The following is a 471418-nucleotide window of genomic DNA, read 5'->3' on the forward strand; positions in this document are numbered from 1 at the left end:
ACCTTTGATGTGGTACCTTTTCAAATGCCTTTTGGAAATCCAAGTATACCACACCATCTGGTTTCCCTTTTTGCACCATGAATGCTCTGGTACATGAATCACAAAGTTAATATGCAAGTACTACAAGTGATTAGGAAAAAATGAAATGTTGGCAATTATTGAAAGAGGAATAAAATTTACAAGTAGGGAGCTTTTACTGCAGCTGCACAAGACCTTGGTGAGAACACATCTGGAGTATTGTGTGCAGTTTTGATCTCATTTTTAAAACAAAGATAAAATAGTTTCAGAAGCGGTTCATAGTTGATTCACTGGGCTCATTCCCGGGATGAAGGGATTGTCTTGTGAAGGAAAGTTGAACAGGTTAAGCCTCTACCGATTGGAGTTTAGAATGAGGTGTGATCATATTGAAACATAGAAAATCCTGAGTGGACCTGATGGGGTGGACATCCTGAAGTTATTTCCTCTTGTGGGGAATTCTAAAATTAGAGGAAATAATTGGATCCGTTTTAAAACAGAGATGAGAATTTTTATTCCACCAAAAGGTCACTGATGTGTGGCGTTCTCTTCCTCACAAGGGAGACTTAGACAGATTTTTGTTAGTCAAGAGTCGAGAGTTATGGAGGCAGACACGAAAGTGAAGCTGAGACCACCACCAGATCAGCCATGATATTACTGATGGCAGAGAACGCTCAAAAGGCCAAATGGCCTATGCTGTTCCTATGCTTTTTTAAAAATGTGATTTATTGTCACATGTATACAGTAAAAAGTACTGTTTCTCGCATGCTATACAGGCAAAGCATACTGTCCATAGAGAAGGAAAGGAGAGAGTGCAGAATGTAGTGTTACACTCATAGCTAGGGTGTAGAGAAAGATCAACTTAATATTAGGTAGGTCCATTCAAAGGTCTGATGTATCAGCAGGGAAGAAGCTGTTCTTGAGTCAGTTGGTACGTGACCTCAGACTTCTGTATCTTTCGCCCGACAGAAGAAGGTGGAAAAGAGTATGTCCATAGTGCGTGGGGCCCTTGATTATGCTGGCTGCTTTCCCAAAGCAGCAGGAAGTGTAGACAGAGTCAGTGAATGGGAGGCTGGTTTGCCTGATGGACTGGACTTCATTCACAACCTTTTGTAGTTTCTTTCAGTCTTGGACAGAGCAGGAGCTATACCAAGCTGTGATACATCTGAAAAGAATGCTTTCTATGGTGCATCTGTGTTGGCGAGAGTTGTAGCGGACATGCCAAATTTCCTTAGCCTCCTGAGAAAGTAGAGACGTTCTTAACTATGGCATCAGTGTGGAGGGGCCAGGACAGATTGTCGTTGATCTGGACACCTAGAAACTTGAAGCTCTCGACCATTTCCACTTCATCCCCGTAGCTGTAGATAGGAGCATGTCCTCCACTACGCTTCTGAAGTTGATGACCATCTCCTTTGTTTTGTTGACATTTGAGGTAGTGATTATTGTTGTCGCACCAGTTCACCAGATTCTCTATCTCTTTCCCTCTCATCATTGTTTCAGATCCGACCCACTACAGTGGTGTCGTCAGCAAACTTGAAATTCAAGTTGGTGGGGTGGGGGGGGCGCGCGCATTTGGCCACACACTCATAGGTGTATAAGGAGTATAATAAGTGGCTGAGGACACAGCCTTGTGGGACACCAGTGTTGAGGATGATTGTGGTGGAGGTGTTGTTGCCTATCCATACTGATTGCATATTTGCAGGTGACAACAAGATAGGAAAAGGGGAGGTGGAGAATCTGCAAAGAGACGTAGACAGGTGATAGATCTAAATTGCAGAATTTTCTTCATTTAAATAGTATACTGCTTTTATAATCTTTGTCGAAATGAACAAATTCACATTTACCCACATTATGCTCCATGTGCCAAATTTTTACCCAGTCACTTAACCTGTAAGTCCGCTACCATGAAGACAGACACAGAATAATTGCTCAACAGCTCTACCATTTCTTTGTTTACAATCATCGATTTCCCATTCATTCTAGAGGACCAACATTAGCTTTAGTTAATAGTTTTCCTATTCAAATATCTATAGAAATTTTTACTATCTTATTTATTACTAGTTAGCTTTCTCTCATACTCTGCTTTCTATCTCTTTGTTTAGCTTTTAGTCATTCTTTGCTGGTTCTTAAAGGCTGTCCAATCTTCTGACCTACCATTAATCTTTGCAGATTTGTACAGTGTTTCTTTCAATTTAATACTATCCTTAACTTTATTTAGGCATGGATGATGTGTCCTTCTCAGAGCCTTTCACACTGGAATAAATCTTTTCTCAGCGTTATTAAATATCTATTTAAAAGTTTTCCATCGCAATCAGAGGCGGACTTGCAATGAAACACACAGCATTGCAGCACAGGGTTGCAGCCAATTGGGGGACCCCATACTGAGGGATGGCTGTGGGAGCACCAATCATTTTGAGCCCATCAGCAGGCAATGCAGAACAACATCTGGCTCTGATTGGTGAGGTCCCCTTAGAGCGGGAAGACACTGTCCCAGACATTGAGCTCTCCTTTAGCCTCTCCTCGTGGTGGTGGTGACTTGAAGTCAGTTCAGACGTATCTCCTGATTGTCTGGCCTGAAGTTTCTGAACTTGAGAGTGTGAGGACTGGGTGGCAACCTGACTGGTGAGGGCAAGGCGACTCAACCCCCAGGCCAGAGCGGAGGAGGATGAGGCCACAACATAGCCTTCGGGAAGCAGGTGGCTCCAGACCTGCAAGGAACACTCAGCATCCTGAGAGGATAAAGGAGAGCGCGGGGACGAGGAGAGGATAAAGGAGAGCGCGGAGACGAGGAGAGGATAAAGGAGAGCGCGGGGACGAGGAGAGGATAAAGGAGAGCGCGGGGACGAGGAGAGGATAAAGGAGAGCGCGGGGACGAGGAGAGGATAAAGGAGAGCGCGGCGACGAGGAGAGGATAAAGGAGAGCGCGGGGACGAGGAGAGGCTAAAGGAGAGCGCGGGGACGAGGAGAGGATAAAGGAGAGCGCGGGGACGAGGAGGATAAAGGAGAGCGCGGGGACGAGGAGAGGATAAAGGAGAGCGCGGGGATGAGGAGAGGATAAAGGAGAGCGCGGGGACGAGGCTGCTCTTCAAACAACGCACTGAGTTTGAACAATCGAGTGATGTAACAGAAAGTGATAAACTGATTGGTGAGTAATATGGAGTTTAAATAGCTGAAGCTAAAAGAAATGTATTATTTATTGGGAAATGAATTATTTTTAATTGTTATCTGTATCTAGAATTGTTAGAGTCTAAGGCGTTAATTTTACATTTAAGACATGTCAGGAGAGGACAGCGGAGCGGAATGTGTGGCTTGTCACATGTGGGGAGTCCTGGACGCTGTCCTAGATGACCACATGTGCAGGAAGTGCTCCCAGATGCAGAAGTTGGAGCACCAGGCATCAGAGCTTGAGCAGTGGCTGGAGACACTGTGGCGCATCCACAAGGCTGAGAATTATGTGGATAGCACGTTTAATGAGGTAGTCACACTGCAGCTCAAGGGACTAGAGGAAATAAGGGAACGGGTGACCACCAATCAGTCCATAAAGGACAGGCAGGTGGTGCAGGAGTCCCTTTGGGTCCTGCTCACTGACCGGTATTCCATGTTGGAAGCTGATGAGGGCGCTGGTACCTCGGAGGAATGCAGTCAGAGCCAAGCTTCTGGCACCACAAGCTGCTTGACTGTATAGGAAGGAAGAAGAAAGAAAGTGCAATAGTGATGGGGATTTTTTAGAGAGGGGAGCAGACAGGCATTTGTGCCACCAAAGATGTGACTCCAGGATGGTGTGTTGCCTCCCTGGTGCCAGGGTCAGGAATGTCACTGAATGGCTGCAGGGTATCCTGAAAGGGAACGGTGATGAGGGTGTGGTTCATGTTGATACCAACGATATGTGCAAAGTGAGGAATGAGTCCTTGCATCAAGAATTCAGGGAGTTACATAGTAGATTAAAAAACAGGACCTCGATGGTTGTAATCTCTGGATTATTCCTGGTTCCACATGTATAGCAATAGGAAAATAGGACAGATCAATGCGTGGTTCAAGAGTTGGTGCAAGAGGGAGGGTTTTAGATTTGTGGATCACTGGGACCGTTTCTGGGGAAGGTGGGACATGAACAAACATTACGTTCTGCACCTGAACCACATTGGGACCAAAATCCTTGCAGGTAGGTTTGCTGGTGCTGTTGGAGGAATTTAAGCTAGTCTGGCAGAGGGAGGGGACACAGAATATTGGTGAAATAGAGACACATCATTCTACAGCAAAGGAAGCAAGTCAGAGAGAGTTCAGCTATATTGAGTGTCAAGAGAGTAAGGCAAGACTGGATAGGCTTTACTTTAATGCTAGGACTGTAATAGGTAAAACTGATGAGTTAAAGGTATGGATTGACACATGGAAGTGGAATATTATTGCCATGACAGAAACATGGTTGAAGGAAGGGCAGGATTGGCAACTCAACATTCCAGGGTATAGGATCTTTAGGCGAGACAGAGCAGGGTGTAAAAAGGGAGGAGTCAATTACTGCAACAAGGAGAAATGATGGGCGAATTCTCCCAAAACATTCTAAGTGTCGAATTCGCATGAAAACTGGAGTAATTCACGGTGTTTTTTTTTCAGTGGGAGTTCAGAGAAGAATCTCCCACACTTTGCAGAGGCCACCAGTGTAAATATAATTAAAGTTCAGGAGGTGGGGCCTATTCCCCCTGGAGAGGCTGAAATCAGTCTACTGAGTGGGCCACTGCGCATGCACCGATCTGCCAGTGCCGAGATCGGCGCTTGCGCAGTGGCCCTGCACTGATGGACTCCCGATTGCTGGCCATTCCGTGACCCCCACAACAGGGGCTCTCTGAGTCCCCCCACGGCCTGATTGCTGGCCCCCCCGACCATTCCCGGGCCAGCCCCAAACCCCGCCCTCCCCAGCCCACCTCGATCTCCAGCCCCCCCCCCCCCCCACTGATTCCCCTGCACTGCTGACCTGTTGAGCAGACTGACTGCACCCCCCGCTGATCCCACCCCAACCCAATCCGATCACTGGCATCCCTGCTTCCCCCACCGATCCCTATGCTGAGTGGCAGAGGGATGCCCCAACCACACCAATTGCCCCTTGGCCCCTCCCCCATCAGGCCCTGCACCCTGGGCACTGGCCCATGCCCATTGGGCAGTGCCAAGTTGCCCCTGGGCATTGTCACCTTGCCCCTTGGGCAGTGCCAGGGGGCATAGGCTGGCATTGCCAGGGTGTCAATGCCCAGGGGTAACCTCCCCACCGTGCGACCCATGGGGTCCCGATTGCCCCCCCTTCACTACAGCGGGGTCGGGTCGCTAGCTCTCCGAAAGTGGGGAGCTACTGTAATCCCCACCGGAGTGAACCACTCTGGCGGGGTGGGAGTTGCTAGCAGACCCGGAGAGTTCAGTCCCAGGTCCACTAATGAAATTTAAATTATATTTCAATTACCATTTAAATGGTCTTGGTGCCTCCCTGCCAATTTCCAGCGTGGAGCAGGTGCCGCCGGAAATCTGGTGCTCCGAGACGCAAGCGTGGCGCGAACCCTGCGAATTGGCCAACGTGAGATTCTCCCGGCTGGCTGCGCTAAAAAATTAGCACAGCGGGACGGGAGGATCGCGGCCGATATCTTGGAAGTGTCATCAAACAAGGCTTTGTGGGTAGAGTTTAGAAATGTTAAGTGGGCAGCCACATTACAGGCTTGCTAAGAGTCGGTGGGAAATAGAAGAGCAAATATGCAGATAGTTCAGAGGTGTGTAAGAGTAATTGTCAGGTAATACCAGGGGATTTTGATTTTCCCAACATAAATTAGGACAGTAATAGTGTTAAGGGTTTAGAGGGGGTGTATTTCTTGGAATGTATCCAAGGGAGTTTTTTGTATCAATATGAAGAAGGCCCAACAGGGAATGGAGCAGTGCTGGATTTGATTCCTGGCAACAAAGGCAGACAAGTGTTCAGTGTGGCCGTGGGGAAGCATTTTAGTGATAGCAACCACGACATGGTATGGTTCAAATTTGTTATGGATAAGGAGAAAGATGGCCTGCAGATTGGGGGAAGGTAGTTTTTATTAAAATAAAGCAGGATCAGGCCAAAGTTGACTGGAACAGCTGCTTGCGGGTGAGTCTACAGCGGCGCGGTGGGGGAGCATTCAAAAAGGAGCTGGGGACAGGTCCAACATGTACCCTTTAAGGGGAAATATAGGAGCAATAAGTTCAGGGAACCCTGCTGAACCTTGGAATTGTTCTGCCCTCCTGCTTGCTGCTTTGAGCCTGTGCTCACTCTCTCCAGGCTTCAGGTCTGTGTCTCTCCTTGTATCTTCTGTTTTCCCCATCACCCGTGATATTGCGACTTCTTGGTGAATCTTAACATTTTTTTCCTCTGTCCTTCCTTCAAGGACCCCTTCTTGCCCTGTGTCTAGCTTTTAAGGTCGACTAGATCTTTTATTTGTTGCCACCATATTTCATTGTGTGGCCAAAGTCGAGACAGGGCTTTGAGGATTGTCTATTCTCCTAAAGTATGCTGCTTGAGCCTGTAGCTTCTTAAAATCATTACTGTTTGTTTACAGCAAGTATTTACATATTTGAACCTAGCATGAGGTTGGAGCTTCTCTCTTGCAGTTACTGCTTGGTGATATATTGACAGCAGGTTAGGTGTAAAGTTCACAGAGTAGGTTGATTGAGATCACCAACTTCTGGGGCAAATAAGATTTTAACAAACCACATGAATAAAAATGTCCCTCCCATATCTTTGCAATATTTAGATGAGCGAAATGCCAGTTCGTAGCTGGATTGACTGTCCTATTAATTCAAACTTGCAAACTAAGGTCAACTTCGCTCCTTCCTGCTCCACCGTTTATTAATTTGAATTTATTAACCAGCACTTCTTTCAGACTGTGGGAGGAAACCAAAGCACCCGGAGGAAACCCACACAGACACAAGGAGAACGTGCAGACTCTGAACAGACAGTGACCCAAGCCGGGAATCAAACTCGAGTCCCTGGTGCTGTGAAGCAGCAATGCTAACCACTTCGCCGCTGGCACAATTATCAACAGAAAGGACCTCCTGGATCAGTTTATCAGAAGTTTTGGTTTTTGCACTGAGAAGTTTTAGATTGAAGAGGGAGCCATCCTGACAATATTAGATATGCACTCGCTGTTCAAGATCCTTGACAGCATAGCTAAGGACATAGTTAAATATCAGGTTAAAGAGGACTGGTGCTAGCACACACATCTGTTCTACTGGCGATCTCAAATGCAACTGATGATTCACCATTTAGAAAGACCTGGCCTGTCATTCCATTGTATGATCTTGGCATTTTTATGAACAACCACGCTAGTCCAGAGGAACTCCCTGTTAACTGTATCAAAGGTAAGGTCAATGAAAATGAAGTAAAGGGCCACGTCTTGCTTGAGACATTTTTTTTTTGGAGTTGTCACAGCAAACATCATTTTCACTGTGCTGCGACCTGATCAAAAGACACACTGAGCCTCAGGTAGATTTGTTTTTGCCACAATGATGTCTTTTTAGGATAATGCGAGCAAAAATCTCTCCAGCCATGGACAAAAGTGAGATACCTCTGTAGATGCCACACTTTGCTTTGCTACCTTTGCGTGCCTTGGGGCGGCACGGTAGCACAGTGGTTAGCACTGCTGCTTCACAGCTCCAGGGACCTGGGTTCGATTCCCGGCTTGGGTCACTGTCTGTGTGGAGTTTGCACATTCTCCTCGTGTCTGTGTGGGTTTCCTCCGGGCGCTCCGGTTTCCGCCCACAGTCCAAAGATGTGCAGGTTAGATTGATTGGCCATGCTAAAATTGCCCCTTAGTGTCCTGGGATGCGTAGATTAGAGGGATTAGCAGGTAAAATATGTAGGGATATGGGGGTAGGGCCTGGGTGGGATTGTGGTCGGTGCATTCGATGGGCCGAATGGCCTCTTTCTGTACTGTAGGGTTTCTATGATTCTATGTTTTTGTAGAGAGCAACAGTCATGGTATTGCCGCAGTCATTTGGCATCTTCATTCCAAGAGTATAAGAGAATGTTGTGGAAGACCTCTATCCTGTCGGGGCCTACCACTTTGAATGTTTCTGCTGGGATTCCATCTTCTCCTGAAACCTTGCCTGAGTTCCCCTGCTTAATAGCTTTCTGCATCTCACCAGCAGAAGGAGGCAAGTCAAACTTGTCAAGGACTGGCTGTGAGACTGGTGGTCTGTTCAGCAGGCCGCTCAAGTGTTCCGCCCATCTGTCTCTTATTTATTCAGCTCATGGCTGAGAGGCTTGCAGGCGACCCAGAGGGACATTGCTGAGAAACAACGGGCTATGGCTGCAGCCCTTGAGAATGTGGCCCACTTAGAGAGGGTCATGGCTGACATCTGCAGAGCTTGCAGGAGACTCAGCGGGACAGTGCCAAGACACAGCAGCCTTTGAGAGCATGACCCAGTCACAGAGGGTCATGGCTGAGGGGCTGCAGAACGTGGCCCAATCTCAGAGGGCACTTGATGCTGCCATTGACAGGTGGCCTCCGACTCAAAGGGCCATTGCAGAGGACTCGACCACTAAGGCAAGAACACATGTGGCCCTCCAGGACTGGCAGGGCCAGATGACTCCAGAGCTGCAGGGCCAGGCGACGCCAGAGCTTCTGGAGCTCACTGCAGAAGTACTGCCACCCCATGGCGTGTCCCAGGGCCCACGCCGCCCCCCCCCCCCCCCCACACACACACACACACACACACACACTTTCCTGACACTGGGCCATCTTGATGAAGAGGGTGTCATGGATACATCCCTGACACCTGGAAGCCGGCCAGGGCCCTCAAAGTCCAGACCCTCCAGAGGACGATCGCCAAGGGCATCACAGGGCATAGTAGGCAGTTGGCCACCTCCACCTCCAATGTATATCTCTACTTTCTCAGAAGACTAAGGAAATTTGGCATGTCAGCTACGACTCTCACCAACCTTTACAGATGCACCATAGAAAACATTCTTTCTGGTTGTATCACAGCTTAGTATGGCTCCTGCTCTGCCCAAGACCACAAGGAACTACAAAAGGTTGTGAATGTAGCCCAATCCATCACCCAAACCAGCCTTCCATCCATTGACTCTGTCTACACTTCCCGCTGCCTCGGCAAAGCAGCCAGCATAATTAAGCACCCCACAGACCCCGTACATTTTCTGTTCCACCTTCTTCCTTCGGGAAAAAGATACAAAAGTCTGAGGTCACGTACCAACCGACTCAAGAACAGCTTCTTCCCTGCTGCTGTCAGACTTTTGAAGGGCTTACCTTACATTAAGTTGATCTTTCTCTACACCCTAGCTATGACTGTAACACTACATTCTGCATTCTCTCGTTTCCTTCTCTATGAACGGTATATTTTGTCTGTATAGCGCGCAAGGAACAATACTTTTCACTATGTGACAATAATAAATCAAATCAAATATCCTGGGAAGACGCAAAGATGTGGTATTAGGCCACGTACGGTTAAGAAGTTGTAGTGGCACTAAAGATGGCACGGGTGAAGGGAACACTAGTTAGATGGAATATTTAGGCACTTTAAAGTCTCACGTTCACATGTTTTTGTATTATCACTTATTTTGAAAGCACTATTATTGGCAACAATAAATGTTATTTCGCCCCACACCCGTGACTAACTTGTCTCTAATTAGCCTCCAATAGGAATGTACTTACCCTGACGGTCACCGGAGGGACCCTGCATGTTGATGTCAGTGGGGGAGGCCCCTCAATGCACTGCTACTGAGAAAATCAAGGCACTCAAATAATTCACTGGTTACAGCAGGTGGCATGTCACTTATAGCATCTGCCATGGCATCCCCAGAATACAGGAGAGATTCCCTCCCCATCTCACCCGCCCCAGGGCCCTTCCTGGGGGTTTAGAGCTCCCTTACCCACTACCCAGATATGGGCTCAGTGCCAGTGTGCATGCAGAGCTCAGGTAGGACTCAGACTAGTTTGCACCAGGGCATCATCACAATGGCATACAGCGAGTCGTCATCACCCTGCTGCCTTGCCACAGAAACTCGCTAACATATCGTACCTGGGCCCATCACTCTGGTGTTACAAGATTGTCAGACTCCATGCGGCAGGGGGAATGGAACCCATATGCAGAAGCACAGGCCCCTTGATGCGCGTCAATCAAGCACGAGGTACAAGGCTTCAGCGATTGAAGGCTTTTATTGACAAACAATGGAACTATCTAACACGAGTACACCAATCCAGACTGGAGGGGTCCCGCCTGAGCAGAGGGTCTTATACCTCTCCCCAGGAGGCGGGGCCCGACCGGGATGTGCCATAACAACATCCACCACAGGTATATTAATCCCACAGTGTAAACACCCTAACCCAACAACATTATAACAACCCCCACAGTGGCAACACCCTAACCCAACAGTAACATTGGAATAACCCCACAGTGGTAACCAACGATGGTTCACCACATTCACCCCTCCTTTAAAAACAAAGGCCGGCGGGGTGCGAAAACAGATCACATATATACAAAATTCACAAGTCCAGACGGTCTGGAGGACCGCACCGTCGCTGTGATCTCCTCAACACCGGTTGCGACACTGGAGCAGGTGCTTGCGGTGGCGTTCTCTCCAAAACAGCGTCCGGCTGTCCCCTCGAGGACTCCCGGGCCGGTTGACCCTGGTGAGGCGGTGGTGCAGGGGATCCTGGTACCTTCTGTGGTGGCACCGATCTCCGAGTCTCAGGCAAGCTGTACATGGGAGTATAACTGTTATGCACTGGTCCCGGTGCTGACCGCGCCACGTCTGGGGAAGAAAGAAGTGAAAGGGGGTTCGTGACAGGGGGTATAGGAGCGACAGGAGTTGCTACGTCCCCTGCGGGCGCCAGGTCTCGAATCGAGACCGTGTCCTCTCGCCCGTCAGGATATGCCACATAGGCATACTGAGGGTTGGCGTGGAGGAGTTGGACCGGTTCGACCAAGGGGTCGGACTTACGGGCCCTCACATGTCGCCGCAGAAGGACGGGTCCTGGGTACGTCAACCAGGCTGGTAAGGAGATCCCCGAGGACGACTTCCGAGGGAATGAGAACATCCTCTCGTGGGGAGTAGCATTGGTTGCCGTACACAGGAGGGAGCGAATGGAATGAAGCGCATTTGGAAGGACCTCCTGCCAACGGGAGACTGGAAGGCCCCTGGACTTCAGCGCCAATAGGACAGCCTTCCAGACTGTAGCATTCTCCCTCTCCACCTGTCCGTTACCCCTAGGGTTGTAGCTCGTGGTTCTACTAGAGGCAATCCCGTATGAGAGCAGGAATTGCCTCAAGTCGTTACTCATGAACGACGAGCCCCTGTCGCTATGTATGTAGCAGGGGTACCTGAACAGGGTAAAAAGATCACTGAATGCCTTAATCACTGTGGCAGTCGACGTGTCCGCACAGGGGACAACAAACGGGAACCGGGAGTATTCATCTATGATATTGAGAAAATAGACATTCCGGTCCGTTGAGGGAAGGGGGCCCTTAAAATCCACACTCAGCCTCTCGAAGGGGCGAGTGGCCTTGACCAATTGTGCCCGATCCGGTCGATAAAAGTGCGGTTTGCATTCCGCGCAAATCCGACAGCTTCTCGTTACTGACCTGACATCCTCCACCGAGTAGGGCAGGTTGCGGGCTTTTATGAAGTGGTAGAGTCGAGTGACTCCAGGATGGCACAGGTCATTGTGGAGGGCCTTCAAGCGGTCCTCCTGCATGATAGCGCATGTTCCGCGCGAGAGGGCATCCGAGGGCTCATTGAGCTTCCCTAGATGATACATAATATCGTAATTATAGGTGGAGAGCTCAATTCTCCACCGCAAGATCTTATCATTCTTGATCTTGCCCCTCTGCGTATTACTGAACATAAACGCCACGGATCGTTGATCCGTGATCAGGGTGAACCGCTTCCCCGCCAGGTAATGGCGCCAGTGTCTGATGGCCTCCACAATGGCCTGAGCCTCCTTCTCCACCGCTGAATGCCGAATTTCGGGACCTTGAAGGGTGCGGGAAAAGAACGCGACGGGCCTGCCTGCCTGGTTTAGTGTGGCGGCCAGGGCGAAATCCGATGCATCACTTTCCACCTGAAAAGGGATGGATTCATCCACCGCGTGCATCGTGGCTTTCGCAATGTCGCTTTTCAAAGCCTTGAAGGCCAATTGGGCCTCCGGCGTGAGTGGGAAGGTCGTGGACTTGATGAGCGGACGGGCATTGTCCGCGTAGTTGGGGACCCACTGCGCATAATAAGAAAAGAAGCCGAGGCATCTCCTCAGTGCTTTTGCGCTAGCGGGCAAGGGAAGTTCAGTAAGGGGGCACATACGGTCTGGATCAGGGCCGATGACCCCGTTTTCCACCACGTATCCAAGGATAGCTAATCTGCGCGTACGGAATACACACTTCTCCCTGTTATAGGTCAGATTCAGGCGAGATGCAGTGCGCAGAAAGTTTTGGAGATTCGTGTCATGGTCCTGCTGGTCATGGCCGCAGATGGTGACGTTATCCAGGTACGGGAAGGTAGCCCGCAACCCGTTCTGGTCCACCATTCGGTCCATAGCACGCTGGAAGACCGAGACCCCATTGGTGACACCAAATGGAACCCTAAGAAACTGATATAGACGACCATCCGCCTCAAAAGCCGTGTATTGTCGGTCCTCTGGGCGGATGGGGAGTTGGTGGTAGGCGGACTTAAGGTCTATGGTGGAGAACACCCGGTACTGCGCAATCTGATTGACCATATCAGATATGCGCGGGAGAGGATACGCATCCAGCTGCGTATAACGGTTAATGGTCTGACTGTAGTCGATGACCATCCGGGGTTTGTTCCCGCTTTTAACCACCACGACCTGCGCTCTCCACGGACTAGCACTGTGCTGTATGATCCCTTCTTTGAGGAGCCGCTGAACCTCAGATCTGATAAAGATCCGGTCTTCAGCGCTGTAACGCCTACTTTTAGTAGCGATGGGCTTGCAGCCTGGTACCAGATTCTTAAATAAAGAAGGTGTGGTGATCTTTAGTGTGGATAGATTGCATGCGGGGCGCTTTGGGCAATTTGGAGGCTGCGGCTGATTCCCTACTGCCAGCGAAGGGAGTGGCCCACCGTACTGTAGGATCACACTCTTCATGTGGACCATAAAGTTTAGTCCGAGGAGAATTGGCGCGCAAAGGTGCGGCAACACAAGGAGCCTGTATCGCTCGTAAATTGTGCCCTGCACCTCTAGGGTTACCATACAACGTCCTTGGATCGGTACAGACCGGGACCATGATGCCATAGAAATTGTCTGTTTGGCAGGTAGAACCCGGAGTCCACACCTTTTTGCAGTGTCAGGGTGAATAAAACTCTCGGTACTCCCACTGTCAAACAGACAATACACAGTACGACCATTTACCTTGATGTTCATCATCGAACAGTCAAGCCTGTGATGCTTTGTCTGGTCCAGAGAGATCGACGCCACCGTTGGCCCTAGGGCGTCACTGCATGCAGCCGAGGTTGATACTGAGGACCCCTGCTGGTCGCTCCTGGTCGTCGTCGACCATGATGGCCGCCCCCATGAATCGCACGTGGGTGAGGGCGCCAAGCGTAGCGACTCCTGGTGGTCATCCTCCTCCTCCGTCAGCCACGATGGCGCCGTCCTGGATTTGCACGTGGTCGGGCCTCGCGGGTACTGCGACGCCGAAGGAGATTGTCTCCGCTCTGGAGGGTCACAGGCTGCACTGCCGTTCTTGGGCTTCGACCTGCAGACTTTAGCATAGTGCCCCTTTTTACCGCACTGACTGCAGATCGCCATTTTTGCTGGACACTGTTGCCGTGGATGCTTGGCTCCTCCGCAAAAATAGCATCGCTGGCCGCCTGGAGCTGCCGCCGTCGTCGGGTCGATATGGGAGCGCGAGCCCGTGGGGCGAGGAGGGATTTGTGCTTGCTCCTGCCACGTTGTCTCCACGTGGTCTTCGGGGTACAGAGCCAAGCTTTTCGACGCTGCCTCCAGCATCTCAGCCATCTCCATCACTTGGGTCAAGTTGAGGTTCCCTTTCTCCAATAGCTTAAGCCGGATGTACGAGGACCCTACCCCTGCTACAAACGCATCTCGGGCGAGGTCGTACATATACTGCTCAGCCGACACAGCTTTGCAGTCGCAGCCCCTGGCAAGCTGCAAGAGCTCATTGGCGTAGTCCTCCATGGTTTCGCCCGACTGCCGACGTCGTGTAGCGAGGAGGTAACGAGCGTGAATCTCGTTGGGTGGTCTCGTGTATCGTTTCTTCAAGAGCTCGATGGCCCTCGGGTAAGTGGTGGCCGCACGAATCGCAAGATAGACCGTGTCGCTTACCCTCGCGTGGAGGACCTGGAGTTTGTCGTCGTCCGTAGTAACTGCTGCAGAGGCCGCCAGGTAGTCCTCGAAACACTTCAGCCAGTGGTCGAAGGTGTTAGAGGCACCGACCGCACGTGGGTCCAGCGTCAGGTGCTCTGGTTTCAGCATTTGCTCCATACTCTCTTTACTGTCGAGAGTTTTGTGTTTGTCAATAAAATTGATGCGCGTCAATCAAGCACGAGGTACAAGGCTTCAGCGATTGAAGGCTTTTATTGACAAACAATGGAACTATCTAACACGAGTACACCAATCCAGACTGGAGGGGTCCCGCCTGCGCAGAGGGTCTTATACCTCTCCCCAGGAGGCGGGGCCCGACCGGGATGTGCCATAACAACATCCACCACAGGTATATTAATCCCACAGTGTAAACACCCTAACCCAACAACATTATAACAACCCCCACAGTGGCAACACCCTAACCCAACAGTAACATTGGAATAACCCCGCAGTGGTAACCAACGATGGTTCACCACACCCCTATTAACCAAAGTGTGGTGATCAGGGCCTCCCATGCCGCCTCGCATGTCTGATCTTTGCTCCCACCAGCCCTCCAGCACCTGGGTGCTCATAGTCATCGGCCTCCTCCTCCCCCTGCTGGGTGATCTCCTGGGATCTCCTGAAGGTGGCCTTCACGACACACAACAGTGCAGAGTCGCTGAGCAGAGACTGATAGCTAAGTTCCGCACACATGAGGACGGCCTCAACCGGGATCTTGGGTTCATGTCACACTATTTGTAACCCCCATGACTTGTCTGGGCTTGCAAAATCTCACTAATTGTCCTGGCTGAAGACAATATACATGTCTTTAACCTGTGTTTAACCCTCTCTCCACTCACATTGTCTGTACCTTTAAGACTTGATTACCTGTAAAGACTCGCATTCCAACCATTATTTTGTAAATTAAGTTTGTGTCTTTATATGCCCTGTTTGTGAACAGAACTCCCACTTACCTGACGAAGGAGCAGTGCTTCGAAAGCTAGTGGCTTTTGCTGCCAAACAAACCTGTTGGACTTTAACCTTGTGTTGTGAGACTTCTTCCTGTGTTCTCCTCACCAGCGACGCCCGGTTGGTTGGCCTCCATGTCCTCCTCCTCAAAAAGGTTTCCTTGCTGCTGTGCCATGTTGTGTAGTACATCACCACAATGCCAGACGATATCGGGGCTATATTGGAGGGCCCTGCCATAGCGGCCCAGGAATCTGAACTGCATTTTGAGAGGCCCTATGCACCGCTCCACTATTGAATGGGTGGCAACGTGGACTTCATTATATCGGGTCTCTGCATTAGGCTCATCAGCCAAGTCTGAAGTGGATACCCCATATCCCCCACGAGCCATCCCTGCACCCTGGGCGCAAAGACCTCCAGGATACCGAACTCTTCAATATGAAGCTGTCATGCACCCTGCCAGGGTGTTGGCGCAGACATGCACAATATTCAGCTGATGGTCACACACCAACTACACATTTATTGAATGGAAGCCCTTTCTATTCACAAATCTTCCTGGATTCTTCACCGGACGACACGGTGGCACAGTGGTTAGCACTGCTGCCTCACAGCGCCAGGGATCCGAGTTCGATTCCTGGCTTGGGTCACTGTCCGTGTGGAGTTTGCACATTCTCCCCATGTCTGTGTGGGTTTCTTCTGGGTGCTCTGGTTTCCTCCCGCAGTCTGGAAGACGTGCTGTTAGGTGGATTGACCATGCTAAATTCTCCCTCAGTGTACCTGAACCAGAGTGTGGCAACTAGGGGATTTTCACAGTAACTTCATTGCAGTGTTAATGTAAGCCTACTTGTGACAATAATAAAAATAAACTGTAAATAAACTTAAACTTTGTCTATAGGCCCCTGGACAAGTGGCATCCCCGCATTGGCCACAAATCCTGCATCCCAAGCTTTCATATACTGGCCAGTCCGGGCATACAGGACGTCCGTGACCTCCTTGACACACTTGTGGATGGATGGTTGGGAAATGCCACAAAGATCTCCACTGGAGTTCTAGAAGGAACCTGTGGCGTAAAGGTTTAAGGCGCCCATCATTTTCACAGCCACCAGGAATGGGTGCCCCTCCGTGCCCTTCCATGCCAGGTCTGCAACAAATGGCACAGGCGTTGCACTGTCTCCTTTTGGAGCCAGAGTTGTCGGCGACACGTGATGTCTGACAATTCCTTGAAAGACACTCGTGCGGAATTGCCAGAGTCTCCGCTCCCTTTTTCTCTTCCTCCTCCCCCCCCTCCCATGGGGTGAATGGCGGCCATGCCCTGCCTCCGGTGGTCGTCTACCTCTACTCCTGCGAGTGGTAAGGCCTGGGCCTCCTCTGCCCACAATTCATCCTCCTGCTCCTCCTCCTCAGCTCCAGCAGCAATCAAAAGAACAGCAAGATCAATGGGTTGCATTGCAAAAGCCATCTTGTCAATCTGAAGGGTGGAGGGTAGAATTTCAGGAAGGGGAGAGACAGATAGAGAGGTTAAAGATCTCTGCTCTCCCCCAGCCCAGCGACACGCACTCCCCATACCCCCCCCCCACAGACCCCCCAGCAGCACACACTCCCCATACTCCGCCCCCCCCACAGACCCTCCAGCAACACACTCTCCCCATATTCCACCTTCCCACAGACCCTCCAGCAACACACACTCCCCATATCCCCCACACACCCCAGCAATACACACTCCTCATTTCCACCACCCCCCACAGATCCCAGAATAGCAACACAGCTCCCCCATTCCCCCTCCCACTCACAAACACACCCCCAGAACACATGACACAGACATTGCTGCTTGACAAGTCCTGGGGCTGCAGCACTATCACTTCAGAGAGTTTCCAGCCCATCCCCCACCTGCAACAGTGTTTGCTGCTGCCAGCACTAGGACCCAGAGTCAGCGCTAAGACCCAAGGTCAGCGCTCTGACACAGGTCTGTGCTGAGAGTCTGAGGTTGAACCCCATGAGCAACAACAGCCCCCCACCCACACATTTGCAGACCCCCCTCCCCCGACCCGAAACACAACATGTCCGCAATGAAACAACCCCCTCTGAGCAGCACAGAGCAGTTTAAAAACAGAGACTTACCTCCTCACTCACCCTCACTGATCAAGCAGCTGAATGAGACTTTTATGCATGTGGTGTTTTCCTGACCAACCTGGGCTGCAGTGGACAAGGTCGTTAAGGCAGGTGAGCTGCGATGATTGGGAGTGAAATTTGCTAATTGCATTGTGATGAATGCAAAAAAATACAAATTGAGGTTTCACACATTTTGGGCGGACTCCCAATCTCGGCAAAATGGAAATGGGTGTGAAAATGGGCGCCATTCCTGCTAGTTGCATCATGCCTGATTTTAAGACATTTTCCCACCACAAACAGGCGCGATGAGGTCGGAAAATTCTGCCCATTGTATTTGTGTGTGTGCTTTCTCTGCGCATACTTTACCTGGCACGCCCTGCTGGATATCTTATTTTTCTATATGTAAATTTTTTGTCAAACATGAAAACTATGAGAAAGAGAATCAATAATTAATATTTCTATCAATACAAGATACCATATTGATTCAGGAATTTGAATGTATCCTCTTTTTCATGTCCCTCTTACCACAAATATATATATTTAAAATTACACACAAATTCTATTTGTAACGCAGACTATTTCAAATGCTGCAAACAATAAGGATCTCAAGCCTTTTATCTGTGTTTCCTATTTTACTAATTTACTGAAACCTCTTTTATCTTGCTATTCTCCTTTTCTATCTGCTTCCTCATGAGAAAGGTTGTTAAATGATTGTTCACTGATTTTATTACATTTTCACACAACTCCAATAATTCTCTTGGGAATATCTTGCCTGTGGTAAATTAATTTTGGTATGGAATTAATGGGATTTCACATTAAGTAAACCAACAATGTTATTCTTACCATAAATGTTAAGCTAACAGGTTCATATTTCAAATGTTTTTATTAAAGAACTACAATATTAGTTATTTTCCAGACATCTGCTTCTTGCCCAACATTTAATATTTATCTTGCTAGTTCCAGACATAATATTTGATGCCCTGGGCTCGCAGCTTGTGCAATGTAGTGAATCTATGATAAAAATCAGCTACACAATACTGTAGGGTTACCACTACAATTCATATAGGTTAGCTAAGGTATGTACTTGTTTCTGCCCTAGAGCCATAATTGTGACAAGTCTTTTAAAAACAAATAGGTCAAAATGTGCTAACTCCTGGAAATGAGCACAAGGATTGCGGTGTGCGGTTAATCTTTGACCATTGCTTCAGATCCAGGCAGTTCTCCAATTTTATGCTGCCTATTAATTTGTATGATTGCGTGTAGCTAGCGCTAAATGCACTGTTGAGTGGCCCCATGGTTCAGCTGCAAGCCAAGGGTTCTGTGAGTCTAGCATATCTTGGACCTCTTAAAGGAGAAGTCCATACGAGCTGGAGCAAGTGCTGAAATTATTTGAGGAAGAGTCTGAACAGAAAGGAGAGTAAATAATTTCACAGTGGGTGAGCTACAAGGTTGTCTGCTGCTGCACTGGACCCCTTTGTGGAGGAGGTGGAGAGGAGAAGATTTTTGATCTATTCACCTTCTGGGCAAACATTGCAAAAGCAGTGGGACCAGGCAGCCATGGAGACTCATTGCTAGGACTGAGCCCCAATGATATGGATGCAATGCTACAAAAACTCCAATAACTCACATAGAATGGTCAAAAACAGTGAATCCATGCTCTTCCACCAACTTCATCATTAGCCTCACACACTGTTCTGCACCACACCTACCAAATATAACTCATACTCCACATTCATAATTTCACCTCATCCTCACACACTCCGCACTGCTGGAAGACTCAATCCATGTCTCATAGATCCACATCTCATAGCTTGCACACAATTTCAGCTATTCAACCATGATTCCCAAATCATCCAGACACATTGGACTGCATCCCCTTCTCTTGCAGGACAAGGTAGCACATAACCTGAGGCAGCAATACTTAATCAATGGGTGACAGATATAGCTGTATGACCTTACCTCCTAGAGGAGAAGGTGCTTTAGCAGCCTTTGCAGTGACTGTGGTCTGGACTGGAGTTGAAACCATCCTCATATCTAATCTTCCTCTTCACATTCCACTCATCCTACGATCTCTTGATTTTCAAGTTTCAGATTGTATAAGCAAGATTGCACAATCCCCCATGTCTTTCACACAATCCCACCTTTATTCATTTCATATACTCATGAACTGCTACCTGATGGGCAATGCTGGAAGAGCAAGATGTGGAAGCACAGGAAGACAGTGTTAATAAAGAGATGTATGTATTCACTCGATCTCAAACTCGCAATCACCTGCTCAGATACTGACACTGTGCGTAATTTAGAGTATAGTGCAGAGCTGAAATTTGCATTTGGTGAGACACTGAGAAGAGTGATATGCAGCCGGGGCAGAAGCAAATGTTCCAGCTCAGCAGAGGACAAAGTTGCACACAGGTTCTACAGAGAACCCATTGAACACTATGATGGGTTGAGCTGTGGAAGGAGCATGCTGATGAGCGGCTTGGTGGCACAGTGGTTAGCACTTTTGCCTCACAGTGCCAGGGACCTAGGTTCGATTCCGGCTTCGGTTGCGGAATCGTCACGTTCTCCGTGTCTGCATGGATTTCCTCTGGGTGCTCCGGTTTCCTCCCACATTCCAAAGATGTGCGGGTTAGGTTGATTGGCCACGCTAAATTGCCCGTTGGTGTCAGGGGATTAGCGGGATAAATACGTGGGGTTACGGGGATAGGGCCTGGGTGGGATAGTTGTTGGTGCAGGCTCAATGGGCTGAATGGCCTCTTTCTGCACTCTAGTGAATCTATGATTCTATAATATGCTTGGTGCACTGACAGGCCTGTCAGAAAGAATGCATTCAATGTCAAGGAGGTGGAGGAGACTGGTAGCAATTCTGCACGCTGTTTTGCACAGAGCTTAGAATCCATCCTTTATAGCATGGAGAGTGGTGGCCAACTGTATTCGCATATTTTCAATCCCAGCCATAATGCATGTAATGGCTATTGTTTCAGCTACCCGGGCCCGAGCTGCTTGAGGTCATCCTGTAAGGCCACCTGCAGTTTCTCCCACTAAAAATCGCAGCCTTTCACCAGCCACACTGCGGCTACTGGGGTCAGACAGTGTAGAAACACAAAGACAGACAAATGAGTCATTCACGGGCAGCCAGTCTGGAAAAGGGCTGTCCTTGTTGCCTCTTCCATTCCTCTTTCTCCTGATCATCTTGCTGCTTAACTGCTCACCATATACCCAGCAGCAAGGGCTGTGCCTTCATGGTAATAAGATTGAACCGTATGTAGCCGATGCCCAGGAATCTTAACACCTACTCTGCTGAGTACTGCAAGGCTAATGCAGAATGGTGCAGGCAGCAGAAATGTTGTTTCAGCATGCTAATAAGATGCTCTATTACATTTTGTGTGGCAGCATGGGTTCCATTACATGTATGCTGCACACTTTTGCATCAGACTCATCCCTTCTCCCACCATTTAATACAAATCTTCCCAACATCCGTTTCATAAATGACTCCAGAGACTCTACTCTCACTACCTCATCCAGAAATCTACTCCATGTGCTGACAACTGTGTAATAAATTTGGTCAGGACAGCGTTGCTGAATTTGCCTTTTGATCAGTTTTACCTTTTTAATTCCAACTTTCTTTGTTTCCTGTGTCCGGATTAATTATTGGATTTTCATTCGCTTTCCCTCCACCCCGTAGTACCTCCGAATGCTAGGTCAATAAACAACTCTCAAAAATGTCTCTAAAAATACCGTAACTTTGCACATAGAGTTGCACAGTTATAATGTAGCAATGAAAGACAAGCAGAATACTGCAGATTTGTAAATCTGGAAAGTAAGCGCAAAATGCTGGAAATCTTCAGCAGGTTTGGCAGCATCTGTGGCGAGAGAGACGGAGTTAATATATCGAGTCCATATTAATCTTTAGAGCTGCCAACTCCAAAGAAGAATCAAATTAGACGAAAAATCTTAATTCTGTTTATCTCTCTACAGATGCTGCCAGACCTGCTGAGTTTTTCCAGCATTTTCTGTTTTTCGAAGCAGATTGGACCCATCCCCTAAGTTTTTAGCTGTAAATTCAGACCTGCCAACCCCTCAAGCGATTGATTGATGTCCCTCCATCTGCATAAAATGGGACTGCAGCTTCAGCTTTGGTGAGTGCCTCACCTGATAAAGGAGCGGCGCTCTGAAAGCTCGTGCTACCAAATAAGCCTGTTGGACTTTAACCTGGTGTTGTGAGACTACTTACTGTGCTCACCCCAGTCCAACGCCGGTAACTCCAGATCTTGGTCTACAGAATATCTTACCCTGGCTCTCTCCCTCCCTATCCCTGTAACCCTACACATTTACCATAGATAATACATTTAACCTACACATCTTGGGATACTAAGGGGTAATTTATCTATCAGTGATGGACATAATTTGACTGTTTTAATAAGAAAACTCCTATTTTTTTACAAACAAAATGAAGATTTGTTTGTAATCCACATCTTTGGACTGTGGGAGGAAACCCACGCAAACACAGGGAGAATGTGCAAACTCCACACAGAGAGTTACCCAAGGCTGGAATTGAAACTGGGCCCTGGTGCTGTGAGGCAGCAGTGCTAACCACTATGCCACCGTGCCATCTGACTAGGTACACTACTACCCACACTGCAAAGGAACACATGAACTGAACCTTGAGGGCAGTCTTATACTGGACAGAGACATGTGTGGAGGCAAGCATAGAGACAGCACCTCAAATAGACCTTATTCTATGTATATGTATAGAGTTACAAGTAGTTGATAAACACTTACCAGTAAACTATACAAGACTCAGAATCTCTTCATGAGACTCAGTGAACGCCACACAACATCTTACAAAATTGTGACAGTGATCAGAACAACCCAATCCTTCACAGAAGCTGGAGAAGAAATTTTAAACATGGGAGATTGAAAAGAGCAGCATTCTGACCTGAAGTTGTTGTATCTTCACACCCATACTGTTTTTTCCCTTTTGGGGAATAGTGGGGCAAGTGGTTGAAGGATTTCTGAGCTGGTTATCAGTCCACTGAACCGTGTTGAATGCTCCTTCTGTGGCCAACAAGTCCTGTGGTGTTAGACTTGAACCCAAGACTGTTGGTCCAGTGGTAGAGGTGTTACCACTGCGCCACAAGGCCTCCATTCTGACCTGAAGTGAAGAGGGAGATTGCCTGAGAGAAGTTCCAAAGCAGGATTGGAAGCAGAAGAGAGAAATAAAAATCTACACTGCAGCAGGAGAGTCCACTGAATCCAGCTTCAATACCCAAAGAGTAATTACTTTAAAAGCTATTACGTTCTTGACCTGAATTAATTTTTGAATAAGTCAGCAGGAGTCAGAATTGCCATTCTAAAATGCAAACATCTGGAGTCGACACCTGACCACATGGCGGCCAAGCTCACTCAAAACAAAAAATAAAGTCAGGTAAATAAATAAATCAGCACTTTAAAGAAACAGCAAAAAACCGAGAATCAATGCTATCACAATCCGAAAATATTTGGATACTGTGGGGAGTCCTCAAGAAATATCGACGCAGAAAATCGCTGCTAAAAAATTAAAGCACAAAAATTGCGAACACCACAACCAATAACTGTGGGAAAACCCATCGAGCAGCAGCATACTGCAGCACCACCTTGGGTTTCCTAACAGCATTTAAAGCTGTACATTTAATTTTAAATGACCATGGGTCACAAATCTACGGAACCAGACCTGTTTGAACTCATCCAAGGCCCAGACAAGTCAAACATTGGGGACATTGGAGAAAGAAATTCCTTAAACACATGATGGCTTCAGGTCTAATCAAAAGGAAAGAAGCTGAACAGATTAACACACTGCTTTAATAAAAATAAAATACTGCAGATGCTGGAAACCTGAAATAAAAACAGAAAATGCTGGAAAAACTCAGCAGGTCTGGCAGCATCCGTGGAGAGAGAAAGAGTTAATGTTAAGAGTCTGTACGACTCTTCTTTAGAAATGAAGACACAGCTGATGACTCTGAAGAAGAGTCAAACAGAATTGAATCATTAACTCTGTTGCTCTCTCCGCAGATGCTGACAGAGTTGCTGATTTATTTCCAGCATTTTCTGTTTTATAGCACACTTGTATTCAGTAGATCCAATAGCCAGTGATATACTAGCTAGACAAGGAATCAATGAATCCTCAGCAAAATGTGGCCAAGTTTTAAAATCAGTAGCAGTAATAAGATCCTTGAAAGAGCAAAGTTTGTCATGTGTCCAGCAGCCATGAGATCTTGTTGGCTCCTTCATTAATGAGCTATATAGAATGGTGAAGGCTGTGACTGCAGTGACCTGAACTCAGGGCTAATCAGGGATAGAGTTGTTGTTGGAGTGGTGCACGCTCAGACTTGTTTCACACTTAAGAAAGATTTAACCCTTGAAAAGGCCATTCAGATGGTCAGACAATCCAAAATCCGAATACAGCACAGCGGCTTCTTCATGTTGTTAATTTGGTTCTTCAGCGCTGCTGACTCCTCCTGCGATAATATTTTGCGTTCTGCTTCTTGCAGGGTCACCTCCATTTTAGAAATCTTGTGTCTGCTTTCTCTGGCACTGTCAGATGAGAGAGTGTGGTAGAAGTAATGTGAATGTGTTGGGTAAACAGGAACACATTGCAAATACTAAAATAAATACCGTGAATGCTGGAAATCTCAAATAAAACCAGAAAATACTGGAAAACTCAGCAGGTCTGGCAGCATCTGTGGAGAGAGAAACAAAGTTAACATCTCAAGTCCATATGACTTTGTCAGAGCATTTAAATACTTTGGACAGAGACTTGAAGGGAAGTGTATTGTCAGAGTCTGGCATAGAAATGATTGATGTGGAGATGCCAGCGTTGGACTGGGGTAAACACAGTAAGAGTTTTAACAACATCAGGTTAAAGTCCAACAGGTTTATTTGGTAGCAAATGCCATTAGCTTTCGGAGCGCTGCTCCTTCGTCAGATGGAGTGGAAATTTCCACTCCATTTCCACTCCATCTGACGAAGGAGCAGCGCTCCGAAAGCTAATAGCATTTGCTACCAAATAAACCTGTTGGACTTTAACCTGGTGTTGTTAAAACTCTTACTATTGAAATGATTAACATGGGACTGAGTACAGTACTGCCCACACTGTGATGCAAAGGAACACATGACCCTAGTCTAGAGGGCAGGCTAGTTCTGGACAGAGATGTGTGTAAAGGCAAGCATAGAGACAGCTCCTAGCTTAGACCTTATACTATGTATAAGTATACAGTTATGAGTAGTTAATAAACACTTGCTGTTAAAACTATAAAAGACTCATAACCTCTTCAGAAGACCTTCCAAACTACACACATCTTACAATAAGTGCTAGCATGCTTAAAGTTTCTCCCAGAAAGGACTGCTTCATTGGTGACTTTGTCTTCCTTTGTGATGCTGAGGACGTATTGTCGACATCGGAGATGGAAATTATTGAACTTTTTCTCTTGGTAGGTGTGAGTTGTCCAGACTTTGTTGCCAGACAGCAATATGCTGTGGATATAGGCCTTAGAGATAAGCTTTTTGGTTCTGTGGGTCAGTTTTTTCTTTTTGCATGCTGATTTTGTTAGTCAAAGTTGATGACTGCCTTTCCGATGCATGAGATGAGATCTTCATCAACAAACTGGAGGTAAGCATGCAGGTGCAGCAGGTAGTAAAAAAGGCAAATGGTATGTTGGCCTTTATAGCAAGAGGATTTGAGTAAAGGAGCAGGGATGTCTTGATGCAATTATACAGGGCTTAGGCGAGGCCACAGCTTTAATACTTTGCAGTTTTGGTCTCCTTATCAGAGGAATGATGTTCCTGCTTTAGAGGGAGTGCAGAAAAGGTCCACCAGACTGATTCCTGGGATGACAGGACTGAAACATTAAGGTAGACAAGTCCCCAGGGCCTGATGAGATATACCCCAGAATACTGAGAGAGGCAAAGGAGGAAATTGCTCGGGCCTTGAGAGAAATTTTTGTATCCTCACTGGCTACAGGGAAGGTCCCAGAGGATTGGCGAATAGCCAATGTTGTTCCTCTGTTTAAGAAGGGTAGCAAGAATCATAGAGAATCCTACAGTGCAGAAAGAGGCCATTCGGCCCATCGAGTGCACCAACCACAATCCCACCCAGGCCCTAACCACATATCCCTACATATGGGGGTAGGGCCTGGGTGGGATTATGGTCGGTGCAGACTCGATGGGCCGAATGGCCTCCTTCTGCACTGTAGGGTTTCTATGATTCTATGATATTTACCCACTAACCCCTCTAACCTATGCATCCCGGGACACTAAGGGGCAATTTACAATGGCCAATCAACCTAGCCCGCACATGTTTGGACTGTGGGAGGAAACCGGAGCACCCGGAGGAAACCCACACAGACATAGGGAGAATGTGCAAACTCCACACAGACAGCGACCCGAGCCGGGATACGAACCCAGGTCCCTGAAGCAGCAGTGCTAACCACTGTGCTACCGTGCCGCCCATAATCCAGGTAATTACAGGCCGGTGAGCCTTACATTAGTGGTAGGGAAATTATTGGAGAGGATTCTTCAAGATTTATTCTCACTTGGAAATAAGTGGATGTATTAGTGAGAGGCAACATGGTTTTGTGAAGGGGAGGTCGTGTCTCACGAACTTGATCGAGTTTTTCGAGGAAGTGACGAAGATGATTGATGAGGGTAGGGCAGTGGATGTTGTCTACATGGATAAAGGTCTACAAGACCTTTGACATGGTCCCTCATGGCAGACTGGTGCAGAAGGTAAAGTCACATGGGATCAGAGGTGAGCTGGCAAGGTGGATACAAAACTGGCTTGGTCAAAGAAGACAGAGGGTAGCAGTGGAAGGGTGCATTTCTGAATGGAGGGCTGTGACAAGTGGCGTTCCTCAGGGATCAGTACTGGGACCTTTGCTGTTTGTAATATATATAAATGATTTGGAGGAAAATGTAATTGGTTTGATTAGTAAGTTTGCGGACGACACAAAGGTTGATGGATTTGCGGATAGCGATGAGGACCATCAGAGGATACAGCAGGATATAGATCAGTTGGAGACTTGGGCGGAGAGATGGCAGATGGAGTTTAATCCGGACAAATGTGAGGTAATGCATTTTGGAAGGTCTAATACAGATAGGAAATATACAGTAAATGGCAGAATCCTTAAGAGTAATGATAGGCAAAGGGATCTGGGTGTACAGGTACACAGGTCACTGAAAGTGGTAATGCAGGTGGAGAAGGTAGTCAAGAAGGCATACGGTATGCTTGCCTTCATCGGCCGGGGCATTGAGTTTAAAAATTGGCAAGTCATGTTGCAGCTATATAGAACCTTAGTTAGGCCGCACTTGGAATATAGTGTTCAATTCTGGTCGCCACACTACCAGAAGGATGTGGAGGCTTTGGAGAGGGTACAGAAAAGATTTACCAGGATGTTGCCTGGTATGGAGGGCATTAGCTATGAGGAGAGGTTGGAGAAACTTGGTTTGTTCTCAATGGAATGACGGAGGTTGAGGAACGACCTGATAGAAGTCTACAAGATAATGAGAGGCATGGACAGAGTGGATAGTCAGAAGCTTTTTCCCAGGGTGGAAGAGTCAATTATTAGGGGGCACAGGTTTAAAGTGTGAGGGGCAAGGTTTGAAAGAGATGTACGAGGCAGATTTTTTACACAGAGAGTAGTGGGTGCCTGGAACTCGTTGCCAGGGGAGGTAGTGGAAGCGGATACGGTAGTGACTTTTAAAGGGCGTCTTGACAAATACATGAATAGGATGGGAATAGAGGGATATGGTCCCCGGAAGGGTAGGAGGTTTTAGTTAAGTCGGGCAGCATGGTCGGTGCAGGCTTGGAGGGCCGAAAGGCCTGTTCCTGTGTTGTAATTTTCTTTGTTCTTTATTCTTTGACGAATGAGGAGAGATTGAGTCAGTTAGGATTATATTTGCTGGAGTTCAGAAAAATGAGGGGGAATCTCATAGAAACCTATAAAATTCTAACAGGACTAGACAAGATAGATGAAAGAAGTATGTTCCCAATGGTGGGGGTGTCCAGAACCAGGAGTTACAGTCTGGGGATACAGGGCAGACCGTTTAGGAAAGAGATGAGGAGAAACTTCTTCAGAGAGTGGTCAGCCTATAGAATTCCACAGGAAGTAGTTGAGGTCAAAACATTGAATGTTTTCAAGAAGCAGTTAGATATAGCACTTGAGGCAAGGCTATTGAGTTGGATGATCAGCCATGATCATAATGAATGGTGGAGCAGGCTTGAAGGGCCAAATGGCCTCCTCCTGCTCCTATTTTGCCTGTCACTGTAGGTCCAAGGCAGCAGAATTTGCTGACTGCTTCCAATGCTTGTTGAGTGATCACAGACGGGTGATACTCATAACTACATCTCCCAAGTGAAGTAATGACCAATTCCCATGATATGCAATATGGAACATGTTTGTATTATTTCCAAAACATATCCTCATAAATCATTGTTACTTTTAGTGCTGATTGATGCCGAAAGACTTACTTTCCACAACTGGAAAAAGATCAGATTTTTTTCAGCAGGGAAAGAAGATTCACATGCTACATTACATTGATATATTAAATCACATGAGAATTCAACCACAAAAGAATTTGAATAGTTTCAACAAATATGGGCAGCGTGTTTAAAGGGAATATTTTTTGAGATTGCTATATTTTGGGCCAGAGTAGCAGGCTTTTTAGAGATTTGGATATGCCAATATTTGTTAATGTAAGAGGCATCCAAGGGAAAATGTATTAGTATCAATTTTGGGTACTGATACAGTGCGCATTAGTTCAGCATAAGGTAAGATTTGGAGGAGCTATATGGTGTCTTGCGTGTATGAACAGAACTAGATTAATATTTATTCAAATGAAACTAAATATTTGACATCATTTTCAACAAAATTACACTGGAATTCTGAAATGTATATGTTGGAAATTAATTTTTTTTTGGCTGAGAGTCTCCGTCTCAAACTGGATGCTGTCCATAATAGGAATGTCAGTTTGACCAAAAAAAAACTTATCTGCATTTTTTTTGCACAATCATTTTTGAAATTTGAACCAATTTTTTCTTAGAAATCTTAGAAACCCTACAGCATGGAAAGAGGCCATTCGGCCCATCGAGTCTGCACCAACCACAATCCCACCCAGGCCCTACCCCCATATCCCTACACATTTACCCACTAATCCCTCTAACCTACGCATCCCAGGACACTAAGGGCAATTTTAGCATGGCCAATCAACCTAACACGCACATCTTTGGACTGTGGGAGGAAACCGGAGCACCCGGAGGAAACCCACGCAGACACGAGGAGAATGTGCAAACTCCACACAGACAGTGACCCAAGCCGGGAATCGAACCCAGGTCCCTGGAGCTGTGAAGCAGCAGTGCTAACCACTGTGCTACCGTGCCGCCCTACTGTGCTACTGTGCCGCTCTGAGACTTGATAGAAATGTCAGGTGACAATAAGCAGTACTCACAATTTTTCTAACTTATAGAACAGTAGGATCCATACAGTGCAGAAGAAGGCCATTCGGCCCATCAAGCCTGCACCGACAACAATCCCACCCAGGCCCTATCCACGTAACCCCACATATTTACCCTGCTGGTCCATCTGCATCAAAGGGGCAATTTTGCATGGCCAATCAATCTAACTTGCAGATCTCTGGAGCACCCGAAGGAAAACCACGCAGATGGGGAGAATGTGCAAACTCCACACAGTGATCCAAGGCCAGAACCCTGGTCCCTGGCACTGTGAGGCAACAGTGCTAACCACTGTGTCATCCAGGGAATAGTGCAGGGCATCACCCAAGTTCTGGAAAAAGTAGTAAAAGAGAAGAAATAAAGGAAACAGGAACTAGTTAACACCAAGTTTGGGTTTTAAGGCTATTGAGGCGAAAATGTTGTGTTTCTCAGCTGGCTACAAGAATCGTATGTGACATTACTTTGGTATAGATCCAATCAAACTCCTAGTGGTCGAAAAGACAGCACAATCCATAATTTGGTATTAATTAACATCTCTTCAATTATCACTCACCCGTGTAGGGTCTGGAAGTATTACTCTGCTGCAGAAAGTGTTCCCTTTCTTGGGTCATAACTTCTCATCCATACAGGAAATGCAGGAATGTCATTGTACGTCCAGCCTTAATAAATGAGAGTTCAACACAAAAGAAGATTTATTATTTACTGCAAAGCTAGGATCATTGCTGTGTGTTGACTGAATAGTTCAGCACAGGAACAGTTTAATTAGTTAAAGAGTGGCAAGGTCCAGGGTTGTGTTGACGGTTCTTCACATGTGCCATCAGTGGGTGAGAGTGAGCAGATTATAAGAGGCTTTTGTTACGGTCATCCCTCCCTTTCTGCTGAGGAGGAAAAGAAATGAGTGTGTGTCAAACCCGGAGACTCTTACTTGCCTCTTCACAACTATAGACAATGTTGGCAGAATTCAGGGAACAGCTTGTCTTGGTCAGGAATGAAGTACGGTTTTGGGGGAGTAGAATTAACAGGGGAGAAAAAATGCTTAAAAAAGTGACTAAGATTTAGAATGTAGGAGGAGATTAAATATTATGTCAACTCTTAGTTATGTAAGGCTCATTTAGGGCGGCATGGTAGCACAGTGGTTAGCACTGCTGCCTCCTGGTTCAATTCCTGGTTTGGGTCACTGTATGGAGTCTGCACGTTCTCCCCGTGTCTGTGTTGTTTCCTCTGGATGCTCCAGTTTCCTCCCACAGTCCAAAAGATGTGCTGGTTCGGTGCATTGGCCATGCTAAATTCTCCCTCAGTGTACCCGAACAGGCGCCAGAATGTGGCGACTGGGGGATTTTCACAGTAACCTCATTGCAGTGTTAATGTAAGCCTCTACCTGTGACACTAATCAATAAACTTTAAACTCAGAGCCTCCACTCAGCCTCCCTTCAGGTCAAGCATCTTGGCAGTGCCAACAGTACACTTCCCGCTGGCAACCTGGGTCTGACACCCTGGCTTGGCACCTAAGACCCCGAGGGGGCTCGAGGAGGGAGCACCAGTGACTATTTGCCCATTGTGTCCTGGTGGTTGAGTGGGCTTGGGCTGGGGGCAAGGGGTTGACCTCACCTCTGCCGGTTTGGGGGCGGGCGGTGTCGTGGCTGGACTGCCCCTTATAGCCTTGGCAGACCTGAAGATTACTCCTGGCATGGCGATTTCAGTCAGTCCTGTGATCAATTTCTGCATTCCTGTCTGTCAGCTATGTAAATTCTGGAGTGGCCAGGTAACTTCAATCTCCATGGAAACCACCCCTCTCCCCTACGGGTGAAATTGCCATCCCTCCCTGTCAGGGGACTTCAAAGGGGTCTGCTCACACCTGCAGTTTCTGACAAGGAGAAAGGGAAATTTCTGCTGCAAAATGGAGTGCTGCAATGATTTAAAATCCTGCCAGGTGACTGGGGGCATGGAGATTGAAGTTACCTGGCCACCTCAGAATTTTCACAGCTGACAGGCAGGAATGCAGATGTTGATCACAGGACTGAGTGAGGGGCTTGAGGGGGAAGGAAGGCTGAGTGGGGAGGGGAATCACCCGTTATTTGTGGGTAGGGTGGGGAGGACGCCTCTCTTTGGTGAAGGGTTGGCGGTGCTCCCCTGCTCAGTAGGTTAGAGAGCATCAGTTCATTTTTTGAGGGGAGGGGTCCAGTAAACGATTGCAGAGACCGGGTCGCCATTTAAAAATGGCGGTCTGGTCTCGGAATAGCTGTGGAGAATCCCAGCCTATTGACGCTGCTAGCGCCAGTGTGTAACTCTTCAGGTTTCCCGCCAACGTGGGCACTTAGTCCCAATTCGGGAGATTCACCCCTTCACCTGCCATCATGCTTTCTCCAGTAAACTGAGGATTGACCATTGGAAACAAGGCTGGAAATTTCCTCCAAGCTGTTGTCTCCCATGCCACTTTGACAGGTGTGTACTGTTTTGTAATTTGAAGAAACCTACTGGTTTGACAAGTAAATTAAACTTAGCAGAATTTACTCTATTTAAAACGCCCCCAATTCATTTTTCACTGTATCACATTAAGAAGTGTGTGGTTGAGTTGATAAGGTTTGTAGATAATGGCTGTCATTTTCCTGCCACATCACAACCGGCGCAGAACGTGTTAGGGTGGAGTGGGGCCAGAGAATCGTGGGTGAGTGGTTCAGCGCGTTCTGCACCAGCACCAAACCTCATTGCTATCTTCCCACCCACCGTTCCCAGACGTAATCTGGTTTGCGCTCAGTGAGGGCGGGAAGCAGATCAGCATATTTAAATGACATTTAAAAGTACAGGCTTCATTTGAGGCCGGATTCTTGCTGCTCCCGGGATTTTCCAACTGGAGAGAATCACTACTGGTCTCCACAAACAGAGATCAGAATTAGTGATCATGCCGGGGGACTCGGAGGCCACTGAAGTCCCTGTTGGTCGTGGACTTGACTTGGCATTGTCCATCTGGCAGTGCCAGCCTGGCAGTGAGGGGGCTGGGGCATGAGGAAGAGTCATCAAGAGGGGTCATGAAGAGCGGGGTTATGGGGGGGTGTTCATAAATGGCGGGGGCCCATGAAGAGGGTCCCATTGGGAGGGTTCAATGCCAGCAATCTTTGATGGGGAAAGGAGGTTGGGGAAACATTCCTTCAATGAGGGGAGGGGGGAAGGTGGAGGGCCCCAGATGCCCATTGGGGGCGGGAGGGAGTCCACAATTTCGACTGGAGATTAGAGCGCCCTTTAAAAAATAAATGAAATATAATGACCCGAACCTTCTGTTCCGGGTTGGAACCCTTATTTCCAATCCTGATGGACAAGAAAATGCACATCTACCTTCTGATTTTTCAGGACAATCTTCCGTTGGACGGCACTACAACACTAACTCAGTGCAGGAAACTGTAGTAGGAACAGGGAGAGAATCTGCATAGAAACCACATCCACTCTTTAAGACACTAGCTGCCATATTCTGTAAGAGTTTAAGGGCCAAATCTTCTGCGCAGTGGCAATCACCTTTGCATGGAAAGCTCGAAATGGAAAATAAATGTTGTGATGCCCACGTTCCAAGACTGAATTAGAAACCTTTATTTTGTAATGGCAGTGTGTCTTAACTCCATCGTCCTTCAGAGGTCCATGGGCCATTTCCATTTATTGTACCAACTGAAGAATTATAGCTGTGCCTACTAGGATGTACGCAGGGATCGGTGCTGAGGCATCAACTGTTTACCATATACATAGACGATCTGGAGGAGGGGACCGAGTGTAGGGTAACAAAGTTTGCGGATGACACAAAGATGAGTGGGAAAGCGAATTGCGTGGAGGATGCGGAAAGTCTGCAGAGAGATTTGGATAGGCTAAGCGAGTGGGCAAGGATCTGGCAGATGGAGTATAACGTTGACAAGTGTGAGGCTATCCACTTTGGAAGGAATAATAGTAAAATGGACTATTAATTATATGGTGAAAAATTACAACATGCTACTGTGCAGAGGGACCTGGGGGTCCTTGTGCATGAATCGCAAAAACTCAGTTTGCAGGTGCAGCAGGTGATCAAGAAGGCAAATGGAATGTTGGCCTTTATCGTGAAGGGGATGGAGTATAAAAGCAGGGAGGTCTTGCTGCAATTGTACAAGGTACTGGTGAGGCCGCAACTAGAGTACTGTGTGCAATTTTGGTCCCCTTATTTGCAGAAGGACATATTGGCCTTGGCGGGAGTACAGAGAAGGTTCACCAGGTTGATACCGGAGATGAGGGGGTTAGCTTATGAGGAGAGATTGAGTAGATTGGGCCTGTACTCGTTGGAGTTTAGAAGGCTGAGGGGAGATCTTATAGAGACATATAAGATAATGAAGGGGCTAGACAGGGTAGAGGCAGAGAGATTCTTTCCACTTAGAAAGGAAACAAGAACTAGAGGACACAGCCTCAAAATAAGGGGGAGTCCGTTTAGAACAGAGTTGAGGAGGAACTTCTTCTCTCAGAGGGTAGTGAATCTCTGGAATTCTCTGCCATTGAAGCAGTGGAGGCTACCTCGTTAAATATGTTTAAGTCACAGGTAGATAGATTTCTGATCAATAAGGGAATTAAGGGTTATGGGGAGCGGGCGGGTAAGTGGAACTAAACCCCTATCAGATCAGCCATGATCTTATTGAATGGCGGGGCAGGCTCGAGGGGCTAGATGGCCTACTCCTGCTCCTATTTCTTATGTTCTTATGATGTTGAAATTACTGCATTTTACATTGTTGCTTTGAATCAGTTTTCTCTTGGCATGTCTGTGGCCTGGTGAGTGGGGTTTATTTTTAAGCTGTGAATATTTAAACTATTTCAGTGAATATTTTGTCAGGGTGATGGAGCAGAAGGAACAACCATTACCATCAAGCGATCGGTTAACAGATTCTTGACATACAAATGTTCTCATCTTAAAACATGAATTTGATACAACGGGTACATTTTCAGCTTGCTAGCCAAGAGTAAAGGTGACGTTACAGATTGGGATGTAAGCCAAAAGGACGGTGTAATGGGTGGCTAATTCACAATGGCAGTGTTACACCCGGGAAAAACATTAAAAAACAACCCATAAAGGAGGAGTCCTTATGCTAAATGCTAGCTCCACAAAGGTGGATATTCAACCAGGTTGTACTTTTGATCATGGTAAAGTACAAGAAGAAAAGAAAAAGTATTGTTGACAGAAAACTGACAGCCTGGTAAATGCCTTCACTCATGAACTTTAGATATCCTTCCTCTCGCAATATCATTTTCTTTCAAGAAACTCCCCTTATCACCCCAGAACTAATTTTGTATTGTATGCTTCAAGAACTTTCCTAGTAACTTTTTCCACCTGTATATTATTCTGTGGGGGTGTTGTGGCGCAGAGGAAGCGTACTACCTCTGGGCCAGAATCTAAAGGTTCAAGTCTCACTTCAGGACTTGATGCCCATGGAAGGTACCTTCATAATGTTGCCAAACAGATTGATTTTCAGTCTGTAAATCCTTCCAACATGCCTGATGGCAGGCGGTAAGAGAGGAAGAGTTTTCTGGTCAGTCATACTACATACTCCAGTGGATTAAACATTCTATTGGACATTATAAAAACTGAAATGGATAGGAATGTATATCCTTTGCTATTTGAATTGAGGGAGGAAAAATCAAAGAAGAAATAATGCAATGCAAGACTAAAATCATTGATTTTTTGTTAGGTAAAGATGTCAATGGATTTAGACCAAAGACAGGTAAATGGAGTTGAAATGTAGATCAGTCACAATCTTTTTGTTGCCCTCCATACTGCCATTAACACTTCATTTGTCTTATGACCTACACATCTTTGTGCAATCTCCTAAATCCCATTTATCTTCTACCTTGCTCCAGCCCTTTTTATACAGTATAAAATCCATTGCATTTCTCCCTCTTTAGCTCTGAAGAAGTGTCATATGGACTCCAATGTGAACTCTGTTCTCTCCACAGTTGCTGTGAGACCTGCTGAGATCTTCTAGCATTTTCTATTTTTATTTCAGATTTCCAGCATCTGCAGTATTTTGCTTGTATTATGGTCTTTTTGTTCTTCCATTGACGTGAAGCTGATTATGTTCATCGTCTGGAGTGTTTGGTAGTTTTCCGGTAGATATACAGATGGCTACTAAGACCAATCTGCACCCAGAAGGTCCTGCTGCAAATAGGACAAGGTACCGCAAACAATTGAATTTTGGCTAGTCACTGGGTTGGGATATTCTCTGCTTGAATTTCTCTCTGTTTCAGATCGCTTGCTTTGGAAGGAGGCTGTACCATCTTTTTACTTGGTGTGCCAGGTGCAATGATTCTGGTTGAGCTCCCAGGACTTGAAGTCAATATCACATTTTCTAAGTGAACCCTTCAGAGCGTCCTTGTAACCTTTCCTTTGACTACCGATAGAGAGCAGACCCCAGACTGTTCACGGAAGATTTCCTTTGGTGAGTGAGTGTTGGCATTCGAACCACATGACCAGCCCAGCTTACTTGTTGCAATCTAATTGGATGCCAGAGCAGGCTTCAGGGACTGAATAGGCAACTCATGTGCTTCATTTTCCCAACTCCTGTCCGAAACTGCAAGTAATATAAGCCAAGGACTTGGAGGCAACTTGACATGAAAAGTGGAAAAGCAAATTTCTCTAGAGGGTCATGAGTTTTGCGCAGCCTGTTCTGCTCACTTTTAACATTTGGGGCAGAATTTTCCTGTCCCACCTTCCACCGGAATCTAGCAGGTGGAACACAGGCCATACAAAGGTCCATTGACCTTAGGCGGGATTTTCCGGCCTTGGGGTGAGCGCAGCCGGAAAATCCCACCCTTGAAGTCTTGAAACCTATCACTTCCAAAGAGAATTTACGAGTTTCTAATAGTCATGGCAGTGACCTTCAACCTCTCATGCTAGATACACCATATTTCATTTGCCATTCAGGCCAGTTATCTTTATACTCCATTTAAACTCAGAATTCAATCTTGGATCTTGCAATAGGAATCCTTTCTGGATCTGGATTTTTTCATAAATATAACAGTCTTAACTGCTTAGTTAATTCCAGAATTCTGACATACTACGCCAAAACAACTGAGATATTTGCATGGGCCACTTATAGTGTATTCTTTTATTTGATGATAAAACTTTATATAATGCATCTCAATGACCCAGTTTGTAAAGGCACTATTGGGCCAATATTTAGTTTACTAACCTTGAATTCACCACAATCAATGCTTGGTCTGTGTTGCAATAGCTGATATCAACCAGGGTGGCAATGAGGCATTGTATCCATCCTCAGTGCCCTAGGGCAGCACGGTGGCAACATAGTTAGCCCTGCTGCCTCAAAGCCTTAGGGACTCAGGTTCGATTCCAGTCTTGGGTGAGTCTGTGTGGAGTCTGCACGTTCTCCCCGTGTCTGCGTGAGTTTCCTCCGGGTGCTCCGGTTTCCTCCCACGATCCCAAGATGTGTGGGTTAGGTGGATTGGCCATGCTAAATTGCCCCGTAGTGTCCCAAGATGTGTGGTTAGAGGGAATAGTGGGGTAAATATGTGGGGTTATAGGGATAGGGCCTGAGTAAGATTTTTCAAAGGTGGGTTGGTGCAGACTCGATGGGCTAAATAGCTTCCTTCTGCACTACAAGGATTCCATGATTCTATGATAGGAAAGAGAGAAATGAGAGTTCATGTGACAATTTGGGCAAGAGTAGGATTGGTGATGGTGATGATGCCATTTTTTTTGTCTTAACAGACTGATCAGACACAGGTTGGCCTCACACGTGAAGAATGACATTTGGCTGAATTTCTGGAGGACATCCAACAACTTTAGAATTTATCTTATTTCTAAACAGTCCCTCCAGAGCATGTGAGAAGTGGGTAACAATATTGAACAGCAATGCCTAGTTGTGAAATATACTTTTCGATACAATGAATGGAAAGATTGATAGCCACCAGATTCTGGTTCCTCTATGGCCATCTTTTTGGTCAATGCAATGGAAACAATAGAAGTGCCATTGTACTACTAGGTGTATTCTATAGACTTCCAAATAATATGGAAGTATGGCAGAGCAAATTTGCAGAGAAATTACAGAGAGGTGCAAAATCTGTAGAGTGGTGATAATGGAGAACTTTAATTGTAATAAATTCTGTGATACTAGTAGTGTGAAGGGCAGAGAATGGGAAGTTTCTGATGTGTGTTCAGGATAATTTTCTTGACCAATATGTTTCTAGCTCAATGAGGAAGCATCTCTGGATTTGGTTCTGGCGAATGAGATAGACAAAGTAAATCAATGTCAGTCAGAGATCTTTTAGGGACCAGTCATACTCTTATAAGGTTTAGGTTAGCCATGGAAAAAGGTAAGGAGCAAACTAAATACTAGATTGGAAGAGAGTCAGTTTCAGCGGGTGGGAACAGATCTGTTCCAGCTACATTGGAATCAAATATAAAGATAGAAGATGCTGCAAACTCTCAGCAGGAGGAGTAAGATCTATGGAGAGAAAAGCAGAATTAACTTTTCAGGTCTAAGCCTTTTCATCAGAATTGGAATCAGAAATGGGCAGGCAAACTGCAAGGGAATAATGGGTTGCCTCTAAAGAAGAGATGTGAAGCAGAAAATGGGGGCATATGACAAGATTGTCTGGTTGATAATACATTTGTGAACCAGGCTGAACATAAAAAGCACAGAAAAGAAATTAAATCGGAGAAACAAAGAGAGAGTATGAATAGAGAATGGCAGCTAACACAGAAGACCTTTGGATTCCCTTTTATAAGTATATAACTGGTTAAAAAAGTAATAAGAGGAATCTATTATGAACCAAACAGGAGATTTTTATTCATGGAGGCAGGGGGCATGGCCACGGTACTAAATAAGTGCTTTGAAACTATCTTTACCAAGGAAGAAAATGCAAGTCATAGAGAAAGAGGAAGTAGTTGAGATGCTGGAATAGCTAAATTGATCAAGAGGAAATATTAGAAATGTTGGTTATAATTAAAGTTGATAAGTCACCAGGTCCAATTGAGATGCAGATTGCTGAGGAAAGTGAGAGTGGAAGTTGCAGAGGTACTGACCATAATCTGGAGAGGTGGTGGTGTTGTAATATTGTCACTGGACTAGTAACCCAGACACCCAGAGTAATGCCCTGGGGACCCGATTTCAAATCCCACCATGGCAGATGGTGAAATTTGAATTCAATAAAAATCTGGAATTAAACATCTAATGATGACCATGAATCAATTGGCGATTGTCGTAAAAACCCATCTGATTTACTAATGCCCTTTAGGAAGAAAATCAGTAATCCTTACCAAGTCTGACTTACAGCAATGTGGTTGACTCTTAAATGCCTCTGAAACTCAGTTCAAGAGATGGGCAATAAATGCTGATCCATATCAGCAGCGCCCACATCCAATGAATGTATCAAAGAAAAAATTTCCAAATCTACCCTAGATCTGGAGATGGTGCCAGAGGACTGGAGAACTGAACATGCTACATCTTTATTCAGACAAGGATAAATCCAGCAACTACAGGCCAGTCAGGTTAACCTCGGTGATAGAAAACCTTTTGAGATAATAATCGGGCACAATAATTTGGGCATGTACAAATTAATTAGCGACAAAAGCACAGATTTGTTGATGGATAATTGTGTTTAACTAACTTAATTGTGAGTTTCTTGATGAGATATCAGAGATGGTTGATGAGGGTTACGTGGTTGATATTGGGTATATAGACTTCGTCAAAGCATTTGACAACATGTCACATAACAGACTTGCCAGTAAAGTTGAAGCCCATGGACTAAAGGAGACAGTAAGGGTCGTTCTCTTCAACTGAAAGCTACTTGATGTTACATTGCAAAATAAGGGGCCAAATTAGAGCCAGGGAACTACGCCCTGACACCTATTATTTGTAAAATGTTGCAAGGGATCTTAAGAGATACTCATTCTGATCACTGGAAAATTAGAAATTCACAACGCAGTGTTCAACAAAATAGCTTGCGCTATTTCAGAAATCTTTTCATAGAAATCATAGAAACCCTACAGTGCAGAAGGAGGCCATTCGGCCCATCGAGTCTGCACCGACCACAATCCCACCCAGGCCCTACCCCCACATATTTTACCTGCTAATCCCTCTAACCTACGCATCTCTGGACTCTAAGGGGCAATTTTTAACCTGGCCAATCAACCTAACTCGCACATCTTTGGACTGTGGGAGGAAACCGGAGCACCCGGAGGAAACCCATGCAGACACGAGGAGAATGTGCAAACTCCACACAGACAGTGACCCGAGCCGGGAATCGAACCTGGAACCCTGGAGCTGTGAAGCAGCAGTGCTGACCACTGTGCTACCGTGCCGCCCATTGGTAAGATACCTCATAAAATAGAATCTTTTTTTTATTCCTTTGATGGGATATTGGTCATCACTAGCTTAGCAAACATTTATTGCCCATCCCGAGTCACCCCTGAACTGAGTGGAGCTGAGTTTACAAAAAGGTCAGCCATGATCTTATTGAAGATGGAGCAGGTTCGAGGGGCCAGATGGCTTACTCCTGCTCCCAGTTCTTATGATCTTATGTTCTTATGATCCTTGGAATGAAGAGCTTGTCGTATGAGGAATGGTTGGGGACTCTGGATCTGTACACGGAGTTTAGAAGGATGAGGGGGGATCTTACTGAAACTTACAGGATATTTTGAGGCCTGGATAGAGTGGATGTGGAGAGGATGTTTCCACTAGTAGGAAAAACTAGAACCAGAGGGCAGAACCTCAGGCTAAAGGGACGATCCTTTAAAACCGAGATGAGAAGGAATTTCTTCAGCCAATGAGTGGTGAATCTGTGGAACTCTTTGCCGCAGAAGGCTGTGGAGGCCAGGTCATTGAGTGTCTTTAAGATAGAGATAGATAGATTCTTGATTAATAAAGGGTTCAGGGGTTATGGCGAAAAGGCAGGAGAATAGGGATGAGAAAAATATCAGCCATGATTGAATGGCAGAGCAGACTCGATGGGCCGAGTGGCCTAATTCTGCCCCATGTCTTATGGATATTAGTAATTCTTCCTTTCCCAGAGAGTACTAAGCTCTAGAATACATTGCCAGCTGATATGAGAGTTTTTGACTCCCTCTGTGCCCCTGAGAGTGAGTTGGACCAATTCTTGGCTGGGGTGGAGATTCCATCATATAAAAGTTAAGTGTTTTATACAGAACTCTTGGCTCACTGCATCTCCAGGGACTAGTTTTGATCACCTAAGCGGTTCTGAAAGGGATTTTCGAGACTACTTTTTCCCTTATTGGCCTTGGGCATTTTCTCTGTACATTTCATCTTCTGGGAAATTACATGACTGTGGGGGTGGGTGTAAGTTGCAGGTGGGTAGGGGATGTATGCGTTTGTGTATGAGTTTGGGGAGGGGGTGGTGAGAGGGAAGAGTGTTTAGTCATGACAGTCTGATCATCATAGTTCGCACCATAATTGATGAAACTGTTGCTATTCACCTGCTCATCAATTTTGTAACTTAGGGATACTCCCATCGACTTGGTAAATAATGTTATTGAAGGGTCTTTACTTCTGACCAAAGGTAAGGCCAAGATTGTGGCATCATTTGGAGGTAAGTTGTCAGAACTGTAAATATAATAGTAGGGTGTGATACAAAAGGCACATTCTGGTACCACAGATGTACTGGGTGATAGTGCCCCAACCCTGGAGCATGTTTATGGTTCAGGGACACAAGGCACAGACAAGAATCTTTATCGTTAATTCATTCATGGGATGTGGACATCAATGACACGCTGCCATTTATAACCCACCCTGAGGAGGCCTCAGAAGGTGGCGGTGGGATATCCTCTTGAACTGCTGATGTGGTGAGTCTTTTTGTTCTTCACCATAGTTTGATACAACTGAGGAACTTGCTAGACCACTTGAGAAAGCAGTTAAGAGTCAACCATGTCAGGATGGAGCTGGAGTCACATACAGATTGGACAAGAAAGATAGCACGTTTCCAGATGGATTTATACTACAATCTGATCATTTATGGCCACTTTTACTGATACTAGCTTTTATTTCCACAGTCTTTTAAAAAGTGAATTCAAACTCTTAAATTGTCATGTTAGGACTTGAACTCAATTTCTCTGGATTACAAATGCAATAATTCAACCTATATTGAGGGATGTAGGCATTGATATAAGGGAGCTCTGGAACCTATATGTCCCTTGGAGAATAGGGTTCAAGTTTGGATTAGCACTGGTATGATCTGGGATGATGTCCTGTTTCTGTGCAGTAAAATTTGTGTTTTTGAGTTATAAGTAACTGCTGGGTAAGAACCAGCAATATAGAAAGATAGTGGACCATGCTTTCCGTACAGAACCCCAGCATATGGATATCGTACGCTGCACATGTGTATCGGGACAATACGGAAGACCCGACACATGGACATGCATGTTGAAAGCGCGCTGCGTTCAAACCTCTGGTTGGGTTTTTTATAGCAGTCAGGATTGGAGCGCTGCATTGAAATGCCTTGAAGAAAAGTGATGGGAGAACTTTAGCTTTGCTTACTTGCCCCGAGGTAGGTAGGTATTTACATTTAATTATTTGTACACTTTTTTACTGTTCTCGCTGCAGCAAATAGAGGCAGCAGATATTCTTTAGGTGGGTTATTTCTTTTGTAAATATGTTTAAAGGATGTTTAAAATATATATAATGCACAGAAAGTGGAAGATGCATTTTTAATTTTTTTTCTTTGTCATGACATACTGTTAATTCCAGTAAAAAGTACGTTCTAAAAAAAGTTATTTATTGGTCACAAGTAGGCTTACATCACACTGGTTTGAAGGTACTGTGAAAATCCCCTAGTCACCACACTCTGGCGCCTGTTCGGGTACACTGAGGGAGAATTTAGCATGGCCAATGCACCTAACCTGCACATCTTTGGACTGTGGGAGGAAACCGGAGCACCTGGAGGAAACTCACGCAGACACAAGGAGATTGTGCAAACTCCACACAGACAGTGTCCCAAGCCGGGAATCAATCCTCGGTCCCTGGCACTGTGAGGCAGCAGTGCTAACCACTGTGTCAGCGTGCCACCCCATCGCATCTATCTTCGTATATAACAATGCGGATTTACAGTGTCTAATAAGTTTCAGCTGAAGTTCATTTGGATTTTGCAATGTATTTTACGCATTGTTGTTTATCCCAATTTTAAGAGTCTCCCTGTTGCAATGTTGATCCTTAGAAGCCTCTTCAGATATAGGGTGAAAAGAGTTCTATGTTTACAGTGGGAAGTATGCAACTTGGGTATTTCAAATGCTTCAGGAAATTGTAGTCCTTAAGGTGACATATGCAAGCCTCCTGTAAGTTGATGTGAACTACCTCTCTGATAAGTATTGCAGAATCCAGTGCAGATTTAAAATCTGGAATCATGTTCCATCACCGCTGGCACATCACACTTTTAGCTTGGCTTCTTAAAATCACTGAAGTTCTTTGGAGGCTTCGACATAGGCGCAGAGGTCGTGAAAGAACAGTCAGGCCACAAATAAAAAATATAATTAATATATCCAAACCCTTCCCTTCCTGTGGTGAACCATCGTTGGTTCACCACTGGGGGTTGTTATTATGTTACTGTTGGGCTAGGGTGTTGTTACTGTGGGGGTTGTACAATGTTGTTGGGTTAGGGTGTTTACCTGTTATAAGTGTTATCATGGCACATTCCAGTGGGGTCCCGCCTCCGGTGGCGAGGTATAAGACCCTCTGCTCCGGCAGGACCCCTTCAGTCTGAACTGGTGTATTCGTGTTAGTAGTTCCATTGTTACACAATAAAAGCCTTCAATATCGAAGCCTTGGTTCCACGTGCTTAATTGTCGCGCATCAATTTTATTGTGTAACAGAAAACTCTCAGCTGTACAAAAAAAGAGTATGGAACAGATCTTAAAACCAGATCGTCTGGCACTGGACCCACGTGCGGTCGGTGCCGCTAACACATTCGACCATTGGTGGAAGTGTTTTGAGGACTACCTGGCAGCCTCTGTAGCTATCACTACAGACAGTGATAAACTCCAGGTCCTCCACGCAAGGGTAAGCGACACGATTTATCTCGCCATTCGTGCGGCTCCCACTTACCCGAGGGCCGTCGAGCTCCTGAAGAAACGATACACGAAGCCACCCAACGAGATACACGCTCGTTACCTCCTCGCTACACGACGTCGGCAGTCGGGCGAAACCATGGAGGACTACGCCAATGAGCTCCTGCAGCTTGCCAGGGGTTGCGATTGTAAAGACGTATCAGCTGAACAATATATGTACGACCTCGCCCGAGACGCGTTCGTAGCAGGGGTAGGGTCCTCGTACATCAGGCTTAAATTGCTGGAAAAGGGGAACTTCGACTTGACCCAAGCAATGGAGATGGCTGGGATGCTGGAAGCGGCGTGGAAGAGCTTGGCGCTGTACCCCGAGGACCACGTGCAGTCAACGTGGCAGGAGCAAGCTCAGCTCCCTCCTCGCCCCGCTAACCCGCGCTCCCAGATCGATCCGATGACGGCGGCAGCTCCAGGTGGCCAGCGATGCTATTTTTGTGGTGGGGCCAAGCATCCACTGCAGCAGTGTCCGGCAAGAACGGCTATCTGCAGCCAGTGCGGTAAAAAAGGCCACTACGGCAAAGTCTGCAGGTCAAAGTCTAAAAACGGCAGTGCAGCTTGTAACCCTCCAGAACGGAGACAATCTCCTTCGGCGTTGCAGTACCCACGAGGTCCGACCACGTGCGAACCCAGGACGGCACCATCGTGGCTGACGGAGGAGGAGGAAGACCACCAGGAGTCGCTGCGTTTGGCGCCCTCGCCCACGTGCGATTCATGGGGGCGGCCATCATGGTCCACGACGACTAGGAGCGACCAGCAGGGGTCCTCAGCATCAACATCGGCGGCATGCAGTGACGCCCAGGGGCCAACGGTGGCGTCGATCTCCCTGGACCAGTCTAAGCACCACAGGCTTGAGAATTCCATGATGGATATAAAGGTAAATGGTCGAACTGTGAATTGTCTGTTTGACAGTGGGAGCACCGAAAGTTTCATACACCCTGAAACTGCTAAAAGGTGTGGACTCCCCCGGGTTCTCCCTGCCAAGCAGACAATTTCCATGGCATCACGGTCCCGGTCTGTACCGATCCAAGGACGATGTATGGTAACTCTTGAGGTACAGGGCACAATTTACGAGCAATACAGGCTCCTTGTGTTACCTCACCTTTGTGCGCCAATTCTCCTCGGACTAAATTTTATGGTCCACATGAAGAGTGTGATCCTACAGTACGGTGGGCCACTCCCTTCACTGGCAGTAGGGAATCAGCCGCAGCCTCCAAATTGCCCAAAGCGCCCCGCATGCAATCTATCCACTCTGAAAATCACTACACCGTCCCTCTTTAAGAATCTGGTACCTGGCTGCAAGCCCATCGCTACTAAAAGTAGGCGTTACAGTGCTGAGGACCGGATCTTTGTTAGATCTGAGGTTCAGCGGCTCCTCAAGGAAGGGATCATACAGGCCAGTGCTAGTCCGTGGAGAGCGCAGGTCGTGGTAGTCAAAAGCGGGAACAAACCTCGGATGGTCATCGACTATAGTCAGACCATTAATCGTTATACGCAGCTGGATGCGTATCCTCTCCCGCGCATTTCTGATATGGTCAATCAGATTGCGCAGTACCGAGTGTTCTCTACCATAGACCTTAAGTCCGCCTACCATCAACTCCCCATCCGCCCAGAGGACCGACAATATACGGCTTTTGAGGCGGATGGTCGTCTATACCAATTCCTCAGGGTTCCATTTGGTGTCACCAATGGGGTCTCGGTCTTCCAGCGTGCTATGGACCGAATGGTGGACCAGAACGGGTTGCGGGCTACCTTCCCGTACCTGGATAACGTCACCATCTGCGGCCATGACCAGCAGGACCACGACACGAATCTCCAACACTTTCTGCGCACTGCATCTCGCCTGAATCTGACCTATAACAGGGAGAAGTGCGTATTCCGTACGCGCAGGTTAGCCATCCTCGGATACGTGGTGGAAAACGGGGTCATTGGCCCTGATCCAGACCGTATGCGCCCACTTACTGAACTTCCCTTGCCCGCTAGCACGAAAGCACTGAGGAGATGCCTCGGGTTCTTTTCGTACTATGCACAGTGGGTCCCCAACTACGCGGACAAAGCTCGTCCGCTCATTAAGTCCACGACCTTCCCACTTACGCCGGAGGCCCAATTGGCCTTCAAGGCTTTGAAAAGCGACATCTCGAAAGCCACGATGCACGCGGTGGATGAATCCATCCCTTTCCAGGTGGAGAGTGATGCATCTGATTTCGCCCTAGCCGCCATACTAAACCAGGCAGGCAGGCCCGTCGCGTTCTTTTCCCGCACCCTTCAAGGCTCCGAAATTCGGCACTCAGCGGTGGAGAAGGAGGCTCAGGCCATTGTGGAGGCAGTCAGACACTGGCGCCATTACCTGGCAGGGAAGCGGTTCACCCTGATCACGGATCAACGATCCGTGGCGTTTATGTTCAGCAACACGCAGAGGGGCAAGATCAAGAACGATAAGATCTTGCGGTGGAGAATTGAGCTCTCCACCTATAATTACGATATTATGTATCGTCCAGGGAAGCTCAATGAGCCCTCGGATGCCCTCTCGCGCGGAACATGCGCCATCATGCAGGAGGACCGCTTGAAGGCTCTCCACAATGATCTGTGTCATCCTGGAGTCACCAGACTCTACCATTTCGTCAAAGCCCGCAACCTGCCCTACTCGGTGGAGGATGTCAGGTCAGTGACGAGAAGCTGTCGGATTTGCGCAGAATGCAAACCACACTTTTATCGACCAGACCGGGCACAATTGGTCAAGGCCACTCGCCCTTTTGAGAGGCTGAGTGTGGATTTTAAGGGCCCCCTTCCCTCAACGGACCGGAATGTCTATTTCCTCAACATAATAGACGAGTACTCCCGGTTCCTGTTTGTTGTCCCCTGTGCGGACACGTCGACTGCCACCGTCATCAAGGCATTCAGTGAGCTTTTTACCCTGTTCGGGTACCCCTGCTACATTCATAGCGACAGGGGCTCGTCGTTCATGAGCAACGACTTGAGGCAATTCCTGCTCTCATTCGGGATTGCCTCTAGTAGAACCACGAGCTACAACCCTAGGGGTCACGGACAGGTGGAAAGGGAGAATGCTACAGTCTGGAAGGCTGTCCTACTGGCACTGAAATCCAGGGGCCTTCCAGTCTCCCGTTGGCAGGAGGTCCTTCCAAATGCGCTCCATTCTTTCCGCTCCCTCCTGTGTACGGCAACCAATGCTACTCCCCACGAGAGGATGTTCTCATTCCCTCGGAATTCGTCCTCGGGGATCTCATTGCCAGCCTGGTTGACGTACCCAGGACCCGTCCTTCTGCGGCGACATGTGAGGGCTCGCAGGTCCGACCCCTTGGTCGAACCGGTCCAACTCCTCCACGCCAACCCTCAGTATGCCTATGTGGCATATCCTGACGGGCGAGAGGACACTGTCTCCATTAGAGACCTGGCGCCCGCAGGGGACGTAGCAACTCCTGTCGCTCCTATTCCCCCAGTCACGAATCCACTACTCCTCATTGCTTCCCCAGACGTGGCGCGGTCAGCACCGGGACCAGTGCATAACACTTTTACTCCCATGTACAGCTTGCCTGAGACTCGGAGATCGGCGCCACCATCACCACCACCACCACCACCACCAAAGGTTCCAGGATCCCCTGCACCATCGCCTCACCAGGGCCAACCGGCCCGGGAGTCCTTGAGGGGACAGCCGGACGTTGTTTTGGAGAGAACGCCACCGCAAGCACCTGCTCCGGTTTCGCAACCGGTGTTGAGGAGATCACAGCGTCGGTGCGGTCCTCCAGACCGTCTGGACTTGTGAATTCTGTTTATATGACCTGTTTTTTTCTTGCACCCCGCCACCTTTTGTTTTTAAAGGAGGGGTGAATGTGGTGAACCATCGTTGGTTCACCACTGGGGGTTGTTATTATGTTACTGTTGGGCTAGGGTGTTGTTACTGTGGGGGTTGTACAATGTTGTTGGGTTAGGGTGTTTACCTGTTATAAGTGTTATCATGGCACATTCCAGTGGGGTCCCGCCTCCGGTGGCGAGGTATAAGACCCTCTGCTCCGGCAGGACCCCTTCAGTCTGAACTGGTGTATTCGTGTTAGTAGTTCCATTGTTACACAATAAAAGCCTTCAATATCGAAGCCTTGGTTCCACGTGCTTAATTGTCGCGCATCACTTCCCTCCCCTCCCTTTCCTTCCTGTCCCTTCCGCTCCCCGTCCCTCCCTTCCCCTCCCCTCCTTACATCCCTCCCTCCCCAAAAAGACAACAGAACTGTTGTGTCAAAGTAAAAAAAATTTTTTATTGATCGTTGGATTAGAGTGAAAAAATATATTTTATTGCAGTAAATTTGGAAAAGTTGAGGTTGAGGTTATTAAACAAAATGTCATTCTGCAGCTGCTAAAGTTAAATGTTTAGTTAAATGTTAACATGGTATCAAAGTACTGTATTTATAACATTATTTTTGTTACTAAATGTTTTCCACTAAACTTTACAAAATTCTACAAATGCTTTATTGAAACATCAAAACAGAACATTTAAATATGAGATAATTATAAATGAATAACATAATTGAAGTAAACAAGGCAGACAAATACTCATGATAAACACATGGTAGTTTAGATTTTCCATGGCCCAAAACGTAAATTCTCCTTCGCCCAACCTCATGCAATAAGGTATCCAAATCATGGTCCGAGAAGTTCTGATCTCTCCTTCCCAATTACATTTTCAGTTTCCACATTCTAAATTAAGACATGGGAACACTTTTAAGCATGCTACATGTATAGTTATATAATAATATAATGCAGATTTAAAACAAATAACACAACCTATGTTCACTTATACATATTAAATAATACTCATCTTCAATCATAAAAATTAAATTAAAAATTACACTTTCAATGAGCCAATAACAATAGGATTGAATTCTTAAAAGAAATTGCAAAAACAAATGACACAAAATTTCAACATCCCTTTACAATAGAAAGGAATCCTTTTGAACTCTCTGCCTTCCCTTGCTGTGTCAAAGCATGTTCTCAGTGGACATTCCCAATCTGGCCCAATCATAAAGAGGTATGGTAGAGTCCTCCTGCACCACACTGGGGCCTGTGGAGACTGTTCCGCTACAGGCTGACGGCTGCTGCCCCCATTGGGAGTTAGATCGGGATTTTTTAACTCAGGTAACTTTGCAAGGAATTATCCTATTTCTAGTAGCTCATGCCCTTCCACTGCTATGTTATGGGCTAGTATTACACAGCTAGATAGATAGCATAGACTGGCACAGATTTGAATCACTACTAAGAGTAGGGAAGAAGTTCCATGGGTGGTATTTAGCGGAACCTTTTGCTTTGGGTACAAATCCCATACTGGCTGCTAAATCTCGTAAGTGGGCCGTAACGGGATTTGCATTGGCGAGATCTCAGTTTAAGCTCTTCCCCGCCGTCCACCAGTGACATGATCAGGTTCACGCTCAGAAAGCAAACATGATTTCCATAATTTTTAATACATTTACATATACTTAGCAGCCTTGATGCCGTAACAGCTTCCCACGTTTTATCCTCCCACCCAGTTGGTGTGACTTCATGCTGACGCAAATCACTACTGGTTTTCAAAAACGAGAACCAGTGTGATGCCCACATCGGAAGCATGGAGGTGAATATAGCCCCTGGGTGGAAATGAACATGGTCAGGCAGTGCCTGGCACTACCCCCTGGCACTGTCAACCTCGCACTGCCAGGGGTATGTCCTCTGGATAGTCCCACTGTGGGGTGGGGGTGGGTTCTCTTATGTGTTGGGGATGGTGGGACAATGAGGAGGTTAATGGGGAAGTGTTGTGCATGCATTGGGGTGGGGAGTTGCCAGAGACTGTGAATGGGGGTAGAGATGATGCCTGTGAGGGGGAGGGAGTGCCCCGATGCTGGTGGCAGGGGAAGCAGTTGGGTCACCACGGTGCTTGCGTGGTGTGGGGGAGGGGGTGCCTCAATCTTTGTGTGGTGGGGGCTTACCCTTCTGCGTTTGGGGGTTGGAGGATGTTCCCTTTGTCCGCTGGATGGGTCCCGATATCCATGGGCCGGGGTGGGGGGTGGGTGGGAGTGGGGGCTTTAATTTGACTTTGAGATCAGAGTGGTTTTTAAAATCTCTCAGTTTTGCCAGCACATTTAGGCTCCGTCCCCTCCACCCCCCCCCCCCCCCCCCACCCCGCCCCCTCAGTTGGCTATGTGATCCTCGCCAGCATTTTGAAATTGCACAGTGTTGTTTGATCAGACGAAAAAAAGCGTCTGTGAAGCTAGCGAGTTTCAGCACTGTGATCCAACACTCTGTGCAATTCTGGGAAAGTTCAGCCTGTGGTCTGAATTCTCCGGCCGGTCTTGCCAGCAAACCCGTCATGGGTTTCCCGGAGGCATGAGGTGGGATCAATGGGAAACCCCATTGACAGTGGTGGGACCAGAAGATACCACCGGCAAGTGACGCACCACCTCCCACCACCAAGGAACACGGAGGATTTGAGTATAGGGACAGGGATGTTTTGCTGCAATTGTACAGGGAGTTGGTGAGGCCACACCTGGAGTATTGTGTGCATGTTTGGTATCCTTATCTGAGGAAGGATGTCCTTGATATAGAGGGAGTACAGCGAAGATTTACCAGGCTGATCCCTGGGATAGCAGGTCTGTCATATGAGGAGAGACTAAATTGGTTAGGATTATATTCACTGGAGTTTAGAAGAGTGAGAGGAGATCTTATAGAAACTACCCTGTCTAACCCTGTTAGAATTCTAACAGGGTTAGACAGGCTAGATTCAGAATGTTCCCAATGGTAATCAGTTCAGAACTAGGGGTCATCGTTTGGAGATAAGGGGTAAATCTTTTAGAACTGATGTTCCCAGAAGGTGGTAAATGTGTGGAATTCACTACCACAGAGTGTAGTTGAGGCTAAAACATTGTCTGATTTCAGGAATAAATTAGATATAGCACTAGGGGCTAAAGGGATCAAGGGATATGGGGGGGGGAAGGGGGAATCAGGATATTGAATTTGATGATCGGCCACAATCAAAATGAATGGCGGAGCAGGCCCAGTGGGCCGAATGGCCTAATCCTGCTTCTAGTTTCTATGTTTCTATGTTGCTATGTAATACACGGCTGGGAGGCCAGAGAATCTCTCCCCTTGTCCTTACTGATGTAAGGGTTATTGAAGAGTGACACTCAGAGTAAGGCAAACAAGGTCAATGTTTGCCTTAATGTCAGTAATAATTTTGGTATTGCTTCTAAACTGGCCAGCTAGTGTTGTCCCCATCAAACAGAATTTCAAAGAGCAAATTGAACCAGCAGCAATGGATGGAATGTGAGGGGGTGGAGTGGCGAGGGAAAACTGAGTATGGGAACAAGCTGCTCTGTGTCAGGACAGTGTAAATTATTGACCATTTTGCATTAATTTAGGAATATTATTCTTTCCAATTTTCCAGTCAGGAAACTTTGCATCCATTAAAATCACATGAAACAGCTGCCTGCAGAGAGGGAAGGAAAGGGAAGTGAAGGGTGACAGTAAACAGTTGGGTAGAGGAATTTGATATTTATTTCAAATATCAGTTTAGGACAGACAAACATGTACCCCAAGCTGAATTAAAATCTGAGTGGATTCATTGACACTGACAATGTGTAGCCGTGTTTATTGTTTCCAATCTGATCTCAATGCGGACAACGAACTGGCAATGAGAACTATTTTCAGATTTACAGTCTTTATCTCATTCTTCTGTTTCTCATGGTAGTCTAAGTAGAACAGCTGAGTGTCATACATATGTAGCTTTATCTTCTTTGGAAACAGAGGTTGTTCCCAGTCACAGAATTTTACAACTCCAAAGAGGCCTTTCAGCCCATCATGACCGCAGAAGGATCTCTCTGTCCAAGACTGGATGTCCCTTATCAAGTACTTTGGAATAAACTCCAAATTTCTTCCAGCTATCTAATTTCTGTTCAGCCTCGCACAGTAATTTACCATTTGGTTTATTGGCAGCCACGAAAACCTCATAGTCATTCTGCTTTTAGTCCTATCTCAAGACTGTTCTGTAGCCATCCTTTCATTGTGTAATCTATTCAAGTGCGGCCTTTACTTGCATTGATGTCTTTTGAGACTACTCCTATAAGATTTCTCTCTCGCACCTCTTTTCCCAGGTCGTGATTATTTACTAATGAAAGAGTCACTCTTAGACCCATTATTCAAATTCACACTGCATTTTCTCACTTTCCATTCTTTTACCCCATTCTACTAGTTTATGGACCTCACTTCTTGGCCATTGCCCTGAGCGTTTAACCAACATTTCAATTTGCCGGTAGCTTTCCATGCACATCCCATAATAGTCAAATCCCTCCATTCACTGGACCATCTGGAACATATGCCACTCATTCCACTATCCTCTGTTCTCATCACTGTTCTTCTTCAAATAATGCCATTTTTATATCCACCTAGGGTGGCAGATACGCCGATCGTCCAACGATGTCTCATCCAACGATGGCACCTACCCCAGCCGGGATTGTGGGGAAGGTAATCTCATTGACACCTCCAAAATACTTAAAGAAATAGGGTAGATGCAGGTAAGATGTTTCCCCTGTTGGGGAGTCCAGATGTGGAGATGCCGGCGTTGGACTGGGGTAAACACAGTAAGAAGTTTAACAACACCAGGTTAAAGTCCAACAGGTTTATTTGGTCTTTTGCTACCAAATAAACCTGTTGGACTTTAACCTGGTGTTGTTAAACTTCTTACGGAGTCCAGAAGAACAGGGCACAATTTCAAAATGAGGGGGAAGTGATTTATGACCCAGGTGAGGAGAGATCTTTTTTACTCAGAGGGTTGTGAATCTTTGGAATTGTCAAGCCCAGTCAATGAGTATGTTTAAAGTAGAGATTGACAGGTTTCTAAATATCAATAACATAAAGGGTTATGGGGATAGCGTGAGAAAAAAAACATTGAAGAGGATGATCAGCACTTATTGAACTGCAGAGCAGGCTCAATGGGCTGAATGGCCTACTGCTGCTCCTATATTCCTATGGAGTGGGGCTTGAACATGTAGCTTTCTGACTGAGATGAGAGTCCTACCCACTTACCGAGACAATTTTAGATTAATCCAATACTATATCGCAGAATGAAAGGGAAATGGCTAGAATAATCAAATTTTCATGTACAATGTGCAGATCACAATTCCATAGTGATCTGGGACACAACCTGGCACTGAAATGAAATGAAAAATGGTGAGAGGAAAACATGCTTTGCAAAATGGAGATAGACACAATTTTATTTTAACCAATGATGGAAATCAGGAGCCACAACCCTTTGTGATCTCACGCCTCGGGGAATCTTGTCTCTCACAAAACTGTTCAACAGCTGCTCGAAATCCCCTTGAAAGGATAAAGCTCCTTCTGCCGATCTTCTCAGCTGCCTGGAAAGTTGTGTTTTATATTTAACATTCCTCTTCATTTGGAATCCAAGGTGGAAGAGTTTCTGTTAGTTTGGCAAGAGTTTGTGCTTCCCACACTGTCACTCAATTTTAAACACCTTGCCACACTCTATTTCTCCTCTCCAGCAGTGCCTCCATGTCAAGATCTATGATGTTGCTGCACTCCCCTGTCTGAGGAAACACGCTGCATTCTTCTCTGATGGATTCCAGAGACTGTTATTTCTCTACAATCAGCCATGTTGTTGACATTCATAATTCACTGTCAGATTATAAAACACTTCCCTGGCAACTGCAGTTTTCAAAAATCTCAACAAGCACATCAGTCTGGTTTTATTTTTTTAACTCCTGCACATCCCCCACACAATCTCTCTAGATACCTTGCTGTAAAGCCTTTCCTCTGTGCATCGAAAGCATCCTTCCTGGATGTATCACAGCTTGGTATGGCTCCTGCTCTGACCAAAATTGCAAGAAACTACAAAGGGTTGTGAACATAGCTTAGTCCTTCATGCAAACCAGCCTCCCATCCATTGACTCTGTCTACACTTCCCATTGCTTCGGAAAAGCACCCAGCATAATCAAGGACCCCATGCACCCCGGACATACTCTCTTCCACCTTCTTCCGTTGGGAAAAAGATATAAAAGTCTAAAAACATGTACCAAACTCAAAAACAGCTTCTTCCCTGCTGCCATCAGACTTTTGAATGGACCTGCCATATATTAAGCTGATCTTCCTCTTCACCCTATCTATAACTGCAATACCATATTCTGCACCTTCTCCTTTCCTTCTCCCCTATGTACTCTATGAATGGTTTGCTTTGTCTGTATAGCTCGCAAGAAACAATACTTTTCACTGTATTCCAGTACATGTGACAATAATAAATCAATTTGATTCAATACTGTAGTGCAGATAGACAGTTTCCATACATAACATCACAGGCGCTCCTTAGTTTTGGGGAATATAATTGAGGGATTTAAGATGAGACTATCTGCATCACTCTGTATATTGTTGGTTTGCTCTCTTTGCTTTCAGACGACCCTACGAGACCTGCAACCTTTTAAGTGTGAAATAACTTCTGAGAGGCCAGTGTCCCTTCACCAAAACTGATTTAGTTACAATTGTTTGCCAGTACTTCCCAATATAGAGTATTCACCCCAAGTGCTGGTGACCCAGACACTCCATATTATATGCCTCTGTAGATCTCTCTGATTGGGAAGTCTTAACAGGCTTCAATTAGGGACCCTCTTTTTGGGTACAGGCCTCAATTAGGGAGCTCATATTCTGGCAGGTCCAATTTATGGACCTTGTTGAAGTCATTACAAAGTGTGTCCATTTGTAGCACACTCACTGCTGAGTCTGGAACTCATGGGTCAAGTCCCACTCCAAACATAATGCAGGCTGAGAACTCAGGAAACCCTGCCTGAGTTTCTGTCTTTCAGAATAGATATTAAACTGCTCTCTCCAGTGGGTGTAAAAGATCCCATGACATCATTCAAAGCAGAAATTGTTAGCCAAGTTCTGCACACATGAGGACAGCCTCAACCAGGATCTTGGGTTCATGTCACACTATCTGTAACCCCCACGACTTGCCTGGACTTGCAAAATCTCACTAACTGTCCTGGTTGGAGACAATTCACACCTCTTTAACTTGTGCTTAACCCTCTCTCCACTCACATTGTCTGCACCTATAAAGACTTGATTACCAGTTAAGACTCGCATTCCAGCCATTAACTTGTAATTGAGTTGTGTCTATATATGCCCTGTTTGTGAACCCAACTCTTCACTCACTTGATGAAGGGGCAATGCTCCGAAAGCTTGTGCTACCAAATAAACCTGTTGGACTTCAACATGGTGTTGTGAGACTGTTTATTATTCAAAGGAGAACGGGGGAATTTTCTCCAGTGATCTGGCTAATATTCACTCCTCAACTAACATTAGTAATAAAGAACAAAGAACAGTACAGCACAGGAAACAGGCCCTTCGGCCCTCCAAGCCTGTGCCGCTCCTTGGTCCAACTAGACCAATCGTTTGTATCCCTCCATTCCCAGGCTGCTCATGTGACTATCCAGGTAAGTCTTAAATGATGTCAGCGTGCCTGCCTCCACCACCCTACTTGGCAGCGCATTCCAGGCCCCCACCACCCTCTGTGTAAAAAACGTCCCTCTGATGTCTGAGTTATACTTCGCCCCTCTCAGCTTGAGCCCGTGACCCCTCGTGAATGTCACCTCCGACCTGGGAAAAAGCTTCCCACTGTTCACCCTATCTATACCCTTCATAATCTTGTATACTACAGACAAATTATCTGGCCTTTATTACATTGCTGTTTGTGGGAGCTGTCTGAGAATACAGTGGCTGCTGTGTTTCCTGCATTACAACAGGGACCACAATTCAAACATATTTAATGGAAGCGCCTTTGAGTCCTATTTTACCATTTTGATTCTAAGTGCTGGGCGGACTTGAAACTGGGAGTGTTTCAGATCTGACTTTTAGACCCATTCTGAGGCGCCCCCATACGCGCTCTGTCTGAAAAAATATCAGCGAGTCCAAAATCGCGCTGCACAAGTCTGTGGGTGGGGCTTAACGTACCTGAAATCCTGCAGCTCCGATCGGTACCTCCAACTGCACATCTTCAGAAAAAAAAATGATAGAATGCTGCTCGCCTGCCACATCCCTCCTGGGCCGGATAATGCCTCTCCCTGGCCTCCACAGACAGTTCCCCGCCCCCACAACATTACTGATCACCTTATACTGCCCGCCCCCTCCTGCCACCCGGACCGATCAAGGGCTCCTCCCCATCCATCCCCCCAACTCTCAGGCAGTGATCCACCCTCCCCCCTTCCCCCCAGCGACCTCAGGCAGAGTGGCAGCGGACCCCTCTTCCCCCTCCACTGATCTCAGGCAGACTGGCAGCGGAGCCCTCCCCCCACCCCACCAATCTCAAACAGAGAGCCGTCGGACACTCGGCACTTACCTCCTCACTAACAGGAGCGCCTGAATCGGACTTATGTGGAGCATGTCTGTTTCGTGCCGATTCTGGATAGGCGAACGCGGTGGTAAAGGGGGAAGTGCCAGTAAAGTTGGGCGTGCAGCCCATTAAGTCAATTCAAATGCATGCAAATGCATTTAAATGGCCGTCGTGCCCATTTCTAGTACGGTCCCGATCGTGGCCATTTTCGGGCCTTGGTAAAGGGGGAACTGACGCAGAAGTGGGCATGGATCGCGCTACTCGCCTCACGCTCAACTTTACAAAATTTCTATGCCCGAAAACGGGCGCAACGCAATGGTATGATCGGGCTCTTTGAGTTTGTGAAAGATACTATATAAATGCAAGTTTGTCTATCCTCTAATAGGATCATACCACAGCGTTGTATCTAATACAACCATGCCTAATCCTTCCCCAATCGAGAGTGATCCTCTATTCTCATGTATGAATCTAGACTGCAAAAAGATCACTAAATGTTTAATTAGCATTTTTAATTAATCCTACATTCTCATAGGAGAGAAGTAATTTCTAATCTGAAACCATCCTAAACTATGGAGGCACGGCTGCCCTAATCACAATATTAAGCAGTGTGTAAATATTTAGGTGAAGAATATTTCTTAGTTCTGACATTCTTCACTTTTGCTGGGCCAGGATGAACCTTTAGAATCAGACAAGTACTTTGGGAGGCCTCAGGTTCATCTGATCTTCTGGTTGAAGCAGCAATGGGCCTGTCGCAATTGGCCTCAGTGTACTGAATCTGGGAGAGAAACCTCTCATTGCAGGTGTATACAGTGACCTTCTCCAAGGGGAGGATGGAAGGGAGGACAGACCCATGCTGAGCAGTGACACTCCACTTTGGGCAGTGATTATCTGGGCTTGCAAAAGAGAATAGGCATTTGGGAAAAGTGACAACTGGGGAAATAAATCTCCGCAGTTGTCAGTTTCTTCTAGTGGGAAATGTTAAATGAAGGTCAAACCTTTGATAAGTCAAAAATAAAAGTTCCTACAAATTGAAAAATGCAACTCTCGATTTATTTGCACTTTAAGTGAATCAGAGCTCATTGTGGTTTCTGTATTACACAAGCCCTTTAAATTAGCTCCATCTGTTGAGCTTTGCAAAGTCATGATGTGGAGATGCCGGCGTTGGACTGGGGTGAACACAGTAAGAAGTCTCACAACACCAGATTAAAGTCCAACAGGTTTATTTGGTAGCAAATACCATTTGCTACCAAATAAACCTGTTGGACTTTAACCTGGTGTTGTGAGACTTCTTACTGTGTAGCTTTGCAAAGACAGAGGCTTGCAAGTTGAGATAGTTGTAGAGGTTTGCAGCATGGAAACAGGCCCTTTGGCCCAACTTGTTCATGCCGCCCATTAAGCTAGTCCTAATTGCCCACATTTGGCCCATATCCCTCTATACCAATCTTACCCATGTCACTGTCTAAATGCTTTTTAAAAGACAAAATTGTACCCATCTCTACTACTACCTCTGGCAGCTTGTTCCGACACTCACACCCTGTGTGTGAAAACATTGCCCCTCTGGACCCTTTTGTATCTCTCTCCTTTCACCTTAAACCTTTGTCCTCTAGTTTTAGACTTCCCTACCATTGGGAAAAGATGTTGACCTGGTGGACCTTATCTAAGTCCCTCATTATTTTATAGACTTCTATAAGATCACCCCCAAGTCTCCTATGCTCCAGGGAAAGAAGTCCCAGTCTATTCAGCCTCTCCTTATAACTCAAACCATCAAGTCCCAGTAGCACCCTAGTAAATCTTTTCTGCACTCTTTCTAGTTTAATAATATCCTTTCTATAATAGGGTGACCAGAACTGTACACAGTATTCCAAGTATGGCCTTACCAAAGTCTTGTAAAACTTCAACAAGATGTCCCAACTCCTGTATTCAATGTTCTGACCAATAAAACCCAGCATGCCAAATGCCTTCTTCACCACCCTGTCCACCTGTGACTCCACTTTCAAAGAGCTATTAACCTGTACCCCTAGATCTCTTTGTTCTATAACTCTGCCCAACGCCCTACCATTAACGGAGTAAGTCCTGCCCTGGTTCGATCTACCAAAATGCATTACCTTGCATTTTTCTAAATTAAACTCCATCTGCTATTCATAAGCCCACTGGCCCAATTGATCAAGATACCATTGCAAATCTAGATAATCTTCTTTACTGTCCACTGGGCCACAAATCTTGGTGTCATCTGCTTACTTACTAACCATGACTCTTAAATTCCCATCCAAATCATTAATATAAATGACAAATAAAGTGGACCCAGCACCGATCCCTGAGGCACACCGCTGGTCACAGGTCTCTAGTTTGAAAAACATCCCTCTACAACCACCCTCTGTCTTACGTCATCAAGCCAATTTTGTATCCATTTAGCTACCTCACCCTGGATCCCGTGAGATTTAACTTTATGCAACAACCTACCATGTGGTATCTTGTCAAAGGCCTTGCTAAAGTCCATATAAACAATGTCGACTGCACTGCTCTCATCGACCTTCCACTCACAAAGCCGTGTTGACTGTCCCTAATCAATCTTTGCCTCTCTGAATGTCTGTAGATCCTGTCTCTCAGAATACCTTCTAACAACTTACCAACTACACACGTTAGGCTCACCGGCCTGTAGTTCCCAGGCTTTTCCATGCAGCCCATTTTAAACAAAGGCACAACATTTGCCACCCTCCAATCTTCATGCACCTCACCTGTGGCTGTTGATGATTCCAATATCTCTGCTACGGGACCTGCAATTTCCTCCCTTGCCTCTCACAACATCCTAGGATACATTTCATCAGGTCCCGGGGATGTTCAATAACTGCTGGTCAACTAACTAAGACAAATGGGAGGTGAACCAGAGTGAAGCAGGCCAAATACCTGACTGTGCAAAGAGAGAAGACACAATGTGCCTGCAGTATGAGAGCAATATTATTGTGAAGCTTGAAGTGACACTCCTTTGGGAGAGCATTGAATAATGAGTGCAGGACCGGCTCCACAACTAAATGGTGACCAAAAGCCCAGATGACAGAGGTCTACCTGATAAATTACATGTGCATAACCTGCAGTCTAACATTTAAAACACAGCTGGAAGAGAGATTTACACTGGCAGTCACTATGGACTTCATGAATCTCTTTAGTTTCCTGACCAGTTCATCCCCTCAATGACAATGTGCATTTATATAGCACCTTTAAAGTAGTGAATTGTCCCAAGAAGCTGCACAGGAGAGTCAGCAGACAGAAATTGACGCTGAGCCAAAGGGAGGAAATATTAACATGTAACAAATGGCTTGATTAAAGGGATAGCTTTTAAGGAACCACTTAAAGAGAGTTAGATCAAGCAGAGAGATTTAGGGCCCAGACATCTGAAGGCATGGTTGCCATCGGTGGGGTGGAAATTTAGCATAAGCAAGAGGCTAGAATTGGAGGAACATAGATATCTTGGAGCATTGCTGGAGGAGATTACAGAGATAGGAGAGGACAAGGCCTCAGAGGGTAAGAGCTGCTTCCATTGTATTCCACTCTACCACCACCTGACCAGTCTTTAATTATGAAGGTTAACCTTCAACCTTGGGAGGTAAAGGAACCTTGTGGTGAAAAGGGAAAGTACTTGAGGGTTCTTGGCTTGTATCAACAATTAAGTGTTTGATCTGCTTTGGAGCTGTCAATCGGAGCAGTTCAAAGTGGCTAGGCTGCACCTGCTAATCATACAGGCTACCAAAAGGAATTCACTTAGTGAAATGACTTCTCCTCTCAGAGGACTTCAAACAGGTCTGCTCATACCTGGAGCTTCTGGGAGAGCAAGAGCAATCCTTTCTGTTGAATGGAGTACTGCTGTGATTTTGAAGGTTGTACAGTAAGAAGTTTAACAACACCAGGTTAAAGTCCAACAGGTTTATTTGGTAGCAAAAGCCACACAAGCTTTCGAGGCTCTGAGCCCCTTCTTCAGGTGAGTGGGAATTCTGTTCACAAACAGAACTTATAAGACACAGACTCAATTTACATGAATAATGGTTGGAATGCGAATACTTACAACTAATCCAGTCTTTAAGAAACAAAACAATGGGAGTGGAGAGAGCATCAAGACAGGCTAAAAAGATGTGTATTGTCTCCAGACAAGACAGCCAGTGAAACTCTGCAGGTCCACGCAACTGTGGGAGTTACAAATAGTGTGACATAAATTCTGATTCTAGGATCGCATGATAAAGACTCAGGAGGAAAAAAGCAGAAATATTTATGTGAAATAGTGTGACATAAACCCAATATCCCGGTTGAGGCCGTCCTTGTGTGTGCGGAACCTGGCTATCAGTTTCTGCTCCGCGACTCTGCGCTGTCGTGTGTCGCGAAGGCCGCCTTGGAGAACGCTTACCCGAATATCAGAGGCCGAATGCCCGTGACCGCTGAAGTGCTCCCCAACAGGAAGAGAACAGTCTTGCCTGGTGATTGTCGAGCGGTGTTCATTCATCCGTTGTCGCAGCGTCTGCATAGTTTCCCCAATGTACCATGCCTCGGGACATCCTTTCTTGCAGCGTATCAGGTAGACATGAAGGTTTCCATGTGTCCAAGGGGCATGGTGATTAAATTGACCAGGCCACTTCAAAGGTTTCACACTACACAGACAAGAATGAAAATTTTGAAAAGGAAGCTGTCTGAAATCACCATGCCAAGTGGGATTTTAGGTTTCGCTGGGTAGAAGGGGCAGTCCAGACACAAGACCGCTATCTCAGGGGAAAATCCTGAAGTCAACTCCTTTCCCCCAGCTTGAGCCCACCCAACCACCAGGACCCTTGGGGGAACCTCACTCTGCAGCCTGGCAGTGGCAAAGAGTATATGGGCACAGCATTTACCTCCTTGCCCCCCTCAAAGTCCAATGCGCCAGGGCCCTGCTTTTCATGAACAACATCAAAGCCCATCTGGTGGATTTCCGCTGGGGAGGTGGGTGTATGGTGGGGGGTCACTGAATTGCCTTCCTGCTTGCTAATGACATTACAATGAGCAGTTTTGTGGAAATCTGATTGGGACCGGCAGGGCGAACAGGGTGAATGACAACAGGTTTGACGCCTTTTGGGAATCTCATTTTAGCTCCAAGCTAAATGGGCCATTGGGATTCCTGCTAGTGGCTAGTGGGCCCGGTGAATAGTCTCACCAATGTCCTAAACAACTGAAGCATAACCTCCCTACTTTTGTAATCAATTCCCCTCACAATAAACAATAACATTCAATTAGCTTTCCTAATTACTTGCTGTGCCTGTATACCAGGTACAGCAAGTAATTAGGAAAGCTAATGGAATGTTATTGTGTATTGTGGATTCCAACCTTTTGTGATTCATGCACTCGAACACCCAGATTCCTCTCCATCTCAGAGCTCTGCAATCTCTCATCATTTTGATAATAAGCTTCCTTTTTATTCTTCCTGTCAAAATGGACAATTTCACATTTGCCCATATTATTTCCATTTGCCAGATTTTTGCCCACTCACTTAACCTATTAATGTCCATTTGTGGCCTCCTTACATCCTCATCACAGTTTACTTTACTGTCTACCTTTGTCTCATCATCAAATTTAGCAATCATACCTCCAGTCCCTTCATCCAAGTCATTTATATAAATTGTGAAAAGTTGAGGCCCCAGCACTGATCCCTGTGGCACACCACTCATCACATCTTGCCAATCAGAAAATAACTCATTTATGTCGACTCTGTTTTTAGTTAGCCAGCCAATCTTCAATCCATGTCAATATGTTACCCCCTACACCATGAGCTTTATTTTCCACAATAACCTTTGATGTTGCACCTTATCAAGTATCTCTGGAAATCTAAGTACACTACATCCACTGGTTCCCATTTATCCACAGCACATGTGACTCCCTCAAAGAACTCCAATTCATTGGTTAAATATGATTTCCCTTTCATGAAACCATGTTGACTCTGCCTGATTGCCTTCAATTTACAAATGCCCTGCTATAATAGCTTTAATAATGGCTTCTAACATTTTCCCTATGACAAATGTTAAGCTAACTGCCCCGTGGTTTCTTGTTTTCTGTTTTCCTCTCTTTTTGAATAAAGGAGTTACATTTGCTATCTTCCAATCTAATGCAACCTTATCCAAATCTAGGGAATTTTGAAAAAATTAAATCAATGCACCAACTATCTCATTTGCCACTTCTTTCAAGATCTTAGTGTGAAGTCCATCCAGACCATGGCATTTGTCAGCATATAGACCCAACAATTTGCTCAATAGCATTTCCCCGGTGATAGTAATTTTCCTGAGTTCCCCTCTCCCTTCCATTTCCTGATTTACAGATATTTCTGGCTTGTTACTTGCATCTTCTATAGTGAAGACCAATGCAAACTATCTGTTTAATTCATCTGCCATAGCCCTGCTTTCCATTATCAATCCCCCAAATGTACTTTCCACAGGACAATCACTGAAGTTGTCAACATTTTTCTTATTTAAATATCTATGGAAATTCTTACTGCCATATTACTAGCTAGCATTCTCTTGTACTCTAGTTTTTCCTTCCTTATCGATCTTTTTGTCATTTTTTGATGCTGTTAATATTCTTTTCAATCTTCTACCCTGCCACTTGTCTTTGCATAATATATGCTTTTTAAAAAAGTTTAATACTGTCTTTAAGTTTTTTAGATGTTGGGCCCTCCCCCCTTGGAATTTTTCTTTCTCATTGGAATGTTTTTATTTTGTGTATTCTGAAAAATACCTTTAGATGTTTGCCACTGAACCTCTATTGATCTATCACTTAAGCACATCTACCAGTTCTCTTCAGATAGCTCTGCTTTCATGCCCTCATAATCGCCCTTACTTATGTTTAAATGAGTGCGTCTTGAACTCACTCTTCTCTTCCTCAAACAATCAATGTAAAATTCAAGCATATAATGATCACTGCTACCTAGGGTACCTTCACAATGAGGTTATCAATTAATTCAATCTCATTGCACCACACGAGGTCTAGCATAGCCTGCCCTAAGGCTGGCTCCAAAATGTGCTGTTGTAAGAAACTTTATCAGGGCACTTCATGTGAACTTGGTTGGAAGGCCCCAGGATCTGATTCCCATCTGTGCTGGAATAGCTGATCCAAGATCAAAATGGGTGTTACAATTGTCATCGAAAGCCTGGGTTAGGGAGCAGAAAATCTAGATACCTATTCCAGATCGTCATTCTAACTGGAAGATGAATACATTGACAGATGAGACCAGGGTCGAGTCCGGCTGTGATGCCTAGCATGGTTTAAAAGCTTACCCAACACTCAATTTCCCCACGATTATACAGAGAAAAGAAAACTTGGGCAAAGAAATAGTGAGCTGCCTGTAACCATGGAAATATAGGCTAGCAAGAACTAGCACCTTCAAGAAAGGAGAGGAGAAAGGGCACAGCAGAATTAGAATTTAAACTGCTTTTTAAATGGTGTTTTAGTTTTCTTTATCAATGTGGGTACAGAGGAAAAAGTTCCCTCCATGAGATGCAGATAGAAGATGGCCAATGAAAATCCACTCATTAACTAATAGTTAATGCATGGCTCCTCTCCTCTCCCCTCCTCTCACAGCTGTCCTTGGAAAAGGGAAACCAATCCAAAAGACTGGGAGGCAAGTGGCCAGAGATGAGAAGTCATGCAGTGAGTGATGAAGTTGAGAGGCTGCTTGAATTCTTGTGGTGTTCCTTCAGAGACCAGCCCAAATAACTGGAAGAGAGTAGGCAGCACTGAACAGGAGGATCTGTTTATAATCCAGTGCTGAGTTTTTGTTTTTTATGAATGCTCTTCTCAGCCAAAAGTGTGGAATCCTTCTGGGCATGATTGTACGATAGCGGCACTAACTATTTAACCATGACCAGCCTCAGCAATGAACTCAACATGAAGCTGATTCTGGAGTCAAACAGAGGGCAGGCTATAGTGCAATGAGATTGGATTAATTGATAACCTCATAGTGAAGACACCCCAGGTAACAGTGATCATAATATGCTTGATTTTTACATTGAGTGTTTGAGGGAGAGAAGTGTGAGTTCAAAACTAGCATTTTAAACTTAAATAAGGGCAATTATGAGAGCATGAAATCAGAGCTAGCTAGAGAGAACTGGTAAAAGTGTTTAAGAGATCGATCAATAGAGGTTCATTGACAGTCATTTAAATTTCAGAGTACACAGAATAGTCACACTCCAATGAGAAAGAAAAATTCCAAGAGAAGGGCCTGTCATCCGTGGTTAACTAAAAAAGTTAAAGACAGTATTAAATAATAACCCAGGTGACTATTATGAGTGTAGACAGTGAGAAGCACTAACAATTTAACCATGGTGGCCTTAACAATGAACTCAACATGAAGCTGATGTGTATAAACTGTTGTGGTAATGTTGCGGGGCTAGCACTCCAGAGATTGTAAGTTCAAATCTCCCTGTGGTATTTTTCAGGATTTAAATTTTGTTTAAAAATCTGGAACTAGAAAAATGGCAGTAAATGTGAACATGAAGCTCTCAGCTTGGAATAAAAACCAAACTCGATCATGAATGTCCTTTAATGAGGGAAACCTGCCATTCTTACCTGGTTAATATATGACTCCAGAGCCACACAATCATGGTTAGCTGCTGTCTTATCTCTTTCTCAGATATTTGGCCTGCTTCAGTGTGGTTTGTATCCCATTTATCTCAGTTCATTGACAAGTAATTACTGAATATCTCAACATGCAAACCTCTGCCTTCACAACCCGCCACTTAAACAGATGGAGCTAATTTAAAGGGCTTGTGTAACACAGAAACCACAATGACCTCTGATTCATTTGCCCTGTGAAGTGGTCCAGCAAACCACTTAGCTGTAACAGTTTGTAAAGAATGAGTGTGCACAGTGTGAGCACCTGTATCACATTTGTGCAATATTTCAAAATGAATATAACCACTAACTTCTCAGTGGAATCGGTATCAGAGCAATAAGTGTTTTTTCATTTGATTTGATTTATTATTGTCACATGTATTAGTGAAAAGTATTGTTTCTTGTGCGCTATACAGACAAAGCATACCATTCATAGAGAAGGAAAGGAGAGGGTGCAGAATGTAGTGTTACAGTCATGGCTAGGGTGTAGAGAAAGGTTAACTTAATATAAGGTAGGTCTATTCAAAAGTCTGATGGCAGCAGGGAAGAAGCTCTTCTCGAGTAGGTTGGTGCATGACCTCAGACTTTTGTATCTTTTTTCCAACAGAAGAAGGTGGAAGAGAGTATGTCAGGGGTGAGTGGGGTCCTTGATTATGCTGACTGCTTTTTTGAGGCAGCAGGAAGTGTAGACAGAGTCAATGGATGGGAGGCTGGTTTGCGTGATAGACTGGGCTTCGTTCATGACCCTTTTAGCAGTGCCCACACCTGGTTTAACCCCCTTCAAATGTGGTCATGTTCTCTGATTCCACTGTCCTGGGCAAGCTAGGAGCATTTAACAAAGTTCTTCACATAAGGCTCTTGTCCAGACTTCACTACTCTGGAATCATAGAACATAGAACAGTACAGCACAGAACAGGCCCTTCGGCCCACGATGTTGTGCCGAGCTTTATCTGAAACCAAGATCAAGCTATCCCACTCCCTATCATCTTGGTGTGCTCCATGTGCCTATCCAATAACCGCTTAAATGTTCCTAAAGTGTCTGACTCCACTATCACTGCAGGCAGTCCATTCCACACCCCAACCACTCTCTGCGTAAAGAACCTACCTCTGATATCCTTCCTGTATCTCCCACCACGAACCCTATAGTTATGCCCCCTTGTAATAGCTCCATCCACCCGAGGAAATAGTCTTTGAACGTTCACTCTATCTATCCCCTTCATCATTTTATAAACCTCTATTAAGTCTCCCCTCAGCCTCCTCCGCTCCAGAGAGAACAGCCCTAGCTCCCTCAACCTTTCCTCATAAGACCTACCCTCCAAACCAGGCAGCATCCTGGTAAATCTCCTCTGCACTCTTTCCAGCGCTTCCACATCCTTCTTATAGTGAGGTGACCAGAACTGCACACAATATTCCAAATGTGGTCTCACCAAGGTCCTGTACAGTTGCAGCATAACCCCACGGCTCTTAAACTCCAACCCCTTGTTAATAAAAGCTAACACACTATAGGCCTTCTTCACAGCTCTATCTACTTGAGTGGCAACCTTTAGAGATCTGTGGATATGGACCCCAAGATCTCTCTGTTCCTCCACAGTCTTCAGAACCCTACCTTTGACCCTGTAATCCACATTTAAATTAGTCCTACCAAAATGAATCACCTCACATTTATCAGGGTTAAACTCCATTTGCCATTTTTCAGCCCAGCTTTGCATCCTATCTATGTCTCTTTGCAGCCTACAACAGCCCTCCACCTCATCCACTACTCCACCAATCTTGGTGTCATCAGCAAATTTACTGATCCACCCTTCAGCCCCCTCCTCTAAGTCATTAATAAAAATCACAAAGAGCAGAGGACCAAGCACTGATCCCTGTGGCACTCCGCTGGCAACCTGCCTCCAATCCGAAAATTTTCCATCCACCACCACCCTCTGTCTTCAATCAGACAGCCAGTTACCTATCCAATCGGCCAACTTTCCCTCTATCCCACACCTCCTCACTTTCATCATAAGCCAACCATGGGGGACTTTATCAAACGCCTTACTAAAATCCATGTATATGACATCAACTGCCCTACCTTCATCAATACACTTAGTTACCTCCTCAAAAAATTCAATCAAATTTGTGAGGCACGACTTGCCCTTCACGAATCCGTGCTGACTATCCCGGATTAATCCGCATCTTTCTAAATGGTCGTAAATCCCATCCCTAAGGACCTTTTCCATCAATTTACCAACCACCGAAGTAAGACTAACCGGTCTATAATTACCAGGGTCATTTCTATTCCCTTTCTTAAACAGAGGAACAACATTCGCCATTCTCCAGTCCTCTGGCACCATCCCCGTGGACAGCGAGGACCCAAAGATCAAAGCCAAAGGCTCTGCAATCTCATCCTTTGCCTTCCAAAGAATCCTAGGATACATTTCATCAGGCCCAGGGGACTTATCGACCTTCAGTTTATTCAAAACTGCCAGGACATCCTCCCTCCGAACATCTATTTCCTCCAGCCTATTAGCCTGTAACACCTTCTCTTCCTCAAAAACATGGCCCCTCTCCTTGGTGAACACTGAAGAAAAGTGTTCATTCATCACCTCGCCTATCAAGAGGACAATGTTAAATTGGATCCGGCACTTGTTTACCAGCAGAAGACAAACACCAGAAACCTCTGACCTCTTACATGGCTGGGATTCTCCAGTGCCGCTGCAGTGAACAGAGTTTTTTTCTGAGTGCCAAACTCTCCATTCTCACTGGCAACAAGGCAGATTGGAGAATCCTGCCCAAAGAGTGATGGGGAATCATCCTTTCCAAGAGATGTTCTCTCCAGAGTACTCCAGTGAACATTTTTGGGACTTTGTTCTTTTTGACACAAATAAACATCCTTCCCAGCAAGTTAAAAAACAGGGTGAGACTATTTACAGGTGACTGTGTGGTTTATACATCCGGGGAAACCTAAGATTATTTCAATTCACTGCAAGATGATCTCCTGGAATTGCAAAAATGGCACTAACATTGGGAGATGGTATTCAATGCCAAAAATGCTATAATATGTGCATTACCAACAAAAACCATCCACCAACAAATAGCTTTACTTTCTGTAATCAAATTCTCCAACACAACCACACCTGGGATTTCATCTTAAAAACAATCATCAAAGCAAACAAGGTTCTTGGATTCCTGAGGAGGAATCTTTGGCATTGCAGCAAAAATATCTGAGTTATAGCTACCAAACATTTATTCGTCCAATCCTGGAGTATGAAAATTTCGTGTGGGATACTATTATGGATGATTGAGGTGATCTAAAGATGTACTGCATGATTCCGCACAAATTAGTATGGGAAATGTACTCGTGTGACATTCTTGATCAAAGAATTGGGGTGGGAATCACTGCAGAAAAGGAGGGAGAAAAGTAGAGTGACCATATTCTATAAAATATGGAATGGACTCATGGAATTGATCAAGATCAGTACCTGGTCCCCTCCAGCAATGACAAACTCAAGGTACCATCCACACAAACTACAAAGATCATTTTTTTCTAAAACGATGTATCAACGATCTTCTTCCCAAGGACAATCCCTTGCCCAAAGAAATAGTACAGTAAGAAGTCTCACAACACCAGGTTAAAGTCCAACAGGTTTATTTGGTAGCAAATACCATAAGCTTTCGGAGCGCTGCCCCTTCGTCAGATGAAGTGGATATCTGTCTGACGACATCTGACGAAGGGGCAGTGCTCCGAAAGCTTATGGTATTTGCTACCAAATAAACCTGTTGGACTTTAACCTGGTGTTGTGAGACTTCTTACTGTGCTTACCCCAGTCCAACGCCGGCATCTCCACATCAAAGAAATAGTCACAGCCCCATCACTGGAAATCTTCAAAACTCTTCTTTAGATTATTTCCATTAAATGTTTTCATTATCATGACTGCCACCTCAATAGGGCATACCTGGTTCAGCTGGTGAGCTGCGGATATTACTCTGTGATGCCAACACAGCCAACGCTAAAGCAGAAGCCAAACTGAAGGTGTGAAATTGAAGGGTAAGTCCATCCATAGTACTTTGTGTTGCTCCCTGTGGCTGGTTGCAAAATGTCATAGGAAGAACCCAAGGCACAGGTCACAAACTACACTTGGCAGTCTGAACTCTGGGAACAACGGCACGCTATTCTGATACAGGCAGAGTTCAACCTGCAACATACAATTGAAGAACCAAAAGAGATTCCTGTATTCCGTGTTAGAGTTAAAAATATCCAATTGTATAATAGTGAGGCCAATTGCTTGCATAGAATCCTAAGAAGTTAAAGGATAGAAGCAGCCTATTTGGTCCTCAAGTGTGCAACTCTTTGACCTATCTCGCATAACTGGGGGTGTGTGCAGGGCTAGTAATACAGAGATCCAGGGTAATGTTCCAGGGACTGGGATTCGAATCTCACCATAGTAAATGGTGGAATTTAAAAACTCAAGGAAAAAAAATACATGAAACCATTGTGGATAGTTATAAAACTCAACTGGTTTACTCATGTCCTTTAGGGAAGGGAATCTATTGTCTTTACCTGGTCTGGCCTACATGTGACTCCAGAGCCACAGCAATATGGTTGGTGCTTAAATGCCCTTTGAAATGGCCCAGAAAGCCACTCGGTTGAAGGGCAACTAGGGTGGGAAGTAAATGCTGGCCCAACCAACGATGCTGACATCCCATAAATGAATTTAAAAAAAATAATTACACCTGTTTACTCCCATATTCTTTGTTTCTTTTCAGCTTATTTCACTACTTTAAGTAATTAAGTCGAGATTTACAACAGAGAATTTCATTTTCCAATCATTCCTCTTGTGATTATTTTTAATTTATAGCCTCTTTATTTACTGTCCTCTCAAACAGTTGAAACCCTTGATAACCTTGAAGACCTCTACCAGATTATACCTTAAACTGCTCAGCTCTAGCAGAAGGAACCCAGATTACTCAATATCTAGCAGTACATGTCTAGTAACATCTGAATATATCTATGGACCTCAGCTGGAATATTGCGTAGTTCTGGGCGCCACACTATAGGAAGGATGTGAACGCACTGGAGAGTGCAGAAGAAGTTTACAAGAATGATTCCAGGGGTGAGAAAATTCAGTTTTGAGGGCCCTGCACACACGCACACACCCCCAGTTATGCGAGATAGGTCAGAGAGGACTGTTCTCCCTGGAGAGAAGAAGGCTAAGAAGAGAATTGATAGAGATGTTCAAAGTCATGAGGGGGTTGTTCAAAGTCATAGGGAGAAACTGTTCCTGCTGTTTGGATCCTGGACCAGAACCCTATGTTCCAGACTAGACCCCTGTAATTTTTCTATTTTGGCATAAATAGAAAAAATGCAGATAGGATGCTTTGCTCCAGGAATAATTCCACTGACAAATTAAAGATCTTTTATGGTAAAGCAAACTTTACTTAGTAACTATTAACAATTGAATAATATATAAAATGAAAGGAAACAACTTTAATTTCCAACATATCACTGTTTCAGTTCCAAGTAAGCAATATTCTTCTTACAGACTTATAATGCCATTTTAAATATAGTTAACACCTATAAATATACTTGCTATAATGAGTGAAGAGTGTCTTGAAGCTTTCAGAGGGAGAATGATTGATGAAACCTCTGTTCTTAAGCAATTCTCAGCCAAAACTGAAATGCTGTTCTGTGCTACAGACCGAGCTCCTCCCAGTAATCACCTGATCACATGACCCTGTATACCTAAACCCTCCTTCCACTCCTTTAGTCTAAAACACTAGGGGAAATCGCTATCTATAAACAAAATCCATCAGTTCCATCCCAAGTAAACACTACATGGTGAAAATGAGGAATTATCCTGCTCTCCCAGCATCTAAGCTAAATGTTTTCCAGACACACCAACTACCTGTAGCAAAAAGCTGAATTTTAAACATTCCCCTGAAACAGAACTTAAAAAGGTATCAGGGTCAAGGGTGGGTACCGGTAGACAGGAAGGTGGGTTGAAGTGTGTCTACTTCAATGCAAGGAGCATCCGGAACAAGGTAGATGAACTTGGGGCGTGGATTGGTACTTGGGACTACGATGTTGTGGCCATTACGGAGACGTGGGTAGAACAAGGACAGGAATGGTTGTTGGACGTTCCGGGGTATAGATGTTTCACTAAGTGTAGGGAAGCTGGTAAAAGAGGTGGAAGAGTGGCATTGTTAATCAAGGATAGTTTAACGGCTGCGGAAAGGCACTTCGAGGGGGATCTGCACACTGAGGTAATATGGGCTGAGGTTAGAAATAGGAAAGGAGCGGTCACGTTGTTAGGAGTTTACTATAGGTCCCCAAATAGTAATAGAGATGCGGAGGAAGAAATTGCTAAGCAGATTATGGATATGTGTGGGGGGTCACAGGGTAGTTGTCATGGGGGACTTTAACTTTCCAAATATTGATTGGAACCTTTGTAGGTCAAATAGTTCGGATGGGGCAGTTTTTGTGCAGTGTGTGCAGGAGGGTTTCCTGACACAATATGTGGATAGGCCGACAAGAGGTGAGGCCACATTGGATTTGGTACTGGGAAATGAACCGGGCCAAGTGTTAGATTTGGTTGTGGGAGAGCACTTTGGAGATAGTGACCACAATTCGGTGTCTTTTGTTATTGCAATGGAGAGGGATAGGGCCGTACGGCAGGGCAAGGTTTACAATTGGGGGAGAGGTAATTAGGCAAGAATTAGGGGGCATAAGTTGGGAACAGAAACTGTCAGAGAAAGGAACTAATGAAAAGTGGAACTTTTTCAAGGAACAAATACTGGGTGTCCTTGATAGGCATGTCCCTGTCAGGCAGGGAGGAAATGGCCGAGAGAGGGAACCATGGTTCACGAAAGAGGTGGAATGTCTTGTGAAAAGGAAGAGGGAAGCTTATGTAGGGATGAGGAAACAAGGTTCAGATGGCTCGATTGAGGGTTACAAGTTAGCAAGGAATGAGCTGAAAAAGGGGCTTAGGAGAGCGAGGAGGGGACACGAGAAGTCCTTGGCGGGTCGGATCAAGGAAAACCCCAAGCCTTTTACTCTTATGTGAGGAATAAAAGAATGACCAGGGTGAGGTTAGGGCCGGTCAAGGACAGTAGTGGGAACTTGTGTGTGGAGTCAGTAGAGATAGGTGAGGTGATGAATGAATACTTTTCTTCAGTGTTCACCAAGGAGAGGGGCCATGTTTTTGAGGAAGAGAAGGTGTTACAGGCTAATAGGTTGGAGGAAATAGATGTTCGGAGGGAGGATGTCCTGGCAGTTTTGAATAAACTGAAGGTCGATAATCCCCTGGGCCTGATGAAATGTATCCTAGGATTCTTTGGGAGGCAAGGGGTGAGATTGCAGAGTCTTTCGCTTTGATCTTTGGGTCCTCGCTGTCCACGGGGATGGTGCCAGAGGACTGGAGAATGGCGAATGTTGTTCCTCTGTTTAAGAAAGGGAATAGAAATGACCCTGGTAATTATAGACCGGTTAGTCTTACTTCGGTGGTTGGTAAATTGATGGAAAAGGTCCTTAGGGATGGGATTTACGACCATTTAGAAAGATGCGGATTAATCCGGGATAGTCAGCACGAATTCGTGAAGGGCAAGTCATGCCTCACAAATTTGATAGAATTTTTTGAGGAGGTAACTAAGTGTGTTGATGAAGGTAGGGCAGTTGATGTCATATACATGGATTTTAGTAAGGCGTTTGATAAAGTCCCCCATGGTCAGCTTATGATGAAAGTGAGGAGGTGTGGGATAGAGGGAAAGTTGGCCGATTGGATAGGTAACTGGCTGTCTGATCGAAGACAGAGGGTGGTGGTGGATGGAAAATTTTCGGATTGGAGGCAGTTGCTAGCGGAGTGCCACAGGGATCAGTGCTTGGTCCTCTGCTCTTTGTGATTTTTATTGTCTGGAGCTCTGCATGACAACGTTCCGATGAGACAGGGGGGTGTTGGTAGGGTACGGGAACCGTGGTGCACGAAGGTTGTGATGAACCTGGTGAATAAGAAAAGAGAGGCGTACAGAAGGTTCAGAGAGCTAGGAGGTGTTAAGGATTTAGAGGAGTATACGGGATGTAGGAAGGAGCTTAAGAAGGAAATTAGGAGAGCGAGAAGGGGTCATGAGAAGGCCTTGGCGGGTAAGATTAAGGAGAATCCCAAGGCTTTCTACAAATATGTCAAGAGTAAAAGGATGAGATGTGAAGGCATAGGACCCTTAAAAGGTGAAGGGGGAAAAGTTTGTGCGGAACCGTTAGAAATGGCGGAGCTGCTTAATGAATACTTTACCTCGGTATTCACGGTGGAAAGGGATCTGGGTGGTTGTACTGCTGGTTTGCGGTGGACAGAAAGGATCGAGCATGTGGACATAAAGAAAGAGGATGTGTTGGAACTATTGAATGGCATCAAGGTTGGTAAGTCGCCGGGACCGGATGGGATGTACCCCAGGTTACTGTGGGAGGCGAGGGAGGAGATTGCGGAGCCTTTGGCGATGATCTTTGCATCGTCGATGGAGACGGGAGAGGTTCCGGAGGATTGGAGGATTGCAGATGTGGTCCCTATATTCAAGAAAGGGAACAGGGACAGCCCGGGAAATTACCGACCGGTGAGTCTAACCTCAGTGGTTGGTAAGTTGATGGAGAGGATCCTGAGAGACAGGATTTATGATCATCTGGAGAAGTTTAGTATGATCAAAAGTAGTCAGCACGGCTTTGTCAAGGGCAGGTCGTGCCTTACGAGCCTGGTTGAGTTCTTTGAAAATGTGACCAAACACATTGACGAAGGAAGAGCGGTGGATGTGGTCTATATGGACTTCAGCAAGGCGTTCGATAAGGTCCCCCATGCAAGACTTCTTGAGAAAGTGAGAGGGCATGGGATCCAAGGGGCTGTTGCCTTGTGGATCCAGAACTGGCTTGCCTGCAGAAGGCAGAGAGTGGCTGTGGAGGGGTCTTTCTCTGCATGGAGCTCAGTGACCAGTGGAGTGCCCCAGGGATCTGTTCTGGGACCCTTGCTGTTTGTCATTTTCATAAATGACCTGGATGAGGAAGTAGAGGGATGGGTTGGTAAGTTTGCTGACGACACCAAGGTAGGTGGTGTTGTGGATAGTTTGGAGGGATGTCAGAAGTTGCAGCGAGACATAGATAGAATGCAAGACTGGGCGGAGAAGTGGCAGATGGACTTCAACCCGGATAAGTGTGTGGTGATCCATTTTGGCAGATCCAATGGGATGAAGCAGCAGTATAATATGAAGGGTACCATTCTTAGCAGTGTAGAGGATCAGAAGGACCTTGGGGTCCGGGTCCATAGGACTCTTAAATCGGCCTCGCAGGTGGAGGATGCGGTCAAGAAGGCGTACGGCGTACTGGCCTTCATTAATCGAGGGATTGAGTTTAGGAGTCGGGAGATAATGCTGCAGCTTTACAGGAGCCTGGTTAGACCCCACTTGGAGTACTGCGCGCAGTTCTGGTCACCTCATTACAGGAAAGATGTTGAAGCCATTGAAAGGGTGCAGAGGAGATTTACAAGGATGTTGCCTGGATTGGGGGGCATGCCTTATGAGGATAGGTTGAGGGAGCTTGGTCTCTTCTCCCTGGAGAGACGAAGGATGAGAGGTGACCTGATAGAGGTTTACAAGATGTTGAGAGGTCTGGATAGGGTAGACTCTCAGAGGCTATTTCCAAGGGCTGAAATGGTTGCTACGAGAGGACACAGGTTTAAGGTGCTGGGGGGTAGGTACAGAGGAGATGTCAGGGGTAAGTTTTTCACTCTGAGGGTGGTGGGTGAGTGGAATCGGCTGACGTCGGTGGTGGTGGAGGCAAACTCGTTGGGGTCTTTTAAGAGACTTCTGGATGAGTACATGGGATTTAATGGGATTGAGGGCTATAGATAGGCCTAGAGGTGGGGATGTGATCGGCGCAACTTGTGGGCCGAAGGGCCTGTTTGTGCTGTGGCTTTCTATGTTCTATGTTCTAGGAGGGGGCTGAAGGGTGGATCAGTAAATTTGCTGATGACACCAAGATTGGTGGAGTAGTGGATGAGGTGGAGGGCTGTTGTAGGCTGCAAAGAGACATAGATAGGATGCAAAGCTGGGCTGAAAAATGGCAAATGGAGTTTAACCCTGATAAATGTGAGGTGATTCATTTTGGTAGGACAAATTTAAATGTGGATTACAGGGTCAAAGGTAGGGTTCTGAAGACTGTGGAGGAACAGAGAGATCTTGGGGTCCATATCCACAGATCTCTAAAGGTTGCCACTCAAGTGGATAGAGCTGTGACGAAGGCCTATTGTGTGTTAGCTTTTATTAACAGGGGGTTTGAGTTTAAGAGCCGTGGGGTTATGCTGCAACTGTACAGGACCTTGGTGAGACCACATTTGGAATATTGTGTGCAGTTCTGGTCACCTCACTATAAGAAGGATGTGGAAGCGCTGGAAAGAGTGCAGAGGAGATTTACCAGGATGCTGCCTGGTTTGGAGGGTAGGTCTTATGAGGAAAGGTTGAGGGAGCTAGGGCTGTTCTCTCTGGAGCGGAGGAGGCTGAGGGGAGACTTAATCGAGGTTTATAAAATGATGAAGGGGATAGATAGAATGAACGTTCAAAGACTATTTCCTCGGGTGGATGGAGCTATTACAAGGGGGCATAACTATAGGGTTCGTGGTGGGAGATACAGGAAGGATATCAGAGGTAGGTTCTTTACGCAGAGAGTGGTTGGGGTGTGGAATGGACTGCCTGCAGTGATCGTGGAGTCAGACACTTTAGGAACATTTAAGCGGTTATTGGATAGGCACATGGAGCACACCCGGATGATAGGGAGTGGGATAGCTTGATCTTGGTTTCAGATAAAGCTCGGCACAACATCGTGGGCCGAAGGGCCTGTTCTGTGCTGTACTGTTCTATGTTCTAGAATTATATATACATATATATGTCAAGAGCACACTATCATCACACCTTGCATGAAGGATCAAGAACGAGAGGGCACAGATTTAATGTGATTTTCGAAAGAAGCAAATGTGATGTGAGAAAAAACTTTGCCACACAAGTGGTTTGCGTCTGTAATGCACTGCCTGGAAGTGTGGTGAAGGCAGTTTCAATTGGCCATTCAAGAGGGCATTAGATAAATACTTGAATGGGAACAATGTGCAGGGGTACAGGGAAAAGGCAGGGGAATAACACCAGGCCATAATGTTCATTTGGAGAGCTGGCGTAGACACAATGGGCCAAATAGCCTCCTCCTGCACTGTAAGAGTTCTGTGGTTCTGTGATATTGGTACGGTAGCACAGTGGTTAGCACTGCTGCTTCACAGCTCCTGGGACCTGGGTTCGATTCCCGGCTTGGGTCATTGTCTGTGTGGAGTTTGCACATTCTCCTCGTGTCTGCGTGGGTTTCCTCCGGGTGCTCCGGTTTCCTCCCACTGTCCAAAGATGTGCGGGTTAGGTTGATTGGCCATGCTAAAATTGCCCCTTAGTGTCCTGGGATGCGTAGATTAGAGGGATTAGTGGGTAAAATATGTAGGGATATGGGGGTAGGGCCTGGGTGGGATTGTGGTCGGTGCAGACACCAATGGCCTCTTTCTGTACTGTAGGGTTTCTATGATTTCTATGATATAGGGCACCATTCTTGTTTCCTCCTTTTGCTGGATGTCCAAAACCATGTACACAGTGGCTTAACTAAAACTTGTACAATTTCAATATTTCCTCCTTACTTTTATATTCAATGCTTTACCTACTTGTCAAAAGTCAAGATGTTCAAGTCAATTGACCCTTTAACCCCTCCATTGAAAGTCCTGAATCTATTTGAAATGGTACCCTTATTGGTGACAGTGGTTTTTATTTTATCCAGTAATAGTAAACCTTGACACATTCTAATGTCAGAGCAGTGAAATTTAAGTGCAACCCTGGGTAGAAGCACAATCTCCATGTGACAACACCCAACGCTCATGCCCCAAGCATCATCACATCAGTCAATGCAATGAACAACAGCTCGACGATCTCTGAACTCAGTGATTCCCTCCCTATCCATTCTTTTCATGGCAAAGCCTCAGGAGACTGATTTAACCTTGTTACAAAAACAACACAATATACCCATCTGTCTGCCCAAACCAGGATGGAGTTTCAGGATCTCTGACTTTGATCTGTTTGTAAATATTCCACTGCCAAGCTTAACTAAAGCAAGAAAAACATGGGGTGGCATGGTGCCACAGTGGTTAGCACTTCTGTCTCACAGTGCCAGGAATTTGATTCCGGCTTGGGTCAACTGTCTAGTAAGAGTCTGCACGTTCTTCCCGCGTCTGCGTGGGTTTCCTCTGGGTGCTCCGCTTTCCTTCCACAGTCCGACCTGGGTAGGTGCATTGGCCATGCTAAATTCTCCCTCAGTGTACCTGAACAGGCACAGGAGTGTGGCGACTAGGGGATTTTCACAGTAATTTCATTGCAGTGTTAATGTGAGCCTACTTGTAAGTAAATAAACTTAAAAAACTTTGAACTAAAAACTTTAAACATGGCAACCTTAGTACTCATTTATTTTGTCTTAGCTTTATGTACATCTGGATCTGGGATTGAACTGAAGCGTTTATCTCTTAGCTTTCACACAGTAGGCCACCTATTCCCAGATTTCTGCTGAAGTTTATCTTTGACCTTTTGGTCAATGAAAGCCCAAATCACAGTTTCCCAACAAGTCTCCTCTCAGTATTTTTTACCCAGGGCAAATTATAAGTAAGAATTTTATATAATTCAATAAAAGATACAGTATAACAATAAATCTAAAGAAACGTACAGTCAGTTGTTAGTACTGAAGTTAGTTTTTGTCAATTAGCAAGAAAATCCGATGAAGGGGTTTCTCAGGATTCTTACAGGCGTCACCTTTGAATGGTCACTGTATCCGGGCCACAGGTTTCTACTGCTCCACATAAAACTTTACCAGTTAAGATCTAAGTCTATTCCAAATTCTTACCTCCGAAATGTATTTCTTTACCAGTACCCTTTGCTGAACTGCATCTGCTACCCATCAGCCCACTCTCCCAGCCCATGTCTTCCTGCAGTCTTTCACCAACTTCACCATCATTTTCAACCCCCTTTCACCTTCGGGCTCTCAATGCCCAACCACACTTCACTGTCACCACTCTGCTGGGGAGCACTTTGTTATGGATCAGTAGAACAGGGCTTCATCTATAGGAAAGTGCTGCACCCTCTGATGTAGCCTTTCTCTGTCTCTGGCCCTTCCTCCATCTCTACTAACCTCCAAGATCTCTAGTCTCTTCTGTAAGGGCCAGATGCACCTAACCAGCACGTCTTTCGGACTGTGGAAGAAAACCGGAGCACCCGGAGGAATCCCCCGCAGACACGGGAAGACCGTGCAGACTCCACATAGATAGTGACCCAAGCCGGGAATCGAACCTGGGCCCCGAGGGGTTTTAGGCAGCAGTGCTAACCACTGTGCCACCGCTACTGAGTAAATAGACTGTTGTGATCATCGGGCCTGTATAAATAGACTTTGCTGGATAGATGCCGTTTGGTACAAAATAGACTCGATTTGAGTCCGCTCTGTCTTCAACTCATTGGTGACAGAGTGGTGTCAATACTTATTCCATCATTCTTTGAAAATAATTACGCAGCATAAATACCACAGCAAGCTGGGAATTTAGGCTTTTAAGAACATAAGAACAAGGAGCAGGACCCCTCGAGCCTGCTCCGCCATTCAATAAGCTCATGGCCAATCTTTTTGTGGACTCAGCTCCACGTACCCACCCCGCTCACCATAACCCTTAATTCCTTTACTGTCCAAAAATTTATCCTTGCCTTAAAAACATTCAATGAGATAGCCTCAACTGCTTCACTGGGCAGGGATTTCCACGGATTCACAACCCTTTGTGTGAAGAAGTTCCTCCTCAACTCAGTCCTAAATCTGCTCGCCCTTATTTTGAGGCCATGCCCCCTAGTTCTAGTTTCACCCGCCAGTGGAAATAACTTCCCTGCTTCTATCTTATTTATTCCCTTCATAATCTTATATGTTTCTATAAGATCTCCCCTCATTCTTCTGAATTCTAATGAGTATAGTCCCAGTCTACTCAGTCTCTCCTCATAAGCCAACCCTCTCAACTCCAGAATCAACCTACTGAATCTCCCCTGCACCCTCTCCAGTGCCAGTGAGTAGACTGGGGCTGTACTCATTGGAATTCAGAAGAATGAGGGGTGATCTTATAGAAACATATAAGATTATGAAGGGAATAGATAATATAGAAGCAGGGAAGTTGTTTCCACTGGCAGGTAAAACTAGAACTAGGGGGCATAGCCTCAAAATAAGGGGGAGCAGATTTAGGACTGAGTTGAGGAGGAACGTCTTCACCCAAAGGGTTGTGAATCTGTGGAATTCCCTGCCCAGTGAAGCAGTTGAGGCTACCTCATTGAATGTTTTTAAGGCAGGAATAGATACATTTTTGAACAATAAAGGAATTAAGGGTTATGGTGAGCGGGCGGGTAAGTGGAGCTGAGTCTACAAAAAGATCAGCCATGATCTTATTGAATGGAGGAGCAGACTCGAGGGGCCAGATGGCCTACTCCTGCTCCTAGTTCTTAAGTTCTTATGTTCTTATTAAAACCATGCCGAGCATTCTCAGATGAAGATAAAGCGAGGAGAGAATTCCTGTAGTGTGGCTGACAACCATCACCCTGACTCATTGACAGCTCATAAAGCTGTCAGCAGGAAAGCAGTACACAGTAGAAAGTCGCAGTGGCCAATTGCAGGTTGGGCCTGACCTACTGGTGTCTCTGGCCAGTTTCTCTGCCAATTCAGTAAAGCTACATAAATTACATACAATTTACACCATGAAAGCAGTCCATTCGGTCCAATAGGTTCAGGTTGGTGGTTATACTTCACATGAACCTCTTTCCATCCTGTTTCATCTAACCATATAAGCATATCCTTCTATTCCTTTCTCCCTTATGTAGGCTCCCCTTAAATGCTTACATGCTTCCCACCTCAACTATTACTTGTGGTAGCAAGCTCCACTTTGAGGATATTATCACTAGGCTATGAATCCAAAAACTCAACTAATGTTCTGGGGACTCAGGTTCAAATCCTGCCACGGCAGCTGGTGGAATTTGAATTCAATTTAAAAAAAATCTGGAATTAAGAATCTACTGATGATCATGAAACCATTGTTGATTGTCAGAAAAACCTGTCTGGTTCACGAATGTCTTTTAGGGAAGTTTCTCCTGAGTTCCATACTGGCTTTATTAATGACTATCATATAATGATGGTCCCCAGTTTTTGACACCCAACTCGTGGAAATATCTTTTCTACATTTACCCCATTAAACCCCTTCATAACTTTAAAGATCTTGATCTCTTCACTTCTTAGGCTTCCCTTTTCTAGTAAAAAGATCCATAGCCTGTTTTGTTTTTCCTGATAGGTATAACCTCAGTTTTGGTATCTTTCTTGTACATCTTTTTTGCACTTTCTCCAAAACCCCAAATATGTTTTGTAATGTGGAGACCAGAACAGTACTCCAAGTGTCATCCAACCAAGGTTCGGCACAAGTTCTGAGAATCCATGAGAACTCTTGTTTATGATTGGGTTTTCTTTTTGTTTTAGGATAAGGATGAAATTTGTTTTCCTCCCTCTATCTTTCCTGTTTGAGGGTTTCTACTCATGCTACAGTCCAATTCCTTTCCAGCACTCAAAGTCATAGAGCCATTGTGACGCAGAAGGAAGCCATTCAGACCATTGAGTCCATCTGGCTCTCTGCAGAACATTCCAGTCAGTTCCATTCTCTTGCTCTATCTATTTTGATTTGATTTAATTTGATTTGATTGATCATTGTCACATGTATTAGTATACAGTGAAAAGTATTGTTTTTTGCCCGCTATACAGACAAAGCATACCGTTCATAGAGAAGGAAACGAGAGAATGCAGAATGTAGTGTTACAGTCACAGCTAAGGGGGAAAGAAAGATTACCTTAGTGTGAGGTAGGTGCATTCAAAAGTCTGATGGCAACAGGGAAGAAGCTGTTCTTGAGTCGGTTGGTACGTGACCTCAGACTTTTGTATCTTTTTCTCGATGGAAGAAGGTGGAAAGAGTATGTCCAGGGTGCATGGGGTCCTTAATTATGTCGGCTGCTTTTCCGAGGCAGCAGGAAGTGTAGACCTTGTATCCTCGTAGACCTGCAAGCTTTGGTCCCTCATGTGCCCATCTAACTTCCTTTTGAGAGTGTTGACCATCTCCACTTTGACCACCCTCATAGGCAGCCAGTTCCAGATCTTTTATCATTCACTGGATAAAAAAGAAATCCCTCCTCACATCCTCCCTGCATCTTTGGCCTAAAACCTTAAGTCTCCCGGCAATAATACAATTAGCCAATGTGAATAAGCTTTTCTTTATCGAACTCATCTAAACCCTGTCATAATCTTGTATGTAATGTGTAATCAAATCTCCTCTCAATCTCCTTTGCTCCAAAGGGAACAACCTGAGTTTCCCCAGTCTAACCTGGTGCCTAAAATCCCTCGTTCTGGGATTAACCATGTACCTGAATCATCACCTATTGTTAGTGCCAGCGAAACGTTGGACTGTGCCATGCTGCCTCAGCTGAACATGATGCAGTTCTCACGATCAGAATTTCTACTCCGTGTGTAAAATGGCTGCTGCCATAAGACCTCGATTTGTATGTAATGGCATCAGACGTCACATGACTATGGCAAGCCACATTGTACATTATCCATAAATACCCTTTTCCACAAAAACGGAAAATAAATTGCACACAGTATCAGTTACAAGTTACTCCATATGTATAGTTCATGAAGAAAATGATCACACTTGCACAAAAAATTGTTTGTTCTTTTCAATTACATTTTCCCCTAAACATGCGTGGCAGCAATGCGTTTTGTGTTGGCGAGGGGGCTTGCCATTGGCCAATGGCACAATCTTTTGCTCCCACTGCTGTAAATGGGGTTTCCTATTATTCCCCCCCCCACAGCCAAGGAACCTGCGGCAGGTGGGAGTCATTGTTGGCAGGACCAGAAGATCCCGCTAGCGGGAATGGCCATAAAATCCCATCCATTGGCTGGAACCCTACCACCTCGCCTGCCACAGAATTGGAGCAGTTGAGGGTCCGACAACGGAAATCTCCGTTGATCTCAGACGGGAATATCCGGTCTCACCCGAGCGAGGCCATAAAATCCAGCCCATAGCCTTTAAAGATCTTTTTACGGTACATGTGCCTGTTCATTTGGTGTTAGCGGTGACAATGCCTCCTCGTACAATGTTGCCATTCTGGTGATTTTGTTGTGGTAATTGTTGCTGCTGACCCCTCGCATTTGCTGGGGAACAGTTGATCGTTGGTTGATCAGTTCCTTGCTCAGTCGGTGAAATCAGATCTGCCTCATCAGCTGTCTGCTGTGAAGGAGAAACTTCCCTGGTCGCCCGCTCATATTTGCAGTGATGACGGTGCGTCTGGTGCATTCACTTTCACCACGTACGATCGAGGTGATAATATTGCTACACACTGCCCAAGCTGATTTTTGTTGAGTGTGTTGAATGTTTTCAATCTGCCTCTTCAATCCTCATTTCTGGCAACCATTTGGCAGCTTTATCAAAGTGAAATTTGGCTTTCACTTCCTCACTCATTCTTGTTACTAATTCTGGCCTCAGTAGATTTTTAGGAATAGTCTGGGTACGGCACGGCATTAGTTATTAAACTGGACATTTGCCTTGTACACATCTGTGGTGAATCTGGTCATTTTATTTGATGATCCTTTTGGCAATTTTCACCATTGCCTCAGCCTTTCCATTTGCTTGGGGACCATGTTGAGATGATGTGCAGTGCAGAATTTCCCAATCATTCATGAAGTGTCTATATTCTTCACTTGTGAATTGGGGGGCACTGTCACTCATCACAATGTTGGGAATGCCATGATGATTGAAGTGTGCTCCCAGGCATTCTTCAATCTCACTCGTTGTCAAATAGTTGTTGGCAGTGAGGAGATAACCAGTTCCCATGAACGTGAAGAAGTTTACTCCAAGTTTCATTAATGATCTGGGAGATCATGAGCCACAGCAACTTTTTAGTTTGCTTAACTTAATGTTAGCTTTTAAAAAATTAATTCATGGGATCTAGGCGTCACTGACTAGAACAGCATTTATTGCCCATCCCTATTTGCCCTTGAGAAAGTGGTAATGAGCTGCCTTCTTAGAGTCATAGAGGTTTTCAGCTTGGAAACAGGCCCTTCGGCCCAACTTGTCCATGCCGCCCTTTTTTTTTAAACCCCTAAGCCAGTCCCAGTTGCCTGCATTTGGCCCATATCCCTCTATACCCATCTTACCCATGTAACTGTCTAAATGCTTTTTAAAAGACAAAATTGTACCCGCCTCTACTACTACCTCTGGCAGCTTGTTCCACACACTCATCACCCTCTGTGTGAAAAAATTGCCCCTCTGGACACTTTTGTATCTCTCCCCTCTCACCTTAAACCTATGCCATTTAGTTTTAGATTCCCCTACCTTTGGGAAAAGATGTTGACTATCAAGCTGATCTGTGCCCCTCATTATTTTATAGACCTCTATAAGATCACCCCTCAGCCTTCTACGCCCCAGAGACAAAAAGTCCCAGTCTATCCAGCCTCTCCTTATAACTCAAAGCATCAAGTCCGGGTAGCATCCTAGTAAACCTTTTCTGCACTCTTTCTAGTTTAATAATATCCTTTCTATAATAAGGTGACAAGAACTGTACACTATATCCCAAGGTCTTGTATAACTTCAATAAAATGTCTGAACTCCTGTATTCAATGTTCTGACCGATGAAATCAAGCATGCTGAATGCCTTCTTCGCCACTCTGTCCACCTGTGACTCCACTTTCAAGGAGCTATGAACATGTATCCCTAGATCTCTTTGTTCTGTAACTCTCCCCAGTGCCCTCCATTAACTGAGTAAGTCCTGCCCTGGTTCAATCTATCAAAATGCATCACCTCGCATTTATCTAAATTAAACTCCATCTGCCATTCGGCAGCCCACTGGCCTAATTGATCAAGGTCCTGTTGTAATCGGAGATAACTTTCTTCACTGTCCACTATGCCACCAATCTTGGTATCATTTGCAAACTTACTAACTATGCCTCCTATATTCTCATCCAAATTATTAATATAAATGACAATTTTTTCTTGAACCATTGCGGTGTAGGTACACCTCAGGGAGGAAGGTGGGAGGAAGTTAGGGAGGAAATTCTAGCATTTTGAGCCAGTGACAATGAAGAAATGATGATATATTTCCAAGTCCGGATGGTGAATGACTTGGAGGAGAAAGTCCAGGTGATGGTTATCCCATACATCTGCTACCCTTGTCCTTCTAGATGAACGCAGTCGTGGGTTTGGAAGGTGCTGTCCAAGGAGCCTTGGTGAGTTTCTGCATATCTTGTAGATGGTACATATTGCTGCCACTGTGGGTCGATGGTGGAGGGAGTGAATGTTTGTGGATGGGGTGCCAATTGAGTTGGCTGCTTTGTTCTGGATTGTGTCAAGCTTCTTGAGTGTTGTTGGGGCTGCACTCATCCAGGCAAGTGCAAGCCACTCCTGGCTTGTGCCTTGTAGATGGTGGACAGGCTTTGGGTTCAAGAGGTGATGCCACAGGATTCCTAGCCTCTGACCTGCTGGTTTCAGCAATGGTAATGCCATTGAATATAAAGGGGTAATTATTAAATTCTCTCTTGTTGGAGATGGTCAAATTTGCTTGCCTCTTGTCAGCCCAAGTTTGGATATTGTCCAGGTCTTGCTGCATTTGGACATGGACTGCTTCAGTATCTGTGGAGTCACGAACGTTGCTGAACATTGTGCAATCATCAGCGAATATCCCCATTCGTGATTTTATGATCGAGGGAATGTCATTGATGAAGCAGTGAAGATGGTCAGGATTAGGACACTACCCTGAGGAACACCTGCAGTGATGTCCTGGAAGTGAAATAATTGACTTCCAACAACCACAACCATCTTCCTTTGTGCCAGGTATAGCTCCAACCAGTGGAGAGTTTGTCCCTTATTCCAGTTGCCTCCAGTTTTGTTAACGCTCCTTGATGCCACAGTCAGTCAAATGCTGCCTTAATATCAAGAGCAGTCACTCTCACCTCAGCTCTTTTGTCCATGTTTGAACCAAGGCTGTAATGAGATCAAGAGTTGAGTGACCCTGGCAGAATGCAAACTGAACGTCAGTGAGCAGGTTATTGTGAAGCAAGTAATGCTTGATTGCAATGTTGATGACCCCTTCCAGCTCTTTACTGATGATCAAGAGTAGACTGATGTGGTGGTAATTGATTGGGTTGGATTTGTCCTGTTTCTTGCGTACAAGACCTCCCTGGGCAATTATCCAAATTGCTGGGTAGATGCCAGTGTTATGGCTGTACTGGAACAGCTTGGCTAGGGACTTGGCAAGTTCCAGTGCACTTGTCTTCAGTACTGTTGTTGGAGTGTTGTCAGGGCCCATTGCCTTTGCAGTATCCAGTGCCCTCAACCATTTCTTAATATCAGGTGGAATGAATCGAATTGGTTGAAGACTGGCACCTTTGATGCTGGGAATCTCCGGCATAGGGTGAGATGAATCATCCACTCGGCACTTCTGGCTAAAGATTGTTGCAAATTCTTCCGTCTTTTCTTTTGCACTGATGTGCTGGGCTTCTCCATCATTGAGGATGGGATTATCTGTAGAATCTCCCCTTCCAACAAGTTGTTTAATTGTCCACCACCATTCATGACTGGATGTGGCAGGACTGCAGAGCTTAGATCTGATCCATGCATTGTGAAATTCTTTAGTTCTGTCACTTGCTGCTTATGCTGTTTGGCATGCAAGTAGTCCTGCGTTGTAGCTTCACCAGGTTGACATCTCATTTTTAGGTGTGGCTGGTGTTGCTCCTGGCATGCCCTCCTGCATTCGTCATTAAACCAGGGTTAATCTCCTGGCTTGGTGGTAGTGGTAGAGTGGGGGATATGCCGGGCTATGAGGTTAAAGATTGTGGCTAGAACAATTCTATTACTGCTGATGGCCCACAGCGCCTCACGGATGCTCAATCTTGAGTTGCTGGATCTGTTCAAAATCTATCCCATTTAGCATGGTGGTAGTGCCACACAACAAAATGGAGAGTATCCTCAATGTGAAATCAGGACTTTGTCTCCACAAGGGTTGTGTGATGGTCAGACTTACCAGTACTGCCATGGACAGATGCATCTGTGTTGCGCGATTAATTCACTCGGGAGGCTAGGTCGTACCCGGGAATAAAGGTTTTTATTCGCAACAAGAATAGAGCATACTGCTTAACAATACTATCCCAGACTAAGGCCCACTAGGAAGTAGCAGTGACCTTTATACTCCTATAAGGAGGCGGAGCCAAACGGAGTGTACCACAGAACAATGCTAACAGGTGGAACACCCCAACCCTAACCCCAACAGTAACAAGAGTAACATATGTACAAGTACCCATAGTGGTAACCATCTATGGTTCACCACATTCACCCCTCCTTTAAAAACAAAGGCCGGTGGGGTAAAGAGACAATACGAACTGTCCATATGTTCACAAGTTCAGTCGTATCGGAGGTCTGCACCGTCTCTGCGACCTCCGCAGCACTGGCTCCAGTGCCGGTTCTGGTGACTGTGGTGTCCCTCTCTCCGAGGTGATGTCCAGTGACTCCTCCAGTTCCTCACACACCTGCGGACCTCGAGGTGGCGACAATCTCCTGGACTCAGGCAAGCTGTACACGGGAGTAAGAGGATTAAGTTGAGGTCCCGATGCTGCCCGTGCCGTGTCAGGAGGGGAGAGAATGGGCAAAGGAATCCTAACCAGGGGTGCGGGAGTGACGGGGGTTTCCAGGTCCCCTGCAGGCACCAGATCTCTGATAGAGACCGTGTCCTCTCGCCCATCAGGATATGCCACATAGACATATTGAGGGTTGGCGTGGAGGAGATGGACCTGTTCAACCAAAGGGTCAGACTTGCGGGCCCTAACATGCCGCCGCAGGAGGACAGGTCCTGAGTACGTCAACCAAGACGGCAGTGAGGTCCCAGAGGAAGATTTCCTGGGGAAGGTAAACATCCGCTCATGTGGGGTAGTGTTGGTTGCCATACACAGGAGGGACCGGATTGAATGGAGCGCATCAGAAAGTACCTCTTGCCAACGGGAGACTGGAAGACCCCTAGACCTTAACGCCAGTAAGACAGCCTTCCAGACTGTAGCGTTTTCTCTCTCGACCTGTCCGTTACCCCTGGGGTTGTAACTCGTAGTCCTACTTGAGGCAATTCCTTTAGAGAGCAGGTATTGCCTCAAGTCGTCGCTCATAAACGACGAACCCCTATCACTGTGGATATAACTGGGGTAGCCGAACAGGGTAAAAAGACTCCGCAGGGCTTTGATGACCGTGGCAGAGGACATGTCAGAACAGGGAATGGCAAAGGGGAATCGGGAGTACTCGTCAACCACGTTGAGGAAATACACATTCTGATCTGTCGAAGGAAGGGGGCCCTTGAAATCGACACTCAGTCGTTCAAAAGGGTGAGTGGCCTTAATGAGGTGTGCCCTGTCAGGCCGGTAGAAGTGTGGCTTGCACTCTGCACATACCTGGCAGCTTCGAGTTATCGACCCTGACATCTTCTATGGAGTAGGGCAGATTCCGGGCCTTTACAAAATGGAAGAGCCAAGTGATCCCCGGATGGCAGAGATCATTGTGGAGGGCCTGTGGCCGGTCCTCCTGCACACTGGCACATGTTCCACACGACAGGGCATCTGAGGGCTCATTGAGCTTCCCCGGACGGTACATGATATCATAGTTGTAGGTGGAGAGTTCGATTCTCCACCTCAAGATTTTATCATTCTTAATTTTTCCCCTCAACGTGTTGTTGAACATGAAGGCCACGGACCGCTGGTCCGTGAGCAGGGTAAATCGTTTTCCAGCCAAATAATGGCGCCAATGCCGTACGGCCTCCACAATGGCCTGAGCCTCTTTTTCCACAGAGGAGTGCCGAATTTCAGGGCTTTGGAGGGTGTGAGAGAAAAAGGCGACAGGCCTGCCCGCCTGGTTAAGTGTGGCGGCCAGGGCGAAATCAGATGCATCACTCTCCACCTGAAAGGGGATGGACTCATCGACAGCGTGCATCGTGGCTTTTGCGATGTCAGCTTTTATCCCTTCAAAGGCTAGGCGAGCCTCTGCTGTCAGGGGAAAAGAGGTAGACTTTATGAGTGGACGGGCTTTGTCCGTGTAATTGGGAACGAACTGTGCATTATACGAGAAGAAGCCTAAGCATCTTCTCAGTGCTTTGATGCTAGTGGGTAGGGGAAGTTCAAGGAGGGGACGCATACGGTCTGGATCGGGGCCGATGACCCCGTTTTCCACCACGTATCCGAGGATTGCTAGGCGGTGCTTGTTAAATACGCACTTCTCCCTGTTATAGGTCAGGTTCAGGAGAGATGCAGTGCGTAAAAACTTCTGGAGGTTGGCGTCGTGGTCCTGCTGGTCATGGCCGCAGATAGTGACGTTGTCCAGGTACAGGAAGGTAGCCCATGGCCCGTTTTGGTCCACCATTTGGTCCATCTCACGCTGGAAGACTGAGACCCCATTAGTGACGCCGAAAGGGACTCTTAAAGAAGTGGTAGAGACGGCCATCCGCCTCAAAGGCCGTGTATTTTCGGTCCTCTGGGCGAATGGGGAGCTGGTGGTAGGCTGACTTCAAGTCGATGGTGGAGAACACCCGGTACTGTGCAATCTGGTTGACCATGTCAGATATGCGCGGGAGAGGATACGCGTCCAGCTGCGGGTACCTATTAATGGTCTGACTATAGTCTATGACCATCCGGGGCTTGTCTCCAGTCTTGACCATCACGACTTGTGCTCTCCATGGGCTAGTGCTAGGTTGAATGACCCCTTCCCTGAGGAGCCGCTGAACTTCAGATCGAATAAAGATCCGATCCTCAGCGCTGTAACGCCTGCTCTTAGTCACGATGGGCTTGCAGCCTGGCACGAGATTTTCAAATAAGGAAGGCGGGGTAATTTTGAGTGTCGAGAGACTGCATGTGGAGCGCGCAGGACAATTTGGAGGCTGCTGTTCTCCCACTGAAAGTGGAGGGAGTGGCCCATCGTACTGCAGGGTCACACTCTTCAGGTGGACCATAAAGTCTAGCCCCAGGAGTACCGGAGCGCAAAGGTGCGGTAACACGAGGAGCCTGAAGTTCTCGTAAACTGTGCCCCGCACCGTTAAGGTTACCACAGAGCTCCCAAGAACAATAACAGATCGGGACCTCGACGCCATAGAGATTGTCTGCCTGACAGTTTGCACGCGGAGAGCCCACCGTTTCACTGTATCCGGATGGATGAAACTCTCCGTGCTCCCGCTGTCAAACAGGCAATGTGTCAGGCGCCCGTTTACCTCTATGTCCATCATGGACTTGTCGAGTCTGTGAGGCTTGGCCTGGTCCAGGATGATTGACGCCACTGTTGGATCCCGAGTGTAACTGCAGGCAGCTGAGATAGTCGACGACGAGGACCCCTGCTGGTCTTCTGCGGCCGGTGTCGACCAAAATGGCTGCGCCCACGGATCGCACGTGGTTGATGGCGTTGAAAGCGGCGGCACCCGCAGGTCGCACATGTCTTGCGTCGTCATCATCAGAAATGGCGGCACCCGTGAATCGCACGTGGTGGAAGACATCGACAAGGCCGGAGACGGGTAGACGGATCCTGGGGAGTCACACGCAGCACTGCTTGGCTTGGAAGGGGTCTTTGCTCGGCACACTTTTGCATAGTGCCCTTTCTTCCCACAGGCGGAGCAAAACACCGTCCTGGCCGGACATCTCTGACGAGGGTGCTTCGCCAATCCGCAGAAATAACACCATGGGCCTCCTGGAGCTGCCGCAGCCGTCAGGTCTGAAGTTGAGAGCATGATCGCGCAGTTTCGAGGAGCCGCCGGGTACAGTTGAGGCGGTGCCTGTACTTGCCACGATGTTCCCACGTGGTCGGTGGGGTAGGTTTCAAGACTTCTGGAGGCCGTTTCCATTGCATCGGCCAATTCTACCGTCTTAGCCAGGTCCAAGTTACCCTGCTCTAGCAGCCGCAGGCGAATATAGGATGAGCCGATTCCCGCCACGAACGCATCTCGGATCAGATCATTGGTGTATTGAGTAGCCGACACCTCCTTGCAATTGCAGGCTCTGGCTAGCTGTTGAAGTTCACGCAGGTACTGTCCCGTCGTTTCGCCGGGCTGCCGCCGTCGAGTGGCTAATAGGTGACGAGCATGAATTTTGTTTGGCGGTTTATGGTACAGCTTCTTGAGTAATTCGATGGCCTCTTTGTACTCTTGGGAATCACGGATTGTTGCATACACAGTGTCGCTCACCCTGGCGTGGAGGACCCGCAATCTGTCGACGTCGGTCTGGACTGCTGTTGAGGTGTCGATGTAATCCTGGAAACACTTCAATCAATGGTCGAAAGTGTTCGATGCTCCCGCGGCACGCGGATCCAAGGTTAGCCGATCGGGTTTCAGCATCTGCTCCATTTTTCTTTGAACAAAATTTGTTGCGAATAAAATTGATGCGCGATTAATTCACTCGGGAGGCTAGGTCGTACCCGGGAATAAAGGCTTTTATTCGCAACAAGAATAGAGCATACTGCTTAACAATACTATCCTAGACTAAGGCCCACTACGAAGTAGCAGTGACCTTTATACTCCTATAAGGAGGCGGAGCCAAACGGAGTGTACCACAGAACAATGCTAACAGGTGGAACACCCCAACCCTAACCCCAACCGTAACAAGAGTAACATATGTACAAGTACCCATAGTGGTAACCATCTATGGTTCACCACAATCTGTGGCAGGCAAGTTGGCAAGGATGAGGCCAAGTATATTTTTCCTTCGTGTTGGTTCCCTCACCACCTGCCGCAGTCCCAGTCTAGCAGTTATATCCTTTAAGACCCAGCCAGCTCGGTCAGTACTGGTGCTATTGGGCCACTCTTGGTGATGGACATTGAAGACGCCCACCCAAAGTACATTTTGCGCTCTTGCCATCTTCAGTGCTTTCTCTACGTAGTGTTCAACATGGAAGAGTGCAAATTCCTCACTGTGGTATGGTGGGGTGCGGTACCTGGTAATCTTGCCCATATTTGACTGGATGCCATGAGACCTCGTGGGATCCAACGTCGATGTTGAGGACTCACAGGACAACTCCCTCCCAACAGGGTGGAAATGGCTGCTACGAGAGGACACAGGTTTAAGGTGCTGGGGGGTAGGTACAGGGGAAATGTTAGGGGGAAGTTTTTCACACAGAGGGTGGTGGGCGAGTGGAATCGGCTGCCATCAGTGGTGGTGGAGGCAAACTCAATAGGGTCCTTTAAGAGACTCCTGGATGAGTACATGGGACTTAATAGGATGGAGGGTTATAGGTAGGCCCTAGAAGGTAGGGATATGTTGGGCACAAATTGTGGGGCCGAAGGGCCTGTTTTGTGCTGTAGTTTTTCTATGTTTCTATGTTTCTAATTGTGCCATCACTTCTGCTGGGTCTGTCCTGCCGGTGTCCACAAGGTATGATTCTGAGAGTATGCCTATGGCAGGTTGTTGCTTGTCTGTGAGACAGCTCTCCCAATTTTGGCACACGCCTCCAGATGTTAGTAAAGAGGATTTTGTAAGGTCAACAGGCTAAATTTCCTGATGATGTTTTCAATTCATTGATGGGAGGTCCATTCTTTTAGATAAAATGGTTAGGCCATTTCAGAGTCAACAACATTGCTGTGGGTCTGGTGTCAATTGTAGGCCCGATCAGGTAAGGACAGCAGATTTCCTTAGTGAACCAGATGAGTTTTTATGACAATCGCCAATGGCTTCATGATCATCATTAGACATTTAATTCCAGATATTTTTTATTGAATTCGAATTCCATCTGCCGTGGTGAGATTCGAACCTGGGTCTCCAGCGCTTTGCCCTGGGTCTCTGGATTACTTAGCCACCACTTCCAATTTGCTGGTTCTCATACAACTATCAAAATCCACTCAATCCCAGCTGCACACTTCTGAAACCATTATGTTCCATGTGGTGTGCAGAATAATTACTGTCCTAAAACTGGCTGATTTAGCTCATCTAATTGCTCACTTTTCTTATTCTTCTCAGACAAGACTCAGTTCCTCGATGGCTTGCATGGACATGGGTCAATTCCCGGCTTGGGTCACTGTCTGTGTGGAGTTTGCAGGTTCTCCCCGTGCCTGCTTGTGTATCCTCCGGGTGCTCCGGTTTCCTCCCACAGTCTGAAAGATGTGCTGGTTAGGTGCATTGGCCATGCTGAATTCTTCCTCAATGTACCCGAACGGGTACCGCAGTGTGGTGACTAGGGGATTTTCACAGTAACTTCATTGCTGTGTTAATGTAAGCCGACTTGTGACACTAATAAATAAACTTAAACATATTTCAGCATCTCTTCTCTTTCTGGATAATAACCCTTTATATAAGATGCCAGCTTGTGTGATCACTTCATCTCTGTGTGCCCAGTATTTTCCGGCTGTATTCTTGACAGCTTTGCATAGAATCCCTGCAGTGCAGAAGGAGGCCATTCGGCCCATCAAACCTGCACAGGCATCAATCCCACCCAGGCCCTGTCCCCGCAACAGCACGTATTTACATTGCTAATCTCCCTAACGCTGAGGGACAACTTTTTCGCATGGCCAATCCACCTAACCCACACATCTTTGGACTGTGGGAGGAACTCGGAGCACCCAGAGAAAACCCACGCAGACACGGGGAGAATATGTAAACTCCACACAGACAGTCACCCGAGGCCAGAATTGAACCCGGGTTCCTGGCGCTGTGAGGCAACAGGGCTAACCACTGTGTCACCGTGCAGCCCTTCAGCACAAGTTCCTGCAGCACTTGAAGAGTTGCATCCGGTTGTAGTTTGCTTGATCTGAGCAAGACACTCGTCTGTCAGGATCTACTCAGCAGTCAATGGCTCGGAGCTACAAATCTCTACTGGTTCGTGGAGGGTTACCAGTCCAAGCTTTTGACTTGATTCTGTTGAGATGAGGGGATCTTGCTCAGTGTTCACTATCTGGACCTGCAGACTTTCTTTCTTCAAGTTTTATTTGACTCTCAGTTTGTCCTCTTGGGGTAAACATCATTAAACCTCAAATTTATCTCCAATGGCTTCATTTTTGGGTCACCACCTTGGGAACTTCACATTCGTCTGCCAAGTTCATAATGTTGTAAGTAGCTCCAGTGTCTATCTGACACTTCATGTTAACTTGATGTTTTCTTTCTGCAGTCATCATTCCAACAATAACAAACCACTTTCTCTCTCAAGGCTTGATGTGCCAACATCGAGTGTAGGGTGTAGAGTGATTCATCAGAACCATTGGCCGACATCTCTCCAGCAACATCTTACAGGCTTGCTTTTCATTTTTTCGGCAAAACATCTGCATGCAAAGTAATTCTGATTTTGCAGTCAAAGCTGTGCTTCCCCCACCCTGGGCATGCTTCCTTTTCCTTCATGTGGTGTCCTCCACACTCCTTACATTTGGTCTTGATCTTTCTGCTGGTCCTTCTGTAAATTGTCCTTCATTTTCTTCATTGACTTGTGCTTGGACTGCTTCTCTGCTTAGTACAAAGCCTAACCAGTTCTCCCAACAATGCTCTTCACCTTATAATTAACTACTTTAGAGCTTCTGTACATGTAAATAGCTTTCTTGAGAGTAAGTATCTTCTGTCTCAAACATGATCTCACGGCGGGATCCCTTGTTCCTAAACCTCTGATCAGATCATCCTTCAGTTGCCCAAAGTCTCAAAATTCAGCTCAGCATCTCAGTCACATCGAACATAGAACAGGACAGCACAGGAACAGCCCCTTCAGCCCATGATGTTGTGCTGAACATGACGCCAAATTAAACTAATCCCTTCAACCTGCCCTTGGTCCATATCCCTCTATTCCTTGCATATTCATGTGCAATTTTATCTAAAAGCCTTATCTAAAAGCCCCTTAAACACCCCTATCGTATTTGCCTGCTCCATCACCCCTGGCAGTGTGTTCCAGGCACCTACCACTCCCTGTGTAAAAAAACTTGCCCCTCACATCTCTTTTGAACTTTCCCCCTTTCACCTTAAGTGCATAGTGATCACAATTGCTACTGATCACTATTCTCCCTCTCTTCCTGAGCTCTAGTATGTAGTGTTCATATATAACATTAGCACAGGGTTCAAAGTGAGTCTTCAAAGACTCCAAAGTTTCACACAGCTTGCTTTGCTGCTCCTCAGTTAGATCTCGGTTGCAATATAACTTGTAGCACTCCTTCCCTATCACTGTTGACAGAGTTGTTGCTCTGATTTGTTCTGGTTTCTTGATCAAATCTGTGGCAATCCTATATTTCTACCATTGAGACCCGAGGAACTGCCAATTCCCTCTCAGTTCTCACTCCATCTCCACAGGAGCAGGTACTGGAACATTCAAAGTCATAATGACTCACCCGGCTGCTGATGCCCTGTACAAAGTTGCAAATGAAGTTTTAATTATTCGCTCTTTTTTCAAAAACATCTTCTGGTTCTCTTATAGCCGTCAAAATCCACTCAATCCCAACTGCACGCTTCTCAAACCATCATGTTGCAAAATAATGACTGCCCTAAAACCTTAATAAAATCAGAAGTCACATGCAAGCTATAGTGTAACCAAGGTATTTATCCAAACATTTTTCAACAGGGGCCCTCGGGTGGGTTGGGGGAGCTAGTTGATTCTTTAATACAGAAATCCTGAGGGGACGATCTTACTGGCTCAGCATGCTAGTCGATCAGTGTGGCAAAACAGTAAAATTGAACGAGAGGCAAAAAACTGGTTTCTTGCCTTTTACGATGTTACCGGCTCTGACCTGACGGTGCAATTAGCCTCCCGCCCAGGAAGGGCACAAGGCTGATTTTAATATTCATTAGGTATTTCAGATATTATAAGTGAATTCCGGACGCAATCATTCGGGTTCACTTGCCCTAACGACCTTGCCAATGGAGGTCCACACCAACGAGGATCACGAAAGGTCCCCACCAATGGGGACCTGACGTGATGGCCTCGCAGGTAGGATTGGAGGCCGTTGAAGCCCCCTGGGTGGTCAGGGTTTGTCAGTTTCCCTTGGGCAGTGCCAGCTTTGAAGTGCCCACTGGGCACGCTGGCACAGCCAGTCTGGAACCCTGGGCAGTGCCAATGGGGCAGGCCCTGAAGGGGATGGGCCCATGATGAGCAGGCATGGGGAAGGTTCTGTGATAGGTCCCAAAATCACCTCCAACTGCAATGGGGAGGGTCACTCCATGCTGGTGGCATTGAAGATCACAGTAACCCTTAGGTTCTATGTCTCCAGTTCATTTCTGAGCTCTGTGGGGGGGGGGGGGGGGGGACGGGTCTGTGCAATGTCTCTCAATCAGCTGCACACAGTTGTGTCAAGTTAGTGACTGATGCCATCTTTAGACACATCCACACATTCACCCAGTCTTGGCAGGGCAATCTTCAGTGCCAGTTGGCATTCGCACTCAGATCCCTAAGTGCACAGGGGAACAGGCACTCTACAACACTTCCCTGCACAGGTCCATGCCTTCTCTGAACTTATCTTCGCTGACCACAGAAGATCATTGAACCTTTTGCGGCACTGAATCCACGTGCAGCAAACCATGCTCTGCCCACTGACCTGGGCGGCGACCTCTGCCTAGACCTTATCCTGCCGTCTCTTGGCATGAGAAATTGCTGCCTGACTTCCTCCACCAGGACTCCCAGGTACTCATCGGAGAAACACCACTGGACCCAGCCCCCACTGCGTTCCCATCCCCATACAGTGCAAACCCAACTCACAGACACAGTTCATGCTGGGTGGGCCTTAATTGGCATAATATTGCAATAACAATGCGATCTCGGCCGGGAGCAGATTTTACACTCATTTCTGGCTGCACCGAATTCAGGCACACCCTGAGGGTAAAATGGCAACTAGTGCTCGAAAAAAGGAAGTGGCTTCGCCTCCCCCAACGATGTTGCCCTCCACTGGAAGGACTCAGGAACCAGGTACTCTGCACTTTCTCACCAAGCCTGGGTCAGATATCTCAGACTTGGTGTGAAAGTGCAGAATATCTGGTTCCTGAGTCCTCCAGTAGAGGGCAACATCGTTGGGGGAGGCGAAACCACTTCCTTTTTTCGAGCACTAGTTACCATTTTACCCTCAGGGTGTGCCTGAATTTGGTGCAGCCAGAAATGTAAAGCTCCAAGCGAAGGGAACGCAATCCATGCCACTCCAAGGAAGTACTGGTCCAATGTTATGTTACATAGAAGAGAAAAAGAGAAATTGGAGTGATCAGTAGATAGGTGCGTTGTGCAGTATTATACAGAGAATATAAAGCTCCAGATTTGAACCCTGGTATGTACTGGAGTATGCGACATCAGCCAAGCCACCAATAGTGAGAATACCTTTGGACTCAGGGAGTGATCTTACCAGAAAAATTCTAATGGCCAACCAAGCATGAAAACGGGAGAGAATCATGCCCATTTTTGGGGCAAGCTCACAGATGCTATCTAATGGAGCTGAGAGAAAAAAAGAGGCAAAATGTGATTCTCGCCAGCAGGAGGAGTTCATGCCAGGAAGCCGGCTGTTGAGCTGTAGGGGTGCCATTGCTCAGACGTCCCAATCTCCCAGTGCACTGTGTACAAGTGTATACAGTGCACTGGGAGATCTGTCACTCTCCTCCCAACCGCCGATAGCACCCGCCTTCCACCGATCACTGCCCTGGCCAATCCCCACTCTCTGAAGCAAAGTGGGGATTGGCACCCGGCCCAGACACGTAAAATTCTGGCCAAGGCAAGTTTAAAGGTTCCTGCAACTTTGAAAAGCCAGGGAGAAGGTAAGTGGGTGTGGGTGGATGGTGCTGGTTGTTGAGGTGGGTGGCCAGGGAGGGATCGCTGATCAAAGGGTGGATCGAGTGGTAAGGGGGAGGGGCTTTGGGTGGCTGGAGAGGTCAAGGTTGGGGGGGTAGTCAGGGGGGTTTGCAGTCAGGGGATGGGAAGGTAGAGGGAGTGTGTGGGCGTAGTCAGAGGGTTGGGTGGGTAGTTGAAGGGGATGCTCAAGGTGGTTGGGGATAGTGAGGTGTTGTTAAGAGGGTAGTTGGAGAGCAGTTTAGGGAGGTGGGGGGTGAGGGGTTAAGAGTGTAGTTGGTGTGTGAGGGAGGTAATCAAAGGAGGGTTGAGAGTTAGTCAGGGGGAGTGCGGTCGGGTGATGGGAGGGTGGTTGGGGGTGCAATTAGGAGGCTCAGTGGGGGTCAAAGGTGTCAGGAGTTAGAAGTGGTTTTAATCCTTCTAACATTTTAAGGGTAACTATTCTATTCAGAGAGTAACAAACATCTGAAGTCACTGATTTATATCAGAATATTGGATGATTCACCAGATGTTTAAACTTCCCAGGCAATTCCCTTGCTGTCCTTGTGTGGGGACTTAGGGGGCATCCCCAGTGCATCTTCTGGGGTACCTCTGGGGTACAGCAGCCCCCACCCCAGATATTGGAAGTTCTGAGCCAATATTTTCAGGACATGCCTGAATCTCCAAATATGTTCAGCTTGAAGCCTGAGAGTTGAAATATTTTAATTAGTCTGATTGGCAAATGGGAAGGAATATTGTTTTCCTGAATGAGATGCCACTGAATTTGAATCAACTTCATTGGGTTACCTGCAAAAAGTCTAGACTGAATTAAAGTGGTTACTCACTCCAGTGCTAAATGGCACAGAGGCAATCAGGGTAACTTGTTTGAAGTGTTATCCTACTAGATGCATCGTTCTGAGAAAAAGGTCACTTCTGTTGCATGGGATGGAATTCCTGCAGCATGCAATTGGGAAATGGCTTCTGTGCTATAGTTGGGGATATCCTAAGGAAACATTATCACATCCTATCCGTGAATATGATTTTTCAAAAAAATCCCTGTATCCTTTGCTCTTTTGGAACTGCTATGCCTCTGTTAGATGATATTTGTATTGTATGTATTTAGAGTTTGATTTGATTTATTATTCTCACATGTATTAGTATACAATGAAAAGTATTGTTTCTTGCGCGCGATACAGACAAAGCATACCATTCATAGAGAAGGAAAGGAGAGAGTGCAGAATATAGTGTTACAGTCATAGCTGGGGTGTAGAGAAAGATCAACTTAACATAAGGTAGGTCCATTTAAGATGGCAGCAGGGAAGAAGCTGTTTTTGAGTTGGTTAGTACGTGATATCAGACTTTTGTATCTTTTTCCTGATGGAAGAAAGTGGAAGGGAGTATGTCCGGGGTGCATGGGGTCCTTAATTATGCTGGCTGCTTTTCTGAGGCAGCGGGAAGTGTAGACAGAATCAATGGATGGGAGGTTGGTTTGAGTGATGGACTGGGCTTCATTCAACTCACTAAAACCTTGGTCCCCAGTTCCAATGATCCTACAGCCTATAAACCCACTCACCCCGCTTGCCAACTGGAGCTATTTCTCCCCATTTAGAAAGTCAAAATGCACCCTCATAATTATAAACACCTCCTCCAAATCTTGAGAAGATGTTGTAATGCAGGAATCATGGCAGCTGATCTTGTGCACAGCAAGCCCCCAGAAACAGAGAATATGATTTATCTTCAGTGATGTTGACTGCCAATTAAATATTGATGTGGAGATGCCGGCGTTGGACTGGGGTAAACACAGTAAGAAGTTTAACAACACCAGGTTAAAGTCCAACAGGTTTATTTGGTAGCAAAAGCCACACAAGCTTTCGAGGCTCTGAGCCCCTTCTTCAGGTGAGTGGGAATTCTGTTCACAAACAGAACTTATAAGACACAGACTCAATTTACATGAATAATGGTTGGAATGCGAATACTTACAACTAATCCAGTCTTTAAGAAACAAAACAATGGGAGTGGAGAGAGCATCAAGACAGGCTAAAAAGATGTGTATTGTCTCCAGACAAGACAGCCAGTGAAACTCTGCAGGTCCACGCAACTGTGGGAGTTACAAATAGTGTGACATAAATTCTGATTCTAGGATCGCATGATAAAGACTCAGGAGGAAAAAAGCAGAAATATTTATGTGAAATAGTGTGACATAAACCCAATATCCCGGTTGAGGCCGTCCTTGTGTGTGCGGAACATGGCTATCAGTTTCTGCTCCGCGACTCTGCGCTGTCGTGTGTCGCGAAGGCCGCCTTGGAGAACGCTTACCCGAATATCAGAGGCCGAATGCCCGTGACCGCTGAAGTGCTCCCCAACAGGAAGAGAACAGTCTTGCCTGGTGATTGTCGAGCGGTGTTCATTCATCCGTTGTCGCAGCGTCTGCATAGTTTCCCCAATGTACCATGCCTCGGGACATCCTTTCTTGCAGCGTATCAGGTAGACAACGTTGGCCGAGTTGCAAGAGTATGTACCGTGTACCTGGTGGATGGTGTTCTCACGTGAGATGATGGCATCTGTGTCGATGATCCGGCACGTCTTGCAGAGGTTGCTGTGGCAGGGTTGTGTGGTGTCTTGGTCACTGTTCTCCTGAAGGCTGGGTAGTTTGCTGCGGACAATGGTCTGTTTGAGGTTGTGCGGTTGTTTGAAGGCAAGAAGTGGGGGTGTGGGGATGGCCTTGGCGAGATGTTCGTCTTCATCAATGACACGTTGAAGGCTCCGGAGGAGATGCCGTAGCTTCTCCGCTCCGGGGAAGTACTGGACAACGAAGGGTACTCTGTCCACTGTGTCCCGTGTTTGTCTTCTGAGGAGGTCGGTGCGGTTTTTCGCTGTGGCGCGTTGGAACTGTTGATCAATGAGTCTAGCGCCATATCCTGTTCTTATGAGGGCATCTTTCAGCGTCTGGAGGTGTCTGTTGCGATCCTCCTCATCCGAGCAGATCCTGTGTATACGGAGGGCTTGTCCGTAGGGGATGGCTTCTTTAACGTGTTTAGGGTGGAAGCTGGAGAAGTGGAGCATCGTGAGGTTATCCGTGGGCTTGCGGTACAGTGAGGTGCTGAGGTGACCGTCCTTAATGGAGATGCGCGTGTCCAAGAATGCAACCGATTCCGGAGAGTAGTCTATGGTGAGCCTGATGGTGGGATGGAACTTGTTGATGTCATCATAGAGTTGTTTCAGTGATTGTTCACCATGAGTCCAAAGGAAGAAAATGTCATCGATGTATCTAGTGTATAGCACCGGTTGAAGGTCCCGTGCGGTGAAGAAGTCTTGTTCGAACCTGTGCATGAAGATGTTGGCATATTGAGGTGCAAATTTGGTCCCCATGGCTGTTCCGTGTGTCTGGATGAAGAACTGGTTGTTGAAGGTGAAGATATTGTGGTCCAGGATGAAGCGGATGAGATGTAAAATTGCATCTGGAAACTGGCAGTTGTTGGCGCTGAGCACTGAGGCCGTTGCGATGGCGTTGCTGCAACGGCCTCAGTGCTCAGCGCCAACAACTGCCAGTTTCCAGATGCAATTTTACATCTCATCCGCTTCATCCTGGACCACAATATCTTCACCTTCAACAACCAGTTCTTCATCCAGACACACGGAACAGCCATGGGGACCAAATTTGCACCTCAATATGCCAACATCTTCATGCACAGGTTCGAACAAGACTTCTTCACCGCACGGGACCTTCAACCGGTGCTATACACTAGATACATCGATGACATTTTCTTCCTTTGGACTCATGGTGAACAATCACTGAAACAACTCTATGATGACATCAACAAGTTCCATCCCACCATCAGGCTCACCATAGACTACTCTCCGGAATCGGTTGCATTCTTGGACACGCGCATCTCCATTAAGGACGGTCACCTCAGCACCTCACTGTACCGCAAGCCCACGGATAACCTCACGATGCTCCACTTCTCCAGCTTCCACCCTAAACACGTTAAAGAAGCCATCCCCTACGGACAAGCCCTCCGTATACACAGGATCTGCTCGGATGAGGAGGATCGCAACAGACACCTCCAGACGCTGAAAGATGCCCTCATAAGAACAGGATATGGCGCTAGACTCATTGATCAACAGTTCCAACGCGCCACAGCGAAAAACCGCACCGACCTCCTCAGAAGACAAACACGGGACACAGTGGACAGAGTACCCTTCGTTGTCCAGTACTTCCCCGGAGCGGAGAAGCTACGGCATCTCCTCCGGAGCCTTCAACATGTCATTGATGAAGACGAACATCTCGCCAAGGCCATCCCCACACCCCCACTTCTTGCCTTCAAACAACCGCACAACCTCAAACAGACCATTGTCCGCAGCAAACTACCCAGCCTTCAGGAGAACAGTGACCAAGACACCACACAACCCTGCCACAGCAACCTCTGCAAGACGTGCCGGATCATCGACACAGATGCCATCATCTCACGTGAGAACACCATCCACCAGGTACACGGTACATACTCTTGCAACTCGGCCAACGTTGTCTACCTGATACGCTGCAAGAAAGGATGTCCCGAGGCATGGTACATTGGGGAAACTATGCAGACGCTGCGACAACGGATGAATGAACACCGCTCGACAATCACCAGGCAAGACTGTTCTCTTCCTGTTGGGGAGCACTTCAGCGGTCACGGGCATTCGGCCTCTGATATTCGGGTAAGCGTTCTCCAAGGCGGCCTTCGCGACACACGACAGCGCAGAGTCGCGGAGCAGAAACTGATAGCCATGTTCCGCACACACAAGGACGGCCTCAACCGGGATATTGGGTTTATGTCACACTATTTCACATAAATATTTCTGCTTTTTTCCTCCTGAGTCTTTATCATGCGATCCTAGAATCAGAATTTATGTCACACTATTTGTAACTCCCACAGTTGCGTGGACCTGCAGAGTTTCACTGGCTGTCTTGTCTGGAGACAATACACATCTTTTTAGCCTGTCTTGATGCTCTCTCCACTCCCATTGTTTTGTTTCTTAAAGACTGGATTAGTTGTAAGTATTCGCATTCCAACCATTATTCATGTAAATTGAGTCTGTGTCTTATAAGTTCTGTTTGTGAACAGAATTCCCACTCACCTGAAGAAGGGGCTCAGAGCCTCGAAAGCTTGTGTGGCTTTTGCTACCAAATAAACCTGTTGGACTTTAACCTGGTGTTGTTAAACTTCTTACTGAATTAAATATTGGCCAGGACACCCAGAGCAATCTCTAGAACTTCTTTGAATAGTGTTACCAGAGAGTTGGACAGGGCCTCAGTGTCACATTTCATCTGAATGGAGGCACCTCCCACAGCGCAGCATGCCATCAGTACTGCACTGTCAGTGTAAGATCGATGATCTGCTGAAGTTTCTGAGTAGGATCTGTAAGCTTCTGAGGCAGAGGTGAAGGTGCCACCATCTTGGTCCAAGCTTGCAATCTTCCTTTAAAGGGATTTCCGTTATTTGAAAGACTAATATCAGTTGAGAGCTGGAATGGAAGATGAGGGAATGCAGCGATTGATGTTATTTGGACAAGTATGTTTGGCCAGACATCAGTGATTTTTACCACAAAAATTCTTTCTATCCCAAGGCAAGTGTACAGGAACTTACTTCTTTAAGGATTAGTCATGTGTTTGTGGTTGTTTTGCCGTTGGGGTTTTGTCAAGTTTATACAAAGATATACAAACATAAATCGTAAATCCATCAGTGCAAGTCTATTTGCTGGTCAAACATAACTGAGGATACTTGGCCATCAGTCAGGACACGTGGCGGAATCTTGTGTTGTGGAGACTAATGCCGATGGCAGGAGAGAAGCTTGGCGTGATTTCTGCTAGGCGGTGGGATGGCTGAACAGGCACGCTTTTCAGCTTCTTAATTATACATCAGTGAGGAGCTTGGTCAATTTCACAGATGTGGAAATGCCGGCGTTGGACTGGGGTAAACACAGTAAGGAGTCTAACAACACAGATTTCCACTCCATCTGACGAAGGAGCAGCGCTCCGAAAGCTAGTGGCGTTTGCTACCAAATAAACCTGTTGGACTTTAGCCTGGTGTTGTTAGACTCCTTACTGAATTTCACAGAGCCAGGGATCCGGGTTCAATTCCCAGCTTGGGTCACTGTCTGTGCAGATTCTGCACTACTCCCCGTGTCTGCATGGGTTTCCTCCGGGTGCTCTGGTTTCCTCCCACAGTCCGAAAGATGTGCTGGTTAGGTGCATTTGGCCTGTTAAATTCTCCCACAGTGTGTCCGAACAGGTGCCGGGGTGTGGCGATTAGGGGATTTTCACAGTAACTTCATTGCAGTGTTAATGTAAGCCTACTTGTGACACTAATAAATAAACTTCAAATTTTGCTCTGGACACTCTCAATAGCCTAGCTTTGTACTAATATCGTGACTGTAAGTATGTTGTGCCTTGTGAGAAATGTTCAGTAATGTTCGGGGCTGCTGGGGGCAGTGATGGCGGTTGGGTCGGCGGGGAGGAGGTTGGATTGTGGGGGGGGGCGGAGGAGGGGGGGAAGGGGTAATTGAGGTGGGCGGGGGGATGGAAAGTGTCGAGACTGGCTGGAGCATTTTCAGGGGGCCAGTGATTGGGCTGTGGGGGGGGGGGTGCGGGGGTGGTGGTGGGGGGGGGGGGGGGGGGTTGCGCAGCAATGCGGGGTCACAGGGCTGGCTAGCCATCGAGAGGCCGGCAGTGCGGGGCCACTGCACACCTGCCGATCATGGCCCTGAGAGATCAAAACAAGCGCAGTGGCCCACTCAGCTGCCGGCCTCTCCAGCGGGAATAGACCCCATCCCCAGCTTTTTGGAGTGATTCATGCTCGTGCACTCTACAGTGCAGAATGTGGGAGATTCATTTTAAAACTCCTGCTGAAAAAACCAGCGTGATTTACTCCAGTCTTTATGTGAATTTGACACTTAGAATTTTGGGGGGGGAATTGCCCCTCCCAAACGTTTCCTTTTATGGGGCAATCTAGAACAAGAGGTCACAGGTATAGGTTGAGAGACGGTAGATTTATAACTGAGATGAGGAGGAACTACTCAGAGGGTGGTGAATTTGTGGAACTCGCTGCCCCATAGCGCGGTGGGGTCTGAATCATTGAATGGTTTCAAGAGGGAGATATTTTTCTAACAAAGAAAAGAGGGGTATGGGGAACTGGAAAACAGGTGGGGGAAGTGGATTTGAGACCAGGAAAAGATCAGCCATGATCTGATTGAATGGCGGAGCAGGCTCAAAGGGCTGAATTTGCCTACTTCTGCTCCTAATTCCTATGTTCCCATGTACCTAGCCATGTTCGCAGCTTAGAATGAAAAGTGTCTTATCCTGAATAGTTAGCAAGTACCATCCCAGTCTGACTAACAATTAATATACTCACACTGACTTAGAACTAGAGCGAGAGAGCAAAGAAAACAATGGAATTGATCAAATAGTGTGCTAAGGAGAAAGGAAAAAATGCAGAAAACACTTAAGAAATATGTTGCACCACATTTATATCACGTCTTTCACTGGTTAAAACACTTTGCAACCCAAGAACCATGGCCAGTATTGTAATATATAGAAATGCAGCAACAAGTTTATATGATCTCGCTTGATTCTGCAGTGAAGTGAAGTGCTGAGGGAATGCTGCACTGTCAGAGGTGCCATCTTTCAGATCTCCCCAGCAGTAATGAAATAAATATCCAGATAATCACCGGCTTTTTGTGCAGGGCAGAAGGGTCAATTCCTTACTCTTCTTTGAATAGTTCTATAGAATCTTTCACATCCACCTAAGAGGGTGCTCGGTACTTGATTTGAACAATTTCGTCCAAAAGCTGGCACCTTCAGCAATGACACTCTCCCCATGTACTGTTTCGGAATGTCAGTCTGGATTCTGTGCTCAAGCATCTGGAGTGTGAATTAAACCCAGAACCCACTGACTCAGAGCCGGGTGTGCTACCAACTGAGTCACAGCTGCACTTCACTCAGTAAACAACTCTGCAGATGTGTTTACTGATGAAGATTTTGCCAAGAATTAGACTTGGAGAGGAAATGGCAGGTGCTGGTGTTCACATGGGCTTGCTGCCCTTGCATTCTTGATGCTCGGAGTTCTGGATTTGGGGGGTATTGCCAAACTTGGTGAGTTGCTGCAGTGCATTTTGTGGATGGTACACACTTGCTGCCAGTACACGTCAGTGGTGGAGGGAGTGAATGTTTAAGGTGGTGGATACGGATGGTGATCAAAGGGGGGTTGCTTTATCCTGGATGGTGTTGAGCTCCTTGAGTGTTCATAGAATCATAGAAACCCTACAGTACAGAAAGAGGCCATTCGGCCCATCGAGTCTGCACCGACCACAATCCCACCCAGGCCCTACCCCCATATATTTACCCACTAATCCCTCTAACCTATGCATCCCAGGACACTAAGGGCAATTTTTAGCATGGCCAATCAACTTAACCCGCACATCTTTGGACTGTGGGAGGAAACCGGAGCACCCGGAGGAAACCCACGCAGACACGAGGAGAATGTGCAAACTCCACACAGACAGTGACCCAAGCCGGGAATCGAACCCAGGTCCCTGGAGCTGTGAAGCAGCAGTGCTAACCACTGTGCTACCGTGCTGCATTAACCCATGCAGCACTGTGTTGTTAGTGCTGCATTAACCCATGCAGTGTATTCCATCACACTCCTGACTTCTGCCTTGTAGATAATAGGCAGGCTTTGGGGAGTCAGGTGGTGAGTTACTCCCCGCAGGACATCCAGCCTCTGACCAGCTCTCGTAACTATAATATTTATGTCAGATTAACTCTTCAAACATGCAAGCTAACAGTAGCATTAAAATGGACACAGGACAGCCAAGGTGCGAAAAGTGTATCGCCTGAATTTTAATTCCCATTTCACCCAGTTTGGAGGGAGTTTGACTTCCTCCTACATCCTCTGAATTGCTGACTTCTGAAGTTCGCACTACTTTTATTTTTCAGAGGGCTAATGTTAGTCAGTGGATCCATCCCTCAGATCCCTGGGAGTTACACATAGTACAAAATCTGATGCATTGCAAGAACCAACAAATGTGTGTCCAAATGTTTTGGTCGTAAGATGCTTGGTTTAGATTGTCATATAGGAATGAGGTCTCAGAATCTGACATTAAAATGACTGGTTTGCGATATGTGGTAGGCGAGATGGGCAGACGTTTCCAATTACGTGGAAACCAAAACGAGAGGTCAGAATTATAAGGTAGTTATTAGTAAACCCAATAGAGAATTCAAGAGAAACTTCTCCACACAGAGTGGTGGGAATGTGAATCTTGCTACCACTGCCAGGAGTAGGTGAAGACAATATCACAGATGCATTTAAGGGGAAGTTAGTAAACACACATGAGAGAAGGAAACAGAAAGATATATTGAGAGATGATAGAATGAGATGTAATAGAGAGGGACGAATCTCATGTGGAGCACTAACACTAACAGACCTGTTGGGTTGAATGACCTAGTTCTGTGCTGCAAATACTATGTGAAGCATAACGGGTTAACAGAACGGACGTGTTCATCTATGAGACACATGATGTTAGAATCAGGCAGTCATGGGATGCTCCTATCACATTAAGTTGATCTTGCTCTTCACCCTATCTGTAACTGCAACACTATATTCTGCACCCCCTCCTTTCCTTCTCCCCCATGTACTCTACGAATGGTATGTTTTGACTCTTTAGTGCAGAAGAAACAATACTTTTCACTGTTGTATTTCAAACTGGAGGCCTGTGACCAGCGGTGTGCCTCAGGGATTGGTGCTGGGTCCACTGTTTTATCATTTATATTAATGATTTGGATGAGAATTTAGGAGGCATGGTTAGTAAGTTTGCAGATTACACCAAGATTTGTGACATAGTGGACAGTGAAGAAGGCTATCTAGGATTTCAACGGGATCTTGATCAATTGGGCCAGTGGGCTGATGAATGATGAATGGAGTTTAATTTAGATAAATGCAAGGTGATGCATTTTGGTAGATCGAACCAGGACTTACTCAGTTAATGGTAGGGCATTGGGGAGAGTTACAGAACAAAGAGATCGAGGGGTACAGGTTCATAGTTCTTTGAAAGTGGAGTCACAGGTGGACAGGGTGGTGAAGAAAGCATTCGGCATGCTTGGTTTCATTGGTCAGAACATTGAATACAGGAGTTGGGACGTCATTTTGGAGTTGTACAAGACATTGGTAAGGCCACACTTGGAATACTGTGTACAGTTCCAGTTACCCTATTATAGAAAGGATATTAGAGTGCAGAAAAGATTTACTAGGATGCTACGGGGACTTGATGATTTGAGTTCTAAGGAGAGGCTGGATAGACTAGGGTTTTTTTTCCCCTGGAACGTAGGAGACTGAGGGGTGACATTATAGAGGTCTATAAAATAATGAGGGGGAGATCAGTTAGATAGTCAACATCTTTTCCCAAAGGTAGGGGAGTCTAAAACTAGAGGGCATAGGTTTAAGATGAGAGGGGAGAGATACAAAAGGGTTCAGAAGGGCAATATTTTCACAGAGGGTGGTGACTGTCTGGAACAAGCTGCCAAAGGTAATAGTAGGGTTATTGGGGATCGCGGGGGGGGGGGGGGGGGGGGGGGGGGAGGTAGGGGACAGGCTAGTGCGACTGACAATCAAAGAGCGAGAGGATTCAGACTGGAGTTACTATGGGATCACAATGTGCAGGAGGGAATAGGCTAAGCAAGCCAGCAGGACTCTGTTAATGCTGGTGTAAAAATATAAAGAAATACAATTAAAAATATCCTAATTTGGGCAATAGGTTACATACTTGACATGATTCCAGACCCATTTCCCAACTCCTGTGTTCTTATAACTATTCTTTCATTTTCTGTAAGGATGGTTTTCTCTGCACATCTCACCACACGGTGGTGCTGTGAGACTGAAGAACACAATTTCCCTGGGTTTCAGGGCACAGGGTAACTCCTATGTTTAAGCAATCATAGAATCCCTACAGTTGCAGAAGGAGGCCATTTGGCCCATCAAGTCTGCACCAACTCTCCAACAGAGCACCTTACCCAGGCCCACCCTTGCCCTATCCCCATAACTCTACGCATTTAGCATGGCTAATTCGCCTAACCTACACATCTTTGGACTGTGGGAGGAAACTGGAGCACCCAGAGGAAACACACAGACACGCAGAGAACATACAGACAGTCACCCAAGGCCAGAATCGAACCGGGGTCCCTAGCACTGTGAGGCAGGAGTGCTAACCATAGAACCATAGAAAATTACAGCTCAGAAACAGGCCTTTTGGCCCTTCTTGTCTGTGCCGAACCATTTTTTGCCTAGTCCCACTGACCTGCACTTGGACCATATCCCTCCACACCCCTCTCATCCATGAACCCATCCAAGTTTTTCTTAAATGTTTACCACTTTATCCGGCCGCGCATTCCACACTCCCACCACTCTTTGTGTGAAGAAGCCCCCCCTAATATTCCCTTTAAACTTTTCTCCTTTCACCCTTAACCCATGCCCTCTGGTTTTTTTCTCCCTTAGCCTCAGCGGAAAAAGCCTGCTTGCATTCACTCTATCTATACCCATCAAAATCTTATACACCTCTATCAAATCTCCCCTCAATCTTCTACGCTCCAGGGAATAAAGTCCCAACCTATTCAATCTCTCTCTGTAACTCAGCTTCTCAAGTCCCGGCAACATCCTTGTGAACCTTCTCTGCACTCTTTCAACCTTATTTACATCCTTCCTGTAACTAGGTGACCAAAACTGTACACAATACTCCAAATTTGGCCTCACCAATGCCTTATATAACCTTACCATAACACTCCAACTTTTATACTCGATACTCCGATTTATAAAGGCCAATGTACCAAAGGCACACTTTACGACCCTATCCACCTGTGACATCGCTTTTAGGGAATTTTGTACCTGTATTCCCAGATCCCTCTATTCAACTGCACTCTTCAGAGTCCTACCATTTACCCTGTACGTTCTACTTTGGTTTGTCCTTCCAATGTGCAATATCTCACACTTGTCTGCGTTAAATTCCATTTTTCTAGTTGGTCCAAATCCCTCTGCAAGCTTTGAAAACCTTCCTCACTGTCCACTACACCTCCAATCTTTGTATCATCAGCAAACTTGCTGATCCAATTTACCACATTATCATCCAGATCATTGATATAGATGACAAACAACAATGGACCCAACACTGATCCCTGCGGCACACTACTAGTCACAGGCCTCCACTCAGAGAAGCAATCCTCCACAACCACTCTCTGGCTTCTTCCATTGAGCCAGTGTCTAATCCAATTTACTACCTCCCCATGTATACCTAGCGACTGAACCTTCCGAACTAACCTCCCATGAGGGACCTTGTCAAAGGCCTTGCTGAAATCCAGGTAGACAACATCCACCGCCTCCCCTTCATCCACTTTCCTGGTAACCTCCTCGAAAAACTCTAATAGATTGGTCAAACATGACCTACCACGCACAAAGCCATGTTGACTCTCCCTAATAAGTCCCTGTCTATCCAAATATTGGTAGATCCTATCCCTTATCACACCTTCCAATAACTTGCCCACCACCGACGTCAAACTTACTGGCCTATAATTTCCCAGATTTCTTTTGGAACCTTTTTTAAACAACGGAACCTTTTTTAAACAACGGCCATTTAAACACAACCATTTGAGAGATTCTGGTCTAGGTGACGGTACTTGTCCCAGGCTCACCACTACTGGTGTCACTCTACAATTCTTAAATATCCTTCCATTTAAAAGCCAACAATTAAATTTTTATAAAAGAGATGGCCCTCTTTTTAAAGAACCCTTATAGGGTCGTAATCTTTTTTAAACAGGGATTTCTGATGAAAACACATTCCTCTGAGAGTGATCCTGATGGAGATACACTGTACAGAAATAATTGCAGTGAATACTCAGTATAGTTTTCAAGTCTGGTCGAGCAAAGGATCTTCAAGTACACTTCAGTGTGAAGGATGGAGTGACGTTCAAATCCTTTCCTCAGACAGAATGGATATCAGCAGGTTGGGATTGTTCAGAGTGTGGTGGTATCAATGGGAAAATTACTATAGCACTGTGAAAGGCTGGAAGAAAGAGTTTTCACTAGCAGGTAAGCAATTACTAATGTAGCTAGGGGGAGATGAGAGGAAATGTTCCATGGAATACTCCAGCACCATTCCACACCACCCATCCCTCATGGAGAGGTTTATGCAGAAAAGCATCTTTGGCCACAAAACCAACAGACAGAGGTCCACACGTAAAATCCTCGAGGCCCTGTGGGAAAAGCTGCAGTCAATAAATAGAAGTCTGACATAGGTGTCTTTGTTATCGAGGTGTTCCAGGGTGAGTGTTGCAGATGGGCATATTAAGGTTCAGAACTACTGAAACTTGGGGCAGCTGCCATGAAGGCTAACTGGGGAAAGGACACTGTTAACAGACTATCCTCCACAGTGTATCAAAGGATTGGAAACTGTAAAACTCCTCAGACAGTATTTTTGCTTTGAAATGTATATTGTAAATATCACATGTAATTGCGTTGAAACATCTCAGAGTGCCACATGCTGTATGGAAAAAAATTGAACTGTCAGCAATGTCCAATTTGAACTATTAAGGAATGTAATTTTTAGGAATAAAGTAGATTTGGGGTACAAAAAAAGGGAAAAAATTTCACACAGTGAGTCATTTTGACCTGGAATGCACTGTCTGAAAAGGTGATGGATGCAGATTCCAAAGGAAATTGTACATATGCTTAACAAAAGGGAAAGATTTGTATGGCTGTAGGAAACAGCAACTGTGTGGAACGAATGGGAACACAGTACAGCACAGGCACAATGGGCTGAATAGTCTCCAGTGGTCTACCATTCTATGATTCCTATAGTCGCTGTGTTATTCTTTGATGGAATATTCTGCCAGGTTTGAAAATCTGGAAATTCAAGCAGTTATTTAAGAGAACAGTTGGCATGGTTACTGTGATAACTCAGGAGATTCGACAGGAGAGGAACAGTATTTATCATTAAACACAAAATAAAGCCACGACTCCATAGTCCCAATCTTCTCTTTGGTGAAAACAATTAAACTAAATTAAACAAACTAAGGGACTGTGGTAAACCACTGTTAAGCTTATTGCCTGTGTGTGTGTGTGAGACATGCCTGGGCATGCCCCTGCCGGCCCTGTCTGAGACTCTTCTCCCCCTGATCAAGGTATAAAGGTGACTGCTCCCAACCCCCCTGCCTCAGTCGCCGGACCAGTTCATCAGCATGGGTGTGCTGCAAGTCTTTTGCAAATAAAAGCCTATTTGTTCTTGCATACAAACTAGTCTTTGCTTGATTGATAGTGCATCAATTTTATTCTCAAAAAGTTTTGGGATGGAGCAGATACTAAAACCCGATAGATTAGAATTGGATCCTCAAGCTGTAGGAGCCTCTAACAGCTTCGATCACTGGCTGCGATGTTTCGAAATTTTCCTCACCGCCTCCGCCTCCGTCGTCCGGACTGAAACCGACAAGCTACACGTGCTCCACGCCCGGGTAAGCGATCAAGCATTCTCGATGATTAGAGACGCTGAAACTTACGAGGATGCGATCGAACTTTTAAAAGGCCAGTATAACAAACAGACTAATGTAATCTACGCCAGACATCTTCTGGCTACTCGCAGACAACAGCCAGGAGAATCGGGCGACCAATTCCTGCGTGCGTTGCGAGCACTTGGCAGGGCCTGCAACTGCAAGGCCGTAACAGCCGCCCAAAACACTGAGGACTTAATCAGAGATGCCTATGTCATGGATATCAGGTCAAACTATATCCGACAACGACTGCTGGAACAGGGTGGGCTGCATCTACAAAAGACTGTAGCGCTTGCCGACTCGTTAGAGATGGCCTTCCGTAATCTCGAGGCCCACACCCCCGACCACGGGAGCGCATCGTGGACGCCGCAGTCGCCACCACCTCTGTACTCGGGAGGGCCGCAGGCCTACGCCACGCCACGTCCCACCAATGACCCGACCGCTGTGGCAGTCTCTGGAGGCCCGAAGTGCTACTTCTGCGGCCTGGGGAAGCACCCCCGACAACGTTGCCCGGCGAAGGATGCAATCTGCTCCGGGTGTGGAAAGAAGGGCCATTACACGAAGGTATGCAGGGCGAAGTCGACCTCCAAGCCCAGTAGCGCCGCGTGCGACCCGCGGGGGCTGCCATCTTGGGTGCTGGTAGCCACGTGTGAGCCATGCGGGCCGCCATCTTGGACGCCTTCAGCCGCATGTGAGCCATGCGGGTCACCATCTTGGAGGCCGTCAGCCACGACGCAAAATCCAACGGTGGCTTCGGTTACGTTGGACCAATCCAGGCCTCACCAACTCGCCAGGTCCATGATGGACATCGAGGTAAACGGTCGCACTACAAACTATTTATTTGACCATAGGAGTACGGAGAGCTTTATTCACCCTAACACAGTGAATCGCTACACCCTTTCAGTACTGCCAGTGAAGCAAACGATCTCCAGGGCTTCAAAGTCCCACTCGGTGGATGTCCTCAGGTACTGCGTGGCGACCCTGACTGTACGGGGCACAGTGTACAAAAACCTCAGGCTCCTCGTGCTGCCACAACTCTGCACTGCCGTACTCCTCGGGCCAGATTTCCTGTGTCACCTTAAGAGTGTCACCATGGCGTATAATGGGCCTTTTCCCCTGCTCTCTGTTTGCAATCAGCAGTTCTTAGATCGCCCACCGCGCACCACCTGCAGCCTCGCGACCCTTAAAGTCGCCCCTCCCTCACTGTTTGAAAATTTCACCCCCGACTGCAAGCCCATCGCCACCAAGAGCAGACGGTACAGTGCTGGAGACAGAGCTTTTATCAGGTCCGAAGTACAACGGCTCCTAGGGGAGGGGATCATCGAGGCCAGCACCAGCCCCTGGAGAGCCCAAGTAGTAGTTGTTAAGACTGGGGAGAAACATCGCATGGTCATTGACTACAGTCAGACCATTAACCGATACACGCAGCTGGACGCGTTCCCCCTCCCCCGCATATCTGACATGGTTAATCAGATTGCGCAATATCGGGTGTTCTCCCCCATCGACTTAAAATCTGCATACCACCAGCTCCCTATCCGCCCGGAAGACCGCCAATATACTGCCTTTGAGGCGGATGGCCGCCTCTATCACTTCCTTAGGGTCCCCTTCGGCGTCCCAACAGGGTCTCGGTTTTCCAGTGTGAGATGGACTGAATGGTAGACCAGAACGGGCGGCGGGCCACCTTCCCGTATCTGGATAACGTCACCATCTGCGGCCATGATCAGCAGGACCACGACGCCAACCTCCACAAATTCCTCCACACCGCCACACTCCTAAATCTGACCTATAATAAGGAGAAGTGCGTATTCCGCACACACCACCTCGCCATCCTTGGTTGTGTTATGGAAAACGGGGTCATCGGTCCCGATCTCGACCGCATGCATCCCCTCCTGCAACTTCCCCTGCCCACCAGCCTCAAAGCACTGAGGAGATGCCTGGGCTTCTTCTCGTATTACGCCCAGTGAGTCCCCAATTATGTGGATAAAGCCCGTCCGCTCATCAAATCCACCTCTTTTCCCCTGACGGCAGAGGCCGCCTGGCCTTCGACCGCATCAAAGCAGACATCGCAAAGGCCACGATGCATGCTGGAGACGAATCCATCCCGTTCCAGGTGGAGAGCGATGTGTCTGACTTCGCCCTAGCCGTCACCCTTAACCAGGCGGGCAGACCCGTGGCCTTCTTCTCACGAACCCTCCAAGGCCCTGAAATTCGACACTCCTCTGTCGAGAAGGAGACCCAAGCCATAGTAGAAGCTGTATGGCACTGGCGCCACTACTTAGCTGGTAAACGATTCACCCTACTCACGGACCAATGGTCAGTTGCATTCATGTTTAACAACACGCAGCGGGGCAAGATCAAAAATGATAAAATATTGAGGTGGAGAATCGAGCTTTCCACCTACAATTACGACATCTTATACCGGCCCGGGAAGCTCAATGAGCCCCCAGACGCCCTGTCCCGGGGAATATGTCATGATGTGGAGATGCCGGCGTTGGACTGGGGTAAACACAGTAAGAAGTTTAACAACACCAGGTTAAAGTCCAACAGGTTTATTTGGTAGCAAACGCCACACAAGCTTTCGAAGCTCTAAGCCCCTTCTTCAGGTGAGTGGGAATTCTGTTCACAAACAGAGCTTATAAAGACACAGACTCAATTTACATGAATAATGGTTGGAATGCGAATACTTACAACTAATCCAGTCTTTAAGAAACAAAACAATGGGAGTGGAGAGAGCATCAAGACAGGCTAAAAAGATGTGTATTGTCTCCAGACAAGACAGCCAGTGAAACTCTGCAGGTCCACGCAACTGTGGGAGTTACAAATAGTGTGACATGAACCCAATACTGCGTGGACCTGCAGAGTTTCACTGGCTGTCTTGTCTGGAGACAATACACATCTTTTTAGCCTGTCTTGATGCTCTCTCCACTCCCATTGTTTTGTTTCTTAAAGACTGGATTAATTGTAAGTATTCGCATTCCAACCATTATTCATGTAAATTGAGTCTGTGTCTTTATAAGCTCTGTTTGTGAACAGAATTCCCACTCACCTGAAGGGGCTTAGAGCTTCGAAAGCTTGTGTGGCTTTTGCTACCAAATAAACCTGTTGGACTTTAACCTGGTGTTGTTAAACTTCTTACCGGGGAATATGTGCCAGCGCACAAATAGACCAATTGCAGACTCTCCACAATGACCTCTGCCACCCGGGGTTCACCAGGTTTTTTCACTTCATTAAAGCCCGTAACCTGCCCTACTCCATTGAGGAAGTCAGGTCTATAACCAGACACTGCCAGGTCCTGCGTTGAGTGTAAGCCGCACTTCTATCGGCCAGACAGAGCACACCTCATAAAGGCCACCCGCCCTTTCGAATGCCTAAGCGTCGACTTCAAAGGCCCCCTCCCCTCTTCTGACAGCAACATATACTTCCTCAATGTCATTGACGAATATTCACGTTTCCCCTTCTCTATTCCCTGCCCGGATATGACCTCGGCCACTGTCATCAGGGCCCTGCACAGCCTCTTCACCCTGTTCGGTTTCCCCAGCTATATCCATAGCGACCGGGGATCCTCCTTTATGAGTGATGAGCTGCAACAGTACCTGCTCTCCAAAGGCATAGCCTCGAGTAGGATCACCAGCTACAACCCCAGGGGGAACGGACAGGTAGAAAGGGAGAATGCGACAGTCTGGAAGGCCATTTTACTAGCTCTAAGGTCTAAAGGTATTCCAGTCACCCGCAGGCAAGAGGTTCTCCCTGATGCACTACACTCGATTAGATCACTCCTTTGCACAGCTACCAATGCTACCCCTCACGAAAGGATGTTTGTTTTCCCAGGAAGTCCTCCTTGGGGACCTCACTACCTCCGGAGCCTTCAACATGTCATTGATGAAGACGAACATCTCGCCAAGGCCATCCCCACACCCCCACTTCTTGCCTTCAAACAACCACACAACCTCAAACAGACCATTGTCCGCAGCAAACTACCCAGCCTTCAGGAGAACAGTGACCATGACACCACACAACCCTGCCACAGCAACCTCTGCAAGACGTGCCGGATCATCAACACAGATGCCATCATCTCACGTGAGAACACCATCCACCAGGTACACGGTACATACTCTTGCAACTCGGCCAACGTTGTCTACCTGATACGCTGCAAGAAAGGATGTCCCGAGGCATGGTACATTGGGGAAACTATGCAGACGCTGCGACAACGGATGAATGAACACCGCTCGACAATCACCAGGCAAGACTGTTCTCTTCCTGTTGGGGAGCACTTCAGCGGTCACGGGCATTCGGCCTCTGATATTCGGGTAAGCGTTCTCCAAGGCGGCCTTCACGACACACGACGGCGCAGAGTCGCTGAGCAGAAACTGATAGCCAAGTTCCGCACACACGAGGACGGCCTCAACCGGGATATTGGGTTCATGTCCCACTATTTGTAACCCCCACAGAGTTTCACTGGCTGTCTTGTCTGGAGACAATACACATCTTTTTAGCCTGTCTTGATGCTCTCTCCACTCATGTTGTTTTGTTTCTTAAAGACTTGATTAGTTGGTAAATATTCGCATTCCAACCATTATTCATGTAAATTGAGTCTGTGTCTTTATATGCTCTGTTTGTGAACAGAATTCCCACTCACCTGAAGAAGGGGCTTGCAGCTCCGAAAGCTTGTGTGGCTTTTGCTACCAAATAAACCTGTTGGACTTTAACCTGGTGTTGTTAAACTTCTTACTGTGTTTACCCCAGTCCAAAGCCGGCATCTCCACATCATGACCTCACTACCGTCATGGCTGACATCCCCAGGCCCTGTCCTGCTCCGGAAGCACATGAGGACCCATAAGTCAGACCCCCTGGTCGAAAGGGTCCAGCTCCTCCACGCCAACCCCCAATACACCTATGTGGCGTACCCCGACGGGCGGGAGGCCACGGTCTCCATTCGAGACCTGGCACCCGCAGGTGCCCCAGGGACCACGATGACCCACAACCCCACACCCCCAATCCCCGTATACAGCACACCTGAGCCCCAGGGGCCGCCACCACGCACCCGACAATCGGAAGGGACCACAGACGATTCGAGCGACTACGGCCTGGCGCCCGAACCAACACAGCGGCCACCGGAACCGACACCACAACCGGCACTACGGTGGTCGCAGCGGCAGATCAAGCCCGAGAGAGACTGAATTTGTAAGTTTGTAATTCTGTAAATATCGTTCCACCCACCTCACCCCTGCCGAACTCTTTTTTAAAAACGGGGTGAATGTGTTAAGCTTATTGCCTGTGTGTTTGTGTGACATGCCTGAGCATGCCCCTGCTGGAGACTCCTCCCCCCCTGGTCCAGGTATAAAGGTGACTGCTCCCAACCCCCCTGCCTCAGTCGCTGGACCAGTTCATCAGCGTGGGTGTGCTCCAAGTCTTTTGCGAATAAAAGCCTATTTGTTCTTGCATACAAACTAGTCTTTTCTTGATTGATAGTGCATCAGGGGCAAAGCAAGGCGGGCAGCCCCTTAAAGAGGGAACCGCCCAAAAAAGAAACAAAGCATAAAGTAAACTTAAAACATTAAACCAAAAGATGATTAATGGGTCGATAATACACTCCAGAGCCTGTGTTGCCCAACAAGTGCAGAGGACCTCAATGGTTCCCATGGACACCGCATGATCCCTCTCCAGATCAGGACCATGGAACTGAAATGCAAATATAACATTAATAAAAGATTTTTCAAATAACTGAAAAGGGAGTGCAGCCCAAAACAATTAAGATAGACATGGTCCAGGGACTCCACAAGACCGCAAAAAGGGCAGGTTTCATGGGAGTCCATGAACCAGTGCAACCAACAGTTGTATGGGACTGCTGCATGCACTACATCCACCCCAGGTTCCCAATGCTGAGGGGGAAGATCCCTCCATAGAGGGAGTTCCACTGGGGACCTCTGTCACCAGACAGCAACAAGGCATACCAAGACATGTCCAGGTGACAGGTGAGGGCACAGTAGTAGAAGTTGTGTAGCAGCAGCACATACAGGAAATCACTCAGTGCAGTGGCAAAGGGCACAGAGGGCATTTCCATGAGGCGGCTCAGGCGGGGAGTGGGTCTGGGTTTAGGGCCAATGTGAAATTATGTCCGAGCACGGGTACTCAGACAGGATTCCACCACACAGTTGCACTTCCACAAGACCATGTGCGATGTGTTGGGTCCGAGCATGACCAGTTCCAGGTCACTGATGGCATCGGTCATGAGCTGAACACTCACCGCTGCTCACTCAACCAACTCGTGGGGCATTATCCAGCCCGCTCCTCCACCAACCAGCATGGTCCCGAACCAGGTCATCCTGGTATCCACAGCGCATCACTCCACCAGCTACTGGGAATGGAGTTCATGGTGGAGTGAATTCCTGAGTAGCGGCTCCCAGACGACAACTGTTACTCCGGACGGGGGAGAGCTGCGGCATGAGTTGACCATGTCCCAGACTTTAAGGAGGCCCTGGTAAAAGATGGGCAATACCTGCAAGGAGTTCTGAAGAGCCCTCAGGTCTATGAACTGCACATCATAATTCAGACCATGCACCGAGCAGAAGGAATACATTGCCAGGGCACACCATTGAGGAGGGGGCTCACTGCAGCATCTGGAGGCAGAAGGTCACCACCTGGATGTGAAGGCACACCACTGCCTGACTGCCCTCCCTATGCAGGAGATTCAGAACCTCAGCAGTGACCCAGTGCAGTCTTTTGATCCAAGAGAACTCTACAAGCATTCTCTGGATTTTTGTGACAAAATCAGGAGGTGGGATCACTAGGACAATAGTTCAGCGGACCCTCCCCGGATCTGTCTTATAAAGGGCTCAGGTGATGAGTTCCACCTGGACAGGCCATTGCCCGTTACCAAGGGAACTCGTATTTAACGAGCCCCACAGGGGGATCAATTAGAGATTCCCTATTGGACTCATGGGGTTATCACAGTTAATTCCAAGATTACAGTAACAAAATCTCAGCAACTCCAAAGCTGAGCACGTAATCCAAGACTAGGCTAACATTTTAGTGCAGTGCTGAAAGAGTGCTGTACTGTCAGTCTTTCAAATGATAAGTCTGAAGTGTTAAATTTGCCCTTTCAGATGGAAGTGGAACATTCTTTAGCACTATTTTGGAAGATCAGGAGAATTCTTCCAGTATCCTTCAACTAAAATAATTGAAACAGATTATCTTGGTATTTATTTCATTTCTGTTTGTGGGATCTTGTTATCTACATAATAGTGACTAAGTTTCAAAAGTATTTTGTTAATTGTGAGGGGCTTTGTTGAATCTTGATGAAGTGAATGGTGCTATATAAAGGCAAGTTCTTCATTTACTTATCTGAAACGTGGCAGTTGTGATACTTTCTTACAGGTACAAAACAGTGTTTGGAAAAGAGAGGGAAATTCTAGTCTTTGGTCTACAGCTTTAAAATGGGAAATATTTTTCAATCTGCAGGCTCCTTCTCCAACAACAATTAAACTCTGATTGCTGTGAGTCTTTGGGCCAGATTTTCCCCTTTGAAGCAGGAATTCTGGAACAAGCCATTTCTCAACATTGCAATCCCACCCCCTGTTGGACAATGCCCACCCATGCTATCTTCATGGTGGGCTTGCAGGGTTAGGCTGAAGTAGGGGCTGTTGGTTCCTAAAGCAGGTCTAAGGCTGAAATAGATGCATGCAGATGCAGAGGTGGCCAGGCTAGAAGGTCTATCTTTGTTTCTCTGATGTCAGCCCAGTTTGAAAAATGAGTGTGAGGCCTTTTAATCCTCACCTTCCTCAACTCCCACCCTTCATATCCCTTATGTTCTCCGTACTCCCCATTTCTGTATAACGCCATTCACCCTCCTACCTTCCCATGCCCTCCCCCCGCCAAGTTCTCATATTCCCCCTCATTCTGCATGACTTCTCACCTAGTATTCATTAGGTACAGAACCCGAGCCCTCTAATAACATTGGGAAGTATTTGAAATGTTCATGAAACTGTCAAAATAAGCAGGCATGCAAAAGGCACTTGAAAATACCATAATCCTATTAGAAACTCATAAAACTGCTAAGATAAACACACATTCATTCAAAAGCTACGTGAAGAAAACATCATGCTAATGTTTCGAGCCTGGATGACTCTTCGTCAGATCTGAAGACAATTGGAAATAGGATGATGAAGAGTCATCCAGATTCAGAATGTTGTCTCTCTTCTCTCTCCACAGATGCTGTCAGACTTGCTGAGATTTTCCAGTATTTTCTGTTTTTGTTTCAGATTCCAGCATCCACAGTTATTGGCTTTTATATTATTGAAGGAAACATAATCTTATTAGAATTTCAGAATACTGTCAAGTCCTATGTCAACAAACCAGTCAAATTCATTAGAGGGTTTGGCACTCAGTCAAACATTCATAATTAGATTATCTAGATTATAGTGCACAAAAGTGTCAACAAAGTCTTCAGAGCTGACTACATTAAAACCTTTGAAGTCAAAGAGCTCAGCTATCTGTTCAAACTTTGATGTAGTGAAACAGATGTCTGAGCTGTCAAAGAGGTCAGCTATGTGTTCAGGCTTTGAAGCAATGAAACAGATGTCTGAGCTGTCAATCAAAGAGCTCAACTACTTAGAGGTTCATAGAGGTTTACAGCATGGAAACAGGCCCTTCGGCCCAATTTGTCCATGCCGCCCTTTTTTTTAAACCCCTAAGCTAATCCCAATTGCTTGCATTTGGCCCATATCCCTTTATACCCATCGTACCCATGTAACTAAATACTTTTTAAAAGACTACATTGTACCCGCCTCTACTACTACCTCAGGTAGCTTGTTCCAGACACTCACCACCCTCTGTGTGAAAAAATTGCCCCTCTGGACACTTTTGTACCTCTCCCCTCTCACCTTACACCTATGCCCTCTAGTTTTAGACTCCCCTACTTTTGGAAAAAGATATTGACTATCTAGCTGATCTGTGCCCCTCATTATTTTATCGACCTCTATAAGATCACCCCTCAGCCTCCTACGCTCCAGAGAAAAAAGTCCCAGTCTATCCAGCCTCTCCTTATAACCCAAACCATCAATTCCCGGTAGCATCCTAATAAGAATGTGAAAAGTCTTACCCCATAAAGTGAATAAAGACGAATTACTTGCTCAAACTTTGTAGCAATGAAACATGTCGAGATGTCAATCAGTGAAAAGGTTAAAACACAAAGGACAATTTGCACTGTCAAATCTGAATTTCAATATTATTCAATACAGTAGAGTATTTTATCATTTTATCTACTGGACAATGTATTCAATGTAATCTTCTACTTTCCACAATACCGGTCAATTTAATGGTCACTTACCTTTTTATGAAAAACACTATCATCATTCACTGCAAAATAATATATAACATTATTGCAGCATTTCATTATGATACGTGAGGTAGGCAACACCTTTCAAACTTACCTGTAAAAAGATTCCTGGTTAGGGAATAGGTCTTTCCCCATGCTTCACAATACCTCTGTGCTGGTATAAACCCTGTTGCCTTCACAAGTCAACCCAACACCATCAAAATTGCTGGAGGCCCTGAAATGCTCACCCCGGCAGTGGAGCCAGCAATGCCGGGACTGTAAGAGGCAGGCTTGCGATCCATGCTCTCATCCCAAACCATGAGAGATTACTGGTGATGGAGCTGGGCATTCCGGAATTGGAACCCACCCACCATTATTAAAACTTACCCAGTGTGGGCTGGGTAAATCAGCACATTGTCTGAATTACTTCATCAAGTCCCTTAAAGCAAGCAAGTTTAGTCAAAGAGGGCATAATCTTAAAATTATATCTGGGCTAATTGGAGTGAAATCAGAAAATACCTTTTAATATAAAGGATATGGAAATCTGGAACTCACTCCCCTAAAAGTCTATGGATGCTGGGACAATTTAAGACAGATAAATCGATTCCTGTTCATTAGGGATATCAATGGTCGTGGGGTAAAAACGCAGAAATAAAGTTCAGCTACAGACCAACCACAGACTCAGGAATCTGAATCACCTCCTTCTGTTCCTATGTTCCAGAACTCGCCTTCACTGTAGAACACTGCCTGACACTTCCAATGGTATAAAACTCCTGTCCCAATCAAAATCTAGATCAATTGATTTATCAGGAACAATGTCATGGGATATCTGCTAGCTTAAATAGAAAATATTCAACAATAGTAATAGAAATAAAAAATATGGGCAATTACAATTCATCACGCTTACTGACAACATTTTAGAACTGTGAAGTTTCAGCAGGTAAACTGCCACATGGTAAGATTCTGTGATATTACAAATCTCAAAAGTTCACAGATTTCATCTCTGGTATAGGAACAGGAATAAGCTATTTAGCCCTTGAATCTGTTCCGCCAGTGAATGAGGTCATGGTTGATCTGGGACCTAACTCCATACACCCATCTTTTCTACATATCTGAAAAGAAGTTAAGGGGGAGGGCAATCTTTTAAGTGCTGAATGAGTGTGAAACGGGAGAGTTCCAGACCATCTTTTCAGCCAGGGAAAAGTTAAAATCTTATGTTACTTGGAGAAAAAAATGAGGCAAAGTGTAATTCACACCAGTAGGAGGAGTGGACGAAGTCCATCCCCACCAGGAAGCTGGCTGCTGACAGCTAGAGGGCACCATTGCACATATGTCTGATCTCCCAGTGCACTGTGTACAAGTGTACACAGTTAGTGCACTAGCACAGATATCTAACTCCACCCCCCCCGCCCCCCCCACTGCCTGATCACCCCCCCACCCCCCCAACTGATAGCGGCCCCCATCCTCCCAACCATCGGTCGATCACCGCCCCTGTTCATCCATCCACCCCATTGATCACTGCCCTATTCTTCCAACCCTCTGTCGATCGCTGCCCCCTCCCCCGGCGATCCCCCATTGCAGAGTGCACCTCCCCACGCGCTGCCTCCCCTTAGGCCCCGCCCCTCCCCTTAGGCATGAACCCGGTATTTCATCTCTCTTGCGATCTTACCGGCTCGCCACACTGATCGACCGGTATAATGAGCTGATAAGATCACCCCCTAAGAGTAATGTATCCAAGTTTGCTGATGATACAAAGCTAGGTGTGAACGTAAACAATGAGGGCACAAAGAGGCAGCAAAGAGATATGGATAAGTTAAATGAGCGGGCAACAAGGTGGCAGATGGTGTATAATGTAGGGGAAGTGTGAGGTTATTCATTTTGGTCATAAGAATAGTAAAGCAGAACTTTTCTAAAAAGGAATGAAACTTGCTAATGTTACAACCTTACCCTGGCCTTTCCACTATCTTACCCTTCTCTTTTGTAACATACCATGTCCCTGGATTAAAATTTATTCCCAATGGCTTTATGCAGTGCCTTAAGGCTTGCTGAATTTTCTCTGAAACCTCAGCTTTGATAATTGCCCTTATTCCTACATCCAGCATTCAAGTACTGAAAAAGAATTGAACTAATTGTAGTCTTTTGCAAGGCTGGGGGGCTAGGGGTTGGTCCCACATCACCAGAGGTAGTTTTGGATTTCTTCCATAAGTTAATTGATAGGGACTGTAGCCCCCAACAACCTGAAGTGAATTCTTTGCTTGGACTGCCCATGTCAGTTTAACAATGTTGCTCAGATAATATTTTGTGAAGCATCTCATCGATTACTGTGTTACTGCTTTCACAAACCCCATTACTAAAGGGACTTTTCACTGCTGTGTTCGTTGCTATGATGTTCATATTTCCACACATACTTTTAAGTTCATCATCGGCAAACTCCACCCCATATTACCCTTTTGTCCTTACTATATAATATTATTGACAGACTGAATCAAGTCCCATCTCTATGAAGTGTGAGAGAAAAATGTTTTTTGCCCTTATCTCATTGCTACAATTTCATTAAGGTCTCTTGCTAATGGGAGACTTACAATGGGCCGTGATGGTGTCCTCCTATACTTGTTCACAAATATCAAATTTCTCACTGATTTCTTCTACAAGTTTAGTATATTCATCATCCATTATCCCTGCATCCTTAAGTATGATTTTTAACCCATGACAAGATGAATTGGCAAACTGCCAATATATTTTTAAAACAATTTGTTTATTCCTTTAAACTCTTACCCCCTGATGTCATCAACACTTCTTTGACACTGTAATTGGAAATGTTGGGTCTTAAGGGGATACAAAATGAGCTGATTTTGTGAACAATAAGCCTACAGGCTTCCTTACCATGAATGGACTTACCTTATATTAAGTTGATCTTTCTCTACACCCTAGCTATGACTGTAACACTATATTCTGCATTCCCTCCTTTCCTTCTACCCAATGTAGTCCATGAATGGTATGCTTTGTATAGCACACAAGAAACAATATTTTTCATTTTATACCAATACATGTAACAAATGTTTGCCTAATCAAAACAAGGTTATTTTCCTGGAAACTACATCTGTGCTGATAAATGTTTTACCCTGACTCTTTTACGTGGAATCATCACATGATTTTGATGTGTTGTCACCCCCAAACCTGAAGTAAGTAGGACTTTAATATTCCTTAACGTTATTTCAGTCTTAACTGTTTAGAGGATTCAGGTTACATTTTAACCAATCCACCCCACATACTGTGGACATGCAATCACTGTTTAAAACCGCACAATTGAATGAGTCTGCAACTAGAACACCTATTACCAGACTAAAGCATCTGGTAACTGGTATAATTCCTTCTGACTGACGAATATCACCATCTGCCCTTCTGAACATTCTGGACCCGATTTTACCATTTTGATTCTAAGTGCTGTGCGGACTTGAAACTGGGTGTATTTCAGATCCGACCTGTTCTGAGGCGCCCCCATACACACTCTGCCTGCAAAAATATCAGCAAGTCTGAATCATGCTGCACAAGCCTGTGGGCAGGACTTAACGTGCCCGAAATCCTGCACTCTGATCACTGCCTCCAATTGCGCACGCACAGAAAAAAAGATAGAATGCGGCCTCCCTGCCACTCCGCTCCCGGGCCGGATAATGCCTCTCACTGGTCCCCACAGACATTGCTGACCCCCTTATCCCCCACCCCCACCACCTAGACAGATCGTGGGCCCTCCCCTCCCCCCATTGATCTCAGGCAGAATGGCAGCGGACCTCCCTTTCCCTCCACTGATATCAGGCAGAGTCGCAGCAGACCCCTCCCCCCCCCCCCCCCGATCTCAAGTAAAATTGCACCGAACCCCCCCCTTTCCCTCCACTGATCTCAGGCAGAGTGGCAGCGGACCCCCCACCCCCTACCGATCCCAAGCAGAGAGCCATTGGATGCTCGGCACTTACCTCCTCACTAACTGGAGTGCCCGAATTGGACTTCTATGGAGCATGTCTGTTTCGCGTCGATTTTGGATGGGCGAACGTGGTGGTAAAGGGGAAATGCCGGTAAAGTTGTGTGTGCAGCTCATTAAGTCGATTTAAATGCATGCAATGTGGGTGCAGACCTGATCGCAGCCATTTTCGGGCCTTGGTAAAAGGGGAACTGGCACAGAGGTGGGCACAGATCACACTACTCGCCTCATGCCCGACTTTACCAAGTTTTCGGGCCCGAAAATGGGTGCAACGCGATGGTAAAATTGGGCCCTGTGTCATTTGTCAATTCAAAATCCCTATCACTCTTCTTACAACAATTCATCATGTAATTATATTTCAAGTCGCCCTGTTGATCATTCTTTGGTTATTGCTGGAGTTCAATCTCCTGCAGTTACCCAATTCCTGTCATCTGCTAGAGCTTCCAAAAGTATTTCTGTCTTCATTCCTTTTGTTTGTGGTTCTTCTTTCACATTGACACTTTTGCCCCATATCTAAATGGTCTTGAAATGCAGCTAGCATTGAATCCTCCATCTTTTGTGTTACTGTTGAAGGTCCCACTTGTGCTACAAAAGTGGCTGGAAATGAATGTTTCCCCCAAATCTTTTTTTAAAGCTTCTGACGTCCTTTCCAAAAGCATATCTCTTCCTGAGAATTTAACTCCAATCAAGACCTGGAGCTAATCCTGATTCTGGTGGGAAGCAAAAGTGTCAAAGCCACACCTTGCTTTTTCTTTGGAAAGGACATAACCCATGTCCCTATCCCCTTTTCATTTTCCATTGAACATAAGGTTCAATGAACAATGGTGGAAAATCATGTCCAGATACTTTATACTTGGTTTCAGTTATTCTTCTCCGAAGTAACTCCAGTTAACCTTTGGTTTGAAAAGACGACCGGGTTCAAATCCCACCATGGCAGACCATGAAACCATTGTCAATTGTTGGAAAAACTCATCTGGTTCACTAATGTCCTTTAGGGAAGGAAATCTGCCGTCCTTACCTGGTCTGGCCTACATATGACTCCAGAGCCACAGTAATGTGGTTGACTCTCAACTGCCCTCTGAAATGGTCTAGCAAGCCACTCAGTTCAAGGGCAACTAGAGATGGGTAATAAATGTTGGGCAGCCAGTGATGCCCATGTCCCATGAATGAATAAAACAAATTCCTTCATCTATGTATCTTAACAATATAATTAACATATTATTAGCACAGGTTAATGTTCTGGGAACACAAGTTCAAATCATACCATGGTAGCTGGTGGAATTTAAATTCAATTAATAATCTGAAATTGAAAAGCTAGTATCATAATGATGACCATGAAACAATTATCGACTATCTGAAAAACCCATCTGGTTCACCAAGTCCTTTAGGGGAGGAATTATTCCGTCCTTACCAGGTCTGGTCCACATGTGACTCCAGACCCACAGCAATGTCATAATGCCCTCTGACATGGTGTGGCAAGTCACTGAGGTCAAGGGCAATTAATGCCCACATTCCATGAAAGAACAAAATATAAATTAGACTTATCTTCTCTAGAGCTCAGATGAATGAGAGGTGATTTCATTGAAACATAGAAGATTCTGAAGGGACATGATAAGGTAGATAGTGAGAGATTGTTTCTTCTGGCTAGGGAGTTTAGAACATAGGTGCATAGTCTTAAGATATGGGATGAGAAGAAATTACTCCACTCAAAGGGTTGTGAATTTTTGGAATTCTCTATCTCAAAAGGTTGTGGATGTCCCTATTGTTGAAAATATTTAAGGCTAAAATAGACAGATTTTGGGTCTTTCAGAGAATCAAGGAATATGGGGAGCAGGCAAGAAAGTGAAATTGAAGTCCAAGGTTAACCATGATGGCAGGGCCGACTTGATGGTCTGGGCTACTCTTGCTCCTATCTCTTGTGTTTTGGTGTTTGCATTTCATTTGTTCCCCTCAATTTCTTGGAGAGTAGTGGGATCCAGAGTGCAGGATTTGCTTCCTTTTCTTTCCTTCTGTGCTGTTGCTCTGCCTGATCATTAAGTGTGAAGCAGCTTGATATACAAGCTATCTCCATTCAGAATGATTGGTAGCAAACTCCTCCCATCATTAACGTCAATGCTGCTGTGCTTCAGGAAGATTTTCAGGGTGGTCTTTGAAATTTTTTGTTTGTCCTTTCCCGGAATGTTGAATCGGGAAAACGCAACATGGTGGAGGAGATGGTTTTTGACAATTTGGACACAGTGTCCAGTCCATTGAAGTTGATTTTGTAAGAGTTTTGGCCGAATGCCTATGAAGCTGGCTTCAAAAAGGACACTAGGATTTGCTTGATGGTCTTGCCATTGAATCTGAAGAATGCAGTGAAGACTTTGGTAATGGAATTTCTCTAACTTGGTACACAGTCCAAGTCTCACTGCAGTATAGGAGTGTGGTGATGACAGCTGACTATGAGGATAGTTGAAGCATGACTTCTACCCTTGTATTTTAATCCTTTCGATATGAAGGCCAGCATTCCATTACTCTTTTTGATTATATTCCGTACCTTTTTGTGATATTTTAAGGATCGGTCTACTGGGACCCAAGTCCCTTTGGAAGTCTACTGTTTCTAGCTGTTTAGCACTTAGGAAAAACCCTGTTCTATCCTTTTTACATCCAAAGTAGATGAGTTCACATTTACCAAGTTGAAATCCATTCACTTATCTCTCCATGCTGTTGTGCTGTTCTTCTATGTACCATTGATAATTATGGAGAGATGACTTTTAATCCCATCAATATGTCATTAATAAATGTGGTGAGTGGTTAAGGTCCCATCACAGATTCTTATGGTACACCACAAGTCACATCCTGTCAATTAGAATACTTGTCCAGTATCCCGACTCTGTGTGCTTTCATTGCTATTTGCTACATGTTAATGCACTGTTAGGCTTTAAACTAAATCTGGCTCCTTCCTCATTATTAACTCCAATATGACATACCCCCTTGTTGGCTCTATGATTTATTGCTGCAGAAAACTATCCCAGACACACTCGACAAATTCACTATCTTTCTGACATGTGAAAGTTAAAATCCACCATTAAAACCATTCTGCCTATGCTTTGTGATTGTATAATCTCTGCATACATACATTCTAAGAAGTCTCACAACACCAGGTTAAAGTCCAACAGGTTTATTTGGTAGCAAATACCATAAGCTTTCGGAGCACTGCTCCTTCATCAGATGGAGTGGAAATGTCACAAACACACTCACACTGTTTGTATATGAGTATTGGAACCTTACAAAATAATAGCTGGAGATTTTAGAGATATTTTTCCCACAACTAGTTTCTCTCTCTTTTTTTCCACTGGGTTTACTGTGTTTGCTTTTCCAAATTGTGATCATGTTATGAACCCCTTTGGGGACCAAGAGGCAAGTGGAAGTTGGGCAACGAACTATCTGATGGAACGAGCAGACAGCCATGTCATCCCCAGAGAGAGAACGGGATTGAAGCATTAATGGATGTGCGTGTGTACTTCTTTGCCAAGTTGAAGAGAGGCTGGACTGTGCAGGGACAAGACCGAAGGTTAAGGCCATCAATCTTGTGACCCGTCTGAGTCTTGGCAAATCTGCACACATGCATATCATATATCATCCATCTCTGCTAAACTCCAGTCTATCCTTAAACATTGTTTATTCTCATCTCACATTCACATTATTTCCTTTTTATAAAAGGTTATTTTGTTTCTTATTAGTAGATCTATGCCTTCTCTCAGCAGCCCATTGAGGGATATTCTGAATGCTTTCTTCCCTTCCTGTGTGGGGATGCCAGTTTTCTACTTCACATCTTCCTGTTGTGATGAATCAGAGATTAGGGATTTAATGGGCAAGGGGTCATGGGCAAGATTCCATTGCTCTGTGCCATCACTTTGCTCCCACTTTGACATATTAGGTCACTTTTATTTTATTTTTGATCTTGTAAAATGTTGATTAATTTTGCACTGCTCGGATTCAGTTCCCAAATAGGGTGGACCCTGGACTGCCTAAGGAATTAGGGTGGCACAGTGGCACAGAGGTTAGCACTGCTGCCTCACAGCGCCAGGGACCCAGGTTCAATTCCGGCCTCAGGTCACTGTCTGTGTGGAGTTTGCACATTCTCCCTGTGTCTGCGTGGGTTTCCTCCGGGTGCTCCAGTTTCCTCTCACAGTCCAAAGATGTGTGGGTTAGGTGGATTGGCCATGCTAACTTGGCCTTTAGTGTCCCAAGGTATGTAGGTTAGGGGGATTGGTGAGGTAAATACATGAGGTCATGGGGATAGGGCGGGGGTGGGCCTAGGTGGGATGCTTTGTCGGAGAGTCGGTACGGACTCAATAGGCCGAATGGCCTCCTTCTGCACTGTAGGGCTTCAATGATTCTATGTAACCAGTTATTTGCTTGCCTCTTCAACCAGCCATTGGATAGTGTGTGTCAGCAGCCCAGGTTGACTGGCACTGGGTTTCCTAGGAGGATGTGCCCAGCTTTGCTTGCCCAGGAGGATGTGACCAGTTCCCGTTGCCCAGGAGGATGTGCCCAGCTTTGCTTGCCACTCTCTCCCCATTGTAGAGAGACAGTTGAGGTTAGGAACCGATCACTGGTGGAATCACAGGGGTGAACATGGGCTGCAATGCTATCAATTCTTTGGTGAATTTATGTTCTCAATAATTCTGGAACTGTGCCAACAACAGCAATAAACACACCCTGTGAATAAAAGACCCTGTGATGTTAGTTGAGGGATAGAGTTTGGCTTGTACATCAGGGAGAACTCTCTGCTCCTCTTTGAATAATGCCGTGGTGTATTTTACATCTGTCTGAGAGGGGAGGTATGGCTTTGTTTAACGTCTCATCCAAACATCAGCACCAAACTGACCTACTGGCATAGATTTTCTAGTCCAGTCTCTGGAGGGGGCGGCATGGTTGCACAGTGGTTAGCACTGCTGCCTCAGTGCCAGGGGCCTGGATTTGAATCCCAGCTTGGGTCACTGTCTGTGTGGAGTTTGCACGTTCTCCCCGTGTCTGCGTGGGTTTTCTCCGGGTGCTCTGGTTTCCTCCCACGGTCCAAAGATGTGTGGGTTAGGTAGATTGGCCATGGTAAATTGCCCCTTAGCATCAGGGGGACTAGCTCAGGTAAATGCACGGGGTTATGGGGATAGGGCCTGGGTGGAATTGTGGTCGGTGCAGACTGATGAGCTGAATGGCCTCCTTCTGCACTGTAGGATTCTATGATTTATTAAACAAGAAACATTGACCAAATTATGCTCGACACTAAGTAGGTTGGAAAGGTTTCAACAAAGATAGCAAGAAAGATTATTCAAACTCACACTATCCCAACAAAACTCTTACAAACCTGACACTCCAGTGAACAAGTAGAACCATTTCCACACCAAGGGAAGAGCTGGTTCAGTTACAAAGAGGTTTATTTTCCAATAGACTTCTGAACATTCACCAGAGGTCCTTCCATAAGTGGTATCTCCCTTGAGATCCAGCAAATTCACTCTGAATTCATTATTTTAACTTTAGACCAATATATATGAGTTCCTTAAACTCATTTCTTCAGCAGTCTGGCATCATTTTCAGCTCGAGTCTTAGACCTTTCCGTTTTCAGTCTATGGTATATCCACACCAACTGAAACTAAAACTGCTTTTCTAGTCTTGCCCTGTCTCTGTGTGGGTCTTTTCTCTGACCCTCTGTTGCTAGGCAACAGCACAGTTTTTTTTTCTACTTGTTGTATTTATTCCAATTGCCTTAAACTACTAACCCCTTGGTAACCCATCTATTAACCTAGTCAATAAACCTCATTAAAAATGCATGTATACAACAGAACCCCATGCTTGCCAGCTCCAACCCACAGAACTGTAAACCGAAACCAAAACTTACCTTTCTTAAAATAAAAATAAATTAATTAAACTTTAATTAATTAAAGCTATATCTTGTTCCTAAAACTCACCAATACATGTATACCTTTTGTAAACTATATCTAGTTTCTAATAATACCAAGAGAAGAGCTAAGCTTACCCTTTCTCTTAAAAACAGAGAATCATTGGTAGACCATTGAGCCCTTTGAACTCGTTCTGCCATCCCATTAGAATATGACTGCTTTGTAACACAAATCCACTCACCAGTAAATAGTTGTTTAAAATGAAACTTAAGGAAATTAATAGATCAATGAGTTAAAACCTGCACTTCCTCTGCATAGCTAAACAAAGTGTAACATTTACACACCATGGGTAGGATTTTCAAGCCACACTCTCCCCAAGGCTGGAAAATCCCACCCAAGGTCAACAGGCCTTTGCATGGTCCATGTCCCGCCCGCTACAATTCCCGTGTGGGCGGAATGGGAAAATTCTGCCCCGTATCCTTCATTCACATCCCAAAGAGACTCACGTACAAAGAGACAATTATTTTCTAATTCAGTCGCTGTTAAGCAGGTGAATATAATAATTCTAATGTTTAAAGATTGATAGTGTTGGGAGTAAAAAGGCAAGTGTTGATAATCTGGAATAAAAGCAGAAAATTATGGAATTACAAACCACCTCAGTCTACAGATTAACATTGGGTAAGACCCTTGATCAGAACTGATTGGGATGGGGAGAGGTAAGCATTCACTAATGTGCTCATCCAGATGAAACACTCCAAACAAGACAGCTCAATGGATGTGAATCTATCGCTCAAACAAACTTAGAGTATGTCCATGGCAGTATGTTGGTTAATTGCCAGTAGCTCTTTTTACTTCTGTCTGCATCCCCTACCATCACTGTATGGACTCTGTCTCCACCTACGCCCCTTCACTTATATAAGTACCACATATACCACTTTCACCAGTGGATGGTGGGGCATGTGGGTGGGTTGGGTTGTGGTAGGGGGTTGGTGAATAACAGAACGAAGCTTGACCTAAAATAACAGCTTCAGAATGCTTGAGGATTGAATGTACAAAATGTCTACTCTAACTCCGTGGGTAGCACTCTCACTTCTGAGACAGAGGAAGGACTTGCATTTATATAGTGCCTCCCACAACCACCTGATGTTTCAAAGCACTTTATTGCCAATTAACCACATTTGATATGTAGTCAGGTTGTTATGTAGGAAATGCAGCAACTAATTTGTGCACAGCAAGCTCCCAAAATAACACCGAGATAATGACCACATTGTTTGTTTCTTTTATGGGATGTAGATGTTGCTTACCAGGCCAATGTTTATTGTAACTCAGTCAGGAGCTGAGTTACTCAGCCCAAGATTCCTAGCCTCTGACCTGCTCTTGTAGCCACAGTATTTATATGGCTAGTCCAGTTCAGTTTCTGGTCAATAGTAACCCCCAGGATGTTGATAGTGGGAATTCAGTGATGGTAATGCCATTGAATGTCAAGGGGCAATGGTTGGATTCTCTTTTGTTGGTGATGGTAATTGTCTGGTGGTTGTGTGGCACGAATATTGTTTGCCATTTATCAGCCCAAGTCTGGATATTGTCCAGATCTTGCTGCATTTGGACATGGTGCTGAACATTGTGCAATCACCAGTGAATATCCCTACTTCTGATCTTATGATGGAAGGAATGTCATTGATAAGCAGCTGAGAATAGTTGGGCTCAGGACACACCTCTGAGGAACCCCTGCAGTGATGTCCTGGAGCTGAGATGATTGACCTCCAACAACCTTTGTTCCAGGTATGACTCCAACTAGTGGAGAGTTTTCCCCCTGATTCCCATTGACTCCAGTTTTGTTCGGGCTCCTTGATACAACACTTGATCAAATGCTGCCTTGATGTCAAGGGCAGCCACTTGCACCTCACCTCTGGGATTCAGCTCTTCTGTCCATGCTTGAACCAAGACTGCCTGGAGCTGAGTAAACCTGGCAAAATCCAAACTGGGCGTCACTGAGCAGGTTATTGCCAGCAGAATATTGTCAAAGCCACTGCAGTATCCAGTGCCTTCAATCATTTCTTAATATCACATGGAGTGAATCGAATTGGCTGGAGACTGGCATCTGTGATGATGAGAAACTCCGGGGGAGGCCAAGATGGATCATCCAGTCGGCACTTCAGGTTGAAGGTTGTTGTAAATGCTTCAGCCTTATCTTTTATACTGATGTTCTGGGCTTTTCCATCATTGAGGATGGGGATGTTTGTGGAGCCTCCTCCTCCAGTGAATTGTTTAATTGTCCACCACCATTCACAGCTGGATGTGGCAGGATTGCAGAGCTTGGATCTGATCCATTGGCTGTGGAGTCACTTAGCTCTGTGTATTACTTGCTGTTTATGCAGTTTGGTACACAAGTAATCCTGTGTTGTAGCTTCACCAGGTTCACACCTCATTTTCAGGTATGTCTGGTGCTGCTCCTGACATGCCCTCCTGCACTCTCCATTGAATGAAGGTTGATCTCTGACTTGGTGGTAATGGTTGAGTGGGGGATACGATGTTGATTGAAGGATAAATACTGAACAGAACACCAGACCAGAACTGCCCTGCTCTAGCATGACAGGATCATTTACATCCTTCTGAGAGTGCAGATGGGACCTCAATTTAACTTCTCATCATAAAGACAACTCTCCCAACAGTGCAACACCTCCCCCCCCCCCCCCCCCACCCCCCCAGTACTACATAGAAGTGTCAGCCTTGACTTTTGTTCTTAACGCCTGCGGAAAGCTTTCCTTGAATGTTACCAACTAAGTCACAGCTGACACATGTTTCTTTTATGAGATGTAGATGTAGGTGGGTTCAATTTCCACTGGAGAAAATCAAGCACAAAAATCCAGGCTGATGTCAGTTCAGTACTGAGGCAGTGCTGCACTGCTGGAGGTACCAGCTTTCAAAGAAGACCTTAAACTGAAGTCTTGTTGGCCCTCTCACCAAGGTAAAAGATGTTGAAGAAGAGTGGGGAATTATACGCAGTGCCCTGGACAACATACCTCCCTTAACCAAGATCTAAAGCAGATTTGGCTTTTATTTTGCTTTTATCTAAAACAGATTATCTGTTCATTATCACACGGCTGCTTGTGGTTGCTTGTTTTTGTGTGTGCATGTGTATGTGTGTGTCTGTGTATGTGCTTGTTAATGTCTGCCTGTGTATGTGCCTGTGTCTGTGTATGTGTGCCTGTATCTGTGTGTGTGCCTGTGTGTGTGTGCCTGTGTGTGCATGTGTGTGTTTGTATGTATGTATGTGTGCGCCTGTATGTATTTGTGTGTGTATGCCCGTGTGTATTTGTGTGTGTGCCTGTGTTTATATGTATGTGTGTATATGTATGTGTGTATGCCTGTCTATGTATGTATGTGTGTGTATGCATGTGTGTGCCTGTGTGTATGTATGTGTGTGTATGCATGTGTGTAATTGTGTGTGTGTCAGCTGCTGTGTGCTACATTACAATAGTGACTAGACTTCAAAAATACGTCATTGGCTGTGAATAAATTCGGAGGCTGTGAAATGTTACTTTGTTAGTGCAATTTTTTTCCTGAAAAAGCATTTCCCAGAATTAACTCTAGCTCATTTAGGAAATGTATTAAAGGTTGCTTTCTGGAGGGTTTGTCTCCTATGGCAGTTTCTTTTCTCGGATAATACCCGAAAATAGTCATTTTGATTGATTTGGGGAGACTTAAGGGAGAAACGGGCTGGAGTGTGCTCCGTACCCGCTGTTGCCGCTTTAAGTTTGCCACTCACTCTGCTGTAGCCTCCTTAAGGGGAGGAGATGACTCTCTCCCACCCTCTGGAGGATCAGAAGCCGGAATGATCACACTGCTCTGGAGGAGAGAGGGGGGTTTGCCCGCTCGAGTCTCAGTCATGGATTTCCCAAGCCCAGCGCCGGGTTATCCCCATTGGTTTGACATCACGTAAAGAGGATGAATGAAGTGAGACAGTTTGGAAGGGAGGGGAATCCGCGGCTGCCCTCTCTGCTATAAATGCAAAACCCAGAGAGCTCCGGAGCGGAACACTGACCGGCTGGGGAAGGAGAACCACAGGATAGAGTCTGGGAGCCAGGCAACTCCTGCAAGAAACCTCAGGGACAACTGAGAACCTTCCACCAAGAAAACCCTACAAAACTTCACAAAAACCAAAAGGTGGCAACACTGCAAAAAGGAGCAAACTTGAGTTTGTGCCCAGCCTGACCCAGATGTTGGCTGAAGTTTGGGAGAAGAGCAGAAAGTGGGCAAAACACCAGAAGGTCGGTGTGTGTGAAAGAATTTGAGACAAGGAGTTGGCAGAGAGAGAGGGGGTGAGGTTGGCACGGGGCAGCAATCCTGTGGGAGGCTGAGGAAGGGATGGATTGTGTGTTGGGGCTGGCAGGGGAGTGGAGGTGGCAGGTTCAGCCTGCCCTGCTGCTGTCCCTGCTGCTGCTGCTCTGCCTGGAGGGCTGCAGGTGGCTGCGGGACTGGAGAAGGCGGCGGGGCGGGAGAGGCAGCGCCGGGAGGAGGCTGCCCGGCCCTTTCGCCTGGCCGCTGGTGGGCAATGCCATGCAGCTGGGCAGCTCGCCGCACCTGACCTTCACCCGCATGGCCCGGCGCTACGGGGACCTTTTCCAGATCCGCCTGGGGCGCCACCGGATCGTGGTGCTGAACGGGGAGGAGACCATCCGCCGGGCGCTGCTGCAGCACAACGCCCAGTTCGCCGGCAGACCCGACTTCGCCTCTTTCCGCCTGGTGTCCGGGGGCAGGAGCCTGGCATTCGGCAGCTACAGCGGGCAGTGGCAGCTCCACCGCAGGCTGGCACAGGCCACCGTGCGGGCATTCTCCACCGCCAACAACCACACCAAGAAACTGGTGGAACAGCATGTGAGCGGCGAGGCTTGTGACTTGATCCAAGTCTTCCTGAGGCTGGGGGCAGCCGGCTGCCACTTCGAGCCCTCCCGGCACCTGGTGGTGGCCACTGCCAACGTGATGTGTGCCCTGTGCTTCGGCCGGAGGTACAACCACGATGACCTGGAGTTCAGGAAGCTGCTGGGCAGGAACGACAAGTTTGGCCAGACGGTGGGCGCTGGCAGCCTGGTGGATGCCATGCCCTGGCTCCAGGCTTTCCCCAACCCGGTGCGGAGTGTCTACCAGGACTTCAAGCAGCTCAACCGAGAGTTCTTCGAGTTTGTCCGGGACAAGATCGCCCAGCACCGCGCCACCTACCAGCCTGGCAGCACCCGGGACATGAGCGACGCCTTCATCCAGGCGATAGAGCACGGCGGGCTGGCACAGGGGGCACTCAGCAAGGAGCATGTGGAGGGTTCCCTCACTGACATCCTGGGAGCCGGCCAGGACACCACCTCCACCGCCCTGAGCTGGATCCTCTTCCAGCTCATCCGCTTCCCGGAGCTGCAGAGGCGGCTGCAGCGGGACATCGACAAGGTGGTGGGCAAGGGCAGGCTGCCAGGCCTCCAGGACAGAGCCCAGCTGCCCAGCCTGGAGGCCTTCCTCTGCGAGGTCATGAGATTCACCAGCTTCGTGCCCATGACCATCCCCCATGCCACCACTACCCAGGTGGACATCAACGGCTACCACATCCCCAAGGACACGGTGGTCTTCATCAACCAGTGGTCGGTTAACCACGACCAGGGCAAGTGGAGGGAGCCTGGCACCTTCGACCCGAGCAGGTTCCTGAAGGAGGATGGCAGCATGGACAGGGAGCTGGCTAGCAGGGTGATGATCTTCTCCATGGGCAAGCGGCGGTGCATTGGCGAACATCTGTCCAAGATCCAGATCTTCCTCTTCACCGCCATCCTCCTGCACCAGTGCAGCTTCGAGGCCAACCCCTCGGAGGAGCTGAGCATGAATTGTACATACGGACTGACCATCAAGCCGGAGTCCTTCACTGTGCTGGCCAGACTCAGGGACACTTACTGCGGAATAGTCTCTCCAGCCTAAAGGCAAAGTGAGAGAGAGAGGGAGCTGAGAGACTGGGGAATGAATGTGATCCAAAGTATCAGCAGCAGTGCGGGTTGGGTGGATTGGCCATGCTAAATTGCCCCTTAGTGTCAGGGACTAGCTAGGGTAAATAGGTGGGGTTACGGGGTGGGCCTGGGTGGGGTTGTTGAGAGTGCAGGCTCGATGGGCTGAATGGCCTCCTTCTGCACTGTAGGGATTCTATGATTTTTACACACCAAGTCACCAAATACACCCTCTGCGATTGGAAAAGAACCACTAAATTCCAATTCCTTCCCAGCTCAACATATTTCCAGGCTTCCAGGCTGGTTTGGAAAAAGGTACTTTCAATAAATGATGGGACTTCAATCCGATCATTACACCCAGAGAGGGGAAATTCTGCATTCACTCGGGAACCCGCTCCCTTTAAATTCACCGGCAAAGGATTTCTAACGTCGCGGCTGTCACTATGACTGGTGCTAATCTCACACCAACCCGGTTTCACTCTGCTTTTGAGCCCATTTCTGGAACATATTTCAAACCACTCTTGGCTTGAGTTGTGTTTTCAGTACCCACGGAGGGGGGGAGGGGGGGGGGCTGTTATGTTTTTACAAACGGTGAAACTGTTCATTTAAAATTACATAGTATTAAAATGTATTTTTTGAGTAACATTTTTTGTGATCTCTATTAAATGAGAAGCACGGAAGCTACTGTTTCACTGGGCCGAGATTTTTGAACTGTGTCCCAGCCTAGTTGGAAACGGCCCCAGCTTCAAGATCCCACTCGGTTCTGCTATTTTTTTTGTGTTGATAACACTAGTCTCCGAGTTCTTTCTGTTCAGTCACTGTTTCTGCTTGGGGTGAGTGTACAACAGCAGCTCTGAGAGGCTGAGACTGGCTTGTATTGTGTGTTCCTTCTGTTTGAGTCTTGGGGTTGGAGGGTGTTTTGGTGGGGGTATTTTTAAGTACCTGCATTTGCTTTATGCTAGTTGATGTTTCCGTTTACATTCAGACTGGATGAGGGATCTGTCTCATTGCTCTTTTCAAGGTAATCTATTGTACGAATCTTTGACCCGTCTGAAATACTTAATTTTTCAGTTGTCTTCCAGTGCTGAACTGTCTTTGACAACAGATTTACAAAAGACGAAACTTTAACTAATGTCACTAGTAGTTAAAGTCTGATGAGAACCCTCGATTTGAGATTCTGCATGTGTGCTCCCTAGCTGTATACTCCCTAGCTGTATACTGGTCATTCTGATAACTGTCAATTGGTCTATAGTAGCCCAGGACCAGAAAAACCAAACAGCAGCTGTCAGCAATTCAGCCCAGCCATTGCTCCATGTACATCATGTTTGCATATTTTAATCATTTCATTCATGGGATGTGGGCATCACTGGCAAGGCCAGCATTTGTTACCCATCCCTGATTGCCCTTAAAATGAGGGCATTTAAGAATCATAGAATCCCTACAGTGCAAAAGGAGGCCATTTAGCCCATCGAGCCTACACCAACAACACCCCCACCCAGGCCCTATCCCTGTAACCCTATATATTTACCCTGCCAATTCCCCTGATACTAATGGACAATTTATCGTGGCCAATCCACCTAAGTCAACCATGTTGCTGTGGATCTGGAGTCGCATGTGGGCCAGACCAGATCAGATCAGAGCTGCAGATTTCCTTCCTTCAAGGACATTAGTGAACCAGATGGGTTTTTACAACAATCGATGCTACTTGTCATGGTCACTGTTACTGAGACTAACTTTAATATTCCAGATTTATAATTGAATTTAATTCCATTAACTGCCGTGGTAGGATTTGAATCCATGTCCTCCGAGGATTAGCCTGGGCCTCTGGATTACTAGTACAGTACGCATGCCTGGGTGTGTATATACACATGAATAAAATATGAACATGGAAATTGAAATAAAATCAGAAAATGTTATGAAAAGCTCATCAGCACATGGACAAAGTAATCATTTTGGTGTAAATCCTCCATCATAACTTCAGGATGGTGGCACAGTGCTTAGCACTGCTGTCTCACATCGCCAGGATCCGGGTTCAATTCCCAGCTTGGGTCACTGTCTGTGCAGTCTGTACGTTCTCCCCATGTCTGCACGGGTTTCCTCCAGGTGCACTGTTTTCCTCCCACAGTCCGAAAGACGTGCTGGTTAGGTGGATTGGCTATGCTAACCTCTCCCTCAATGTCCCTGAACAGGTGCCGGTGTGTGGCGACTAGGGCATTTTAACAGTAACTTCATTGCAGTGTTAATATAAGCCTATTTGTGACACTAATAAATAAACTTTAAACTTTAGTCCTGACCATGGACTGCACCTGAAAACTGAATCAGCTTTGTTCCTTTATTTTTAACCATTGTCAGGCATGCTGTGCTCTCCTATCCTTTTCTGGTTTTACACAAACATACACACACACACATACAATCATATGCAAACATGCATGCACACTGATATAAATGTAGAGACACACGCAAAATCTCCATTGTTGCGGTATGCCCAACCCCTGTTCAATGCTGTGAAGTCAATACAACACAAATGTAACTAATGGATAAGATGTACAGATGAGCAGGGTGTGATCTTTAAGTATCTTCACACTTCCCTGCCTTCTGCAAAGCTGTTAATTTGTGTTTTATCTGCTCCGTTCTGAATTTAGTTCCACTGCCTCTTAAATACTGTATCAGATTGATGTTACACACTATATATAAGTTTCATATAATTGACTGTGACTGTTACTGTAAATGCTACTAATGTATTCGATTAATGTACTCCCACCATGATTACTAAAAACACAAATGTATTTTTATATCATAGTTCTCATGTGTCTGATTTTTTTTTAAGTGTTCTACATGAACTGAGATTCCTATAGTAAATAGTGGCTGTTTATAAATACTTTTCGGTCATTGTCTATAGTCAACAACCTTCCCTCATTGTTTGGTGGGTCAGTAGTTTGGTAAATTGATAATTTAGTGGGGTCAAAAGTTTGGTGGGTTGATAGATTGGTGAGTCAGTGCTCTATTTGCTGTGGTCCTGAACAACATAGCTAGAGGGTAGATTCCGGTGCTTTGGCTGATCTCAGTTAGGTGGCTGTATTGGTGGTAGTCTTCCAGGCCTGCAAAAATCAGCCACGATTCCTGACTCTAATTGCCACTCAGTGTCCTCTGTTCACATGTGTTGATTTGCTGTGGGAACAGAATGTGTCTCTGCTGTGTCCCAACTCTAAGACATGCTCCCCGCAATCCACCTCATTGCCCGCTCGCCCAGCCCATTCTAATACTTACAGTGAAGGATTGTACATGAAGAATAATTTCTGAGGTGAGAAAGGAATCTTGTAACTCAGCAAGAAACAGTACCTTTAGTACAGCTGGGGAGAAAACCAAGGTAGGGCTATCAAGCATAGCAGTTTGTCATATAACATGATGCATCTGCAGGTCTGACAGCACCGTAATGTAATTCAGGAAGCATGTACTGTTATGAAGTTGCATATATAAAGTTAAAATGTGGTGTTTGACAAATGTAAATATTGAAAAGAAATGCTAAGAAAACCTAAAGAAATCATATAGCATTGTCATTTTAAAAAGCATGTGTCTTTGTGCTTGGGATTTTAAACTGCAGAAAGCAGGCTGCAGAAGCCAACTTTGTGCAACATTTGTGTCCAAAGCCAGAGTTCCAGCACAGCAAAACAAGTTTTTAATTAAACCATTGAGTTTAAAGCAAGTCTCAAAGTCACAGAACCAATTTAATTCAAATTTGAGTGTTGTTGATAGCCTCAAGCCCCTCAAATTGCAGGAATATTGTGAGGTAATTCCAGGTATTTATACCCGGACAAGGGGAGATGACAGTTAGACTATGCTTGCTACCTCTTGAGGAAAAGAGGATAGGCGAGGCTCTTATATGAAATACTGCAGTTTTAATGTATAGCTTCATCAAATCACCATCTAAATAGGAGAAACCAACTCAGAAAGTATTCCAACATCAGAAGAAAGTTCATGCTTCCTGGTGTTATGTTATTTGAGAGTGACTATATTCTGTAATGGTTTATTTCATTATTTCTGAATGAGTCTCGTAATTTGAACAGCACTCTATTGGGGAGTTTCTTCAGTTTGTTAATTATTTTAATCAGTTTGTCACCAGTTCTAAAAAATAAAGACCTGTTAATTGTTCATGATAGAGAGTGACACATCCTGCTTTAATTTACCAAAACCAATAGCTTCCTACTATCTCACACACACTTACTTAAGATTATGAGGCGAGGTTTATCCCTTTGGGGGGGTTCCAAAATCACGCAGAGGGAAACATCACCTCCGTGTCGTAACAGTACCAGTACAGAATCAGGCCCTTCAGCCCACAGAGCTGAGTGCAACTGTGCTTTATTCCACGTGAGCAGTCCCGTCCAATCCCACTCACCGACTCACTATCCTCTGCTTCAATGACAGTAAATGACAGAGAATTCCACCTTCAAATCACCTACTGCCAAACTACATTTTCCAGACATCCTCTTAATTATTTTGAGAATGCTTGCAAACCAATGGAAACAATCCGTCATCACTTACCATATCAGTTAGCCCTTCAAAATGTTGGAAGACCACTAAAGATTAGCCTTTGCAGACACATGGAAGCACCATCACCTGGAAGTTCCCCTCCAAGACAGCCACCTCCCTGACTTGGAAGCATATTGCCATTCCTTCACTGTCCTGGAAGTCAATCTCTCTCCCCCCTCTTTTACCCCCCCCCCCCCCCACCCCACTGATAGCACTGTGGATGTACCTACACCATATTATTCAAGAAGGCAGCTCATCATCACCTTCTCAGGGACAATTAGGGATGGTCAATAAATCCTGACCTTGCCAGTGATGCCCACATCCCAAGAATGAATAATTAACTTTTGCAGTGTTTTGAGAAAAGCTGAGCCTTCTCCAGTATCTCTTCATTATCAATAATTCCTCATCTTGTTAACATTTTTCTACTGCTTTTATGTCAAGTCTATAATGGGTCCCAACATGCTTCAAATTCAGACTAACCAAGATCTTGTACAAACAGTACATTATTCCTTCCTTTTGGTTACTATGAAACAAATAGCCATTTGGTATTTTATTGAGCTTCTCTATTGCTCTGGCTTCAATGACCTATGTTTCTGCAAATCAAAGTCCCTTGCACCCTATTATTAAAATCCAGACATATAAGATGGATTTCCTTTTCTTATTCTTTACGATAAATTGGATTTTATGGTATTTTTCTGCATTGAACTGCACCTGCCCCCTCCACTCCCATCCTGCTGGCCTATGTTTTCCTTTAATCTTTTCAGTTAGCCTCAGCTTCGGAACTCGTCTTAATCCCAACTTGCCATCTACAAATTTTGTTATTCCCTGAAATCCTACATGTGGATCATTCTGTATGAGTTGGTTTCTCCTATTTAGATGGTGATTTGATGAAGCTATACATTAAAACTGCATGTATCTGTGTAGAAGCGAATGTACCAAAATTTCAGATCCACCAGTACTAATTACTGACATTATTCCCCAAGGATATGTGGATGTGTAATTCCTATAATCAGTGCTCTGTACTTTGTTGAAGGAGGGATCTGGTACACAATTCAGTGAAGGTTTCAAGCTTTTACTTTGAGAATCCCCGTTTAGACAGCAAGTTCACTTGAAAACGTTTGAACTTCTCTTGGGAGTATTAAAATTACTGTGGAATTCTTATATATCCCATGGCTTAATTTCGAGACATGTTATCCCCAAGCATACATGAAAAAGTTGTGGCAAAATTAAATACTTGATTAAGAACATCATCATTCAGGGTTTACCTACAACAGAATCCTCATCAAAAGTCTCAGTCAAAGATTTCCAACCGTAAAGCTCAAAATGGATTATGAAAGAATCATAAAGATACAAAACAGACAACTTTCAGAAAGTAGGGGGCAGTAATTTAACCTTTGGGTTGCCAATGACGTTGAACAATAATGAGTTTTTCCCTTCATTTGATCTGCCCTGTTAACAGTCTGTCTGTCCATTCCCTCTTGCCTCATTGGTTACAGGCATACCACCCACTCATTAGCTGCTGGTGTTCTGTAATTGGTATCCATACCTGACCACTTGATGACCATTCCTCTCCATAGGTCAGCACTTTCTCAGTTTGCTACCTTCCAGTTGGTTGACAGTCAGAACCACCTGGTAACCTGACAGCTCTACCAGTTAATCTATTGCACAGTATCTATCTACCCAACACTAATCCTGAACATTTACTGCATACTGTCCCCATGCCGTTTCATTGTATCTATTACAGAACATGTGACTCAGGATAATAGATTTTGGAGGTGTGCATATTAAAGGCAAGTCTTTGGAATTACACCACAGGAGTCCATTTGGCCCATCGTGTTTATGCCAACTGTTTGTAAGAGCTATTCAATGAGTCTCACTGCTCTGCGAACCCTGCAAACATTTCCTTTTCATGTATACAGAATATCCAATTTGTTTCTGAGATTTACTACTGCATCAGCTCTCATCAACTTTTCAGGTAGTGCATTCCAGATCTTTGCTGTGTATAAAAAATCTTGGAACCCCTGGTTCCTTTGTCAATTACCTGATCAGTTACTGACACGCCCACCAGTGAAGAAACGGTTTCTCCTGACTCACAATTATCAAAACCCATTACACTTTCAAATATCTCTACAAATGAAGTTAAATTCAACGTCACAATCCTTTATATTTAACTGTTTTGCTGTGCATATAAACATATGTTCTAATCTTCTGAAGACTGGTAAGTTTTAAGGAGTATCTTAAAGGATGAAGGAGGGAAGAATTAAATTTATTATTTGCCATTGGGGGAGCTGAATATCCAGCCCATACATTAAGTAACAACAGGTATTGTAATGTACAGACATAACAGCAAACAGGCACACTCAGTACAGAAAGCCAGATGAGTGGTCAAGGCCTCTAGTGCAGGATAGTGCCAAGTTAGAAAAGAGCAGTATTGCTCAAGTGAAAATCAATTTTAAAACTAGTTAATAGTAGGCCGACCTACTTGTGACTAATGAATAAACTTTAAATTTAACATTAATCTGTTCATACAGATGACACAAAAACATAAAAGCTTATACAACATGCACAATATTAGCAGTCATACTCTTTGAAATGTCAGAAGGTGTGTGTTCAGATGTTAATCTTTATTGCATTTCTTTCCTTAAATGCCTATTCTAATTGGATGTTTTGTAATGCAAAATCTGGACAACAGAGGGGGGCAGAGGCTTATAATTTTAATATGTTGTTAGTTTTCAGCTAGATCCAGCTCAATGCGTTACAGGTGCAAGTGCAGATCCCAAGGTGGCTTGGAGTAGGTTAAAGTTTCCTAGAGAGCTGATCTGCAAGACAAAGGGGCTTGGGGAGGACAGCAACCCACCAAAGCAATGCAGACAGCATTATCCATGCTGCGCCCCCATCCTGGAGAAACTTTCCTATTTAGGCAACTCTGTGTTATTAATCAGGACTCATGGCTACTCTGGTTACTTAAACACAGAAGGTTCTCTGGTTTGATACCATGCAGAAACAGTGTTCAGCTCATTTAATTTCAGAGTGAGGCAAAAGATGAAAATAATAAAAAGGAAATAGAAGTGTTTTAAAAAGAAAATACTGATTTACTGCACTGATTGTGCTCACAGTTTCAGTTACTACTTAGAGGTCGAGGAACATTGACATACTTTAGAATCAATTTTGGAAATGAGTTTTCAAAGTACATTCTTTGCTAGTGAACATGATTACACAATTTCAATACCTGTTCTCATTTCATTTCAAATTTGCGCACATTCTTTTTGGAATGGAGTGAGAGATGTAGTGTTGAGGGGGAAACAGAGAATGTGGGTGGGATTTTCAGGCCTCGCTCTCTGCAAAACCGGAAAATCCCACCTGAGGTCAACCGACCTTTGCATGGTCCACCCTGCCCACTATGATTCCCGTGGCAGGCGAGTGTCTTCCAGTCTCTTATGTGAACTACAGCACCCGCATGTATGCTGTGGGTTGTTAACTGGACATGGACTAAATGGCTGAAAGGGCAAGAGGCCACATTTATTGAACACCCAGCAAGTCTCAACTGAGCACGAGGCTGGGTATAAAGTCCATTGTTAATACACTCTGAATAACAGAGTAAAGGTCAAATATTTCCTAAAGATCACCTGAAACCCAAGATTTTTTTATATATATCAAAAAAGATCAATGTGTGTTTTATTCTTCCCTGAGTGGCTGTGAATTAGAGAGAAAAGAGGAAATGCACACAGCAAGACAGCAGCATTTCTACAGAATAAAGACAAGTTATAAATAGACATTTGGTAGTTAGAACTTGAGTATTGCTGAAAAAAAGGCTTTTTTGTCAAAGCTTTTCGTCTTGCACCCATTAGGACATTTTGCAAGAACACAAATTGAAGGGAAACAACAAATTTATTCTGTATGAGAAGGTTAGTTGGCTAGTAGTGGATTTGGCAGTTAACTGTCAGTCATCCATCACTGGTGCACACTCCATCACAACACCTCTAACAATTTGCGTCCACTGGATTTGTATGCTTTCAAAATTTCCTGATGAGTGCAAAATGAAAAGTTTCAACAAAAGATCTCTTTTTTCAGCAATACCAAAGACAAGTTAAGGTTGCTTAACAAGTGAGTCATTGAGGCTGTGCTGTGGACTTGAGTATATAATCTAGGCTGACACTTCAATGCAGTACAAAGAGTGCTGCACCATTGGAGGCACCATCTTCGAGATTAACATTAAACAAGGCTCTGCCTTTTCTGATAAAAGTTCCCCTAGCACTATTTGAAAAAAAAGAGCATGGGATTTTTCCCAATGTCCTGGCCAATACTTAATTTCTCAACCATTCTGCCAAAACCAACGAACTGATCATCCACCTCGTGTGTCTTTTGCGGGACCTTGAGAAGCATGGCTGCTGCATTTATTGCTCATGCCTGGTTGTTGTAAATAATACATACAAGTAAATCACTTAAGTCACTTCAGAGGGCAGCCACGACTAAAATAGCATACATCAGTGAACTAATATGGCTTTTATGACAATGCAAAAGCTTCTCGGTCACTTTAATCAGTTTAATAGCTTAAATTCTCAAAGTTATGGTGGGATTTGAACTCATACTGTCTTCTGCTTACTCGCTAAGTCCACATCCAGTACGTACACTATATCCAGTAAGGGCAATGAGATGGTACTCTGGAGTAGAGATCCTGATGCTCAATTGGCTTCATAGTGAGTGTGACCAACTAAGATCCTTATTGCCACTTTCCCTGAGACTAACAACGGCAGCACAGCGCAGGGATGGAGTCTGGGTCTCTTGCGCACCCTACATTAAAGTGCAGGTAATGATCAAAATTTAAGAAACTTGTTTCTCGTTGAGTTCTATTTTGGTTCTTGGTTGTTTTCCAGGACTAGTGTTATAAGTATGCCTGAAGAAGGTTTGACCTATAATTGGATTGGGCCGTTTTTCAGGAAGTCGCCGGCCCCCTAATATAGATGTTATGTCCTTTAAATATATAAATGATGGGCCTAACTCATCATTGGGACCTCTAGCAGAAATTTGATTGCAATGAGTGGGACAGGTATCATGCCTACCCGTTACACGGCAGTCAACTAATATGTTATCAGATTTTGTTCCTGTGGTGGCCAGCATTAGCCCTCTCCTCACCAGCATTGGCCAGCTCCATCCCATCCTGGGCATAGCCTAAAAGGGCCACAAACTCATGAAGGATGCTACCGGCTCAGACACAAATGTTAATGATAACCAAATTCCCCTCCAATTCAATTTTCAAGTTTGCTGATGACACCACCGTAGAGGGTCGGATCTCAAACAATGACGAGACAGAGTACAGGAATGAGAGAGAGAATCTGGTGAACTGGTGCGGCAACAATAATCTCTCCCTCAATGTCAACAAAACAAAGGAGATTGTCATCGACTTTTGGAAGCGTAAAGAAGAACATGCCCCTGTCTACATCAATGGGAACGAAGTAGAAAGGGTCGAAAGCTTCAAGTTTTTAGGTGTCGAGATCACCAACAACCTGTCCTGGTCCCCCCATGCCGACACTATAGCTAAGAAAGCTCACCAACATCTCTACTTTCTCAGAAGACTAAGGAAATTTGGCATGTCAGTTGTTTGGATTTAATCTCAGTTGTTTGGAGTTAATCTCAGTCGTTTGGATTTGATCTCAGTTGTTTGGGTTTAATCTCAGTTGTTTGGACTTAATCTCAGTTGTTTGGGTTTAATCTCAGTTGTTTGGGTTTAATCTCAGTTGTTTGGGTTTAATCTCAGTTGTTTGGGTTTAATCTCAGTTGTTTGGACTTAATCTCAGTTGTTTGGGTTTAATCTCAGTTGTTTGGGTTTAATCTCAGTTGTTTGGATTAAATCTCAGTTGTTTGGGTTTAATCTCAGTTTTTTGGGTTTAATCTCAGTTTTTTGGGTTTAGTCTCAGTTGTTTGGATTTAATGTCAGTTGTTTGGGTTTAATCTCAGTTGTTTGGGTTTAATCTCAGTTTGTTTGGGTTTAATCTCAGTTGCTTGGGTTTAATCTCAGTTGTTTGGATTTAATCTCAGTTGTTTGGGTTTAATTTCAGTTTGTTTGGATTTAATCTCAGTTGTTTGGATTTAATCTCAGTTGTTTGGGTTTAATCTCAGTTGTTTGGGTTCAATCTCAGTTGTTTGGATTTAATCTCAGTTGTTTGGGTTTAATATCAGTTGTTTGGGTTTAATCTCAGTTGTTTGGATTTAATCTCAGTTGTTTGGGTTTAATCTCAGTTGTTTGGGTTTAATCTCAGTTGTTTGGGTTTAATCTCAGTTGTTTGGATTTAATCTCAGTTGTTTGGGTTTAATCTCAGTTGTTTGGGTTTAATCTCAGTTGTTTGGGTTTAATCTCAGTTGTTTGGGTTTAATCTCAGTTGTTTGGGTTCAATCTCAGTTGTTTGGATTTAATCTCAGTTGTTTGGGTTTAATATCAGTTGTTTGGGTTTAATCTCAGTTGTTTGGATTTAATCTCAGTTGTTTGGGTTTAATCTCAGTTTGTTTGGATTTAATCTCAGTTTTTTGGGTTTAATCTCAGTTGTTTGGTTTTAATCTCAGTTGTTTGGATTTAATCTCAGTTGTTTGGGTTTAATATCAGTTGTTTGGGTTTAATCTCAGTTGTTTGGATTTAATCTCAGTTGTTTGGGTTTAATATCAGTTGTTTGGGTTTAATCTCAGTTGTTTGGATTTAATCTCAGTTGTTTGGGTTTAATCTCAGTTTGTTTGGATTTAATATCAGTTGTTTGGGTTTAATCTCAGTTGTTTGGGTTTAATCTCAGTTTGTTTGGATTTAATCTCAGTTGTTTGGGTTTAATCTCAGTTTGTTTGGATTTAATATCAGTTGTTTGGGTTTAATATCAGTTGTTTGGGTTTAATCTCAGTTGTTTGGGTTCAATCTCAGTTGTTTGGGTTTAATCTCAGTTGTTTGGGTTTAATCTCAGTTGTTTGGATTTAATCTCAGTTGTTTGGGTTTAATCTCAGTTTGTTTGGATTTAATCTCAGTTGTTTGGGTTTAATCTCAGTTGTTTGGATTTAATCTCAGTTGTTTGGATTTAATCTCAGTTGTTTGGGTTTAATCTCAGTTGTTTGGATTTAATCTCAGTTGTTTGGGTTTAATCTCAGTTGTTTAGATTTAATCTCAGTTGTTTGGGTTTAATCTCAGTTGTTTGGGTTCAATCTCAGTTGTTTGGGTTTAATCTCAGTTGTTTGGATTTAATCTCAGTTGTTTGGGTTTAATCTCAGTTGTTTGGATTTAATCTCAGTTGTTTGGGTTTAATCTCAGTTTGTTTGGATTTAATCTCAGTTGTTTGGGTTTAATCTCAGTTGTTTGGTTTTAATCTCAGTTGTTTGGATTTAATCTCAGTTGTTTGGGTTTAATCTCAGTTGTTTGGGTTCAATCTCAGTTGTTTGGGTTTAATCTCAGTTGTTTGGGTTTAATCTCAGTTGTTTGGATTTAATCTCAGTTGTTTGGGTTTAATCTCAGTTTGTTTGGATTTAATCTCAGTTGTTTGGGTTTAATCTCAGTTGTTTGGATTTAATCTCAGTTGTTTGGATTTAATCTCAGTTGTTTGGGTTTAATCTCAGTTGTTTGGATTTAATCTCAGTTGTTTGGGTTTAATCTCAGTTGTTTAGATTTAATCTCAGTTGTTTGGGTTTAATCTCAGTTGTTTGGGTTCAATCTCAGTTGTTTGGGTTTAATCTCAGTTGTTTGGATTTAATCTCAGTTGTTTGGGTTTAATCTCAGTTGTTTGGATTTAATCTCAGTTGTTTGGGTTTAATCTCAGTTTGTTTGGATTTAATCTCAGTTGTTTGGGTTTAATCTCAGTTGTTTGGATTTAATCTCAGTTGTTTGGGTTTAATCTCAGTTTGTTTGGGTTTCATCTCAGTTGTTTGGGTTTAATCTCAGTTGTTTGGATTGAATCTCAGTTGTTTGGGTTTAATCTCAGTTTGGGTTTAATATTAGTTGTTTGGATTTAATCTCAATTGTTTGGGTTTAATCTCAGTTGTTTGGATTTAATCTCATTTGTTTGGAATTAATATCTGTTGTTTGGATTTAATCTCAGTTGTTTGGGTTCATTTCTCAGTTGTTTGGGTTTAATCTCAGTTGTTTGGGTTTATTTCTCAGTTGTTTGGGTTTAATCTCAGTTGTTTGGATTTATTCCTCAATTGTTTGGATTTAATCTCAGTTGTTTGGGTTTAATCTCAGTTCTTTGGGTTTAATCTCAGTGCTTTGGGTTTAATCTCAGTTGTTTTGGTTTTATCTCAGTTGTTTGGGTTTAATCCCAGTTGTTTGGGTTTAATCTCAATTGTTTGGGTTTAATCTCAGTTGTTTGGGTTTAATCTCAGTTGTTTGGGTTTAATCTCAGTTCTTTGGGTTTAATCTCAGTTGTTTGGGTTTAGTCTCAGTCGTTTGGGTTTCATCTCAGTTGTTTGGGTTTAATCTCAGTTGTTTGGATTTAATCTCAGTTGTTTGGATTTAATCTCAGTTGTTTGGGTTTAATCTCAGTTGTTTGGATTTAATCTCAATTGTTTGGGTTTAATCTCAGTTGTTTGGATTTAATCTCAGTTGTTTGGGTTTAATCTCAGTTGTTTGGGTTTAATCTCAGTTTGATTGGATTTAATCTAAATTTTACAGTCTCCCACCCTCCCCCCTCCTCTAACCTAAAAAAAAGGACTCGGAGTGAGAGCAGGTAAGCTTCTTTTTTCTCTCTTTCATTTCTTAGTAAGGGAAGTTAACAGGGATGTCAGTGCAGGCAGTGCAATGTTCCTCCTGTGGGATGTTTGAGGTGAGGTACACCAGTAGTGTCCCAGCTGAGTACACCTGCAGGAAGTGCATCCAATTCCAGCTCCTTGAAGTCCGTGTTAGGGATCTGGAGCTGGAGCTGGATGAACTTCGAATCATTTGGGAGGCAGAGGTGGTCATAGATAGAAGCTTCAGGGATGTAGTTACTCCGAAGAATGAAGATAGATGGGTGACGGTGAGAGGGGCTGGGAGGAAGCAGTCAGTGCAGGGATCCCCTGCAGTCGTTCCCCTCGGCAACAAATATACCACTTTGGATTCTGTTCGGGGGTGGGGGGAACCTACCAGTGGTAAGCCACGGTGACCGGATCTCCAGCACTGAGTCCATCCCTATGGCTCAGCAGGGAAGGGGGGAGAACAGGAGAGCAATATTCATTGGGGACCCGACAGTTAGAGGGACAGATAGGAGGTTCTGTGGCAGCGAAAGAGACTGATGGATGATATGTTGCCTCCTGGGTGCCAGGGTCTGTGACGTCTCTGAAGAAGGGAAAGGGTTAATGTATTTGTACCTAAAAGGTTGAACTTTGTACTTAAAATGTATCACAAGCATAACCCTTCATTGTGGCTAATCCCATCAGGTTTATACTGCTTTCCCTCAGGTTTATACTACTTTTGACATGAATAAAAGTTATTCTTGTTTGTACTGCTTCTGACATTAATACAGTAAGAAGTTTAACAACACCAGGTTAAAGTCCAACGGGTTTAGTTGGTAGCAAAAGCCACACAAAATAAACCAAATAAACCTGTTGGACTTTAACCTGGTGTTGTTAAACTTCTTACTGTGTTTACCCCAGTCCAACACCGGCATCTCCACATCCTGACATTAATACCAGTTAACTTTTATTTTTATAACAATAGATAGTCAATGTAAATGTGAATGTGTTTGTGAAGTCTTACCTTTCCTACAAGTTTGTGTGTGGTTTGCGGAAGACAAGCGATTCCATGGTGTGGAGCGCGATATCCGCCATTTGAAGAGGAACTCCCGCTGAGGCAGCTGGAAGAGCGTCGGAACTTCAAAGGGAAACCGCGGGAAGAACAGGAAACAGAAGACCTGCGCTTCATGAGCTGAGGATGCCAGATACACTGGTTTATGGTCAAGAAGCTATCAATGTATTTTTTGTAGTTGGTCTGGAAGCTTGCTTCGTGACCAGCAGTTGTAAATTGTATTTCTGATCGTGACTGGTCTGGGGTTGATTCGTGACCAGTATTAGAAGCCATGCTGTATATATATATCCCCACTTTTCTGTGTTCAGGGAGAACTTTGGCTTCTGCTTTCAAGGGTCAAGTTCTCCTGCAAGCTTTTGAGAATAAAGCCTACTCTATTTTGACTCATACCAGTCCCAGAGGTATTTTTACCTACTTCATTTGGTGCCGAAACCCGGGAGACACCCCGGGATCTGTTTGCGGGGACTCTGTTTGCGGGCTCAGGTTGAATGGCCACAACCTGGGTACTGGAGTAGAGTTCTGAACCTAATAGGGTGAGTCAAACTGCAGTGGGCTGATCATATGTGATGAGAGAATGTGAGAGTGAAAGACGTCTGAACTGAACATATACGGACAAGGAGGCGTTTGTCTTTAATACTCAAGTGAGTGTAAAAACTGGAGAAAAAGGTGCCTGAGGTGTGATGTTCAGACGTGAGTGAGAAAGAGAAACTGAGCGATCACCAGAGTAGAAGTAAGCTTAATGTAAGCTTAATAGTGTAAGCGGTGGTACGGAGGGATTTGATCACCCCTGACAGGTAACACCGGACTCCGATAAGAGCGACCTCGGAGTGGGAGAGCGAGAAGGGAGAAAAGCTGGCTCCAGGTGGTGAGTATAAAACTTATCTGTGTTATGGCAGGATCACAAAGACAGTGGGGACCTCCGGAATCCCTGATAAATGAGTGTATGACTGAGAGGAACAAATTCATTAAACAGATGAGAAAAGGGGGGTGGAACTTATCCTACCCTCTGGGCCAACAGCATAAGTGGTTGGATAAAGAAAGGAGAAACATGACAAAGAAAATAGGAGTATTGTTAATACATCAGTTAGCTGGACTAATTGAGCAAGTAGTCGCCTCTACTAAGAAGTGGAGTGAGGATAAAGAAAGGATTAGGGAGTTAGAATCCAGAGTAAGGGAACTGGAGAAACAAAACCAAGTATTAGAAGAAAAGCCGTGGAGAGGGGAAACCGTTCCTCTACCTCCTTATGAGTCCACACAACAGGGACTAACTGCTCCTCCAGAGGAGTGGGAAGCACTAGAACACAACTTAGTGCTAGTAACCCGAGGGGGAACAGATGCACAGCCAAAAGTAAATTATGAACCATTCACCCCATGTGAGAGGCAGCAGATAATGGCTTCCCTGGGTAAATTACAACCTAGAAACGCAAACACTAATTTCTGGGAAGAATTAGACACAATCTGGGTAGGACACCTATTACACCTGAGAGACGTACACCAACTGGTCAGGACAGCCTGTCCAGCGGATAAGTGGAGACAGGTAGCAGGTGGACCTGCTGCTCCTCCAGCACAGGATTATGCCCAACAGACACCCTTCGCCCAGTTTAAGGTAGAAATTCTGAGAGTGGTAGGGAATGCTGCTACTAACTGGAGCAGAATGACCACAACAAAACAGCTAAAAGGGGAAGGAGCTTCTGAATATGGGGGATGGTTGTTCCAGGTATATCAGGAGTGCTCCGGACAAGGAAACCCAGGTCGTGGAGATCGAGCGTTCATCCAGGCTTTTAAGGATGAATTCTTTAGTGTTCACCAAAAAATCCTTAAAATGGGAATTCTCAGTACCCCGAACTATGATGAGTTGGTTGAATGGGCTAGTGGCATACCTGGAGGTGGATAGGAGAAATCTTAGTTTTTGTATTTCAGTGTGTTTGTGTGATCTGGTTGCTCGTTGAATGTAGGTGGTTGTTGTTGTATTAGATTGAGAGCAGGAATTGTTGAAGCCTTTGTTTGTTCTTGTGGAGTGTTTATTGCAGGTAATAAATGACCTTAGTTTAGCCTCAGGAGAGCTGGGGAGGTATTAAGACTGTTAAAGATTAAAGTGATAAGATTTCTTGAATTTACTTCTGTTTTGAGTGTAATTACAGTTTGGAAGAAAGAAGAATAAAAGTGACTGTCTTAATCCAAGTTTTGTATTCTTTTAAATGTTTTACTTTCATCTCAGTTTAAGATGTTAAGTTTGAATGAGTGTTGGAAGCTTCCACGTGTGTCTATGTGTGTTTAACAGAGTTGTTTGTTTTGATGTTCTTCCCTGCTGTGATTTGACAACAGTGGGTTTGATACAGAGTTTAAATAAAATTGGAAAGTAAATTGAAATTTCAAAATCGAAGTACATAAATTGAAGTTGGAAATAGCCAATTTGAATTTTGATTAAACCTGTGTTTGAATTTTGTTAAGAAAGGATTTAAACCTTGGAGGGAACCATGTGCTCTCTCCTTTGTCTTGAAGTGAAAATTATGAGAGAGTTAGTTGAGAAATTGGGAGAAGAAATTAAGTAATTTTATGGGAACGTAGATAAGCAAGAACAATAGAATGTGGTAAATGTAGTGTCTATGAGTCAGTTTAAATATTTTAAATTAGTGAAATGAATCGTAATTCTGCTTCTTTCAAGTTCCAGCAGGAGATTAATCAATTAAATCTTAGTTGCCAATGCAAATTGCCCATTTAGAATGCAGTATTAAGATCCACAGGATATAGTGATTTACGAATGTCTAATAGTTTAATATTCTGTAACCTGGTTAAAATTATGCACTGCCGTTGGAATTTTATGTGCTATCTATTGTTCAAAGTTTGCCAAATATTGAGCACTGTCAAGCTTAAAATCTAGCCATTTGAAATCAAACCAAAATGTTTCTGATTAATTAACTAGTATGTATTGTACCTACTTTGGTTTTGATTTGGCACCTGTTGTTTTCCTCGAGTGCCGGCGGGGGTGGGGGGGGGTGGGGGGGGGTGGGGGGGGGGGGTGGGGGGTGGGGGGGGGTGGGGGGGGGGCGGGTGGGGGGGGGGGTGGGGGGGGGTGGGGGGGGGGGCGGGTGGGGCTGGTGGTGGTGGGTGGGTGGGGTGGGGGCTGGTGGTGGGGTGGGGGGGATGGGGGGGGGGTTTGATCTGGAGCTCAGTTTAAAATTGGAAACGCCTTGAATTAAAAGGGTTTGGATATTATAGTTTTGCTGTGTAAAGTGGTATGAATCAACTGCCGCTTGATTATTTTTATTATACAGTATAGCACCGCTATATAGACCCGAAAATCAAATCAAATCCTGAAAAGCCTTCACCAATTTTGTATGATATAGTTATATGTTGTGTATTGATAAAACATAATTCTGCAGGAGCTTCCTGTTTTCCTCGCCATACAAATGATTAAACTAGAGATAATGTCGGGGTACATTATATAAAGATTGGAGCTGTATGGTGTGTGATTTTAATGGGGAATGCGATGTTTTTTGATGAGAATATATACAAATGAATGGATGTCTAGCTGCAGCCGAAAAGCCAATGTAAAGTGTTATTTAATTCACACTAAGATTCCTATGGAAGGGGAGTGTGTCGTTAACTGTATAATGTACTAGCTAAAGCCATACAGATATCGGGAAATTGTGGACAGAGATATTGCCCACTATACTGATGAGATTAAGAGTTAGCACAAACCGGACAACCGGATTAACCCCTTATGAAATTAATGACAGAATGGGCGATGATGTACATTCACTAAAAGTTGAATTCAGGGAATATGTTTTGGAACTAAGCACCCAACTAAAAGGGATGCGCAAATTAGTAAAAGACAATCCAGAACAAAGAGACACAGGGAGAGAGAGCTTGAAATGCTCCCTGACGGGCGGGAAGTTGCGTCCTAGTAAAAGCACTACTTGACAAACCTGGGTTCGCCCCTAAATGAAAGGGCCCCAATGATGTTAAAATTGTGTAGTGTGCTTAATTCACAGATATGCGAGACGGTTGACCTCCAAGCAAGCTGAATGGGTTTGCGGGCAGTGGCGCGTGGGCGGTATAGCCTTTGGACCATTGTATAATGGTTGTGTGGGTTATTAGTTAAGTGATAGGATGATTTTCTTGCTGCTTCTCACGACCCTTGCCCTGCTAGTCACGGAGGGGAAGTATAGGTGGAATTGTGTAGACTTGGGGACAGAACATCGCAAGTATCTCTGTAACCATGGCTCTGTCTATTGTAACCTTCCGACACATGGAATAAGTCCCTGGGAGGTAACCCGTAGGGACCGCTGCTTGGGATTCCTTAACCGTGCCATGTTGCCAACTCTGTTGGAGGGGCGAGGTGATTGGGGTCTCCCATGCAATGTCACGTGGTGTAACTGGAATTTTTGGTGTTTAGCTGAGGGACCGGGATGGATCTGTGCCCGGCATCAGCGGAGGGCTCGGGAGGATGTGTACATCAACACGAAATTTGGTCGATCCAAGCGATCATTGTACCAATCCTCTAAAATTCGACCCTATCACATGAACACTTTCATGTATATGTCTCACTTGTATGTATTGCAGTCAAAATTTTGAGCAAGTGCTGGGTCTGCTTACATATTCCCATGAACGAAGGAAAGGGGGGAAAGTCCTTTATTCCCTATCCCTTTGTCAACTCCGGGAATGGCAGAGGGGATTTCGAATCAGAATGGAACCCAAGATGGGACAAAGAAAGTGACATTTAAAACCCCATCAGGCATGTTGTGAAAAACCAACAAGGGGGGATCTATCTGCCTGGTAGGAAACGGAACCATACTTATTGGCCGTAGCTACTGCACCCAGCAGGTTAATGTCGCCAGGGTGTCTGGATTTTGGTGCAACAGATTACAATCCATTGCCCCACTGCTGATGTCCTGGTCAGCCTCTCCTCTACTTATGTGAGCAACATGACTGCATATGATGGTACCTGTTTTGTCTGTGGAAACAATGCCTACCCATGGCTTCCTTGGGATTGGGTCGGATCGTGTTATTTAGCATATGTGGTACCCTATATTCACCATTAGTGAGACAGAACGGTTTTTCATGATAGCTTTCCCACTTTATGGGACAGCAAAAGCAGCACAGGATCTTATGCATATGGCCTCGACCTTGGAGAGAATTGCGAATGAAACTAGAGACAGTTTCGAGGAGGTGAGCACAGCCTTCTCTGAAGTATCAGCCGAGGTTGTAGCTATCCGGACTGTTGCTTTACAGAACCGATTGACACTTGATTATGTGTTGGCTTTCCTGGGAGGAACGTGCGCTCTGAATGCTGCACGTATATCCCGGATGATTCGGAAAATATAACTCGTTTGGCAGATCATATCCAACTAGTAGCGAAGACAATACGGGATGAAGGGAGCCAATATCAGAATTATAACCCTCCAGGATGGCTAGGGCAATGGTTCGGGTCGCGGGGATCATACCTGATGCATTGGTTGATTGCATTAATTGTCATTGTTATTGCTTGTTGTATTTATATGACATTATTGAATGAACAGCCCGAATTATGCTGAGTGCAAGTGAACAGGCAGAAGGGGCAGTCTTCCTGATGAAGGAGGTAGGCCCATATATATTGGTAACCTTTGGCTCTGAATTGGTCATGGGGCCATGTTTGAACTTGTCCCCAACCAAAAGGGGGGATTGAAGAAGGGAAAGGGTTCATGTATTTTGATCCTAAAAGGTTGAACTTTGTACTTAGAATGTATCACAAGCATAACCCTTCATTGTGGCTAATCTCCTCAGGTTTATACTGCTTTCCCTCAGGTTTATACTGCTTTTGACAGGAATAAAAGTTATTCTTGTTTGTACTGATTCTGACATTAATACCAGTTAACTTTTATTTTTATAACAATAGATAGTCAATGTAAATGTGAATGTGTTTGTGAAGTCTTACCTTTCCTACAAGTTTGTGTGTGGTTTGCGGAAGACAAGCGATTCCATGGTGTGGAGCGCGATATCCGCCGTTTGAAGAGGAACTCCCGCTGAGGCAGCTGGACGAGCGTCGGGACTTCAAAGGGAAACCATGGGAAGAACAGGAAACAGAAGACCTGCGCTTCATGAGCTGAGGATGCCAGATACACTGGTTTATGGTCAAGAAGCTATCAATGTATTTTTTGTAGTTGGTCTGGAAGCTTGCTTCGTGACCATCAGTTGTAAATTGTATTTCTGAGTCGTGACTGGTCTGGGGTTGATTCGTGACCAGTATTAGAAGCCATTCTGTATATATATCCCCACTTTTCTGTGTTCAGGGAGAACTTTGGCTTCCGCTTTCAAGGGGTCAAGTTCTCCTGCAAGCTTGTGAGAATAAAGCCTACTCTATTTTGACTCATACCAGTCTCAGAGGTATTTTTACCTACTACAGTCTCAGACCGTGTTTTCAGGATCCTTAAGTGGGAGGGGGAACAGTCACAAGTCGTGGTACACATCGGTACCAACGACATAGGTAAGAGAAGGGGCAGGGATTTAAAACATGAATTTAGGGAGCTAGGGTGGAAGCTGAGAGCCAGGATAAACCATGTTGTCATCTCTGGTTTGTTGCTGGTGCCACGTGCAAGCGAGTTGAAGAACAGGGAGAGAGTGCAGATAAACACGTGGCTGCAGGGATGGTGTAGAAGGGAGGGTTTCAGTTACATGGATAATTGGAGCACATTCTGGGGGATGTGGGACCTGTACAAACAGGACGGTTTGCACCTGAACCAGAGGAGCACCAATATCCTGGGAGGGAAATTTGCTACGGCTCTTTGGGGGGGTTTTAACTAATTTGTCAGGGGGATGGGAAAACGAGCTGTAGTCCAGAAGCCAGTGTTGAGTGTAGTGAGGTACTGCGGAGGGTATCAAGGTTGCAGGAGTGTACCAGCAGACAGGAAGGTGGGTTGAAATGTGTCTACTTCAATGCAAGGAGCATCCGGAATAAGGTAGGTGAACTTGGAGCGTGGATTGGTACTTGGGACTACGATGTTGTGGCCATTGCGGAGACATGGTTAGAACAGGGACAGGAATGGTTATTGGAAGTTCCGGGGTATAGATGTTTCAGTAAGAGTAGGGAAGCTGGTAAAAGAGGTGGAAGAGTAGCATTGTTAATCAAGGATAGTTTAACGGCTGCTGAAAGGCAAGGGGGGGGATCTGCCTATTGAGGTAATATGGGCTGAAGTTAGAAATAGGAAAGGAGCGGTCACATTGTTGGGGGTTTTCTATAGGCCCCCAAATAGTAATAGAGATGTGGAGGAAGAAATTGCAAAGCAGATTCTGGATAGGTGCGGCGGTCACAGGGTAGTTGTCATGGGTGACTTTAACTTTCCAAACATTGATTGGAACCTTTATAGGTCAAATAGTTCGGATGGGGCAGTTTTTTTGTACAGTGTGTGCAGGACACAATATGTGGATAGGCCGACAAGAGGTGGGGCCACATTGGACTTGGTACTGGGTAATGAACCGGGCCAAGTGTTAGATTTGGTTGTGGGAGAGCACTTTGGAGATAGTGACCATAATTTGGTGTCTTTCATTATTGCAATGGAGAGGGATAGGGTCTTACGGCAGGGCAAGGTTTATAATTGGGGGAGGGGTAATTATGATGCGAGTAGGCAAGAATTAGGGAGCATAAGATGGGAACCGAAACTGTCAGGGAAAGACACAAATGAAAAGTGGAGCTTGTTCAAGGAACAAATACTGAGTGTCCTTGATAGGTATGTCCCTGTCAGGCAGGGAGGAAATGGCCGAGTGAAGGAACCATGGTTCACAAAAGAGGTTGAATGTCTTGTCAAGAGGAAAAAGGAAGCGTATGTAAGGATGAGAAAACAAGGTTCAGTTGGGTCGGTTGAGGGGTACAAGGTAGCAAGGAATGAGCTAAAAAAAGGGCTTAGGAGAGCTAGGAGGGGGCATGAGAGGTCCTTGGCGGGTCGGATCAAGGAAAACCCCAAGGCTTTTTACTCTTATGTGAGAAATAAAAGAATAACCAGGGTGAGGTTAGGTCCGGTCAAGGATAGTAGTGGAACTTGTGCATGGAGTCAGAAGAGATAGAAGAGGCGTTGAATGAATACTTTTCTTCAGTGTTCACCAAGGAGAGGGACCATGTTTTTAAGGACGAGAATGGGATACAGGCTGATAGGCTGGAGGAGGTAGATGTTCTGAGGGAAGGTGTATTAGCAATTTTGAAAAACCTGAGGGTCGATAAGTCCCCTGGTCCAGATGGGATATATCCTAGGATTCTTTGGGAGGCAAGGGATGAGATTGCAGAGCCTTTGGCTTTGATCTTTGGGTCCTCACTGTCCACGGGGATAGTGCCAGAGGACTGGAGAGTGGCGAATGTTGTTCCTCTGTTCAAGAAAGGAAATAGGAATGACCCTGGTAATTATAGGCTGGTTAGTCTTACTTCGGTGGTCAGTAAGTTAATGGAAAAGGTCCTGAGGGATAGGATTTATGACCATTTGGAAAGATGCAGCTTAATCCGTGATAGTCAACACGGATTTGTGAAGGTTAAGTCCTGCCTCACAAATTTGATTGAATTCTTTGAGGATGTAACTAAGTGTGTAGATGAAGGTAGAGCAGTTGATGTCGTATACATGGATTTTAGTAAGGTGTTTGATACAATTCCCCATGGTAGGCTCATGAAGAAAGTAAGGTGGTGTGGGATAGAGGGAAATTTGGCCGATTGGATAAGTAACTGGCTATCTCATAGAAGACAGAGGGTGGTGGTGAATGGAAAATTTTCAGACTGGAGACCAGTTACCAGCGGTGTACCATAGGGATCAGTGCTGGGTCCTCTGCTATTTGTGATTTTTATCAATGACTTGGAGAAGGGGGCTGAAGGGTGTGTCAGTAAATTTGCTGATGACACCAAGATTGGTGGAGCAGTGGATGAGGTGGAGGGCTGTTGTAGACTGCAAAGAGACATTGATAGGATGCAGAGCTGGGCAGAAAAATGGCAGATGGAGTTTAGCACTGATAAGTGCGAGGTGATTCATTTTGGTAAGACAAATTTGAATGCAGATTACAGGGTCAACGGCAGGGTTCTGAGGAATGTGGAGGAACAGAGAGATCTTGGGGTTCATATCCACAGATCTCTGAAGGTTGCCACTCAAGTAGATAGAGCCGTGAAGAAGGCCTATAGTGTATTAGTGTTTATTAATAGAGGGTTGGAGTTTAAGAGCTGTGGGGTTATGCTGCAACTGTACAGGACCTTGGCGAGACCACATTTGGAATATTGTGTGCAGTTCTGGTCACCTCACTGTAAGAAGGATGTGGAAGCATTGGAGAGAATGCAGAGGAGATTTACCAGGATGCTGTCTGGTTTGGAGGGTAGGTCTTATGAGGAAAGGTTGAGGGAGCTAGGGCTTTTCTCTTTAGAGTGGAGGAGGATGAAAGGCGACTTAATAGAGGTGTATAAGATGATAAGGGGGATAGATAGAGTGGACGTTCAGAGACTATTTCCTCAGGTGAATGTAGCTGTTACTAGGGGGCATAACTATAAGGTTCATGGTGGGAGATATCGGAGGGATGTCCAAGGTAGGTTCTTTACTCAGAGTGGTTGGGGTGTGGAATGGACTGCCTGCTGTGATAGTGGAGTCAGACACTTTAGCAAATTTCAAGCGGTTATTGGATAGGCACAAGGAGCACACCAGAATGATAGGGAGTGGGATAGCTTGATCTTGGTTTCGGACAAAGCTTGGCACAACATCGAGGGCCGAAGGGCCTGTACTGTGCTGTTTTTTTTTTCTATGTCAGCTACGACTCTCATCAATTTTTACAGCTGCACCATAGAAAGCATTCGTTCTGTTTGTATCACAGCTTAGTATGGCTCCTGCTCTGCCCAAGACCGCAGGGATCTACAAAAGGTTGTGAATGTAGCTCAATCCATCACACGAACCAGCCTCCCAACCATTGACTCTGGTAACACTTCCCGCTGTCTCGGCAAAGCAGCCTGCATTATTAAGGACCCCACGCACCCCGGACATTCTCTCTTCCAGCTTCTTCCTTCGGGAAAAAGATACAAAAGTCTGAGGTCACGTACCAACCGACTCAAGAACAGCTTCTTCCCTGCTGCTGTCGGACTTTTGAATGGACTTACCCTGCATTAAGTTGATCTTTCTCTACACCCTAGCTATGACTGTAACACTACATTCTGCACTCTCTCGTTTCCTTCTCTATGAATGGTATGTTTTGTCTGTATAGCGCGCAAGAAGCAATACTTTTCACTGTATGATAATACATGTGACAATAATGAATCAAATCAAATCAGAATCAATTTCAGGCAAGCTATGAACCTCAGATTTGGATGCTTTCTGGGTCCAAAAATGGGCACTGGCAAATTCCTAAAGCTTCATGTTGATGATGCAAGACAACAATCACACTGAAGGACCGTCAGTTTGGAAGTGATCACCAAGTTTATTGAATGATATTCCACAGAGTAGTGCCGGGAAACAACAAAGTTTGTATAAAATCAGGGATTAAGCAAAACAAAGGCAAATTAAGTATCTCAGAAAAAGTTGCAGCATCTGTTGATAAAGTAACTAATCCACACAGACCTCCTTTTAATGGGAGTCTGGTTAAATGTTTATATTCCAACGGCTATGGTAAATTGGGATACACCACACCAGTAAAGTTAAAATCATATAATCTTGACACACAAGATTTAACTTTTTACTGAGTGTATGTTAATTGGTATTTCTGGTGCATAATAGACAGAAGTTATTTTAATTGAGGGAAAGACAAGCAGGATACTCTCTCAGGGTTGTGCTAGTAGCTGATATTAACCAAGTTGTGTGATCCCCTCATTCGCTCATCAAGAATCCTATTAAAATATTCTGAAGGAAACTAGAGGATTGGATGGTTAATGTCTATAATAGATGTGAAAATCTGTTTGGAAAAATGAGGAATTCAGTAGTAAGGAGCATAATCATTCTGTTGTGTGTCTAAAAGAACAGGGATCAGGCAGCCATGATGTCCTGAAACTTCAAGAACAGGTATTGGAATATTCTGGTGCCAAATGATTAGGAAATTTCTTCCTGCTCCCTCAACACTTATGAGATGAAAGCAGGTTTCCTTCATCTGAATGAGAATATTCCCCAATGTAGTAGCACCAGTTAGTGAGGACATTATACAAACACCCACACACAAAAAGCATAACATTATTTTTAAATACAGTTTTAAAAGGACAAAAACTTGAATAAATATAAAACAGTAACAAATAACATTCTTAATGGTGGAATGTAAATTACTGTACAAAAAGAACTTCAAACCTTTTTATAAAGAAACATTGATCAAGATTTTATTTGGTTCAGGCAAAAGTTCCAGCTTCATTTGCAAATAGAAACATGTGTTTGAACAGTGGCAAGATTCAATCTCCATTTGAACATGATCTGGAGACTGACTGAGGGTATTAATATGCAATCTGCTGTTTTCATCTTCAAAGAATTAAATGTTTAATTTAAAAAAACAGAAATGTACAGATTCTGTGTTTGTAGGAGAAGGGATTAAATAATTCAGTTGTGTTAAAGATGAGGTGATGTGCTCACTTTCGTTGTTGGGGTTAATTTCTCAATTAATGAAAGAATCTCTCCAGTAGATTAGAATTTAGGGACAGGGTCTCGCAATGATCCACACTCTGCAAAGGACGATCATTGTTCAGAGAACACGAGCGATGGGTTATAATGTAGTGCTTTAATAAAGTGCAATACAAGCTGAAGAATACCAACATATTGTACTTCAGCTAAAAGTGCTCTGTCCAGGCACAACACATGTATGGAAGGATGAAATCTGTAACTGTACAAGCTAAGTGTACATGAATAAACTGTGGAAATTTCACCTCCACCACCCACCTCTATTCCCCTTATTACAATTCCAGTTATAGCTCCAGTGTATTAAAAGTAGACCACATTCAGCTTCAACAGACTCCCAATGACACAAAATCTGGAAAAACAAATACTTGAGGCTAACTTTAATTCCTGCAAAATAAAAATAGAAAGCTTGATGCAAATGTACCAAATATAACAATTCAGCAGATTCTATGACAACTGCAATGCTACTGAATAAGTAGAATGTTATCCATTGACTCTTGTGTATATATGGTTAGTTCTGCTCTTCTAAATATTAGAACCTCTCTGGGTTGTAATGCAGTAACCCTTCCAATTCAGAGTCAGAATCTATCCCTGCTGTCCTGATGGTCGCAATGCATTATTTACCCCAAATTCAAATAACTAAGTTGCATATTACTACCTCACTTGAATAGCATCTTCTTGTTAGATGATAGATAGCGATGAGATACTTTATGAAGACATTCCTTTCCTAATTTAATCAACTGCAATTAGTCTTCCCTCAAAGCTTTTTCAATTGGAATTTTCACTTCTTAAAATTTCCTCAAACTTTCAAATTAATTTCTCCTAAATTAAGTTCTCTCCTCCAATCCTCCTACGAAGCACCCTCTGTTCGAGAGTACTCTTACATCAGACAGTAAGATCATGTGTGAACTTGCTTAAACTTTCCTATCCTTGTTTAGTTTGCTCCCTTCATTGGCTTAGCTAAGATTCACCTTGTGAGGGATCTTTGAAAGAGAATCCTTGTTGCACTAACCTCTGAGATAACGTGCCAACATGTTGTTGTGCTTCAATCCAACAAGAGGAACATGCTATTGCAGTTTGTCAAACCATCAGAACTCCTTGCCATTTACAACTGACTGTTATCAGATTCATAATTCATTGCAAATAACAAGAGTTCCACATGTTTCTAAACAGAAGAAGCTTTCACTAGCCAGGCCAGAGACTTGGCTTGAAATACCTCTGTAAAAGTGCCGACGACACGAAGGTTGGTGGGGTTGTGGATAGTCTGGAGGGATGTCAGAAGTTACAGAGGGACATAGATAGGATGCAAGACTGGGGGGAGAAGTGGCAGATGGACTTCAACCCAGAAAAATGCAGAGTGGTCCATTTTGGCAGGTCAAATGGGATGAAGGAGTACAATATAAAGGTAAAGACTCTTAGTACTGTAGAGGATCAGAAGGACCTTGGGGTCCGGGTCCATAGGGCTCTAAAATCGGCCCCGCAGGTGGAGGAGGTGGTTAAGAAGGCGTATGGTGTGCTGGCCTTTATCAATTGAGGGATTGAGTTTAAGAGTCCGGGGATAATGATGCAGCTATATAAGACCCTCGTCAGACCCCACTTGGCGTACTGTGCTCAGTTCTGGTCGCCTCATTACAGGAAGGATGTGGAAAAGATTGTAAGGGTGCAGAGGAGATTTACAAGGATGTTTGTTGCCTGGATTGAGTGGCATGCCTTATGAGGATAGGCTGAGGGAGCTCGGTCTTTTCTCCTTGGAGAGACGTAGGATGAGAAGAGACCTAATAGAGGTATATAAGATGTTGAGAGGCATAGATCGGATGGACTCTCAGAGGCTTTTTCCCAGGGTGGAAATGGCTGCTACAAGAGGACACAGGTTTAAGGTGCTGGGGGGTAGGTACAGGGGAGATGTTAGGGGGAAGTTTTTCACACAGAGGGCGGTGGGCGAGTGGAATCGGCTGCCGTCAGTGGTGGTGGAGGCAAACTCAATAGGGTCTTTTAAGAGACTCCTGGATGAGTACATGGGACTTAATAGGATGGAGGGTTATAGGTAGGCCTAGAAGGTAGGAATATGTTCGGCACAACTTGTGGGGCTGAAGGGCCTGTTTTGTGCTGTAGTTTCTCTATGTTTCTAAAACTAGTGTTTCAAATGCAGTATCAATCTACACCCTTTGTCCTAAGAGGTGTTTCTCTTCTACATCACAGATAAGTTCATCTATCATTCAGAATCATCTATCATTTGCTATCCTGACACATTACAATTACTTTGGTATGTAGAAAGATGTCAGCTGGCTTATCATATATGGATAAAGGACCCATAAATGTTTTCATGCTGCACTTTAACTTGTGTTAAATGATATTATATAGATGATCTGGAGGAGGGGACGGAGTGTAGGGTAACGAAGTTTGCAGACGACACAAAGATAAGTGGAAAAGTGAATCGTGTGGAGGACGGAGAAGATCTGCAGAGAGATTTGGACAGGCTGAGTGAGTGGGCGAGGATATGGCAAATGGAGTATAACGTTGAGAAATGCGAGGTTATACACTTTGGAGGAAATAATAACAAATGGGATTACTATCTCAATGGAAACAAATTAAAACATGCTACCGTGCAAAGGGACCTGGGGGTCCTTGTGCATGAGACGCAAAAGCCCAGTCTGCAGGTACAACAGGTGATCAAGAAGGCAAATGGGATGTTGGCCTATATTGCGAGGGGGATAGAATATAAAAGCAGGGATGTCTTGATGCACCTGTACAGGGCATTGGTGAGGCCGCAGCTGGAATACTGTGTGCAGTATTGGTCCCCTTATATGAGGAAGGATATATTGGCATTGGAGGGAGTGCAGAGAAGGTTCACCAGGTTGATACCGGAGATGAGGGGTTTGGATTATGAGGAGAGGCTGAGGAGATTGGGTTTGTACTCGTTGGAGTTTAGAAGGATGAGGGGGGATCTTATGGAGACTTGTAAGATAATGCGGGGGCTGGATAGGGTGGAGGCGGAGAGATTCTTTCCACTTAGTAAGGAAGTTAAAACTAGAGGACACAGCCTCAAAATAAAGGGGGGTCGGTTTAAGACAGAGTTGAGGAGGAACTTCTTCTCCCAGAGGGTGGTGAATCTCTGGAATTCTCTGCCCACTGAGGTGGTGGAGGCTACCTCGCTGAATATGTTTAAAGCGCGGATGGATGGATTCCTGATCGGTAAGGGAATTAAGGGTTATGGGGATCAGGCGGGTAAGTGGTACTGATCCACGTCAGATCAGCCATGATCTTATTGAATGGCGGGGCAGGCTCGAGGGGCTAGATGGCCTACTCCTGCTCCTATTTCTTATGTTCTTATGTTCTTATGGTACAGTAATTTGCAACATGTTATGTTCCCTGTTGTGAACTACTTCTTCTCTTCCCTCTTTGATCTGGTTATTTGTAATGCATCTAACAGTCTCTTGCGAGTGATATTCCTCAACTGCTGACTACGGTCCACTTTAGCTTGATGTACCAATCTTAACTTCATCACATTCAGTTTCTGTACACGACCTAGACTCCATGTGTTCCACAGTCACACACATTACAGTCATTCACATTACTCAAACTTGTTTGAATAGCAAGTTATCTGTGAGAACTATTATCCTTAAACTTTATTCGGGTAAAGATGAAGATGATGTAGTTAGTTTTGACTTTGGCTTTGTTTGACTCAAAATAGTCAAGCAATCTAAACCAATGCCAATGGCATTGCACTCTCCCCCATTACCCTCTTCTCAGTAAGGTTATGTTATCTTGCACAGAGGTTTGCAGTCCTACTCATTTCTCATTATGTGGAAAGAATTTGAAAGAGTGCGCTAAATGTGGGATGCTGATACTAAGTTTCTAATTTTACACATATTAGTATGTCTTCTGTGACCTTGCTCACAGGATAAGCAGAGGGTTAGGAGCAAACAAGAACACTGGGGCAATATGTGGTGCTGAAATATTTAGAAGACAAAAGGGTGCATGAGGAGAGAATAGGAACGAAGATAACAAGGAGAGCTGAGCAGACTCCAAGTGGAATACAAATGACTGGCATACACCTTTCTGAAAAGAAATCCAGAAATTGAGTAGTTGGGAAGTTCATGTTGCCCAAGGGAGAAAAAGACAAACAGCAGTGTGTTCAGAGGGTTGCAAATGTGTTATTGGGTCTTACAGAGAAAGAAAAACAATTTGCACATTGGTAGGGTCTTCACTGAGCTGCACGCCTTCATGGTGGGTGAGTCACTTGATGTAGATAGGGAGCTGCAAAGACAGCTGGAGAGGAGACAACATTTCCCTGTAAATAACTGACTTACTGTGTTCTACAGGGATTAACCACAAAACTGGATATCAAAACCTGCTTTTCTTCATAAGATTTGCTTGGTTGTTTGACACTAGAATCACTGCAAAATAAGAAATTGGGTTATAAAGACCATAATGAACCAATCCAAAAGAGCCAAAAATATGAAATATGTAAATAGACACTGTAATCCAAATAAGGAGTTTTTGTTAGAAAGTGGAAGGTGACTGGCAGCCTTCCTTTCCCTCTCCGGCAACAACTATTTCATGTTAATGCATTCTGGTGGGCTTTTTAAACAGGTGGGCTAACGACGTTGCCAAGTATGGAGCCAGGAGGGATATGATATGGTTAATAAAATCATATAAACAGCAGCTGCTGTGAATTAGCATTGCTGCATTTTAGGAGGAGAAGTTATAACAGTTAGTTGTAACAAGTCAGTGTAAATCATATGTTTGAGACCATATGTGTGAGGTAAGTTGAATAGAGTAGAAATACAGACAAAATCCAAAATGTCAGACAGATTATCAGATCATATACTTTGTCTCAACCGATCAGTAGTTTTGGTGGCTCTCACGTTACGTATTGTTCATTCTTGTTTCATAATTTAAAGTGCCTTTGTAGCATTCCAAAATGGACATGTTCTCTATTAGTTTCTCCATCGGGTAACAGATGGGCCAGTTTGTGTTGCCGATACATCAGTAGTAGAATTTCTTTCATTATAAATGTTGCAGATTGATGTCAGGCCTGCTGCTGAATTATTTTGTTGTGGACTTGAGATCTCTGTAGAATGTTGGGACCTCCCCTGTTGACGGGTTTCCCAACATTTCCCCCTTCCTTTTAAAACGTGCTCTGCTGTGTGGCCAAGTCTTACTGCAAACAATGAAGTGGTAAATTGGTTTTCAAAGAAAAACAATCAGTGGATTCCTGATATGATAGGAACCCTAGAAAATTTGACCATTTGCCTGCTTAAGCACCAGAGCCCTGACCTTTCTGACTATAACATGGCTGCAGGGCAAAGCAGTTGCTCTGTGTTGTATGACCAGTTTATCTGCCAATACTCCTCTTGTCATTCCTTGCAAATGAAACAGTGCTTTTGGTGGATAGAACAGAAATACCAAGTTACTCTTGGCATTGAATTATTTACTAACTTGCAGATATTATGTGACAGATGCAAGTTTGAACAGCTGCAAAGAGCATTTAGTGCTCACATGTTAACTTGCTTGGTGCTTAGTGCAAACGTGCCACATTTCAAATGTACTTAACATAAGAAATAGGAGCAGGAGTAGGCCATCTAGCCCCTCGAGTCTGCCCCGCCATTCAATAAGATCATGGCTGATCTGAAGTGGATCAGTTCCACTTACCCGCCTGATCCCTATAACCCCTAATTCCCTTACCGATCAGGAATCCATCCATCCGCGCTTTAAACATATTCAGCGAGGTAGCCTCCACCACTTCAGTGGGCAGAGAATTCCAGAGATTCACCACCCTCTGAGAGAAGAAGTTCCTCCTCAACTCTGTCCTAAACTGACCCCCCTTTATTTTGAGGCTGTGCCCTCTAGTTCTAGCTTCCTTTCTAAGTGGAAAGAATCTCTCCACCTCTACCCTATCCAGCCCCTTCATTATCTTATAGGTCTCTATAAGATCCCCCCTCAGCCTTCTAAATTCCAACGAGTACAAACCCAATCTGCTCAGTCTCTCCTCATAATCAACACCCCTCATACACTTGAAGTGTAAACAGAAATCTTTCACTGATCTCAAGGTAATAGGCTTGGAGAATTTATCTGCTTCTCTATTATGGAGCTGGAGCAGATGGCTGAATTATGGAATTGTATCTGCCGGCAGCAATTTACTGCACTGACATGTTATGATAATAAGGTTGAACAATGTAACAAACCAGTCTTACACTTAAGTTAAATCTAGATATCACAGCAAGTGTTAGTTTGGTTTAAGTAGAACAGCTTAAGGTAATTGTTTTTGCTGTGAAATGCTGAAATACACATCTCTTTCCCCCCCCCATCTATGGCCACTGCCTCCCTTCCACTCCTGAAGGCATTGATTTAGGCAGTAGTTTCCTTTCCATACCTCTCCAAAATGGCCAGTCTTCAAAGATACACCTAGATGTTAAGAGTTGGCAAATGTAGGGCAGGGTGGTCTAATCCTGACCTTGTTCTCGCCAGTTGTTAATACACATGCACTCTTCCAGTGCTGATCAATAGCGTAAATCTTAACTGATTCCTTCTCTCCTCAAGGCCAGCTGTGGTGCTGTCACTACTGCTGGATCTGAGCTTAGTTAATTACAACAGAGTGAGAATTGAACTTCTTCTCTGAATGATTGCTACATATTCACTTCGCCAAACCACCATTGGCAGGTTCCAACTCTCTGAAGATTTTTATGACCTCTGCTGAGAGCCATGGGAAGTACACATCATCTTGCTGCTTAATAGTCGTTTTGTTAGTCACAAAGGTCCACAAGCACTATATATGGGGATGAAGCAAATGCACAATAATAATAAACTCTCAAAGTCACAGAGGCTTCTGAAACACTAATTCTGTGACTCTGGAATCTTGTACGCAGTATATCCTTGAAAACAGATAATGCTTTCCTTATATCTGTGTGTACACATTATGTATGCTTATCCAAATAAATTGCAGGAAACAACCTTAAAATTAGCCCACTTGAAGCCCTTGTTAAAGGAATGTGAATAGGAACCATGGAAAATAAGCGTTCTTTTTTTATGTAAATGAGACAAGCCAGGCTCTTCAAATGGCAAAGGAAGCTAGACAGCTATATGAACGGAGTGGGAATGGAGGGATACAAAAGAGTGATCTAGTTTGGACCAGGGAGCGGCGCGGGCTAATTGTTCCTGGTTTCTCGTTTCAAGGCTTCATTCTACGATCATCTTGCTGGTGCCAGTACAGAGTGAGACTGCGGATAGTTGGGAACCTGTCTCGGGGGCAGGGGATTCATATGGTGTTCGTGGAAGTGGAAATGACTCGGGTTGGGAAGCATTTTCCGATCGGGGCCATTGTGATCTCCTGGACTCGTTTTGATCGCCTCAGGGGGTCGGAGAGGAATTTCCCAGATTTTTTTTTCCCCATATTGGCCCTGGGGTTTTTCACTCTGGGTTTTCGCCTCTCCCTGGAGATCACATGGTCTGGAATGGGGGGGTGGGGGTAAGTTAATAGGTTGTAATGAACAAAGCATCGTAGCTGTGAGGGACAGCTCGGTGGATAGGATATTGGTATGTAGATAGGCTGGAAAATTGGGCGGGGATCCTGGATTCAGGATTCAATCCTGGACCGGGGAGCGGCGCGGGCTTGGAGGGCCGAAGGGCCTGTTCCTGTGCTGTATTGTTCTTTGTTCTTTGTTTGTTCTTTGAAGTCTCGACTACCAAAAGAAAATAAAACTGTCAACTCATTGGGATCCAACGTATATCCCCTGTAATGGAAGGGTTTGGGAAAAGATTGATTTCTTTGCGACTTGGAGAAAATTCTCAACCTTTGACCACCAAGCTGACATGATTTATGATATTTTGTGGTTATTTAGAAACAGAATAAAATACCAGAAAAGCAGGAGAGGTTGGATTCAAAGTTGTTTACATAACACAAGGACATTCTGTAGTGTGGAACAAAGACCTTCTAAGCTCCTTCTGGTTACCAGGATAGTGCTTAGCTACTTTGACTGAGGACATTCTTCATTTCTTCCAGTTCATTCTGTGCATCTGCATCCTAGATCAAGAGAAACAACAGGATTGTGATATCTGAAGACATACAAAGTAGGTGTGATAGAAGACTAACTACTTTAAGTTAATTTACACAAAGCAAAGGGGAAGGGGGAAAGCAGAGGGCAGATGCTTCTTCATAGTGGCCCTTGGAAGATTGGATAACACAAGACAATGTCGTATCAAACAGTGCTCCCACCAAGCTACCTCACAGGATTATAATATGAGGATGGAAGGCAAGATAACCAGGGCCAGTGCTCCCTGGATGACAAATGAAATACAGAAAAAGGAGAAGCAGAGAAAGGGTGCAGATGAAATATCAGATCGATAGTATAAGTAAGAATCATGTTAAATATAGAAAGTTCAGAGCAGAAGTGGAGAAGGAAAAAAGAGCAGAGTACAATTTTATCTTTTAAAAAGCATTTAGATAATTACATGGGTACGATGGGTATAGAGGGATATGGGCCAAATGCGGGAAATTGGGATTAGCTTAGGGGTTTTTAAAAAAAAAGGGCGGCATGGACAAGTTGGGCCGAAGGGCCTGTTTCCATGCTGTAAACCTCTATGACTCTATGAGTATGAGAAGAGACTAGCAGCTAACATAGAAGTGTACCCAAAAGTCTGCTGTGGACATATGCATAGTAAACAAAATAGTAAAAGGAGGGATGGGACTGATTAGAGGCCAAATAGGAGATACATGCATTTTTGCAAAGGCTGAGGTACTAAATGCATGTTTCACATCTGTCTTTATCAAGGAAGATGCTGCCAAAGTCATAGCGAAAGCAGCAGCAGTTGAGATATTGGATTGGCTAAAAATTGATAAAAATTGGCTGTACTTAAAGTCTTTCAGTCACCAGGATCGGATGGGATGCATCCTTGGAATGCAGAGGTAAGTAAGGACGGAAACTGCAAAGGTTCTGGACATAACTTTCCAATCCTCCTTGGGTACCGGGGTGGTGCCAGACGACTGGAGTATTGCAAATGATGCATCCTTTTTCAAAAGAATTTGGTCCCCATGGCTGTTCCGTGTGTCTCCTCGTCACAATGGATGTCTCGGCACTCTACACCAGCATCCCCCATGACGATGGCATTGCTGCAACGGCCTCAGTGCTCAGCGCCAACAACTGCCAGTTTCCAGATGCAATTTTACATCTCATCCGCTTCATCCTGGACCACAATATCTTCACCTTCAACAACCAGTTCTTCATCCAGACACACGGAACAGCCATGGGGACCAAATTCGCACCTCAATATGCCAACATCTTCATGCACAGGTTCGAACAAGACTTCTTCACCGCACGGGACCTTCAACTGATGCTATACACTAGATACATCGATGACATTTTCTTCCTTTGGACTCATGGTGAACAATCACTGAAACAACTCTATGATGACATCAACAAGTTCCATCCCACCATCAGGCTCACCATAGACTACTCTCCGGAATCGGTTGCATTCTTGGACACACGCATCTCCATTAAGGACGGTCACCTCAGCACCTCACTGTACCGCAAGCCCACGGATAACCTCACGATGCTCCACTTCTCCAGCTTCCACCCTAAACACGTTAAAGAAGCCATCCCCTACGGACAAGCCCTCCGTGTACACAGGATCTGCTCGGATGAGGAGGATCGCAACAGACACCTCCAGACGCTGAAAGATGCCCTCATAAGAACAGGATATGGCGCTAGACTCATTGATCAACAGTTCCAACGCGCCACAGCGAAAAACCGCACCGACCTCCTCAGAAGACAAACACGGGACACAGTGGACAGAGTACCCTTCGTTGTCCAGTACTTCCCCGGAGCGGAGAAGCTACGGCATCTCCTCCGGAGCCTTCAACATGTCATTGATGAAGACGAACATCTCGCCAAGGCCATCCCCACACCCCCACTTCTTGCCTTCAAACAACCGCACAACCTCAAACAGACCATTGTCCGCAGCAAACTACCCAGCCTTCAGGAGAACAGTGACCATGACACCACACAACCCTGCCACAGCAACCTCTGCAAGACGTGCCGGATCATTGACACAGATGCCATCATCTCACGTGAGAACACCATCCACCAGGTACACGGTACATACTCTTGCAATTCGGCCAACGTTGTCTACCTGATACGCTGCAAGAAAGGATGTCCCGAGTCATGGTACATTGGGGAAACTATGCAGACGCTGCGACAACGGATGAATGAACACCGCTCGACAATCACCAGGCAAGACTGTTCTCTTCCTGTTGGGGAGCACTTCAGCGGTCACGGGCATTCGGCCTCTGATATTCGGGTAAGGCGGCCTTCGCGACACACGACAGCGCAGAGTTGCTGAGCAGAAACTGATAGCCAAGTTCCGCACACACGAGGACGGCCTCAACCGGGATATTGGGTTCATGTCACACTATTTGTAACTCCCACAGTTGCGTGGACCTGCAGAGTTTCACTGGCTGTCTTGTCTGGAGACAATACACATCTTTTTAGCCTGTCTTGATGCTCCCTCCACTCACATTGTTTCGTTTCTTAAAGACTTGATTAGTTGTAAGTATTCGCATTCCAACCATTATTCATGTAATTTGAGTCTGTGTCTTTATAAGCTCTGTTTGTGAACAGAATTCCCACTCACCTGAAGAAGGGGCTAAGAGCTCCGAAAGCTTGTGTGGCTTTTGCTACCAAATAAACCTGTTGGACTTTAACCTGGTGTTGTTAAACTTCTTACTGTGTCATTGGCAAGGCCAGCATTTGTTGCCCATCCCTTGTTGCCCATCCCCAATTGCCCTTGAGAAGGTGGTGGTGAGTTGAACTGCTTCAGTCTATGTGGTGTAGGTTTACCTACAGTAATGCTGGAAGGAGTTCCAGGATTCTGATCCAATGGCAGTGGAGGAACGGTGATATAGTCCCAAGTCAGGATGGTGTGTGGCTTGGAGGGGAAATTACAGGTGATGGTATTCCCATGCGTCTGCTGTCCTTGTCCTTCTAGGTGGTGGAGGTCATGGGTTTGGAAAACGTTGTTAAAGGATGCTTGTCGACTGGCAAAAGAACTAATGATTACATGAGGAAAAACATTTTTACACAGTGGGTGGTTAGGAACTGGAACGCACTTGCCTGAGACTTGTGGTGGAGGCAGATTCAGTTATGGCTTTCAAAACAAAGTTGGACAATTATCTGGAGAAAAGGCTTTTACAGCTATGGGGGAAGAGCAGGGGAGTGGGACTGAGTTGCACTTGCAAAGAATTGGCACAGACATGAAGGGCCGAGTGGTCTCCTTCTGTGCTGTAACAATTCAATGATTTTATGATAATACAGCCCTTCAATATCAGGATACCGCGTGTGATGCCATTTAATGCTGGTCATTTTAATATGCAGTGGCAGTGGTTGAAAAAATCTCAGATGAACTGCTTTTTGTCCTCTCCCATGTCTACACAAACATCCAATAGAAGTCACTGTAAGTTCTGAGGAGGGGCTACTCTGGCTGATCTTATCTCTCCTTGGAATGGAGAAAGTTAACTGCTGATTTAATTGCTGTTTTTAGGATTTTAGAAAGAATTGACATGGTGGATTGAAAGAAACTTCCTCTGCTGGTGGGTAGTCTAGCACAAGGAATGTAACTTTAAAATCAGAACCAGGCTGTTCTCGAGGGAAGTTAGGAAACACTTCTGCACCCAAAGGATGCTAGAAGTGTGCAACTCTCGTGCACAATAAGCTGCAGAAATGCTGGACTTTTCAATCATTTAAAATTTAAGATTGATCGATTTTTCTAGCCAGAAGGAGTAAAGAATATAGAGCCATAGTGGCACAGGAGCGGCACAGTGGTTAGCATTGCTGCCTCACAGCGCCAGGGACCCGGGTCCTCGGGGGACTGTCTGCGTGGAGTTTACATGTTCTCCCTGTGTCTGCATGGGTTTCCTCCGGTGCTCTGGTTTCCTCCCAGAGTCCAAAGATGTGTGGGTTAGGTGGATTATGATGTGGAGATGCCGGCGTTGGACTGGGGTAAACACAATAAGAAGTCTCACAACACCAGGTTAAAATCCAACAGGTTTATTTGGTAGCAAAAGCCACTAGCTTTCGGAGCGCTTGCTGCTCCATCGTCAGGTGAGTGGGAGTTCTGTTCACAAATAGGGCATATAAAGATACAAACTCAATTTACAAGATAATGGTTGGAATGCGAGTCTTTACAGGTAATCAAGTCTTAAAGGTACAGACAATGTGAGTGGAGAGAGCGTTAAGCACAGGTTAAAGAGATATGTATTGTCTCCAGACAGGACAGTTAGTGAGATTTTGCAAGTCCAGGCAAGTCGTGGAGGTTACAAATAGTGTGACATGAACCCAAGATCCCGGTTGAGGCCGTCCTCATGTGTGCGGATCGTGGCTACCAGTCTCTGCTCAGCTACTCTGCGCTGTCATGTGTCGTGAAGGCCGCCTTGGAGAACGCTTACCCGAAGATCAGAGGCCGGATGCCCGTGACCACTCAAGTGTTCTCCAACAGGAAGAGAACACTCTTGCCTGGTGATTGTCGAACAGTGTTCATTCATCCGCTGTTGTAGCGTCTGCATAGTCTCCCCAATGTACCATGCCTCGGGACATCCTTTCCTGCAGCGTATCAGGTAGACAACGTTGGCCGAGTTGCAAGAGTATGTACTGTGTACCTGGTGGATGGTGTTCTCACGTGAGATGATGGCATCCGTGTTGATGATCTGGCATGTTTTGCAGAGGTTGCTGTGGCAGGATTGTGTGGTGTCGTGGTCACTGTTCTCCTGAAGGTTCACCTTCACTTCAGGAGAACAGTGACCATGACACCACACAACCCTGCCACAGCAACCTCTGCAAAACATGCCAGATCATCAACACGGATGCCATCATCTCACGTGAGAACACCATCCACCAGGTACACAGTACATACTCTTGCAACTCGGCCAACGTTGTCTACCTGACCTGATACGCTGCAGGAAAGGATGTCTCAAGGCATGGTACATTGGGGAGACCATGTAGACGCTACAACAATCACCAGGCAAGAGAGTTCCCTTCCTGTTGGGGAACACTTCAGCGGTCACGGGCATTCGGCCTCTGATCTTCAGGTAAGCGCTCTCCAAGGCGGCCTTCACGACACACGACAGCGCAGAGTCACTGAGCAGAGACTGGTAGCCAAGTTCCGCACACGAGGACGGCCTCAACCAGGATCTTGGGTTCATGTCACACTATCTGTAACCGCCACGACTTGCCTGGGCTTGCAAAATCTCGCTAACTGTCCTGTCTGGAGACAATACACATCTCTTTAACCTGTGCCTAACGCTCTCTCCACTCACGTTGTCAGTACCTTTGAGATTTGATTACCTGTAAAGACTCGCATTCCAACCATTAATTTGTAAACTGAGTTTGTGTCTTTATATGCCCTGTTTGTGAACAGAACTCCCACTCACCTGACGAAGGAGCAGCAAGCGCTCCGAAAGCTAGTGGCTTTTGCTACCAAATAAACCTGTTGGACTTTAACCTGGTGTTGTGAGACTTCTTACTTAGGTGGATTAGCCATGCTAAATTGTCCTTTAGTGTCAGGGGGATTAGCAGGGTAAATAGTAGGGTTACGGGGATAGGGTGGGATTGTTGTCCATGTATGTGTGTGATATATATATATATATATATACACACACACACACATGTGTAATTATATATACACAGATTATATATATTATATAATCTGATGGTGTTATTGTTATGCCCATGAGGTTATAGCAAATCTTTTTTCCCCACATGCTTTAGATGGAAATGACTAACCAGGTAGAAGCCAAGGCTGAATGTTTCTGATCAATATGGCTTGCTCCCAGATTCTGTTCAAACACCAGTTGAAATATAAACATCCATTCTTAGGTCAGTGATAAGCATCAGTCCTTGGACAGGGGAGCCTTCTCCAAGTTTCTACCAGTGCACCGCTAGGAGAGGTGAGAACGCAAATCACTGCCCTGCAGGAAGGGTGGAAGGGATGCTCAATATTCTTTTACAGTGCTCCCACTGATTAAGCATGATGTAAAATAACTTGAGCATTCAACGAAAGATATGTTAAGGGTTTCAAAAATGGCTTCTAATAAGGTGTTTTAAAATGAAGTTCAACACTGAAAGCTTTCCAGAAAAGCTTTGCTATATTGGCTTAACTCATTTGTAAATGAGGTTCCTCTCCAAGTCACTCACCATCCTGACTTGGAAATATATCTGTTCCTTCACCGTTGCTGAGTCAAAATCCTGGAATTCTCTCCCTAATAGCACTTTGGATGTACCTGCACCTCAGGGACTGCAGCAATTCAAGAAGGCAGCTCACCACCACCTTCGGAAGGGCAACTAGGAATAGGTAATAAATGCAGAAACTTCTGCCCAACTCAAATAACATGAAGAGTTTTACCACACAAACGGGATGCTAATCCTGTGCTGAATTATTCTTACCTCTTTCGATTTGATAGGCAATTCAGATGCTAATTCAAGCCAATGCAGCGCAGCTGCGTAGCTCCCAAGATCCCTGTAGCACTGTGAATACCAGAACAGCTGAATATTAGTTATATCAAGTGGAATGGACTTTAGTGAATGCAACAGCTAAAAAAGTACAGCTTGTATTTACTTGGATATCCACAAATCACTGAGTTGAAAAATAAACAAATAAGGCAGACATCACAGTATGGAAAAAAGATAAAGAATCCTGGAATAAGAACAGAAAGTACTGGAAAAGCACAACAGATCAGTCAACATCTGTGCAGAATACAGACAGGCTTGAGGTGTGAAATCTTCAATAGATAAAGGGTGCACCCAAAATGCCAAACCTATATTTTCTCTTCATCGATGCTGCCCGCCCTGTTGTCATTCCAGTATTTTCATCTTTTATTTTTGACAAATTGAATTTGCTTTTAATAAATGGAAACTTATGAGTGATAGCATGTAAAATTAAGTTAACGACTTGATAAACTGCAACAGGGGAAACTGCAACAGGAGAAACTATCAGTGTACAGTCAGAGTCTTTATTTAAGGAAGAGGATTTGCTATGCATTTCCAAATCCACACTATGTAAATAGATATTCTAGATTCCTGTATCACATGGATTGAAAAACAAGGTAGTCAAAAATACCATTAATTATGTGGTACAAGCTTCTTGCTTGATGTGGAGATGCTGGTGTTGGACTGGGGTAAACACAGTAAGAAGTTTCACAACACCAGGTTAAAGTCCAACAGGTTTCTATTGTTGGACTTTAACCTGGTGTTGTGAGACTTCTTACTGTTCTTGCTTGATCTCCAGGCTTATTTTGTCCACTGAGTTCAGTCACATATACATGTCCCTTACATTCGGCCTTGTGAACTGCAACAATTTCTGTTTCCAAGGACCTTTGGACCATTTCACTGGTTGATAGTCTTCCAAAACAATTCTGATTGATATCCACTCTGGATTTGGTTGGCAAGCTTTTTGCGTGAAACTAGCACACTGACATTTTCAGCCCAGCTTGACTTTATAGGTCTATGGCCTCTATATTCTATTGTACGAATATATATATGAGATGAGCTATTATGTCCTTGTTGCTGTGAATGATGCAAGTGTTGCAGCATTTTTCTTTGAAGTGCAGTTATATTCTAGTACCCTCAATATATTGCTGTGCTAAAACTATCTTTTCTTAAATATTTTTGATAATTCAGAACATTCTCTTCTTTTTATAGTTCAAGTAATGTTATATCATCGTTTAAACAGAAGTGTAGATAGCCCAGCCTGATTCATTACCTGCCCAGTATCCACCACATGTACACCCTCAGAAAGGGTCAATGTTTCACAGCCAATTAAGTACCTTTGTAGTGCAGTCACCATTTCAATGGAAGGAAACACTGCAGCCAATTTTCACACAGTAAAATCCCACAAACAGATGAATAACCTGATAATCAGTTTCGATGATGCTGATTGGGGCACACTCAGATGGTTCCTCAGTCCACCTACAATTGCAGCCATGGGATTGTTTAGGACAGGTGGGGCCTTAGTCTAATATTTCACCTGAAGGATGACATTTCCATCAGTGCAACACTCCCTCAGTACTGCACTGGAGTTTCAGCCTGGATTTCATTCCCAAGACCCAGGAATGAGATTTGAACCCACTACATTATAACTCAGAGGTGTGAGTGCTACCATGAAGACGCAACTGATGCATTGATTTTTAAAATTTAATTTATGGAATATGGGTGCTGTTGTGGCCAGCATTTATTGCCCATCCCTAGTTGCTCGAGAAGGTAGTGGTGAGCGGTATTTTTTAACCACAGCAGTCCCTGAGGTGCAGGTACACTCACAGTGATGTTAGTAAAGGAGTTCCAGAAATTTGACCAAGCGATTGTGAAGGAACGATGATATATTTCCAAGTCAGGATGGTGAATGATTTGGACGGGAGCATCCAGGTGGTGGCATTCCTAGGTATCTGCAGCTCTTCCCTTCTCAATGGTAGTGGTCATGGGTTTGGAAGATGCTGGCTATTCAGAAGTCTTGGTGAGTTCCTACAGTGCATGTTGTAGATGGCACTCTCTGCTGCTACTGCGTGTCACTGATGTTTGTGAAAGGGATGCCATTCAAGAAGGCTGCTTGTCCAGATGATGTTGAGCTTATTGAGTGCTGGTGCAGTATTCTGTAACTTGATTTTGTGTCTCTGTGCCCTGTTTGAGAGCAGATTTCCACTCCATCTGACGAAGGAGCAGCGCTCCGAAAGCTAATGGTATTTGCTACCAAATAAACCTGTTGGACTTTAACCTGGTGTTGTTAAAACTCTTACTGTGTTTACCCCAGTCCAACGCCGGCATCTCCACATCAGAGTTGCCCTCATCCAGCGGAGTGGAGAGAATTTCATTACCCTCCTGACTTGCGGCTTGTAGATGGTGGACAGGCTTTTGGGAGTCAGGAGGTGAGTTACTCACCGCAGGATTCCTAGCCTCTGACCTGTTCGTGTAGCCATAGTATTAAAATGGCTAGTCCAGTTCAATTTCTGGTCAATGGTAACCCCCAGCACATTGATAGTGTGGGGAAATTCAGCTATGGTAATGCCGATGAATGTCGAGGGGTGATGGTTAGATTCTCTTTTGTTGGAGATGGTCATTGTATGACACTTGTGTGGCGCAAATGTTACTTGCCACTTGAAGTGTGCTAATATGGTGAAATCTTGGCAGATCTAGATTCTGTCCCACTTTCTACTGTCCCAGTCAGAGTGACTGCCACAGGAAGTAGAGAGGCTGCTAGTCTAGAAGAACTCTTGTGCAAATAGGATATTTTACATTGACTGTTAGGGCAAAGGGGCCTTGGTTTAACAGCTCACGTAAAACACAGCACCTCCCTCAATATTGCACTGAAGTGTCAGCCCAGATTAAGTATTCTGAAGTGGGATTTGAGCATTCTGACTCTCAAATGAGAGTGCTACCACTGAACCAAAGTTGACACTTCATGACCAGGAGTGACAACTCTGGTTGATTTTTTTGGCCCCATGATTGGGGTGATGAGACTAAATGCGTTGCCCACTACAGCCCTACAGAGACAGTTCCATCTTCTGAAGAATAATTAAACACAGGCAAAGACATTATTGGTTTCACTATATTACTGGACTAATATTTTTCCTTGCAGAACTGTTCATAATTGGGTAAAGTAAAACAATGGGATGGAGCATGTGTGCTGTCACAGGAAATTTAGAATTGTGGTATGACCCATGTCTACAATCCCACATTGTTCATAATTAGAAAATCTTCATGACTCAGGACTCCTTGTGGAGTCTCAAAAATATAGATCATGTATAATGAGAATTCCATGATACTTCATGCGATAATTCAGTATAGACTGGAGTTGAACCTGCAGACATGTAGCAGCAGAATGCTGAATTGTCAGAGGTGCTGTTTCTCGGATGGGATGTTAAACCGAGACCGACTGCCCTCTCAGTTGGATGTAAATGATCTCAGGTAATATTTTAGAGAACGGGAGTTCTTCCCAGTGTCATGGACAATATTTACTCCTGAATCAACAACACAAAAACAGATTGTTTAGTCATTGTCACATTGCTGATTTTGGGATCTTGCTATGCACAAATTGGTTGCCGGGTTTTCTATATTACAACAGTGACTAATTTAAAAAGAATTTAATTTGCTGCAAGGTCCTTTGAGGTGTCTAGTGATTGTGATGGGTGTAGATGGATGCAAGTCTTTTTTTTGAATATCTCAATATAGTTTGTGTGGCCTTGCTGGGAGCTAATGGTGTTCAATACACTACAACAGTGACTGAACTTGGTCTACGTGTTTTGTTGCCAAATTTAGTTAATAATTACTATGTTTTAGAATACAACTTTTAGTTTTAGGAATTAAAGTTTTTAACTATAGAGAAATCGGGACATCTGGTTAAGAAACTGATAAACAACCAGAACATAAAGACAAACCAAATGAGCCTCGGTTTAGTTAACCTGTATTTATCTTACAAGGTCAGAGCTGATAGTGAACAAAAATCTGAACAATAGGTGACCCATTTTTGTTCACCATGCGGAATGCGATTAGGGCTCAAGTTCAGTTTAGAATTCATGAAGGAAAATGCAGCTGGAAGACTTTGCCTAGTTTGCAGCTGGAGGAAGAAACCTACAGTGGTCTTCACGGAGCCTTGTGCCCGAAAGCAGAGTTAGCTTGGAAGCTGTAAGAAGGCAGTTGGATATCTGCCAATAATCAAAACAAGGAGCTGAGACTTCCATAGTCAAGATATTAAACAAGAGTTGGAGAATCGCTTAGCTGAAAAGCTAATGGAAGGACCCCCGTAAAATATTACCTCAGAGAATAGTTGGAATACTGAGGAGAAATAAAGTGAATTGCGGAGGACTTGTACATACTTTGTGGGTTGGTTCCTAAAGAAGTGAATGAACCTCCAAGATTGTTCTAATGGATAATTGGGGGAAGTAAAAAGTAGAACTGAGTTCATACCATAAGTAATTTTAAATTATAGTGTTAATCGTGCTTGATTTATTTAAATCTTATATATATAAAGTTTGTTTTTGTTTAAAAACGTGAAATCTTGTGGCATAGTTCGAGCAGTTAATTCTGGCAGATTTCACTTTAAATATCAACAACCCCAACAGGATTGCAACAGTCTCCATTGTAAAGGACTGAAAATGCTTTTGACGTTGATGTGATACAAAAACAAAGTTATGGGGCATTTTAGCTTCTGCAGAAGAAAAAAGCCCCATGGAAACTTAGGAAGGTAATGGAAACAGGAGGACAGACATTTCTGCTAATATCACTCCTGTAAAATTGGATAGGATGTATGATAGAAGGATGCAGGTAAGGGAGGCATGCTTAGTTTTCTTTTTTTCTTATAAATGCAATCTGATGAAACAGAAGGCCTAGCATATACGTTCCACAAAAACCCGAATGACAACCAACACCTTGTTGGATACTACTGCTGTAAACAGGACAGGACCGCAAAATCATCATTGTTGTTAATACTGTGAGATTCTTGATAGGCCACAGTCAGTTCATTTCATCTCCTTTGCTTTGAACACATTTGTATCTGCTCAACTTTACAAGAGAGGGCAGTAATTTTATGCTTTAAGCAACTGGGACCCCAAAGCTCCTTGGGTTACCCAACTAGGAACTATCCAGAAGTAGTCAAAGTACCTTTGCAATGAAGACAGAGTTGGCTTTGCAGTATCCTTGTTTCAATTCTTCAGCCTGTAAGTTAGATGTTAAGAATAACAACATTGTATTTACTTACAGAAACTGATCTTACATAGATTGTGACTAACTTATTTTTGCTAATGAATTTAAACCCATTAAAATGAAAAAATCAGATGGCTGTGTCATTATTTGCACCTCGTATGAACATTGCAGTAAGAATCACGTGTAAGGTGTAGATGAGACTCAAACAATATGCTTTAACTCCAGTCACAGAAGGGTGCCGATGGACTAATGCTTTTTAATTTCTTCCTTGGCCTCTGAATTAAAGACAGTTTTGTACTGGAGCCATGCTCACCAGGAGACTTCCCAAATGCAATTTTGTTTGGGATAATTACAGTCTAAGGGGAAAAAAAACTTTTATCTGGTTAGCCTGGGATGAATTTAACATCCTTGTGTACTCCAGTCCCCTCAAGATAAAGGCTAACATTTCATTGGCTTTTTGATTGTATTAAATAAATTTATGTATCTGAATTCCTGAACCTCTTTACTCCTCTACTGTTCCTAATGTTTCACCATTTAGAAAATTATCCAGTTGATTTTCCTTTGGTCTAAACTAGATACAAACATACGGACATTTGAATTAGGAGAAGAGTAGACCACTTGGTCCCTCGAGCCTATAACCTCAACCCACATTCCTGCCGAACTTTCTCTTCCTTGTTGATCAAGACTCTATCTAGCTCTGCTGTTAACATATTCAAAGATTCTGCCTCCACTGCCTTTTGAAGTCTCACAACACCAGGTTAAAGTCCAGCAGGTTTATTTGGTAGCACAAGCTTTTGGAGCACTGCCCCTTCACAGGTGAGTGAAGAGTTGGGTTCACAAACAGGGCATATATAGACACAGACTCAATTTCAAGATAATGGTTGGAATGGGAGTCTTAACAGGTAATCAAGTCTTTACGGGTGCAGACAATGCGAGTGGAGAGGAGGTTAAGCACCGGTTAAAGAGGTGTGAATTGTCTCCAGCCAGGACAGTTAGTAAGATTTTGCAAGCCCAGGCAAGTTGTGGGGGTTACAGATAGTGTGACATGAACCCAAGATCCCGGTTGAGGCCGTCCTCATGTTGTGGAACTTGGCTATCAGTTTCTGCTCGGCGATTCTGCATTGTCGTGTGTCTTGAAGGCCGCCTGGGACAATGCTTACCCAAAGATCAGAGGCCAAATGCCCTTGACTGCTGAAGTGTTCCCCGACAGGAAGAGAACACTCCTGCCTGGTGATTGTCGAGTTGTGTCCATTCATCCGTGGACACCGCTCGACATTGTCTGCACCTGATGAAGGGGCAGCGCTCCGAAAGCTCGCGCTACCAAATAAACCTGTTGGACTTTAACCTGGTGTTGTGAAACTTCTTGCTGTGCCCACCCCAGTCCAACGCTGGCATCTCCACATTATGACTGCCTTTTGAGGAAGAGAGTTCCAGAGGTTCAACCTTCTGAGAGGGAACATTTCTCCTCATCTCCATCTTAAACAAGTGACCCCTTATTTTTAAACAGTGACCCTAGTACCCCCTTCATAAAACTATGATTGCCTTGATTTTTTCTAATTGTCCTGCGTTGACATCTTTAATAATGGCTTCTAACATTTTCCCTCTGACATAGGTTAGGCTAACTAGCTTATAGTTTCCCACTTTCTGTCTCCCTCCCTTTTAGAATAAAGGAGTTACATTTGCTATCTTCCAATCTAATAGAACCTTCCCCAAATCTAAAGAATTTTAGAAAATTAAAACCAAACATTACTAGATTTTCCAAGAACAGGAAATTTCCTCTCCACATTCACCCTGTCAATATGCCTCAAGATCTTAAATATTTTGATGAAGTCACCTCTTACTCTTCTAAATTCTGCTGAATACAAGGCTAACCTCGCCAACCTTTCCTCACAAGACAACCTGCCCATTCCTGGTAGTAGTCCAGTAAACCTTCTCTGAACTGATCCCAACACATTTACTCCTATCCTTAAATTAGGAGACCAATATAGCACACAGTACGCCAGATGTCATCTCACCAACCATCTGTACAACTGAAGCATAACCACCGTACTTTTGTATTCAATTCCTCTCACAAACAATAACATTCTATTGGCTTTCCTAATTACTTGTGGTACCTGTATACCAGCCTTTTGTTATTCATGCACTTGGACATCCAAATCCATCTGCACCTCAGAGCGCTCACCATTTAATAAGTTTCTTTCTTATTCTTCCTGCCAAATGGACAATTTCACATTTTTCAAATTATACTCCTTTGCCAGATTTTTGCACACTCACTTAACTTATCAATGTCCTTTTGCCTCCTTACATCCTCTTCACAATTTACTTTCCTACCTATCTTTGTATCATCAGCAAATTTAGCAAACATACCCTCAGTCTGCTCATCAACTTATTTCTATAAATCGTAAAAAGTTGAGGCCCCACCATTGATCTCTGTGGCATCCCACTCATCACATCCTGCCAACCAGAGACCCATGTATGCCAACTGTTTCCTGTTAGCTAACCAATCTTCAGTCATGCCAATGTGTTACCCCTACACCATGAGCTACAGCAATCTTTGATGTGGCACCTTATCAAATGTCTTCTATGTGCCGGGGGGAGGGGGGAACGCTGTGTTTGCGGGTTTGGTCTGTGTGGGTGTTTTTATGTCTTTTCTATATCTTTTTTTCTCCGTGGGTGTGGTTTGGCCTCTTTCAAGCCTACCCCCTCTTTCTAGTCGTTGGTTCCCCTCAGCCGGTGGGGAGGGTGGGGCCCTGGGGTGTGGCGTTTGCCGATGTCAGCGGTTGGGGGGAGACTCTCCAGTGAGGAGGGATACCAGGCTATGTTAGGAATGTGGGATACTGGCTAGGAGGCCCTTATGCTCCGACCTCAGAGCGATCAAGTTCATTAGCTGGAATGTCAAGGGATCATCCGGTTAAGCGCAGTAAGATATTTCAACATCTTCGACAACTGGGTATCCAAACTGCATTCCTCCAAGAGACCCACCTCAGGCCAGTGGCCTACTTTAGACTCCGTAGAGGATGGAGGGGTCAATGCTTTCACGAAACTTTTCACACCAAGGCGCGAGGGATGGCAATCCTCATCCACAAGTCCTTACCCGTGGTAGTAGCCAATGTCATTTCTGACTCAAATGGCCGATACGTCATTGTCACGGGTAAACTATATGGGAGGTCCCTTGTGTTAGCCAATCCGCATGCCCCAAACTGGGACTGTGAAAACTTTTTCCGGTCGTTTTTCGCCTTACTTTCAGATTTGAATTCACATCAGTTGATACTGGGTGGAGATTTCAACTGCTGGTTGAATCCTGCCCTGGACTGCTCCTCCCCCAGGACCACTGTATCTTCCAAATCGGCAGAAATTATTAAATCATTTCTCAGGGAATACACGTTGTCGGAGCCATGGAGGTTTCTTAACCCCACTAGTAGTGAATTTTTTTTTTTTCTCCGTCCACTGAACATATTCACGTATAGATTACTTTTTGGTAGATAATAAGCTGCTCCCGGCTGTGCGCTCACGCTCCTACGAAACTCGGACCATGCTCCCTTGACAATGGACTTGATAGTGGGGAGGAGGGTGAGTCTTAATACTTTTAATATGATTTAATACTTGTCTGCTCTCTGATGATGAATTTGTTAGATTTCCATTAACTCAGATCGATGACTTCTTAGAGTTTAATGATGCTCCAGGAGTCTCGGCAGCTACCTAATGGGAGACGTTGAAGGCTTATTTAAGAGGCCAGATCATATCTTATTCAGCGCACGAGACGAAGCAGAGTGGTAGGAGGTTATCGGAATTGCTGGGGCGTATCGCCCAAGTTGATGCCGCGTTCACTGTGGGCCCGTCCCCAAAGGTACATAAGGAACGTTTACTACTACAGGCGGAGTTTGAGACCTTGTCCTCACGTCAAGCGGAAGAGATGGTGTTTAAATCTAAGTATACAGACTATGAGCATGGGGACAAGGCAAGCAAGCTACTAGCTCATCAGCTGTGCCAATTCTCCGCCAAAAGTCTAATACTACAAGTGCAGACTCCGAATGGGGTCTCTACTGATCCACAGCGAATAAATGAATTGTTTAGGGACTTTTACTTAACCCTCTATAGCTCAGAGTCTACCGCCAATGAGGCGGATTTTCAGGAGTTCTTTGGGGCGCTGAATCTCCCTGTGATGGACAGGGGAGAGGCCATGGCCCTGGAGAATCCAATCAGCGTTGAAGAAATCGTTAGGGCAGCCAGAACAATGCCGAGTGGGAAATGCCTGGGACCAGATTGAATTCTACAAAAAATTTATGGATAGGTTGGCTCCCCTGCTACTACGCATGATCAATGAATCATATGAGAACCACTCTCTCCCACAGACTTTGAGGCAAGCGATAATTTCGCTCATCCTTAAAAAGAATAAGGACCCGCAAATCTGCAGATCCTATAGACCGATCTCATTGCTGAATGTGGATCTCAAACTGATCTCTAAGATTCTGGCCATTCGCTTGGAAGACATTCTGCCCTCTATCATCTCGCCTGACCAGACTGGGTTCATTAAAAATAGACATATGTACTCGAATATTCGGCAGCTGTTTAACATTGTGTATGTACCTGCCACCTCCAAGCTACCAGAGATATTAATCTCGGTGGACGCTGAAAAAGCGTTTGATCGGATGGAATGGGATTATTTATTTTATGCTCTTGGGAGGTTTGGGTTCGGCCCAAAGCTCATCTCCTGGATCAAAATACTGTACTCCACTCCTCTAGCCTCGGTTTGGACAAATGATGTGCATTCAGCTTTTTTCCCTTTGTCCTAGGATACTAGGCAAGGATGCCCCCTCTCCCCCGTTATTTGCCATTGCTATAGAACCTCTTGCTGTGGCTTTTTGCAACAGTAAACGAGTGGTGGGGATCGGTGGGGAGGGAATAGAGTGGAGAGTATCGCTGTATGCGGACGATCTACTATTGTATGTCGGCAACTCGTCGAACTCGATTCCCGAAGTCTTATCTATACTAGAGAGGTTTGATCATATTTCGGCGTACAAGCTTAACTTGAATAAGAGTGAGCTCCTTCCTTTGAATGCAGCGGCTCATAGCCTTTCAAGATTGTCACTAGGTAGCTTACTTACTTGGGAATGCAAGTGACTCGCAAATTTAGTGGGCTCTTTGGAGCTAACTTTTCTCCACTCATCGGGCGGACGGAACAGGACCTCAAACATTGGTCCATCCTTCCATTATCATTAGCGGGCTGTATCAATGCGGTGAAGATGAACATACTACCTAAGTTTTTATATCTCTTTCAGTGCATCCCCAAATTCTTTTTTCACAGACTCGATCGCCGCATTTCAAGCTTTGTCTGGAATAGGAAAAACCCAAGAATGCAGAGGACAGTCTTGCAAAGCCCTAAACGGGAGGGGACATGGGATTGCCCAATTTTCTATTTTATTATTGGGCAGCCAATATGAGAGTAGTGTGTTGGGTGCAGAGCGAGAGGCAACAGAAGGTTCTTTGTTGGCTGCAGTTAGAATCTTCCTCCTGTGCTCCGTCTTCCTTGGCTGCCTTGATATGTTCCCCGGTAAATTTTCCCTCCTCCCAGTAAACTCGGAGTGCACTTGTCAAGTCAACTCTTAGAATTTGAATGCAATTTAGACGCCACTTTGGGTTTCAGGCCTGGTCGCTGGCCTCCCCAGTATTGGCTAACCATTTTTTTCCTCCGTCTGTTTTGGATGGTGCCTTCAACATATGGATCAAGCATGGGATCAGAACATTCCGGGACTTGTATGTGGATGGCGCGTTTGCGTCATTCCAGCAGGTGGTGGATAAGTTTGCTTTACCTGCAACGTACTTTTTCAGATATTTGCAAATTCGAGACTTTATGCGTAGGACTGACCCTCAAATTCCGACGCTCCCACCTCGTGCCTCCATTGGCATCATCTTAGTGCCTTCTATTACTATGCGTGGTATCATTTCTGTTCTTTACTCTCAAATTTTGTCCCAACAAAACTCTCTATCAGTGGTTAAATCTTTATGGGAATGAGATCTGGGGGAGGAATTCTCGGAGGAGGATTGGGACATGGTGCAGCATCGAGTACGCTCCTCCTCAATACGTGCCAAGCTGGGTGTGACACAATGTAAACTCCTTCACAGAGCATATCTAACTAGGATTAGACTCTCTAGAATGTACCCAGGCACAAGCCCCATTTGTGAACGGTGCCGGCAAGCTCCCGCCACCCTCTTACATATGTTCTGGGCTTGCCCATCACTGTTTAACTACTGGATATCGATATTTGAGATGACTGTGGCAACGCTAGATCGGGACATAAGTGCATCCCCCCCAGGCTGCCCTGTTTGGGGTTGTGCCTTTAAATCCGCCGCTGCTGAAATTCCAAGCGGATTTTGTAGCTTTCACTACACTCCTGGCAAGACGACTAATCCTGTTTAGGTGGAAATCAGGTGCACCTGCGACGCACTCTCAGTGGGTGAAGGAGGTGGTAGATACCATTTAGCTGGAGAAGATGAGGTGCACGCTACATGGGTTCACTGCTAGGTTCTATAAGACCTGGCAACCATTTATAACGCATGTTGGGGCGCTGCAGTTGGAGCCGAGTGAGTAGATACCTGATGGCCCCAGGACCCTGAGTGCTCCCATAGAACCCCTTCCTCCTCCGATTGGTGGACATGCCCTGGTCCTTTACCTGAGTACACCCACCCACCCTGCCGAGGTGTGGGGACCAAGACAAGAACTTTTCTCTTTGCCCTCTCACTCTCTCTCTCTTCTCTCTCCTTCGCTGTCTCTCTTTTTTCTGCTCGCTGGTTTATAGCCTGGGCTGTTTGGGCGCTCAGTTGGTTCTCCAGCGGCGTTCCTCTGCCTTTTTGTTTTTATAGCACTACCATCATTACCGGTGCAATCAGGTGGGACTTGGGCGGGGTGGATGCCGGGTGTACCATGGGGAGCCCTGTGCCCAGTTGCGTTGGAATGTACACGCGAGCACTGTGTGGATCTGTATCTGTGTTTGTTTGCTATGTAAAATATAAGAACATTTTCAATAAACATATCAAAAAAAATGTCTTCTAGAAATCTAAGTACAGTACACTCACCCGTTCTCCTTTATCCACAATACGTGACTCCTTCAAATAACTCCAATAAATTCACAAATCCATATTGACTCTGCCTGATTGCCTTGAATGTTTCCAGTTTTCCCGCTGTAACATTTTTAATATTGGTTTCTAACAAACCTTTTCCTGCTAAGTGGCTTCTGAGGCTTCCTAGCAAGCTGAAACATTTGAAACCCACCCTAGTCAATTGGAACCCTTAGATCTCTGTCATATTTTCTACTCATGCTCTAGATGGCTGTGTTTATTTTCATTTCCCTTCACGTTTGAATGATCTCTAGTACCTTGATTGATCCTAAACACAATATTTACAAAGGTTCTAAGCTTGATTCACAAGTCAAGTTTCTTCAAAAGGAATAAGTGGTGTAACTTCGTCTTTTGCAGACCACTTATTCTTTTTGAAGAAACCATAGCTGTCAATCGGGCTTAGAAACTATGTAAATATTGTGGTTAGTCCCACTGGACTTACCTCCTTGGTCCCCCTCAGAGCCCAAGGCACCAGGCCAGGGTGTCAGCACCAGGGTTCTAGAGGGCAGTGCACCATTGGCACTGACAAGACACATGGCCCAAATGGGGGTCTGAGTGGGGGGATCTGAGGGGGAAGAGTGCTTGATTGCGTGTCTGAGGGAGAAGAACTGAGTGGGGTTCTGAGGGGGTGTTGGGTGCTTGATTGGGGGTCTGGGGGAGAAGGGGAAGGGGGGCTGAGTGGGGGTTCTGAAGGGAGGTCAGGTCGAGTCACTCTAATGCCTTTGTTTTGGGAGGAGTACCCATTTTGTATGGGTGGGGGGGGGGGGGGGGGGGGGCGGGGGAGGATGTTCCTTTGCTGAGGGGTTGGTGGTGGTCCCCTAGTTAATGAAGGGGGCACACTTAATTTCTCAGGGGTGAGGGGAGCCCGTCTCTGAACGTCTTTAAAAATGATGCACCGATCTCGGAACTGCAAGGCTGGCTGGCGGGTTTCTCAAGATGATCTCATTAGCATTTTTCAGATGGGTCAATCCCACCTGACAGATGCTGACAGCACCAGTGCGAAACACTCCTGTTTTCCCGCCAGCGTGGGCACTTAGCCTGAAAATGGGAGAATTCTGCCCATTATCTTAAAATGGACAATAATGCCCTAAGGTTTTTTGCCTCAGACATCTTTAATTTTCAGATACTTATAATTAGCAACAGTGTTTTTTTCCACTGTTAGTACCTGCAATTTATCAGAGATACAATATAGAAACTTTGATGCTTGGTTCACACCAGATCTCACCTTTAAAAAGTTTTCCAGAGCCTCATCAATGGTGGAGGTTGGAGGTGTTCCATAGAACGTTGTGGCTGCCTTCTTTTCGATCCAACTTAATTGTGCTACCTGTAAAACAAAATTAAAGTGCTTTGTAAAATTATGTAAATGATATGCATGTGAAATGTAAACCACTTATTTTACAAGTTAACTTGTGGAATAATAAATGTTAAACTAAACAACTGAAATGGAAATTATTTCATAAACATGTATGGAACGGTTGCAAGAGATAATATTGCTGTGAATTAAATATAACCTTTTTGCATGTACCATGGGTCTTGAAGCTTCAGTTCATGACTTCAAGGTAGCAGGTAGCTGTATATTTCTCATTCTGCAGGATCAAAACTATAGGTGCTAAAGGCTCAATGGCTAAAATGGAATGTGTTAAGGGAGCTTTAAGAGAAATTTGCGATGCAAAGTCTTTACATTTTGCCTTGTGCTCTGATTATTACCAAATTGGTAAACTTCTGCATATTAATTAAGCTGTAAATGAATATGACAAGAACCTAGTGTGGCTCTGGCACTGCTTCTATTTTAAAATTCTCAGCCTTACTTTCAATTCCCTCCATGGCCTTGTCCTTTTCTGTTTCTTTAGCTTCCTCCATCTCTACAACCCTCCATGATCATTGTGCTTCCCCAGTTCCGGCCTCTTGTGCATTCCCTATTTCCACTGCTCCATCATTGGTGGCTGTGCCTTCAACTGCAGAGGCTTTAAACTCTGGAATTTCCTCCCTAAACCTCCGAGCTTCTCTATCTTGCTTTCTTCTTTTAAGGTGTTCCTTAAAACCTACCTCTTTCACCAAGCTTTTGATCACCTCACCTCCTCTTCATGTGGCTTGGAGTCAAATCTGTTTTGGAATGTTTCTGCAAAGTGTCTCGGAATATTTTATTACATTACAAGGTACTATATAAATGTGTTATTATAGTGGTTATGTGAGGCAAAGAAAGAAAATCTATTGTTCATACTTTGCGCACACACAAGTCATAGGTTATATAATATAGTAAGTTTAAACTTGTTATTTCTTAACTTAAAAAAAATCACCCAACTAATTCTCCTTTGAGTGCCTACCAATCCAGATTTGGATGAGGGTGAACTGCTCCTGGCCCTTTGAAAATGCTACTGTATATAGTACTCAAAAAATGAAAGTTATTGATAAACAAACATTAGATATCGGCTGTATTAGATGGGATAACTGAAGTCTCACAGGAATCTAGAGTTTGTATTGTAATGACAGTAAAACTATCAGCATTTGCTATCTTTGCCTCATACCTCTAGCTCACCATTTTACAACAGATCCTTTTATTTTTGATAAGCAGGTTGGATAAAAAAAATGTTACAGCTATTGAATACTTGAATATAATGAAACAGGATGTTTCCACTTAGCATCTTACCAACATTACGATGAAACTTGAATCAGCACAGTTTCACTCATAAGTCTTACAAGACTTCATAGAACATAGAACAATACAGCACAGGAACAGGCCCTTTGGCCCACAATGGTGTGCCGAACGTGAAGCCAAATTATTCCACTTAATCTTACCTACATATTATAATTCCCTTTAATAGAATCGTCCCAGTAATGTCTAACCCAATGCTTTGTTCTAATAGCCTTACTCCATTACCCATAACCCACATACCCTTCCCCACACATCCCCCAACTCCACCCTTCCCACACCTAACGATTTCCTGAAATCCCTGTACCAAAGAAATGCCAGGCAGTGGCCTTCATGACTATCGCCCGGTGGCTCTGACATCCATCATTATGAAGTTTTTCAAAATATTAGTCATAGTACGCATCAACTCCTGTCTCCCAGATTGCCTGGATCCACAACAGTTTGCCTATCGCCACAACAGGTCCACAGCAGACGCCAGACGCCATTTTACAACTTTATCGTGCCGGTTTTTCGGCGAGTAAAGGTTGTAAAATCGAGGGTGAGCTGACTAGCAGGAATGGTGCCTGTTTTTGCGCCCATTCCCATCTTACCAAAAAAAAGGGCCCGATCGGGAGCTCGTGGAGGGGTAGACTCATACTGCTTGGGTTTAACTCTTCATGCAGTAACTCCAATGAAATGTCAAACCACATTTAAACTGTGCCTGAGGTTTTTCTTTTGACCTTCTGGACACTTTTTAATTGGACCTGGAGCAAATTATCCTGGCACAGTTATCCCATGCTGTCTACATGGTAACATTTAACTGCTAGGAGAAGTGTGCTGTGCAAGATTGTAATCACACATGGACACATCGCACTGGAGAACAGTAGATCCTGAAAGGCAATGTAGGCTATATAAACAATAAGATCAGAAAAAATAGGAACAGGAGTAGGCCGTTTGGCCCTTCAAGCCTGCTCCGCCATTCAATAGGATCATGGCTGATCTGACATTCCTCAAGTCCACTTTCCTGCCCTTTCCCTGTTATCCTTCATTCTCTTACTGATCAAAAGTCTATCTATCTTAGCCTTAAATATACACAAGGGCTCTGCCCCCAGAACTCTCTGTGGCAAGGAGTCCTAAAGAATCACAACCTGCAGAGAAGAAATTCTTCCTCATCTCAGTCTTAAATTGGTGTCCCTTTATTATGAGAGTATGTCCTCTGGTCCTAGACACTCCCATGAGGACAAACATCCTCTCAGCATATACCCTGTCAAGCCCTTTTAGAGGCATATATGTTTCAATGAGGTCACCGGGTGGCAAGGTGGCACAATGGGCATCACAGTGGCACAGTGATTAGCACTGCTGCCTCACAGCGCCAGGAACCTTGATTCGATTCCAGCCTCAAGTAATTGTCTGTGTGGAGTTTTTATATTCTTCCCATGTCTGCGTGGGTTTCCTGTGGTGCTCCGGTTTCCTCCTACAGTCCAAAGATGTACGGGTCAGGTTGACTGTCCATGCCAAATTGTTCCTTACTATCAGGGAGAGTAGTAGGGTAAATAAGTGAGGTTACGGGTATAGGGCCTGGTTGGGATTGTTGTTGGTGCAGACTTAATGGGCCAAATGGCCTCCTTCTGCACTGTAGGAATTCTATGATTTCCTCATAAGACCATCCCTCCATACCAGGGATCATGCTACTGAGCCTTCTTTGAACTGCTTCAAATGAAATAAAGGCTGGAATCTTATCACTGTTCATGCTAGTGGGATTTCCCCATCCCGCCGGTGTGAACAAAGATTTGGCTGGCTGCCAAATTCTCCAACTTCGTTGCAGCATGGCATGAAGGCAAGTAAGATTGCACCCAATATCTTTCCTTAAATAAGGGGACCAAAACTGCTCACAGTACCTCTGATGTTGTCTCACTAATACCTTGTACAGTTGCAGCAAGACTCTTCTACTTTATATTCGAATCCCTTTGAAATAAGGGCCAACATTCCATTAGCCTTTCTGATTACCAACTGTACCTGTGTGCTAGCTTTCTGTGTTTCGTGCACGAGTACCCTCTGTCACATACTGTCAGTTCTCATCTTCCAGAGACTGCCAATTTATGAGCAGCTTTAACCTACAGAGTTAAAATCACCAGGAACTAAGAGAATGCTCTAAATTCATTTCTCACTTAAAATTGATAGTCAGCAAAGAGAGACATTCATTCCGTCAGTGTGGGTTGGACTGAATCCCAGATAACAAGACAACTTGTTATCCATAACTGGGAATAACATAGAGAGTTTGCTCTTTCAGTTGGCCATCAAAGGGAGAGGACAAGTAAAAATTTCCCAAAGAAACAAGGATGGGTTATAGTGCAGGTTAACTCTAGCAGTTTGATTTAGATAATAGAATAGAAAGCCACATATCCAAATCTGCTGATGGCCCAAAGGTAGATTGCATTTTAAGTAATGTAGATGGAGGCGTGTAGTTGGAAACATAAAATTGCAAACAGATTTTGATAAAGTGAATGAACAAAACTGTGCATATGGATTTCAAAGTAGGCAAATATGAGGTCTTCTGCTTTGGAAGGGTTCATGGCACTTTTAAAATGGTGAAAACAGTGGAGGTCAAAGAAACAGGAGGTTTCAGGTATATCGATCAAAATGTCAGGAACATGCACAGAAATGCTCATGAAGTGTTGTCCAACATGTGGCTCATGGGCCACAATCTGGCCTGCCAACCCTTAAAAATGGAAGGTACCATGCTATTACCTTAAAGTTTGAATTTCTAGAAGGATTCATGGATTTTCTCACCCCCTTTTCCTGGTGCCAATATTTTAAAATCGCCCTGGGCACAGGGCTGATGGGTGGGTGGGGGGTTGTGGTGAGGAGTCTATGTTGCTGGGACTAGACAGGATCGGGAACTGGGGGTTGGTACAGTCCTGAAAATGGCAACCACCATGAAGAAAGCAGTGAGTGAGAGGAGGAGGGAGGGAGTGGAGAGAGGAGGAGAGAGTAGAGGGAGATCATGAGAGAGAGAGGAGAGAATACAGGCAAAGATAAAGGGCGGATTCTCCGATCTCATTTGTATCTGCCCCGCTACCAACGAGAATAGAGAATTTGACGCTCAGCCAAAACACCATGCATTGCAGCGGCACTGGAGAATCCCAGCTACGGATGAGGTCAGGGGTTTTTGGTGGCGAGAGAGGGAGTAAGGAGGGAGAGAGGAGGGAGAAGAGGAAAGGGGAAGAGAGGAGGTAGGGTCACCATCGCTTCTACTCACACAATGCCTTCAGCAACCCTCCTCCTCTGGTGTTACTGACCACAGAAACCCTCCTCCAATGTCTTGCCAGTACCAACTAGCCTTTCACCACATCCCCTCCTCCCTCCCAGTTGGCCACCACACCCACCACCCCCATCCCTGTCAAAGCATCACCAGCCCAATGACTGAGAAAAGGTTGGATACCCTTGGGCTAATATATGTCCTTTATGTCTAGAGGACTAAAATACATGGGCATAGAAGTCAAGTTTCAGCTGTTAAAAACTCTGGTTAGACCACAGTTGGAAAACTGTGACATCTCTGGGCAGCACATCTTTGGCAGGATATATTGGCCTTGGAGGGAGTGCCACATAAGTTTACCACAATTACACCTGGATCCAAGGGTTAAATTACGAGGAAAGATCACACAAATTAGGGTTGCATCCCTGGAATTTAGAAGGTTAAGTGGTGACTTGATTAGCGTTTCCATGATATTAAGGAGAACAGCAAGGGTAGATAGAGACAAACAATTTTCACCGGTTAGGGAGTCTAGGATTAAGGGACAGAGTCTAAAAATCAGGAGTGAAATTAGAAAAGAATTCTGCACACAAAAGGTGGTAGAAGTTTGAAACACTCTTTTGCAAGTGGCAAATAATCTAAGATCAGTTGCAGATGTTAAATTTGAGATTGATAGACTTTTATTATCCAAGAGTATTAAGGGATATGGGGTGAAGGCATTATATAGAATCAGGTCACAGATCAGCCACAATTTCATTGAATGATGGTGGAACAGTGGGGCTGAATGATTCTGTTTTGATGTTCTTGGTTGTTAATAGGTTTGTTGATTGTATTGTTAGGATACACAGGGGAAAGACAGTGTTTAATCAAATACTTTGAGCATATATAAATAGGGTACAACTGGGGCACTTGGTGTGAGAAGAGTTATGAGACTGAACAAAATCAATAGACTCTCTCAGTAAAGAAAAGCTCTGTGTCTCTGTTTTGAGTTCACCAACAGTCTTGGATTCTATTTACACTGATCAGCGGGGAACCAGGGGACAGCAAATACTATGTGGGAAATAATCTAAAATCAGTGAATCTTGCAGGGAAACCAAAAATCAACAGTGAAATAAAGTTGAACAATTTCTCCAAATAAGGGACTGCTACTTTGTGGTAAACATTTTGTTCAAATAAAAAAGATTAAGCAACATGATTGGTCTGAGTACACTTGATTGGCTGATCCAGCTCAAGAAGTGCCCTTGATCAGAGCTCACATTACTTTGAATTAAGTTTTCAGCAGGGATCTCCCAGGAGACACAGTGTGGTATTATATCAGAGTTTGAGAATGGGCAGTTCAGACTGGGAAGTCAACTGGCTCCAGACATTTGGAACAATTTACCCATCGCTGTCCACATCATAGTGACAGACTGATAGTATAATAAAACACCAATTGCTTTTATTAACCTTTTTTCACTCATGGTAAAAGTAGCTAACTTCACAGCTTTAAAACCATATTTCTAGTACAATTACAAATCTCACTTGTACCACAAAGTATTTCTGTAAATTAATGAGTAAGCTTTGTTATCTTACATAAATAAGAAAAATGCACATAAGGATTAAACAGCCAGTGGTACACATTAACTTCACTGCATTGAGACACAACAGGATAATAAAACATCAATTATTTCTATTTACTTCTCAGGTTCAAAGCACCGACAAGTCATTCTGCAGTTTTAAACTGCAAGTCACACCTGCAAGTCATTCTGCAGTTTTAAACTGCAAGTCATACCTGCAAGTCATTCATCAAATCTCACTTGTGCTACAGGAAACATTTCTATAAAATAATGAATACGTGTTCTGTCATCTTAATAAACGGCAAGTATTACAACCATTTCTTTGCTAAACCTCACTGAAGAGTATATAATGTATTTACATTTTAATATATTAATACACAGTTTCTCCCATTTGCTCTTGCAGGTTTTGACACTTAGCCAGATCTTCACATATGTTGTTAGATGGTGATTGTCAGTGAGACATCAGAACTTAGGAAGGGGTTAAAAGGAACATTGATGAAATCCGTTGGCCCAACTAGTAATTTGTGACAGATTACGGGCACCACTCGGAAGGCAAATAACAGGTGTCACTCTACTAGGTTGATGTTTAGTATCAATTTAGAGAAACCAACAAGTAGTTTCAAAGAATAAGGAGGCACGACCATGCTGCAGAATGCACTTTTGGTGACAAGTCTGTCTGTGTGTTCGAAGATTGCATCCTCTAATAATGAATGGATTATGCTGTGAAAGTGCCACATTAGAGGCTGAAGCTTTACCTGTATGACTTTGTATGGCAACAGTCTGCTAGCACAGGAAAGATTTAATGGTAACATTAGGAAAAGACAACTGACTGTTTACTTTCCTGGTATCAAGAAGCTTCATGACAAACTCAATAACTAACTTGCCAATTCTTATTAAGTTTAATTTAATTGTTTTTGATTGCATTGCTGCAAAATTAATATAAAATTGAAGGAACTTATTTTTATGAAATATCTCATCACATCACTCATTAAAGTCCCAAAGCTTTCACTTAAAAGTCTTAAGATCACCCAAACAGCACTGATGTGAATTTAGTTAGTCTATTTCTAGTGGTTTGTTAAATGATGAATATCGGCCAGGTCACAAACCTTTCCTCAGCGCCTTGGAGCATTGTGGAAGAGGTTAAATGTGATAATAAAAAGTGTGAGGAAGCCTAGAGAAATATTGTTGCTGAGGCCCGGAGTGAATTTGAAGAGTATGGGGAACCCTATTGGAGCATCGGAGGAAACCACAGAATAGCATTGCAGAAGAGACCCAGAATGAATTTAAACTGTGTGGGGAATTTGGGTGGTAGCAGGGCTGAAACAAAATTGTGAAGAATTTGAAAAATAATGTACACATTAGACAACATAGGAAGAATCAGCAGAAACTGAGGAATAAAAGGTCAATTATTTATCCACCATATAGTAGGTAAAGGTCTACTTAAAAATAATAAGATCAAGGGCAAGATCAACCTTGCCCTGAACTATAAATTTTGCATATGCATGCAGATATAAACAGACTAAACATAACAAACTGAGCAATAGAAATAACTAATTTAGTATTAAGGCAATTCAGTTAATACATCAGAGAAATAAATATGAAAGGGTCTGATAGAATAGATAAAACAATAAATTATTATTTCCGGGGGAGTGGGGGGTGTCCAGAACAAGGGACAATGCTAACTCATTCAAACGTGAAATCAAGAAGTATATTTTCACAAAATGGCAGCACAAAACCTGGATCGCTTTCCCCTTAAAGGTCGTCAATGATGTTGGGGCAATTCCATTTTTTAAGATTTTGAGATTGACAGATTTTTGTTAGGTGAGGGTACCAAGGGCTTATGGATCAAAAATGATCTGATATCCAGAGCAATCATGGTGATAGTTAAAGCTTGAAGGTTTGATCTGCCTACTCAAACTCTTATATTTAGAAAGTGTTATGTGTTTAAATAACTTTGCCATTGCAAAGTGCCACCCAACATGTTTCTAAAGCTGACAGTATCCCAGAACCCCTCAACCTTGGCTAGTAATGCAGCTGAAGCATAATCTGCTCATCATTTACACTTCCAACTTTGTCTCTTATGACTTGTGTATACTCATTGGAGGTCACCAGAGGTTTGATGACTCCAAGTGTGAAGGGTTTGTAGAACGATCCAAAAGCCGATGCCGGGAGGCTCAATCCCCGGGCTGGGTGAAGCTGTTTCCAGGGCAAGAGTGGAACTGCGGGCCGAGTGTTGGACACCCCCTGGTCTCAGACTGATACCGAGTGAGCTGAGTCTTTGCAGCATTTTACTCTGATTTCCAGGCTGGGGACTGAGTTGGATGTTTCAGTGGCTCTGTGAACTGCCTCTGGGAGGGAGGGAGCAGCTTGCCTGATGCATTTGGATGGTAAGAGTTGGCTGTGGGCTGCTGACTGGTGATGACATTGGAGGAATTGGTGATCTTTTTGTCAGGCCACTTTTTAATTCCTTGTTTAAGATAGAGAATCTAATTATAAATGAAAATTCCTAAAGTGAAAGAAAAGTCTGACAATTGATTGCCATTGTAAATGGGGAGCGCTTCTCCCCCCAGTATATAAATCTATTTTGGCGTAGGTTTCACACAATGAGACAAATTGAGAGGAAGACTTTTTGTTGGTTTTTTGCTGCTTTGTGTATCTTAGCCTCAACAAAAGATACTCATACACCTAATCTATCTATGCAACCTTACCTAAACAATTTTTAAGTGTCCACTCAGCTGATCTTGTCACATACGGTAAAAATGGGACAGTTCAGTTATACGCTGAACCCTTACAGATCAAAGCAATAGTTAAACAAAGTTAGAGAGCACTATAATATTATGATTGGCTGGAATCCAACATACTCAATGAGTATTTCATATTGTGTCATTCTAATGCGTGACAGTTTTGATGCCAAGGTACTTAACAACTCAGTGCTTTGCATAATTGTGATCTCCTAATCAGAAAGAAATGCCTGTGTTAATGGTTTTAGAGTGACCATTGCCCAGTGGTGGCAGTTAACAGCTGCTTTTATTTTATTCAAACCCATACGAGAACTTTAATCCCATTTATTTCCAAAGAAAGAGAATGGCACAAACATCCCTTCGGTACAAAGATACTGGCCGGGATTCTCCCAAAAAATTCTAAATGCTAAATTTGCATAAAAACGGGAGTAACTTCCACTGTTTTTTTAAGCGGGATTTTCAAACTGAATCTCCTGCACTCTGAGCACTGCAGAGTGCCCCAGCGAGATTCATGAAGAAAATCCGGGGACGGGGCCTATTCTCACTGGAGAGGCTGGCAGCATAGCGCTGAGTGGGCCACTGTGCATGCGCCGATCTGTCAGAGCCGAGATTGGCGCATGCGCAGTGGCCCCACACTGCCAGCCTCCCAATCACTGGCCAGCCTTGTGACCCTGTATCACTGGCCATGCGCCCCCCCCCCCCTCCCCCCCCCACCCACCCCCCGATCGCTGGCCTTCTGGAGGTCTCCGGGCCAGCCCCAGCCCCACCCCCCCCCAGCTCAATCTCCCCGACCTCCTTCCCCTCACCACAATCTTGATCTCCCCGACCCCACCCCTGGCAGTCTTGACACTATGTGGAGATGCCGCGTTGGACTGGGGCAAGCACAGTATGAAGTCTCAACACCAGGTTAAAGTCCAACAGGTTTATTTGGCAGCACTAGCTTTCAGAGTCTCAAGCTCCTTCATCAGGTGAGTGAGGACTTGTGTTCACAAACAGGGCGCATGAAGACACAAACTGTCTTTATATGCCCTGTTTGTGAACACAAGTCCTCACTCGCCTGATGAAGGAGCTTGAGACTCCAAAAGCTATTGCTGCCAAATAAACCTATTGGACTTTAACCTGGTGTTGTGAGTCTTGACATCCCCACCCCGATGTCCAGCTCTGATCAGCCCCTTCTCTCCCTCTGCCACTGAGCTTTATGCAAAGTGGAAGCGGGACCCCTCACTCGTATAGATCTCCTCTCCATAGGCCCTGCCCCCAGTAGGCCCTGCCCCCCCTCGGCACTGCCCGGTGCATGGTGGACAATGCCAAGGTGCCCTTTGGGCATTGCCACTTTTCCCCTTGGGCAGTGCCAGGGGGCCAAGCCGGCATTGCCAGGCTGGCAATGCTCAGACGGCACCCCTCTTAGCCCCGACCTCCTGGGGGTCTCCATGGCCTCCCTTCATTCCAGTGGGGTTGGATAAACACCGCTGGAGTGAAGCACTCCTGGCAGGGGTGGGGTGGGTTGGGGGGGGCGCTGGAGATGCTAGCGGGCCTGGAGACTTCAGTCCCAGGCTCGCTAATAATATTAAAATAGAAGTTAAATACAAATTTAAATATTTAAACCATCTGAAATCCAGCCCGGAGACATGAGGCCAGTCGGGGAGGAGCGGGGTGGGGTGGGCAGACAGTGAGGAGCCCACTAAGGCGGCTCCGCTGATGTGTCCCAGCCCTGGGTAAAGCGCTGTCACTATCTGCAAACAAAACACGTAAATTGTTCAGAGAAATACATGTATGCACATCACTGGCTTTCTTCTCAACTCAGTTGTGGCTGGAGTACAAATCTATGGGCACTGAGTACCAGTCAGTACCATGCCAACTTTGTGTGGAGATACAAGCAATGAATATTGGCAGGATATTTGGTAGATAAGGATCGCACTACTCTGATACTATCTAACTGATGTTCAGGTTTGCTTTCCAACAGATGTCTTTAAATAATGATCAGAAAAGGGAATTCCTGCTGATCTTTCCTTCCCCATGCCTGTGATTCTGAAAACTCTTCTGCCTTCCACTTGGGATCAGCTGTACACAGCAAAATGTTGTGGTACTGAACTAACAATGAACTTTTTATGACTAGTTTATGGCACTCGAATTAGAGTTTCAATACCTCTGAAGATCCCCCTGCAACACCATCTCTCTTGAAAGTCCCTTCTCTTATGAGGCATAGAGTCCAAAAAAGGGTTTGCAGGTAATTTGAATGTGGAGACAGTCATAGTTGTGCCATCTCATAAGAAATAGAGCGGGAGTAGACCACGAGGCCCCTCAAATCTACTGTGTCATGTCTGAACTCGACTTTCCTGCCTGATTCCCATATTCCTCAGTTCCAAGTGACTAAAAATCCATCTATCTCAGTCTTAAATAAATCAAAGCTGGAGTTTTCACGAACCTCTGGGATAGAGAAGTTCAAAGATTCACATGCCTCTGAGTGAAAAAATTTCTCCTCACCTCAATCAACCCCTCATCCTGGGACTATGCCCTTGTATAGTAGATTCCTCAGCCAGGGGAAAACTTCTCAGTATCTGCCCTGTAAAGCTCAGATTCTTTCCCTAAATAGACCAGATGCTGTGACCAACAGTAGCATCCTCAACCGATAGATCAGTTAGCTCAGAACAGACCAATCTTTGCAGCCTTCATGGCTGTTCTACACAATGCATAATATTCACTAAACCATTTGGAAAGTTAAATTTTTCCATTAAAAAATAAAACCAAACCAACGCATGACACTGTTCCAAATACTAATGACTGCTAGTGTTGCAGTTACAATGATTGGTCACAATTCCTGCAGAATAGTTTTGTTTGCAAAACATGCAAGTCAGCAGTTTGAAAGCAGAGTCTCAAGGAAATTTATTAGCCTGCTTTATACAGGGAGATTCTACCATTCCACTGGTGCTGGAAGCTGGAAAGTTAGCAATCCCTGCACAATGATATTAACTGGCCTCTAGGGTGCAGGAATAATAATCCCTTTAAAGTGGTCGAAAGAGCTCTGGCATTGCCACACATGCACAAGTTACTATCCTTGACTCATGGTAATCCCTCAGGATGCCATCTGGCCTCGTAATTTACCACAAAAGGACGCAAGCATCAAATGTGTCGGGCATGGAACTGTGCACAAAAACCTTTTAAAAACTTGTGCTGCAGATGGACCCTGCACAGCTGTTTGACAACAAACAGCCATGTAACCAAACTCATTATGTTTAAGTTTGTTTTTTAAGTTTGTGTCAACTTAGTGCAATTGTCAATTTCACTCTGCAAAGTTGGCAAAAAAATGAAGTTGAATTTTCTGTAATTCCATTGTTTATTGATCAGTTGTACTAATGCATATGCCGCTTCAATGTTTCAATTTAGACACTTTCTCATATCGTTCTCTGATTGAGAAGGTATGCAGGCAGGTACACTGATCGTAACTCTCCAACATGCACTTCATGAGGCCCATAACTTAAGTCCATGGAAAAAGTTTACTTTCTCATTTCCTTTACTTTGCAAAAGAGCTCCAAACCACGACTGAAATGTGGGGAATTGTGACCGTTAACTGCAATACATTGCTTTCTAAACAGCAGATCGCTACATGCTCATCTTTGGCCACACAGTGTGCTCTTCTTTGGCTATGTCTGCATCCAGGTAATCCTGGAGCAGGAGCATGCAATTTTGCCTGGTACGCCTGATGGTTGGGCACCAGATGAGTGAATCATCACTTTTGGGATATCATCTTAATTGGCTTAGTTTCCTTCACAGTTTTTGATTTTTGTGATATTAGTGGTGCCTCTTTGAAAAGGGGTACTAAGCTCCACTTAATATAAAAAAACTTCTGGCTGAATCAAAAAGAGGCAGACATTAGTCGACTATTTTTATCTTTCGTTATTGCACTTCCCCTTTGCTTTATTTCCACTTTAAAATGCATGACTAGCATCAACACAAATTAATTAATTAACGCAACTGCTAACAATCCAGTCAAGATATGAAAGCGTAAAAACATTTTCATGTATTTTCACTCATTTAAAAATGTTACAAATATGGAATGGTTCATTTTCACTACAACAGAGCAATAAAGGTTAAAACTGGAAGTTCTTGTAATGTAATACAATGCTCCCAAATGCAAGATTTCAAGATTTTCAACATTTATTTTTTATATTGATTCAAGGCAGGAAAGCACCAGAGTAGAAAGCAATTAAAAGAGGATTTGGAAGATAGCAGGTTGTGGCAGGTTTTTTTATTCATTCGCTGGCCAGCATTTAATGCCCATCCCCTAGTTGCCCTTGAGAAGGAGGTGCTGAGTTGCTTTCTTGAAACGCTGAAGTCCATGTGCTGTGGGTTGACTGACAATGCCATTGGGGAGGGAATTCCAGGATTTTAACCCAGTGACTGCGAAGGAACGGCGATGTATTTCCAAGTCAGGATGGCGAGTGGCTTGGAGGGAAACTTGCAGGTGGTGGTGTTCCCATGTTTCTGCTGCCCTTATCCTTCTAGATGGAAGTGGTTGTGGGTTTGGAAGGTGCTGTCCAGGGATCTTTGGTGAATTGCTGTAGTGCACCTTGCAGATTGTACACAACGCTGCTACTGAGCGTCTGTGGTGGAGGGAGTGGATGTTTGTGGATGTGGTGTCAATCAAGTGGGCTGCTTTGTCCTGGATGGTGTCAAGCTTCTTGAGTGTTGTTGGAGCTGCACCCATTCAGCAAAGTGGGGAATATTCCATCACACTCCTGACAGTCTTTGGACAGTCAGGACGTGAGTTACACACCGCCGTATTTCTACCCTATGACCTGCTCTTGTAGTCACTGTGTTCATGTGGTGAGTCCAGTTGAGTTTCTGGTCAATTGTAACCCCAAGGATGTTAACAGTGGGGGATTCAATGAATGTTACATCATTGAATGTCAAGGGGCGATGGTTAGAGTGTCTCTGATTGGTGACAGTTTTTGCCTGGCATTTGTGTGGTGCAAATGTTACTTACCACTTGTCAGACCAAGCCTGGATATTGTCTAGATCTTATTGCATTTGAACATGGACTGCTTTATTATTTGAGGATTCATGAATGATGCTGAACATGGTGCAATCATCAGTGAACATCCCCACTTCTGACCTTATGATGGATGGAAGGTTATTGATGAAGTAGCTGAAGGTCATTGGGCCGAGGACACTACCCTGAGGACTCTGCAGAAATATCCTGGAGCTGAGATGGCTGACCCTTCACAACCATTTTCCTATGTGCCAGGTATGACTCCAAACAGCAGAGAGTTTGCCCCCTGATATCCATTGATTCCAGTTTTGCTTGGGCTCCTTGATGTCAAGGGCTGTCACTCTCACCTCACCTCTGGAATTCAGCTCTTCCATCCATGTTTGAACCAAGGCTGTAATGAGGTCAGAAGCTGAGGGACCCTGGCGGAACCCAAACTGAGTGTCACTGAGCAGGTTATTGCTGAGCAGGTGCTGCTTGATAGCACAGTTGATGATCCCTTGCATCACTTTACTGATGGTTCCAAAAGCTTAATCAGTGCAAGAGGAAGAGAACGGCCAGGGCTTTCAGTTTAGAGGCTCACAGATTGAGGAGAGGACTGGGTGACAGTTCATGGTTTCAATATGGAGAAAAGAGGGCATCTAGAGCACATCTGGAGCATAACAGCAGCAAAAAAAGAAAGCTTACAAGAGCACCCACCATACCAGGATTGTCAAACAATGTAACAAAATTGGCTGTGATGAAGGTATTAGAGATGTCAGAATAGAATCCCTACAGTACAGAAGGAGGCCATTTGGCCCATCGAGTCTGCACCGACAACAATCCCGCCCTATCCCCGTAACCTCACATATTTACCCTGCTAATACCCTGACACTAGGGTCAATTTACCATGGCCAATCAACCTAACCCTCACATCTTTGGATTGTGGGAGGAAATCGGAGCACCCAGAGGAAACCCACGCAGACAAGGGGAGAACATGCAAACTCCACACAAGACAGTCACCCAAGGCTGGAATCAAATCCGGGTCTCTAGCACTGTGAGGCAGCAGGGCTATCCACTGTGCCACCATGTCTTTCCCAATCAGTTGACAAGCTTTCTCTTCTGCCCTGTTCAAGAATATGGCACAGTTAATTGGGAGTTTATAGAGAATTAAGAGGAAATTGTGCTTGTTATGAAAGAGGAAGCTGGCTCCCTTGGATGTAGCATCAATAATGGTGAGGTAGGAGCTCCGGTTCCAGAAAAAAGATGCTAAATAAGAAATGTTAAATGAAATGTCACTAATACAAGATTAGTAACTTTTGATTAATGAACATGAAGTGCGTAGGTTGGATTTTCACTCCAGAGAAATAGCCATCACAATACATCATTACTATTCCAATTAATACAAACTGCAGTTTTAAATTTCTTTTCTCTGTAGGCTTTAGAGCATTGTCAAAACCAGTGTGCAGGCCAGAGAAAACACAGCTGTAATCTCCAGATTCTCATGACTAGGGAGAATGATTTCAACTACAAATCTAAGAACTGATCCATTACATGTCTCTCCAGAATTTTTGCCCTCTGAGAACATAATTTTACATCCTTTGAGAAATGGTTCTAAATTTACGATTTGTCAGCTTACACAATGAAGGAGCAGAGTCAAGTGGTGCTCTGTTTTATGGACCTCTCTAGGCCCACAACAGGAATATTGTCAGTTTTTTACATTTTCATATAAATCTCAGCTAACAGTTATAACAGTAACACAATGTAACTTAATTATATGGAACTGCCTAGCAAATGATAGCCATTTCAATGTGTATATTATTGAGTTCATTTGGCTAAAGCTTCCTGTTGGAATTTGCAAAAAAACAAAATCACATTCGTAAAGGACTCTTTTTTTGAGGTTTAAAGGAAGCTTAATATTTTCATTGTGATGACAAGTAAACTTGAATAATATTTTGTGCAGAACGCAATACCTATTCAATCTTTACAATCAATCAACACAAACTTAAATAGATACTTAAAAATGTAATTTTCAGTTTTCAATCCCCTCCTAGTTTAAGCATGTGTCACCCTTTACAATAATCCTAAAGAACAGGTATGCATTTTATGCTTAGATTTGTGGAAACTTTGAATTGTAACCTGCCAAAAGGAAACGGTCTGAGTCCCCCCCCCCCCCCCTTCTTTCTTCATGCCATCTGTCTCAGCTGCACATGGCTGCACATACCTTCAACATCTCAGGTAAGATTAAAAACTCATCTTGTGAGGAAAAATTGGTGAGAGTCTGACACCAATCCAATCCAAATTACAGGTGTTAATATATCTTTATTTCTAACTGACTAGCTGCTGGTATTATTGGGTTGCACTGTAGATTCTATAATTTCACAATTTTGATCACTATTCAAAGAGTTAAAAGCTGTGAGAGAATAAAGTTGTGTGTTGAGATGATGAGTGTTACTGGCAGGGTCCTTCCCAACTCGTTCATAATTCTTCTGTTATGTTTCCCACAGTAAGAAGGAAACACCAGGTTAAAGTCCAACAGGTTTATTTGGTAGCACAAGCCACATGCTTTCGGAGCACTGCCCCTTCATCAGGTGAGTGGGAGTTCTGTTCACAAACTGGACATATATAGATACAAACTCAATTTACAAGATAATGGTTGGAATGCGAGACTTAACAGGTAATCAAGTCTTAAAGGTACAATGTGAGTGGAAAGAGGGTTAGGCACAGGTTAAAGAGATGTGTATTGTCTCCAGCCAGAGCAGTTAGTGAGATTTTGCAAAAACAAGAACAAGATTCGAACAAGACCTCTTCACCGCATAGGACCTTCAACCTATGCTATACGTTAGATACATCAAAGACATTTTCTTCCTTTGGGCTCATGGTGAACAATCACTGAAACAACTATATGATGACATCAACATGTTCCATCCCACCATCAGACTCACCAACGACTACTCTCTGGAATCGTTTGCATTCTTGGACACACGCATCACCATCAAGGACAGTCACCTCTGCACTTCACTGTACCGCAAGCCCACGGATAACCTCACGATGCTCCACTTCTCCAGCTTCCACCCTAAACACGTTAAAGAAGCCATTCCCTATGGACAAGCCCTCCGTATACACAGGATCTGCTCAGATGAGGAGGATCAGAACAGACACCTCCAGACACTGAAAGATGCCCTCATAAGAACAGGATATGGCGCTCAACTCATCGATCGACAGTTCCGACTCGCCACAGCGAAAAACCGCACCGACCTTCTCAGAAGACAAACACGGGACATGGTGGACAAAGTACCCTTCGTCGTCCAGTACCTCTCCGGAGCGGAGAAGCTACGACATCTTCTCCGGAGCCTTCAACATGTAATCGATGAAGATGAACTTCTCGCCAAGGCCATCCCCACATCTTGCCTTTAAACAACCGCACAAACTCAAACAGACCATTGTTCGCAGCAAACTACCCAGCCTTCAGGAGAACAGTGACCTCTGCAAGACATGCCAGAAAATCGACACGGATGCCATCATTTCACGCGAGAACACCATCCACCAGGTACACGGTACATACTCTTGCAACTTGGCCAACGTTGTCTACCTGATACACTGCAAGAAAGGATGTCCTGAGGCATGGTACATTGGGGAGACCATTCAGACGCTACAACAACGGATGAATGAACACCACTCGACAATCACCAGGCAGGAGTGTTCTCTTCCTGTTGGGGAACACTTCAGCAGTCACGGGCATTCAGCCTCTGATCTTCGGTTAAGCGTTCTCCAGGGCGGCCTTCACAACACACGACAACACAGAATCGCTGAGTAAAAACTGATAGCCAAGTTCCACACACATGAGGATGGCCTCAATGGGGATCTTGGGTTCGTGTCACACTATCTGTAACCCCCACGACTTGCCTGGGCTTGCAAAATCTCACTAATTGTCCTGGCTGGAGACAATACACATCTCTTTAACCTGTGCTTAACCCTCTCTCCACTCACATTGTCTGTACCTTTAAGACTTGATTACCTGTAAAGATTTGCATTCCAACCATTATCTTGTAAATTGAGTTCGTACCTATATATGCCCTGTTTGTGAACAGAACTCCCACTCACCTGATGAAGGGGCAGTGCTCCGAAAGCTTGTGGCTTGTGCTACCAAATAAACCTGTTGGACTTTAACCTGGTGTTGTGAGACTTCTTACTGTGCTTACCCCAGTCCAACGCCGGCATCTCCACATCATGTTTCCCACAGTCACAGATCACTGCAAAAAAGTGACCGGCTCCCATTTCCTCACCAATGGTAGTCCAAGTTGGTGCTGGGATCAGGAAGTGGCTACAATGGGGCTGGGGAATAGATTGGGAACCATCTACCCATCCAGTGCTCCAGCCAATTTTGTGGGAAAGGCCCTGGCCTCTACTAAGTACCTCTCATGGCAGCAAAAACTTTGTTTTATTCAGCCACTTGAATGTAAGAAACAGTACAAACCATTTCACAGGATATGCATAAGGGGAGATGGGCACTGAATGAGAAAAACTGAGTTTGAGAGAGGTAACAAGAGCATGGTTAAAATGGTTGGTTTTGAGGTGGTTTTGTTTATAGAAGAGAGAGTTGGAGAAGTTTAAGCAGGGAGTTCAAAAAGTAGGCTAAATGACCTGCCTGCCACCTGCGGTGAGGAAAAGCGGGAGTAGATTCACAAAGAAAGACTGGCAATTCAGCAGTCAGAGAAGGAACTTGAAAACAGAAGTATGCCATTCAGTCCCTCAAGGCTCTTCTCTCTTTCAATAATATTATGGCTAATCTATATCCTAACTCCTATATCCTAACTCCATCCACCCACCTTGGCTCCATATTCTTCATACTGTAGCCCAAGAAAAATCTAATTATATCAGTTTTTAAATTATCCATTATGTTAGTATCTATTTCTTTTTGACAGAGAATTCAATGCTTGACCAACGTTTGTGAGAAGAAATGTTCTGTATCTTTTCTCCTAAATGGCCTCACTCTGATCTTAAATTTATGACCGTTTGTCCCCCTGCCATCAACAGAAAGTATTTCACTCCAACTATCCCATAAATATGTTTCAAAATTCTAGCCCGAATTAAAGCACCTCTTAACATTCTATATTCCAGGGAATACAAGTCTAGTTTATGCAATTTGTTCTCATAATTTATCCCTTCGAGCCCCAGTTACATTCTTGTGAATCCGCACTGCACTCCTTCCAAGGTCAATATATCCGTTCTAAGGTGCAGTGCCCAGAACTCTACACAGTACACCAGATGTGATCTAACCAATGAGAACTATAGCAACAGTATAATTTATTTCTCTTTATATTTTAGCCGTCCAGTCACAAAGGCTAATATTTAATTAGCTGTTTGACTATACTTTGCACCTAACCACAACATTGTAGTGATCGACATACATGGAACTTTACATTGCTTTAGACTCCCGCTGTTCTTAAAGCTTCAGCATTTACCTTTTTGGACAAAAAGGGATTACCTCATACTTACCCAAATTGAAATCTATATTTAAGTTTTGCTGACTCACTTTATTAATGTCTCTATGTAATTTTATCCTCCAACTACAATACTTAATGTGCCACTAATTTTTGTGTCATTGGCAGACTTGGATAAATGTGCTAGTTACCCTGTTATCCTGAATAACTCAGGGCCCAACACAGATCCTTGTGGAACACCATGAGTCATTTCCTTCCAATTAGAGTACATACTGTCTTGTTATATTAGAATATTGTAATACATAACATTGCTGTCAATTCTAAAAACCTTTTTTGCTCTAACAATTGTTCTTTTGTAAACAATTGTTCAGAGTGATGGCAACAACATCAGTGTTGGAACACATTAACCAAGCACATACCAAATTTAATTGCAGTCCTCATCCTTGGGATAATGAGAACATTCATAAAATTGATTATATCACCCAAAAATAGGAATTTGGGTGACACTAAATCTCGTTATATACAAATAGTTTGTAAAAGGATTGAAAGTACATTTGACAAAAGAGATGGAGAGCTATATGAAAAACTGTTAGGTTTAATTTCATATCCCTAGTGCTGCCTTCCTGTACTTTATTGGATTGATTTGGAAATGTCTGTTTGAATGGATAATCAAAGTGTCACAGTGCTAAATTACTGGCATGTGTACTCTTTTTTCTCTGACCTTTAACTCAAAGGAGCATGAAAATTATTAAATATTCTATAATCTGAAAATGATCTACTGCTCTAACTGAAATTTGTTTCAGTAAGCTTTGGAAAGAGGACTTTTGAAAGTCAGATTAATTGAAAATATTAGTCCTTTTCTTTTGCTAAGTACAATGAATGCAGCAAAACTTGGAATTCCTTGGAAAAGTTCAAATTAAAATGAGGCTTTATTAAGGAATTTTATAAACATAAAAACTAGAAGAATTAAACAATGAAGATGAAGTTCATAAGGAATGGCAGAGATGCTCAATGTGTAAAGGATGGCCTTCCCACCTGGAGACCAATTGAGGCCCTTATGTAGCCATACTGGAGTCATTTAAGGGCCTCATCCTGCCACTGTTGGTATTCTATCAGTGGGGGACAGGGACCCCACCATGTGGGCCAACTGTACAGCTGCCTGCAGCCTAGTAGGGGGGTCCCTCATTCACAGACACCCTGTTTGATTGAGATATATAGCATTGGAAAGCAGGGGCAGACAGGGCTTTAGAAAGCCACCCCCTGCTCTTTATATTGATTTCCCACCCACTCTGGCCAATGGTACCACTCTCCATTGGACCTACATCCTGTCCCATTTACCTCTCTCTGTTTCCATTGTCAATTCCTGGTATAGGCCCGTGATTCCCGGCTGTGAGGGTGTTTTCAATAGGAAACCCTGCTGACAATGGAAGGACCAGAAGATCCTACCGTCGTCCAATGGTGGGCTGCCTCTGTCATTGCGAAACTTGTGGCAGGTTGTGTGGAAAATTCCACCCATTATTTTCAAATATTCAACTGACTGGAAATGTTGTAATTTGAACTAAGACAGAACAAATTGCTTAAAGATGCAAGGCATTCCAAGGTGAAGGTGAGAAAAAAACAAATCATCTTGAGGGGAGTGTGAAGAGACATTTCCTAGAATCCAGCTACCCATCAAAACTCATAACTATCGATGGAAGAGACATTAAAAATGCAAGAACTGGATATTGAAACATTGGCTGACACAGGCAGACATACCCAAAACCTCATGGAAATGCACAATGGGTGAAGCATTTCAAGGCAAGGCTGCCCAGCCATGAGAGAGATTGCAAATGACACAGGATGGTGTCAAGAACGTCTTCAGCAGAGGGAACAGGCTGAAGGCTGCTCTCTCCCTCTCTTGGAATAAGTGTATCACCTGGTTTGAGAAGACAACTCGACCAGAAATCTACCAGCGAATTAGATCTCATAATAATTGCAATATCTTCTCCATCTGTCCACATCCAAGAAACCAGCTAACCTAAATTGGCTGCAGCATTTGAAATCTATCCCTTACCCAAAGGACACTCTACCATATATTCTTTTACCTTTTCAAAAAAATTGGACTTTAACTTTCCTTGCTTCTGATACCTCTATATATGTGAGAGCCTGAATAACTACATGTTGGAAAATGGGAGAGTGATAGGAAATTGAGCACCCATGAGAGAGCAGGAGCAGCTGGAACCACAGTGGGAGTCCTCCTTAGCCAGAAAGGATGGTGCTGGGCAGAGGTGCAAGGCCAAGAAGCCTGCATATTTTAACTGGCACAAGTTAGGACTCCTCTGTGTTGATTGTTGGAGGTTACAGGAAAAATCTGTGGGATTAGTTGGGGCACATGAAATTCCGATGGTTGGGCATGTTGGTATACGAAAAACGCAAGCCCATATCAGCCAGAAATTTTACTGGTCACACATCCATCAGGATGTAGTAAGGTTCTGCAGAATCTGCCAGGTTGTGAGAAACCCACTGACTACAATAAAACTCATGGGAGACAGCAACCTAGTGGTAAAGCCTTGGGACATGAGTTCAAATCCCACAATGACAGCTGGGGGAATTTAAATTTAATTAATAAATCTGGAATATAAAGTTAGTCTCCGTAATGGTGACCATAAAACTGCCATTGAAGATCATAAAAACCTCTCTGGTTCACAAATGTCATTTAGGTAAGGAAATCTGACAATCTTACCTGGTTTGGTCTACTTGTGACTTCAGATCCACAACAATGTGGTTGACTCTTAACTGTCCGCTGGGAATACCACTCATTTCAAAGGCAATTAGGGATGAGCAACACGTGCCCACATTCCAAGAAATAATTTTTTCAACAACTATGATTCCTATGCCAGCTTTTGGAGAACGATTCAACAAAGTGTTAGTGGACAGTGTGGGATCCCTGCAAAAAGAAAAGTTACGATCACGGAGGTGGCTACCCACTTCCCAGAAGCCATTCCCCTGAGAACTATACCTGCCAAAATAGTGTGGGGGAATTAACAGATTTCTTTAGTTGGTATGGACTTCCCATCGAGATCCATTCGGATCAAGGCTCCAATTTTATGACCCCAATATTCCAGGTAGTCATGGGTAACCTGGACATGACCCAGCTGAAGTCTTTAGGATATCACCTGCAGTTGCTGGGGAGGAGGGGGGGGGGAAATAACCCCATGATTGGTATTAAGGTTTCTTCTGTTCACTACCCAGAGACTTACCCAATGAATCCACTAGTTTTACTCCCTGTGAATTGGTTTACAGACACCAAGTGAGAGGTCCTCTGAAACTAATTAAGGAGAGATTTTTAGAATGGAGTCTCCATATTAGACTGTATAACCATGGGTTCTGTGAGCAACTTATGCAAGCCTGTGACGTGGCTCGAGAATACTTTAAAAATCTCGCAAACAGCTATGGCAAAACAGGCAAACAAACATGCCAGGGCCTGAATCTTTCAGCCGGAAACTATGTGCTAATACTCCTACCAATACTGGTAAAAGCCTGTTTCAATGGTGTTACAAGTCAGGTTGAATACTTCAAGGTGTTCTATGAAGCTCGCCTGACCTGTAACGTTTTACGTTGAATTTGGCTAGGATGAGCATGAGAGGCTTCACTTCAGGTGTGATTTAACTGACCCACAAGGAGCTTTTATCGAAAACAAAGTTTAATTAAGAATATTGTTGACATGTATAGTAAGACAATGACCAAGAACTTTTAACAATTACAAACACAACAACCATGATAATGTGTAACTGCTAAGGAATATCTCTAATGTGTTCCAACCAAAGCCAACATCCAATACACAAAATTCTCCACATAAGCACAATACAGCATAGGTTAATGCCCACTTGTTACAGGAATCCAGCCTCCTGGATGAATGCTGAAAATCCCTTGTGAAGAAACTCGGGAGAGGTTGTAGTCAAATCTGTTTCACAAAACACAGCTTCTTTAAGGCAGGATGGCAATAAACCTCTCCTTCAGCTAACTGATAATAGTTTCAAAACCAACAAAGAGAAGAACAGGGAGAGAGAGAGAGAGCGACTGCTTCTTAGCTTGCTGCTAAACTGCTTCAAAAACTCCCCGAAGCGAAACTGAAAGCCCAAAGGAAAAAACCCCCATCATCTGACTACCAGAAACGAAACTGAAAGCCCTATCACCTGACTGCCACAGCTTAGCTCCACCCACCAATGACATTGCTGAAGCTGTATGATTTAAAAAACCTCTCTTAAAGGTACACTCACATGACAATGGACAGAGTAGCAATAAAGCTTGAGGAGGTAAACTATCACATCAACATTACACATCAACATGATAAAAAAACAGTCGAGAAGGGGACAAGCAGGCAACAGTCATCCCAATAACAACAGACGAGAGGAACAGAGAGGATGAATTGCAGGTAGGCGTGAGTGAGGCCCACATTGAACTCCATACTGTCTGGCTAGCAAACACAGAAATTCGAGCAAAATTGGACACCATATTCAACCATCTAAATGCAGAACACCAAGGAGACTTGATAAGACTGCTCACTGCATTTAAAAACCTCTGTAGGGACATGCCAAACTGCACCATTTTAGCTCTACATGATATGGATGTGGCAGAGGCTTGCCATAAAGCAACATCGCTATCGTCTAGGTCCATAAAAGCTGGTTCAGGTTCTGGAGCAGATTATCTGCATGATGGAGCACCTAACTAATAGAGCCTAGCAGCAGTAGCAATCATGCTTGTGGCAAAGCTGGATGACTCCACAAGAGTCTGCATTGAGTACCAAAAGGTTAATGCAGTGACCAGAGCTGACTCATACCTGATTCCTCACTGATGAACCAGGTAGTGCTGGGCTTATCTAATTATGTAATTATATCTAGACAACCTCCTAGTACAGAGTGACACCTGAGAAACTCACTTTGAGCAACTGGAAACTCTCTTTCAGAATTACAATCAGCTGACCTAGTGAGTTCACTAAGCCTCAGGGTGACCTATTTAGACACATGGTGGGTCAAAGATGAGAGATGCCCAGAGGTGCAAAAGTGCAAGCAACAGTATAGTCTCCCATTCCCTCAGCAAAACTGGAAATCATTAGATTTTTAGGGATGTGGGAGTCCTAATGCAAATTCATCCCAAACTTCAGAGGTGTAGCTACCCCACTATGGGTGCAGACCCACCATAGAAAAAAAGCAAAAATGGATCGAGAATGCTAGAAAGCTTTTGAGAAGCTGAAAGCTAAATGAACCAATGCTAGCAGCTCCAGACTTTAATCAAGCACTACAAGTAGCCATCAATGCTAGTGACCCTCAGGGTAGGAGCTGCCCTCCTCCAGGACAAAAAGTCAGGAATAGAGAGATCAATCTGGTACTTCTCCGAAAAACTGACCAAACTTTGAAGTGGCATTTCACAGTAGAAAAAGAAACCCTTGGTTTATTACTGGCTCTAAAACATTTTGAGATACATTTCCAAAATGGATACAGAGGGAACACAATCTATACTGACCACGACCCTTTGACCTTTGTGGATACATTCAAAACTCAGAATGTAAGGTTATTCCATCGGTATTTGTTTCTCCAACTATATCATCTAAAAATTGCCCACATTACAGGGAAATCAAATTTGTCGTGGGCACCCTGTCCAGAATGTAGAGACCCAGTTAGAACTGATGAGATAATTCAAACTAAGGCTAACAGAGTGAATGGAAGTTAATGTATCTTTTTTTGTTTTGTACTTTTATGCCCTGTAATGTAATTAAAGTGAATCTTTTCATTGTTTTTGTGATGGGAGGTGCCATGAGGCTATACCTCTTTATTTTTGATGATGTGGTTTTTAAATCTTCACTTGGCTGGAAATTTTGCAGTTTGCATTGAAACAGAGCACACGGCGTAAAAATGCAAGGCCACATTCCAAGGTGAAGATGAGAATCAAACAAATCATCCTCAAGGGAGCATGCAGAGTGAGACATGACTTATAATCCAGACTCCCATCAAAACCTTAACTGTCTAAGGAAGAGATATTAAAAATGCAAGCACTGGATATTGAAACAATTGCTGCCACAGGCCAAACATTTGACATATACCCAAACATTTGGAAATACATATTGGGTGAAGTATTTCAAGGCAAGGCTTCCCAGCCACTAGAGAAAGATTGCATGTGACACAGGCGGTGTCAAGAAACTATTCGGCAGAAGAAACAGGAGGAAGGTTGCTCTTTCTCCGTCTCTCTCTTTTGGAATAAGTGGGTTTGAGAAGCCAACTGTACCAGAAACCTACCTGCGAACCAAGACCTTGTAATACTTGCAACATCTTCTACATCTGACCACACCGAAGAAGCCAGCTAACCTAAATCGGCTGCAGCATCTAAAATCTATTCCTCAAGAACAATCAACGGACACTTCACCATATATTCTTTTATCTTTTTTTGATTAGACTCTAACTCCCCTTGTTTCTAATACCAGTGTGTGTGGCCCCGAATGACTACATGAAGGCCGAATGAAGGGGGGTCAGTTTAGGACAGAGTTGAGGAGGAACTTCTTCTCTCAGAGGGTGGTGAATCTCTGGAATTCTCTGCCCACTGAAGTGGTGGAGGCTGCCTCGTTGAATATGTTTAAATCATGGATAGATGGATTCCTGATCGGTAGGGGAATTAAGGGTTATGGGGGGCAGGCGGGTAAGTGGAACTGATCCACTTCAGATCAGCCATGATCTTATTGAATGGCGGGGCAGGCTTGAGGGGCTAGATGGCCTACTCCTGCTCCTATTTCTTATGTTCTTATGAATGCTTGACGTCAAGTTTTTATTATTTTACTCAGATTAGTGGTTGATAAATTTGCTCTTTCTTTGACTCAAGAAAACCTTGGCTCCTTTTGCTCACAGCTTAGTTAATTACATTCTGATTTAGAAAAAGCATATCCTTGTAAAAGCAAAACTTAAATCTTTGTTGTGACCATCTGAGGAGATTGAATAGAGGGGAGCTTGTTCAATCCCTCTCACCTGGTTGTAACATACAGGCTTTGTCAGTACTCGGCCAGTAGCTCTTAGCAGCAGGTTATCTGCCCCACACTAGATGGTGTGGTGAAATGTCCCCATTGTTACCGGGAGGCAAAGTTCTCACTGCCAATTAGGCGCTTTATTTTGTTGGGGCTTCCAGAGGTTGGGTTGGCAGGGATGACACCAGTTTTTGTTCTGGAGGGATAACCGCTACCCATGTAAATTCTGTTAAATATCTCAGTTTCACACAGCAGCATGATAGAGAGCTTTGAGCAATTAGATTAGGTTACTACAGAAGTAGTACTGAAAAACACTGATAGAATTCAATATTGAAGCATACTGGACCCTCAAGGGAAGACTGAGAGGAAATGGCAGAGGCGTTCACCACATCCTTGGAATATGGAAGTTCTGCCAGAGGACAGGAGAGTTGCCCATGTAAAAATGCTGTTCGAAGGAGATTAAACTAGATAACTGTAGTCAGCCTTAAACTGGCAGTGCAAAAGCTTCTGGATATCATAACATAAAATAACATTACTCACTTTGAAAGACAGGGAATAACAGATGTAGCAGCTTGGTTTTGCAAAAAAACAAGCCATATCTGACAAATATAAGAGTTTTTTGAGGAAACAACAGTATATTGATAAAGGAAACAGTTGCATGTTGTATATTGGCTTTCAAGAGCAGTTTGATAAGATGCCAATAGGAGGCTTGCTGATAAAATTATATTAAAGGGAATCTGGCAGCATGGAGAGGAAGTTGGTTAAAGGACTTAAAACAGACAGTAGTTGTTAATGGCTCATTTTTAAATTGGAAGATGTAAACATTGATGTTCCCCAACGGTCAGTACTGGGATCATTAGAAGAAATTTGGATTATTTTCTTTACTGCAGGAAATGTGAAACAGAGATCTGATAAAGATGTTCACAATTAATAGGGGTTTTGATAAAGTAACTTGGCTACTGAACAGTCTCATTAGTCATAGAAACCCCCAAAACTTCCCAATTCCTGTCTGTTCCTGCTGCAAGAGAAGAACTCTTCCCTGTGACTTTTCTCTTAACTCGCAGATTCTAGAATTTCCACTCGAATGTTCACAAATCCTCAGGATGCATTTCCAATGAGCTTGGATTCCAGGCCTTTGGACATCCCTCTCCAATGCACCAAAATTCCAGATCTCAGGATCTGTCCCAGATTCTCACACCAGCCCTTAGACAATGTTCCCAGAGCAATACAGCTTCCCTCTCAATACCCCCAACCCTTGGTTACTAAACAACTCCTTATCCTATTACTGTCATATCTTATTCAGACTAAATGGTCCCTTCTCATTACTGCCTCTTATATTGATAAATTAGTGCCCCTGATAATACTACATAACACCCATGCTTAGAAAATCTTAAGTGACCATGAACGACACTATTATAGGCAGAATCTGAAGCATTGCCCATTATAGGCAGAGTCAGGTGAATTTATAATGGGGAATAGAGAAATGGCAGAGAAGCTAAATTACTACTTTGTGTCTGTCTTCACTGAGGAAGATACAAGACATCGAGATCTGTTAGCCTCACATCAGTTGTAGGAAAAATGCTAGAATCTATTATAATAGAACACAGAAAAGCTACAGCACAAACAGGCCCTTCGGCCCACAAGTTGAGCCAAACAGTTTTCTTACCTTCTAGGCTCATCTATAACCCTCTATCTTACTAACTTCCATGAACCTATCCAAAAGTCTCTTAAAAGGCTCAATCGAATCTGCTTCCACCACCACTACCGACAGCCACCACCCTCTGAGTGAAAAACTTACCCCTAACATCTCCTCTATACCTACTCCCCAGCACCCTAAACCTGTGGCCTCTCGTGACAACCATTTCAGCCCTGGGTAAAAGCCTCTGAGAATCCACTCTATCAATACCTCTCAACATCTTATACACCTCTATCAGGTCACCTCTCATTCTTCGCCTCTCCAGGGAGAATAGACATAGCTCTCTCAACCTATCCTCATAAGGCATACCACTTAATCCCAGCAACATCCTCGTAAATCTCCTCTGCACCCGTTCTATGGCTTCCACATCCTTTCTGTAATGAGGCGACCAGAACTGGGCACAGTACTCCAGGTGGGGTCTGACCAGGGTCCTATACAGCTGCAGCATTATCTCCCGATTTCTAAACTCAATTCCTCTATTGATGAAGGCCAGTATTCCATACGCCTTCTTATTGGTGAGGACATCCAGGTCCCTTTGTACATCTACATTTCTAATCTTTTCTCATTTAAGAAATACTATGAACATCTGTTCCTCCTACCAAAGTAAATAATGCACATTTTTCCACATTATAGAGCTCTCTATTTAGAACATAGAAAAATACAGCACAAACAGGCTCTTCGGCCCACAAGTTGCGCCGGTCATGTCCCTACCTACCTAAACTTACATATAGGCTTACCTATAACCCTCAGTCCTATTAAGTCCCATGTACTCATCCAGAAGTCTCTTAAAAGACCCTATCGACTTTGCCTCCACCACTACTGATGGCAGCCGATTCCACTCACCCACCACCCTCTGTGTGCAAAACTTACCCCTGACATCTCCTCTGTACCTACTCCCCAGCACCTTAAACCTGTGCCTCTCGTAGCAGCCATTTCAGCCCTGGGAAAAAGCCTCTGAGAATCCACCCGATCTATACCTCTCAACATCTTGTACACCTCTATCGGGTCACCTCTCATCCTTCGTCTCTCCAAGGAGAAAAGACCAAGCTCCCTCAGCCTATCCTCATAAGGCATGCCAACCAATCCAGGCAACATCCTTGTAAATCTTCTCTGCACCCTTTCAATCATTTCCACATCCCTCCCGTAATGAGGCGACCAGAATTGAGCACAGTACAAGTGGGGTCTGACGAGGGTCTTATAAAGCTGCATCATTATCTCCTGACTCCTAAACTCAATCCCTCGATTGATGAAGGCCAGCACACCATACGCCTTCTTAACCACCTCCTCTACCTGCGAGGTCGATTTAAGAGTCCTACGGACCCGGACCCCAAGGTCCTTCTGATCCTCTACACTGCTAAGAGTCTTACCCTTGATATTATACTCCTTCATCCCATTTGACCTGCCAAAATGGACCACTACACATTTATCCGGGTTGAAGTCCATCTGCCACTTTTCCGCCCAGTCTTGCATCCTATCTGCGTCACGCTGCAGCTTCTGACATCCCTCCAACCTATCCACAACACCACCAACCTTCGTGTCGTCGGCAAACTTACCAACCCATCCCTCCACTTCCTCATCCAGGTCATTTATGAAAATGACAAACAGCAAGGGTCCCAGAACAGATCCCTGGGGCACTCCACTGGTGACCAACCTCCATTCAGAAAAAGACCCGTCTACAACCACTCTCTGCCTTCTGCAGGCAAGCCAGTTCTGAATCCACAAGGCAACAGCCCCTTGGATCCCATGCCCTCTCACTTTCTCGAGAAGTCTTGCATGAGGGACTTTATCGAAAGCCTTGCTGAAGTCCATGTACACCACATCTACCGCTTTTCCTTCGTCAATGTGTTTAGTCACATTTTCAAAGAACTCCACCAGGCTCGTAAGTCACGATTTGCCTTTGACAAAGCCGTGCTGACTACTTTTGAGCATACTAAACTTCTCTAAATGTTCATAAATCCTGTCCCTCAGGATCTTCTCCATCAACTTACCAGCCACTGAGGTTAGACTCACTGGTCGGTAATTTCCTGGGCTATCCCTATTCCCTTTCTTGAATATAGGAACCACATCCGCAATCCTCCAATCCTCCGGAACCTCCCGTCTCCATCGACGACGTAAAGATCATTGCCAGAGGCTCTGCAATCTCTTCCCTCGCCTCCCACAGTAACCTGGGGTACATCCTATCCGGTCCCGGCGACTTATCTATCTTGATGCTATTCAAATTTCCAACACATCCTCTTTCTTAATGTCCACATACTCAATCTTTTCAGTCCGCCTCAATCCTGTAGTACAACCGCCCAGTTCTTTTTCCACCGTGAATACCGAGGTAAAATATTCATTAAGCACCTCTGCTATTTCTTCCGGTTCTGTACAGACTTTCTCACCTTCATCTTTTATAGGTCCTATTCCTGCACATCTCATCCTTTTACTCTTCACATATTTATAGAACGCCTTAGGGTTCTCCTTAATCTTACCTGCCAAGGCCTTCTCGTGACCCTTTCTGGCTCTCCTAATTTCTTTCTTAAGTCCCTTCCTACAAGCCGTATACTCATCTAGATCCCTATCATCGCCTAGCTCTCTGAACCTTTTGTACGCTTTCCTTTTCTTTCTCACTAGGTTCAGCGCAGCTTTCGTGCACCACGGTTCCCGTAACCTACTGTCTCATTGGAACGTTGTCATGCAGAACTCCAGACAAACATTCCTTGAAAATCTGCCACCGTACTTCAGTACTTATCCTTGAGAATGCCTCCTTCCAATTTATGCCTCTAATCTCCTGCCTGATGGCTTCATATTTCCCCTTACTCGAGATAAACACTTTCCTAGCTTGCTTGATCCTATCTCTTTCCAATGCTAGCGTAAAGGAGATAGAGTTATGATCACTATCCCCAAGATGCTCCCGCACTGAGAGATCCGACACCTGTCCAGGCTCATTAGCCAGTACCAGAGTACAGCTTCTCCTCTTGTAGGCTTATTCACATGCTGTGTCAGGAAACCCTCCTGAACACACCTAACATATTCCTCCCCATCCAAACCCCTTACCCTAGGGATATCCAATCGATGTTTGGGAAATTAAAGTCTCCCATCACGACAACCCTGTTATTCCTACATCTCTCCAGGATCTGTTTCCCTATCTGCTCCTCAACATCCCTGTTACTATTGGGCGGCCTGTAGAAAACACCCAGCAAAGTTATCGACCCCTTCCCGCTCCGAACTTCCACCCACAGAGACTCCGTAGACAATCCCTCCACGGTTTCCACCTTCTCTACAGCTGTGACACTATCCCTGATCAGCACTGCCACTCCCCCCCCCCCCTCTTTTGCCTCCCTCTCTGTCCTTTGTGAAACATCTGAAACCCGGCACCTGAAGTATCCAGTCCTGTCCCTGTCCCCAAGTCTCCGTAATGGCCACCACATCACACTTCCAAGCATCGATCTACACTCTAAGCTCATCCACTTTATTCACTACACTCCTGGTGTTAAAATAGACACATCTCAAACCTTTGGTCTGAGCTCTCCCCTTCTCTTTCACCCGTCTATTCTCCCTCTTACACTGTGTAAAATCCTTCTCTATTTGCGGGCTAACCTCCTCGCTCTCAGTCACCTCATCACGATTCCCTCCCCCCAACCTTTCTGGTTTAAAGTCTCCCCAGTAGCCTTAGCCAACCTTCCTGCCAGGATACTTGTTCCCACTATCATGCTGCTGTGTGAAACTGAGATATTTAACAGAATTTACATGGGTAGCGGTTATCCCTCCAGAACAAAAATGAATGTGATAAATGGACACATAGATAATAGTGATCTGATTGGCATAGTCAACATGGATTTATGAATGAGAAATCATGTTTGACAAATGTGTTGAGTTTTTTGAGGATGTTAACTAACAGAATTGATAAAGAGGAGGTGGTGGATGTAATAGATTTGGACTTTCGTAAAGCTTTTGATAAAGCCCCTCACAGGAAGTTCGTTTGCAAAATTAAAGCTCATGTGATACGAGGCAATATACGGGCATAGATTGAGGATTGGCTAACAAGGAGAAACCAGATAGTAGGAATAAATAGGCCATTCTTGTATTGGCAGGCTACGGCTAGTGAAGTACTGCAAGGGTCGGTACTCGTGCCCCAGCTGTTCACAATATATAGCAATGATTTGGATGTGGGAACCAAAAGTAATATTTCCAGGTTCACAAATGACACAAAGCTCAGTGGGAATGTGTGTTGAGAGGAAGATGCAAAGTGGTTTCAAGAGGATTTGGACAGACTTAGGTAGTAGGCAAGAACATGGCAGATGGACTATAATGTGGAAAAATGTGGATTATTCACTTTGGTAGGAGGAACAGATGTTCATAGTATTTCTTAAATGAGAAAAGATTAGAAATGTAGATGTAGAAAGGGACCTGGGTGTCCTCACCAATAAGTCACTGAAAGCTAATATGCAGGTGCAGCAACAATGGAATGTTGACCTTTAGCGCAAGAGGGCTTGAGTACAATGGCGGTGAAGTCTTGCTTCAATTGCAGAGCCCTAGTTAGACCGCACCTGGAGCACTGTGTGATTTCCTTACCTTGGTAAGATTATTACAGTGATGAAGTCACCCTGTCACCTATAAAGTGCATCCATCACTCCTTTGATACAATGACGTGCCGCAGCCTGTGAAATGCCACAAAGGTCTCTGGCTGACATCTGGAATGAGCCCGTGGCATAAAGGTTCAAGGTCACAGTCACCTTCAAAGCTACAGGCATCAGGTGTCTATCGACACAATTTGATCTAATCACCCCTGGTGGCATCTTGGAATGTCACTCAGGACAGACTATTCTGCAAAGACACTAGTATTCTGACAGCTGGAGGTAGTTCATCCTTTGCCTATAAACTATTTGTGCAGCGTAAGGTCATCTGACAAGGCCTTGGTGACATTGGTCTCTGTGTCCTTTTGCAACTTGAGCAGCACAAGGATTCTCACACAAGGTCAGCAGTGCATAGCTGTGCCTGGTCATTTGCCCTCCTCTCCTCCCTTCTCTTGTTCTCCTAAAGCCACCTCCAGAGTACACCATTCCCACCGGGACAATGATCTCTGAATTCCCATTTGGAGTCTTCTGTTTCAGCGATCCTTCCTGGTTCTAGGCTTCCTGGCCTCTCACTCCCTTACATATTCTTCTTTTAAACTGGTGCGCCTCACAAGTATGTCCAAAGATCCATAATCTTTTCTCTATCAGTAGACTCAGTTGCTACATTCACACTCAGACTTGCTCTGTTTTCAGCTTTCGCTACTGCCCTTGTGTCACCCATGAATAGCTGCCAGTAATCTCTAAATCCACCCCCTGCCCCTCCCCACACCCCTGCAAACCCTGTTTGGTCTGTGTGCAAAATGGAATGGACATAGCAAAATGTCAGTCAATTGCCTGCTTAACTATTTGAACTATCAGTTAATTGCCTGTTTAGCAATGGCAGGCAAGCTTCTCATTTAGCGAAGACGGGTAAGTTCTGCTGTTATGATGCCCTATGATATGAAGACATGGGAGGGCCATCTATCTGAACACTCTCTGTAAATTCCAGCCCATGCTTCTTTGTTCAAACAAGAAAAAGACAACGTGAAGTTTATAAACTAAATAATGACACAACAAGTATTGCTATCTTATAGAGTGGACTACCACATTTCATTCTATGGACACAGAAAGAGTTCAAAAAGGAAATGTACAAGCCAAAAGCATGTGGCACGCTGAAAATGAACAGCCTTGATTCTTGCTTTTTTTGAGCAACACACAATTAGGAGCTCACTGCCAAAGAAATATTATATTGCCAAACATAATCAGTGACTGCCAGATTTGTATAATACAGGATACACCATGAAAGCCACCCCCTTCCTCTTTATATACGACTAGAATATTACCTCATAGCACCATCTTCCCAACAAGTAGTATAAAGAAGGATCATTTTGCTTCAGCTCAATGGCCTTATCGATGTGTTCCTAGAAAAACAATAAGAAACAAAGTTAGAATGTAAACTTGCTAATACTGCTGCTGAGAAGTCAGCAGAATATGGTCAGATTCGTCTATAGACTAACACATACACATCCAAAACCAGGCCAACATTTTTATTTTTGTACTTTCTTTTGCTCTAATTTGATTATTTTTCCTCTCGCCATAAAGTCCCTACAAAAATCCAAGAGTTGCTGAGTAAGTGTTCCATTGTTGGAAGTGCCATCTTTTGTATGCGATGTTAATCTGAGGCTGTGTCTGCTTGTTCAGGTGGATGTAAAATATCCCATGACACTACTTGGAGAAGAGCAATGCCTAGCCAATTATCATCCCTCAGTCAACATCTTGAACAGATTAACTGATCATTTATTCACTACTGTTTGCCATAACTTCCTGTGCACAATTTGGCTACAGTTTTTGGATACACAACAGCAATTACACTTCAAGAGTAATTCGTTGCTTCTGAAACACTTCTGAAAAGCAAAAATACAAATACTTATCTTTCTACATATCCTTTGTGCAGCTCTCGGTTGTGCATTCAGCGGAAACATTCCAGCAGAGCAGGAGGCTGTTCGCCCATCATATGTGCCAATTTTACAGCAACACAAAATGTCCCTATTGTTTCCCACAGCCTTGTCTCTTTCTCTGCTTCCAATATTTATCCACTTTCCCTTAAAAGATTCAATGGTTCCTACTTCACTGTTCTCCTGTGGCAAAGTATTCCATTGTCTGACAACTCTCTCTAAAAATCCATCTCTTATAACTTCTCTGATCCCTGACTCCTTTACCAGAGGTAAAATCTTTCCCCATTTGCTTTCTCAAGTTTAAATTCATAATTTAAAAAATAAGATCTAATAAACCATCTATTATCTTTCCCTGTTCTAGAGCTTTCCTGTCTCAGGTTTTTCCTTATATTATATTTTTCCATCACTGGTATCATGTTCATGAATCTATAATGGCTTTCCATGGCTTATGTGGCCTTTTTTGTAATGGAGTTCCCAAGCAATACACTAACTGTTACCTAATATGTTTAGTACAAATGTATCATTACCTGTCAAAAACATTAAACTGGAGATTGGACCTTCCAATGTTCCCTTTTTGTTTATGCAAAAATAGCGTTAACCTGAGGGCATAGCAGTGATTGATAAATCACCACCTTAAAGTTAAAGTTTAAAGTTTATTTGTTAGTCACAAGTAAGGCTTACATTAACACTGCAATGAAGTTACTGTGAAATTCCCCTAGTCACCACAGTCTGGCGCCTGTTCGGGTCAATGCACCTAACCAACACGTCTTTGAGAATGTGGGAGGAAACCAGAGCACCCGGAGGAAACTCACGCAGACATGGGGAGAGTGTGCAAACTCCACACAGTGACCCAAGCCGGGAATCAAACCCGGGTCCCTGGCACTGTGAAGCAGCAGTGCTAACCACTGTGCTACCGTGCCGCCCCAGTTAATGGAAACACTGCAGGGCTGAAGGGAATAATGAGTAGGGATATGAATTGATAGGCAATGATAAAGGAATCTGGAATTTGCACTGATTATAAAAATTACTGAGCTAAAACAACAACTGAGTCACTCTAGACTATTTTTCCCTTAAATTTCCCGGTTTCTATGAGTATTTTATGGAAATCCTAAACCAAGAATGATAAGAGGGAATAATTTCTACAATCATGCTTTCTTTGATCGCCAGCAAATTTCTAAAACTACTTATCAGATTTTCTAGACATGCTGCTAATTTTCCGAGCAAGCTAATTCATTGAAATCTGCATCATCTCAGGGTTCATATAGAGGAGGTTCACACTCAGGAACAGGTTGCAAGAAAGAACAAAGGCGAGGTTGAAAGAGAAGCCAATAGAATTGGAAGGAAAGGGGGAGAGAGAGAGAAAAAAGCAATCTAACTTTGAAGGGAGCGAGAAGGGAAACAGAGAAACAAAAACATGACTGCAAATATTACAAGGATTAAACTTGGATCAGAATATTTTCTGTGTGTGACTGAACTCAAAATCAAGGACAAAAACAACATCCATGTCACACAGCAAAATAGATAGAAACTACAAGCCAAAAAATACAACTCATATCTGACCCTGATCTGCAAGCAAGCAATGATTATTCCGCTTGGATTCTCTGATAAAACAAATAATAGCACAGCAGACAGGTTCGACTTCTGAGCCAACTATTGAGCGACACAGTCCAAATTCAAAAAAGTAAAACTTGAACTTATAAAACACCTTACCACATTTGGGAAAAACATCCCAAGCTACTTCACATATTACCATTGATGTGTAGCCATTATTATTTAGGTAAATGCAGCAGCTATTTGCACACAACAAGGTCCTACAAACAACGAGGTGAATGACCTGTTCATCTCTTTTATATGGAGTTATCTTGCACAGAAACAGGCTATTCGACCCAACTGGTCAATACTGGCGTTTATGCTCTACATGAGTCTCCTCTGAACCTTCTTCAACTGACCTATCAACATATCCTTTGATTCCTTTCTCCCTAATGCACTCATTTAACTTCATCTTAATCGATCAATGTTAATTACCTCAAACACACTATGTGGTAGCAAGTTCCACATTCTTAGCACTCTCTGGATAAAGAGGTTTCTCCTGAATTAATTATTGAACATAACAGTGACCATCGTATATTCACGACCTCAAATGAACTTCTGAATAAGTGGATACATTTTCTCTCTGTTTCCCCCATCAAGCCATTTCATTATTTTAAAGGCCTCTCCCAGGTCACCCCTCAGCCTTCCCCTTTTATACAGTCCTAGCCTGTTCATTACCAAGAAAGGTTGAAAGTAAATTTGCTTAAATAAATGGGTTCTTCAGATCTTGAGAAAGTGCAGGTGATACACAGCTTCCAGAAGGAGAGAGTCAATGGGCTGAACTGAATGGCTGTTTACTGTTTCTTTTTAAGGCTCTTTCGAATAATCTTTCTAATCCTGAGATTGAATGATTTTAATAGTGCCTTTAATGGGCATGGACTGGTTTCTGTCAAAATCATGCATTCAGACCCCTGACCTCACCAGTTCCATTGTGGGGATAGGTCATACTCCACAACTTTCATGGAGCTGGGCCAGGTTTTTAAAGAGCTGTGGTTCACAGTCCCTCAGAGGAGTCAGGAACCCTAGTCTGCATGAGGGGACCTTTTAAAAAGGAATCTCTTTACATCCTCTCTGCCAAGTTATATCCACGATGTGGAGATGCCAGCATTGGACTGGGGTAAACACAGTAAGAGTTTTAACAACACCGTGTTAATGTCCAACAGGTTTATTTGGTAGCATTCTAATGGCATTTGCTACCAAATAAACCTGTTGGACTTTAACCTGGTGTTGTTAAAACTCTTACTGAAGTTACATCCACCCCAGGGCCTTCATGCTCCCTATGTCAAGCTCTGCCCTTCCACCCACTATCTATGGACCCTCATGATCCCTTTGCCACTTCCATGCCCATTGATCCACTAAACATTTTTAGAACCAATGAACCCCTTGGTGTACACAGGTATATGTAAAAAAAGTGAAGAAAAGTAATTCTCCTATGTTCAAGAAAATCTGCACTATAAGTTAATAAAATCATCCAGGCCCTTTAAAGTATCAAACATAGAAATCATAGAAATCATAGAAACCCTACAGTGCAGAAGGAGGCCATTCGGCCCATCGAGTCTGCACCGACCACAATCCCACCCAGGCCCTACCCCCACATATTTACCTGCTAATCCCTCTCACCTACGCATCTCAGGACTCTAAGGGACAATTTTTAACCTAGCCAATCAACCTAACCCGCACATCACAAAGCCTTGCAACCACTTAACATGTGTAAACAAACATTGCAAAATTGGCAAGGTCAGAAAGTCTGAGGTGTCAATCAAACAATGTTTCCTCTGGGAAGTAGGTGTTCTAGTATTAGAATGGCTATACTATTATGTAGTCAAGAATATATAAAGAGATTTATTGGCTGAGAGCCAGACATTGTATTATTTTTGAAGTAGCTGTTCCCAGAGCACTTTCTCCCGAGGTGGGTTGGCCAGGCCAGGAAGTTTCCCGACTCCCATTACCCACCTTGAGATGCGAATGTCCCTCTACAATCAAACACTCCATATGTAGCCTTAAAATGGAGGTGCAATCGAAAAACTGCAGAATGTTCCATAACAAAGAAGCACCAGTGTGGAGGTGGATCCCCACCACAGGAAAAATTTTGGCCATGACCGCTTCAGCCTTGTGACTCTGCCACTGGGGCATGGAGAGCAGGTTTCAATGGTCTGATGACCTTCCACAGGACTGTGGACTCATCTAAGGGGATGGGGGTGCCCTTTAAGTGGGGCTTTAATTATTTTGATTGGCTGCCTGGCTCCGTGGGTGGGTTTCCTGGCAACCCACTCTTAAACAACCTGCCATCAGAGAGAACAGTATTGGGGAGCTATCCCAAATGGGTGTTCCATTACTTCTCTGGGCCCTGCTTCTAAAAGGCCAAGAAGATTATGGCTTTAATATCCAAGCAGTGTGTGAACTCTTTACTCGTCTTATCTCAGTGAAGCTGCTTGAGGGATGCATCCTCTTATAAGTCCGTGCTTTTTCAGGCTTACTTTAGCAGGGCCTTGGTTTAACATCCTGTCACAGAATTAGTTATTGACTGTGTAGCATTCCCTCCAAACTGCACAGAAATGTCAGTCTGGATGATGATTTCAAGTCATGGAATATGGACCGAATCACAGCCTCCTGCTCAGAGAATGAAGTGCCACGAACGGAGCCAAGGTGACAACTGATCAGGAATAAATGATTAAAATCAAAGACACCCACAATGGATGGCCCGGTAATGCCCGCATCAGAGATCCTCCATTGGACCCTTCTCAAATTTGATGAAGTGTTTTCATTGCCATTTCTTACATTTGCTTTTCTGTTTTATATCTAAGTTTAATAAACTACAACTACAGACAAATTCTCAGTTCAGTCTTTTATCTCAGGATTCAAAAGCAGATGTATAGATAAAGAACATCATTAAATGGCGACAATCAAACTGTGTTTCAATGCTCAAAACACAAAGAATTAAAGAGTTCTGTTTAATATCATAGGTGTTGCACACATAAGGGAGTTGTATCCAAGAATTACAGGATAATAAATGCTATCCTTGCTAATTACCCACGCAAGATTGCCAATTAGAATAGTTTTGCGCTGAGTTTATGCCCTCAGGCACTGGATTTAGACTGCCAAATTTATTTCACATATGATTCTTGCATGAAATGGAGTTTCAACTCATCAACATATTTTATGGGTTTTCATTACAATCCAACTTTATGTCCATAATTAGTGATACCATTATCTATTTCCAGATATTTTTGACTGAATTAAGATACTCAAATTGCCATGGTACGATTTAAACATATGTTCTTTGGGTTATTACTCCAGGCCTCAGATAGCAGAGATACACTTCTCTCCAAGGACAAGCAGGAAGCATGAAAATTAAAACTGTTGCTAGCCCAAAGGATGTGATACCATATCATTTACTAAAACGAGGCACCTTGTATACTGAGTTATACAATAGTGCACTGGGGAGCTAATGCAACAAATGCCTTTACCTTAGCGCCTTATTGGACTTCCATCTCGAGAGAGCATGTCTGTCTGCACTTCAAGAGTCCCTTTGTTCCTGACATAAAAATTGTGGCACTCTCTATTTTAAAGGCATAAAGAGTTGAAATCTGCCAAGACTGATATATCTCATCCTTTATTCCAGTGCATGAATGACACGCCTAGTGGGATTTATACCTTTGGTATAGTCTCAATAGACTTCGAACAGGTTGCAAACCATTTGCAAATGAAAATGTAATAAAAATGTGATTGTAAGTATTTTGTTTTCTAATCTCAATTTTCAATCCTTTCCATCATCGTATTTGTTCTTACTTCCATGAATTATATAATGGGGTCTGTACTCTTCCCAGAAATGCTGGTTCAATTCTAACTTCAAGCTCATCAGCCAACATTTTTATTGAGATATAGCATAACCGTGAGAGACTAAGACCTCGCCCTGCATATTTTAAAAAATAAATATAGATATTCTCATTGCTATTTCATAAATGTTAAAACTGAACAAAAGCGCTCAAAATGGCTGAGCCTATGTCTGTCTGTAATCCCAGAACAAAAGAAGCTATTTTGCAGTTTCAGGAAAGCTCACACCTTGTGATCTCTCCGGAGCCACCAATGACTATCTGTGGACTGCACAGCCCAAGAGAGCTATACAAAGGCCATCTTCATTTAATAGCCCAAGTTGACCAAAAGAAGACTGATGGTCTGCTAAAACAAAAGACCCACAAACTTTCTTTCAATTTATAATGGCTGAGACATTTAGCAATTTTCAAAATCCCGCCGCATCCCAAATGATGAATACACATCTTTGGCTGGAGATCGAATGGAGAAGTGGAGGTCATGTGACATGAGCCTCAGGCTTGTTGCACAAGTTAATATTGTTGATCTGAATAGCTCAGTCTGCTCTTTATATCAACTGACGAGCATCCTCACAGACAACGAGCTTCGCCCAGGTAGAACTCCTGACTCCATTTACACTGCTTCTGCTGGAAATTCTGTACCATCATCCACAAGGCCAATTCCTTACTGTGTGTCTCTCTCATCTTGCAAAGTCAACACCACCTCTCAGTTCTGTAAAACCTTCTCTCTATCCCTCTTTTACTGTATGAATTCAAGGGATGACATTGATACCGACTTTCCACATTTTGAGTGTGCAAACAAATTAATCCTATCTCAAGTTTGCTATGATGTTATTAATAGAAAATTGGATCATACCATAACTGAGAAGTTGGGAAATACATCATCGCTTATAAAAAGGGAAACAAATCAAAACACCTTGCTGTTTATGGACTGCTGCACAGAATAGAAATTAGTGCTGTTTATATTAACCCCCTCCTGTCAGTAACACATTTGCAAGAACTTCTTTTCAATCAAGCTCATATAAACCGACAAAAAATACATATTGTGTTTAGTCTTTCTTGAATCTGTACGAGCATCACCAGAATCTTGCTCTGTATTTACACATTATGGGCGGAATCGTACGAGAATTTGGCAGAATGTCAGTTCTAGTGAGAAAACTGGACAGTTTTCTCTCCAGATCTTGTCACTTTGACTGATGGTTTGCGCCATCAGTCTGGCGAGATGGGAACTCTTACAGCTGGAAACTGGCTCCATTGAGATCGGGGTGCCCTTTTTAAAGAGCGCCTTGATAACTGATAAAAAATTAATCCCCCCATTTCAGAGGTTTATCCCTGATCATTGCCAGCATTGGCCCCCTTCTGTCTCACCCTCCCGATCATCATTGGCCCCCTTCTGTCTCATCCCTTCTCCCTCCCGATCATCGCCGCCATCGGTCGCCTTCCTCCCACCCCTGATCATTGCCAGCAGCCTCATCACTCACAATGTCCACTCCCCCCCCACAAATAGATGAGTCTGCACAAATGGTGCTCTCCCTAGGGCCTGCCCCTGCATTGCCCCTGGCACAGGTTGGCATAGCCAGGTTGGCATTGTCTATAGTTGGCTATAGTGACCTTTGCGCCCCCGGGGAGAGCCCCATAACAGGTTCACGTCTGGGTGAACCTGTTGTAAATTTTGCCTACGTGATGCAAAAATCTAGTGCAGGGAGAAGATCTAGTGGGGGGGCCTTTATATTTAAATAGATTGAAATGAATGGAAGTCAGCTTCTTGGCCATTATGGGAGTAAACCTGATTATGTTGCTGCTGGTGGCGGCGGGGGGGGGGGGCGGTGAAAATCAGAAATTGTGATCTTGCTGGCAAGTTGCAATTTCTGGATTTCGCCAGATCTTGTGCCCCATCTGTTATCTCACTGACAGAGAGTGCAGGTTCAAGATCCCGCCCAATGATAGTAATCTCCTGAAGGGATGTCCTCTTTTTAGGTCAAACCAAACCAAGTAAACAAACTCAGATCAAATCAGGACAAAGTAAAAGGGGCAGCTCCCCAAAAAGGAGGGGGAACAGCCCGAACAGAAATCAAAGTACAAAGGAAACTTAAAAACATCAAATTAAAATGTGATTATTAGGGTCAATAATGCACCCCAACCTCTGCGGAGCCCAGCGGGCGCGGAAAGCGTCAACCGCGCCCGTGGACACCGCATGCTCCCTCTCCAGGGACACCTGGCCGCCAATGTAGCCGCGGTAGAGGGGAAGACAGTCAGGATGGACGGCCCCCTCGATCGCCCGCTGCCTGGACCGGTAAATGGCGCGTTTCGCCAGGCCCAGGAGCAGGTTCACGAGGAGGTCGCCATCCCGACCCTCCCCTCTCCGCACCGGGTGTCCATAGATCAGGAGCGTGGGACTGAAGTGCAGACAAAACATCAACAAAAGGTTCTTTAGGAAAACATAAAGGGAGTGCAGCCTAAGACACACAACATAGACATGGTTTTTTTTTTCTCCAGTGACAAGCACGCAGGGGTGCACTGAAACACAGAAACCCTACAGTGCAGAAGGAGGCCATTTGGTCCATTGAGTCTGCACTGACAACAATCCCACCCAGGCCCTACCCCATAATCCCACAAATTTACCTCACTAATCCCTCTAACCTACGCATCCCGGGACACTATGGGCAATTTAGCATGGGCAATGCACCTAACCTGCACATCTTTGGACTGTGGGAGGAAACTGGAGCACCCGGAGGAAATCCACGCAGACACGAGGAGAACGTGCAAACTCCATAAAGACAGTGATCCAAAGCTGGGAATCGAACTCAGGTCCCTGGAGCTGAGGCAGTAGTGCTAACAACTGTGCTACCGTGCCGCACTGGTGGGAAATATTAGGAGCTTGTTGTGCTCATGTTTATGTCCTTTTAAATTAATAGTTGGAAAACCAGGCACAACAAGTCTACAAGTTCCCCACGAGCACGCCATGTGAGCATTGTTCCCCTCTTCTGGGGATAGGTTCTGATGTGCTGACACAGATTAAATAGCTGGCAGCTCTGCAAATAGAAGAGACATTACCATTACCTTCTGTCCGAATTAATGTTGGCAATACTGGATCAGAAGCTGATCATTTCCCAGCTATTCACTGATTTTTTTTTTATTAGGAATTTTCTTAAGCATGGATTCATAGAATCCCTACAGTGCAGAAGGAGGCCATTCGGCCCATCGAGTCTGCACTGACTCTTACCCAGGCTTACCCCATAACTCCATGTATTTATCCTGCTAATCCCCATATCTATATATCTGGGGAGACGAAGGGGCAATTTAGCATGGCCAATCAACCTAACCAGCACTTCTTTGGACTGTGGAAGGAAACTGGGGCACCTGGAGGAAACACATGCAGTCATGGGGAGAATGTGCAAACTCCACACAGGCAGTCACCCAAGATTGGAATTGAACCCGGGTCCCTGGCACGGTGAGGTAGCAGTGCTAACCACTATGCCGCCATCAAAATAATTTTGATTTTATTTGTAAAATTAAACAAACAGACAAGCTAGTGAATTAATAGACTGGATGAACTTTTCCCACAGTAAACATACAGCATCGAGCGTACCCAGGTCCAGCACACTACAAGTTGGGTGTAGAGCAAAAATCTCTCTACCTGCCCGATAATTTGCCTTAGCCCCCATTACTAGAGTAGGGTGAAGAACAACACTCCTCACATCAGCTGCCGTCACACCACCAACATGATTGAGTTCTAAGCAGTTTTGTGTTGATGGCTGATGCTCACTAGCTACTGAGTTGAGATTTCCTAAGCTAATTTAACACAATGGCCTCACAGCCAGTAGCCATTCACCTCATCAATCTGGGCTCCAATTCAAGGCAAGTCTCTCAGGTGACACTCACTCAATGCTAATTCTCTATACCAAGCAGTTTCTTCTTGCTTCTAATTGTAGTACAAATAAGAGCCACCAGTTGAGACCAACTGGAGAAGATATTTATCCATCAAATTAACTGCATGTCTTAATATCCACAAGGAATATTCAGGATAAATGTCAGACTGATACCAAACAGACTGCACTGTCTAATTCATAGGCTGACAGAGAAGAAATCTGATTAGTGAGGAAGTAGAGGAATAAATGTTGAGGCAAAACTAAGAGGTGAAGAGAGACTGATATATTGATAGAATCATAGAATCCTACAGTGCAGAAGGAGGCCATTGGGCCCATCGAGTCTGCACCGACCACAATCCCACCCAGGCCCTATCCCCATAACCCCATGCATTTACCCTAGCTAGTCCCCTTGACACGAAGGATCAATTTAGCATGGCCAATCTGCCTTAACCACACATCTTTGGACTGTGGGAGGAAGCTGGAGCACCCAGAGGAAACCTAAGCAGACATGGGGAGGAATGTGTAAACTCCACACAGACAGTGACTCAAGCTGGGAATTGAACCCGGGTGCCTGGAGCTGTGAGGCAGCAGTGTTAACCACTGTGCCACCCCATCATTTGCAAATTCAATTTCAAATATTCTCTCTGCTTCACCTGAAGGTCAGGCTTTACTGGAGTGCAATGCCATTCGCGCCGTGAGCCTAGACTGTAGGGGAATTGTGGTTGAGCCAAGAAGCTAATTGTGTCCCAACATCCACACTTCCAGCAGGTGTGAGTGAACAGCAACAGGAACCCCGAGTGATTGTCCCTTCCGCAGCTTGGGGCATTGAAGTTAACAGCAGCTCCTCAACCTCAGCATCAGCAGACAGGGAGACAGCACTTTTTTAAACATTAAACTTACCCAATACTTACTGGAACGATGGCAGCCAAATGTGATTCGTCTTAAATTTGAACTAATTAATTTGACTGCTCTTTAACATCTGCCACACCATCGATAGAAATTTCCCACCATAATCAGTGTATAAATTGGAATTGTCATCTGATTGGAGAGGAGGTTTTCTTTTCATTGGAATGCATCACTATATTGTTTATGGTTAAAATAACTAAGTCTTATTTACTGCCTATTATAATTGTATTTTGTTATGGGTTATAATAGCAGAGCAGTTGCAATCCATGTTTTGCAAATGTGTGGGAGTCCTTGGTGGTTTGAACATCCAGGAAGAACACACTTTCGGAAATCAGGCCCAGCTGTTTCTACTCAGGATCAGTTATTGAGTTAACAAGCAGCAGGACATGTTCTGTCACATATGGGAACAAAGTTCCCATGTGGAATTCACTTTTTCAAGAGGTCATCATCTCAATGTTGCAAAGTTTCAAAATGTAGCATTTTATCCATGGGTTGTTATATTCCTCTTTGTTCTGTCTTTTCCTTGGGTATTAATGGGTTAAAATCAAACTTTAGAAAATGACAGTCTGTTTGACGTCCAACAGGCCAGGGACAGACAATATGACTGGTATGGGTCACATAGAGGGCATTAGCCTGTAAATGCCTTAATTTTCAATCTCTTTTACTTGCTCGCTCAAAGAGGCTATTATATTTATGGTGCTGTTTGCTACTTGTTGTATTATGGGTGCTTTAGATGTCTCAATGTGGAAAGCTTGAGACCTGTATGCATAAATATGAAGTGTCTATTGGTTGTCTTTAACTATTCACAGATCCCAGGTTGAAGTCGTGCACAGAGCTATTGTCTCCATACAGGTAGACTGCTTGCTTACGGAGTTCTGTTTCTAGACAGTTTGTTCTGTGTCTATCACCATGTGACTCTACACATCGCACAGTGGAAGGTGCCACACTCCATTCCACATTTCAGTCCTTCACCTGTGGAGGAAGGGTGGTAAATAATCTGTTTCTGGCACCCTTGATTCACTTTTTTCACTCCTTGGAGTTTTCTCTTTATTAACAACTTGTCTGCTTTTTTCTGACAGTGTGGGTTTGTCCCATTTCTTCGGAATGAAACTTGCAATCTGTTCATTCCTAGGGTGGACTTGAATTTTCTTTTGCCATAGAAACCCTACAGTGCAGAAGGAGGCCATTCGGCCCATCGAGTCTGCACCGACCACAATCCCACCCATGCCCTACCCCCACATATTTACCCGCTAATCCCTCTAACCTACGCATCTCAGGACTCTAAGGGGCAATTTTTAACCTGGCCAATCAACCTAACCCGCACATCTTTGGACTGTGGGAGGAAACCGGAGCACCCGGTGTCTGCCATGTGTGTCTGCCATGTTCTTGCTGGATGTATATGTTTCTCAAATGGAATCTTAATTTCCATTTGTCTCGCAATTTCAGCTAAACATTTGTTTGCTGCTTTGTTTTCAAATTGTTTTGCAAGCCTATGAATCATTTCATTCAGCTCAATGGTTTTCAGTACGTCTGAGACACCCAGTGCTTTTTCTCCCACTAGTTCCTGTGCTTCAGTGCCAAATTTACATTTTTATTCTCTGTCTGCAGCAGAACTTCGTCCATATCCTTCATTTTAGATTCACTGTTGGTCAGGTCTGTCTCTGGCACAGTCTTGACTTGTTTCAGGTCTGTAATCTTGCTACTCATGGCTTCATTATCCACTTGCATTTCAGAAAGCTGTAAAGCTTTTCCTTTCAGTGTCCTCTCTTTTTCATCAACTTCTTCAATTTCTTTAGTGTAGCTTTCAGCTTCCTTCTAGAATATGAAACAGTGCTGAGAGTCTTCTCTGCCAACTACTGGTTCAGTTTGTTTAGCGTGACATTAAACTCACTTTGCTTCTCTTCGTAATTTTCCAGGGTTAACTTTGACCCAAGAGTTTTTTTTAAGTGTGTGTACATCTTTCAATGTTATATTTTGTTTGTGAAATTCACTTGTTTCATTGAGTTTTCCTGTAATTCAAGAGTCTTTTCAAGATCCATCTGCTGTGCTTCCATTAGACTTCATTTCTTCATGTTGCTGAATGATCATGCATTCCTTTTGCATTTGATCCTGAAGGATAGTCAACTGTTCTGTCAACTGTTTATTCTCTCATTGTCTCGCTCTGGGGTCTCTTGTTGTCTTCTCTCTGGGGTATTTTGTTGCCCACCCACTGGAGTCTCTGGTTGCTGCTGGCACAGTTGCTGTCCTGCTGGGGTGTCCTGTTGCTTTTGGCAGAATTGTCCTCTCTCTGGAGTGTCTTGTTGCACTCGGTGGAGTTGTCCTCTCCCTAGGGTCTCTTGTTGTCTTCAGCAGAGTTGTCCTCTTTCTGGGGTCTTGTTGTCCATGACAGAGTTGTCCTCTCTGGGTCTCTTGTTGCCCTTGGCGGAGTTGTCCTCTCTGAGGTCTTCTTATCCTTGGTGGAATTGCCCTCTCTCTAGGCAATCTTATTGCCCTCAGTGCTTTATTGGGAACGTGCTAGACCATTCTTGTGTCTGGTGTAGCCATTTCCTTATTACAAATGGGGCTGGCTTTTCTAATTTTCTGCCCATGACTGTTTGTTTTTCTTGTATTTACCACTTTAAGAGAATTGTCTCTTTAAGGCAGTAACTGTTTTTTAAACTTCAGGCTGCCAGCAGTTTGACAGCTTTCTTTGATTGCAAGTTTCCCACGCTTTTTGGGATCTTGGTGGTCATGGACTGCTTTTCTTTCTGGTAAGTTTCTTACACTGTTAAAAACTTTTTTTTTGCTTAAAACAAACCAGTGGGGCAATTGCTGCCTTTAAACTCTGCAGGTTTTCTTTGTTTTGTACTTTGGGAGCTTCAGTGAGTGCGCTTACCTTAAAAGTTGTGAGCTGGTGGTTCTGTTTGGTGATTTTCCCATGCTTTTCGGGATCCTCACAATCATGGGCTGCTTTATTTTTTAAAAATTCTTTCTTCTGTTTTTACTCTGCAGTGTTTTTTTCCTCTCTCTCGCTGAAGCTCTGATTTTTTACCATTGTGAGAATTTTGATGGGCTTGTAATCCAATTGGGGTCCATTTTGTAAAGAAACGTTGTAGTTTTTCATCCGTTCTACCTGCCTTTTGGTATTTCACAGGGTTTTTCTTACTTGTAGCTGTGTTTCAGCTTCTCTAATGTACTGACCCTGTGCGACTGCCACCTATCAGTTAGGATTGTATTCGCTGGAGTTCAGAAGAATGAGGGGGAATCTGTGAACAGTTCATAAATGGTTCATGTTTAAACATACAAGTCCCAAGCTCTCCTCACTGAGACACATCTGCAGTAGTGAGACATCACATTATAACACGGTATGCAGTGGTGGTATTGGTGGTGATGGCCAATGGCGATAGTACCATGGTGAAAACCTATAAAATTCTAACAGGACTAGACAGCGTAGATGCAAGAAAGATATTCCTGATCGTGGGGGTGTTCAGAACCACAGGTCACAGTCTGAGGATACAGGGTAGACCGTTTAAGGCAGAGATGAGGAGAAATTTCTTCACCCAGAGAGTGGTTAGCCTGTGGAATTCGCTACCACAGGAAGTAGCTGAGCCAAAACATTGAATGTTTTCAAGAAGCAGTTAGATATAGCACTGGAGGCAAAGGGGATCAAAGGATATGGGGTGGAACGTGGGATCAGGCTATTGAGTTGGACGATCAGCCATGATCATAATGAATGGCGGAACAGAATCCAAGGACCAAATGGCCTCCTCCTACTCACTATGTTTTTCTTCTATAATGGAAGTGCAGCTTCATTTTTTGTATTTTTGCTCACTCGTTTTGTGGTCTCTCACTCGGATCTTGCAATGTTCTTTATTTTTGCTTACCCATCTTGTGGTCTTTCAGATGTCTTTGCAATTTTTCTTCTAAGATGCACAGCTCTCTAGTTAAGCTTCAGTTTTTCATACCTTGGGATACTGTTCTGGGTTCCATCATTTAACTGCCATCTTCCCTATTGCCGTTGATCACAACGGCCTATCACCATGTACTATTGCCATTGGTCATCACCACCAATATCACCACTGTACAATGTGTTATAGTGTGGTATCTCACTACTGTGGAAGTGTCTAAGCGAAGAGAGCTTGGGACTTGTATGATTAAACATGGGCCGTTTATCAACTGTTCACAGATCCCAGGTTACAGTCATTCATGGAGCTGTTGCCTCCATGCATGTAGGCTTTGTAGAACAGTGCTGTTTCTAGACTGTTCTTTCAAAGTCTGTTACCATGTGACTCTACACATCACACCTTGGGCAGTGCCATATTAACCCTTGCTCTGCAAAGCACCTTTACATTACAAAGACCTGCATACAACATCACAACAGAGGCCTGCAAAAGTAGATGGCTACTGGACAGTTGCAGCAATTAATATGTATGCAGAGGACCACTTTAACATTTTTATCCAGCATGTTTGTGTAAATTTTTGATGAGCCGTTTAAATTCAGAGTTAGTTCTGGAATCCTGACTTTACCCTTTAGAGACAATGGAGAGAGCAGCACCTAGAGACAGGTGGCAGCTCCTAAAAGAACAGGAGAGAGGAGGACCTGAAGACAAACAGCAGCACCTAAAAGTACAGGAGAGAGGAGGACCCAAAGGAAAACAGTAGCACCTGAAAGTGGGGAAAAGAGGAGGACCTGGAAACAGACAATAGCACATAGAAGGAGGACGTGGAAACAGATAGAAGCACCTAAAAGGGTGGGAGAGAGGAGGACTCAGAGATGGACAATAGGACCTAGAAGGGTGAGAGTGAGAAGGACAAGGAGACAGATAATAGCACCTCGAAGACTGAGAGCGAGGAGGATCCAGAGACAGACAACAGCATCTGGAAGAACTATCCAATCCGTGGCTCCAGAGTTGACCAAACATATTGTGAAAAAAATCGAAGTGTGATGTCACAGGAAAACAAGTAGTCGCTTGGCTGGTGCAAATTTTTCTCATTTATCTTTCAACACTCAGGTATCTTTCAACACTCATAATTTTAATAATTGTAAGGTTTTATTAGTGGCAGTAAAATTTATTAATAATAAGGTTGGCTGCTGAGTATTTCCTATTTATCCTAACTAGGGAATATCAATCAGGGCAAGTAGAATATTTATCGAAGTAAGAACATAAGCACAGGCGGGATTTGAGACCTTAATTAAAATTTAATCAGTAACATAATTAAATACTGTGTCTCAGATTTTGGAAATTAAAGATTAATAAAATAAAATCAGCAACCTCCCTCTTAAATCAGTGGCACTGCCATTCAGAGTTCCCTTCAGTACTCTGAGGTCAGTGTTCATGGATGCTGAGGAGGGTATCAAGTTGTATAGTTCCACTGCTTAGAGCGTGACCCTAGAAAGGAAATATAAAATGCAAACATAATTTTAGGAAACAATGTTAAATGTGTCAATTTATTCATACATAATTTCTTGCTTTATATTGCATGTTAACATACAATTTCTTTAGTAGTTTAGTACTATAAAATTTTGTTTTTATGGAGCTATATGATTATTTCAGTATTCTTGTTGAAAATTAAAAACATGTCCACATGGTTTTGAAATATATTTTTAATTTACTATTGAAATGCCTTTTTAAACATTTTTTTATCCAATGCCTATTTCATCTCCTTTTGGCAGCTCTCCATTCAAAGTTCAAATTGAAAATCTCTAATTGTGTCTGTTAATTATTGCTTAAGCAATCAAAAGCCTCTGGAATGTTCTACAAATGTGGTGCTATGCTCTACAGGGCTTTGTTATAGTAAGATACTTGTGCCATCGGCTGTGCCAGCTGAGATAGGCAATTAATTTCCTTTACAAAAATGTTGCAATTCAGTTTTATTTATATGCCTACTGAAGACACTATTCTTTAAAATTCTTCCATTGGGTGGGGGCATTACTGGCTAGGCCAGCATTTATTGCCCATCCCAAATTCCCCTTGAGGAGGTGGTGAAGAACTGCCTTCTTGACCTGCTGCAGGCCATATGATGTAGATGCACCCAGAGCGCTATTGGGGAGTTCCAGGATTTTGACCTAGCAACAGTGAAGGAACAGCGATATATTTCCAAGTCAGACTGGTGAGTGGTTTGGAGAGGAACCTCCAGGTGGTGGTGTTCCCAGGTATCTGCTGCTCTTATCTTGCTAAATGGTAGTGGGTTTGGAAGGTGCTGTCTATGGGGTCTTGGTAAGTTCTTACAATGCATCTTGTAGATGGTAACCATTATGTGTTGGAGGTGGAGGGAGTGGATGGGGTGTCAACCAACTGGACTGAATTGTCCTGGATGTTGTTGCACTTCTTGAGTGTTGAAGCTGCACTCATCCAGGCAAGGAGAGAATATTCCATTACAATCCTGCCTTGTGCCTTGTAGATTGTGGACAGGCTTTGCGGAGTCAGAAGGCGAGTTACTCACCACAGGATTCATAGCCTCTGACCTGCTCTTGTAGCCAAAGTATTTATATGGCTAATACAGTTCAGTTTCTGGTCAATGGTAACGCCCAAGATTTTGATAGTTGGGGATTCAGTGATGACAATGCCATTGAATGTCAAGGGGCAATGTTTATGTTCTCTCTTGTTGATGATGGTCATTGCTTGGCACTTGTGTGGCATGAATATTACTTGCCACTTGTCAGCCCAAGCCCAGATAGGAACATAGGAATTAGGAACAGAAGTAGGCAAATTCAGCCCTTTGAGCCTGCTCTGCCATTCAATCAGGTCATGGCTGATCGCTCCCTGGTCTCATATCCACCTCATCACCTGTTCCCCATAATCCCTTTATGCCTTTTTTAATTAGAAATGTATCTATCTCCTTCTTGAAACCATCCAACGATTCAGACTCCACTGTGCTATGGGGCAGCAAGTTCTATAAATTCACTACCCTCTGCGAGATATTGTCCAGGTCTTGCTGAATTTGGAAATGGACTGCTTCAGCATCTGAGGAATTGCAAATGGTGCAGCACATTGTGCAGTCATCAGCAAACATCCCGACGTCTGACCTTACGATGGAAGGACGTTCATTGATGAAGCAGCTAAAGATGGTTGGGTCTAGGACACTACCTTGAGGAACTTTTGCAGTTATTTCCTGGAGCTGAGATGATTGACCTCCAACAACCACAACCATCTTCCTTTGTGCCAAGAATGACTCCAACCAATGGAGAGTTTTCCCGTATTCTCAAAACGCCAGTTTTGCTGGGGGTCCTTGATGCCACACTCGGTCAAATGCAGCCTTGATGTCAAGGGCTATCACTCTCACCTCACCTTTGGAGTTCAGCTCGTTTGTCCATGCTTGAACCAAGGCTGTAATGAGGTCAGGATCTGAGTGACCCTGGCAGAACTTAAACTGAATGTCAATGAGCAGGTTATTTTGTAAATGTTTCTCGATAGCACAGCCAATGACCTTTTCCATTACTTTGTTGATGATTGAGAGGAGACTGATGGATTGGATTGGTCCTGGATTTTGTGTATAGGACATACTTGGGCAATTTTCTACATTGTCGGGTAGATGTCAGTGTTGTAGTTGTATAGGAACAGCAAGGCTAGGGCGCATAGTTAGTTTTGGAGCACAAGTCTTCAGTACTATTGCTGGAATGCTGTCAAGTTCCATAATCTTTGCAGTATTTGCAATGAAAATAAGTTGATTTTACACATTGGACTGGTATAAGGAATTGTATTAGTATTGCATGTTGTATTTTCAAAATTTTAATATTTTGTTTTCTATTGAAAATCCTCTGAGGGAATAAAAATAGCAAACGTGTCCATTAATCAGCAATGCATAATTCATCTCTTTGGTGGTTCAGGTACCAGAATACATGGTCTAGCTCCGCACCTTCTCTTCCTTTCCTTGACTTCTCTGTCGTCATTTCTAGGGTTTGGCTATCAAAAAATATTCACTAATAAGCCCACTGACACGGAGGTACCTTGACTACACTTCCTCATACCTGCTTCCTGGAAGGACTCCATTCCATTCACCCAGTTTCTCTGTCTCCATCACATGTGTTCTAATGATAAAACCTTCCATACCAGTGCTTCTGATTTGCCTTCTTTTGACTGAGGATTCCCTCTCCCTCACTGTGGTTGACCGGGCCTTCAAACATGTCAATCCCGTTTCCCACATCTCTGCTCTCACCCCTTCCTCTCCTTCACAAGTCCATGATCGGACTCCCCCTTGTCTTCACCTTCCACTCCATCAGCATCCGTATTTAACAGATATCCTCCGTCATTTCCATTCCGCTCACTGGTGCCACCAGTAAACATGTCTCCCCTTTCCCTTTCAGAATTCTGAAGGACCATGATGCCGTGGTCCACTCCTCTGTCACCCACTAACAACCACCCTTCCATTCCCACAGCACTTTTCCATACAAGCACAGGAGGTGCCAGCCCTTTTGACACCTCTTTCCTCACGTTCCAACACCCCACACACTTCCAGGTGAAACAGCAATTTCTATGTACTTTCTCTCAATTTACTATTCCTTATTCAATGCATTCAATGAGTTCTGCTGAGACTAAACACAGACTGGATTACTGCTTTGTGGAACTCCGCCCTTCAGTCCACAAGCACGGAGCCAAGCTTCCAGTCGTCTGTCATTTTAATTCTCCACTTTGTTCTTTCCTTTTTCCCCTCAACCTCCTACAGGATTCCAATGAAGCTGAATGAAAGCTTGAGAAACAGCACTTCATTCCCAATTAAGCACAAATGAGTTCAATAATTTAGACTCTGATTGCCGCATCCATTTTTTTCCTATTCTTTGCACAATTTGGTTTTCTCCGATTTATGCTTTTAGATGGAAGTTGTTCACTGTTCTGCCATTCACATCTCCTCTAGATGCATCTTTTGTTTCTTTACTTGCCCTTTACCACTTCCTGTCCTGCACTGCCAACTCGTTTGTAATTTCTCTTGTCTTATGCCCTATTATGGATCTTCCCTTTTGTTAAATCTCCTCTCTCCACATTTCACCTGCTTAAAGCCTATTACATTATTAATCTTTCCCAGTTCTGATGAAAAGTTATTGACCTGAAATAATAACTGTTTCTCTCTCCTGCCTGACCTGCAGAGTATTTCTAGCATTTTCTGCTTGTGTTTCAGATTACCAGCAGCTGCAGTATTTTACTTCTGTACCAGAATCATGGACCTTGGTGAATTTAATTGCACTGGATCCCAACTAATTTACTAAATGGATGTATCTGGTTTGTTCAGAGATTCTTGTGATAATTGATTCTTGCAACATATTCCAATGTGGGTGTAATGTGCATACCCACAGTGCAGCTTTTGACAAACTAGTAAGTCTATAAGTTTAGCTACATGGGGGGAAACCCAAGAAACTGGAACCGTTTTCCTCAGAAAAGAAAAGGTTCGGGGTGAAAGTATCATAATCACGAAGGGGTTTGATCAAACAGATAAGAAAAAAAAAAACTCGTTTCCAGTGGCATAAGAGTCAGTAACCAAAGGACACAGAAATAAAGTAATTGGCAAAACAGCTTGAGGTGATGTGAGGACTTTTTTAAAAACTCAGCAAGAGTCTGTGTAATTAAATGACAGGAAAGCTGGAGGACATATACTTTATAAGTGCTGTACATTCATGTTTGTTCTTAGTTGGAATGAAGTCACTTTAAGAAGCCGACCACGTGACATATTGATGATATCATTGGCCATCTGTGTGGGCAAACGGCAGTCTGTCCTTACAGCCTGTAAAGTAAGCTACTTTCCATAGAGCTCTTATTTATGTGTACCTTAGTGGTCTGCAAGCTTATTTTTTAAAAGTACCACAATAATAACTTTAAAGGAATTAGACAAATACTTGAATAAAAATCGCTGGGTTATGGACAAAGAGCAAAAGAGAAAGGAGAGTGGGATGAATTGGGCAGATCTTTCAAAGAGCTAGCACAGAAAAAATGGGATGAATGGCCTTCTTCTGGGTTCTAACATTTTATGATTCTATGATCTGGGTCTTGTGCCGCTGCCAAATATCGTAAATTGCGATTTCAGGTTTCTGCCACAAGAGGTCCTCTATGAGCTAGGTAAAGGAAAATAATGTTATCTTATTTCTCTTAATTCCACAGGTCTTTCATATTTACGTTACGATCTTCTGCTTAGCCCAAGCCTCCTTCGAAAGGTGAGACATGGTGTGATTTGTTAAGCATAGTTAATTTAGATCATTTTAGTTTTAGACAGAACTTCAGGTCAACTGAGCAGCAACTACCTAGCTTAAAGATCAAGTACGATGGGTTCAGCACTTGTAGACTTGCTCCAATGCTGCAACTCCGATGATTTTACAAGGAGAACTTAAATTTAACATATAAAAGATCTATCTTCAGTTTTAATCCTGTAATTAACATTCAGGGTACACAAGTACCAGGCAACAACAATCTTCAAAAAAAGTCTATTTAGAGGAAGGGTTGAGAACCAGACGGCACAGATTTAGGACGCGTGGTTAGGGAACCAAAGATGGCTCGAGGAAAAACCTTTTTTATGCCAAGAGTAGTTATGATCCTTCTTTTAATAATTTCATGGGATGCGAGTGTGACTGGCTAGGCTAGCATTTATTGTCCATCTCCAACAGCCCTTGAGAAAGTGGTGGTGATCTGCTTTCCTAAACTACTGCAATCCTTGTGGTGTGGGTACATCCACAATGCTGTTAGGGAGGGAGTCACAGGATTTTAACTCAGTGACAGTGAAGGAACAGCGATATATTTCCAAGTTAGGACGGTGTGTGGCTTGGAGGGCAGGATTCCTGACTTCTAACTTGTACCTGTAGCCAAGGTATTTACAGACTAGTTCAGTTCAGTTTCTGGGCAATGGTAACCCCCAGGATGTTGATAGTGGGTGACTCAGCGATGGTAATGTCATTAAATGTCAAGGAACGATGGTGAGATTCTTTCTTGTTGAAGATGATTATTGCATGGCATTTGTGTGGCATGGACGTTACCTGCTACCTGAATATTGTTCAGGTCTTGCTGCATTTTGGCACTGGCTGCTTGAGGAGTCGTGAATGGTGCTGAACATTGTGCAATCATCTGTGAACCACCCCACTTCTGACCTTATGATAGAAGTAGGGTCACTGATGAATCAGATGAAGATGGTTAGGCCTAGGACACTATCCTGAGGAAGTCACTGGAGAACACAGATATCCTGGAGCCGAGATGACTGACCTCCAACAACCATAGCCATCTTGCTTTGTGCTAGCTGCAACTCCAATCAGCAGAGAGTGTTCCCCCTGATTCCCATAGACTACAGTTTTGCTCGGGCTCCTTGATGCCACACTCAGTCAAATGCGCCCTTGATGTCAAGGGCTGTCACTCTCACCTCACCTCAGCAGTTCATCAATGTCTGAACCAAGGCCAAGAATAAGGTCAGGAGCTACGTGGCCCTGGCAGAACCCAAACTGAGCATCAGTGAGCAGGTTATTGTTAAGCAAGTGCCACTTGATAGCATTGTTGGTGACCTGTTCCATCACTTTATTGATGATCAAAAGTGGATGATGGGGTGGTAATTGACTGAGTCAGATATGTCCTGCTTTTTGTGTCCAGAACATACCCACGCAATTTTCCACATTGCTGGGTAGATGCCAGTGTTGTAGTTGTATTGGAATGGCTTGGTTAGGGGCGCAACAAGATCTGGAACACAAGTCTTCAGGTCTATTACCAGAATATGGTCAGGGCCTGTAGCCTTTACAGTATTCAGTGCCTTCAGCTGTTTTTTGATATTTATTTTTTAAAATTTATTTATTAGTGATAAGTAGGCTTACATTAACAATACAATGAAGTTACTGTGAAAATCCCCTAGTCGCCACACTCCGGCGTCTGTTCGGGTACACTAAGGGAGAATTTATCATGGCCAATTCACCTAACCTGCACATCTTTGGGCTGTGGGAGGAAACCAGAACACCCAGAGGAAGCCCACGCAGACACAGGGAGAATGTGCAAACTCCACACAGACTGACCCAAGCTGGGAATCGAACCCGGTCTCTGGTGCTGTGAGGCAGCAGTGCTAACCACTGTGCCACCGTGCCGCATATAATGTGAAGTGAGTTGAATTGGCTGAAGACTGGCATCTGTGATACTGGGGACTTCTACAGGAGGCCTAGGTGGATCATCCACTCCGTGCTTCTTGCTGAACATTGTTGCAAATGCTTCAGCCTTATCTTTTGCATTGATGTGCTGGGCTCCCCATCGTTGAGGAGGGGGTATTTGCGAAGTATCCTCCTCCAGTGAGTTGTTTAATTATCCACCACCATTCAGAACTTGATGTGGCAGAACTGTGGAGCTTAGATCTGATCTTGCTCAATGTGGAAAATTGCCCAGGTATGTTCTGGACACAAAAAGCAGCACATATCTGACCCAATTACCACCCCATCATCTACTTTTGATCATCAATAAAGTGATGGAACAATGCTATCAAGTGGCACTTGCTTCTGACACTTGTGGAGTCGCTTAGCTCTGTTTATCACTTGCTGTTTATGCAGTTTGGTACACAAGTAATCCTGTGTTGCAGCCTCAAAATGTTGACACCTCATTTTTAGGTAAGACTGGTGCTGCTCCTGACATGCCCTCCTGCACTCTTCATTGAATGAAGGTTGATCCCTGGCTTGCTGATAATGGTAGGTTTGGGGATATGCTGGGCCATGAGGTTAGATTGTTGTTGTATACAATTCTGCTGCTGCTGATGGCCCACAGTACCTCATTTTGTCCAGTCTTGAGTTGCTAGATCTGTTCGAAACCTACCCCATTTAGTACAGTGATACTACCACACAACACGATGGAGGATCTCTCAATGTGAGGATGGGACTTAGCCTCCACAAGGACTGTGCAGTGGTCACTCGTACCAATACTGTAATGAACAGGTGCATCTGAAGCAGGCAGGTTGCTGAGGATGAAGTTAAATACATTTTCCCACTTGTTGGTTTCCTCACCACCGGCCACAGACACAGTCTAGTAGCTTTGTCCTTTAGAATTCGGCCAGTTCGGTTTGTAATGGTGCTGCTGAGTCACTCTTGGTGATGGACAATAAAATCCTCCACCTGGAGTACATTCTGTGTCCTTGCCAACCTCAATGCTTCCTCCAAATGATGATTAATTAGCTGAGTGGGGAAGGGAGGGTGGGAAGAGCGGTATTGGTAATTAGCAGTAGGTTACCTTGTCCATGTTTTACCAGATGCTGTGAGATTTCACGGCATCCAGAGCTGACTCTAGGGCAACTCCCTCCAGGCTGTACACCACTGTGTCACCGTCATCTCAGCTGGGTCTGTCCTGCAGGACATATGCAGGATAGTGATGGTGGTGTCTGGGACATTATACAGTATGATTCCGTGAGGATGACAATGCAAGGCTTGACTAGTTCATGAGACAGCTCTCCTAATTTTGGCACTAGTTCCCAGATGTTAGTGAGGAGGATTTTACATGGTTGACAGGGTTGAGTTTGCTGTCATTGTTTCTAGGCTGATGCTGGGTGGTCCTCCAGTTTAGTTCCATTTTGACTTTTTAGCAGTTTGATACAACTAAGTGGCTTGCTAAGTCATTAGGCCATTGCAGTGGGTATTTAAGAGTCAACCACATTATTGTGGGTCTGGAGTCACATGTAGGCCCGACAAGGTAAGGTCATCAGTGAACCACATCAGTTTTTTTTTAATAACAATCAGCAATGGTTTCAAGTCATTATTAGACTTTTTAAATTCCAGTCCTTTTCATTGATTTCACCATCTGTAGTGGTGGGATTTGAAGCTGGGTTCCCAGAGCCTTAAATTGGCTCTCTGTTGGCTCTATTGTCCAGTGACAATATCACTACACCATCACCTCCCCAGAACATACAACCCGAAAGGGCAGTGGAAACGGATTCATTCATGGCTTTCAGAAGAAAATTGGATCAGCACTTGAACGGATAACATTTGCAAGGTTATGGGGAAATGGGGTAGGTATGGGACTAACTGGATTACTGTCTGCAGTGAAACAGCATGGACTCAGTGTGCTGAATGGCCTTCATCTGTGCTCTAACCACTGTATGATTTTATGATAATCACCTCCCTTTGCCATACAATCGCATTACCTTGTATTTTTTAATTATTTCTTGCGATTTAAGAATTCTGGGCAAGTATTTGTTGCACATCTCTCAACTGCCCTTGAGGAGGGAGCGATGAGCCACTTTCTTGAACTGTAACTGTTTCAGTTTTAGGTGCACCTACAGTGCTGTTAGGAAGGGAATGTGCTGAATCCCCAATAATCAACATACTGGGGTTTCCCTGACCAGAGGCCTAATTGGACCAATCACATAAATGCTGTGGCTACAAGAGCAGGTCAGATGTTGGGAATTCTATATTCAGTGGTTCACCACCGGATTCCCCAAAGCACCTCCATCATCTAAAAGGTACAATTCAGGAGTGTGATGGAATATTCCCTCCTTGCCTGGAAGGTGCAGCTGCAACAACACTGAAGAAACTCAACATCATACAGGAAAACACAATTCCAACTACCACCTCAAACATCCACCCCCTCCATTACCAGCACTCTCTGTAGCGTAGTGTAAAGTATCTACAAGATGCATTGACACAAATTTAGAAGGTTTATTTGACAGTACCTTCCAAACTCTTGACCTCTATCACATAGAAGGCAAAAGGTATCAGATGCTGAAGAAGTCACCACTTCCAAATTCCACACACCCCTCAAGTCACACACCATTGCAATTTGAACATATATCACCATTTCCTCTTCACTTTTGACTCAAAATGCTAGAACTCTCCACTTAACAGCACTGCAAGAGCACCTTCACCACATGGACTGCAGCAGTTCAAGAAGGTGGCCCATTATTTTCTCAAGGGCAACTAGAGTTATAGACTAGAGTCATAGAGGTCTACAACATAAAAAAAGGCCCTTCAAATCGCATCTGCACCAGTCAAAGACAAACCACCCAACTATTCTTATCCCATTTTCCAGCACTTGGCCCATTACCTATAGACTAAGGGTGGATAATAATTGCTGGCCTTGCTAGTGACACCATATGAATTTAAAAGGCCCATGATTATAATGCATTGAACAAAGGGGGGAGCATAAAATGTCTTAGTACACACAATAATGGTTTCACTGGATAACATTCATAAAGTGGCAAAACAATACAATAGCTAAGGAAGGAGTTTTTAAAAAAAAATCATTTATGGGGTGAAAGCTGGCTGGGCCAACATATATTACCTGTTCCTAACTGCCCTCCATTTCAGAGGGCATTTGAGAGTCAACCAAATTGCTCTGGATCACATGTAGGTAGGCAGATTTCCTTCCCTAAAGGACATTAGTGAACCAGATGTCTTTTTTCCGACAATTGACAATGGTTTCATGGTCATCATTAATTCCAGATTTTTGAATTCAAATTTCACCATCTGCCATGGCGGGATTTGAACTAGGGTCCCCAGATCTTGTTCTGGCTCTCTGGACTACTAGGCCAGTGACAATATCACTGCCGCCACCTCCCCCAGTATTTAATGCTAAACACTGCAATTGAACTTATGCAAACAACTGACAGAGTTGCAATAAGTATTATTCTGTCTAAAGGCAGAAAACATATATTAGAATTCATTACCGATTAACATTGCAGTCTTTCTGGATTAAGTTATAATGTTCAAGTACAGCTGCAATAACTCCTGGCATGGTGGTCTGGCTTAAGTTCTAGAAACTTCTGAGGCATTGCTCTTTCCCTTGACAGCTTGACCACATCTCTGAGAAGTTACAAAGTAGAGACTCTTGCATGCAGTTGAGCAATGCCTGCTAAGTATGACTGCAGTTTTCTGTCACAAGGGGGAGGGGCGGTTTGCAGAACACTGTCGGCAAGTCTGATTTGTCATTTGAACAGACAAAGTAAGAGAAGTAGATCACTCAGCCCCTTGAGCCTGCTCTGCCACCATTCAATAAGATAATGGCTGACTTGATTGTAACCTCATCCCCACATTCCTGTCTACCCCCAATAACCTTTCATCCCCTTGTTAATCAAGAATCTATCTAGCTCTGCCTTAAAAATATTCAAAGACTCTGCTTCCACCGCCTTTTGAGGAGAAAGTTGCAAAGACTAAATTCTCTTCATCTCTGTCTTAAATTAGCAACCCCTTATTTATAAACAGTGACCCCTAATTCTAGGTTCTCCCACAAGTGGAAATACCCTCTCCACATCCACCCTGTCAATAACCCTCAGGATCTTAAAGGTTTCAATCAAGTTGCATCTTAATCTTCTAAACTCCAGTGGATACATGTTTAACCTTTCCAACCTTTCCTCATAAGACAACCTGCCCATTCCAGATATTAAAGAACAAAGGAAAGTACAGCACAGGAATAGGCCCTCCAAGCCTGTACCGATCATGAAGCCCTAACCAAACTAAAAAAAAATCTTCTGCCGTATCCCTCTATTCCCTCCATATTCATGTACCCATCCAGATGCTAATGTGCCTGCTTCTACCACCTCCTCTGGCAGCGCGTTCCAGGCACCCACCACATCTCCCTTAAACTTTCCCCCTCTCACCTTAGAATCATAGAATCATACAATGCAGAAGAGGCCCTTTGGCCCATTGAGTCCGCACCGACACATTAGAAACACCTGAACTCCCATCTAATCCCATCTACCAGCACTTGGCCCATAGCCCTGAATGTTATGATGTGCCAAGTGCTCATCCAAATACTTTTTAAAGGATGTGAGGCAACCTGCCTCCACCATCCCGCCAGGCAGCACATTCCAGACCATCACCACCCTCTGGGTAAAAGGCTTTTCCTCACATCCCCCCCTAAACCTTCTACCCCTCACCTTGAACCTATGTCCCCTCGTGACTGACCTTTCAGCTAAGGGGAATAGTTGCTCCTTATCCACTCTGTCCATGTCTCTCATAATCTTGTACACCTCGATCAGGTTGCCCCTCAGTCTTTTCTGCTCCAATGAAAACAACCCAAGTCTATCCAACCCCTCTTCATAACTTAAATGTTCCATCCCAGCCAGCATCCTGATGAAGCTCCTCTGCAACCCCTCCAGTGCAATCACATCCTTCCGATAATGTGGCGACCAGAACTGAACATAGAACTTTGGCCTCACCAAAGTTCTATACAACTCCAACATGACTTCCCTGCTTTTGTAATCTACATCTCGATTGTTAAAGGCAATTGTCCCATATGCCTTTTCACCACTCTACTAACATGGCCTTCCACTTTCAGAGATCTGTGGATAAACACGCTACGGTCCTTTTGTTCCACATAATTTCCTAGTGTCCTACCATTTATTGAATACTTTCTTGTCAAATTACTCCTTCCAAAGTGTATCACCTCACACTTTTCAGGATTAAATTCCATCTGCCACTTATCTGCCCATTTGAGCATTCCGTCTATATCTTCTTGTAGCCCAAGACACACCACCTCACTGTTAACCACCCGTCCAATCTTTGTGTCATCTTCTCTCTTGTGATTGACACTTCCACTTCCTTGAACTGCTTTTAATGCATTTCCATCTTTCTTATAAGGAGACTGTACACAGTAGTCCAGATGTGGCCTCAACACCAGTGTCCTGTACAATTGAAGCATAACGTCCCTATTTTCAATTTGCTTTGCAATAAACAAAACATTATATTAGCTTTCCTAATTACTTGGTGCACCTGCCTTTTGTAATTCATGCAATAGAACAACAGATCCTTCTGAATCTCAATGCTCTGCATTCTTTCACCACAAATAATTTTTTAAAAATATTTTTCCTGCCAAAATGAACCCCTTCACATTTTCCCACATTATACTCCATTTGCCAGATCTTTGCCCACTTATTTAACCTATGTCACTGTGTAGCCTCCTTTAGTCCCATTTACAATTTACTTTCCAACCTATCTTTGTGCCGTCAGCAAATTTCACAACCATGTCATCAGTCTCTTCATCCAAGTCATTTATATGAACTGTAAAATGTTGAGGCCCCCACATTGATTCCTATGGCAGATCACCAACCAAATTTAGCCAATCCTCTATCCATGCTACAATAACCTTTGATGTGGTACCTTATCAAACGCGTTTGGGAAATCGAAACAAGCACAGTACACACATAGATTCCCCTTTATCGAAAGCACATGACTCCTTCAAAGAACTCCAATAAATTCGATGAACATGATTTCCTTTCGCAATACCATATTGACTCTGTCTGATTGCCTTGATTTTTTTTAAAAGTGTCCGGCTATAACATCTTTAAGAATAATTCTCATATTGAGGCTTATACAGCTCTGTGAATTAGGCTTACCTTAAAAGTGAATCCGGCCTTAATACGATTCTGGATGGTCTCATTGTCAGCCTGTCGGCCAGATAGGATAGCATACCTGAAATATAAAATCACCATGTCAAGTCCATTGAAAAATACATAACATTGCTTTCCTTTAGCTTGGTTCAGTTTGCTCATGTGTAGAATGTGCACATTTGGAGAGGTTGATAAACAACCATGAGAGAAACTCAAGATATCCAAATGGATACCACACTTTTTTCATAGTTAACCTAGACTCTGAATATAAGGTTTAGATGAGACAAAGCCATTTGGCCCATGAAAGCTCATCCTTCCAAGATCCAAAAAAAATCCTCATATTAGGCACTGCGAGTTCTGGCTTTCCGATCAGACTGTTCTATAATTGATCATTGAAATGAATAATCTTCTTTCTAAATTGTAGATCTTAAACTTTTCTTATTTTTACACCTAGAACCTCCTCATGGCATCTAGAATCAGAAAGCTTTCCTCTGCACCATTTATAAAAATGTATCTTTTTTTGCAGCAAAGTGAACAGATACAACACAATACATCAAGAACTGCTATGATTGAAATTACCCTTTCACCTAGATTTCAATATGCACAAAATGTATTCGGGAAAGTATTGCCCTACAGTCTGGTTTGTTCTGCCATTCAACTTTCATTTAATCAGTGTAAATTCACATTTATGTGACATTCTGGAATGAATAAAATATCAAACTATCGAGCATAGTCTGAAACTGTCAGACATCCTGACATTCGAGGGAACAGGCTGACTTTCTATAGAATTTTCCCAGTTGGACAAACCACAAAGACAAATGTCCTGTAAGTAGAAGGAAGGCAATGCCCTTGGCAGTATGAAAATATGTCTTCTGAAAAGAAATAAAAATAAAACCAGAAAAAAATGCTGGGAACGTATTTGGTTTCTCAAAGTTCAAACCACCCTAAGTTGGCTGAAAGAATACATTTTACAGATCTGGAGAGGGAACTTAGAGAGGGAGCAGCTAATCATCCGTGTTAAGAACATCCATTATACAGATTTCTTATATCAGGAGTTCAGCTGCCAACACCAACAAGCATTTGGTAAAGACTTTTTGGTGCTGTTGCCAAACTGAAATACGGAGCTTCGTCTTAACACAAGTAACAGAACCATTCACAACAACTTATTGCAGAGGAGAGCATTATGTAAAGCTTACACTTATGCCAGAATAAGAAAGGATTTCCAGTTCATCACTGGAAACACATTGAAGTTAAATTTGTATGACTTGCTGATTTTTTTCAATGATAATTATGAGATGCTGAATTTAAAACTATAGTTTAAGGGTCACAAGACAGTATAATTACCTTTTTAAATGCATAATTAGAGTTTCCCACAACTCAGATCACAGCTAATGGGGTGACAATTGGTGGGGTCAAAGATGGAGGCAGCTGCAATTCTGAAAACCTCTATCATTTAAAACCATATTCCATATGATGCTGCCAGAGTTTCTTAAGGTAACTATATTTCAGACAAGAGTCAAATACGGTGAGAAGAGTGGGTCTAATACGAATATTCTTACCTTAAATAAAGACAATTACAAGGGTATGAAGAGTGAGCTGACTAAAGTGAACAGGGAAATTAGTTTAAAGGATAGGACAGTAGAGACGTAGTAGCAGACATTTAAGGAGATATTTCAGAACAATCAGCAAAGATATATTCCATTGAGAAAGAAAGATTCCGGGAGAAGGATGCAACATTCACGACTAAGAGACCTCAGTGATTGTGCAATGGGGTGGGAGCCCTCGATGATTGTGCTGGGTGGTTGGGATGGGGTGGGGTGAGCGAACCCCCAATAATTGCACTGTGAGGATGGGCAGGTGTAGCCTCTGATAACTTTGTGGTGGGGTGGGACGTGGGTGGCCAGGGGAAGTTTTAACTTTTCTGTTGCTCAGGGTGGCCTTTAAAGATGGCGCCCTGAATCTGGGTGGAGCCAGCCTTGCCGACTCTAACACACCTCCAGGATTTTTATGTCAGAGTGCAAAAATTCTGGTCTGAAAACTCGGAGAGATACATGCTGGTTTTCAGTCAGAGCCCGACACTCCGACAAATTATTGTAAAATTCCACCCAATGACTTGTATGAAAGGACCTACTGTACAGTAGTTAAATTTGCTGATGACACAAAGATAGGTAGAAATGTCAGCATGAAGAGGAAAAACTTATCCTTTGTAGATTCTTTAAGAGAGTGGGCAAAAAATTGGCAGATGGAGTACAATGTGGGAAAATGTGAACTTGTCCAATTTGGCAGGAAGACTAGAAAAGCAATAGAGTAAGACTGAAGAACTCTGCAGTATAAACCTAGATGCTCTGGTACATGAATCACCAAATATAGGGTACAGCAAGTGCTTAAGAAGGCAAATGGAATGTTGGTGTTTCTTGCATCAAGGATTAGACATAAAAGTAGTGATGTTTTGTCACAGCTGTACAGGGCAGTGTGAGACCACATCTGGACCACTGTGCACAGTTGTGGTCCCCTTACTTAAGGAAGGATATAATTGCATTTGAAACAGTTCAGAGACGGTTCACCCGACTGATACCCGAATGAAGGGTTATCTAATGAGAGGCTGGACAAATTGAGCCTGTATCCCTTGGAGTTTAGAAGAATAAGAGATGAGCTTACTGAAACGTATATGATCCTGAGAGGACTTGACAGGGTGGATGCCAAGAGAATGCTTCACCTTGTGGGAGAGATTAGAACAAAGGGATTCCATTAGCATCTCCATTTAAAATGGAGATGAGGAGAATTTTGCTTTTCTCTAAGGGTCATGTGGAATTCTCTTCCTCAGAAGGCAGTGGAGGTAGGGTCATTCAATATTTTTAAGGCTTAGTTAGATAGATTCTTGATTAATAAGAGAGTGAAAAGTTAAATAGAGTTAGACAAGAAAGTAGAGTTGAGGCCACAATCAGATCAGCCAAGTTTTTATCAAATGGTGGAGTAGGTGCGAGACCAAATGGTTTACTCCTGCTTATAATTTGTATGTTTGTTTGTAGTAGATAAGGTTATCATTCTGGGCGAAAAATTAAGTTGCAATTGTCTGGTCATAATTTTTCAAACATTTAACTGGAAAGGTTTGTCTTCTTCCTCCTCACCCTACCCTGTTCTATTTTCTGAACTTATTGCAAACTATAGACATACTTAAATGATTAAGCGGCTTTGTCATAAGATATATACCAAGAATAGAAGATGATGATAAATGATGGAAACCACTGAAAGTTCAATTACTGTCTTTATTAATATGTAGTCTCCAGATATATGCATTGTATAGTAAAATGGCATACACTGACAGTCTACCTTTTGTACAAAGCAATTCATTTGTTAATTCAATTGATGTTTGAATTTCAAATTATTGGAAAATTCACGTTTGGTGCAGAAATGACTGAAGTATCAGTGATTTGTATAGGGAATGTATAAAATGCATACACTAGATCAAGAAATGAAGAAAGAATAGTGACACACAACATCTGTATTAAAACATGCACAATTATGTTGTGAATCATTTGATACAATATTACGAGAAACATGATTTGAATTTTAAAGAGGTACGTTTAAACAGAAATGTCAGAGCTCTGCATAGGATTACTACAAACCAAAATAAAAATCGTATAATAAAACGCCACTATGCTTGCAAAAACATATGTGGGAGGAATTGGGATGTTCATCAAGCCATAAAATAATGGTTGCAAAGAGCATATGCAGAAAAGGTGAACACAACAACTACAATGAATGTTAGAAGCTGTACAAAAAAATCGACATTACCAGCAAACTTTTTAAATTACAACCAGAATATAAAAGATCTGTCATGGAAATTGCTATCCCAAGACAATGCAGAACAAGTTTACCAGGCTATTCTCAGCTCACTGAACCATACCGACACACTAATGTTCTCTTCATGAGAAAGGCGCACAACATTGAAAGTGTGCACTGCTTTCCACATAACAGAAATCATTATTTAATAATTAAGTCATGGGTAATATAGGATTTTGGAATATTACGATATTTTATCTGGAATTTCAATGTCTACCTACAGAACTGGCTTGACTTAATTTTCTGTTGAAAACCGATGTAACTGATTGGATACGCTTGCTCCCTGTGAGTAATGTTGCACAAGTGATTTCTGTTCATCCCATCTTGTCCAAAATCTTTGTCTTTGTTAAGACAAGATTCTGAGGACCACTGGTGAACATTTATTAACTGTTCTAATATTTTTGTGGTCTTTTTCTCTCTTGTTGCTTTACTGGTTATTTGAAATGTCACTGAATGAATGACTCAATCACACTAACCTTTTAGTAAGTTCCATTTCAGTTCAGACTGTGTTGCAAAAAAAGCTTATAAATACTTGTCACACGTTTAATTTAATTTTTTCTGAATTGTGAATTTTTAGAACCATAGAATCTCTACAGCGCAGAAAGAGTTCATCCGGCCCATCGAGTCTGCACCGTCTCTTCAAAAGAGCGTGCCACCCAGGACCTCCCCTCCACCCTATCTCCTTAACCCTACGCATTTACTATGGCTGATCCCATCTAACCTACACATCTTTGATCACTATTTTTAATAACTTTTTTTTCTTACATGCTACTTTGGAAACACCAACTCTTGCTGGAGTATAATTCTGCCTTAATTGACAGTCCTATCTCAGGGCGTTCTTTAACAACAAGCCTAAACAGCAAGTGCCGATAGATTAAGCAGCGGTGGAGAATATAACAGGAGCGCCAGATCCTGCTCTTGCTCAATTCAAATGCAAGTGTACTTTTCAGTAAGAGTCACTGGACAATGATTAGGAGCAGGAGAGATATAGAATAGTAAACTGTGTATTCTATTCTTCAACTAGTCAGATGGACTGAAATCTCTTTGATTTCCATGCCAAGTGCAAACCTTCCTGGATTAGATAAATTCCAATATTCGTTCAATTCCACTTTGTGAAACATCTTGTGTGTTTCCCCATGTTAAAATGCTACATAAATGCAAGCATTTGTTAGCAAGTCATGGAGGGATTTACTTTACAAAATTGCCCAGTCAAGTCCATTACAGCATAGCACTTGACAATAACTGTTTAATTCAGTCCTTACGTAAGAGGTTTTGGCAAAGAGGCATGCTTGCTGTGGGGCTACCTCTCCTTCAGAGTGCTCAGTGACTGTCTGATACAGAGTGGATCAGTCTCAGCTTGCAGCCTCTTTCCCTTACAGCTTCAAATCCACTTCACAGTTGCTCTGGATCTCACCTAAGGGCTAAAGGAGCCCTTTCATTGCAAATCTGGTTCTGAACCATGTGCAACTTGGCTACATCTTATTCGCCACATACATAATTTATATTAGAACTTGGCTATTACTGAAGAAAAATGGCAAACATTAAAGTGCTTTTTATATCTTTCAGTGCAATGCTAGAGAAACGTGTCTTTGGTGAATATGGCAATGTGGGGGCTTGCAGGCTGACTGCAAAATTCCAGTTGATCTCTGATCAACTGCCTTAATTGGCCTCTGAATTACTTTAACAAACTGCCTGCTGCTTTGTGGGTGGGTAGCTGCTCCATCCCTGAGAGAGGAGGAGGTGTGAGAGAGGGCAAGGAAGGAGAGAGAGAGAGTGTGGAATGGGTAGGGGAGAGTGGGGTAGGGGAGAGTGGGGCAGGGGAGAAAGGAAGAGGTGAGGGGAAGGTGACCAGAGGAGCAGATAGACCAAGGTGAGAGTGGGTAGGAGGCAACAGAGTGGGTGAGCGAGAGGCAGGTGGGCATCAGAAGGGAAGGAGAGTAGAATGGAGAGTGATTACAGGGAGAGAGACAGAAATGCAGAGTCAATGTAGCCTTTCGTTGTTGATCATTACATTACTGCACCAATCCACCATCCTTTCAAAAAGAAAGAAAAGAGAGGAGGAAGCTGAGGATGGTAATTGACACAAAAAGATTAAGAGAAGCAGAGCAGAGATAAGGAGGGAAAGTACAACACAACAATAGCAGAGCAGGTAAGAAACCCTTCAGTGATATATTAATATTGGTAAACCCATTACAGCATACCTTTTTTGCACTACATATTTTCCATCACGTCTCTAGGAGGCATTTCAATAGGATGTCCTAAATGAGCAGTTTGTTATTAGGAATGCCAACTGCGATTAAATGTATTCCTGGCAGTTTTGTCACATGACTTGCCCCCACACTCTTGCTGTTAGTCACCAAGACATCCATTCTTGTGGCACACTGCCTTCCTAGACCAATTAGATGAGGCTTGACTTCTCATTTTCAATACTTTTATATCTGGCAAGGAGAAATGTTCAAAGAAAATGACAAAAAAGCTTGAATAATGTTCCGATGATTTTTCTCCAGATTTGCACAGAGGAGTGTCCAGGGGATTGTTCTTCAACTCCCGGAGACTCCAGGCCAACCCTAAAGAGTTGGAAATCCTATTGATTGTTAGCCACCATAGTCACAGCCACGCCAACAGTTTCATTTCTACAACCAGCTATCAGGAGACAGGTAGTAAAATGAATGACAGGGGTCAAGAAACAGAAAGTAGAGAGGTTAAGGTTAGCTACTCAGAATGGCCAAAGTGAGAAGTGGTGGTCCACAAGGATCAGTGCTGGGACCACCGTTGGTGACAATTTACATTTACACTTTGCGTGCAGGAATTAGGAACCTGCCTCCTCACCCTGCCCCTGAAAATGGAAGGCAATGGCAAACTACTGACAAAAAACTGCTAAGCAAATGGCTCAGAATGAAGCTTCAGCAGACAATGAGACAAGGACTGCCTTCAGGTAAAGCACAAATGACATGACATAAAGGCCACAGCCATAAGATAGTCACTAACAAATTTAACAGGAATTTCAGGAGAAACTTTATTCCCCAAAGAGTGGCTAGAATATAAAACTTGCTACCTCATGAAATAGTTGAAGCACAGATGAGCTTAAAGGGGAGTTAAAAGCATGAAGGGGAAAAGAATAGAAGGGTATGCTGAAGAGAGGTACAAGGACACTCGAGCAGTTGTGCCAAGTGGCTTGTTTCTGTTGCGCACTCAATGATGCAATTATGCAGCATCAGAGGCTTCATAGTTCAAGGTGCACCAAATTTTGCAGCCTTTCTGTCTGTACTGCACATACACCAATTTAATTAATTATGATATTTTAGTATATCCTACATACAAGCTCAAACATTTACAAATATCAGATCTACAAGCTGTTTCCACCAACTGTGACTCCCACAGGCTCTGATGTGGGGTGTGGACAGCCTTCTCTGCTCCCATTTGGCACCTCCACCTCTTCACAAATAATGGGCGCAATCTTATCACCTCGCCGCACCCATTGATCAGCGTGGTGAGCTGGGAAAATAGCTTGAGTTGCTAAAAATCCGATTTACGCCCGCACAAAATGGTTTGCTATCTTCCAAGCCCCTTTTTACTGGCACGATCTGCTGTACAATGGGGAACTCGGAATTGCGTACCACTGAGCACCAACCCCAGGGGTACTGAGGGGAGGGTTTCAGCCACTGCCATGGTGGGGTGGGTGACTTGCATGGTGAAGGAGAGTAATATAAAACTTATAAAATAAAAGCCGCTCATTTTAAATTTACTATCATAAGTAGACTAGGTTAAGGTAAAGATTACAAGATGTCTTATATATAGAATAAGGATTCACCATGTGCCTAATACAATATGCAAAGGTATTGTCTGTATAACCATAATTTAACCAAGTATTATGAAATTAAACTGTATTCTTAATGTGTTTTGTAAACCTTGGTCAATGGGCGATCTAACTGCTCAGCATGATGGGAAATAGACAGTAGACGACAGGTCAAATTCTTTTGAGATAATGGAGTACAGAGAGAGCAGTTCTCCTTATCAGCTTCAGTCAGGCAGTTGCAAGTTAATCAGGGCGTTGGAATATACAGGAATGCATCAGCTCATGGGTAATGAGGTTGGTATGGTTTCTCATGATGATAATGGGACTGGACATAAGGGGAGTCAATTCTCTTGCCTATCAATTAAAATTTGCAGGTGATAGCAGTATCCTTGAATCTAACGGATTTATGTAGTTTGGTTTCCTAATAACGAGGGAAGAACTTTCAGGTGCAATGCGCTAATGAGCTCCTAATTCTACTGACAGGTAGAGCGTTATCAGCTAAGGTAGCAATAATGTGTAATATTATAATCGGACCCTCCAGTTTGGGTGACAAGCTGGACGGGGAATCAAAGTGTTAGAACCATAGAAAATTACAGCTCAGAAACAGGCCTTTTGGCCCTTCTTGTCTGTGCCGAACCATTTTTTGCCTAGTCCCACTGACCTGTACTTGGACCATGTCCCTCCACACCCCTCTCACCCATGAACCCGTCCAAGTTTTTCTTAAATGTTAAAAGCATTTACCACTTTATCCGGTAGCTCATTCCACACTCCCACCACTCTCTGCGTGAAGAAGCCCCCCCTAATATTCCCTTTAAACTTTTCTCCTTTCACCCTTAACCCATGCCCTCTGGTTTTTTTTCTCCCCTAGCCTCAGTGGAAAAATCCTGCTTGCATTCACTCTATCTATACCCATCAAAATTTTGTACACCTCTATCAAATCTCCCCTCATTCTTCTACGCTCCAGGGAATAAAGTCCCAACCTATTCAATCTCTCTCTGTAACTCATCTTCTCAAGTCCCGGCAACATCCTTGTGAACCTTCTCTGCACTCTTTCAACCTTATTTACATCCTTCCTATAACTAGGTGACCAGAAATGTACACAACACTCTAAATTCGGCCTCACCAATGCCTTATATAACCTTACCATAACACTCCAACTTTTATACTCAATACTCCGATTTATAAAGGCCAATGTACCAACGGTACTCTTTACAACCCTATCCACCTGTGACGTCACTTTTAGGGAATTCTGTACCTGTATTCCCAGATCCCTCTGTTCAACTGCACTCTTCAGAGTCCTATCATTTACCCTGTACATTCTTCTTTGGTTTATCCTTCCAAAGTGCAATATCTCACACTTGTCTGCATTAAATTCCATTTGCCATTTTTCAGCCCATTTTTCTAGCTGGTCCAAATCCCTCTGCAAGCTTTGAAAACCTTCCTCACTGTCCACTACACCTTCAATCTTTGTATCATCAGCAAACTTGCTGATCCAATTTACCACATTATCATCCAGATCATTGATATAGATGACAAACAACAATGGACCCAACACCGATCCCTGCGGCACACCACTAGTCACAGGCCTCCACTTAGGGAAGCAATCCTCCACAACCACTCTCTGGCTTCTTCCATTGATGTGGAGATGCCGACGTTGGACTGAGGTAGACACAGTAAGAGTTTTAACAACACCAGGTTAAAGTCCAACAGGTTTATTTGGTAGCAAATGTCATTAGCTTTCGGAGCGCTGCTCCTTCGTCAGATGGAGTGAAAATCTGCTCTCAAACAGGGCACAGAGACACAAAATCAAGTTACAGAATACTGATTAGAATGCGAATCTCTACAGCCAACCAGGTCTTAAAGATACAGACAATGTGAGTGGAGGGAGCATTAAGCACAGGTTAAAGAGATGTGTATTGTCTCCAGACAGGACAGCCAGTGAGATTCTGCAAGTCCAGGAGGCAAGCTGTGGGGGTTACTGATAGTGTGACATAAACCCAACATCCCGGTTTAGGCCGTCCTCATGTGTGCGGAACTTGGCTATCAGTTTCTGCTCAGCGACTCTGCGCTGTCGTGTGTCATGAAGGCCGCCTTGGAGAACGCTTACCCGAAGATAGAGGTTGAATGCCCGTGACCGCTGAAGTGCTCCCCCACAGGAAGAGAACAGTCTTGCCTGGTGATTGTCAAGCGGTGTTCATTCATCTGTTGTTGTAGTGTCTGCATGGTTTCCCCAATGTACCATGCCTCGGGACATCCTTTCCTGCAGTGTATCACGTAGACAACGTTGGCCGAGTTGCAAGAGTAGGTTCCATGTACCTGGTAGATGGTGTTCTCACGTGAGATGATGGCATCCGTGTCGATGATCCAGCACGTCTTGCAGAGGTTGCTGTGGCAGGGTTGTGTGGTGTGGTGGTCACTGTTCTCCTGAAGGCTGGGTGGTTTGCTGCGGACAATGGTCTGTTTGAGGTTGTGCGGTTGTTTGAAGGCAAGAAGTGGGGGTGTGGGGATGGTGTGGGGTGGCGCATCGGAACTGTCGATCGATGAGTCAAGCGCCATATCCTGTTCTTATGAGGGCATCTTTCAGCGTTCCGACACGCCACAGTGAAAAGCCACACCGACCTCCTCAGAAGATAAACACGGGACATGGTGGACAGAGTACCCTTCGTCGTCCAGTACTTCCCCGGAGCAGAGAAGCTACGGCATCTCCTCCGGAGCCTTCAACATGTCATTGATGAAGACGAACATCTCGCCAAGGCCATCCCCACACCCCCACTTCTTGCCTTCAAACAACCGCACAACCTCAAACAGACCATTGTCCGCAGCAAACTACCCAGTCTTCAGGAGAACAGTGACCATGACACCACACAACCCTGCCTTAGCAACCTCTGCAAGACATGTCGGATCATCGACACGGATGCCATCATCTCACGTGAGAACACCATCTACCAGGTACACGGTACCTACTCTTGCAACTCGGCCAACGTTGTCTACCTGATACGCTGCAGGAAAAGGTGTCCCGAGGCACGGTACATTGGAGAAACCATGCAGACGCTACGACAACGGATGAATGAACACCGCTCGACAATCACCAGGCAAGACTGTTCTCTTCCTGTGGGGGAGCACTTCAGTGGTCACGGGCATTCAGCCTCTGATCTTCGGGTAAGCGTTCTCCAAGGCGGCCTTCACGACACACGACAGCGCAGAGTCGCTGAGCAGAAATTGATAGCCAAGTTCCACACACATGAGGACGGCCTAAACCGAGATGTTGGATTTATGTCACACTATCAGTAACCCCCACAGCTTGCCTCCTGGACTTGCAGAATCTCACTGGCTGTCCTGTCTGGAGACAATACACATCTCTTTAACCTGTGTTTAATGCTCCCTCCACTCACATTGTCTGTATCTTTAAGACCTGGTTGGCTGTAGAGATTCGCATTCTAATCAGTATTCTGTAACTTGATTTTGTGTCTCTGTGCCCTGTTTGAGAGCAGATTTTCACTCCATCTGACGAAGGAGCAGCGCTCCGAAAGCTAATGGCATTTGCTACCAAATAAACCTGTTGGACTTTAACCTGGTGTTGTTAAAACTCTTCCTGTGTTCTTCCATTGAGCCAGTGTCTAATCCAATTTACTACCTCCCCATGTATACCTCGCAACTGAACCTTCCTAACTAACCTCCCATGAGGGACCTTGTCAAAGGCCTTGCTGAAATCCAGGTAGACAACATCCACCACCTTCCCTTCATCCACTTTCCTGGTAACCGCCTCGAAAAACTCTAATAGATTGGTCAAACATGACCTACCACGCACAAAGCCATGTTGACTCTCCCTAATAAGTCCCTGTCTATCCAAATATTTGTAGATCCTATCCCTTATGTTCAGAAGAGCACATCAACTTCACACTTGCACTGTTACATCAGAAAGGGTAGCCGATGCTTACTATCTTTTCTCCTAATACATGCATTAGCAATAAACTTCTTTTCGCTTTTTAACTACATGCTGTCTTTCATGGTCTCTACATTGGTTGAGTTCAGCTGAGTACAAGACCTCCCAGAGGGGCACCCTGGAAAATTCCTCTTACACATGGGTGCAGGGGTTTGGGGGGGCTCATTCTGGCAGAGTCTTCATGTCGGGGGTCGCCGCTGGCTTGGGGCTTGTGTTGTGCGCATTCCCCCTGGTCACTGAATGACCCCCAAGGTATTGCTTATGAGTTCGACTCTTACCCCACTGATGTCGCTATAGTTACCTTGCCATCTGTCTGCTGGAGAGACTCTGTGGCTGACTGCTGATATTCCATCCCAGACTCCACTAACAGTAACAAGCAATCAAAAGAGCTCAGCTGGCGATAACACGGCTCCTCACACTGCATGGATCCTGCAGTGCTCCCTACAATAGCCACGCATCTTGTGACATTCACGAGGGTGCTTCTCCACTGTCCATTTGAACTGCAAGCTACACCTGGAAACCAGTGCACTAGACATCTAGGTGGGTGCACTCACTTCTGTGTTTCAGGAGTTAACAATAGGGACCTTCTCAAAGCTACCTGTATGCTCCCCCAGGCCCACGTCTTAGTGAGGGTTGGGACACCACTGTCCAGTCCCATGTCCCGGGGTTTGGGGCGGATGTGGTGGTGCATGCCAGTCTGTCTATAACTGTGGACCTACAGGGCTCTCACTGCCGAGACTGCTTTGGATGAGTGCTTGGAGTACCATGACAGTCCAGGGTCTGGCACAGGTGCAGGGAACTGAGGATCGCAGACTCAGTGGGCAAAGCCTGTCTCACATAGAACAATGCTCTGCACTCTATTGTTCGGTCAGGGTGTGGTCATCCCTGTGGGGAGCGGATCACCGACAGATTAGTCACAGCTGTGGGATGCCACGACATTTAATAGTGATTTTCTAAGTGTTAATTAACAGAACCCCAACTAGTGCATGCCTTCACCCATGCCTTCTTGGTGACCTTACAACTTCTTAACCTTAGATGTCCTACCACTATGTCTAGGTGCCCCCCCAGGGTGCATATCAGACGCAGAGGCCGCCAGCTCTGTTCCCCGCTCTGTGGCCTGTGATGCCCTGGCTGAGTGTCCACTTGGGGATGGGACCTGGAGGGCCCCAGCCAACATTTGGGTGTCAAGATGTAGCCATGCCACTCTGTTCATCCCACTGTCCAGAAGAGGCACCAGTGTCAGGAAGGGGGGAATCGGAAGGCCCACAGCCGTGGCCCGCTGTGTCTTGAGCATGCTTCTGAGATCCTCAACTAGGCTTTGGACCCTGTCACCAATGGCAACCATTTTGTACCCCAGGCTTTCCTCTGTGGTCACCACTCTTGCAGTGTTGGCCTGAGTGTCACACAATGCCGGCACCATCTCCTGTGTCTCAAGGATATGGAACTCCTCAAAACAGCCTTGCAGTTGCAGGAATGTTGCTGACAGCTCCTCCTGCAATCCCTGGCTCTGTTTCTGCATCTCCAGCAGCCTTCGGAGAACTGTTTCCAGTGGTTCAGCACCTGGCTGGTGGCTGGCTGTTTCCTTGGCTCCAGGAGAGTTCTGTGTGCCCAGGCCCTGAGCATGACTCGCATGGAGGCTCTCTCATTGCAATGAGTGTTGAAAGTTGCAATAAGAGCATGCCGAAATGACGGTGTGAAAAACTCCAGTTTTCTAGCTGATTCGACACTTAGAAATGTTGGGGGAAAATCCCATCCATTTTGTTTCACACCTCCTTTCTGTATTTGCCAGTTTGATTAATTTTTATTTCATTTAAATCATGCCTGGAGTCCTAACTGTCTCTTGCACTCATCTATAGCTGTCCCATCTCCCTGCTCGGTCTCTTCACCGTCTTTTCATGCAAGAAATATTTTTTTAGTTTATTTTATGTGTGTTATTATATCTTCAGCTGAATATATGAATGTAAATATTAAGCCATACCCTTTTCCAATTATTCTAAAAGTTATATTTTTTAACATTTTAGTTGCATAATTTATATCTATATGTATTGTTGATTTTGTTCATACTTTACATTTTTAATTCTCAATTAAATAGAGGTGGGGTATGGGAGATTTATTCTTAAGAAATTAAAACATTTTACTTACAGATTCCAAGTTAAGAGATATAACTATATATCTATCTAAAGGAGGAAACCCTAAAAAACAAATACAAAAGGTAATGTTATTACGTGACTGCATCGCCTAATAAAGGAGTTAATGAGAAATAAACTAGGAGTTCCTGTAAAGCAAAATGTAGCCCTAGATTAGCAAATTAAAAAGTAGCCCTTGAGAAAAGAACCGTGGGCTGGTGTCTCCTTCAACAGGAAAGCCTCCCCATGCCATTCTGGCAACTTCCCAAGATTTTGTTTATAATTTTTGAAGGTCTCCAACACCTCCTCCCATTAGCTTCAATAGAATCTATCTTGATGTTTCAATTCCAAAGGAACAAAAAAAAACATAAGCAGCCCCAGTTGTGTAGGTTTGTAGGTCAGAGGCAGCTGAGTAAAGGTCAATTTACCTGTATCCTGAGAAATGTTTGTTTTTGTTTGGGAGAAGAGTAATTTTCTTTCTACATTTGGGGCGGCACGGTGGCACAGTGGTTAGCCCTGCTGCCTCACAGCTCCAGGGACTTGGGTTCGATTCCTGGCTTGGGCCACTGTCTGTGCAGAGTTTGCACATTCTCCCCGTGTCTGCGTGGGTTTCGTCCGGGTACTCCGGTTTCCTCCCACAATCCAAAGATGTGCGGGTTAGGTTGATTGGCTATGCTAAATTGCCCCTTAGTGTCCTGGGATGCGTAGGTTAGAGGGATAAGTGAGGTAAATATGTGAGGTTACGGGATAGGGCCTGGGTGGGATTGTTATCGGTACAGACTCGGTGGGCCGAATGGCCTCCTTCTGCACTGTAGGGATTCTATGATTCAATGCCCCAAAATAAAGCAGCCAGCCAAAAGACAACTCCCTGAAATATCCCCAATGAGCAAGATGGAATACCCTTGAGTTGTGTATGTTGCAAACGCTGCAATTTCTTTATGTTTACAAGTAGCCTATCCCTGGTTTCTGGTTTTGTCCAGTAAGAAGTTTAACAACACCAGGTTAAAGTCCAACAGGTTTATTTGGTAGCAAAAGCCACACAAGCTTTCGGAGCTCTAAGCCCCTTCTTCAGGGTTCTCACCTGAAGAAGGGGCTTAGAGCTCCGAAAGCTTGTGTGGCTTTTGCTACCAAATAAACCTGTTGGACTTTAACCTGGTGTTGTTAAACTTCTTACTGTGTTTACCCCAGTCCAACGCCGGCATCTCCACATTCTGGTTTTGTTCCAGCCTTTGGAACAAACCAGAATTAATACCTCTTTACATTAATATTAAATCTATTACCCAAGTATCCAAATTTCAAATTCAAATGTGAAGCTTTCCTACGGTTGAAAGTTGACCAGATATTTGACACATGACCAGTAAATGTGTGCCACATGTAATTAAATTACAAGTCATCAAACATTGGTGGAGGTTTAAATATATAAACATATAGACACATGCCTGTACTCTCATTGATATACATACATAACAAGGGTGGCTGAATGGGCAACTCAAGTTGTAAAAAATGCAAAATATTCAAGTTGGACAGCAAGAAATGCTCACTATAATGACAAGTTATTGGACTTGAAGTATTCCAATTAAAATAAATGAATACATTATATGCAGAAAGAAAATTACTCTTTCCCCCAGCCCTGAAATCCAGTCACTTCCAAAAAAATAATCACTTCTCAGGAGACATGTAAAGTGAAATAGATTAAGAACTTTACTAAGCTGTCCCTGACCTACAAAATTACACAACTGGGGCTCAACCTCATGTTGTTTGTCATTTAAACAGGGGAGCCAAATCCCTAAAACTCAGGCAATGTTCAGCTTTTAGACACAGTTCAGCATCATGTCATTTGGAAGCTTCTCAGTTTAAAGTGTTCTGTTCTATGGCTGTTCACATTTGGAAAGCTTCACTCCCCTTTCCTGGGACTCTTGATTTCTTTATGTGGTGTGTCGTGCAAAAGTTGAGGGGGTGGGGGTGGTGTTTCGTGCAAAGGTTGAGTGGGGGTGAGGAAGCGTAGGCGCTTGCTTGGTGAAAGAGGGAGAAGTGAGGGAGCTTTAGCTCTGTTTTATTTTGTAAGAGGATGATACATAGGATTGGATCGGGTGTAGGGGGAGGAGGCAGGAGCCAGTGTGTCTGCACAGTTGCACAGCTGAGATCCCACAGTACCGTATACAATACCCAGCCCTGAGGCTTGTACTTTGGCTGACTCCCTTTAAACTGGTTCTGATCGCATTTAGTGCACCCCATGGGCTGCCCAAATGTAAGAAATACAGCTCTCCATAGTCTTGCACCTCCAAGGTAGCAGTGCTGGTCTCTGCCAAAGGCAACAACAGCCTCCTCTTTTTCAGTAAATCTTGTGTATCACCATGCACATGAACTGCCAGAACAGACCGCCAACAATCACAAAGTAAAAAATAAGTTTCTATAAAACAAATACACAAAAGCACTCGGTCCCCAAGAAAGTACAATAAAGTTTTCAAACTCCACAGATACAACATTGATTTCTGTTAACCTCTTGCACCCCTGTAATTAATCTAAACTTACATGCAGAAAATCAATACTTTGATATTGTGCCTTAATGTGGGCTCTTAGAAACATTTGAAAGCATTACTTTGAAGTGTAGTAGCTTTTGAGCACAACAAGATCCCAAAAAAACCAGTAAGATCAGAGTTTCTTCATGTAGTTGAAAATGAAATGCCCTCTGGCACCCATGTCTTCTACAAATAGTGTCACTGGAAAAGGCAAACATGATTTATAGTTCACCACCTACCTGAAAGACAGCACATGATGATGTAGTACTCCCTCAGTAATACAAATGGAGTGTCATCCTGCTTTATAGAATAGAATCAAAGAACAATGCTGTACAGTTGGCCTATTATGCTTGTGCCGGCTCATGAATATAGCTCTCCATTGTCTCATTCCGCTGCTCTTTCCCCATAGCCCTGCATTATCCCTGTTTGTGGCTTTATCCAATTCCCTTTTGAAAGTTATCATTGAATCTGTTTCCACACTCTTCAGGGCAATGCATTTGAAATCATAGCAACCTGCTGCACAAAATTTCTTTTCCTCACATCACCTCCATTCTGCCAATGGAAACAGTTCCTCCTTAGTTACTCTATGAAAACTCTTCCTAATTTTGAACATCTTGATCAAATCACCCCATATTATTTTCTGTTCTAAGAGCAGCCCGTTTCTCCAGTCTCTCCATAGTCTTTCATCACCGGCGTCATTTAAGTCAATCTGCATTGTCTTCAAGGCCCCTCCAAAAGGGTACCCGACCACTCTAAAAGGGTACCCGACCACTCCAAAAGGGTACTTGAACCCTCCAAATAACTTCAGCAGCTCAAGACCTTTTCTTCAAAATGTCTAAAGCCCACGAGTCATGTTTTGGAAATCCCAGTAACTAAAATTGGATGTGTTTGAAGGGAACTACACCTTTACACACTTGAACTACAAATTCTTCCTGTCCCTTTTCCCCACTCTGCCCCAACGAGAATGTGGGGTACTGGTACAGGTTTGGGGGTGGGACTTATGGAATTGGGGTTCCAGTGCCATCTTGGCTAAGGCATTTCTGTTCCTGCGAAAACTCAGGCCGATGTCTCTATTTACAAATCTATGCATCCTGTATAGCTTTTTAAAAGCCTTCTCAATTTGTCTTATGCATCCAATCCCAGGTCAGCCTGTTCTTGAATCACTCTTTAAAATTGTACTGCTTAGTTTATACTGTCTCTCCTCATTCTTCTGAGTAAAATTAATCACTTCACATTTCTCAGCATTAAATTTAATCTGCCATGTGTCTGCCTATTTCATCGGTCTGCCTGAAGCCTGCTGAAATTTGTTACTATCCTCCACACTGTTTCTACATTTTGAGTTTTTGTCATCTGAGAGCTTTGGAATTATGCCTTACACACCCAAGCTCAGGTCATTTGTAAAGCTCAAAAAAGCAACGGTCCGAATATTGACCCCCTGAAGGACAGCATACTTCCTTCCAGGCTGAAAAACATCTGTTCAATACAAGTCACTGTTTTATGTCCTTTAACTAAATTTGAATCAATTCAACTAATATCCCTTTAATCTCACGTGCTTCAATTCTGCTAACAAGTCTATTATGTGGTACTTTTGACAAACACTTTTTGAAATACCACATACAGAGCATCAACTACAACACCCTCATCAATTGTTTCCAGTACTTCAAAGAACTCAATTGTTAGCTGAACAAAATTTGCTTTAACAAATCCGTATTGCCTTTCATTTATTTACTCAAATGTTTTCAAGTGGCAAATGACTTTTTTCTTGGATTATGGTATCTTTTAAGTTCTCCCAGCCCCGACTCAGAACCAAACTGAGGTCATGAGACCACACTTTCTGGCAGCAAGTCGGGTTGCACACTCTTTCAGGAGCAAGCCTCCAAATTACCTGTCTCCATGCGTGGCTTACTGGTAAGGATAGTGAACAATTTCCCAGTACTACTCGCCCAAGTACAGCACCAGCAATTCTGGAACCTGTAGTCCCAGTGGGAGGTAGACACTGCTGAGGCAAATCAGGGACCATGAGGCACTCTCAGTGGCTTGTACATCAAGCATCAAATAGCTGATATCTTGACAGGTATATGAAACAGGCTAGTGGTGAAACCCATCCACTGGATTGGACTCACTCAGCGATTGCCTTTTCATTATTGGAGCCTCCTCTTTTACAGTATGGAGTCTTTGGCTCCCATGACACCTACAGTCTTATGAAGGGTGGCGACCTCCATTGAGCTTATAGCTTCCATACCCACCAGAAAAATCACCCCAAATTGGGGTTTAACTATGCAAATTGGCTGCTCTCCTCCATGCAGTGGCCGGTTGGTGCACTTCCCAGGCCATCCCAGAGAAAGATCCCTAGCAGCAGGAAATGCTTCAAGGAGCTGACCCCCTGTGGCTTCCCCCTCCTACCACACCATCATGGGGCTGGGAAAATTTAGCCCATAAAATCGGCTCAGGTTCCCACTACTGATAGCAGTGGCTTCTGCTGATGTGTTTAAGTTTATTTATTCGTGTCACAAGTAGGCTTACATTAACAGTGAAGTTACTGTGAAAATCTTTTATGTATGCATGTGAATGCCAAATGAAGGCAGGGGATCAATACCTCAGCAGAAGGCAGTGCCTTCAGAACAGCAAGGAAGAAAATCTTTGTAGCAAAGGAAGGTAAAAGTCAAAAATAAAAACTATGTCAGAAACAACACAAATAAAAACAAATATAAGCAATATATGTAATTAGTACCTCAGACTAATTTGAAACCCATGAAGCATTCAAACATTTAATTATAAAGCAATCCAACTTTGTTCTCATATGGTTTGGCATGTAATTTAAATCTCTCCATTGGATAGTGGTCTTAAAATTAGTATTTTGCATCCATTATTCTCAATAAACACGTTTCAATTCAGATGGCTGCATACAGAATTTTGCATAAAAGGTTTCGCATATTTCTGTCAACTTGCTCATGATTTAAACAACAAAAAAAAAATCAGGTGAGAGTTATGCCAGTGAAATTCCTGTTCAGTTTTCACTGACTTGGGTAGGCCAGAATTTTACCACCCTGCCTGCCGTGAGAATCGGACAGTGGAAAGTCCGTTGACCGGGATTTTATGGTTTCGGGATGAGCGAGGCCGTAAAATCCTGCCTGTTATTCTAATGGAATTACAACTGCTGGATATGATAGTCATGATGTGGAGATGCCGGCGTTGGACTGGGGTAAGCACAGTAAGAAGTCTCACAACACCAGGTTAAAGTCCAACAGGTTTATTTGGTAGCAAATATTTGCTACCAAATAAACCTGTTGGACTTTAACCTGGTGTTGTGAGACTTCTTACTATATGATAGACAGTTGCAATATTTTAGATTATTAGTCTAATGAAGGAGATATAGAATGCAACTTTAATCAAAATCCCAACAGATCATTACAGCTATTCCACAGACATGCAAGTCTCTGGTTTTCTTAAAAGTACAGGTTTGTTACTTTAGGAGAAAAGAAGCAAGAACAAGAGAACTGTATACAGGACAAATTCTAATCTCCCAATAGTTCCAACATTACAACAGTGACCACATTTCAAAAATATTTGATTGGCTGTAAAGGATTTGGGGTATCCCAAGGTTGTGATTTAAGTATTTCCTTTTGAACCAACTCAATGCAATTTGCAGCCAACTATAAAAAACAGCAAACTATTTTGAAGCAAGAGGGTTGTATTTAACCTCTATGGATGTTAGATCAGCTCACACACATACAAATTCAGTAATTCAGTCACCCATTAAGAGGGCAATTAGTCTTTTTAATGAAATACATTAATCTTTGAGTTGATCAGCACCTTTTTTAATTATTTGGATATTAGCAACATATACAGATGGTGTCACTCACTTTACAATATTTGGAAATGGAACGAGAACTCAGTTGTACTTAGAACAAGGAACAAGGAAAATTACAGGAACAGGCCCTTTGACCCTTCAAGCCTGCACCGACCATGCTGCCCGACTGAACTAAAACCCCTTACCCTTCCGGGGACCATATCTCTCTATTCTCTTCCTATTCATGTATGTATTAAGGTGCCCCTTAAAGGTCACTACGTTATCTGCTTCCACTACCTCCCCCGGCAGTGAGTTTCAGGCACCCACCACCCTCTGTGTAAAAAATTTGCCTCGTACATCTTCTTTAAACCTTGCCCCTTAAACCTATGCCCCCTAGTAATTGACTCTTCCACCCTGGGAAAAAGATTCTGACTATCCACTCTGTCCATGCCCCTCATAATCCTGTAGACTTCTATCAGGTCGCCCCTCAACCTCTGTCGTTCCAGTGAAAACAAACCAAGTTTCTCCAACCTCTCCTCATAGCTAATACCCTCCATGTCAGGCAACATCCTGATAAATCTTTTCTCTACCCTCTCCAAAGCCTCCACATCCTTCTGGTAATGTGGCGACCAAAATTGAACATTATATTCTAAGTGCGGCCTAACTAAGGTTCTATAAAGCTGCAACGACTTGCCAATTTTTAAACTCAATGCCCCGGCCTATGAAGGCAAGCATGCCATATGCCTTTTTGACTACCCTCTCCACCTGTGTTGCCACTTGCAGTGACCTGTGTACCTGTACACCCAGATCCCTCTGCCTAGCCACACTCTTAAGGGTTCTGCCATTTACTGTATATTTCCCATCTGTATTAGACCTTCCAAATGCATTACCTCACATTTGTCTGGATTAAATTCCATCTGCCAGCTCTCCACCTAAGTCTCCAACCGATCTATATCCTGCTGTATCCTCTGACAGTCCTCATCGCTAACCGCAATTCCACCAACCTTTGTGTCATCCACAAACTTACTAATCAAACCAGTTACATTTTCCTCCAAGTCATTTATATATATTACAAACAGCAAAGGTCCCAGCACTGATCCCTGAGGAATGCCACTTGTCATAGCCCTCCATTCAGAAATGCACCTTTCCATTGTTACCCTCTGTCTTCTATGACCGAGCCAATTCTGTATCCACTTTGCCAGCACACCTCTGATCCGTGTGACTTCACCTTCTGTCCAAGTCTGCCATGAGAGACCTTGTCAAAAGCCTTACTGAAGTCCATGTAGACAACATGGCCCTACCCTCATCAATTATCTTCGTCACTTCCTTGAAAAACTCGATCAAGTTAGTGAGATACGACCTCCCCTTCACAAAACCATGTTGCCTCTCGCTAATAGGTCCACTTATTTCCAAGTGGGAGTAAATCCTGTCCAATAATTTCCCTACCACTGGCGCAAGGCTCACCGGCCTGTAATTATCTCGATTATTCTTGCTACCCTTCTTAAACGAAGGAACAACATTGGCTATTCTCTAATCTTCTGGGACCTCCCCTGTAGCCAGTGAGTATACAAAGATTTCTCTCAAGGCCCCAGCAATTTCCTCCCTTGTATTTTGGGGTATATTCCACCAGATCCTGAGGACTTGATTACCTTAATGTTTCTCAAGAACCCCAATACCTCCTCTTTCTTGATCGCAACATGACCCAAACTATCTACGTACTCTTCCCCAGACACATCATAAACCAAGTCCTTCTCTTTGGTGAATATTGACGCAAAGTACTCATTTAATACCTCACCCCTTACCTCTGGCTTCACGCACAGAGTCCTTCCCCTGTCCTTGAGTGGGCCAACCCTCTCCCTGGCTACCCTCTTGCTCTTTATACATGTATAAAAAGCCTTGGGATTTTCCTTAATCCTTTATTCATCATTTAACATGGTGACAAGTCTGTACAACACTGCCAGCCATTAAATCAACATGCAAATCATAAGGCTGTGGCAGCAAAAGCATAAGGCTGTGGCAGCAAAAGCATATGATGTTGCTTTGTAGTCACAGATAATGAACATTCGGCCTGAATCCACGTTCAAACTGACAAACTGAAGTTAAGCAAGTCTCTAAAATAAGGAACTAGAATTTATATAGCACCTTTCATGATCTCAAGACATCCCAAATTGCTTTACATCTACTATACACTTGTAAATATTTTTTCACAGGTAGTGAGCCTTGTCGGCTGGGCTTGAGAAGATGATGGTGAGTCACCTTCTTGAACCACTGCAGTCCATATGTTGTAGGTCGTAAGGGATTCCCAGGGTTGTGATTTCAGGCAGACCAGTGATCAATATCTGCATTCCCGCCTGTCAGCTGTGCAAATTCTGAAGTGGCCAGGTAACTTTAATCTCCATGCCTTCCTGATCACCTGGCAGGATTTTAAATCATTGCAGTGCTCCATTGTCCAGCAGAAATTTCCCTTTCTCCCTGTCAGAAACTGCAGGTGTGAACAGACTCCTTTGAAGTCCTCTGACAGAGAGATGCCAATTTCACCTGGTGGGGAGGGGGGAGGGGGGGGGGGGGTGGTTCCAGTCTACATAACTGTGCACTCAACCCCAATGTATGCATACTGTTTTGATTTGAAGTTGCTGTGCCTTCCCAGCAAGCCAAAATCGTAGAAACTCTCTACATTGCCCTTGAAACCGTTGATCTGCAACAAATTCAACATGCAGTGTTCGTAAAAAAATTCAACTGCCAGCTCATTGGATTTCTATCATTTTTATCTCCCTTCACAGTTGAACGCACCTCAAATGCCCCATTGATCCTGACCACAATGTTGACAGAATCGAAGCCTAAAGGACAGTTTATGGTTTAACTTGCTCTTTGAAGTGGTTCGAAATACAGGTAGTTGAATCTCTGGGGCATTACAATACTTGTCAGGAGCTAGCGGATCGGGAGAATACCCTGCAAGAGTTCCTGAGAATGGCAGCATTCAGGAGACAGTTGCACATGCAAAAAAAAACTATTATGTCTAGCCTATACGTGATATTCGAAGACATTTTGGATGACTATAGACATATTATTAAGGGGGTGATTCAAAAAATATTTTTCCTCAATAACTGATATATTTGCATCAAATGAAATCTGGTGGTGTCGGAGAGTTAGGACACTGCTGCAATAAATGGAAAGGAGGAACTGAAGCGGGGAAAGAGGGCAGGCATACAAGAAGATCCAACAGTCTTCAGCTAATTCAAAAGGTTGCAGAGGCACTTTTGTTGCTATACAAAATTCAGGATTCACCCCTCTGCCCCCATCACATGCCTTTTAAACTTTCGCAGCACGATTTCAAATGTTGACCAATTGCAGCACAGGGAATGTTAATTCCAAACTCAAAGCTAGATGCAGATGTTGTCATGTTGTGACGCAACTCTGCTTTCATTGATCTCACAGCTGAGAAAATACTTGGAAATATTTATTCGTAGATAAGCATTTGGGAACACTCAAGTTTCAGTCATGCTGGCAGATGTACCACCATGAGCCTGCTGCTGACGTCAAGGCTGTTCTGTTTAAATGCTTTCTTGAAGCACAGTAATTAATCTGCACATCAGGGCAGCCATATAGTTTTAGTGCCTCTCTTACTTTTTTCCTAGGAAATGGTCAAGCAGGATTGCCAAGTCTATTAGTCAGTTACAATTTCATAACTGGGGAGAAAGAAATACTAAGAATTCAGCATTGTCTTTTCAAACCATCAGTAATTCAAATAAATATTTTTTGTAAAACCACTGAATACACAGTAAAATGATCCAAAACATGTATTTAGTTCAATAGCATACATAGCACCATGGAAAAGTTATGGTGCAGAATGAGGCCATTCAGCCCATCGGGTCTGCGGCGGTCAAAAAAGAGAAAAAACAAAGCAGCCACTCATTTTAATCCCACTTTCCAACACCTGGTCCATAGCCTGGCAGGTTCAGATGCAGATACAGGTACCTTTTAAATGAGTTCAGTGTTTCAGCCTCAACACCAATTTAGGAAGTGAATTGCAGATGTCCACCACCCTTTGGGTGAAAAACATTTTCCTCATTTAATCCTACTAATCGCCAATCATTGTACAGTATAGTAAAATCAAACTGCAAACACTTGAAGCATGTCTACAAAACAGAGATCCACAAGAGTTGAATATTTCTGTGTTTACAAAAGCACCATATTCAAAGCTGAGATACAGGAAAAGCCACAAATGCTGAATGCAAACAGCTAGTTCTGATAGCTTGTGAACTCGAGAGGCTTATGGTTCAGGTGGAGATCCTGGCCTGAACTCTCTGGCAGGCTCCAATGATATTTATCTAGTCTGAACAGAAACAAGTCTGAGGATACTCTCTGTTGGGTCCCCAACTCATTTGTTTCTCATCCTAAAAGTGCAGTGCCCAGAATTGCACACAATACTACAGTTGTGGCCAAATGAGTATCTTATTAAGGTTCATCATAACTTCCTTGCTTTTGCATTTGTCCCAATAAAATCTTTGGCACTTTATTTTCAACCAAATACTCAGCAGTCTAAAACGTGCCCATCAGGAGGTATGTAATCAAAATGAGAAGAACAAAGCTGCTGTTGTTTGCCCCAATTGAACAAGAGACACACCAACTACCAATGAGCATCATAACATGGCGAGAGGGGGCTCAGAGGTTCCAACACAGAGGGCCCTCTGAAATGATCGCCTGCACAGCATCAGGTAAAATTCTGCAGCCAGCTCAGAAAATACTCTTTCTTCTGCTGCAGTAGGCCACCAAAACTTTCTTTAGTAAGTCTCCACTTCCCATCTGGCACTACGTCCCAATCCCTGCCTCTAAATGATCAGGACTACAGGTGGATCAAAAGCCACCCCGAGAATGGATGAAAAACGGAGAAAAATCCAAAATTCTATATCAAAACAGACTAAAGACTCCATCAAAAGAAAAGAACAATTATCCACAATTATCCAGATTGTCCTGTTTCCCCTATGCTAGTACTGCTTGCTGTATAACACTTGGAGCTTTTACTCCCAAAACATCTGCTGTTCGGCTGAAAATAAATTGATAGGGTGCGTGAGCATATGAAGGAGCAGGAAGAGGGGGGTGGAGAAGAAAGGGTGAAGGAGGGATGTTGAGGGGGACCGAGGTATGGGGAAAAAGGGATGGATTGTGAGGGGGAGGGAGAGACGGATGGTGAGGAAGAGGGAGGGAGGGTGAGGGGAGGAAAGAAGAAGGGATGGTGAGGGTGAGGGAGGGGAAGTGAGGGGAGAGGGCAAAGGAGGAGTGGGCAAGGGAGAAAGACAAGGATAAGGGGGGCTAAGGGGAGGATAAGGGAGGAGGGGAGGATGGGGTGGGCAAGAGGGCAAAGGGGGGTTAGGGGAGGATGAGGACGAGAGAAGGGCAAGGGGAAGGGTGAGGTGGGAAGTTGTGGGATGGTAGTGTAGGAGGGCGAGGTGGGAGGGTGGCTGGGGTAGGAAAAGGAGGGCGAGGGAGGTAAGAGCAGGAATGCAAAGGAGGGAGGGAATGAAGATAGATGATCGAGGGAGAGCGGGGAATGGTGATTAGCAGGGTAAAAAGAGCGGGGAGGACAAAGGGGTGTGGGTGAGAGGGCAGAGTGAGAGGGTGGGATGAGAGGAAGGGTGATGGAGTGTGGGTGAGGGAGGGAAAGGGTGGGCAGGGGTGAATGGGGAGGCCAAGGGAAGGAGGGCAGGGTGATGGCAGAGGCTCGTTAAAAAGTGCTGGGAAAATATAGGGGATATATCCAGCTCGACCCCCAATTACCCAGAACCTCCCGTTTCCCCACGCCAAACGGACTATCCACTCCGGCACCCTGCTGTCCGGGATATGAGACAGCAACCAAACTTCTCAGACAATCCCATAAAATACAGGAAGATGGTCACCCTGGGTGGAAGCTTGGGAAAGATTCTGTGCAATCTGATAACCTGCAAATGCATAAGGGAATATAAACTCTGTTCAATCTGATAACATTAAAAAATGGAGAACACTATTCAGACATATATTACAGAATGCAGGGGACCATACAGAAGATGAGTGTCTACACTTCAGACACTCAATTCCCAGTTAAGTCAACTGTTCTCAATAAATCACAACGGGCCATCACCAAAGCCAGCTGACAAAATTAGACACCAATTAATTTCCGGATGTAGTTCCCAGTTATTCCGGTCGGTCCCGGTATGTAGCGGTTATTCTGGTTAAAAGGCCTAATCATAGAATCCCTACAGTGCAAAAAGAAGCTAATGGGTCCATTGAGCCTGCACTGACAACAATCCTACCCAAGCCCTATCCTCGTAACCCCACATTTTTACCCTGCTAATCTCCCTGACGCTAAGGTGGTTAGGAAGAATCTTTAATAGCCAATACAAACATTTTAATGAAGAGTTGACAATACTGACGGCATAGATGAGATAATTTAACTAAGATAGGACTCAACAGACTGTAACCCAAGGAAGCCCTGGGTGGCCATACTAGTCTGAAAATGCCCAAGGAAGTATTGGTGAATAATGGCATAAGAGCCCTTCTGGCAAAAATTACATTTGGAAAAACTCAAGCAGTTCAAGAAACTTCTTCCTTATAAGTTCAGAGAATGAAGAAAAGTGTTTGGAACTGTTCTAATGCCATTAAAATAAAGATGAATGGAGATTCTAACATTTTCTGTTATAAGAAACAACAGATTAATCTGATGTCAGCAATCATGGAAACTAAACTGATGGTTGCTAACTAAAGCAGAGGTTCTTACACTGCAGAGCATGGAAAAACAGTTGGTCACTCCAGGCATCATTTTCTAAATGGGGTAATTGTCAAAAATGATTTTTTCCCCCATAAAGGCTTCTGCAGAGAGTGAACAGGTTATGCATACTCCTTAGTTCAATCAATCTCCATTTTCTTGTTCTGTTTTGTTAATGTTTGTTTGGGCAGCACCTAGCATAACAAAGCGGGAGCTAAGAGAGTCAGAAAAGTTGTTCTCACAGCCTCTTCTACCAAATGGTGCACTGTTCCAATAAATTTCTGTACCCATTTTCCCTCTTCCAATTTTTAGCTGCTCCGCTTCAAATCAATCAACTGTGTTATGGTGATTCCTTTAAAATTACGATGCATCTATTAGCCTTCCAACAAAACTGATTCAAAATACAAATATAGCATTTTGATGCAGTTGATTTAGACATTTATGTTGCTGCCATGTACCCTGTTACCACCCAACCACCCCCGCCCCCCCCAAAAAGTCAGGGCTGGAGCGGATGTGAAACCCACTCCCGATCTTGTTGATAACATGATATTACGCTGAATGGTCAATTAAGGCCATTACAAAACATGTAATATTCTGCTGGCTGGGTCTTGTGTGGGTAGGGGCCTGAATGCTTTGGGCGCTGGAGAGTTTAAAATGAGAGGAGGCAGCGGCCTAAAAGATAACAATGTGAAAGATAGATGAAGCACTTAGTGTCTCCGACAGGTGCCAGTCCATCAATGGTGAACAGGGAGGTGCAAACGCACCTCACACTGTTAGATGAGCTATCGACCATCTCTGTGGGTTCCTCTCAGAGCGCTGTGAGGACAGCAGCTTCTCTATCCCTCTGCCAGTGCCCACTGCATCTGATGATGCCATGACATCTGAGGAGTGCCCAGTCATGGTACAGGATGCTCCTTCCCAGCCAGAGCCAACTCAGGCACTGGTGACCAGAGGATTCCTGCCAAGGTCATCATGGCCACCAGGACAGCAAAGTGAAAAGGCTGCCTTCAATGCCATTGTAAGAGTTTTAACAACACCAGGTTAAAGTCCAACAGGTTTATTTGGTAGCAAATACCATTAGCTTTCGGAGCGCTGCTCCTTCGTCAGATGGAGTGGAAATCTGCTCTCAAACAGGGCACAGAGACATAAAATCAAGTTACAGAATACTGATTAGAATGCGAATCTGAGATACAGACAATGTGAGTGGAGGGAGCATTAAGCACAGGTTAAAGAGATGTGTATTGTCTCCAGACAGGACAGCCAGTGAGATTCTCGTTGCGAGAGTAGGTACCGTGTACCTGGTAGATGGTGTTCTCACGTGAGATGATGGCATCCATGTCGATGATCCGGCACGTCTTGCAGAGGTTGCTGTGGCAGGGTTGTGTGGTGTCGTGGTCACTGTTCAGCCTATGGCTGGGTAGTTTGCTACGGACAATGGTCTGTTTGTGGTTGTGCGGTTGTTTGAAGGCAAGAAGTGGGAGTGTGGGGATGGCAGAGGCGAGATGTTCGTCTTCATCAATGACATGTTGAAGGCTCCGAAGGAGATGCCGTAGCTTCTCCACTCCGGGGAAGTACTGGACGACGAAGGGTACTCTGTCCACCATGTCCCGTGTTTGTCTTCTGAGGAGGTCGGTGCAGTTTTTCGCTGTGGCGCGTTGGAACTGTCGATCGATGAGTTGAGCACCATATCCTGTTCTTATGAGGGCATCTCATAAGAACTGCAAGACATGCCGGATCATCGACACGGATGCCATCATCTCACGTGAGAACACCATCTACCAGGTACACGGTACCTACTCTTGCAACTCGGCCAACGTTGTCTACCTGATACGCTGCAGGAAAGGATGTCCCGAGGCATGGTACATTGGGGAAACCATGCAGACACTACGACAACGGATGAATGAACACCGCTCGACAATCACCAGGCAAGACTGTTCTCTTCCTGTGGGAGAGCACTTCAGCGGTCACGGGCATTCAGCCTCTGATCTTCGGGTAAGCGTTCTCCAAGGCAGCCTTCACGACACATGACAGCGCAGAGTCACTGAGCAGAAACTGATAGCCAAGTTCCGCGCACATGAGGACGGCCTAAACCGGGATGTTGGGTTTATGTCACACTATCAGTAACCCCCACAGCTTGCCTCCTGGACTTGCAGAATCTCACTGGCTGTCCTGTCTGGAGACAATACACATCTCTTTAACCTGTGCTTAATGCTCCCTCCACTCACATTGTCTGTATCTTTAAGACCTGGTTGGCTGTAGAGATTCGCATTCTAATCAGTATTCTGTAACTTGATTTTGTGTGTCTGTGCCCTGTTTGAGAGCAGATTTCCACTCCATCTGACGAAGGAGCAGCACTCCGAAAGCTAAGATTAAGGAGAATCCCAAGGCTTTCTACAAATATGTCAAGAGTAAAAGGATGAGATGTGAAGGCATAGGACCCTTAAAAGGTGAAGGGGGAAAAGTTTGTGCGGAACCGTTAGAAATGGCGGAGGTGCTTAATGAATACTTTACCTCGGTATTCACGGTGGAAAGGGATCTGGGTGGTTGTACTGCTGGATTGCGGAGGACAGAAAGGATCGAGCATGTGGACATAAAGAAAGAGGATGTGTTGGAACTATTGAATGGCATCAAGGTTGGTAAGTCGCCGGGACCGGATGGGATGTACCCCAGGTTACTGTGGGAGGCGAGGGAGGAGATTGCGGAGCCTTTGGCGATGATCTTTGCATCGTCGATGGAGACGGGAGAGGTTCCGGAGGATTGGAGGATTGCGGATGTGGTCCCTATATTCAAGAAAGGGAACAGGGACAGCCCGGGAAATTACCGACCGGTGAGTCTAACCTCAGTGGTTGGTAAGTTGATGGAGAGGATCCTGAGAGACAGGATTTATGATCATCTAGAGAAGTTTAGTATGATCAAAAGTAGTCAGCACGGCTTTGTCAGGGGCAGGTCGTGCCTTACGAGCCTGGTTGAGTTCTTTGAAAATGTGACCAAGCACATTGACGAAGGAAGAGCGGTGGATGTGGTCTATATGGACTTCAGCAAAGCGTTCGATAAGGTCCCCCATGCAAGACTTCTTGAGAAAGTGAGAGGGCATGGGATCCAAGGGGCTGTTGCCTTGTGGATCCAGAACTGGCTTGCCTGCAGAAGGCAGAGAGTGGCTGTGGAGGGGTCTTTCTCTGCATGGAGGTCAGTGACCAGTGGAGTGCCCCAGGGATCTGTTCTGGGACCCTTGCTGTTTGTCATTTTCATAAATGACCTGGATGAGGAAGTGGAGGGATGGGTTGGTAAGTTTGCTGACGACACCAAGGTAGGTGGTGTTGTGGATAGTTTGGAGGGATGTCAGAAGTTGCAGCGAGACATAGATAGAATGCAAGACTGGGCGGAGAAGTGGCAGATGGACTTCAACCCGGATAAGTGTGTAGTGATCCATTTTGGCAGATCCAATGGGATGGAGCAGCAGTATAAAATGAAGGGTACCATTCTTAGCAGTGTAGAGGATCAGAAGGACCTTGGGGTCCGGGTCCATAGGACTCTTAAATCGGCCTCGCAGGTGGAGGATGCGGTCAAGAAGGCGTATGGCGTACTAGCCTTCATTAATCGAGGGATTGAGTTTAGGAGTCGGGAGATAATGCTGCAGCTTTATAGGACCCTGGTTAGACCCCACTTGGAGTACTGCGCGCAGTTCTGGTCACCTCATTACAGGAAAGATGTTGAAGCCATTGAAAGGGTGCAGAGGAGATTTACAAGGATGTTGCCTGGATTGGGGGGCATGCCTTATGAGGATAGGTTGAGGGAGCTTGGTCTCTTCTCCCTGGAGAGACGAAGGATGAGAGGTGACCTGATAGAGGTTTACAAGATGTTGAGGGGTCTGGATAGGGTGGACTCTCAGAGGCTATTTCCAAGGGCTGAAATGGTTGCTACGAGAGGACACAGGTTTAAGGTGCTGGGGGGTAGGTACAGGGGGGATGTCAGGGGTAAGTTTTTCACTCAGAGGGTGGTGGGTGAGTGGAATCGGCTGACGTCGGTGGTGGTGGAGGCAAACTCGTTGGGGTCTTTTAAGAGACTTCTGGATGAGTACATGGGATTTAATGGGATTGAGGGCTATAGATAGGCCTAGAGGTGGGGATGTGATCGGCGCAACTTGTGGGCCGAAGGGCCTGTTTGTGCTGTGACTTTCTATGTTCTATGTTCTAATGGCATTTGCTACCAAATAAACCTGTTGGACTTTAACCTGGTGTTGTTAAAACTCTTACTGTGTTTACCCCTGTCCAACGCCGGCATCTCCACATCATGACTACCTTCGATGCCATTGCCAGTGAGGAAAACCATCCAGGGAAATCCTGAAATTCTGAAAGTCACACATCAAATGCTAAACAAAATTCAAGCTAAACTGTATACTCACACAGCTACAAACTCTATCATGGAGAAATTGCTGCTGCTCTGGGGACCTTTTATCCCACCCTCAGATGAGGAAATAAAAAAAACATAATGAGCACCCACCCATTTTGCCCGCGCAATGAGCTAAATTCACACAGGCAGTATAAAATCCCTGGACTTCATAGAAACATAGGATTCCTACAGTGCAGAAGGAGGCCATTCGGCCCATCATGCCTGTACCAACAACAGTCCCACCTAGGTCCTATCCCTGTAACCCCATGTATTTACCCTGCTAGTACCCCTGACACTAAGGGGTAATTTGAATTGGCCAATCAACATAACCTGCACATCTTTGGACTGTGGGAGGAAACCAGAGCACCCTGAGGAAACCCACCAGACACGGTGCAAACTCCACACAGACAGTGACCCAAGCCGGGAATTGAACCCAGGTCCCTGGCACTGTGAGGCAGCAGTGCTAACCACTGTGCAATCCCTGAACACTGCTCTTCTAATGGCTTTAATTGGCCCTTTAACAGTCAGCAGGCGCATGTCCAATTTGCGCATGTGTCAACTGATTTCCTAGTTAGGAAACACTCCCAGCGTCTTCTCGTGCGATATCATGCACTTCTGGGTTGGGCGCGTATCGCCCATGTGCACAAGATTCACCCATAATTTAATTGTGCACCTCTCTGTACTCTCTGGAATAAGATCCTCACTTCCGATTCCTGACTTCTTCAAATATAAACAATTTGTACATGCACCAATCATTCAGAAGTTCATTGTATAAACATATTTCCTACCTTCTGTCACTTCAGAGCTTTAGATTCCCTCCATGCAGACATAGCCCAAGGTGATACTTTAACATTATTTCCAGAAATGCTATGTACAAACACAGCAGGAGAGTGAGTTATCAGGATTTTTCTCACGAGTGAGAAATTATTGGAAAATCGATACCAGTATTGTAGTGAAGACTCGTACCAGTCAGTCAAGAGTGTCAGCTAAAGGGCTGTTCAACATTTCCTAAGATAAAATTGGTCTGTTTTCTCTGGATTTAATGCATTGACAGTTTAATCGGGAAAAGAAAAGAGAAAAGAAATTAAATTGCATTGTTCTCCAAGATGTCAGTCACCTATTACTCTTTATTGAGGAAAGGAGACACAAGATCATGGAGGAGTGTATGAGGGTTCTGGGGGCTGGATGGTGAGACAGATTCCATGAAGGGCTTGAAGAAGAGTCCTGCTCCTCTTGACCCCAAGAAACAATTCCAGAATATTAAAACATTTCCCTTACTTTGGCCTCTGACAGCCTCAAGCTACAACTCAATGATATCTTTGGTGCTGTGCTAACAAAAACTGATGTTGAGTCACCAATTATGTCCACGCTGTTTATATTTTAATTAGGCCCCCTTCTCCCGTGTGGTGGGTGGCCTCTATGCTGTCAGAATCCTGGCCTTCCAACAATGGGAGGGAGGAATGCTGCTGGAACACAGTAGCTTTCCTCATTCACTATTTAATCCTCATTCCTCCCCTTTCCTTCCCACCCCACTTTGCACCATTCCTGCCAAATTGGCTGGATTAAAATCTGATTTTATATTTCTTATTAGTGTACAATAAACATGAAGCACAGCTGTGGATTTTAAATGGATGACATGGTTGAAGGGCAAATGATACACACTATAACACTAAATCTGAAGAAATAATGCAGCACTAGATAGACCATAGTGTTAGAAATGTTCTAATATAACAGATTAGAGGTTAAATACACTATTCATCATAAATTACAGGAGAGAGATGAGGAATAGTAGAAAAAAGGTTAGAGTATCATGATGGCAAGAAAACAAGTAGTTCTTGAAATTCAGATAGCAAATCAAACTCAACTGGCTTCTCCAATTTATAAATTGTGTGCAGACCATCATTTACTAGACTTAACTTTAAATTGCACCAACATTTCGTTGTAATATAATTTATCCAAATCTACCCTTCAACAGAAGGGGCTATGACGCAAAGACTAATTTTGCAGTCAATTAGTAGTTAGTAATATTCACGGAGTCTGATTAAAGAAAGTGAGTACAGGGCTCAGTGCCAGTTGGCCACTCTCTAAACTGGTCGCAAATTAATTCTGATGAAAGAATTCAGAAGCCAAGTGAAAAGCATTGTTGCAATGAATTGTTTCTCAGTAATTAGCCATCAACTATCACTCTGACAAAGTTATTTTGACAGTGCTGATGTGTGGACACAGCTAATCTATCCGTTCTGATCAATTCTAAAATCTAATGTCAAGACCTGATGTGGATTGCAAGACATTGCGTGTTGAGTTTTCCATTCAGCACACATATTGGTTGTGCAACTTTGGACAGACTTACAGGAATTAGAAGCTGTCAGGGAATGTTTTACTGAGGGCTACTGACAGTATAGTTAAAGAAACTTCTTGTTGTTACATTTCATCAAGGCTGCTGGATACTTGGCGAGTCTAATGCAACAAAAAGTGATGTTTGTGGACAATTTTCCCAAATGGCTGGGTTTCCAATCACAGCCATTACACCGAGGCCAAACATCAACATCAGAATATGAAGCACTTAGTTACAAAAAGAAGTGATATGAAGTAAATAACAGAAAAAGAAATGTCTTACTTTTCATAAATTCAAGATACCTACTTAATATATTTTTCAAACTTCCTGACTGCTGTACCATGGATTTTGGAGACCATTGCAGACAACGATATAATTTATAATGATCAGGATTGAAAGGAAAATATAGTCAGTATTACTCTGAGCATTAACATCAACTTTCATTTATATAGCACTTTTAACAGAGTAAAATGTTCCATCGTGCTTCTCAGGTGCATTATCAAACAATTTGACACAGAGCCACATCAGAGCTTTTAGGATAGGTGACCAAACGTTCGGTCAAATAAGTAAATTGTAAGGAGATGGGCAGGAGAGGTTTTGTCATCAAATTGTGAGATGCTATTAGTACACAAACTGACATCAGATCGTGCAAAAAAATGCAGAATTCAAATGAAGGAGAGAAAGGTAGTCTGTTGTGGAGGGACGATTCTGAAAGCTAAAGCACCACATCTGGTCCAGAATTAGATCCTTACGCTGATGCTATAACCAAAGTGTCTCAGAATTAATTCAATGAACTTTTTGCATGGGTTTGAAAAATGCTTTCATTGTGGCCAAAGGTATCCTTGACCAATTAATTTATTCAATAAACAGTGCTACATTAACTTACTATGAATTGCCAGTTTTATTTTCATTTCACATTTTATACAGAGCACATAGGTCAACCTCTGTTTTTGGAAGGATTTTTGGAGCTTCTACGGTCAATGTATATGCCAATATCTGTGGTGCGTCAACTGGTATTCCTGTCGTCTCTGAAGTGTTCTCCCACCTATGACCTTCTGAGATCTCTGAGCTCCTTCAATTCTGGCGTCTTGCACATTTTTGATTTGAATTTCTCCATCATTGGCAGTCATGCCTTCAGCTGTACTTCTTCATGTTCTCCAATACAACACGGCCCATACAGACACACCACCACCTGCTTGATCCCTTGTGTCCACTTATGAGGTAAGCAGGACATGCATTGTGGAGCAACAAAATTGAGGCTGACTACTAATATAAGTATAACTTGTTGTGGCCGAAAAGGTGTATATGCAAAAACATGATTATTGAAGCATGTCCTCCACTACGCTTCTTGAAGTCGATGACTATCTCTTTCGTTTTACTGACATTGAGGGAGGGATTATTGTCATCGCACCGATTCACCAGATTCTCTATCTCTTTCCTCCAACCCATCTCATCATTGTTTGAGATCCGACCCACTATGGCAGTGTCATCAGCAAACTTGAAAATTGAGTTGGGGGGGAAATGTGGCCACACAATCATAGGTCTACCTATCATAGGTATAGTAAGGGGCTGAGGACACAACTTGCAGGGCACCAATGTTAAGGATAATCATGGAAGAGATTTAAAGTACTACTAATTTGACACTATATTTTGTAAACTTTTATACTTTAAATTCAAAAATCTCATCAGGCACTCTTCATTCCATTTTTGATTCCACTTAAGAGTTCCCTATACTTTACAGGTCCTTGAGGTTACTTCACCTGGACCCAAACCAAGGTGGACCTCAGCCTCAGGAATTTACTTTGATTCTCCTCAATGTTTCCACTATTCTCCAAGGTATGAGATTTCTTAGGGTCGTTCCACAAACATCCGGCTAGGTGAACCCACCAACTGTCCTTCGCCACTTTTCGATTGTGGTCTCCCAGATCTCAACAAGATAATAATAATACAATCTCAATCAATTTCTCTGGCCCAGAAATAGAACAATTCAAACTTTGAGTCTTGTTTCTTCAGATGGTTCCTTGTTCTTGGGAAATTATAATAAGGTACCTTTCTTTTTTAAATATTTTTCATACTTTTCCTTTTCTGTTTCTTTTCTCTCTCAAACTAATTTTATTCCTATCTTTCAATTTTTCTTTTTGTACCCAAATTGGATCTGATTCATCCTCTTTCAGTAATTCCTTTGGTTCTTTCTCAATCTTTAAATCACATTGGTTAAGGAGATGCACTGTTATTCCCACCTTCACGGAGGTCTCAGGTACTTATTGCCCACATCAAAGAGTACTTGCAACGCATTCTTGTGCAAAGTATTTTTCTGTTGAAGGGTGCAGAAAAAATCTAGCTAATAGGATATGCGCCATGACATCTCTCCCCAGCACGATCTAGACCTATGCTTGGATGTTCTGAATGGCCTGATGTAAAGAGCTAGTAGCGGACGTGAGCAGATGTTCTCAAGCCAAACAGCATTGACATGAAATAAAGCAAAGATTCTGGTTACGGAGTCTGAATCTCCAAGACAAGCAACATAAACCAACTTACAAGGCCGAGCCCACAATTCTGCACTTCTACTTTTGAACAATCATTTAAAAAATATATTCTTTCATGTGATGCAAATGTAATAAGGCCAGCATTTGTTGCTCATTCCCAATTCCTTTTGAAATGTAGCTTGTGAGTTTAGAGTCAACCACTTTGCTGTCACATGTAGGCCAGACCAGGTAAGAATGGCAGATTTCCTTCCCTAAAGGATGGGTTTTTATGACCATCAATGTTGGTTTCATGGTCACCATTATTCCAGGTTTTACTTATTAACTGAATTTAAATTCCATTAGCTGTCATGGTAGGATTTGGACAACCCATGTCCCCAGAGCATTAGTCTGGGTCTCTAGATTACATGTCTATTGACATTACCACTATGCCATCACCTCCATATTAATTCTACATCAATTTACTCTCTTATATTCTAACTGCATGAACCATCTTGAGCACTGTTCCACAATCAGTCTGTGTGATCTTAGAGAATGAGCATGATAAACAAAACTACTAAACTAACAGGTAATCATATCATTGTCCAACCTTGTCCCCAGAAGACATCCACATAGCCACTGTAGGGTCCATTCATTCCTTTGAATAGACGGAGATGGCACTGATACGATGAGTTCTTTTATTGAACAGAACTGAAAATTAAATCATTACAGAAGGCGAACAGAAAGAGAAAAAACTGGAGAGAGAGAGAGCGAGATACTGGCTTTTTTGTCAGTCCTGTACTATACTCAAACAGACTCCAAACAGACTGAACAGGTCTCGAAAACAGGCTGCCAGTCAAACACACAGTTCCACAATATATCCATCCTTATCTCGTGGACTCGCAGATGTTGATAATGAAAAACTGTTTTGCTGGCATTGTACTTTCAAAAATGCAGTCATTTTTTCTAGCTAACCCAGCATGCCTTCTGAGTGTTAAAATGTGGTCAGGTTAGCTTTAAAATGTAGTCAAGTTAGCTAACCTCTATAGTCTAGCATTTAAATGTAATTTCATAAGCAGAAATAGCTTAAAATGAAGTCTGCATAAATGAAGCAAACCATACACATGCTCAACCTGCACTTTCCAGCAGGATTTAATGAATGCTGTTAGCAGTGAGCATCTGGCCCAAAGCCACTCAGCAACTGTATCAGTTTACCATTAGCCAAACTAAAAACATGGATTTGGACATTCCAATCCATACATTGTAGTTTTTATTCAGTATTTGCCAGTTAAGATATTGAGGGAGGTTTAGCTAACATTTTATACATGTTACCTCTCACTGTTTATAAATTTGTTTCCTAACATAACACAGCTAATCCTCTTTAAATCCTTTTCAACACATCAATGTATTTTTGAAGATTGGGTGCAAGAACCGAATGTGCCAGATCTGTGTTGCGCTTCTGAGCAGTTTTGTGCTAGCAGTCTAAGGCCATTGGAAATTAGATTCTGCTAATGACAAGGCAACTTTCTATCACTCTGGGATGGATCGGAGCTAAAAGCCAGATGCAAGTGTTACGCAGCTTGCAAAACATTTTTGGAAACATCTTCCCTAGTTGAAATGATGGGACTTCTTTCATGCTTTCTAAGCTACGATCAATGCTGCACTGTAACTAGTTACCCCAGGTTGTGTAAGAGTATTGCTGATACTGCAATTTCACCATCTGTGGGCAATGGCAAGTCTCCACTCAGCTCCCTGTGATCCAGATCAGGAACTAGAAGAAAAAATGTTGAAAATGTGCAGTGGATTGATCAAATTCTGAATGGTAATGGGTTACTGCCAAACACACTTTCCTATGTTTTCTCTCATCAGATGATATGCATCCCCAGCAATTTATAATGTAAGGAATCGAATACTCCACAAGTTCATTATCACATTATGTACACCGAAGATTTGCTGTTTAGTGAAACATATGGACTTGCAATGTACTCCCAACAGAGTTACAGTCCATTTTTTAAATAGAATTTCATCTGTATATTCCATGAGAGATGGAGTAAAGCAAAGCATTTTTTAGATGTTGGAACACAGAATAAGATTTCAAAATTTTCCAAATATATTAAGCTGGCAAACAGTGAGAATGATGCCAATCAGCTGCAAGAGGACCAGCACTGTGCTTCCCAAACTAATTTCCCATGAGATCCCGTCATAACACTTGAAAATTAAAGGGATCCAAGATGCCAGCAAAAACAAAACAACAATAAAGCAGCTCGGTAACATTCCATATATAATTACTGATGTTTGCAATATTATAGATCAACCTAAAATAGTTCATTATATAAATAAGAAAAGCTGAGTTTTAAGCACTTTGTTATAATTTCATGCATTTATATAGCTTCAAGCCAACCTCTCCATATTCCCTGGTGGCAGAAGACTCAGTGATGCCCCTCACTCCCTGCCATCCTTGCACATTCACATTATAATCAGCCCATCTCCCTTTACCACACACAGCCTTCTCCCCAAACTCCCTCCTAACCTCACTCACAGTAGTCTCTCTTACCAACCCTTCACCCCCACGGCCCTCTTCCCAAACCGCCACCCCACTACACACATATACTCACCAGCCCCTCTTCCCTTATCTTTCTTCTGGTTAGGCTGCCCAAACCTGCGAAGCAGAGTTGTTTTCCCAGGGTAAGGAGCCTGTACAACAGGCAGACAGGAGCAGAAATGCAGTAAGGTTTGAAGCACCCATTCATCTTTTCGGCTCAGCTCTGTGACCTCCCGCTTTTTCCCATACTCAGTCAGTGGCTGAGTTACACTGGCTGGGCTCGAGCTGTGCCAAGTCGGTGCACAAGGATCCTGAACCTGCTTGGCATTCACTTCTAAGGTTAAAGGATGCTTTGGGTTCCCTGTCTGCCCCTTGCTGTTCGATGGCACCAATCCAGTGAGTGAGAGACTCCAGACGGGGCTGTGTCCTCTCCATAGTCACTATTGCTGCTCAGAGGAGAGATAGCTTGTGATCCGATTTCTGTGATCCCATCAATGGGTCCACACTGAATTGATGGAATTTAATAGGGACCATTGTGAGTTGACACATTTTGGCAAAGATATATGGAAAGACCATTTATATTTAATGGGACAGTTTTAAAGAGTGTGCAAAGATAGAGGGGATTCATGTGCTGGCGGCAGGACATATTGACAGAACAAAGTTAACAAAGGCTTTGGGATCATAAATAGAGAGTAAATACAAAAACAAAGAAGTTATGTTGAATCTTTATAAAGCTCTGGTCAGGCCACAACTAAATACTGTGTTAAGTTCTGGTCGCTCAACACACTTTAGAAAGGATGTGAAAGTCCTTGAGAGGATTTACCAAAATGGTTTCAGGGACGAGGGAATTTAGCCACAAGGCTAGGTGGAGAAGCTGAGGTTGTTCTCCTTGGCACAAAAGAGGCTGAGGGAAGATCTGATAGAGGTATACATAAGCTGATGATACAAGGACTTGGAGACACAGATTTAATGTTTTGAGCAAGAGACACAGGAGAGATGTGAGGAAGATCTTTTAACAAAGTGAGTGGAAAATCACGCTCCTTATCAGGGTGGTGGAATTGGAATGAGCAATGCTTTCAAAGGAAAATTGGATGACACTATAATAGTACCCACTGGTGTTGCTGCTAGAAGGACTTTATTCGTCAAACAATTTGCAATCTGTGTCTTTGTTGTTCACTCTTTTCTTTTGAAAATCTATGGCCAGGATTCTCCCAGCCCGCTGCGCTAGATTTCCAGCGTTTGTCTCAATACTTACTGCCAACCCAAGATCATCCAGCTCAGTACATGGCTGAGATGCCAACTTGGAATCCTTCAGGTCTTTATACCTTAGTTATTGACTTAATTAAGAAGGTCTGTATATATATTTTTTTCTAAAACATTTGCTTTTAAAACTTAAACATTTGAGATCAACCTACAGTCTGGAGCTCTTAAGGGAACTTACTTGTAGCGTCACACTCTCTTACTTCAGACCGCTCAGATATTTTCTCTTTTAACTACTGCTAAAGCTTAAATAAATATTTATCTTTTTAAAATGATGAAGTGAAAGAAAAAGTTAATGGTTACTGTTGCTTCACCAAGTGGAGTGAAATTTCCTTCTAAATTATGGTAAAATGCAACGTTAAGCTGTTTATAATAAGGAAGATTTGATATAATATTTCTTCCACATATTTATCAATAAATACATCAATATATTTTCCAGATGTCGAGGATGAAATCCCTCTGCATTATATTTTCGATTTGCACTCTTTCAGAGCACAATGCAAAGTTACAGTATTACATGTAAAAAATATAATTTGGTTGGGCTAAAGATGTTGATCATAGTTTCAGGTCTCTAAACCCTCTGCAAAATTAGGGCGCAATCACCTCATACTTGGATGTTGTTAGTGGACCAGACTTGTATTTGGCAGTTTGCCTTTAAAATAGTAAGTCCAAAATAGGAATGGTTCATCAGGATTATTGGCAAGAAATTTAACAGCGTGCTCAGCAATTTACATTCCTCAAATATACCATCCATCTAAAGTTTATATGTGGGATGGCAACATTTGCTGCTTAAATATAGAGCAAAACAATGATAAATCATTAATGTTGAAGAGCTCAGCCATGGTGGAACGTTGAGTTGATAAAACAATTGTACTATTAGTTATTGAACATTTTTATCTGTAATAGTGAAGCTTTAAAAACTATTTTCACGAGGAAAACAGATTCCATCAGTAAAAAGTATTGGATGCAGAAAGTCTAAATTCATTAAGTTAAATGTGGGAACATGGACAACTGCCCAAGATGGAAGATATATTCACTTTATGGTGTACTCCAGTCCAAGATCATCCAGCTCAGTGCATAGTTGGGATATCAACCTAGAATCCTTATACCTTAGTTATTAACTTAATTTCATTCCTCCTTAATTACAACTCCTTTATCGGTACATTGGTGCCATTTCATGCTCTTGTCTGGACCTGGAAAAATTTATAAATTTTGCTTCCAATTTCTACCTCTCTATCATTCTCACATGGTCCATCTCGGACACTTCTCTTCCCTTCCTTGACCTCTCTGTCTCCATTTCTGGTGATAAACTGTTTACCAGTATCCATTACAAGCCCACCAACTCCCACAACTTCCTTGACTAAAGCTTTTCACACCCCACATCCTGTAAGGGCACCATCCCATTCTCTCAGTTCCTTCGCCTCTGCCGCATCGGTTCTGATGATGCCACATTGAAATAGCGCTGCCGATATGTCTTCCTTCTTCCTCAATCATGTTTTTCCATCCACTGTGGTTGACAAGGCTCTCAACTGCGTCCGACCCATCCCCCGGGCCACTGCTCTCATCCCATCCCCTGCCTCCCAGAATCAGGATAGGGTCCCCCTTTTCACCCACCAGCCTCCACATTCAAAGGATCATTCTCTGCCATTTCCGCCAACGCCAGCATGATGCCACCACTCAACACATCTTCTCCTCACTCCCCCCGTCAACATTCTGCAGGGACTGTTTTCTCTAAGACACCTTGGTCCACCCCAACTTTTAGGCCAACTGCCTTAGCCATCTGTACCTCTGTTCTGATCACTTAATGGACACTTTTAGCACCTCTCTCAATCTTCTCCATCTTCATTTACATTCCCTTTGTTCTATTACTGCGCCCCCCCCCCCCCCCATCCTCATAGTATAAATGTTTTCTGACTTTCTTTGCTCTTAGCTCTGACAAAGGGTCATCCAGACTCTATTCTCGCTCCACAGATGCTGTCAGACCTGCTGAGATTTTCCAGCATTTTCTGTTTTTGTTTCAGATTCCGGCATCCGCAGTATTTTGCTTTTTACTTAATTACATTGCTGAGCCATCAGGAGGTGTGTATGTTGTGGATGTTCCCCACATTAGCTACTTCTTGGGCTGGATTAGATCCAAGATTCCTTCATTCTCAGGTTGATTCTCAAGAACTGCTGGCAGGTGTAAACTAATCAGGCTGACAAAATACAAAAATTCCAGAAATCAATTGAAGACCTATATTCAACAATGTACATAATGGAGCTGTACAAGAAAATAACACAAAGTAATTTTGTAACTGAACCTGCACCTATGACCCCAACACTGTTAGTATAATCGGTGTAAGCAACCATGCAGTAATTGTGTTGGCAATTATTCCAAATTTTGAGTTCTTTAATAAAGATCAAGATAACATTGATTAGACATAATGGGTCTAAATCTTGTGCATAATGAAAGAAGTTCTGGGAAGCAAAGATCGATGAAAATAAATGGATCTCTTTGGTATGGTCACTCTAATTACACAGAAATAGGGATAACTCAAGATGTCAAGAGTTTATGTACAGTTTTGCAGAGTGATCCAAAGTTGCAAAGTTGAGGTGTAGCCTTTTGGAGGCTCACAGTAGATAAATGTAAGCAATATTGCTTTATAAAATTCATTTCTTCACCCATGTACATTAGGTACCTTATGCACAAGAATTGAAAAGCCTTGTTTATATTGGTCCAAAAATGGGTAGCACATAGAGGAACATTACGTTTTCAGTAATGATTCTCACCCAGCTATTAGAGGGAGATGCGTTCCATTACTCATTTTGCCATTACTCATTTAACCCATGGATGGGTTAAGCAAACATTCTGATTATGTGGACATTCCTTACTTCTATCTATGTAAAAAGCCAAAGTTTCACAAATGTTAAATATTTTCCATGCACTGATGAAATGTACAGGAAATAAATGCAATAGCAGTTCAGTGAAGGTTTACTTGACTGATATGTTGGATGGGAGAGAGGGATGATCTCATGAAGAAAAGTTGGAAGGCTGCGCCTGTATCCACTGGAGTTTTGAAGCTCGAGAGGGATCCTATTGAAATATATAAGATCCTAAGGGGATAGAGTGAATGCTGAAAGGATGTTTCTCCTTGTGGGAGAGACCTGAACTAGGGGACATGGTTTAAGATTAAGGGGTTTCCCATTTAGGACAGAGGTGAGGAGAATGTTTTTTCTTTCATAAAGTTATGAACCTTTAGAACTCTCTTTCCCAAAGAGCAGTGAAGTTAGGGTCAATGAAAATTTTTGAAGCCGATCCTATTAACAAGGAAGTCAAAGGTTACCAGGAGTAAGCAAAATGCGAAGTTGAAGCAACATGTAAATAAACTTATTGAATGACAGAGCAGGCTCTAGGGGCTGAGTGGCCTACTGCTGATCCAAATTAATGGGCGGGATTTTACGGCCTCACTCATCCTCAAACTGTAAAATCCCACCTGAGGTCAATGGACCTTTCCATGCTCCGCCCCTCACCCGCTCCGATTCCTGTGGTGGGCGGGACAGTAAAATTCCAGCCCACATGTATGTTTGAATTAGGCAAAATCTTGATGGTCTATTTCACAAAAGAAATGGAACTGACTAATTGCAGCCAAAGACTTTGGATATGCCCACAGAACTGCCATATCTGAGCTGAGAATATAATGAGAATCTTGTGAGCAAAGAGCAAGGCTGACTGATGGTGCAAACAGAAATAAAAGCAAAACAATAAGTCTTAAAAAGAGAAGAATGTTAAGATCTTGTTGCAGCTGTTTGTAGCATGTCCAAAGATGTGCATGTTAGGTGGATTGGCCATGCTAAATTTCCCCTTAGTGTCTAAAGATGTGTAGGTTAGGTTGATCAACCATGGGAAATGCTACAAGATTGAAGCTCCTCAACACTTTGTCTAAGTATCCAGAAGTGTTACTCCATCCCAAGATGGAAGTTTCACTATGAGTGAAAGAGAGTTAAAGAGAGGCTGAGAGAGAGAGAGAGAGAGAGAGAGAGAGAGAATGAGAGATAGTGGGTGGAATTTCCCATCCTGCTAGCCATGGGAATCATAGCAAGCGGGACATGGACCAGGCAAAGGTCCATTGACGTTGGGTAGGATTTTCTGGCATTGGGGTGAGAGTGGCTGGAAAATCCTGCCCAGTGAGTGAAAGACATGTGAGAAAGAGTGTAAAGAAGAGATCTGAGCTTTATTCATATCAGATCACTAGTTTAAGGTTATGGGTTCTCTGTCAGATATTTATCCAATTTGCTTTTCAAAATTATTAATTAATCTGCTTCCCCCATCCTCTATACGTCAGGAAGTGATTATCCTAAATCACTATATAACATTTTTTTTTCTTTATCATGTCTCTGGTTCTTCTGACCTTAAATCTGTCTCCTTTAGTTGCAGACCTTTTTACTCCATCAAACTCTTCATGATTTTGAACGGCTCTATTACATCTCCATTTAACCCTCTATTCTAAAGGAGAATGAGCCAAGTTTCTCTAGTGCCTCCCCTTAACTGATGCTCTTTATTCTTCACACCATTCTAGTAAATCTCCTCTAAACCTTGTCCAAGGCTTTGACATCCTTCACAAAGTATGATGTCCAGAATTGGCCAAAATATTCCAGCTGGGACCTAATCAGTGATTTACAAAAGCTCAGCATTGAATATCATTTGGCAGTGATATTCTGCCATGTGGTCTGGTATAAGTTAAATCATGCCCAGGGCAATCACAAACCCAGGTTTGCTACTGAAGAATAGACCTTGAAGTGGTTTCAGTTGGGATTTCTCTTAATTTATGGGGCATTTCAGCTTCCCCAAGATATCCAAATAATGCCAGAAAGTTACTTTAAGCTACTAATTTCAACAGAGCTTCCTTTATATCCCACAAGCCCTTGAGATCTAGTTACCAGTCTGTCTACTAGATTAATTGCACATGAGGTCTAGTCCAACTTTTCCATCAAAATTAGGTTTTTCATACCAACACAGTGAACCCTTTGGGGCTAAAGCAGTGGGAATAGAATACTGGAATTTGACATAAGGTTAGTTTCTGTATGAAATGAAAAAACAGACATTCTGTAGCTCTAGAATTAAAACACCCTTAGGTCAATCACTGAAGATTCGGAAAATCAGATGCTGAACTATAAGAATACTTTCACTCTCTCTGTCACTGACTTGTCTACAAGATGCACTGCAGCAGCTCTTTGACAGATTCTCCCAAACTCGTAATCTTCCCGCCTGGAAGGATAAGGGCAGACACATGGGAACAGCACGATCTCCAAGGTCCCCACTATCCTGACTTAAAAATATATTATCATTCCTTTATCACCACAGGGTCAAAAATCTGGAAATCCCCACTGAACAGCAGCTTGGCAGCACCTTCACCACATGGATTACAGTTCAAGAAGGCAGCTCACTGCCACTTTCTTAATGACAATTAGGAATGGGCGATAAATGAATATGAAGAAAAATTGCACAGAAATTTCCCTCTCACATTGCCATCTCCTCTCAGGAAATAAGAAGCACAGGCTTAAAGAGAATGTTCAGTTTTGATTTAGAAGGTGGTGAACAGATGGAATGGATTATCCACAGGCAGCCTAGGTAGACACTGTAGAAAATTTTAAGTACAATTAGGGAATTGAAGAAGGGAGTAATTGTGGGGTTTTAATTTTTGGCAATAGTCAGATAGAATACAGAGCCTTTAATGGTCATAAGAGCATAAGAAGTAGAGGAGTACAGCTTCTCAAGCCTGTTTTGCCATTCAATAAGATCATGGTTAATTTGACATGAGATCTCAATTTTTTTTTAAATTCATTCATGGGACATGGGCGTCATTGGCTGGCCAGCATTGATTGCCCATCCCTAGTTGCTCTTGAGGTGGTGATGGTGAGCTGCCTTCTTGAATCGCTGCAGTCCATGTGCTGTGGGTTGGCCCACAATGCCGTTAGCGAGGGAATTCCAGGATTTTGACCCAGCAACTGTGAAGAAACGGAGATATATTTCCAAGTCAGGGTGGTGATGGCTTGGAGGAGAACTTGCAGATGGTGGTGTTCCCATGTATTTGTTGCCCTTATTCTTCTAGATGGAAGTGGTCGTCGGTTTGGAAGATGCTGTAGTGCATCTTGTAGATAGTACACACTGCTGCTACTGAACATTGGTGGTGGAGGGAGTGGATGTTTGTAGATCTGGCGCTAATCAAGCGGGCTGCTTTGTCCTGGATGGTGTCAAGCTTCTTGAGTGTTGTTGGAGCTGCACCCATCCAGGCAAGTGGAGAGTACTCCATCACACTCCTGATTTGTGCCTTGTAGATGGTGGATAGGTTCTGGGGAGTCAGGAGATGAGTTACTCGCCGCAGTATTCCTAGCCTCTGACCTGCTCTTGTAGCCACTGTGTTAATGTGGTGAGTCCAGTTGACCTTCTGGTCAATGGTAACCGCAATGATGTTGACAGTGGGGGATTCAATGATGGTAACACCATTGAATGTCAAGGGGCGGTGGCTGGAGTGTCTCTTATTGGTGACGGTCGTTGGCTGGCATTTGTGTGGCGCGAATGTTACTTGCCACTTGTCAGCCCAAGCCTGGATATTGTCCAGATCTTGTTCCATTTGTACATGGACTGCTTCAGTATTTGAGGAGTGGTGCTGAACATTGTGTGAACATCCCCACTTCTGACTTTATGACGGAGGGAAGGTCATTGATGAAGCAGCTGAAGATTGTTGGGCCTAGGACACTACCCTGAGAAACTCCTGCAGAGATGTCTGACCCTCCACAACCACAATCATCTTCCTATGTACCAGGTATGACTCCAACCAGCAGTGTTTGCCCCCTGATACCCATTAATTCCAGTTTTGTTAGGTATCCTTGATGCCACACTCTGTCGAATGTGGCCTTGATGTCAAGGGCTGTCAATCTCACCCCACCTCTGGAACTCAGCTCTTTCATCCATGTTTGAACCAAGGCTGTAATGAGGTCAGGAACTGAGTGACCCTGGCGAAACCCAAACTGGGTTTCACTGAGCAGGTTATTGCTGAGCAGGTGCTGCTTGATAGCACTGTCGATGACCCTTTCCATCACTTTACTGATGATCAAGAGTAGACTGATTGGGCAGTAATTGGCTGTGTTGGATTTGTCCTGCTTTTTGTGTACAGGACATACCTGGGCAATTTGCCACATTGTTGGGTAGATGCCAGTGTTGTAATTATACTGGAAGAGCTTGGCTAGGGGAGCGGCAAGTTCTGAATCTCAAGTCTTCAGTACTATTGCTGGGATGCTATCAGGGCCCATTGCCATTGCAGTATCCAGTGCCTCCAACCATTTCTTGATATCAAGTGGAGTGAATTGAATTGGCTGGAGGCTGGCATCTGAGATGCTGCGGACCCCTGGAGGAGGCCAAGATGGCTCATCCACTTGGCACTTCTGGCTGAAGATTGCTGCGAATACTTCAGCCTTATCTTTTGCACTGATGTGCCGAGCTCCTCCATCATTGAGGATGGGGATATTTGTGGAGCCTTCTCCTCCAGTGAGTTGTTTAATTGTCCACCGCCATTCATGACTGGACATGGAAGGACTGCAGAGCTTAGATCTGATCTGTTATTTGTGGGATTCCTTAGCTCTGTCTATCACTTGCTGTTTTTGCCGTTTAGCATACAAGTAGTCCTGTTTGGTAGTTTCATCAAGTTGACACCTCATTTTTATGTATACCTGGTGCTGCTCCTGACATGCCCTCCTGCACTCTCCATTGAACCAGGGTTGATCCCCTGGCTTGATAGTAATGGCTAAGTGGGGGATACGTTGGGCCATGAGGTTGCAGATTGTGCTGGAGTACAGTTCTGATGCTGTTTATGGCCCACATTGCGTCATGAATGCCCAGTCTTGACTTGCTAGATCGGTTCGAAGTCTGTCCCATTTAGCACGGTGATAGTGCCACACAACACGATGGAGGTTATCCTCAATGTGAAGGAGGGACTTCATCTCAACAAGGACTGTGCGGTGGTCACTCTTACCGACACTGTCATGGACAGATGCATTTGTAGCCAGCAGAATGGTATGGATGAATTCAAGTATGTTTTTTCCCTCTTGTTGGTTCCTTCACTACCACCTGTAGACCCAGTGTAACAGTTATATCCTTTAGGGCCTGACCAGCTCGATCAGGAATGCCACTCTTGGTGGTGAACATCGAAATCCCCCACCCAGAGTATATTTTGAGCCCTTGCTTCTTCCAAGTGTTGTTCAACATGGAAGAGTACTGATTCATCTGCCGAAGGAGGACAGTATGTGGTAACCATTAAGAGGCTTCCTTGCCCATGTTTAACCTGATGCCATGAGACTTCATGGAGTCCAGAGTCGATGTTAAGGACTCCCAGGGCAACTCCCTCCCGACTGTATACCACTGTGCTCCCACCTGTGCTGGTTCTGTCCTCCCCATGGGACAGGACATATCCAGGCTTGGTAATGGTAGTGTCTGGGTATGTGTAAGGTATGATTCCGTGAGAATGACTATGTCAGACAACTCCATTCCTGAAATCTCAGACTTTATGGCCCACGATGGGCCTATGGAACTGCCTTTCATACAAATATATCCCTCTTTAAATAAGGAGACCAAAACTGCATACAGTACTCAAGTCTCACCAAAGCCTTGCACAGTTTTAGCCAGACTTCATTACTTTTATACTCCATTCCCTTACGATAAAGGCCAATGTATCATTTTTCTTCCTAATTACTTGCACGCTAACATATCCTGTAAATCAGGGCCAGAAGATAGCAGTGATTTATGGAAAAAGTTTTCAATAAATCAGCAGTGACTCGATCACATTTTCCCAAACTCTGCCAAACCTGCTAGCGGCAACCACAGGAAGGAATATTTGAACTGCTTTGGAGGTTATTTTTTTATGTTCCTATCAAAAGGCTCTTCAGCTTATTTTTTTTTCCCAACCCGAGAACTAGTGTCTTGGTATTGAATACAAAGATTTTTAACTCTGTTACTGCACATTCCTCTGGAGGTTTTCAGCTAGCTCACTCTAAGTAGGGTGACAACAAGAGACGAATAGTAATGGATAAAGATGGGACCTGCTGCCCCATAACACTGTATTGGCAAAACAGATTTTAGAACATAAGAACTGTGGCACCATCTAATACGATCATGGTCGATTTAATCCCGGCCTCAACTCTACTTTCCTGCCCGTTCACCATAGCCCTTCAAGCCCTCATGAATTAAAAATCTATTCATCTCATCCTTAAATTAACTCAATGTCCCAGCATCTATCACGCTCTGGGATAGCAAATTCCACAGACTTATAACCCTTTGGGAGAAGTAAATTCTCCTAATCTCTGTTTAAATCTGCCACCCGTTATCCTAAAACTATGACCTCTTGTTCCAGATTACTCTACAAGAGGAAATATCCTCTGCATGTCTACTTTGTAAATTTTGAGCCCTGCTCCGCCAATTTGATGAAGTCTAGAGTTACAAAATTTTGGATTTTATACCAATAACATTCTTAGAGTAGAATTGTGAACATGTTTAGAAGAAAACTCTCATCTTCATCTGATTGGCTTTTAATATCAAAGCTCAGACAGACACAATTACAACAATAATTTGCATTTATACAGTGCTTTTAATTTAGTAACATATCCTATAGCATTTCACAAGAGAGTTGTTTGACAAAATTTGACACCAAGCAACTTTTGTAGAATCCCGAGAGTGCAGAGGAGGCCTTTCAACCCATTGAGCCTGCACCGCCTTTCTGACAGAGTTCCTTACCCACGCTCTGCCAGTGAAGTCTGAGATTTCAGGAATGGAGTTGTCTGAGTCCAACACCAGTCAAAGCCCCTCTTTGATGGACTGGAGACAGCAATAAGAGGCTTCCAAAGCATGATTCACCTTAGCTTCATTGTCAACTGAAACTAAAGCTTTTGTCAGTGCAAGCTGACTATTGAAATAACAATGGAGGCAACAGTCAAGGTATGATACGACATTGATATCTTCACAATCACTGATATCATTGACCCACGGTTTCAAAGCTACTTCAATTCTGTGTGGTACTGATGTTTTAGATGGAAGGTTTCTAAATGCTTCCTATAAGAACACAATACAAAATATACTGTATATATACACTGTAATACTCGTTTCGGGTATTCTTATTCAATTCTCACATTGACTGACGGACCTTATTAGCATTTTTGATTGTCAATCCATTTGTGGATGCACTGCAGGATCATATTAGCAGACATAATACACAGGCGGGATGTGTTTTTAAAACATATCATCAATTCCTTAAAACGGCCACTTATGCAAACTGGGAATTTACTTGTACAGAAACTCCAGGTTTATTTTGATAAATGAGAACCTGGACCCAAAATACAGATTGAACCGCATGCAGTCAAGCTCCGATGACCAGTGTGTCATATTTTGCTACGCAGGGTAAAAGCCAATCAAAACATATTGTATGCTAGTATGACCCTGAAAGGTCAATATATGATAGGCAGCAGGAAATAGAAAGGCACAGGGACTTTTTATGGCCACATATGAAATCCACCCGGATGTCATTCTTGTTTTCATCAAATCAGCTATACAGAATTGCGGTCAAATAGCCCTACAAATTACTTTTGATTCCCAAAAGTTGAACGATTACATCAGTGCTGGGAAATAATCCCCAAACCTCAGCAGGATGTTTTACCATCACTGGACCTTTGATGCATCAGATTTCATGATCTCAACTCCCCCAGCATTGAATGCATGAACTCTATATGGCACTGTTTATAGTGAGCAATCCTTCCCCCTGAAAATTCTCTACATCCAGAGCCTGAATTACTTCAAATCCTCCTGCCAGTCAAAAGCAACACAATTCTAAAGCCCACACTGCCATAAATCCCAACACCCTGTTCATTGCCCCAGTAATATCAGCATTAAAATATTCCAACCTCAGACTGTTAGGAAATCTTCCTGTGGAGATGCCGGCGTTGGACTGGGGTAAACACAGTAAGAAGTTTAACAACACCAGGTTAAAGTCCAACAGGTTTATTTGGTAGCAAAAGCCACACAAGCTTTCGAGGCTCTGAGCCCCTTCTTCAGGTGAGTGGGAATTCTGTTCACAAACAGAACTTATAAGACACAGACTCAATTTACATGAATAATGGTTGGAATGCGAATACTTACAACTAATCCAGTCTTTAAGAAACAAAACAATGGGAGTGGAGAGAGCATCAAGACAGGCTAAAAAGATGTGTATTGTCTCCAGACAAGACAGCCAGTGAAACTCTGCAGGTCCACGCAACTGTGGGAGTTACAAATAGTGTGACATAAATTCTGATTCTAGGATCGCATGATAAAGACTCAGGAGGAAAAAAGCAGAAATATTTATGTGAAATAGTGTGACATAAACCCAATATCCCGGTTGAGGCCGTCCTTGTGTGTGCGGAACCTGGCTATCAGTTTCTGCTCCGCGACTCTGCGCTGTCGTGTGTCGCGAAGGCCGCCTTGGAGAACGCTTACCCGAATATCAGAGGCCGAATGCCCGTGACCGCTGAAGTGCTCCCCAACAGGAAGAGAACAGTCTTGCCTGGTGATTGTCGAGCGGTGTTCATTCATCCGTTGTCGCAGCGTCTGCATAGTTTCCCCAATGTACCATGCCTCGGGACATCCTTTCTTGCAGCGTATCAGGTAGACAACGTTGGCCGAGTTGCAAGAGTATGTACCGTGTACCTGGTGGATGGTGTTCTCACGTGAGATGATGGCATCTGTGTCGATGATCCGGCACGTCTTGCAGAGGTTGCTGTGGCAGGGTTGTGTGGTGTCTTGGTCACTGTTCTCCTGAAGGCTGGGTAGTTTGCTGCGGACAATGGTCTGTTTGAGGTTGTGCGGTTGTTTGAAGGCAAGAAGTGGGGGTGTGGGGATGGCCTTGGCGAGATGTTCGTCTTCATCAATGACATGTTGAAGGCTCCGGAGGAGATGCCGTAGCTTCTCCGCTCCGGGGAAGTACTGGACAACGAAGGGTACTCTGTCCACTGTGTCCCGTGTTTGTCTTCTGAGGAGGTCGGTGCGGTTTTTCGCTGTGGCGCGTTGGAACTGTTGATCAATGAGTCTAGCGCCATATCCTGTTCTTATGAGGGCATCTTTCAGCGTCTGGAGGTGTCTGTTGCGATCCTCCTCATCCGAGCAGATCCTGTGTATACGGAGGGCTTGTCCGTAGGGGATGGCTTCTTTAACGTGTTTAGGGTGGAAGCTGGAGAAGTGGAGCATCGTGAGGTTATCCGTGGGCTTGCGGTACAGTGAGGTGCTGAGGTGACCGTCCTTAATGGAGATGCGCGTGTCCAAGAATGCAACCGATTCCGGAGAGTAGTCTATGGTGAGCCTGATGGTGGGATGGAACTTGTTGATGTCATCATAGAGTTGTTTCAGTGATTGTTCACCATGAGTCCAAAGGAAGAAAATGTCATCGATGTATCTAGTGTATAGCACCGGTTGAAGGTCCCGTGCGGTGAAGAAGTCTTGTTCGAACCTGTGCATGAAGATGTTGGCATATTGAGGTGCAAATTTGGTCCCCATGGCTGTTCCGTGTGTCTGGATGAAGAACTGGTTGTTGAAGGTGAAGATATTGTGGTCCAGGATGAAGCGGATGAGATGTAAAATTGCATCTGGAAACTGGCAGTTGTTGGCGCTGAGCACTGAGGCCGTTGCAGCAATGCCATCGTCATGGGGGATGCTGGTGTAGAGTGCTGAGACATCCATTGTGACGAGGAGCGCTCCTGGTTCAACTGCTCCATGTGTGCCGAGTTTCTGTAGGAAGTCCGTCGTGTCGCGACAAAAGCTGGGGGTTCTTTGTACAATGGGTTTCAGGATGCCCTCGACATAGCCGGAGAGGTTCTCGCACAGGGTCCCATTGCCCGATACGATGGGACGGCCGGGTGTGTTTGCCTTGTGTATCTTCGGGAGGCAGTAGAGATCTCCAACGCGGGGAGTACGTGGGATGAGAGCACGGAGGGTGTTCTGAAGGATATTGGGATATTGGGTTTATGTCACACTATTTCACATAAATATTTCTGCTTTTTTCCTCCTGAGTCTTTATCATGCGATCCTAGAATCAGAATTTATGTCACACTATTTGTAACTCCCACAGTTGCGTGGACCTGCAGAGTTTCACTGGCTGTCTTGTCTGGAGACAATACACATCTTTTTAGCCTGTCTTGATGCTCTCTCCACTCCCATTGTTTTGTTTCTTAAAGACTGGATTAGTTGTAAGTATTCGCATTCCAACCATTATTCATGTAAATTGAGTCTGTGTCTTATAAGTTCTGTTTGTGAACAGAATTCCCACTCACCTGAAGAAGGGGCTCAGAGCCTCGAAAGCTTGTGTGGCTTTTGCTACCAAATAAACCTGTTGGACTTTAACCTGGTGTTGTTAAACTTCTTACTGAGGAAATCTTCCCACATTCTTAATTTGATGAGGCAATCTGACCATTGTTGGCCTTTCTTGAAAAAAATATATTTTTGTGGGAACTGAATTGCTGAGCATGACAACGTGTGATGCCTAAATGATCAGTGAAGTTACAAGAATTGATATTAAAATCTATAATTTCTCAATAAAGGAAAGATGAAGTTCCACCGCAAGATTGGGCTGGACTACATAAACCAATATTGCGTCTTGCTTTCATTTACTAAAACTGTTCACTATTCCAGGATTATCCTGGAATTCCAAGATAACCCACAGACCTCTTCATCTAAGATCAAGTCCACCTGATCAGCTGCCTCTGCCACCGCTCTCCCCCCCCCCCCACCCCCCCTTTCATTGCCCATGAGGTCAAACTTTCTCAAAAGTTCCCTTCTGCTCTAACCTGAATTGACATCTTTCTTTAGTTCTTTCTCCTGTCTGCCCCTTATGTCCTCTCAGAACTTATCTTGTTCATAAGACTCCCCTCCTGCCCCCTTAAGCCTATTCCCACTAAATGCTGATCAATCAATTTGCTCTGCTGGCCCCCATGTTAGCTGATTTTCTCGCTTCAGTTGTTGTTCCTCTTTACATCTGCCAATATCATCCCTCTCTTAGTCACCTAGCCCTACACCATGGCTCAGTCACAAGGTTCCGGATTCAAGACCTACTCCTGGGCTGGAAAACAAATATTAAAGCTGACTGAGGGAAGTGCTGCACTGTCGGAGGTGCCGTCTTTCAGATGATACAATCAACCGGAGCTGAATATGCTTGTTTGGGTGGGTGTAAAAGATCCCATAGCACTATTTCAAAGAAGATCCTCTACCAATTCCATCAGTCTCTCTGGCAGCTGTCTGAGATCTCAGTGTCACATATGACTCAGGGATGAGCTTCTAACCACATTCGTTCAATCACTAGGACTGAAGTTAGAAATAGGAAAGGAGCGGTCACGTTGTTAGGAGTTGTCTATAGGTCCCCAAATAGTAATAGAGGTGTGGAGGAAGAAATTGCAAAGCAGCTTATGGATAGGTGTGGAGGTCACAGGGTAGTTGTCATGGGGGACTTTAATTTTCCAAATATCGATTGGAACCTTTATAGGTCGAATAGTTCGGATGGGGCAGTTATTGTACAGTGTGTACAGGAGGGTTTCCTGACACAATATGTGGATAAGCTGACAAGAGGTGGGGCCACATTGGATTTGCTACTGGGAAATGAACCGGGCCAAGTGTTAGGTTTGGTTGTGGGAGAGCACTTTAGAGATAGCGACCACAATTCGGTGTCTTTCGTTATTGCAATGGAGAGGGATAGGGCCGTACGGCAGGGCAAGGTTTATAATTGGGGGAGGAGTCATTATGATGCGATTAGGCAAGAATTAGGGAGCATAAGATGGGAACAGAAACTGTCAGGGAAAGGCACAAATGAAAAGTGGAGCTTGTTCAAGGAACAAATACTGCGTGTCCTTGATAGGTATGTCCCTGTCAGGCAGGGAGGAAATGGCCGAGTGAGGGAACCATGGTTCACAAAAGAGGTTGAATGTCTTGTCAAGAGGAAGGAGGAAGCGTATGTAAGGATGAGAAAACAAGGTTCAGTTGGGTCCATTGAGGGTTACAAGTTAGCAAGGAATGAGCTGAAAAAAGGGCTTAGGAGAGCTAGGAGGGGGCATGAGAAGTCCTTGGCAGGTCGGATCAAGGAAAACCCCAAGGCTATGTGAGGAATAAAAGAATGACCAGGATGAGGTTAGGGCCGGTCAAAGACAGTAGTGAGAACTTGTGCATGGAGTCAGAAGAGATAGGAGAGGCAATGAATGAATACGGCACGGTAGCACAGTGGTTAGCACTGCTGCTTCACAGCTCCAGGGTCCCGGGTTCGATTCCCGGCTCGGGTCACTGTCTGTGTGGAGTTTGCACATTCTCCTCGTGTCTGCGTGGGTTTCCTCCGGGTGCTCCGGTTTCCTCCCACAGTCCAAAGATGTGCGGGTTAGGTTGATTGGCCAGGTTAAAAAAAAATTGCCCCTTAGAGTCCTGAGATGCGTAGGTTAGAGGGATTAGTGGGTAAATATGTGGGGGTAGGGCCTGGGTGGGATTGTGGTCGGTGCAGACTCGATGGGCCGAATGGCCTCTTTCTGCATTGTAGGGTTTCTATGATTCTATGAATACCTTTCTTCAGTGTTCACCAAGGAGAGGGGCCATGTTTTTGAGGATGAGTGTGAGATACAGGCTGATAGGCTGGAGGAGGCGGATGTTCTGAGGGAAGATGTATTAGCAATTTTGAAAAACCTGAAGGCCGATAAGTCCCCTGGGTCAGATGAGATATATCCTAGGATTCTTTGGGAGGCAAGGGATGAGATTGCAGAGCCTTTGGCTTTGATCTTTGGGTCCTCACTGTCCACGGGGATAGTGCCAGAGGACTGGAGAGTGGCGAATGTTGTTCCTCTGTTCAAGAAAGGAAATAGGAATGACCCTGGTAATTATAGGCCGGTTAGTCTTACTTCGGTGGTCGGCAAGTTAATGGAAAAGGTCCTGAGGGATAGGATTTACGACCATTTAGAAAGATGCAGCTTAATCCAGGATAGTCAACATGGATTTGTGAAGGGTAAGCCTCACATATTTGATTGAATTTTTTGAGGAGGTAACTAAGCGTGTAGATGAAGGTAGAGCAGTTGATGTCATATACATGGATTTCAGTAAGGTGTTTGATAAGGTCCCCCATGGTCGGCTCATGAAAAAAGTAAGGAGGTGTGGAATAGAGGGAAATTTGGCTGATTGGATAAGTAACTGGCTATCTCATAGAAGACAGAGGGTGGTGGTGGATGGAAAATTTTCAGACTGGAAACCAGTTACCAGCGGTGTACCACAAGGATCAGTGCTGGGTCCTCTGCTATTTGTGATTTTTATAAATGACTTGGAGGAAGGGGCTGAAGGGTGGATCAGTAAATTTGCAGATGACACCAAGATTGGTGGAGTAGTGGATGAGGTGGAGGGCTGTTGTAGGCTGCAAAGAGCCATTGATAGGATGCAGAGCTGGGCCGAAAAATGGCAGATGGAGTTTAACCCTGATAAGTGCGAGGTGATTCATTTTGGTAGGACAAATTTGAATGCAGTTTACAGGGTCAAAGGTAGGGTTCTGAGGAATGTGGAGGAACAGAGAGATCTTGGGGTTCATATCCACAGATCTCTGAAGGTTGCCACTCAAGTGGATAGAGCCGTGAAGAAGGCCTCGAGTGTGTTAGTGCTTATTAACAGGGGGATTGAGTTTAAGAGCCGTGGGGTTATGCTGCAACTGTACAGGACCTTGGTGAGACCACATTTGGAATATTGTGTGCAGTTCTGGTCACCTCACTATAAGAAGGATGTGGAAGCACTGGAAAAGTGCAAAGGAGATTTACCAGGATGCTGCCTGGTTTGGAGGGTAGGTCTTATGAGCAAAGGTTGAGGGAGCTAGGGCTTTTCTCTTTAGAGCGGAGGAGGATGAGAGGCGACTTAATAGAGGTTTATAAGATGAAGAGGGGGATAGATAGAGTGGACGTTCAGAGACTATTTCCTCGGGTGGATGTAGCTGTTACTAGGGGGCATAACTATAAAGTTTGTGGTGGAAGATATAGGAGGGATGTACGAGGTAGGTTCTTTACTCAGAGTGGTTGGGGTGTGGAATGGACTGCCTGCTGTGATAGTGGAGTCGGACACTTTAGGAACTTTCAAGCGGTTATTGGATAGGCACATGGAGCACACTAGAATGGTAGGGAGTGGGATAGCTTGATCTTGGTTTCGGAAAAGGTTCGGCACAACATCGTGGGCCGAAGGGCCTGTGCTGTTCTATGATTCTACTAAGGTTGCCTATTTCCATCTCATCCCACATAGCCATTTGGTCCTGAAACCATCATCATGCCTTTTGTTACCTCTATACTTAATAGTCAAATGCACTCCTCCATTCCACCCTCTGTAAACCTGAGGTCATCCAAAACACTGCAGCTTGTGCCCTTACTCGCAACAAGTCCCATTTACCTTCATCCTTGTGCTCACTAACCCACATTGTGAAGCAATCAAGCAACGTCTTGACTTGAAAATTCTCATCCTTGTTTTCAATTTCCTCCATCACCCCGACCCTATCTCCATAAGTCCCTCCAGCCCCACAACCCTCCAATATATTTGTGCTCATCTAATTCTGGCCTTTTGTGAATCCCTTCATCATTGGTGACCGTGCTTTAAGTTGCCTAGGTCTCAAACTCTGGAATTCCCTCCCTAAACCCCTCTACCTCACTTTTCTCCTTTAAGACACTTTTTAAACGTACAACTTTGTCTGAGCTTTTGATCAACTCCAATGTCTCCATATTTGGCTTGGTGTCATATTTGGTTTTACAATGTTCCAAGTGCCTTGGGATGTCTTACTACCTTAAAGGTGCCAAATAAATGTAAATTGTTGTTCTTAACCTATTGATTTTATCAAAAGCAAACATTTATAGTAAACACTGACTTTTGTGATTAAACTCATCTGTTGAGATCTAAAACATAATAAAGCTTTCTAAATGTGTTACGACGATTTGAGAGAAAACTAAACAATGATATGATTATAAACACAATCAATGAATAGCTAATTAAAGGGTTCCTGCCCCCATTTCACAGCACCAAGATGCTATCTTGATGCCATGCAGTTTGGACCCTCTTGTAATGAGATGTAGCTCATGAAGCTGCTCTGCATCAGACAATGATAGAATTCCTTCCAGATTGTGCTGCCTTAGCATCCTCTCATCAGACTTTTGCTCACTGTTTAAACATTATAGCCTGATTACTGGGCAATAACAATATTGTCAGGCATACTGTCTGACAACTAGACTGGAGAGACTGAGAGCAGGCTGGGTTCGTTTTTGCATTATTTCAGCACTTGCAGAAGACACATAGTAATTTAGGACATGATAATAGACGAGTGCCGGGTAATCGTGACTCCTGCTTAACAGTTTGAATTTTGCAAAAGGTTCTGCTTTTTGAATTCACAGGTTAATTGTGTTTTTGCACTCAATCTAAAATGAATTCTGCTGCTACAGAAATCAGCACAGCTGTGTACACAAACATTCTGTTGTAAAATATATTGCTTAATCATTTAGGAATTATCCTGTTGTTTTCAGAGTAACCCAATACTTGGTCATAGATAGGACTAATTAAATATGCCTGTTTTTGAAATTAGAGCTATTAGCCTGACCAGTTACTCTGCCTTTGCGTAACTTACACTGACATTTCAGTGCACTCAATGATACTGGCTGCTACTCTTCCAAAAAAAACTAAATGCTGCCGTCAGTGGGAAAATTGGAGTGTTTTCCACTGGTGCTAGCAGTACCTTCTAGGTGGGATTCACAAAGCTTTAGCATTTAAAACTATGCACGCCAACCAGCCAGCATTGATTGAGACTGGGACACTCCGATCTCCGTGTTCAAAAAGAGGCCCCTACCCAACACCACAAAAATGGTGACCCTTGCTGACCAGGGGAGCACCACCAACCCCTCAGGAAAGGGGGACATCCTCACCCACCTCTAAAAGAACAGGTCACACTCCTCCTCCTCCCCCCCCCCCCCCACCCACCCACCCCCGCCCCACGGGCTTCACCTCAGCTGCTTGTGGTTACAGCTGCAGGCAATTTCAAAAGCAACTAAGTGCTTTTCAGTTCCTCTTTTATGTAAAAATTGCAGATAAGAACAACAAGGGAGGAGGGGGGATTCAGATGCATTCAATGGTGAAGGGAAAGATAAAGATAAACAAAGCTGACTGTATACTTTCTAAAAACCATTAAGCTGTCAATCAGAGAGTTAAAAAGACTGAACAGAAATTGATTTGAAACAAGGCTTTTCAAAGGATGAGGGGATTTCAAAGGCTTTCAACTCTCTCTGAAGACTTAGAGACTTGAAATAAATGCTGTGTTAAAAGAATGGGCTAAGTGAGCAGTTGTGAAGAAGGGAATTCCATCTTCCAGTGAAAGTGACTTGACTTCTGTCAGCCAGAGGACTTGAAAGGGTTCTCCTCACGCCTGTGAGAGAGAGAGAGAGGGGAATCCCTTCTACTGTGGTGCCTGGTGCAAGCCCCTTTTTCTGCCGACGCCGATTCTCCGGGTCAAGGCAATTCCCGCTGAGAATCCCCCCGATCTTCTTCAGGTGGGTATAAAAGATCTCGGGCGGGATCTTCCACGTAACACACTAAGCATTTCATGGAAGTGGAGTGGGCCCCCACTGACTGGCAATAGGATCTTCTGGATTCCTGTTGAATGCACACTTTTCTTCTGTGAAACCTGCAGCAGGTGTGTGTCATCGGCAGGACCAGAAGATCCCACCAGCGTGAATGGCCAGAAAACATCAGCCCTCTTGTCAGAGAAGGAGCAAGTTCTCCCTGCACCTTGAACCAACATCACCAAAAAAACAGAGTAATTGACTATTTATTTCATTGTTGCTTGCTAGACCTTACTGCATGAAAATTAGTTGTCATGCTTGCCTACATAACAATAATGAAAAAGTAAGCTTTTGGCCTTGAAAGGTATGAGGTTCTGAAAGACTCTACATCAATGAACGATTATTTTCCTTTTTTCTTCACATTTTTGACCCAAGAGAGCCTGAAGACATCTTTTACAGATCCCATCTATGCTCTACTTAAAATCCGTAATCAGCATCAAGTGCTAAGTCATTCAGACTGGAAGGTTCCAGGTTATATCCTCAGTCCTTGATAAGTTAGTTCTCAGCTGAGCACTAATTATTGCTTTACAGTTGCTCCAAGTGCCTTTTGCCTTCAAGAGGGTTAGATTATAGATTATATAGACCATAAGTAGATTCATAGATAATAAATTAATGGTCCATTTAATCTTCGTTACTTGAGGGGGTCAGAGAAAAGAGCTCCAGAATATTTTATTTCCTTTATTGACCCTCTTTAATTTTGTCTCTCCCAGGAAATTACTTGGCAATGGGATGCAAGTTAGAAGTGTCTAGTCATGATACTCCAACCATCATGAGTGTGGGCAGGCTTGATGAACCAGCCGGTCTTTTCCCATCATTCATTATTAGAAAGGAAAATAATTTTAAAAAAACTGCCAAGGTTCAGATTCCTGACTGCTATGCAGTAAAAAGTGGTGTTGCGGACAAGATATTGATGTCCTTAACACGTGTATTATCTTGGTTTCAATGAAGCACTGCGATTTGGAAAAGAAATTAGGCCTGTTGGCACCAACTGTATCTCCGTACACCATTGCAAAGTAGGCAAGAAAAGGGAGTAAAATGGAAATAAGATGCATCAACACTGTTACTTTGAACAGAAAGCTAAAAGAAATGAGCTATCACACAACTTTTAACCACAGGAAAGCAAGCATATAGCAAGGTGAGACGGCAGGATCATTATAACTTGTGTGTGCAATGGGATTTGGCATGTCTGCAAGATAACAAATCCTAACACCTGATGAATTAATTGTACCCACTGTAAAAATGAGGATCAGCCAGGCCTAGGAACCAAACCTCAAGTGTTGGAATATATGTGAGAACTAGCTGCAAAGTTACCTACCAAGATCCTTCGTACTCTTTTTCTAAATATAAAAGAGAGCATTACAGGACATTAATAATTTGAACCAGACTCCTGTCTTGGGAGCATTTCTATATAGATGTCTATATAGTCTCAGTGCCCATGCCAGAATTGGATTTTTCTAAATCTCTATTGGCTTTTAATCCTTTAAGCGGACTGTAGGAATTTCACATCGACAATGAGTCTCATCCCATCTTGAATGAGAAGAACTTGGAATTAAAAAACCTAAACCTTCTCCACAGCCACACAGACCAAATAATCTTTCCTCACCCGATTACATAGTCAATAGAATCCACAATTCCCTTTCCAGCCCCACAAAACATTAGTTTTTATAGCGTTTCTGATTCCTGAGCAAAATAGAACATTGTACAAAACAAAGATAAACTGTCATTTTTAATGCAGAACCTGGATTTAGTTAACATTTGGACTTCAAGATCCTCCTATCTGAAAATGAAAACAACTATAGTGAAGTGTTCAACACAAATTATAAATCAGTTTATCTCACGTGGCACAGTGGTTAGCACTGCTGCCTCACAGCTCCAAGGACCTGGGTTCGATTCCCGGCTTGGATCACTTCTGTGTGGAGTTTGCACATTCTCCCCGTGTCTGCGTTGGTTTCCTCCCACCGTCTAAAGATGTGCAGGTTAGGTGCATTGGCCATGTTAAATTGTCCGTTAGTGTCCCTGGGTGCATGGGTTGGAAAGATTAGCGGGGTAAATATGTGGGGTTACGGGGATAGGGCCTGGGTGGGATTGTGGTCGGTGCAGACTCGATGGGCTGAATGGTCTCCTTCTGTAGGGATTCTATGAAGAATTGGACAGAAAATCCTCAATAGTGCACTTAGAAATTAGGTTTTAATCGCAAAATAATTTTGGCATGGGTCCCCTGATCTTGTGCGGCATCTTTACTATATTGCTCCACTATTGCTTCTTACTTATTTTATTCAGCATCAACATTGTCACTCGGCTTATATACTAAACTGGTACCAAAAGAATAACATGAAAGATTACACTGAAGCTAACAAGCTCCACTATTCTATTAACACATTTCTCATGCGGTACATACACATACATTGCCTCAAATTGCTCCCATCACAAGTACCATAATTATCAATATTTCAACTTAGTGTCATGCAGCTTAAAATACTGTCTCTGAACACAACCTAAATTTGGAAAATCAAGATACAGATGTTCTTTACAGTTGATGAAGGGCAGCAAAATTTCACAAATCCACAATGATTTTAGTAAAATCAAGTGTACTACAAGAATCATATATAAATTAATCACTCAAATTATACCAGGGGGAAAACAAACCAGCATTTTGAGGCACATATAAAACATGAGACATCTTTAATAACTGACAAGAACTGCCAATTTTAAATTTTCATCAACAGGCAGTTCAGAGGTTCACCAGCTTGATTCCAGGAATGAAAGGGCTGTCGCACGAGGAACGGTTGAATAACTTGGGTTTGTACTCGCTGGAATTCAGAAGAATGAGGGTGGATCTGATTGAGATATATAAAATGTTAAAGGGGATTGATTCGGTGGACTTTGAACAGATGTTCCCCCTTGTGGGACACTCTAGAACAAGAGGTCATAGATGTAGGCCGGAAGTATCCCAGAAAAATTCTAAGTGTCGAATTCGCATGAAAGCTGGAGTAATTCACACTGGTTTTTTCAGTGGGTGTTCAGAGAAGAATCTCCCACATTCTAAGCATTGCAGAAGCCACTCACATGAATATCATTAAAAATTATGGGGCAGAGCCTATTGCCACTGGAGAGGAGGAAATCAGCACGTTGAGTGGGCCACTGCGCATGCGCCGATCTGTCAGTGCAGAGATCGGCGCATGCGCAGTAGCCCCGCACTGATGGCCTCCCAATTGCTGGCCAAGTTGATTGCTGGTCAGCTCCGCGACGCCAGCTCTTCCCTTCCCCCTCCCCCATGGCCCAATCGCTGGAAGGCTGGCTTGGATAAAAATTAGGTCTAGAGGCAACATCCTGGGAGTTACATTGACAATAAATTGAACTGGACCAGCCATATAAATGTCCACAAGAGCAGATTAGGCTGGGTACTCTGTGGTAAGTAATTCATCTCCTGATACTGCAAAGCCTGTCCATCATCTATAAGGCACAAAGCAGGAGTGTGATGGAATACTCTGCACTTGCCTGGATGAGTGCAGCTCCAACAACACTCAGGAAGCTTTACATCATCCAAGGACAAACCACCCGCTTGACAGGCACCCCATTCACTACCTCCAACATCCATTCCCTCCACCACTGATGCACAGTGGCAGCAGTGTGTACAATCTATAAGGTGCACTGCAACAACTCACCAAGGCTCCTTCAACAGCACTTTCAAATGATCTGGACCACTCAGAAGGACAAGGGCAGCAAATGCATGGGAACACCACCACCTTCAAGTTCCCCTCCAAGCCACTCATCATCCTGACTTAGAAATAAATTATCATTCTTTCAATGTAACTGGATCAAAATATCCCAAACACCACTGTGGGTGTACCTACACCACATAAACGGCAGCAGTTCAAGAAGGCAATTCACCACTATCTTCTCAAGAGCAATTAGGGATGGGCAAGAAAAATGCTGTCCTCGCCAGTATCAGTCACGTAAAAGAATAAAAAAAGTAATGGATAAGCTGGGTCAGGAGAGGAGTTAGGTGATGCTACAGAGGTGGAAATTGACAATTTTAGTGATGGCATGGATATGTGGCCAGAAGCTAATTTTGGGGTCAAATAAGCTAAGTCGTGGACAGATTGCTTCAGCCTTAGATAGTTAAAGAATCATAGAATAATAGAATCCTTACAGTGCAGAAGGAGGCCATTCAGCCCATCGAACCTGCACTGATAACAATCCCACCCAGGCCCTATCCCTGTAACCCTGCATAGTTACTCTGCTAATCCCCCAACATTAAGGGGCAATTTAGCATGGCCAACCCACCTAGCCTGCACATCTTTGGACATTAAGGGGCAATTTAGCATGGCCAACCCACCTAACCTGCACATCTTAAAGTTAAAAGTTTTAAAGTTTATTTATTAGTGTCATAAGTAGGCTTACATCAACACTGCAATGAAGCCACTGTGAAAATCCCCCAGTGGCCACACTCCAGACTGGGGAAATTGGCATTGGTGAATAAGAAACAATGCTTGTGGCAAGGCCTAGAAGACAATGGCTTTGGTCTTCCCAATATTTATTTTTGTGGAAATCCCTAAACCACATTGCTATCTCCTTCACCTCTTCCAGCTTTGTAACCCTCCAAGATGTTTGTGCCCTTTCAGTTCTGTCCTCTAGTGAATTCTGATTTTAATCCATGCCAATGAGGACCAGGTTTCAGCTGCCTGTATTCTAAGCAGAGGAACGTCCTCCCATGTTTCCCTACATTTCTCTCCTTGTTTAAGACAGCTCTTAAAAACTTTCTCTTTGACTAAGCATTTGATCATCTGATATCCCCTCACGTGGCTTAGTGTCAAAATTTGTTACAAAACACTCATGTGAAACACTGCAACACTTTATTACATTAAAGGTGTTATATAAATGCAAGTTGTCACTGTCATCTTGTAGAACAAGTGAATTGCACTTACGCCTTATTGCACATCACTCATCATCTTGATCTCTTTTAATGTTATGCGACTAATAATGTAACAATAATTGGATCGTCACTTTAATATATTCAAGTAGATCATAAACAGATATAGTCAACATCTGGCAATTTTATTTCCTTTCTTCTGTATTTTACATTTCCTTATATTTTGATTGTGTACATACTAAAAACATTTGGTTTATAAACAAGATGAAAACCGCATCACGTTTTCGTGTATATTTCCATCACTACATTATTTGCCATTGTGCTTCAGCTGCCTGGAATATATCATCAGCCATCACATGGTGAGCTTATCCATGTAATTTTGATACAAAATAAGCTAAACAGAATCATATGTGACAAACATGAAAATAAGGAACACAAAGGAAATGTAGATCTGCTGGATTATTGTATATTATAGCTAACTTGCCCAAGCTTCTTAACCCAGAACAAGCTAAAAATGGAGAATTTAGGTCAGCGTTTGTGAAAGGATCATATCCTTCTGTGAAAACAATGGATTCTGCTGGCTTGCTTTCCGAAAATTAGCTAATCCACCTCAGGATTCACTCACTTAGAGCAATTAGATCTTATAATCTTAAAGGGACAGAATCATAGAATAGCTGCAGCACAGGAGGAGGCCATTTGGCCCATTGTGTCTGTACTAGTTATCCAAAGGAACAATTTTCCCAGTGTCATTCCTTACCTTCTCCCCATAGCCCTGCCCATTCTTCGTTTTCTGATAATAATCCATTTCCCTCTTGAATGCCACGATTGAAACTGCCTCCGCCACACCCTTAAGCAGGGTCAGATCCCAACTGCTCGCTGCATGAAAATGTTTCCCGCTCTTATTGCCATTGCTTCTTTTGCCAATTAAATTTGTGTCCTCTTGAAACTTCCATCAATGAGAGCAGTTTCTCCCTGTCTACTTTGACAAGACCCTCATGATTCTGGACACTTCTATCAAATCTCCGTTTAACCTTCTTTTCTCCAAGAAAACAGTCCCAAATTCTCCAATCATATTTTTTATATTCATTCTTTCATGGGATGTGGACATCACTGGCAAGGCCAGCATTTACTGCCCATCCCTAATTGTCCATGAACAGAGAGGTTTGCCAGGCATTTAAGAGGGTATTTAAGAGTCAATCATAATGCTGTAGGTCTGGAGTCACATGTAGGCCAGACTAGTTAAGGGGACAGTAGATTTCTTTCCCTAAAAGACATTAGTGAACCTGAAGGTATTCACAACAATCGATGATGATTGTCATAGAATCATAGAATCCCTACAGTGCAGAAGGAGGCCATTCGGCCCATCGAGTCTGCACCGACCACAATCCCACCCAGGCCCTACCCCCACATATTTTACCTGCTAATCCCTCTAACCTACGCATCTCAGGACTCTAAGGGGCAATTTTTAACCTGGCCAATCAACCTAACCTGCACATCTTTGGACTGTGGGAGGAAACCGGAGCACCCGGAGGAAACCCACGCAGACACGAGGAGAATGTGCAAACTCCACACAGACAGTGACCCGAGCCGGGAATCGAACCCGGGACCCTGGAGCTGTGAAGCAGCAGTGCTAACCACTGTGCTACCGTGCCGCCCCCGTGTCATGGTCACCATTATGGAGACTGGCTTTATATACCAGATTTATTTATTGAATTTACACATCGTGCCACACTGGGAGAATTGGACATTAAATGATAAATACTCCTATCCATATAAAATAACATATCCTCCAACTTGCTGACAGGAAGCTTGTTTGATCACATTGGCAGCAGCACAAGTAATGCCACTGTATGCATGGCAAGTCTCCACAAATAGAAATGAAGTGAATGACTAATCAACATGCTTATGGGATGATTTGGGGAACATTAATGCAGGCAACAGATCTGCCTGCTTTTCAAGTAATGCTGCAGGATTTCTAATGGTTAACTAAACTACTGGAACAGGCATGCAACATACCCAATTATGTCTCATTTGAAGGAATGTGTTTTTGACAATGTAGCATTTGCTCATTACTCCGCTGGAATGACAATATAGATTATGGGGATGATTTTCTGATCTTGCTGCGCCTAGTGCAGATCACGCTGATCCCAGAAAATAGCATGTGAGCCTAAAAATCGGCTTTGCGCAAAGCACCAGTTTGCATTTGTCTCTGTCCCTTTCTAATGGTACAAACTAGATCGGGCGCAAGTCCAATTAGCATATTTTAAAAGTATTTAAATATGCATTGGCGCGCAACTCACAGCCATCCCAAAAAAATGACTGAAGGTGGGACGAATGTGTTCTGGACCATGCTTGACAGAAGAGCGCGGATTGCTCTGGTTTTTTCGCCATTATGACACTCAGCGCGTGATCTTACAACCTTGTCCCACCTGATTTTTGGCGAGGCAAGGTGGTAAGATCGGGCAGGAGACGAAAAATCAGAAATGCGCTTGGTTTCTCCCTTCCCCTGATCACACCAGCCCTGTTTTGCTGACAAAATCGGCTTTGTGCCCAGAAAGGGCAGGAAGCCAATTTAAATATTAATGGCATGGTTTGCATGTTATTAATGAATCCCGGACACTATTGTCCTTGCTCACTTACCTTAACCACCTCGCTGATCGAGGTTCTCCCTAGCAAGAATCACGTATGGTCTCCACCAGCAGAGACCAGACGTGATGACCTCACTGAGGGGATCAGAGACCATTGAAGGCCCCCAGGTTGTCAGGGGCAGGGCTGACAACCTGGCTGAGTGTGCCTGGCACTCTGGCACTGTCTGTCCGTCACCGTATACTGCCCACCTGGCACCATAATTGTGCCAGGGCAGTGCCAAGGGAGTGAGGCCTGAGTGGGTACGGAGCCTATGGGGTGGAGTGATAACAGGGAGAGAGGGAATGGGAACTCTGCCAGGGTGGGAGGGAAGTCGGGAACTCTGCTGGGGGTGAAGGGATTTGCCAGGAGGGCTGAAAGGAACTGTGCAGAAGGGGTGGCAGTAAGTGTGGGAGGGAGGGAACTCTGTAGAAGGGTGGCAAAGGGGGTGGGAGGGAAGGAGCTATGCAGGGGGGCATTAATCGACGGGGGTGGTGGCGATGTCGGTGAGGTGGGTAGGGTGTTGGATACTGGCACAGGGGACGATTGGTGTGGGGGGTGTTCCCAATGTCTATGGGGAGCAGGGGGGCACTAGGCGATCTATCAGTACACAGGAAGATTGGGGCACCTGCGCAATGGCACCCCTGGAGCTCAGCAGCTGGCATCGCTGGCAAGCTTAGGCTCCACCCCACCCTGCTGGAGAGAATCGTATCCTGGCATTTATTTTGCACTAAGTGCCATAAGATTGCATTTTCAAACTTGCCCAAAGAACATGTCTGAAACTCTCCCGTTTTCTCACTCATTCGGCACGCAGAGCTTTTTTCATAAGATCGCACCCTAGGTCATTTTTTGGGAAAATTCCACTCTATGTTTCTAATCCTGTAGTGAGGGCTGACCCTACAATTATCTGAGTCATAATGAAGGTGCTACTAACTTTGCCAAGTAGACACTTAACTTTCTAAAGCACAGGGATTTTTTAAAAAGGCCCTTAGAGAGCAAGAAGTATTGTTTAAAAACCAGCATACTGTTCTTTTCAGTTCTTATTGAAGTAAAATCATAAAAGACTAAGTAGTTTGCCAAGAAATGGTATGCATATAAAATCCAGATTCAAAACAGGCCATTTAATTATTCATCAAGCTTAAATGAAAACAGAAAATTTTTGAACAAGTCTTCAACTAAACTGATTGTACAGAGAAAAATCCCCAGCTGCCCCCCTTTTAGGTCTTTAAATAAAAAAGGTTTGCTTGCAATTGCCATCAAAACACCCTGCCTTGCCCTTTGCCCTATTTTAGACAGTAAGAAGTCTCACAATACCAGGTTAAAGTCCAACAGGTTTATTTGGCAGCACTAGCTTTCGGAGGCTCAAGCTCCTTCATCAGGTGAGTGAGGACTTGTGTTCACAAACAGGACATATAAAGACACAAACGCAATTTACAAGATAATGGTTGGAATGCGAGTCTTTACAGGTAATCAAGTCTTAAAGGTACAGACAACGTGAGTGGAGAGAGGGTTAAGCACAGGTTAAAGAGATGTGTATTGTCTCCAGCCAGGAGACTTAGTGAGATTTTGCAAGCCCAGGCAAGTCGTGGGGCTTATAGATAGTGTGACATGAACCCAAGATCCCGGTTGAGGCCGTCCTTATGTGTGCGGAACTTGGCTATCAGTTTCTGCTCAGTGATTCTGCGTTGTCGTGAAGGCTGCCTTGGAGAACGCTTACCCGAAGATCAGAGGCTGAATGCCCGTGACTGCTGAAGTGTTCCCCGACTGGAAGGGAACACTTCTGCCTGGTGATTGTCGAGCGGTGTTCATTCATTCGTTGTCGTAGCGTCTGCATGGTCTCCCCAATGTACCATGCCTCGGGACATCCTTTCCTGCAGTGTATCAGGTAGACAACGTTGGCCGAGTCGCAAGAGTATGTACTGTGTACCTGCGTATATCGACACAGACATCAAATTTCTTCTCCAAGAAGATCACACAAATCAACACAGACATCAAATTTCTACACAGGTACACGGTGAATGAAGCACAATGAATTCATGTTCAAGCACATCATGGAGTGGACTTCCAGAGCACCACTGGGCTATGCTACCACCTTGCTCCATCTTTCTATTTTTGAAATGATTATTGTCTTGACGTGAAATCCAGCAGTAGAATGCATATTTCGGGTATGTTGTGCAATTAAATTGACTACTAATTTATATTTGGATGAAATAGATACAGAATATTAGTGAAAGGGAAACTTAGCATACAGAGATCCCACGGTTGTCCCTCTATTTTCTTGCTTTTGTATTATTACACTCTTTTTAAACTGCTTCTTTAGCACTAGCAGCGTGCTGAAATGATCAGCCAGCTTTTTCAGCAGATAGCCTAATTTTTCATCAGCCTGCCTTTAAATCTGTAACTCTGGTAGTAACTTACCCAAATGCTGTGGTTTTACAGCTAGCAGAATCACATCACAGCAGACAATGTAACAAATCCAGCAACACTTAGAGCAGACAGTGTACCACAACCCACAGTGATTAAGCAGTTACAGATTCCACAGCTATTAGGGCATGTTAGATTTATTCAGGAAATTATCATATTCCATCCCCCCACCCCGCCACATTGTCTTAAAGCGGAGTATTGAGAGTTATTGATATGGTCATACATCATTTACCTCTAATATGGGTTCAAAGATGAGGAGACAACTGTAAATACCTCTTTTTATATCTAGTCAGCTACAATAAAACATCTCTTACAAATAATGCATATGAGATTACTATTGATTATAATTCACTTTCAAAAGATGCTGCATCAGCAGGTTGAGAGCCTTGCTAGTTACGCTAACCCCAGGAAGAGTAGTTTGAAATTCTGCCAAGCTTCAGAGTGCTGTTGTATTTTCTATGTAAATTATGTAGCTATCACTACCTCTTTGCATGATGTTGACACAGCTGCTATTAGCTATAATTATTTGTTGCATAGTGCCTTTGATGTCTTACTTCTTCCAATCTTTATTGGCGAAAGAAACATTCTTTCATCAACACTGAAATTCCTGCTTTGCAGTCTTCCCTGCTGTGATAAAAGACTGATTCAGCTGTATCCCTCTTTAAAGCGTGCTTTGACCTAATAATTCTTGTTCATTTATAAAATAATTCTACATCCAATCCTAATGGAGCTGTCAGTATAGCGATTAGAGCAAATCATATAATACACTACAATGAGTACAGCAGATACTGCAACATATCCCGCAGATTACAGCAGATAGTGTAATATATCCTGCAGAACATAGCAGGTTGCATCATGCTTCTTACAATGATTACAACTGATCATGTGTCATACATCCCTGCAGAGTACAGCAGATAGTGTCACACATTCGCAAGAAGGGGATTTAGAATCATAGAATTCAGAATCACCTTCATAGAATCATAGAATCCCTGCAGCGCAGGAGGCCATTTGGCCCGTCAGGTCTGCACCGACTCTCCGACAGAGCATCTTTCCCAGGCTCTATCCCCGTAACCCCATGTATTTACCCCACTAATCCTCCCTAATCTATACACCCTTGAACACCAAGGGACATTTAGCATGGCCAATCCAACTAAACTGCACATCTTTGGACAGTGGGAGGAAACCGGAGCACCCGGAAGAAATCCACGCAGACACGGGGAGAAGGTGCAAACTTCATACAGTTACCCAAGGCTAGAATTGAACCCAGTCCTTAGCAGCAGTGATAACCACTGTGCCACCATGCCGCCCATTTTTGCCCCCTCCAACGTCACCCCTCTGCATCCACCCTTGCCCCACAGAACGCAAAGGCAGAAGCTATAAAAATACATGAATTAATCACTGCTTTTTCATTTGTAAAACATGTTTGTATGATAATTGCCTTGCTGCAATCCAAGCTTACCTCTTGTAAGAACGATGGCAAAGATGGTTAATATTGCAATGTGAATTTTGTGAGCAAACATGGAACTTGCTGATGAGCAACGAGATGGAAAAAAAACAGCCAATGACATCATTGCAGCACAGCTAGTAAAAACATTGCCTTGCAAATCTTTATTTTTAAAAAGATTCATGCATTACAATTTGTTCAGACGGAGTCAGTGCTGGAGCAAATATTCCAATCAACAAGATGCATGCGCTGCCATTCAGTATACTTCTCAGAGTCTCATTCAGTTTCAAAAATAAAAGTTAACATCATCTCACAAAATCAATAAAGTTATTGCCACAAATTCATGTGAGTAGAGTCCAGTGAGTCCAAGTCTAAGATCAGCTGGCTTTGTCTGGCAGGATACTATTCTTTGTCCTAGAGACTTTCTGAAAGCCAGTCTTGAGAGTGTTTGTGGTTAGAACTACCAACATCTGACCAATTGCAGCTATTATTTCAGCCCAACAATGGTCCAATTTGAAAAACAGAATTTAAACAAGAGACAATGGAAGAGGGACAGATTTTCTCGATTCATCCCTTTTTGGCATGGCAATTTAGATAGCTTTTCTTCTGCATTTTTTCTTCACTAATTCACCAATTTGATCATTGTGGGTAATAGCTTGTAAAGATACGCACCTTCAATTGACAATGTTGCTGAACTTGTCCAATGTTCCTGACTCATTGTACCTCGCAAACAACTTCTAACTCTTTTCAACACAGAAAGAGAATGTTCACTGGAAGCATTTGTGACAGATATTGATAAAAATATTTTTAGAATGGTTTCCATATTTGGAAAGGTTGCCTGCAAACAATCATATACAAGTCTGTACAAATCAGATGGTGACCTCGAAGGACAGAGCTCAGCATCAATAAAATGAATTAATTGTTTTACTTCTTCTCCAAAACATTGTGTCTATATCCTCCTGGTAGAATTCATTTAATTTCTTACTGCAGTAGTTTTTAGCATATTTCCATTAAAAAGCACACATAAATCAACAGTTTTCTTCAGAGATACCTATCCACTCTGCAGTTTTACCATTACTGTGTCACAAATATTGACACTCTCAACAATGATCTTCTCTTTCCTTTTTAAATTGATTTCATTGCCTCTAGTTTCGTTGAAAAATAACTTCCTGCATCTTGTACGCTTCTCATCAGTTGAATCAGAGGAACCAATATTTTTTGTTAATGTTAGTGCCTCTGCTTCCACCAAGCTACAATCGTTTCGAACGTCCATGGCAAAACTTTTAACTGAGGCATTCAATAAATTTATATCAATATTTTTCAGCGATTTGCTAATAGCATTAATTCTTTGAAGTAAACAGTTCCACAAGAGTCAAAACAGCAATATCATGCTTTTCAAACTTCTCTATGAATTTTGCTTCAGTTTTCACATGTAGTTTTTCTGAATTTGATGCAGCTCTGTCTAATAAGGTTTCCTTTATATCATCAAAGTTCATTTTCAACGTCAAGAAAGTATCTGCACAAGCAGACCACTTGGTGTCACAAATTCTTTTGACAGTCAAATATTTTCCATTTGCCTGCTCCAAGCAACATATTCCGCTTATGCATGGAACCGGAAAAGAACGTAAATACATTTTGAGGAAAGTCAAAAAAATGTATGGCTATCTCACAGGATTCAGCTGCAATGTTGCAGATTAAATTCAAGGAGTGACTGGAACATGGGTGAATAATGCACAGGGGCTTGCATCGTTCAGTCTTGCTTGTAGAATATTTTTCTGCGATATTTGCAGCATTATTAAAGCTCTGTCTATGACAATTTTTGATGTGTAAACCTAAATTTGCAATGATTTCCAAAACAGTTCCCTCCAGACATCCAGAAGTATTGGATTTTAGCTGGACTAAACAAAGAAATCGCTCTACATCTTCACCGTCACCATCTTAAAATTAACGTTAATTGGTCCACATGACTCACATTTGGTGTTGAATCAATGATTATGGAATAGTATTTGGCATCTTTAACTTGTTTAGTGAATTGGTTTCTGAGTTGCTCTGTCATTATAGTGATGAAGTCATTGTAGGTTTGGTGCATTAAAAGGTTGGTCTTCCCTATGCCACAATATTGATAATTTTTCAAATGCTCTTTGTGAAGCTGAGCAAATTCACTGAGCTGTTCAAGGCAGGCGAAAATATTGTCTTTTCAATTTGACAATGATGACTCAAGTCCTCTTAGAGGAAGTCCCAAAGGAGACAGCACTTTGACCATGGCAACAATATTTCTCAGCAATTTCCCCAATAAGAAAACTCCTTTTCAAACTGAGCTGAAGACGCAGAAACAGTTCTCCCAGATAATTTACATATTATAATTAATGGACACATAGCATTAATATGAGCTTTTGAAGTTTCATGATCAGCAATATCATTTCTTCTATTAGAGTACCCATTGATGAATGTTTCTTTCTCTTTACTAGGGATAGGGCATAATTTGCAAACAAAATCGAAGGTTGCCTGAGAGATCTCTGAAAAAAATCACAACCAATATCTAATTTCCATCATCCTATTTCTCTTCACCTTAGAAAATGGGGCCGATGAAGACGTCTAACCTGCTTTCGGCCTCCTACCTCAAATATTTTCCTCAAATTTTCTGTATTATCTATGTGTTACAGTTGATTTAGTACAAAGTATTCTACCATACCCAATGAAACAGTTTTGGCCATAAGGCAATGTCTTTAGGGTAGGTTTCTTCCTTCACTTCAACAGAATCTCCAAATCTTATAGTTCCGTTGGCATTTCAGAGTCCACTTGTTCAACTTTTGCAGTCGACGTGGTATCTCCAGAAAATCGGCAAGTCATCAGATAATTCGCCCATACTTTTGGATGAATATGCACTGTTCAATACTTTGAGCCTTTTAAAAGCTTGAACTTTTAGGAATGGCACGGTGGCACAGTTTTTGGCACTGCTGCCTCACAGCGCCAGGGACCCGAGTTCGAGCAGGTTAGACGTCTTGGGTGACTGTCTGTGTGGAGTTTCACATTCTTCCTGTGTTTGTGTGGATTTCCTCCGGGTGCTCCGGTTTCCTCCCACAGTCCAAAGATGTGCAGATTAGATGGATTGGCCATACTAAATTGCCCCTTAGTGCCAGGGGGAGTAACAGTGTAACAGGCTGTAACCCCAATACATGGGGTTACAGCTTGGGTGGGATAAGGTCTGGGGGGATTGTTATTGGTGCAGGGTCGAATGGCCTTTTTCTGCACTGTAGGCATTCTATTTTATAAAAAAATGATGAACAGTCTTTTTCCTTAGCTTTGACCTCTTTGCCTTGCCTTCATTTTTGACTGTCAGATTGATAGTGTTGATTCAATTTCGTAAGAAACTGATCCTGATTTTAGGCAGCTAATAAAGTGTCTGAAAGAACAGGCATTTGCACAGTCAACCTCATGTTTTTATCATGTTCTACCTCTTCAAAAATGGGATTCATCTTTAAACTATGAAGTTGTGATACAGACCATGGATTTGAAACATCACTCACTCTACTCTCCCCCTGCTCATTACCCCCTCATAAGCTCCCCATCCTTGAAAACCCCTCACAAACTCCCCCCTTCCCCAAGCCCCTCACACATGCTCCCTCGGCGCACCCCCTCACAACTCTCCCTCCGCGCACCCCCTCACAACTCTCCCTCTGCGCACCCCCTCACAACTCTCCCTCCGCGCACCCCTCACAACTCTCCCTCCGCGCACCCCCTCACAACTCTCCCTTCGCGCACCCCTCACAACTCTCCCTTCGCGCACCCCTCACAACTCTCCCTCCGCGCACCCCCTCACAACTCTCCCTCCGCGCACCCCCTCACAACTCTCCCACCGCGCACCCCCTCACAACTCTCCGTCCGCGCACCCCCTCACAACTCTCCCTTCGCGCACCCCCTAACAACTCTCCCTCCGCGCACCCCCTCACAACTCTCCCTCTCACAACTATCCCTCCCCACAGCCCCATCCCCTCACAGTCTCCCCCAAACGCCCCCACCCCTCATGCCCTTCCATTCTCAGCTCACTCGCCTGGGGTCCTTGAAACAACCTGCATCACCCACATGCGGGTGATGCAGGCTGGGGCAGCACAGTAGCATAGTGGTTAGTACTGCTGCTTCACAGCTCCAGGGACCTGGGTTCGATTCCCGGCTCGGGTCACTGTCTGTGCGGAGTTTGCACATTCTCCCCGTGTCTGCGTGGGTTTCCTCCAGGTGCTCCGGTTTCCTCCCACAGTCCAAAGATGTGCGGGTTAGGTTGATTGGCCAAGCTAAATTGCCCCTTAGTGTCCCGGGATGCATAGATTAGAGGGATTAGCGGGTAACTATGTGGGTTAGAGGGATTAGCAGGTAAATATGTAGGGATACGGGGATAGGGCCTGGGTGGGAGTGTTGTCGGTGCAGACTCGATGAGCCGAATGGCCTCTTTCTGCACTGTAGGGTTTCTATGGTTCTATGCCCCTGCAGTTGGCCTGTGTGGGGGAATCCGCTCTGCAGCCAGTGCTGCTCCCGGCTTACTCACATTGTGTTCTCATTGTGGCCTCCTGCACCTGCTGTTGGCCTGGGTAGTTGTTGGGGGTAGGGGATTCTGCATTGCTTCCAGTGCAGCTCTCAGCTTTCCCAAACTGTGTCCTGTTGTGGCCTGCCACCGCATCTCTCCCTTGCCTCGGGCTGGGTCTCGCACGTGTGTGCCTGTTGCCCAGTTATTTATCTTCCTGCTCTTTGGTTCTCATCCAATCACAGTCTGCTTTCACTCTGCACTTGCTGCTGGTGGACTCTCAAGGTAATACAGGTTAATAAATGTTGGCCTAGCCCGCAACACCCACATCCCGAGAATGAATTTTTAAAATCCCACAGAGTATAGCAGACAGCATAACATATTCCACAAACTAAAAAGATAGTCTCACATTTTTCATAGAGTATAGAGAATTAGTGTAATATATCCCACATTGATAGGAACAGAGTGTGTTATTTTCCACAGATAATACACTATCTATACTTTCAGAATGAGTTGTAACACATTCCACAAAGTGCAACAAATGGTGTACTTCTTCCCGCAGAGTACTGCAGATAACGTACCATATATCGCAAAAAAAAGATAGTGTAACCCATTCTTCATTAAATATAGCAGAGCACACCACGAATTATCGTGTAACACACCCCACAGTGGTTGGAAGTGAGTAGTTTAGCACATCGCTCACTGGTTGCAGCAGGTAGTGGGCAGGATTCTCTGTGCGCCACATAGCATATTTCTCGGCGGCGAAAGGAAACCCGCTGTGGCCGGCAGCAAGACCTTCTGGTCTCACCGCTGTCAATAGTATTTCCCACTGATTTCACCTCATACCGCCTGGAAACCCGTGGTGGGGATGTGCTGTTGGTAGGACCAAAAGCTTCTGCAAGCATGAAGAGCCAAAGGATCTCACCCAGTATAACCACACTAAACTAACCTTGTTATTGTTAAAATAATGCCTGCAACAGAAAATGAAATTTGATCTCAGTGAAAGTGGAGTCAATTGTTACGAAATAAAATGCAATTAACTACATTACTTCTAGATTCATTGTATAGATCACTCTATCAAGTGATAAGAATGCTCTTTTAGTAAAAGTTCTTTCAACTTTATTGATATTGATTACATCTGGAAGCATAGAAAGTGAAAGGTTTGAAGCTAGATTGTACATTAATGAGAGAAAAGAAATAGTAAGCATCATTAATAGAAAAAAAGACATAGACCATGATTTTCCAAAAAAAAAACCCCTAAATGACATAATGGTGAGAATATCTGACTGATGCCGTCCAGACTGCAATCGTTCCACATTCAGTCATTTTTTTGGAGAGTGGTGAGTTATGCACTGCTTCAGGGGGAGTGCGCCGAAACACACCAGTGAGCCCGGCTGCAAAGCAGTCGTGCGCCATCTTGATACAATGACCCGATCTCACAGTGCACTGGGAGCCCCCTGCCCTCGCCCCACAGACATCAGGCTCCCCCATCTTATCAGCGGTATGTTTCCTCACCCCCTTCCCCGACATGGATTGCCAGCATTGGGGCCCTCCCAATGGGTCTCCCTTCATAACCCCTGACATGTCCCCCCTTCATGATATACCCTTCACGAGCCCGCCTCCAGGCTCCATTCCTGTATGACCCCCATCATGCTCTACCCCTACATGATTCCACTTTCATGCTCTACCCTTGCATGATTCCTTGCATAACCCCACTGTTATAGCCGACCCGTTATAGCCCCTGCTCAAGCCCGACCGCCGCTCGGGCCCCATTCCTTGGCACTGCCTTGGCATACAGGCAGTGCCCAACTGGCACTGCCAGGTTTCCAGGTGGACACTGCTCAGCCATGTTCCCGACCACCTGGGGGCTTCAATGGCCTCCAAACCCCCACTCCGCAGCGTGACCATAGCACCTGGTCTCTGCAAGTGGGGGTCAGTAGTGACTCTCGTTGGTGGGAAGGTCCAGGGAGCTGGCAGAATCTGGCATCAAACGGGCTATGTATACTTAAATGCTGCTTTAAATATGCTAATCAGCCTCATACCCTTTCTGGTCATGATCTGGTTTGAATCATTAGAAAGGGACTGGGACGATTGCAAGCCATTTGGCACTGGGCATGAAATTGAGTTTTAGGTCCACATGCAATTTTCTGGGGTTGGCGTATTCTGCGCCAGACGCAGCGAGGTTGAAATATCGCCCCCATACTGTCATTAGGTTGCAATTATAAAAATCCACCACTGGCTGAAAAAATAAAAATTTAATCATTGTAAGCTCCCCATTTTCATAACTTGCATTAATTTAGCACCTTTTACATAGAAAAAAGCACCCCAAGGCACTCAAGAGATTTAAGGAATAAAAGCCAATAGGGAGCAACAGAAAATATGGGAGTTCAGTTTAGGGATTGAATTGTACAAAGGCTGTGAACTGTCTGGTTCAGCTCATGGCAGTGCATGGAACAGAGAAAGTAGTCAGTGAAACGTGGGATGGATTTTATGATCACGGCTAAAGACAATGGCTTTGGTCTTTCCTATGTTTAGCTGTAAGAAATAGAGCTGTCAGGGCTCCCGTTAATACTTTGGTGGAGAATGACAGCCAATGTGGTAATAAAACAGAAACATAAACAGAAAATACTGGAAAATCTCAGCTAGCTCTGATGAAGGGTCATCTCGACTCGAAACGTTGGTTCTATTCTCTCTCCACACATGCTGTCAGACCTTCTGAGATTTTCCAGCATTTTCTGTTTTTGTTTCAGATTCCAGCATCCGCAATATTTTGCTTTTATGGTAATAAGACAGAGTGAAAGGAGGTTTCGGGTTTAATCTTCTGTCTAGTGGAGATAGCTGATTGCAACCAGATCGACAGTGGTGCTGTGACAATTGGCCCACAGGTAAGGAAGATGTGCTTGGTTAGGATTTCCTCCATGACCAAGTAACCCTCCAACATCAATGGTCTAGCCTCACAAATTAAAGAAAAGTCTCCCTGAGTGAGGTATTAGTGTGCATTCAGTTTCTGTGGAACTGTACTCCAATATGAGTCACTCAACTGTCTTCAGAAGAAAAGGTGAAAAAGGAAATAAACTGAACAATTAAAGAAAAAGAAAGCAGAAATTAACCCTCGTCATTGCAGATTTACATCCTTGTCACTATCTTCTATACTATCTTCTTGGCAGTCTTGCACACGGTTATGATACTGGACCAGACACCCATGTTTTTGGTATGATCTGGTTAGGGAGTGGAACTTTTTTTTCCAATTAGACAAAATTTGAGATCCAAGGTACTTACAAAGAGAATAAAGCCACAAGTTTTCATGGTTTTTGAACAAAATAAACTAAATCATACAAAATTAGAAAAGTCAAATAATTTACAATATCTATCTCATACACTAACATTCAGAATTAATATGAGATACATGTGAATTAACAAATAAATTGTGGTCAAACGTACTGCACAATACCTGGCAGATGTGACCAGATCCCACGGATTTCTTAGCCACCGACCCAGACATCAGTATCCATTGTGAGTTCCACAATTTCATTAAAACTCTGTCTCCCTAATGAGGAATTTGCACTATTCACCCTCAAAGATCTAGCATTGGAATTCCCTCCAAAGGTCACTCTGACTTGGACTGCCTCAATAACTGCTCACCTCACAGGATTTCAAATTTGTCTCCTGAGATTACATCCCTTTGAATTGCTGAGTCTGCACTCCAGCACCAAATCATACACACAACTCTGGCTAGGTATCCATTCATTGCAGAACACCACCACTTCAATGGCCTGGAGCATGGAATCATCAACTTTCCGCTGCCTTTTCAGTTTTCCAGTGCTTCCCCCAACCCTCACCACATGAACCTTATCAACCACAGCACTTTTACTGCTTGGAGCCTTTTTATTTGCTCCTCTATCCAGTGGTTTCTCTCCTTGGTGGTTCCTACCAGCGGTCACCTTCTGGTGGTTTCCTCCTCCTGGTGTTTCTATCCCCGGTTCTCTCCCACTCTGGGACCTCTCCCTGTCCCAATACTCCTCTGCTATGACACTCCATTCCTCAGTTCTGATTGGGTTTTGCACCATTTATCCCTACACAGGCGGTGCATTTGCCCCTGGGCCCAAGAACTTTAAATGCTGGACTGTGGATGGCGCCACCACTGCCAATCTGTGCATGGGTGGAAACTCTCGGGGCATGTTGAGACCTGTAGACAGACAGATACACGCATACACACGGATCTCAGTTTTTGCAGTTCCACATCCACTGTAGAACCAGCCCTGCTGAGACAGTGTAGACAATGTAGCATTGAGACTATTTTTGTGTTAGCACTCGCGCTTCCGAAAAGAACAGAAACATGGAACCCGCTCCTTCAAAAGGCTGTGGTCAATTGATTGAACAACAGGTTTTTGTTAGGAAAGGGTATTCGGAATTAGCGAATGAAAGTACATTGATGGAGTTGAGATATAAATCAACTACGATCTAACTGAATGTAGGTACAGGCTCGAGGACAGAAAAGTTTTCTCATAGAGTCATAGAGGTTTACAGCATGGAAGCAGGCCCTTCGGCCCAACTTGTCCATGCCGCCCTATTTTTAAAAAACCCCTAAACTAATCCCAATTGCCCGCATTTGGCCCATATCCCTCTATACCCATCGTACCCATGTAACTATCTAAATGCTTTTTAAAAGATAAAATTGTACCCGCCTCTACTACTACCTCTGACAGCTTGTTCCAGACACTCACCACCCTCTGAGAAAAAATTGCCCCTCTGGACACTTTTGTATCTCTCCCCTCTCACCTTAAACCTATGCCTTCTAGTTTTAGACTCCCCTACCTTTGGGAAAAGATATTGACTATCTACCTTGTCTATGCCCCTCATTATTTTATAGACCTCTATAAGGTCACCCCTCAGCCTCCTACGCTCCAGAGAAAAGTCCCAGTCTATTCAGCCTCTCCTTATAACTCAATCCATCAAGTCCCGGTAGCATCCTAGTCAATCTTTTCTGCACTCTTTCTAGTTTAATAATATCCTTTCTATAATAGGGTGACCAGAATTGCACACAGTATTCCAATTGTGGCCTTACCAATGTCTTGTACAACTTCAACAAGACATCCCAACTCCTGTATTCTCCTGCTCTTAAAAGCTGGTTTACATCTGAACAGACAACTTCTTTTGGGCCGCATTTGCAGCAGATTGTGGAACCTTAATGGATGCATAATTACTGAGTCAAGAAATATTATGCTTGAATTAGGATTTCTACAAGGATAACATCAAAATTGAACAGATTTGAGGCAGAGTTCATCTAATCATCATTCAGGAGCTGAACCTGAACAGTAAAAATAAGCATTTAAAGTGGAAGAGAAGAAACGTGAGAATTTCAATTTAAAGTATGCCCTCAAATACAAAAATACTGAGGGGGAAAAATACATCAATATACAAGAATCTTGTATTGGTTAAAGTGAATTATTTAGCCAGAGGTGTTCTTCCTTCCTGAAACATCCAGAGGCTTTTCATTTAGAGCGCACCCTCATATGAATTGACTAAAAATGCAGAGGGGGGAAAAAAGCATTGGCTTACAAGAATCTAGCTTCAGTTTACGTGAATTCCTTAAGTAGAGATGTTCTCTCTTCCAGAGACACCACTTTGTGTGATCATCAAGAAAGGCTACACTAAAATAACCCCACTGAAAGTGACGGAACTGAAAATTCAGTCCATTATGAGAGCCAATTTAGAGCAGTATATTTGAGAAACCAAGTTCCTGGCTGGATGCATTGCATGTCCAGTATTTATTAATTAATTAATTAAATTATTAGTGTCACAAGTAGGCTTACATTAACACTGCAATGAAGTTACTGTGAAAATCCCCAAGTCGCCACTCTCCAGCAGCTGTTCGGATACACTGAAGGAGAGAATTTAGCATGGCCAATGCACACATCTTTGGTCTGTGGTAGGAAACCGGAGCATCTGGAGGAAACACCCCAGACACAGGGTGAATGTGTAAACTCCGCACAGACAGTGACCCAAGCTGGGGATCAACCCCGGGTTTCTGGTGCTGTTAGGCAGCAGTGCCAACCACTGTGCCAATGAGGATTCCATAGCTCTAGACCAGCTTGCAGGTCACTATGAAATCACATTACAATGGCATCAGTCTCCATCCATTGGTTAGAGACTTCTGACAAATTATCCACCACATTTCTATCCACTTAATTTTTAAAAAATGTTCTTATTTTTCTTTCATGACAGGGTGCCACTGGTTGGGTCCGCATTTATTGCCCATTATATATTGCCCTTGAGAAGGTGGTGGTGAGTTGACTTCTTGAACTTCTGCAGTACATGTAGTGTAGGTACATGCACAATGCTATTAGGAAGGGAGTGGCAGGATTTTGACCCACTGACAAGTGAAACAACGGTGATATTGTTCCAAATCAGGATGGTTTGCAGCTTGGAGGGGAACCTGCACATGGTGGTGATCCCATTTATATGCAGCCCTCACCTTTTTAAGAGGTTGAAGTTGCTATTGGAAAGTGCTGTTGAAGGAGCTTTGGTGAGTTGCTGCAGTGCATCTTAAAGGTGGTACACATTTATGCCACTGTGCATTGGCACTGGAGGGAGTAAATGTTTAAGGTGATGGTGGGTCGGGTGTCAACCCAGTGGGCTTCTTGACCGTTGTTGGAACTGCACTCATCCAGACAAGTAGAGAGTATTCCACTACACTCCATACGAGCGCCTTGTAGATGGAGGACAAGCTTTGGGAAATCAGGAGTTGAGTTACTCACCACAGGATTCATAGTCTCTGACCTGCTCTTGTTGCCACAGTATTTATATGGTTGGTCCAGTCAAGTTTCTGGTCCATGACTACCCCCAGGATGTTGATAGTGGGGGGGTTCAGTGATGGTACTTAATGACAAGGGAGTCTAATTAGATTCCCTCTTGTTGAGGATGGACAATGCCTGCCGCTTGTGTGGTTATTATCCAGGTCAGAAACTCCAAGGTGTTTTACATAGTAAGCCTAGACTGTACGTTTTGCACTTTGAATTTGGCACGGGTAAGCATAAGCTGTTTCACTCCAGGTATGATTCAAGTGACCCACCAGGGAGTTTTTATCAAACAAAGTTTATTTAAGAACAAAGTTAACCAAAATAAGAAGAATCTGCAATAACTTCAACCAAATACAAAAACACAACTAAAACACTACATAAACCTCAACAGCTATGGATACTGTTCCAAGCTAAACAACTCCCATAGCACAGAAAGCAAGAATGCTCATGTGATGCTGGATCTTGCAGCTTTGCAACACCTGCTGTGAATTAGTCCTTTGGAATGGAATTGAAACGCTGAAGCTTTCCTCCCCTAGAACTTTCAGCACACTTCGAGAGACAGACACTACTTGCCTCTAGCTTCTAGCTAGCCAGCCACCGACAATAGAATTGCCAATACCAGGAAGAGAAACAAAAAAAAACACTGCTTTCAGTCTGCAGTCCAAATAGCTCCTGCCAAAATTCAACTAAAACCCTTTGGATTTCTCTGGTGAAAAAAAACTGTCCCAAGGTACCACCTGACCTGCCAATCATTCTTCACCCAACAATTCAAAAGGGGTTATAACATTCAAGGACACTGCATATGGAAATAAACTACTTCAGCGTCTGTTGAGCCGTCAACGGCACTAAACATTACACAATCATCAGTGAACATCTCTACTTCTAATGTTATGATGGAGGGAAGGTCATTAGTGAAACAGCTAAAGATGGTTGAGTCTATGACACACACCTGAGGAATTCTTGCTGCAATACCATGGGACTGAGATAACTGACCTCCAACAACCACAACCATCTTCCTTAGGAACTTGACATTTGGGTATAACTGGTTTGGCCCAATTGCCCCAATCATGTGATAATCAGCTATCTTTTTGAACCGCTGCAGTCCATGTGGTATAGTTAAGGAAGGGAGTTGCAGGATTTTGACTCAGTAAGTGTCACACACTGTTGGCACTATGCACCAATGTTGGAACATCATAGGAAAGAATTTTAAATTGTATTTTTAAATACAGGCATTGTGTAGTCTTAATGTAAGAATAGAATCCTATCCAACGCATTACAGAGGATGGGATTTTCCAAGCAATCTGCCACATGTTTCGCAGCAGCGCAGGCAGCCCACCATTGGCCAGCAGCAAGAATTTCTGGTCTCGCTGTTGTCAATGGGGTTTCCTGTTGAATGCTGGGAAACCCATGGCGGGGGTGAGCCATCAGCAGGACCGCTGGCGTGCATGGCTGAGAAATTCCGGCCAGAGAATCTAAGTCAATGGGCAGGATTTTTCATATGGTAGGATTTTGTGCTCCATTGTCCAAAAAGTTGGTGGGAATGCATCTCTACAAATTGCAGCAGCCTCAACGCAATTTAATATTCTAAGGGAGGTTAATTGGCTGGAAATGGGACTTATGTCCTCACTTGGAAGGAGGTCCCCACCTAGAGAGCTGCTGGCCAATCTGGTTGGTCAGTGGGTCAACTGTCCAAGCAGCACCAGTGATATGGACTGGTACCACAGGCAGTTCCCAGATTCGAAGTCCTGAAATCCAGACCAGGTAACTGCGAGGGGTCTCATGGTGGGGAGATGAGGTCCAGTGGAAGTGAGGAGTGGTGGTATTGATGGGGAGGGTGGGGAGGGGGGAGAAACCACAGTTGGTAAACCTTACCTTGGGTTGTGGGACATGGGTGCGGGCGAAGAAGTGGGGGGCCGACATGGTGGGAGAGGTACCTGATTTAGTAAGGAGGCCTTTCCCATCTGGGGACTGAATAGAGTGATTTGCCAGGCTTCTCCCCTGCCCCTGAACTCCTCCCACCAGCCTTAAAATTGAGGCCATATGAGAAGTGGCCATTAATTGGTATTAAAGGGCTCAACCGGGGTAACGGCCTAGCACTCAATGCTCAAGTTAAAACTGCAGACAGTTCCAACAGCAGGCAGAAGGGCAGTTGGAAAGTCATCTGGGAATTCTGAAGGACAGGTCACATGTAAGTAATCTCTTTGAATTTTCGAAGGATTGCCTATGGATGTTACTGACATGATCTTCCACAAGGCATGAAAGGTTTTGCACTAGAGATTATTAAATTGCAAGACAATTCGTGGGAGGTAGGAGGCAGAAAGTGGGGATAAAGGAAATGGATTCTGATGGAAGTGAATGTTCTCTAGGGATCTGGAATGGGGCCTCAGCACTTCACTGCGTATATTAATGATTTGGAAGAAGGAATAGAGGAAGGTGTACAGATACCTCTAGGTTTACTGGAACAGTAAGTTGTGCAGCAGGGAGAAGGAAGATACAAAAAGATATGGACAAATTAGGTTTAGGTTTATTTATTATTGTCACAAGTGGGATTACATTAACACTGCAATGAAGTTACTGTGAAAATCCCCTAGTTGCCACACTCTGGCACCTGTTTGGGTATACGAAGGGAGAATTTAGCATGGCCAATGCACCTAACCAGCACATCTTTCGGACTGAGAGGGGAAACCGGAGCACCCAAAGGAAACCCATGCAAACACAGGGAGAATGTGCAAACTCCACACAGACAGTCACCCTAGGCTGGAATCGATCCCTGGCACTGTGAGGCAGCACTGCTAACCATTGTGCTACCCCTAATTAGTTAAGTGAGTGGGTTAAACTCTGGCAGATGGAGTTCAATATAAGAAAATGTGAGTCCAAGAAAGATAATTCCAAAATAGCAAGGAATAAAGATTTGGATGCCCAGGTACACAAATCACTTGAAGTAAATGTATATGTACAAAACATAGTCAGAAAAGCTGATGGAATATGGACTATTATCTCAATGAGTTTGCAGTACAAAAGGTGAGGAAGTTATATTTCAGTAGCACAGAGCCCTAATCAGGCTCCATCTGGAGTGTTGCTTTCATTGTGGGTAACACACCTCAGGAAGGATATAATGGCCATTGAAAGGGTACAGAATGAAACTGCGGCTAAAAAGATTAAATGTTGAAGGCATGTTGCATTCCCTTGGGTTATAGAAGATAAAAGGGTTTGTAACTGAGGTGTTTGAAGAATCCAATAGTGTAGCTACAGGGAGGATACGGTGGGTGAATTCAGAAACAGGGGGTACAATTTAAAATTAGAAGAGCTGCACGACTCAGGAATGAAATTGTGGAGAAATGTTTCCACACAAAATTTAGTGAAAGTATAGAATTCTTCCCCCTAAAGCCTGTGAAATCTTGAGATTGAGATCAATGGATTTTTTTTAAAAATCAGGCAAGGGTATAAGGGATATGGAACAATTGTGGATAAATTGGGTTGAGGCACAGATCAGCTTCAATCTAACTGAATGGCCGAACACAGTTGATGGGCTGAATAACTTTCCATTCCTATATTCCATGTATACTGGAAAAAAAGCAGATGCCAACCTTCATGATTATCCTCTTATGTTACAGCAATGTTTCACCCCTTGTAGTTTTCAAATAATGGAAGTAGAAAGGGAAAACAATCTGTCTAAATCAGTTAATATTGATCATATCAGTATATCTGATACAAGAGGAAAAATGATAATTGAATAAATGACAAAAGGCAAGATGTTTTCCTGGCGACAAAAAAATGCATAATCGATCTGATTCATGTTTCACCTTAGATAAACTGTTAGACCTGACAAGGTGGGTAGTGACTCAATGACATCCAAATAATGAGCATCTTAAAGGGGCAGTGCTTTTTGTAACTTTTCTACAAATAAAATGCAGTGAAGACACAGCCTCACTTCAGTGAGGTATGCATGAATGCTATTGTGAATTAACGGCCAAGCATAAACATAATTAATAAACATTATCTATCAACAGTATATAACACATCCATTTTGTGAAGTGCAAGATATGTAGAGGATGCATGTTCAGGATGCTTGCATTCTACAAATCAAATCTCAACTAGCACTTGGCATGCAACTTACAAACTCTACTAGTGAATTACCTTGACTGCAGCATTAGCATTCTTTGTACAAAGCACCACTCCCTGTGGGTTATGTATTCTTGCAGTAAATGTGTTTTTTATGAAGCATACTTTTAAAATAAATTAAATAAACATGCTTAATTTTTCAGATTGGCAAGAGCAAATATAGAATGAGACCATGGGATGACCCACAGAGTGATGGCATGTGAAACTCATGAAAAAGCAACTGTAACAATTCATTGAAATGTTTCAAAGCAAAGGCTTTACAGTATAAACATATTACAGACACGTGTCTGGAGCAGCTGGTTTGCAAAACATTAAGCAAATAATTGAGTGGGGATGTAAACCATCAGTATCTTAAACACAAACTGTAAACATTGAAGATCTTCCAGCACAAATATCCGTCATTTTCCTTTCTTCATTTTAAATAAAACATTGGTTTTTTTTCTCTTTAAACTGTCCCCCTGCTATATATTCATTCCTTACTGACAAAATTGGCACGTAACCAGCTTACAAACTTGTGCTGGACAAGCCATTTCTTTGGGATCACTGGCATTCAGATCACGGCACATCAGGAAGCTTAATTTACCGCTCCTGAAATTACACGAAAAATTGGGGATTTTCCATCTTCACAAGTTTACAGTTGCTTGCACTGTACCAGCTACACTCATCTTTTTTTTGTACTATGCATTTCCAGTGAAATATTGAGCTGAGGGGAAAAGAGCATTGACAATGGATATCAAAGATATGCCAAGAAATTTAAAGAAGGTGCAAGATGTGTAATTACTGTTTAGAAGAGTGATTTGTGAGATTACCACTTGTAATGGTCATGCAAATAGAATACTCAAATCACACATTCATATCATTTTATCCATATATATTAAATTTTGCACAGTTTGCTTTAGCTGTACAGGCGAGATGAATGCTGGAATCTCAATCCATACTTTGCAATACTACTTAACATTGCTGATAAACTGTCTTGTGAACAGGTAATCTCAGCATATACAGACTCATCAAACAGCACAGTAGTGAGCAGATATGGAGCTCTTTCCATTTGGATAAAGATCTGATCCAGATGTTCAAAATTATAAAGCATTTATGTCAGAGGTATTGCAAAAAGACTGACAGTTGTTAACTTGCGAAAAATAATGTACAATCAAGATAAAAAGAAAGAAGAAACATGTTTGAATATCTTTTACACAAAGGATGGTTAAGACATGTAATCATCTTCTTAAAACAACAGTGGAAGCAGAATCTAAAATACATTTCAAAGTGAAGAGGAGAAATATTGGAAGGGAGCATTTCATAGGGTGTCGACTGTAGGGAAAGACAGTTTTGATAAAGGTGGTTTAATAATAATGATTTAATTTTGCTTCATCACAGTCAACCCAAAATCTACGTTGAGTGCAATACTGCTTAACAATGTCATGTTGAACAACTGAGCAAGCACTGCACTCAGTGACCATTCTAAGCTGAAAACAGATCAAAATAAGAACACTAATGTTTGCAGAAATTCAATAGGAAGAGTAGCTCTAATCAGCTGTTCATTGTCGAGTTGTTTACAGCACTATTGAGTGTTTAGTAATTCTGATCAATAATAGTCTTCAGGTGTCACCTATATGTATCAGTCACTAACAATAATCACTGGGCCACTGGCCAAGTCATTTTCTATTCCATATAAAGAAGCTATATTTGGGCTTCACCTATTGAAGTAAAACTTAAAAATAAATTAAAATATGCAAATTATTACTCACTAAAAAAACATAAAAAACAAATTGGATTCTGTCTTTTTTTTAAATACACAGTTGTGATAACTACCCAAAAGGGTACATTTGTTACATTCATCCAAAGCTGGTCTTGGGTTCCAGTAACGTTGCTCTGAAACCAGAGTGATCATTCCTCATTCTGTTCAGTCGCATAGCTGAGACTGGGAAATTGGTTGGAAGTCAAGAGCATGAATCTATGTCCAACCATTCTGTGACACAGGATATTGAGCTCTTTCACTGCACAGCTTATAAAATAGTATTTGAATTTAATCTAACCAGGGTTGATGAAAGCAGGCAACTGCCACTTGAGTTATAAAAGCAGGCACAAAATGAAACATAAAAGTTCGCAATTTGCTTTTCTGAGTTGCAGACTGGCTACCGGTTTCATTTTTTTTTCACATTTATCTATCACTTGCAATAGTTTTCATCACACTTTCCACTATAAAATGAACGAGACCTTTCCAGTTCCAGCATCGCTCCTGTCTTTAACCAAACTCTTTAAGCATCAGGAAGCTATTTATTAAAGAACAGGACAGAAAGTTACTTAATTATTGCCAGAATTAAACAAATTATTGCTTAAAGGAGGCTGGTGGCCAAACATTATAATTAATGCCAATGCTGCAGGCAAATGATTCCATTCCAAATAAACAAAAGAGTCACAGTGTCAACTTTTAGGCAGTTCCGTGTGAATGTATGGAGCTTACTTGGTGTCTTTGTAATAAACATGTTTTGTTGGCATAAAACAGATAAATTGCCTGACCCTGTCCACCCAAACAGAAATGACCCTTCAGCAGAGATCGCCAAACAGGTTGTTTGGAAATGGTGGCTGCGTTTACTCCCCTCCCTGGCTGGAAAACCCCGGGACAAACTATAGCACTTCAAAAACAAAGGATCTTCAACCTAAGATTGGCTAACTTAGCAAAGACAAAGCCTTGAACCTGGGATTTATTTCAAATTCTTCAAGGAATGATCCAAACATGTGTCTGATTGCTTTGGACAACAGTGGTTGGCAGCACTTCCTTACAGTCAAGGTACAGCAGCTTGTGTATTTTATATGCTATCTTCTTTCTCAACTTGGAATTCAACATTTCAAAGGAACAAGTTGCTCAGATTGGCACACTGAAGCTCAGACTGCAGTGAATATTTGTTCAGACGTGTTGTGTCTGTACAAACATTAAAACTGTGTCAAGTTATTAGCATACGACAGAAGTGTGGCCAAGAATTGATAATTGATTTCAGATACTGGTAATATCAGGGCTCATAAGAGCTGCGAAAAGCATCGCAGCCAACTACTGTTCTCCAAAGCTTTCTGATAGTCTTTGGACTATTTATTTAAGAATCGTTACGCCTTGATTCTGTGGCAGCATGTTTGCGAGTTGAGGGTTAAAGCCCCACTTCAGTGGCATGGACAACAGTGCAGTACTAAGGAAGTGTTGCATTGTGGGAGGTGTCATCATTCCGATGACATGTAAAAGAATCCATTGCATAATTCAAAGGAAAGCTGGGAAGTTCTGCCCCAGCCAACTTTTATTCCTCAAAATAAAACAGATAAATTGCTCATGTATTTATCTGTTTGACTTTCCTATGCCTAAACTGGTTGTCAGGTTCCCTACATTTTAATATTGACTGTACTTCAAAAGTAATTAATTGTAAAATGCTTTGCGAAGTCCTGATGTTGTGAAATGTTCCATAAAATGTAAGCCTATCTTTTTTTTTTCTTTGTTCCTCTTCCTAACATCTAATCCATTGTGCTTCTTGTGGTTCTGCTTAGAGAAAACCTAATAGCATATTCATAAGATGTAAGGAAATGTTGCTCTTTGCACTCTGGAATAAATCATAATCAAATGAAGAGAAATATATAAAATGCAATCAATTACTCCAGTAGGTTACAAAGTTACCTCGGCTGGCAGGATGATCACAGAAATATGGCACTCAGTTTCTCTCCTTTAAAACAACCCCTTTCCGACAGGACTGTTCCATTTGCTGTTATATTTGTTTTAAAAAGGTTCACCTCAACCCATTAATATCTGACACTTCACTGGCAAATGTTTCCACTCAATGCATAGATTCATATGCAGACCAACTCTTATAATGTAGAGTTTGATAGAATATTTGTGCTTAGGCAATCCTGTTCTTTCTTAATTGATTTGTATTTTAAGACTGGGGAGAAGGGTTGCCCTATTTAGGAAAGAAGAGATGAAGAGATGGGTAACCCTTGCTGGAAGTGTATATGTGTGGGCCTTTGGTGAGGATGGTATCAGGCTCAATTACAACATACAGTGATCACGCAGACTGTTATCAATGCTCACTTCAGTGAAATAAAATGGTCTCCTTTGGGGGAGGTGAGAGGAGAAAATGTTAGTAAGAAAAAGTATGTCACAATTGTAATATTTTAAGAAGTAATTTGAAAGATAAAGTCCCTATAGAAACATGTAGCAGCTAAGTGGACTCTAACATGGTGGCATTGGTGAACAATTCTCTGTTTACTTATTTACTTGGGAATGGCAGCAGTGAATGAGAAGGTTGTGAATTCATGCCCAGCTTGAGGTCTACAGCATATAATCTAGGCTAACAATTCAGTGAATGAATCCTACATTATTAAAAATACTGATTTTCAAATGAGATGTTAAACCAAGGTCTGAGCTGCACCCGAACAATAGATTTAAAGATGATCAGGGAGCCAAAGTTTATCTCTCAACTGCACAAAAAGAGGTTAACTGATTATTTATCTCATTTGTGTTTATGGGACCATACTATATGCAAATTGTTGCCATATTTACCTACATAATATCCAAAAATGTGTGGGTTAGATTGATTGGCCAAGCAAAATTGTCCCTTAGTGTCAGGGGAATTAGCAGGGTAAATATGTGGGGTTACAGGAATAGGGCCTGGGTGGAATTGTTGTTGGTGCAGGCTCGATGGGCCAAATGGCTCCCTTCTGCACTGTAGGGGTTCTGTAATTCTATAATAATGACAACTTCACCACCTTAAGTCAGCATAAGGACATGAAAGATGCTAGATAAGACAAAGAATGTAAATCAAGAACGTGTATAAAGTAAGCTCATCTCTCTAATAGGAACCAGCTATATTTTGTACATCAGATATAAAGTCAAATTTTTGAATAGAAGTTGCTCTTGACTAATTTCAAATCCTTTGGTGAGAAGTATGCTGCCTTAGAGAACTTGACCCATTTCAGTTTAATAACACAAGGGAGGATCACAATTCCATAGATTTCCTTTTCTCAAAAAAGTCACTTTGAAAAATGAATAAGTTCTTCACTTCAATTCTCTCTGACTGTTGACCAAAGTTCACAGAATAGAAATTCACACTGAAATATTAGGAAGGGAATTTTGTGGAAAATACTTCTGTGAAACTTTTGATCATGATTGGAGAGATTTTAAAATGCAGACTTTTGCCCTTTCCTGACTTAAGTACTGATGTTTTGGTGGAAAGCCAGAAAATAATGACTTCAGCACAGCAATCAATTGAGACATTAACTACAATTTATGTGATGAATGTGGTAGAACATAACAGTTAATGAGAGCAAAATAACATGGTTCATTAAATCACTTTGCCCTTTCTTAATGTATAGTTAGCTGAAAGCTATCATATTCACAAATCCTTACTACCCATGTCTGTCTTAAATCTAAGGCTCAAGAGATCCAGCAGAATTTTTGGGATGATTTACCCTGTTTCTTTCACTTTTCCCTTGAATTGAGAGCATCAAGAATTATCACGTGTCCACATGGTATCTTTCTTCGTGGCACAAGAAGGCATGGGCTATCCATAAAGAGTATGCAGACACAGACCTATTTTTTGGTGGTGCTTGTTAATCGATAAATGTACACTAACGTTATTAACTGATCACATCTGTTCTGTTTAATGTTCGACACTCTTTGCCGACTTCACAATTTCAAAATTTCAGATTGCCAACTCTCGATATAAACTTCTGAGCATGACAAAAGATAGCACTCAACATTTTGATTCAAACTGAGTATTTGAAAATGGAAAAGCTATGAAAGTTCAATGTCATGATTTGCTCACATGCAATCAGATTCAAAGGGGAGCAGTTCAATGTAAACTAGCCACAAGAGCAGTGAACTGTGCAAAAAAAAACAGGCAAAGCAAACATTTTGCCATTGGCACACACACTGAAATGAAACAGAGTAAATTAACATTTTTTGAGTACTGAATGTAGAACTTGCTTGTTTGTTAACTACTAAAAATAATTATCTGATAGGTGAGAAGTTTATTTTTGTGTGTTCTTTATGGGTAGTTCCTGGTCTTATTATGCAGGAAGAAAGATGTTGGGCAAGGTTCTCCAGCCTCCTCGCAGCGTTTTTCTGGGCAGTGCGCCATTTGCTGGCAGTGAGATTTTCTGAGCCCGCCGCTGTCAATGGAAATTCCCAATGAAGCCACCCAACACTGCGGGAAACCCATGGCAGGGGATGCATCACTGGCAGGAACAGAGAATCCCGCCGGCATGAACGGCTGGAGAATTCTCCCATTCAGTAAACATGAAGCCTTGAGGACCCCAGCCTGCTTTGGCTATCCTGCTGTGGAGTTGGTGAACTCTAACGCGGCTTGTGAGCTGGAACAGGAAGATGCGAGTTGGACCAGTGGAACTCTCCTGGAGTCAACTGGGTGGATAGCCCTAGGGTGTTCAACTGCTGGTTCTCATCCCTATCGGTACCCGAGGAACTCCTTCAGCAGAGGGTAGCTGGAGCGAGATCAATTGCCCTGCTATGGGCCCTTAAAACTTCCCAGCTGCAGTACAGAAGCCTGGTGCTCCATATCTAACCAGGCCCTTAGCTAAGCAGTTCCGGTAGATCTACAACATTGGCATCAACCCAACAAATGTGGAAAATTTCCCAGGTATATCATGTCCACAAAAAGCAGGACAAATGCAATTTGGCAAATTATGGGATCATCAGTGCACTCTCAATCATCAGCAAAGTGCTAGAAAACATATTTGACAGTGCTATCTAATGTTACTTATACAGCAATAACCTATTCACCGATATTCAGTTTGGGTTCCACCAGGGCCACTATACTTCTGACCTCATTACAACTTTGGTCCAAACATAGACAAAAGAGTGAAAAAGAGAAACATTTTCTGTTGTCGAAGCTTTTCATCTTGCACTCATTAGGACAATTTGCAAGAATACCAAATGTAAAGGGAACAATGCCGAATTAGGGCACATCAAAGATGTGAGATAATCAGATCATTTTGTGCTGCATTTGGCACAAGCTCATGACTGGGCCTAAAGCCTTCACTTCTGGACCTTTAAAAATTGCAAAGTCTACTTCAGATTATTGTGGAAAGGCAAGGTATCTTAAAATTTGAGCAACAGGTGAAGCTAGCTGTTCCATGTTGTTGCAATGCAGTAGCAACACAAGTGGCATTCGCCATCAGCAAAATGCTGCCGTTGAGCCAAAAAGACATTCTGCCTATCACACAGATGACCAATGTGGTTTATGAATTTCAGTGGCAGTGTGATGCTAGATATATAGAAACATAGAAAAACTACAGCACAAAACAGGCCCTTCGGCCCCACAAGTTGTGCCGAACATATTCCTACCTTCTAGGCCTACCTATAACCCTCCATGCTATTAAGTCCCATGTACTCATCCAGGAGTCTCTTAAAAGACCCTATTGAGTTTGCCTCCACCACCACTGACGGCAGCCGATTCCACTCGCCCACCACCCTCTGTGTGAAAAACTTCCCCCTAATATTTCCCCTGTACCTACCCCCCAGCATCTTAAACCTGTGTCCTCTTGTAGCAGCCATTTCCACCCTGGGAAAAAGCCTCAGAGTCCACCCGATCTATGCCTCTCAACATCTTATATACCTCTATTAGGTCTCCTCTCATCCTACGTCTCTCCAAGGAGAAAAGACCGAGCTCCCTCAGCCTATCCTCATAAGGCATGCCACTCAATCCAGGCAACATCCTTGTAAATCTCCTCTGCACCCTTTCAATCTTTTCCACATCCTTCCTGTAATGAGGCGACCAGAACTGAGCACAGTACTCCAAGTGGGGTCTGACGAGGGTCTTGTATAGCTGCATCATTATCCCCGGACTCCTAAACTCAATCCTTCGATTGATAAAGGCCAGCACACCATACGCCTTCTTAACCACCTCCTCCACCTGCGGGGCCGATTTTAGAGTCCTATGGACCCGGACCCCAAGGTCCTTCTGATCATCTACAGTACTAAGAGTCTTTCCCTTTATATTGTACTCCTTCATCCCATTTGACCTGCCAAAATGGACGACTACGCATTTATCTGGGTTGAAGTCCATCTACCACTTCTCCGCCCAGTCTTGCATCCTATCAATGTCCCTCTGTAACTTCTGACATCCCTCCAGACTATCCACAACCCCACCAACCTTTGTGTCGTCGGCAAACTTACCAACCCATCCCTCCACTTCCTCATCCAGGTCATTTATGAAAATGACAAACAGCAAGGGTCCCAGAACAGATGCCTGGGGCACACCACTGGGGACCGAACTCCATTTAGAAACAGACCCATCTATACCCACTCTCTGCCTCCTTTGGGCAAGCCAGTTCTGGATCCACAGGGCAGCAGCCCCTTGGATCCCATGCCCTCTCACTTTTTCTAGAAGCCTTGCACGGGGGACCTTATCGAACACCTTGCTAAAATCCATATAAACCACATCTACCGCTTTCCCTTTGTCAATGTGTTTAGTCACATTTTCGAAGAACTCCACCAGGCTCGTAAGGCACGATTTGCCTTTGACAAAGCCATGCTGGGTATTCTTGAGCATACTAAACCTCTCTAAATGCTCATAAATCTTGTCCCTCAGGAACTTCTCCATCAGCTTACCAACCACTGAGGTTAGACTCACCTGTCGGTAATTTCCTGGGCTATCCCTATTCCCCTTCTTGAAAATAGGAACCACATCCGCAATCCTCCAATACCTCTCCCGTCTCCATCGACAACGCAAAGATCATCGCCAGAGGCTCTGCAATCTCTTCCCTCGCCTCCCACAGTAACCTGGGGTACATCCCATCCGGACCCGGCGACTTATCTATCTTGATGCCATTCAAAGATTCCAGCACAACCTCTTTGTTAAAGTCCACATACTCAATCTTTTCAGTCCACTGCAAGCCCGCAGTACATCCACCCAGGTCCTTCTCCTCTGTGAAAACCGAGGCAAAATGCTCATTAAGCACCTCTGCCATTTCTACTGGTTCCGTACAGACTTTCCCGCCTTCACCTTTTATAGGCCCTATTCCTTCACGTCTCATCCTTTTGCTCTTCACATATTTATAGAAAGCCTTAGGGTTTTCCTTAATCCTACCTGCCAAGGCCTTCTCGTGACCCCTTCTGGCTCTCCTAATTTCCTTCTTTAGTCTCTTCCTACAAGCCATATACTCATCTAGATCCCTATCTTCACCAAGCTCTCTGAACCTTTTGTATGCTTTCCTTTTCTTCTCGACTAGGTCCCGCACAGATTTCGTGCACCACGGTTCCTTTAACCTACCAACACCTCCCTGTCTGCTCGGAACGTTGTCCTGTAGAACTCTAGACAGACATTCCTTGAAAAACTGCCACCTCTCTTCAGTACATTTCCCCAAGAATACCTCCTTCCAATTTACTCCTCTAATTTGCTGCCTTATGCCTTCATATTTCCCCTTACTCCATATAAATGCTTTCCTAGCTTGCCTGATCCTCTCTTTTTCCAATGCAAGCATAAAGGAGCTAGAGTTATGATCGCTATCCCCAAGATGCTCTCCCACTGAGAGATCTGACACCTGTCCAGGTTCATTGGTCAGTATCAGATCAAGTACAACCTCTCCTCTTGGAGGCTTGTCCACATGCTGTGTTAGGAAACCCTCCTGAACACACCTAACAAACTCCTCCCCATCCAATCCCCTTACCCGAGGGATATTCCAATCTATGTTTGGGAAATTAAAGTCTCCCATCACAACAACTCTGCTATTACTGCATCTCTCCAGGATCTGTCTCCCTATCTGCTCCTCCACCTCCCTGTTACTATTGGGCGGCCTATAGAAAACTCCCAGCAAAGTGATCGATCCCTTCCCACTCCGAACTTCCACCCACAGAGACTCTGTGGACAATCCCTCCACAGCATACACCTTCTCTACAGCTGTGACACTATCCCTGATCAGCAGTGCCACTCCACCCCCTCTCTTGCCTCCCTCCCTGTCCTTCCTGAAACATCTGAATCCCAGCACCTGGAGTATCCAGTCCTGTCCCTGAGACATCCAAGTCTCCGTAATGGCCACCACATCACACTTCCAGGCATCGATCCAGGCTCTGAGCTCATCCCCTTTATTCACTATACTCCTGGCATTAAAGTAAACACATCTCAATCCTTTGGTCTGAGCTCTCCCCTTCTCTATCCCCCATCCATCCTCCCTCTTGTACTGTCTATAACCCTTCTCTGTTTGCGAGCTAACTTCCTCGCTCCCAGTCACCTCGTCTCGATCCCCTCCCCCCAACCTATCTAGTTTAAACTCTCCCCAGTAGCCTTAGCCAACCTTCCCGCCAGGATATTGGTCCCCCTGGGATTCAAGTGCCACCCGTTTTTTGTGTACAGGTCACACCTGCCCCTAAAGAGGTCCCAATGGTCCAGGAACCTGAATCCCTGCCCCCTGCACCAGTCCCTCAGCCACACATTCATCCTCCACCTCACTCCATTCCTGCCCTCACCTTCCCGTGGCACAGGCAGCAAACCTGAGATTATTACCTTTGCTTTCCTCCTTCTCAGCTGTCTCCCTATTCCCTATACTCTCTTTTCATGCCCCCTTCCCCCTTCCTTCCCACATCAGCGGTACCAATATGTACCGCTACCTCTGGCTCCTCTCCCTCCCACCTCAGGATTTCTGGGACTCGACCAGCAACATCCTGGATCCCGGCCCCAGGGAGGCAGACCACCATCTGAGAATCCCATCTGCCTCCGCAAAAACGCCTGTCCGACCCCCTTACTGTCGAGTCCCCGATTAACACTGCCTTCCTCCTCTTTTCCTTAGCCCTCTGAGTTACAGGGCTGGACTCCACTCCGGAGACACGGCCACTGCTGCTTCCCCCAGGTGGGCTGTTCCCCCCAGCAGTACTCAGGCAGGAGTACTTGTTGTGTATGCCCCAAAGACTGGCGGATTATAACAAATAGAATGTCCCAGCAGCTGTTTGCAATGGGCATGATACAGACTGTACCCAACCAGCCTGTGCTTGCAAAATTCAAATCACAGTAGCCAACATTAGATGTGATTCTATTATTGGACATGTGTCTTTCATCCTGGTCTTCCCTTCTCGGGGAGAAGATGAAGAAGTCCCCCTCCTTCTTTATATCTATCCTGTCAGTTCCCTTTAATATCTTGAAAACTTTGATCAAATCATAGGCTAACTTTTTCGGAGAATACACCCCTAGTTTTCAAAATACGCCCTTGTAATTTAACCCTTGGAAGCTTGGTATCATTCTGGTATTTTGACACTGCAGTCTTTCCAAGACCAATATATCTAAATGTAGTGACCAGAAATGTACTCCAGGTGATCTAACTAGGGATTTGTACAGTTATAAGATCATTTCTATCCATTTGTATTCTGGTCTTCTAAAAGGTTAGTATCCCATTAGTCTGTTGATTAAATTATGTCCATGATATTTTAACAATTTTGTGCGAGGGCCCCAAAGTCTCTTTGGACCTTTGTTGTTTCTGGAGTTTTACTATTTAGAAAGTAATCGGATACATCGCTTATAGTTTGTTAAGAATTGGGGAAAATAATGATTTGAAAAAAAAACAAAGTGAAAGAGGGAGTTGATTCAAGGCAGACTGCTGGAAAAATGATGAGATGTGGAACAGCCTGAAAGTGAAAAATAAGTATTTTACATATGTGACGAGAGAAATCAATGGGGATATAGAAGTGGCAACTTCAAAACGGAGAGCTCAGGGAATTGACATGTATCTGTAAAAAGCCAACTCTACAGGGGGAGTAAAATGAAAGGGAATGAAATAATGCAACTGTAGAACTCTATGGGTAGAAGAAGGAAAGTGGAGTGACAACTAATATCAGAACTGCAGCAAATTGCAGTTAAAGTTTCTCGAGAGAAATTGCCTTTTGTTTTTACCTTCACTGAACCAGAAGACTATTTCCCAGACTTGGCCATCTTAATCAGGCTGTGGAAATTATTTGCTGGATTTATAAGAGTTACTTACTATTGGATGTTGTTTGGGAATAGGGGTGCCTCAGAGTTCAGATAAACCGAGGTACTTGTGGGAACCAAGGGATAGTTTCATGTCAAACTATTTGTGTATAGCCATCATTATCCTTGAGCGTCATAGTGCATGAATTATAGTCCTTCTTGTCCTGTGTGTTTTTGTTTTTCTTTTAAGTTAATAAATATTCTTTATTAATTGTTCACACAACAACTGGATTGTTCCCTCTCACTAGGTTGTCTGTCGTTCTTCACATAATACCAAAAAAACACATACACTACCTCAGACTGGTGTTCTAAGTCACCCTTTTGGGTTTTGGGATACCCTCGTATTAAACATTAGCGTGCCTTGTAACAAGGTCTTAAGTGGGCAACCTCAAACTTGCCTATATAAAAATTAATTTTGTCTATTAATATCTCATTTCAATTTTATGCTTTCAACTATAGTGCTTACAATGCTTCTGATTTTTGTGTCATCGGAAAACTTGGATTATATGGTTTTCTATCTCAGTCGTTCTAACTATATGCAGTATGAGCATCACTCAGATATTTATCTATTCACACTCTTACTCTCAATAAATCATACATTTGAAAGTCTATTCAGCACACTTTTCACACTGAAGTTATATTTATTTACTTTCCTCACAAAATGTATGATCTCATACACCTCCATATTAAATTGCATCTGTCTCACACTGCTAACCCTTGTCTGAAGTCTTTTCCGGACATCTTCACTGTTTGCCAAACTTTGACGTTGTGCTCTCTATCCTGGGGAGGGGGGGGGGGTAAGCAGCAGTGTGCGGGGATATGCAGGGATAAGAGGAAGTGGTGGCAGTTTTTTTAATATCCCGTGCATGTCCAAATAAATAATTCAATTATGGCTTCTAAGAACTTCCCTATCACTGACAAACTAGCTATTCAGGAAGGAAAAGCAAAACAAGAACTGAGAGATAATGGGGGCGATTCTCCCAGTCCACTGCACTGCTCTAGCAGTGCAACGAGCCAGGAGACATCAGCCATTTAGCGGGCTCTTTGTTGAGCACAATGGCCTTTGCGCATCTCTGGCTCCAAGTTTTTTGGAGTCATCAGTTATTCCAATTTCCAGTGCACAGCTGATTTCATTTAAATAGGTATTTAAATATCATTAGTGGGCCCGGGGGAGTGGGGGGGGGGGGGGGGGGGGGTGAGTGTATCGGGGAGAGAAGTGTATCAGAGAGATGGGGGGTGGGGGGGGGGGGGAAAGAGACATGTCATGACATATCGGCACTGGCCCAGGGGGGTCGGGAGACCAGCTATTGGGGGGTGGGCGGGTCTGAGGGGCAGTGATGTGGGGTCGCAGGGCTGACCAGCGATGGGGAGGCCGGCAACGTGGAGTCACTGCACATGCGCCAATTTCAGCGCTGACAGGTCGGTGCATGATGTGGAGATGCCGGCGTTGGACTGGGGTGAACACAGCAAGAGTTTTAACAACACCAGGTTAAAGTCCAACAGGTTCATTTGGTAGCAAACACCATTAGCTTTCGGAGCGCTGCTCCTTCGTCAGATGGAGTGGAAAAATATGCGCAGACAGCATTGGTAAAAATCCAGACCTTTGATTTTGATGTAGTTACCCTTCCATCTCCTCATCCTCATTAAGAAGAAAAACAGTATTGATAGGTTAGCCAAGTCTTCAGATAATTAATAACTGGAGGAATTAACAGACCCCAGCCTGTTGAATTCACACAATGTAAATGGCCAAGACCATCAGTTATAGCTTAAAACAGTGCTCGATTTCCGTCATTCAGACTTAATAAGGCTCCTCCAGAGACAAGCTCTATACTAATTGAAGGAAGTTTATTATTCCTCTGACAAAGCCAGCAAAGGAAGCAGTATTCTGATTCAGTTTACATATTTGACCTTTTATATTGTTTGGCAGTTTACATTTAAATTTTGATAATGTTTCTGGAGACATTTTTTTTTATTCTGCTTTGAAAATATTTTTTAAAAAGAACCAATTGGTAGCTACTAGTAGTTCAGTAATAGTTTTATTCACCAAATGCAGCTGAGCTTACGTTCACCCTTTATGAAATTTAGTTGCTGTGAATCAATTATTCTTTTAAGTGCAGCCTCACTTTGCACAGCAGAAGGAAAGCAAATAGTTCAATTAAAAGTCATCCATTCAGAGACACAGCGATTAAAGAGACATATGGAAATAATTCACAGGCTTTTCACATCAGAATTTATTCAATTCTAGTACTTAACTAAAGCTATCAGGAGGTACGGGAATGCCTGGCACACCAATGTAATGCTGAATTATTGTGGGCAAGGGAGTGTCCCTATTCTGGACTCGGTGAACTAGCCTTATTCAGATGAAGTCTGCAGTAACTGGAGGGAATCTTTACACCACTGTGCATTCACAGTAGGAATGCTTTGTAACTCTGAAATTAAAGAGGGAAATAATCAATTAAAATACTCATGATATGTTATGCATTTTTCTACTATAACATAAATGATTGTTGTCTACTTTCATATATTTTAATATTTTTGTGCATTGTTAAATAGTCAACATTAAACCCTTTATAAATCACTGGTAAGACTACCCTGGAGCATTGTGTCCAATCTGGGCATCACACTTTAGGAAGGATGTCATGGCTTTGGAAAGGCTCCACTAAATGATACCAGGGAAGAGGGATTTACTTATGTGGAGAGGCTAGAGTAGCTGGGATTGTTGTCCTTGGAGAAGAGGGAATGAATTGGGGGAATTTAATTGAGGCATTCAAAATCATGAAAGGTTTTGATACAATAAAAGGAAAATGTTTCCAACAGTAGAAGGGTTAGTTCCAGAAGACAGAGATTTAAGATAATTGACAGAGGAACAAAAGGTGAGATGATTTTTTTTTAGGCAGTAACTTATTATGATATGGCATGCATTGCCCAACAGAATAGTGGAAGCAGAATCATAACTTGCAAAGAGAATTGGATAAATACTTGAAGGCAAAACAGTTTGGAGGGCTATGGGGAAAGAACAGGGAAAAGATCAGGGGAGAGTGATTAATTAGATAGCTCTTTCAAAGAGCCAACTCATGCATGATGGAACAATTGGCTTCCTTCTGTGCTGTATCATTTTATGATTCCATGAAATGAACAGCATTGGAACTACACAGACATACACAACAATTTTATCACCACACTCCTACTAGTAAGATATATATATTGGGGAGCAGAAGAAAGAGGAATAATAAAGAAAGAGGGTCCATAGGACTCGTAAATCGGCCTTGCAGGTAGAGGAGGTGGTTAAGAAGGCGTATGGTGTGCTGGCCTTCATCAATCGAGGGATTGAGTTTAGGGGTCGGGAGATAATGATGCAGCTTTATAAGACCCTCGTCAGATCCCACTTGGAGTACTGTGCTCAGTTCTGGTCGCCTCATTACAGGAGGGATGTGGAAATTATTGAAAGGGTGCAGAGGAGATTCACAAGAATGATCCCTGGAATGAAGAGCTTGTCGTATGAGGAACGGTTGTGAACTCTGGGTCTGTACTCATTGGAGTTTAGAAGGATGAGGGAGGATCTTATTGAAACTTACAGGATACAGCAAGGCCTGGGTAGAGTGAACGTGGAGAGAATGTTTCTACTAGTAGGAAAAACTAGAACCAGAGGCACAACCTCAAACTAAAGGGATGATCCTTTAAAACAGAGATGAGGAGGAATTTCTTCAGCCAGAGAGTGGAGAATCTGTGGAACTGTTTGCCGCAGAAGGCTGTGGAGGCCAGGTCATTGAGTGTCTTTAAGACAGAGATAGATAAGTTCTTGATTAATAAAGGCAAGAGAATGGGGATGAGAAAAATATCAGCCACGATTGAATGGCGGAGCAGACTTGATGGGCCGAGTGGCCTAATTCTGCTCCCATGTCTTATGGTCTTATTTTGTTTTGGGGTAGTGACATTCCAAGTTGACTGTGAAAAGCTAGAGAGCATGGCAAAGTTTCAAAACTCCATCAAGTTTCTGTAGAAAATGGCTTCTACTTAAAGTGGTGAGAATCCAAGATAAAATGACATGAATTAGTAACGTGAATTATATATATTGCACCTTTAATACAGCAAAACATCCCAAGGTACCTTGTAATAATGTGGCAAACAAAATTTGACACCAAGTCACATTAGAAGCTACTAGGACAGGTGACCAATGGCATAGTCAAGAAAAGTAGATTTTAAGGTGCATCTTAAAGGAAGAGAAAGAGCTAGGGAATCTTATGGTGGGGAGGTTAGGGAAGAGAACTGCAGAGCTATGGCTGCCAATGGTGGAACAATTAAAAATTCAAGAATGCTGCAGAAGCCAGAATTGGAGGGGTGCAGAGATCTGAGAAGGTTGCAGGACTGGAAGATGTAATAGAGATAGGAAAGGACAAAGCCATGAAGAGACTTGAAAAAATAGAATGAGGATTTTAAAATTAAGCAGTTACTAGACTGGGATCAATGTAGGATAGCAAGCACAGGGACGATAGGTGAATGGGACTTGGAGTGAGATATGGATAGCAGAAGTTTGAGTATGCTCACATTCATAGAGAGTGAAAGATGATAGGCCACCCAGGAGAGCTTTAAGTGAATAAAATCTAGATGTATCAAAAGCCTGGGAATGGATAAGAAATTGACTGTAAGCAGCAGTGATTCATAGAATCCCTAAAGTGCAGAAGGAGGCCATTTAGCCCACCGAGTCTGCACTGGCCACAATCCCACCCAGCCCCTATCCCCGTAGCATCACGTATTTACCCTGTTAGTCCCCCGACACTAACAGGCAATTTACCATGGCCAATCAACCTAACCCGCAGTGGGAGGAAACTGGATCACCCAGAGGAAATCCAGGCAGACACAAGGAGAATGTGTAAACTCCAAGTAAATATTTAACCGAGGAGAAGAATGTTGAGGTTAGGAGAATTACAGAATGAGTGTCCTGAAATTTGTTTCAAATTTATGTCAATGACTTAATACATAAATTCCAGAAAAACTGATCAAACTTGCAGCAATGCCAATTCAAATTGGAGATTATAAGCCCAAGACAGCAAAACAACTTCCAAAAATATGTAATTGAACAGTGGCAAAGGAATTTTAATATGGACAGGTGTAAAGTACAACATGAAGTATATGTAGAAATCATAGAAACCCTACAGTGCAGAAAGAGGCCATTCGGCCCATCGAGTCTGCACCGACCACAATCCCACCCAGGCCCTACCCCCATATCCCTACATATTTTACCCACTAATCCCTCTAACCTACGCATCTCAGGACACTAAGGGCAATTTTTTAGCATGGCCAATCAACCTAACCCGCATATCTTTGGACTGTGGGAAGAAACCGGAGCACCCCGAAGAAACCCACGCAGACACGAGGAGAATGTGCAAACTCCACACAGACAGTGACCCAAGCTGGGAATCGAACCCAGGTCCCTGGAGCTGTGAAGCAGCAGTGCTAACCACTGTGCTACCGTACCAGAGCAAACTACTCCTTGAATAGTACTGAAATAGTTGAGGGTGACAGAGTCCCGGTGAATTTGTAGATTTTAGTGTTAGTCATTATGGAGCAGCAATTAACAAAGCAAATAAAATACTTCAGAAGTAGTATTGTGTGTGCAGTGCTGTGGTCAGGGCGCACCGAGAGCAGTAGTTTTACAATTTTTCTTGCCTCCTCCTTAATATATTGCCAAACAAACTAGGAATAAAGCAATTTTTGATCCAGTGCAATGTAGCAGGGTTACTTAGTAATCTAGCAGTGGATGATTTGCTGGGGAAAAGTGGTCATAATACAATTGAATTCCATATTAAATGACATATTCTAGTGTGAAACAAAAATCTTAAACTAACCAAAGCCAATTCCATAGATGAGGGGAGAGCCATTTAAGGTTAATTGGGCAAATATACTAACAGGTATGGCACTAAATAAACAATAGGAAACAATTCAAAACATTTAACAAAAATATATTCCATTAAAAATTGAAAATTCAGCAAAGATCCATTTATGGTTTACTAAAGAACATAAGGATATAGTAGGTTAAAATTAGAGCCTTAGAATTTTCCAAAGAAGAGTGGCAAGCCTGAGGATTGGGATGCTTTCTAAATCAGAAAGAGCCCACCAAAAACTTGATAAAAAGGGAAATATAGAATGAGTGTAAACTAGCCAAGAATATAAAAACAGATTGCAAGAGCTTTTACAAGTATACAAGGAGGAGGAGAGTAACAAAGGTAAACGCTGGTCCCTTAGAGGCATAGACAGAAGAAATCATCTCGGGAAATGAGGAAAAAGCAGAGACATTGAAAAAATATTTTGGTATGTCTTCATAATAAAAGACACATTATATACCAGAAAGAGAGGGTAACCATAGAGCAAAACTTAATGAGGAATTTAAGGTGATGAATATGCGCAGAGGAAAATCTTTGAAGAGACTTGTGGGACAAAAATCCCAGGACCTAATGGCCTACATCCTACGGTTTTAGAATAGATAATTCAGAGTTAATGGATGTGCTGATTATGATTTTCTAAAATTCCCTTGATTCAATGGATTGGACATTAGCAAATGTAGGTCCATTATTCAAGGAAGGAGAGAGGAAACAAACTACTGGCCAATTGGCCTGACATTAGCTTTCAGGAAAATTCTGGAATCTCTTATTAAGGAAGTCTTAACAACACAATTAGAAAATTATAATATGATCAGACAAAATCAACGTGGTTTTACAAAAGGGAAATTATGTTTTACAAATTCATTAGAATTTTTTGAAGAAATAGCTAGGATAGGTAAACGGGAACTAGTAAGTTGGATTTCCAAAAGACATTTGATAAGATGCGACACAAAAAATTAATGGGCGAGAAAAGGGCTTATGGAGTTGGGAATGATATATTAGCATGGACACAGGATTGGTTAACAGACAGGAAGCAGAGCATAGGGATAAATTAAGCATTTTCACATTGGCAGGCTATGACTAGAGGAGTGCCACAGGGATCAGTGCTACATCCTCAGCTATTTATAATCTATATTAATGGCATAGATGAAGAGACCAAGGGTGATTTATCCAAATTTGCTGCTGACACAAAACTATGTAGGAATATAAACTGACAGGACACAGAGAATGCAAAGAGATATAGGCCGATTAAGTGAGAGGGCAACCAGATGGCAGATGGAATATAATGTAGGAAAGTGTGAGGTTCTTTAGTTATAGTAAGAATAGAAAACAGAATTTATGTTCAGAGGGACTTGGGTGTACTTGTTCAAGGAAGACAAAGTTAGCATGCAGACACAGCAAGCAATTGGAGAGGTAAATGGCATGTTTCGATTTAATGCAAGGGGATTAGAGTACTAAGAATAAGGAAGCCTTGCTACAATTGTACAGGAATTACAGCGAAAGTCCGAAAGACCTACTGGTTAGATGCATTGTCCATGCTAAATTCTCCCTCAGGGTACCCGAACATGTGCCGGAGTGTGGCAAATAGGGGATTTTCACTTTAACTCCATTGCATTGTCAATGTAAGTCTACTTGTGATACTAATAAATAAACTTTAAAAAACCTGGAGTACTGTATGCAATTCTGATCTCCATATTCAAGGAAGGATATATGTGCAGCCAAGATTCACTAGACTGGTTCCTGGGATGAGTGTTATCTTGTGGATAAGAGGCTGAGTAAGTTGGGACTATAGCCTCTGAAAGTTATAAGAACGAGAGGTGGTCTCACTGAAACATACAAAATTCTGAATGAACTTGATTGGATGGGGAACCTAAAATACGGGAGCACAGTCTCAAGATAAAGGGGCTGATTATTTAGGACTGAGATGAAGAGAAATGTCTTCATTTAAAAGGGTTGTGAAAAGGACCATGCCCTACTCCAGATGGTTGTGGATGTTCTACCATTGAATATATTTAAGGCTCAGATAGACAGATTTTGTCTTCTCTGGGAATCATGGGATACCAGGAGGAGGGAAAGTGCAGTTAAGGCTAATAATCAGCCATGATTATACGGAATGGTGGAGCAGGCTTGAGGAACTGTATTGTTTACTCCTGCTCCTATTTCCTATGTTCATACATTCTATCTAGCACCAAGGTCTTCCACTACTTTGATGTTAGCTTTGTGTGTACCCAGCTTTCTCTACTCCCATGTTGGCAGAGCCTAGAGCTAGCTCTGCCTCACTTGAAGTGGTTCTATAGCACCTCTGGATCTCAACTACTTTCTGCTTTTAAAAATCTATCCAATAATCTTCCTGATCACTCAATATGTTCTTCACTCTGTGTCTAAATCAGTCACATTTCATCAATTCACATCAGTCTAAATTTGGTTTTGTTATTTTGAATATGTTCCTTTCCATCGTTCGGTTTAATCAGAGATGATATTCCAACAATACTCCTCCAAGAGATCATTCTTGGTTGTTTCTCTTCAAAATTGAAATGCTTGAATTATCCAGTCTTCTACCAAACTTTCACTCACCTGTCAATTTTCCATCAAAAGTTCATGATCATTTCTTGCCTTCCAGGAACATTTATTGAACATTGTAAATGTTAAGAAGTTGGGTGTAGAGAAGATAGAAATTGCATTCAAGATAGATTTGAAATAAAATGCTAGGGAAAATCAATCGTATGGCTGCTGAGCTCAGACTGGAAGAACGATAAATGAATGAGAAACTGACAGTAATTAAATGTTTGGAGCAACACAAAGAGAAAGTCATGTTTCAGTGGGATCTGCTAATCTGATTGCCAGATGATCCAAATAAGTTCCAATTTGTAAATATGTAAACCGCTCTGTGGGACTTTGAGGTCTGAAAGGTCCTGCTTCCTTTTTTGGCGAGAGAAGGCATGGAAGCAAATTTTCCTTTGCTGGAAAATAAATACTGTGGATATAACATCCTCCTCAGCAATACATTATATGGAAGGACCAATTATAAACTAAGCTTAGCAAGTAAAAGGTATAGATAGTCTGCACACACTGTACTCAGATTTGCTTATTGGGTTGAAGCAAGCGAAATGTAGCCGGCAAAGTTGGCAATTGTTTCCACAAAGTTATTTGAAGGGAAGCAGAGTTCCAGTCATAGATTGGTTTCTCTTATTACTCAGCCTTGTTTCGCAAAAAGTTTCCTAACCATTCTTTACTTTTCTCTTTAAGTATCTGGGTTTTATGATTTCAGTTTGATTAAGCAATGTCATTCCTGCCTCACTGTTCTTGTGTAAAGCCTCCCCAAAGACATCATTCTAATTAAGCAGGCAATGTCGAAGTGTGAGCTTTATACAAAAACTGATTTATCAATCCTACAAACTCTTAGAAGGAACTTACATGTGGAAATTCAGGAAGGCTAAATAAAGTCAGGGTAGAATACTCCAACTAAAATACTCCAGACACTCATCAATTAAAAATTGACTGATAAATGAGCAATACACTGAAAATGTTTTTAAACTGAACACCAGACAGAAAAGCCACATAGTGCAATAAGTCCTCACTTAAAATTGTAGCTGCATTCCCAAAAAGGTGGCACAGTGGTTAGCACTGCTGCCTTACAGCGCCAGGGACCCAGGTTCAATTCCGGCCTCGGGTCACTGTCTGTGTGGCGTTTGCACGTTCTCCCCATGTCTGCGTGGGTTTCCTCCAGGTGCTCCAGTTTCCTCCCACAGTCCAAAAATGTGCAGGTTAGGTTGACTGGCCATGCTAAATTTACCCTAGTATCAGGGGATTAGCAGGGTAAATATGTGGGGTTATGGGAATAGGGCCTGGGTGGGAGTGTAGTCAGTGCAGACTTGATGGGCAGAATGGCCTCCTTCTGCACTGTAGGGATTCTATGAAATAAATCAAGGATTCCCATATAAATCAATATTAAGGACAGATGTAGGTTCCTTCAGACATTTCTCACCTGGAAAAACCAATGTTGAGTCAAAATACTTTACCATACAATGAATTTCTAGCTAAAATAACTTGCAAAATACAATAAGTCACTAAATATATAATAAATACTGTGTAAATAGAAGGGAAACATTGCAGGCCTATGGGGAAAGAACAAGGAATGCTGTTAGATGACTATTTCAAAGAGCCAGCATAGGCATGATAGGGTGAATGGCTTCCTTCCTGTGCTGCATAATTTGATTATTCTATGTCTCTATGATTAGAAGCTGAAAAGAAGCCTCCAAGTTTGCTCCTCTGACATTTCCCTAAACTTCACAGAAAGCCATATTTTCCTCGGTAAAGTTCAGAAATCTTAACCCCTAAGTGTTTTCTTCTGTCCTCTGCAGCTCTTCCAATTTTACAGCTAAATGCATTTTTGAAAAATCTTTTGGTAACCTTTCAATCATGAAATGCTGCATTACATTTTGACATCTTATGTCTCTGCACATGTTGCTCAGCTGCCCTAATGATTTTCTTCCTCTGCATTTTTTACCCTTTGTAGAAAACATTCAATCCTGTGTCACAGATAGCTACCGAGGCACTTCAACCACCTTCAGATGAGTTTCCAATATTCTTTGTCTGAATTTGCAAAGATTCATGTCAATAGGATTTCTATTCACATACTGTATGTTAATCTGCAATAATGATACGCAACTGCAACTCTCAATTCTGACACCAACGCACAACACTGATGTCAACATGCAACTCAGACGCCGACACACAATTCTGACACCTACACACAACTCTGACACGCAGTTTTGATGCCAACACACAACTCCAACACCGACACAAATCAATGAGTTTTAAATAAACCATTAAGTGGGGTGACTGAAAGTGAAGACTTACTATATTTTTATAACCAGTATCAACATCATCCTGACAGTAATATTTCTTCCACAGATATGAATAAAACATATTATTTTCCAAATTCAAAGAATTTCATCATGTATGTGCAACCTGAATATAGTAAGAAGTTTAACAACACCAGGTTAAAGTCCAACAGGTTTATTTGGTAGCAAAAGCCACACAAGCTTTCGGAGCTCCAAGCCCCTTCTTCAGGTGAGTGGGAATTCTGTTCACAAACAGAGCATATAAAGACACAAACTCAATTTACATGAATAATGGTTGGAATGCGAATACGTACAACTAATCAAGTCTTTAAGAAACAAAACAACGTGAGTGGAGAGAGCATCAAGACAGGCTAAAAAGATGTGTATTGTCTCCAGACAAGACAGCCAGTGAAACTCTGTGGGGGTTACAAATAGTGTGACATGAACCCAATATCCCGGTTGAGGCCATCCTCGTGTGTGCGGAACTTGGCTATCAGTTTCTGCTCAGCGATTCTGCGCCGTCGTGTGTCGCGAAGGCCGCCTTGGAGAACGCTTACCCGAATATCAGAGGCCGAATGACCGTGACCGCTGAAGTGCTCCCCAACAGGAAGAGAACAGTCTTGCCTGGTGATTGTCGAGCGGTGTTCATTCATCCGTTGTCGCAGCGTCTGCATAGTTTCCCCAATGTACCATGCCTCGGGACATCCTTTCTTGCAGCGTATCAGGTAGACAACGTTGGCCGAGTTGCAAGAGTATGTACCGTGTACTTGGTGGATGGTGTTCTCACGTGAGATGATGGCATCTGTGTCGATGATCCGGCACGTCTTGCAGAGGTTGCTGTGGCAGGGTTGTGTGGTGTCACAGTGACCATGACGCTGCGACAACGGATGAATGAACACCCCTCGACAATCACCAGGCAAGACTGTTCTCTTCCTGTTGGGGAGCACTTCAGCGGTCACGGGCATTCGGCCTCTGATATTCGGGTAAGCGTTCTCCAAGGCGGCCTTCGCGACACACGACGGCGCAGAGTCACTGAGCAGAAACTGATAGCCAAGTTCCGCACTCACGAGGACGGCCTCAACCGGGATATTGGGTTCATGTCACACTATTTGTAACCCCCACAGAGTTTCACTGGCTGTCTTGTCTGGAGACAATACACATCTTTTTAGCCTGTCTTGATGCTCTCTCCACTCACGTTGTTTTGTTTCTTAAAGACTTGATTAGTTGTAAGTATTCGCATTCCAACCATTATTCATGTAAATTGAGTTTGTGTCTTTATATGCTCTGTTTGTGAACAAAATTCCCCCTCACCAGAAGAAGGGGCTTGGAGCTCCGAAAGCTTGTGTGGCTTTTGCTACCAAATAAACCTGTTGGACTTTAACCTGGTGTTGTTAAACTTCTTACTGTGTTTACCCCAGTCCAACGCCGGCACCTCCACATCATGACAACCTGAATATGTCATGATTTGATTGCTTAACTTATAAAAAACCGAATGATTATCACATTTTTGTCAGCAATTAACTTTCATTACTAAATTTCAATAACATAAGCAGAACATTTTCCCAGTAACAAATTGAAGGGAAAAGCAGGCCTTAAAGAGATACGTCAGATAACAGAATTAAACTTACAATAAATTGCTGTATTAACCTTACTCCAGTGACTATAGATCACCCTTATGTATCAAGGTTTTCCTAGTTCATGACAAAAGCTAACCTGAAAACTTTTCCCTTAGCTCCAGTTGTTTTCCTTTAAGCTTCCTGCTCTGATGATAGTGTATTGTCCTTGGGCATGGTACAGTTTCAAGGTAGAAATCATCTAGTGCAGGGGACATGCCTTAATTCAGTTTTCATGCTCAATAATGGGCAGCATGGTGGCACAGTGGTTAGTACTACTGCCTCACAGCGCCAGGGACCTGGGTTCGATTCCCGGCTTGGGTCACTGTCTGTGCGGAGTTTGTACATTCTCCCCATGTCTGCGTGGGTTTCCTCCGGGTGCTCCGGTTTCCTTCCACAGTCCAAAGATGTGCGGGTTAGGTGGATTGGCCATGTTAAATAGCCCCTTCGTGTCAGTGGGACTAGCTAAGGTAAATGTATGAGGTTATGGGGATAGGGCCTGGGTGGGATTGTCGTCGGTGCAGACTCAATGGGCCGAATGGCCTCCTTCTGCACTGTAGGATTCTATGATTCTAGTACCCTTGTTCACACAGCATTTCTTCATTGTGAACTCTAAGCGCTGTTATTTGACCCTGGCAGCCATTCTGGCACTGTTCTGTCCTTTATGTACCCAATGTCTATGCCACAGGCTCCTTTTGCAGAGTCCCCTTTAGAGATTAAAGTCTAATGCAAGCTCTCTTTTTTAAAGAGGACACTGTGATGACTTTCATCAGACCCAGTAAAGATGAACCCTCAGTCCAAGTAGAAAAGGTCATGTTTCTTATTTATCTTTCACCTGGCTCTTTTGTTCCTCCTCTAGTGTCAACATCCACAACTTTACACTTTAAATCACTCTATTCAAAATTATTGAACACCAAATGTTGCACTCACGCCAGTTCGATAGGTGTGGGAGCTGGGAGATGCTGATATGGTGTATGGTTTGGCAGTGTGCACTGATAATTTTGAACTTTGAGGTACAAAATCCATGTGTCCTTGTGCTGCTAATAACCATGCCACCCCTTTTACAGTATGTCACCCTCCCCCATCCACCCACCAGTTTGGGAATCTTTCATCTAAGCAAATCATCTCAAACAGAGGGATGGCAATGAGTATCAAGACCTATCTGGCAGCTTCTCTTCTTTTATTTGATTATTTTCAATGTGAATCCCACTGCAAACGGCATCAATAAATTCAGTACAGTCTTGAGCATTAATTCTAGGCTCTTCTGTTACAGAGGGCTATCTGTACCTACCAGGGACCTTGAAATAAATTTTGATTAAAAGGTACGGGGGACAGGCCTTGATTCAGTTTTCACGCTCAATAATGCGATAATGCAAAGTTAAATATTTCTACTCATGTCTTTATTAAGATGGTAAGAAGTTTAACAACACCAGGTTAAAGTCCAACAGGTTTATTTGGTAGCAAAAGCCACACAAGCTTTCGAAGCTTTGTGAAACTCAAAGTGAAACTCGAAGCTCAAAGTGAAACTTTGTAGTGAAGGAAACATTATAACCATTTATATATGAAATGATGATTACCTCTTTACTCAAATCTGGAATGAACAGGGGTTGAAAATTCGACTGGTCCTGAAGTCCAAGCCACAGTTTAGTGGAAGATTTCAGTTCACTGGCAGAGCTTCGAAAGCTTGTGTGGCTTTTGCTACCAAATAAACCTGTTGGACTTTAACCTGGTGTTGTTGAACTTCTTACTGTGTTTACCCCAGTTCAACGCCGGCATCTCCACATCTTTATTAAGATGTACATTTAACATATTATTCCCCAAACTAAAAGTTCAATTTTAAATACACAGCAGACTCCCTCAGGTAGCAGGCTATCATACATGAGATTGATATTGCATGTAGTTTGATCTCATATAATTGACACACAATATGCTCTGCATATAGAATACCAAATTATTCAGCAAGGCTGTGACAGGAACACTGCACTGTGCAGTCAAACCGATGAAGAAAGACTACGTTGGCTTCACAGATATTTCTTTGTCTGGCTAGTGTCAAATGTGATGCGAGGTATCTATTAAATTTCCTGCACTTTATTTGCATTAATAGAGTCTGCTTCGCAATGCTTTCCAATAGTGGACCAGTTCTGAGGAACTTTTGAATCCAATATCAACATCAAGCACTTTCAGGCCAGATAGAACAATAAAGCTCCCTCAGAACAGCACTATTTAATGTGATTTTTCTTCCATCTGTCTCTAAGCCTCTCCAAGGAACTTTCTTAATTTAGTGCCTATACCTACTAGAAATCAGGCAGGCTGTCCAAACCACACGTTTTAACTACAGCTGTAAAATCACTCACTCCTTTTATTTTATATTTTTAACTTCTCTTGTTTGCTGTTATCTGGAATGATCAAGTATGTCACAAGAGAGTTTTAATGTCTTTAAGTAATGCAATTTCAATGTTACTAACAGGAAATAATTTGCAGAAGATTACAGGAAAGCTGCACATACAGCATCTTGTAAACCAAAACTGCACGCAAATCAGTATTTATGACAATACAAGAGTGTCAGAGGGTTATGGATTCATGTCCCATGACAGACCTGAGCACAAATCCAGACACTCCTGTGAAATACTGGGAGAGTGCTGTGCAGCTGGGATGTTAAAAGTGAGTCTCCATTTGCCCTCTCAGCTGGACATTAAAGGTCCCCTGGCATTATTTCACAGACGAGCAGGAGAGTTCTCTCTTCCTTTCAATCTTATCTTCAACCTAATGGCATATGGGCAAGATTGTTTTTGCATTAAGACAGTTGCGATGCTCGAAGACAAGTGAATTCCTCCAAAATACTTGCTTTCACAATTTAAGAAAGTAACTGAAGGCTCACTAAACAATCAGTTGTAGTCCCAAAGCTGGCACGATTGATGCAAGCTCAAGCTGCAATGAAACTTTGTAGTGAAGGAAACATTATAACCATTTATATGATATGAAATGATGATTACCTCTTTACTCAAATCTGGAATGAACAGGGGTTGAAAATTCGACTGGTCCTGAAGTCCAAGCCACAGTTTAGTGGAAGATTTCAGTTCACTGGCAGTGATACTGCATGAAGCAGGTGTAGTGAGTAATTCCTGACACCAGGTGATGCCAATATATTTACATAGTGCATTGGTGGCACCTAGTGGCAGAAATCAAGTACAACTGAAAATAATTAGTATAAATAAAAAGGTGCAAACATTAGAAATCTGAAATAGAAATTCAAAATGATAGAAATGATAGACAGTCAGTCAATTTGTATTTGAACAGACTTAAGACAGGTTAATGTTTTGAACCCAACTGGTTCAATAAAGTCCCGTAAGGAAAGGAAACCTCCAGTCATTACCTGGGCTAACCTACTTGTGATTTCAAATCCACTGCAATGTGATAAGAAACCATCATGTCACAATCTATAAAATGACCCAGCAAGCCACTTAGTTGTATCAAACAACTAGAGAGAAGTATAATTATAAAGCAAGAGGATCCATTCAGTTTCAACCAAGGCATTGGACTCAAATACAACAAAGGCACAAGTCAACCCTGCAAATGTCTCTATACTCACCTGGGCATTTGCGTCAAAATTAGGAGAGCTGTCCCACAGATCTGTCCAGCAACAACTTGACAATCATACTCATAGAATCATCATTTTCAGTCGATGAATCAGACTTCTCCTTTATCATCCCTGGTTAGGTCCAAACCCATTGGCAGGGCAGATCAACAGAGGGGTACAGTGCTACAGTTGAGTGGCTCTAGAAATTCTCAAAACTGACGCTAAACTTCATGAAGCCACATGACATAAATATGGGCAAGGAAACATCCTGATTACTACCTCCTACCCTCTTTCGGAAAAACATAAGAACATAAAAATGGAAGCTGAAGTAGACCACAAGGCCCATTAAGTCTGCTTTGCCATGATCAATATGATCATGGTTGATCTTTTGCATCAACTCCACTTTCCTGTCTGCTCCCCATATCCTGAGATTCCCTGAGAAACTAAAAATCTAAGCCTTAAATATATTCAATGATGGAGCATCCAAAATCCTCTGGGGTAAAGGATTCCAAAAATTCACAACTCTTTGAATGAAGAAATTTTCCTAATTTCAGTCGTAAATGGCCTACCTCTTATCTTCAGAATGTGCCCCTCAGTTCTAGATTCCCCAGCTAGGGGACAAAAGTCAGTGTCCATCATGTCAAAATATCTGGAACTAAGAATCTATTGATGACCATGAAACCATTGTCGATTGTCGGAAAAACCCACATGGTTCACTAATATTCCTTAGGGAATGAAACCTGCCGTCCTTACCTGGTCCAGCTTACATGTGACTCCAGAGCCACAGCAATATGGTTGACTCTCAGCTATCTTCGGGTCACTAGGGATGGGCAATAAATGCTGGCCAGCCAGTGACGCCCATGTCCATTGAATGAATAAAAAAAATAGCCCCTTCTGAAGAAGCAGAGCAATATTTGAATCCAAACGTCAATTCTATTTCTCTCTCCACAGACCCTGCTAGACCTGATGAACATTTCTCTTTTTATCCATTTGGAAGCTTATCATTTTAAATGAGATCACCTCTCATTCTTCTAAATTCCAGAGAATATAGACCCAATTCATTCATTCAGTCACTCATCCTAAGGCAACCAACTGAAGCATCAGGATTCTTCCATGTCGAACACCATTTGGAAGAGGCAGTGAGGGCAGCAAGAACACAGACTACTCTGGGAAGGACATTTCAATGTCCATCACCAAGAATGGCTCACCATTGACTGAGCTGGTCATGTCCTGCAGGATATAGCTACTGGATTGAGTACGAAAACCAACTTGAGGGAAAATCTATCGGCATCTGCACCAATTTACCTATTGCAGATGCATCTACTCATGATAGTACTGGTAGAAGTGACAACTTGATAGTTCTTGTAGAGATTAAGTCTCGTCTTCACTAAGGACACCTCCATTGTGTTCCATGGCGCTATCATGTTACATTCAAACATGATTGGTAATTCAAAACTGGGCATCCATGAAATGCCATGGGCTACTGACAGCAGCAGCGTTGTATTCCACTGCAATTTGTAATCACATGGACCAGCATTTCCCTTAAAACACCAGTTTTATCTGCAGTGAGATGCCAACATAGTGAAACTACAACATGGGTCCACATGCATGCTAAGCAGCAGATGCAGCAGGCTATACGACTATAGATCTAAGTGATCCCACATCAGGAGGTCAGTTGAAAGCTCTGGAGTCCTGTTACATCTAATTAAGAATGATGGTGGATAATTAAATAAAGTCCATCTTTAAAGCTTCGAGAACTCCTCCCAAAAATGAAAATTAACTTACAGGCCAAGTGTAAAATGTGAACTGCAAGTAGGTGGTCTCTATTTTGAAATATGACAAAAAAAATGGCAGTTCAACTTAAATTAGGGTGTCATGTTTTATTTATTGAAATAATTCCATGAGGATAGCATGAAGTACAATGATAACATTTTTAAAAACCATCAAAATCACCATCTTTGGCAGCTAACACAAAGTCATTGTATACATCCTGAGGTACTTTGCCTGTGGCATCACTGCAAGGATCAAACTCTGGATGAGATGATCTGCTCACCTATGCTCAGTTTGGGTTCTGTCAGGCCCACTTAGTTGCAGGACGTCTTACAGAATTGGTCCAAACATGGACAAAACAACCAAAATCCTGAAAGAGGTGAGGTGAGTGACATCAAGTATTTGACTGAATGTGGCACCAGGAGCCCTAATCAATTGAAGTTAACAGGAAACAGAGGGAATATTCTCTACTAGTTGGAGTAACACTGAGCACAAAAGGAAGATGGTTGTGGTTGATTTTGTTCAGGACACAACCATCGTCAGCTGTTCCATCAATGGCCTTCCCTTCAGCATAAGGTTAAAAGCGAGATAGTTATAATGATTGTACGTGTTCAGCTCAATTTGCAATTTTTCAGATAATGAACTGGTTCATGCTTGCATGCAGCAAGACGGACAACATCCAGGTTTGGGCAGATAAGTGGTAACCTTCATGCCATACAAGTGCCAGGCATTGAACATCTCCAACAAGAGCGTCTAACCACCTCGCTTACATTCAATGGGCCCAACCATTGTTGAAACCCTCCATAATCAGCACCACGGGAGTTACCACTGATGAGAACTTAGTTGGACCAGCCAAATAAATACTGTAGTTGTTTGAACCAGCCAGAACCTGGGTTCTGTAATAAATGACTCATTCAACAACTCCTAAAAGGCTTTCCATCATCTACAATGCACAAATTAGGAGTGAATTGGAATATCCTTCACTTGGCTGGATAAGTTTGTCTCCAACAACACTCACGAGGCACAACGCAATCTAGGACAACACAGTTGGCTTGATAAGCACCCCATCCACCTGCTTCCTCACCACCAGTGCACCATGGCATCAGTATGTAATATCTACAGCTTTTCTGAAGAAGCTAGCCAAGGCTTCTTCAACAGCATCCACCTAAACCTGCAGCTGTTATAACCTAACATGACAAGGGGATTACAACCATCTCCAAACCATACACCACCCTGACTTAGGACAACATTAACATCCCTCCCTTATCACTGGATCAAAGTCCTGGAAACCTCCCCCCCCCCACTTCAAAGGATATACCATAACCACACAGACTGCAGCCTTTTAAGCAAGTGACTCACCAGCACCTTGTCAAGGGCAATTAGAAGTGGGAAATATCTGCCGGCCTTGCCAATGATAGGCAAATCCAATGAGTGAATAAAAAAATGACTAAAAGTGATAAGTGATAATAGGGCTGGACAAGTGAGGGGCAGGATATGAAGTTCAATGGATAAAACACCTGACTTCCATAACAAGGCAATAAAAAGGTAAACCATTAATGTAAATTTAGTCCTTTTGGTCATGCAACTTGTTTATCCAGCTTCTATTGGTTGTAACACCATGAAAATTGATTTATTTTGTATGATGTATGTAATCATTAAAGGGGCTTTATGAAAAGTAAGAAGTTTAACAACACCAGGTTAAAGTCCAACAGGTTTATTTGGTAGCAAAAGCCACACAAGCTTTCGAGGCTCTGAGCCCCTTCTTCAGGTGAGTGGGAATTCTGTTCACAAACAGAACTTATAAAGACACAGACTCAATTTACATGAATAATGGTTGGAATGCGAATACTTACAACTAATCCAGTCTTTAAGAAACAAAACAATGGGAGTGGAGAGAGCATCAAGACAGGCTAAAAAGATGTGTATTGTCTCCAGACAAGACAGCCAGTGAAACTCTGCAGGTCCACGCAACTGTGGGAGTTACAAATAGTGTGACATAAACCCAATATCCCGGTTGAGGCCGTCCTTGTGTGTGCGGAACAAGGACGGCCTCAACCGGGATATTGGGTTTATGTCACACTATTTGTAACTCCCACAGTTGCGTGGACCTGCAGAGTTTCACTGGCTGTCTTGTCTGGAGACAATACACATCTTTTTAGCCTGTCTTGATGCTCTCTCCACTCCCATTGTTTTGTTTCTTAAAGACTGGATTAGTTGTAAGTATTCGCATTCCAACCATTATTCATGTAAATTGAGTCTGTGTCTTTATAAGTTCTGTTTGTGAACAGAATTCCCACTCACCTGAAGAAGGGGCTCAGAGCCTCGAAAGCTTGTGTGGCTTTTGCTACCAAATAAACCTGTTGGACTTTAACCTGGTGTTGTTAAACTTCTTACTGTGTTTACCCCAGTCCAACGCCGGCATCTCCACTTTATGAAAAGCCAGAGAATGATGAAAAGTAGTAAGAAATTATCTCTTTAGCTGAAAAAAGGCCCGAATAGATTGGCAAAAAGTAACTACTATTGTACGATATCCAGTATCAAAGGTACTGGCCAAACAAGAAGTACTAGATGTGTTTTCTGTAAACTGCATGAGGCTCAGCATAAGTTGCTGCTTCTTTTTGCTCGAGAACTGACCCTCTTTGCTCAGAACAAAATTTGGCCACACACTATAGATCTGAATCTTAATTCTGGAAATAACCACACAGAATCAGAGTCACAAAGGGGAAAACACTGCGCTTGCCAATAAAAATGGTCAGGAATAGCAAACTACAGACTGGGGGATTGATGGGAAATGAATAAGGAATAGAGTGTGCAGTAACTCTGCCAAATAATTTTTAATTTTTAAATAAACTTGGACTTTGATAAGATCATATCCTTTTTACTTTAAAATAGAACATGAACAAACAGAAATCAATCCAATTGGCATGTGTGAAGTCAGATGTTCCCTGTCACAACCCTTTTTCTGTATTTGAATTCACACAATTTTGATTTAAAATTAACTAAATTCCAAAATTAGGAAAAGCACCACAAAAAATATGATGCAAACATATCATGAAATATATAGATTCGAATCAATGGTAAGTGCGATAAGGTACAATGTTTGATCTGGTAACTGTTTCTCCCCATTAAAGAAATGGCCATAGATCAATTACATATGGTAAAGTACAAGAATAACTGGAACCAAACTTCAGAAACAATATTCAGCTACATTCAAAATGAAATGTGCAAGGCTGAGCAGTTGAAATTAGCACTATTTTGCTGATGTACATACACTTACATAAGAGAAGACTGGACTGATAGGATACACATAAAATCTAATTATAGGTATTTAGAGCTGGCTGATCTCAGTTCTGGATAATGATAATCGGTATTGCTGCAAACGAACAGAGACAATATACAATACGCATCCGAGAGTATTCTCAGCACTCTTTCTTTGTAAAAAAATGCAGACAATTCAATATTGGCTTCTAAGGGATGAAAAGGATAGTGACTCTACAGAGCAGCCATGGATTGATCTGTAACTAGTTTCAGCTGAGCACCTCTTTCCAGCTGTTTGTCCTAAATGTCAGCTTTCATAAAAGCTGTGCCAAAGCAATTCAAAGGTGTTTTCCTCCCTATATTCAACTTAAAATAACTATGGCTATTTTAAATAAATGTCGTGAGAATGGGGCAGTAAAAGCGAAAAGAAATCGTAGTTAATGTCTTCTCATCCTACAGTAAATCACACATGCTTGATGAAACAGCCATTTAAATTATTCAGAAGATTAGTAAATGTATTCAACAAAATCCTTGCAATAAATTAATCATGTACTGTATCCCATTGATGGAAAAACCAATTGTTTTCATCCACTTCACAGCCATAAGAGATACACACTACACCCACGAACTGTGTCAGAATCTGGGATTTGGCAAACTCTCATCAGGAAGTCACTTTGTGAAACTATGGTACTAGATGGAATTCAAACCATAGGTATTGCTGTGTTGTTTATAAAAACTGCAAGTTACGTGGCTGTCCCCTAAACTGGCACAGAACCACTTATTGGAGATTGATTCATGAGTTTTGAACATGCCATTGAATATTATATTTCCCCAGTGCTGAGAGATTAGTACATACCACTTGTGGCACTCGGCATTTGAATTATCTTGCTGAAGGCCAGTTTCCGCCTCCTCTTTTCCTGAGAGAGAAAAACAAGACAGCAGACATTTATTAGAAGTGTAACAACATACCAGCCAACTCATCATTCCCAAACTCATTTAATCCCAGAGTATGGCAGCCTCCAATAGTGGACCATACACATAGCTGATCATTTGACAAAAAGAACAAACCTTTCATGCTTCATTAATAAAGCCTCCCTTTGTTTCCAATCTCACTGCTGCTAAATCACTGAAGAAGTAAAATTGAGCAAAATGGTACAGTAAAAATGAAGTTTACATTGAGCTCCAAAGCAACCTAGTATTGGCTGACATCCATGTTGCTTAAAAAACATATAGTTTTAATTAATCAATCAAACTTCTTTCTGGTAAAAACACTGCTATCTAGTGGTGCTCCCCAAATCTAAATTGATCAAAATCAGTTCTACTCCCCTTTTTTTTTTAACTGAGAGTTGGAATCACTGCTTATTGAGATTGTCAAGCTTGGAAACATTCATTTAGATAAAAATATATGAGTATGAACATGATGGAACAAATGGCCTCCTTCTGAGTCCTACATTTTCCATGAATTTGATGTCCAAAGCTCTCCCAGTCATTGTTGCGATTCATGATTATTAGAAAATTTGATGGAGGTCACATCATTGTGAATTTACGTGGAAGGAAACTATAAAAAACCTGAAGACATGCCTATTCTGACATGGGGGCCGATTCTGACATAGGTCTGTCCCAGGCAAAGGGGGAGGACCCGAGTGCAGAGAGTTAAATCCCCTGAATGTGATGTTGAGTCGCTAGGAAATATTTCTTCACATAAACACAGTGAAAGTGTGGATCTCATGCACTGAAAAAGCAGTAGATGCTACCTCTATTAATAATTTTGCATCTGAAATTGATAGATTTTGCTAGCCATGGGTATTAAGGTTGAGTAGGGTTGATAGTAGACAGCTCACAGAAGACCTCGTGAAATAGTGAAACAGGCTTGAGGAGCTGAATGGCCTACTTCCATTCCTATCCACAATTTTGATATTGTATCTCTGATTTACAAGTCAAAATAATTTATATAATGTGGTCCCAACATTGAGCTCTGTGGAACATTTCCCACCTTCCGTGAGTCAGAGCAACTACCATTAACTCTTAATGATTTTCTTTATTAAGCATGTTTGCTATCGATCTTTATTTGTCTCCAATGCCACAAGATCCAATCTTAGTCATGAGTCTACTAAACATAAAGCTTGCAGAGGAGAGTGATACAAAGGTTGCAAATAGGTTCAAACTGCACTGATTTCTTAATATCGTATGTTCACAAACAGGAGGCATTTTGAGTTAAGAATAAGCATGTTCCCAATCCCTTGTTTTTTTTGTGATCAAATTGTACTAATAATCCACAGCAAACTCGAGTTAGGATTAACTCAGGTAGTTTACACATTCAAAACCCAAAAGAAGAAGGTGTGTTCATCACTTTCCACTCTGAACATTCACACAGTAAAAGGGAGATAGAAAAAAGTTTAAGGACCACAAAAGTCTAAGGACCACAAAAAAATGAATATTAGTTCAGTGAATTCCAGTGTTCAAAGTCAGAGCCTAAAGGGTGTTTTCTTCATGGGGAGGTTTCCTTTGGTGTGCCTCTGGCTGATTAAACTATACAAAAATCCTTAAAATAAATGATGCTGTTGCACAATAAGTTTTTCTGTGTTTAGAACATTTGGCAGGTTTTGATCAGAGACTTTTAGAATCAAACAGGCTTTCTGGAGTTGAGGATGCTTACCCAGCCTGGTAGTTGGCTTCTATCTAGTTAATGTTAGTTCTGACGAAGGGTCATTGAGACTCGGAATGTTGGCTCTATTATCTCCTCACAGATGCTGTCAGACCTGCTGAGATTTTCCAGCATTTTCTGTTTTTATTTCAGATTCCAGCATCCGTAGTATTTTGCTTTTATCTATGATATTAAACCGCAATCTGGCTGTGAAGGCCTGAGGTGTGATATTAAACTGTCCAAAAGGCTGGAGGCTTGGATCAATTGCCCTTCTTTCTCCACAATGATTTTAAAAGGGATGTCTATCCAGTATCTGGGATTGATAATTTCTCAGTCATTAGTTGTTGAAAGGGGGGTACTTATGTTGAGGGCATTTTGGAAGTCATTGTCTCAGCAGACCCAGACTCCACTAGCATTTGATAATCCAACCTTGCTAATTACATCCCCACAGTTTCCTTTGAAATGCGCGTGATGAGAGTCTGTTAGTAACTGTCGAGGTGTAATGACAAGTGACATTCCAGAAATTGAGAAAATAATTATTTTGTCCCTGAAACTCCTGGGTCGTACTAGACAGAGAGCCAATCCTGTGATCAGGTGACTAATAGCCATCTTAGTTTTCTTTGTTCAGTAGAAAAAGATCAGTTTTAAAAATAAATAGCAATAAGGATAACGTTTTTAAATGTTTAGTGCTGGGTATTGCTCTGTGTCGAAGGAGCCCAACAGTAGCTTATCAAAGATAAAAGCAAAATACTGTGGATGCTGGAATCTGAAACAAAAACAGAAAATAGTGGAAAATCTCAGCATCTGTGAAGAGAGAATAGAGCCAATGTTTTGAGTCTAGGTGACCCTTTGTCAGAGCTGAGAGCAAAGAGAATCAGCAGAGATTTATGCTATTGGGGTTTGGGGGGCGGGGGAGGGGGGGGGGGGAGGGAGCTGTGGAATTGGACAAAGGGAATGTAAAATACCACACCCCAGGGGTGATAGGTAAATAAGACCAATGCAAAGCTATACACAGATAACAGAGTCATGGCTTAGTGTAAGTTCACATAGGCTGGAAAGTCAGAGGCAGGCCGGTAACTATTTACTTTTCCACAATGCCATGTCCACCTTATTAGACTACTTTGTATGTCAATTTAATTTTGGTTTTAACAGGTTGCAAATATACTGGTGGCACCGTAGCACAGTGGTTAGCACTGCTGCTTCAAAGCTCAGGGACCTGGGTTCAATTCCGGCCACGGGTCACTGTCTGTGTGGAGTTTGCACATTCTCCCCTTGTCTGCGTGGGTTTTCTCTGGGTACTCCGGTTTCCTCCCACACTCTAAAGAGATGCGAGTTAGGTTGTTTGGCCATGCTAAATTAACCTTGTGTCAGGGGAATCAGTAGGGTAAATATGAGGGGCTATGGGAATTGGGTTTGGGTGGGTTTGTGATCGGTGCAGACTCGATGGGCCGAATTGCCTCCTTCTGCACTGTAGGGATTCTATAATATTATTACTAAGTATTGTGTAACATAACTGTTATACAAACTATGGGCAGTGGGTAGAATCTGACAGAATATTTATAAGGTGCAATCTCACTCCATTCTTCAAACTGTATGCTTACTTCATACATCAAGGACGGAATCCTCAGATGTTTTTTCAAAGTGTCAGTTTCAGCAAAGAAATGGGTGAGAATCCTGCCAGCATCATCAGTGAGAAAAATCACTTCCTTTAACCACTTTTTAAAAATTCCCGAATTTCACGCTCAGCTTGGTGGCAGTCTATCTATCTTTGATTCACTCACCCCAATATCACATGAGCTCAGCAATCGGTGGGGGAGGGGGGCGCACCTTTCAATCGTCTCCCCAGCATTTGTTCCAAGTCCAATAAGGGAGATGACAGCCTGGGAGACAGTCCCACAATTGTCGGAGGGTGCCCTAACCAAGATGCTGGATGGGATGGTACAGAGACGTGATTTCGAATGGCAGACAGTCTGCCAGAAAGGTTACGAAATCTGCAAGGCAGGCAGTGGCTGTGATTGTGAATGCTAGCTCACTCCATAAGAGGACAGGAATCCAGTGCAGGATGAAAATGAATTACCTTCTTCGTGCAGTCAGGACAAGTGACTCTTTTCATTTGTCAGCACCCACCAACACACTCATCACACTTCCATGCGGAGCTCACTCACAGCCATCTGACAGGGTCCCAGCACTTACCTTATGCCGCCGCCCCCCCCCCCCCCCCCCCCCCCCCCCCCCGCCCAGTGGATCCCCTCCTTCTCACATCCCTGCTCCCACTCACCAACCACACATGCCAGGCATCGTTACCATTTGATCCACCACACATCCTGCCTACACTCTCCCCATTTGTCTCATTAAGGGACAAGCTCAAGCACAATCGGTGTGAGCGGGCACAGCCAGCTGGTGTAATGTCCAAGCTGAAGATCCTTATTCCATTTGAGGAAAGAGCCCTTGAGCTGGCCAGTGAAGAGCGGGACCGCACCTGTGTTGAGGGCAAAGTGAGGGCAAGAGACAAAATTGCGAACCCTCAACACATCCAGCCATGGTGTCAGCCTCATGTGAGTTCGGTTCTGCTATACTTATGCCCGTCATGCCCTACTGCCATCTCGCTTCTCTTGCAGGTCAATCAGTTGGTCAACCCGAACCATCCTCTTGCCCTCTGTAAACCACAGACCTGAGCAGCTCTGAGAGAAATATCTTGGAGAGTAGCATTGAAGAGGTGTCACAGCTGTCACCCACACCCTCCACCAGTGCAGATACTTGCACCTCGGAATAATTAGTAGGTAGACTTCCAGGTCACTCACCAGGGAGCATCTCACTCCTGATGATCCATAGCAGGTGGAGGCAGGGACATCCTAGGGATCCAGGACTCAGAGGGATGCTGGACCCTGGGATTCTGCTGGACCCTGACTCAAATCCCACCATGGTCAATAGTCAAATTCAGAAAAATAAACCTCCAATGGCAGGTGAGGCTCACCTGGTTTATTTCAAATCTCCAGATTACACTCAACTTGATCATTAACTTCAACCTGCAGTCCCCCTGCTGTCATGGGCAGGAGACCATATGAGCCTCCCCCATCTTGCACACCCACCTGGGGACAACATGCCTAATGGCCTGGCCTCCATAGGCAGTGCCCATCCACACTGCTCATGCCCTACAGCTGTCCCTTGCATTCTGAGGGTGAGGGAGAAATGTGACTGGTCTCATCATCCTCTCTGTGTCAGGGTCCTATTGCTCTCATGGAGCTAATCACCACCCCATATCATAGGCCTCCACATTGCCCATCCAACCCGAGTGCCACCAAATCCCACATTGGGGCCTTGTCATCTGACCAGTCCATTGATATACTCCTGCAGTCTATAGCTATGAATCCCAGGGCGGCACGGTAGCACAGTGGTTAGCACTGCTGCTTCACAGCTCCAGGGACCTGGGTTCGATTCCCAGCTTGGGTCACTGTCTGTGTGGAGTTTGCACATTCTCCTCGTGTCTGCGTGGGTTTCCTCCGGGTGCTCCGGTTTCCTCCCACAGTCCAAAGATGTGCAGGTTAGGTTGATTGGCCAAGCTAAAATTGCCCTTAGTGTTCTGGGATGCGTAGGTTAGAGGGATTAGTGGGTAAATATGTATGGCCTCTTTCTGTGCTGTAGGGATTCTAAGATTCTATCTTGCTCACCATTTACCACGCTACCAATTTTTATGTCATCTGCAAACCTCTTGATCATACCCCCCTACATTTAAGTCAAAATCATTGATGTGCACCACAAATAGCAAGGATCCCAGCACTGAGCCCTGCGGAACTCCACTAGATACAGACTTCCAGTCACAGAAACATCCCTCTACCATCACTCTGCTTCCTGCCTCTCAGCCAATTTTGGATCCAATGAGCCACTTTGTCTTGGATTCCATAAGCCCTTGCTTTCTTGACCAGTCTGCCAAAAACCTAGCTAAAGTCCACATAGACCACATCAATATATTACCCTCATCAACACAACTAGTTAACTCCTCAAAAAATTTGATCAAGTTTGTCAAATATGACCTTACCTTAACAAATCCATGCTCTCTTTGATTAATCCATGTCTATCCAAGTGCGGAGATATTCTCCCAGAATCCTTTCCAGTAACTTTCCCACCAAAAGGTTAAACTGACTGGTCTATAATTTCTTGGTCTATCCAAAGCTCCTGTTTTAATAATGGGACAATGTTGGCAGTCCTTCAGTCATCTTGCACCTCACCTGTGGCTAGAGAGGATTTGAAATTTGAAATGCCCCTGATATCTCCTCCCTCAACAGCTGGGATACATCTCATCCAGGCCTGCAAATTTAACCACTTTTAAGGCTGCTAAACTTGCTAGTATCTCCTCTCTTTGTTAATTTCCTCTAATAGTTCACAGTCTTCCTCCACCCTGATGTCTACACCTGCGTTGTCCTTTTCCATTGTGAAGGCTAACGCAAAGTATTAATTGAGGACTGTACCCAGGTCTTCCTGGTCCATACACAGATTGCTTATATGGTCCCTAATTGGCCGTACTCTTTCCCTAGTTATTCTCTTGCTCTTTACATATCAAAAAAAATCTTTGGGTTTTCCTTTATTCTGCACACCAAAGCTTTTTCATGCAGTCTCTCAGCTTTCCTAATTTCTTTTTCAACTCTCCCTTACACCTTTTATACTCCTCTAGGGGCTCTGCTATGTTGAGCCCTCAATATTTGCCATAGACTTCTCTTTTTTCCTTTATCCTGAACTGCATGTCCCTTGACATCCAGGGTTCTCTGGTCTTGGTCCCACCCTTTGGGTGGGATTTTCTGCATCCCTGCGGCATGTTTCACTGAGACAGCCTGCCATTAGCCAGCAGCAAGACCTTCTGGTCCCACTATTGTCATGATGTGGAGATGCCGGCGTTGGACTGGGGTAAGCACAGTAAGAAGTCTCACAACACCAGGTTAAAGTCCAACAGGTTTATTTGGTAGCAAATACCATAAGCTTTCGGAGCGCTGCCCCTTCGTCAGATGGAGTGGATATCTGTTTTCCAACAGTGCACAGACACAGAAATCAAGTTACAGAATACTAATTAGAATGCAAATCTCTACAGACTTGGCTGGCTGTAGAGATTTGCATTCTAATTAGTATTCTGTAACTTCATTTCTGTGTCTGTGCACTGTTTGAGAGCACATTTCCACTCCATCTGACGAAGGAGCAGCGCTCCGAAAGCTTATGGTATTTGCTACCAAATAAACCTGTTGGACTTTAACCTGGTGTTGTGAGACTTCTTACCCCGCTATTGTCAACAGGGTTTCCGCTGTATGGACCCCCTGCCGCCAGGAAAACTGTAACAGGGTTCATCATCAGCAGGACCGGAAGATCCCACTGGCAGGAGCAGCTAGAAAATTCTGGCCCTTGGCTTTACAAAACATATTTGCCCTGTACTCTCGCCATCCCTTCCTTGACACTGCTCTGACACAGTTTTATCTGCAAGTAGCCGCTCCCAGTTCACTTGACCAAATTGTATCTTATCTTAGTAAAATTAGCCTTTCCTCAGTTAAGAACTTTTATCCCAGGCCCATCTTTATCCTTTCCCATAACTATCCTAAATCTAACTGAATTAGGGTCACTATCTCCAAAATGCTCGCCTACTGCTAGGCCTTCCACCTGCCCAGGCTCATTTCCAAATATTACTTCCAGGATTACCCCCACCCTTGTTGGGCTTCTTACCTACTGGCTAAAAAGGTTTTCCTGGATGCATTTAAGAATTTTACTCTCTCCTTACCTTGCATACCACAACTATCCCAGTTAATATTTGGGTAGTTAAAATCCTCTACAATGGCTGCTTATTACTCCTAAACATTTCTGAAATTTGATTATATATTTGATCCTCTATCTCTTCATGACTGTTTGGGGGCCTACAGTACACACCCAAATGCGTGTTTACCCCTTTTGTGCTTTTTTATATCTACCCATATGGCCTCATTTGATGATCCTTTCTCACTTTTATATGATTCCTTTATCAATATAGCCCCCCACCCTCTTCTGCCCTCCTCTCTATCTCATCTGAATACCCTATAACAGTGGTTTTCAACAGGTGTGCTGTGAGAACTATCCAAGTGTAAAGTTTTGTACAAAGGTAATGAAAATCAATGTAAAACAAACATATTGTTTAATCTTAAACAGTATTCAATCCAACCAAAATTATAACTCGTAAAACCTGTGAAAATGAATCATCAAATACTCTAAAATTGAGGTGTCAGTCTTTCGATTCTGAAACATGAACATTCTAAACGCAATTGGCCCAAAGGGTGAAATTCCAAAGACATGAAAGTTTTTACTGATCACCATAGAAACCAAGCAACAGCATTTGCACATTTTTTAAATTTATAGCAAAACAAGACAAACAAGCCAGCAGACGCAGCGAAATTGACTGCATCCACATTGCTTTGTTGGACTTATTTTATATCCCTGATCTAAGAAGAAATGGATCAGTTTAATTTCTCTGCTTATTCAATTTATAATACAAAAAGGCAAAATTCAGACGTCAGAACCAAGTGCTACATGTGGAACAGATTCAGGGTTAAGAATAGTTAGAAATAGTTCAGTTGAGCAGATTTTGAAAATATGTCTGTGCTCACTGTCAAAGATGGTGTATTCAGTGGTGGATTTGGGACATTAAAGCATTTGATCCTTATTTAGTTTGTTGTATGTGCTATGTTGCAAACCTCTCTAGTAAGACCGTAATCATAGTAAATGTAAGAAAATGTGCCGTGAAATTGTTTGTCTCATTGAAGTGTGCCATGTTACTGAAAAGGTTGGAAACCACTGCCCTATAAATCAGAAATATTGAGCTGTCCACATTTCAGACAAGTCTTGGGCATAGCTATGATATCATACTCCCACGTGCCTCTCTGTGCCCTCAGCTCATCTGTCTTATTCCTCAGGCTCCTTGCATTAAAATATATTTCATTCAGTCTCACTAGACTCACTTCTTTCTTATCCAATGTACATGTCCTCTGCCTTTCAGATTCATTTACTGGCGTTTCAACTTCTAAGTCCAACTCAGCTTCTCTCCCCACTGAGCTACCCTGTCAATTTAGTTTAAATCCACCCCAACAGCACGAGCAAATCTCTCAGCGAGGACGTTGGTCAAACTTGTACAAGTCCAAACCTCCCCAGAAACAGTCTCAATGTCCCAGGAACCTAAAGCCTTCCTTTCTGCACCATCTCTCCAGTCACATCGGCTCTATTCTTCTGTTTCTATACTCATTATTGTGTGGCACTGAGAATAATCTGGAGATTACTTTTGAAGTCCTACTTATCAATTTCCTATCTAACTCCCTAAAGTCTGCTGCCAGACCTAATTTCCCTTTATTCCAATGATTTTGGTTCCAACATGGTTCACAATCTCCGGCTGTTCACCCTCCCTCTTCAGAATCCCCTGCAGCTGTTCCGTGACATCCTTAACCTTGGCACCCGCAAGGGCAACACACTATTCTGGAGGTATGTCTATGGCCACAGAAACGTTTATCTACTCCCCTCACTAATGAATCCCCTATCACTATTGCTCCTCCACATTTCTTTTCCCCACAGGCCTTAGCTCTGGTTGGTCTCCACAGAGTAACCGTCACTCTCACAGCTTTCCAAAGCTGTAAAACAGTTTGCAAGCAGATGCACTCGAGATTCCTTCACTACCTGCCTGGGAGTTGTAATCATTGAACAGCAAAGAGGCGAGACCTTTGGCTGATTCTGCTACTGCTTAGCTAAGATTACTTATAGCTTCCCAGCTATTCCCTGCTATTGTTGAGGTTGGCACAAATCAGGAACTAAATTTAGCCCTTTCAGTGTTTGTGGTTTTATACTATTATAGTGCTTTTCTCTCATAGGGCAGCTTCAGAGTGAAGCCTTATACATTGTTGCTGGACAATGTTCGAATTCACAGATAGACTGTGCTCGTATACAACTTGTCACCACTTTTTTTCTTTAAAAATTGAACATTTACAGGAATTGCCTATAAGGAAATGTTAAAATAACAATATAAACACTTAAGGATTTAGCTCCAGGGCATTTGGTTTTAAAACAGAAGTAAAATATGAATGCCACTAGAGGAGAAATATTCATACACCAATTTGCAAAAATAATCTATTCATTCACAAGAGGAGTAACTCAACAAAGGAACCTTGTGAAGGGCGGCACGGTGGCACAATGGGTGACACTGCTGCCTCAGTGTCAGGGACCTGGGTTCAATTCCAGCCTTGGGTGATTGTGTGAAGTTCTACCCCTGTCTGTGTGGATCTCCTCTGAGTGTTCCAGTTTCCTCCCACACTCCAAAGATGTATGGGTTAGGTTGATTGGCCATGCTAAATTGCCCCTTAGTGTCAGGGGTACTTACAGGATAAATATGTGGGGTTGCGGTAGGCAGCTATACTGGATCATAATAAAGTTTAGATGGACAAGAAAGAACATGGTCAGTCATTCGCATTGCTAGCCAAAGGCCAAGCTGTCATCAGGTGGTTTATATTATTTGGTAAAACTTTCAGGCAGGGATTGAAACTACCTCAGTTTGGGAATGTTAAGACTTTGATCTGGAATTCAGTACTAAAATACACTCACTGGTCATAAAATCATGGAATGGTTACAGCACAGGAGGCGGCTATTTTGCTCCTCAACTGCGTCGGTTCTTTGAAAGAGCTAACTCCAACTAAGCTAACTCCACAGCTGTGATTTTTACATCTCCAAGACCTTCACATCTTTCCTAAGTGTAATAGATCATTAGAACCAACATTCCAGTTGTGGTTGTATTATTGTTTTATAAAGATTTATCCTAACTTCCTTATCCTATGTCTCTATATATAAAGCACAGGATTCCGTAAGTTATTTTAAGACATGCCATGCCACCTTCATCTATTGTTACACCTTTATGATAAATCCTCATTTTAAGTTGTTTTGTTTTAAAGTTGTTTTTGTCCTAGGTTTGTTTTCCCCGACTTAAGTCATGATTTCAGTTTTAGAGTCGCGTCATTGCGTTCCTCGTGTCATTGCTGTCCAATAGACATTTGTTTTTCCATATCCTGTCTCTGTCTCTGCAGGGTTGAGCCTAGTTTATTTCAATTGAAGAGGTGTTTTCTCTGTTAATTCCATTGATATGACACAGGCCGTATGTACTTATTGCAATGTTTATTAATTTTCAGTTTGATCTGTCCTCTGATTCCAGCTAACAAATGATGTAGGTGGTGATAAACTCAACAAAGTGAATTGAAAACTAGAGGACATAGGTTTAAGGTGAGAGGGGAAAGATTTAAAAGGGACCCGAGGGGCAACTTCTTCACGCAGAGGGTGGTGCGTATATGGAATAAGCTGCCAGAGAAAGTGATTGAGGCAGGTACAATAGCAACATTTAAAAAGCATTTGGATAAGTACATGGAGGGGAAAGGATTAGAGGGATATAGACTAAACGCGGGCACTTTGGACTAGTTGAGAGGGCTACCATGGTCAGCATGGACCAGTTGGGCCAAAGGGCCTGTTTCCATGCTGTATTGTTCTATGATGCTATGTGACCATGATCGCACGTCATTGTTGCCTGTCATCATTGCCATCTGTTTTCACTGGCACATGTGTCATTGCCATCCGTTGTGATCACGCAGCATATGGGTCCCTTCATATAATATTGGCTTCTGTGACCCAATCAGCACCATTGCCGAGGAGGCTGTTTGGACCGTATTCGAGGCAATACTGATTTTTTTTTAAGAAAACACAGAGGCATCCAAAGCCAGATTTTCTTTTCAACAAAATGTTGGATTTAAACTTGATTCAAATTTTGGAGTTTCAGGAATATCTGCTGTGGGTGAGAATTTTAAATTACTTTCAAACATGAGCCAGAAATACCAAGTAAGTGCTGGCCGTGTGCCTGCATCTGCTGCAAAGAAAGCAAAAAAAAACTATAGTCTATCAGTGAAACTGGGCGTCTTAAAATGTCATCCGGTTGGTGAGTGTTCTCCAATTTTAATTTATCCAGGATTTATTTTATATTTAGTGACTGACTTTATTTTGCAAATTATTCCAACTAGGAATGCACAGTGCTGCACAGGTATGGTACAGTACTTCAACTTGAATATTGAATGCTTTTCGCCTGGAAAAAACAATGGAACCTAACTTCAGCTTTAAAATTTATTCCTATGGGAACCCATGATTCACATGAAGTTGTTTCACATAAAGTCGCAATTCTCAGGAATGCAGCCACGCCTTAAAATGAGGACTTACTATACCCTCAGGCGTACTAATTCTTGTTTACCAGTTTAGGAAAAAACAGCATGTTATTTACAGGTAAAAGCTATACATAGTTTTTCAGCCTCTGACTGCAGTCAGCTCCCAAGGTGGTCCTGGAACAGAAACCCTGCCTACCTAGGTGATTTTCCCTCACCCTGCTCCCCAATTGGTTCCCCGTGTCATGTGCCTCTTATTCTGAAGACTGATCCTTAAAAGGACAATCACCACACCAGATCTCTCCCTTCCTGCACCCCTTTTAGATTATGTTGCCTCTTCTATTTCTTCTGAATAAAATGTATCACTTTGCACATCTCTGTGTTAAATTTTATCTGTCAATATGTCAGCCAATTCCATCAACCTGTTTACGTCATCTTGAAGTCCATCGCTAGCCTCATAACTATTCACAATACTTTCAAGTTTTATTTACTTATATTTATATCATCCATTTCAGTGCAGGACAATGTACAGCAAGACTCTACCACTAGCCACGGTCCATCATAATCTCTTTCGCTCCAGCCCAGGTGGCATCCCACTCTTGGAAGTCCTCTTTAAATGTACTTTGCCCAGTCTTTTTTGGTTGGCCCCATCTTCTTCTTCCATCTGATCGAACCCATTCTACCTCCACTCTAGCAGGGCATACTTCCTGGAGGTAAAACTGACGTCCTGCCAGTCTCAGTGTCTCTCCTTCATGATGTCCCACAGGCATTTCTAACCAGTCCTCTGTAGCACTTTTTCGTTGGTGATGCTGTTGCTCCATGTGATGTCTCGGATCTTATATTGGCAGCGCTGATGAAATACGTACAACTTAGGTGACACTTTTCCTGTTCTCTTCCATGTCACACTGGCATAGAATGCAGTCGGCACTACTATAGAGACGTAGAGCTCCGTTTCATGGCCATGTTGGTGGTGTTGAATGTCCAGAACATGGAGTCCCTGAAAGACCAATGCTGCTTTGCTGATTTTTACATGGACAAGGGCCTCCATGTCACCCTCCATGAAGATCTTACTTCCTAGGTAAGGGAAATGATTGACAGGCTTGATATTCAACAGTGATGGGAAGGCCTTGTTGCCATCCAGTCATCATTGTCTAAATCTGGTCTGTATTTTATGATCCAAATTTCAAGTCATCAAATTTTAAAATTGTGCAATGTACACCCAAGTACATGTCATTAGCATATATCGCAGAAAGCAAAGGGTTGTGGGTCTGTAGAACTACTTGCCACTACTTGTGGGGGCAGAGTCCTTGTGTATATTTAAGGCTAAGATAGATTGATTTTTGATCAGTATGGGAATCAGGAGTTACAAGCAAAGGGCGGGAAAGTGGACGTGAAGAACGTTGGGTCGGCCATGATCCTATTGAATGGCAGAGCAGGCTCAATGGGCCGAATGGCCTACTCCTGCTACAATTTCTTATGGTCTTATAGGGGTGGTGCCAGAGGACTTGAGAATTGAAAATAATAAACCTTTGTTCAAAAAAAAGAGGCAAGGATAAACTCAGCAACTCCAGGTTAGCCAGTATGACTTCACTGGTGGGAAAGAAAGCTTTTAGAGACAATAATCCTGGACAAAATGAAGTCAGTTGGACAAGTGCAATTTAATTAGGAAAAGCCAGCATGGATTTTCGGTTTTGATCAGGTAACATTGACAATCAATGGGGGTAGTGTGATTAATGTGGGACTTTATCAAATGCCTCTAGAAGTCTATAAAATGCCTCCTAATGCTTGCCACCAAAGCCAAAACCCACGGAATAAAGGGAACAATTGCCACTTGGATACAAAATTGACTGAGTGACAGAAAACAGCAATAGTGAGCCTTCGTTTTTCAGACTGGAGGAAGGTATACAGTGGGGCCTCAAGGGGTCAGGATTTGGACTACTGCTTTTCTTGACCTATATTAATAACTCGATCTTGGGTGTGCAGGGCACCATTTCACAATTTACAAATGACACTAAACTTGGAAACGTATAAACTATGGAGGGGACAGTGATAGATTTCAAAAGGAAAGAGGTAAACTGGTGGAACAGAGCAGATGAAACTTAATACAGAGAAGTGTGAAGAGATTCAGTCTTCCTACCAAAGTGTAAAAAGGCAATACAAAATAAAGGGCGCAATTCTAAATGCGGTGCAAGAACAGAGAAATCTGGGGTGTATGAGCACAAATTATTGAAGATGGCAAGGCAAATTGGGAAAATGGTTAAGAAGGGATATGAGATCCTAGGTTTTATAAATTGAGGCATCAAAGCCTAGAGGGGAGGCAGTGGCACACTGATATTGTCACTTGACTATTAATCCAGAGACCCAGGGTAATGCTCTGGGGACCTGAGTTTGAATTAAAACTCAATAAAATATCTGAAATTAAAAGTCTAATGATGATCATGAAACCATTGTTGTAAGGTTTTAATTTGGGGGAAAGTAATGCCATTAAATTTCATTGGAACCAAATGTGGAATCTTGGCTCAGGTTGAAGTTGTGGAGTGAACCCCCACTTCAAGAGTTGAACACACAGTCCAAGCAGGAACTTCATTACAATGAAAGACTGCTGAAACATTTTTTTTGATTGATGCGAAATAATTCATGTCACTATTCAAAGAGTAGGAAGGAGTTTGCTAGTTCTCATGGTTGAAATGGCAACTGCGAAAAACAGTTCACCCTACATGTGACTCCAGACCCACGCTCTTAAGTGCCCTCTGAAATGTCCTTGCAAGCCACTTAGTTGTATTCAACCACTACATAGGAAACAAAGGAATGAAACCAGACAGACCATCTGGCATCGACCTGGGCAACGGAAACAACAATGGCAAACCCAGTCTCTGTCAACCCTGCAAAGTCCTCATTACTAACATCTGGGTGTTTGTGCCAAAATCAGGAGAGTTGTCTCACAGACTAGTCAAACAGCAGCCAGATATAGGTCATACTCACGGAATCATACCGTACAGATAATGTCCCAGATACCACCATTCCTAGGTATGTCCAGTCCCACCGGCAGGACACACCCAGCAGAGGTGGCAGCACAGTGTGGAGTTGAGAGGGAGCTGCCCTGGGATTTCTCAACATTAAATCTAGACCCCATGAACTCTCTTAGCACCAGGTCAAACGTGGACATAGAAACCATGTACTGTTCCCCCTCAGCTAATGATTCAATACTTCTCCATGTTGAACACCACTTCAACTCTCGAACAGATCTAGCAACTCAAGCCTGGGCATCCATGAGGTATTGTGGGCCATCAGCAGCAGCAGAATTGTACTCAAACACAATCTGTAACATCATGGCCCAGCATATCTCCCACTCTACCATTACCACCAAGCCAGGGGATCAACCCTCGTGCAATGAAGAGTGCAGGAGGGCACGCCAGGGGAAACATCAGGCATACCAAAAAATTAGGTTTCCATCTAGTGAAGTTACTTGCAAGCCAAACATCAAGTAATAGACAACAGTAAACAATCCCACTCTGCAATCTTGCCATATCCAGCCGTGAATGGTGATGGACAATTAAACAACTCACTCTCCAACACTTACTTTCCCTTCCTTGACCTCTGTGTCTCCATTTCTGGTGATAGACTGTCCAGTATTATCCATTACAAGCCCATCCACTCCCACAGTTGCTTCAACTGCAGCTCTTGATACCCCACATACTATTAGGGCTCCATCCCATTCTCTCAGTTTCTTCTCCTCTGTTACACCTGTTCCAAAGATGCTACTTTCCAAAACAGTGCTGCTGATATGTCTTCCTTCTTCCTTAATCGTGGTTTCCCATCCATTGTAGTCGACAGGGCTCTCAACTTTGTCCAACCCATCTCCAGTGCCTCTGCTCTCACTCCTTCCCCACCCTCCCAGAACCAGGATAGGGTCCTCCTTGTCCTCACTTTTCATCCCACCAGCCTCTGTATTCAAAGGATCAATTTCCGCCAACTCCAGCATGATGCCACCACCAAACACATCTTCCCCTCACTCCCCCTATCAGCATTCGGCAGAGACTGTTCCCTCTGGGATACCCTGGTCCACTCCTCCATGACCCGAACACCTCACTTTCCCCTGCAATCACACAAGGTGCAACACCTGCCGCTTTACCTCCTCCCTTCTCTCCACCCCTGGGCCCAAACACTCTTTTCAGGTGAAGCAGCGCTTCAAGTACACCTTCTTTAATCTGGTATATTGTATTTGTTGCTCCCAATGCGGTCCACTCTACATTGGGGAGACTAAAAGCAGACTGGGTGGCGGCTTTGCAGAACACCTTTGGTCTATCCGCAAGCAGGATCCAGACCTTCTTGTCACTTGTTATTTCATCCTGCTATTCTGCTCCCTTGTCCACATGTCCGTCTTTGGCCCACTGCAAAGTTCCAGTGAAGCCTAACATAAACTGAAGGAACAACACCTGATCTTCCAATTAGGCACTTCAGTCTTCTGGATTTAACATTGAGTTCAACAACTTCAGACTGTGAACTCTCTCCTCCTCCTTCATCTCATTCCCATCATTTTTTTTTCATTTCTTCCATTGATTCATTTTTTCATTCCCCTTTTATTAATCCCACTTTCCATCTTTTCCCTTGTCACTGTCTCCCCTCCCCACACCCACCCCACTAGGGCCATCTGCTACCTGTTCCAGGTTGGCCTTTGACACACTGCCTGCCTTTGTCCTGCCATTAACACATTCTGATCTCTTAATGTGCCACTATCAGCACCTTTCTTAGCCATGATCAGTGCCATGTACATTTCCTTTGTCCTTGTGTCCATGACATCTTTGTCAATCTCTCCCTTGCTTGAACCTATCGCTGGCTCTCTTTCCAGAATAAATCTCACCCTACCTCCAGTTATCATCAGCTCTAACAAAGAGTCATTCAACTCAAAAAGTTTACTCTGTTCTCTCTCCACAGATGCTGTCAGACCTGCTGAGATTTTCCAACACTTTCTGTTTTTATTTTAGATTCCAGCGTCCACAGTAATTTGCTTTTATCTGGCACAAAGGAAGATGGTTGTGGTGGTTGGAAGTCAATCATCTCAGCTCCAGGACTGAGATTCCTCCACGTAGTGTCCTAGGCCCAACCATCTTCTGCTGTTTCATCAATGACTTTCCTCCCATCATAAGGTCAGAATTAGGGATGTTCGCTGATGACTGCATAGTGTTCAGTACCATTTGTGAGTCCGTAGATACTAAAACAGTTAATGTCTGAATGCAGCAAGATCTGGACAGTATCCAGACTTGGGCTCACAAGTGGCACGTAACATTCGTGCTACATTAGTCACGGGCAATGACCATCTCCATCAAGAAAGATCCATCACCCCTTGACATTACTATCACTGGATCCCTCACCATCAACATCCTGGGGATTACCACTGACCAGAAACTGAACTGGACTAGCCATATAAATAGTGTGGCCACCAGAACAGATCAAAAGTGAGGAATCCTATGGCGAGTAACTTACCTGCTGACTCTGAAAGGCTGTCCACCATTTAAAAGGCACAAGTCAGGAGTGTAACAAAATACTGTCCACTTGGCTCTCCACAAGGCTGTGTCCTCAGCCCACTACTATACTCCTTATACACCTATGACTGTGTGGCTAAATTCCACTCCAACTTGATTTTCAAGTTTGCTGATGAAACCACCGTAGTGGGCCAGATCTCAAACAATGACGAGACAGAGTACAGGAATGAGATAGAGTATCTGGTGAACTGGTGCGACGACAAAAATCTCTCCCTCAGTGTCAACAAAACGAAGGAAATAGTCATCGACTTCAGGAACATGCCCCTGTCTACATCAGTGGGGACGACGTAGAAATGGTTGAGAGCTTCAAGTCCTTAGGGGTCCAGTTCACCAACAACCTGTCCTGGTCCCCCCCATGCCGACACTATAGTTAAGAAAGCCCACCAATGCTTCTACTTTCTCAGAAGACCAAGGAAATTTGGCATGTCAGCTATGACTCTCACCAACTTTTACAGATGCATCATAGCATTCTTTCTGTTTGTTTGGCTTGGTATGGCTCCTGCTCTGCCCAAAACTGCAAGAAACTACAAAGGGTCGTGAATGAAGCCCAGTCCACCACGCAAACCAACCTCCCATCCATTGACTCTGTCTACAATTCCCGCTGCCTCGGAAAAGCAGCCAACAGCATGGTTTTGAGAGAGTTTTTTGAAGAAGTGACTAGAATGGTTGACGAGGGAAGGGCCGTGGATGTCGTCTATATGGACTTTAGTAAAGCGTTTGACAAAGTCCCTCATGGTAGGTTGGTGCAAAAGGTTGGATCTCATGGGATAAAGGGGGAGGTGGCTAGATGGGTGGAGAACTGGCTTGGTCACAGAAGTGGAGATGCCGGCGTTGGTCACAGAAGACAGAGGGTGGTAGTGGAAGGGTCTTTTTCCGGCTGGATGCCTGTGACTAGTGGTGTTCCGCAGGGCTCTGTATTGGGACCTCTGCTGTTTGTGATTTATATAAACGATCTGGAAGAAGGTGTAACTGGGGTGATCAGTAAGTTTGCGGACGACACAAAAATGGCTGGACTTGCAGATAGTGAGGAACATTGTCAGAGGCTACAGAAGGATATAGATAGGCTGGAAATTTGGGCAAAGAAATGGCAGATGGAGTTCAATCCAGATAAATGCGAAGTGATGCATTTTGGTAGAACTAACGTAGGGGGGAGCTATACGATAAATGGCAGAACCATAAAGGGATACGCAGAGGGACCTGGGTGTGCAAGTCCACAGATCCTTGAAGGTGACGTCACAGGTGGAGAAGGTAGTGAATAAGGCATATGGCATGCTTGCCTTTATAGGGCGGGGTATAGAGTATAAAAGTTGGGGTCTGATGTTGCAGTTGTATAGAATGTTGGTTCAGCCGCATTTGGAATACTGCGCCCAGTTCTGGTCGCCACACTACCAGAAGGATGTGGAGGCATTAGAGAGAGTGCAGAGGAGGTTTACCAGGATGTTGCCTGGTATGGAAGGGCTTAGTTATGAGGAGAGATTGGGTAAACTGGGGTTGTTCTCACTGGAAAGACGGAGGATGAGGGGTGACCTAATAGAGGTGTATAAAATTATGAAAGGCATAGATAGGGTGAATGGTGGGAAGCTTTTTCCCAGGTTGGTGGTGACGTTCACGAGGGGTCATAGGTTCAAGGTGAGGGGGGGGGGGGGGGGGGGGGGAGAGAGATTTAACACGGATATCAGAAGGACGTATTTTACACAGAGGGTGGTGGGGGCCTGGAATGCGCTGCCAGGCAAGGTGGTAGAGGCAGACACACTGGGAACGTTTAAGACTTATCTAGATAGCCACATGAATGGAGTGGGAATGGAGGGATACAAAAGAATGGTCTAGTTGGGACCAGGGAGCGGCGCGGGCTTGGAGGGCCGAAGGGCCTGTTCCTGTGCTGTATTGTTCTTTGTTCTTTTGTTCTAACAGAATTAAGGACCCCACCCCACCTTCTTCCATTGGGACAAAGATACAAAAGTCTGAGGTCACGTACCAACTGATTCAAGAATAGCTTCTCCCTGCTGTTTTCAGACTTTTGAATGGACCTACCTTGCACTAAGTTGATCTTTCTCCACACCCTAGCTATGACTGTAACATTACATTCTGCACTTTCTCCTTGCCTTCTCTATGAATGGTATGATTTGTCTGTATAGCATGCAAGAAACAATACTTTTCACTGTATGCTAATACATGTGACAATAATAAATCAAATTAAATCAAATCAAGTCTCGCCTGGATGAGTGCAGCTCCAAAAACATTCAAGAAGCTTGACACCATCCAGGACAAAGCAGCCCGCTTAATTGCTACCCCTTGCACTAGCATTCACTCCCTTCAGCACCGACCAACAGTGGCAGCCATGCGTCCATTTACAAGATGCACTGCAGGAACTCTCCAAGCTTCCTTAGGCAGCACCTTTCAAACCCAAAACAATTACTATCTAGAAGGAAAAGAGCAGTAGATATCAGGAAGTTCCTCTCCAAGCCTGACTTGGAAATATATCGCTGTTCCTTCACTGTCACAAGATCAAAATCCTGGAACTCCCTCCCTAACAGCATTGTCGGTGCACCAACACCTCAGGGACTGTAGTGGTTCAAGAAGAGAGCTCACCACCACCTTCTCAAGGGTAACTAGGGATTGGCAATAAAAATGCAGATTTAACCAGCACGCCCACATCTCACGTCCCATTAAAAAAATGTTTTAACATAGTCACTGGAGCTTATTTGGAAACAAGCGATGGGATAAAAGATTCCAAGATTATGAAGAATTATAATGGGGTAAGTGGTCTGTTCAGCGAGAAATTAAAGAGATGTAACTTTTAGAATACTCAAAAATAATTTAAAAGCTTTAAACACATGTTTTGAAGAAAATAAATGATGTGGAAATGTCACAGATCTTTGTTGAAATAGTCCACAATTTCTTTGAGAGAAAATGAATTCAAAAAGGTTTTTGAAAAGATATAGGAAGTGGTTTTGATTTGATTACTCATGTGGAAGATAGCACTGGCACATACTTGATGGGCTGAATAGCCTCTTTCCCTACAGTAACATTTTATGATAGATGCAGATGTGTTCAACAGCAGATTTTGAAGTGCCACTACAAAAATATAAATAGTTTCTTTTTTGCACAGACAAAGGTTTGATAACTGTTGTTGGAGCACAGAAGTGGATGGAAGAGTTCAGATTTATGCTACAGACCAGGCAAACTGTTGCTAATAGCAAGAAGAGATAAAATTAAATTTTGAGTTAATTGGTTGAACAAAAGAGTTCTGAAATCTATTAGTACACTATCTTATAGTATAGAAATCCCATGTGAAGATGACCCCCTTCCCTCCTTTTTCACACCCCATTTTAAGTTTAAAAGTTTATTTACTAGTGTCACAAGTAGGCTTGCATTAACACTGCAATTAAGTTACTGTGAAAATCCCTTAGTCGTCACACTCCGGCGCCTGCTCGGGTACACTGAGGGAGAATTTAGCATGGCCAATGCACCGAACCAGCACATCTTTCTGACTGTGGGAGGAAACCCACACAGACGTAAGAACGAGCAGACTCTGCATAGACAGTGATCCAAGCTGGGAATCGAACCTGTGCCACTGTGCCATCCCTTTACCCATCCCCCTGCCAATGCCCCCATCAACCCTCCCACCCCTCTCCCATCCACCCTGCGTTTTGCTCTGTTTCTGTTTTGCAGATAAGTACAGAATACAAAAAAAGAGAAAAACTTCTAGGAAACACTGGTTAGACCCCATCTTAAGGGCTTTCATAGAGTGAATACCTTCCAATGACAGAAGGGTTGGTAACTAGAGGACACAGATCTAAGGCAAGAGGCAACACAAATAAAAAAAAATAGGCAGAGAGTTAAGATGATCTGCAATGCACTGCCTGAAAGGATAAGAAAGCAGATTTAATAATAACTTTCAAAAGGAAATTGGAGAAATACTTGAAAATTTAAAAAAATCTATGGCTATGGGAAAAGAGTAATAAGTGGGACTAATTGAATAGCTCTTTCAAAGAGTCAGCATTGATGCAATAGGCCAAATGATCTCTTTCTATGCAATGATTGTACTCTATGATTCTAATTTACTTTATTATTGAGTGTGTTAGGTCAGGTGTTCAGGAGCACAAGTGAAACGAGCAGTTGGAAGGGTTTATGTTAAAGGTTTCTGGATGTAAAATTAATCAATTTGAATAACAGACTTTCTCTACAGGGATCATGATCTTGAAGGAAAGATTTTCCTCCAATAGCAATAAAAAAAGTTAATAAATATGAAAATGTGAAATGTTGTATTCCAGTGAAAACCTCAATGTAACTTCATGTGAGAAGTTTCTTCTTTGGTTTCCATGACAATTGAGGGCAACTGAGTGGCCACTTCTATCTGTCGTTCTCATCATTACCCTGCCTTTTGTTCTGTCTGACATCTCCCTATCCCAGTCTACACTCTCTTGAATCCACAGACTGTACTGTAGTACTTAATGGGTGCATTTTCTTCCCCCTCTGTGGTGTGTTTCCTAGCGGCGGGAGGTGTTGCAGCACTCGCTGGCTGTGGGATCTTATGGTCCCCCTGTTGTCAACGGGATCTCCTGTTGAACACACCCTCGCCACCGGGAAACACACGGCGATGGTGCATCCTTGGTGGGACTGTAAGATCCTGTTGGCTTAAATGCCAGCTAGCTTTCAGCAAATATCTCCATGAAGCGCTCTACATGATGTCAAAAGACCATCTTGGTAATTCAGGAAATTTTAATCTCAACATCTGCACTATTCCAACATGCTCCTGGCTAGGCTCCCATATTCTGCCATCCATAACCTTGGGATCATCCAAAACTCTGCTTGTATTAACTTATACCAAGTCCCGTTCCTCTATTACACCTGTGCTTAAGGGCGGCACGGTAGCACAGTGGTGAGCACTGCTGCTTCACAGCTCCAGGGTCCTGGGTTCGATTCCCGGCTCGGATCACTGTCTGTGTGGAGTTTGCACATTCTCCTCGTGTCTGCGTGGGTTTCCTCCGGGTGCTCCGGTTTCCTCCCACAGTCCAAAGATGTGCGGGTTAGGTTGATTGGCCAGGTTAAAAAAAAATTGCCCCTTAGAGTCCTGGGATGCGTAGGTTAGAGGGATTAGCGGGTAAAATATGTGGGGGTAGGGCCTGGGTGGGATTGTGGTCGGTGCGGACTCGATGGGCCGAATGGCCTCCTTCTGCACTGTAGGGTTTCTATGATTTCTATGATGATTTCTTACTGAGATACATTGGCTCCCTGCCAAGCAACATCTTGAATTTCAAATTTTCATCCTTGTTTTTAAATCCCTCCCAGTCTCTGTAATCTCCACCAGTCCCACAAACCTCAGAGATGTCTGTGGCTCCTCTAATTCTCACCTCTTGTGCATCCTCAGTCATAATTGCTGTGTCAATGGTGGCTGAAACTTCAGTTGCCTAGGCCCACAACTACAGAATTCCTACCCTACACCTCTCCACCTCACTTTCCTTCAACTTTTTAAAACCTACCCTTTTGACAAAACGTTTCTGGCTCAGTATCATATTTAGTTTTATAATGTTCCTATGAAGCATCTTAAATGTTTCATTATATTAAAGGCACTATATAGACAAGCTGGTGTTGCTGTTGGTTCAAAACAACAAAGAAAAAAAAATCTCCATATGCAAATCTGATATTAGCAAATTCCACATCAACTAGTACAAATTTTAAAGTTTTGACCAACAGCATTAATAGATTGGCATTGCAGAGAAATATTTTTACTTTAAGAAATATCTTGTTGGTTTGACTTCTACTATTCTTAAAGCAAACATAGATCAACTTAAAATAAATAGCATGACAGAATAAATATTGCAGCAAACAAGCTAAAAGAACAGGCATAACATGCACACAATGTCTTCCCCCATGCTCCCTCAAACCTTCCAAAGTTTTCTGTTGCACTGCTCCTACCCTGAAGATGTTGAATTTTTTGCTGAGTTCCACAGTCTCAGTTATCCACTAGTAACTCTGCTCACACAGTTAAATGATTCAACTACTCATTATCTTAACCAGCAAAGTTGCTGTGAGAAGCCACATGGAACACCTGCTAATGCACAAATTACAGCAAAGAATTGGCTTACCGCTCAGCAAAAGGGACTTCTTCTCAATTTCATCTTTCGATATCTCCAGCACGTCACAGTACGCACGAGCCAGTCGCCAGCAGAAATCAGGTTTTGAACGATACTGCAAAAAAAGCAAAGGATACACATAGATCTGTGCACTAATTTCATAAACTGATACTTACTGGCCAAAAACTGATGACTTGTCCCATGGACTGACAGACACTAAAAAATCTGGGCTTCAACAGTGAACAAGTTCCTGATGTTGACAGGGCAAAGCAGCACCAATGGAAAGAAGTTATTTATTGAAAGAAAGCAGTGTATTACCCTGAAGCAACTCATGGGCTGAAACAGGAATTGTACTCACTAGATATAAAGCATTTATTCGACTTTTATGAATTAGAGTCACAATCAGAGAGGAAGCAAGTTCTCTTGTTTTAAGCATAAATCATAGAATCCCTACAGTGCAGAAGGAGGCCATTTGGCCCATGAGCTTGCACTGACAACAATCCCACCCAGGCCCTATCCCCATAATCCCACGTATTTACCCTGTTAATCCCCCGATACTAAGGATCAGTTTAGCATGGCCAATCAACCTAACCTGCACATCTTTGGCATGTGGGAGAAAGACAGAGCACCTGTAGGAAACCCATAAGGAATGGGAAGAAAGTGCAAACTCCACACAATCACCTGAAGCCAGAATTGAACCTGGGTCATTGGCGCTGTGAGGCAACAATGCTAACCACTATGCCACCCATAAAGTAAATCAGTTTATTTGAATGATACAGATAGTGGCATAGTGCTAATGTCACTGGACTAGAAATCCAGAGGCCCAGGTTAATGCTCTGGGGACATAGGTAAAAAGTCCCATCACAGCAGAAATTTAAATTTAATTAAGCAATCAATCTGGAATATAAAGCTAGTCATAAAACCATGAAACGATCACTGATTGTTGAAAAACCCCTTCTGGTTTGCCAATGCCCATCAAAAAAAGGTATCTGGCCTCCTTACCTGGTCTGGCCTACATGTGGCTCTGGATCCACAGCAATGTGATTGACTCTAACCTGTCCCTGAAAAGGCCTAGCAAACCACTCCGTTATACCAAACTGCTACGGATATGAAACAGACTGGAGTGGTTCAAGGCGGCAGCTCATCACCACCTTCTCAAGCGGCAATTTGGCATGGGCAACAAATGCTGACCTTGCCAGTGATGCCCATATCACATGAAAGAATAAAAACACTCTGCTTATTTTCTCGCTCATTACATTATACCATCATTTTTTTAAACAACAAATACTAATCAAATCTATGCTCTCATTTTATTAGATTGAAGAGAACAGCCAAAAATATGTGGCCTAGGATGATTGGCCATTCTATGTTGCCCTTTTGTGTTAGGGGGATGTCAGGGAGATTGGTAGGGTAAATATGTGGGGTTATGGGGATAGGGCCTGGGTGAGATTGTTGTCGGTACAGGCTCAATGGGCTGAATGGCCTCCTTCAACACAGTTGGTATTCTATGAACAGATTGCTGGCAGTGAATTATAAATGCAATCACATAGCTGTGTAATGAGAGTGCAAATGCCAAAGATTTAATGAAATGCTACCTTCTGTTAAACTCTGAGGGCACAATTTTATGAGCTCATTGCGCCTGTCGATCAGCGGGATGAGGTCGCAAGATCGTGTGAAAAGCAAAAAATGAGAATCGCGCCCGTTTTCCTGCCGGTTCCCATGTTACCAGGCACTTTTTCTAGACACGAGGCTCGCGCCCAAAATCGGCAAGACTTCAATTTGCATGCTTCTGCATGCCTCTTAATATACGAGTTCGCTGTGCAATCATGCCCCCTCACGTTAACTATCTCATCGGCAAGATGTCACGCTGGCAAGGAAAACACTTGCTCTACAAAAGTCTGTTTGAGGCACAGCAGTGACGACAGTGAGTGAGGAGGTGAGTACTACTGAGCATTGACCTCTGGGGTGCGAGGGTCTCAGGTGCAAACATGGTGCATGGTGGATTGGGGTGTGGTGGAGCTCGTTCCATTCTGGGGGCTCTCGGGGTTCAGCATTGGCTGGGGCCTGGTGTTGAGCGCATTCCTCCTGGCTACTGAATGAACCCCCGAGGGATTGCTTATGAGGGTGACCACCAACCCCACTGATGTCACCATGGCACCCCTCAATCTTTCAGCTTCACAGGCTCTCTGGCTGACTGCTGACATTCCATCCGAGGCTCCACTAACACAAACAAGCAACAGTTTCAAGCAAGGGAGCTCTGCAGGTGTTAAAATGGCTCCTCACACTGCATGGACTCTGCAGTGCTGCCGTCGATGGGAATCCATCCCTTGATAGTCATGACGTGCCTCACGACACAAGCCATTCCTGGAAGACATTGCATCAGACATTTGAGTGGGTGCACCTATGTCTATGCTTCAAGAGGCCTAATGGGGCCTCTGCACTGGCACCCATATATCCCCCCCCACCCCCCGATTTTGAGGGTGCAGTGATGCCAAACCATCAAGGTGGCGTATGGCACTGGGCATGGTGTCAGCTTGCCACCACCTGCACTCATTTGGGACAAGGGTTGCTAAGAGCGACTGTGGGTCCTGGGATGGATAGCCTCACAGAATTTCTCTCTCTCTCTCTCTTTTCCCCCCGGCCAAAGCAGAGATAGATTTTGGCATGGAGCCAATAGTCCTGGCGATCATTCCTGTGGCTGCTGCTGCTGTTGAGGAGAAGGGGGGGAGGGGAAGACATCAGCACACTGCAAGGCCAGCCCAGACCAGAGGTTGCAGCACCAGGACAGGGGGGCTGCCGGTTAGGGGCAGGAGGCGGGTGCCCATTAGCCTGAGGGGGGCCCAGGGCATAGAGGAGACGGAGACTCTGTTCTTCAAACATTGATGACGTGCCGCTGCAGGCTCCAGCTCAGCAAGGAGACATTGCAGCACCTGTGCCAGGTACTTGTGGACTTGGCACCTCATGATACAGGGGGACACCTGCTCCTGGTGGCGGTGAAGGTCACGGCAACCCTCAACTTTCTTGCAACCAGGTCCTTACAGGCCACCAGCGGGAACCTCTGTGGGATTTCAGTGACCTCGATCCACAAGTGTGTTTGCGAGGTGATGGATGCCTTGCTTGCCTGGGCAGGCCAGTACATCCATTTTGACGAAGGCCAGGCCTAGCAGGAATGTGCAGGGGGTAATTGATTGCATGCCCGTCGCCCAGGGTCCCCAAAACGTCAAGCACCGCGATTCGTGAACTGAAGAAGATTCCATTCCTTGAATGTTCAGGTGGTTTCGACCACAGTATGAACTTCATGCACCTGTGTGCTCGCTACCCAGGCAGGCTTCAGCTTGCAGAGCTCTGACATACCTGGTGTCTTCGAAGACCAGCCCAGGCTGCCGGGATGGCTCCTGGGGTACAACGACCATCTGCTAAGGATTTGACTGTTGACACCAGTGCAGAGGCCAGAGACAGAGGCTGATCCAATGAGGCCCATGCTGCCACTCGGTCCATCGTTGAGTGGAGCATCGGGCTCCTAAAGATGTGGTTCCGTTGTCTGCACCACTCTGGTGGGGCCCTCCAATACAGCCTCCTGAAAGTTTTCCGCATCATGGTGGTGTACTGTGCACTCTACAATCTAGTGGGGAGACCTCCTAGAGGAGGAGGAAGGCGACCAGGTGGACAACCCTGGGGAAGAGGGAGCCCAGGAGGATGTGGAGGACAAGGAGAAAGCAAAGGAGGATCCAGGGAATGGAGGACAGGCGGGGTGGCAAGGGTCCAGGAGGACAGAGAAGCGAGGGAGACCCTCACCGCCACAAGGTTCTGCGACTAGGGGGCATGCGGTGCACAGCAGCAAGAGATTGGGCTAGGGAATGGGAGACACTGCTAGCCTGGAGGATTAGCAGTTGGAGAGTGGGCCAGAGAGTAGCAGAGACTGCTTGTCTGGAGATTGGCAGTCAGAGAGTGAGCCAGGAAGTGGCAGAGACTGTGAACCGGATGGTGACAGCGAGGAGAGTCAGGGAGTGGGATCTGTGGCAAGCAGGTAGATTGGGAATCAGGATCGGCAAATTATTTTATATTTTTAAATGTGTGTAATTTTAAAAGTTATTTATTTACCAATACAGAAATTTAGCATTGTAAAGCATTTCAGCTTGTGGGGTATAATGTTTTAACGTTTTTTCTGATGAGAAAGTTCCTACAGCACGTAAAGCTTTTGCATTGGTTTTAATAGAAAAATCTAATTTGCTTGAAGTCATTTCACTTAAAGTTGCACTTTTCAGGAATGTAATTACAACTTTTAATGAAGACGTATTTTACAGAGCCATGAGAAAAGAAAGGTGGGGCAGCAAAAGCAAAGGAGAAGGTCTGTGAAAGAGTGGAAGGCAGAAGTGATTAAATGATAAAATGGATGAAGATGCAAGGCAAAAAGAGTGTAATAATTGCACAAGTAACAGAGTAAATGATTGGTGCAGAAAAACGTTCCCTTTAAATTGCATGGCAACCCAAAAATTCTCGAGCAGCTTGGGCACACATTTGGTGTTTTTAAATTAATGTGTGTGTGACCCTGCAAAAAATATTAAAGCTGCTGCACAAGTAAAATTGCCTGTGTATGTCAAAGAAAAGAATAGAATAAATGTTACCTACATGATATGTAAATGGAAACAAAAGAACAATCACCAGATCTGGTGTCTGAGAAATTTGGAGCAATGTTTTTAGCTCATCGTTGAGTCCAGAGGTTGGAATTTGCCTGATCAAAAGCCAAGTTGCTGTTCCTCAAGTTTCCATTGAGCTTTATTGGAATAATGTAGATGGTCGGGAAGATATCTTTTAGAAGTCAAATTCAAATTTAACCATTGACCATGGTGAGATTCAAACCTGGAGCCCCAGAGCATCACTCTAGGTTTGTGGTCCAACAGTTCAGTGATCTATGCCAATAGACACAGGAAAGGTTCATTTCTAAAATTTTTCAGGAAGGCAATGGGCATATTTACCCAAAAGAGGTAGCACGGTATTATTCAAAGGCAGAAAAAATGTTCATATTGTTGACTCTATCAACATATGGAAACAATAAATTTGAATATTACAGCTTCTATTCCTTCAGAGTATCAATCAAGAAAGTTACAAAATAAACATGATAAATACATGAACTATTTTGCAGGATTAAGATAAAACCAAATTACTGCGGATGCTGGAATCCGAAACCAAAAGAGAAAATGCTGGAAAATCTCAGCAGGTCTGGCAGCATCTGTAAGGAGAGAAAAGAACTGACGTTTCGAGTCCAGATGACCCTTTGTCAAAGCTACTTTGAAGATGTGGGGGATGGGGGGCAGGAATGGGTGGAAGAGAGGTAAAACTTAGAAAAAGAGGGAAAGGGGAAGAAGGGGGAGAAAAGGTAAGGAAAGGGGGGATAAAGTACGGGGAAAGAGTGGGGGGAAAGAAAAATGAAGAAAGGCAATAAAGAAATGAAAGGTAGAGAATAGTAAAAAATTAAATAAAATGAAAACAAAGGGGTAGAGCTGATCATCTGAAGTTTTGAATTCGATGTTGAGACCAGAAGGCTATAAAGTGCTTAGCCAGAAGATGAGATGCTGTTCTTCCAGTTTGCGTTGAGCTTCACTGGAACATTGCAGCAAGCCAAGGAAAAACATGTGGGCATGGTAGCAGGATCACATGTTAAAATGGCAAGCAACCGGAAGGTCAAGGTCCTGATTGCGCACAGACCGAAGGTGCTCAGCGAAGCGTTTACCCAGTCTATGCTTGATCTCTCCGATATAGAGGGGACCACATTGGGAGCAGCGAATGTAATACACCAAATTGAAAGAGGTGCAAGTGAAACACTGCTTAACCTGGAATGAGTGGTTTGGGCCTTGGATGGTAAGCATGGAAGAGGTAAAGGGGCAGGTGTTACACCTTCTGCGATTGCATGGGAAGGAGTCATGAGTGATGGGACAGGTGTTGGGTATAGTAGAGGAGTGGACTAGGTTACCCCGGAGGGAACGGTCTCTGCGGAATGCTGACAGAGGGAATGAAGGGAAGGTGTGTTTGGTGGTGGCATCACACTGGGATTGGCGAAAATGGCAGAGGATTTTGCTTTGCATGCGGAGGCTGGTGGACTGAAATGTGAGAACAAGGGGGACTCTATCCTTGTTCTGGGAGGGAGGGAAGGGGGTGAGGGCCATGGCAGGGGAGATAGACAGCACGCTGTTGATGGCCCTGTCGACAACTGTAGATGAGAATCCATGGTTGAAGAAAAAGGAGCACATATTAGAAGCACCACTTTGGAAAATGGCATCATCAAATAAATGCGACGGAGGTGAAAGGAGCTGAGAGAAAGGGATAGAGTTCTTACAGGATGTAGGGTGCGAAGAGCTATAGTCCAGATAGCTGTGGGAGTCAGTGGGCTTGTAATGGATATTGGTAGGTATTCTATTGCTGGAAATGGAGACACAAAGGTCAAGGGAAGGGAAGTGTCTGAGATGGAGTAGGTGAAGGCGATGGAGGGGTGGAAACTGGAAGAGAAGTTGATTAATTTTTCGAGATCTGGACGAGAGCATGAAGCGACCCCAAAATAGTCATCGATGTATCGGTAAAGGAGTTCTGGGAGGGGACACGCGTAGGCCTGGAACAAGGAATGTTCCACATACCTCATAAAAAGACAAGCGTAGGTAGGACCCAGGCAGGTACCCATTGCTACTTCTTTGAATTGGAGAAAGTGGGATGAGTTAAAGGAGAAGTTGTTGAAAGATAGAACGAGTTCAGCCAATGGCTTGATGTTCAGTGGTGTGGTCATGGTCCAGGGGGAGGTAGGAGGAAGTATCTGAGACTTGGCGCTCAGCCTCTGCGAGGTAGAGGTTAGTATGCCAGATGACAACAGCATCCTCTTTGTCGGCAGGTTTGATGACAATGTCAGGGTTGGACCTGAGGGAGCATAGAGCGGAAAGTTCAGAAAGAGAGAGGTTGGAATGGGTGAGGGGGGCAGAAAAATTAAGACGGCCAATGTCCCATTGACAGTTCCCAATGAAAAGATCGAGGGCAGGCAATTTTCCTGGCGGGGGTGTCCAACTGGAGGCAGAATGTTGGAGGCACGTGAAAGGGATGTAAGGGTACAAAACTGAGTCCTTTACTGAGAACAGCATGCTCAGCCTCAGAAAGGGGAAGATCGGAGGGTATGGTAAAGACACGGCAACGGCTGGGGCTAGAAAAGATGGAGTTCAAGGGATTGGGACCGGGCAGTGGTGTTTATCAGTTGTTGAAGTTCATGTTCCTTAACATCTGCAAGAAATAGGAAAAGGTTTTTGTTAAGACATCGAATGATGCAGTGGATGAAATGAAACTGGGGACAGGGACAGCTTTGAGAGAGTAAGGCAATGTTGCTGGAGAGAGATGTCGAGTGAGTTCATGTGGTGGTGCATGGACCCGAGTGTGGCTTTCAGGATGCGGCGAGAACAGCAGTTCGAAGAATGCTGTATATCCTGGAGGTACCTTTAATCCTGGAGGTTACATGTGGGGTGGAATTTGAGTTGAAATCCAGGTAGGGTAAGTTGGAGACGAAGACAGTCACTGAGGAAGGAAATGTGGCTGTGGAAGCTAGTCTTGGTAAATACCTTGTCCAACACTAAGAGAGAAATGGAAAGCAGTGAAGGTAGATATGTGGGGTGGGTGGGGGGAAAAGAAAGACATACGGAAATCCTGTCGGAGAGAAGAGCAGTACTTTTTCAGGGTAGGCATTTCTGGAAGAAGAGTGGCAGTGGGTTAAACACTGGATAAAAGCAAATTTGAGCTAGCTTCAAAGCTAGCTTTGACAAAGAGTCATCTTGACTTGAAACGTCAGCTCTTTTCTCTCCTTCACAGATGCTGCCAGACCTGCTGAGATTTTCCAGCATTTTCTCTTTTGGTTGCAAGATTAAGAGTTTGCACTGTGTGAGGATAATGCCCACAAAGCACAACATTTTAAATTGCTGATCCAAGTCATGACATCATAGAAGGTGTTAGGCAGAAGCCAGTCAAATCAAGCAAATCATCAGATTGCAGAAATCTGGATCAAATCATCTACTCATTACTTGGCAGGGTGAAACCATGATCAGGCAGGGGACACAGCTAATCCATTGCACTTGGGGTGGGCTGAAGCTTGTGATCATGGTTTGCCTGTGCTAGGGTAGAGCAAGCAATCACGGTAGCAAAGGTAGGTTACACTGTGTCTTTACCTGATGCAATTTTTCAAAGCCATCACAGCCTTTTGGCGAAGATGAAGAACAGATCAAGCCCGGGAGGGAGTGTAATACTTCATCCTGTCAGCTTGGATCTTGTTTGACCAAGCCCAAGATGGGATATGTATTCTTGTCTTGTCAGCTTGGATCTGGTTTGTTCCTTATGTGGGGCCTCTGATTGGACATAATTGACTTTTTTTTTGATTAAGAATAGGAATAAAGTACCAAAAGAAAAAAAATTACCTCGGTCAAGGAAATATTGTGGAGTCTTCAACAAAGAATGAATGAAAATAAGCTAAGCTCCAATGGCTCAGTTGGCAGGAAGGCCAACTTCAACCTTTCCCTCCCGTCTTTATTAGGACAGGGGTGATCGGGGATAGTTTCGGGAAGATGATTTGTTCTCCACCCTGTGCCTTCCCACCCAATTATATGTCTACCCCCACCCCCAAATCCCCTTGCCTTCCAGTTTCTTAGTAACAGAGCTTCTGGACTAGAAAAAAATTAGGTGCAACCCAAGATTTCATCACTATCAAATAATTCAGATGAAAAAATTGCAAATAGATGGAAGAGATGGTGGTAGGGCATGGTCGCCATGTATCACATAGCGGAATAGTCCAACAGCACTCCATGTCTGAGGAATGGCTCATCAACCACTGAACTGTATGCCAACAGAGGTTTGTATCTTCAGGAAGCAGATTTTAAAAAAAAGAGAGAATGCAGAGAAAAATATATAGTGCATATAAATTAAGTGGCTATTATCTAGCAAGGATTCTATGCATATCCTCTCTTGGATACGGAGAAAGTAAAAGTTTATGAAAAATGTGAAGTGCATCCCTACCTTCCTTATCTTACTGCCTGTGTGCCTTAGATCAATGACTGTTGCCCCACACTGCTATGTGTCTTCCATCAAGACAGTTCAGAAAGCATGTTTCTCCATTGCTCCTGCACATGCTTCTTTGCTTCAGGCTATTTGCATGACTGGCATCAACAGTCTTCTTTGTTCTTGAGATGAAGGATCCTACTACCACAAACAAAGCTAGAGACTGGCAATGTTCACCCCTGATGGTTAAATCCAACCCTAGGCACCATTGGGTCACCTTGTGGAATAAAATACTGTTGCTAGCATTAACAGGACAACAGCCATTTAATTAGTTGTCACACTAGAATCAAAACCTAAGAATGCAACAATCTGGCTGCCAGAATTGTACACAGTGTCATGGGTGAGTGTCAAGAGATAGAAAACATTCAGGTTCTCAACCCCAATCATGGGGTGGCACGGTAGCACAGTGGTTAGCATTGCTGCTTCACAGCTCCAGGGTCCCAGGTTCGATTCCCGGCTCGGGTCACTGTCTGTGTGGAGTTTGCACATTCTCCTCGTGTCTGCGTGGGTTTCCTCCGGGTGCTCCGGTTTCCTCCCACAGTCCAAAGATGTGCGGGTTAGGTTGATTGGCCAGGTTAAAAATTGCCCCTTAGAGTCCTGGGATGCGTAGGTTAGAGGGATTAGCGGGTAAATATGTGGGGGTAGGGCCTGGGTGGGATTGTGGTCGGTGCAGACTCGATGGGCCGAATGGCCTCCTTCTGCACTGTAGGGTTTCTATGATTTCTATTATCCAATGATTTCCACCAAAATGTTTGTGCTACATTTTGTGAGAGACGAGAGAACCAAATGTTGCTGAGTTCAATTGTGAATTCCTCTATAATTGACAATCTACCAACACCAGGTACAGATTTAGGTGCAGACATGAAGAATGGCCACTTGAGGACATACTAAAGAGCTACCAGATCTCATGGGACCATTCTACAGAGAGATTCTATGTATTTCAAAGAGGAGGAGGGAAGAAAAAGGGAGGGAAGACAAGGAACCATAATTTTGGGATGCTCAAGCTGTGAAATTTACCGTGTTTTAATCCTTGCAAAGACATGCACAGGTATTTTGAAAGTCATTAAGAATAGGAATAAAGTACCAAAAGAATAAGAAAAATGCAATATCACTCACTGTGAAGTATTGATGATAATTAGGGAATTAGACCATAATGTTCCATCTTTCTTGTCGAGGGAAGAGAAGATAGGATTGAGTAATCTCAAAAACAGCACATGAACATAGTTTTAAAAAAAGTTACCTTGAGTTTGTTTGACAAGAGCAACTTAAATCCTTTTGCTTTGTCTTCATCCGTGCCATCGTGCAACTTGTCTGCTGTATGTAAAAGTTGAGCGAGTTCATCTGAAGTTTCAGGTGTCGGGCATATACGACCTGAATCCTTTTGATGTGCTGCTTCTTCACGGTCATTATCTGACTCTGCATTAGCTGTAGTATACCTAGAGAAATAAATTATATCAACTCACAACACAATTTTCAATTTTCAATTTGCTACTGCCATGGCTGCTGATTAATACCTTCATTACCCCACCTAAAAATTAGCTTGCATGGTAGAACAATAAGCTAGAACTGTAAAACACTTTGCTATAAACATTGGTTCAGCAAGACAGTTTGGAAGTGTTAGACAATTATGAATACTGACGGAATTCAAATTCTGAAACTTAAAAATTAGGAAGTTTCTACAGCACTTCACAGCCAGAAATAAATTGACAGGTAAGCATCAGATCTGATGATTGTACCAATTGATTGCACTATTTAAGAAAATTGAATAGCTGGAAAAAATAATGTCCGAGATGGTGTGCATCTTGGAGATACCCTTGCCTGAAGTGGCAGAGATTTGGGTGGTGCTGCTGAGTTGCTGCAGTTCATCCCGTTGATCACATACAATATAGTAATGGTACAGCAATGGTCGAGGTAGTGGATGTTTAAGCCAGTGGAAGAAGTGTTTTATCTTGGATCATGTTCAGTTTGTGTTGGGGAAATACTCTACTGGATGTAGACATACTTTTCACAAAGGAAAATGATTAATGTCATTGGGAGGTCAATCATCTCAGTCTCAGAATATCACTGCAGGAGTTACTCAGGGCAGCGTCCTACACCCAACTACATTCAGCTGTTTCAGCGATCATCCATCCATTGTTAGGCTTGACATGGGAGTATTTGCTAATGATCACACAATATTCATCTACATTCACAGTTCCTCAGATAATGAAGCAATTTATTCCTACGTGTAACTAGGCATGATCATCATCAGGTTTGGGCAAGAAACAGAAAATGCTGAAAATATTCAATAGGTTAAGCAGGATCTGTGGGGAGAAAAAACAAGGTTAGCTCTTCAGGCTGATGACTTTTCATGTGTTCTGATGAAAGGCCATTGACCTGAAAGGTTAACTGTTTTTCTTTCCCTAGATGCTGTGTTGCTGGAACTGCAGCAATTCAGGCAAGTAGAAAGTATTCCATCAAGTCCTTGTGCCTTAGTGAGGCTTTGGGGAGGCAGGAGCAACCCAATTACAGCAGAAATACCCAGACCTGCTCTAATGGCCACAGCATTTATGTGGCTGACCCAGTTCAGTTTTCAGTCAATTGGTGACCCCAGGATGTTGATGGTCAGGGACCTGACAATGGTAATACCATGTGAAAATTAAATTTAGCCTCTCTCTTGTTGCAGATGGTCACTGCCTGACACTTCAGTGTCAAGTAACATTTGTGCCACACAATAGCCTGAAACTGATACAAAAGTAAAGTACTACAGATGCTGGAAATCTGAAATAGACACAGAAAATGCTCGAAATATCCAGGAGGCCAGACAGCATCTAGGGAAAGAAAAACAGTTAACCTTTCAGGTCAATGAGCTTTCATCAAAACACCATGATCATCACCACCATCACCCTGATGTTTGTTGCTACCTGGCTTTGCCTTTAACTGCTAGATTTGTTTGCTAAGTCAGGTCTGAAGAGTAGAGATCACCATGTATTGAAGCTCATCATCTGGGCCCTGAAGATAGCTAGTTTTACTGACACTAGCTGGCTGTTTAACCATGTAAGCATCCAGCTATAGCAGGGCATGTGAGTTGGGTGGTGTCTTTTACCCTGAGTTTTACTTAACCTTCCCGATACAATTATAGTTTCAATATCCTCTAAAAGTCCTGTTAGTAAATTCCATAGATTCCCTCGTCCTTTTGATGTTGTTGTGGTGGACTTCTTCCAACTAACCACATTAGACCCAGGGATAGCATCAGTACTCAGAATATTGTTTTAAAATTCTGATCTTGCCTACTTAGGTTTATTACGAAACCTTCGCCTGAAAGCTTGTCAGTAACTTCTAACTTTCTGTTCTTCTAAAAAGTAAATAACTTTGCTGGCAAGTTCCGCTGATATTAGGACCCCAAGGTATAGCATTTGACTAGCATGTGACTTTATTCTAATGCACTCTCACAATGTAATCATTTAACCCTTATAAAAATCCCTTAATAAACTAAACTAGTTATCATCCCAAATATATTGTTGTAATAAACCATATTCATTATTTCCCTCTGACAAATGTGATATATGAATCTTAGTGTTGGTGCGATGTCAGTTATGTAGGCTGTATGTTCCAATAGTTGGTGGATCATATCAAACCAGATGTGTCTTGAGCTGTTTGCAACAGGCAAAGTACTCACTATACCCAACCAGTTGGGCACGCAATGTGTAATAAGAGCTACATATATTCACACACAATGCCCTGTCCTTTGCAGACAGATAGAGCATGTCCATGAATTGTGCCTGTCAACTGAAGAAAAGCTCGAGGAACAGCCATTCCCTGGTTTACTCCCCATGGCAGTGACTGGACCAGCCATAGTTGATCTATCAGGTTTGAATTAAGCAAAAGCTTGGCAGTTAATTCTCCATGGTAATGTCTCTACCAGAATCCACTTGCTAACCAATCAGCACTTTTTCCTAATGCAGTATAAACTGTTAGAACATAACAGCGCAGTACAGGCCCTTCGGCCCTCGATGTTGCGCCGACCAGTGGTACCAATCTAAAGCCCCTCTAATCTACACTATTCCAATATCATCCATATGTTTATCCAATAACCATTTGAATGCTCTTAATGTTGACGAGTCCACTACTGCTGCAGGCAGGGCATTCCACGCCCTTACTACTCTCTGAGTAAAGAACCTACCTCTAACATCTGTCCTATATCTCTCACCCCTCAATTTAAAGCTATGTCCCCTCGTGCTAGCCAACACCATCCGAGGAAAAAGGCTCTCACTATCCACCCTGTTGTTCCCTTTACAATTGATATTCTTGCGTATTTGTCATGATGAGTGCAAGACAAAAAGTCTTGACTTACTGATTTATATTCCTTCGCAGCCTCTGTGTTCTCCTCACAGCTTGCTTTCTCTTCTAATTTTGTGTCTTCAGTAAACTTGGATATAGTGGATTTTGAGCCTCCATCCAAGTCATTGATATGAATTGTAAATAGCTGTGGCCTAAGCACTGATTTTTATGGTGTATGACTAGTTACAACTAGATAACCCAAAAATAACCCATTTATTTATTTTTTTAAAAACTGTCCTCAATCCCATTGAGCCCTATTCTTATCTGGCATCTCACTGAATCCCTTCTGAAAATCGACATATACTATAGCCAGTTGTTCCCCCTCATCTACCCTGTCAACCACAAAATTACAAAGCTCTAACAGATTTGTCAAACATGATTAGCCTTCTTCAAGTCAAGTTGACTCTGCCTAATCAATATTATGATATTGTAAATGACCTGTTATCATGCCCCTAATAATATATTCCAACAGTTATCCCACTTCTGATATCAGGTTTCTGATATCTGGTTCCCTGTTCTGAAAACAGGGAACCAGATGTATCCCACTTCTGATATCTGGTTCCCTGTTTTCTCCTTCCCTCCTTTCCTGAATGACAAGGTTTGCTGCCTTCCACAATTTGGAAGATCAAAACCAGTCATGCCAGAAATAAGATGTGCTAAAGACTGAGTACTTAACAAATGGACATTTGTCAGATGGTACTTTATTCATCACCTTGAGTTTCATGATTTAGCTCAAACTTTGAAACCAATATTTTTCCATCTGTCTCAGATCCTTTGGCATAATTCACATTGCAAATATAATATTTAATGGGAAACACCAGAAGTAAAATTTATGACACCAGAAGTAAAATTTCTGGCTACAAAAAAAGACTTTATAAATTCAAGATATCTGGCAGAATAGCAGAATATTACTATATTCACAAATACATAGCATCGACCCCCCCAGTCTTGCAGGACTCTCCGCTAATTACAAACGGCTATAGAAACAAAATGTTGCCTCTCTTTCTAATGCTTATAAGATTAGTGTTGATGAGATTTACAACAATATAAGAACAGAACATGCACCCTTGATAAACTACACTTGTGGAAAAATAGAGAATATATATGGTGACATGGGCCAAGCTCTGAACAAAACAGGCATTTTGAAAATCTTTCAACTGCACTTGATTAGCAAGAATATGTAGAAGCAAAGTTTACAGCACAGAAAGCGATTAATCAAACCCAATGTGTAGCAGATCTTTGCTAGAGCAATCCAAAATTATTCCCAATGTCCTGCACTCTTTCCAAAACCTGGATCATATGATGCATCAAAGGTTAATTTGCTTTCCCCTTAATTGATACAATGCTGCCTCAACTGTGCATGGCGATCCATATTCAACAAACTTCTGTACGAAGAAATTTCTCTTAACCTCATTCACTCTGACAATTTAAAATCAATTACTTCTTGCCACTGATTTCAACCAAAGGGAATAGCCTTTCCCTATAGTTACCATGTCAACATCTTTAATAATTAAAAAAGGAATCCCTTCTTTGGCTTCTTTCTGTGAAAACCAAATGAAAAATGTCTGGTTCAATGGTTCCAGCAGTAAATTAGATTAATTGATAACATTCGGTAATGTTCTCCAGTAGTGATAGTGTGAAACTTATTTAGGATACAACTAGGCTCTAATTCTCATCCTGTTTTCCAAAGTTAGAGAGGGTATTTTCAATTTTTAGATTTTGAAACCATTTTTTTCATACAGATTTCCTGCTTTCATAACCTGATGTAAGCAAACTATTATCCAAAGCTAATAAAAAAAGTGAAATAGAAAGAGAAGGTTGGGCTCCACAAACAGCTTCCTATGGGTAAAGATACAGGAAAATTCATCCATTCACTTTTGTTCACTGTTTCCTATAAACAAAGCAGCAAAACAACCATTCTGAGTGCAAAGCTGGATGAACTACAGAGATAAATGAACAGGATAATATAAGCACTGATGGGGGTCAGCCACTTGTGCCAATTAAAATGTGGAAGAGCCCCCTGGGGTGAACTTACTTTTGCTTGCTTCATGCTGCAGGGAACCATTGTTTCTGTGTATTGCTTGTTATTTCATTTTTTAAATCTTAAATTGGCACAAAGGCACTGTTGCTGCGCCCAGCACCAGCATTAAAGGATTCCTATTGTGTGTGCTGATCCTCAATAAATTGCAAAGCTTTGTTGTAAAGGTACAACAATAACAATTTGCAGTCTTTTTGCATTAATGCAGGGAAGCAAGGAATCAAAGAAAGCAGCAATCTTATCATCTGATATTTCTCAAATAGATAAAATGGATAGGCAAACTGGAGGGATTAAGCAGTTGATGTTCAATTTACTGCCAGGGCATAAAACTAGTCATATGGCCCAGCCACATGTTAGAGAAACTGCACAATTGGCACTTCTATTGATCTTTATGCTTACTCTGAATGGTGGCTGTTCTGAAATGCTGCAGCTCTTTGCTGGTGCTAGCCAGAGCAACATCCAGTGATGAGCATGACTGAAAAGACAGGGAAATGATCCTGTTTAAATAAATGCAGTTTAACCTCATTCTGCCACCCAATGCCAGGCAATCAGTTTTCATTATTTACAGTTGTTTATTTATTGACATTTTCTCATCAATGGAAGAAGAAAAAGCAGAAATGGATTCAAAATTTAGATGGGCAATGTTTCTTGAAATCTGAATCATTTATAATATGATGCCTATATGGCAAAATCACCATTTTGACAATCCAACTCAGGCCATAAACATAAGTGCAAAACACTGATATTCCACTGATGATGGGGTTGAAGTTAAAGATATGATTGACATAAGTGGTAAATTGGAAACCTTCGAAATTCAATGCACCCATGACCTAGGAGTACCCAATACTACATTATTGGGTATTTTTACATTTCTCAGAGCTTTGTATAGATAGAGCATGCAACAATATGGTGCTATTTTAGATCACTATTTAGTGCAGAATGCTCTACTTACCCTCCCTCACTCTCCGTTTCAGCGCTGCTTTTATTTCCAGCGGAGGCCCCGAAATAGATGGAGTTTGATTCAGCAGAATTACTTCTTTCTCTGTGAATTCCTATTTTCTTCTTTCTTGATGTTTTTTGACATTGTTCTAAACTTGACCTTTGTTAAACAAAAATATTTTCTCACATTAAGATCCAAAACCATGGACAAATGGTATAACTAAGCCAACCGCATCTTATGCTAACATAAAATGGGACAATGGTAGCTCTTAGCTGCTTAGTAAGAGCAAAATTGCTCTTTAGGGGCAAGATGATTCTGTAATGCAAACTTTTTTGATTTGATTTGATTTATCATTGTCACATGTATTGGCATACAGTGAAAAGTATTGTTTCTTGCACACTATACAGACAAAGCATTCCGTTCATAAAGTACGTAGGGGAGAAGGAAAGGAGAGGGTCTAGAATGTAGTGTAGAATGCAATTTTAAAAGCACAGAATGAGAGTAAAAGATAGAATTAGAAAGTATTCTGAGGGCAGCTTGCAAGAATTCACCACGGTCCAGTGCCAACCTTAATCTTGTTTTGGTGGGAACTGTTTCATAGAATGAAGCTCCAGCATTTCAAAGGTTGAATCTTATTATTTTAATTACAACTCTAGGCCCAGAAATGTTAGTCAAACAATACTAAAATGTATTTCAGGACAGGAATATCGAAAATGATTAAAGCACGTTCTTGTCAGGCTTTATAAATTATGTCTTTAACACTCTAAAATGATCAAACAGTGTGACATTCGGAGAAGGTTTTGAAACCACCAAGCGCTGCTTTCAATTTTTTTTCACTAGTATGTTGTCAATCCCTATTGTGCTTGCTGAAGAGGAGAAATTTCTAATGGCTACCTTCATGGCCCAACAAAAGTTCTAGATTCAGCCAAAGGAAAGGAATATACCTTCATAATGTTAGATGCTGTTGAAAGTACTATGCAAATCCTATTTATGACAACTTCAATATAAAATGCGTTATTTATTCATTCTTTCAGCACGATGTCACATCATCACGGACCCAGGTTCAATTCTGGCCTTGGATCGCTCGATCGCTGGCCAGCCCGGGACCCCCACAGTGCTGCCCCTCCTGACACCACCACATGGCGGCCAATCGCAGCCCCCACGACAATTCCCACCCCCCCCCAAATCCCTCCCCCCACGAGCAGCCGATGTCCAGGCACCCCGCGCCCCCCAAGCTGTGGCGATTTCCCCCCCACAACGACCCGATCGCTGGCCTCCCTCCAGCTCAGACTGATCCCCATGCAGAGTGGCAGCGGGATCCTCCACCCCCACCGATCGTCCCTAGGCCCTGCCCACAATAGGCCCCGCCCCCTCGGCACTGCCCAATGCCCGCTGGGCAGTGCCAAGGTGCTCCCTGGGCATGGGCACTTTACCCCTTGGGCGGTGTCAGGGGCCACAAGCTGGCATTGCCAGGGTGCCCATGCCCAGGGTGCACCACTCCCCACCACCTGACACCCTGGGGGGCCCCGATTGCCTCTGGTGGGATCTCCCTTCACTCTGGCGGGATCTCTCGCTAGTTCCCCGAGTGTGGGGAGCTACTTGAAACCCTGGAGTGAAATACTCCTGGCGGGGTGGGAGATGCTGTCGGGCCCAGCAAGTTCCGTGCCGGGCCTGATAACGACATTTAAAATAGCTTAAAAATACATTTAAAACAGATTAAAATCACTTACCTCTCTTCCTTCCGGTTTCCATCATGGTCTCGACTGCGCCTGTTCTCTGGCTCTGGGAAACGTGTATGTGGCGGGAACGCATGCACGAATCCCAAGAAATGACCGACACACGCATCTCCCAACCTGATCCGCCAGAAAATTTGCAGGTTGTGATGGGAGAATCGCCCCCGAGATGTGTAGGTTAGGGAGATTAGTGGGATACATCTGTGGAGTTACATTAGCGGGATACATATGTGGAGCCTGGGTTGGATGCTCTGTAAGAGAGTTGGTGTAGACTCGATGGCTTCCTTCTGCACAGCAAGAATTCTATGCCCATTTTTTTCTGCCCTTGAATTGCAAGGCTTTCTACGCCATTTCAGGGGGCAGTTAAGCATCAACCACATTGTTGAGAGTCTGGAATCACAGAAAGGCCAGACCAGACAAGGACAGCTGATTTCCTTTATGTTAATGAACCGGATGGGTTTTTACAATCAATTAATAATTGTTTCATGGTCATCATTCTCAAGACTGGCTTTCAATTTCAGATTCCATTCATTAATTGAATTTAAATTTCATTAATTGAATTTAAATTCCACAAATTGCTGTGGGGGCTTTGAATCTGTGTCCCTAGAGCATTAGCCTAGGCCTCTGGGTTACTGGTCCAATTACATTACGATTATGCCACCAACCCCTCTTACCTGATGTCCCCAATCAATATAGAAAATACCAATGAGTCAAAAGTATTCATGAAAGAGTTTAAAACATGTGTGTTCTGAGAAGGATGGTGATGACTTATATGAACTTACAAGCGTTGCAATACGTACCAAGATTCAAGTGCATTGGCGTATGGGGAGGGTTTCAGATTCCTGGGGCATTGAGACCGGTTCTGGGGGAGGTGGGACCTGTACAAATTGGACGGGTTAGACCTGGGCAGGACTGGGACTGATGTCCTCGGGTGAGTGTTTGCTAGAGCGGTTGGGGAGGGTTTAAACTAATATGCCAGGGGGATGGGAAGCTATGTAAGGAGTCCGAGAAGGAGGGAGCAAGGACAAAATGTGGGAGAATGTTCCAACTATATCAAAAATCAGGAAAAAAGTTAAAAGGAAGGAGAACTCAGGAGATGTTATTAATGAAAGTGTTAGAATTCAAAAAGGTGGTACAAAAACTAGCAGAAGGGCACTTTATCAGAATGCTCGTAGCATTCGAAACAAGGTAAATGAGTTGACAGCACAAATCATTGCAAACGAGTATGATTTGGTGGCCATTACAGAGACATGGTTGCAGGATGGTCACGACTGGGAGTTGAATATCCAGGGGTATCAAACTGTTCGGAGGGACCGACAGGAAGGTAATGGAAGTGGTGTAGCTCTGATATTTAAGGATGATATCAAGGCGGTTGTGAGAGATTATATAGGTTCTATGGAAAAAAAGGTTGAATCCATTTGGGTGGAAATTAGAAATAGCAAGGAGCAAAAGTCACTGATAGGCGTAGTCTATAGGCCACCAAATAACGACATCATGGTGGGGCGAGAAATAAACAAAGAAATAACTGATGCATGTAAAAATGGTACAGCAATTATCATGGGGGATTTCAATCTACATAGCAATTGGTCAAACCAGGTCAGTCAAGGCAGCCTTGAGGAGGAGTTCATAGAATGTATCCGCGATAGCTTCCTTGAACAGTATGTAATGGAACCAACAAGGGAGCAAGCTATCCTAGATCTGGTCCTGTGTAATGAGACAGGAATAATTAATGATCTTGCAGTTAGGGATCCTCTTGGAAGACGCGATCACAGTATGGTTGAATTTAAAATACAGATGGAGCGCGAGAAGGTAAAATCCAATACCAGTGTCTTGTGCTCAAACAAAGGAGACTATAAAGGGATGAGGAAGGAATTGGCTAAGGTAGACTGGGAGCAAAAACTTTATGGTGGGACAATTGAGGAACAGTGGAGGACCTTCAAAGCGATCTTTCACAGTGCTCAGCAAAAGTATACATCAGTGATAAGGAAGTACTGTAGAAAAAGAGATAATCCGCCATGGATATCTAAGGAAATAGAGGAGGATATCAAATTGAAAGAAAATGCATACAAAGTGGCAAAGATTACTGGGAACCTAGAGGATTGGGAAATCTTTTAAACGTCAGCAGAAAGCCATGAAAAAAAGCTATAAAGAAAGGTAAGGTGGATTATGTGAGTAAACTAGCTCAGAATATAAAAAGATTGCAAAAGTTTCTACAAATATATAAAACAAAAAAGAGTGGCTAAAGTAAACATTGGTCCTTTAGAGGACGAGAAGGGGGATGTAATAACTGGAAATGAGAAAATGGCTGAGGCATTGAACAGGTATTTTGTGTTGGTCTTCACAGTGGAAGACACAAATAACATGCCAAAAATTGATGACAGGAAGGCTATGGCAGGTGAGAACCTAGAAAGTATTATCACGAAAGAGGTAGTGTTGGGCAAGTTAATGGGGCTAAAGATAGACAAGTCTCCTGGTCCTGATGGAATGCATCCCAGGGTACTAAAAGAGATGGCAGGAGAAATAGCAAATGCACTAGTGGAAATTTACCAAAATTCACTGGACTCTGGGGTGGTTCCCGCAGATTGGAAAACAGCAAATGTGACGCCACTGTTTAAAAAAGGAGGTAGACAAAAGGCAGGTAACTATAGGCCGGTTAGCTTAACTTCTGTAGTAGGGAAAATACTTGAATCTATCATCAAGGAAGAAATAGCGAGACATCTGGATATAAATTGTCCCATTGGTAAGACGCAGCATGGGTTCATGAAGGGCAGGTCATGTTTGACTGATTTGGTGGCATTCTTTGAGAACATTACATGTGCAGTGGACAATGGGGAACCTGTGGATGTGGTGTATCTGGATTTCCAGAAGGCATTTGACAAGGTGCGCACCAAAGACTGCTACATAAGATAAAGGTGCACAGTGTTACGGGTAACGTATTAGCATGGATAGAGGATTGGTTAACTAACAGAAAGCAAAGAGTGGGGGTAAATGGGTGTTTTTCTGCTTGGCGATCAGTGACTAGTGGTGTGCCTCAGGGATCAGTGTTGGGACCGCAATTGTTTACAATTTACACAGATGATTTGGAGTTGAGGACCAAGTGTAGTGTGTCAAAATTCGCAGATGACACTAAGATGGGTGGAAGAGCAAAGTGTGCAGAGGACGCTGAAAGTCTGGAAAGGGATATAGATAGTCTAACTGAGTGGGCGAGGTCTGGCAGATGGAGTACAATGTTGGTAAATGTGAGGTCATCCATTTTGGTAGGCATAATAGCAAAATAGACTATTATTTAAGTGGTAAAAAATTGCAGCATGCTGCTGTGCAGAGGGACCTGAGTGTCCTTGTGCAGGAATCTCAAGGAGTTGGTTTGCAGGTGCAGCAGGTAATTAAGAAGGCAAATGGAATTTTGTCCTTCATTACTAGAGGGATGGAGTTTAAAAACAGCGAGATTACGTTGCAGCTGTATAAGGTGCGGGTGAGGCCACACCTGGAGTACTGTGTACCGTTTTGTTCTCCTTACTTGAGAAAGGATATACTGGCATTAGAGGGGGTGCAGAGGAGATTCACTAGGTTGATTCCGGAGTTGAGAGGGTTGGCTTATGAGGAGAGACTGAGTAGACTGGGGCTATACTCATTGGAATTCAGAAGAATGAGGGGAGATCGGGAGATCTCATAGAAACATATAAGATTATGAAGGGAATAGATAAGATAGAAGCAGGGAAGTTGTTTCCACTGGCGGGTGAAACTAGAACTAGGGGGCATAGCCTAAAAATAAGGGGGAGCAGATTTAGGACTGAGTTGAGGAGAAACTTCTTCACACAAAGGGTTGTGAATCTGTGGAATTCCCTGCCCAGTGAAGCAGTTGAGGCTACCTCATTGAATGTTTTTAAGGCAAGGATAGATAAATTTTTGAGCAGTAAAAGAATTAAGGGTTATGGTGAGCGGGCGGGTAAGTGGAGCTGAGTCCACAAAAAGATCAGCCATGATCTTATTGAATGGCGGAGCAGGCTCGAAGGGCCAGATGGCCTACTCCTGCTCCTAGTTCTTATGTTCTTACTATATTTAAAAACTTAGCATGAAGCACCAGAATAAATTAGACATTAGGCACAAGATCTTACAATTTGGCTGGGGAATACATTGTTTGGGATTGGATAGAATGGGTTGCTGTCAGAAAACAACATCTGTGGCTGAAAAACTACCTTGAGGTCCAAAATAATGCAAATGCTTAGCTTTTGCTTACTGTTAGCATTAAAGGAAATGATTCAAAAATCGTAAAATGAAAAACATTGTTTTTAAAAAAAATGAAGTGATTAATCAGAGATTTTCAGTACCCTCAAAAACTTAAGACTGTTATGTATGTGGCTAGGCTATTGTCTGTTGAAAGTGGGAGGGTTGGGTGTTGGTAAGGAGTTTACAATTTAGAACATCTAGACTGACATCAGTATTCTACCACAATCAGGTGAAAAAGCAATCCTGGCAACACACAGCAATGGCTGATCTCAGCAATCCGACATCTATCTGAAAACTCATTTTATGTGCAATTGGACTTATAACTTGGATATCAATATTAGATAAGTGATAGGAGCAATATCTTAAGCGATTATTATCCTTTAAATTACATAGCACAGCCCTGCTTGGAACACTTTTCCTCTACTCTTTCCAAGCAGATCCCAAAGAGCCTAAACTCTTAACTTCCACAATCTGGATCCAATGTCCAGATTAAAACTCCTGGGAAGTTGGATCTGGATTCAAACTGAAAACAGCAGCTGCGCAAAGCAGAAGCCAACAGAATCCTTCCACCCGAGTTAGCTGTTGAAAGAAAGGGTAGGAAATCAACAAAGAATGGGGGCAATTCAAGCAGAGGCCATTTAGCGGGCTTCCCGCTGGGTGCCACAACCTTTGCGAGTCTCCAGCCACCAAATTGCCGCGCCGTCAGCTCCATGCCAGATATCGGCGTGGAGCTGTATAATTTATCTAAATTAGAATTTAAATCTCATTGGCAGACCCAGGATTGAAGTCTCTGGGCTCGATTCAGGGGTCACTTTCCTGCTCTAAGACACTCTCTAAAACCTATCTTTTCTCCAAGCTTTTGGTCATCTGGCCTACTATCTCATGCGGCTCAGTGTTACACTTTGTTTTATAATGTCCCTGTGAAGCGCCTTGAGACGTTTCATTATATTAAAAGGCACTATATAAGCAAAGGAGGACTAAGGGATTGATTAAGGAGGGGAAATTAGGGTATGAAAGCAAGTTGTGGGGAACATAAAAACTGACTGTAAAAGTTTTTATAGATATATAAAGAGAAAAAGATTGATGAAAACAAATGTAGGCCCCTTACAGTCAGAAAGAGGAGAATTCATAACGACGGACAAAGAAATGGCCGAGAAACTAAATTCGTACTTTGCTTCTGTTTTCACAAAGGAAGACATAAATAATGTACCAGAAGTTCTCAGAGAAACAAGCTTTAGTGAGGAACTGAAGGTAATCAGTATTAGTAGAGAAATGGTTTCGAGGAAATTGATGGGATTGAAGGTGGATAAATCACCAGGGCCTGATAATCTTCATCCCAGAGTACTTAAGGAACTAACCCTGGAAATAATAGATCCTTCAGCAGTCACTTTTCAAAATTCTTTGGACTCTGGACTGGTTCCTACAGATTGGAAGGTAACTAATGTAAGCCTGCTGATCAAAAAGAGAGGTAGAGATTAAAGTGGGGACTATAGGCCAGTGAACCCAACCTCAGGTGGGGAAGTTGCTAGAGTCCATTGTCAAGGATTTCATAGCTCAGCATCTGGAAAGCAATGGTATAATCAGACAAAGTCAGCATGGATTTACAAAAGGAAAATCATGCTTGACTAATCAATTGGAATTCTTTGAGAAAGTAACTAGTAGAGTTGACCAAGAAGAACCGGTGGATGTGGTTTATTTAAATTTTCAGAAAGCTTTCGACAAGGTCTCACATCGCAAACTACTGTGTGAAGTTAAAGTGCATAGGATTGCAGGTGGTGTTTTGAGATGGATAGAAAGCTGGTTAGCAGATAAGAAGCAGAGAGTTGACATAAATGGGTCTTTTTCTGATTGGCAGGCACTAGTGGTGTACTGCAGCGATCAGTGCTAAGACCCCAACTGTCCACATTATACATTAATGATTTGGAAGCAGGAACTAAATGTATTATCTCCAAGTCTGCAGATGATACAAAGTTGGGTGGGAAAGTGAGCTGTGGGGAGGATGCAGAGATGCTTCAGCGTGATTTGGACAGTCTGAGTGAGTGGGCATATGCATGGCAGGTGCAGTATAATGTGGATAAATGTGAGGTTATCCATTTCGGTAGTGATAATAGGAAGGAGGTTATTATTTGAATGGGTATAAATTGAGAGAGGTGGATACTCGGCGAGACCTTGGTGTCCTCATGCATCAGTTGCTGAAAGTAAGCGCGCAGGTACAGCAGGCAGTTAAAGACGACAAATGGTATTTTGGCCCTCATAGCGAGAGGATTTGAGTATAGGAATAGGGATGTTTTACTTCAATTGTGTAGGGCGTTGATGAGGCCACACTTGGGGTAGTGTGTACAGTTTTGGTGCCCTTAACTGAGGAAGGATGTTCTTGCTATGACACCAAAGTCGGTGGTGTGGTAGACAGTGAGGAAGGGTGTCGTAGTTTGCAGGAAGACTTAGACAGGTTGCAAAGTTGGGCCGAGAGGTGGCGGATGGAGTTTAATGCGGAGAAGTGTGAGGTAATTCACTTTGGTAGGAATAACAGATGTGTTGAGTATAGGGCTAACGGGAGGACTTTGAATAGTGTGGAGGAGCAGAGGGATCTAGGTGTATGTGTGCATAGATCCCTGAAAGTTGGGAATCAAGTAGATAAGGTTGTTAAGAAGGCATATGGTGTCTTGGCGTTTATTGGTAGGGGGATTGAATTTAGGAGTCGTAGCGTTATGTTGCAACTGTACACAACTCTGGTGCGGCCGCACTTGGAGTACTGTGTGCAGTTCTGGTCCCCACATTACAGGAAGGATGTGGAGGCTTTGGAGAGGGTGCAGAGGAGGTTTACCAGGATGTTGCCTGGTATGGAGGGGAGATCCTATGAGGAGAGGCTGAGGGATTTGGGATTGTTTTCGCTGGAAAGGCGGCGGCTAAGAGGGGATCTTATTGAAACATATAAGATGATTAGAGGTTTAGATAGGGTGGATAGTGATAGCCTTTTTCCTCTGATGGAGAAATCCAGCACGAGGGGGCATGGCTTTAAATTGAGGGGGGGTAGTTATAGAACCGATGTCAGGGGTAGGTTCTTTACCCAGAGGGTGGTGAGGGATTGGAATGCCCTGCCAGCATCAGTAGTAAATGCGCCTAGTTTGGGGGCGTTTAAGAGATCCGTAGATAGGTTCATGGACGAAAAGAAATTGGTTTAGGTTGGAGGGTCACAGTTTTTTTTTTAACTGGTCGGTGCAACATCGTGGGCCGAAGGGCCTGTTCTGCGCTGTAATGTTCTATGTTCTATGTTCTATGTTCTATGCTATAGAGAGAGTGTAGCAAAGGTTTACCGTGCTGATTCCTGGAATGCAGGTCTGTCATTTGAAGAGAGACTAAGCCGGTTAAGGATTATATTCATTGGAGTTTAGAAGAGTGAGAGGGAATCTCATAGAAACTTATAAAATTCTAACAGGATTAGACAGGCTAGATTCAGAAAGAATGTTCCTGATAGTGGGGGAGTTCAGAACTAGGAGTCATATTTTAAGGATAAGGGATGTAAACCTTTTCGGACGGAGGTGAGAAGAAATTTCCTCACCAGAGAGTGGTGATCTGTGGAATTCACTACCACAGAAAGTAGTTGAGGCCAAAATGTTGTGTGATTTCAAGAAGAAATTAGATATAGCTCTTGGGACTAAAGGGATCAAGGGATATGGGGGGAAGGCGAGATCAGGATATCGAATTCGATGATTGGCTCGGCTATGATCAAAATGAATAGTAGAGCAGGCTCAAAGAGCCGAATGGCCTCCTCCTGCTTCTATGTCTCTATAAACAACAGTTGTTTTTTTGTTGGCAATTAACTCACTTTGGAATTACAATCAAGCAACAACACTTTTAGAAACAAAGCCTTTTTAAAAAAGCTATAAAATTCAGCACCAATTGCCCAGAAAAGTCATCAATTGACACAGTAGGAAAATGGAAGTCACACAGCAAGTACAACAGTATGGGCTGGATTTTCTGCACACCTGCGTGGTATGTTTTGCGCTGGCTTGCCATTGGCGAGATCTTCTGGTCCTGCCATTGTTAATGGAGTTTCCCATTGTATGCATCCTGCACCACCTGGAAACTCATGGTGGGGCTTTGCCGTCCTCGGGCTGAAAGATGCCACCAACAGGAATGGCTGGAAAATTCCGGCCAATGTCTTAGAACACTCACAGGAAAATGTTACATTTTTCAATTTCCATGTATTATAAATGACTTGGAAGCGCCTGGAAAGAAACATATGAATTTCCTATTCCCATTATGATAACCAAATTACTCTGTAAAACGTCTCCACCGTCACAATGTTATCACATAAACAATACAAGAATAAATGTATATTATATAACCAAGGGGCAAATGCTGCAAGAAAATGATTACCTGACATCTCCAACAATCTGATCTGTCATTCCATTTAGACATTCCCGAAGTTCGATCACTTCCCCTTTCAGCTCTCTCACGCATTGAAGTATAACGTCTAACTGTTCCCATATCTCCAGTTGTTGTTTTTTCAGTTCTGCCAAGCTGTTAGAATCCTGTGACACCTGTGGTTTACTTTCTTTTGGTGCTAAATGAAAGAAAAGTAAATGTAGTAAATTAGTAAAAGTAAATTAAGTAAAAATAATGGCCCAGATTTTCCAGTCAGTGGTGAGGCCAAGGTGTATGTTGCTGACTGGGATTTAGACTGTGGCCTAACATTTTTGTGCTGGTGTTTTAGGGACTATCTGTCCCAGCTGCAGGATGCAGCCATCTGTGAAGACAGCCATGAAGGAAGGATGATGGCAAGGTGCAGAAGTTCCAAGGCCACTCCCTTTTAAGCATTTAAAAAAATCTATTTTAATCTTTGAAAAACTTTTAATTGCTTTATGAGTTTGTATAACTTTTAATGAAATGTAAGCAAACAGAAATATCAAAGTTAATTTTGAAAGTACTTAGTGAAATGATACTGTACATTTTACAGTATCATAGGTGTAGCTTATGTAAAATAATAATCCTAGTGAAATAATAATTTCTATTTTTTTTAAAAAACACTTTTGATTGTTTCCATTTTTCTTTTGAGTTTGCACAGTTGTAGATATTAGGACTTGAGTTCAAGACATTTACATGGAGGATCCTGGGTTCTTTCATTCATTCCAGCTTTTAGAATAGATGGACAGGAAGAGAGGGGCAAAACTGAGCTCGTTTATTTTCTCACCAACCGTGAGGTGGTTTAATTTTTGAAATAGATTGTGGCGTGTTTCCCCAAATCCTGTTTGTGAGGTCAATTTTTAAAGTGACTCAAACTGGCTTTAAGCTTAAATCAGAAGTATAGTTTGTTCACACACACAAACCTGGGGAATGGTCACAATTTCATACATGCACACAGTAAGTAAATGGGAAAGGGGAGATTTGCAACAATTAATAACTTAAAGCACAACAGTTGTGCATATCAGTTCATGTGATGGCCAGTGCCAGAGTCTAGTGGGGCTCCTTCGTGGAGTAGCTACAGTTCAGCTAGCTGAAGCAGGATTTTGCAAAATTCCTTGAAAGTTGATGGTGACACGGGAGATGAAATTGGTATCCAGAGACTTGGTCAGCTTGGCAAGCTGACCAGGAATCTTCCAGATTAAACAGGGTTCAGCCTGGAGTCTTGCTTTGTACTTGTAGGTTGGAATTTAAATAGCAGACTGAGTGCCGAGCCTCAAAATGTAATATTAAAACTTTCCAAAGGCCAGAGGTTTAGATCATGCAATGTTGCCCATTAATGAGTCAGCTGCAAGATAACAAGCAGTTTGGTCAAAATCCACTGTTTATCTTAAGAGAATGGTCATGGTATTTAGTACTGCTGCAGGTATCTATTTGTTATAGCCTAAGCTGGAAGTACAAGTCATCTGCTGGTCTCTGGTTTTGTTGACTATAATGTCTCACAATGAGAGGTGTGAGATTTCACAAAGATAACGGTTAAGCTTTTGTCCTGCTGCTGGGAATTTCCAGAAACCACAGCCAACTTGTAAATCATGTGACCTGCAGTAGCCATCTTTTGATTCAGCAATGCCCATTTTTTTTCAATAAGCCAGATAATAAGGTTTGATTTAACAGTTTATGATCTCTTTTATGTATAGGGACCATGACAATAAGATTTGAGGGTCCAAAGAGCTTATGTAGTTGATATGGATGAGATTTGTGACTGTTTTGCAAGTTTGCTTTTAAATACATTTTGTAAAATGGCCTTCCTGATACAGATTTCACTGCAAGTCACTTCCAACCCTGGTCTTATACCTGTAGTTAAAAGTTTTAGGCATTCTGGAGTAGATTTTTGGGTAAGCCCAGGGCACTGATCGCAAGTTAGCAAGGTTAATTCCATGCAGTGTTGGAAGCATCCATGAAAGGGTTCAGGCAGCATTATCTTTACTCTCTGGAAGTTTAAAGTGCATGCATAAGCACCAGCCATGGCTGGATTTACAAAAAACTGAAACCCTCTAAAAGACAATGAAGACTACCAGATGGCTACAATATGCAGCTTGCATTCCACCAAGTAAGATAAAAACCCAACCATGTTTGGGGTGGAAAAGACCCCGGCTGGAATTTTACTAACCCACCCGCCACAAAAATTGTAGTGGGCAAGGGGAAGACCATGGAAAGATCCGTTGACCTCGGGTGGGATTTTACGGTTTCAGGACGAGTGGGGCCATAAAATCCCGCCCACAATCTCTGGTTGACTTTACACTATTCTGAAACTTTGCAAGTGTTTTTGAGATGAGACATTAAAATACAATTAGTTGTTCTAAAACAATGAATGCAGCAGAAATGGAATTTCTCTGGAATATACAGCCATCAGAATACTTCAAGAGACTTATCAAACAGGAGAGAGACCAGAGATCAGAATGCTGTGCTGAAACCAGGCTGAAGTCGTTTGCTTTCTCTCTCTAAAGTTATGTGCATGGATTTGGACGGTAACCATGCAACCATTCTGAGAAAAGAAATCTACTGCAAACCAAGATCTTCTGGGAATACAATGTTGAAATCTCCTCCATAAACTATACTCAGGAAGACAACTGAACAAAATGGCCACAAGATGGAATCACCTAATTGAGACCAGACAAAGAATAGCTAACCACATATTTCTTTGTTTTATATTCTTCACTAATTTTCAAAAAAATGTTAGTATGCCATTTCTCCTCCAAGCTTCTTTGGTGATAGAGGCCCAAAATATTAGGTGGAGCTGCTTTCTTCAACCCCTCCATTCCATCTGCTCTTCATACACCTTAAGTGCGATTGATGGAGAAGTTCCAGGATTTGACCAGATTACAATGAAGGAACAGCAATACATTTTCAAGTCAGGATAGTGTGTCACTTGGAGGGAACCTGCAGGGTGGTAATTTTCCCATGGATTTGTTGTCCTTATTCTATGAGGTAGTAGAGGTCATGGTTTGGAAGGTAATGTTAAATGAGCATTAGTTAGTTGCTCCAATGCTCCTTGCAGATGGCATACATTGCTGACACTGTGTATGGTGGTGGAGGAAGTGAATATTTGAAGAGCTGAATGGGTGGTGATTATGAGGCTGCTTTGTCCTGAATAGGATCAAAGTGCTGTTGAAGCTGTACTCATTCAGGAAAATGGAGACTTGTGCCTTGTAAATGGTGGACAGACTTTGGGAGGTCAGGCGGTGAGTTACTTGCTGCAGACTTCCCAGCCTTTAATTTGTTCCTGTATCCACAGTATTTACATGGCTGGTCTAGTTAAGTTTCTCGTTGATGGCAACCCCAGGAAGTTGATGCTGGAGAATTCAGCAATAGCAATGCTGTTCAATGTCTCAGATTCTTATTTGTTGAAAAAAATTCTCCGCTTGGCATTTGTATGGTATAAATATTACTTGACACTTATTGACCCAAGCCTGAATGTTCTTGAAGTCTTGCTGCTTATTATAGAAGTCTCACAACACCGGGTTAAAGTCCAACAGGTTTATTTGGAATCATGAGCTTTTGGAGCACTGCTCCTACATCAGGTGAGTCTCCTGTGTTGTGAGATTTCTTACTGTGCCCACCCCAGTCCAATGCCGGTATTTCCACATCATGCATATTATAGAGTCATAGAACAATATTGCATGGACCAGACTGCTTCAGTATCTGAGGAGACACAAATGAATATTGCGATCATCAGTTCTTCAGTCCCATTTCTAACCTTACGTCTGTCTACATCAAAGGTGATGAAGTGGAGATGGTCAAGAGCTTCAAGTTTCTAGGTGTTCAGATCACCAACAATTTGTCCTGGTCCCTCCATACTGATGATATAGTTAAGAAAGCCCACCAGCACCTCTACTTTCACAGCAGGCTAAGGAAATTTGGCATATCCACTACGATTCTCACCAATTTTTATAGATGCACCATAGAAAGCATCATTTCCAGATGCATCATAGCCAGGTATGGTTCTTGCTCTGACCAAGACTGCTAGAAACTACAAAGAATTGTGTACATAGCCCAGTCCATCACACAAACCAGCCTCCCATTCATTGACTCCATCTACACTGCCTGCTACATTGAGAAAGCAACCAGCATTATCAAGGACCCCACACACCCCGGACATACTCTCTTCTACCTTTTCCCATCGAGAAAGAGATATAAAAGGTTTAAACATATACCAACCGACTCAAGAACAGTTTCTTCCCTGCTGCCATCAGACATTTGAATGGTCCTATCACATCTTAGGGTGATGAGAAAGATCAACTTATCGGTAACTGTAACACTATATTCTGCATCCCATCCTTTCCTTCTCCCGTGTGCTCTATGAATGGTATGTTTTGTCAGTATAGCTCACAAGAAACAATTTTTCTCACTATATCCCAATACATGTTACAATAATAAATCAATCAATCAACATTGGAGAGAAAGTCATTATTGAAACAGCTGAAGATGGTTGGGTCAAGATCACTATCTAATGTGATGTCCCAGGGCGGCGACAATTGGTATCCAACAATGATCCGCATTTTAGCTAGGTATGACTCCAACCAGATAGCTTTCCCTCCAGCATTCTGGATGGGGACATTTGTGGAGTTTTGCTCCTTGTTAGATATTTAATTGTGCAGCATCATTCACAATGGAAATGGCAGTACTGCAGAACTTTGATCCAATACCTTCGATTGGATCCTCTACCCTCGATTGGATCCTCTACCCTTGCTCCCCGGACTTCAATTCCAATTGACTTCAAATTTGCAAGGCCTCCTTGACGGCACATTAGATCAAATGTCTTGATGTCGAGAGCAGTCACTCACACTTCACCTCTGGAATTTGCTATCTGTCCTTGCCTGGGCCAAATCTATAATGAGGTCTGAAGCCGAGTGGATCTGGCAGAACCCAAACTGAGCAGTGATGATGCAAGCCAATGTATTATTTATCTATTTGATGTTCAATCACTTTTTAACTGTGTAATTGTTTCTTGACTTCTTTTATATTAATCAATGTAGACTGGTTGTGGTGTAACTGTGTGTGGTCTCTCTCGTGGTGGTAACATGGAACATAGAGGTAAAAAAAAACCCAGACAATATGTAACAAACTGTACTGAACTACTGTGGGCTCAAAACACAAACTATGATGGTTATTCTAGTCAAGTGAAAGCCTTGCTAGAATCAGCAAGTTCTGCAAAAAGACTTAAACTATAAGAGGGATTGTACTGGTGAAGATGAATAGACTGAGTTTTGTTAAGGAGCAATAAGTGTGCCATCTTCTCCCAGCTCTGGAGATTGTTAACGGCGTTGGAGATAACAAAGTGGAGTCAAGCTGATTATAGTACTTCAAGTGTGACCTTCAAAGGGTGTCTGACAAGGGAACATCTAGAGAAAACATGGATATGAACTGTGATGTAATTAAAAACCAATTAAATGGACAAAATGCAGGCATTACCCTATATGGCAGACAGCCATAGCAAAAAAGGTATAGTTCACAAGAATAGTTCAGTACAGCTCTTTACATAGCTTTTTCTGGATACGTCTTTTATCTCCGTATTCCATGTTCCACCATGAGACAGATGACAGACAGTTATACTACAAACCGGTCTATACTGATCAATATAAGGGGAAAAGGAAGAAAGAAAAGGTCCACAAGAACCATCATGGCTGTAGTGGGTTCAAATGATTTGGTTTATTGCTCTGAAGACGCGCATAGAATTCATTATTGGATTGACCACCGAGATGGACTCAAGCCTGCAAGGAAGCTCTGCAACCAGCATTATTGTGAGTGTGTACTATTGTTTATTGGATTAATAAATATATATCACATTTGGTGAAACTTCAAAGTTGTTCTGTCAGTGATATCCAGAGTAAAGACAAAAGAACCTTTAAAGCAGATAGACGTTCTTACGGTGAGTAGGATATTGGTAACTGCCACATGATAACACTGTTTCTGACATCTTCTATCACTTTGCTGATGATCAAAAATGATAGGATCGCAGAATCCCTAGTGCAAAAGGAGGCCATTTGGCCCATTGAGTCTGCAACAACTCACCGAAGAGCACCTTACCCAGGCCCAACCCCTGGCCCCATAACCCCACAATTTAACAAGGCTAATCCACCTAACTTGCACCTATTTGGACTCTGGGAGGAATCAGGTGCACCCGGAAGAAACCCAAGCAGAAAAGGAGCAAATGTGCAAACTCCCCACAGACATTCACCTAAGGCCAGAATCAAACCTGGGTCCCTGGTGCTGTGAGACAGCAGTGCAAAACACTGAGTCGCCATGCCATCCAGAGTAGAGTAGGCTGATGGGATAGTAATTGGTCAGATTGGATTTGTTTTGCTTTGTTTGCACAAGACATATTGGGAAATGTTCTTAGTGGTTTATTCAACAACTGAGCAATGGTACAATGCTCACAACAATACCGCTTGCTTAGCTTCCTTGCAGGCTGGAGTCTACTTGGTGGGTCAATCCAATGACAAATTCCATGTGCTTCTTCTGAATAATGGACAAAATTATTTGAACCCACTGCAGCCAAGATGGACTTTCGCTATGGCTCTATGTCATAAGTATTCCACAATGTTGTACATGTACAGGAATAACTTGGCGAAGGGGCATGGCTCATTCTGGAACACAAGACTTCATTACTACTGCCAGAATGTTGTCAGAGCCCAGAGACTTGGCTGTTTATTAATATCATGTGGAGTGAATTGTAGTATCCCATCTATTTTTGGGGTTGTGGGTTTTGCACAAAAAGAAAGAGATGCGGTTTTCACAAGTAACACACACGGTTTATTGAAAGAGATGTTCTCTGCACAGAATAGAAACTAAACAGCAGTCTGTGAAACACGCTAACAACATCACCATCAAATCATGTGATCATCTCTTAAAGCTACAACCACTTAAATATATAACATCTCTCCCCCTTTACTTCTATGGTCATGACAACAAATTACTGCAATCTTATATATAGGATCAATAATACTTTAGACACTGTACTATGCATCAATGATCATTAAACGCAGTCAATAAGAAAGTTGATCAGGAGAATGTCTATTCCTCTTTGGTTGGATATGGTGTTCTGGAATTTGGCTGTCCTTGACCCAGAAGTATGATTTGGAACTTCAGTAGGCACTTCTTCTCTTGGAATTAATTCTACATCATTCTCACATGGTATAATATCATCAAGCAACTCAGATTCAACCAAGCCTTCCATAGTATTATTAACAACAGTAAGGGCTAAAGATGTTGGTACTTTTGGAGATGACCTGGATAAATCATTTTTGAGATGACAACAATTGGTCAGCATGGCATTGCCAAACTAGTTCATCTTTGGTTTGAACCGTGTAACAAATTGGACCTGTTTTTGCTAAAGCTATGGCTGGTACCCATTTCTCATTTGTGGCATAATTACATGCTGATACTTTGACCTCCTTTTTTAAATGAGCATTGTTTGCCCTCACTCCCCATCTAGCAACTTGAAATTGCTGTTGATGCTCTATTATCTTTGAAGTTTCTTGAGGTAATTACAAATCAAATGCAGTTCTCAACTTCCTCTTTGAGAATAGTAATGCAGCTGAACTTTGGGTAGTCGCATGAATAGTGCTTCTATAAGATGCCAAAAATTAATTTACACAACGTGATAATGAACCTTGCTCTCTGGAGCTTTTAAAGAATGTTTCAAGGATTGCACAAACCTTTCAGCTAATCCACTGGTTGATGCATGATAAGGTGTAGACTTCATATGCTGAATATAATTTATTTTGAGATAATCCTCAAACTCTTGTGAATTAAACTGTGAAGCATTATCACTAACAGTCCGTTCTGTTTACCAAATCCAGCAAATATTTCATCAAGTTTTTTGATGTTTTATTCAGTTGTAGTCAATCGCATGATAACTTCTGGCTACTTTTGAGTATGCATAAATTATGACTAAGAACACGTAACCCTCAAATGGACCAGCAAAATCTACATGCAATTGTTGCCATGGCATTTTAGGCCACTCCCAAGGGTGTAAAGGAGACAATGAGGTGTATTTCTTATTTGTGCACAGGATTCACACCGTCCCACATTTTCATCGATCTGAGCATCTAAACTGGTCATCAAAAAAAAAAGTGCTAATTCCTTCATCCGCATTATACTTGGATACCCTTCATGTGGTTGTTCAAGAACTCTTCCACGCAAACTAGAAGGAATGATCATCGGATTCCCCACAATAGACACCCACCTTCGACAGTCAACTCAAGCTTTATTTATATGTATAGTTTTAAATCAGAATGTGTACTTCATGTTCCAGCTATCGTTTCTTTCAACATCATATCCATCACTTTTCCCATCATGGGATTATTTCTTATATGTCTCAATGTGAGAAGCTGTCACAGGCAAATGATCTACAAGCTAAAAATAAAGAATATTAGCAAAATTAGTTGATAGCATCTGCTCAATAGGTAAAGGTAAGTATGATATTGCATCAGCATTAATGTGGCACTCAGATTGAAGTTACTTTATATTGTAGGTAAGATAAGAGATCTTAAGTGCAGATAAGATTGGTGAACACCTTTGCAATCGGCTAGCAGCTAATGATGGTATGCCTTTATACAGCCCAACAATAGTAGTTAAGGGTCGATGATCAGTGGAATAATGTGAAATAAGATCAAACCTTCATACACGGAAAAAGATGCTCAATGTTTATTTTTCAGGCTGAGCATAGTTAGATTCAGCACTAGTCAGAGTAGGCAAAGCAAAAGCTATTAGTCATTTTTTCCCCAAAGGTATAATGTGTGAAATGACTGCCTCTACTCCATAAGGTGAAGCGTCATAAGCATGAAGTATTGGTAGCTTCGGATTAAAATGACCCAACACTTAAGACTTCTGCAAAGCATCTTTGACATTCTTGTATGCTATCTCATATTTTGTTGTCCTGCCCCATGACTGTTTCACACACAGCAAATTATGCAATGGCTTCAATAATGTAGGTAATTTAGGAACAAATTTGCCATAATTTATTAATCCTAGAAAGAATCTCAATTGCATCACATTCATTGGACATAGTGCTTCTAAAGTAGTGTCCATCTTCTTAGGTACTTTATGTACCTAAGAAGATGTAGGTCTTTACTATCAATAATGTGACCCAAATACTGAACTGACATCTGGAAAAAGTCACAATTTTCTTTCTTGATATGCAGATCATGTGCTTGAAGATGTTCCAAAGTTGCTTCGAAATTATTCAATTCTCTTTTTCACTAGACCGTGACAGATTATCATCCAGGTAACATTGTACACCAGCAAGAACACTTAAAATCTGATCCACTGATCTTTGGAATAGGGCTGGTGAGGATGTTATTCCAATAGGTAATCGTTTCTAATGAAAAATACCTTTATGAGTACCTTTATCATTGTAAGCAATGAGTGTGATTCAGCACCTATATGCATATGTGAATATGTTTGTGAAAGATCAACCTTGTTGAATTTTTGTCCACTTAATAACCCAGCCAATAATTCTTCAATTAAAGGAAGCAGATATTGAACAGCACACAACACGGGATTTATGGTTGTTTTAAAATCACCACAAGTACAAACTGAAACAACTGGTTTCATGATAGGTATGATGGGGGAAGCCCAGTCTCTCATTGTAACCAGCTGTAACACAAATCATACTAATGTTAACAAGTCATACGAATTCTTCTTCAACTTGGGACAAATTGCATATGGCACCACGCTTGCTTTGAGACTTGAATCCTAAGTTTCATGAACTCCCTTGATTGAGCCAAGTGTCTCTTCGAATACACTCGTATTTATTCAGAAGGTACTGTAGGTCTGTTTTGGCATCGACCAATCAGTTGACAGCACTCCAGTTAAGCTTTATCTTCTCCAACTATGGTCTCCTAAATAGAACTGGAAAATTACTATGGGCTAAATGGAGAGGCAATCCCATTATTTATCCACTCATCTCTATGTTGACCATGATGTAACCTTTTAGCAGGACGATCTCTTCCAAAGTACTGAAAACAGTCAGCATAGGAACTCCATGATTCATTTTCTTCATTGAAGGGTCACATGGGGTGGGATTTTACGGCCTTGTTCGTCCCGAAACTGTAAAATCCCACTCAATGTCAACGGACCTTCCCACTGTCTGCCCCTCACCCGCTCAGATTCCCGTGGCGGGCGGGGTGGTAAAATTCCGGCCATGGATTCTAATTGCCATTACTCTTACAGGCACTAGTGACTCAAAACTGCTCAATATATACATTTTTTATTGTTTTCCCAGTACTCTCCTCTTTACCCAGGAGAACATTGCCTTGATATTTTTTTCAAATAGCCCCAGCAAAGGATACCTTCTTTTCAAATATCCCAGATACTGCCTGGAATCTCACCCTTCTCTGATGGCGAGATTCCACGCCCCACCCCTTTTAAAATCACACAAGCGAGCTTTTTTTCTTTGTTAGAGAGTCTTCCTGCACGGGAACTTTAATCCTGTTGTAGCTTTACAGAGTCTTCTAATATTTAAAATGTAAGGACACACAATGATATTTTTCTCTACTTAGGCTCTTATCTCATTGCTCTCAATGAAACAAAATTCCGACTCATCACCAATTGTCTTTTTGTAATGTCCTGTGTTAGAACTTGTGGGTGTTACATAAAAATGCAAGGCCACTTTCCAAGGTGAAGGTGAAAAAACAAACAACTCACTCTCAGGGGACCGTTAAGAGAGAAACATTTCCGATCATTCAGTGACCCTTCAAAAATCACTAAGGAAGAGACATTAAAATATAAAGTGCTGGATATGGAAACAATGGCTGCCACAGACACACCCATCTATAACCCCTTGGAAATACACAATGGGTGAAGTACAACAGCCAGTCTGCAGCCAATATGGAGAGACTGCATGAAAGACTTCAACAGAAGAATGACTTCTGAAAGAGCTGAAAGCTCTTTCTCTTCTTCTCTCTATCTTTTGAAACAAGTGTATTAACTGGTTCAGAAGCCAACATTACAAGAAAACTACTAGCGAACTGAGATCTAGTAATAATTGTAACATCTTCTACATCTGACCGCATCCACAAAACCAGCAAATCTAAATGGGCAGCAACATTTAAACATCTACACTCTAAAGACAATAAAAGGAGACTTAATTGTATATTCTTTTAAGTTTTTCTTTAATTTGACCAAAATCCCCGATTTCAGATACCTGTGTGTGTGAAACATCTCATTTTTTTCTCTTGGAATTTATGTTTCTCCTGGAACATAAATTCGTTCTTTCTTTAACTCAAGAAAATCTACGCCAAAATCTGTCCTCATTTGCGGCTGGAATTCTCCAGTGCCACTGAAAGTGAATGGAGTTTTGGCTGGAATGCCAAATTCTCCGTTCTCACTTGTAGCGGGGCAGACATGGACGAGATCAGAGAAAACCCCCCTTATTAGATTGGCTCTTAATTCCTCTTTAGCTGAAATTGTTATAGAGGTCATAAAAAGTTTACAGCATGGAAACAGGCTCTTTGGTCCAACTTGTCCATGCCGCTCCTTTTTTTTAAAACACCTAATCTAGTCCCAATTGCCTGCGTTTGGCCCATATTCCTCTACACCAATCTTACCCATGTAACTGTCTAAACACTTCTTAAAAGCCAAAATTGTACCCGCCTCTACTACTACCTCTGGCAGCTTGTTCCAGACACTCACCACCCTGTATGTGAAAAAATTGCCCCTCTGGACCCTTTTGTATCTCTCCCCTTAAACCCATGCCCTCTAGTTTTAGACTCCCCTATCTTTGTGAAAAGATATTGATTATCTCGCGAACTATGCCCCTCATTATTTTATAGACCTCTATAAGATCACCCCTAAACCTCCTATGCTCCAGAGAAAAAGGTCCCAGTCTACCCAGCCTCTCCTTATAATTCAAACCATCAAGTCCCGGTAGCATCCTAGTAAATCTTTTCTGCACTCTTTCTAGTTTAATAATAGCCTTTCTATAATAGAACTGTACTCAGTATTCCAAGAATGGTCTTACCAATGTCTTGTATAACTTCAACAAGACGTCCCAATTCCTGTATTCAATGTTCTGACCAATGAAACTAAGCATGCTGAATGCCTTCCTCACCACTCTGTTCACCTGTGACTCCACTTTCAAGGAGCTATGAACCTGTACCGCTCGATCTCTTTGTTCTATAAGTCTTCTCAACGTCCTACCATTCACGGAGTAAGTCCTGGCCTGGTTCGCTTGACCAAAATGCATCATCTCACATTTATCTAAATTAAACTCCATCTGCCATTCATCAGCCTACTGGCTCAATTGATCAAGATCCCGTTGCAATCCGAGAGAACCTTCTTCACTGTCCACTATGCCACCAATTTTGGTGTAATTGCCAAACTTACTAACCATGCCTATGAAATTCTCATACAATCATTAATATAAATGACAAATAACAGTGGACCCAGCACTGATCCCTGAGGGACACCACTGGTCACAGGCCTCCAGTTTGAGAAACAACTCTCCACAACCACCCTCTGTCTTCTGTCAACGAGCCAATTTTGTATCCATTTGGCTACCTCACCCTGGACCTGTGAGATTTAATCTTATGCAACAACCTAACATGTGGTACCTTGCCAAAGGCCTTGCTAAAGTCCATGTAGACAACATCAACTGCAATGCCCTCATCTACTTTCTTGGTTACCCCTTCAAAAATGCAAATTTGTGGGACATGATTTTCCATTCAGAAAGCCATGCTGACTGTCCCTAATCAGTCTTGCGTCTCTAAATGCCTGTAGATCCTGTCTCTCAAAATACCTTCCAACAACTTACCCACCACAGATGTGCGGCTCACTGGCCTGTAGTTCCCAGGCTTTTCCCTGCAGCCCTTCTTAAACAAAGGCACAACATTTGCGACCTTCCAATCTTCAGGCACCTCACCTGTGACTATCGATGATTCAAATACAATGGAGCCCTGTTATAACACGATGGTTGGGGTCCATAAAAGCGGGGTCGCGCTAAATTTGCCAATTATTAGCGGAAAAAAAAGGGTCCACTGACACCATCGCGTATGCGAATTCGTGCTAAATCAGGGCGCGTTAAATCGGGGCTCCACTGTATCTCTGTTAGGGGACCTGCAATTTTCTCCCTAGCCTCCCACAGTGTCCTGGGATACACTTCATCAGGTCCCAGGGATTTATCTGCCTTGATGCGCTTGAAGACTTCCAGCACCTTCTTCTCGGTTAAATGTACACTCCTCAAGGCATCACTATTTATTTCCCCAAGTTCCCTAACATCAATGCTTTTCTCAACAGTGAATATTGATGAGAACTATTCATTTAGGATCTCACCCATTTCTTGTGGATCCGCACATAAATGACCTTCTGGATCCTTAAGAGGTCCTACTCTCTCCCTAGTTACTCTTTTGCCCTTTATGTATTTATAGAAGCTCTTTGGATTCTTCTTTGCCTTATCTGCCAAAACAATCACGTGTCCCCTTTTTGCCATCCTGATTTCTCTCTTAACTCTACTCCTACACCCCCTATACTCTTCAAGAGATTCACTTGATTCCAGTTGCCTATGCATGTCATGTGCCTCTTTCTTCTTGACCAGGGCCTCAATATCCCAAGTCATCCAGGGTTCCCTACTTCTACCAGCCTTGCCCTACAGTCTAAGAGGAATGTGCTTACGCTGAACCCTGGTTAACACAGTTTTGAAAGCCTCTCCACTTACCAGACATCCGTTTGCCTTCCCACAGACTCCCCCAATTAACTGTTGAAAGTTCCTGCCTGATACCATCAAAATTGGCCTTGCTCCAATTTAGAATTTTAACTTTTGGGCCAGACCCCTCATTCTCCATAGCTATCTTAAAACTAATGGAATTATGGTCACTGGTCCCAAAGTGATCCCTGACTAACACTTCTGTTACCTGCCCTTCCTTATTTCCCAAGAGGAGGTCACGTTTTGTCCCCTCTCCAGTCGGGCCATCCACATACTGAATGAGAAATTCCTCCTGAATACACTCAACAAATTTCTCTCCATCCAAGCCTCCAATGCTATGGCTGTCCCAGTCAATGTTGGAACAGTTAAATCCACTACTATTACCACCCTATTTTTCTTGGAGCTGTCTGTAATCTTCTTACATATTTGCTCCTCAATTTCCCACCGACTATTTGGGGGCCTATAGTACAACTCTATCAAAGTGATTTCCGTCATCTTATTTCTCCCGCATAGACTCAGTGGGCGAACCCTCGGATATATCCCCTCTCAGTACTGCCGTGATGTTTTCCTTAATCAAAAGTGCAACTCCCCCTCCTCTCTTGCCTCCTGTTCTATCTTTCCTATAGCATCTGTACCCTGGAACATTCAGTTGCCAGTCCTGTCCTTCCCTTAGCCATGTTTCAGTAATTGCTATAATATCCCAATACCATGTACCCATCCATGCCCCGAGTTCATCTGCCTTGCCCGTCAGGCCTCTTGCATTGAAATAAATGCAGTTTAATCTGGACTTCCCTTGCTCTTGCCTGATCTGTCCAGTACTGGGATTACTGACACTGCCTTTACTATTTAATGCGCTCTATTTAAAATATGTAAATGATTTGGAAAAGGCTTAGGAAAAAAGACTTAGGAAAAAGAAACTTAAACCTCTGATGTGACCGGTTGAGAAAGTTGAATAGAGAGGGCAGTCTGTTCAATCCGGGGGGCGCATGAGGGGGAGGCAGAGAGGGAGAGAGAGAGGGGGGGCCCCCGAGGGGGAGGGAGAGAGGGGGGCCGAGGGGGAGGGAGAGAGAGGGGGGGGCGAGGGGACTGACTGCTAGTGTAACAGCCACATTTATGTCTTAAAAGGAAGCCTCATCTCAATTGCAAAGGTACCGACAGAAGATAGTGAAAACAGAAGAAATCAACAAAGATGGCAGAAGATTCTGGAAGATGACAAACCTGTTTAAAAATTTGTGTGAGACTAGAAATTCTTTTTTGTTGTTATTAAGTGGGAATTGTAATTATCTAAACAGTATTCCATTAGAATAGTGTTTTATTCCATTTGTTAATAGTTTAGTTAACCTGTTTACTGTTAGAGAAATAAAGTGTTACTTGTTGCTTTTTCAGAGTCTCAAGTAGTTATTTTGATTTAACCACTAAAAGTTGCTGAAGTGCAGATATTATCCCTTCTCATGTACACTTAAACAGATTATGAAGGGTGGTACTTCTCCGAGTGGTTGAGTGTTAGTTCTCAAAGAGGAGATCAACTTTCCCCTTCATAACAGGAGTCATTTGAGTAATATAAAATGGAGCCAAATATCAGATTGAGCTTGTGATTTCAGGCACAATTACATTTTGTGATGACCAAATGCTTCATGGAACTTTAACTCTGGTGTTGTGGAGGAGGAGTGTTGATTAGAAAGCAATACGTTGGTATTCTGTGGTGATGTGTTATTGGATATAATCTTCATTAGGTGATCGGGGAATATTTATGCAGAATTTACCCTCAGGAGAACGAACAGATGGGTAGGCTCCACACTCTCTGATCTGCTAACTGGGCTTAATTCTACGTATTTTATTTACTTAATGTCTTGATCTCATTATGATCGTAAAGGTATATACAAAAACTGTGTTTTGGCAGACACCTCTATAAATTGTTAGATATTAGAAACCATTGAAAAAAAAATCAGGAGTTAAAAATAAAACATCAAAACTTCAACGTATCTTAATGCACAGCAATCAAAAAACTGAAGTGGAAGAAAAACAGTGAAATTTCAAAAAGCTGAAATATAAATGTTGGTACATTACATAAACTATCACAGAGAAAAAATAATTTAAGCTCCTAGTGTTTTTAGTCAATATGCAAACCAATTTTTTAACATCTAGTGTCCCTTTTTGATACAAGCATAAAATGCTCTTAAATTTCTTCCCAATTTTACACCATGCGAATAGAATTTAAGTTTCCCATGAAAATGACAGAATGAAGTCTTCTTGATAAGTGGCTGTAACTTTTATCAACGAGGAGGAACATGATCGTTTTGAACAAGTCTAGAAATAAAGATGCCTTCAAGTACGTAGGCTACTGCAGTGTTACATAAGAGTGGTAACAAACATTTAGAGATATACATAAGTTCCCCACAAACTACCTCAGAATTTTGACACCCTTAAGGTCTTCACCAGGTTGTAGAGTGCACAGATAATGCAACAGTGCTCCGATAAAAAGGACATATATCATGCAACTTTAACAACTTTAAACAGCTGGCCCAAACATTAGAACAAATAAGGATCGGAATGCAACCCTGACATGCAGACACGTTGATAAGGCTGCCAGAAAAGCCTCAAAACAGAAGATTGCTAACCATTAAATTATAGAGTGGTCAGATCAGATTTCTACAGTGCATGAGTGGGTCCAGCTGACTCAGTTGAAGGTTTTTGGCCAAATCAAGAGATAGCTATATTGTGCCCTAATTCTTGGACTACTGGATTCTAATATATTTCCTGAGAATTATTTTACAATAAAACCGATTTGCTTTGCATCAAACACTTATGAGATAATAGTACATAATTTATCTGGAGAATTTTGACCAAGATCTTGCAGCTCACATTCAAGAAGGTATGCAGCTCCTGCAATGGCCACAGCATTTCGCCTGGACAGAGCAGTAACAGCATGCCTCGTATGCAATACAATGCTTTATAAATTTTCACTGGGAAATTATCATGTCCTTGTAGCAAGATAATGCAAGGCTATTTGATAGCATATTTCAGTCTTCAGCCAACAGCTTATGATATTTGTAGTAAGAGTCTTGAGCTAATCTTGTTCCAGGAGATTCAGAGTTCACTATTAAAAGATTTAAACTCATCATTAACGCCCTCTATCAATATAATTCATTAAATTGATTGCATGAGAATCGGACATCCTTCTTTCTTTAATCATTCCAACCTCAGCATTTCTAATCCTACTCTGAAAACCCAACCTTTATCTTGAGCAAAACAAATGTAGCTGGCTCACTCAACACGGCAGTGTCATTCAGCAATCATAAATTGGGGTTGTAGGAGACAAGTAGAGATATAATATTTTCAGTTAAAGTAGCTTTTTTGGTCAACATTCCAACAGTGCTCTTCTATGATGTTCCCTTTACTTGTGAAGACATATCATGCATAGAGCAAATGATTTCTTGAAGTGTGTCATCTCATTAAAATTCTTCAATTTTTGGGACTCACCACTGTCACTGAACTTTTAAAAGGCAAGTGTAACTCCTGTTTGTAACATTGGTTTCTTGCTCCATTTCTCCTGAACGAGGCTCTATCCTGTGATCCCATTTTTAAAAAAGATATCTGATCTCTTGCATGTGTATGATATTAACAAGGTTGATGTTAACAACCTTGCTCCACTGAAGCACTAGATGGCCTTCTCTTGAGTCACTGAAGTTGTTGTGTTGATGATTCCAGGATTTTGATCCAGTAACAGGAAAGGAACAGCAATATATGTCCAGGTCAGAATGATATGCAACTTGGGAGGTGAAATTTGAACATGATGTTGTTTCCATGACCTTACTCTCATTCTTCTTGGTGATTGAGCTTCTTGATTGTTGTAGCAGCTACGCTCATCAATTAGACGCACACATACCAGTGCACTCCTAGCTCGAGTCTTGTAAATGCTGGGTTTTGTGAAGTCAGGAGATGAGCCACATGATAAAATACACAGCATCTGCTTCATCCCAGCATCCATGGTTGATATGGATGGTCTGTTTGAAGCTTCTGGTCAATGGTAACTCACACAACATTGGTAATGCCATTGAAGGTCAGGCTAGGTGGTTGTTTTTTTCCTTATAGGGATGGCCATTGTCTGATATTTTATGTGGCACAAATATTACCTGCCACTCATGAGCCCAAACTTGAATTTTTTGATGTCCTACTGTAGGCTTGCATACGATGCATAATTATGAAGCAGGAATTATGAATCAAGTTCAATGTTCTGGAAACAATGTTCAGCAAACAGCCCCATTCCTAATCTTGCAACAGATGGAAGGCCTTTGTTGATGATAGATGCACCAAAGATATTTCCCTAAGGAATAGCTGCAGAGGTGATCTGGATTTCAATGGTCGCTATCTTGTGCATCATTGACATGACTTTACTAGTCTTCCTCCGATTAAGTATTAAGAAAACCAAAGCCATTATCTTCACAACCTGCCACAACTCAGTTCGCCAATCAAACTCTATCCTTCTCCTCGGCCACTGAGACTCAACAAGATTATTCACAACCACAATGTCTTATTTGGCCCCGGCAAGAACTTCCGGCCACATATCATCTCCATCACCAAGACTGCCCCATAATATTGTCTGCCTCTGCTTCAGCTCATCTGCTACCGAAACCCTCATCTAGGCCTTGGTTCAAAACTCAACCATTCAAATAATTCCTAACTCATGCCAAGTCCTAATCCCAGTCACCATCACTCCTGTGTTTACTGATCAAACTGATTTCTGGTTCAACATCTCCTAAACATAAAAATCCAAGTTTTCAAAACCATGGGCTCTTCAGCTCTATTTCTATAACCTCTCACAATTCTCCAATATCTGTGCTCCTTCATTTCTGGTCTCTGTGTGTCTCCAATTTTCTTCATTGCACCAATAGTGGTAGAGCCTTCAGCCTAGGCCCCAAACTCTTGACTTTCCCCTTTATATATGCCCGTCTCTCTTGCACAACCTTTGAGATGTTCCTTAAAATTTACTTTTTGATCTGGTCACCTGTCTCAATAGCTCCTTTTGTGGTTCAGTGTCAAATTCTGTTTGAAAATGGTGGTCCTCTGAAGCACCTTGGGATGGTTACTATGTTAAAGGTGCTATATAAATGCAAATTATTACTGTTATTGTATAACATCTTGGTACTATATTCATTCAAATACTACATTGGCATCAAGGAATTTTAGTCACTTTGGTATCCAGTTCCTGTATCTATGTTTCTATAAAGACAATGACAAAGTCTAAAGCCCAATGATTATGGCAGAACCCAAACTGTGTGTGGGCGAGAAGATTGTTTTGCAAGTGCTGTTTCATGGCACCATTGAATTCTTCCCATATTTTATTGATAATCAGGAGGATAACATCTTGATAATTGTCTGGCATTTGCGCATGTTTTTGTGGTATAGCATATCTCAACAATTTTCCAAATTATCTGGTAAATGCCAGTGTCATAGCTGCACTGAAGCAACATGTCTTCGCATGCCTTTGACATCAATAGCAAGCCCAGTGAAGCAATTGAGGCTATCTCATTGAATGTTTTTAAGGCAAGGATAGATACATTTTTGAACAGTAAAGGAATTAAGGGTTATGGTGAGCGGGCGGGTAAGTGGAGCTGAGTCCACAAAAAGATCAGCCATGATCTTATTGAATGGCAGAGCAGGCTCGAGGGGCCAGATAGCCTACTCCTGCTCCTAGTTCTTATGTTCTAAGCTCCTGCTTGTGGTCCCATGATGCAAGGCTGGCCAATGATGGTAAGCCTGCCAAATGTTTAAACAAACAGAACTCAGTTCAGGTGAAACGTTGTTGACCTGAAATGCTAAGACTTGGTTTCTTGCTCCATAGATATTCCCAACATTTTCTGTGGGTTTTTTTCATTTTAACTATAGCTGCCTGCTAACATAACATATTTAGTAATTCTAGAGTTCCTGGATCAGAGATACAATGTACCTTGTACACAGGTTACACAGATTGCACAACAGTAGACAATGTATAGCATCCACATTCCATTGCAAAGCTAAATCAACATGACATCACACCAGTCATGCTGCTAATATATATTTTGTAGTGCTAGATTGAAGCATTAGTGGTTATAGGATTGTCACTGGCAATGGTGGGAGAAATTTGAGGTGGTGAATTAAACACATCAGGGATTTAAATGTATTGCAAATTGGTAAAATTAAGAACAAGCTTGCATTTTTATCATAAGTTTCATATGAACATCTCATCATCGTTTCCAACCAAGATTTATGCATTAAACTTCAGTAATTCAGATCATGGTGCTCACTAAAGCCCAAAGTTAAAATAGAATAGAATATGGGAAACATGTTGGCTTGAAGGGCTTATCATCAAGCAATCCATGATACACACTAAAGGGCAAGGGGGTGAGGAGAAATTGTGGGCACTGTAATGGGTCAAGCACCCAATTGCACAAATTGTGATACCTGGGAAGAGCTTAAAAGCCATTTGCATAGGTTAAACACCATAGCATAAACTAAGTGACACAGTTATTGACGGGCACTCTGCTGGGTTAAACAGCTCATGGTATAAATGAAGTCACACCAACAATAAGCCATCTAATGTTATGGCTCACCTTCCTGGTTCCGCACGATTGGCTTTTGGGGGTTCACTTGGTTGAAGGTAAACGTCTCATGTTTGCTCCGACAGGTCCTCTTCCCCCATCCCTTATTGTAGGCTAGATACAACAGACCGACACCCGCCGCTGCCCCCAGACCTAACCCCAGAGTCACCCGGGACCCGCAAGCGCAAAGATCCCCACTCATTATCCTCTTCAGGCTGGCTTTGGCTCCTTGGGTTTACTCTGCATCACACCGAAGTGGTAACTGGTAGTTCTGTGGTATTGTTAAGTGACATTACATGGAGGGAGCGTGTTGGCTTTGGGCAGGCTGTGTCTCCCTGGGGGGGGGGGGGGGGGGGGATACCAACTTTGCACCTGCTGTTGGCGGCTGAAGCCCCTCCCCTCCTCGCGTGCCCTGCCTCGCGCTCAGAACGCCAGGGGAACAATCGTCCGTTCAAACCTCCAACGGTACGTCTCGCGCTGGCCGCTCACCAACTGTGAGGTTTGCTTCATCACTCACTTCTCCAGCGTCCCCTAAGCTCTGGTGAGGGCTCCTTCGTGAACTAGTACGGTTTCTCTTATTAGTGGCGTCTAATTTTTGTCTTGGGTTTCCCTTACTTCACCCACTCGCCCTCCTGTCATCTCCGTTTACCCACCCTCACGCCGGCTCTTGTTGTGAACGGACACCTTTGTACTACGGAATAAAGAGTCCCGGCGTTTCCCCCGGAACCACCAGAGCTCCAGCCTGAGTTCCGGATTTCTCTCCGCCCCGGCGCTTAACTGTTTTAAAAGGGGTTAGAAAAAGATCATTCGTTATTGTCTAAACATTCGTGCCCTGGATTTATTTATTTGTGGAAGCCGATGGGCTAGCTAGTTGGTGGCGCTGTCACATGAGCTGGAAGCCTCTGGATCCAACAGCCGAGTGTACTGGCTGCGCCGAGGGAGTGCTGAACTGTCGAAAGTGCCATTCCTTCATGGGAACCGTTGAGCCAAGATGAGTTCTGCTTGTTCAGGTGCTTCTGGTAGTCGAAGATATCATGATGCTCTTACGAGGAAAGGGAAGGGAATTCTCGTGGTGTCCTGGCTAACATTCGTCCCTCAATTAAGGCCACAAACATAGCTAACTGGACATTCAAAAACATTGTGCATCAAGTCTGTAGGTAGCAAAAACTAAAGCAGTTGATGAGCTGAAGCAGAGATAGACCTAGGTGATATATAGATGGAAATAGGTAATCTTGATTGATGGAAGGAGACACAGCTTTTGACTGATATATTTGTAGAGCAGAGGCAGTATGATGCTTGAAGTGTAAGTACTCAACTGAATTTGTATCATCCCAACTATCCATTTTTTCCAGTTTGATATATAGATAATCACAACAAGCAAATACTATTACGCAGCCTACTCCTTAAAAATCCACACAACTCGGGCACATTTTTTGTTTTTTCTTATATAAACTTAACCATTGGTCTCCTGTTCCTATAAGAGGATACCTCATTTTTTGACCCAAGCTTTCAGAACTTGGGGAAGGACTCTTTGACTCATCTGGGCCTGAGTCTGAGGAAAAAAGCAAATGGAATCTGAGGCAAAAGTCTTCTCCAACAAAGACTGATTTTGCCCTTGGCCTTCATTTGATATTTTCACTTCATCAGATGTGTCTGTCTGACTCTGATTTGCATCTGAACTGGTTTCAGGCACATGTGTTAGAGTTACTATTGGTACATCTGTCGGAGCTAAAAAGATATTCGGACACATCGTTCATGAGTGATGGATTTCTTTATTCCTTCTTATCAATAAGGAGAGAACTAAAGAATTCCTGAAGAAGGCTACTTCAGTCTGCTCTCTGCTCAATTGTGTACAGTCGGCTTTTTTATAGGGCGCAACTTCTAGTAAAGATAATTGTTTCTAGTCACGCATACCGGTAAATTATTTACATATGATACAAAGTGGTAGGCCCGAGACAATAGCTGTTTAATCGCGTCCCATCGGTAATGTCATAATCTTTAGTGGTAGATGGATGGAACGTCTGTTCAGACAATGGTCATTTTAATCATGTCTTAATCACAGTTGCAGTGCTGTTAGCAAGGACATTCAGCTGTGTCCTGTTGATAGATATAGTGAAACATCCTCTTTGCGCTGACTAGTTCATGTATACACAGTAAGAAGTCTCACAACACCAGGTTAAAGTCCAACAGGTTTATTTGGTAGCAAAAGCCACTAGCTTTCGGAGTGCTGCTCCTTCATCAGGTAAATGGGAGTTCTGTTCACGAGCAGGGCATATAAAGACACAAACTCAATTTACAAAATAATGGTTTTGTAAATTGTTTGTCTTTATATGCCCTGTTTGCGAACAGAACTCCCATTTACCTGACGAAGGAGCAGCACTCCGAAAGCTAGTGGCTTTTGCTACCAAATAAACCTGTTGGATTTTAACCTGGTGTTGTGAGACTTCTTACTGTGTTTACCCCAGTCCAACGCCGGCATCTCCACATCATAGTTCATGTATATGCAGAGACAACCAGTCTACAATGAGGGTGCTGCTAATTTTCCTGGCCCCCTGTTGAGCTCTGTTCTCTCCCACACATCCCTACAATCTAATTCATCAGACTCATTTGATTCTTCCCAACTCCCTTCTTTGTGAACCTATATTTACAATCCTAACCTTTCCACTGCCAAACATCTTGACCAAATATGTATGAGGGTCACATACTTTCAGAACTCTTCCTGGTAGCTACTTATGATGTTGATCTTTTACTGTAATCTTCTGGTTCAAATCAGACTTCTTTCTTTCATCTACCACTACCATGGTTCTCTTTTAGTCTGAATTGTTGTTCTTCTACTGACTATGCTAAATGCGGCTTCTGCTATGAAAATCTTGCTCTAGTCTTCTAAGAAACAATTCAGCTGACATTCTGCTGGCAGTAGTGTGAGGATAAATAGACAAAAAAATTGCTAGTGTGTGATTTAATGATAACTAATATTTCTTGCATTTGTTTAACAAGAGCACACTTAACAATTTTACGATGCACTCTGCTGCCGTTTTTGAAGCAGATTGATAACGGTGGAACTCTAGTGTGTTTTAACCTGTGCAGTCTCATAAAATTTGAAAATACTTCTGAACAAAACAGGTCCATTCTCAGACACAATTTTAGGTAGCAAACAAACTATGCAAGATATCTAGAAATTTGCTGGTTGTTGCTCGATTCATTGGAAGCTCCTCAACCCATTACAAATGGATATCCATCAAATGAATAGGTGTTGTCCTTCAAATTCTGCAAAATCTATGTACAGCCTCTGTCACACTCTAGCTGGCCATTTCCATGGTTGCAAAGGTATCAATGGCAGCTTGACATATTCTACACAATGTTTTCACTGTGTCTTTGGTGTCCTTATCTAATCCTGGCCACCAAGCTCATCCCTAAATGTTAATTGTGAAGATCACATATCAACTATGACTTGGACTTTTCATGAATCACAACTCCACTCCCCACATAATGTAACTTTTATCAATTGACAACTCATTCTTATGCATATAAAAATGGCCTAATTTCTAAATCCAGTGTTGGCCATCATTTGCAATATAGCCATATACTTTGCCAATATAGACTGTTGGGAAAACTATATCATCACAAACTTATTTTTCTTTTAACATTTGGAAGGTCATTGCATTATTTGGACACTTAGGGCGGGATTTTACGACCTCACTCGGATGAAACCGAAAATTCCTGCCCGAGGTCAACAGAGATTTCCGTTGTCGGACCCTGGGCCTTAGACATTTTTACAAAAAGATCATAAATTCACCTTTGGACTGGGAGCAACAATGCCTAATCCAAGAAATCACCTGACCAGCATGACACTTGAGGGGAAGAGTTGTTTGTTTATTTGCACTGCAGTTATTTTAATTGATGGGAAAAAAACTGGTTTAAAGGCAAAGGCAAGCAATTTATTGGAAATCACACAACAGGGAGTGTTTTAAATTTTGAACTTGTGTTTTGAATTTAATTGGGCTAAACTGAGAAAATACAAAGCTGCTTAGCTCACTTTTTCCTGGTACTGCCTGAAACAATGTTGGCAATATCCAGCTAAGAATCCTCAGCTCAGTGGAACTTGTCTGTTTTTGGAAACCTGAGAGGCTGAAACAAGAGGGATTGATCCAGCTATGCCTTCCTCCATGTTGAAGCTCTGTTAGTGAGAGCCTCCAGATATCTACTGGGATCAGCTTCACACAAGGGAGCTCCAGATTGACAGCATTGAAACCATCAAACTTTATTCTTTATTTTACAAAGCTTATCCCCCAAAGCTCATCTCTGCAAAGACCCTGGCCAGAATTCTCCGGTCACGCATGCTCCGCTACTGCTGCCAATGAGAATAGAGAATTTGGCGCTCAGCCAAATCTGTTTATAGTGGTGGGTCCGGACAATTCCAGTTAGGGGCAAGATAGAAAAATTGCAGCCCCTATTTGTTTGTTCTTTGTTTGTATGTATGCGTGCTGGGGTATTTTTAAAAGGGATGGATAGTTATACTTCCAGAGTGCATTGTGTGTTAACTAGTTCTTGCAACTTGTTTTGGAAAATAAATTTTGATTTATAATAATTCAAATGTTCTGAGTTATTGAAAGGAGCCCGGTTAAAGTCTCTTTTACTCTGGGTCCAACAGTAGCAAAGGTAAATAGTTATCCTGTCTGTGAGTGAATTAAACTTTTAAACAAATGGTGTGAATTGCAGAGAAGTGGGGCTAGTTTGCGTCCCATCCCGGTCGTAACACTACAAGTTGTTATATCAATGTCATCTGCAAAACAGGCAAATCATCTATGTATGAAGAGAAAAATACATCTTCCTTGTTGGGCTCCACCCCTCAAGGGGCAATCATTACATATTCTTAGACTGCCATCTATTTTGGTACTACCATTATGGATGTAGCCCAATTATTCTGGTCTACTTGAGACACTCTCTGGAATTTTACCTGCATACCCGCTCGATTCCATGATAAGCGAGGCTTGGAGAATGGCATTCTCTGTTGGCCTCGGGCGGACATGCAGGTAAAATTCCGCCCATAATGTTCTCAGTTTGAAATCTTGTTAGTTCTTGCTCTACCTTTTCTCTTAGAGCATAGAGTACTGGACAGTCCCTGTAATAAATAGGTCTTGTATTCTTCTGAACTCATTCATTAGCCTTGTACCTTTGAACTGGTTTGCCAGTTTCACTAAACACCTGAGGGCACTTTTCAATCATGTCCTCTTTTGATGCGAAGTTTGCTTCAACACAAAAAAGCTCATTTCAATTTACCTTGAGGATAATTTATCTTAAGCTTCATAACAAGGCTGGTTTTCACCTTTTGCCATAGTGAAGGGCAATTTTTCACATTGTCTGTTAACTTCCAATTATGGGAATTTCCTCTCCTCCATCATTTTTTGTAACTCTTTGTGCAATTTCTCCAGCTGACATTGACTCAAGGGAAGGCGATGGCCTGGTGGTATTATCGCTAGACTATTAATCCAGAAACTCCGCTAATGTTCTGGGGATCCGGGTTCGAATCCCGCCACGGCAGGTGGTAGAATTTGAATTCAATAAAAAATATCGAATTAAGAATCTACTGATGACCGTTAAACCATTGTCAATTGTTGTGAAAACCAATCTGGTTCACTAATGTCCTTTAGGAAAGGAAATCTGCTGTCTTTACCTGGTCTGGACTACATGTGACTCTAGATCCACAGCAATGTGGTTGACTCTCAACTGGCCTCTGAAATGGCCTAGCCAAGGGCTATTTGGGATGGGTAATAAATGCTGGCCAGCCAGTGACGCCCATGTTCCATGAATGAATAAAAAAAACTCTTTTTGTATCAACCTTCATCCAAAGCTACTTGGAACATGATGCCTTGTAAATTTCCACTAGACATCAGATTGTATGGCTCATAACTGACTCCTCATTGACCTACTGCAGTTCAACCACCAGCATTTTCTCCACTTACCTTCTGACTTGCCTTGGCAGGATGACCCTGGAGCACTTTGCCTTCAAAAATGAACAATTCTGTGCCCAGTTTAAGCCTAAACACTGCTAACACTGCTTTGTAGTACCACCGCTAGTACTAATTGCCTTTGCTGGGGCCTCCAGCTTAACTTAGCTGCAGCGTATTTACTTCAGCAGATAACTTGTGGTTACTCACTCCAAATTCTCGTGAGTCACATTCTGCCATGTTCATGAACAATGCTCTTTGACAAGCTATGTCGATAGTTAACTTTGGCAATGTCAGCCACTATTGCAAAAGTGTTCACTTTTTAAACCAGAAACAAATCTGTCCCTATGCTTTTTCTTGAAATTCTGCAAAATTACAATCAATGGATAACTTTTTCAAAGCTGCAATAAACTATCGAATGTCCTCACTAGTCAACTGATTCCTTGTTACAAACCAATAGCTTTCAGCAATCTCCAACATTTTGGAATTATAGTGCTACTCAAGATTACACAAAATGTTTGACTCTTGCTTGTTTTGGCTTAGCAGGGGTTGGCAAATTCTTGAGCATTTCAACCACTTGCTTCCATTAAGAATATCATCCTTTTACTTCCACTGCCTGATTAACAGCTGGATTATCAGGATCATTGAGGATATTATTAGCAATGAAAAACATCTCTAGCAGTTCCACATACACTCTGAAGACTTGGTCACAGCTATACACTGCCAGTCACTCAATAATACCTGTTGATGCAGCTATCTTCAAAAGTCAGTCCACCCGGGTGAGGGGTGGGGAAAATCACTAGTGAGTATCTTGTTTCCCGACTCTCGAAGTATTTTTTGCCCATGTCACTGTTCTCGCTGATAGCGAATTCGGGTTCAAAATCACCCCCATCAATCTGAAGCACGACAAGGATTGCCCTGTACAACTGAAGCATAACTTCCACACTTTTTTATATTCAATTCCCTGTGCGATAAACAATAACGTTCTGTTACTTGCTGTACCTGCATACTAGTCTTTTGTGATCCATGAACAAGGACATCCAGATACCTGTGAATCTGAATACTACAATCTCTCACCATTCAGATAATGGCCACGATTCCCAGAATGAAAACTAAGTGCTTCCATCAGCGGGAAAACCAGAGCATTTCCCACTGACACTGGCAGTGCTTGCCAGGTGGGTTTGACCTTTTTTCGGAAAAATACATCCCCAACAGGAAAATGCTGACCAGCCTGGCTGCACAGAGACTGGGGAACCCTGATCACACAGTGCAGTGACAGGCTCCTGTCAGCCCCCCATGGATGTAACTACCCCCGGAGACCAAGGGAGGACCCCCAAACCTTCATCACTGAGCGGCAACCTCCCCCACTACTTAATTGAGGGTGGCCCCAATCCTTCAATCAGAGGCTTCATCCCCCCCACCTCAGTCATAGGCCTCATCCCCACTCCCCAGTCCGATATGGGGTCACCAAGGGCATTGCACACCTCAGGCCCCCGTCAGGCTCCATCCCTTGGCAGTGCCACTCTGGCAATTCCCCCTACTATCCTGGGGCACTGGCACTGATACCCTGACAGTGGCAAAGTGTCACTGTCAGGACATCATTGTCATGATGACAGGGGACATTGCCAGTGTGGCAGGGGGAGTCGTGCCAGCCTCTTCTATGGCTGGAATCTAATTCCGGTGCAGGCATGCTATTCCAGCATGAGGTTGAAGGAGAACATCTATGAAAAAAATCAGCTAATGTTTTTGGGAACATGGAACAAGCCTGTTTAAGAAGCTGCTGACACCAGGAGGCATTTCAGATCAAAGAAAACACATTTTAAAATAAACTGAATAGAAAAGAGGAAGAATTTCAGATTTAATCAACTGTGAAAGAAATCCAAAACAAACAAAGCTGCTGACTGCTGTGAAATAGCCGGGACCTGTCAATCAAGAGGCTATTTAAGGTACTAGTGCATTAAATTGAATATAAACAAAGCATTTTAAAGCATTTAGGCCTCAGCATGACCAGAGACTTGAAAGGAAACTGCAGTATTAAAAAAGGGGCCATTTTGAACAAGTGTGGTGAAAAGAGAGTTAATGAGGCATGAAATGATTGTATCAACAATGCAGACCTTGATCTGCAGTGGAGTTGTCCATCAAAAAGCTTTTAGCAGGTAAGTGAGCCATCTGTTCCTTATTTAAACAAACCCGGCTAATCCCCTCTTTGATGTGCTTTGAGCTGTCAGTCAAACAATGGTAAAACACAATGGAGTCCACAGGTGGGTATATAAACAAACCTTAATGGAGTAAGTGAAACTGACAGCCACTTGTCAATCAAAGCAGATCAAAGAGGCCAGATAGAAGCTGTAGCTCATTCAAGCTGAAGGGGGGGAGGGGGGGGGAATCTCCCGAGTAAAACTGATAGCCTCCTGTCAATCAAAGCAGTTCAAAGATGCTTCATAGCAACTGGGGCATATGAGAGAAAGCAAGGGGAAACCCACTAGTGAAATTGACATCTCCTGTCAGAGTATTCCAAAGGAGCCTGGTCACACCTGTGGCTTCTGAAATCAACCAAGGGCAATCCCTTCTGTAGAATCATAGACTGGAGTGCTGCTGTGATTTTGAAGGCTTCCAGATGTTCAGGGGGCATGGATATTAATGTAAGCAGGCCACTTAAAAGATTTTACAGAACACGAACAACAATAAAGATTTTTAACAAAGTTACCTGATATCACTATGCTGAGTGATCTTCATGTTTCCTAGGGCAAGAAGGGGAACTCCAGAAGAATTCTGTCCCAGGGGAGAGTCAAGAAGTCAACCCCAACCCCCCCAACCCAAGGCCACCCAACTCCCAGCTCCCTTGAGGAACTCTACCTCTGTAGCCCGGTAGCAGCAGAGGGGAATATGGGCATAGTACTTACCGCCGTGTCACCCCCCCCCCCCCCCCCCCCTCCCTCCCTCAGAATCCAAGGAGCTAGGTACATGCTTGTCAGGACCTATACTGTTTGACGCCCTTGGGACTTCCAGCCAATGGGTGGGGGCATGCAGGAGGAGGTTAAATTGATATTACATGCAACACCCATTCTGGCTGAAAATCTGATTTTTTCCCCAAGCACAGCCAGCTGGGAGACTGGGAATGGGATCGACGTCCAGCCGTAATTTCGATTTAGCCTTCTTGCCCGATTCAACAGGCCATTGTGATTCTTGTCTGGACCTAGTGGGCCTGGAGAATTGCCCCCGATAATGCTTTTTTATTCGCCTTGCCAAAATGGACAATTTCACATTTGCCCATATTATACACCATTTTCCAGATCTTTGCCCACTCACTTAACCTATCTATGTCCCTTTTTATGCTCCCTATGTTCTCTTCACAATTTAGTTTCCTACCTATTGTTAAGTCATCAACAAATTTAGCAACCATATCTCTAAGTCTCCAAGTCATTTATATAAATCTTAAAAAGTTGAGGCCACATTGATTCCTGTGGCACACCACTTGTTACATCTTACCATCCAAAAAATAGACTCATTCATGCCTAGTCTCTATTGCCTGTTAGGTAGCCAATCTTCTATCCATTCTAATATGTTACCCCCTATACTATGAACTTTTATTTTCCACAATAACCTTTGATGAGGCACCTTATCAAATGCCTTCTGGAAATCTAAGTACTGTACATCTACCAGTTCTCCTTTATCCATAGCAGTCGTGACTCCTTCAAAGAACTCTAATGAATTGGTTTAACATGATTTCCCTTTCAAAAAACCGTATTGACTCTACCTGATTGCCTTAAATTTTTCTAAGTACCCTGCCATTACATCTTTAATAATAACTTCTAATATTTTCCCTCTGACAGATGTTAAGCTTAACTGGTGTGTAGTTTTCTGCTTTCTGTCTCCCTCCGTTATTGAATAAAGGAGTTACATTTGCTGTAGTAGGTAAAAATACCTCTTGAAACTGGTATGAGTCAAAATAGAGTAGGCTTTATTCTCACAAACTTGCGGGAGAACTTGACCCCTTGAAAGCGGAAGCCAAAGTTCTCTCTGAACACAGAAAAGTGGGGATATATATACATTATGGCTCCCAGCACCAGTCACGACACAAACACAGGTCTGGTCATGAATCAAAGTCCATACAACAGTCCTTGATCACGAAGCAGCAGTTCTCTAGCAGCTGTAGTCACGATACAGTCTGAGGTTTCCTGCTCTTCCATGGCCCTTCCTTTGAAGTTACCAGCATAATTGTAGCTGGCCCAGCGGGAGTCCTCCTTTAAATGGCCGTTATCATGCTCCACATCTTGTAATGCTTTCTTCCGTTTACATTTACCACGCAAGCCTGTAGAAAAGGTAAGACTTGCGTGTCTGCTAACACATTGGCATTTACATTTACATTTGACTATCTATTGTTATAAGAATAAAAGTTAACTTGTATTAATGTCAGAAGCAGTATAAACAAGGGGATTAGCCATAATGAAGGGTTATGCTTGTGATACATTCTAAGTACAAAGTTCAACCTTTTAGGTACAAAATACATTGAGTACAAAAAACATTAATCCTTTCCCTTCTTCATTTGCTATTTTGCAATCTAATGGAACCTTCCTTGAATCTAGGGAATTTTGGAAAGTTAAAAACAACACATCAACTATCTTACTAGCCACTTAATTTAAGATCCTGAGTTGAAGTCCATCAGGAGCTGAAGATTTATCAGCCCAAAGCTCCAACAGTTTGCTCAATACCACTTCACTGGTTATTGCCGTTTTTCTGAGTTCCTTCCTCCCTTCAAGTTCCTGATTTACAGCCTTTTCTGGGATGTTTCTCCTATCCTCTATAGTGAAGACTGATGTAAAATATCTGTTTCGTTATTAATTCCCCAGGTTTGTTTTATATAGGACCAATGCTCACTTTATTACCTTTTTTAAATTTAAATATCTGTAGAAACTCTTACTACCTGTTTTTATATTTCTCGCCATCTTTCTCTCCTACTCTATTTTTCCCTCCTCATTAACCTTTTAGTCTTTTTTTGCTGTTCTTTATCTTCTGTCCAGTCTTCTGACCTGCCACCCATCCTTCTCCAGTGATATGCTTTTTCTTTTAAGTTTGAGACTACCTTTATAACTCAATTAACCATGGATGGTGGTAATCAAGAATCTATCTACCTCTGCCTTAAAAATATTCAACTATCCTTCCTCTACTATTATATAGAGAAGAGAGTTCCACAGACACATATCCCTCTAAATGGAAGACCCTTATTTTTAAACAGTGTCCCCCAGTTCTGGTCTTTCACAGGGCACCATCCACTCTCTCAAGCCCTCCAGGGTCTTGTATGCTTCAATAAGATTACCTCTCATTCGTTAAACTGCTATGAATACAGGCCTAACCTGTCCAACCTTTCCTCATGAGGTAATCCCCTTAATCCAGGTATCAGTGATGATCAGTTCATCTCCCACTCGTTGTTGTACGGTGGGGCGGGGGGGGAGGGGTGGGGGGGCACAGACCAAGTCTAATGGGGAGAGATTAGCTCCCGCAGATCTGGCTGAACTGGAGACTTTCAGGCTAGGTGGGGAACAGTGTATGAAGTTATTAGTAGACACCCTGGAGTTTTTCAAGAGGACATGGGAAAAATAAAAAGAGCCAAGGCCAATTTCTACATTGACTCTGACGCTATATCTAGGTATTCCAGAGTATGTCCAGTCCCTTACTCCATGCTGGAGAAGGTGGAAACTGAACGAGGGCACCTTGAAAGCTTGTATATAATGAGATCCATGCAGTTTGCAGAATGGGCCACAGCCATGGTCCTTGTTCTTAAGCCCGACAAATCAGTTTATCTTTGTGGGGACTACAAGTCAATCAGGTTTCCAAACTCGATAGGTACACCAGGCCCCAAATTGATGATTTGTACATTAAGTTAACAAGCGAGAAGATGTTCTCCAGGTTGAACATGAGCCAACCTGGAGAACAGGTTACCTTCAGTTAGAATTGGATGAGTCTTCCCAGAAATATGTGACGATCAACACGCATAAGGGAGTCTACAAGTATACCCATTTGCCCTTTAGGGTCTCGTCAAGATGTGCCATTTTCCAAAGAGTTATGGAGAAGGATGACTGATGGTAGCAGTATACTTAGATAATGTCTTGGTCGGGGGGGGGGGGGGGGCTTCAGAACAGGAACCCCTGGCCAACCTTGAAGAGGTCTTGCAGAGATTTTCCAGGGCAGGAGTTGCTTGAAGAGAGAGAAATGTGTTTTCCAGGCGACCAAAGTAACCTATTTAGGCTACTGAGTAGATGGCAAGTGATTATATCCAGTTGAGAATGAGGTAAAAGCCATCAAGGAAGCACCAATCCCAAGGAACACTGTGGAATTAAAATCCTTCCTGAGATTAGTCAGTTATTATGGAAAATTTATCCCGAATTTGGCCCCCTAGCATGTTCTACTATGAAAATACCAGAGATGGTCCTGGGAAGCTCCCCAGGAGGAGGCTTTTCTAAAGTTAAATATCAGTTACTGTCATCTATTTTGACCCTATATAACTTGTGATGTTCCCCAAATGAGGTTGGTGCAGTGCTGTCACATTGCTGGAAAGGTGGGACAGAAAATCCCATCGCGTATGCCTCCAGGACCACTTTGGACGAGGAGCAAAGATTTCTCAAATTGAGAAGGAAGGGTTGGAGGTTGGTGTGAGAAGTTCCATCAATACATCTGCAGTCGGTGTTTTTTACAGTTACCGACCATAAACCCTTATTGAGCCTCTTCAAGGAGGACAAGGCAATTCCCTCCCTTCCATTGCCTCTGCTCGGATACAGTGCTGGGCCTTGTTAATTGCGACCTACTGGAACATCTTCTGGAATATCACCTTGGAACCCGGATAGCTAATGCTGACACATGAGCCGCCACCTGTTGCCCACAAGCCTGGCTCCTTTACCAGCATTGGAAAAGGTTGTGTTGACTCTGAACTTTTTGAAGACTTTGCCAGTGTCAGCAAGGCAGATTAAATCATGGTCCCAAAAAGATTCAGCCTTATCAAAAATAAGGTACATGATCCTGTCTGGTGGATTCCAAAGAAATGAAACCCTACCACATTAAGAATGCTGAGGATAGGATTATTCTTTTGGGTTCCGAGTAATTGCTCCACCCCCAGGATGACATCCAATATTAATGGAACTATACAATGGCCACCCGGGAGTATCAAAAATGAAAATGCTGGCTCGGAGTTACGTCTGATGGTCCCGTCTTGGCTCTGACATCAGAGACTTGGTGAAGTGATGTGACCTGTGCCAGGAAAATTAAAAATGCCCACCCTCAGCCTCCCTACACCCATGGGAGTGGCCTGGCAGGCCATGGGGGGCATTTGCATGTGAACTTTGCCGGCCCCTTTATGAATTCCATGTTTTTAATCATGGTGGATACACACTCCAAGAGGTTGGAGTTGCACTGTATGGGCTCCATGACTTTTTATGCTATGATCAACAAATTATCGTAAAGCTTTAGTATACATGAAACATGGAAAGTCCTGGTTTCTGATAATGGCGCGGCATTTACTAGTGGTGATTCCTAGTACTTTGTGCTCTCCAGTGATATCCAACATGTCTGAACTGCACCTTTTCACCTTGGCAGGGAGGGTGGAGTCCCAACAGGAAAACCAAAAAAGAAACTGCCATTCTGCAAGGACAGAAAGAACTTCTGCAACAGGTGATCTGGTTCACGTGAGGAACTTAGGGGATGGTCCCAGATGGGTCCCTGGGACCATTATGGTGAAAACGGGATCAGTCAAAGTTCAGGGTGAAATCCTAAAGAAACACTTGCACCATCTCAAACCGTAGAGTCCCTGCCTGAGCAAAACTCACCATTAGCCATGAAGATAGCCACTGCCAGCACGAGCCCTCAGTTCAAAGCTGACTTCACACTGGTCCCTCCGGGTAGTGAAGGTACAGACTGGGAGGTGGAAACTGAAGAAGTGGATCTCCGGACTGAAGTAGAACCTGAGGAGGACCTGCATCAGTAACCCTGCAATGCTCCCTCCAGAAATGAAGGTCCCCTATTCGCTTTACACCACCTGACCCAGCCCGCCTTTGATGGGCCTCTGACCAAGTGCCAAGCAATAGAAAAGACCTCCTCACAGTGGGGGTGCTGGGACAAATGCGGATCTAAGGGGGGGAAGGATGTTATAATGGCCACAAAAGCCACAGGGGATCATCAATAAATCTCCCCCTGGGCTTTGTGGAGTACAAGCTGCCTTATTGAGAGAGCGGAGGCTCACCCAATGGGAAGCATCAACGGGGGAGATTTTAAACCTGTTCTTCTATCTGGAACATTGTTATATGTCCCGAGGTGAAAACTATCTGACTCTAAGCTGCAATAGTGGCCCTTTCCTCTGGTGCACAATAAATTCTATTGGTGACGGAAACTGGCGTTTGGCTGAATTACTACATGGGTGGCATGGTGGCACAGTAGTTAGCATTGCTGCCTCACAGTGCTTGGGACGGGGGTTCAATTCCGTCCTCAGGTGACTGTGTGGAGTTTGTACGTTCTCTCCATGTCTGTGTGTGTTTCCTCCAAGTGCTTCGGTTTCCTCCCACACTCCAAAGATGAATGACCATGCTAAATTGACCCTTGGTGTCAGGGGGATTATCAGGGTCAATACATGGGGTTACGGGGATCTGGCCTGGGTCGGATTGTTGTCGGTGCTGGCTCGATGGGCTGAATGGCCTACTTCTGCACTATAGGGATTCTATGATTCTACCCTTTCCCCGGTGATTGTAATTGTTTTCAGTTCCATCTTCCCTTTCACCTTTTGATTTACAATTATTTCTGGAATATTATTTGTACGATGACAGATAAAGGGCGGGATTTTACGGTCTCGCTTGATCGAGACCAGAAATTCCCGCCCGAGATCAACAGACATTTCTGATATACGCCTCTTACCTGCTCCGATTCCATGGTGGGCAGGGCAGTAGAATTCCGGCAAAAATATCTTCAATTCATTTGCCATTTATTTTCCATTATTAATTCTCCCACTCGTTCTCCAGAGACATAACATGGAAGCAATTTGGAGAAACAAATCGGTTTGGGGAAGATTACAGTAATTTGTAATTTTGCCTATCTAAAGTTCTAGAGTAATGAGTAACCTTATATCTCCTTTAAAAAGTAAAGGAATATCATTATTGGTGATCACTAACTCTTTAATTCACTTAGTAGCAACATCTATTATTGTCCCAATCATTAGGATCTACTTTTAAATTAATGGATTGATGTCCCCAATGTACCTTGCTGGCACATGTGTACTTGTAAGAGATTTTTATACCTAGTTCACCAATGTAATATTTAGCATCTTGTTTTCAATTATCCCATTGAAAGTTATGATCCTCTCCTACTATCATTTTAATTTTTAATATATTCATTCACAAGACATGGGCATTATTGGCAGCACCACTACCAATTGCCCATCTCTAATTGCCCTTGAGAAGATGGTGCTGAACCACCAATGCTTTTAGGGAGGGAATTCCAGGACTTTAACGCAGAGGCAGTGAAGGAATGGTGATATAGAGCTGGATTTAACATTGCCCCCACCATAAGGTGTGAAGGCAGTGAAACCTGCTGGGCAGGCCACTTGGCATAGGTCTGTCCTGCCATTGGTTGAATGCCACTGATGGCATTGCGATGAGGCCAATAATTGGGCATTATTTGTCCAATTAGGGACCTCAGATGGGCTGCCTGACAGCTCCCCCTCCACTGGTATAATTATGATGGGGCAGGCAGATAGGCAATGAGTGGTTAGCACTGCTGCCTTACAAAGCCAGGGACCCGGGTTCAGTTCCAGCCTTGGGGATTGTCTGTGTGGAATTTCTGCGTAGGTTTCCTCCAGGTGCTCCAATTTCCTCCTACAGTCCAAAGATGTGCAAGTTAGGTGATTTGGCCATGCTAAATTACCCCATAGTGTCCAAAGATGTGTAAGTTAAGTGGATTAGGTAATGACCATCTCTGACAAGAGAGACTCGAGGCACTTCTCCTTGACATTCAATATTATTACCATCACCAAATCCCCCACCATCGACATCCTTGGGGTCACCACTGACCAAAAACTTAAATGGACCAGCCATTAAAATACTGTAGTCACAACAGCAGGTCAAAGGCTAGGTATTCTACAGTGAGTAACTTATCTCCAAGTTCCCCAAAGCCCTTTCAACAGTGACAAGACATTCTTAATTGGCACCCCATGCAGCATCTTAAACATTCACTTTCTTGATCACCAGTGTACTGTGGCTACAGTGCATAATATCTACCTTGCAATAACTCATCAAAGCTTCTTTAACAACACCTTCCAAAACTGTGACCTCTACTGCCCAAAGTGAACAAGGACAGCAGGTGCATGAGGACACCCCTGGAGGAAACCTATGCAGACACAGGGAGAACATCCAATCTCCACACAGACAATCCCCCAAGGCTGGAATTGAACCCAGGTCCCTGGTGCTGTAAGGCAGCAGTGCTAACCACTCATTGCCTATCTGCCTGCCCCATCATAATTGAATGTGCAGGGTTACGGGATAGGGCAGGGCAGTAGGATGCTCTGTCAGATACTCAGTGCAGGCTTGATAAGCCAAATGGCCTCCTTCTGCACTGTAGGGATTCTAGGGTTCTATGATGAGAGGTCACGCGACACAGGTTATACTCCAATAGGTTTATTTGAAATCACAAGCTTTTGGAGCACTGCCCCTTCATCAGGTAAAGTCTCCACATCTATGGTTCTATAGGGTAGGCTGTCTGATGGGTTTAATGTGCCAATTGGCCATTAAACAACTTCAGGGAAGCTTTAGTTCTCCTGGGCAGTCTCCCCCTGATTCATTAGCCAGGGGGTGTGACAGGGACCACAATCGCAGCAGAGATCACAATTTCGGAAGTTGTTGCTGAAGAAGCTTTGATGAGTTATTGCAAGATAAGATATTGCACAGTAGCCACAGTGCACTGGTGATCAAGAAAGTGAATGTTTAAGATGCTGCATCGGGTGTCAATCAAGAATGCCTTGTCACTAGTGGAAAGGCTTTGGGGAACCTGGAGATAAGTTACTCACGTCGAATACCTAGCCTTTGACCTGCTGTTGTGACTACAGTATTTTAATGGAGGTTCATTTAAATTTTTGATCAGTGGTGACCCCAAGGATGTCGATGGTGGGGGATTTGATGATGGTAATAATACTGAATGTCAAGGAGAAGTGCCTAGAGTCTCTCTTGTCAGAGATGGTCATACCTTGCACTTGTGTGCTGTCAACGTTATCTGTCTGTCTCTCTATATCCTTTCTGTTTACCATCTCATTTCTCCCCTCTGTCCTTTCAATTCCTGATGGTTATCCTCCAGAGTGAATTCAGTACCAGACATTGCCAGGTCCTTTCTGATATGCAAACTCAGAGTGCACTGCAATTTCCTTGTGCTGATTTGCTCCATTGTTTGTTTAAATGCTAAATATTTACAGCAAACTGTGCCATCTGATATGGAGGAGCATTTAAAAATGAGTTGATTTGTGATTAATTCAGAATAGTTTCCCTGGGCTAAAATGATAGCCTGCAACTTTTCACATCCAGATATAAGGCATGGTGCAAAGACTTGCTGTGTTCATTCTGTATTTTAAACGTTTAACTTAAAATGTCAACCTCAACATGGCTTATTTGGATAGTGTTAAGGTTCATTTTGAATGTTAAATGTTTGTAAACAATACAAGGTCAGTGCGCCAATGTTGACTGATAAAGATTAGATCTGTTAGGGGTGGCTCACTTGTCTGAATCTGATGACCTATGCACTGGAACAGGTTCTGTTTGCTCTCCATGCCATTTCCAGTGCTATGTCCTTTGTGTTCTGTTAAGAATTTTTGTGGCCTTGGAGAAATGGGAATGAGTCTTAAAGAGAAAATTCCCATTATTTTTCTCTAATCCCTGGGCCTGTCATTTTCCTGGGTTATCCTGATGTATGCAGAGGAAAGCAAATGAATAATAAGATTTTCTTTGATCTATAACAATGAATTGTATGGTTTTGATCTACTGAAATTGGAACTCCCAGTGCTGATCCTGTGGATTCTGCCACTGGATCAACTATCATTGCCTCCCTTCACATCTCCCTCCATAATGACCACTCATTTATGAACAAGGCCTTACTATCCTTGAGCTGATTGTGGAATGATTGCATCAACATCGTGGCCTTGATGGAAACCTAGCTGAAATGTTATCACACCTTACTTTCAATGAAGTCCCCCACAACTCAACTAGTTATATCTTCCACTGCTTGCCCCACCCAAACCACCATTTATATCACCAAATTACATCTGAGAATGTCCTGCTATTCCTCTGGCACCTTCACCTTCTTTGAACATTTTATCTGCTTCCATTCCTCTTGCCTTTTGGTTAAAATCCTTGTGCTTAACTGTCCACCCAAGTACCATGGCAGTTTTCTCACTAAGATATTGTCATTGCTTTCCTTCCCAGCTTCTGCAGCAAGCTACTTCTTCCTATCAGTGATTTCAACTTCCATCTCAACTCATTATCTTCTTTTTCTACCCTTGGTTCACTGCACTTCTATGCTCGCTTAATCACTCTCTTCATATAAACTCACCTACTCATAATCACAGGCACTGGCTCAATCTGTCATCTCACATGGCCTCGCTGCTTCCATGGTGTCAATCATACATAAGGCCAACTCTGATCACTTTATTTAATTACTTTTTATCTGTTCCCCTCTTCCCTTCCCAACTCACTCCCAATTCACTTATTTATTTAACAAATGCAAATCCCCAAAGCCAATCGGGGATAGTCTCCTCATTTGCTGAGTTTAAGGTGGTTTGTCCACCACTTAATCTGTAGACATTCCTTGGTAACATACAGCATTGTTTGTGTCTTTCCACAAGTGTATAAAGAGGCCTCTGTGATGGGAGTTTGGCTGCACAGGGGCCTTGCCCTGTCCTGAGCCTATTTAGCAAGGACAACTGTCTCTGTGGCAGTTGAAAGTCTGCCAATCGACAGATGGGGTTTATCATAAGGAACTTGTTAAGTGACTTCTTTGTTTCCCATTCCTTGATCCAAAAGATGTTTGCTCGTGGATCTTGCTTAGGAAGAATGCTCCTTATAGGGTACCGAGATGGAAAGTGGACATTAGGTAGGTTGAGCAGGTCATCGTTGAGTGGTAATTGAAGTGCAACATGGATGGTTTCAACCAGCTTGGTTTTTGTCAGTTGGTGGATGTGCAGTGGTGTGATGTTTGCAAGGACAGGAAGCCAGAAGGGTGTTGAGCAGAGAGTTCCAATTACGATGCACATTGTTGCATTCAGTTGAGTGTTAGTGAGATGTGTGTCATGACCTTTGCCAGGCGTGTGCACAATTCTCTGCTGCAGAGAATGAGAGTGCAGCTGCTGGGGTCTAGAGAGTTGTGGCAGCAGAGCCCCATGTAGATCCAGTAGGTTGGTTCTGGTTTTGACCTTTGTTGCTGTTTTTTCAAATGTTCCCAGAAGGACAGGGTCCTATCTAGAGTCACTCCCAAGTAAGTTGGGTTAGGATCATGCTTTAGTCTCTGGCCATCCATGTAGATATGTAATTATTATTTGACATGGTGGAGGTGGAATACACCGGATATGATTTAAAAAGGAGACATCTGCAGTAGTCTGTCAACTTTGTAACATCTTTAAGGATCTGGTCCAGAGTGCAGAAGAATGGAGCTTGGGTGGCACAACAGATGTCAACTGCACTTTCAAGACAAGCCTTTATTTTCTTTTCAAGGGATTTAGACTTGAACGTATATGGCAAGCAATTGATTTAGCCATTAATTGCCAGATCTGACTGGACCATGTAAAGCACTAAGTTGTTAAAATTGCTTACTGTTCCAGGAACATCCCGGAGTGCAAAGATAACCCCCAACTTCACACACCTCTCCCCTTCTTCCTCCACCCTCACTTCCAATGATTACAAGAGGTTCATAGACTTCTTTTTTGCTAAGATTGAGACCATCCATTCAGCTGCCTCTGTCAATTATCTTCCTTCCTAATCATTGGGGCAAATTTCCTCTAAGGTTCCCCTTGCCCTCACTATGAAATTGTGTCTTTCTCTACTTTCTCCCTCAACTCCCCTCCTACCCTCTCTGAACTCAATCTGTCCATTATCATGGGCTACAGTATAAGAATTTTTCAAAAGGATATCCCCAACACGTCAGGTTGTAGTTTTTGGCTTCATGTTCATTTTAATGTTCAGATTATTGAAAAAGCTGTGGGTTTCTAGGAGATCATTGAGAATTCAAACTGTTCAACACAATTCCCAAATTGTGGCCATTTGGATGGAATTACCTTGAATTTGTCACAATCAATATGTCAGTTATGAAAATGTTCCACAGAACACTTTTCTCACCTAAAATGTTATTTCCTAAATTTGGAGTGAGATGCAAAACCATCACATTAGATTTCCATCACTCTAAGCTGGACAAAACTGGTGATGGATGCCCCATGCCACCACCCCGTGTTCATTGCTGACTTACTGTAATGAGCCCATCACTTTATCGCATTCACCAGCTGCTCTGAATGTTTCTTCTAAAGTTCACTGTGTACAGAGTGAGCCAAAGTTTCCAGCTGGTCATATGTCTAGAGCATCAGCCTCTGACCTGCTGGCACTTCTGCCTAAGCCAGGACCACAAGCTAATTTACTGCCATTCCCCACAATCCATGACACGTGCCATTTAAACATCACCACTGGATTCTCTTTCCAAACTGATGAACCTTTTTCTTAGAAATACATTGTTACCCTGGATTTCAACCAGCGAAACTTTTATTTTGGTTGATTTTGGGCTTTGCAGCTGCTGGCTTGATATGGCATCATTGTTCCTTCAATTTTAGAACTGAGTCAAGCATCTGCTTTTAATACTGTTCTTGGGCCTGTTTCACCAAGTTCCTCCATTCCTTCTGCATATTCCCACCAGTACTAACATATTATAAACACAGACTTTTCCAAACACTCAGACTTTTGGCGGATGGATATTGGGCAATAGAGAAAAGGGGAAGTGAGATGCAAAACCATCACACTAGATTTCCATCAATCTTGTGCAGCACCTGCATTTCTGGTTTATAGAATAGAAACCCTACAGTGCAGAAGGAGGCCATTCGGCCCATCGAGTCTGCACCGACCACAATCCCACCCAGGCCCTACCCCCACATATTTACCTGCTAATCCCTCTAACCTACACATCCCAGAACTGTAAGGGGCAATTTTTTTTAACCTGGCCAATCAACCTAACCCGCACATCTTTGGACTGTGGGAGGAAACCGGAGCACCCGGAGGAAACCCACGCAGACACGAGGAGAATGTGCAAACTCCACACAGACAGTGACCCGAGCCGGGAATCGAACCCAGGACCCTGGAGCTGTGAAGCAGCAGTGCTAATCACTGTGCTACCGTGCCGCCCTGGTAGATGGATGTTTGCAAGAAAGTCCTACTGAAGCGATTCAATATTTCAGCTACATGTCTATAAAATCACTTGTATGGTTACACAATTTCTGAAATCATAGGCCAAGCTGGCTTATCACAATTTCTTCATGAATGGCATAGTGCTGCTCCAGTATCTCCCTGGAGGGATTTCCATGCTGTGGCACAACTTGCATCTATGCACAGCAGCACAATGGTTAGCACTGCTGCCACACAGCACCAAGGACCTGGGTTCAGTTCCCGCTTTGGGTGACTGTATGGAGTTTGCACGTTCTCCCCATGTTTGTGTGGATTTTCTCCAGGTGCTCTGGCTTCCTCCCACAGTCCAAAGACTTGCAGGTTAGGTAGATTGACCATGAGAACTTGCCCCTTAGTGTCCAAAGATGTGTAGGTTAGGTGGACTCAAATGATGTTGATCGCCCTTGAAATAGTGTGTGAAGTCAGAACTCTATAGATGGAGCAAAGAACAAAGAAAATTACAGCACAGGAACAGGCTCTTCGGCCCTCCAAGCCTGCACCGACCATGATGCCCAACTGAACTAAAACCTCCTACCCTTCCTAGGACCATATCCCTCTATTCCCATCCTATTCATGTATTTGTCCAGACGCTCCTTAAAACTCACTATCATATCTGCTTCCACTGCCTCCCCAGCAGCGAGTTCCAGGCATCCTCCACCCTCTGTGTAAAAAAACTTGTCTCGTACATCTCCTTTAAACCTTGTTCCTCGCACCTTAAACCTATGCCCCCTAGTAATTGACTCTTCTGACTATCCACTCTGTTCACGCCCCTCATAATTTTGTAGCCTTCTATCAGGTCGCCCCTCAACCTCCGTCGTTCCAGTGAGAACAAACCAAGTTTCTCCAACCTCTCCTCATAGTTAATGCCCTCCATAGCAGGCAACATCTAGGTAAATCTTGTCTGTACTCTCTCCAAAACTTCCACATTTTTCTGGTAGTGTGGTGACCAGAATTGAACACTATATTCCAAGTGCGACCTAACTAAGGTTCTATAAAGCTGCAACATGACTTGCCAATTTTTAAACTCAATGCCCCGGCCGATGAAGGCAAGCATGCCGTATGCCTTCTTGACTATCTTCTCCACCTGTGTTGCCACTTTCAGTGACTTGTGTACCTGTACACCCAGATCCCTCTGCCTATCAATATTCTTAAGGTTCTGCCATTTACTGTATATTTCCTATCTGTATTGGACTTTCCAAAATGCATTACCTCACATTTGTCCGGATTAAACTCCATCTGCCATCTCTCCGCCCAAGCCTACAACCGATCTATATCCTGCTGTATACTCTGATGGCCCTCATCGCGATCCACAGATGCCACATTTCGAATCTATAGCTGAACAAAATGTGTATGCAAGAATAGGGCAGAAGAAACTGTCAGGACAAGATAAAATGTGACTCCAGGTTTGCAGACAGCATATTGTGCTAAATATTATGGCTATTGTTACAGTTTGGAGTGTTCCATATGCTAGGAAGCAAAGAGATATTAAACAATTACAACACTGTCATCTACTCGGCAAAGTGGAAACTGCCCAGGTGTATCCTATCCACAAAAAGCAGGATAACTCCAAGGTGGCCAATAGCGCCCCATCAGTCTACTCTTGAGCATCAGCAAAGTGATGGAAGGAGTCATCAACAGTGTTATCAAGTGGCACTTACTCAGCAATAATCTGCTCATTGATGCTCAGTTTGGGTTCCACAAGGTTAACTCAGTTCCTGACCTCATTACAGCTTTAGTTCAATCATGGACAAAAGAGCTGAGGTGAAAGTGACTGCCCTTGACATCAAGGTAGAATTTGACTGAGTGTTGCACCAAGGAGCCCGAGTAAAACCAGAGTCAATGGTAGTCAGGGGAAATGCTCCACTGGTTGGAGTTATACCAGGTGCAAAGGAAGATGGTTGGAGGCCAATCATCTCAGCCTCCAGAGTAATGTCCTTGGTCCAACCATCTTCAGCTGCTTCATCAATGACCTACCCACCATCATAAGCTCAGAAGTGGGGCTGTTTGCTGATGCTTGCACAATGTCAGCACCATTCACAACCCCTCAGATACTGAAGCAGTCCATGTCCAAATAGCAAGCTCTGGACAATATCCAGGCTTGGGCTGATAAATGGAAAGTAATATTCACACCACATAAGTGCCAGGCAATGGCCATCTCCAACAAGAGAGAATCCAACTATCCCTCCTTAATGTTCAATGGCATTAGCCATCGCTGAATCCCTGACTATCAACATCTTGGGGTTACCATTGACCAGAAACTGAATTGGACTAGCCTCATAAATACTGTGGCTACAAGAGCAGGTCAGAGGCTGGAAATTTTGCAGACAGTAACTCACCTCCTGACTCCCCAAAGCCTGTCCACCATCTACAAGGCACAAGTCAGAAGTGTGGTGGAATACTCTCTACTTACCTGGATGAGTGCAGCTCCAACAACACTCAAGAAACTTGACTTCATCCAGGACAAAGCATGCTGCTTCATTGGCACTCCAATGACCTCCTTCAATATCCACTCCCTCCACCACTGACATATCCAAGCAGCAGTGTGTATCAACATCAAGATCACTGCAGCACTCACCATGGCTCCTCTTCAACAGCACCTTCCAGACCCACAATCTCTACTACCGAGAAGGACAAGGGCAGCAGACATATGGGAGCACTTGCAAGTTCCCCTCCAAGCCACACACCATCCTGACTTGGAACTATATCACAGTTCCTTTACTGTTGTTGGGTCAAAATCCTGGAACACCCTCCCAAACAGTATTCTGGGTGTACCCACAATAAAACATGGACTGCAGTGGTTCAAGAAAGAGGATTACCATTACCTTCTCAAGGCCAATTAGGGATTGACAATAAAAATGCTGACTTAGCTAGCAAAGCCCATATCCCATGAAAGATATCCCTGAGAACACCACTGTTGTACACAGTGAAATGATTCAATTTACAGCAATCTTCTGAAATTGATATTCATTATGTACAACTTTATTTACCAGCAATGATCATTTGCATAATCTCATTGCCTGCAGCTAATCTGTGAATGTCTTCATTCTTTCATATTTGATTGATGGGATCAGCAAGGGGCAGAAATTGGAAGGAGGAAGGTAATTTTGTTTGTGCCATTGTTTTAATTGATGTTGTGAATGTTGAACCTGAATTTTCTGAAGCTGGACATCTCACGACATATGCTATTAGCTTTTGTGTGGCAAGTTGCTGAAAGTGGAATCAACGGCAGAATGAGAGCAACAGGATTCCGAGTGCCTAAATGAACAGCCCAAGAAACAACATTGAACTACATTGAACATACAACAGAGAAAACAGACCATTGTGCCCAACCAATTTTATGCTAGTGTTTATTCTCCAGTCAAGCCTTGCTCCAGTCAAGCCTTCTTCATCTAACTCTAGAAACATAACTCTCAATCCTCCTTGCCTTCATGTACTTAGCTAGATCCCCATTGAATGAATCTATACAATTTGCCTCAACCACTCAATGGTGGTGAGCTTCACACTCTAACCACTCTCTGGGTAAAACGGTTTCTTCTGAATTGGCTATCTGATTTCTTGGTGACGATTTTGTATTGGTGGCTTCTTAAGATCTTCCTTATAAGTTGATACACTGCTTACCCTTATCAAAACATTACATAGTTTGAAGACTTTCTCAGCATTTTATTTTCAAGAGAAAAGAGACCCAGCCTGTTCTTAATTGTTATTATCTCTCAATTCTGGCATTACTCTCTATTTTTTTGCACCCTCTCTGGTGCTTCAATGCCTATTTTTAAATATGGCAACAAAAACTGTACACTGTATATATCCTTGACCAACCAGAATGATAATGAATTCTGCCATTGCTTCAATGGATAAATGTTCAGCAAGGAGACCAGTAATTTGTCGTCTAAGTTGATGTTGCCTCATACGTGATAAGCCAAATCTTGATGTGCAGATATGATTGCAAAGTCACTATTGATATTTGCTAAACAAACTGCACATTGAGTATATTTTAGTGGGTACTCTTAGGAGGCGATTTTGCACCCATGTTCGTCATGAGCGCAAATGGCAACATGAGTGCAAAATCTCGCAAGACTCAGAAAATGTCAGCGAGATCTCATTTTCCGATTTTCTTCTTGCTGGTGACATAATAAGGTTCAGCCTCACTTCCACATAATATAATTAAAGAGCTTCTCTGCCATATGTTCGCCCCACAACAGAAATTTTCACCTTGCCGGTGTGATGTTCTGTCAGTGAGATTTCCAACGTTGAAAAATGTGAACCAAGCAAAGGGAACTCACTGGGGGTGCAAAGGTAGACCCCCAGGGAAGGGAAGAACATACTTGGGCAATATCCTTATCCCTGGGGGGTTTGCCCCAGTGTTTGGGGGGGGGTAATTTTTCAACTCAGATTGGGACACCCTTTAAAAAGGGCCCCCCAATCTCTGTGTAGCCGGCTCTATCAACCTAACGTTGTAGCTAAATTCATCCCTGGAACAATTCTGGTAAATCATCTCTACACACTTTCAATGATCCTCACATCCTCTGCCTCATTTTGGGTGAAAAATATGTGGTTTGGCTTCACTGACATCACAATGACAATGACACTGTAGAGAATTCATTTGAGGAAAGTAAACATTTCAAAAATTTGTTACCATGGTAAATAGATTGGCTACATATTAAAAAATTTCCTCCACTTTTCAAAATAAAATACACATATGTAAAACAGAATGATCAATAGATTATCAGAAAATGTGTTGTATAATAACCTAGTACATATAGTACCTAAACAGTTTTTTTCCTGAGTAATGCCATGGAAGGTCAATGTTGTGTAAATATGTGAAATAATATTTTCAATGCTCTTAATTTCTATTTTGTTTCTTAGAACTGCAATATTATTCCTTAATCATACTGTATAATCTTACAATATAATTCTCCTGGAATGACTTGTGATAGGCTCTCCTAATACTCTCTATTGTGCTCATTGCTAATAACAGATTCCATAGGCAATCCAGTGTTCCGTGAGATGAGAAATTTGATCTTACACTTAGCGTATCTAGAATGTAGCAAGTTCAGAGGAATAATGAACCCCCTTTTCTATTGTTCACACATAGTATAGGTTACATTTCACATTCAAGTACATCAGCAGTAAATTTCCAGCCTCAACTGTGCAGCTAGCTGCCTGTTTGTGATGTACGCATAGATCATTTTGTTCCAATGGCTTTCTCTGGGACATTTATCTCCCCTCTCAATCTTGTGATGAGCTGCAATCCATGGCTGTCCTCTTTTTTTGTTAATGTTTTGTCTTTTCATTCTAGCTCACTAATGCCTCATGTACACTATTTTGCTTTCTCATTGTTCTCAAAGGCTTCAGCAATCGGGAAATTCAATCATAAATATGATGCACAAGTACACTTCTCTTAAGTTAAACTTTCCAATTTTCATTAATACTTGACCACTGAAAATGGTTCTTTAAATGTTCTCTCTCAGAAATCTTTATAAACCATTTACCTAAAACCTCTAAATGTAATGAAATGGAATAAAAACTGCAGATGCTGAAGCTATGAAGTAAATCAGTTATCATCTGTCAATCTTTTTGGTAAAATAATCAAGAGCAACAAACAGAACAATAGAAAGGGGGTTTATTATTCACCCAGAACTAGGGGTCACTGTTTTAAAATAAGGGGTTGCCCATTTAAAACAGAAGAGAATTTTATTCTCCGAGGGTGGTGAGTGTTTGGAATTCTGTTCCTCAAAAGGTAGTGGAAACAAAGTCTTTGAATATTTTTAAGGTAGAGGTAGATAGGGCATGAATAGTCATCGGGGTAGGATGGAGGTTACTCCTGTTCCTATTTTTTATATGTTACAGTCAGATCAGCCATGACCTTATTGAATGGTGGAGCAGGCTCAAGGGGCTAAGTTGACCTGAGAATGTTAGAAATGCAGGTCCCTTTAAGAGTAAACCCGGTCTTGCTTCAGGATGAATTGAGAGCAGGTGATGCTCATTGAAACCTGGAATTCAGAGCTGGGTTTTAACCAGTTAGTGATGCTTCTGGATAGGGTGAGGTTTCAGAAGGGCAGAGTAGAAATCAACGTTTGTTCTGCACTATTGTATCACAATAAAACAGCTGTGAATCATCAGGATTTCTTTTGCTGCCTAATTCGGTAAATGGATAATCACCTATAAAACATGGCTTATTCTTATTCCTAATTCATATGTTCTTACACTGGCTAAAGAGCCCCAAGGAAATTCCCACAGTTTATATTCAGGCAGAAAATATCTTTTAGGTAGATATAATTATTAATGACTAACCAAATTACATGCTTTGTCACATGGATTCTTCTAATGCAAAACACATATGGTAATATTTCAATATATGATTATGGACTAGCTTTATCAATTCACTCTGTCAATGTCTAAATTATGATAAGCCATTTTCTGACTGTAACTTCTTCTTAAAATCTTCACTGTTTATTCCAATGTTCTGTATACCAATATTGCAACCTATAAAGTTTTAAATATTGAAGGTTGAGGCCTGTTTAGGAATATGTGGTGCCTGGTTGTGTGTGTGTGTGCGCTTTATCTCTGTTCTTTGCATTCTAGAATTAACCCTTTAACTCAAATTCAACAGTACATTGGTCACACACACTTCCAATTAAAGAAGAAAGGAAACTCATAGTTTCACCATTTGAATATTTATAAATCACTGTAACACAGTTCAGGGTTTTATAGAAACAGAACGTATCTTTAAATCACGAAAGTACTTCAGAAGGAACAAAAATGTGCCAATGTAACTATTCAATTAGACCATGGTTCATGTTCACCTTAGCTCTATATTCCTCACATTTGCCCACACTGCACTCCATCTACCAATGTTTTATCCATTTAGTGCACTTTTTGTGTGGTGTCAGGCTCCTTTACGGGGCAATCTTCTGAAAAGGTCACATAACCCGGGCTGAACAATCGGGAACCGAGTTGTCTGGGCTTGTTCCAGCAGTTAGAGCCTAGAGTCATATCTGGAAACATTGAGTCAGAATCCCTGTAAATAGTTGCTGTTAGTTAATAAACATCTATAGTTTGTTCTTAACTGATGGAGCCAAGTTACTACATTTGGTGACAAGGTAAAATGCAGCAAGTGTGATTACAGGATCTTCAGCACAGAACCTGGTCCATTTGAAGACA

The 471418-nt window shown here is 43.6% G+C and overlaps 2 protein-coding genes across 2 annotated transcripts; one reads left to right on the top strand and one right to left on the bottom strand.

Moving 5' to 3' along the window:
- The first annotated feature begins 133468 nt into the window (after positions 1-133468).
- Positions 133469-135630, top strand: cyp1c1 (cytochrome P450, family 1, subfamily C, polypeptide 1). Its single transcript, XM_078233503.1, has one exon. The coding sequence runs from the start codon at positions 133912-133914 to the stop codon at positions 135496-135498; it is 1587 nt and encodes a 528-aa protein (XP_078089629.1). The 5' UTR covers positions 133469-133911; the 3' UTR covers positions 135499-135630.
- A 33613-nt stretch (positions 135631-169243) lies between these two features.
- On the bottom strand, positions 169244-443568 carry LOC144506994 (regulator of microtubule dynamics protein 3-like). Its single transcript, XM_078233504.1, has 12 exons — positions 442891-443568; positions 422572-422758; positions 412244-412390; positions 406174-406369; positions 395874-395976; positions 372279-372339; positions 252354-252429; positions 223313-223390; positions 189387-189485; positions 181004-181057; positions 175802-175882; positions 169244-169392 (listed from the first exon to the last, which is right to left on the bottom strand). Exons 1-12 carry the CDS (start codon positions 443078-443080, stop codon positions 169333-169335), a joined length of 1332 nt encoding a protein of 443 aa, XP_078089630.1. The 5' UTR covers positions 443081-443568; the 3' UTR covers positions 169244-169332.
- Between the last annotated feature and the right edge of the window lie 27850 nt (positions 443569-471418).

This window comes from Mustelus asterias, chromosome 18, assembly GCF_964213995.1.
Source record: "Mustelus asterias chromosome 18, sMusAst1.hap1.1, whole genome shotgun sequence".
NCBI classification, from domain to species: Eukaryota; Metazoa; Chordata; class Chondrichthyes; order Carcharhiniformes; family Triakidae; genus Mustelus; species Mustelus asterias.

Excerpts from the sequence above, each read along its gene's own strand:
- cyp1c1 (XM_078233503.1), top strand. The coding sequence starts at position 133,912 with ATGGATTGTGTGTTGGGGCTGGCAGGGGAGTGGAGGTGGCAGGTTCAG.
- LOC144506994 (XM_078233504.1), bottom strand. The coding sequence starts at position 443,080 with ATGAGTGGGGATCTTTGCGCTTGCGGGTCCCGGGTGACTCTGGGGTTA. Across the intron at positions 252,430-372,278 it reads AATGCCGAGTGCCACAAGTG|GTATGCTATCCTATCTGGCC; the intron begins GTATGTACTAAT and ends TTTATATTTCAG. Across the intron at positions 181,058-189,386 it reads CTCTGGAAAACTTTTTAAAG|GCTGAAGAATTGAAACAAGG; the intron begins GTGAGATCTGGT and ends TCTAACTTACAG.